Source organism: Podarcis bocagei (assembly GCF_964188305.1).
Source record: "Podarcis bocagei genome assembly, chromosome: 1".
Classification (NCBI taxonomy): domain Eukaryota; kingdom Metazoa; phylum Chordata; class Lepidosauria; order Squamata; family Lacertidae; genus Podarcis; species Podarcis bocagei.
Window position 1 is genome coordinate 133527537 of NC_138125.1, and position 576716 is coordinate 134104252.

The 576716-nt window shown below is 45.4% G+C and overlaps 5 protein-coding genes and 3 long non-coding RNA genes across 18 annotated transcripts; 4 read left to right on the forward strand and 4 right to left on the reverse strand.

Annotated features, from left to right (window-relative positions):
• Positions 1–562: 562 nt before the first annotated feature.
• NRP2 (neuropilin 2) lies at positions 563–260016 on the forward strand. 2 transcript variants are annotated; one of them, XM_081208808.1, is made up of 17 exons: positions 563–1067; positions 53684–53861; positions 99792–99973; positions 116943–117173; positions 119402–119557; positions 121095–121264; positions 124055–124210; positions 145100–145244; positions 148020–148369; positions 152438–152582; positions 159279–159395; positions 165227–165379; positions 187844–188103; positions 191407–191503; positions 202777–202821; positions 246241–246309; positions 255317–260016. In XM_081208808.1, exons 1-17 carry the CDS (start codon positions 995–997, stop codon positions 255622–255624), a joined length of 2835 nt encoding a protein of 944 aa, XP_081064934.1. In that variant the 5' UTR covers positions 563–994; the 3' UTR covers positions 255625–260016. The 2 variants fall into 2 exon arrangements, with proteins under 2 accessions (XP_081064934.1, XP_081064935.1); XM_081208809.1 differs by lacking the exons at positions 246241–246309; positions 255317–260016 and adding an exon at positions 217294–220452.
• An 87459-nt stretch (positions 260017–347475) lies between these two features.
• Positions 347476–450400, forward strand: LOC308582358. Its single transcript, XR_014005637.1, has 2 exons — positions 347476–347519; positions 444027–450400. It is a non-coding gene; the product is annotated as an uncharacterized lncRNA (long non-coding RNA).
• Positions 448891–489139, reverse strand: INO80D (INO80 complex subunit D). 2 transcript variants are annotated; one of them, XM_081206398.1, is made up of 11 exons: positions 488911–489139; positions 473326–473400; positions 472946–473192; positions 468836–469587; positions 466364–466472; positions 464520–464747; positions 464318–464421; positions 461228–461361; positions 458909–459126; positions 456811–456968; positions 448891–452337 (listed from the first exon to the last, which is right to left on the reverse strand). In XM_081206398.1, the coding sequence occupies exons 3-11, from the start codon at positions 473161–473163 to the stop codon at positions 451166–451168; spliced, it is 3093 nt and encodes a 1030-aa protein (XP_081062524.1). In that variant the 5' UTR covers positions 473164–473192; positions 473326–473400; positions 488911–489139; the 3' UTR covers positions 448891–451165. The 2 variants fall into 2 exon arrangements, with proteins under 2 accessions (XP_081062524.1, XP_081062523.1); XM_081206397.1 differs by having other exon boundaries at positions 473305–473400; positions 488911–489138.
• Positions 489140–489307: 168 nt separating this feature from the next.
• LOC308581983 lies at positions 489308–493327 on the forward strand. Its single transcript, XR_014005430.1, has 2 exons — positions 489308–489882; positions 491830–493327. It is a non-coding gene; the product is annotated as an uncharacterized lncRNA (long non-coding RNA).
• On the reverse strand, positions 489739–491835 carry LOC308582182. Its single transcript, XR_014005541.1, has 2 exons — positions 491656–491835; positions 489739–491320 (listed from the first exon to the last, which is right to left on the reverse strand). It is a non-coding gene; the product is annotated as an uncharacterized lncRNA (long non-coding RNA).
• Positions 493328–495982: 2655 nt separating the features above from the next.
• NDUFS1 (NADH:ubiquinone oxidoreductase core subunit S1) lies at positions 495983–513946 on the reverse strand. Of its 2 annotated transcripts, none has more exons than XM_081167110.1 (19): positions 513719–513946; positions 510774–510855; positions 509480–509571; positions 508786–508893; positions 507322–507398; positions 506925–507006; positions 506702–506832; positions 505636–505825; positions 504331–504461; positions 503733–503847; positions 503050–503195; positions 502148–502276; positions 501247–501376; positions 500672–500832; positions 499955–500109; positions 498151–498326; positions 496720–496854; positions 496518–496590; positions 495983–496324 (listed from the first exon to the last, which is right to left on the reverse strand). In XM_081167110.1, the coding sequence occupies exons 2-19, from the start codon at positions 510835–510837 to the stop codon at positions 496233–496235; spliced, it is 2187 nt and encodes a 728-aa protein (XP_081023236.1). In that variant the 5' UTR covers positions 510838–510855; positions 513719–513946; the 3' UTR covers positions 495983–496232. The 2 variants fall into 2 exon arrangements, with proteins under 2 accessions (XP_081023236.1, XP_081023235.1); XM_081167109.1 differs by having other exon boundaries at positions 504331–504465; positions 505640–505825; positions 513719–513945.
• Positions 513947–514442: 496 nt separating this feature from the next.
• Positions 514443–524979, forward strand: EEF1B2 (eukaryotic translation elongation factor 1 beta 2). Of its 2 annotated transcripts, XM_081168460.1 has the most exons (7): positions 514443–514634; positions 516287–516409; positions 519441–520802; positions 522201–522324; positions 522550–522616; positions 523267–523392; positions 524785–524979. In XM_081168460.1, exons 1-7 carry the CDS (start codon positions 514555–514557, stop codon positions 524937–524939), a joined length of 2037 nt encoding a protein of 678 aa, XP_081024586.1. In that variant the 5' UTR covers positions 514443–514554; the 3' UTR covers positions 524940–524979. The 2 variants fall into 2 exon arrangements, with proteins under 2 accessions (XP_081024586.1, XP_081024587.1); XM_081168461.1 differs by lacking the exon at positions 519441–520802 and having other exon boundaries at positions 514457–514634.
• Positions 524980–539547: 14568 nt separating this feature from the next.
• Positions 539548–570570, reverse strand: CMKLR2 (chemerin chemokine-like receptor 2; the record flags this gene model as incomplete). Of its 7 annotated transcripts, none has more annotated exons than XM_081182683.1 (4): positions 570464–570544; positions 557958–558056; positions 541630–541717; positions 539548–540642 (listed from the first exon to the last, which is right to left on the reverse strand). In XM_081182683.1, exon 4 carries the CDS (start codon positions 540610–540612, stop codon positions 539548–539550), a length of 1065 nt encoding a protein of 354 aa, XP_081038809.1. In that variant the 5' UTR covers positions 540613–540642; positions 541630–541717; positions 557958–558056; positions 570464–570544. The 7 variants fall into 7 exon arrangements, with proteins under 7 accessions (XP_081038809.1, XP_081038805.1, XP_081038811.1 ...); XM_081182679.1 differs by having other exon boundaries at positions 539548–540635; positions 541622–541717; positions 570464–570540; XM_081182685.1 differs by lacking the exon at positions 557958–558056 and having other exon boundaries at positions 570464–570570.
• Between the last annotated feature and the right edge of the window lie 6146 nt (positions 570571–576716).

Sequence of the window (576716 nt, forward strand, 5' to 3'; positions counted from 1 at the left end):
CCTTTCTGTCTGACATGCACATGCCGCTCTGCCTGAAAAGGCGGCGAGCGAGCCGAGAGGCAGGCAAAGCGAGGCGACAGGGCGCCGGCAACGCTCAGCTCCGGAGGGGGAAAGCCGCGCAAAGCCCAGGAGGAGGAAGGAGCAGCAGCAGGAGAAGCAAGGCGGCGGCGGCGGCAGCGGCGGCTTGGAGCAAAACTCGAGCGCCAGCCCGGGGATTTCTGCATCTGGAAGGCGGCGGCGGCGGCTGCAACAGCAGCAGCAGCAAGCAGCACTTTCTCCTTCCTTCCCGGCGCTGCATCCGGAAAACGCCTCTAGCGTGAAACTGACCACCACCAGCAGCAGCCCTTGAGCGCAAAGGGGCAGCAGGCGGGCGAGGAGGGACAAGGGACATCGCCGGACTCCGGGGCTTGGGTAGGAGGAGGAGCAACAGCAGCATTCGCCAGACCCGTTGCCATCTCGCTCCGGATTGTGTGCGTGTGGACGTCCATCTGAGGCTGAGCCCGGCTGCTGGCGATGCCCAGGCGGCACCTTTCTGTCGGCGGCTCGGCTCGGAGCGTTGGCAGCGCCGCGGCGCTAAAGGGAACGCCACTTTGAAGAACTGGCGCGCTCTCCCTCTCCTGCGTAAAGGCGTGCGCGCGTGCGTCTCCGCCTTGATCCCCGGCGCCGTGTGCCATTCGGGCGGGTGCGCGCGGCTTCCCGAGCAGCTGCCTGCGCCCTCCTTCCTCTGGCGAATGTGAGGAGTTTCCCTCCGGCGTCCTGATCCTTTTTGGAAGTGGGTTTTGCGCGCGCGCGTGAGTGTGTGTTTAAATCAGCGAGCGGCGCGCAGGGAGCACCGAAGGGGACTCGAAGTCTTGGCGAAGGGGAGTCTCCGGCTCGGTGTCCCTTCGGAGAGGAAGAGGACGAGAAGGGAGTTGCGAAGGAAACACCTCGCATCGCCGAGCCCACGCCGCTTGGGAGGAATCGCCCTTCTGCCGCCGAACATTTCCTCCCCAAAATGGATACGTTTCCTCTCCTCTGGGCACTTCTGGTTCTCCACCTGGTCGGATCCGGAGTCACGGGGCAAGCAGGTAAGGCAAACCAGAGTATTCCCAACGTTCATGTCAACGATTTCGTATTTGAGGGGTGTGGGTTGAGGGGGAGGGGGAGCGAGCGAGCGAGCGAGCCCCCTTTGCGCCGCCAAATTTCTCCAGTGGATCTGCTGACATCCACGAACCCAGAACTCTTCTCCTTCCCCCAAATCCAACTTTCACCTCCAGTAGAGTTGGCTGTAGCGTGGATGCTACGCCTTGCAATAGGCAGGAGGCAGGCTGTTTAGGATTTCCCTTTTATAATGCTGTTGTCACATATGGAATAAATCAAAGGTCTGAAAATACTACAAAGTCTCCTCGACTTGCAATTTTTCCGGGGGCGGAGGCAAGACTCTTTTTCTTCCACCCCCACCCCCGTCACTCCGCTTATGCGGAGCGTAATTCCCCGGAGAGCTGCCCAGAAGAGCTCTCTATCTTTGAGCAGAAAGACATAATAAATCATTTATACGTTTGGGATGCATTTTGCAGATTCCCCACGTTTTCATCTCTTGCAAATGAAAAGAGGGAACCAGCGGGCTTCCAGAAGTCGAAAAGCTGGTGGCGTTTTCTGAATACAGTTGAGGAGGAGAGAGTAAGAACATCACACCTTTTTCGCCTGGTATCTGACAGCTGCAGTAACTGGGGAAAGTGCCTGTGTCTCCCAGCCCCTACAACACCCCGTCGTGTGGCTTTGCTTAAAGGGGGAGAGAGAGGCAGAAAAGAGCCCGCTAAAGAGAAATCATTATCAGCAAAGCGCAGACAAACAGGCAGCAGGACAACCTTGCAAAGTAGGATGTAAACTTTTCTTGGTGGAGCTGACCAACCCCCCCCCCCAAAAAAAAAAGACCAACAGGCGGGGGTGGAAGGAGAAATAAGTAAGACAAGGCCATGCAGAGATAAGGAGAGACTGTTTTCCCCAACCCAAACCGCAATGAATTATTATTACCAAAAGTAAAATGGTCTTGTTTCTTTAAAAACAAAAACAAAAAACCTCCTCCTCCAGTCTTGTTACTGAAAAAGGAGTCTGGAGCTAATCCCCGCTTACTGGCGAAGAGGGCGCACTAAACCCGTCCGCCTTAATTACTCCACCGGAGAGCTGACACTCATTTCCTCCGAATTAGCCACCGAGCAGGCAGTGAAAACTCAGATAAGGCAGATTAGAAGCAAAACAACAGGATTTGGGAGAGGGAGGGAAGACGAGCGAGGCAGTACCAGCCTTGGAGAGGCGCTCAGAAGGCAAGGGAATGATGCTCGTAGCCCGCGCTATCCCTGCAGCTTGGGGCGAGTGGTCGGCATCCCCGCCGCGCGGTTCCTTCTTCTTAGAAGCCAGCCCCGCTCTGTTCACTGGGGCTTCCTTGCGAGAAAGCGTGCTAAGGATCTCAGCGGCGCTTGCCTGCGCACGGTTACGCGCAAGCAAGCCTCTCCGAGCTCTGTGGGGCTGGCTGACCCCCAGGTAAACTGCGCCCACCACGGTGCCAAGCGTAACCTTAGCCGGTCATCCTCGCGCGAATCCTGGCGAGGGGTACGCGTGTTTAATTTTGCTTTAAAAAACAAACAGACGAGGAAACCATTTTGCTGATGAGGAAACTAGGGTGTAGTTTGAGCCGGGGATCTCCAGGCCCCGGAAATCAAGTCGGAGGGAGCGGCCCTGAGCATAAGCAGAGTGCCTTTCTCGCAGAGCACCTCGGCCAACGCAACTAAGAGGCGGAGAGCGCGCGGCCTCCGCGTCAAGAGGCTGGGCTCCTTAAGTCGGTTTGAGCCCCGGCCCCTCTCTGAGACAAGGAAGGCATGGCGGAAAACCAGAGAGAAAACACCCCCTAGGCGAGATCTGAACCCATGCCGCACATCGCAGGCGGCGGTTCCAAAGTGTTAAACTGGACAGCTTTGGCACCCCGTGGGTGTTTGTCTGGCCACAGAAACCCCTGCCAGCATTCAAGGGCGGCGGCGGCAGCCGATTGCAGCAAGGCAAGCGAAGCGTTTTATTGGTGGGTGGGCGGACGCCCTGTTCTAAATGCAGGCTGTATATTATACCCCCCACACTTATTTTTCTCTTTGTATTTCTGGACGTTCTCCCCCCACCCCTCCTCACTCGTTTCACGCCTAGCTGCAAAGCCTCCGGCCGGTCCCTTGGCCAGGGCCGCGTGCGTAAAACGCCCGGCGCCGAGCGAGCGCGCTCTTCCCGGGTCTCTCCCGGCGGCGGCGGCAGCGGCAGCGGCGCTTGGTGCGGCGGGCGCAGAGCGTGCTGCACGCCGCCAGCAGCCGCAGATTCTCCCTTTTGGCAAGGCTTGAACCTTGCGGCAGTGCCCGCCTGTCCTCGGCTGGGCGGCGTGTAAACAAATGCATCAAGTCCCGTCAGGAGAAGCTGGCTTTGCCAGGCTGCTCTTGCTTCCTTCCAGCCTCTCCCCCCCCCTCCTCCGCCCTCTCCACGCCAGCCGCTCTACCATCACTCCGCCCCTCGCTTAAAAACAACCCCGCAGCTTTCCTTTGCAAAAACAACGCCTTTAGGAGAAGTTACCAGCTCACTTGCTGAAGGCAGGGGTGGGCACCTGCGCCTGCCCTCGCAGGGCGAGAGGTTTGCCGGCTTGATCTTTACCCCTGCTAGGGCGAGAGAGAATGGATGGATGGCAATGCCCGCCTGGCCTGCCATGTTTTTTCTCCCTTGTGTGTGGCTAGCTGCAAACTCCGCTCTCCTCCCTGTAAAGACCAGCTACTACAGTATATAGAGAAGGGAGCCTTGCCTTCATACAGATGAATTAAATGATCTATGAAACAAGCGGGATGAGAATGGACTGGCCAAAGAGACCCAGTTGTGGTCCAGGGTGAGGGATGGCTGTATCGCTTTGGTTCCCAAAAAAGGAAAGCATAAAATTGCTTGAAACATGCCCAGGCCTCCACACCCAGCCAAAACAACATCTAGAGGGTAGAGTGTGAAGCATAAGTGTTGGCAGAAGGTTAGTTCAGGGGAAGGAGACTCCGTCTGATTCTTGTTTCTGCCTTTGGTTATCCCTTAAGGGTGTTCTTAACTTGCTTCGGTGGCTCATTTGCTCAGAGTAAACCAGGGCACCAGAGGAATGGAAGGGAGGAAAATAGGCTGGGAGCAGAAAGGGGCTTTGCTCTCCCATTTGGACTGGGGAAATGGGGTAAAAGTGATGCGGGATAATGAAACAGGCTTCCTTGCTCTCCGGAGCTGTTAGCCCTAGCAATCACCTCGGTTTAGCATGCCTGCCTGAAGTCACCTCTGAAAAGCTGATGTGCACACATTCCCAAGAGCTGCTCCAGAGTGGATTTTTGACTCCTGGGGATAAGCAAGGTGGTTGCCGGGAGCTGTATTTTCCCTTGCAAAACCCCCTCTCCTCTAAGTAGATTATGAGCCATCTCATCGCCACTGTGCTGTGGAATCCCTCCAGGGGATCCGCTCCTCTCCCCCACCCCCACCCCGCCAGATGATTTAAGTGAAAACGGCAGGGGAAGCAGAAACATGTGATTGAAGTAATGGAGGCGGGGGGGGGGCAAAGAAAAGGGGAAGCGGGAGTAAAATACAAGCTTGTCCCTGGATTCCTGGCACTCGTGCTGTGCTGCGGAGACGGCTGCTGTCTTGGAGACTGCAGTGGAACCTCTGTTTGGCAGCCACCAAGGCTGGGTTGGAGGGCTTGAGGGACCTAGCAAGCCGCTTTCCCTGAGGCCCAGCACACACAGGCAGGCTGAAGTAAGGGGTTGGGGAGGGCTGGGGGTGTCAGGTGAAGATTTGCAGGCAGTAGTAGTACCCTTGCCTCCCTGCCCAGCTGTTGAGCCCTGGAGAGTACCCATTTAGGCAGAACGCAACAGCTGCCGAGCATGGAAGAGCCTCATCGGAGCTGCCTGCCCCCTTCCGGCTTGGCTCTCTGGGGCAGGCCCCAGAGTTCTTTGTGGGCAGGATCTGTAAGCATGTGCCGGGCAAGCAGGGCTGGCGAGAACTGGAAAGTGTGGCAGGGGGTATCTTGGCGGGTTAATCTGCCACGGCACAAACTTGCTTCCGGCAAGTCAGGTATTGCTTGTCGGTTCCGTGTTGTGCCCTGTGAACCTCAGCAGAAGATTGAGGCGTATATTTTATTGGATTCACAGAATCGTAGAATTGTCAGAGACCCCGAGGGTCATCTAGTCCAACCCCCTGCAATGCCGGAATCTCGACACGCCGTCCCCCCACCCGATTCGAAACCTTACTGGACCTTCTTAGCTTTGCAAATAAAAATGTAATTGCATACCAAAAAAAATGTGATTTTTCTGGGTTTTGAGCATGTGGATGGCTTGCTAGGGCTGCCTGCAGCAGATGTACCTGCTTGTAGCTCACTGCGGGTTGCAGAGATGTGTGGGGGTGGGGTGGGGGGAGAAGGTGAGGTTGCTGAATGGACCAGAGGGCTGCCTTCCTGGCTCAGGATTGGCCGAAGCAGCCTTTGGAGTCCCTCCCAGCACTTATGATTCTGTGAATAAGAAGTATCTCCGTTTGGGCTCTGCAGCTGTGGTGTTCAGAGAGCCCTCTCTGGCGCACGTGGAGAGATTTGCTGGCAGAACTGCAGGTGTCAGGATTCCGTCCCCCGCCGCAGTGCAATGATGTAACTTTTTCTCCCGGCCGCTGTGGGGGGATTTTCTGTATGCTTAAGTTCCAGCTAATGCTTGATGCAAACCAAATGGCATTGCAAACAAGAGTTAGGGAGAGGTGTAAGAACAGGTGGTTCTTCGCGGCGGCTGCTGGAGAAGGCAGCAGCTAACTTTGCTTCCCACGTTGTTCGTGGGCTGAAATGTATCTGCACGTAAAGACTGGCGTGTGGTTCCAGAGGTTTTCTTGTGCTAAGTCCAGTCCTTGTGACCGACTCTCTTTTCCTTTCCTTTCAGGCAGGGAGGGCTGCTGTCCCTGTTTGTAGCGAAGAACAATCTCTTTTTACCACTTGGCATTGATTTGCTTAGGCCGCTGAAGCGGAAACAAAACCCAGGCAATCCATAAAAATTCTATTAAGACAAAGATTACCCACCCAAACAAAATACAAGAACACGGGTAAGACAAATCAGCTCAGAGTCCCTAAGTGGTATCTTTTAATGGGCTTCCCATACAGGATTGAGGCTTATTATGGCTGTGGGAGTTGTAAAGGGTTGGAACAGCAAAGGTGGACCAGTTGGAATGCAAAAAAGAAGACTAGAGATTGTTCAGCCGCAGTAGCTGAGCTGAGAGTTCTAACATCATATAAGAAGGATTTATTAATTTTAATAAGACGGGGGTGTCCTGTGTGAATGTGCCTGGGCAGCATCTGTGTTTGCTGTCCGAAGTTATTGCTGGCTTGTTTGCAGCCTACGAAATGCTGCTGCTGCTTTTAGAGAAACTTTCCTTGCACCAGTTTTGAATGAACTGCCTAGTCCTCAAGGTTTCAGAGATAAATTAGACGCTGCTGGCAAACAGATGTGAAAGCTTTCAGATTCCAGTATGCAAGTAAAAAGAAAAGAAGCCTGCCGCCTTTCGGTATCCGAATTTTCGGCTTTGTAAATTAAAAGACATATTAAGACTTTTCAAGGACTGCTGCAAGATTTCTCCCCCGCCCCCCAGTGGAGCTTCAGATCAAGAATCTGTGCAACATGTCCACCAACTGTAGTTTAGCATCTGCCGTGTTTGTGAAAATGATATGTAGATTGCATTAATTAGATGTAACGATGGTGTGTGGCTCTCCGGCTTACGATATGTTTTCACCACGGCCTTCGGTTCTGCTCAGCAAATGCCCAGCCCTGGCTTTCAGTGTAAATGTAAGGGGTGCTTAGGAAGCCAAGGAAGGGGGGCCGATGTATCGCAAAGGAAACTCCCTCATTCTTGGAGCTGAACCGTTCTTGATCTCTTGCCACCCTCAGGAACAATTTCAGTTGCAAATGAACCTCTGCCTGTTGTTGCTTTTCCCACGTGAGGAGGAAATTGTGGCTAATGCTTCATTTCAGCTGATTGATTTCTCCTTAATACCGGCATAAAGTTAATAGAGGGGAGCAGAGCTGTGATTAAGCTATATCGCCCCAGCCGCTTGACTTAGTTTGATTGAATCTCTGTTCTTTACAAATATAATCAAAGAGGCCCGAAACTTGCTTTGGATGAGCAAAGCTGTTAATGATAAGGAGGAGGAGGAGGAGAAAGGGAGCAGCTTGTAGGCCAACCTGGCGTAATACGGTAGACATCAGTGGAACTACTCCTGTGTAAAAGTTACTCGGCCAGGCGCACCCCCAAGGGTACTCATTCAAGATAATTGAATGTGGTTGAGGATTATATCCTTTAAGGCAGTGCATTCACTCTTTCGGACTTGCATGGGGCTAGTTTTAGGTGGGATTCCCAGCTAATGCCCGTAAATCTAAGACGGTTCTTTATTTGTGAATACAGAATTGGCAGGGTAGCGATGGCAACTCCTGTGTGGCTTAGCTATAACTGTAAGTAAAAGGGGAGTCGGTAAAGAGTTGATTTGCCAAGGCGGGGGTAACGCTTCAAACTCAACCTCCCCGCTTAAGCAAATGTGAAAACTCACAACCCAGGAGAATAGCATGCTTATTTATTTGATTAATTCAATTTAAACATTTATTCACAAACTTATAAAGCGTTGCGCACACACACAATATATATATATATATATGTATATGTATATAGGCACCTTTCACCCTACGAGCTAGGCGTTGGAGGTCCTTTGTTGCTGGTGGAGATTTGTCTTTGCAGCAATTTACGTTTAGTGTTTATTGAAAGCTGTCTGATTGATAGCCCTGGAAGGTGAAGACCAGCCTCCCTGCCTGCTGCTCCTTCCCTTCCCTGCTTCTTTCCGCTCTCTTCAGAAGGAAGTCGGTGGCTTTCTTTTATTGCCCTGGTCCTGACCCAGGCAGACCACATCTGAAGGCGGTGATGGTGGGAGTTTTGTCTCCAGGGCTGTTTATCCCTTGCCCTTCTGGCTCGCGCTTCCAATGTAGCTCTCATAGCAAAGAGGCCATCTGCTGGTTTAGGCATCGGGTGCAGACTCGGAGGAACCCTCGTGGAGTATTCAGTTCGGGGAGATTGCCTGTGCGGTGCTGGTCTTCAAGCTCCAGAACTTGAGCCCGGACTACTCAATTTACTGAAGATAAAGAAACGTCTTGTAACTCAGTGGTTCCCTACCTTTAGAAAAGCATATGACCTACATTAAATCCACAGGGGAAGCAAGGAGCAAGAGCCTGATCCTGTCCCTGTTGCGTCTCCGATTACTGCAATTTGAAGAGATGAAAAGCTACCATTTGGCCCAACCCCCTTGTTACAAGGCAAGCCCACCTGGTCACCTGCGGCTCTGAATCTCAACCCTGCAGCGTGCTCCGGTCAAGAGAGGAGAAAGTTTGCTGGAGAAAAGTGACTAAAGGGCAGAAAAATGTCTGCATGGCATAGCCGTGTGCTGCAATGGGAAAGCAAAAACAAGGCCCTGTTCTGCAGCCCTAAACGTAAAGGGAGCCCTGTCCATTAGGTCCAGTCGCGGATGACTCTGGGGTTGCGGCGCTCATCTCACTTTATTGGCCGAGGGAGCTGGCATACAGCTTCCGGGTCATGTGGCCAGCAGGACTAAGCCACTTCTGGCGAACCAGAGCAGCGCACGGAAACACCGTTTACCTTCCCTATTTATCTACTTGCACTGATGTGCTTTCGAACTCCTAGGTTGGCAGGAGCTCCAGGCCTAGTCGCGCATTCATTTGTGGGGAGCGAGGCTGTGGTTGTAATCTCACCACTGCTGTTGGGTCATAATATTCCTGCAACAGCAGCATGCGAGGTGCAGTTTCTGGCAGAGAAATTCACACTCGCAAGCACTCTGGTCTGGTGTTCCAATTGCACTGCGCTGCTAGGCATGAGAAGGTGTAGGCAGCCATGTTTGTTGAAGGAAGAGGACCAAGCGATGAAGGCCAGGCCAATAATGTGGCCCAACTTGACCGTCAGCACGGATATTTCTGGAAGATGTAACTTGGGGAAGTTCCTTCCCTACTCCAGTTATTCCTCCAGAATGACCAAAAATGCTTAAAACGTACTTTTTTTTATTCCACTGGTTAAATTTGTAGACCACCCTTCGCAGCATCAGAGTGATGCTCTTCCATCAATATCAAAACACACACAACCGATACAGTGGTACCTCGGGTTAAGTACTTAATTCGTTCGGGAGGTCCATTCTTAACCTGAAACTGTTCTTAACCTGAAGCAGCACTTTAGCTAATGGGGCCTCCCGTTGCCGCCGCGCCACCGGAGCACGATTTCTGTTCTCATCCTGAAGCAAAGTTCTTAACCCGAGGTAATATTTCTGGGTTAGCGGAGTCTGTAACCTGAAGCGCATGTAACCTGAAGCGTATGTAACCCGAGGTAGCACTGTATATCAAATGCACAACAGCAATTAAAATAATCAGTTAGCGAAACTACCAATAGGACCAACAGCGTGAGAGCGCTTAACACCAGTGGGTGGTCTTACTGATTTGCTACAGATGACTGGGAGAATGAGATTGATGGGTTTCCGCCAGCAAATGAAAACAAAGCTTCCATCATCCATTCTGCCATTTTGGACTTTAGATACAGTGACAATTCCATAGTTGTGGGGCCACAACAAAGAAGGCTCTTGAACACGTCGCTATGTAGCAGCCCGAGACCACTGACGGGACAACAATAAGAGTTGTCCCTACTGACCACGTGACCCAGAATGGATGGTAGGGGAGAAAGTGCTTCAACAAATACCTGGAACCCCAGGCCATGCGGGAATTTAAATACCAACACTTAATTTGGGCCTGGTAGTATATTGCCCAGGGAAACGGGTGGCGCTGTGGGTTAAACCACAGAGCCTAGGACTTGCCAATCAGAAGGTTGGCGGTTTGAATCCTCGCGACGGGGTGAGCTCCCATTGCTCGGTCCCTGCTCCTGCCAACCTAGCAGTTGGAAAGCACATCAAAGTGCAAGTAGATAAATAGGTACCGCTCCGGCGGGAAGGTAAACAGTGTTTCCGTGCGCTGCTGTGGTTCGCCGGAAGCGGCTTTGTCATGCTGGCCACATGATCCGGAAGCTGTACACCGGCTCCCTCGGCCAATAAAGTGAGATGAGCACCACAACCCCAGAGTCGGCCACGACTGGACCTAACGATCAGGGGTCCCTTTACCTTTACCTTAGTATATTGCCCACGAGTGTAGCTCTTGCAAGAGCTGCAAGGTGTTATATGACTGCATGCAGATGCACCAGGCAATAACTGAGTGTTTTGCGCTAGCTGCAATCTCCAGACTGTCTTCAAGGGTAGCTGAACATTCAGGACTTCCGGGGGCGGCGCGAAACTGTAATGGTGGTCCTCTTCGAGCTCTGAAGAGGGGCTCCGCGGAAAAGGGTCGTTCGCTGCGGCATAGCGACGACCCATCAAGATAAACCACGGGTAGAGTGAGCCCGTGGCCGTGGGACTCGGCGGGCACCAGAAGCTGCTCCGAAAACACAGAAGGGACCCCGTAAGGAGACCCGGAGTGAAGGAGGGGTAGCGGTGCTGTGAGTTCATCGCTCTTTCCGCGGAAGTGAAGCCGCGCGGCTGTTACAGATGAGCGCTGATCCTTCTTCCTAAAATCAACACCAAACTGCAAGCAACATACCCGTGAGTAAAGGGGTTTAAAATTTGGCAAAAGAATTTCGTAAATTTGGCTGAAAGCGGGAGACGAGAAAAGGGAAGTCCGTCTTCCGACATTGCTGACAAGATCAAAGCAAAGCTTTAAAAAGCGGAAAGCGCTTGAAACGGGACTGTGGGAAGTTTTAACTTTTTCGTGCTATCAGATCTGCTTGTTTTTTTCTTCTAAACTGAAGGTGGAAATGGACATTGACTAAAAGAAGTAGTAAATGGGGATCTTCCTCCTATCTTTTTCCGTCTTTGGGCTGTATTTTTAAGGAGCCAGATCGTCGGGCTGCCAGAGAGGGAGACTGTGTCAAACTGCGGAAACAGTTGCAAAAACTTTGTTGGAACGTAACTGTTACATTTGAGCAGAAAAGACTGGATGGGATACTGTTGCAAGCACCTCTTGTGGAACTTTGTTGAACTATAAAAGGTGCCTGGGGAAACTTTGAGTTTTGGAAGGGACTGATGGACTATTGGATTTATTGACTTGAAATAATTTGGAACTTTAATGGCGGATTACTTCCTTCTTTGTCTCTGAAACCTGGTGGCACTCCCCCTACAGGGCTTGCGGATTATAAAATCCTGGGAACTGACTTTTGTTTTGAATTCCACTTTACTGGTTGTTTACTCCTGAATTTGTCTCTTCCATGGAATAATAGACAATCTGACCTTGAACACTGACAGATGTGTAATGAGTGGCGCAGGGAGAACAAGAGCATCTAAAGCTAAGGAATCTAAAGAGGCCAAGGAAAAAGAAAGAGAAAGAAAACCAACACAATTTGTACAAACAACACTGACCCAAGGACGCCGATCGTCGGTTCCAGCTGTACTGGTATCTCAGAGGGAAGGGGAAATAACAGAGAAGTCCACTGAAGAAGTTATGGCAGCAGGTGGGTCAGACACATTATTAAAACAAATATTGGAGCAACTATCAAGTTTAAACCAGAAAGTGGACGACCAGTCTTTGAAAATAGATAAAGCGACCTCTTCGATTCAAAAACTGACCGAACAAGTTTCCCAGCATACACAGGCTATTGAGAATTTGCAAGGAGCAACAGCGGAAAATCGGGAATTAGCTGGAGAAGCAATTCAGAAAGTGGGAGCTTTACAAAAAGAAGTTGAAGAAATTAAAGGAGAAGTCAAGCCCCTGCACAAACAGGTGGGTGAACAACAAATCTATCTGTCAATGGTGGAACTGAAAAATCGCGAGAGCAACATCAAATTGAGAGGCATCCCGGAACTCGAGCAAGGAGACCTGATTGGATACTTGACGCAGGAATTCACGAAGTTCTGGGGTTTAAAGGAGGACACAGACTTCAAGATTGTCTCGGCATATAGACTGGGAAGATTGGTAAGGAAAGACAGATCCAGAGACTGTTTGATAATTTTAAGATCAAAGGAAGAGAGAGACAAGATCCTAGGTTTACACTTCAAAAAAGCAATTGAAATACAAGATAAAAGGGTGGAAATTTATAGAGATATTCCGAGACAGTTGCTGGACCTCAGAGCCACCTACTCAGAACTAGCAAAATTGCTGAGACACAACGCAATTCCCTATAGGTGGGAGTTTCCACAAGGATTATCCTTCACTTACAAAGAAAGGAAGGTTAAAATTAGAACACCTGAAGATAACCAAAAGTTCCTTCACGACCACGGAGAAGATCTCCAAAAAGGAGTGGATTGGCTTCCAACCTTACCAGTACCAATATTGCCTGGAAGCGGGCCAACGCCTGCACCCTCGGGATCTGAGCAAAAGGAAGACACCTCATCCTAAGAACATCTTAATTAGAACAGGATGTCTCTGCAGCTACTTAGTTGGAACATAAATGGCGGGAATTCTCCGGAAAAAAGGAGGAGGATATTTCATATCCTGAAAAAAGAACAATTGGATGTAATATGCCTTCAAGAAACACATGTGACTAGGCTCCATAGGAAAGTATTAATCAATAAAAGACTTGGCCAGGAATTTATCTCATCAGATAAAGTTAAAAAAAGAGGCGTTGTAATTTATGCAAAGGAGAACCTGTCACCAAAATTTCTATTCAAAGATGATCATGGAAGAATTCTCGCAATTGAAATCCAAACACAAGGGGAAAAGATTTTGATATTAGGAGTTTATGCGCCAAATGATGGAAAATCAGAATTCTATAAGAAGCTGCATGAGACAATGATGGACTATTTGGACTATTCTAACATTATTGTGATGGGAGATATGAATGGGGTGGTGTCTACAAACATGGACAAATCCCAAAATCAAAACTTAACAACAGACGGCAGACTCCCTAAAACCTTTTTTGAAATGACAGACAATATGGACTTGATTGACATTTGGAGGACAAGGAACCCCTTGGGTAAAGAAGGAACCTTCTTCTCTGAGGCCCACTTGTCATGGACACGAATTGACCAAATTTGGATATCTAGAGGGCTGGCCCCGAAAACAAGAAAAGTGGAAATCTGCCCAAAAACCTGCTCCGACCATAATGCCTTAAAAATGGAATTGAGACTTTTTCCAACTGGATCCTTCAGGTGGAGAATGAATGACACCCTGCTAAGAGATCAAGAGATTGTTAAGAAGGCCCAAAAAACGCTAAAGGACTACTTTGAAATAAATTTGAATACTACGGTGGAGAAAAGAACAATCTGGGACGCAAGTAAAGCCGTAATGAGAGGGTTTCTGATACAACAGAATACAATAAAGAGGAAATTTTGGAATGGAAAAAAAGAAAAAATTCTAGAGAAAATAAGCGAAGGAGAGAAAAAGCTGAGAACCAAACCAAAGTCAAAAGAGGTGCTAAGAGAGATCAAATTCCATCAAGCACAATATTCGAAACTGATCAATCAAGAGATTGAGTGGAAAATTAAACAAATGAAGCAGAGATCGTTTGAATCAGCAAATAAATGTGGAAAGTTGCTAGCTTGGCAGCTGAAAAAAAGACAAAAGTTAAACACGGTTACAAACTTGGAGATTCAAGGAAAAATAGTTCAGAAACCAGAAGAAATAAGAAAGTGCTTCCACAGATACTTCAAAGAACTTTATGCACAGGGGCCTCAGAAAGAACCGGAAATAGATCAATTTTTGAGGATAAATGGACTACCTAAAATAAGTCAAGATAAAAGATCAATTCTTAACAGCAAGATAACTCAACAGGAAATTGAAGGTGCCATCCAGAACATGCAGCTGGGCAAATCTCCAGGCCCGGATGGACTTACCTCCAAATATTATAAGACTTTGAAGGACTACTTGACACAACCGTTGTTGGAGGTTTGTAACCAGATCATGGAGGGGAGAAAGGCACCGGAAACGTGGAAAGAAGCATTTATCACATTGATTCCCAAGTCAGAAAGGGAAAAGACTCAGCTTAAGAATTACCGTCCCATCTCACTCCTGAATGTGGATTACAAAATATTTGCAGACATTTTAGCAAATAGACTTAAAAATGTACTAAATGAAGTAATTCACAAGGACCAAGCAGGCTTTCTCCCTGGCAGACATATGTCTGACAACACTAGGAACATTATTGATATACTGGAGTTGTTGCGAATTAGAAACACAAGGGCTGCCTTAATCTTTATTGATGCGGAGAAAGCATTTGACAACATTTCTTGGATGTTTATGAAGAAAAACTTGAAAGGGATGGGAGTGGGACGGGGGTTTGAAAATGGACTAGAAGCAATCTATTCAGAACAAAAAGCTAAATTGATAGTGAACAATGTGGTATCGGAGGAACTCCAAATTGAAAAAGGGACACGACAGGGGTGCCCTTTATCCCCTCTGCTATTTATTTCTGTTCTGGAGGTACTGCTGAATATGATCAGGGAGGACCAGTTGGTGCAGGGTATAGTGGTCGGAGCGAAACAATACAAACTGAAAGCTTTTGCAGATGACCTAGTCATTACAGTACAGGAGCCAGAATCTAGCACAAAAAGAGTTCTTGAACTTATTTTGGAGTTTGGTCGGGTGGCGGGATTCAAGCTAAACAAACAAAAAACTAAGGTTTTGGCCAAAAATTTGACGCCTACAGAGATAGAGGGGTACCAGAGAGAGACAGAGCTAAGTGTGGTTAAAAAAGTGAAATACCTGGGGGTATCTTTGTCCACCAAAAATTTAAATCTATTCAAAGATAATTATGAAAAATGTTGGTCGGAAATTAAAAAAGACTTGGATATTTGGTCAAGATTGAAACTTACCTTGTCAGGCCGAATCGCAGCTATAAAGATGTGTGTTCTGCCAAAAATGCTATTTTTATTTCAAACCCTCCAGGTCGTGGACAGAATGGAATGTTTCGGAAAATGGCAGAAGGATATATCTAAGTTTGTCTGGCAGGGCAAAAAGCCCCGAATTAAATTCAAAATACTAACTGACTCAAAAGAAAGAGGGGGGTTTGCCCTGCCGGATTTAAGGTTGTACTATGAGGCTGCAGCCTTCTGCTGGCTGAAGGATTGGTTTTTGTTGGAAAACACCGATGTCCTAGATCTGGAAGGGTTTGACAATGTTTATGGTTGGCATGCATACTTGTGGTATGACAAGGCGAAGGTTCATAAATTGTTTAAAAACCATATTGTCAGAAAATCAATTTTTGCCGTCTGGATGAAGTATAAGGACTTATTAGAAAGCAAGACCCCGAGGTGGTTATCACCAGTGGAAGCCAAGATTTCTAAAAAAAGGCCCAATATGGAGGCCTACTGGCCAAAATATTGGGAATTGATTGAAAGAGTTGGAGATAATTGGAAGCTCCAAAGCCAGGACAAACTAAAAAATAAGGTGCGAGATTGGTTACATTATGCTCAAATTCAAGAGGTATTTAAAATGGATAAAAAAGTGGGTTTCCAGTTGGAGAAATCGAAACTGGAGACGGAGTTACTAGAACCAAAGACTAAGGTACTTTCGAGGATGTATGACTTGCTGCTTAAATGGAACACACAGGATGAGACAGTTAAATCTGCTATGATAAAATGGGCACAGGATGTAGGACACAACATTATGTCTGAGGACTGGGAAAGGTTATGGAACACCGGTATGAAATTCACGGCATGTAGTGCCTTGAAAGAGAACATTATGAAAATGGTATACCGGTGGTACATGACCCCAGTCAAGCTGGCTAAAATATATCATCTTTCTGATAATAAGTGTTGGAAATGCAAGGAGGCAGAAGGGACATTCTTTCACCTCTGGTGGACCTGCCCGAAAGTAAAGGCCTTTTGGGAAATGATACATAATGAGCTGAAAAAGGTATTTAGATATACCTTTTCTAAGAAACCTGAGGCCTTTCTTCTGGGCATGGTGGACCGGAAGGTGCCAAAGAAGGACAGAACCTTGTTTATGTATGCAACCACAGCAGCTAGGATTCTTATCGCAAAGTTCTGGAAGACACCAGATTTACCCACACTGGAGGACTGGCAGACGCAGCTGATGGACTACATGGAGTTGGCAGAAATGACTGGCAGAATTCGAGATCTGAGCGAAGAAACAATGGAGGAGGACTGGAAAAAATTTAAGGACTATTTGCAAAAATATTATAAGTTGTTTGAATGCTAAGAGTGTGCACGATTAAGAAACGTTATGCTTCTGCAATTTATTTAAGTAAATGATAAAGTAAGTATTGATGGGAAAAAAACGAGACAAATTAGAAACAAAATATTATGTTTATTAAGAGTGTTAAAACTAAATTACAAATTTTCAAAGTTGGTAACATAATAAATTTAAAGGTATAATAAGATGGGAAACAAGATAACAAATTGCCGAACTGGCTAGAACAATGAATGCAATGCCGAGAGGATGTGAGGAGGTCCAAAAGCGAATTGTCGAAGGACGTTATGAAAGTTTCTTAACTTTTTCTTCTTTTTCTTTACTTTTCTTTATATATAAAAAATGTTTCTTGCATGTTGCTATGTAAACAAATCTGTTAACCTATGGAAAGAAACGCAATAAAAATTTTTATAAAAAAAAAAAAAAACAAGGGTAGCTGAACATTCAGCATTGCAGTAATCTAAACATGAGGCTTAATCTGGCAAATATTTGTGATCCTGGAAGGCCATAGCTGGTAACAGGCATTCCTCACTTCTAAGGCCCTTTGTGCTTTACTAACCATGCTGGATCCAGGACTCAGACTACAGACCTGCTTCTTTGAGAGGAGTGCAACTGTGTCTAGAACAGACTACAAGCAAATTCCCAGAGTGCCTCCCTCTTGTCACGATCAAGCGTCAGTTTATTGGCTTGTAGAGCTGGGTGTCATAGGGATGGCACTAAGCTCCAAATCCATGGATGGCCACAGCACTGGACAGAAGAGAACCCTGTGAGACCCCAGGCAAGATTGCTAGGACTCCAGACAGGAGTCATACGATACCACCTGCTGGAACCAGCCCTCCAAGGAGCAGTGGGACTATCACAGGAGGATCCTGTGGTCAGTGGTATGAAAAGCTGCTGAGAAGAATAAGCAGGATTGTATCCCGCTCCTCTCTGTCCCAAGATAGGTCATTGGCCCGAGTGACCAAAGCTGTTCTGGTCCCCAAACCAGATCTGAAGCCAGATTGAAATGGGTCAAGATAATCAACTTAATCCAAAACACACCTTGAATAACAAAAGAGGGTGTTGGCAGGTGGTGAGCTGGTGTTAAGAGTCCATGAAGGTTCCTCTTAAGGAAAAGGACCACTACCACCTCTTTGAACCTTCAAGGAAGAAACACCCTCTGCCACAATGAGGCATTTATCACCGCCTGGGCACACTCATCAGTCCCCACCAGCTAGTTTTGAAAAGTGAAGGCGTGCAAGGTTCAGGGGAGCATGTAGTAGGGTGGAACTCTCCAAGCATCTTCTCAACATCCTGGGAACGTAATAGGCGACAGTGACCCCATACCGCATGACCAGGCAGTGCCCTTGACATTTTGCTAGGACCTGGACTAATTGTAGCGTCAATATCTGACCGAAGGTGAGTGACAAGACAGAGAAGGGAAGGGGAACTGACTAAAAACATCGCATGACCTCTCCACAAGCAGGGAAGCTGTACAGTGCCAGTGCATCTTGCACTGATGCATCTTGGAAGAGAGAACATCCCACTTCCAAGGGGCTACCACTGAAAAGGCCCTCACACATGCCAGTGCCCCGCAAGCCACATTTGGGTGGTGTCACCAGGAAAAAGCCCCCCTACCCTGGCTGATCTTAGCACTCGGACAGGTTGGTTATAGGAGAAGGTCCTCCAACAGAGCTTAAGTTGATGATAAAGCATGGATGGGACATCACGTGCAAACTCCTTGCTGCCTTGTGTGAAGTCTGGAGCGCCTCAGAAACAACCAGCCAGCTTTATTGAATTTCCAATTTTGAAATGGGAAGTTGTTCAGGACAATGTCCTCCATTGGCGATGTAAATGTGTTAATACCTGTATCCCAGGTTTTTAAGCTGCCGGTGGTATATGAAGCAGGTCTGGTGGCCCCTGTGCCCTGTTCCCCATTTTGTTTCATTCAAATAGGAGGCAAGGGAGGAGGGTATGTTTGTACTTGGGACCAGGCAGGTCTGGCCTCGGCTTTGAATCCCATGGCCTTGTTAGGTGGCTTCAGCGATAATCCTTCTCTTTCAGCCTCAGTTCCCCATCTATCATATGGGAATAATAATGGCTAGTCTTGCTGGAATGCATGGGGTATGGAAGGGAGTGATAACGATGATGCATTTTGCACAGTAAAAATGTTACATCGGATGATGATTATTAATAACTAGAAACCAATGGCTGGTTGGAATCAATACATGAAATTCTGCACTCCTTTATCTCCTCCGCATCCCGTCTTTAACCAGCGCTCTGTTCAGCAGTGTTGTTGCTGTGTATAAATAGCTGCTTCTTTGTGTCGGGTGGAGAAGAATGAGACATCTGCATTCTAACCCACCTCCCACCAAACCCCCAAAGGCAAAATCTGGAGTATGAGACTCTTAATCTCTTTTTTAGAGTTTATTTTTGGGTTTTCGGGTTTACAAACAGTCACAAAGGAAACAAATAAGATATAATCAATAAATTCCCTCCTCCACTTTTGTGGGTCTTCATCTCAACCTTTCCTCTTGCATCTCATCTGTTACTTCAGTTCTATCAAATCTTTAATTAACCCATAAATGAAACTCTTAGTCTAGGGTCATGGGTCTGAGCCCCACATCGGACGAAAAATTCCTTCATTGCAGGGGTTGGACTAGATGACTCTAATGGTCCCTTCTAGTTCTATAAGCCTGTGATTCTGCACTCAATGTACATCCCTGAATTCCTGAGAGGGCAATCCTTAATTAATATATTATTGTTGCTCTGCAAATTCTCACCAAACTATTTAACCAGCTATAAATTGTAATGTGGGAAGCTGGATTTTTCCAAATTCAGACATGCCTATTAGATTTTTTTTTGGGGGGGATATTAACTTTTTAGTGATGTTTCAAGGATGGAGTCCTTGATATTGTTGGATATGCACCTGTAAGTTTTCCAAATATTGAGGATTCTTTGGTCTCAGAAATGCCCAATGTCTTTCTGAAGAAGGATGGGAGAAATTCAGAAACTGTTGACTCTTTTAAAAAATGAGGGGGGGGGGCAAAAGTTGAGAAGCTGTTAATAATGCAATCCCAGAAGGCCCAAATGTATTACTATATAATTCCAAGAAATTGGAATGTATATATTAGAAAACGCACAGCTCCCTCGTGCTGTTTCTCTTGAGTCCTCCTCTCTCCCATTCCAACCCTGCAGTTAAGCAACATTTATAAGCACAACACATTACTGCATGAAAGGCTCAGTATATTTTACAAGAACAAATGTAAACATTCCCAGCAAATCTACTTCAAGTAGCTTTCTTTGCCAAGTGCCGCTGCCTCACTGTGGGAATGAGTGAATAGTTACATTTAAATAAATAGGAAACCAAAAGGAAGCAGTCCTCGCTTCCTTTGCTTGCCAGCACACGGGTGTGTAAGGCAGGAAACGGCGGGGGCCTGTTTGGTGGTGCGATGAGGATGTGATTCAAAACCAATCGGTTTGGAATAAAGTTCCATTGAAATCAGTGTGACTTAAGTTTTTAGGGTAGTCCTGTCGGTCATGGCAGAATCGCAGTGCGCACTTAAGGATGTTTGAAGCGTTGGCAAATGCAACGAGATTTGCTCTATTTAAGTCTGTAAGCAGAGGTTGGATGGTCGACAGTCATGGACGATCTAGTTGAGATTTCTGCTGTTCAATCCAACTCAGTTCTGTTAAAGGAACTACAGTGGTACCTCGGAAGTCGAATGTAATCTGTTCCGGAAGGATGTTCAACTTCCGAAACATTCCATTTCCAAGGCGTGGCTTCTGATTGGCTCTTGCAATCGGAAGAGCCAATCGGAAGCCTCTTGTCTGCCGCGCTGGATATTCAGCTTCCGAAAAACATTTGAAAACGGGAACACTTACTTCCGGGTTTTCTACGTTTGGGAGCCGAAACATTCGGCAACGGAGACGATCGAAAACCGAGGTTTGACTGTAGAACAGAACGGAGACAATCTCTTTGCAAAATACGACAAGGATCTTAGCCCAGTGAAAGCAGAATTGTGTCTAGAACTCATAGAATTGCAGGCTTACGTTATTGTTTTGCAGCCGGTCATGTTCCATTAAAGGTAAAAGGACCCCTGACCGTTAGGTCCAGTCGTGGACGACTCTGCGGTTGCGGTGCTCATCTCGCTTTACTGGCCGAGGGAGCCAGTGTTTGTTCGCAGGCAGCTTCCGGGTCTTGTAGCCAGCATGACTAAGCCGCTTCTGGCGAACCAGAGCAGTGCACGGAAACACTGTTTACCTTCCTGCCAGAGCTGTACCTATTTATCTACTTGCACTGATGTGCTTTCGAACTGCTAGGATGGCAGGAGCATGTTCCATTAGGAAGAGGCAAAGTTTATGAAGGTTGCAAACCTAGACGAGCAGAGGAGAGGGTAGCGGCCTTAGGTTATTGATGTCTGGAGAGAGAGAAGAGGAGTCCTGGGTGGAATTCTTGACTAGATAGGAACAGGAAGTGGAATTGCTTCAGTTTGCTAACTGCTGTCTTATCACGTGGTACCTTATAAATGAAATCACTTCCCATGTTCAGCTGTGATTCATCTGGTTTTCAGTCATCTGTGGGCTGGTAAATGTGGGTCTTCCTGTTTTGTCTTCCTCCTGAACTGTGGCCCTCTTTCTCACCCACTGCTATGCCATTTTTTTAATTGGGCCCCTGCCAGTCTCCTGTTATTTGAAATAAAGGGGGGGGGGAGGTATTGACCTAGTGCTGGATCTGGTAATTAAATCCTAATCCTGTTTATATCGGTCGGGCTCCATCATCAAAGAAATGAGTGCGATATCCGAGATACTGTAATGTGACTTCGCTACATAATCTAGCAGGAGATAAAGATAAATTGTGACAAGGAGGAAGCCCTGACTTCACCACAGATGGCTTTGGTAATTAGCAAAGCAGAGTAAGAAAACATGCTGGAGGTAGATAAATTTATGTCAAAATCTGGTGTGTTTGAAAGCTTTCCTCCATTATGAAAGCCTGTCTCAGCTCCCCAAAGGGATGTAAGATGAGAAGAGGAAAGAGTTTTAAATAGACAATAATATGGTAATGTACAGCAAGAGAAAAATGCCTTCTGCAATTTCATATACGTTAAAAAAAAAACCTTTTAAAAAATGAGGAAAACAGTGCAGCTGCCAATTTGTATGTAGTCAAGCAAACAGTTAGGACATCAGTTTAAGGTAGCCCATTGGAGATGAAGGATAAAAATCAGGTGTTTGTACACAACTGGGTGTTGTTGTCATCTCCCTGGGCTAGTTAGAAAAAGGAAGGGGAGGGTGGAAATCTGGGTGACCACAGCAGAGATATTGTTTATGCAGCTCTGAGCAATGTGCACTCATAAAGACTTTGAAATGTTTTGCTAAAAGCTAGTATTTTTAGAAATGGCTCCACTAAATCTAGCAGAACATATTGCTGCAGAGAGAGAGAGGCAGGCCAGCAGCAAATATTTTGTACACACTAACTGGTAAGTTTGGCTCTGTGGCTTCCGAAATCCTGGTACGGAGGGGATTTGCTTTTTTAAAAAAATTGGAAATGAGGAATTGCAACAGGAAATGGACAGCTGTCGGAAGCACCGCTGAAACAACCTAGCCTGCCTTTAATTAAGAATGTTAATCAACTTTATGAAGTCAGCGATATTTGCTTTGTTAACTTCTCTAGCCTGGAGTTAGGGATAGCTGCAAAAGCAAGGAGACAAAATTCCCCATATGGTTTAAAATGGGCTTGGCCCTGATTCGGAAACTCCTGATGGTGCCTTTTGTTTAGACTTGTCACCTTCCTTGTACCCCAGAAACTCTGTCCACGCCTGAACAGCTCTTTGAATAGCTGGCAAATGGGCTTTTTTAAGGTGTCCAGGCTTCCACAGGGGAGCATAACCAGTGCTTTTTTTCTGGGAGTCCCCATGGGTAGGCAGTGCCGCCCCCCAAAAAATAATATTAAAGGTGTGACACTTACTGTAATAACTTCATGGTGAGTACTTTCCTCCAAAACACTTGTAGGACCTGAGAGAGTTGGATGTGCCTGCATAAATCGCTCTCATTCAAAATAAGTGAATTTTTAAAAAAGTGCTTTAACTGTGGCTGTCTTGAACCCCAATTTCATAAGGTGTGCATAATAAAAGTTGTGTAGGAAAAACAGCATCACTTAATGCGTTTCTCAGGGAAGGCGTCTTAATACTGGAAACTGCTGCTAGAGTTTTGCCAAAGGAGTGCCTTTTAGGAGAGATGGACGTAGGCAGCTGAGTGGATTATGCATGTTAAACCCTTTTCTGTATTATATTTACAACATGTTTAAGATACGGGAGTGAGTTTTCTCACACCCACGTGGCATTGGAACAGCTCTCGGTGGCAGCCCCATCTGGTCAGCAGTAGGCAAAGAAAAGTAAATGAGCTCATGGAAGACTCCTGCACGACAGTAAACTACTTCTGAGTAGACATGGCTAGCACTGTGCTGTAATTCGGATTTTTCTCGTCGTGAAGGAGAGTGACGGTACACAAAAGAGCAGCTCCCATATTTTGTCAGACATTGCCTGTGCACTTTCAACTTTTGCAGGGCTAGACACTTGCGCTCTCTCTCAAAACTTTTTTTAAAAGAAAACCTTGCTATTATAGATGAATTCCACATAATTCTAGCACCGTGTGCTTTGGGTGTGTGGCCATAGGGATATGTATAGATCAACCTCAAGGCTTCACCCAGAAGCCACTTCCCTCTCTAGAAGACAGCCATTGTGTGCGCATACATAAGTTAAAGAAATGAATAAGAATAAGGAGGAATTTGCTTTGGTTTCCTAACAGGATTCCAGAGCAGTTGAGTTTCAGGACACAGCGGCCTTGTTCCGCCGATAGCCTTAGAGGAGAAAGCATCCTTCATAGGGTTTAGGAAGCTGTCAGGTTCAGATAAGCCCGGGATCCTATCCTGTGGGACCCCCAGTAGTATTAATAAGGAAAAATTAATTTTTAACAACTGGGATGGCTGCCAAATCATGTGACCTTTAGGCAGACCAGCTGCGGTATGAAAACAAATTGCAGATATCTAAGAACCTGGGGGTGGGAATGCAGGGGTTTTTTTGGGGGGGGGTGGGACAGAGAAGGATCCCATCTCAAAGCAGACAATTTATCCCTTATGATGGAGGAAGGGTGCAGTTTTGTCCTAAAGGAGAGAGAGAGGAAAAACACCACCAACAAACTGGAAATCTGCTAAAGCCTCTCTCTCTCTCCGCTCAGTGATGTGCTGTTTCCGATACAAGCACTGCATCCCCCTTGAGGTCCCAGATTACAGTAGTCTAATCCGGAAAGTGTGGCTCGATGACAGCCAAGGCACACCCAAGGGAGAGAGGGGGCAATAACCAATTTCAGTTTCCCCCTCACCCTCGCCGCAGCCCTTTGACACTTCTAATTAATATACTTGCAAGCCAAAGGAGAATTGGGTTCTTTGCAAAAGCAGCATCAACCCTCAAAAACAACTTTTTTTAAAAAACAACAACTCTCCTTTCCCCACATCCTGGATTCCTGCTAGCCATGATCGGCTATTGTAAATCACTGCAGCTCCTGTCATGTTTTTAATACTGGCGCTTAGCAGAAGCACGAATTCTTCTAGTCACCATGTTGTAAAATAAAGGGCTTGAGACCCTTTGAAGTCAAAGTCAAATTGAACCCTCAAAGGACCGGCTCCAATGGCCTTGTGCTTCTTGATGTGTAATTGCAGACAGAAAAACCACACACACACACACACACACACACACACACACACACACACACACACAAGTGAGGTAGGAGTTTGCCTTAATCAAGTCTTCTGGAATGGGCTGGCATCCATCAGTGTATACTCTCAAATACGAGGTTTTTATCCTGTTTTTGTTTCTCCTCTATCGAAGTCTCTCCCAGTGTGGGAGGGCGTTTTCCTCTGAATCGTCAACTCTCGGCATCGTGTTCTTACATGCTTTCCTCCCCTAACACTTTATGATCCTTCAAAACAGCTTATCTCCAAGCTCAGATAAGAGGCTGGCCCACATATTGGGTAAGTGGGATAAGGGGCGCCATCTTGGGCCCAATACACTGTGGGTGCCCAATGTCTTCAAGCACTGCGCCGCACTGTAATGACATCGCGGGGGAACGGCGCAACTAAACTGGGGCCTGCACCTCCACTGTTGGGCCCCCAGGGTGGAGGTGCAGGCCCCAATCTAGTTGAGCCCACAGCCAAAAAGGGGGTGCCTGGACCCCCAGGGTCCCCTGGAGGTGGCACCAGTAAGTGGGATTCTTGTCCCTTGACCCAGACTCGTCGTCCGCCAGGAGGCATTGCTGCCCTTGCCATCCGTTACAATCCCAGGATGCTTTGCCAGTATTGGGGGGGGTGCAAGGGAAAGAAAGGTTCTCTGTGGTTGCTAGGAAACTATGATAGACAAGCCAATTCTCCAGCTTTGATCACCAAACTCCTGATTTTTAGGTGAAACCGCTGCCCTCCCCTTCTATCTTCCATTTCCTTGCAGGGCCAGGCCAGGACATTTTGCTGCCTGAGGTGGAGCAGAAAATGGTGCCCCCCCAACCCTAATCCAAGGTGCAAAGTACCCATGGCGGGTCAAGTGATTTTGGCACCCGAGGCACAAAATTCTAAAAAACCATCTCCCTTTCCCTGGTGGTAAAAACGCAATAAGAACAACTGTTATTTCTAAAATTTGCACTTCTTTCACAACGTCCAAAATCAAGTTGCTTCCTCGCTCCGCCTAATGGGAGGGCCACCCCCGATTTCTTGGCACGCTTGCCGTTGTCTGCGCACACGATCTCCTGCCGAAGATTGCCAAAGGGTTTGGATTGGGACCTGAACATTTAGGCAGGCTGTGAGCTAAGCGATTGGGAGGAGCGATGGTTCTCCGGCCAGAACTGAGGCTTTTGGTGGTGTCGAGGTTCTGGGCCGAAAGCCACTTTTGTAATATTTTGAAACGTTTCTGGCTCTTGAGGAAAAGGCCTAGGATGGGGATAGCCAAAGTGGTGGCCTCCAGACGTTGATGGATTCCAAATCTCATCAGCGCCAGCCGATCCTATGCTCCTAACGCTGTGACCACACCATGCTGAACTGCCCCCTGCCTTGCATTTCCCCTTGTTGGCACTGGCGGCCATGGGCAGCATTGAGAAGGCCAGGAGAGCAACATATCCTCACCTGCCTAGGCCTAGCTGGCTACTACGGTGGTACCTTGGTCCGCAAACGCCTTGGTAGTCAAACAACTTGGAATCCAAACACTGCAAACCACTTTTTTGGGAGCCGAATGTGCTCCATTTTGAGGGCTACACTTCCATTTTGAGTGTTATGTCTGGTTTTGCTACTGTGGTGCCTCCGGTTAGGAACTTAATTTGTTCCGGAGGTCTGTTCTTAAGCTGAAACAGTTCTTATCCTGAGGCGTGCTTTCACTAATGGGGCTTTCCACTGCACGCGCATGCGCACATCTCTGGCGCACAATTTTCACTCGCATCCTGGGGCAGAGTTTGCTTCTAGTAGCAACTACTTCCGGGTTAGCGAAGCTCGTTGCCCGAAGCGTTCGCAAGGAGGATGGTACGTAACCAGAGGTACTGCTGGACTTGCATTTTTTGTTTTTCCTGCTCTTTTTTGTTTTGTTTTTGTGACTGTGGAACCCAGTTCAGCTACTGTTTGTTTGTTTGTTTGTTTGATTGTGTGACTGCAGTACATTGTTTATTGCTTTCATTTTATGGATCACTAGTCTCGTTAGATAGTAAAATTCATGTTAAATTGCTGTTTTAGGGGTTGCTTTTAAAAGTCTGGAACGGATTAATCCATTTTGCATTACTTTCTATGGGAAAGTGCGCCTTGGTTTTGGAACGCTTTGGTTTTGGAACGGACTTCCGGAATGGATTAAGTTTGAGAACCAAGGCACCACTGTACTGATCGGGGATGTCTGGGCAAGGCAGTGTTAGAAACTCAGATATATAAGCTAGGTGTCAAATGGCTCCTTAGACCAGGGTTGCAGTCACCAAAACAGAACTCCTAGTTGCCATTTGGGGGCTAAATAAAAGTCATATTTTTCAGTATGACTTTTGGGTTTCTGAAATTCATTCCGATGGATAGAATTCTAGAGGAAGCAATGCTGGCATTCGAAAACAGTCAAGATCCGAGGATCCCCAGGGATGAACCTCCAGAGGGTGAAACGTCAGGCGCCATCCTGGTACCCGGGCATCTTCACTCTGTCGCAAGTGGCCGATAGCTAGGTGCAAAATGTGCCTGGCGAATTTCAAACACTTGTCAAGGGACTAGATGGCTCAGCTTGGTTGTCCAGCAGTTTGTAATCGTTTTCAGAAGTAGTTTGCAGTGATAATGACATTAAGGTAAAGGTAAAGGGACCCCTGACCATTAGGTCCAGTCGTGGCCGACTCTGGGGTTGCGGCGCTCATCTCGCTTTATTGGCCAAGGGAGCCGGCATCCAGCTTCCAGGTCATGCGGCTAGCATGACTAAGCCGCTTCCGGCGAACCAGAGCAGCGCACGGAAACGTCGTTTACCTTCCCGCCAGAGCGGTACCTATTTATCTACGTGCACTTTGATGTGCTTTCGAACTGCTAGGTTGGCAGGAGCAGGGACCGAGCAATGGGAGCTCACCCCGTCGTGGGGATTTGAACCGCCGACCTTCTGACTGGCAAGACCTAGGCTCTGTGGTTTAACCCACAGCGCCACCCACGTCCCAATAACGGCATTACCCAGATCTTAAAGACCTGTGGTTGGTTGCCACACACGTTTGAGCCAATATGCACCTGGTGACTAAGGAGTAAGTCCCATTGAGTCCAGCGGGACTTACTTCTGAGTAAACATGTTATAAGATCACCCGGTAAGATAAATCCTGCAGGCAGGAGTTTACCCCCCAAACAACCCTCGAGGAACCATGGAGAGAGGTTTGTGAACGTGCGTCCATGGATGAGCAAAAATACCCTTCCTCTTCCAAGTTCCCTTTTCGTCCTGATTTTCCTATTTCCTTCCCGTTATTGCGAGTTTACACAGTGGGAAGCAGTGTGTTTAAGGCAGAATGTGTAATAAACTCTGCTGTGGCATTGAGGCTCCGAGCAATAGCTGAATTGGAGAAAGTCATCGTAAAAGACAAAATAGCTCTCTGCCCAGCAAGGCTCTTAATAATCCGTTCTCCTCCTGCGTCTCCACAGAAAAGCCCCAATCTCTTCCAGCAGAGTTGGGGGTGGGGGATGGGGAAAGCAAAGATGGCTGCAGGGAGCATCTCCATAGTGGCACATTAGCACATCGCTGATATGCCTGTTGGACAGCCTCCTGCCAAATGCTCAACAAGAAGCGCATAAGTTGCCGATCCTCCCGTTATAGCAATTCTCAAATTCTCAGAGACTTGATTTTTTTCTTTTGACATGCCAGTGTTTCTGAGTAATAATAATAATAATAATAATAATAATAATAATAATAATAATAATTATAAAATTTATTTACCGTATTTTTTGCTCTATAAGACTCACTTTTTCCCTCCTAAAAAGTAAAGGGAAATGTGTGTGCATCTTATGGAGTGAATGCAGGCTGCGCAGCTATCCCAGAAGCCAGAACAGCAAGAGGGATTGCTGCTTTCACTGCGCAGTGATCCCTCTTGCTGTTCTGGCTTCTGAGATTCAGAATGTTTTTTTTTTCTTGTTTTCCTCCTCCAAAAACTAGGTGCGTCTTGTGGTCTGGTGCGTCTTATAGAGCGAAAAATACGGTATATCCCGCCCTCCCCAGCTGAAGCCGGGCTCAGAGCGGCTAACAACAGTAAAATGATAAAACATTCTAAAATCATTTCATTATAAAATTAATTCAAATCAAATTGAGGGCAACCATTGGGCTAGAGATTCTGTGGAGATTGCCAAAGGAGGGAGTCAGGCTGTGCCCTGACCAAAGGCCTGGTGGAACAGCTCTGTCTTGCAGGGCCTGCGGAAAGATGTCAAGTCCCGCAGGGCCCTAGTCTCTTGTGACAGAGTGTTCCACCAGATCGGAGCCACAGCCGAAAAAGCCCTGGCTCTGGTTGAGGCCAGCCTAACCTCTCTGTGGCCTGGGACCTTCAAGATGTTTTTGTTTGAAGACCTCTGTGGGACATACCAGGAGAGGCGGTCCTGTAGGTACGAGGGTCCTAGGCCATATAGGGCTTTGAAGGTTAAAACCATCACCTTAAACCTGATTCTGTACTCCACCGGGAGCGAGTGCAGCTGGTATAGCACCGGGTGAATGTGATCTAGCAGCGAGGACTCCATAAGGAGTAGCGCAGCAGCAGATAATTCTGGGCTTGGAGCAGAGAGATCTGGGTTCAAATCAATGCTTAAGACATGAAGTTTGTTGGGCTATTCCAAATATCAACTCGGACTGCCCCGTGTATGCCACCTGGACTTCCTTGAGAGAGGGTGGGATACGCCTGTGACGAATAAGAACAGAGTCACGCTATAATTGGCGAGGTTTTCAAAAACCCAACAATGCATACACCTTCAAGGATTATCGTAGAGTTGGAAGGGACCCCAAGGGTCATCTAGTCCAACCCCCTGCAATGCAGGAATTGTGCAGACCTGGGATGGCATGCGCACCTAGAATACTGTTGGCACACAGCAACTGTTTACTAGTGGGGAGGATTGGGCCAATGCCAAAGAAACCAGGTTCAGAAAAATCTTGCTTTCTTCCCTGTATGTTTCTAGCTCTTGTGGTGGTCAGATTCAGTGGGCAGAGTGTTCCGCAAAATTGCTTCTAGTTCTATGTGCTACTGCTTCTCCAGTTGGCTGATTCGGACATTATTATATTTTGGGGTACAGTCATACCTCATGTTACGTTTTTTCAGGTTACATCCCATGGCGACCTGGAAGTACCGGACAGGGTTACTTCTGGGTTTCGCCGCTCGCGCATGCGCAGAAGCGCTAAATCGTGCTGCGCACAAGCCCCAAATTGCACTGTGCACCTGTGCATATACGGCACTTCAGGGTGCGCTCTTTTGTGTTGCGAAAGGGCCTCCGGAACGGATCCTGTTCGCAACCAGAGGTACCACTGTATGTTATATTACTTAGGCATGGACACTTTCAGCGTGCCCTTTTTGAATGGCGTGAGTGTGTGTGGAATTAAAAGTTATGGCTGATGTATGTGCGTAGCGGAAAAGCAGACCCTCCACATTCTCTCTCTCTCTCGTAAAAAATGTGTGATATGGCAACATGGTCTGGTGCGTTTCTCCACCCCCACAAGAGAAGAGAGAGGAATGAGTGTGGCCACCACTTCAGGCAGCAGTCAAAAGTCCGCTGCAAAATGTGCTTCAAGCCTAAGTGACTGGGTTTCCCTGCAATAAATCCCAAAACAGCAGGCCAAAGCCCCGTTTCCACAGATGTCGTGGGATAATTTGAACAGTTGCACAGTGCACCTGCACCAGCCACAGCTGATGCGTTGCCAGCACATGTAATTTGTACTCACACATCCGTATCAAAGTACCAAACGTGCAGTGTGTATTGGCCCATATCAGTGAAGTGGGCCATCTGCTATGGAGTTAAAATCCTCGGATCTAGAAGTCGTTACAAAGCAAGCTCATGTATATTAAGCAAGTCAATGCAAGGCAGGTAGATTTGCATACATTCGATTGATTTTTATAGTTTGTTTCAAGCATGGTATATCGGCTTCCTTGGCAGAGAATCCGTGTTTCCTTTGGAAAGTGCACTTACATTGGCACAGCCTCAGTACATTGTTGTGTATACTGAACTGGAGTCGATCCAGGATCCAGGAGCTTTATCCTGTGCTTGCAAACCTTGACGATGTGCAACCCTAAAGCATATGGCAGAATCATATGTTAAAAGCTGAACAAAGACAGGAGGGGTTTCTTAGTAGAATTCGTGTTTCTCTCATATCGGGATCAACGTTGCTGATTAGATTGTTGGCATTACCTGCCCAGATGTTGTGGTTCTGGACTGGAGGAACGAGCAAACTTTGGTGGGACAGTATTTCTTGATGAGAATCAGGATTGTGGAGTTGGAAGAGACCTTCAGGATCATCTAGTTCAACCCCTTGCAAATGCAAGAATGTGCAGAAGTTTTGAACACCGAATATTGGGAAAAATCAGGTCCTTGTTATGAGTCAGTACAGGATCTATAGAAAGTGCTGCGTATAATATGTGAAAGGTTGTTGTTTAGTCGTTTAGTTGTGTCCGACTCTTTGTGACCCCCTGGACCAGAGCACACCAGGCACTCCTGTCTTCCACTGCCTCCTGCAGTTTGGTCAACCTCATGCTGGTAGCTTCGAGAACACTGTCCAGCCATCTCGTCCTCTGTCGTCCCCTTCTCTTTGTGCCCTCCATCTTTCCCAACAACGGGGTCTTTTCCAGGGAGTCTTCTCTTCTCATGAGGTGGCCAAAGTATTGGAGCCTCAGCTTCAGGATCTGTCCTTCCAGTGAGCACTCAGGGCTGATTTCCTTCAGAATGGATAGGTTTGATCTTCTTGCAATCCATGGGACTCTCAAGAGTCTCCCCCAGCACCATAATTCAAAAGCATAAATTATTCGGCGATCAGCCTTCTTGATGGTCCAGCTCTCACTTCCATACATCATTACTGGGGAAACCATAGCTTTTACTATACGGACCTTTGTTGGCAAGGTGATGTCTCTGCTTTTTAAGATGCTGTCTAGGTTTGTCATTGCTTTTCTCCCAAGAAGCAGGCATCTTTTAATTTCGTGGCTGCTGTCACCATCTGCAGTGATCATGGAGCCCAAGAAAGTAAAATCTCTCACTGCCACCATTTCTTCCCCTTCTATTTGCCAGGAGGTGATGGGACCAGTGGCCATGATCTTCCTTTTTTTGTTGTTGAGCTTCAGACCATATTTGGTGAAAGGTAGAAACTGATTTTATTCCAGGAGTGAAGAACCTGTGACCCTCCAGATGTTACTGAACTTTTCCAAGTCCTCAACATCCCTGACCACTGACTGGTGGCTGGAGGTGATGGGAGTTGGAATCCAGTAACATACGGAGGACTCCATTTTCCCCATCCCTGCCTGACACCATTCAGAGTCTCCAGCTCCATTATTTATTTCAACTTCCAGCTGATGCTAATGTCCACACCTGTGTCTTAGTAAGCCAGGACAGGTCATGTGGAAATGGTGACATACCTGCTCTTTTTAGAGAAGCGATGTTTGTCACCTCGACTGCCTCAGAAGTTTTGCTGAGCACCCCAGCGCAAAGGTGTGACACTCTAAATGCAAGGTAAATTGCGCAACGCGATCCTGAGCATGTTTACTGCGAAGTCAGTCCCATTTTGTTCAGCTACTAGTGTTTCTGATTGCACCGTCAAGATGCTGGCTACCAGATAACTTTTAACCCAAATTCAGGCTACAAATGCCACCGAGAAGCATATCTCAGTATGGGGAGAAGAGATTATAATTAGCACAGCATCATAAACGGCCTTGGTCCAATATACCTGAAGGAGCGTCTCCACCTCCATCGTTCTGCCCAGACACTGAGATCCAGCACCGAGGGCCTTCTGGTGGTTCCCCCGCTGCGAGAAGCCAAGTTACAGGGAACCAGGCAGAGGGCCTTCTCGGTAGTGACACCCACCCTGTGGAACTCTCCCACCAGATGTCAAAGAGAACAACTACCAGACTTTTAGAAGACATCTTAAGGCAGGCCTGTTTAGGGAAGCTTTTAATGTTTAATAGGTTATTGTATTTTAATATTGTGTTGGAAGCTGCCCAGAGTGGCTGGGGAAACCCAACCAGATGGGCGGGGTATAAATAATAATAATAATAATAATAATAATAATAATAATAATAATAGCAGCAAAGAATAAATTTGTATGTGGCTTTGATTGTATCTTTTCACAAGTGAATCGCAGGTGAACACAAAATGCAGGAGATTTCATTTGCTGTTTCTGAACTGTCCATTTCTATTGCACATCTGAGGTTGTATCCAAAGTTGTGCTGAGTAATGCGTCCCAGATGGGCAAGAGGACTTCCCTCCTCTCCCCCCCCCGCCCAATCTGTTCTATGGGTTTCCCCCAACCCACTGGAGCAAAGTTTAGGAGAGCAATTCTGGATGCAGCAGCACCCATGTTGGTGAAGCTATATGTACGTGAGCTCTGAGAGCTGAAATTGTGCAAGGCATCAGAGCTGCTCTGTGTTAAGGCAGAACCAATGATTGATGGTGTTGATACAAATTGTAATTCCAGAACTATCAGCAATGGCCCCAGAATTGCATTTGCAGTAATGCTTGGGCAATAGTGGACACAAATACAAATTAACACTTACAAAATCACATGTCCTATTGGAATTACATTTGTTTATGATATAAGATGACAGGTAATGATGTTAGCGTAGGTGGCATTGTGGGTAACTCAGGATGTGAAATCGCATCGGTTACATTTGTTAAAAAGCAAAATGTGAATATTAAAAGATAAATTATGGGTTATCTCTCTAGCTTCCTGCAAATGGCTTTACGCCATTGACTTCCGTAATGGGCAAGCTACACATTATACACAAGTATATCGAGCCGCACAACTCCACGCAGCTTTCTAAAAATTCGGTGAATAGAAGATTCGGAAGAAGGAAAATTTAAAAGTGTGGAAGCAGGAGAATACTTAACTCTTTCTCTGCCTTGGTGTCCCCCCCCCCCACTGTGATTACGCTTGCCAGTAGCTTCCTACTCTGGGAGGTTCAAAAGGCTTGTTTGTTGTTGCCAGTGCATGGATGGAACTCTCCGGAGTTGAGAAATCAGGGAGAGATTTGGAGAACAAAAATGGCTTTTTGGTAGGTGGGGTGGAAGGGGAAAGTATCCCTCTATTCCACTATTCTAAATTTCACCCTTCCCATTAGGCTTTTTTAAATTAAATAAACATATGGCCATTGTAACGTTCTTGCACAGGTTCACACCTCATATTGCAGGTTGCAGGTGTGCTTTGTAGATGTAGCCAGCGAGATTGTTTAGGTGTCCGTTGGCTGAAATTTGCAAGTTCTGAGAATGTGTGTGTGTGTGTGTGTGTATGCACTCACACTTGTCTGAACAAGAAATTCCAAATACAGTATGCTAATGCGTCAGCGTAGAATGCTAGCTACTATTGGGGCCAGATTTAGGTTTGATGAGGCCCTCAGCAACTGAAGGTAATGGGGCCCTTTATATGTCCAGCTGTCCTTTGTCAACAACAAATTGTGGCTGTTTTTTGTGTTGAATATATGCTATATGGGAATCTATGGACCTACTAGGTACCTAAAGCCATTTGTACATGCAGAATGTAGGCACCCTATATATAGAAATGAGCAAACCAGTGATATTTTAGGGAGCAGGCTAGCAGGCTGTTACTTACATCATAGGAGCCTACACAACACAAAACACTGTTGCTGTACATAGGTTTTATTTTATTTTATTTTTTATCTTATATTTTGGAAATGTATATCCATTTTTTCCCCCTTTACATTTTTTGGGGGGGCCCAAGAGAGTGGGGCCCTAAGCTATAGCTTGTTTAGCTTATACGTAAATCCGGCCCTGGCTACTATACATAGCCTTACAGATGTAGGGCTAAAGATAAAATGAACTCCCTTCACAGAGTTGGAAGGGGACTTGAGGGTCATCTAGTCGAACCCCATGCAATGTAAGAACCTCAAGTATCCATGACAGATGACCATCTGATCTCTGCTTAAAAACCTTCAAGGAGTCTACCACATAGCTGTCAAGTGTCCCTTATTCCAGCGCCATGTCCCGCTGCTGTCCCTTATTGATGGATGTCCCTTAAATGATGTCCCTTAAATTTCAAAGGAAGCAGCTCCTCTCCCTCCCTCTCTGCCGGCCAGGGAGGAGGGAGGCTCCAACTGTGTTGCTTGGCTGTGTTGCTCACCCAATAAGAAGTCTAAGAACGACTGGGGGGTGGAGCTTGCATGCCTTGTGTGTGGCTAGTTAATGCAAGCTGAGGGGGTTTTTGAATGCTGGACGCCATTTTGTTGCATGTGCTGCTGCAAACTTTGCAGTGCAAAGCCAGGCCGGGGAGCCATCTTAAGTTGAGGCTGCATAGGCCTTGTGGTGCATGTGATTCAGATGCTATTCAGTTGAACCTCTGGTTACAAAGTTGGTTGGACAGTGTTCTCGAAGCTACCAGCATGAGTTTGACCAGACTGCAGGAGGACAGGAAGACTGGAGTGCCTGGAACAGGTGAGGCTGCAGATCCCTTATTTTGGCTGCTGGTCCCTTATTTTCAAGGCTGCTGGTCCCTTATTTTCAAATCTGTAAGTTGACAGCTATGGTCTACCACTTTCCGAGGGAGTCTGCTCCACCACCGAACAGCTCTTTCTGTCAAAAGGTTCTTCCTGATGTTGAGTTCGAATCTCCGTTGTTGTAGCTTGAAGCCATTGGTTCAGGTCTTGCTCTCCAGAACAGGAGCAAACAAGCTTGCTTCATCATTGGGAAATATCCCTCCCAGGATTGCAATTCTTTCTCAGATCTGGGAGGAAGATGAATTTCCCTTGTTGATATTATTCTTAATCATATTTGTACTCCATCCATTGGTATGACGTACGCTGGGTGATTTGGGGCCAATCTCCCCTCGAACGTTTATGTAAACATTGTGAAGTTTGGGATGAAAACGAATACATTCATACTTTGAAAACTGGTTGAAGTAAGCATGCCCAAGTCTTTGTAAGAATGAGATATTAAATGCGTAAGAAAATGTGGCTTGTGCTTTTTTTTAAAAAAAGAGTTCTTTTTATCTTTGTTTTGGAAAAGAAGATTTAAGTTGATTGCTGTTCTTGAAAGCTTCCAGGAAAAATAAAGCCATATGCTGAGGTTTCAGGGAGTTCATTTACACCCCCCGCTATTTTGTGCTATAAAATGAATATATTATACCCCTTCCTAGATTGCCTTAGGAAGTGGTCAAACGGCCACATTTTTGTTCTGATAGATTGGCTCCTCGCCTCTCCCCAAATCCCAGACATGGCATTTATGAGGTTGTCTTGTGACAGACTGAAGTCATTTTGAATAAAACAGAATCCCACTTCAGACTGGAAGGAAAGGAATACCCTTTAAAATCAGCTTAGCTGTGTCCCTAGCATGAAATTAAGTTAAAAATCTGTCTGAAGGATTTATTAGCAATACGGGTTGGATTTCTAGTTTGTAAGCTGCTAATGGAAAGTTGTGTTTCTATATATGCTGCCTTGCATTCTGATTTGGTTACAAAAGGCCTGTGACTTTGTGACATTGGTAAAGTGTAACACGTTTGGGAGTATTTCTTTCTCTTTATTCCCCCCCCCCCCATGTTATTAATTTGTTTCAGGAGTCTCTTAAAAACTACCCCACAGCTCAAATTAAACCAGCGCGACACGTCTCTTAAAAATGACCTTTGCCATCAAGCCTGAAACTGTCTTTTCTCTACCTTATTAGTGACTCCTGTCTTGGGTGTCATTCTTTGATAAATTACTTTCATAAGCGCTGTTGTTTAAATCAGAGGATGTCAAATTTACATTATTCGATCCCTGTTCATGCCTCTAGGCTGCAACTCTCTGTTGGGATTTTGTCTCTGTGATCTTTAGAATATTTTTGCCTCTGATACTTCTAAGTGAATATACGAAAACCTAGCTCACCAGTTCCTACATCTTGTCACAGGCATCGCGGGAGCCTCCTTAGAACAAGGCAAATGATTTATTTAGTATTTAGTTTAATAAAGGGAATGTGGCTAATTCACCCCAAGTTTCCTTACCTTGGAGAGCAACCCCAAGATGGCCTTGTTGAAATCAAAAGTCTTCAGAAAATCACTTCCAGAGGGGTAGCTGTATTTGCCTGTTTACTTTCTATTTAAATAATTTAGCAACAACAACAACAATTTTATTATTTATGCCCTGCCCATCTGGCTGGGTTGCCCCAGTCACTCAAGGCAGCTTCCAAAAACATAATATAACATCGTACATCAAAAACTTCCCGATATAGGGCTGCCTTCAGATGTCTCCTAAAAGTTGCACAGTTCTTTATCTCCTTGACATCTGATGGGAGGGTGCCACTGCCGAGAAGGCCCTCTGCCTGATTCCCTGTAGCTTAGTACCTTTTATACCTCGCCATTCTTCCATCAAGGAATTCGAGGCAAGTGTGTATCCATGGGACAGATCCCAGCCAAACGGAACAGGCACGCTTTACGTTTGCAGAGTGGCTGCTACCCATCTCTTCAGATTTTGTTGTACCCTGTCCATAGCTGTCAACTTACAGATTTGAAAATAAGGGAGCAGCAGCCAAAATAAGGGATTTTCCGAACATAGGTATGTTCAACTTCTGAGCCCCTCCGAGCCAATGGCACAAAGCCCAGCCAGCAGCCAAACGAAGCCTCAAGCGGTGGTTCCCACAGTGCAGCAACCCATCAAAGGGGATGCAGCAAGGAAAACCACCGTCACCTCTCCGCTGGGAAGCGCTGAGCAAGTCCCCAGGCAACGAGGCCGATTTGATCGGCACAAGGCATGCAAGCTCCACCCCCCAGTCGTTCTTAGACTCCTTATTGGGTGAGCAACGCAGCCAAGCAACACAGTTGGAGCCTCCCTCCTCCCTGGCCGGCAGGGAGAGGAGCTGCTTCCTTTGAAACCTGGGAAATTTAAGGGACATCATCAATAAGGGACAGCAGCGGGACACAGCGCTGGGATAAGGGACTTTCCGGCCAAATAAAGGACGGTTGACAGCTATGACCCTCTCTGCTGCAGCAAAAACAGCAGAGGAGTTTTGCAGCACCTTAAAGGCCAGCAAGTTCATGGTGGCATCGGTTTACGTGGACCAGAGCACACTTTCTGGGATGCCTTCAGTGTTTACCTTCAGTTGACAGATCGTCTACATAATACTCCATCACATACAGACGGAGAGAAAACTAGTACAGTCATAGCTTGGCTGTCGAACGCCTTGGGAGTCGAACGTTTTGGCTCCCGAACGATTGAAACCCGGAAGTGAGTGTTCCGGTTTGCAAACTTTTTTTGGAAGCCGAACGTCCGATGCGGCTTCCACAGCTTCTGATTGGCTGCAGGAACTTCCTGCAGCCAATCAGAAGCAGCGCTTTGGTTTCTGAACGTTTTGGAAGTTGAATGGACTTCCGGAACGGATTCCGTTCAACTTCTGAGGTACGACTGTACTAGAGGAAGATGACTCTGAATGTGTCTGAGGAAGGAGTCTTTATTCCACAACAAACTTGCTAAACCTTTAAGGCGCTGGTTATCTTTAAAAAAAGACCCCTTCCCACGTTACGGGTTCAGCACATCTCTTCAGTAATGCTTGAATGGTATTTGCAACTCTGAAAGTTCAAGTGGGCATATGCTCCCTGTGTGGTTTCGTACCTCCAAATACACTCCAGACATGGAAAAATCTGCGGTCAAGCCGCATCTTCACTGTGACATACGGATTGCCCACGAGCAAATAGGTGCTTAAGTGCCGTGCAGAACAGTGCTGAGGGATTGAGATTTTAAGCTACTGATTCACAGAGCTTTAAGCACACTTCTATGCATCTGTGATTTCTGAGCTGCGGTAGGAAAGTTTATGGTTTGCAAAAGGGAAGGGCGCTGGAAGGCCTGATCAGGTTGGGGTGCTGGTCACTTTCCAGCCTCACTGCCAGCCTAGAGAGTTGTTTTTTGCAAGAGGCACTCAGCCTTAACTGGATGAAGTCTATAGTGAGCTATAAATGGACACCCGTGCTGGTGTAGAAAGCTGCCTTCGGGAAATCTTCCCGCTCTGCGCTGAATTGCGATGAGCAGAAAATCTCCTTTTTGCTTGGGAGGCAAGCAGGAGCTGAGTGTGAACCCGAATGTGCGTGGCATTTAGAAAAGAGTAAATAAGGAATTCAGCTTAAGGGGTTGGAGCTCTGGCTGCTCAGAAATTCTGCTTTCTGTACTTTTTCTTCCTTTGCAATTACACTCCAAGCATTTGGACATAGCATCCTCAGTAGCCTGTATTTCTCACCATAATTTCTAGGAGAGGGTTTTTTTTGGGGGGCGGGGGGGGGGTCCTTATACCAAGCTTTAAACCAATAAATCTTAATTGCACATTTGGCTATTGTTTCTTTTCTTTTAGGTCGGCTGGTATGTGCATTTTATGGGAATGGGTGGAGCAGCACCTGGGATTTACATCTCCAGTACCACACCTGGGCAACTCTTTGCTGTTTAACAGATGCTCTCTAGTTAGTTGCAAGGAGCTTTAAATCCATTATCCAATTCACCCTCCTCCGAAACAATAACACAAAAATCATCTAGTAGTTTTATGTCTCCAATTACTGGGAGCCCTTTCAAGTAAGGCTGTGAGACTCAAGGGAAAAGACTTTCTATTCAATAGGTATTTGTCTTGTGCATGTTAATTCTATTTTTTTAATGTGTGTGATTTTTGCTGGGGATTTTAATGTAGAAATGCACCAAGAATGTGCTAGTTTTCCAATCTAGTAGGAAAAGAAAATCCACTCATCTTAGAAGTGCTGCTTATCCAATGCAATCTCTTCTTTTTTCCTTCTCTCTTTGTGCATAGGATTCTGTATTGGTTGTTCGTTGATGTGGTTATAAACGTTTCTTGTTTTAACAAGTTCTGTAACTTTGGGAGTTGGTAGGTCTGGAGGAAAGGGACGCGGGTGGTGCTGTGGGTTAAACCACAGAGCCTAGGACTTCCTGATAAGAAGGTCAGCGGTTTGAATCCCCGCGACGGGGTGAGCTCCCGTTGCTCGGTCCCTGCTCCTGCCCACCTAGCAGTTTGAAAGCATGTCAAAGTGCAAGTAGATAAATAGGTACCGCTCCGACGGGAAGGTAAACGGTGTTTCCGTGCGCTTCTCTGGTTTGCCAGAAGCGGCTTAGTCATGCTGGCCACATGACCCGGAAGCTGTACGCCGGCTCCCTCGGCCAGTAAAGCAAGATGAGCGCCGCAACCCCAGAGTCAGTCACGACTGGACCTAATGGTCAGGGGTCCCTTTACCTTTACCTTTACATCAGGAGGAAAAGAAAACTTCTCTTAAAAGCACTTAGAATATGTTTGCTCTCAGTATAAGAAACACATTGATGACTTGTGGAGCAGATGAGCCAGACCATTTTGTTTTGCGCTTAGAAGCATTCTTAGCTTTCTTGTTGCTCAGACCAGATAGCACAGGGTGACTCAGGCATACAGGGGGTTACAGAGAATCTCATTGGACGTTGGCTACATCCACAAGGAGCCTTGCATGCCTGTGGTATCTGCTCCCAAAACCCTGTGGTCATGACAGTGCAGAGTCTTGCCCTGGCCTTGCATTCCTAGGTGCCCTGATATAAGATCTGCTTTCAATGTGATTCCCATCTGTGAGAGTCTGTCTGTGGCTGATGAGCTTTGGCTAGCTAATGCCTTCATTTCCCATGTATGTCTCCCACAAGGCTTGATCTGCCAGATATATTTTCCAGGTATCCGGAAACTTGTAGCACTTCTGTGTCCACCTGGGACCAAACTGAAATGCTTGTTTCAAAAGCTCCAGCTCCAGGTTTGGGGGTGTTGTGATCATCCTACTCTCGTGTAGGACCCTGGCAGAGACACATGCCTGACTGGCATGTTCTCTCCCTCCCTCCCGGTCAATCGTTCAGGAACTTCAGAAGCCTTTTTCTGCCTGAACATTACAGCGACTGATGCCTACGGACATCAGCACACTCGGGGATCCGCAGAGTTTTCGCAGTTCGTGTAACGGACCTCAGCAATTCAGCATTTTGGCTAATCTACGTTTATTTACATATAATACACTCGGAGCATTCTGACTTGGCTCCTTCCTCTTTTTCATCAGACAGCAAAGATAGAGAACAAAGGACAATAATCCCATTTCATAGAACATAGTACAGTGGTGCCTCGCAAGACGAAATTAATTCGTTCCGCGAGTTTTGTCGTCTTGCGATTTTTTCGTCTTGCGAAGCACGGTGTCGGGAAAGTTTTGGAAAAGCAGTTCGAAAGCACGTCAAAGTGTAAGTAGAGAAATAGGTACCACTCCGGCAGGAAGGTAAACGGTGTTTCCGTGCGCTGCTCTGATTCGCCAGAAGCAGCTTAGTCATGCTGGCCACATGACCCGGAAGCTGTACGCCGGCTCCCTCGGCCAGTAAAGCGAGATGAGCGTCGCAACCCCAGAGTCGGTCACGACTGGACCTAATGGCCAGGGGTCCCTTTGCCTTTTACCTATATATGGGTAGTGCATTGTGGGGCCGTGGGATAGGTTGGTGCCTCAAGCTGGAGATCGTTATTGGTAGCTGCAATGGCTGATTTGCTGCTGTTTACGCTGATGGGACAGAGGATAGTTTGCTATGGTGACATGACATGCGCGCGAGTGGCATCATTGTCGGTCTAAAAAAAGCTCAGCAACTCTTTCCCCCCTCCCCCAAAAAACCTCCTGCCATCCCCCCATTTTCTTAATTTTGAGTCCCCCAAAATAGGGGACGTGCTACACATGGGGGCGTGTTGTACACGGAAAAGTACGAAGTTCTCAGGATACAAGTGTGAAAGCGCAACAAAGCATACATTTGCAAAACTATATGCACATTGTGCTCTCCCCACAATGGAATGTGCATCTGATCCACTCTTGACCCTAGTACAGAGGTAGCCAATGTGCTCCCATCCAGACGATAACTGGAATTCCAGCTCCCATTATTCCTCACTGTTGGTAATATTCACTGGGGCCAATGGGAGTCAGTCTTAACAGCCTGTGGAAAGGGCCATATTGGCTGCTATTGACGTAGTTGCTTAGCAGTAGGCAGTGCTCCCCCCCCCCCATTCCCACTCCACCCTATAATAAGCTGGTACGGGATAAATTTCAAGCAATTTAGCTCCTCCAGAAACCTTGCCTGAATTGTTAGGCAGCGTGAGCCTTTGACTCTCTTCTTCTTCTTCTTCTTCTTTGGTCTCTTAAACTGTCCTCAAATAACCCTAGCCATCTGGGCATTTCGCAAGTTTGATGGCACGTATGGGTTCAAATATATATGTTTTAATGAAATGTGCGACACCCAGAAAATATGTACAGATTTGTGATAGTTAAAATGTAAGCTTTTTAGGTTGCAGGAGGCTTGTGAAGTGCTGAAGGGAATACTGCTAAGGTCACGTAGGGGAAGGATTATGCCCTCTGAAGCAGTTTGCATATTTTACTCATTAGATCATTTAACACAGATTTGTTATGCACTAACATACCGAAATCTTTTCTTCACGCCATGAAAGGGGTGGTGGTGAAAGTTCTTTCAAAAATGCTTTAGGTAACCGAAACACTTTTGTTAATACATTTGAAATACAGTGGTACCTTGGGTTATAGATGCTTCAGGTTACATACGCTTCAGGTTACAAACTCCCCTAACCCAGAAATAGTGCTTCAGGTTAAGAACTTTGCTTCAGGATGAGAACAGAAATTGCGTGGCCGTGGTGCAGCAGCAGCGGGAGGCCCCATTAGCTAAAGTGGTACCTCAAGGTAAGAACAGTTTCAGGTTAAGAACGGACCTCCAGAACAAATTAAGTTCTTAACCTGAGGTACCACTGTAAAAGGCCAGAATTAAAATGCCCCATCTCCCAATTTCCATACTTTAACTTCGCTGTGGGAAGGGCAAGATAGTTAATGTGAGGTGGTTAGAGCATGGGTGGCTATAATTTTGGGCCAAGGGCCACGTTGACCTGTGGTCAGCATTTCAGGGGTCGAAGGGTAAAAGTGACTGTGGTTAAAGTGCAAACGTTTTCATGGTCCAAGACCATCCTATTGTTGGGTAGAGTGAAGAAAGGCCATAGCTTAGTAGTAGGGTAAACTATGAACATGTTTGGTCCTAGGTATCCCAGGTAGATGGGACGCGGTGGCGCTGTGGTCTAAACCACTGAGCCTCATGGGCTTGCCGATCGGAAGGTTGATGGTTTGAATCCACATGACGGGGTGAGCTCCCGTTGCACTGTCCCAGCTCCTGCCAACCTAGCAGTTCGAAAGCACACAGTGTAAGTAGATAAATAGGTACCGCTGCGGCGGGAAGGTAAATGGTGTTTCCGTGCGCTCTGGCTTCTGTCGCAGTATCCTGTTTCGCCAGAAGCAGTTTAGTCATGCTGGCCACATGACCTGGAAAGCTGTCTGTGGACAAACGCCGGCTCCCTTGGCCTGAAAGCGAGATGAGCAACCCCATAGTCGCCTTTGGCTAGACTTAACCGTCCAGGAGTCCTTCACCTTTTTACCTTTACCTATCCCAGGTAGGGGCCAGGAGAGTCTCCCAGTCTTAAACCATGGAGAGCCACTGACAGTCAGTGCAGGTAATATAAACAGCTGCCTCACACAACAGATGAGGGGACCAGTGATCTCAGACTCTCCAAGTGCCTCCTGTTTTCCAGGGACAGTCCTGGATTTACAGAAGCCGTCCTGGTTTCTAATCTGAACCCGGAATGTTTTGCTTTTCCTTAGACATCCCTGATTTCATCAGAGAAAGGTTGGAGGGCATGGCGACCCCTGAGCCAAGGAGATAATTATGCAACCTTTAGAAGACCCCTGAAGGCAGCCCTGTATGGGGAAGGTTTTATTTTAATGTTTAATGTTTTTATATATGTTGGAAGCCACCCAGAGAGGCTGGGGCAACCCCCTTGCATGCAGGCAACAAAACGTCTTGGGCCAGCCCTATGTGCTCCCTTTATAAAAGTGTGGTTTCACTTCCCCATGTAGCTATGTCATAAAATCATGTGTTCCCTCCGCTACACGACTGACTATTTTTGGGGGGGAATGCCCGATTTTGCGACGTCATGTTATGAGTAAGTGACACTCCATATCACAAGGAGAGGGGAGAATGTTTTTTCCCTTCCCAGAATGTAGCCACCCCACGTCTGCTGAAAGCCATAGTTTGTCTCCTGAGTCAACTGCTGGAACACACTCTCAGTTATGGAGATGGTAATAAAATAAACAATGTAGAATCCTGTGTATTCTATTTATGGTGACCATTGCATTTGGGCTATTCTGAGTCCTTTCTCCTGGCACCTGGGTCATCAGGTTCATTTGCCTTGATCAGAACCTGGAATTTGACACGCATCCCCAAACTTTCCCAACGCACATCAACTGGCCACATGTACAACTATAGGTGTTGAGGCGCCAATGAAGGCCTTTTCAAACAGTACATCTTTAGAGGTACAGTCATGCCTCAGGTTACAGATGCTTCAGGTTGCATTTTTTCAGGTTACGGACACGCCGAAACCCGTAAGTACCGGAACGGGTAACTTCCGGGTTTCGGCGGTCGCGCATGCACAGAAGTGCCGAATCGCAACCCGTCTGTGTGCGCATACGTGCCACTGCGGGTTGCGAACGTGCATCCCACACGGATCACATTAGCAACCCAAGCATCTACTGTATATCAAATACGGTTTTAAGTACAGGCCACAACTGTTTTCCACGAGGGTTTTGTTCCCTGACCCTGTGTGTGTCGGTATAGCACATATAAGTCTGTTGTGCCCCCTTTTCTAACCACTTCTGGGTTGCAGCGAAGCACACGTGCATGGTCGCACATTTTTTGAATGCCTGTATAACAACTAAAAATGTAAACTTTGGATGCAGCAATCGTGTTGTTTGTGGTCATGACTAGAGATCAAAGGGTCTGTCATTTTTGGGTCTCTCCATTTCTCGTTTTTGCAATCATAAATTCAGTTTCCAATTTGTAAGTTTTGGTTTTTTAAAAAAAACCTCACATTTTATGAATTTCCTCCAATAATACATTTTACATGCAGTTTTGACTAATGTGCACATTTTTGCAGGCAAATTCCTTTAATCGAATGCATTTGTGCATGCTATTTTTTATTTCATTTCTATACTGCTTTATGTTTTCACCAGTATATCCATTTTTAAGCCACACTTTCCTTAATATGTGCATTTTTGTAACATTGTTTTGAGAACTGCCTAACAAAATTCCCATAACTGCGGATTTCACAGGAAAGCTGTGTTTCAGTTTACACATGGTTTCAGAAAATGTGGATTTCGTAGATTCAGTTTTTCATGAGACCTGAATTGAATTCCTCTCCCATTTCTAGCTCATACTGTTATACAGATAAGCTTCTTAAGGAGTCAAGATTTATTGCCTATGCTTGTTGAGGGTATAATCTTGAATAACCTTTTGTGGAATGTCTAAATCACCCTAAATGCTTTAGGGAGAAAACCTGATGGATCTTGAATTCTTATAGCCCAGTACCGAAGGAAGTAATCAGAACTGCTTAGGAATAAGAGGTTTGGAGTTTCAGGCTGACCTGTGACAGGGAAGATACTTTTCAGACTTACTTTTTCATATTTTAAGAGTTCGTGGGAATCCTGTTATGACCTTGTGAGGGATGATGGGAGTGTTGAAAGTGCAAACATGTTTTCTTTGCCCGAAGCCTTTGCCCTGTTCCAAGCAAAACATAAAACGTTGTGTGAATGTTTTTCTTGGAAGGCTTTGTTGCTTGTGCAAATAGAAAGTGATTGTTTTTACGAGGAGGGTGCAAACGTGTGTACAGGACGGAGGTGTAAATTGCATATACACCTGCACCCTTCCAGTTAGCTGAAAGATGGGCGTGTAGCTTTCCTGCGTGAAATCTAAACTGACACGCAGACACGTTTGTGTGCTTTACTTTCCAAGCGAAGGGAAGAGATTTTAGTCAGAACGGTGGGTTTGTATAAAAAAATGTTTCTGCGTTGAGAAAGTTCTCTCTGTGGAACAAAACCAGATGTTTTTATAAGTTCTTAGTACTTAAATACTTTCTCGTGATTTCTGTAGAATTAATCTCCACCTCTTTCCTGAAAGGGGAAAGTCGTGTCAGTTTTTTTTTATTATTGTTATTGCAATGGCATGTGAAGAGGAGAAAGTATTCAAACAACCGAGTGTTTTAGAACAAAGCAACGCACACACATGCAAAGGAAGACCGGCTTTATTTGCAAAAGATAAAAATAGTCATTTCTGGGATAGGAAGTGATGACTCCCTGGCGAGGCGGACAGAGCGAGGGACACTCCTGCGATGCTGTTTCCTGTTGCCATTGTTCCCTTTCGCAGCTTCTGTGCAAAGCGGGGTGCCTTTCTCTTAGGAAGGAGGGTGGGTTTTCTCCTAGAGATCTGCCTTGCAGGGATGGGGAGGGGGGGAATGGGAAGCAGTTTGTAAAGTTTAAAGAGCTCTTCAGACCCTGTTGGCCCCCTTTCCTGAGGGTGTTGGTGTCTGGCTCTGCTGTTCTCCTTGGTCTCGCCATGGCATGCGGGATGTTGACTCCAGGGTCGCGGGTTCCCTGCCAGCTTTTTTGCAGAGGAGCATACAAATTGGAAAATTACACCCTCTGCAGCTTGAGAGCCAGCTGGCACCTCCCTGTTGGGTTACACCTGGAAGGGCCAGCGGATCCCGATTGAGTGAAGTCAGCGTGTGGCTCGGAAGCCAGCGGAGGTGTTTTGGCCTTTGCCATTCTCTGTGGTTTCAGAAACACACCCTTTCTGGTATTCAGGGGAGAGTGCCCAGGCAAAAAAAGAAATATAATTTGGTTTTGCTTGCAACCTGCGGTGGATTTGAAGGGGGGGGCTGTCAGAGGCAGCATGAAGAGAAAGGGAGTTTGGTTCAGAAGCGGGGTGATTTGCAAGGAGCTAATTATCTCTTGATATCTCTGCCATTGTGTTAGAAGCGGTGTAATTGTAAATTTGTGCCAGAGAGCAGACTCCCTTCTGCGCGTAGGGGATTGTGTTCACCCATTAAAGGCGATGGCCTGATTTTGTTGTGTGATTTAGTAGGCAGCTTAGTTTACCACCTTCTCAGCTTTATAGTGCGGCTGGGCCACAAGAAAGTGGAGAGGTTTGTGGTACCCAGAGCCCATCTTTTCCTTTTCCCTCAGTGCCAGACCCTGGAAACGCTGGAGGCAATCACTCTCTCAGGGTTTTTTTTTGGGGGGGGGAGTGAAATGGCACCTATAGGGAAGAACCCCCCCCTCCGGTCCTCCTATTGAGAGGTGGCTGCTGAGAAGTAATATATAATTCACAAGGCCATGCTGTTTCACGCAGATGGTGATATTCAAGCATGACTGACGTTAAGAGGAGCAAAATCTCTGAAGCCTTTCTTCTCTTCACCCTTTCTCCTTCCTCTCCTCGCTGCGGTCTGCTGAAGCTCTCGACGTTAAAAATTGCCCAAACCTGGGCACTTCAGGCACTGCATAATTGTACAGTAGCTTCTGCTAGGCTCCAATTTCAGCCGTCTATCCAGCCGAAGCGACGTTTCTCGCCCCCCCACCCCGAAATATATATATATATTTCATCCTCATTTTGTGTCTGGAGGGCCATGAGGTCACCCAACGCATTTGGGTAATCAGAGGTTTGGGAAAGTGGGAGTGTTATTTTTGCAGGGCTGTGCTGGGAAAGCAGAATGCAGGGAACGTGCAATTAAGCTTTTCTTGGTGTTTCTTGTTTTAAAATATATTCCTTATTCTAGAATGCTGTGTCTTTGTGGAACTAGAGCAGTTGGGTGTCGAGGTCCCCAGGGCCACCCCAATAACTCACACACCACACAGAATTTTTGTTTAAGGTTTTTGGCATAATTTTGGCCACAACTTTATTAAAATACAAAAATGTGAGTGGTTGCTTAGGCATTGGTTGCGACTGTCTGCCCCCACCATGGGGGACAGACTGACATTCCGCACGATGCGAAAGTCAGAAAAGGGGAATACACTTGGGGGTAGCGACGGAGCAGGGAACCTGCCCTCAGCCCTCCCCAAATGCAACCAGGAGCTCATTGCTATGGCCCGAGCCCCCTTGACAGAGTGGACAAGCAATAGTTAGCCCCTGATTCCTTTAACGGAATCCCTTGCAGCAGCAGCATTGGAGGGGCAGGCACAGCCAATCCATGCCCCTCAACCAACCAAACCATAAACCAATGCCTAAGCGCAAACTTACAAGTTGTGACGATTTGCTACGCAGTAGGCAAAAACCAAATGGCCCCAGCCAATCAGCCAGATGGACAAAATTCCTACTGGGCCCCTGCCCCAAGAGCAGACGACCCCATGACAGGCATATCAAGGTCAAAGTGAACAACCCTAAATATAGGGAGGGGGACGGGCAATCCGATGCACGGGCAAAAAGAGGAAGCCCTAGCCTCGTGCAAGGAGTTTTAGCATTTCTGGCTGTCAGTCAACAAATGGCAACATCAACTTCATCCCAACAACAAGGGAAGCCCCAGTCGCATCAGTGGCCAACGATCAATTAGCCCGCCCTAACTTTGGAGTGTCCTGGCGGCCCCCACCGCAACACGTGCTCTCCGTGAAGGAGAACACGCTTTGCCAGAGAGAGAAGGATTGGGTGGGAAAGGCAGAGCTCATAAGCAGTGTTAGAAACTGAGTAGGAAAGCTGGAGCTAAATGGCACCTTGAACCTGGTTTATGGGCACAACTGCAGAATGTCTAGGCACCCTTTTTTAATAACAGGAATACAAAGCTGAAAATGAACGAAAATATTAAGTTCATTTTCACATGGTCTTGTCTTTTCCCTGCTCACCCCACTAATATTCTTAAGTGGGTCTCTTCTCCAGAGACTAGAGACTGCAGTTTTTGTCATGTACAGAAGTTCTCACCCTGGGCCAGCAGGGGGATACTGTAGATAGTTTTGCAAATAAGGGATCGAAAGTGACGTTCAGTGATTGGATAGTTTTAGAAAATTGTTACAGTTACGTTGTACTGGAGCTCTATATAAGCAGGCTGACTGAACCCTTCAGTTCTGTTCTGTTCTGTTCTGGCCTGTGAATAAACGAGAGCTGTTTGAAGAATCGCTGTGTCGTCTGATATGTTCACCCACAACCTAACAGTTTTAATCTGAAATCTTAGGCGCAGTACTGCGCCCAGAGCTCAGAAACTGCTCGCACTCATGAAATCCTCTCTCGCAAAATGCACCTAGGAACAATGGGAATTTCGAACACGGCTCCCAAGCCTATGGCAGACAAACGCAACAGGTAGCCTCAGAGCTGGTATGAGAGACATGGTGCCTCTCCAGGCCATGCCAGCCCTCAATGGGGGGCTTTGAGGAAACAGCCCTACGTCATGACTTAGGGTCCCGCCAGAGTGAGGCATTTGTGGGTCCCCAAAGAGCTTCTGGGCTGCCGCTGCTGCTTTGCAAATACAGTGGTACCTCAGGTTACATATGCTTCAGGTTACAGACTCCGCTAACCCAGAAATAGTGCTTCAGGTCAAGAACTTTGCCTTCAGGATGAGAACAGAAATTGTGCTCCCGCGGCGCGGCAGCAGCAGGAGGCCCCATTAGCTAAAATGGTGCTTCAGGTTAAGAACAGACCTCCGGAACAAATTAAGTACTTAACCTGAGGTACCACTGTAGGCTTTCAGCCTGATTCCAGTAGGGCTGTTCTTATGTTCTTGTTGAAACCCCTCTCTCTAGGGTTCCCCTCTTAGTATGGGCAGAAACCTAGGCTAGGGCAAAGTTCTACCTATGTACCCGTGGCTTGGCTCGCACAGGCAAACCATGGGTGTTAAGTTGTGGGTGAACATATCAGACGACACAGCAATTCTTCAGACAGCTCTTGTTTATTCACAGACCCAGAACAGAACTGAACTGAAGGGTTCAGCCAGCCTGCTTATATAGAGCTCCACTACAACATAACAGTAACAACTTTCTGTAACTATCCAATCACTGAACGTCACTTTCACTTTCAATTCCTTATTTGCATAGGTGGACCTGAGTGAAAACTATCTACAGTATCCCCCTACTGGCCCAGGGTGAGAAGTTCAGTACATAACAATGGGTGTAGCCAAAGGTGGGTGCAACAACAAACGTGGTGAGAGGATGCCAAATTTTAGCAGAAAATGATTTGCAAAAAAGAATGAGTCGAGCCTGACTGGAATAATAATAATAATAATAATAATAATAATAATAATAATAATAATAATAATAATATTTTTATTTATTCCCCACCCATCTGTCTGGGTTTCCCCAGCCACTCAGGGTGGACCCCAGCAGAACACTAAAAACAGAATAAAACTCCAAATATTAAAAACTTCCCTAAACAGGGCTGCCTTCAGATGTCTTCTAAAAGTCAGATACAGTGGTACCTCGGGTTACATATGCTTCAGGTTACAGACTCTGCTAACCCAGAAATAGTACCTCGGGTTAAGAACTTTGCTTCAGGATGAGAACAGAAATCGTGCTGTGGCGGCGCAGCGGCAGTAGGAGGCCCCATTAGCTAAAGTGGTGCTTCAGGTTAAGAACAGACCCCCAGAACGAATTAAGTTCTTAACCCGAGGTACCACTGTAGTTGTTTATTTCCTTGACATCTGATAGGAGGGCGTTCCACAGGGCAGGTGCCACCACCGAGAAGGCCCTCTGCCTGGTTCTCTGTAACCTCACTTCTCGCAGTGAGGGAACTGCTGGACCTCAGTGTCCAGGCTGAATGATGGGGTGGAGACGCTCCTTCAGGTATACAGGGCTGAGGCCATTTTGGGTTTTAAAGGTCAGCACCAAAACTTCAAATTGTGCTCGGAAACATAGATCACTCTCGACTCTTAGGTGAATGTATTTCTCAAGGACCACCTAGGCGGTTAGGCATTGGCAGGGGTTATTGTTATGCAAATGAAGGGGGGAAGGAAGCGCCATCACCTTCCCCCAAGGAAAAGGGTAGTCCGGTAGAGGACTCCGGGGGGCATTGCCCTGTTCGAAACCTAGGGAGGTGAGGGCCTCTGGCACGCCCCCTAGCGGTGACACCCGGGGGATCCTAGTTGGCGTACTTCAGCAGGACTCCCCCGGCTGGTGGTTAACCCTTCCCGGTCTCCATGCCAGGTAGTTGATAGGAACCAATGCCTAAGGCCAATACTTTTCAATTCCTGTAATCAATAAAGTTGTGGCCTTTCACGCCCATTAACCTTATATAATGTGTCCGGTATCTTCATTTCACATGGAGGGGAGGGGACTTGTCACGCAACTGCTGGACCTCAGTGTCTGGGCTGAATGATGGGGTGGAGACGCTCCTTCAGCTATACAGGGCTGAGGCCATTTTGGGTTTTAAAGGTCAGCACCAAAACTTTGAATTGTGCTCAGAACCGTAGATCACTCTCGACTCTTAGGTGACTGCATTTCTCAAGGACCACCTAGGCAGACTTTCCATTATCCCCAGCCATGAGGCCTATCATGGAAGTAGGAAGACCAAGGACCATCTAAGGACCTCAGCAGGTTGCTTACAAGGGCCTGTTGGTGGTTGTGGTGCAGTCAAGACCCAGTGGAAACAAAAGCAACCTGCCATACAGATGGACGTTCTGTGGGAAAAGGGAGAGAAGAGAAGGGGGCATTGCTGGGATTCTTTAGTATGTTATCAATTGTGTGTATGATGCAGATTCCCTCCCCCGTCCCTTAGCCAGTAATGAAATAGTAAATCAGATTTGTGGCATTCGTAAGATGAAATGTTTACTTGAAGATGAAATCGCCCTCCTGGGTCTCTTGTTATAACCAAGGGCTGAAAGTGCTTCGCTCGCTCGAGATGTAATTGTTACCAGGCTGTTTTGTGGGCCTGCACCACAAAAACCACCACAGTTGATTATTGCAGTCTTTTAATTCCAACTGCTTAGCTTGGCTTGAAACGTTGGAGGAGGCAGGGAGGAGATGGAGGCAAAGCCGAGAGGGAGAGGGAGATTTGGAAAGGAGGCAGATACGGGTGTGCAAACTCAGCCTTGTGGTTGGAACAGAAACGAGGGATGCCGTAATGCGATCTGGAAGCCATTTTTTTAGTTGTGCCAGAAGCTTCCTGTGTGGGCCCACCTACGTGAGACATGCACACCATCTCACAGACAAAGCCCTAATGTTGGACGGGGCGGAGGCTGCTTTGCAAAGGGCCACCATGTGGTTTAGTAATTGCTTGGGTTGCTTCTCAGTCAGTTCAAAGTTTGCAGGGGCAGTGTTTGTCTCAAACCACACATGATTATTCAATGGGTGGAGAACCTTCATTTCTTGTTCCATTTAGGCCTATGTCTGGTCTTAGAAATTGAACAGGCCAATATTATTTGGTAGAATCATAGAATCATAGAATCATAGAGTTGGAAGAGACCACAAGGGCCATCGAGTCCAACCCCCTGCCAAGCAGGAAACACCATCAGAGCACTCCTGACATATGGTTGTCAAGCCTCTGCTTAAAGACCTCCAAAGTAGGAGACTCCACCACACTCCTTGGCAGCAAATTCCACTGTCGAACAGCTCTTACTGTCAGGAAGTTCTTCCTAATGTTTAGGTGGAATCTTCTTTCTTGTAGTTTGGATCCATTGCTCCGTGTCCACTTCTCTGGAGCAGCAGAAAACAACCTTTCTCCCTCCTCTATGTGACATCCTTTTATATATTTGAACATGGCTATCATATCACCCCTTAACCTCCTCTTCTCCAGGCTAAACATGCCCAGCTCCCTTAGCCGTTCCTCATAAGGCATCGTTTCCAGGCCTTTGACCATTTTGGTTGCCCTCCTCTGGACACGTTCCAGTTTGTCAGTGTCCTTCTTGAATTGTGGTGCCCAGAACTGGACACAGTACTCCAGGTGAGGTCTGACCAGAGCAGAATACAGTGGCACTATTACTTCCCTTGATCTAGATGCTACACTCCTATTGATGCAGCCCAGAATTGCATTGGCTTTTTTAGCTGCCATGTCACACTGTTGGCTCATGTCAAGTTTGTGGTCAACCAAGACTCCTAGATCCTTTTCACATGTACTGCTCTCAAGCCAGGTGTCACCCATCTTGTATTTGTGCCTCTCATTTTTTTTTTGCCCAAGTGCAATACTTTACATTTCTCCCTGTTAAAATTCATCTTGTTTGTTTTGGCCCAGTTCTCTAATCTGTCAAGGTCGTTTTGAAGTGTGATCCTGTCCTCTGGGGTGTTAGCCACCCCTCCCAGTTTGGTGTCATCTGCAAATTTGATCAGGATGCCCTTGAGTCCATCATCCAAGTCGTTGATAAAGATGTTGAATAAGACCGGGCCCAAGAAAGAACCCTGTGGCACCCCACTAGTCACTCTTCTCCAGGATGAAGAGGAACCATTGATGAGCACCCTTTGGGTTCGGTCAGTCAGCCAGTTACAAATCGACTGAGTGGTAGCATAGTCAAGACCGCATTTTACCAGCTTCTTTACAAGAATATCATGGGGCACCTTGTCAAATGCTTGCTGAAATCAAGGTAGGCTACATCCACTGTGTGGATGCCAAGAGCCGTTGGTCTGTAATGGTTATTGGAGTGTTGGGCTAGTGAATTTGACTCCCCATCTGACCAGGATGTTAATGGTGTCAACGTTGACCCAACATACCTAGTGGTGTTTTCTTGAGGGTAAAATGGGAAGCCCTGTAAACTGTAATGCATTCTTGGAAGAAATGGAGGGATAAAAATGTGTGTGTGTGTGTGTGTGTGTCTGTTTTAAACGGAAGACTGTTCAATCTGTGCTGATCACATTGCTGTAATCATTTAAAAAAAAATCACATGCCATTTTGCAATCCTTCTATAGAAATTTCTTTGTCCTCCCATCTTGAATCTTAAAGCGTTTAGATCAGGGGTGACTAAACCCTGGCCTAGGGGCCTGATCCAGCTCATCAAACATCCCCCCCCCCAATTTGGGCAATGGCAAAAAGGAAAGGAAAAATACTGAGAGCAAGCCTGCTCCTCCTGGTGGAATCAGTACCCTGATGGAGATGGGGGATTGCCTTTTCAGACATTAGATCTATCATTTGAGGGAGGGTGGATTTTCACAGATAAACTAAAGAAGGGAGACTGGTTTTCTTGGGTGTCCTAGCCATGGGTGCTTGTGCGAGCACAGAGTGGCTGCACCCAGCTGGCAGGTGGTCCACAGAAGGTCGGTTGATGATGAAGGTTAGTAGACTCTTCAGTGCTAGGAAACCATGGGAGGGACCCCTTTCTTAAGCAAATGGCAGCACTGAAGCCTGGAAGTGACTGCTATGTGAGGGATACCCAATTACGTGCTGCCACATAACTCAGGGAAGGGAGCAGGCAGGCGCTGGAGTTCGGAAGACAGGGACAGGCATCAAACTTACATCGGTTAGCCTAGCTTCTTCACGTGACCGTCCTTGTTTTGCAAAGGATGGGATTCTCCTTAGTATTTTGCTAGGGCAGCGCTGAGCTTGGGTCTAGCAATGTTTGTGAGGTGCTGTTAGGGTAACAGTGGAAGAATGCCACAGGAATGCTTGTAAAAGAGCTAGCGGAAGGGAGGATGTAAAGGCAGTTCACTCTGTTTCCAAATAATCTGATGTCTTGTGTTCTCTCTCTCTCTCTCTTTTTAAAACAAAACAGTAGTTTGGGCCCATTTATAGCTGTTCTCCTCTCCCCACACCCCTTTTCTGGTCTGTCTGAGCAGCGGTATGTGCTTGTGTGTGGGGAAGACTGTGGCGTGTTGTAATCACCTTCCAGAGATTTGTTTTGTACTTGGGAGATTTTACATGGTTGTAATATACATGTCTGTTAAAAAACAACAACACACTTTTTTTTTTAAATGCAGCCCAGAACCTAGGCATCTGCTGGTACAAACCCAGAGGAATAAGCCATAAATGTGTTTGAAATTCAGTGCCTGTTCTGATGTTAGGTTTTGTTTTCTATTTGTTTGTAGCGCAACCATGTGGGGGCCGCTTGAATTCCAAAGACGCTGGCTACGTGACTTCACCTGGGTATCCGCAAGACTACCCCTCCCACCAGAACTGTGAGTGGATCATTTATGCTCCAGAACCCAACCAGAAGATTTTCCTGAACTTCAACCCTCACTTTGAAATTGAGAAACATGACTGCAAGTAAGAGATTACCCACATCCTCTTTCTCTTCTCTCTTTACTCCCCACCCCCCACCTCTCACCACCACTCATATATATATATATGTACACCGTATTTTTCACTCTATAAGATGCACCAGACCACAAGACGCACCTAGTTTTTGGAGGAGGAAAACAAGGGGGGGGGAATTCTGAATCTCAGAAGCCAGAACAGCAAGAGGGATCACTGCGCAATGAAAGCTGTTCTGGCTTCTGGGATAGCTGCGCAGCCTGCATTGGCTCCATAAGACACACACACATTTCCCCTGAGTCTTATAGAGCAAAAAATACGGTGTGTACATGTGTGTGTGTGTGTGTGTGTGTGTGTGTGTGTGTGTATTTACTGTGCTACCCATAAAAACTGGAGTAAACATGTGTGTGTTTACTGAAATGGGAGTTGCCTGTAATATATCACATATGGTGCACTGTTAAAAATACGCGCAGGGGTGTCTGATGAGCCATTATTATATCTCATCAGCCTCTTCCGCAACACACGCTCAAGCTGTAAACTCCAGCACTGCATTTGCAACCCAGGATTGCATTTCTGCTCTGCAGTAGGATGGAGATTAAAGGGAAATGTGTGGGACCGCATTCTGCGTTCAGAAATGCCGGCGCCCCTTAAACGCTCGTTTTTGCTTTTGTCCAACTAAGCGCTTGTGTCTAGAAGGCCTCAAATTGCCCATGTTCGGCGAACGTTATCGGCACTTCCAGTTTTCTCATGGCTGGGAACCGGCTGTTCAACAGATGTCAGAAGGGAGAAGCCACTTTCTTCTGAGCTGTAGGGAAATATAAGCGGCTCAGGATAGAGCAGGAGTGGGGAAGCATTTGCCTCTCCAGATGTTGCTGAACAACCACTCCCATCTGCCCTAGCAATCATGGCCGTGGGCTAGAGATGATGGGAGTTCAGCAGTATCTGGTGTTCCCTGCAGCTGGTATAGAATCTCATCATAGCAAGGGCCCCAATTTGGTTGGAAGCCCTATTGTTGAAGCATGGTGTTTGTTTGTTTGTTTGTTTGTTTGTTTGTTTGTTTGTTTAAAAATATATACTCTGATCCAGGGGTCATTAAACTTTTTCAGCAGGGGGCTGGTCCACTGTCCCTCAGATCTTGTGGGGGGCCGGACTATTTTTTTTTTTGGGGGGGGGGGAGAATGAATTCCTGTGCCCCACAAATAACCCAGAGATGCATTTTAAATAAAAACACGTAAAAACACGCTGATTCCTGGACCGTCTGTGGGCTGGATTTAGAAGGCGATTGGGCTGCATCCGGCCCCCGGTCCTTAGTTTGCCTACCCATGCTTTGATCCTAAGCAGCAATTCAGGAGTAAATCCTGTGGAGTTCAGCAGAGCTGAATACCATGCTTTGAATAATTCCGTTCACATAATGTACTGCAGTCAATCAATCAATCAGTAGCTGAACTGGGTTCCACACAGTCACACACACACACACACACACACACACACACACACACACACACACACCGCCCCCCTGCAAAAATAAAAACGCAAAAGAAATAGCAAAGCCAGACAGACCTCTATGTTAACACTCAAAACGGAGCACATTAGTCTTCCAAAAAAAGTTCACAAACCAGAACACTTACTTCCAGGTTCGCAGTGTGTGGGTTCCAAGTTGTTCAAGTAGCAAGGCGTTTGAGAACCAAGGTGCCACTGTATTGTATGGCCTTGTGACTTTGAGGTAGCCAATGCTGCTCCCTTCAGATGTTACTGGGCTACTGCTTTCATGACCCATGATTACTGCCCATGTTGGCTGGAGGTGTTGGTGGCTGGAGTCCATTGGCTACCCCTGCTGTAACTCTTCGCTGCAACAATCAGATTCTGGCAGGGTTTACCAAATGCACAGAAGGGTAGAGCGTTATTGTTATTTTTTAAAGCAAGTGCTTCTTGTCATTCAGGAGTGAGAAAAGCTGCAGTTGCCAAGATTTCTTCTTCTAAACCAAAAATTCAGGAGCTCTGCTCGTCCCGCCCCCCTCCGCCCTGCTGCTTGTAGTTTCTGCTGCTATAATGTGCATTCCCATAAGAAGACAAGGTGTTTCCTCTTTTCTGTCGCAAATACGACAGATTCTGCTGCATTCGGTGAAATGTAAGACTGGGGGAGCTGGATGTCCAAGAAAAACAATTAGCAGCTAGTAAGAAATAATTAACAGCTTCAGTGAGCACCATTAAAAGCATGAATTAATGAGGTAGTCCCTTGGGTCTGTTAGAACGTCTGTGGTCGAGAGGCTGTCTAAAATGTTCAGCTTTTCTTGTGCATCTACAACTGGGTGTTATCTTGCAGTCTTTTCTATGTGGTTTTGGATTCTGTTTATCTTAAAGGAGTGGGAAATAGTACTTGATGGGCAGGCTACACCAATACTCACTCTCTTTCATCTTCCAATCCAAATATGAAGCAGTGCAATGGTTGCAGAAAACCTAGCTCTGGTCCATAGTGTCATGATCTCTGTTCTAAAACTAGTAGGAACCACCAAAGGCAATTCAAGTAAAAACAGCAGGGGAGTTTTTCTTCATGGCAAGAACATGGGCTTATTTCAGACATCAAGTCATGGTTTCTGCTAACCATAAACCAGGGGTCAGCAACCTTTTTCAGCTGTGGGCCGGTCCATCGTCCCTCAGACCATGTGGTGGGCCGGACTATATTTTGAAAATAAAAAAAATGAACGAATTCCTATGCCCCACAAATAACCCAGAGATGCATTTTAAATAAAAGCACACATTCTACTCATGTAAAAACACGCTGATTCCTGGACGGTCCGTGGGCCGGATTTAGAAGGCGATTGGGCTGCATCCGGTCCCCGGGCCTTAGGTTGTCTACCCCTGCCATAAAACAACACAAAGCATAATTTACAGCTGTTCAACACTCTCCTTTCAACGAATCAAAAGCTTGTTGAGGCAGCGCAGCAGCCATAACTATGGTGTAGTTCAGTGTTTTTCAACCACTGTTCCGCGGCACACTAGTGTGCCGCGAGATGTTGCCTGGTGTGCCATGGGAAAAATTGAAAAATTCAAAAGATTTTTTTTAAAAAAAAGTCAAATTTTCGCCCACTAGGCGGGCGCCGGACTGTGTCCACCCTATTTTCCATCCGTCCTGGGTGGGGATCAGATTGGATGGGATCGGATGAGAGCGGACAGGCGGTCCGCTCTCATCTGATTCCCTATAGAGAGCAGCGGGGCTCTGACATCTCCCTCTCCGCACATAGTGCAGAGACGGAGCTGTCATCCGCCAGCTCAGCGGGGATCAGTGGATCGATCCCCGCTGAGCAGAGAACGGTCCACAATGTTTCTGTTTGCCATTAAAGAAAAAAATATTAAACCATGCTTGAATGTTAAACCATGCTTCTTTGTGTTTATTTGATTCCTATTCAAGAGAATTACTTTATATATAGTCAATATAGGCACAGAGTTAATTTTTTTAACCTTTTCTAATGGTGGTGTGCCTCGTGATTTTTTTCATGAAACAAGTGTGCCTTTGCCCAAAAAAGGTTGAAAAACACTGGTGTAGTTCACACATGTCAAGTTATAGTTGCGCCAAACTGTGGTGTGCAAGCCTATTTCAAACCATGGTTTCTCATTTACTGGTTGATCACAAACCATGGTTTGTCAATTCAGACAAACTGCAGTTAAGGTTTGGACTGATAAACCTCTGGCAACATCCTATCCCTCTTACAATTCCAAGTATAGCTTTGCTGCTAGGGTGCTGTTCCCCATTTCAGAACAAAGAATAATGGGAGATCTACACTCTGGCACTAAAGAAAGCAATGACATGGCTTAAAAGACAACTAAATTTAAAACGTAACAAAAGAGGAAGCTCATGAAATGGTGGGAGAGTGTCTGTTGGGAGAGGACGGTGTGATCCTAGTGGGAAGAGAAGCTTATTACAGCAGGTCTGTCTAACGTATCTGGGTTTAATGTGGTCAGCGTAAACTTGTGGCCTTCCAACTTTGCTAAATTCACTTTGCAGCTCTTTCACATGGCTATTTCTTGAGAATTTGGTGCTGCTCATGGATTTAGATTTGGTGCCATGTTTCCACAATATTGCCTTAATCAAAATGCCAGACAGTGTAATTTTCTCATATAATCTAGCTTTACTATTTCCTTTGAAAATTTGAGAGGTAAAGAACAAAACAACAACAAACCAATGGAAACAGTAAATCCAAAGCGTGTGGTGGTGATGGAATACGGGATGACATTTTGATAAGGCAGATATCGTGTGGGCACTGCAAGATTTCATGTTGCTTCGGTAGTGCCCTTGTTTACCTTTTCAAAACACATATGCAAAGTCTTTAAAAAGCACACCTGTGTCTAACAACTGCACTGTAAGTTGCTGTTAAACTTTATTTGATACTGTTTGCGGTGCTATGATGAGGGACTCATTCGCTTGTGGAAATGTTAATTGGCCTTGCTGCATTGGGGCTGTAATTAGTATAGTTTCATAGTATAAATATATTAATCCTTCAAAGACAGATACTTGTAATCAGATATTACAAGATATTCAAAGTGTTGGTGCTGACCTTTATAGCCCTAAATGACCTCAGCCCTGTATACCTGAAGGAACGTCTCCACCTCCACCGTTCAGCCCGGACACTGAGGTCCAGCTTCCTCACTGCGAGAAGTGAAGTTACAGGGAACCAAGCAGAGGGCCTTCTCGGTGGTGGCGCCCGCCCTGTGGAGCGCCCTCCCGTCAAGGAAATAAACAACTATCTGACTTTTAGAAGACATCTGAAGGCAGCCCTGTTTAGGGAAGTTTTAAATGACTGATGTTTTAATGTATTTTTAATCGTTTGTTGGAAGTCGCCCAAAGTGGCTGGGGAAACCCAGCCAGATGGGTGGGTGGGAAATAAATAGATAAGTAAGTAAGCAAGCAAGTAAGTAAGTAAGTAAGTAAATGAATGAATGAATGAATGTAATATAGTTTTCATTATGGCTAAATAGAAAATGGCTTCATATTTTCAGCAAAGTGTTTAGTTTATTTGCCCATAATCTCAAGCAACCTCATGCCCCAGGTGACATCAAAACTGATTGGCTTGGTAGCGTATTGTGATGTTAGCCCGTTCTCTGTATGATCCCTGATTTGGTGGCATAAGCTGTATGACTAATTCAGAAAGAAGAAATTAGTAGCAGCCATCGGAAGAAAATGCCGGTGAAGTAGCTGAGGTCAAATTGTAGTGAACAAAACGGAAAACCTCTACCCCGTCAAAATGGCTTAATGGTTTCCATCTAATAAAAAAGACACAGATTGAGAAATATTTGGCACAGGTCTAGTTTTGCATTCTCTGCAGACAAAGGTGTGATTTGCGCGACTGCCATCGCAGGTTAAATCGAGTGTGCTATTCATGTTCCCCTTTGGGTCCACTTTTTTATGGGGGCACATTTCATTCATTCATTCAAATGGTTAATCTCAGAGGGTAGGGTTCTCTATTAGGAAAAGACTCTGCCTTCCCCTTCCCCACCATGAATGGAATCAACTTGGCACAATCAAAGCAACTTTCACCCCCACGCCTTCCATTTCTGCTCCAGGAAAAGCTCCTTAGTTTTGGAAAGCACTTCAAAAACCAAGAAAATTGGCTTCCTCCTGTTCTTGTGCCCTGTGTGTGTTCGCGATAGGCGCAGCCGGGACCCTTAATACTTTGCAGGAGGGGCACTTTTCTCAAATGAAGGTTGGAAGCCGAGCCATTGTCTGCACTGCTGCCCTTCAGAAGCAATGACACAGCAGTAAACCAAGAGCAAAAGGGGAAAGGGGGGGGGGACAGAAGCTCTGATTAGAGGCGTGCCAAACTATTCGGAAATAACTGTAATAGCCCCCGTCTGCTTGCCATTTCTCCCTGCGAGTGCAGCTGCCGTTTTCCTACGGCTGCTCTTCATCCCCCTCCGTGCCGTGGGGATTGGGTATCTGCTATTTGAACCGGGAGTTTGAAAACAGCATTCTGCTGCTTCAAAAGGTTGCCATTCTGTCACGTTACATGGGGCAAAAAAGCCCCGCTGCCCTGCCCATGCCAAGGTTTATTTTTGATCTCGGGAGAGACTCGGGCAAGCCTCCCTGGAGAAGGGTGAGGGGGACGGTGGCGACTTATTTGCCCCCCTTTCGCAAAAGAAAGACCCGCTTGGTCACGTAGCTGTCCTGCCCAGTCAGTTCTTCTGTGATCGCTGCTTCTTGGTCCATTGCCTGCTGCCAGCGTTGGAAAATCTGACTCTGAAACCTCATCCGTATGTGAATCACTGCACAGAAAGGGCCCACCTTTTCCATTCCCTCGCTCCCTCCCACAGCATCTTTCAAATTCAAAGTTTCGCTTTGGAATTCATGTGTGTGCATCATCGCTCCTCTCAGCCCACCTCCCCGCCCGTCCAATTTCTGAATTAATGTTGCCGAAACGTGCCACCCACTGTTCCACACTAGACTAATCACCCTGCTGAAGGATTGTATTGGGTGTTCAGCAGGCTTTGCATCCCAAGTCTGCCTTGCATAAACATGTTCATGCCACATCACAGCGGAATAGTCTCTCTCTCAATCTCTCTCTCTCTCTGCAAACAAAGACATTTCGAAGAACGGATCCATTAAAAAAAACAAAAAAACACACAGCCCAGCGTGTTTTTCCCCCGTCATCATTTACCGAACATGACATTCAATTGAGTTATGAGCAATCCAGCGTCCATCCTGCCTCTGGAATTCTCCTACTCGCATGTGTAGCTTGCAGCCCCCTCTGGTGGTAACTTGCCAAAAGAGGACACATGATCTCTTGGGACCGTAGGTTTCCCCAAAGGCCTGTTGAGAATGGGTGGCTATAGCCAAAGGGATATTATGAGATGAAGAGTTAATGACTTCTGTTGGGAATTCCAGACAGGAGTGTTCACCCCAAAGAGAAGTGTGCTTTTGTTAAAAACAAAAACAAAGGACCAGGAGGAAAATTATGTTGCACGTCATCCTGCTGTTTAGTGACCAAATCTAGTAGTGTTGGGGCTTGAGAAAGCAGACTTTGAATGTAGCCTCCATTACGCATATTATGCATTGTTCTTTAAAACAGCTGTCTTGATCCTGGAAAATAGATCAGCTGCCCCGAGAGTATATTAACAGCATTGATTTAAAACCCAATCTCTTTCTTCTTTCAGTGTGTTAATGTTGCTGCTTAATTATTCCATCCCAGCTTGTTTTAAGGGCCCGCATATTGTAGATAGTGTGGAAAGCTATACAGGAAGAGGCATTCTGTGGCCGTCATTATTTGGCCATTCTTTCGGACCCCATCCACTAGACCAGGGATTGCAAATCGGTGGCTCTCTATATGCCGTTGCCCTCTAAGTCCCATCAGGTCCAGGCAAGCTTGTCCAGTGGTCAGGGATGATAGGAGTTGTAGTCCAGAAATAGCTGGAGGTTCCCCATCGCTGCACTAAAGGTAAAGGTAAAGGGACCCCTGACCATTAGGTCCAGTCGTGACCGACTCTGGGGTTGCAGCGCTCATCTCGCTTTATTGGCCGAGGGAGCCGGCGTACAGCTTCCGGGTCACGTTGCCAGCAGGACTAAGCCACTTCTGGTGAACCAGAACAGCACACGGAAACGCCGTTTACTTTCCCGCCGGAGCGGTACCTATTTATCCAGTCTTCACAGTTTGCCAACACATCACAACTGAGTTATGCAGTATTTCCGCCCAAGGTTCATACATGGGAAAATTGAATCCAATGAGGCAGGCTGCTGTTTACAAAGAGAGAGAGAGAGAAGGTGCGATTCTCAGCATTTTAATTTGGAAGTGAGTCAGACTGAAGTCGGTGAGGTCTACTCCAAGAAACATGTCCAGCTCTTAGGTATATCAATGACTTCTTCAAGATTCCTGTTGAAGCCTCTGACTGAACGAACTGAGCTATAACAGCTTTCTGGAAGCCATTTCTTCAAATACCCTTTTTGATATGATAAAGTCCTACTGCTTGCTTTGATTTCACTAGCAGATGTTATCGGCATAGGGCAGGAAATTGTTGGGAGTACTGTTACCATATAGTCACTGAGCTACATGTTCTGTCTCAACCCACATATCTTCAAATGCACGTTACTGATTCTCCAAGGCAAAGCAGCAGCTGGGAGAGCGCTGTTCATTCATTTATTGTTGTTTAGTCGTTTAGTCGTGTCCGATTCTTCGTGACCCCCTGGACCAGAGCACACCAGGCACTCCTGTCTTCCACTGCCTCCCGCAGTTTGGTCAGACTCATGTTGGTAGCTTCGAGAACACTGTCCAGCCATCTTGTCCTCTGTCGTCCCCTTCTCCTTGTGCCCTCCATCTTTCCCAACATCAGGGTCTTTTCCAGGGAGTCTTCTCTTCTCATGAGGTGGCCAAAGTATTGGAGCTTCAGCTTCAGGATCTGTCCTTCCAGTGAACACTCAGGGTTGATTTCCTTAAGAATGGATACGTTTGATCTTCTTGCAGTCCATGGGACTCTCAAGAGTCTCCTCCAGCACCATAATTCAAAAGCATCAATTCTTTGGCGATCAGCCTTCTTTATGGTCCAGCTCTCACTTCCATACATCATTACTGGGAAAACCATAGCTTTTACTATATCGACCTTTGTTGGCAAGGTGATGTCTCTGCTTTTTAAGATGCTCTCTAGGTTTGCCATTGCTTTTCTCCCAAGAAACAGGCGTCCTTTAATTTCGTGGCTGCTGTCACCATCTGCAGTGATCATGGAGCCCAAGAAAGTAAAATCTCTCACTGCCTCCATTTCTTCCCCTTCTATTTGCCAGGAGGTGATGGGACCAGTGGCCATGATCTTCCTTTTTTTGAGGTTGATACATTTATCAAGCAAATATTCATATCTTACATTTCCCCTCTGAAAGGATGCACCCAAAATTGCTAACAAAGTCTAAAAAATAATTTTAAAAAGGGCTGTACCCAGTGTTTGTCAAGTAGCAGGTAGCTCCCATAGCAGATCTTTATCTTTGCCCCACAGAGGTTGGAGGTATCTTGCTGCTGCAGAGTAACAGATTCTTGTCCCTGATTTTGAGCCAATTCCCTCTCCCCTCTGCTTGCAGCCCTGTACGACACAACTCACAACATCGGATAGTTCACCCTGATCCTCTGGAGTTTAATTTTTGGAGGGCGGGGGACTTCAGGGGACTGCAGAGGGGGGAGGGAACGATCCATTGCCCAAGCTTTCCTTCCCATAATTAAGAACAACAACAAAAAAGCATTTAATATGGGGCCTTATAGACCAAGGCGAGCTGTTGATAAAATTAAGCAGCAACCAAATCAAAGGCTTGTTTAAACAGAGAAGTCGTCAAATGCTGGCAAAACACAGATAAAAGAATTCCCATCCCTTTTTGTCACCCACTGTTTCTCTGCAGCTCCTCTCCCCAGGTGATTTTTCACCAGTACGGGATCCAGTCTTGCAACAGTAGTTCTTTTCAGGTCCAGGATTGTAAGGCTCTGCCAACCTTTAAGGTAGTGTGACATCCCAGTGAAGGGAAGGGGGAGGCTGCAGATGAATCGCTTCTATGAGATACCCCAAAGTGAATTACACTACAATAGCATACATCAAACAGTTGCATATACAGTGGTACCTCGGGTTACAGACGCTTCAGGTTACAAAAGCTTCAGGTTACAGACTCCACTAACCCAGAAATAGTACCTCGGGTTAAGAACTTTGCTTCAGGATGAGAACAGAAATTGCGCAGCAGTGGCACAGCAGTGGGAGGCCCCATTTGCTAAAGTGGTACCTCAGGTTAAGAACAGTTTCAGGTTAAGAACGGACCTCCGGAACAAATTAAGTCCTTAACCCGAGGTACCACTGTATAATCTGTTACCTCCGAGGATCTATAACCAATCTGTTACCTCCGAGGATGTGGACAGGCTGCTTGGACAAGTGAAACCGACCACCTGTCTCCTTGATCCTTGCCCAGCCTGGCTGATAAAAGCGAGCCGGGAAGGGCTGGGCGATGGGCTCTGCGGGGTGGTGAATGCTTCCCTCTGTGAGGGAGCCTTCCCAGACCTGCTGAAAGAGGCGGTCATTAAACCGCTTCTTAAAAAAACATCTTTAGACCCAGCCAATTTGGCCAACTATCGCCCAGTCTCAAATTTACCATTCTTGGGCAAGGTGATTGAGCGGGTGGTTGCCAGACAACTCCAAGCACGCCTGGAGGATGCGGACCAATTGGATCCCTTCCAATCGGGATTCAGGCCTCACCATGGGACTGAAACTGCGTTGGTCGCGCTGGTTGATGATCTCCGGCGGGCTAGGGACAAAGGTGAGAGCTGTTTCCTAGTTCTGCTGGATCTCTCAGCGGCCTTTGACACCATCGACCATGACATCCTTCTGGGCCGTCTAGAGGGGCTGGGAGCTGGGGGCACTGTTATGCGGTGGTTCCGCTCCTTCCTCCTGGGCCGTGTCCAGAAAGTGGTGGTGGGGGATGAGTGTTCAGACCCCTGGGCTCTCACCTGTGGGGTGCCTCAGGGTTCCGTCCTCTCCCCCATGCTTTTTAATATCTATATGAAGCCGCTGGGAGAGATCATCAGGGGGTTTGGGTTGGGTGTTCATCAATATGTGGATGATACCCAGCTCTACCTCTCTTTTAAATCAGAACCAGTGAAGGCTGTGAAGGTCCTGTGTGAGTGCCTGGAGGCTGTTGGAGGATGGATGGCGGCTAACAGATTGAGGTTGAATCCTGACAAGACAGAAGTACTGTTTTTGGGGGACAGGGGGCAGGCGGGTGTGGGGGATTCCCTGGTCCTGAATGGGGTAACTGTGCCCCTGAAGGACCAGGTGCGCAGCCTGGGAGTCATTTTGGACTCACAGCTGTCCATGGAGGCACAGGTTAATTCTGTGTCCAGGGCAGCTGTCTACCAGCTCCACCTGGTATGCAGGCTAAGACCCTACCTGCCCGCGGACTGTCTTGCCAGAGTGGTGCATGCTCTAGTTATCTCCCGCTTGGACTACTGCAATGCGCTCTACGTGGGGCTACCTTTGAAGGTGACCCGGAAACTGCAATTAATCCAGAATGCGGCAGCTAGACTGGTGACTGGGAGTGGCCGCCGGGACCACATAACACCGGTTCTGAGAGATCTGCATTGGCTCCCAGTATGTTTCCGAGCATGATTCAAAGTGTTGGTGCTGACCTTTAAAGCCCTAAACGGCCTCGGTCCAGTATACCTGAAGGAGCGTCTCCACCCCCATCGTTCAGCCCGGACACTGAGATCCAGCGCCAAGGGCCTTCTGGCGGTTCCCTCATTACGAGAAGTGAGGCTACAGGGAACCAGGCAGAGGGCCTTCTCGGTAGTGGCGCCTGCCCTGTGGAACGCCCTCCCAGCAGATGTCAAAGCAATAAACAACTATTTTACTTTTAAAAGTCATCTGAAGGCAGCCCTCTTTAGGGAAGTTTTTAATGTTTGATGCTGTACTGTTTTTAATATTCAGTTGGAAGCTGCCCAGAGTGGCTGGGGAAACCCAGCCAGATGGGCGGGGTAAAAATATATTATTATTATTAGTATAAAAACAGCTAAAACAATTGCAGATATAATAACAGTTATAAATATATAAAAATATAGAAACAGTTCAAAACACCCAATGCCACATACAAAAAATCGATTCAAATCTAAGGCAGATACCAGATGGTATAAATTTTTTAGAAACCTTGCTGAAAGAGGACTGTCGTTTGCAAGCTCTGAGAAGTCAATAGAGAAGGCTCTAGAGAATCCATACCTTTCGCAGAAAACTAACAGAAACTGGTGAATGCCTTAGCAATTTGCACTGGCATTACTTAAAAGTAATGAGGTGACGATTTTCTGACTGCCCACGTCTGCAAAATGTTCTCTCCGAAAGAATGGCATAACTGATTTCCAGATGTTATAACCTCTTCCAGTTGCTGACAAATGTTGAAGTTGCTTTGGAGCCTATTTATGCCATTTTCTTCTGTTTGAGGGGTAGTTTGACACACACAAGGGGTAGTTTGAGGGGTAGTTGGACACAAGGACGTGGGTGGCGCTGTGGGTTAAACCACAGAGCCTAGGACTTGCTGATCAGGAGGTTGGCGGTTCGAATCCCTACGACAGGGTGAGCTCCCATTGTTCGGTCCCTGCTCCTGCCAACCTAGCAGTTTGAAAGCACGTCAAAGTGCAAGTAGATAAATAGGTACCGCTCCGGCGGGAAGGTAAACGGCGTTTCTGTGCGCTGCTCTGGTTCGCCAGAAGCGGCTTAGTCATGCTGGCCACGCCGCAATCCCAGAGTCGGCCACGACTAGACCTAATGGTCAGGGTTCCCTTTACCTTTACTTTGACACGCACAAAGTGCTAGCAGCGGGCTCCCTCCCCCGTCATCATTGCAATGAGAGGCATATATTTCATGTCTAAGGTGAGAAAACTGTAACAAGAGAGGTGTAATGAACTCATGAAGTGAACTCAAATAATTATCTCCCAGCCTCACTTTTCTGCGATATGGAGTTGGCCTACTTTACAGGATTGTTGTAAGAATTGCTAAGATACTATTGGTTGTAGGCAGCAAAGTCGTCCAGTTTGCACTGGGACTTCCACTTCCACAACATATCTTCTCTCTCCTCCCTTTGCACACACCCAAAATCTGTTCTGAGGGTCCCCTCCCACCTCCCCAACCCCCTGGAGCTGATGGAGGGGCTCCGAGGAGGACATATGAAGAGAGGAAGTCATGGTATACCAATTTTGTAACATGGCTGTGGGTGCATCTTATGTAAATCTGGATTTTGTTTTTTTGTAACCCTTTTTAGGTTGCTTAAATGGAAGGAAGCAGAAGATAAAATAGTGAGTCAGAGAAGTATGGTTAACTACACACACACATACCCAGACATCAGCTGATGATTATAATTTCAGACCATCCAGCTTTTGCTGGATCCTTTCTACACCAGTTTGCACTGTTGCAAACGGTTTTCTTTCCAGCAGATCAGGTCAAAGAGCAGTTGAAGCAGTAATTACTGGTGGATAATTAGTCCCTGTTTTGGAAATTGATGAATAATTAGCTGATGTGTAAACATTTGGGAAACAATACAAATTCATCTCTGGAATTGGAACTGCTGCTAGAAATATAAACCATACAACTGAAGATGAGATGAGTTTTCTCCCTGCTTTAAAGAAAACATCTGGCTTGTTATATATATACTGTGTGTGTGTGTGTGTGTGTGTGTGTGTGTGTTTTCCAAACTTAAACAAATTGTTTTGATGTGACATAGAACTTTTTGTTCTTATAAATGTGGTGGAAACTGGTTTGCGTTCCCCGCCCCGCCAGATCTTGTTCATGTAAATATTAAGTGTATAATTTGTAAAATTGCTGCTGTTGATAGAAAGTGGTTTTTGCTTTGTTATTGTTGTTGGAAGAAGAGAAGTTTTTTCTGAAATCGGTTAGAAAAGTGCATGAATACTTTTTGTTAAATTATTTATTTTGACAGGAAGGTAATTTGTGGTGCAAACAAAGCCTATTTTGGTGGAGGCCTTTTATTCATATATTTGCTTACTTCAATAAGTAACATAAATAGAATGAACAAATCTTAGCGGTAATATATAAAATTGAAGACTTAGGATGGTATCCAACTAAGTCATATCCAGAGAGGACCAACCGAGTTCTTAGTCTGAGTATGAATAATATTGGATATCAGCCATAGAATTTATATAGAATTAGAAAGTTGATTCTAAAATCTCCAATGAACTAAAGTTATGTTTTAAGTATGTAAAGTCAACACATACAGAACTGCAAAAGCATTGAGCTTAGTCAAACAAAAATTATTTGAAAATGGAATCAAAGCGGAAAATATCTAGCTCAATATATTTATTACCAAAGAATGAAAAAAGACTGTTTCATGCTACGAGAAATCGTAAGACGCAGAGGCCAATGCAGAATAATGAAAAAAATTATCACTGGTTCTTTTTTGGTTTTTGTTTTTTTTAAAAAAAAATAGAGATCTGTATCTAATACTACTGATATAAGAAATATTAGAAGCTTTCCCCCATCCTAGATTAAATAATATTAATAAATGCTTCTTATATTTAATTTTAGTTGAGGCAGAGGTCTCCAACCATTCTAAAGCTCAAAGCAATATACTGTAACTTATGAATTGGTTGGCTTGCTTTGTGAATATTCTAAAACCTTTTCTGATACAGTGGTACCTCAGGTTAAGAACTTAATTCATTCTGGAGGTCTGTTCTTAACCTGAGGTACCACTTTAGCTAATGGGGCCTCCTGCTGCCACCACGCCGCCGGAGCACGATTTCTGTTCTCATCCTGAAGCAAAGTTCTTAACCTGAAGCACTATTTCTGGGTTAGTGTAGTCTGTAACCTGAAGCGTTTGTAACCTGAAGCGTCTGTAACCTGAGGTACCACTGTTTGGAGAGATTCAGCACTCTGAAATGGTGTTAAGAAGAAATATGTTTTTACACAAACCAGAGAAAGACCCTAACACATATATAAATTTCACTTTTACGTATGGATTATAATATATCTTGCTGTAGGCTAATGTGTTAAACAACATACGTAACTGGTAATAATGTGCATTAGAAGCAATCTGGCTTTGAGGACTACAATTATCAGCCGACACTAGAAGAAGCCGATCAATAATTAACCAATGAAAGGAGACAAAGGAAGTTGCTGCATTGAGGTTCATTGATGCAGAAAAAGCTTTCAACAGGGTGGAGTGGCAAGCTCCTTTTGCCACACTCACTGCAGAGTTTTGGAATAGAGAAATATTTCCTGGAATAGAAATCTTGGGCAAAATTGTTAATTAATGGATAACATTCCAAACACTTGTCTACAAGGCAGCGCCTATCAAGGATACCCTTCAACCATATTGTTCCTGATTCATTTGGACAAGTGGATGAAACTGAACATATTATGGTTTAGCTGCGTTGCCACTGTTAAAATGAACATGTTCCAAAATCTTTTATTTGTTTATTGAAAATGCACCATTTAAGTAGCAACCAGCCGCTGAAATCTTAGCAGAATATTCCTCCCCCCTAATTTTATTGGAAAATACAACTAAAGTATATCTGGGGCTAACCTGCTAAATCCTAAACATAAAGAAGTTGTGAACCTTCTTAAACTGGCTTGTGTATCATTATGCTACTAAATCAACATGTATATATAGTTGTTAAATTTAAATTTGCAAGTTCCACATTATAGCATAGAATAGGTAAAGGTAAAGGGACCCCCCGGGAGCCGGCGTTTGTCCGCAGACAGCTTCTGGGTCATGTGGCCAGCATGACTAAGCCACTTCTGGCAAACCAGAGCAGCACATGGAAACACCGTTTACCTTCCCGCCCGAGTGGTACCTTTTTATCTACTTGCACTTTGACGTGCTTTCGAACTGCTAGGTTGGCAGGAGCAGGGACCGGACAATGGGAGCTCACCCCATCGTGGGGATTCGAACCACCGACCTTCTGATCGGCAAGTCCTAGGCTCTGTGGTTTAACCCACAGCACCACCCGCGTCCCTATGCATAGGACTGCAGTAAAATGCCCTTCTGTGTTGTTGTTGTTTTAAAACCTGCATTTCTATCCTCATGGCAACATGGTTGGGAATCCATATTTCCTGATACAGTGGTACCTCAGGTTACATACGCTTCAAGTTACATACGCTTCAGGTTACAGACTCCACTAACCCAGAAATAGTGCTTCAGTTTAAGAACTTTGCTTCAGGATGAGAACAGAAATCGTGCTTCAGCAGCCCGGCGGCAGCAGGAGGCTCCATTAGCTAAAGTGGTGCTTCAGGTTAAGAACAGTTTCAGGTTAAGTACGGACCTCCGGAACGAATTAAGTACTTAACCCGAGGTACCACTGTACTGTCATGGGATGTGCATGCTGTACTGAAAGCAACTATATCTGGATTGAGTTCTCTGTGTGTAACTGCTGCATTTGAGAAACTACATGAAGCAGGTTATATGTAAAATACCTGCAAGATTTCCCTGTGTGTGACATGACATGACTCTTGACGGTTGAGCCTTGTGTTTCTTTTTCTTATACAGATTTTTAAGGCCAGGCTTATGCATAGTAGAGTCACAACTGCCACTGATAGCAGTGGTGTGTCGTCTCTTCTTACTCCCAGTAATGCTTAGTTAGGCACCACTGTGTACAGGTTTCTCTTCCCTATTACCATTAACCAGTGAAGTAAAGCAGATATGGTGAAACTTGGTGAAATGATAGAGGGTAAGGACTTGCTGAATTAAATATCTGAACTGGAATACAAAAAGGGAGGTGTGAGGAGGTCAGGAAACTAGTAAATGAAGTATAAGATATGAAAATATTGATTTTTTTAATTTTTTTTCCTTTTTGTTAACTGCTTTCTATTTTGCATTTTTCATGTGTTTTGTTTTTGTATCTTTGTAGTTCTTTTTTCTTCTATTAGGGTTATTCTTTGTTCTTATTTTTTATGTTTAAACTTTGAAACTTTTTATTGTTTGTAAAATTTCAATAAATATTACTTTTTAAAAAAAGAAACTTGGAACACAGTGGTGTCATCACACATTTTGCATTACTAAATACTGCTGGGAGGTGGGCAAAATAAGATGTGAAGCTGCTGTTTTTGCCAGTAGCCTGTCAGTTACCGTTTTAGCATCTCGCTCTGGACTAAGATGTGTAGAAATGATCAGGCAATGCAAATCTTTGTAATTCATCAGATATCATCATCATCATCAATCTTTATTACGGTCCAGAGACCCAACAAATCATTACAAAGCAATACACAATTCATACAGCCTTCCTCCAGGTTAAACAAGCATTTTGTTCAGAATATAGGGATTATTTGTTCTTGCAACCACCGATAAAAGCTTTGCCACTGCTAATGTTCTAGCATTTGTCCGGTCTTCCAATAGGAACCTGACATAGTGAGCCTCTGATTTTCCTGGGAAAGGTACCAGCAAGGGTAGTATCAGTTCAGCCCTGGCTTGCTCATATTTTGCACAATGCAACAAAATATGTTTTATGGAATCGATGTCTTGAGCACACGAGCAAAGTCTGTCCTGGTAGGGAACTCCTCTCAACTTGCCATCCAACACTGCAGAAGGAAAGACGTTTAGTCTGGCTTTGGTGAAAAGCCTTCGATAGTTTGGTACTGTCAGGTTTTTAATGTAAGATGTTAACTTAAAGACATACCCATATTGTACTCCTACTGCCAGCGGACTACAGACTGCGTGTGATCGAGATCGCAAGTCACTGTGTGCCTTATCCCATAATCTTTGCTTTAACATCTTTTGGGCGCATCAGATATCAAATATGCGGGGGAGGGGGAGTCTAGTTTTGATTACACAAACAAACCCCATATTAAACAGGCAGCTACAGAAATCCAGATATTTCACTGTAAGAAATATCTAAGATGTGCAGTCTTAGATGTGGCAACCCTGTAACAATCTGTGACCAATTACTGAGATTATTTAATACCACTAGAGAAATTTGCCAATGTTTATGGCAGTTGTTGGTGTCTATTCTCTACTTCTTGTAAGAGGGAACATTCTAGTAATAATAGAATTATTTCTCAGCTAATCCTAGCACACTGCTCTTTTCTAGCTACTTGAGGATTAAGTGGCGTTAACTCAAGAAGCTTTCAAAATATTGGCATGGAGATTATTATCTTTCAGATGTTTGCTCCCTTCTGCAGTTTGCAACCCTAGGACAAGTTGATGGAGCCTATAAAAATCTGTGGTTCCCCTCTTTTGGTGGGATTTTCTATGTGGGAATTGTGGGTGCATGATAGCAGATAGCAGCATGTATACTTTTCTTGCGATAGTTTCACACTAGTTTTTTGGGGGGGATTAGGAGTTGGCTCTGTGCTAAAAGGAGCAACGTTGGCCCTGTGTTTCGAAAAAGAAGTATGAATAGTTGCTGAGTTCACTTTGCACCGTTGGCAGCAAGGGGATGTTCATGTAAGACTAAAGAGATATCAAAGCACAGTTGTGTGGCAGATAAGTCACTGCTTACTGGGAAGTGTAGGAGCAGCGCAGCAGTAACCTACAGTACTTCTGTGTGGTGCAAACACACAAATGGAGCCCATTTGGTCTTCCTGCCACTGTGTTTGCTCAGTGCTGCCTCATTTCTCCCTGTAAGCAGCAGCGACTCACCTGCTGGGAGGTCAGGTAAGCTGCCTCTGTCCCATCGTGTTGCCTGCTGCCACCAAAACATTAGCAGCATATGGAGGAGGAGTAGAGAGCAGAGAGGAAAAAAATACAGTGGTACTTCGGGTTAAGTACTTAATTCGTTCCGGAAGTCCGTTCTTAACCTGAAACTGTTCTTAACCTGAAGCACCACTTTAGCTAATGGGGCCTCCTGCTGCTGCCACGCTGCTGGAGCACGATTTCTGTTCTCATCCTGAAGCAAAGTTCTTAACCCGAGGTACTATTTCTGGGTTAGCGGAGTCTGTAACCTGAAGCGTATGTAACCTGAAGTGTATGTAACCCGAGGTACCACTGTAAGGAAGAGGCAGCTTCTGTGATTCTTGAAAGAAATCAGTACAGTCGTACCTTGGATCATGAACACCTTGCAAGTCTAACGTTTTGGCTCTCGAACGCCGCAAACCCAGAAGTGAGTGTTCTAGTTTGTGAACGTTCTTTGGAACCCGAACGTCCAGCACGGCTTCTGATTGGCTGCAGGAGCTTCTTGCAGCCAGCTGGAGCCCGTGCCTTAGTTTTGGAAGTCGAACGGACTTCTGGAACGGATTCCGTTCGACTTCCGAGGTCCCATTGTACCTGAGCATCTGGGCAGGACATTTTCTCTCTCCCACACACTCCAGTATTAAGTGAAACAGGAGGAGTAAATTCCCAGCTGTCTCCCAACCATCCAGAAAATGAATCCATCCCGAGTCTGGATTGGGTTCCTAGGCTCTAACATTGCCTTGGTCCAGGGCCTGAGAGAGATTGAGGCTTAGAACTTTCAGGATGTGAATTGGGGCTCCTACCTTACTCCCTGGGACGCGGGTGGCGCTGTGGGTTAAACCACAGAGCCTAGGACTTGCCGATCAGAAGGTCGGCTGTTCCAATCCCCATGACGGGGTGAGTTCCTGTTGCTCGGTCCCTGCTCCTGCCCACCTAGCAGTTCGAAAGCACCTCAAAGTGCAAGTAGATAAATAGGTACCACTCCGACGGGAAGGTAAACGGCATTTCCGTGCGCTGCTCTGGTTCGCCAGAAGCGGCTTAGTCATGCTGGCCACATGACCCGGAAGCTGTACGCCGGCTCCTTCGGCCAATAAAGCGAGATGAGCGCCGCAACCCCAGAATCGGCCACGACTGGACCTAATGGTCAGGATTCCCTTTACCTTACCTTTCTCCCTCTTTCATGTTAATTACTGATGGCACTGCAGCTGCAGCCCAAGACCCTGATGCTACCTTAATTTGTGAATGGGAGCCCTTCTTATTGCCTCCTGAAAAATAGCAGGAAGCAATAAGGAGAGATGGTGACACTGGGGGCTCATTTGCATATGATTCCCTTAGCAATTTTTATAGATGTTTTCTTTTCTTTTTCTTTTTTTATCCCCCCAATAAACATTTATACAACATTTATACAACGCTCGCTGTTTTCGTTTGTAACAAAAAAGAAAATGCTAGCAACTGAAGCAAAGATACTTTGTATACCTCACAATACACATGACGCTACAATTTATGAAAAAGTGAAAAAAGTAAAATAAATAAAAATAAAATAAAGAAGAAGAAGAAGAAAAAGTAGTCGAGGTTTTAAAGAGACTTCCAAACATTCTCATTGTATGTTATCTGTTAAATACGCTTTCACCGCACAGTTACTTATTTCTTCTATTTTTTACCGTATTTCTATGTAAATTGTCAATTACCTTTATATACTACAAGGCTCAGTCTAAGTCTGCCAGGAGATTACCATTTATACCACGGTTCTTCAAATAATATTCTTTAAATATTCTCCATTTTTATCGATGTTTTCATGAGGAGGCTCCTATCTTGACTTCAGAGCTGAGTGTTTTAAATAGCAGATGACCCAGGAAAGTGTGGGCTCTTTGCGTTTTTAAAATATGGTATTTCTTGTGATGTCTAACCATTCAGGAAGAGGTATTTCTTCTGAACCTGGGATCGTCTTCCTCACCTCCTCCTTTTCATCTGTAATCTCGAGAAGCGGCAGAGTTGTAAGAGGGTTTCAGGGAAGGGGGGGCGTAATTGATTTCTGTCACACACAGAGATATAGAGACAAAGGCAGAGAGGCAGGCAGGTCAGACTGACAGACACACGCACGCAGAAAGGAAAAGTTTGCATTAGAATTATTTTGCCTTTGGTGGCAGTGGATCTGAACCAGATTTAGGAGTGGGGTGGGGGGGAGAGACATCCGGGAAGTGAAATAAAGCATTGCCTTTTACACAAAAATGGGAAACTACCACTAAACAAGGCACTGTCAGGATCCCTTTCAAATCAGAACCAGTGAAGGCGGTGACGGTCCTGTGTGAGTGTCTGGAGGCAGTTGGAGGATGGATGGCGGCAAACAGATTGAGATTGAATCCTGACAAGACAGAAGTACTGTTTCTGGGGGACAGGAGGCGGGCAGGTGTGGAGGATTCCCTGGTCCTGAATGGGGTAACTGTGCCCCTGAAGGACCAGGTGTGCAGCCTGGGAGTCATTTTGGACTCACAGCTGTCCATGGAGGCACAGGTCAAATCTGTATCCAGGGCAGCTGTTTACCAGCTCCATCTGCTACGTAGGCTGAGGCCCTATCTGCCCGTGGACTGCCTCGCCAGAGTGGTGCATGCTCTGGTTATCTCCCGCTTGGACTACTGCAATGCGCTCTACGTGGGGCTACCTTTGAAGGTGACCCAGAAACTACAACTAATCCAGAATGCAGCAGCCAGACTGGTGACTGGGAGCGGCCGCCGAGACCATATAACACCGGTCTTAAAAGACCTACATTGGCTCCCAGTACGTTTCTGAGCACAATTCAAAGTGTTGGTGCTGACCTTTAAAGCCCTAAACGGCCTCGGTCCAGTATACCTGAAGGAGCGTCTCCACCTCCATCGTTCTACCCGGACACTGAGGTCCAGCGCCGAGGGCCTTCTGGCGGTTCCCTCACTGCGATAAGCCAAGTTACAGGGAACCAGGCAGAGGGCCTTCTCGGTAGTGGCGCCCTCCCTGTGGAATGCCCTCCCACCAGATGTCAAAGAGAACAACAACTACCAGACTTTTAGAAGACATCTGAAGGCAGCCCTGTTTAGGGAAGCTTTTAATGTTTGATGTATCACAGTATTTTAATATTCTTTTGGAAGCCGGCCAGAGTGGCTGGGGAAACCCAGCCAGATGGGCGGGGTATAAATAAGTTGTTGTTGTTGTTGTTGTTGTTGTTGTTGTTGTTGTTGTTGTTGTTGTTGTTGTTATTATTATTATTATTATGAGCTAGAGTGAGGAGCTAGAGAGTGAGATGCTTGTCTTGTGCAGCAGAAGGCTCCAAACCTCCCTTAGTTACAGAGCACTGTTAATGGAGAAATCTGAGCGCTCCCTTGGACAAAAAACAAGAACACCAGGCAGGAATACCAGAATACAGCAGCCAGTAGGCTTGGTCTTTACTGAAGACTGTCGCCACAGGACTCCCACCTGCCACAAGGTGAAACAAGATGGAAGCCCCGAACAAAAGAGCCCCCAAACTTTTATTAGCTGCTAATCCCCATGTTAGGTAAAGGTAAAGGGACCCCTGACCATTAGGTCCAGTCGTGACCAACTCTGGGGTTGTGGCACTCATCTTGCTTTATAGGCCGAGGGAGCCGGCGTACAGCTTCCGGGTCATGTGGCCAGCATGACTAAGCTGCTTCTGGTGAACCAGAGCAGCGCACGGAAACGCCGTTTACCTTCCCGCCAAAGCGGTACCTATTTATCTACTTGCACTTTGATGTGCTTTTGAACTGCTAGGATGGCAGGAGCAGGGACCAAGTAATGGGAACTCACCCCATTGCGGGGATTCAAACCGCTGACCTTCTGATCAGCAAGTTCTAGGTTCTGTGGTTTAATCCACAGCGCCACCCGCATCCAATCCCCATGTTACACTCCCCCAAACTACATCACTCATACATCACAGTTACATCATGAAAGGAGAGGTCTGGTGGCAGTAATCTGAGCATCCTGGACCCTGCCCCATGGTTCTCCTTGCCCTCCACCAATCACCCATCAAGTGTAACAAAAAATATATTTACATTTCCCTGTTTCCCAGCCAAGTTAATCACACCCTTTTGTCTTCATCTGGGCTTGTTATTTCTGGGATGGCTACCTGTCTGGCACTCAGGTATCAGGATGCCAGGAATTATCCCTCAGGCAGAGGGGCTGCTGAGTAGCTGAGCTCACATGTCTATATGAATTTCTGAAGTTTTCCCAGTGAGCCAGTACATAGATACATTTATCAGTGAATTCTTACATTTGGTATCGTGCCCTTTGAATAGATAGGAAGAAACTGTGATGGGGTGTTTTGTGGGGACAAACCACAAAAGTAACAAAAGCGATTGTGCTGGTTTTGGTAGTGGGCTGCATGCGCATGATATCTGCTGGAGGGGCAACCCCCCCCCAACCTAGGCATAAATTCCTGCAACAGCATATATATATCAAACCCATTCGTCCCTTCCTATTTCTCCTTTCTCCTCTGCCCCACTGTTCCACCACTTTTGCTGACCTGCAGACAGCCGGCCACCTATTTTCAGCCATTCGTTGCAGCAATGGTGCTTGCAGCAGAAGCTGTGTTGTAGTCGGAGTGTAAGGTAACAAAGTGTGTATGGTATTCATTGAGAAGGGCGCGTTCTTCTGGCTCATTAACGCTGGAGAGGCTTTTCAGTCTAGAGCCCCAGAAAGTTGACAGAGGTGGGCTAAGGCTGGTGTTAAGGGCTGCTCCGTGTCGGGTGAAAGGTCCTCCTTTTCCAGCAGTACAGCACAGGGCCTGCCAGGGCAGTTTTCCCCAGGCAGTGTTGGGCTTGGCTCTTTTCTAAGCCTTAAGATGAGAGTCTAAGAGTTCTGGGTAGCCCACTTAACGTACTTGCACGGCAAATTTGCTGATAAAATTTGTTCTTGCCTGCTCCAACTTAGGCACCACTTGGAATGCTGTTCCTGCTCAAGAGGTGTACCTGGCCCGCATTTATCCAGTTGATTTGGATGTGAGTCAGTTGGATAAGGGGACGTGGGTGGTGCTGTGGTCTAAACCACTAGGGCTTGCCGATCGGAAGGTCGGCGGTTCAATTCCCCGTGACGGGGTGAGCTCCTGTTGCTCAGTCCCTGCTCCTGCCCACCTAGCAGTTTGAAAGCATGCCAGTGCAAGTAGATACAGTGGTACCTCGCAAGACGAATGCCTTGCAAGACGAAAGAGTTTTTCGTTTTTTGAGTTGCTTCGCAAGACGAATTTCCCTATGGGCTTGCTTCGCAAGACGAAAACGTCTTGCAAGTTTGTTTCCTTTTTCTTAAAACCGTTAATGCATTCCTATGGGAAACCGTTTCAATGCATTCCTATGGGAAACCGTGCTTCGCAAGACGAAAAATTCGCAAGACGAAAAAACTCGCAGAACGAATTAATTTCGTCATGCGAGGCACCACTGTAAATAGGTACCGCTCCGGCGGGAAGGTAAATGTCATTTCCGTGCGCTGCTCTGGTTGCCAGAAGCGGCTTAGTCATGCTGGCCACATGACCCAGGATCTGTACGCCGGCTCCCTCGGCCAGTAAAGCGAGATGAGCACCGCAACCCCAGAGTCATCTGCGACTGGACCTAACGGTCCGGGGTTCTTTACCTTTACCTTTACAGTTGGATAAGTGCGTCATTTGTTCCAGCTGAAGGGGCGGGCAAGGTCTTTGCAGCTTCTTGACCTATCACTTGCGCTGTAGAATATTGCCTTGCTTAACTGGTTAAACCCACTTTTGTAGAGTGGCCTAATAACCAAGCCCAGGCTCCGCTCCCTCCCAAACTTCCCAATAAAACTTTAGAGAGATTATTGGTTGGTAACAAGAATTGTCCTGCAGGGTGCCATGTGTTTCCATCGTATTCCTCATACTTTTAACACATAAAGCTGCCCTATAGTGAGGTAGGGTCTTGGTCCATCTAGCCCAGTTTTGCCCACCTTGTCTTTCCACAGAGAGGGATATAAATGGGGGTGGCTGGGATAAAACCTTCTATATGCAAAGCTCTGTTGCTGTGCTACGCTTTGTCCATTCCACACCTGTGATCATCGGCATAAGACTAGGATAGGCCATTTGGCAGGTTAGGGTGAGGTATTCTGGTTGCCCTCGACTGCCTCTTTCAGCTATAGCTGGTGATGGACAGGATGAGGCCAGGTAAGGTGGAAATGTTGATGCTTCAGGTCCATTTTGATTGTGTCGCAGTTGTGTTTTCACTGTTCCCTTCGCTGATGCTAGCTGTTTGTCTTGCCAAATAGTTTCATGAGAATTTATTTCAGTTCATACGTTACTACAGTGGTGCCTCACAAGACGAAAAGAATCCGTTCTGTGATTCTCTTCGTCTAGCGGTTTTTTCATCTTGCGAAGCAAGCCTATTGACGGATTACCGCTATTAGCGCTATTAGCGGCTTTTAGCGGCTTATCTGCTGATCGGATCAGCTGATAAACGGCTTAGCGGCTTAGAAAAGGGGGGGGGGGAGAAAAAAAACCAGCAGGAACTTGCAAGACATTGTCGTCTTGCGAAGCAAGCCCATAGGAAATTCGTTTTGCAAAGCACCTCCAAAACGGAAAACTCTTTCGTCTTGCGAGGCATTCGTCTTGCGGGGCACCACTGTACTTGATTTATGCTGTAATCCACTAGCAGTAGGTTAATAGAGCATGATTTTTAATACTAAAACAATTGTTCACCTTCTGCCATAAACTTACAGGATGTTCTTAAGCCCATCTGCAATATGGGGGGGGGGGGAATGATGATGCTTTGCTAAACTGTTGTAAGGAATGCTGAGATAATGAGGGAAGGTTTGAACTTTCCAAAAGTTGAAAATAATACCCAGTGGTGTTATTAGTAACTCTGCATTTTAAAAAGGTTTCTGGTGGCTGATAAAATTTCTGCATAGACAGGTGAAACCACCCAGTAACCGTTCCCTGCCTTGCCAGGGGCATTGGGTTGTCATGCATGACTGACAAGTCTATTCTGCTCCCTCCCAGTTTCAAGAGCCTGAGGATACCACTGGGAGAATTGGGAGGCTACCCATCCAGTGCCTCTTGAGGAAGTATGGCCACATAGCTGTCAACCGTCCCTTATTTGGCGGGAAAGTCCCTTATCCCAGCGCTGTGTCCCGCTGCTGTTCCTTATTGATGATGTCCCTTAAATTTCCCGTGTTTCAAAGGAAGCAGCTCCTCTCCCTCCCTGCCGGCCAGGGAGGAGGGAGGCTCCAACTGTGTTGCTTGGCTGCGTTGCTCACCCGATAAGGAGTCTAAGAACGACTGGGGGGTGGAGCTTGCATGTCTTGTGCCGATCAATCGGCCGCATTGCCTGGGGACTTGCCTTTGCTCAGCACTTCCCAGCAGAGAGGTGACGGTGGTTTTCCTTGCTGCATCCCCTTTGCCGGGTTGCTGCGCTGTAGGAACCACTGCTTGAGGCTTCGTTTGGCTACTGGCTAGGCTTTCTGCCTTTGGCTCAGAGGGGCTCAGAAGTTGAACCTCCCTGTGCCCCTCGGAAAATCCCTTATTTTGGCTGCTGATCCCTTATTTTCGAGACTGCTGGTCCCTTATTTTCAAATCTGTAAGTTGACAGCTATGTATGGTCAATAATCTGGAAATTGTACCACTAATAAGAGGTGCCACTGTTTTATTCATCAAAACAGATCAACATTGTCCTCTTTCACTCCCCGACTTCTAGCCTGTGCTTCGGCTGCGTTTGACATTTAGACCCTCTGCCTAAATCAGGCAGAAATGCAGACAGTGTATAGCCAGAATGCATTCTGCAGATATGTTAGTCATTTTGTGTTTGTATCTCCGCAGCCCAGCAATCTTTTGATTGACTGAGATGGTCAGCATATTTTTTTGTTTTTTAAAAAATACGTGTTTAAATGTTATAAAGATGCAATTCTAATTTTTTTTTGGGGGGGAGCAGAATATAATAAGCGATCTGAACAATAGAAGAAACTGTTTACTGTATTCTACTGCTTGAAGTTCAACCAGTCTCCAACACTCCCTAGGGCCTGGGAGGGGAAAAAATTAAATCTCCAGCCCAGTCTTATTGTGTCAGGGCTGCCTTTTATACCCAGCCAGAACAATGTCTTCATAATTCATCTGGCAAAGGAGGTGCCAAGAGTGCAAACAGTAAGGGAGGAAAGAAATTACTGAACGCGAAAGAAGCTATCTCTTCAAACCGGCCACTGGGAGATGCCTCGCACCCTCTTCACTGCCCTGCCACTAAAAAAGGAAAAAGAGAAACAAACTGTTCCGGCAATGAAGGCATCATGGGGAGTTTCATGGTTCCCTTTTAGAGGATATTTTATTTGTTTATTTATAGGCTTACTTACTGCACAGTAAACGGACCATGTAGGCAGTGGGCATAATGCACCCATAAAAGAGCATTAAAAATACTTAGTCAACTTCTGGACGGTGGTACACAACAATCGATGGTTGAGCTTTACATCAGAAAAGGCCTGTGGAAACAGAAGAGCCTTAAGCAGGCACCTGAAATACAATACTGATGGTGCTTGCTTAATAGTAGTAGGAAAAGGAGTTCCACAACATTTAGTTCTGCACTAAAAGCCTTCCATCTTGTAGAAAAAAGGTGCCTCAGCAGTGTCTCTCCAGCTTAAAGTAAACCTTGGGAAATTGCCTTACTAAGTTTGTAGAAGGCACTCACAGCCACTGGTGATAAACCCAGAAGAACCCCAAGGCTGTGAACCTGCTCCATCGGAGGGCGTATGACCCCTCCCCCCCAACCAAAACAGACCACCTTCCCATCTTCTGGATGCAGGAACCACTTACCCACAACAGCTGTGCCTGACCGGGACTCAAAAGTTCATATTGGTACTCAGTGATACTTTTAGTGTAAGTTAAGCTGTATAAGGAGAAGTTGTTGAATTACAACTTATCAGTAAACTGAAATCTATGGAGAGACCTGGTCTTAATAGAGATATTGGATTCTTGTCTCATTACACATGCTAAAGCTATTTTTGGTCATCTGTATACTATCCCTTGCTTTTTCCTGTAGGACAAATTGCAGTCGTTAACAGGTTTACCATACCCATTGAGTCAATCACCGATCTCCTGCTACCTTTCTGAGAAAAACCCCACCCCACCCTCCCACTATATATAAGGGTCTGGTGACTTCTGTTTCAGTGTATCTGAAGAAGTGTGCATGCACACGAAAGCCTATACCCAGAACAAACTTAGTTGGTCTCTAAGTTGCTGCCGGGCAATTTTTTATATATATTTTGACTGCGTCAGACCAACACGGCTACCTACCTTAATGTATAAAACCTGTTCAAGACATTGCATAGAATAAGATGGTCGGCCTATTGAGGGCTAGGATTTGGGGCTTGCCAGTTCCAGCATTTGGGGGGGGGGTTACAAATATCTTATTGATTGTTTTAATCTATTGCAGAGCAAAGCAGGAACACTTTGAGGGGCAAGGTGACACATTTGTCACTGAGTCAAGAGGGTACATAATTAAATCTCCATCAATAGTCAAAATGTACTTGCTATTTGCTGTTCTTATAACAGCAATTACAGTGGTACCTCGGGTTACATACGCTTCAGGTTACATACACTTCAGGTTACAGACTCTGCTAACCCAGAAATATTACCTCGGGTTAAGAACGTTGCTTCAGGATGAGAACAGAAATCGTGCTCTGGCGGTGTGGCAGCAGCAGGAGGCCCCATTAGCTAAAGTAGTGCTTCAGGTTAAGAACAAGTTCAGGTTAAGAACGGACCTCTGGAACGAATTAAGTACTTAACCCGAGGTACCACTGTATTTTCTGGGTGTGTTCTGACGAGATTTGATTATATTAATAGCCCTCCTTTCTTCCAAGGGAGCTCAAGGGAGCCTTTGTGGTTCTGTTATCTCCATTGTAGTCTCGTAGAAGCTCTGTGATGCATATTAGGCTGAAAGATAGTGGCTGGCGCAAGCGGAGCTTCGGCGGTGAGTGGGATTTTGAACCTGGACTTTTCCAGTCTGTTAGAATTCTCTGAGTGTGTCAACAAGCATATAGATTAGGGCTCCCATATCTTGAAGAGCAAAAAAAGAGGACAGCCCGAGCCGGGGAAGGAGGTGTGTGGGTATGTGGGGCTGCCACCGTGCTCATGCGGCTGCTTCTTTTGCTGGCTCGGGCTGGCAGTGGCCACAGCCTGTGGAGCAGCCTGAGCCCAAGCCCAAAAAACCTAGACATTTCCTTTAAAATGTAAAAAATCCACCCGGATGGGCATGTTGGCCCCCCAGAAGAGGACATGTCTGGGTTTCCCTGAACATATGGCAACCCTAATGTAGGTACTATCACAGGAATCCTTGCCAGTTGTATCTGTGACCACCCTGTTCACATATGCTGATGAGTGTCAAGGCAGCACTGCAAACCGTGTTGTGCAGTTTAGGCTGTGGAAGTGGAGAATATTCTGTGAAAGGGTAAAAGGCAAAGGACCCTTGACAGTTATGTCCAGTCACGAACGACTCTGGGGCCGAGGGAGACGATGTTTGTCTGCAGACAGTTTTTCCCTGTCATGTGGCCAGCATGACTAAGCCGCTTCTGGCGAAACCAGAGCAGTGCACGGAAACGCCGTTTACCGTCCCGCCGGAGCGGTACCTATTTATCTACTTGCACTTTGACGTGCTTTTGAACTGCTAGGTTGGCAGGAGCTGGGACCAAGCAACGGGAGCTCACCCTGTGACAGGGATTTGAACCACCGACCTTCCGATCGGCAAGCCCAAGAGGCTCAGTTGTTTAGACCACAGCGCCACCCGCCCTCTGTGAAAGGGTGCCGACTGCTAAAAGTCCTCTGGCGCTGTAAAGTTCTCTTCTGAATTAAAATCTCCCTGTTCCTCCGAAGTGTTCTGTGACAGGGAACTGGGCCTGTATATGATGAGGACGTTATTTTGAACTGGCCTGTCATCGATCTGTTGCCTTGGTACTATTCAGAGGTGAACATTCATATAATATTTTATTGTGGGTTTCCCCCCCTCCCCATCGTTTCAGTGATCAGGTGCTAGTGAGCAGTGACAGTGCAATGAAATAGAAAGCAAAGTCCAATTTTCTCTACAAATGGATTGCAGTAGCACTAGGAAGGTGCAAATATGGTTTCTTGAGGCGCCATTTCTCTCTGAGATTCGCGTTTTCAAATGTGACTAGAGGATGGGGCCTGTTCTTTTTTACGTTACAGAATGCAGAATAATGTGGAAATAGTAGCGTTCTGTGAAGTATATTTGATTGGTTTTATTACAAGCTCTTAGTTTTGGTCCTGTTCGGTTCCTGAAGAGTTCTTGTAACGAAAGAGCACTTTCGTGGGTTCTGTAGATGCAAATAGCATTAACCAGCCACGTATTACTCAGGAATGACAAGTTGCAGAAAACCTTGAAGACGTGTGGTATTGTACCATGTCTCCATATACCGCAAAGCTGAAGTGTTTCCCAAATGTGTCCCATGTGAGAGAGAAGAGCAGTCTTTTCCTCTTTTGCCCAACTCTGCAGGATTTTGGAAGCAGTGCCCCTGGAGCACAGCCTAACAGAGGGATGGAGGGAATTTGGAAGGAAAGTAATCAGCCGCAAAGGAAAAATGAAAGAGGAGCTATTCCTTCCCTCCCTCCCTCCCTCCCTCCCTCTCTCTCTCTCTCTCTCTCTCTCTCTCTCTCTGCTGAATTGAAAATGAAATTTCATGAGACAAAATTAAAGCGATGTTTAATGAAGCCCTCGTTCTGATTTCTATCATGCCCATATGCAGCCTCCTTTAAATATGCACATGAATAGGTCTGATTCCACATGCCTTTTGGGTAGATTCTGTTTACAGTGGTACATCGGGTTACAGATGCTTCAGGTTACAGACTCCACTAACCCAGAAATAATACCTCGGGTTAAGAACTTTGCTTCAGGATGAGAACAGAAATTGCGGCACGGCGGCAACTGGAGGCCCCATTAGCTCAAGTGGTACCTCAGGTTAAGAACAGTTTCTGGTTAAGAATGGACCTCCAGAACAAATTAAGTTCTTAACCCAAGGTACCCCTGTACTGCAGTTTGCCACAATTGCTGTCCTGAGTCAACAGGGGGATTTTACTGTTTCTCCAGATTTCTGGCCACGTGCAAAAAAATGTGGCAAAACTCACTATTTTGCGGGATGATAAATAGAGAGACTGGCATACCAAGTGGCCACAGAGACGCATCATGGTCAGTTGTTCCCTGGTAAACAGCTACAGTGGTGCCCCGCAAGACGAATGCCTCGCAAGATGGAAAACTCGCGAAAGAGTTTTCCGTCTTGGAGGTGCTTCGCAAAACGAATTTCCTATGGGCTTGCTTCGCAAGACGACAATGTCTTGTGAGTTCCTGCTGGTTTTTTTTCCTCCCCCCCTTTTTTGTAAGCCGCTAAGCCGCTTATCAGCTGATCCGATCAGCAGATAAGCCGCTAAAAGCCGCTAATAGTGCTAATCCGCTAATCCTTCAATGGGCTTGCTTCGCAAGACGAAAAAACCGCTAGACGAAGAGAATCACAGAATGGATTCTTTTCGTCTTGCGAGGCACCACTGTAATGATAATGATAACGATGATAATGATGATGTCCCCCATCTGACTGGGTTGCCCCAGCTACTCTGGATGGCTTCCAACACATATAAAAACAGAATAAAACCTTAAACATTAGAAAAACTTTCCTTCACAGAGCTGCCTTCAGCTGGCTCGGGGGTCGGATAACTCCATACCCTCCAACATTTCTCTGATGGAAATGGGGACGTCCTAAGGAAAAGCGGGACATTCCGAGGTCAAATCAGAAACTGGGACGGCTTCTGTAAATCTGGGACCGTCCCTGGAAAATTGGGACACTTGGAGGGTCTGTTGGGATACCCTTACTCTCTTGTCTTGCCCTAGATTATGAAAAAGAAGGGCTCTGCACATACCTGTGTAATCGTCGGAGGTCACATGTGTATTAGAGGCTGCCTCTTCTCCACCCTGTGTTCCAGAGGTCAGAATGTGGATGTTCTCTCATGTGATGTGGGGTTGGGGAAATGCTGGATAGTACAGAAATGTAATTACCTATATAGCTTAGGGGGCAGAACCAGGCATCCTGTTTTACTCTGATACAGTATTGACAGGATTAAGAGGAGGATATTGCCAGGTCTTCTCCTTGCACTAAAAAAGCCATGGGTGCATTCATTTTCCACTCAGAGACAGCATAAAGGTAAAGGGACCCCCGACCATTAGGTCCAGTTGTGGCCGACTCTGGGGTTGCGGCGCTCATCTCCCTTTACTGGCCGAGGGAGCCGGCATACAGCTTCTGGGTCATGTGGCCAGCACGACTAAGCCGCTTCTGGCGAACCAGAGCAGCGCACGGAAATGCCGTTTAGCGGTTCCTATTTATCTACTTGCACTTTGACGTGCTTTTGAACTGCTAGGTTAATAATAATAATAATAATAATAATAATAATAATAATAATAATAATAATAATAAATATAAATTTATTATTTATACCCCGCCCATCTGGCTGGGTTTCCCCAGCCACTCTGGGCGGCTTCCAAAAGAATATTAAAATACTGTGATACATCAAACATTAAAAGCTTCCCTAAACAGGGCTGCCTTCAGATGTCTTCTAAAAGTCTGGTAGTTGTTGTTCTCTTTGACATCTGGTGGGAGGGCGTTCCACAGGGAGGGCGCCACTACCGAGAAGGCCCTCTGCCTGGTTCCCTGTAACTTGGCTTATCGCAGTGAGGGAACCGCCAGAAGGCCCTCGGTGCTGGACCTCAGTGTCCGGGTAGAACAATGGAGGTGGAGATGCTCCTTCAGGTATACTGGACCGAGGCCGTTTAGGGCTTTAAAGGTCAGCACCAACACTTTGAATTGTGCTCGGAAACGTACTGGGAGCCAATGTAGGTCTTTCAAGACCGGTGTTATATGGTCTCGGCGGCCGCTCCCAGTCACCAGTCTGGCTGCTGCATTCTGGATTAGTTGTAGTTTCCGGGTCACCTTCAAAGGTAGCCCCACATAGAGCGCATTGCAGTAGTCCAAGCGGGAGATAACTAGAGCATGCACCACTCTGGCGAGACAGTCCGCGGGCAGGTAGGGTCTCAGCCCACGTACCAGATGGAGCTGGTACACAGCTGCCCTGGACACAGATTTGACCTGTGCCTCCATGGACAGCTGTGAGTCCAAAATGACTCCCAGGCTGCGCACCTGGTCCTTCAGGGGCACAGTTACCCCATTCAGGACCAGGGAATCCTCCACACCTGCCCGCCTCCTGTCCCCCAGAAACAGTACTTCTGTCTTGTCAGGATTCAATCTCAATCTGTTTGCCGCCATCCATCCTCCAACCGCCTCCAGACACTCACACAGGACCGTCACCGCCTTCACTGGTTCTGATTTGAAAGAGAGGTAGAGCTGGGTATCATCCGCATACTGATGGACACCCAGCCCAAACCCCCTGATGATCTCTCCCAGCGGCTGCATGTAGATGTTGAAAAGCATGGGGGAGAGGACAGAACCCTGAGGCACCCCACAAGTGAGAGCCCAGGGGTCTGAACACTCATCCCCCACCACCACTTTCTGAACACGGCCCAGGAGGAAGGAGCGGAGGCAGGAGCAGGGACTGAGCGACGGGAGCTCACCCCGTCGCAGGGATTCAAACCACCGACCTTCTGATCGGCAAGTCCTAGGCTCTGTGGTTTAACCCACAGGTGTATCTGGGTGGGGATACTGGATGGCATCTCCCGTATCTTGCGCTCCTTGACGGAGGATAGACGGTGACTGGATGGGGAGATGGGAGGAGCGCAGAGTCTCACTTGCACCATAAAGAATATGGTGCACATGTCCTCAAACATGCATTCTAAGAGGTGATGTGGGAGAACAGTGCTGGATGTTTTGCCCTGTGAGGTCCCTTCACGCACAGATGCCTCACCTACATGTGTAAAGAAGACTGTGCCTCTGATCTTTCGTCAAAACATGTCGCATTCTGAAGACTGAATTGCATGCATATTTACTGCATTCTCCGTAATTCATTTTGCTATGGGCACAACCAAAACCCAACCCTGACCACTTGACGTTCTTCTGGCGACTGGTTGAAGAAGAGGGGTAAGGGGGCAGCGCACCGCCCCTGGCAGCGCGATCCCGGTGGGGTGCCATTGCGGCTGCTCCCCCTGCGCATGCCATGCCCCCAGGATGCGCACCACCCCGCCTGCTCTCCACCCCCCAGTGCCGGAGCATGAAGCTCCGCCACTGCCTCTGGCTTCTGAAATCTGTGATGGCATTGCCCATGTACTGGCCTGTGGGCTAGAAGTTTACTTTAAAAAAAGGAAGCCCTGAGATATTTCACGATCCTGGATACTGCCTACCTCTGTGCTGGCACAGTACTGTACAAAGCGCAGAACACACACCACACTCTTGGAGTGTGGCATACAGTGTTTGGCACTATCACATGTTTTGATGCCCTTTGATCCAGCTCTGACTGCAGAATTGAGAAGTGCAAACAGTTATCAGAAACTTGCAAGATTAAGGTTTAACTGGTACCTAGTACCTTAATCTTTCTGTTTTCTGTTGCTTATCTGACATGGGCTTAGTCTCCTACAATATATGTCAGAACAAATCTCTGCTCTATTTCAGTCTCTCTTGCAAACTTCCTGCGTGACCTTGGGCAAAATACTGACCCCGTCTTCTTTCTTCCCTCGACAGGGGTCTTGCGAGGATAAACTCGCTCATGTTTGCCGTGGGCTCAGTTAAGGCAGCGACAGGTGCCACAGAAATAAATGTTTGCTGATAAAAGTAATAACAATAAATGGCTGGAAAAGTTAGGATACGCATTTGTGTGGCTTGCTCCCTTCCACGAGATAACAAGGCTATGTAATTTCTGGAGACAGGGTAACTGAAATAATAGGGCACATCTTATCTCATTTCTCCTCCTGCATGTGAGCAGTAAACTGTGAAGCACTAGAAAAGGCTATATTTCATGGGAGATCTTTAGCAGCAGTTGGCTTTTTTATACTTTTACCAGCGAAGACGGATGGGAAGCGTTAAGGAAGAATGGGTTAAGGCAGACTTTAGGAAAGCTGATGTAAGCAAGTCCTGATTTTCCTACGGCTGTGTTTTCAAAAGTGAAGGCCAAGGGTGAGCATCTGGAGGTAGAGAAGGTGCGAAGAGGGTTATTAAACTTCTCATTTTTGTCTAAGCAGTGTGAGTTCAGTGTGTCAACCCACTCCCGTGTAGGAGCTTCTTCTTTAAAAATAAAATAAAATGGCTGGTGGTTCAGTTTTAATTTTCTGTTGAGCAGCGTTTGCAGCTGGAGCAGCTGGAAGATTAGGAGAGGAATCCGACTTGCCTTTGCCTCCGACCAAGCACCTTTTGCGGAGAGCAGAAAGGGGATCCACATGATGCCATTTTTGATGTCGTCAATAACACCTGGTATTCCAGATTTATCATTGTGCAGGCAATACGATCTGCCTATAAATATGGTTTCATTATTGTGAACCACTTTGAGAATCGTTACAGTTGAAAACTGCTTTACAAGTATGGTAAAATAAGCAGATAAAAGACCCCCAGTTGATCTCTCTGTTGAATGACATTTAATTATGCAAGCTGGCAGTTTGGTTCAAGACAGGTTGTTCCATTCATTACACATTCTTTACATGAACTGAGTTTCCAAAATTGTTTTTAGGGTTGTTACATCAGATTTATCTTTATCTTATGCTTGGTTGTGCAAGAAAAGAACCAAGGGAGCCATATTTCAGGTTACAGTTGGGGTTCAAAGACCCGCTTTCCAGCATAGAATATTAAATTCTATATGTGTTTTTTGTGGTTTCTTTTTATGTGGTCAGTTATCCTGAAGTGGAATGAAGGTGAGAAAAGAGGCCCATGGGTTCCTCTCTCAACTTCCAAGTTCTGATTTCCATTTGGACTACGTAGCACCGTATCAAAGATCTGAAGACAACAGTTTAGCTATTGTGCTTGGCTACATAATTCTTGCCAATAAGCCCCGAATGTGTGGGAAAGATTTCAGTTCATTTGCAAGAGAATAGTGTGTCTTTTTATTTTGCTTGGGTGATGCGCTAGAACCAAGCTGAAATGAAGTGACGGGTTTTCTCCTGAGTGCTATAAACTGGAGCAACAAATAAATGGCTTTGTTTGTTTGTTTGTTTCCTTTATTTTTGCCTAGAATGTTTACAGGGCTAATGGAGAAAACAGAGGAATGAATTTCTGGGAAATGGATAAGTGTTAGCCACAAGAGATGGAAGAGACATTAGAAGTGGCTTGCTCTGAATAAGAAGAAAACAGAGTATCAGAATTATTTTCTCTGAAGAGAATGTCTGTGTAATAAAATTGGGATATGGATATGCTTTCCTAGTTAAAAGCATGACACACGTTGGGTTCTGTTCTGCAAGAGCCCACTATGACGTGTGTCCATGGAGGAATGTTCCATTGTCCTTCACTGTGTGACCTCTTCTCCAGAATATTTTTTTGGGAGGTGTTTTTCCCTTCAAAGAAAAAAGTAGTTGATAAAGGCAGCCTTGTAAATAAGCCTAAAGAAGTTACTAGCCTGCAGCATATATTTTTTAACCAGTCTGCATTTCCATGATGGCTGCAAAAGAGGAGACACTTCTTTCAGGATAAAGGTAAAGGGACCCCTGACCGTTAGGTCCAGTCGTGTCTGACTCTGGGGTTGCGGCGCTCATCTCGCTTTATTGGCTGAGGAAGCCGGCGTACAGCTTCTGGGTCATGTGGCCAGCATGACTAAGCCGCTTCTGGTGAACCAGAGCAGCGCACGGAAACGCCGTTAACCTTCCCGCCGGAGCGGTACCTATTTATCTACTTGCACTTTGACGTGCTTTTGAACTGCTAGGTGGGCAGGAGCAGGGACCGAGGAACGGGAGCTCACCCTGTTGCAGGTATTCGAACCACCAACCTTCTGACTGGCAAGTCCTAGGCTCTGTGGTTTAACCCACAGCACCACCCGTGTCCCTTTCAGGATATTAATATCTTTCAGGATATTAGCTGTAAAAACAAAAACATCATTCTTTCTACTAATTGGACTGGTGGAGGTGGGCCGGAGAAATCGGGCCTTCCTCCACTAGCTTGCTGCATTTCCCTGATGGTCAGGGGAGAAAAGACTTTATTTCCTCCGTGGTTAGACAGTAACCATGCAGGCTAGTGGAAGGGGGATGAAGCAATCCACCCATCTTCCATCAGCCCCCACCTCACCTGCATGGAATTCCTGGTTTCCTGTTGCCACCGAGGAAGTGCTAAAATGCAAGACTGAATCAGGGCAACATGTATCCTAAGATCCCTTCCACTATACAGCTCTTTGTAAAGAGATTTCATCCTGTGTTCCATATTGACAGCATTAGGCAAATTACACTTTATTTGATCAATGAATCATTCACAGCCTTATTTTATTTCAGTTTCAACAATTGGCTGCATAATTTGACCATTCATGGACCCCAGTGGTTTTCGAAAGCAATACGTGGTCTGGCGCATGACACATACATTTGGTTATGAGAGTCCTGATGGATCAGACCAGAGTTTGACCTAATCAGTCATCTATGTCCAACAGTGTCCAGTGGGAAGCCCACAAGCCAAGTATGAAGTCCACCTGCATTGTTTGTTGTTAGCCAACTACACAGAAATATATTGTCCTCCAACATTGCCGTTCCATTTAGCTGTTAATAGACCTGCACCCCACTGCCAGTTGTCTAATTGTTTGAAAAGCCACATAGGCTAATGACAACCACTGCATCTTACGGAAATGAAAATTCCGTAATTAATTGCGTGTTGTGTGAATAAGCATTCCCTCATCACCTTTCCGTCCCAAACCTGCTGTCAATCAGTTTCATTGAGCAGACTCAGGTTATAGGGTTGTGAGAGAGGGTAAAAAATGTCTCTGTCCATTTTCAACACACCAAAGCAATCTGTAAACAAATGCTCATTGCAGTCAGGATTTGATCTCAGCCCATCTCAGTGCTTTGTATCTTGGTCCTATCAGTCACAGAGTGGAACATATTCCATTATTGCTGCCCAGCCAAAGTCTTTCCTGCTGTGGGTTAGCTGTGATTTGTTTTTTTGCTTCATATTTTGAGCAGTTTCAGAGTTCTTCTGAGCACACCTGTTATGTACTGTGTTGAATAGGATCCAAAATGCAGCGGTCAGATTGGTCCTAGAACAATAGGATTCAGAATGCAGCAGTCTGTTTGGTCCTAGAACAATAGGATTCAGAATGCAGCAGTCTGATTGGTCCACAGGAGCCACCCAATCCAGCTCCAGGTGGAAGTGAATCCACAACCTGATTGGCCCACAGGAGAATCCCGGAATTAGCCAATCACGTGGGGCCCATTGTGTAAATAATGTATATAAAGCAGACATTCTGGGGGAACTTCCATTCCTCCTCACCACTATGAGCTGAATAAAGAGCATGAAATTCTCTCTCGACTCTGAGTATATTTCAACACCCTCCTAATTGCTGAGAAATCACAGCTATTCACCTTCCAGCTGGAGGAGGAGCAGTAGGTAGAGAAGAATAGCTCCAGGCAAGCTTGAACCTCTTGCACTCTTTACTTTGAAAAGTAAGCACCGGTTTTAACCAATGGCTCTGCAGTTTTTACTTGAATTGAGCTGTCTCGTGATTGGCTGAGTTAGCTTTGGATCCCATCATAGAACAAAGTTACTCCACCCAGCAATGGGTGAACTGAATCATAGTTTTTTGAAAACGGAAAATAAAATAAAAGTAGTTCCCTCTCCTTTGCAGGCTGAGAAATGAAAACAAAACCATATGAGAAACCCTATTTTGGTGTGGTTTTGCAGAGTGACATCAGTGTGTGTGTGTTTGTAAAAGCTAAAACACGAAGCAGCAATCATTGCATGTTGAAAACAAACTGGGATATTTGCCCAGGCTTTGGGAACGAAAGGGTTCTTTCCTTCTTCTCCCCATTTTTCCCCCCTCTTGGAGGAAATGCACATAATCTCTACCCAGGTGCCAGACAGCATCCTCTGTCAGCAGTAATTTCATGACAGAGGCTGTCTCTCACCATGCAGATCTCTTTAGGAGTGTGTTAAAAATATATGTTGAAGAATTTTGAGCGAATGAAGACTGGAGGAGCTGGACAAAAAAAACAAGGGAGAGAAAATGGAGCTGTGTTCACATAAATGACACATTTGGTATATATTGGACATTGAGATCATTATCCACCCCCCTCCCCCATCTCATCTCTCTGATATATTTAGCTTTTCACATACTTATCTTTTTTTTTTAAAGGAAGGTAGGAGGAAGCCTGTTTCTCCAGGCCCCACACTTCCTGTCCTGAGAGACCTTTATCCCCACATTTGTAGGAGATTTGCCTCCTGCCTATGCAATGGAAGTGAGTCGCAATATCCTGTATGCTTCAATTCCATTTTTTAAAGGATGGTACAAATTAGTGGTGATTAATTTAAACCCCACTGAAACCATTGGGACTTAACTTTACAGTGGTACCTCAGGATGCAAATGGGTTCCATTCCGGAGCCCCGTTTGCATCCTGAATAGAACGTAAGACACGACAGCACATCTGCAGGTCGCATTTTGCTTCTTCCGCACATGACGTCATTTTGACCGTCTGCGCATGCACGAGCGGCGAAACCCGGAAGTAACGTGCTCCGTTACTTCCGGGTCACCGCGGAGCACAACCCGAAAGCGCTCAACCTGAAGCGTATTTATCCCAGTGGCGCTGTGGGTTAAACCACAGAGCCTAGGACTTGCCGATCAGAAGGTTGGCGGTTCGAATCCCCGCGACGGGGTGAGCTCCCGTTGCTCAGTCCCTGCTCCTGCCAACCTAGCAGTTTGAAAGCACATCAAAGTGCAAGTAGATAAATAGGTACCGCTCCAGCGTGAAGGTAAACAGCGTTTCCATGTGCTGCTCTGGTTCACCAGAAGAGGCTTTGTCATGCTGGCCACATGACCTGGAAGCTGTACGTCGGCTCCCTTGGCCAGTAAAGCGAGATGAGCGCCGCAACCCCAGAGTCGTCACGACTGGACCTAGTGGTCAGGGGGCCCTTTACCTTACCTATGACTGTAGTTGGTTTCGAGGCCCTGTGTTTTATTGATTGCTCCCCCAAATCTCGACTGTTGTTATTGTTGCTGTTGAATACAGTGGTACCTCGGGTTAAGAACTTAATTCATTCTGGAGGTCTGTTCTTAACCTGAAACTGTTCTTAACCTGAAGCACCACTTTAGCTAATGGGGCCTCCCACTGCCGCTGCACCGCCGGAGCACGATTTCTGCTCTCATCTTGAAGCAAAGTTCTTAACCTGAAGCACTATTTCTGGGTTAGCGGAGTATGTAACCTGAAGCGTATGTAACCTGAAACGTATGTAACCTGAAGCGTATGTAACCCGAGGTACCACTGTACTTTGTGTGTTGCTGGGCTGAGCTGTGGTATGAATACTAGTTTTGGGGACGCTTCTGCATATTAATTTCCATATGCCTGTGCAACCGTTTGTTGTTGAGAATTGGCTTCTCTGCAGTAGGAGAGATGTGAGGATGGAGCCAGTGTGGAATCTAGCTATGTAGCAAATCAATGGTAAAATCTGGCTTTCCTTCTGCGTGTAAACTGTCAATCAACAGATTTTTAGAATCTTAATGTTTCAATTAGAATGGGGGGGTGGGGAGTCTAAATCATGCCTTCTGCTGGTTTTGAGGTTTGTTGACAAATATGGAAAGCACATACAAATAATCAAAATAGTCGAAAGATCAAGCAGATGGCTTTGTCTTACCAGTGCTAATAGCATAACCACCAGAAACAACAACTTCACATTCCCAAAATGCACCCAGTGTCTGAAGGCCTTTTTTTTAAAAAAAAACATAGTACCTAACAAAAACACACAATAAATGACAAACCATGTGTCTACCGTGGAGTTCACTGGGGTTACGTCCTGGTAAGTGGGCATAGAGTTGCAGGCTAATAGTCCTATTCAGTGCTCTTTTTTCTGGGGGGTACGCAGGGGTACGCATACCCCCTAAACATTTTGTGGATCTTAAGTTTGGCCTCATTGAGGGGCAATATTTCAATAGGCAGCATCTTAAAAAGCAGTGACATCACCTTGCCAACAAAGGTCCGTATAGTAAAAGCTATGGTTTTCCTAGTAGTGATGTATGGAAGTGAGAGCTGGACCATAAAGAAGGCTGATCGCCAAAGAATTGATGCTTTTGAATTATGGTGCTGGAGGAGACTCTTGAGAGCAAATTCATTTTGCAAACAGGTTTGGTGTGGTGGTGCAGGCAAGAGGGAAGACAACGTACAGCCTTGGCCATCCAGAAATCATCGAGGAGAGTGTGCTGAGACTTAAGTACCTTTTTAAGGAAGTACTAAATTTCCTGCCATACAATCTGGAAGTGCTCATTAGGGACAATCAGACATTGGTCTCAGAGTAAAGGAACAAAATGCACTAGGTACTTACCATACTTACTAGGTACTTGCACTAGGGACGCAGGTGGCGCTGTGGGCAAAACCTCAGCGCCTAGGACTTGCCGATCGCATGGTCGGCGGTTTGAATCCCCGTGGCGGGGTGCACTCCCGTTGCTCGGGCCCAGCACCTGCCAACCTAGCAGTTTGAAAGCACCCCCGGGTTCAAGTAGATAAATAGGGGCCGCTTACCAGCGGGAAGGTAAACGGCGTTTCCGTGTGCGGCTCTGGCTCGCCATAGCAGCTTCGTCACGCTGGCCACGTGACCCGGAAGTGTCTGCGGACAGCGCTGGCTCCCAGCCTCTAGAGTGAGATGAGCGCACAACCCTAGAGCCTGTCAAGACTGGCCCGTACAGGCAGGGGTACCTTTACCTTTTACCTTTACTTACCTTTAGATCTAAAGTACAGCCTGTAGAAGGAACTGCCCGCCCCAAAGCTAATGCAGACTTGAAACTGCTGCCAATCTAGAATCAAGAATCCTCTCCAAAAAAAGAGGAGAGTCATCCCTTCTCTAGTTTCTCTAAGGAATGATGATAGCTGCAGCTCTGCAAGCGCTGAGTGAGGGGAGGGGATGTCCTCATGATGACATGAGGTGATGATATATGTATCCTCACATCAGCACTAGGAACCTAAAACCAAACCTCACAAATGCTGTATCCACAATAGGACCAGTGCTTTTTTCCCCTTTAAAAATGTTTAGGGGTACTCTCGTTTTCCTACTCCTACTGAAATATTGCCCCTCAATGAGGCCAAACTTAAGATTCACAAAATGTTTAGGGGTATGCGTACCCCCCCCCCGGAAAAAAGCACTGACTAGGACTCTTAGCCTGCAACCCTATGCCCACTTACCAGGACGTAACCACAGTGAACTCCACAGTAGACACATGGTTTGTCATTTATTGCAAATCACCACCAAATTAATTTGCAACAAATCACCACCAAACAACTCCTATTGAAATGTTGTTGTTGTTTAGTCGTTTAGTCGTGTCCGACTCTTTGTGACCCCCTGGACCAGAGCACGCCAGGCACTCCTGTCTTCCACTGCCTCCCGCAGTTTGGTCAAACTCATGCTGGTAGCTTCGAGAACACTATCCAACCATCTCGTCCTCTGTCGTCCCCTTCTCCTTGTGCCCTCCATCTTTCCCAACATCAGGGTCTTTTCCAGGGAGCCTTCTCTTCTCATGAGGTGGCCAAAGTACTGGAGCCTCAGCTTCAGGATCTGTCCTTCCAGTGAGCACTCAGGGCTGATTTCCTTCAGAATGGATAGGTTTGATCTTCTTGCAGTCCATGGGACTCTCAAGAGTCTCCTCCAGCACCAACTTAACTACTAGTGTTGCAGAATTCAGGCAGTTAGGTCATTTTAGATTCTGGACTTAAGGGTCTTAGTGAGGTCAGGGTGGGACTTTTCCCCATGGTTATGTGCATTACTCTGGTAACTTCCAAATCTTGCAAGCCAGCTCTGCTGCATTTGGTGCTCATTCTATTGTTGGGGTACCTGGACGTCTGCCCCAAAGTGTTGTCGTGCTGTCTCCCATCCTTTCTAGAGAGCCAGTGTGGTGTGAGAGCCAGCGTGGTGTAGTGGTAGACTCGTAGTCTGGTGAACCGGGTTCGCTTCCCTGCTCCTCCACATGCAGCTGCTGGGTGACCTTGGGCTGGTCACACTTCTCTGGAGTCTCTCAGCCCCACTCACCTCACAGAGTGTTTGTTGTGGGGGAGGAAGGGGAAAAGGAGATTGTTAGCCACTTTGAGACTCCTTCAGGTAGTGATAAAGCGGGATATCAAATCCAAACTCTTCTTCTTTCTAGTAGCTTCCCACCTTGAGCGTGCCACTCAACTGAGGGCCATCCCTTGTAACGTAGAGCAGACTGCCCTTCTTCACCCTTCAGGGACATACCTTTTAGGCCCCTATCCTGGCTGGTGGGTTGGGAGGGAGGAAGAGAGCTGTATCTAATGCTGGGAGATGCTTGCCACTCCAAAGGGTGACCTCTTCTGTCTCTGCAGGCTCAGAGCCCAAGTCCTGGGTGGGGATACTTCCTGCTATTGACCAAGCCAGCAATTTCAGAAGATAAATCTCTTAGCGGAGTGTGTGGATTTAACCTATAGATAGAGAGTATATTTGCCTCAGGCATTTGTTTCTGGAGTGAAGCCTGATTAACTCCCAGAAAGGACTGAAATGAGGACTACTCCATCGGCCAGCCTTTCTGGTAGCACACCGAGTCCCTGCAAGTTTGTTTAGAGTGGTTGTTTGGCGTTGTGTGTCTTGCAGGAAAAGGAATGAGTCACATGAGATTTGTTTCTTGTCCAGCAAGCTATTTTTCCTTTCAACTCTTGATTTGCAGATAGAGGATCTTGTGACAAAGCCAGAATCCTGGCAGTGTATCACTTTTCTTTCCTCCTCTGCCCCTTTGAGGAGCAGATTGGTAACATGCTGTTTTAAACAGGTCGACACGATGCAAATAAATACAGGAAGGGAGACTGGCCTTCTCCTGCAAATGGATGTTATTGTGAGTGCAAAAGTGCTTACAATATGTATTACATGTTAGTACAAATTGGAGGGGGGGACACGGGTGGTGCTGTGGGTTAAACAACAGAGCCTAGGACTTGCCGATCAGAAGGTCGGCGGTTCAAATCCCCGCAACGGGGTGAGCTCCCGTTGCTCGGTCCCTGCTCCTACCAACCTAGCAGTTCGAAAGCACGTCAAAGTGCAAGTAGATAAATAGGTACTGCTCTGGTGGGAAGGTAGATGGTGTTTCTGTGCGCTGCTCTGGTTCACCAGAAGGGGCTTAGTCATGCTGGCCACATGACCCAGAAGCTGTACGCTGGCTCCGTCGGCCAATAAAGCGAGATGAGCGCCGCCCGCCCAGAGTCGGTCACGACTGGACCTAATGGTCAGGGGTCCCTTTACCTTTACCTTTACTACAAATTGGAGGGAGGGGAGAGAGGTTTATGTCAGAGAATCCACTAGACTGCATGGTATTCAGATGAACTGGAAAAAATATGCCAGCAAACTGGTCGTGTCTTCACACATAAAAATCCACAGTCTACTCCTTTATTCTGAGGAGAATATCCTCTTTTATCCTCTTGGCATGGATAGTAGAGGGAAATTGATTGATTGTGATCCCAGAAGCCTTCTCACTAGCGCTTTGCTTAGTTTAAAATGAACTTTGTAATTATTGTTGCCTACACAGCTTGCCCAATAACCTTTGCTCCATGATTGAATTGTTGCCTGCAGTTTTGCAGAAATATTAAGCGAGAGGTTGAAAATATGAGTTATACCCACTCTCATATCAACCTTGATATAGCTAACCAGTCCTATAGGTTTTTCACCCTGTGCTTTATCTGCTATTTGCTTTCTGTTATCTCAGTATTTTCTAATCAACACCTGCCAAAATGGTTGGTTAGATAATTTGTTCACCTGCATTTCACTTGTTTTATTGCTGTCTCTGGAAGTGTAAAGAAAGTGGTGCTTCAGGTTAAGAACAGTTTCAGGTTAAGAACGGGCCTCCAGAACGAATTAAGTACTTATCCCGAGGTACCACTTTATTAGCTTCTGAATGCAGCTTAGTCACATCTTCCACCCAGGATTGGATTGCACCCTAAGTTTTTACATAGACCTTTTTCTCAAATAATTATATTGATACGCTAGTGTCTGTACAATACCTGTTAAGGACACACACAAAATACAAGTGTATATGAGCAATCTTGCACATTCTGGTTAACACAAGGAACTTGGGGTTTGCTTAGCTGCTGGGATATGATAACTTAACTGTAAGAAGCATATGGCAACACTCTGCAAATCCAGAACCTCACCATGGGCTTCCTTGAGAAATTTGTGCGAGACCACAGTGGTTGACAACATGATGAGCATTTGAACGTGGCCCAGGAAAGATCAGTTGTGTGCTTGGAGGCAGAGAACAAAGGCATGGTAAAGGAAGCGAGATCTTCATGATGAGGACGAAGGAGATCTCTGTTCATCCAGGCCAGGACGGAAGTTTAGGGTAGCGCAGAGAAGAAATTTCCCCTCCTCTGTGCCAGGTCCCAGGCATTGAAGAGGCTCATATTAGGCTTGCTGTTGTCACATGATGGCAGCAGCACTGGCTCAGGATTCAGCAGATACTGTCTTCTCTTAAAAAGGTAAAGGACCCCTGACAGTTAAGTCCAGTCGCGAACGACTCTGGGGTTGCAGCACTCATCTCGCTTTATGGGCTGAGGGAGCTGGCCTTTGTCCGCAGACAGTGTTTCTGGGTCATGTGGCCAGCATGACTAAGCCGCTTCTGGCGAAACCAGAGCAGCGCACGGAAATGCTGTTTACCTTCCCGCCGGAGTGATACCTATTTATCTACTTGCACTTTGACGTGCTTTCGAACTGCTAGGTTGGCAGGAGCAGGGACCGAGCAACAGGAGCTCACCTGGTAGTGGGGATTCGAACCGCCAACCTTCCAATCGGCAAGTCCTAGACTCTGTGGTTTAGACCACAGCGCCAACCCCAAAACCCCACACTCAGTTGGGGAGTTTTCACTGGCCACCATTAGATTGGGATTAATTGTTATAGCCTGCCTTGGCACTTGCAGGTGAAGGGTCAGCAATTTACTGAATAATTATACCACCTAGGATGTTGCCAGTGGTAGCTTGGGTGATCCTCACCGGTGTGGCTGGCAGGGTAGGGCAGAAGGTGCCTCTCCCCATCAAAACTTTCCAGAGCATTGGGAGATTAGGAGTTTTGGGTTCCTTTCTAAACTATAAACTTCTCTGCTGAAATCGAGCCTCAAAAATGAGCTCACTAGTTTCCTGCAGCAAGTTCTGAACATGCCTTTACAGCCACAGCGCTTGAAAATGTGATTTTCAAAATTTTATTTTTAATGAACAACAAGCTTCTATGGCGGATTATGAATGTTGCATGCAAAGATTCGGCAAAGACAAGCAGCTTGGATTATAAAAAAGGGGTGGGGAGCGATTTTTATAGATAAGTAAATAGCAAGGCCCAAAGATTTATGAACTGTAGGAAGAGTGAGAGATATCTTTGGCTCTGTATGTTTTACAGATTATGATGGCTATAAAACTTTATTCATCACAATAGCTCATTGGGCATCTAAAACATTCAGATAATGAAATGTTTTGAATACAATGCGCAGAAGTGCAGATTGCTCAAAGTTTTGTTGCTTTCAAGCTATTTGGAAGAAACGAAGTGAATTCTGATCAGCATATACTGATCGCAGGAGGTCAGATGTGAAATAGCGTGATAACTTATTAATTAGAATACAATGCTTTTTGCTTAATGTGTAAAGAAATACGTGTAAAGAAACATTTTATAGAGCTGTGACTGGCATGACAGATGAGATAAATCAACATGTTCAAAGTATAAGCCATCTGTAAAATAGAACTATATTTTCATGGTAGATTTTTCTCTTAATTGTTTCTTGCTTTATTTTCTCCCCCCATTGACAGATACGATTTTATTGAGATTCGGGATGGAGACAGTGAATCAGCCGACCTTCTGGGCAAGCACTGCGGGAACATTGCTCCACCTACCATCACGTCATCAGGCCCTTCTCTCTATATTAAATTCACCTCAGACTATGCACGCCAAGGTGCCGGCTTCTCTCTACGCTATGAGATCTACAAGACAGGTCAGTACCTAACTGTTCAGGAAGACACCAAACTTCTTGATGTCCCTCAACCAAGTTGTTACATGTGCCTTGATTGAGCCAAGTTGTCTTCTCCTCGTTGTATGTTGATTGACAGAACTGGTGCCCAATGGAACGGCTTCTAGGGCATGGTCTGAGGGCATATGATAAAGCAGCCTTGCTGAAGCTTAGCAGATCCAGTTCTGGTCAGCGCATGGGTGGGTGGCTGCAGTGGAACCCTATGCACACTGCTGTCCAAACCACTGAGACTCTTGGGCTTGCTGATCAGAAGGTCGACGGTTCGAATCCCCACAACGGGGTGAGCTCCCATTGCTCAGACCCAGCTTCTGCCAACTTAGCAGTTCGAAAGCACACCAGTGCAAGTAGATAAATAGGTACTGCTGCAGCGGGAAGGTAAACAGTGTTGCCGTGTGCTCTGGTTTCCGTCACGGTAATCCGTTGCACCAGAAGCAGTTTAGTCATGCTGGCCACATGACCTGGAAAAGCTGTCTGTAGACAAACGTAGGCTCCCTCGGCCTGAAAGCGAGATGAGCGCTACAACCCCCTGGTCGCCTTTTACTGGACTTAACCATCCAGGGGTCCTTTAACTTTTCTACAATTACTTGAATATCCTGATGGAACAAGCTGTGGTTTTAATGGGGGGGGGACCAAAATATCCCCCCCCCCACGTTTTTGTCCAGAATGATTTGCTTCCCTGGAAAAGCCCTAAAACATGTAACAGACTAAGGTAGCTTTATTTAAATATATAATCTACTTTATAGTATCCTGGAAAGCATGAGTCATTCTTTGCTTTTCACTCAGCCCAGTGAGCTGCTAATGTAAACACAGAAAGGGAGTAAGACTTTTATTCATTTATTTTATGCGAAAATTTATAAACCACTCAGTCATGAAATAGCCGAGCGGTGAACAAGCATGTACAGAATGGGGTACTTGATCCTTTGTAAATTCACAGAGACAAAGTTTGAGAGTCCTTAAACTAGCCATATAGGCCATATCAGCACAGTCTATTTTAAGTTTTACTCCTCTGTGCTACATCCCCTTCCCTTATCTATTTCCACAACATTTCCAAGGATGCAAAATATTTTAGCAACGTGTGGTATTAGCGATGTGTTTTTATTTTTTACCATGGCATGGAAAGCAAGCTTCTTCATTAAATTATCCTGTAGAACTGCAAACAGTATATCTTTTCTCTGTGGCATATATTAAAAAGCTTGTTAAAGTCAAGGCTAAGCGAAAGTGGTCCTCTCTTAGCTCTGCAGTGAGGTCTCTCCCTACCCCGCTCTCCTGTGAATATGTGATTCAAGCACAGATCAATAGCCTTGTGTTTTCTCTTTTCAAGAAGCCAAGGGTTTTGCAACTGGTTGTAACGCTGACTGAAACGGGCTGCTGTTGGCAGTGCCATCAAGGGAGCAAGACGGGCGCCTCTTGAGCTCCGTATAAGAGGAACTATTCATCATGCCTTTCTAGTACAAAACTATTCTTGGAGAAAGTGAAAAGCTAATCAGAGGCCTTTTTAAATTGGCTCTGTCTAAATATTTGTCAGATGGGTGGGTGTGGGGACGAGACTTTTGGAGAATTAAAAATAGTCTTGTGTTGTGCCTGTGAGCGTGGGTGAGGCGATGTTTTTAAGTGATCAAGGAGAGGGCTGGCTGTGTCTTGAAGAAGGATAGCGAGGGCTCTGGGTTGGCAGACATTCCGTTCCTAGCATCTTGCATGGGAGGTTTATGTCACAAGTAGAACATGAAGAAACTCTCTCACACACACACAGAGAGAGAGAGAGATAAGGGGGGGGTGCAAACAAGCTTCCTAATCTTACTCAGAAACCTTAACAAATGGCGGAAGCATAAATTCAGAGACACACAAGAGATTCCGCTGTGTGGTCCATGCATAAAAAAAGGTAAAGGAACCCCTGACCATTAGGTCCAGTCGTGACCGATTCTGGGGTTGCGGCGCTCATCTCGCTTTATTGGCCAAGGGAGCTGGCGTTTGTCCACAGACAGCTTCCAGGTCATGTGGCCAGCATGACTAAGCCGCTTCTGGCGAACCAGAGCAGCGCACGGAAACACCGTTTACCTCCCCCCCCCCCCGAGCGATACCTATTTATCTACTTGCACTTTGATGTGCTTTCGAACTGCTAGGTTGGCAGGAGCAGGGACCGAGCAACGGGAGCTTACCCCATCGCAGGGATTTGAACCGCCGACCTTCTGATCGGCAAGTCCTAGGCTCTGTGGTTTAACCCACAGCGCCACCAGAGTCCCTGGTCCATGCATAGGTTGATGTCAATAAATTTGCAGGTGCTGATCATACACAATTTTTCCTGTCCCTCGTGTGCCTTCCAGATCAGAGTTTTCAGGAATGTGCTATGGCATAGGGCTTTTGTTCCTAGAACATGGTGAATGACCATTATCCATCACTGGTATGTCAAAGAAGCTCAAACTCTGGCAAAAGTATCAGCTGCCTTCAGCCGAGTTTCAGACTGCATTTGAACTTAAACTATGGTTTATTTTTATGGGAATGAGCCTGGGTGAGTCTTGGTCTTGCATGCTCCTACACTCCCCTTTCTTTCTCCTGCACAATGGTGAAAAGCAGATTAGTTTTCAGGTTAGAGTCTGTAGCTAAACTGTGGCAAATCCTAATTATCGTTTATTGAAACCAACCTGCTTCATAAACCAAAGATTGAAGAACGGCTTGTTTCAGTAAACCATAATTACAGTATTTTTTTGCTCTATAAGACTCACTTTTCCCCTTCTAAAAAGTAAGGGGAAATGTGTGTGCATCTTATGGAGCGAATGCAGGCTGCGCGGCTATCCCAGAAGCCAGAACAGCAAGAGGGATTGCTGCTTTCACTGTGCAGCGATCCCTCTTGCTGTTCTGGCTTCTGAGATTCGGAATTTTTTTTTTCTTGTTTTCCTCCTCCAAAAACTAGGTGCGTCTTGTGGCCTGGTGCGTCTTATAGAGCGAAAAATACGTTAACTCTTAAAAAACAGTTTGTTCAGGTTTGTAAAGGTAAAGGGACCCCTGACCATCAGGTCCAGTTGTGACCGACTCTGGGGTTGCGGCGCTCATCTCGCTTTATTGGCCAAGGGAGCCGGCGTACTGCTTCCGGGTCATGTGGCCAGCATGACTAAGCCACTTCTGGCGAACCAGAGCAGCGCACGGAAACGCCGTTCACCTTCCCGCCGGAGCGGTACCTATTTATCTACTTGCACTTTGATGTGCTTTCGAACTGCTAGGTTGGCAGGAGCAGGGACCGAGCAACAGGAGCTCACCCCGTCGCAGGGATTCAAACCGCTGACCTTCTGATCGGCAAGTCCTAGGCTCTGTGGTTTAACCCACAGCGCCACTAAACTGCAGCTAGTTCAGAATGAAACTTAAAGCTTCTGAATTCCTCCTTTTGGCTGTGCCAGAGGAAGGAAGGGGAGTGCAATCAAGGCTCATTCATGTATTGATAATCCATAGTTTATTGTTAGGTGAGTCTGCTCATGTGTGATGTTATAGTTCTGGGATCAGTTCTGTAGGTGTACCTGATACCTTTGCAAAACCCCTGGGTTATATATTTAAATACATTTGTTAATTGCATTTGTAACCTGCTCTTCATCCAACATGGACCATAAAGAAGGCTGATCACCAAAGAATTGATGCTTTTGAATTATGGTGCTGGAGGGGACTCTTGAGAGTCCCATGGACTGCAAGGAGATCAAACCTCTCCATTCTGAAGGAAATCAGCCCTGAGTGCTCACTGGAATTACAGATCCTGAAGCTGAGGCTCCAATACTTTGGCCACCACATGAGAAGAGAAGACTCCCTGGAAAAGACCCTGATGTTGGGAAAGATTGAGGGCACAAGGAGAAGGGGACGACAGAGGACGAGGTGGTTGGACAGTGTTCTCGAAGCTACCAGCATGAGTTTGACCAAACTGCGGGAGGCAGTGGAAGACAGAAGTGCCTGGCGTGCTCTGGTCCAGGGGGTCACGAAGAGTTGCACACGACTAAACGACTAAACAACAACAACTTCATCCAACAAGCTCAGTAGCATAAGTGATGGTTTCCTCCATTCATTCTCATGACAGCAATGAGATAGAGAGACCATCCCATTGCCACCCGTTGAACTTGACAGATGAGTGAAGATTTGAACTTGGGCCTTCCTGGTATTGTTTGAACTTGAGTTTCCCTTCCAACTCTAATCCATGAAGTTCAGGGTTCAGCACTGTTTTAAGTGCTGTAAATAGATTTTCCCATAAAGGCAATTGAGAAAGTTCAACTACTGTAAATTGCTGCTGTGCATTTCCTTGAAGATGTGAGTCAGCACATGCATATTCACCTAGTATTGTTACAGCTGCACTGGCCTTCGGGATGTTTCTGGGTTCAATTTGAGTAGTTGGCACTTAGCTAAGAAGTCATTGGGCCCTGCTGTATGCAAAGGGAAGATGATTGTGGAAAGGTCTTTATACCACTTGTCCCAAGGCTGCGAAATGAACTCACCTCCCCAGATCTGCGGTTCCTTCCTCTTTATTAGCCTTATTGAGGGGAGGGGTGCAAAATGCATATTTTTTGTTCCATCTCCAGTTGAGCTGGCAAGTTTCATTTGTATTTGTTTTTCTGTTTGTGGACTGCTGTTCATGTTGTTTATTTATTGTCCCTGTGCACCGACTGGAGTGCTAGTGCATGAGTTTAATAAAACCAGCATGTCTGGACTTCTGGTTCGATTTGGGGAGGCTTCAACAATATCTTTCGTGACATGGAGAAATTCGCTGTTTGGTTTCTCCTGTATCAGCTGTGCCTCCTCCTCTGGAATGCAGCTCGCTGGGGGAAATGTTAGCATGGGCTGAGCTCTTGGCAGATTCCTCCACCGCAATTCCCATTTGCAGGAATTGCAGGAAATGGTTGTGTGGCTAGGAAGAGGTGGTATTGTGATTGTGGAACTGTTGAAAGCTGTCTTCATTTTACACTAGTCGGGATTGCACTCTTTGGCTAATTAACTGATTAGTTTAACTGCTCAAAACTGCTTTTGGTCAGTTAAACAAAAGTGCATTCGAATCTTCAGGCACCAGAGTTTCATGTAAAATTACATTACTTTCAGAGTATTTGTAAAAAACTGTAAGGTGAAACATGCCCCTTCATGTAGCAGGTTCTGTCACGAGGAAGGGGGTGCATCATCAAAGATGGCGCCTTTGTCATGTATGCCTGCCATCGTCTAAAAATAGAGTGTTTGTTTCAAACTGTTTGTTTTATTTATATGCAAATTTATGCAGTTTTAATCAATACTTAATTAAAAACCCCTATGACTAATCAACCAAGATTTATTCAACTGGGTTCCAGCCCTAACACAAATATTGCTTCCTAGCGTTTGCAGATACATGTGTAGCTAATTGTATATTGAGGAAAACAAATGTGAACCAACTACAAAGAGAAGCTGGCAGGCTAGCATTTCTAATGTTGTATTTCAAATTGTTCTAACCTGCCCTGGGACCTCAGGGTGAAAGGTCGGTTAATAAATTAAAATAATAATAATATCCATTTCAATTCTGTAGGTGCGAGAAACCCCCAGAACAACCTTTCCAGCTACTTATTTGCGTGTTGAGTCCCACAAGCCACCCCCCAAAAAACTCACACTTCACACTTCAATTTTTGTTTAAGGTTTTTGGCATAATTTTGGCCACAACTTTATTCAAATACAAAATACGTGAGTGGTTGCTTAGGCACTGGTTATGACTATCTGTCCTTGCCCTCAGGGACAGAGCTGGCCTTCCGGACACCAACGGAAGCCAGTGTGGGAAACAAGTATTGGGTGAGAATGAAGCTGGGAATCAGACTAACACCTCTCACCCTCATGTTCCGGTGGGGCTTGCCCGGCCCAAGTCCGACTCCGGGGACAAGGACGAAAGAATGGCAAGCCCCTGGATTTCCTTTAACGGAATTCCCATTCGCATCATTTGGAGGGGTAGGCACTTACCCCTCCAAGCACCATTTAACCAATGCCTAACCGCCAACCTTACAAGTTGTGACGATTTGCTACGCAGTAGGCGAAAACCAAATGGCACCAGCCAATCAGCCAAATGGCAAAATTCCTACCAGGCCCCCGCTCAAAGGCGAACGACCCCATGACAGGCATAGCAAGGTCAAGCAATCAAAACCACCCTGATAAAAGGGAGGGAGGGCGGGTGATCCGGTTCAAAACGGCCAAGAGGACGTTCCCTCGTCTGGCCCCTGTATTTATAGCCTCTGGCCCCTCCTTCAAATTGCCAAATTAGAACTCCCCAGCAACCCAATTAACCCTTTAGTGCTTGGGTTGCTAACAATTTGCCGAGTCACTGTAGGGTGGCCTGTTTCCCCAACCGCAACACGTGCTCTCTGTTAGGGAGAACACGCTTTGCGTGTTGAGTCCCACAAGCCACCCCCCAAAAAACTCACACTTCACACTTCAATTTTTGTTTAAGGTTTTTGGCATAATTTTGGCCACAACTTTATTCAAATACAAAATACGTGAGTGGTTGCTTAGGCACTGGTTATGACTATCTGTCCTTGCCCTCAGGGACAGAGCTGGCCTTCCGGACACCAACGGAAGCCAGTGTGGGAAACAAGTATTGGGTGAGAATGAAGCTGGGAATCAGACTAACACCTCTCACCCTCATGTTCCGGTGGGGCTTGCCCGGCCCAAGTCCGACTCCGGGGACAAGGACGAAAGAATGGCAAGCCCCTGGATTTCCTTTAACGGAATTCCCATTCGCATCATTTGGAGGGGTAGGCACTTACCCCTCCAAGCACCATTTAACCAATGCCTAACCGCCATGGAGCCCTCAGCTCCCCGCCAACCACTCACAGCCCCAGCCAAGACCTCCGCTTGGCCACCACTGCACCTATCCAAGCCTCATTCCCAGAAGCCGACAGGTGCACTCCATCAGCCCTAAAAAGGGCTGCCGCTTGAAAGGTGATTTCGGGATGAAAAATCACCTCTCCACCCAACTCCACAATCCTTCTGGAAACAGCAGCATTGAAAGGATGGCCTCTCAAAAAGAATCTCGGGGTGGGAAATTGCATCGCCACCCAGCTCCAAAACTTTTCTGACCACAGCAGAATTGATGCGTTTTCTGGCCCTTTCAGTGGCAGCCGGGCAACGACTGCCCTTCCAAACGCAGCGTTGCAAAAGCTTTGACCAAAAATTTTTCGCTGTCGGCACCATTGCACGCAGCGTCTCCAGGTCACCCAAAATTGCAGCACGTAGTGACAAACAGTCCATGGGCACCAGGTCGTTCTCACCAAGCTGCACCACAATAGCAGCTGGCGGCCCCTCCAAGAGCAACTGCCTCCGGATACTTGGCAGGAACTCCGACCAGCGCATCCCACGTCTGGACAGCCAAGACAAGCGAATATGTGGAGGAAAGCCGAAATCTGGACCCAATCCAGATTGCCGTGCTGCGACGCCAGCCCAATGGACGATACTGTGCCCCACAATCCAAACACGGGTCACCGCTAAACCTGATAAATAAGATAAAACAAGCAAAAATTGTAAGACACCAATAATGTTAACGAACATAATCTTTGAATGCATTCGATTTCCAACGACCTGTATTTTATTTCCACTGCCTTATTAACATGCTTTCCGGCCTTCTTGGTGGTACGTTTGTCTAGGAATTGGTTCCCAACTAGCTGCACCTGACCTCAGCAGGGCAGCACTGACGACTGGGCCCCACCATATCGTCAGTACCAGCAAACATTGTGGGGGAGCAATGAATCCCAAGGCAATCGCATCCCGCCAGGTGTCGTTCCCCATAGGGGAAAGATGCACCCCATCTGCCCTAAAGAGGGCAATAGCCTTTAAGAAAATTAGGAGGGTGCAATATTACAGAACCACCTAAAGCAAGGACCTATTTTATTTTATTTGTTATTTTATTTACTTTATTTATTTTATTCTATTATCCACCACCTTATTAACATGCTTTCTGGCCTGCTCGGTGGTAGTTTGTCTAGGCATTGGTTCCCGACTAGCTGCACCTGACCTCAGCAGGGCAGCACTGACGACTGGGCCCCACCATATCGCCAGTTCTAGTAAACAGCATGGGGGAGCAATGAACCAGGATCAGACTCAAGCTCACCCCAAATGCTCCCAGGGACTCTGGCATGGCCCTAACCCTCGAAAGGGGTCGACAAAAGCATGGCGAATCCTTGGATTCCCTTAATGGAACATCTTTGCGCATTGGAGGGGACAGGTGCTCCAACCCCCCCTCCAAACCACCTTGAACCAATGCCTTAAATTATTTTGAGTCCAGGGAGAGCTGCCATCAACTCAATCCAAGCCCTCTTGCATGCAGGAATGCAAACTTATGCTGGAGGAAGACAGCAAACATTCTCGCCCAGCTGTACCACCAGGACTGCGGGAGGACCTGCACAGGTCACACTCGACCGCACCAAAGGAAGGATCTCCTCCCAAAGCATTCCCCATCTGGACATCCAGTATATGTTCACATGGGCAGGAAGACTGAGATGGCGCCCGAGTCCAAACTCGTCAACATGCTTGCCAGCCTAGTGTACAATGCTGTGGCTCAAATGTGCACAGCTGCTCCTATGAAAAAAGGAAATAACAGACAAGCATCAGCACAGACATCATTGTGACACTTCCTGATATAACCCTTGTCAGCGTCAGACTTCCAATGACCCATATTCACAATCCTGTCTACTGACAGGCCCCCAGTGTGCAGCCTTTGCAGCAGCACCTAATCGTAAGGAATGAGGAGTGTTCAGCGGTAAGCAAGCCGCAGGCTGTAATAACTGGTGCACGATGTAAGCACATTGATGCCGGGCTAACGGGAACCCATTTTCATGCACTAGGAGCGGGCCAGCCCCCAGGGAATAAAAAGCCAAATATTCTGTTATCCATAACAAGGCAAGGGCCCTCCTCACCTGTGGTGGGAAGCCTGATTGTGGCACTCCTGCCCACTAAGTCTGTTTTTGAGTTACCAACTCTAATGACAAGCTCCAAAGGATAAGGAAAAGTCCTGAAGCAACAAGCCTCCAGACTCTCAGCCCCGTGCTGGCTCCAACAACCATTTCCCCAACCCTCAGTGCGAAAATGCAATGGACTACTGAAAGGAGTCTCACCTTGATCTTTAACCCGCAGACAAGTTTTAACTTGTTGCAGATACTGCATAGGTAAAAATTGACCGACTTCCTGCCCACTGTCCTATGAGGTTGGAGCCTATTCCAACCTTCCAAGGCCCTGCGCACTGCAAACTTTATACAAGGGTCTCTGAAAAATAAAGCTTCAATGTAACAGACATTGCAGCGGACTGAATTCGGATAGTTATAACCGCATGCCCAATCTGCAGCAGGTGGACCAAATACTGCAGGATCTGCTCAGAGGATGGGGGCCAATTCTTCTGAATGGCCGAGAACTGCCAGCTTAAGGCTAAGAAATCCATCCAGGCCTTCCCATAAGAGGTAAAAGCAGAAGGGGAAATGGAAGCTGCCGCTCTCTGAAATTACTAATTGTTGTCAAAATGCCACAGGTCTGGAAAAGTCTGGCAATAGCTGAGTCTGGAGCCCAGGATCTGAAGCGCTTCATCTGAAAATCGGATAGTGTCAGCGTAATTTGGAGAGTAGAAAGCACAATATTAAACCTTAAGTGGCGCAGCTCGAAAGCATGAGCGGAGGGGCAGAGACTGTGCTACAGCATGAGGACTGTTTTGCCAAGACGCTCACCACTACCTGGTTATCAGACCAAAAGCAGATCCGATGGTCACTGAACTCCTCGGGCCACGTGAACTGCTACTACAATGGGGGAAACTCAAGAAAAGTTATGTCACATGATTGCCTCACCACACCAGGCTTGAGGCCATAGCTTTGCACACCAGCAGCCCTTGAAATAAAAACCAAAGGGCAAAGATCCAGCAGCACCAGCATGAACCTGAAAATCCCTGAGCGGGTTCAAGGTATCCTGCCATGGCGAACTACTATTGCATACATTCAGGAATTGCTACCATCGCCTGATATCTGCCTTCACCACACTTGGTAGGCATACACAAAGGTAAGGGGACCTCTGTCAGCATCGCCCTTGAGCCAGTGCCACCAACTGGACTCATCCACTTCAGCCCCAACTGGGCTAGGCGAGCTGGGTAGCACTTCCAGAGACCACCTTCTGCACAGGAACAGGTCAAAGTGCTGTGGACTCACAGCTTAGAGTTGCGAGCACCGGATTCACTCCAACAAAAGACAGTCATCGCACAGCAGAGTCTAGCAGAGTATATAAACAACTCGGAGAGCAGCTCTGTAGAATATCTTCTTTATTCTATCTACAACTATACAAACTATATACAGAGCTTAATAGGTCTAAGTATAAATAAACGCTGCACTGCACTGAGTGTCTGCAGCTGCCCTTAGCAGCAACCTTATCTCTACACATGATCTCTAACACTCAGTCTCTCTCCCTCTCCGACACTCACTGACTGACTGACTGACTGACTGACTTGGTGCTGGAGCAGAATAAGTAGAGACCAGAACACGCCTCCTCCTCTCTGGAGAATCAGCAGACTCCTCAGGAGATTCTTGGATATGGGAGGGGTGAAATCTAGGCAGCCTGGCCTAGTGGGAAGATTAGTTACGTGACCCAGCAAGATCGGATCTGGTGAAGCATCACTTGCTACAGAGGAAGTATTACAAAATAACTTCCTTCAAGGCAGACAGCTTCTCCATAGCCAAGTGGTATGTTTTAGCAACGATATCCAACTGGATCCCTAAATAAAATGGGAATATGGGCAAAAGGTATTGAGCTATTGCTTGCCAGCTTCCAGCCCCCGCTTGGGCAGGGGGCATCTTGTGCAGCCATCATGATATGTAAATTTACAGGGCCGCGCTGGCCAGAACCCCTAAAGAAGTCCCGACAAAGCTGCCGCCGAGCCAGCTTCCTTTTCAGACACACACTCTGTGCAATGCAAAAAACACACTCCGTGCAGTGCACACACTCTCCATGCAATGCAATTACACACTCCGTGCAATGCCAAAAGCACGCTCTGTGCAATGCAACTACACACTCCGTGCAATGCACACACAAACCCTCCGTGCAATGCAACTACACACCCCTGCAACTACACTCCATGCAATGCAACTACACACTCCGTGCACTGCACACCCTCTGTTCAATGCAACTACATACTCCGTGCAATGCACACACACTCCGTGCAATGCAAAAAAAACAACAACACACTCTGTGCAATACGACTAGACCCTCCATGCAATGCACACACACTCCATGCAATGCAGCTACACACTCCCTGCAATGCACACACCCTTCATGCAATGCAACTACACTCCATGCAATGCAACTACACACTCCGTGCACTGCACACCCTCTGTTCAATGCAACAACAAACTCCGTGCAATGCAACTACACACTCCGTGCAATGCAACTACACACTCCGTGCAATGCACACATACCCTCCATGCAATGCACACACCCTCCGTGCAATGCAACTGCAAATCTCCTAGCAATGCAATGCAAATGCAGCCCGTGCAGCGCCGTGCTCTGCAACGCACAGAGCAAACTGCAATGCGGGCACGCAAAGGTGCTTTCTCCCAGTTGCATATTGCAAACATGGCACCCGTTACATCCCTCGCAGTGAGGTAACCACCAAAAGGACTTAAGTGTCCAGGTAGAGCAATGGGGGAGCATGCAGCTGTCCCATACAGGGACCAATCCTGCAACCTAGGCATTACCGGCACTATCCGCTGACCCAGTGAAACCAATGCTTCATGGACCACATGGGGACACTATTGAGGCCGGAAACGCTTCCAGGCCATCGAATTCTAGGGCAAAGCCCTAGGATCACCTGCTAGGCCAGGCATAAATGTTTCCAGTGAAATAGCAGAGTTGAGGTAGCCCACAGCTTGTCCAGGTACCCCTGCTTGCCCTTTTAGAGGGAAGCACCCCTTCAAGAAACCCAAAGTTCTTTTATCACAAATGGGCCGAACTACCCAGCAACAGAATAGCTCAAAAGGAGCAGTTTGTTTTGTTTTGTTATAACAATGGCTAAGAGGGGTATATGAACCCTGTCTCCCAGGTCCTAGTCCTACACTTTAGCCACTAAGTCACGATGGCGCATCTCTAAAATGGCAGTCGCCACTATCAGGGCAAAACAAACTTAAAGAAAATAAACTTGTTCAGAAACAGCATACTTCAAGAGCATATACAGAGTGCTCATAGTCCTTGGAGGCACAGGGAGCCATAAAGCCAACCTTCAGGGATACTATAAATGAAAGTGATACCAGCTAAGCTGGGAACAGCCCTGACTAGCCCCACAATTTCAACAAGAGAAATGGGGGAAACCTTTTTGCGAAAGAAAGCCCCTAACGGGGGCTCTCTCCCTATTGGGAAAGGCAAGCCACAGATACAGGGAGAATCTTCCTACAGGGCAGGGTAAGGGGTGGGGTGGGAAATTGAACAGGAAAAGGGGGGAATTAAATTATTTAAGGGACTAGAGAGGATTAAAAAGAAGGGGAAAATAAAGAAATAAAGAAATGTAACCAGACAATGAGAAGATTGTCCAAGTGCTCCATGTGATCCGGTTCAAAACGGCCAAGAGGACGTTCCCTCGTCTGGCCCCTGTATTTATAGCCTCTGGCCCCTCCTTCAAATTGCCAAATTAGAACTCCCCAGCAACCCAATTAACCCTTTAGTGCTTGGGTTGCTAACAATTTGCCGAGTCACTGTAGGGTGGCCTGTTTCCCCAACCGCAACACGTGCTCTCTGTTAGGGAGAACACGCTTTATTACACTTTAACCTTACTGTTAGTGGCTTATATCCTCATTGTTTCATGTTATACAGGTCCAGCCCTAGTTAGCTTTAGCAATAGAACTGAGTCATGTGGCTTCATAATGTCCGTTGGTCTTCTCCAATTACTTTTGGACTCCTTTGTTACATTTGCCAAGGGTGTTCTGCAGTTGATCAGGAAGGAAGGAGGAAAGGAAGTCTTTGCCGAGTTTCATTTTCCAAGAATTGTTCTGCTACTTTCCTCTCACCTAAGATTATGTCCAAAGTGCTTTTATGTCTGAAATAATGATGGAGCTGGTTTTCAACTTTGTGATATATCACCAGCTAAACATCACGATATACTGACATATCACAGTGTCTGAAATATGGATGGAGCTATGTATATGGTTTGAAGCTCAACATCAAAAAAACGAAGATCATGGCCACTGGGCCCATCACCTCCTGGCAAATAGAAGGGGAAGAAGTGGAGGCAGTGAGAGATTTTACTTTCTTGGGCTCCATGATCACTGCAGATGGTGACAGCAGTCACAAAATTAAAAGACGCATGCTTCTTGGGAGAAAAGCAATGACAAACCTAGACAGCATCTTAAAAAGCAGAGACATCACCTTGCCAACAAAGGTCCGTATAGTTAAAGCTATGGTTTTCCCAGTAGTGATGGACTATAAAGAAGGCTGATCGCCGAAGAATTGATGCTTTTGAATTATGGTGCTGGAGGAGACTCTTGAGAGTCCCATGGACTGCAAGAAGATCAAACCTACCCATTCTGAAGGAAATCAGCCCTGAGTGCTCACTGGAATTACAGATCCTGAAGCTGAGACTCCAATACTTTGGCCACCATATGAGAAGAGAAGACTCCCTGGAAAAGACCCTGATGTTGGGAAAGATGGAGGGCACAAGGAGAAGGGGACGACAGAGGACGAGATGGTTGGACAGCGTTCTCGAAGCTACCAGCATGAGTTTGACCAAACTGCGGGAGGCAGTGGAAGACAGGAGTGGCTGGCGGGCTCTGGTCCAGGGGGTCACGAAGAGTCGGACACGACTAAATGACTAAACAACAACAAACAACAAATGTAGAGCTGCGGACATGTAGAGCTGCGGAAGGGGCCCCTGGAGGTTGTTTGACTGGCCCACGAGCTGCCCCCAAGTTGCCCGCTCACGCGCCGCGCTAAACCGGCGCAGTGCGATGCCTCTCTTACACGGCGCAGAAAATTGTGTCTGCTCAGACGCCGAAATCGCAGGCATGCGCAATCCAGTCCACGGAGGGATCTCCGCAGGACCGATCCGGCCCAGGCAAGATAAACCTTGCTGACCCCTGATATAGAGGCATTGGCTGGCTTTATAGTGTCCCCCGCAATTTTGAGTCACAATATAATACTGCCAGATCAAAATGATGAAACCAATATCATTTTTTAAAAAATAATTTAATCGTTTTTTCAATACAAACAACAACAAAAAAAAATACAACAAAAACCACAATAACACTAATAACACAATTTAACAATTCAGATTTGAGTACTGATATACCTCTAACTACACCTTTTTAACAATATTTCCCCACCTCTCCTCCCCCTGCTTCCCACCACTGTCCGCCTTATCGCTTAAGTATTCCTTCCAGATTTCTTCGTATTTATCCATTCTTGATTTGTGGTCTATATGTGATTCATTCGTAGGTAACTAGTCTGTCCATAGTGTCAATCCATGTGCTCAATGGCATCTTTTTGCAGCTCTTCCAATTCATCAAGACAAGGTTTTTTGCTTCTAGTATGGCGCGATACACCCATTTTTTTTGACCCCTCAGTATCATGATATATCTCAGTCCATATCTCAGTATCATGATATGGACTTTAATCTGGATTTGGATGATATACCGCCCAGTTCTAACACACATCATGATTTATGATGTATGGACTTTAAACTGGTTATGGGTGATATATCAATATATTGCCCAGCCCTAGCGGTGTTATGTTCTTAGCGATCATGACTTCCTTCATAGGGAAAACAACTCATTTTGAAAAGGGCATTGGTTGCCTGGGACACAACTGAGAAATTCAAATGCACTCAGTCACCTGGTAGTTTACTAGAGAGTCATTCAGTGACTGGGATAATATCCCAAGACTTATTCTTCATCATCCCAGACAGTCTCTCTCTCCCACCCTCTCTCTCTCTCTCTCCTCCCTCGCTCCCAGCTTTTCTCAATCTTGGATTCCCAGATGTTGGACTATAATTTCCAACCACCCTAGCTAGCAAGACTGTGGTCAGGGATGATGGGAACTGTAGTCCAACAACATCTGGGGACCCAACTTTGAGAAAGGTTGCTTTACACTGTGGAATCCAATATCTGTATCTACACACACACACACACACACACACACACACACAAATCTTTTTTTAAAAAAATAACTTTTTATTCAAAATTAAAACAAAACATATTATCCAGAAACATATCATCCTTATTTTCCCCCATTTCCCCCCTCCCCCTCCCTCTCCCCACAGAACCCACCCACCCCCCGACTTCCCTCAGTTCCAGACTTTGATTTCTCTAAAAATGCTGTTTTCTGCATGTTACACAGTTGTATAGATCCTCAAACTGTTTAGCTGATTCTTATCAATAAAAAGTTTGTGAATGTTTATTCAAAACCAGCCAAGGAGTTCAGTTCGCTTTGTTGTGTCTTCAGATACTTTGTAAAGGGTTCCCATTCATCTTTAAAGTCACAGTTATCCTTGTCCCGTAGCTTGTATGTCAGTTTTGCCAGTTCTGCATAGTCCATCAATTTTTCTTGCCATGATTCTTTAGTTGGGGTTTCTTCAGTCTTTCATCCTTGTGCTATTAGAACTCTCGCAGCCGTTGTCGCATATATGAAGATGTTTTTCAGCTTTTTGGGCAGATCTTTCCCTACAATCCCTAACAAAAATGCTTCAGGTTTTTTAACAAATGTTAAATGGAACACATAAAGAAATCAAAACAACTCCTCCTCTTAGGAATACAAATTGTTATTTAAATATCAAAGCACTTTATCTCTGAATTACATATTCAAAGTATATACAGGGTCTTCTGTTCTGTGCCCTTTAGTAATGGTTTTGAAATGAAAGGAGAATGAGAAGAAACCTATTACGTGTGGTCTGTTGTGTTAGCAAATTTGGCGATTTGTTTTCAGATGCCTATATCTAAGCTGGTCAACTAGAGTCTACATTGCCAGGCAATCCAATTAAGACCCACTCATTTTGGAAGTCATCTGATTAAATTAATTTACATAGCCATTAGTTTAACATTGCCATTGTCCATCTTTCATCTCCCTTAAAGGGGCCGAATCTTTTTTTTTCCTCTCTCTCTCTTCTAAAATATAGCACAAATGTACACCCATGCAGCTATGTTGTGGTGGTTGTTAGCAGTGTGTTAGGAATTGCTCACAGTTGGAATTGTGCGTTCTTCTGAGCAACGTCTGTGTAATAAAACAAAAGACGGAACAGTTGTGAAAGTTAATCCTCTGTTAAAGCAGTGGAACCTCGGGGTCTTGTAAAATTCCTTGTTCCAACCCCTCCCCTCCCAGTGACCCGTGGGCTGGAGAATTCAATTGTTAATTGTCTGGTCCCTACAGAGCAATAGTTTCTATGCAGTCATAGCCTGAACAGAATGCAACCCCTTTCTCCCCCAAGGCACCTTGGGTCAGAAAGAAATAGAAGGCACTTAGCCGGCTGGGGCACAATGGAGATCAGTGTTGAGTTCACCGCTAAATAAGTGGTAATATTGTCTGTGCTGCTGGCAGTCTGAAAGCGTTCCATAAGGATGCAAATAACTTGCATTTCTGGCGGTTAGCGTGGACAAGTGAGAAAGGCGGTTCTGTTTGTCCTCTTGACCAAATCCCTCATTCCTACCCCCCAAAACGTTTAAAGCTAAGCCACTGTGCAAGCTGCGACTATTTATTTTCCATTTTTATAGTGCTTTAAGACGCAGGATTTCAGGTGTCACCTCAGTAAGGCTGCTTTGCTAATTGCCACTCTGATGGAAAAAAAAATGGGGACAGTAATATTAATAATTAATACTTTTGCAAGGCTGTAGCAATTTTCCGCATGAGGGATTTAAGTGCTTTTTTAAAAAAAACAACCACATGCACAATTATGAATTACGCCTCTCAGCTTGGCTACTGTTAATGTTGATGTGGTATGTTAATGTCCCCTTGTTTCTTGCTATAGGCTCTGAAGATTGTTCCAGAAACTTCACCACTTCAAACGGTACTATTGAATCCCCGGGTTTTCCTGATAAGTATCCTCACAATTTGGACTGTGCCTTCACCATCATGGCCAAGCCAAAGATGGAGATCATCCTTCAGTTTCTAACCTTTGACCTGGAGCACGACCCCTTGCAAGTCGGAGAGGGAGATTGCAAGTATGATTGGCTGGACATCTGGGACGGTATTCCTCAAGGTAAGGATTAAAGTGATGTATCGCCGACGCTCTCTTCCGTGTCTGGCTACTGTCACACTAACAGCATCAATTTTGAGTCTCCAGAATTCCATAAAGGTCATAAATTGCTAACACTTTACGGCTCCATCCAATCTCACATGTTGTTGCCTTGTCCTTAGCAGGGACCAGAGCTTAAATTGAACAGTGATAGAGTTCCTTTCTATTTCCTGTGCCGGCATTGCACCCTTACTGGTTCAGTGTAACTTCAGGTGATGTTAAAAATACATTGAGGCCTTAAAACTACCTGATTCATATAATCAGACCATCAAGTTCAGAAGTTGGCATATTTGAGATTTCTCTGCAGTACTCTGATCTCAGAGGCTCCCTTAGCCAGAAAGTATAGAATAGACCATTTTCTACATTGATTGCATACAGAAAAGTTTTGTGCGACACCTTGAGCACGATTTTTATGAGAAAGTTGCCTAGCAATGTTATCCATCAATCAATCAATCACCATTTTTCCTGCTAGCGAAGCAACGTATCCACTAAAAGTGAAAATAGCTGAAGGTTAGGCTTTTCAGTGGCATGAACATGTATGATTACTTGCATTGAATAAGAACCTCCACCAGGGGACAAGACAGGAGAGCTCTCTATACGGTGGTACCTCGGGTTACATACGCTTCAGGTTACAGACTCCGCTAACCCAGAAATAGTGCTTCAGGTTAAGAACTTTGCTTCAGGATGAGAACAGAAATTGTGCTTCAGCGGCGCGGCGGCAGCAGGAGGCCCCATTAGCTAAAGTGGTGCTTCAGGTTAAGAACAGTTTCAGGTTAAGTACGGACCTCCAGAACGAATTAAGTACTTAACCCGAGGTATCACTGTATGTGATTTCTTTATTGCATAATCCCAGACATGTCTGCTCAGAAGTAAGCACCATTGAGTTCAATTGGACGTACTCCCAGGTCAGTGAGTGGGGCACTGCAGCCGTAATCATTCATGGCCCAAAAAACAGATTGTAGGTAGATGGGCTGGTAAAATTTATGGTGGACTAAACCACTGAGCCTAGAGCTTGCCTAGGGCTTTCTGATCAGAAAGTTGGCGGTTCGAATCCCCGTGATGGGGTGAGCTCCTGTTGCTCGGTCCCTGCTCCCGCCAACCTAGCAGTTTGAAAGCACGTCAAAGTGCAAGTAGATAAATAGGTACCACTCCAGCGGGAAGTTAAATGGCGTTTCCATACGCTGCTCTGGTTCGCCAGAAGCGGCTTAGTCATGCTGGCCACATGACCCGGAAGCTGTACGCCGGTTCCCTCGGCCAATAGAGTGAGATGAGCGCCACGACCCCAAAGTCATCCGCAACTGGACCTAACGGCCAGGGGTCCCTTTACCTTTACTGACTGCAGGCAGCATTTTACGCAACAGCCATTAAGCTTAAGCATCTGTTTGGGCTGCTATGTTTTCAGAGAAGAGCTCTTGCAAATCTGGGGTACAGAGACACCCTTGTGCAAATTAATTGAAACAAGGCATGTTTTCTATGCCACATTGATCAGTCTGTCAAGCACCCACAAAAGATGGTGTTTTGGGGATGCTTGTTATTATGGTGTCTGCAGCCAGTAGAAGGAATGATGCGCTTGCCACAATATATTGAGGTTCTCTAAAGAGAGTTATTCCAGAGCTGAGTCATCCTGACGGTACTGGGATATTGCAGCAGGTCCTAGCCCCCTGTCACACATCGAAAGTGGTGAAGGAATTCATGACAGAGCAGCAAATACAGATACTTGATTGGCCAGGGAATTCCCTGAACGTAAATCCCATTGAGAATTTGTGGGCTATATGCAAAAGTCGCCTCCGTGCTGTAGACTGTACGACTACGGAGAAGCTCATTTAGGTGCTGATTCAAGTGTGGTACAGGGATCCGAAAATCAACAGTGACTGTTCGAAACGAGTAGACTCCTTGCCAAACCGTGTTCAAATGCTGCTTAAAAATAGCGGCGGTCATATCCGTTACTAATGTACGTATATGGGAGTTTTGTACAATAAACTACTGTACTAAATTCATTGTTTGCTTCAATTAATTTGCACAAGGGTATACATGCGAGGGGTTTTCATCCCTGCATGTTTTGATTTTCATCTTGTAGCCTCTGATAATACGGATGGCTTATTCCTGCCTTCAAACCATCCCAAGCGACGTAGGCAAGATGGTGACAAGTTTATCTAACTGAGAGTTGTGCTTTTCTTCTGTTTCTGTTGCAGTTGGCCCCTTGATTGGCAGGTACTGTGGGACTAAAACTCCTTCGGATATCCACTCGACTACTGGCATCTTGTCACTCACGTTCCACACAGATTTGGCAGTGGCCAAGGATGGGTTCTCTGCTCGCTATTACTTAGTTCCGCAGGAGGTGCCAGAGAGTAAGTTGGCATCTTGTTCTGTTCGAGTGTTCGCCAGTATTCCTCTAGTTCCAGATTCTGCACTGGGGACCCTGAATAAAACAAAAATGTAGCCACGTGTGGGTAACTTTTCTGAATCCCCATCGGAATTATTTTTAATTTTGCTATTTTGATTTCATGGCAGAACTCAAAATTTGGTCATCTGGAGCCTCTCTTATTTGTTTTGTTATCTTTGCTCACTGCTAGCACCCAAGCTTCCACGGCAGATTTAGAAATTGCTATGGAAACCCAAAACCCAAGATTAAAATGTCAAAATTTTGTGAAATAAATTTGTTCAGAAATGTTTCAGATTGGAGTTTTGGGTATGCTCTACATAGGAGAAGGAAGGAAGGAAGGAAGGAAGGAAGGAAGGAAGGAAGGAAGGAAAGAAAGAAAGAAAGAAAGAAAGAAAGAAAGAAAGAAAGAAAGACACTTGAAGCCATATTGAAAAAGCATGAATTTGAACCATTAGAATGTTAACAGTTGTCTCTTCCTGTAGTGCAGATCTTGGCAAGGCTTACCAGCCATGAGCCAGATCACTCCCGCGGAGATCGTCCGTGGGCTGGGCCAGCACAGCATGACTCCAGAAATCGCATCTGCACATGCCCAGATGCCGGAAATTGCACCTGCGCAGAAGCTATTTTCAACATCTGGGCATGCGCAGAAGAGATTTCCGGTATCTGCGTGTGCGCAGACGTGATGAGTCGCGTGCTGCACCGGTTTAGCACAGCGCGCAGGGGACTCGCCGAGCGGGCAGCTTGTGTCTTGTGGGCTGGTAAAACGGTCTTAGTGGGCTGCATCTGGCCCATGGGCCACACATTGCTCTAGTGTGTGACATCATATCTCAGTTTTTAAAAAATCTTCTTTTTATGTCATGGGTTCAGAGCCTATGCTACTTCAGAAGTTGTTGGACTATAAATCCTATCACAATCCCTGACCACTGAGCATGTTGGCTGGGAGTTCACCACATCTGGAGCATGAGCACTGGGAGTTCACCACATCTGGAGGGCCACAGGGTGCCCACCCCTGTTGTAGGACAACAACAGCACACAAAAAACTGTAAATGCTGCCGGGGGGGACCACCTAAATATAGAGATGATTTGGAAATTAGCTATGCACAGCTGCAATATATTTAATCACACTTGGAAAATTGAGGGCTTTCTTCAGGCTTTTAGTGAAGAATTCCAGTTTTCCTTGCACTTTGCAGGAGATTGCCAGGCAAGGACGTTCCCAACCTCCCATAGTTGCAGCCCTTTGATGCAGATGAGAAGGGATTTGATGGAGCTCCAGATGTGAGCTCTTCCCTGGCTGTTTCTGAACATTAATATTTCATCAGCTTTTCATAGGTGCATAGAGACAATTCTATTTTGTGCTCATTTTTGCAGACACATGTTTTTTTAATTCTTATTTTATTTGATAGGATGTTACGAGGCCATTAGCGGCGTTTCCCTTAGCGGAGCTGCACAGATTGGGGGGGGGGCACGCGTTTCTCTTCTAATCCACTCTCCACCTGCTGTAGACTTTCAGTGCAACAGCCCGTTGGGGATGGAAACCGGCCGGATCTCCAACGAGCAGATCACGGCCTCCTCTACTTACTCGGATGGCAGATGGACCCCACAACAGAGCCGGCTCAATAGTGATGACAATGGGTGGACTCCTAATGTAGATAACAACAAGGAATTCCTGCAGGTATGTATTCCCCAACTCCAAGAGAGCAATTGGCAGAGGATAAGCGGTACTCAGTAACTAAGGAGGGAGAGCAGCATGATTCAGGAAGGCTGGTACCGAAACCATAATATCCGGCTTAGCAACAGTTGAATTGCCAGGCAACTGGTGAGATCTGATGTTCAAGACTTTGTCATCAAACACATGGCCAGCGAGAGTCCCCAGCTAGCATTCTCCTCTATGAAAAGCTTGGCTTGGCATGGGCTGGCATGCTGTGTGTCCATGGAAGCAGGCTTGGCAGGGTGATGTGAGGGAAACAAGTGTCTTTGTTTAGACACATGGTTTGTCTTGGCAGGGAGCTGCCACTGCCCTCTGGACTTTCAGGTCGCACACACACAAACAAACACACACACACTTTCTCCTTAAACCAAACTGATTGCCATGCTGTCAAATTGACCCCGGTACATGAAGCTTGTAGAATCTCCTTGTTGCATGCTGGGAATCAGCAGGAGGGCATTGAGCTGCTGTTTGGCAAAGGCGGCGTGACTCTTGCCTTCATGAACTGAAGGCAGCACTGTTAGGCCATTAACATTCCTACAGAAGTCTCGGCTTGACCTGGTGGCCCCTGAGCCTTGATGGGCTTTCCAGAGGGCTAAGAGGAGAGAACATGCTGCCGCTTACGTGCCCCGTCGACTCCGCGACAGATCGAAAGGAGCGGGGCTTTCCTGCGTGTGATAGGCGAGTACAGCTAGAACAATATTTGTTCTGCCAGGGAATCTCAGTGCATCCCAGAAGCTGGGAAAACCAGCAGGAACGTACAGAAGGAAGGCTTTAGCAGGGGCCGCACAGGACCAGTTCATGGCAGCAAAAAAGGCATACGGATTGGATAGAGAACCGTGTGGTGGGATGTGCTAAAGAGCATTCAACACGGGAAGTACTGGAACAAATGGAGCAACTGTCTGAATCTTCACGGCGCAGTTACTAAGCCAGCATGTCTCGATAAGCTGCTGTATCACTAAAAATCTCCAAGAAGCACGAATTGGACCCCACAACTTAATCTTACATGTGAAAAGACACGCCCCCCCCAAAAAAAAATGTTGTGGATATAGAAAATAGGGGATTACAGCTGTAAAAGATTAAGTAAAAGGAAAGAATAAAGGAAAATTAGATAAAATTAAGGGAGGATTTGCTGAAACAAATTTGGGAATTGGGATGCAGAAAGGGGAGGTATGGGGAAGTCGGTGAAATAAGTTTTAAGGAAAAAAAGGATTTGAAATTATACATGTTTGTTTTTGTGTTTGTATGTTTGTATTGTGTATTGTTTGTGTTTATACAAATTGTGAAAAACCAATAAAAAATTTTATATAAAAAAAGAAAAGACACGCCCCCTCCACCAAACAATGCACGCTGACCTCTTTTCCACTGCAAATGAGGCAAGAGCTTAATTTGGGTGAAGATTCTCTAGTTTGAGCTTTGATTTTATTTGGGTTTTAAGAACATCAAAGCCAAAGTTCTTTATTCAGCTTATGGTCGGGGGCTCCTCCCCAACACAATACTAGCACACGCCTTGCCTGAACCAGAAAAATGCTTTTTCACTCCTGAAATCTGTCGGCATTTGCTTGCAACAGACTTAGCAAGGCATCGGGGGGGGGGGCGGTCCCACTCTGTATGATTAATGACATAATGGTAAAGGGGCACCCAGCCTGTTTTTGCTCAAATTACTTCCACTCCAATGCATAATTTTTATCATGGCTTGCAACTGAGGCTGGTACACACTAGTGCTGGGCATTTTTTAAGAGACATAGTAAGGATTTCATCCCAGAGATGTTTACCGTTCAATCTGACGAAGCAACGGGAAGTGGGGGGGGGCACTTTCAAAATGTGCTTCTCTCCCTCAATTATGAACCTTGCAACAAAACCAGGCAGGCTGAAAACATTTCCTTCTATGGCTCACAGGCTGCCACATCTAGGGATGTTAACTCAGCTGGTCTGAAAATTGATCCTATTAAGTTCTTATACTGGAACAGAGCTTAGACAGAATAGGCAACTCTAAACATGGCCAGTGGCAAAAGCTACAGCTGCGTCACAGTGATCTACTAGAAATGAAATACCGCCATGCTAATTTATACCAGCTGAGCACCCGATCCTCAGGTCTACTTTCAAACATAGCCTTCTTGAAGCAGCTGCAGCCCAACATGGTGAGTCCTGGAGAATGCCTTTAGCAAAACACACTACTGTTGTATGCTGTTGGTGGCTCTGAGATCCATTGTGGCTCATGATTCCATTTGTATAAGGTAAAGGTAAAGGGACCCCTGACCATTAGGTCCAGTTGTGACCAACTCTGGAGTTGCGGTGCTCATCTCGCTTTATTGGCCAAGGGAGCCGGCGTACAGCTTCCGGGTCATGTGGCCAGCATGACTAAGCCGCTTCTGGAGCCACCACCCATTTGTATAGCCTGCCTTTATTGGCACCCAAGGCCATGTACATGGGATCATGTCCATCGATCCAGGCATTGACCTGTCCCAGACCTGCTTCAAAACAGTGGTGGCCTCATGTGCCTTCAGAACAAACCCATATGTCTTCACTACTGCTGTCGAAGGATGTGCTCACTGCAAGTTCTGTGTCGTTGGCTTCCTCGTTCTCACCCTTTGATCTGCAGTTTTGTCTCATTTGCCATCTACAAAGCACACTGCTTCAGGAAGGTTGTATCTGCCAATGTTTCAAGCACAGAGCAGGTCTACCTTATTACTGCTAAACTTATGAAGCTCCTGTCGTTCTTCCTTCGCCCTCTTCCCCTCTCTTTCCCACCCGCAGGTGGACCTCCGCTTTCTGACGGTGCTGACAGCCATTGCTACTCAGGGTGCCATCTCCAGGGAAACCCAGAACGGCTACTATGTCCGGTCGTACAAACTGGAGGTCAGCACAAATGGGGAGGACTGGATGATGTACCGTCATGGCAAAAATCACAAGGTAAGCGCTTCCTCTTCCCCACAACCCACTCCCCCCAAAATACCGTATTTTTTGCTCTATAAGACTCACTTTTTCCCTCCTAAAAAGTAAGGGGAAATGTGTGTGTGTGTGTTATGGGGCGAATACAGGCTGCGCAGCTATCCCAGAAGCCAGAACAGCAAGAGGGATTGCTGCTTTCACTGCGCAGCGATCCCTCTTGCTGTTCTGGATTCTGAGATTCAGAATATTCTTTTCTTGTTTTCCTCCTCCAAAAACTAGGTGTGTCTTGTGGTCTGGTGCGTCTTATAGAGCGAAGAATACGGTAATAATTCCAGACTGCAAAGGATTCTGTTGATGGTCGAATGGAAGGTCTAAATTAACTTGAGTTGTTGCTTTTTTTTTTGCTGCCTTTTTTTGTTCGTTTGCTTACTGCCAAGATGCAAAACATGGAGCTGTCGCCCCTCCCCAAGTAATCTTTATTATCTCTTGAGGGGTGAGGAAACAGTGTCCCTCCTTGACGGGGGGGGGGGAATCTGGCTTCTGTTGTGCCTTGCTCAGTGGAGAGAGCCTGCGGTACGTCTGTGGACTGCAAATGAAGGGGAAAATGCTTCGGCAGCCCGTGTTTTGCCATAGAAGATTCATTGAGCATTTATGGCCCGAGCCCCCGTCCACATGCTGGGTTAACAATCACAAAACCGCATGAAACTGCAGTTCAGGAGTTATTGAGGCTTAGAAAATGAAAGGGCACAAATCCTGAGAGGGGATCACAGTGTCCTAGAGAATAAAGCCCGACGATAAATAACGAGGAGCAATTCGGTTTGTCAGGGATAGGGGATCTGCAGCGGCGGCGGCAGCCGTTGGTTGGCAGTGATGCATTGACCTCTCTCTGCTTGTGCCTCCTCTGTCTATAAATATGGCTGTGTTGACCCTTGCTGATCCCTCAACCTCCGAATGCTTAGTGTTTGCTCAGTGGGGGGGAGGGAAGGCACTTACTTTGTGCTTTGGGCAGGTGTGCGAGAGAGCAGGCCGCATGGAGTGCAGCTGTTTATAATAAAGCTGTCTCTGCTCCTGGGATGGCATGGAGCTGTCATTCATCTTTGCCTTTGTTGTGAAGGCGCTTCTGAACTGACCCTCGGTGCTCTCCGCTGCAGAATACTGTAGAACACGAATTCAAACTTTGCCAGAGCAAACCCACCTTAAGCTAAGAGGGAGGGAAGCTTCTCGAAGAAGCAGCAACTGCTAGCTAGGAGTGATAGAAGCTTTGGCTTGGCTGCTGCCAAGGGGAAGGTTGGGGGCACCTCTTTTATTCCCTCTTCATTTGTCTGTGATCCCGAGACAAGCAATTCCACCCAAACCAAGCAGCAAGTAATTCCACCCAGAACCCAGAACCTTCAAACTCCCTCCCGTCTAGTTTTGTAATCCAGAGCTGGGGGTTCAAGTGGGACTGTTTTTGTGGATCGCTATAGGGAAGATTGCTGTATTGTTTTCTCAGGCTGGGTGATACCTGGTTTTCAACATCGCGATATAACACCAGCTGAACATTGCGATGTATCAATATTCCACAATGTCTAAAATAAGGATGGAGCTGGTTTTCAACTTGGTGATATATCACCACTAGACATTGTAATACAGTGGTACCTCGGGTTACATACGCTTCGGGTTACGGACTCCGCTAACCCAGATATAGTGCTTCAGGTTAAGAACTTTGCTTCAGGATGAGAACAGAAATGGTGCTCCGGCGGCGCGGCAGCAGCTGGAGGCCCCATTAGCTGAAGTGGTGCTTCAGGTTAAGAACAGTTTCAGGTTAAGTACGGACCTCCGGAATGAATTAAGTACTTAACCCGAGGTACCACTGTATACCAATATACCACAATGTTTGAAATAAGGATGGAACCAAGTAGAGGCATTGGCTGGCTTCATGGTTTCCCCCACATTGTGATTTTTGTATAGCATCACATAATGATCAAAAATTATGAAACCTATATCACGAAACGGATTTCCAAACCGGTTTTGGATGCTCTGTCGATATTCTGCCCAGCCCTAATTGTTTCCCTTCCTTGGAATAACAGGTTAGGTTCCCCAAAATGTGGTATTCCTGATCAGAGTTTATTGCGACGAAATGGCAGCCCAGGCAGGGAAGAAGCAACACACGGCAGTTATCAGAGGTGATGTTTTGGCCTCCATAAAAAGGCCCAGGTGTGGCTTGAGGAAGTGAGACCTCTACTTTCAGAGGTGTTCTGAGTGCTGCTCTGCCTCTGTCTTTCAGTGGCTGCAGATTTCCCCCTGCTTCAGTGCATGCTTTGTTTCTTCTGGGCTCCACGATTTAAAGCACCTACAATGCTCAGGTGGCTTTCAGTTGGATGTGGTCTTTCCCTCCTTCCTTTAATGCCCACCCACCAAACCTATCTGCCTTTGTTTTATCTCAGTTACATTTAAGGTAAAGGGACCCCTGACCATCAGGTCCGGTCGTGACCGACTCTGGGGTTGCGGCGCTCATCTCGCTTTATTGGCCGAGGGAGCTGGTGTACAGCTTCCGGGTGATGTGGCCAGCATGACTAAGCCGCTTCTGGCGAACCAGAGCAGCGCATGGAAACGCCATTTACCTTCCTGCCAGAGCGGTACCTATTTATCTACCTGCACTTTGACGTGCTTTTGAACTGCTAGGTTGGCAGGAGCAGGGACTGAGCAACAGGAGCTCACCCCGTTGCGGGGATTCGAACCGCCAACCTTCTGATCGGCAAGCCCTAGGCTCTGTGGTTTAAGCCACAGCGCCACCTGTGTCCCTGGTTACATTTAGGATACCCAGATATATATATATGCTCCCATGCAGATCTTGTTAAAGGAAGGGAAATAATCCTTAGAGTTGTCACCATTAGCCCTTTGGATGAACCTGAGCCAAGGTTAACCTTCTGGCAGGATTTGGAGGGAGGTGATTCATGCGAGATTATATCTGCAGCATTCACAGATCTGGAGAACTAGTTAAAAATCATGCTCGGGAAGAAAGGACCATAAATTACTCGAGATTGTCACTTGTAGGAAATTTGCCGTTCACAGCAAACCGAGATGTGAGGTGGGTTTTGATAAGTCTTTCTTGTCACATCTGGTTCTCTGCTTCTTCTTAGGCCATTTAGTATGGAGCAAATAGGGTGGCGCTACAGGAAAGCCAGTGACTTCGAAAGCTGATTTGTCCCAGCTGAGCAACCCCATCATTTGATATTAATCCAGAAATCTAATTTCCTTCAAAGCTATTCCTTTCCCTACCCACCAAACTCAAGATTCCCCCCACCCCCATTTTAAACAAAATACTGGCCTCAGGCTGGACTTTGACAGCAAATGTGGAATCCTGGGCACGGCAGTGTGGTGTTTGGGGGAAGGGGGAAAGAAAAGTTGACTTCGGATCTGCAGGAGAGAAAAGTCAGGCAGGAGGGTCAACACCTAAGTCTGCTCCCCACCTTCTGTCGATCGTCCTCTTTAGTTCTTTCTTCCAGTCCCTTTTCCCTCCTAAATTGAAAAACCTGGTCCAGCTGGGTGGGGACAGAGACTTGGGTGGATTGTGAAGAAGAAGAGTTTGGATTTGATATCCCACTTTATCACTACCCGAAGGAGTCTCAAAAGGCTAAGGTCACCCTTTGGAGTGGCAAGCATCTCCCAGCATTAGATACAGCTCTCTTCCTCCCTCCCAACCCACCAGCCAGGATAGGGGCCTAAAAGGTATGTCCCTGAAGGGTGAAGAAGGGCAGTCTGCTCTACGTTACAAGGGATGACCCTCAGTTGAGTGGCACGCTCAAGGTGGGAAGCTACTAGAAAGAAGAAGAAGAGTTTGGATTTGATATCCCACTTTATCACTACCTGAAGGAATCTCAAAAGGCTAACATTCTCCTTTTCCCCTTCCTCCCCCACAACAAACACTCTGTGAGGTGAGTGGGGCTGAGAGACTTCAGAGAAGTGTGACTGGCCCAAGGTCACCCAGCAGCTGCATGTGGAGGAGCGGAGACGCGAACCCGGTTCCCCAGATTACGAGTCTACCGCTCTTAACCACTACACCACACTGGCTCTCTAAGTTAGAACAGACATGGGAAATTGTTTAAGGGCCCATAGCTTGGAAGGAAACTTGCCAGTGGCATCTCTCCCTTGGCTTAATAAAGGAGCCAAGCAGGGATTAAGTTTGGAGACCACAGGCAGACTTTGTGTCTAATTGACTTCAGAGAAATGTGACTAGCCCAGGGTCACCCAGCAGATGCATGTGGAGGAGCGGAGACGCGAACCAGGTTCCCCAGATTACGAGTCCACTGCTCTTAACCACTACACCACACTGGCTGAAGGGGTTGCAGAGGAAAAGCAGCCTTCAGGGAAAGGATTAAGGCCCCCATCCCAAGTTGTGCTGATTACAGTGGTACCTCGGGTTACATACGCTTCAGGTTACAGACTCTGCTAACCCAGAAATAGTACCTCGGGTTAAGAACTTTGCTTCAGGATGAGAACAGAAATCGTGCGCCGGCAGCGCGGCGGCCGCGGGAGGCCCCATTAGCTAAAGTGGTGCTTCAGGTTAAGAACAGTTTCAGGTTAAGAACGGACCACAAGAACGAATTAATACTTAACCTGAGGTACCACTGTACGTTGTTCCCCATCCCTGTTTAGCAGCTAGCCTCAGATTAGTTCAGCAGTTGCAGGCTGAATGTGGCAGAAGCTGGTCTGGAAGTAGTATTTTCAAGCCCCATTATGTGGCAGCAAGGGAGCTCAGTTTTACAACAACCCCATTACCAGGCACAATTCAAAGCCTTGGTCAGACCACACCTGGAATACTGTGTCCAGTTCTGGGCACCACAATTTAAGAAGGACATTGACAAGCTGGAACGTGTGCAGAGGAGGGCAACCAAGATGATCAAGGGTTTTGGAAACTAAGCCTTATGAGGAGCGCTTGTAGGAGCTGGTTATGTTTAGCCTGGAAAAGACAAGGCTGAGTGGAGATATGATAGCCATCTTCAAATACTTTTAAGGGCTGTCACATGGAAGAGAGAGCATGCTTGTTTTCTCCTGCTCTGGAGGGCAGGACTCGAGGCAATGGCTTGAAGTTGCAAGAAAGGAGATTCTGACTAAACATTCGGGGAAAACTTTCAGACAGTAAGAGCTGTTTGGCAGTGCAACCGACTCCAATGAGAGGTGGTGGAATCACCTTCTTTGGAGGTTTTAAAGCAGAGGTTGGATGGCCATCTGTTATGATGGATGTTTCAACTGAGATTCCTGCATTGCAGGGGGTTGTTTGAGATGACCCATGGGGTCCCTTCCAATTCTTAAGAAGGTGTTGGTCATTACCTTTAAAGCCATATATGGCTGGTGCCTAGGATATCTGAGGGACTGTCTCGTTCTGTCAGCACCTGGCCCTTTCATGAAGATCTACTCGAGTGGTTTTACTTGGTGTCCTTTGGGTGGTCAAGACGCAACTGGATGGACCATGGGAGTGGGCCTCCTCTGTGACTATGCCTAGTTTTTGAGACTCCCTCCCTCTTTAGTTCTGTCTTCTGTACCCTTGTCTTCTGCTCATGACATTATTGTTCTGGCAAGCGTATGACCTACCAGGTCGATGGTCTTCTAGTGACTAAACCCATTGACTTTGGATTGTTTTGATTTGTTGCACCTACCTCTGTTTTTATTATTTTTGTTACTGTTTAATCCTTTCTCTCACCCCCATTTTATTATTTTAAAATTGTTCTGGGAATACAGTGGAAGGGTGAGATGGAAATCTTTCAAATAAATAAACCCAGAGGGAGTTGAATCTTGTATGAAATGTGGGATAGAGAGCAGAGGTAGAGCAAAACGCTCATTTTGTGCCACTGCGGGTTTCATATTTGATGTTCAGGTACAGGGAAGGAAGAAGCTGGTTTAAGTGAAAATGGCCTGAATGTGTTGTTCGCTGGGGGAAGCTGATTGCACAAACCCCACCCCCCTCTCTCTCTTCCTCTCTTTTCCAGGGTGCCTTCCTCTCCTGTCAGGAAGCCCCCAAAGTTCTGAACTGAATGCACAGATTCCACGCTGGGTTTCTTTTGTGGTGTCTCACTGCCGCACTCTGCATGGTTCAAATTGAAATAGCTACGCCATGCCAAATAGATTTGTCAGTTCTGCTGCAGTGTGATTTGGTGCCATGGAGTGCAGGGAAAGAGAATAGAGGAGGACTCTGTCAAATTTTGCATATGCATGTATATATGTGCACACACGGAGACATACATACATACATACATACATACATACATACATACGTGTGTGTCTCTGTAGCTAGCAGTGAGTCCCTTCTCTGCTGAATCTGTAAGTTGGGCTCAGAGCCAAATTTAACTGGTGCTACTGACAGGTCAACTAACATCTACATCTTCATAAAAGAAATTGAGACAGAGAGAGCCAAAGAGGCAGGGAGAGCTGCATGAAGCAAAGCTGGAGAAGAAAGATTATATTTCCCCCAGAAAGTAAGAGAGCAGCCCCCGCCTTCAGTCATCGCTGGTACCAAGGGAGGCGAAAAGAACTAGTGTTGTTGGGGATTTCTATAAGCTGTGAAGACCAGTACACTCCCAGTTCCCTAGTTGTTGGCAGTCTTGATGCAGTGCGCCAGAGACAAGGGACTAGGGATAAGTTGAATAAAGAGGAGGGAAAACAAGATTAGCAAGAGCTTTCAGCAGAAGGGGATGGTTGTGTTGTTTTTCATAAAGAGCAGTGCTGCTTTCAGGGAGAAGGAGGGACGGAGTGGGGTGGAAAGGGATTTGCTCACCTGACACCTGAGCTGAACTGATTGAATTCTCCAAACCTCACCTCTGCCATCAGCATCACCAAACGATGTTCAGGTCCTTCAGAAAGAGGAGAGCGTTTTCACCTACAAAAAAATACTGGTCTTTTAAAATCTGTGTGGAATAAACCACAGAGCCTAGGACTTGCCGATCAGAAGGTCGGCGGTTCGAATCCCCATGACGGAGTGAGCTCCCGTTGCTCGGTCCCTGCTCCTGCCAACCTAGCAGTTCGAAAGCACATCAAAGTTAAAGTAGATAAATGGGTACTGCTCCAGCGGGAAGGTAAATGGTGTTTCCGTGCGCTGCTCTGGTTCGCCAGAAGTGGCTTAGTCATGCTGGCCACATGACCCAGAAGCTGTACGCCGGCTCCCTCGGCCAATAAAGCGAGATGAGCGCCGCAACCCCAGAGTCGGCCACAACTGAACCTCATGGTCAGGGGTCCCTTTACCTTTACCTTTACTTAAATTATTAGTGCCATGCCTTGAGAGCTGCATGAAGCATATACAAATACATTGCAGCAAGTGGGATCCGATGGGGGACAAAGAGGAAGAAATCTTCTCTCTTTCCCTCTTAATCTCCCCACCGCCAGAACTGGATTTAAGGACAGCCACTACCATTGCAGCCCCTCTACTCAAGCCAGGAACTGCCCAACATGAGCAAGGAGGCGGTGGTTGATTCCCCACCCATCTATTTTTTTATCAGATATTAATTAAGATTTTCAAAATATTGCAAAATAAAAAGAAAAAAAGAAAAATACAAAATAAAAATAATTAAAAACAACTCAATCTTTCCATTACTTATTTTTTATTAGCTTGTTTCCCCGACCTCCTCACTCCTCCCTTTTTTGTATTCCAGTTCAGTTTGTTGGTTCAGCAAATCCTTCCCCTCTTTGTTTATCCTAATCTTTAATCTTAAAATATTATAACATTAAATCTTTACCTATTAGTAATCCATTTTTCATATTCCCTTATAGTATTGCAGCTAAAAACCCCTTAGTTTCTATCCAACATCGTTCTAACATTCATTAATTTTACAATATTTCTGTAAATAGTCTTTAAATTTCTTCCAATCTTCTTCCACCGACTCTTCTCCCTGGTCTCGGATTCTGCCAGTCATTTCCGCCAATCCCATGTAGTCCATCACCTTCATCTGCCATTCTCCCAGAGTGGGTAGATCTTGTGTCTTCCAATACTTTGCAATAAGTATTCTTGCTGCTGTTGTAGCATACTTAAAGAAAGTTCTGTCCTTCTTTGGCACCATTTCCCCCACCCATCTAAGACTCCAAGCCGTCCTCCTTCTCAGCTTGGAAGTGTTTTTCTGCCAGCAAGGGATGGGTAAATCCGCCAATTTCAAAAAGCAGATGAGGTGGAATGGCTTCCGCACATCTCCCACTCCCAAATAACCTCCAGATTCCAAAGGGGTGGCAGCTATCCTACCACTTCCTTCAAACTTTGTCTGACTACGGCTGCCCAGGCAAATACTTTGTTCCAGAAAGGAGAGCAGGCATTAGCACCACAGGCAATGGGATCTGGCCATAAATCTGCCACTGCTCCCATCCTTATTGCCAGCCCTCAGCTGATGGCCCGCCCACCATGCTTGGTCCCTGTGACCTTTGATGTTTGGGAAGTGGGGTGTGCGCATCTTTAAATATATTTTTATGAATGCATTGGGGACCCCAATGTCCCTGGCTGAAGGAACCATCTCCTGTACGTCCAGAACTGGAATATGCCAAAGTGCTTTATAGGGGACCAGCAGAAATAATTGGACTTGGCCTTGTTCAGCTTCCTGAGAGACATTGCGTAAATGTTCAGGGGCGCTTCTCAGCAATGTCCAGTACATAGCTGTCAACTTACAGATTTGAAAATAAGGGACCAGCAGCCTTGAAAATAAGGGATCAGCAGCCAAAATAAAAGGATTTTCAGAGCACAGGGAGGTTCAACTTCTGAGCCCCTCCGAGCCAAAGGCAGAAAGCCCAGCCAGCAGCCAAACGAAGCCTCAAGCGGTGGTTCCCACAGCGCAGCAACCCGGCAAAGGGGATGCAGCAAGGAAAACCACCGTCACCTCTCCACTGGGAAGCGCTGAGCAAAGTCAACACAGCTGATTTGATCAGCACAAGGCATGCAAGCTTCCCCCCCTCCCAGTCGTTCTTAGACTCCTTATCCGGTGAGCAACGCAGCCAAGCAACACAGTTAGAGCCTCCCTCCTCCCTGGCCGGCAGGGAGGGAAGGAGAGGAGCTGCTTCCTTTGAAACCTGGGAAATTTAAGGGACATCATCAATAAGGGACAGCAGCGGGACACAGCGCTGGGATAAGGGACTTTCCCGCCAAATAAGGGACAGTTGACAGCTATGGTCCAGTATCTGGACTTTCATTGCCAGGCGGAGAGTGACACAACCTGGCAGCCTTTATGTACAGTCCATTTCCAATGCCTTGCTTACACTGCACTGTTTTATATGCAACAAACCAAATTACGTAAACAGCCTAAAAGTCAGGGCTTTAATTTTGTTTTTCATTTGAGAGGGGTCTATTCAATTTATTTTAGTTCTTAAAATATTTACATTCCACACTTCTGGTGCAAAATCCCCAGCCAGGGTGGCTTGGATTAAAATCACAATATCGCAGAACAACCACCCAAAAGGAAGGAGACAGGGGAAGCAGTAAAAACCAAGCATAAAAAAAACGTTATCTGTAGAAATTCACCAGGATGAAATAAAGTGCTCAGTAAAAAAATGAAAAACCGCTAAGAAGGGAGCCAAGTGTACTAGGTGCAGCTGCTGAAAAGACCCCCCCCCCTCAATATATATATATACTGTTTTTCCTTTCATGGGTTTCACAGTCTCTGTGCAAATTAACATTTTGGCATTTAGCAACCATCGAGGGCTGTGTAGTGCACAGGGAACTAGAGTGACATTTCCAAGGCCAGAAGGTACCTTGGTGCTTGCTGTGGCTTAGGCTGAATTAGTTAGTTTGCTCTGTGCCTCCGTTCCTTGCTCTAAGAGATGAGGCAAAGATACCCTTCCCGCGAGCTTTGAAATATATTGGAGAACAGCAGCAAAGTGGTATTGTCAGGCTCCTGAAATGTGTGCCTTTCTTAACGCTCCGGGAGGCTGCGAATATACAGCTGGCAGATTGTGCTTGGCTTGGTGGTGCAGGCCTGTTCTGGTTGCTACTCCACATTGGATCAGTGATATAAATACTGCTATAGTGGACATGTGGAAGTTAACGTTTCCCCGTGATTGCTTAATGTACAGGAAAATAGGCAGGAAGCTAAGGAAGAGAGCATGTGCTTTCCAGTTACAGTGGTACCTCGGGTTAAGTACTTAATTCGTTCCGGAGGTCCGTTCTTAACCTGAAACTGTTCTTAACCTGAAGCACCACTTTAGCTAATGGGGCCTCCGGCTGCCTCTGTGCCGCTGGAGCACGATTTCTGTTCTCATCCTGAAGCAAAGTTCTTAACCCGAGGTACTATTTATGGGTTAGTGGAGTCTGTAACCTGAAGCATGTGTAACCTGAAGCGTATGTAACCCGAGGTACCACTGTAAATCTGTTGAACATCTACAGAGGGCCAAATGAGACCTGAAGAGGTCAGCCATCTTGGTTGTTCATGTGTCTTCCCTATTCACGTGTAAAGGGAGGAAGGTTACAGCGGACTGGATGACTTAGTTAATTTTTATTTAATGCTGTTATATTATTTAATTGGTTCAGCGTGAAAAGTTCATACGAATTGGGGATATTACTATTACAGTGGTACCTCGGGTTACATACGCTTCAGGTTACAGACTCCGCTAACCCAGAAATAGTGCTTCAGGTTAAGAACTATGCTTCAGGATGAGTATAGAAATCGTGCTCCGGTGGCGCAGCGGCAGCAGGAGGCCCCATTAGCTAAAGTGGTGCTTCAGGTTAAGAACAGACCTCAGGAACGAATTAAATACTTAACCCGAGGTACCACTGTATTAGATTAATGCATTTTATTGCACATTGTCTTGATATGGCTGCATTTATTGTTTTAGTCCATGCCATAAGCCACTTTCAGTGTTGTTTGGAAAAGAAAATTGAGGTTTAAATATTAAATAAAAGAAAAAACATACACAAACACACAGAGCTTTACCTTCCTTGATTTCCTCTGTCACTTCAATCCCTTTTCTTCCAGCCAGGACAGGAGTAAAAAATTTGGAGACGGCTGAATGCAGGGAGCGTCCCTCACCCCTTGCTTTAGATGTGAATGAGGTAGACATTTGGTGTTACCATTGTCAGTTCCCAGAGGGGCATAGCTGTCAACTTTTCCCGTGAGGAATCCTATTCGGAATAAGAGAATTTCGCTTTTAAAAAAGGGAACTGTTGACAACTATGCAGAGGGGACTGGTCATATGAGCATGATCTTAAATTGCTTGCAAGTGCAGGATTGTGCTTCCAGTGCAGGATCCCCCAAACTTGAGTCTCCAGCTGCTTTTGGACTACAATTCCCATAATCCCTGACCACTGATCCTGCTAACTAGGGATGATGGGAGCTGTAGTCCAAAAACAGCTGGAGACCCAAGTTTGGGAAACACTGTTAGTGGATAAGGGCTGATTCAGACACTTGTCGAACTGTGCCTGGCCTGTTCTAAAGACCTGTGGAAGGGGAATCCCTGTAAAATCGGAGACCAGTTGCAGGAAGCCTGTACAGTGGTACCTCGGGTTAAGAACTTAATTCGTTCCGGAGGTCCGTTCTTAACCTGAAACTGTTCTTAACCTGAAGCACCACTTTAGCTAATGGGGCCTCCTGCTGCTGCCGCACCGCCGGAGCACGATTTCTGTTCTCGTCCTGAAGTAAAGTTCTTAACCCGAGGTACTATTTCTGGGTTAGTGGAGTCTGTAACCTGAAGCGTATGTAACCCGAGGTACCACTGTATGAATGGAAGTTTGTATGGTCTATCATGTAGGGTCATTTCTCATGTAAGTGCATCACTCATGTTGAAGTGTTAAGCGGTCAGATCTACACCCATATATAATGAAAGCCAGGCCAGTTCCTTGCTCCTCTTTCCTTCTGAGTCGTCGTGTGCCTGAAGTTTCCCTGCTCTCCACCCGAAGCCCTGTCTCTCTGTAGCAGAAAGATCATCTCCACAGACATCCCTCCTTCTTTCTTCTCCCTCTGAAGTCCTGAACCCCCTAATCCTGTTAGTGTTTTTTCTCTCCACGGGGGGTGGGTAACGTAATCCAAGTGGTCCAGGGAGACAGGCCCAAGCACGCACGAATTATGCAAGGGAATTTTCTCCCCGACTCTGGTCCCCTCCCAGAAAACACAAACCCCTCTCCCTTTTAATGGCCTCAGAAACTCTTGACGAGAAAACCAGAACGAAAAATAAATAAGGCGAAGGGTCTTTGGGGTCATAAACTGCTTCTTGGATGTAATGTGTGCTCAACCCACCTGGTTTTGTTTTTTTGCTTTGCTTTCCCTGCTGACGCTGTAGCTGGCAGGCTTCCCCCCCCCCCCCACCCACTGGAACTGAAAAAACACACGCTCCAAACTGACAGTGGGACATTTTAACATTGGAAGAGCAGCCTGGCCATGAAATCCAGTAGAGGGGAATGGGGGGGGGGGAGAGAAGGGAAAGGGGGGTGGGTAAATCCCTTCATCCGGCCATGTCATTCTGCGCACTCCCTTGGTGTCTTAAAGCAAATTAATTATGTAGGTCAGATCTTTATTGACTATCGATACATGTCGACCTGCTGGATAGCGAGAACCAGCAGTAAATGTTAAGTATATGCATGAGGTGAAGGGCAGGTGTATGTATGTCTTGGGGGGGCAGTAGCAGTCAAAAAAGGAAAGGGTGGGTGGGTAAAGCCGTTCATTTGGGTTAAAAGCTACAAATTGGGAAAACTACAAATCGAAATACAGTGGTACCTCGGGTTACATACGCTTCAGGTTACAGACTCCGCTAACCCAGAAATAGTGCTTCAGGTTAAGAACTTTGCTTCAGGATGAGAACAGAAATCGTGCTCCGGCGGCGCGGCAACAGCAGGAGGCCCCATTAGCTAAAGTGGTGCTTCAGGTTAAGAACAGTTTCAGGTTAAGTACGGACCTCCGGAACGAATTAAGTACTTAACCCGAGGTACCACTGTAGTTGTTTATTATGTATCGTTTACGACTCTGCTCCTCCACCGACACACCTTCACAACCCAGACCCCATAGACGGCATCCAGAAAATATTCCTTTTGGTCCTCCTCCCCAATCCTGGGGTTATTGTTGTTATGTGGCTTCAACCTCCTCCTTCCTATACCCAAAGAGAAGAGGCTTGGAAGGGCAATTCTCTATACCTCCGGTTTCCTCGCATGCATAAGCTGCGATCAGGATCTGAGAAGCAGACAGCAGCCCTCCCAGGATTCCTGTTTTGGCTGGTTTCCTGGGACAGCAGGAAACATGGTAGTCCAGGCCGCAGGAAGTGGTTGGGAAGACTGGGTTTGGCTTGATGGAGCACAAGATCCGTAGATCCTGCACCACAATATGGGCTTCTTTCAATTCCATCTGCTGCCTTGAACTAAAGCAATACTTAAATTGCTTGAGAGTTGCATTCGGCTCATGATGGCTCTTACTCGGCCACTCGCCTCTTGAGAGTGGCTCCTTGCTAAAGTCTTATTGTGCCCCCTACCCCCTTATATTGATGTATACTGGATGTGGGAAATAGTTTTGAGGCAGCTAAGGATCTGAAATGGCAGAGTATAGCTGGGATGAAAAATGTGAAACATGGATGAGTGTGTGAAGTAGTAGTAGTAGTAATAATAATAATAATAATAATAATAATAATAATAATAATAATAATAAAATATATAAATTTATTATTTATACCTCGCCCATCTGGCTCAGTTCCCCCAGCCACTCTGGGTGGCTCCCAATCAAGTATTAAAAACAATACAGCATTAAATATTAAAACTTCCCTAAGCAGGGTTGCCTTCAGATGTCTTTTAAAGATAAGATAGCTGCTTATTTCCTTGACATCTGATGGGAGGGCGTTCCACAGGGCATCCGCCAATACTGAGAAGGCCCTCTGCCTGGTTCCCTGTAACCTCACTTCTCACAGCGAGGGAACCACCAGAAGGCCTTCGGCGCTGGATCTCAGCGTCCGGGCTGAACAATGGAGGTGGAGATGCTCCTTCGGGTATACAGGACTGAGGCCATTTAGGGCTTTAAAGGTCAGCACCAATACTTTGAATTGTGCTTGGAAATGTACTGGAAGCCAATGCAGATCTCTTAGGACTGGTGTTATGTGGTCCCGGCGGCCACTCCCAGTCACCAGTCTAGCTGCCACCACTAGCTGGATTACAGTGGTACCTCGGGTTAAGTACTTAATTTGTTCCGGAGGTCCGTTCTTAACCTGAAACTTAACCTGAAGCACCACTTTAGCTAATGGGGCCTCCTGCTGCCGCACCACCAGAGCAGGATTTCTGTTCTCATCCTGAAGCAAAGTTCTTAACCTGAGGTAATATTTCTGGGTAAGCGGAGTCTGTAACCTGAAGTGTATGTAACCTGAAGCGTATGTAACCCGAGGTACCACTGTAATTGCAGTTTCAAACTTTTTATGTTTGTGAGATGACAACGAAAATGTTATTTTCTAGAAGCCCTGAGTGTTGCATGTTTTCCATTAATAATCCATTGTGGTGCTATTTTATGCCTTGGGAAACTGCCTGTTTGCATTTAGTTCCAATAAAAACGAGAAGGCTTGCCTCGCAGTGTGCTCTCAGCAGTAGATTTAAGTGCAAAGATTTCACAGGGAAAAACCAGAAGTTGAGTTTTTCAAACGTACTTTGCTTTTGAGGAAAAGCCTGAAGAGACTTGAAACAGTTGTGATGTCCTGAGTGCACAGAGCAGTAAGATCAAATCTGGATACCAAACACTCCAAATTACAAGCAGCTTGCTTCATCGTTGTTTAATTAATTTTTCTCCCTTCAGGAAGGCATACTCAAACCTGTCAGGGGGTAGATGTTATTCATGTGTGTATTTTTGTACCAGGATAAATATGGAGATAAGATCCGTATAGTAAAAGCCATGGTTTTCTCAGTAGTGATGTATGGAAGTGAGAGCTGGACCATAAAGAAGGCTGATTGCCGAAGAATTGATGCTTTTGAATTATGGTGCTGGAAGAGACTCTTGAGAGTCCCATGGACTGCAAGAAGATCAAACCTCTCCATTCTTAAGGAAATCAGCCCTGAGTGTTCACTGAAGGACAGATCGTGAAGCTGAGGCTCCAATACTTTGGCCACCTCATGAGAAGAGATGACTCCCTGGAAAAGACCCTGATGTTGGGAAAGATGGAGGGCACAAGGAGAAGGGGATGACAGAGGACGAGATGGCTGGACAGTGTTCTCGAAGCTGCCAGCATGAGTTTGACCAAACTGCGGGAGGCAGTGGAAGACAGAAGTGCCTGGCGTGTTCTGGGGTCACGAAGAGTCGGACACGACTAAACGACTAAACAACAACAACAAATATGGAGATAGTGGAGCTGCCATTTTGCAATCTAGGCATTTACATTGGCTGCCCTCAAAGGTAGTTTCTTATGGGCTACTTGAATGAGCATAATTTGAGGCACTCCAAACCCATAATACCCAACAGTTGGAAGAAGGCCATCAGACTGTAGGTGTCCTTTGTCGAGGAGGCTAAACATCAAGGAGAGTGATATTTGAAGCAATCTGTATCTTGAATTTAGGAAGTAGACTTAGGGCAGTAGGGGATGTGATCAAGATAATGTCTGGGGGGCTTTCAGTGGCAATAGTTCATGAGAAAGGCACTGTTAAGCGGAACAACAAAGATACTGGAGCTTTATAGAATTTAAGAGATAATTTTGTTACCGTTTAAAGCCCTCAGAAGAAATACCATGAGTAATTCACTTTGGACTCTGTGTGCAGGTAGCAGGGACTGTTATTGCACAGGAAAGAGTGAAGCCCTGGATAACAGCGGTTGCTCCCTGGCCTTTGAAATGGCACAGCCTGTTTTGGAGCGCTCTGTTTGATTTTCATTGCAAGTTACGCATACCTAAATCCTGCAATTTCTGGAGGTAAGGCCAGGCTAAGAGGAATTCTGAAATCTTTAGGCCTGCCCATCTGTTTGGAATTAGACACCTGGCTGAATCTAATGAATGAATGTAGCCTGAAGTTGCGATGCAGCAGCTAAGGTTGTTAACACTATATCCCACCCACCCCTTCCCTCTTTGAAATAAGAGGCTGTACCTAAAGGCTGTTTATCAGCGTTCCAGAAAGGATTGATAAAGATGGCGAAGCCATAAAAAGAGAAGGGTGTAAACGAGGAAGTGAGAGTTGCTAAAGTTATTGGCAGCAACCCACTGCTTCAGACAAAGCATTGCCCCCTATAACTTTCACACTGCAAAGGAGGCTTGAAAAATAAAATAAAATTGGTGTGCAGACTGAAGAAACAAGACAGAATTAGAAGTAATCACCATATGGAACAAATCAGGGGAGGAGGTGGCTGAAAGGGGGAAAAGATAAATAAATTTCAGAGACACCTAGATACGTGTTTGGAGAAGGAAGGTTTTGCGGCAGAAGTTGTGAAAGCAGCAGAAGTAGGATTAGGAGGGAAATTGAAATCAGGGCAGATGGGGTCCCTCTTGTCTTAGGTTCTTAGATGACATGCTGCAGATCAGCTTTGTGGGTTGACACAAAGCTACAGGCTTCAGCTTCAGTGGCGAAATATATCCTGGCACACAGAATCTTGGATATTGGCACACATGAAGGCCACTCACAGCAGACGCTGATGTTTCCAGGCCTCCTGCTGAAGGAAGGGTATTCTGCGACTGCTGAGCAGGCGAAGGAAGAGGAGAAAGGAGGGGTCTGCTGGGATAAAAGTAGGATATTAAAAACCCATCAACCACGCTGTGTTTCTAAACGGTACCAGCGTGATCCGTATTCTCTGGATTAGCATTTCTGTTCAACTCTAAACCTACTCCAGATCCCAATTAACAGCACAGATTTTTGCAGGCGAAGTCTTCCTTGATATACATCTCGCTCGACTTTGCTGTCCTGAAGACTGGAATCCACCATCGCACACACTTGTTGTGACTGTGACACAGTTGTTGCTGACGAAAAGGGGCCTCATGGATTTAGCAAGGCGTTTATTCAGCTCCTCCTAGGACAATCTCCATTTGCTGGCGTGCCAGAATCCCGAGAGAGATGCACTGTTGAGTTGTCTCTATAGGCTTTTAAGTATTTTAAAGTTTCAGATGTCTCCAATTATAATAGTTTTTGTGGATGGCCATTCTCGGCAGTGGTCAGAGTCGAGCATTTATATTTCATTTCACTTTTCATTTGTGTACCGCCTTTCCATATTACTATACACAAGTCTTTTTACAAGCTGAAAAAATAGAACAAAATAGACAGCAATGATCACACACCTATTAACAATCTGATCCAATACAAAAAAGTCGTAATAAAAGCCTAACTTTAAAATAAACATATCAAATAAAGACGTATTCAAAAATCTGTTACAATATAATAGTGAACAGAAAAATTAAATATCTCACAATAATATTTAAACAGCTTACACTTAACAATTGCAATGAAGAATTACTAAACTGTAATGGCAAGTTTACAAGGGATGTGGGTGGCACTGTGGGTTAAACCACAGAGCCTAGGGCCTGCCAATCGGAAGGTCGGCGGTTCGAATCCCTGCGACGGGGTGAGCTCCCGTTGCTCGGTCCCTGCTCCTGCCAACCTAGCAGTTCGAAAGCACGTCAAAGTGCAAGTAGATAAATAGGTACCGCTCCGGCGGGAAGGTAAACAGCGTTTCCATGCGCTGCTCTGGTTTTCCAGAAGCGGCTTAGTCATGCTGCCCACATGACCCGGAAGCTGTACGCCGGCTCCCTTGGCCAATAAAGTGAGATGGGTGCCGCAACCCCAGAGTCGGCCACGACTGGACCTAATGGTCAGGGGTCCCTTTACGCTTTACCTTTAATGGCAAGTCACAATGCATAAAATACCACAAAACATGCAAAAAGGTGTGAAAGGATCAAATTGAGAAACAATTGAATAAGAGGCACATCGTCAGTCCTCGCCACTGTCTTCCTTGCACATTAACAGCCATTTACTTGGTGAGATCTATAGAGGTGGGTCTCATAAATAAGTCCCAGGAACCCTTACAGAGAAGGGTGCTTTGTAAACTCCCCTTAATGTAAGGCTTTTTTGAGGCTCCTCATGGTTGTGCAGAGATAAAGTAATACCCAGGAGCAGTTTGGGACTGGGAAATAACATATAATGAAATGAAAAGGATGTTTAAAATAACATTTGTAAAAAACAACAACCCAGAAACTTTTCTTTTGGGAATTATAGGGACAGAACTATCTAAAAGGTATAGAAACTTATTCATGTATCCTACTGTAGCAGCTAGAATGTTACTTGCCCCAAAATGCAAAGAAGCAGAAGTCCCAGCAAAGGAAAAATGGATACAAAAACTTACGGAATATGTAGAAATGGCAAAACTTACCAAAAGAATAAGAAATTAAGATAAGATTTATATATATATATATATATATATAAAAGAATGGAAATAGTTTATTGAATATTTACAGATAAATTATAAACAGATTAAAACAGTAGCAGGATTATTGTAATAACCTGCAGTTGTAAAGAAGATGAATAAATGAGCAAATTAAGTTAATTTGGTTATGTAGAAGATACTAAAAATGAATTTAAGGAACTGCAGAAAGAGCGGGAAGGAAGTCAAGTTTTGAAATGTCAAAAATGTATAAACTTGAAAAGTAAAAAATAAAAATACATTAAAAAAATTTTTTTAAAAGGATAAAGGATCGTCTTGGGACTAGGAGGGTCCACTGATGGCCTTTTGCTGAAAGACCCACCAGGACTCCATCTCCATGTTGCGATCTTTCGTGGTTTGCATCCGGGCTTCTCTTCCCACGCTTGATGCTGTGGGAATGACTGCCCCATGCGTTCCTGCAGAGAGCAAGTTCACATAGAGGACACTGCAGTTGTGATACATGGACTCTGGCAAACTATTTCTGCCCCAAGATGATTAAAGTTGATTGTTACAAACCCAGGAAACATCTGCATTATCCCTTTAATGCTGGTTCCCCTGGAATATTAGGAAAATGCCGTTGGATCTTCAAAAAAAGAGCCTTTTCTTGAATCCCTGGACTCTAAAGATTAAGTGATTTAGCTTTTCAGTGCTAGTCCAATTCAATTCTGCTTAATCCAGCATCGAAGCCACAAGCAAAGTCAGTGGAGATTTGCACACCTACCGAAAACTCACAAAAGGAAAAAACTTGGATTCTCTGGTCCGAAACAGATGAGAGTTCAGCCAGGAGGACCCTTCAGATTCTCGCACGCAGGGAGTGTGTCCCAGGATGGTCGTAGCAGTTTTCTTTTTAGAACATCTCTTTTGCCTTTTTTCTCCCCACGTAGAAGATGAAGCCCCCAAAGAAAATTTGCTGACACTTACACAGGCTATTAAAATAGCAGAAGGGGTGGTGGTGGTGGAATGGTCCATATGGTAATTATCGATTAAGACCATCTGGTAAGACAGCCGTTTGTTTGAATAATCCTGCAACATGCCTTGTACCAAATAAAGGTCTTTTTTTAAAAAAAAAAGTTTTTATTTTATTTCTGGTGTTTGTACGTGTGCACGTGTGCATTGAAGGGAAATGACTGACATGATTTTATTCGGAGAGGTTGCTGCTTCCATGGAGGAAACGAATGCGTTCCAATGGCAGCATCCATTAATGGGCTGGTTTTGAATCGGCAATGCTTACAAAAGAGAATTATTATGATTATTACGCCCACTTTGTAAATATTGAAGCTGAAGAACGAGTGGGTAAAGTCAGTAGTTCAACTGATAACGCTAATTGTTGCTTGTATGCTCTATTTCAGGCAAGTGGGCTGTAGATTTGAGGAGTGTTTTGAACATCTTGCACTCCTGGGAATTGCGCCAAAGTGTTTCAGGCTTGTCCATCTGAAATCAGAAGCTCTTTTTTATTTAATTGGTTTGTCTGGGTTTGCATTTAAGCTGTTGTCATAACAGAATAGGATAGAACTGAGGTACCAACTGACATGAACAAAATAATCTTGGGCTATTCTTTTTTCCTTTAAAAGTTAGAAGATAGGCTTAGGTGAAGATATTCATGCCATGGAGTTAAACATGTTGTTGTTGTTGTTGTTGTTGTTTAGTCATTTAGACGTGTCCGATTCTTCGTGACCTCATGGACCAGAGCATGCCGGGCACTCCTGTCTTCCACTGCCTCCCGCAGTTTGGTCAAACTCATGTTTGTAGCTTCGAGAACACTGTCCAACCATCTCGTCCTCTGTCGTCCCCTTCTCCTTGTGCCCTCCATCTTTCCCAACATCAGGGTCTTTTCCAGGGAGTCTTCACTTCTGATGTGGCCAAAGTATTGGACTCTCAGCTTCAGGATCTGTCCTTCCAGTGAGCACTCAGGGCTGATTTCCTTAAGAATGGATAAGTCTGATCCTCCTGCTGTCCATGGGACTCTCAAGAGTCTCCTCCAGCACCATAATTCAAAAGCATCAATTCTTCGGCGATCAGCCTTCTTTATGGTCCAGCTCTCACTTCCATACATCACTCCTGGGAAAACCATAGCTTTAACTATACGGGCCTTTGCTGGCAAGGTGATGTCTCTGCTTTTTAAGATGCCTTCTAGGTTTGTCATTGCTTTTCTCCCAAGAAGCAGGCGTCTTTTAATTTCGTGGCTGCTGTCACCATCTGCAAGGATCATGGAGCCCAAGAAAGTAAAATCTCTCACTGCCTCCATTTCTTCCCCTTCTATTTGCCAGGAGGTGATGGGACCAGTGGCCATGATCTTCGTTTTTTTGATGTTGAGCTTCAAACCATATTTTGCGCTCTCCTCTTTCACCCTCATTAAAAGGTTCTTTAATTCAAGACAACAGGAGTTAAACATAACCATTGGCAAACAACAAATGTGCAGGTTAGGTTGTTGTTAGAGGCAAAGAAATTGAGTCGAATTGAAACTTTTGACAACCTTCGCCCTAGCCAGTTATCCTCGCTGACATTTTGTGCAACCATTCAGGCAGTCATCTTCATTTCTCATTTTTTCCCTTTCACATTCCAGGCTTTCTTGTTCTGACGAATAGGAAAGGATAACACTATATTTGCACTCTCTCCTTTCCAGGTATTCCAGGCTAACACCGATGCCTCGGAAGTGGTTCTGAACAAGATCCATGCTCCAGTGCTGACTCGGTTTGTCAGGATTCGGCCCCAGGTTTGGCACAGCGGAATTGCACTTCGTTTGGAACTGTATGGCTGTCGGATCACAGGTTTGCGTTTTTTAGTTGTCCTTTCCTGATTACAGGGATGGAGGAAAATCTCACTTGGCCTGCATTTTTAGTTGTTCTGACTTAAGTCACACCTCCCAAGACTATACTGTGTGGATCAAAACATCATTATTCTTTAGATTTTGCACTTCTTCAAATTCTGTGATATAGTTTTTGGCTCAAGATCCATAAACAAATGCATGCTTTGGGATAAAATTCCTTTAAATATGCATACCCTGAGATAAAATTAGTCTGGTTTGCGTATTGTAATACAATAAAAAAATAATTACCCAAAAATTGCATTTTAAAACACAGTTGTTTGCATGGATTAGAACAACAACAACAGAACTGGGATGGAATGAAATTGTTAATAAGCATGTGCACAATTGACACAGACCAGAAATAGACTGATCTGGGGAACAAGACTGCTGCGTGTGACAGAAGAGAGATCACCAGTTGTGGACTACCTAAATGTAGAATTTGACCACCTGCAACCACTGTCACAACAGCTTCCTGTGCAGAGACACCTGGAATGCTGTGGGAGTAATTCAACTAGCTCAGGGGTGGCCAACTGCCAAGATACGGCGATCTGCTCACAGAGTTAAAAACTGGCAGTGATCTACCCCCTTTGGAGGGGGTCAGGTCTAAGTTGTTGAGCTTTTTTGCCCTGTTTTGGGGGGGTCAGGTCAAGGTTGTACAGCTTTCTTTAGGAAGGAGGAAGGCCCGTTTTTGGGGGGGCTGCAGGACAAGAATATTGAGCTTTTTTTAGAGGAGCAAAAGTTGTTCACCTTCTGTGGGGGTAGCCAGTGATCTACAACTGACATCCAGTGATCTACCTGTTGGACGTGCCTCAGCTATCTTATTCTGTAGAATTAAAGACTTGGGAGCTAACCAAGCAACAACTAGCCTGAGGCCATAGTTCACAAACTATATGTAGTCCACAAAGATCTTTCTTCTGGAGGGAAGCTCCCCCCACTCCCAGAAGGGAAGATGGTGGACAATCCTGACTATGGGGTCTTTGCTTAATGGAATTTGCCCTCGCTCTCCCTGTGCACCCTGAAATCTGTTCTGGGGAGTCCGTCGACCCTCTGGAGCAGGTGGGGAGAGGGAGACACAAGGAGGGGAAGTTGTGCAAGCAGCCGCTCTTGTGCTAATAGGATAATTTCGTTGGGTATGAGCCGGAAAGTGCCTGGTTCAGAACAAGCCTCAAAACAGAAGTGACGCTTGTTGCTTTGTTTGCCCCTTGCATAGTTGTTCTGTTATTTTTTGAACAGGCAGCAGTGAGGGTAATGGGGTGACGAGAGGCTTGGTTTGGTATCATGCCAGGGAAATGGGAGGCTTAAAGCACTTGGCCTCCACCACATTCCTGACCACCACAACGGCAGTTCATGGTGTTGCCAGTCCTTCGCTAAAGCAGGATTCTCCACATCTGAACAGCCCAGACTTATTCTCCCCTGCTACCCAGATTATGCGATGTCACTTATGGAAGTCCACCTTCTTCAGTCAGCAGCTGGGATGGCTCTGCTAATGGACCCTGCAAATCTAAAATATATAGATCTCTCCCATATATAAAAACATCAAGGTGGTTCACAGCAAAATGTGCAACGACAGCCAAAAAATGAAATACCATTAAAACGGTGCAAAATATAAAAGTTCGCGTGTTCTAAAACAGGGCAGTGCTGGACGGTGAAATGGAAGAGAAACATGTCTGCCACAAGATCTCCTGAAGGAGTGAAAGAGAGTATTCTAAATGCTTTTGTGGGTGTTCAATTTCTCAGTGCTTGATGCCTCTTAGTTTAAACTGGAACGTTTAAACTGTGGCCATTAAGAAGAGGGGATTATGGAAGTTATTTAGATAACTTTTTGTTCTATTGAGCCATGTGGTTGGTTGTCCAGGCGGCACCTCTTGAGGGAGGGAGACTTGTAACGAAAGAGGGACAAGTCACAGGGAAAGGACCCAGCTTCCCATTCTGTCTGTTGGTGATCTGTGATGATGCCTTGTCCAGCTTAAAATTTAATTCACTATTTGATGGTGATGGGACTCCTAAACGTTCTGACATGCGAAGCTTGCCCAAGCATCTCTCCTTAGCTCAATGCACACGTTACCTTCATGTATGGAAACTTCTGGGCCATCAACCATAACTCAGATTGTAGAAATAAATAAATAAATAAAAATCCTTCCTGTAGCACCTTAAAGACCAACTAAGTTAGTTCTTGGTATAAGCTTTCGTGTGCATGCACACTTCTTCAGATACCGCGTCTCAGATTGTAGACGCGGTGGAGTGTTTTCTGGACTGCTTCTTCCCCCCATTAGGAGTTGTGGTTCCAGTGATATTTTATTGCCACGTAAAAAAAAAAAAAGCATTATGAGCCAGGCCGTCAGCCGAACTGTTTAATATTACTGTCTCCAGTTGCAGTTTATCTCTTGTTCGAATGGCCTTAACTGATATTTATTTTTTTAAGAGGACTGGAGCAGCAGCCAGGATGCTGTTAGTGGACTTTGGGAGGTTGGGGGCTGGGAAGGCAAGGCCGGCTAGCAAGCGAGAGCAATTTGGATGAAGATTGTAATAGCAGGGGTGTCCTGAGGAGCTGTTGAAGGGCTCCTGCGGGCTGTGATGGCTGTTATAAAGCAAAGTGTAGCAGGCTTAAGTGTTTTGACATTTCGGTACCTAGCAGTTAGTCGCGGTGGGATGTTTCTCCTCCTGTGCTTATATCACAGACTTGCTTTTTTGCATGTGTTGCTTCATTCTGCCCCCTTTCCTGTTTCTTTGGACACAGATTCACCCTGTTCCAACATGCTGGGGATGCTCTCTGGGCTCATCCCGGATTCCCAGATCTCAGCCTCCTCTACCAGAGAATATCACTGGGTCCCCAGTGCAGCACGCCTGGTCAGCAGCCGCTCAGGATGGTTCCCTCGCATCCCTCAAGCGCAGCCCGGGGAGGAGTGGCTGCAGGTCGACCTGGGAGTCCCCAAGAATGTGAAAGGCGTGATTATCCAAGGGGCCCGAGGTGGAGACAGCATCAACTTGGCAGAGGCTCGAGCCTTCGTGAAGAAGTTCAAAGTCAGCTACAGCATGAACGGGAAGGACTGGGAGTTTATACAGGACTCCAAAACGATGCAGCCTAAGGTAGGACCTTTCAGTGGAAATGCCGCAAGGGGTACAAAACGGTTGCATGCCCGTTTCTTAGCTGTTTCGTGCCCTCCTTGTTTTCGTTTCTTGTGGTGTATTGGTTAAGAGCGGTAGTCTCGTAATCTGGTGAATCGGGTTCGCTTCCCCGCTCCTCCACATGCAACTGCTGGGTGACCTTGGGCCAGTCACACTTCTCTGAAGTCTCTCAGCCCCACTCACCTCACAGAGTGTTTGTTGTGGGGGAGGAAGGGAAAGGAGCTTGTTAGCCGCTTTGAGACTCCTTCGGGTAGTGATAAAGAGGGATATCAAATCCAAACTCTTCTTCTTCTTCAACCGTTGGTTGGACACATCCTAGTGAGAGGATTATTATTATTATTGTTGTTATTATTATTATTTATACCCTGCCCACTGACTGGCCCTCTCCAGCCACCCTGGGCAGCTCCCAACAGAATACTACTACTACTACTACTACTACTAATAATAATAATAATAATAATAATAATAATAATAATAATAAAGCGGTAAAACATCAAACATTTAAAAACTTCCCTAAACAGGGCTGCCTTCAGATGTCTTCTAAAAGTCAGATAGTTGTTTATTTCCTTGACATCTGATGGGAGGGAGTTCCACAGGGCGGGCGCCACTACCAAGAAGGCCCTCTGCCTAGTTCCCTGTAGCTTCACTTCTCACAGTGAGGGAACTGCCAGAAGGCCCTCGGATCTGGACCTCAGTGAACGATGGGGATGGAGACGCTCCTTCAGGTGTTCTGGGCCGAGGCCAGTAAAGGTCAGCACCAACACTTTGAATTGTGCTTGGAAACGTACTGGGAGCCAATGTAGGTCTTTCAGGACCGGTGGTATATGGTCTTGGCGGCCACTCCCGGCCACCAGTCTAGCTGCCACATTCTGGATTAGTTGTAGTTTCCGGGTCACCTTCAAAGGTAGCCCCACATAGAGTGCATTGCAGTGGTCCAAGCGGGAGATAACCAGAGCATGCACCACTGGCGAGACAGTCCGTGCTTTAGGAGGGAAGGCAAGGATCCCTTGTCTTCGCTGTGAGTGCTTCATGGTGCCACCATGCAATGGAAAGAAATTTCCACACTTCTTGGAAAGGATTTTTGGTTGAATCTTGTTCTTTGTACAGCCCAGATGCAGGTTCATGGTGCAGGTGGTGGTGAGAATGAGGAGGCAAAGAAGACCTTAGGCTGCAAGCAAGGGATATAATATTTTCTTTTTCCTTACAGGGAAATGGAAAGATTAAAGTGTAAAATGTGTCAAAATGGCACTTACTGATTGAAGATGTATGCAGAGTATGTTCAGTAAGCTAGGACAGTCCAGTAATTTTACCCATACTTGTAAATCATCCAGATTTACTGTTTCCTCTTTATTATGGGGAACCTTCGAAATCTGAAGTATTCTTGCATCCCTTGGCTTCATCTGTTTTCCGTGATGATGTTGAGGTAAAGGGAGAAAAGTTACTTCCTTAAAACAAGATTTCTGGTAGCAGATGTGGAGCCTGCAAAGAAACAGGACTGTTAGGTAAGCGCAGAAGGACAAATATTTCTTGGTGAGCAGCCATGTCTTCACGCAAATTAAGACACTTGACCGTGTTATCATGCTGTGCTCTTTCTTAGGTAGCTCCTTGTCCAATGGGGAAGTGTTTTAGGCACCGCATGTGAGGGAATGCTTGAGGATATTGAAGAGGTTCTGCTTAATTTCCACCCCTTACCCCCCCCCCAGTCCCCTGGAGCAATGTTCTTATCTGTAGAGGATTTGAAATATCTGAACTTTTGCACCGTTGTAATAACCTTAATCCGGAGGACCCGGAGATCTGATTCCTACAGAAACTCAAAGCTGTGTTGCTGATGGCTTCTTTCTTGACTTAGTACATATGGCTTCAAAGGGAGGCGGAGTGCTCTGGAAGTGTGGTGGGAAAGGCCCATTAAAAACAGAGAGTCAAAAGCCAATCGTATTTACACAAGATGTCAGTAGAGCTATACCAGATTTGAGTCAGTGTATCTGGGATCAGGATCTGGCTAGGAGGACGCATGTTTCATGCCAAAGCATGCTGTGTGGTTTTGTCAGATGGACTGCATAGTTGGCAATGGCGTATGTTTCTCTTGTATAAAACTAAGTTGGCCACAACCTCTGGTAGGGTTGGGGTGAGAGGGAGGAAGGAGGAGGAGGAGAGACACTGCTTAATCCTTATTCAAAGTTACACCGATGAGTTTGACAGTCTAGGCTGTCTCTCAAATGCATGCCTTCCAGATCAAAGTTGTTTTAATATAACCTTTTGGGGTCTTTCACTTTGGGCACAACACTGGGGGGTTCTCTCCTTTTTTCTTTTGTACAGCCATTAACCACAAATATCATAAAATTCAAAGTGTTGGTGCTGACCTTTAAAGCCCTAAACGGCCTCGGTCCAGTATATCTGAAGGAGCGTCTCCACCCCCATCGTTCTACCCAGACACTGAGGTCCAGCACCGAGAGCCTTCTGGCGGTTCCCTCACTCCGAGAATTGAGGTTACAGGGAACCAGGCAGAGGGCCTTCTCGGTAGTGGCGCCCTCCCTGTGGAATGCCCTCCCACCAGATGTCAAAGAGAACAACAACAACCAGACTTTTAGAAGACATCTGAAGGCAGCCCTGTTTAGGGAAGCTTTTAATGTTTGATGTATTACAGTATTTTAATATATATATATATATATATTTGGAAGCCGCCCAGAGTGTCTGGGGAATCCCAGCCAGATTGGCGGGGTATAAATAATAAATTATTATTATTATTATTATTATTATTATTATTATTATTATTATTATTATTATTATCATTATTATTATAAAATGGTGCTGTGTCTGTTGTGTTTTACACGTGACTCTCTTCTCACAGCTAAGTCACTGGGGTCTGTTTCGTTTCTTACATGGCTCCTTGCGCACCTTGAACAGAATCAAGAGTCAAAAAGTGTGCCCAACTCAGTTTGTGCTCCCTTTTCAGCGTGGTTCTGAAAATCATAGAATCATAGAATAGAATCATAGAGTTGGAAGAGACCACAAGGGCCATCAAGTCCAACCCCCTGCCAAGCAGGAAACACCACCAGAGCACTCCTGGCCTATGGTTGTCAAGCCTCTGCTTAAAGACCTCCAAAGAAGGAGACTCCACCACACTCCTTGGCAGCAAATTCCGCTGTCGAACAGCTCTTACCGTCAGGAAGTTCTTCCTAATGTTTAGGTGGAATCTTCTTTCTTGTAGTTTGGATGAAAGAAGATTCCAAGCTGTAGGCCATTTCTCCACTGAGCATACCTTACTGAACTGTAATCAGATTAACATAGCCTGCATAGCAGCTTCACAGGTTGATACAGTTCAAGGAAATGTTTGTCGTTCACCTTGTCCCCTGCAACAGCCGGGTTCAGCTTTAAAAATCCCCGGCAAGGAGTTGGTACAGCTTCCCTAGACTGCTTGGCTCCATTGTTCATCCCTTTACCTACACAATTAGGAAATGTTCTTGATCATTCTAGACAACCTTGTAGAGCTTGCAGCCTCTGCTTTTTGACCTCAGAGGCAATAGTAAATAACTGTACTGTTTCTTCTTTGTGGTCATGATTTAGATGCTTAAAAAAAAAAAACTGCTCTCATGTCATCTCCTGTCCTCAGATCAACCTGACAATGCTCCAAGCCTGGATATGTAAATAACGCAAACTCCAGGTCTGTTTGTTTTTGGTCTAAAAATGCCTATGTTTGATGGAGAGCTTTTGTACAAAGTTAAAGCTAACAGAGAAGGGGTTTTGTTGTTTTTTTAAATAAAGCAAATAGAGTTGGGACTGTTAACTGGTTGTTGTTTTTAAAGCATTCTCACATTTTCTCTTCCCAGTGATTGTTTTGTAACCGCATGCGTTCTGCAGGTTGTCCTGATTTATTACAGCAGACATCGCTGTTGCTCAATAAAACGTAAAAGTTCAAATGAGCGGCCGCTGTCCCAGAATGCAGCGGCTCCTTTCAGTGCACCGGCGATTTGTTTTGTGTGGCTAGCGGCCAAGGAGGTTCTTTCTTAACCTTTTGTTTCTCTCTCCAAGATCTTTGAAGGAAACATGCACTATGATACTCCAGAGGTTCGAAGGTTTGATCCTGTTCCTGCACAGTACATCAGGGTTCACCCAGAAAGGTGGTCTCCCGCAGGGATCGGGATGCGATTGGAGGTGCTGGGGTGTGATTGGACCGGTAAGGATCCTTTGAATATACCTATATAATTAACTGACTGCTGCAGCTGTTTTGATCATAAGAACGTATGACTCTGTGATCCACCTCCTCCCAGAATCCACCACCAGCACAAGCTTTATTGATGATGAGAGACAAATCCATGCAGAAGAAAAGGATTCCTTAGGGAAGGAAGCATAGGGGAAACAATTCCCATGCTGTAAGGCAGGCACCCCCAAACTCGGCCCTCCAGATGTTTTGGGACTACAATTCCCATCTTCACTAGCTAACAGGACCAGTGGATGATGGGAACTGTAGTCCCAAAACATCTGGAGGGCCGAGTTTGGGGATGCCTGCTGTAAGGGCTGTGGGGGTCATGTCAAGGATGCTCACCCAAACGAGCACTCCTTTGTGAATGATCTCTGCTCAATTCATAATTAGTAGAGCTACTTGCCACACTGTTTTCTGAAGACACGCTAGCCCTTCGTGTCCGTATGGAGAGATGAGCAGAGCTTCACACACACACCAGTCCCGCTCCCAATGTCCCGGTCAGCTGTAGCCTCAGGCCTGGCGCATTCTGTGCTGGAGGTCTGAATGGGAATTCTTTGGACGTTTGACTAGATGATCCATCCTGCTGCTGGGAGCTGCGATTGTGGGGGCGTTTCTGATTACGAGGAGAATTTAGCCAAATGCACAAATTCATCCCCCATCAGACCTTCCTGGTCGATACAGGAAGAGATGGCGCTGGCAGTGATAGGATGTTGGTGTTGGGGTGCTGCTCTCCATGCCTTCTTTGAATACGTGGAAGAATAATACCCAAGCAGAGTGGGTATTGTTAACCTCCACTGCTACTCTATGCTCCTCACCATCATGATTTTTGTGGGTTAATTTTTTTGGGGGAGGGGGGAGGCAGGAAGATAGGTCAGGATCTACAGTGTGTCCTTTCCCCGACCAGAGTTGCCAGCCAGCTAGCCCTGCCTTGCAGGATAACCCAATCCTTATTCCATTTCCGTTTTTATTTTTGAGCTGATACTCAACTTTCCATGGCTGCTGGCCATGTGGTCCAGACCATGTTGGCAAGCTAGATGGTTTTGGTTTCGCCACTTTAGACTTTGAATGCTTTTGCATTTCCTTGAAAGTGCCGATTCCTCCTTCCTGTTTCCCTGTGGCCCAACATGGACTCCATTTCTGTTGACAGTTACCACCTGAGTTCACTGTTAGGGGCAGATAGCCTGTGAGCTACAGTGCAGGGCCTTCGCACCTGAAAGTTCTTGAGGTTCAGTTATTTTTCCATCCATTAGAGTCTTTAAAAATAAAAGAACTGCTCATCTTTACCTTTTGATATGTGCAGTTATAACCCATGAGAGCTGTCAGCTGAATTTAGCTCTCTAGCTTCCACCGCTTATCTGAAATGACCAAAAATAAGCACAATATACCAACAACAACAAAATCTCTTTTTTTGTTGCTGAAGGTTAGGACTGGCAAGTTGTTATTTCTCCTTTATTTTGTTAAGATGCGTCGTAACGTTCAATCTGCTTTCCAGATGTCACTGGTAAAAGAGGCTTGATTTCCATTTAGAAACCACATCTGTAAAAAGCTTTTTTGCATGGGCTTCTTCTGCAAGAAGCTCAAAGGGAAGAGTCCATTCCTAGCCTTTCACTCAGTTGCTATTACCCTTTCAATAATTAAGCTGTACAAGATAACATACTGCAAGCATTCATCAAATTATAACACGCACACACAAAAATAACGGGAGACTTAAAAGCTTTAAACACAAATTGATAAGCTGCCTGGAGAGGGATTTCAGAAGGTTAACCCCCTCTTTGTACATCTCACAATCACGTTACTGGGACAAGTCTCCTTGACCGTTTTTATCTATTCTACAGGAAATGCCTGCACCACAACCCTAAAAGGGCTTAACATCACAGCATGCCCCTTCTTGCTCAGGAATTTTTGTGGGCATCTCCCACGCTGCCCTGATAGAGAGAAGTGTGGTCCTACCTAGAAACCTACAAACACATTGCCAACACTTTATGAATGGGGGAGGGTGGTTTGGGGCAGTTGCCTCACAAGCTTCAAAATATGTAAATAAAGCCTTAAGATATAACGAGGACAGGCAGAGTTCCTGGCAGGGCTTGTCATGAGACCGTGAAGGTTAGGCAGAATAAAAAAAAGAAGAGGAATAAAGGTTGCTTGTTTTAAGATTATTGGATGGAGGACTCTGGTGGAGCAAAGACTTGGGGTGAGGGTGGGGGGAAATGCTGCTGTTCAGCTCCCCCCTGCGCTGGCAAATGATGCTGGCATATGATGATTGTTGTTGTTGTTTAGTCATTTAGTCGTGTCCGACTCTTTGTGACCCCATGGACCAGAGCACGCCAGGCACTCCTGTCTTCCACTGCCTCCCACAGTTTGGTCAAACTCATGCTGGTAGCTTCGAGAACACCATCCAACCATCTCGTCCTCTGTTGTCCCCTTCTCCTTGTGCCCTCAGTCTTGCCCAACATCAGGGTCTTTTCCAGGGAGTCTTCTCTTCTCATGAGGTGGCCAAAGTATTGGAGCCTCAGCTTCACGATCTGTCCTTCCAGTGAGCACTCAGGGCTGATTTCCTTCAGAATGGATAGGTTTGATCTTCTTGCAGTCCATGGGACTCTCAAGAGTCTCCTCCAGCACCATAATTCAAAACCATAGCTTTTACTATACAGACCTTGTTGGCAAATGAAAAAGCCTCCTATTTCAGCTTTGTTCTCACTGGAGTGGTACCCCAGTGTCTGGACTGTACCACTTTGGGCATCAGATTTGGGACCAAGTGGTCCTCTGTTTAACCTCTGTCTCACCCCCAAACATGGAAAACTAGATGTACTAGCAATACGGGTTTTATGTGGAGCAATTCAGTCAAGTGAGCAACAACCTGAAGCGGTACAGCCAAGCCACAGGTTTACCAACACCATTAGTACTATGCCCTTGTACAGAGAAGTGGTCATCTCCCTTCTGGTTTAATGAAGCTGCGCCCCAAGTGGAGTCACCAAGTGGAGACCTCATGCTTTGCCTTTCGGTCACCCATACCTACCCCTCACATTATGAGGCCTGTTAACCAACTTAACCAACCCCTGCAAAAATTGATTGTGAATTCCAAATATCAGCACTTTAATATCTACTACTACAGTATATGTGCAGCACAGTGCTAGGTGTTGAGCAGGAACCCCCAAACTCGGCCCTCCAGCTGTTTTTGGACTACAATGCCCATCATCCCTAGCTAACAGGACCAGATGTCATGGATGATGGGCGTTGTAGTCCCAAAACAGCTGGAGGGCCAAGTTTGGAGGTGCCTGGTGTTGAGGAACATGGCAATACTCAGGCCTCATTTTGCTGCCAAAGACAAGTAGTACTAATTGATTCAGTTACGCAATAAATGACCACTTCAAATATGTGAACTTGCACAGGCATTTGTTCCTGAGGACAAGAAGTAATAGCTGAAGTAGCTCCAGTAGAGAACCCCCAGTCCAGGACCTAATTCACTGGCTGGTACTGGGGGGTGGAATTGAAGCAGTAGGTCAACAGCTGGCTTGTCTCAAGGACCTGCCAACATTTTCCCCCCTCTGAAGATTGACGAACACGAGCTCGTGACTGGTATTCCCTCCTTTGAACTTCCAAACATCTGGTTCCCATTGCTGCAGAACTTTGTAACAGGATCCACAGATGCCTTTTGCAAGCACACACACTGCACGGCAGGAGAGAGGCCACCTTTCCCTCACTTTTCATTCCTAGAGCATGTTGCCTGTCCTGCTGCTGGAGCAATTTTGCTTTATTCTGCCATGAAACCTGTACAGCTCTATTGACCATGCAATACACTGGAGCGACTCTAAAATTACAGCGGCAGAGGATGCCAGCACAGTGTGTGGCTTTTCCTGTTCAAAGATCTCTCACACAGTTGTGTTCCTACTGTAAATCAGTGCACAAGAGGAAACGGTTTACTGTATCTGACTCAGCTTTGGACTTTTTGCTTTCCCTGGGAGTTTTCAGTACTCAAATGCTTCAATTCCTTGCATGTAACCTGTTCTCAGGTGCCTTTGGAGTTTGATGGCACTGTAAGAGATTTGACCTTGTAATTTTGGCAAGTTTGTAGTTGCACAGTATTCTGCCCAAAGCCAGAGGAGAGGGTTGAAGGTTATTTGGAAGGTTATTTAGCGGCGAAGGTCTAGAATCTCCAAGCTAAAGGAAAGGTGTTTAAAGCAATTTTCTTCAGCTTTCAATTTTATTTAATGATAACCTGAAATTAGTAGTGAAATGTTTGCCAGCTTCTTTCATGCAGACTCCCATGAAAAGTGTTTTATCTGCTGCCGGATTTTGATTCTTAAGAATCTCTGCTTCCATTTTTTAAAAAACAAGCAATCCCAGATTTCTTCTATTTCATGGTGGTGGGTATATATGTGAAAATGTGCAGGCAATATCTGATAATGGCTTCAATGTTCAAGGAACAAAACGTCAGTGTATTGTTTATCTCCCCCTGGTTTCCAGTCATAGGACGTATTCACGCAATCTTTTGCGTATGCTTGGGCAAAGTAGACCTGACACTCATCTCATGTGCTGAGCCGTTGGACATGCCATGAAGCAATGAGATGGGTGCTTTACTAACACTTGTCTGCAGTGCACTCTCTCACTTGACCCACATGGCTCATGTGTATTCTCCTCTCCTTAAAGTCCACCTGCCTCTGACTTAGCCCATACGTCTCTCTCCCTTTCATCAGTCCCAAAACCAATGCAAAAACTCAGTTAATTGAGCACACGATAAAAGCCTTGAACGCATTTATGCAAAGCAATGAAACTCTTACCAGGCACATTGATTTTCATAGTCTATTTCTTTCACAGAATTCGTGTTTCCTTAGTTCAGAATTCCTGTTTCCATATCACAACATCTTTGATGTTTGTTTTGGCATTGCATTTGAACGGTCTTGTATCACACCAACTTCCTCTAAGCTTGGGAGCATAATGAGATTCTTCAAAATGCTCTTCCAGCCTAATTCTCTCCTTAAGTGAAGCAGTAAGTGCCTGTAATATAAGTTACTGTTCATTCATTTGTGGCTTAAATTGCCCATGACACCTGCCATTAGGTAGTTTAATGGGGTCTTTTTTTAAAAGTTGCAGTGGGATAAAGTTCACAATTGAAGTGTGAAGCCAGATGCGTTTCGGCAAAGAGTCACAGCACACTAGGAATTCTTTTGCTCCCTTCTGTAGCTGCATCATCCATGGTGTTGAGTGACTTGTTCCTTTACATTGCCATGTTCAGGCTGTTTATGTGGGTGCCGGTCTTTTCCATGTCTCGTTTCTGTAAAGAAGGGAAAAGAATGTGTTGCCTTGTGATCTCAATTTTCACGAAGCTGTAGCAAACCTCCTTGCTTTATAAAACCCAAACCAAAATCAGTAGGAACCTAAGTACAAAGGAGATTGTTGTCCACTGGAGTCCAAACATGAAAGAATTCTTTATTTCCTCTACATCCATAAATCAAGCTTTACAAGGGACTTGAGCCATGTTGACATCTGTGGCATGTGAGAAACTTTTCTTCCCTCACCTTATTATCCTGCACATAAGGAAGCTTTTCTGTTAAGTTTCATGACTCGAGTGCTGTGAGTCTGAATCCGTTATTCTGACGGTTAAAATTTAGTTCTGGTCTATTTCCACGGTGTGCTTCCTGTGCTTGGGATCAACATCACTCCTTTTGTTGATATCCTTGCAGAATCCTGGCATTGACTTCTTTGTTCTGTCTGCATAGAATCATGGCCACCTCAGTTCTTGGCAACTGGTCCTCTAAATATCTACCATATTTTTCGCTCTATAAGACACACCAGACCACAAGACGCACCTAGTTTTTGGAGGAGGAAAACAAGAAAAAATATATTCTGAACCTCAGAAGTCAGAACAGCAAGATGGATTGCTGCGCAGTGAAAGCAGCAATCGCTCTTGCTGTTCTGGCTTCTGGGATAGCTGCGCAGCCTGCATTTGCTCCATAAGATGCACACACATTTCCCCTTACTTTTTAGGAGGGAAAAAGTGGGTCTTATAGAGCAAAAAATACGGTACCTCTTTCTCTTCCCATTGCTTCATACCTCACATGAGTGCAACAGTTCTTGCCAATATACTGTCTCAGGATGCTTGAGATGCAGAGTGCCATAAGGAAATACGGTTTCAAGGATTGGGGTGTTGACAGAAGCAGAGAACAGCTGGTGCTTAGGCCCATAGCAACTGACTAGTCTTGGGCTTTACCTCCAGGACAGCAAATTAGGGTCCTGAGGCTCGCTGACTGGCAATTCAATTAAGCAAAACTGATCTTTTCCCAACTCCCTGTGTAAGGCAAGACTTTTCCTCAAAGGTAAACCACATCGACCCTTTTACTGTAGAACCCTCTGATTGCATCGTCCACCCACAGGCAGAAAGCGAGGATGAACTTTTGCGCTCCATACAACAAAGGTTTTCTGAGGAACAGTTTAGCATAACGATCCGGTGTATGACTGTGTAATTAAGAACTTTACAAATACAGAGGGTTTTTTGTTCTGTAAACAAAAGGCCTCATGACTGGGGTTTGGACACATTCCCTGCTGCATTCTCTCAAGTGAGTGAAACCGCGTGCTATGTTGCTAGCCTGTCTGCTTTCTTCTTTCCGAATCCAGTGAAATGATCACTCTTTGTCCCCCCCTCTCTCTTCCCCCGCCTTCTTTTAAATGCAGATGTCAAGTCCACTGCGGAGACTCTGAAGCCCACCTTAAGGAGTGAGGAGACCACCACTCAGTTTCCCACAGACGAAGAAGCAACCGACTGTGGTGATGGCTGTTTGGAGAACGCAGGTATTTTCTGGGCCAGTATTATTATCCTACATTGAAAAAGATACGCAGGGGCCCCAAGCGAGAAATCAGCAGACAAAAAAAGTATGTCTGTTTGGCCAAGAGCCACAACTTGCCCCTTGCGAAGGTTTCAAACATTGTTCTCAGCCTGAGCATTCGTACTCCGAGGGAAGCAAAAAGAATGAATCATAGAATCATAGAGTTGGAAGAGACCACAAGGGCCATCGAGTCCAACCCCCTGCCAAGCAGGAAACACCATCAGAGCACTCCTGACACATGGTTGTCAAGCCTCTGCTTAAAGACCTCCAAAGAAGGAGACTCCACCACACTCCTTGGCAGAAAATTCCACTGTCGAACAGCTCTTACTGTCAGGAGGTTCTTCCTAATGTTTAGGTGGAATCTTCTTTCTTGTAGTTTGGATCCATTGCTCCGTGTCCGCTTCTCTGGAGCAGCAGAAAACAACCTTTCTCCCTCCTCTATGTGACATCCTTTTATATATTTGAACATGGCTATCATATCACCCCTTAACCTCCTCTTCTCCAGGCTAAACATGCCCAGCTCCCTTAGCCATTCCTCATAAGGCATCGTTTCCAGGCCTTTGACCATTTTGGTTGCCCTCCTCTGGACACGTTCCAGTTTGTCAGTGTCCTTCTTGAATTGTGGTGCCCAGAACTGGACACAGTACTCCAGGTGAGGTCTGACCAGAGCAGAATACAGTGGCACTATTACTTCTCTTGATCTAGATGCTATACTCCTATTGATGCAGCCCAGAATTGCATTGGCTTTTTTAGCTGCCGCGTCACACTGTTGGCTCATGTCAAGTTTGTGGTCAACCAAGACTCCTAGATCCTTTTCACATGTACTGCTCTCAAGCCAGGTGTCACCCATCTTGTATTTGTGCCTCTCATTTTCTCAGGAGACAACTTTGGGTTTCTTGGGCCCCTTCTTCCTCCCTCCGCCCCCCACCCCACCCCACCTCTTCCTTCCATTTCCTGTGTGGTGAACACAGATTCTTGGCCTGCTACCTCGCACCCGTCTTTCGACGATCCCACAGTTCCTACACTGCTCAGTTTGGGAGTCTCTTGCTCCCCATCCTCCACTGACCCAGGTCACATTTCCAAGGAAGATACAGTGTTCCTGACAAGAGTTATTACCAATATGTCTTGCCACGTTCCTTCTTCTGAGCTTGCCCAGTCCTAGGGCCAGGACACATGCTGTTTTTGTCATGCCAGGGCCATGAGGAATGGCACCCTAATAATAATAATAATAATAATAATAATAATAATAATAATAATAATAATAATAATAATAATAATAATAATAATTTATTTATACCCCGCCCATCTGGCTGAGTTTCCCCAGCCACTCTGGGCGGCTCCCAATCAAGTGTTTAAAACAGTACAGCGTTAAATATTAAAAACTTCCCTGAACAGGGCTGCCTTCAGATGTCTTCTGAATGTCAGGTAGTTGTTTATCTCTTTGACATCTGATGGGAGGGTGTTCCACAGGGTGGGCGCCACTACTGAGAAGGCCCTCTGTCTGGTTCCTTGTAGCCTCACTTCTCGCAATGAGGGAACCGCCAGAAGGCCCTCGGTGCTGGACCTCAGCATCCGGGCAGAACGATGGGGGTGGAGACACTCCTTCAGGTATACTGGGCTGAGGCCATTTAGGGCTTTCAAGGTCAGCACCAACACTTTGAATTGTGCTCGGAAACGTACTGGGAGCCAATGCAGATCTCTCAGAACCGGTGTTATGTGGTCCCGGCAGTATACCACGCACCTGCCCTCACCCATGCCCTGGTGGTTATAAAATTTACCATGTTCCCTGGCTCCTGCCCTACCCTCTCCTTGGCTGGGAGAGAGCAAATTGTTTCGTGAACTATTTCTTCCTCAAGTTGGGTAGGAGTCAGGTTCGAAGCTCTTGAGAGCACAGCTAAGCCCTGAGCTTCAGTCTGGCCATTCCAGTTATATTGTTGTCAATAATGAGTTTGCTGCTAAGTGATCCTTGTTGTTTTTCCTCGAGCTTCTTAGCCAGGAAAGCTGAAGATTGCGGGACGATATTACTAGTGACAGCTGAAGCTCTAGAGAGGCTTGGTCAGAAGTCTGATCTTATTTAATGGCAAGGAGTGAGTGACTTCACAAAATGCTGCATTGATTTACTGTATTGTTAAGGGTTGCTTAGAAAAAATTAAAAAAAAAAGATGACTGATGTATTTATGTTCAACCTATATCGACCAGAGCTTATCCAGAGATTGCCTTGAGTAGCTTCTGAGAGAATGCTCCCTTCCAATCTCATTTATCAAATGGTCTGGGAGCATCCACATTATTTGGGTAATTTACATTGACATGTTTCAGCCTAACCTTCTCCTTGGCGTGCTAGTGTTCTACATGCAGGGATTTCTTTATCTGTTTGTCTATTTATTTAGAGCAGAGAGGCAGCAGATAGATAGATAGATGATAGATAGATAGATAGATAGATGATAGATAGGTAGATAGATGATAGATAGATAGATAGATAGATAGATAGATAGATAGATAGATAGATAGATGATAGATAGATAGATAGATAGATAGATAGATAGATAGATGATAGATAGATGATAGATAGATAGATAGATGATAGATGATAGATAGATAGATAGATGATAGATAGATAGATGATAGATAGATAGATAGATAGATAGATGATAGATATAGACAGATGATAGATAGATAGATGATAGATAGATAGATAGATAGATAGATAGATAGATAGATGATAGATAGATAGATAGATAGATAGATAGATAGATAGATATAGATATAGATAGATGATATATAGATAGAGATAGATAGATAGATGATAGATAGATAGATAGATAGATAGATAGATAGATAGATAGATAGATGGATGGATAGATGGATAGATGATAGATAGATGATAGATAGATAGATAGATAGATAGATAGATAGATGATAGATATAGACAGATGATAGATAGATATAGATATAGATAGATGATATATAGATAGATGGATAGATAGATAGATGATAGATAGATGATAGATAGATAGATAGATAGATAGATGATAGATATAGACAGATGATAGATAGATAGATGATAGATAGATAGATAGATAGATAGATGATAGATATAGACAGATGATAGATAGATAGATGATAGATAGATAGTCTTTTACACTGAGAGCCAGTGTGGTATAGTGGATAAGAGCAGTAGATTCGCAATCTGGGGAACTGGGTTCGCGTCTCCGCTCCTCCACATGCAGCTGCTGGGTGACCTTGGGCCAGTCACACTTCTCTGAAGCCTCTCAGCCCCACTCACCTCACAGAGTGTTTTTTGTGGGGGAGGAAGGGAAACGAGAATGTTAGCCGCTTTGAGACTCCTTCGAGTAGTGATAAAGCGGGATATCAAATCCAGCAAACCAAACTCTTGAGTTGGAAGGGTTTCATTTCTTGCACTAGGTAGGCATTGCACCTCATTTTCTGTGTTTGGTGTGGTCCGTGATTTCCAGTGTTGGAGAGCTATTTGCTTTGTTGCAAGCATGGCCTAGTAGAACTCTCTTTTTTGTCCTTCCCAAGTAGCCTGCAACTACAACTTGTGTTTCTCACTCAGATTCTCACTGAGAAGGCAGCTCATGTAAGGGGAGGCGTCTCTCTTCACTCCCCCACTGAGATTGGAATGGAAAAGAAGTCCCCGTTGGTATAAATGAAGACTTTCCCCTCTAAGGCTCCAAGCCCCATGGCAGGGAGGATCTCCTTCAGTTGCACTGTCTACACAGTGAGAATTGGAGTCCTCTACCCCTGTTATTTATTAAGGAAAAATGCAGCATCTGCTGTCTGCTACATAACAAGTACACATCTGGTTTGGCCTTCAGTTGTATCCTTCATGGGAGGGCCAGTTCTGAAGGATGGCTTTCTATCCCGTATCGGATCGCTTTTGCAAGTCCTCCTGCCATGTACACAGGCAGACACCTTGCAGAAGTGCTGACGCAGATAAAACAGATGTTCTGCTTAACCAAGGAGCACTGAACCAGCCTGAAATCTGTGGAGGATCAAGTCATTTGCATTTCTCACTAACGTAAGACATACCTGCATAAGTATGGATAGGAACCAGCTTTATCCTTCATATGTTGGGCTTCAACTAACTCTTTCACGTATTCTGGAGAGGTCAGGATTCTGCCAGTGCTCGGTTTATCCTTACCCATTGCACACTTTAAGCGATCTTCTTTAGCGCGGAACCTGATAATCTTCACTATAAAGGCCCTCAGGCGAATCATTCAGCGATGTCAGGAGCTCACAGAGAAGATTGCTAGCGTTCCCTTCTTCTCCTTGCTCCTGAACCCCCAAGTTCTGAAATTGTTCCTAATACTTGGCTTGAGAGCAGTGTTATGTGCCTGTAGGTTTTTTGGTGGCCTCCATTTTACTGACCCCCCCCCCCATGTCCTCTCTACCATATCAGTTGTTTAACCTGTTCACCAAGTCCTGCAGATTTGACACAGACACCTTAATCAGCAATAGTTTGCAAAAGTGCCACTGCATCATAGAATCATAGAGTTGGAAGAGACCACAAGGGCCATCGAGTCCAACCCCCTGCCAAGCAGGAAACACCATCAGAGCACTCCTGACATATGGTTGTCAAGCCTCTGCTTAAAGACCTCCAAAGAAGGAGACTCCACCACACTCCTTGGCAGCAAATTCCACTGTCGAACAGCTCTTACTGTCAGGAAGTTCTTCCTAATGTTTAGGTGGAATCTTCTTTCTTGTGGTTTGGATCCATTGCTCCGTGTCCGCTTCTCTGCAGCAGCAGAAAACAACCTTTCTCCCTCCTCTATGTGACATCCTTTTATATATTTGAACATGGCTATCATATCACCCCTTAACCTCCTCTTCTCCAGGCTAAACATGCCCAGCTCCCTTAGCCGTTCCTCATAAGGCATCGTTTCCAGGCCTTTGACCATTTTGGTTGCCCTGCTCTGGACACGTTCCAGTTTGTCAGTGTCCTTCTTGAACTGTGGTGCCCAGAACTGGACACAGTACTCCAGGTGAGGTCTGACCAGAGCAGAATACAGTGGCACTATTACTTCCCTTGATCTAGATGCTATACTCCCATTGATGAGGCCCAGAATTGCATTGGCTTTTTTCATCTTGCAAGGTCTCTGAATGCCTAGCCTTCTTCACAATCTGACTAGCTGTCTCTTAGTCCTGCTCTGCGTACTTGATTTGTGGACTAAGAAGACCAGAACGCAGAAACAGAAACAGCAAAGACAGTTCTGAAATCAAATGAGCAGAAAATGACTGAACATTCGCCCCCAAGAAAGGATCTGGTACCGAGGAAGCAAGAAGGATTCTAGAGCTCCAAAGATTGCTACTGTTCAGGCCACCATCTTGGGCTAGAATCTTAGTGTTTTGGTCATTATTCAATAATCAGAAATACTGAGGCTTCTTGCTGTTCCTTTCTTCTCTCTCTCTCTCCCCACAATAGAGTGGTGGAGGGCAGCTGGAGAGCAGCCTTGACATTTTGAAGGGTATGGTTTTCTGGAGGATAAGAAGAGAATGGAAACATTTGGTGCTTTTGCTTATATTTACTTAGCTGAGGGATATGGGCATGTACATTTTGATGATTTGGAACAGAAGACTGATTCCCAAAGCTGTCGAAACATGAGACATGTTAAAAGTATCATGAGAGAGAAAGAGAGCATGCAAGCACACATGGCAGAGACTTCATACTTCCTCAGCTATTTATGGTTTGCCAACTATGTTAGTTATTAAATAGCATTTCTCTGTGACTGGCCTTCCTTTAATCCTGTTTTTATGTTGTTCTGTTCTTGTTACCAGATTTCCAGATCCCTGTGGGATTCAACTGCAACTTTGATCTTCCTGGAGATATTTGTGGTTGGACTCACGACACATCGACAGGATTTACATGGATTTCTCATTCGAGAAACACCTGGACTGGCCATTCAGGACCAGGCATTGGGGCCTATCCGGGTAAGCCAATTCACGTAATCCCAGAAGGAAGAAATGCATGACGCACGAACTATGGAACCAAGTAATAAGTTCCTGAAATATGACATACCTTTAAAATTCTATGAATAGGGATTCTGAGTTATTATGTGGTTGAAGAGATGCCACACTGCTTTCAGACAGAGATTGTCATTCAGTTTTATATGTTGGGGGGGGGGATACATAGTACAGCCCTCCCAGGAAATCACATTAGTGAATACGGACACATGGGCAAATTTGCTGCAAGTTAAGTCATTGCATGTCAAAGAGATGACTGTGATATATGTGAGCTGTCCACATACATGGTGCTTTTGTCATCAAGCAGTATTCAATTTAATATAATATGCAGTCTTTCCTGACCTGGCGTGTTGAATGGTGGTATTCTCCTAACTAAAGAAAACGAACAATCTTCCTTTTCTGTTGAAATGGCTCTGGAAAAGCTTTGAGCTGGAATATCTCACTCTGGATTTCCCAATATTTAGAAGAGTTTGCAACTCTGGCCCGTACTTCCTAACTCAGGCCACAGGACTTGGCACGGTTATTTGAACTCCTTTGGTATCTTCTCTCCAGCTGTAGTTGCTAAATTGGAACCGGGCAGCTTTTCCGCTATGTGATTGTACATTTATCCCTAAGCCTGGAATTCAACATGGGCCTGTAAGGGGGGTGAGGACTAAACTCCTGAAATTAGCATTAGATGTTATGCTTTTTCTAAGACAGAGGCACGGGTTCATGGGCAAAAGAACTAAAGTACTGGGTTCTTGTTTGTAGTAAGGCCATTGCAATATGAGTTCTAGCGCAATGAGGAAAACCCAGCTTTGCCAAGAGGTGCCATTTCTTGCAATAGACTAGACGGATGCTCCCCTCTTCCGCAAACTTCCAAAATGGGACCTGGAAAGAACAGGAGAGGTTTGCTAGCTTCAAATAAATGCTTTCCTGGACTTGCTTAGTTTCCATAGACATGCATTAAGATTTTACACCACAGATCCAAGGATACTAGGAGTGGGCCTGCTGTTTAGGGAAATCCTTCACACTGCTTAATTTCACACACACACACACCCGCCAGCTGCCTGCACACGCTAGTACTGATCATTGTAACATCTGTATGTGATGAGTGTGGGAATTTGATGAACCCAATTCATTCCCCTCAGTTTTCCAGTGGATCTTTCTTGACTAAAAAGGCAGCATTTTTGAAAACCAGACTGATGTTTCTTCTTGATTGCTGTTTGTTGGTGGGAGATAACAAGACTGGTTTTTGAAAGGAAGGATAGCAAACGCCTCCTGCTTGGCGGATCAGAAATAAGGGAACGTGTGTTTTGTATATAAAGGAGAGCGCTTCTGATTAATTTGACTTTTGGCTGGTTAGGCGGTTTTGTTTGCAGCAGTGCGTTTCAAACTTTCTGTTTTCAAGGAACACTTTTCATGCGACATTTCTTGTGCATGAGCTCTTAAGTACTGTATTTTTCGCTCCGTCAGGCGCACTGGACCATAAGGCGGACCTAGTTTTTAGAGGGGGAAATCAAGAACCCCCCCCCCCAGCCCCAAAGAGCAAAGAAGCCAAGACAGCGAGCAGATGAATCCCGCTGGCTGTCTTGGCCTCCTCTTTAGCCGAGCGCGGCCTCTCCTGCCGGGAGAGGCTGCGCACGGCTATGGCAATTCCCCCACCTCCGGCAAAAGCCCACAGGAGCCTTTAAGGAGCGCACAGCTCCTGCGGGCTTTTCTATGAGGAGGGAGAAGGAACTGACTGGCTTCGTCCCTTCTACCTCCTGGGGAAAAGCCCACAAGAGCCGCACAGAGCTTGTGTGCGGCTCTTGGGGGCTTTTCCTGCCTGCCTCCCCCCTGCATTCGCTCCATAAGACGCACACACATTTCCCCTTACTTTTTAGGAGGGGAAAAGTGCGTCTTATGGAGCGAAAAATACGGTATCTGCCAAAGAACCCCAGTGCATTTGAAGAAGATTTTGAAGGTTCTGGGGGACTGGCCTTGGACTGTTCGGCCTCTCATCTTCTCCCCTCGTGAATGTGCCCCAAACCCCCTATTATGTTCTCCTGCAGCGGTGGGAAGATATGTCTCAGGAAAGCTTGTCTGACCTTCTCATTGAGTAACTCCTAACCGGAACACAGCTTGACATGCCACTGAGCACAGAATTCCCTTTCACGGTGGTTAAAGGAAAGATTTGTTTTCTAACTAAATCCCCACTGCTTCTGGGTGATCGACTTTCCAGGTGAATCTGGGATCTGGTTCTGGAGATCTTGGGGGGAGGGCAGAATTGAATGTGTTGAATTGAAATATCAGAGCCTCGGGCAAGGGGAGGGAAGAACTCTATACAGACATTCTGTTCCAATCCTTTCCAACTTAACCTTTTCCCGGAGAGGTTTCTAAGGCTCGTGCATGTCAAAATATGTCATACAAAATTATCACTCATCCAATACGTTGGTAGAGGAAACTGAATAATTGGGATTTTGGGACAGTTGCCACCTATGTCTTTTCTATGAAAAGATTTATACAAAGAACCAATTTGCGCAACATGGCTTTATGTCCATGTCTGTTTTTATATATGCCGCTATAAAGCTATGGTTTTCACAGTAGTGATGTATAGAAGTGAGAGCTGGACCATAAAGAAGGCTGATCGCCAAAGAATTGATGCTTTCGAATGATAGTACTGGAGGAGACTCTTGAGAGTCCCATGGACTGCAAGAAGATCAAACCTATCCATTCTTAAGGAAATCAGCCCTGAGTGCTCACTGGAAGGACAGATCCTGAAGCTGAGGCTCCAAGACTTTGGCCACCTCATGAGAAGAGAAGACTCCCTGGAAAAGACCCTGATGTTGGGAAAGATGGAGGGCACAAGGAGAAGGGGACAACAGAGGATGAGATGTTTGGACAGTGTTCTCGAAGCTACCAGCATGAGTTTGACCAAACTGCGGGAGGCAGTGGAAGACAGGAGTGCCTGGCGTGCTCTGGTCCAGGGGGTCACGAAGAGTCAGACACGACTAAACAACAACAACAAAAATGCTTACTGCTCTGTATGCTTCAAAATGTCGCATGGAGATGGCTCCCTTACAACCTTCATGAAGGGTGAAACCATATATGCTTGTTGTGGGGGGGTACTACTTTTAACACTAAATTAAGTGTGTTCAGTGGAAAGAAGTGAAATTTGCTTCCCCCCCCAATCCTCCATGCCCTGCTTCTTAAAGACCCCCACCCCAGTAGTTTCAGAGCTAGGCTTGGAGAGGGGTGTTAAGTACCAGAATGTGGGGAGGTCGGCTTGGAGAGGGGTGTTAAGTACCAGAATGTGGGGAGGTCGTTGTGTGTCCTTTGCACAGTTTATTTGGTGATAAAAGTATTATTCCACCTCTGCTTCATAGTCCCCCGTCCCCACCCTCTTGATAGCAAAACCGATGAGTATGTGTGTAACAAAACACACACATTCCTGGCTTGGCCTTGACTCTTGCCCACGTTTTTCTCTGTTCTTGTTGCTGCTGCTGCTGCTAAGCCTTGAAGCAACCGTATCACTTACAGAATAACCTGGTTTAGAGAGAAGCACAGGATGTCTGGGCATCTAGCAAATATCTCGGGTTGACACAGGGTCACTGTGTCTATGGCTGTGGGGGTAGGGGGTCGGAGAAACATTTTCATATTTCAAGTGTTTATCTCTTCAGCATTTAGAGTACTTTAGAAGATTAATATCTGAGGATGACTGGGGCCTCAGGCAACAGGAGAGAACGCTTACTGCCAACCCCAAGACTTCATAACCCTCCCCAACTCATTCGCTGTAATAATGTTTATTTAATATAATAAGCCTCCTGCAAGTTTGCCAAAATTACTTATTTTTATAACTCAGAGTCAATTTTTCAATCCATTTCCTCTCCCCGGACACTTTTTATAATTAATTATTTTCCCTCTCCCCTCCCCTTTAAGCATTTATGTCTGCATATGTTGGGTAAAGAAGCAATTTGCTTTAGATTACTCTGGTACAGATTATTATTATTCGGTATACTTAGTTAGAAACTTCTCCTTGTGCTTTGAGTGATACACCAAAACCCTTTCCATCACATTGCAGTGCCTGGGATCTATGTTGGGAGAGACACTAACCACACCGCTGCTCATCCATTCAATTCTATTCCATTTTTATTTTTTAAAACATCTGCTATATCCAGTGTAAAATTTCCCAGAAGATAGTTTTCTGAAACGACTTCTGAGATTTTTCTTTTTCTCATCACTTCCCACCACCAGGCCAAATCTTTGTGGAATTTTCTCACAATATGGTCTACCATTTTTTGTGGCATTTCTTCTGGAGCAATTTATTGGGCCACTTTGGTGGTTGTAGGGCACGGGTAGGCTGTGGGGTGGATACGGCCCAATCACTTTCTCAATCCGGCCCGCGGACGGTCCAGGAATCAGCGTGTATTTACATGAATAGAATGTGTCCTTTTATTTAAAATGCATCTCTAGGTTATTTCTGGGGCATAGGAATTCGTTCATTCCCCCCCCCCCAAAAAAAAGATATAGTCCGGCCCACCACATAGTCTGAGGGACGGTGGACTGGCCCACGGACGAAAAAGGTTGCTGACCCCTGTTGTAGGGCATCTGGCAAGTGGGGCCCGACGTAGGCAGGAGAACCCATCTCTTCCCTTTTCTGCTGCCCATTTCCCCCTCTCCTTTCCCCCTGCTTGCCACCCACATGAAATTAGGCTGAGGGTCACAGCCTTTGGGTCTGCAGGTCCCAAAAGTGTGCTCTCCATCACACTTTGGTAGGGACCTTTCTTGCCGTTGTTTAGTCGTTTAGTCGTGTCCGACTCTTCGTGACCCCATCGACCAGAGCACGCCAGGCACTCCTGTCTTCCACTTCCTCCCACAGTTTGGTCAAACTCATGCTGGTAGCTTCGAGAACACTGTCCAACCATCTCATCCTCTGTCGTTCCCTTCTCCTTATGCTCTCCATCTTTCCCAACATCAGGGTCTTTTCCAGGGAGTCTTCTCTTCTCATGAGTGGCCAAAGTATTGGAGCCTCAGCTTCATGATCTGTCCTTCCAGTGAGCACTCAGGGCTGATTTCCTTAAGAATGGAGAGGTTTGATCTTCTTGCAGTCCATGGGACTCTCAAGAGTCTCATCCAACACCATAATTCAAAAGCATCAATTCTTGCCGTAGTATGTTGTAATAGCAAAGATAAAGATAAAGGACCCCTGGAGGGTTAAGCCCAGCCAAAGGCGACTATGGGGTTGTGGCGCTCATCTCGCTTCCAGGCTGGCTGAGGGAGCCGGTGTTTGAATACAGACACCTTTCTGGGTCATGTGGCCAGCATGACTAAACCGCTTTAGGCACAATGGAACACCATGACGGAAACCAAAGCGCACGGAAACACCGTTTACCTTCCTGATGCAGCAGTACCTATTTATCTACTTGCACTGTTGTGCTTTCAAACTGCTAGGTTGTCAGGAGCTGGGACAGAACAACAGGAGCTCACTCCATTGTGGGGATTGGAGCCGCCAACCCTCCAATCAGCAAGCTCAAGAGGCTCAGTGGTTTAGACCACAGCGCCACCCGGGTCCCTTCATGTTGTATTGACATGATGCTGTCGACTGCGCACATCATATTTTGCTTGGAGGGTGCAAGGTGCCAAGATGCAAGGGCGTTCGTTTTAAGAAACGGTAGGCAAAAGGCTTTCCTATTTACATTGCAACTATTAGATCATTTCATCAGATTTTTTTTAGAAAGGCAATGTGCCTTTCTGCTCCCTCAGGTTTCTAGTTATAAAAAGAACCTCTTGTACTATGCTAGCTGGAAGAAGAATAGTGATATTGTCTAGTTCACACTCTCACATATTTCAGAGGCTTTTCTGGTCGCCCCCTTCCATGCCTATAAAACCAGCATCATGCCCCAGGCAAGAAAGGATGAAAAAGTTCTTTCTGGTTGGAGAGTTCTTGAAATCTTGTAACCCCCACTTCCCCCTCTCTCCCTACTTCCCTGCTAAGCCATTGGGCAAAGGACAGCAGCTGTTTTCAGACCATGCCCAGGCCAGATGCTGTGGTTCTGAAGTGTTAAAGGTCCTCCTTCTATTAAGGGTCAGAGGTCCAGCAGTTGCAGGTTACAGCTCTTCTAAACTCTGTAGGCACATGGTCCCCTTCTAAGAGGCACTCAGACAGCACTCTGGATTCTTCACAGCCAGCGATACAAAACAAGTATCTGAATTTAAAGAAATAAATGGGAGAGTAGGCAGCTCATACCACATGCAGATGAAGTGTGGAGAGATGGAGAAGGGAAAATTTGTGCCACAATTGTCATTTGACTGGTGAAGAAGAAGAAGAAGAAGAAGAAGAAGAGTTTGGATTTGATATCCCGCCTTTCACTCCCCTTCAGGAGTCTCAAAGCGGCTAACATTCTCCTTTCCCTTCCTCCCCCACAACAAACACTCTGTGAGGTGAGTGGGGCTGAGAGACTTCAGAGAAGTGTGACTGGCCCAAGGTCACCCAGCAGCTGCATGTGGAGGAGCGGGGAATCGAACCCGGTTCACCAGATTACGAGTCCACTGCTCTTAACCACTACACCACACTGGCTCTCATATGGTGAAGTCTATAGAAGGGAGCTTTCAGCCTACCTATGTCCTTTGGTTTCCATTTCATGCGTACGTGTCCATCTCCAGCTCTCCTTTGACATTGGGGATGACTCCTCAAGACACATGCTGCTTCCATTCCATTTTTTCCAAGATAGTCTTTCAGGCAGCTTCATGTTTCCTTTTTTAGCCCCCCGTTCCTTGTACCTCCAGCTTCACAGATTATCTCCATACCATCCTCCTGAAAGCTCCTGTTACAAATTCTGGGACCCCTGTTGGTGAAAAGGGAGCCAGGCAGGTCATTCATACATTCATATCCGCCCCCACCCCACCCCCCGTCTCCCTCCCTCCCACCCCCAACGCCCTATCAGAGCTCCAGCTGTTATCCAAGGCAATAGAATATGCAACCTTCAGTCCTCACGCCACCAGGAGGGATTGCAAACATTTTCTCCCTATGGATTTTCACATGCTTTCCATAGGCAAACAGATGCCACTCTTAGTTGTAATGAAAGAGTGCTTAGTGAAATCGAAGTTGGTCTCTCAAAGTCCACAATTCTCCTTGCGAAGTAGAAGAGCTCTGTGTGGTATATAAATTCAATAAATGGAAGAAGAAGAAGAAGAAGAAGAAGAAGAAGAAGAAGAAGAAGAAGAAGAAGAAGAAGAAGAAGACAATCAAGGAGGATACTGGGAATTAGATTGTATTACCATTCAGTAGTTAGGGAGAATTTTGTGGGAAATCGAGTGTGACCTCAAAACGAGTGGTAGTGGTATTATTAGTACAGTATCATCATTTGGGGGATTAGTTTCAGTGGTAGAACATGCTTTGTTTCAATCCTTGGAATTTTCTTTTTTTTAAATATATATTTATTAGCATTTTCTATAATGAAACAAAAACAAAAATAAACAACCACAACAAACAAAAAAAGAAAAATATAACAAACATACAAAAATGTAAAACTTAAAAACAATTAAAAACACATAACGTTTCTTTTAACTTATTTCTCAGACCTCCTCACACCTTCCCTTCTTGTATTCCAATTCAAATTATTAGCTCAGCAAATCCTTATTACTTATTTCTCAGCTTTAACTTAATAATTTAATTTAACATCTTATTATTTTACATTTTCTCTTTCATCCATTTCCTCAATTTATTTTTGCTAACCTTATTTTCATTTAATTTAGTTCATTTTAAAAAACCAATTTTACCTTATCCAGACTTAAACATCAATACTTATACATCAATACTCATTCTTAAAACATTTTTTCTAAAGTCGAACCAAATTCCCTTCCCAATCCTTGGAATTTTCAAGTAGGGCAGGACAGGAATCCCATCTGAGGAGGGTTGCTGCTGCCAATCTGTGGAAACAGTACTGAGTTAGATGGATGTGCCAGCTTGCTATGTTGGTGTTGGCATCTGTCTGCCTCGAGAGGCAATGGAGTGCGCCTTCAGGGGTGAAGTCAAATTGCTGCGTTAGCAGCAGCAAAGTGACCTCCCTGGGGGACAAGCCTGGGCAATGTGTATGGGGGTCCTGGGCTTCCCAGATGACAAGACCATCATCTCAGCCTCACTGACGTGGTCCATCTCCAAAGGAAAACAGAGCAATACATTTGGCACCAGCTTGGCTGCAGGAGTTGCCGGAAGGAGGCGTACAAGGCGCCATCCAACCATCTTGGGGACTCCACTCTGGATTTGTGGAGGGTTTACTCCTTAGCGGGATGCGGGTGGTGGTGTGGGTTAAATCACAGAGCCTAGGACTTACTGATCAGAAGGTCGGCGGTTCGAATCCCCATGACGGGGTGAGCTCCCGTTGCTCGGTCCCTGCTCCTGCCAACCTAGCAGTTCGAAAGCACGTCAAAGTGCAAGTAGATAAATAGGTACTGCTCCGGCGGGAAGGTAAACGACATTTCCGTGCGCTGCTCTGGTTCGCTAGAAGCGGCTTAGTCATGCTGGCCACATGACCCGGAAGCTGTAGGCCGGCTCCCTTGGCCAATAAAGCGAGATGAGCTCTGCAACCCCAGAGTCGGTCACGACTGGACCTAATGGTCAGGGGTCCCTTGACCTTTACCTTACTCCTTAGCCTTTTCTTCTCCCAAAGCTATGTAGTAGTAGTAATAGCAACAGCAAGAACTATCAGTATTATTAGAATTCTCATTTATATCACACTTAGAGGGGTTCAGAGGGGTCCATACGCACCATTGCAATAATATTTATAATAATTTTATAAGGTAGGTCTTATCTTCATGTTGCATTGCACAGCATGGGGTGCAAGGAGTTTGGTAAGGGCGTAGGGAAAGAGTGGCTTTCCTAATGCCATCTAGTTCATGGCTGAATCAATATTTGAGCCAAGGACTTTCTGGCTTCCATTCCTAGCCATTACTGTAAAGTACATTGCAGAGCTGAAGTTCTTCCTCTGCATTAGGTAATTAGATGTTTTACAACCGGGGATGACAGTAAAAAAAACACAACCAGGCACAGAGCTCTCCATAGCTATATGGGACCCATGGCATTCTTTAGTGTGTCCTGCCCATGTTCTTCCATGCCTTCTGGTTTTGGGAACTTAACCTCTTCCAGGTGATCAGCACACATGCTATTAATAACTGTCTTATCCCAGCTGGTTTTGCATCTCACCCCAGTCGTTCCCACTTACCCTCACAGAGGGAGGACAGCTTGCATTTAGTGTGAACATCACACAACAAAGGATGTTAGCCTGGTCTTTCAGGTATTGAAATAAGTTATGGTAACAGAAGGATCACAGCTAAACTTAGTGGGAGCTGCAGTTGCCGTTCAGAGAAAGCAAGCTTAATTAAAAGTGATTGAAGCGATGGGCCTGATCATCTTACTGGCTCCCCTAAATTAGATTAAGGGCTTGATTTTGTGCCGACTTGCAGTGCTGTAAGTCTTCATTGATTTGCCTGATAGATGGATTTTTATTTAGAAAATAAAATGGTGATGACTTGGCAAGTAAATTAACAGGTAACTGAATTGAGAAGGTTTTCCCTGTGAGGCAAGATGCCCACCTGGTATAAATATCACATTTATTGATGACTGATCCATCTTTATCCAAGGAAGGCTACTGCAGGTTAAGAAGGATGTCACACAGGCAGAAAAGGTATAACTTTTAAAGCACCAGCTTAAGTTGGCCTTGTTGTGTATTTATTGTTTTGTAAGATCATTAAAACCATTCAGGGATTTCAGCCAGAATCCATGAGTTATGGATCTGTTGTCCTCATTTTGAAGATCAGAGGAAGGAGTTGAGAAACGGTGGATCCTTGGACCTTCTCTCTGTAATATTAGCATCGGCTGTAGGGTAAACTTCTTCCTCCTTCTGTCCGAACAATTTAAAAATGTGTGTAAATTGTGGAGCAGCAGTTCAAAAACAGCTTTAGAGTCCTGTGTAAAAATGCCGCCCCCCCAAAAAAACACTTTACCTGGCCGGAACAGACACTGGGCCCACTGATCAAACATTTGTCTTATGTTGCATGAGCTAAAGTCCAACCACTCATATTTCATAAGGGTCAGCCAGTCGATCTACTATATCTTTAAGAAAGTGCTTTGTCCAGATCAGGGGTCGGCAAACTACGACCCGGGGGCCAGATGCGGCCCAGCAAGCTCGTAAATCCAGACCACTGACCCTGCCACCCACTCGGTCAGTCCTCGCTGATCTAAACGGCACAGCGTTTCCTTGAAAAGAAGCAGCGGATGCCTTGCTGCGCGGGGACAGACTTCTGCGACGCTGCACGGTTTCGGATTGGCTGCAGAAAGCTCCTGCAGCCAATCCAAAGCCACAGATGCCTCTGGGCGGGCGATGACACTGATACAGCTTCCGATTGGCTGGACGGAGAGTCCGGCGGGCAGGCAGCAGGTCTGGGCTGTGCCTTGGGCATTGTGATGGGTGTGTTGCGGGCCAGAGCTTGGCACACCTGCTGATGCCTGGCTCGGTGCTGCTGCTGGTGGCGCGTTTGGCAGCCACGCTGGAACAGCTGGAGGGCAATCTGCATGCCGCCTGCCCGGCGTTCCATGTGCGCGGCCTGCCCACCGACCTGGCCTTGGAGAACGGGCCACAGCACGTGGTGCACGCCACCTGGGAGCTCCGCGGGGACGGGCCAATGGAGCGGCTGCTGCTCATCAACAACGCCGGTGAGCGGGCGGCGCCAAGACGTGCTCCTGAGCGCGTGCAGAGTGCGTTCCTTCCCCGGCTCCGGAGGCAGCTGCGGGACCAGCTTGCAGGGTAATTATATTTTTCAAAATATAGTCTGGCCCCCCACAAGGTGTGAGGGACAGTGGACCGGCCCCCGATGAAAAAGTTTGCTGACCCCTGGTCCAGATGCTCCCATCAATCTCCATATGAAGCTGTAGCTTGCAGAAGCAGGCAGAAAATCGGAGACTGGTTTGCCCTCAGTTCCTAGGATCACCCTTTTGAACACTGGGTGCCAATTCAGTGGAAGCTTTTGCTATCTCTTTACTAAGAACAGATACCTTTTAAAATCAAAGAGTCAGCCGAGGGCTAAAATGTGCTGCTGATCCCAGAGGTATTGATCAGAAACTTGCTGCAAAAATGCTTTCTTCAAATGGTTCAGTGTCAGGTAGGTTTTTTTAAAAAAGTAATAATCTCCTACATCCCCTCAATTCAGGTACCTCCTTCCCTTTGGTGCCAATCACTATCTTTCCAAAAATATGAATTACTGGAATGGCTTGGCTGAGGCAAGCTGCTTTGGCAATTAGCTCTGCGGCCGGTCTTGTTTATTTGGCCACAAGCCTTTCATTAGATTCCTCCAGTCGTTCAAGAGACCCACCAATTTAATGCTTGAAATTACACGAGAGCAGGTAATGCCTGCTGCCTGTTCTGTACTCGTCTCTCCAAAGTATATTCTGAAGCTCCGTACCAGATCCGCAGCTATGTACAGATTCCCCTTGTCTTCCCCAAAGAATAAACGTCTGCACATCAAAGCATTTGGGATGCCCCCAAAGCCAAAATCAATCACTTTAGGGGGGAAATAAAAACATCCTCCCTCTTGTTTAGTGACCATATGATATCTTTTTATGATAGGTGTACATCTGTATTTAAGGTTAGTTGCAATCACTGTGGCTGCCCTTAGATATTATTTTTCCCCCTTTTCTACTTGCTTAGTGCCACAGATGCCTTTCCAGTTCCAAATGCTCTATATCCCACATGCTGGGCCTTGTCTCATCTGACTGTTCTAGGAATGGAGCTTTGAAATTCAGGTACAGTGTGAGTGTGTAGTAAGGAGAACTTCAGTCCGATGCTGCAGAACTATAATGGAAGAAAAGCACGCCCACTAAAATTCTCCCCTTTGTGCGACTTTTAAAGGTGCACCAACATTTCCTCTTCATGTTGTTCAACACTTAGGATACAAGTCAGACTCACTATCCTACCACGCTTGAGCTCTACTTAGTGCCCAGCTGCTTTGTTGGAGGAAACAGTGGTTTTCCTAGCAACTGTCCAGTGAACTCATCATCTAGTGAATTGTTGGAAGGGGTTAACACAACCACCAAGTCTTCCTGCCAGCGACACAGTAATTGCAAGACAGTGAGGGAAAGTTCTATTGGGGAAAATTTCCTCCTCCCTTCTACTTTCTCCTGATCAGGGACGCGGGTGGTGCTGTAGGTTAAACCACAGAGCCTAGGACTTGCCGATCAGAAGGGCAGCAGTTCGAATCCCCGTGACGGGGTGAGCTCCCGTTGCTCGGTCCCTGCTCCTGCCAACCTAGCAGTTCGAAAGCACGTCAAAGTGCCAGTAGATAAATAGGTACCGCTCCGGCGGGAAGGTAAACAGTGTTTCCGTGCGCTGCTCTGGTTCGCCAGAAGTCATGCTGGCCACATGACCCGGAAGCTGTACGCCGGCTCCCTCGGCCAATAAAGCGAGATAAGCGCCGCAACCCCAGAGTCGGTCACAACTGGACCTAATGGTCAGGGGTCCTTTTACCTTTTATCTACTTCCTCCATGCTGAATTGCTCTACATATGATGGCTGGCAGCTGGATGTACGAAATGCTCTACTGAGCAGTGTTGTGTCTAGTGATAGCAAAGTTCTTTCTGCGGTATTCTGTCTGCATTCACATAAGTTGCTTAATGGTGCAGCCATCAAGTAACGAATGTGTGGATCTCAGAAATTGTGAAATGATGCTGGACTGTTTTTCGCAGCAATTCACGATGAGTTAATTTTCCTCCAAAAGTTTAAGTGGTTAATTTTCGACCAAGGGTTCATCAGATACCATTTTAATTCTAAAACATCTGTATCTGTGGCTATATGTATGTGCATAGGTGAAGCCGTTTGTAGTGACAACATGAGAATTAAAGAAGTTTTGCTAAGTGCTCTACAGAATGTTGGACTTTGCTGCAGGAAGCTAACAGTCTGGCTTGACTAATCTTCATTGAATTGCAGATAGCTTTTAAAGCTTCGGAGCAAGGAAACGAAGATATGACTAGATAGTGGATTTAAGAAAAAACATAGCATAGCATTTCAAAATTTGTGTCTTGCTTGGCAAAGCAGTTTTGTACTCAAGGTAATCATAAGATTGCTGCTTGGCTTTTTATGATTTTTGTTTTAATCATTCCTTAGGAAGGCTGATATTCTATCTTAAAATAAAAGAGACTTGCACCGCAAAGCTGGAAGGGACAATCACCCACCCTCCACTACTGCGGATCTCATGTGCCATTTCTAGGTTTCAACATATGGTTTATAATCATTAATCTTCTTTAGATGCCTATTTGGACATATGGGCTGCCTATATCACTATGTTTGAATTAGGATTGATAGAACGTTCTTATGGCTAATGTCAGCGGTCAATGGTTTGGTTTTATTTTTTTCTTTCCTTTCGTTGCAAAAAAAGTACAATAAAAAGCAAGCTACAACTTGTTCTTGCTTCCTCAGCTGATACTCTAGCCAGGCATCTTTGTCTCACTGCAACATTTTGCAATCCGAATGAGTCAAGAGTGTATTCAGATGACATTTCCTACTCCTCTGGTACACATAGAAAGCAACACCCAAATCGAAAGGTGTCTGAGCCTAAAAAATAAGTACAGGAGGAGCCTAATATGCAATCCTGATGTCTCCATGCAAGAGTTGGCCTGGGCTCTGCTTGACCAAAGCATTGGGCAAAGTGGTCAAAGCATCTTGGGCAAAGTGGTCAAAAGTTATTTGATCTGCTGAACTTTAACCTGAAGCGGGTGATGGCCTAAGACACTATTGACCAGTGGTTTTCAGTGTACAACGCAAGCATCATTGGAGCTTTGTTGTTGTTGTTTAGTCGTTTAGTCATGTCCGTCTCTTCGTGACCCCCTGGACCAAAGCACGCCAGGCACTTCTGTCTTCCACTGCCTCCCGCAGTTTGGTCAGACTCATGCTGGTAGCTTCAAGAACACTATCCAACCATCTTGTCCTCTGTCGTCCCCTTCTCCTTGTGCCCTCCATCTTTCCCAACATCAGGGTCTTTTCCAGGGAGTCTTCTCTTCTCATGAGGTGGCCAAAGTATTGGAGCCTCAGCTTCACGATCTTTCCTTCCAGTGAGCACTCAGGGCTGATTTCCTTAAGAATGGAGAGTTTTGATCTTCTTGCAGTCCATGGGACTCTCGAGAGTCTCCTCCAGCACCATAATTCAAAAGCATCAATTCTTCGGCGATCAGCCTTCTTGATGGTCCAGCTCTCACTTCCATACATCACTATTGGGAAAACCATAGCTTTTACTATACGGACCTTTGTTGGCAAGGACCTTTGTTGGAGCTTTACCCTCATAATCATTTATCAAGGGTCTCTTCCCTGACTCCTCATGCCTCAATTCCGTCAGGAGATGGCCAGTTTGTTGTGTCCTCACCTTTTCCCATTTTCCTTTTATCCATGCTGTAATCTGTTGGGCCGCTCAGTTGTGTTAGGTAATATAACGGGAAGATCAATGGGGATTAAGCAGGCATCTTTACTCTTGGGGTGCTACATATGACAAAAGGCAAAACCACCTCTGTGTTGTCCATGTTTATTTCTACTTGAGAAAGCCTTTTTAAGTTAGGCAAATGTGTCCCATAGGCTACATGTGACCCAGTAGCAGAATTCTGTGCATTCCTTTAGTGTGTTTCACTGCTTCTAGGTTTGAAGGATATCCACCTTGCCTTCTCACAGGTCCTGCATAGGCCCTAAATAGATGTTAACCCACACAATCTGGGAAATGACTGTGCAGTTTGACTTATGGGGTTGTAGCCAAAGGAGCACTAGTGGTGTTTCACTAATGCAACAGCACTTTGTTTCCTCTCCTACCGTGTGCTGCCCCCCAATCTTCTCCAAAGGACCCCCCAACCCTCTGGAGGGGGTTATGGGGAGGTGCAGTGGGCTGCAGAAGAGAGTTGGGGAAAATGTTGGATACCAACCATGGACTTTTTAGGCACTGTGCAAATGTTAACACCCAATGTTTGAGTGTTTACCAAGTCCAGAGGCAAGATACAGTAGTACCTCATGTTACGGATGGGATCCGTTCCGGAGGCCCGTCCGTAACGTGAAATGCCCACAACTCGAAGCGCTGTGTCTGCACAGGCGTGTGGCGCAATTTAGTGCTTCTGCGCATGTGTGAGCGGCGAAACCTGGAAGTTACCCGTTCTGATACTTCCAGGTTGCCGCAGGACGTAACGCGAAAAGTCACAACATGAAGCGGATGCAACATGAGGTATGACTGTAGATACGGTCAGTGGGCATAGTGTTGTTGTGGTTTAGTTGTTTAGTCGTGTCCGACTCTTTGTGACCCCATGGACCAGAGCACGCCAGGCACTCCTGTCTTCTACTGCCTCCCGCAGTTTGGTCAAACTCATGCTGGTCGCTTCAAGAACACTATCCAACCATCTCATCCTCTGTCGTCCCCTTCTCCTTGTGCCCTCCATCTTTCCCAACATGAGGGTCTTTTCCAGGGAGTCTTCTCATGAGGTGGCCAAAGTATTGGAGCCTCAGCTTCACGATCTGTGGGCATAGTAGACAAGCATAATACAATTTCTCTGTAGCACATAGCTTCTACAGAGAAACGCTTTGGGGAATGGTCTCCTGTTCCACTATTGCACAGCTGCTCTAATCTCTTGGAAGTGTTTCCCTCCTATTGGTCATACTGGCAGGAAATTCAGAAGTGGTGGAGAGTCTTGACAAATTTCATTTGATTCCCTTGATACGGCTCCTCTAAATCCAGTGACACTTTGATTACATGTTTTTAATGAAGAGGGCTACATTATGATACTAGTTGCGTGGATGTAGAATTTTTTGATGCCAGAGTGACACTCGAGTGTCTGACACCTATTAATTTCATTGGAAGATAAGTGCCTAAGAGCCTTTGAAAAATGTACTTCTTGGTATCTGAGCTCTCATCAGCCTAGATGTCACTCACTTTTGAAGGCAGGGAATTATGAAAAATAGCTTGAGTCAAGTCAAAATCTACCATGAGCTATCCAGCTTATTGAACTAGGTAAGGGTACATAGAATCAGCTTCTTCTGGATATGAATTCAACCCCAGCTGAAGTACGTTGCGTATTTGGATGACTTAACCGTGTTTGGGTGACTTAACATCTCATCATGTGGTGATTATTTGGATTCAAATGTCTTAACAACTTAACAATTATTATTTTTAGTTCCCACTTGGTGGGTTCAGGTTTGCCTTGCTGAAGATCTAGATTGTTGACAACATGAGTACCAGGCATTGAACACGTTAACACGGTTCCTCTTAGTTCCATCTTACTAAGCATCAACTGCAAAAAGAAATAAAATCCATCTCGTTAAGAAAATTTTGTTGTCTGAAATTCACCTGCAGATGAGTTGGAGAGAAAATAATATAGTAAGAAAACAAAGTTATCAAAAGACACCATAGCCTTTAAAATGGATGGCAAGCATATGAAGGATGGCTTGGAGGAGTCAAGGAAGTCTCACTCAGCATTTTGGGACATTAAAACTTAAATGTCTCTGAATCTGGTCATGGTTCTGTAGCATATAGCCAATTCATTTAAATATTATGCATCTTTTGTTTTTATGCTGTAAGCCACCCTTTGATGAAAAGTGGCATATAAATTTAATTCATAATAATAATATAAATATAGTAAAGGTAAAGGGACCCCTGACCATCAGGTCCAGTCGTGGCCGACTCTGGGGTTGCGGCGCTCATCTTGCTTTATTGGCCGAGGGAGCTGGCGTACAGCTTCCGGGTCATGTGGCCAGCATGACTAAGCTGCTTCTGGCGAACCAGAGCAGCGCACGGAAATGCCGTTCACCTTCCCGCCGGAGCGGTACCTATTTATCTACTTGCACTTTTTGGTGTGTTTTTGAACTGCTAGGTTGGCGGGAACAGGGACCGAGCAACAGGAGCTCACCCCGTCACGGGAATTCGAACCGCCGACCTTCTGATCGGCAAGCCCTAGGCTCTGTGGTTTAACCCACAGCTCCACCCGTGTCTCTCAATATAAATATAAAAATAAAAAATTCCTTCCAGTAGCACCTTAAAGACCAACTAAGTTAGTTCTTGGTATGAGCTTTCGTGTGCATGCACACTTCTTCAGATACACTGAAACAGAAGTTGCCAGATCCTTCTATATAGTAGAAGGTGGGGAGGGGTATTACTCAGAAGGGTGGTGGGAATGGGAGATTGGCAGTTAGCTGAGATGAGCCTGTTGACGACTCTTAACGACTGTAATAGGTCTTACAGGAAAAGGCAAGGGGTGAGAAGGTGAGAAATGGCTTAGTCATGTATAATTCCCACCACCCTTCTGAGTAATACCCCTCCCCACCTTCTCACTATATAGAAGGATCTGGCAACTTCTGTTTCAGTGTATCTGTAGAAGTGTGCATGCACACGAAAGCTCATACCAAGAACTAACTTAGTTGGTCTTTAAGGTGCTACTGGAAGGAATTTTTTTATTTTGACTATGGCAGACCAACACGGCTACCTATCTGTAACTATAAATATAAAGACAGTGTTTATTTGCCTGCTTAGCAGAGGCATCACATTTAAGACCAAACGTTCTGAGGTTCAACACTAGCCACTTGGCAACACTGTAAATAAGCATAATTGTTCTTCTTTACGACCAAAGATAGTTCAAGATGCAACAACTCCATCCCAACACCAAGTTAGTTAGTTGTCCTTGATCCAATTGATTTGAACTTGCTTAATCACACCTAATTTTGTACTAGATTGTGTCCAGTGTGTGTACAAGGTCAATAATTGTGGGGTGGAGGAGGGGGGGGGAGGGACACCTTTTAATTGTAATAGCAGTTTCAGTAATGCAAAGAGTCTCTGCTGCCCCGGGCTCAACTGCACGATCGGCTGCTATTCCTATTTCAAACGTTGACAAGTCAAATTCAAATTACTTTCAGTCAGTCCACCACCTAGACATGCTTCCTCAAATCTCCTCACCTAGGGTTGCTATCTTGTTTTCTGGCAGGACTTTTGGGCAGAAGTTCAGCAGTACACACCTCCCATGTCACCAGGCCTCTGCCTACTTGTTTTTTTAAGGGACGCTGTGGAGGAAGGGTGGCCAACTGGCCATGGCTACTAGAGGGGGCAGAGTTGTTTTACCTAAAAACAGCCCCGTTTCTCCCTGAACCCCTGCTTCACCTGACTGAATCACCTTTACCTAGATCAAAGATGGCAACAACTTCGCCACACTGTTTATGCTTCGGGGTGGCCAGTCATCTGCAATATGAAGAAGTGGGGAGATAGAGAAAGTGAAAGATGACGAGCTTCAATCTCCCTCGTGTATCATCAGTGAAATTGTCAGCCAGGCTCTGATTGCAAAGTATTTGCTGCTGGTGATGGGAGTGGGTTGGGGGGGGGACCACAAGTGTCAGGGAGAGGTTCCCTCCCAGCTTGCAATGTTGGCAAGGGGTCGGGATCAGCTTCTGACTCGTAAGTGGAGCAAATTTGAGGCAGAATAAATATGAGCCGCCACCACCACCAATGTCATGATTACAGAGTCAATTTCCCCCTGCCGATTACAGCACTTTCACTTGTCCTAATTATGTCAATCTTTTGCCTTAAGCTTTTCGGTGTCTTAATCAGCCGACTTCCATGCTTATGGCTGCTGGTGAAATAGACGTTCTCCTTACTGATCTGTCTCAGTCGATGTAATCTGCTGCCTTTCCGCACACCCAGTGGATATTCTTGAGACTAGTCTCTCCCTATACTGGCTTGTGCAAGATATAAAACAAACAAAAAGGATTCATAACCCATGACGGCCGCCTTAGTAGTGGTGCCCACCCTGTGAAATGCCCTCCCATCAGATGTCAAGGAGATAACATTTAGGAGACATCTGGAGGCAGCCCTGTATAGAGAAGCTTTTTTAAGTTTTAATGTTTTGCTATGGGTTTATATATGCTGGAAGCCACCCAGAGTGGATGGGGCAACCCAATCAGATGGGCAGGGTACAAATTATTATTATTATTATTATTATTATTATTATTATTATTATTATTATTTTAACCAACAGGTTGGGTTCAAACCGAAAGTCATATGCAAGTTACCAACTATCTTTTAGTATGTTTGATTCTCAATTTTTTTAATTAAATTATTACAAAAACAAGTTGAGGTCATTCAGAATGGTGTGAAGTACAGTGGTACCTCTGGTTAAGAACTTAATTCGTTCCGGAGGACTGTTCTTAACCTAAAACTGTTCTTAACCTGAAGCACCACTTTAGCTAATGGAGCCTCCTGCTGCTGCCCCGATGCCAGAGCATGATTTCTGTTCTCATCCTGAAGCAAAGTTCTTAACCCAAGGTACTATTTCTGGGTTAGCGGAAGCGTATGTAACCTGAAGCGTCTGTAACCCGAGGTACCACTGTATAAGCAACAGGAGGAGGGAGGGAAAATACAGAAAATAATCTAAGCCCTTGAGATGCAAGATGCCAATCTTGGGGGAATAGAAGCAGTATTTGTGGCCCATTTTCTTTCAGATATTAAGAGAGAGGGACAGACGAGAAACATTTGAACTTGGCAGGCTAAGAGATGTGATTTTATTGCATGATATGGGACTCTTGCACAAAGTTCTCCACGAAAAGTATTAGCGAGCATTTTGAAGGGTTCTTTTTACCATGTATCTGATAATAATTTAATGTACCAGGTTAGAGAGTCATAAATAGTAGATACGTAATTAACAAACTTGAATAAATTTAGCCCAACATATGCATCATAATTTGTGTGGTACACATATCTCAGTTTCTTCCATAAATTATAATGACATATTCTGTGCCATATTTTCTCAAAACACTGATGTTTTCAAAAATTGAAGACTTGTGTTTTTTTACAGCCTGATCCTATGTATATCTACTTGCTCTGTCTAAGGATTTTTCTTTCAGTCAGCTCCAGTATGAGAGCCAGTGTGGTGTAGTGGTTAAGAGCGGTAGACTCGTAATCTGGTGAACTGGGTTCGCGTCCCCGCTCCTCCACATGCAGCTGCTGGGTGACCTTGGGCCAGTCACACTTCTCTGAAGTCTCTCAGCCCCACTCACCTCACAGAGTGTTTGTTGTGGGGAAGGAAGAGAAAGGAGAATGTTAGCTGCTTTGAGACTCCTTCGGGTAGTGATAAAGCGGGATATCAAATCCAAACTCCTCCTCCTCCTCCTCCTCTTCTTCTTCTTCTTCTTCTTCTTCTTCTTCTTCTTCTTCTTCTTCTTCTTCTTCTTCTAGAATTGCATGCAGAATCTGTTTCCCTCCCAAGGTTTCCATGTCTTTAATATCTATGCAACAAGCAGAAACTGAGCAGGTGAGCTTTTCCCCACGTGCAAATGGAGTGAAGGGGAAAACTTCGGAAACCGAATTTCTGCTTGTTGCACAGCTGTTAAAGATATAGGAGCCTTGGCCGGACCTATTACAATGTAAGTAATCCTTTGCTTTAGCAGAGGTGTAGGTAGGCTTGTAGGATTTGGCTTCCAGCTACCAGATGTTGCCAACTCCTTTGGTGCTGGAAGATGCAGGAAAGCCCAAAGCAGTTCTGTTGCTGGGCAAGAAGGTCAGAAACCAATCAAACTATTTTGCATTAATATTTTGCATCTTCCCCCAAACATTAGTGTGCCGTGTTGAGTGCAGGAGCTGGAGGCAGTGTGTTACAATGCCACACTGCTGTTTCAAAGGAGAATGGGGTTTGTGGACTTTTAATGGTTGTTTAGAAGAGGGAATGTTAAAAGGTATAGCTTTTTGAATCCCTGCATGACAAATAAAAAGGTAAAGGGACCCCTGACCATTAGGTCCAGGCGTGACTGACTCTGGGGTTGCGGCGCTCATCTCACTTTATTGGCCAAGGGAGCCGGCGTACAGCTTCCGGGTCATGTGGCCAGCATGACTAAGCTGCTTCTGGCGAACCAGAGCAGCGCATGGAAATGCCGTTTATCTTCCCGCCAGAGCGGTACCTATTTATCTACTTGCACTTTGACGTGCTTCCGAACTGCTAGGTTGGCAGGAGCAGGGACCGAGCAACGGGAGCTCACCCCGTTGCGGGGATTCGAACCGCCAACCTTCTGATCGGCAAGTCCTAGCCTCTGTGGTTTAACCCACAGTGCCACCCGCGTCCCTTTTGCATGACAAATATATCCTGTTAAAATCTCCTCTTTTGCACAGCTGCTGCAGGAACTCTTTCCTCCTTTAGATCACCCCATAGATAGGATCTTAGGTACAGTAGGACTCTGCATTGTAACTGTAGGTGACGCATCTTGATTGGAATCAAGAGCAGGACAACAAAGTAGGAGGCCAGTCCCTGACTTCAAGGAGGCAAATGACAATGTGCTGAAGTAGCATGTTTTGCTCTGACCTTGTTTTTGCAGTGTGCTAGCTATTTGGTCCAAGTATGCTGAGACTACCTCACTTTTTATGCTCCTGTGTCTCTTCTGGTTCATGTCAACCGTGAAATCCTCCATATTTTGTCTCATAATGAGCGATGGCTTCTTTCTTTCCTGCTTTGTGGGCTTTCTGCGTTGTACCTCTTTTGCTGCCCGCTCCTGCTTCCTTCCCCAGTGATAAGTGGGCTGCTCTTAGTGGCGTTATTTTTGTAAGCTGTGGTTAATATGCTCTCCTCGATGCGCTACTGACTTTGCTGTGGTTTGCAATATCTGGACAAGGATAGATGCGGGGCTTTTAAAGACATCTTTGTAAGGGGCTACGTGGAAAGTTACGAACAGGTCTTGAATAAGTGAATACAGTGGTACCTTGGTTTACAACCATAATCCGTTCCGGAGGTCCGTTTGTAAACCAAAACAGGTTGTAACCCAAGGCGCGCTTTTGCCAATGGGGCCTCCCCCAAAAAATTGTTCGTAATAATAATGAAAAAAGGTTGTAATCCAAAAAATAGGTTGCAAAACGGGACACGCACTTCCGGGTTTGACATGTTTGTAATCCAAAACTGTTAAGTTGTGGGTGAACATATCAGACGACACAGTGATTCTTCAAACAGCTCTTGTTTATTCAGAGGCCAGAACAGAACTGAACTGAAGGGCTCAGTCAGCCTGCTTATATAGAGCTCCAGTACAAGGTTACTGTAGCAACTTTCTAAAACTATCCAATCACTGAACGTCACTTTCGATCCTTCATTTGCATAAAAACTATCCAATCACTGAACGTCACTTTCGATCCTTCATTTGCATAACTATCTACAGTATCCCCCTGCTGGCCCAGGGTGAGAACTTCAGTACATAACACCAACGTATGCAAACCAAGGTACCACTGTATTGGTGTACGGAACAGAAGGTGAGGACAATCAGTCAATAGTTTGTTTGCTTTTAAATTTTTTTTTTTTAAAAAAAAACCTCCCCAAAAAATGAAAGAGGTCCACAATGGGAGGAGTTGTGAACCGTAGAGATTGCTCCTGTTATTACAGGGCAACACAGTAAGCTTGTTACCTCTTTGGTTTAGCTAGTTTCTGATCAACCTCCTCCTTCAACAGATGGCAAGAACTATTTGCGACTGCAGAGCAGTGCGAGGAGAGAAAAGCAACACGCCCGTCTCATCAGCCCCAGGGTCTTCTTGCCCAGGAGTGCCGTGTGCATGATGTTCCGATACCAGGTATCCGGCCTCGGAGCGATGCTTCAGGTCCGTCGGGAAGCCATGCATGAGATCAAGCCACTGTGGATCATCCGGGAAGACCAAGGGGACGAGTGGAGAGAAGGTCGGATCCTTCTACCCAGCTACGATATGGCATATCAGGTGAGCTTGGAGATTTTGGTTCAAGATTCAAGTGGATATTTCTGCTGTGCTCTCATTTCATGCACTTCAACAGAACCCATTTCATTCATCATTAGAGAACATTGTTGAGCAAGGCCTTTTCTTCTTCATTGTGTTTTTCCATGTTGCTATAGTAACTAAATGACACTGTATTTGTTATTCAGAATTTGCCTGTTTTATACATAGATTTAGGTCTTTGTTCATACGGTTGCCTTTTATGTTCCTAAAATCTCTCCTCTGCAAATATTTTTCCCCCACCCATTTTCTCTTAGATGATTATCAGGTAGTCCTGTCAGGGAACTGGAAAACTCATGAGGGATAAGCACAAATGCATCTTGCAGTTAGGAAAAGGGCTGTGTAAGAGCTTGTCTACGCTGTTTTGAGGGTGGTTGTTTTTTAAAGAGGGAGAGAGCTGTTTTGGAGGAAGGATGGAAGCAATTAGCACTTCCTCGATTTGGGGCGAAGGGTTGTGCGAAATGAGCTTCTACTGTTCAGACGCCTTATATGACAGCAGAAGCCGAGTACAAATAGATAATTTAGGAAAGAAAACTAAAACACTGTCTCTGCTTCTTATATTCAAAATCCAACATGGAAATTGAGTTCCAGAGCTGATTTGAACATTTCTTAAGAAAATCTGCTTAGGGTGATTGAAATATTTGTGGCCCTTTCTATGTGGCAAACTTAAATCTGTTTTATGCACCGTATTTTTCGCTCTATAAGACGCACTGGACCATAAGACGCACCCAGTTTATGTAGGAGGAAAACAAGAAAAAAATAATATTCTGAATCTCAGAAGCCAGAACAGCAAGAGGGATCGCTGCGCAGTGAAAGCAGCAATCCCTCTTGCTGTTCTGGCTTCGGGGATAGCTGCGCAGCCTGCATTCGCTCCATAAGACGCACACACATTTCCCCTTACTTTTTGGGTGGGAAAAAGTGAGTCTTATAGAGCAAAAAATACGGTACTACTTTAACAATCATGGTTCTCCCTCCCAGAGATTCCTAGAATTTATGGTTTATGAGGGTGCTTTGAATCATCTGCTAGAGATCTCTAGCACCACCTTCAGAGAACTACAATTTCCAGGGTTTCCTGGGAACAGAATAGTAATAAACAGTTTAAGTCTGTACAGTGGATCTGAGCTGAGGAAACATCAGACGTATCTGGATCATGCATGGGTCAGACCTACTGTGTCCTGCATGGTTCTCTGCCTGTACCACATTGCTTCAGACATGTTATCCTCGCCACTTTCCCCTCCTTGCCTCTCATTTACCCAGATTGTCTTTCTGTTCCTCGCACTGCTACTTGCCAGAAAATCCCGTAAAAATGCCAATTATCAGCTTGAAAATAAAGCATGGAAATTAAACCTGACAAGCGCATTTGCATACATTGCAGTGAGTTGCATAATTTAGCCGGGGCATGGAATTAATTTTGTTTCACTCTACCCCAACCCAGCTTCATGCCGAGTTTGCATTTCCGCATACAGTACCAGAATTTGGATTTGTGTAGCATGGAGACGTGGGTGGCACTGTGGGACGTGGGTGGCGCTGTGGTTAAACCACAGAGCCTAGGACCTGCCGATCAGAAGGTCGGCGGTTCGAATCCCCGTGACGGGGTGAGCTCACGTTGCTCGGTCCCAGCTCTTGCCAACCTAGCAGTTCAAAAGCACGTCAAAGTGCAAGTAGATAAATAGGTACCACTCCGGCGGGAAGGTAAACGGCGTTTCCGTGCGCTGCTCTGGTTCGCCAGAAGCGGCTTAGTCATGCTGGCCACATGACCCAGAAGCTGTACGCCGGCTCCTTCGGCCAATAAAGCGAGATGAGCGCCGCAACCCCAGAGTCGGTCACAACTAGATCTAATGGTCAGGGGTCCCTTTACCTAGCATGGAGTTCAAACAGCTCTGCTTCTTAGTAGCCAATGAGAATTGCTAAGAGATGTCCCTGGTCCCAGGCAAGGCATTCTGGGTCTGATTTGGCAACTGTCTGCCCTTGAAGCTCATGCTTCGTTGCCAAAGGTCCCTCCATGAAGTCCGTAAGTGGGGAATGTGCAGGACCAGGTGGTCCTCAGCGTACTATTCTGGATCTCGGGGAAATGAAAGCTACAGCTGAGTAACAAGGCAGGCCATGCCAGGCACCCCAGTGGGAGCAAGCTGCCCTTATTGCTTATGTAGCCAATGCGTCCTGCCCCTGCCCAAAATCTGGCGTCATCTTCTTGTTGTTTAGTCGTTTAGTCGTGTCCGACTCTTCGTGACCCCATGGACCAGAGCACGCCAGGCACTCCTGTCTTCCACTGCCTCCCGCACTTTGGTCAAACTCATGCTGGTAGCTTCGAGAACACTGTCCAACCATCTCGTCCTCTGTCGTCCCCTTCTCCTTGTGCCCTCCATCTTTCCCAACATCAGGGTCTTTTCCAGGGAGTCTTCTCTTCTCATGAGGTGGCCAAAGTATTGGAGCCTCAGCTTCACGATCTGTCCTTCCAGTGAGCACTCAGGGCTGATTTCCTTAAGAATGGAGAGGTTTGATCTTCTTGCAGTCCATGGGACTCTCAAGAGTCTCCTCCAGCACCAGAATTCAAAAGCATCAATTCTTCGGCGATCAGCCTTCTTGATGGTCCAGCTCTCACTTCCATACATCACTACTGGGAAAACCATAGCTTTTACTATATGGACCTTTGTTGGCAAGGTGATGTCTTTTTAAGATGCTGTCTAGGTTTGTCATTGCTTTTCTCCCAAGAAGCAGGCGTCTTTTAATTTCATGACTGCGTCATCTTACCAAGCTTATATTCAAGGTTCACGTGCATTTGGCCGCCTCTTTGGTGCAAGACCAACAGGTGGGGCTGCTTGTGTATTGGAGGAAAGATGCAACGTGGAATTTTCAGTCATTATACATTATGTCCACTATAAGTGTTGTGGGGGTAAGAAAGGGAAAGAGATGATGACTAAGCATGTTGTAGACACCTAGTAACTGTTGAGTGTGCTTCTCAGACACTTGCAGGTCAAATCCAGAAGTAACTGAGAGTGCATCTTAAGACAGCTGAGCAACTAAACTGCTTTCCCCTTTTCAACTGTGGCTGTTTTGGGAGTGAAGGCAGAATAAGTTGTGGGTTTTTTGCAGAAACTATTGTATAAAGTGGTGCAACTTCCATTGTCACTTGGAAGCTAGCTAAATAAAGGCAAAAACTTAACAAAGGGGATTCAGTATATTTTACCGTATATCCTTTTAAAAAAAAGATTCAACGGCTGTTTTTACTGGAAGCATAACAGTCACTGTTCTGTTTGTATTCACTCCTAGATTGTGTTCGAGGGAATTATAAGCAAAGGACATTCGGGTGAGATTGCCATCGATGATGTCCGGATAGGCACTGATACTTCCTTGGAGAGCTGTATGGGTAAGTCAACATGCATCGCATCTATAGCGGTTTGATAGGAGGAAGCAAAAAAGCTCATTTCTGTTCAGGAGGCTAGGCAAGTTTAAAAGGCAACCATCTGTACTGAGGCTCTTGCAATGGCATTTCTTGTTGCGCATAACCAGCATGGATGGCGCCAAGTGATGGGCGATGGTGCATGCAGCCATCAAGCCTACAGGTCATGGCACATCTGTTATTGGGTTATATTCTTGTGGGTGTTCTGTGTCATAGGTCCACTTCATACAGAGCAAAAGAGCTGTTGTGTGGAGGTTATTTTGGTGACTGCTGCACATGCCAAACCATATGTATATGTACAGATTGACCACAGATGCACACTGTTCTCTGTTATGGCAAATGCCAGCTGGAGTGTTTGGTGGAAGTATGGAGAGATCTGCACGGCAAGCTTCTCTCTTCGAATAACAGCCACAATGCTGATGCAAATGCTTGCTTTTTTTGGGTGCCAATTAAAAAAATTTTTTTTTTACTGAGTTGCAAAATTTCTTTTAACAAAGAAATTCCAAGTGGTTTTCCTGTGAGCAGCCGGTTCACACAAAGAAGCAGTTAGCTGTTCCTATTCCTCTCCCCCAGTAAATACCATTGCAGGCCACTATAGGGATAATCCACAATTCACTCTCTCAACCAAAACTGGCAATCCTGGCTTCCGGAGTGCAAAAACAGGAGTCTGGGTTCCGACCAACATTGCCACTACCTGTGCAAAAACTGTTCATTCACACAAATGGCACATTGGGGGTAGGAACCACTGTTGGTGAGGAGATTTCATGGCTGAACATTCCACATGAGGCTAGTGGCAATGAAAGTTGCACATATAAGCCTTGTCTGTATGTAGGGGGGCTTTTGACTTCTCTTCTTATTTACATATGGTGTTCAGTCTCATGCAGTCCCCACCCCCCTGGCGGTCTGATGCATGCAGCCCATAAACAGAAAACCAGAAGGCAAACCAGGATGGGCAGAAGTAGCAGTGGCACACCTTATCTATCCCCCCCCCCAATATCTCTTTGGTCCTGGGTTCAAACGCAGAAGCCCACTTTGCGTGCAAGATACATATCACTGGCTTCCATGGCATCAGTAAGTAGAAGGCAGCTGTGGGATAGAGTACCGTATTTTTCGCTCTATAAGATGCAGCAGACCATAAGACGCACCTAGTTTTTGGAGAAGGAAAACAAGAAAAAGAATATTCTGAATCCCAGAAGCCAGAAGAGCAAGAGGGATCACTGTACAGTGAAAGCAGCAATCCCTCTTGCTGTTCTGGCTTCTGGGATAGCTGCGCAGCCTGCATTCGCTCCATAAGATGCACACACATTTCCCCTTACTTTTTAGGAGGGAAAAAGTGAGTCTTATAGAGCAAAAAATAGGGTAAATGGGAATAGTTTTTCCCGTAGCAAACAGCAAATATGTGGGAAGCATTGTAGGGCGGCAGCGGCGAATAGACCACAAAGCAGCCTTCCTTGTTGGCAGTCGCTTTTTGAAGTTGCTAAGCAGACAGAACCCCTGGCCTGCATTGTGGTAAGTTTCAGGAATTTGCTTAGCTTATTCATTCCTTCCCGAAGGAAGTCACGGAGAAGGAGTGCCCAAGGAGCAGATATTGATGGTTTTGCTATCAACTCATTGAGAGAACATCGTGAGTCTCTGTGACGGCAGGCGATGGCCAGAGGAATAGGTAGGGGGACACCAAGGAAAAACATACGAAAGGAAAAGCTCTTGAGAGAGGGAAACAGCTGTCAGTTAGCATTACATGCTCAGAAAGGCTGATCAAATCACCGCCAGCCTTTAATTAATAGGAATAATCAGTGAGGACGTCTTTGAGCATTATTAATAATAGCAAAACAGTTTCCTGCACTGGACTGGAATTTATCAGTCTCCGAGCTGGGACAGCAGCCAGACTGGAAACTTTTATTGCAAGCATCAAGCAGTGATTTTATTTGAAATTGAATACCTCACAAATGAATTAAAATGTTGTCGCGAGAACGTTCCTTCTCCTTTGCCGTCAGCCTGCCTTGTTCTTCTGCAGTTCCTTGTGTATATGGAGATGATCAGTGGCCGTAGCTTTTGATTTAAATATTACTTTTGTGTTCCTTCACTTCCTGCAAGCAGCTTAGGGTGATATGCTTGTGATTGTGCCAATTACAGTATTTTTCGCTCTATAAGACGCAACAGACCATAAGACGCACCTAGTTTTTGGAGAAGGAAAACAAGAAAAAAAATATTCTGAATCCCAGAAGCCAGAACAGCAAGAGGTATTGCTGCGCAGCGAAAGCAGTGATCCCTCTTACTGTTCTGGCTTCTGGGATAGCTGTGCAGCCTGCATTCGCTCCATAAGACGCACACACATTTCCTCTTACTTTTTAGGAGGGGAAAAGTGAGTCTTATAGAGCAAAAAATATCCTCACAACAGCCCTGTGGTGAAGGCTAGACCAGGTCCACCAGGGAAGGCCAGCAATGAGGGAGGATTTTGTGTTTTTTATATATAAAATGTTTATTGAGATTTTACAGAAAAGAAAAACAGTATGATAAAAAATGCAAAAAACCCCAGACATTAAAAAAGTAGGAAAAGAAGGAAAAAAAGAAAAAAAGGGGGGGAGAAAAAAATAATCTCTTTTTCAATATCTTTAGGCTCATTTGCTTATTTCCTTGACCTCCTCACACCTCCCCTTTTCGTATTCCCGTTTATTAAATCCTTTCAGCAAATCCTTACCCTCTTTCATTTATCTTTACTCTATATTCTTAACCTATTATAACTATAAATTTTCATCCATATAACTATCTATATTTACATATTCTTATTAGCCTTAATACCAAAACCACTTCTTTTCAGTCCAACATCATTTTAACATTCATTAATTTTACAGTATTTCTGCAGATAGTCTTTAAATTTCTTCCAGTCTTCTTCCACCATTTCTTCTCCCTGGTCTCGGATTCTGCCAGTCATTTCTGCCAATTCCATATAATCCATCATCTTCATTTGCCATTCAGCAACCTCAGCAATGAGGGAAGATTTTGACCTGGGTATCTCTGAGCAAAGTCTGGTGTTCTGTTCACTGCAACACACCGGCCTCAGTTAACCAATTCAACCACCACGATACCCATTACTATGGATTTTAACATTGCAGCAGCAGTCCTTTCTCTGCTGCTTCCAGGAGTCCATGGAAGGAGGTTGGCTCCTCTTTTAAGTCTAGGAGAATTGCCATTGCTATACTTTGTACCTGTCTAATTACCATAAGCGGTGGCATTCTTCCCACTGACCTCAGAGGAATTGCTTCACGCCCAAGACCTGCAGAATGTTAGCAAGTCAATGAGCCTGTCTGAAAGGCAGCGGAGTTCCTCTCCAGTGGAAGTTATAAACTATTCAAATGGGCCCTTGCTTCCAGCACATTTCCAAAGCGAAGCAAGATAATTCCATCACAGTAACTCAACCTTTGCTCATCTAGGAAAAGCGGCTGCCAGGCTAGTTTTTAGATTTTGACTCTTTGAACTCCGCTGGCTACTGTGGATCTTTAATTTGTTAAATGCTCCATATGTTAAAATATTATGTGTCTGCATTTGACAAATAGTTTTAATCTCTCCGGTGCCCCACCACAACACGATGAATAAGATCACCCCACAATTTTACAGTATTTTCAAAGGAGAAAATCTGAAATGTACAAAACAAATACCCAGTGCATATATTATTAAAAAGGTAAAGGGACCCCTGACCATTAGGTCCAGTTGCTGATGACTCTGGGGTTGTGGCGCTCATCTCGCTTTATTGGCCGAGGGAGCCGGCGTACAGCTTCCGGGTCATGTGGCCAGCATGACTAAGCCACTTCTGGCGAACCAAAGCAGCGCACGGAAACGCCATTTACCTTCCCGCCGGAGCGGTCCCTATTTATCTACTTGCACTTCGATGTGCTTTCGAACTGCTAGGTTGGCAGGAGCAGGGACTGAGCAACGGGAGCTCACCCCGTCGCGGGGATTCGAACCGCCGACCTTCTGATTGGCAAGTCCTAGGCTCTGTGGTTTAACCCACAGTGCCACCCGCGTCCAACATATATTATTAGGGGTGTCATATTTGGTAGAAAAGCAGTTACACAAACACACACATACATTTCTAATGGAGAGAGACGCTATTATTATTCCTGAAATAACTTGGTAGCAGAGCATATGTTTCACAAAGTCCCGGGTTCAGTTCCTGGCATCTCCCGTTAGAAGGATTACATAGGGAGTGCTGGGCAAGACCCTTGCTGATGCTGCCAGTCAGAGTAGACAGTACTAGGCTAGATGGACAAATAGTCTGATCTGCTAGAGGACAGCTCCCCGTGTTGCTATGAACCACAGCTCTTCAAGGCTTCACCTTGGGATCTGCTTCCATAATTTCCCAAGAACTAACTATGAACGTTGTGGAGCACATGATCAATACCTTTTCTTCACCAAATAATTGCAACTGGTTGCCATATGTGATGAAAGCCAAAGGTCCAAAACTCTGTTTCTTTAAGAAAACTCATCTTCTACCAATCAAAACATAGGGTGATGATGATGGTTTATTTGTACCCCACCCATCTGACTGGTTTGCCCCAGAGATTCTGGGCAGCTTCCGGCATATATAAAAACATAGTAAAAGGTTAAACCATAAAAACCTTCCCTATACAGGATGTTTCCTAAGTGTTATATAATTACTGGGCAAAGACAAACAAGATGAATTTTAACAGGGAGAAATGTAAAGTATTGCACTTGGGCAAAAAAAATGAGAGGCACAAATACAAGATGGGGGACACCTGGCTTGAGAGCAGTACATGTGAAAAGGATCTAGGAGTCTTGGTTGACCACAAACTTGACATGAGCCAACAGTGTGACGCGGCAGCTAAAAAAGCCAATGCAATTCTGGGCCTCATCAATAGGAGTATAGCATCTAGATCAAGGGAAGTAATAGTGCCACTGTATTCTGCTCTGGTCAGACCTCACCTGGAGTACTGTGTCCAGTTCTGGGCACCACAGTTCAAGAAGGACACTGACAAACTGGAACGTGTCCAGAGGAGGGCAACCAAAATGGTCAAAGGCCTGGAAACGATGCCTTATGAGGAACGGCTAAGGGAGCTGGGCATGTTTAGCCTGGAGAAGAGGAGGTTAAGGGGTGATATGATAGCCATGTTCAAATATATAAAAGGATGTCATATAGAGGAGGGAGAAAGGTTGTTTTCTGCTGCTCCAGAGAAGCAGACACGGAGCAATGGATCCAAACTACAAGAAAGAAGATTCCACCTAAACATTAGGAAGAACTTCCTGACAGTGAGAGCTGTTCGACAGTGGAATTTGCTGCCAAGGAGTGTGGTGGAGTCTCCTACTTTGGAGGTCTTTAAGCAGAGGCTTGACAACCATATGTCAGGAGTGCTCTGATGGTGTTTCCTGCTTGGCAGGGGGTTGGACTCGATGGCCCTTGTGGTCTATTCCAACTCTATGATTCTATGATTCTATGATTCTATGATTCTATACTCATCTCCTTAACATCTGATGGGAGGGCATTCCACCGCTACCGAGAAGGCCCTCCGCCTGGTTCTCAATAACAATAATTTGGGTGCTTATAGGCCAGGCATAGGCAAACTCAGCCCTCCAGATGTTTTGAGACTACAATTCCCATCATCCCTGGCCACTGGTCCTGTTAGCTAGGGATCATGGGAGTTGTAGGCCAGAAGCAATGGCCCTGCATTTTACATGAATGGGATGTTTTCCCATTTTGTTAAACCCATCTAGCAAGAACCCAAAAGGAGTTCTTCCCCAATTTACATCCCTCCTTCCCTCATTTCTGTGAAGGGCTGGTGCTAAGCACCCATCTCCATGGCTTCCAGTCTACATGGTAGCATTCCATGCCCGCTTTGGACTAGGTGGTTGACCCAGGAATCATCCCTTTTCTGGCACACAACATGAAATCCGGGTTGGTTTGAGGGTGTCTCTGCTGCCCAAGAGAACTCAGCTTGCTCAATTCAGCTCCACCTGACTGCACATAACATCAGTGCACTAATGTAGGGACTGTATTAGAGGGAAAATTAGTTGGAAAATTACTGCTTATTTTCTTTTGTGCAGTTTCTGATATCTCTTACACCTTTATCTTGAATCATTTAATAAAATACCTTGAATTAGAATTCTGGAGTTGATTAAAGAGCTTTACATATTCTTGCCTGCGGCTGGCTGCTCATAGTCTTGCTACTTGGTTATTAGAAGAGTTGACTCAGTTCTGTTTCTTTGCCACAAGTCTGAATCCCCCTGTGTTCAGAGTAAGGGCATGTAACATGGGTGATTTCAGCTCTACCCATAAGTAAATAACACAAAGAGCCTGTCTTATTTCACAAAGACGAAGCAACATACTTCTGAGGCTATTCTTTAATCTCTGGGCTTGCATTTAATCATTGGACCGTTGCTGATTTTTTTGCTTGCTTCTACATTTGTAAGCCATTTGTGGAAGGGAAAGCAAGTATACCGTATTTTTTGCTCTATGACTCAACTTTTTCCCTCCTAAAAAGTAAGGGGGAATGTGTGTGCGTCTTATGGAGCGAATGCAGGCTGCGCAGCTATCCCAGAAGCCAGAACAGCAAGAGGGATTGCTGCTTTCACTGTGCAGCGATCCCTCTTGCTGTTCTGGCTTCTGAGATTCAGAATATTTTTTTTCTTGTTTTCCTCCTCCAAAAACTAGGTGTGTCCTGTGGTCTGGTGCGTCTTATAGAGCGAAAAATACGGTACTTGGTTTATTTTAAAAAAAGAAAGAGCATTCGGTTTCCAGGCAAGCTTGGCCCGTATACGTGCTCACTGTTGGAAATTAAACAAGAAACAAAATTCTTTAGTGCAGTTCCATACTTTATAGACCAAATACAGTAAACCACAGACATGTGTTCTTAAAAATCTCTGTACACTTGCCTGGAAAATTAATTGTGTTAGGATTCCACCGAACACACAATGGCTATTTCATGATAGGTCATCCATCCCATAGAAAAAAAAAACTGAGGTTGCACTGGTATACGAGTTGCAAATTTTGTCTGCTGTGTAAAATGCGAAACTGTCTGAGGATCAAACAAGATGCGGCGGGAAATCTGTGAAGTGCAGCTTTTTTAAAATGCAAAAGCAGCCAGAGAGGTTTCAGATTGGGGTTGCAGCAGCTGAGGAGCAATAATTTAATCCTCTGCATCATGTTGTCTTCCTGATTTAAACTGCACCCACCTCCCTGTAGCTCCTGTTTGCCCCACAGGGATGCTTGTCTCCAAAGTAGGATTTTGAGAGCAGCTTCTTGGGTGGGTGGGGGGGAACTGAGCTCAAGTGTTTGACTGCGAAGCTTGTTCTTCTGATGAATCATTCAGGATATGAAGTAATACCAAAGGCAGAGCCATTCTGCTCATCTCCCCCCACTCTCAGGACTACAAAAAGGGAAGCAACTGGAGTGGCACGCGACTGCTTCAAAATTGTCACCCAGAGAAGTAATCAAATTCCTTTTCAAGTTGAGAAAAGGATCTAATAACTCACATTATTATTATTATTTTGTTCTTTTGACAAACCTGTCACTTGCATTCTGTGGAAGGGTGACTGTTTCAGAGCACTCCATTGAAACTGCACTGGAGCCAAGAGACTGCGTTCCCAGGTAGAATGCAGAAAGAAAATAATCACGGAATCGCAGAGCGCTGCTTTTCTGAGTGTTGCTTCTCTGGCCAGTTCCTTTCTAGCAGCTTGTTACTGCATAATAATAATAGAATCATAGAATCATAGAGTTGGAAGAGACCACAAGGGCCATCGAGTCCAACCCCCTGCCAAGCAGGAAATAATAATAATAATAATAATAATAATAATAATAATAATAATAATAATAATAATAATAATAATAATAATAGATAGGTAGCCGTGTTGGTCTGCCATAGTCAAAATAAAAAAATTCCTTCCAGTAGCACCTTAAAGACCAACTAAGTTAGTTCTTGGTATGAGCTTTCGTGTGCATGCACACTTCTTCAGATACACTGAAACAGAAGTTGCCAGATCCTTCTATATAGTGAGAAGGTGGGGAGGGGTGTTACTCAGAAGGGTGGTGGGAATGGGAGATAGGCAGATAGCAGGCTCTCTCAGCTATCTGCCTATCTCACATTCCCACCACCCTTCTGAGTAACACCCCTCCCCACCTTCTCACTATATAGAAGGATCTGGCAACTTCTGTTTCAGTGTATCTGAAGAAGTGTGCATGCACACGAAAGCTCATACCAAGAACTAACTTAGTTGGTCTTTAAGGTGCTACTGGAAGGAATTTTTTTATTTTAATAATAATAATAATAATAATAATAATAATAATAATAATAATAATAATAATAATAATTTATTATTTGTACCCCGCCCATCTGGCTGGGTCTCCCCAGCCACTCTGGGCGGCTTCCAACAAAGATTAAAAATACATTAAAATGTCACACATTCAAAACTTCCCTGAATAGGGCTGCCTTCAGATGTCTTCTAACTGTCAGGTAGTTGTTTATCTCTTTGACATCTGGTGGGAGGACGTTCCACAGGGCGGGCGCCACTACCAAGAAGGCCCTCTGCCTGGTTCCCTGTAGCTTTGCTTCTCGCAGTGAGGGAACCGCCAGAAGGCCCTCGGTGCTGGACCTCAGCATCCAGGCAGAATGATGGGGGTGGAGACGCTCCTTCAAGTATACTGGGCCGAGGCCATTTAGGGCTTTAAAGGTCAGCACCAACACTTTGAATTGTGCTCGGAAACGTACTGGCAGCCAATGTACATCTTTCAAGACCGGTGTTATATGGTCTCGGTGGCCGCTCCCAGTCCCCAGTCTGGCTGCCGCATTCTGGATTAGTTGTAGTTTCTGAGTCACCTTCAAAGGTAGCCCCACGTAGAGCGCATTGCGGTAGTCCAAGCAGGAGATAAAATAAGAAACACAAAAAATTATCCATCTCTGTTTCAGTGGGCACCTGGCTTGTGCCAGGGCTTTGGGTGCCTAGCGAGGAGGCAGAAAAGGTAGCCCAAGAGGAGGTGTGGATTGGGGAGCCTCCCAACTCCCATCAGTCCCCGCCACATGGCCAGTGGTCAGAGATGGTGGAAGTTGTAGTTCATCAACACCTGGATGGCCGCAGCTTCCCCATCCCTAGTTTAGGTGGAGGAAACTTAAGTCCCTTTACCCATTTCCAAAACTGCAAAGTTTCTTTATTTTGGTAAGGCAAAGGCAGTAAAGTGTTGACTCTTGCCAGGAGACCTGAAGAGGTCCTGAGTAGGTTTTCTCCTTCTGGGATGCCGGAGATGTTCGGATCACGTGGTTCCTTTTGAACAGCCTGGTAAAGTGGCACTGCAGCAAATGGTTGCCAACATCTTTCTGGCCTTTAAGAGTTGTAGGCTGCCTGCAAAATTCAGCAGGGAAAGCTTTTGCTGCCATTGCTGCCCTGGGCTAAGGAACAGCTTTATCGCATTAATTTCTGCTTGCAACAAAGCTTTTAAAAGCAAAGAAGACCTGACCGGGGATGGGGAGGAATCACCCACCATAACCCTTGTAATACAATATCAGAGGTAAATACTTGAGGCAGTTTAAGAGTGAGTCATAATGTCTTCAAATAGATATATATATATATATACCCATTTTAAGGGTGATGATAATGATGATGATGATAATAATAATGATGATGATGGTGATTAATAATAATAATAATAATAATAATAATAATAATAATAATAATAAATCATTTCAGCCTTCAACAGAACATAAAACAGAATAAAACTTCAAACATTAAAAACTTCCCTAAACAGGGCTGCCTTCAGATGTCTTCTGGAAGTCAGATAGTTGTTTATTTCCTTGACATCTGATGGGAGGGCGTTCCACAGGGAGGGTGCCACCACCGAGAAGGCCCTCTGCCTGGTTCCCTGTTACCTCACTTCTCGCAGTGAGGGAACCGCCAGAAGGCCCTCAGCGCTGGATCTCAGTGTCCGGGCTGAACAATGGGGGTGGAGACGCTCCCTCAGGTATACTGGGGCTTGATATCCTCCCATTTGGAAGACTGTGTACCTTTGAGCTCAGTTCCCCTTCCACTGGTCTGATGCATCCCAAACCAGCCAATCTTGTGGTCGGATAGCATGGTATGCTATTCACACTTTTGAAAAAAGCACGTTTAAACTGGCCAGCTTAATCTTGGGAGGGAAAAAAAGCAGCTGCGGAATCATGTTCTGGAACACACTCCTGAGCCAATTTCCTGCTGAAAAACGCTGCTCCTTTTTGTCCCTAGGCCTGTTATTTGCAGCCAACAGCATCTGCAGGATCAAAGCAGTGTGGCGGTAGGAGAGGGTTTTCAGCAGCGGACGTACATTGCAGACCAGAGCTGTGTACCTGATTTTTTTCTCTAAAATGAAATTGGCCAGCAAGCATACTTTCTTAAAAGCATGAGTAACATAGCATTGTTGCTTGGCACTTAGTCGGACACTGGGATGAACACTCTCCTGTTTGACTATGAAACATGTAGCATCAGGCACCACAGACCATGTGAAATTCAGGGCAAGAGGAGGGGAGAATTCATGCCACCTACGGGCTCATGTATCTGCGGAAGCTGCTAATGTTATACATAAAAATTCTCTTTCCAAACATGTCTCAGCTTGACTCCAGAAGGGGATATGTCTTCTCTGTTGTGCGTAGGGAATGAATGCTTGGACACTTTGATCTCGTGATGTCTCTAGATCAGGGGTCAGCAACCTTTTTCAGCCATGGGCCAGTCCAGACCTTGTGGGGGGCCAGACTATATTTTGGAGGGGGGGAAATGAACGAATTCCTATGCCCCACAAATAACCCAGAGATGCATTTTAAATAAAAGCACACATTCTACTCATGTAAAAACATGCTAATTCCCGGACCATCTGCGGCCCAGATTGAGAAGGCGATTGGGCCGTATCTGGCCCCCAGGCCTTAGGTTGCCTACCCCTGCTCTAGAAGGAAAATGTTAAGTCAGGCTGTAATCCTAAAGACACTTACTATTAGGGGGTAAGGCCCATTGCACCCAGTGTGACTTACTTCCAAGTCAACACACATAGGGTTGCTTTGTTAGAGATATGACTTCCAGCAGAGTTCTTAAGTTCGGGGGGGGGGGTAATCAGTTAAAACGGCAATTTGGGGGAAGCCACACAAAGAGGCTCTTGTAGGTCTGAGCTCTCTGCATTGTTGCAAGGATCACATGTCGCTAAGGCCGTTTTGGGGAATCTCTCATCTGTTGTCTTGGAGATCAGACTAAAGTTCAACTCTCCTGTTTCTTTACAGAACCCATCGCAGCATTCCCCGGAGAACACACATTTGAAATTTCAGGTAAAACTGCATTTCTTTTAGCAGTTTCTTTCTTGCTGCATGATTTTTTATTTATTTTAGTTTTTAAAAAATTAATGTGTGTGTGCGAAAGACAGAAACAGAAAAACTAACACAAGACCTGCTGCTATGCAAGATGTTTACATTTGCATTATCCCTTAACACCAGCAGGTGGCACTAGACTAGATACGGTCTGCAGACAAGGGGGCTAAAAGTAGCGTGGCAGTTATTGGCCCCATAAAACACAGAATAGGTTTCCTCCCACTTTTATTGAATCCGTCTAAGTTGTCCGAAAGCTCGCGGAAGATTTTCCCAACCGAAAACCTGTTCCAGGTTTTCACGTCAGTTGTAGGTGCCCCAAAATGAAATGCAAATAGGTGGACTTAATTGATGAATAAGTTGTGCTTCTCTTTAGTGCAAACTCTGCATTTTGGCTCCCAGGGGGAACTGGAAGAAATTCAGGTGCCCTTTCTTTCACCTGGGTCAATATCCTTTGCTGCTCAGTATGTGAACCTTGATGCACATTTTTTAGTTTTGTTTTTCAAAAAAGTGCGGCTCTTAACTGCAGTGTGTCAGGCTGAAGTTCAACAGGTGCTTTTCTTCCCCAGTGTATCTACTTCCAGATACAGTATTTCTGCTTGTCACCCAGATGTTAATGGCAAAGGCACCCTGTGAGAGGCGTCAGTGTTGGCAGACTGTACAGCCTGAGGGCTGTCCTGCGCTGGAGTTGCCTTTGTCTCCATCTGACACAGACTAGAGAGGTGAAATAATAATAATAGTAAAAATTTTATTTATATCCTGCCCTCCCCAGCTGAAGCCGGGCTCAGGGCGGCTAACAACAATAAAATAATACAACATTCTAAAATCATTTCATTATAAAATTAATTCAAATCAAATTGATGGCAACCATTGGGCTAGAGTTCTGTGAAGATTGCCAAAGGAGGGGGTCAGACTGTGCCTCAGCCAAAGGCCTGGTGGAACAGCTCTGTCTTGCAGGCCCTGCGGAAAGATGTCAAGTCCCGCAGAGCCCTGGTCTCTTGTGACAGAGCATTCCACCAGATCGGAGCCACAGGCGAAAAAGCCCTGGCTCTGGTTGAGGCCAGCCTAACCTCTCTGTGGCCTGGGACCTCCAAGATGTTTTTGTTTGAAGACCGTAAGGTCCTCCGTGGGACATACCAGGAGAGGCGGTCCCGTAGGTACAAGGGTCCTAGGCCGTATAGGGCTTTAAAGGTTAAAACCAGCACCTTAAACCTGATCCTGTACTCCACTGGGAGCCAGTGCAGCTAGTATAGCACCGGGTGAATGTGATCTCGCAGCGAGGACCCCGTAAGGAGTCTCGCTGCGGCATTCTGCACCCGCTGGAGTTTCTGGGTCAGTCTCGAGGGCAGCCCCCCACTTCTTGTCTGCCTAGATCAGAGGTGTTGCAACAGATCCCTGGATCTTCCAGGTGTGCCCCCTGCAGCCCGGTCAAAAGCCTTTCACAAACCAACTTTAAAAGGACACCTGAAAGCTTTAGATCGTGGTCTTAACGCATCAGCTTCGCTCAGATGTAATAAAATGGAGGCCAAGTGGTAACAGGGATAAATGTGGCTACAGATAAACCCCTGTGCCTCTGCAGCGCCTAGGGAAGAGCAGTGAAGCTTTAAGATGTGGGGCTGGGGGAATGGACAGCAACCGCAGGGAGGCTTAACCCCCAAATCAGCGGCGAATTAGAAGTGCAATGAACTGGCAATGATTAATATTTAGCACAGAGAGGTTTTGCATCCCAGCCAAAAATTGGCAAGGCAGGGGCTGCGGTGGGGCTTTTAGGGACAGCAGGGAGGGCGGGTTGGGGAGGGGACTGGAGCCCAGGAACAACTGTCACCCTGAGTTTGAAGGCTGACATTTAGTAAGAGAGAAGCAGGGTGAAATTGTGCATTTAATAGCTTAATTCTGGCCTGGAGAAAAGAAAATGGGATGCCTGGAGTTGATAAAACCTTCAGAGGGAAACAAGAGGAGAGAGGGATTCGGAGAGACCGTCCTCTTCATTAAACTTGTTTCTGAGTCAGTGGAGATGCTGTGGTGTGGGGAAAGGAGCATGGCGGCTCCTTTCTACCCCGAGAGATTTTTCATTTCGTTTCATTGTGTAACGCTCTTTTCACCTGTGGGATGGTGAAAACCCCGGCGCGGCAAAAAGGCAGGGAGCGTCCGCCTCCAAGAGCTTTCTGCTTCTATTAAATCATCTCCTTTTTATTTATCATTGGATAGACTGCTCTTCCTGGAGCAATCTCTCAAGCCGTTGCTGACGCATCGCCAAAGCGGCTGGCTTTGACTTCCAGAAGAGATGCCTTCTCAGTGGGTGGGAGAAGGTGGTTTCTCTTTGAAAAGTAGTTTGTAAAGTCGTCTGGCATTGAACACTGAGAGGTAGTGCATCTGCTATGGCCAAGGGTGAAAGGTGCAGAAACATCCATAAACCTCTGCTTTGATCTGGAAGTTAATGCTTCAAGATCCTTAGCAACCTAGTCATGATTATTTTTGTATATAGATTTTGCTGGCTCATTTATTATTTTCCTAATAGGAAGCAGACCCAATAGTTCAACCCCAAGTTTTTGCCACTGTTGACGTGATGCTGACACTATTGTGCTCCGGCCCTGCTTTTGGGATTCCCATGGGCTTCTGGTTGGTCACGGTGAGAACAGAATGCTGAACTAATGGGCTCTTAGCCTGATCCAACAGGATCTTCTTCTGTTCTTACATTGCAAAGACGTTACACGGCGTTGCAAGCAAATCTGTAGCGCAAACAGGAATTCCCTTAAGCCTTCATTCATGAATGGCAGATCGTTAAACTCGGCTTTCATATAGTAACTGGAGTCGTCATCTGCATAATTTGTTGTTGTTGTTTAGTCGTTTAGTCGTGTCCGACTCTTCGTGACCCCATGGACCAGAGCACTCCAGGCACTCCTGTCTTCCACTGCCTCCCACAGTTTGGTCAAACTCATGCTGGTAGCTTCGAGAACACTGTCCAGCCATCTCGTCCTCTGTCGTCCCCTTCTCCTTGTGCCCTCCATCTTTCCCAACATCAGGGTCTTTTCCAGGGAGTCTTCTCTTCTCATGAGGTGGCCAAAGTATTGGAGCCTCAGCTTCAGGATCTGTCCTTCCAGTGAACACTCAGGGCTGATTTCCTTCAGAATGGATCAGTTTGATCTTCTTGCAGTCCATGGGACTCTCTCCTCCAGCACCATAATTCAAAAGCATCAATTCTTCGGCGATCAGCCTTCTTTATGGTCCAGCTCTCACTTCCATACATCACTAATGGGAAAACCATAGCTTTAACTATATGGACCTTTGTTGGCAAGGTGATCATCTGCATAATACGATTGGCCAAATCCCGCTGTATTTGTCCGCCATCTATTATCTCAGGTCTTTCTATGCTTGCCGTACTTGTGCTAGGCTAGGGATCTCTTTCTGTCCTTCCACTGCCTTTGCGTTAGCATATTACTATTATTATTCCAATTTATATACTGCCCTTTATCAGTGGGAGTGGGAGGAGGCAGAGATGGACCAGAGAGTGAATTGCAGCCCTGCTACATATGAATGGCAGCTCGGCTTTTAAAAGCCAAATATTTTATTTGTAAAGGTTCTGGCATTTTGTTTGGTTTTAATGCGAGAAGTCAGAGCGGAGGTTCCCTGGTACAGCAGTCAGGCCGTGAGCACACCAGTGATTCCATCTTCATTCAAAGTATGCTCAGGATGAAGCAAAGCATGCTGGGCTCTCAGCAGAGCACCTCTTTGAGGGCACTGCTTGCTCAAGTCCTGGGCATATTTGTTCAGAGCTATTAATAAACCATAGGATATTACTTTAGGCATGCTCCCTTCTCACTCCAGTTGGAGGAGACAGAAATGGCGGTCTGAGGTCCAATTCTGTCCCATTTTCAAAAGACAGGAGGGCAGCCGTGTTCTGATGGAGAATTTGGGATCCGCATTTTAATCTATGATTGCAGAAATACCCAGCTATGATTCTGGCCTAGCTCTTGCTGGTTGACTAGTGTCTCAGCTGTACCCTTTCAGGTGAAGTTTAACAAGCAGAAATGTTCTTCTGTGGCGGGGTGGGAATCCTTCTACATGACAAGCAAAACCAGACATCTAGATGCGGCTGGCACTGTGGGTTAAACCACAGAGCCTAGGACTTGCCGATCAGAAGGTCAGCGGTTCGAAACCCCGCGATGGGGTGAGCTCCCGTTGCTCTGTCCCTGCTTCTGCCAACCTAGCAGTTCGAAAGCACCTCAAAGTGCAAGTAGATAAATAGGTACCTCTCCGGCAGGAAGGTAAACAGCGTTTCTGTGCACTGCTCTGGTTCGCCAGAAGCGGCTTAGTCCTGCTGGCCACATGACCCGGAAGCTGTACGCTAGCTCCCTTGGCCAATAAAGCGAGATGAGCGCCGCAACCCCAGAGTCGGCCATGACTGGACCTAATGGTCAGGGGTCCCTTTACCTTTACTTTAGATGCATAGTAGAAGTGTTCTAATCCAGCCTTCTCCCTGATGTGCTAGTTTCCTATGTGCAGAGATTCTTTTCATATGGGGGAATAGTCAGTCATGCAGCCTGAGGGCTCATCCGGACTTCGGCTTGTCCTGTGGCTTTCCCCTGGGTAAACCCAATCTTTACTGCTGATTTGGAGCAAACATCAATTGGGTTTTTGGTGGATTGATATTTGCTCTGATTTGGTGCTTGAAGAGTGGGGTTTCCTGGGGATAGTGGCTGGGCAAACAGAAAATTGCTCAGACCTAGAGAGCATGGGTCAAGTGGAAGTGTGGATGAACCCTGAATTGGTACACCCTAGACACAGATTTATCCCCACAGTGAGAACTCTGAATGGCACCCAGCCTTGTATAAATTAAATGCTTCGTTGAATGTTCCTTACCGTCTTCACAAAAAGTAAGGCAAATGCAAATTGCTAGTTACCCTTGAAAATGAAAACAAAAGCAAAGCCCTGTGTTTACTGGAAGCCGAGTTTAGAAACACCAGCCTAAAAGTAATTTTGTTGAACATATGAGATTGTATGGCCTGAGGGGTGGATTTTATGAGATGGCTTGGATGCGCTTTCACTCGGCTGTGTTTTCATATATGAGGCACCCTAACCTGACAGAAGCCCAGGCACAGCTGTATTCCACATCAGCACAGCTTTGAGCGATTCGCATGCCCCCCCCCCCCGTGCCTCGCAAGTTGCAACTGAAGGACATGGGATGACTTCCACAGGCCATTTTTGTGTCAGGAAAGATCGTGTAAACCTTTTGATGGGACTAAGCAGGACTGCCAGGTTGCAGCCCAGAGATTTCCTCTTGCGCTTTGAAAGTTTGCCAGGGAATCGGGAGACAAGGTAGCTGTGGTCCCTCCCCACACCTCAAGAGTTCCCTCCTCCCAGACCTTCACTGCATGTCCTTTCCAGCCTAGTTGAAACAGGATCCCACCTGCACTGCTCAGTAGAAACAAGTGGAAGAAGCTCTAGCTACCAGGTATTCACTGGGATATTTGAGGCAGCAGCAGCCAGGGATTTTCAGCTCAACAAACTTTTTGGATAGGCACTAGGAGAAAGGGATTCCCCCCTCCTCCCCCTGTGTGGTCCCCAAATGTACTCCAGAAGGTTGGGGGAACCACAGAACAACGTGGCTTAGTTTTGACAGCGAAACTGGGTTTTCCACCAAGCATTCCCCCAACAGAAATCTACAGTTGTTTTCAAATACAGCTGTACCTTGGACATCGAACGGAATCCGTTCCAGAAGTCCGTTTGACTTCCAAAACGTTCGGAAACCAAAGCGCGGCTTCTGATTGGCTGCAGGAAGCTCCTGCAGCCAATCAGAAGCTTGCGAAAGCCCCGTCGGACGTTCAGGTTCCAAAAGAAAGTTCGCGAACCCGAACAATCACTTCCGGGTTTGCGGCATCCGGGAGCCAAAACGTCCCAAGTTCTAAGGTGTTCAGGATCCAAGGTACGACTGTACCTGTTTATCATTTTTTGGTCTTTGCATGTTTTCATGTTCGCCTAAATAGGCGTATCCCTATAAAGTGTAAGTTATAAAGTGGCCCTAAGGGCAGAACTATTTATTACCAAGACAAACAACAACAACCCACCCCTATCCAACTACAGTGGTACCTTGGTTTACAAACTTAATTCGTTCCAGAAGTCCGTTCTTAAACCAAAGCGTTCTTAAACCAAGGCATGCTTTCCCATAGAAGCAGGGGACTCAATTTACACATGGAACACACTCAACAGGAAGCGGAACATGTTCTGCTTCCAAGGCAAAGTTCACAAACCAAAACACCTCCTTCTGGGTTTGCAGCCTTCTTAATCCAAGTTGTTCATAAACTAAGCTGTTCTTAAACCAAGGTACCACTGTACTTAAAACAGTTGCCAATATTTTTCCCACTCAACACTAGGGATGTTAAAAGATCAACCCGTTGTTGTTGTTGTTGTTCTGTTACTTTGGTTTCAGCCTGTAAGAGAAGGGCCTGTTACCTTTAGGAAACTTACACAAGGAGCTGTAGCTGAGCCCAGGCCAGCAATCCATCTCCCCTGGCCGCTTGTTAAAGCACTTCACCTGTTATGTTTCCTAGCCCTGCTACTTGAGACCCTTCTGCTGAGCATTTCCCTGCTCACATAGTTGGCTATTTCTGATCAGGGGAGGGAAATGCTTAACATATTGATCATCAGGATATGGGGGAGCGGGGAGGGTCGCGGACGAGAGAGAACGTGACATAGGTTGGCCATTTTCAGCATTGATTCTGACATGCGGCTTCTCCCAAAGGGACTCTGAGTGGCAGAGCAGCCGAAGCTCCTTGCCGGCTGCTGCCACCCAGAGTTTGTAGCACGAAGCAGGACGGACTGTTGGTTTAAGGCAGGTCCTGGTACGTGTATCCTAAAGGTGATGGAATCTGCGGTGTTAAGTCGGAAGGAAATGGGCAACTATTTTTAGCAGCAGGATAGTGTGACAAAGTCTGTTGGCTCCAAACTGGCCTTATCACGCTATAGAAAATGATGAGAGGAAAAAGAATTAGGGCACTTAGGGGTCTCATGTACCATATCTACATTTATATACCCTGTGGCGTCCGTTTATATGTTACAAGAGATGACTATGTACCGTATTTTTCGCTCTATAAAACGCACCAGACCACAAGATGCACCTAGTTTTTGGAGGAGGAAAACAAGAAAAAAAATATTCTGAATCTCAGAAGCCAGAACAGCAAGAGGGATCACTGTGCAGTGAAAGCAGCAATCCCTCTTGCTGTTCTGGCTTCTGGGATAGCTGCGCAGCCTGCATTCGCTCCATAAGACGCACACACATTTCCCCTTACTTTTTAGGAGGGAAAAAGTGAGTCTTATAGAGCAAAAAATACGGTATATGTACTTGCACCCGACTGCATGCTGAAAAGGAAGAGGGACAGAGAGAAAGGAAGTCACAGGCACACCTGAAACCACCCTAAGCAACTTTAGCAGCCAGGCACAGAATATTAGGGTCCATCATTGGCTGCAGCTGATTCATCAGAAGCATGATTTAATGATGGGGAAGGCGGGGTGGTAGTGTGATCAGTACCACCAAAATTCTAGGATGACGCATCCCTTTTGAAATGGTTGTCTTGGAGGGTAGGATCACAGTACCAGGGCCCAAGGAAGCTGAAAGTAGCTTGGAAAGTCTGTTAAGGTGAAACGACATCAAGGAAACGGGTGCATTTATGAAATAAAAACGTTAGCCTATGACCCAGGTGATGTCCTGGAAATGCATTTTTATTTGTAGATTTCATTCCCCAGAAAACAACGTTGCACAAATACTGAACCCTGGTCCACTATGTGAGAAAAAGTATGGATTCTTTTCCAGGGGTAGCCCCACCCCGTAAGGAATTTAAGTCTCCTTGCTTCCATTCTGTCCGGAGATCCCGCAAAACATGAAAATATCCCATTCTTTGTACAGGTCTAGAATACCTCGCCCTGCCCCCGCCCCCAGTGGAACTTGATTGTTCCAGCTAATTGAGTCTACATATGCACATGTTTTCCGCAGACCTGAATATAGTTCAGTCATGATTCGCTGTGGGTCAAACCACAGAGCCTAGGACTTGCCGATCAGAAGGTCGGTGGTTCGAATCCCCGTGATGGGGTGAGCTCCCGTTGCTCGGTCCCTGCTCCTGCCAACCTAGCAGTTCGAAAGCACATCAAAGTGCAAGTAGATAAATAGGTACTGCTCTGGCAGGAAGGTAAACACCATTTCTGTGCGCTGCTCTGGTTCTCTAGAAGCGGCTTAGTCATGCTGGCCACATGACCCAGAAACTGTACGCCGGCTCCCTCGGCCAATAAAGCGAGATGAGCACCGCAACCCCAGAGTCGGTCACGACTGGACCTAATGGTCAGGGGTCCCTTTACCTTTACCTTATGCACATGTTTTCCCCGGACCTGAATATAATTCAGTCATGTTTCTCTTCCCCTGACTTCTACCCACACTGAAGGCAAGAGAAAGGGAAAGAGCATCCTTTTCCAGCAAGGTTTAATCATTTAACGGTAGAATAGAAGGAAGAAAGGTCATCCTTGAGCCAGGAAGGACCCACAGATTCCACCTCCCCCTCGGCATAGGGTTGCATTGCTCTCTCTGAGAATTCAGACCTTGAAGTGCCAGTGACTTGGCTACAAGAGGTTGCTGATTAAACTGCCATTTGTGTTTTTCATTCCTGGGCTGCCTGGGTGGCACAGCAGGGAGATCAACTGGAGATATTTACATCATTTGTCACTTTGCCGGACAGTTTGTACTTGTTCATCCTCCCTAAGGAGATAGGCAGCATTATTACTCCAGTGTTGTTTTATGGCCACCTTTGTTAATGTTTCTTTTCTTGAAACAAGACGGAAGTTTCCACTAGAAAATGAACCAAAAGTTCATTTGGGGGAGAAAGAAAGGAATGCAGAGAAGGTGAGTGTGAATCAGGCTAATTGGAAGTCCTCTGAATTAATGCGGGTGGCGCTGTGGGTTAAACCACAGAGCCTAGGGCTTGCTGGTCAGCGGTTCGAATCCCCGCAACAGGGTGAGCTCCCGTTGCTTGGTCCCTGCTCCTGCCAACCTAGCAGTTCAAAAGCACGTCAAAGTGCAAGTAGATAAATAGGTACCGCTCCTGCGGGAAGGTAAACGGCGTTTCCGTGCGCTGCTCTGGTTCGCCAGAAGCGGCTTAGTCATGCTGGCCACATGACCCGGAAGATGTACGCCGGCTCCATCAGCCAATAAAGCGAGTTGAGTGCCGCAACCCCAGAGTCGGTCACGACTGCACCTAATGGTCAGGGGTCCCATTACCTTTACCTCTCCCCTCTCCTACAACCCCCAGTGCATAGACTGGCTCTGAATTTGGCTCCCTTCGCCATCTTAACCCCCACTGATGGGATGGGAGTTGCAACCAGTAAAATGTACTTAGCACTCCATCGTGGCCGGACTACCCCACATATTTAAGGTCAGGAGATTTCCTTGTTGCCTTCCCTGTGGCTTGGCTCAGTTGTGTCATGACCCTGACTTTAGGCAGTTGCCAGGGCACGGGTTCAGAAGGGGCTACAGACTCCCGTGACATGAGTCCAGAGGCAACAGGGCACATGGCCCTGAGATGGAGCCAGAACCACTGAAGGCGGTACAATCTGGATCAGGCGTACTCTCAGGAGTCACTCCCTTTACCCCCGAGGCCCTCACAGTCTACGCTCCCCATCTGGCATGGAGTCATCTGGAGCAGTTTGCTCTGCAGAGTCTTCTGCTCATCACTGACTGTGACCTGAATTTGGTCGATTGATTTCTTGAGATGCAGTGATCTGCCTTGGGAACTGGGAGTTAGACAGCTTTTGATGTTTGCAGCTCCATATTCTAAGCCCGCACCCCTCACAATATCAATTTTAAAAGCAAAGCAAGCTTCTTATTAGTACATTTAGTGAGTGAGTATGAGTGCAAGCGGCAGATTGTCGAGCCTCTTCGCCGAAATAGCTGGAATGGCACCAAGCATTCTGCTTCTTAATCCTATAAGTTGATGAAGAACGAAGACAGGCAGGAACAGAAACTCCTCTCCCTCTCCTAAACTTTTCTTTATTTTATTTTGAGGGGAGGACCCTGCAAGCTGATACCTGCCAGAGGGTCTTAATATTCAAGGCTCTCTAGTTATGTCTGGAACAGGCTCTGAGCAAGGTTTGCTGCACGTTCTCACTCTGGGTCACTCCAGTCGGCCGCTGAGGGGGTCGTCTCTGGTGGAGGGAGAGAAGAAAGGTCACCTTTCCATTACCCTCTCCAATAAACGGCCTCTCTGTGGAGATGGGAGGTCATTGCTGATGGCTTAGATGGTGGCTTCTAGCTTGCGTGCGCCAGAAGGGGATTTCACGTATGTGCTACAAATCGAATCTTTCTTGCTTCTCCATTACAAATCCCTCAGTGGCTGCTGATTTTTTTTTCTGATTCTGGAGGAGCACGTGTTCTGGAGTATAGTTTTAAACTTAATTTGGGGGCCCGGCATTTCAGACAACTGAACCAGAAACCAACCCACTGAGCAGATAGACCACATCGAAAAGAATTACTTAACTGCACGGAAGGCATCTTGCTGGTGTTGTGCAACATAATCCTAACGCATGCTTACTCAGAAGCGAGTTCCCCTATGTTCAGTGGCGCTTATTCCCAGGTAATGGTGCATAGGAGAAACAGCTTCTTTTTTTTTTGAAGAGTTTGTTTCAGTAGGGTTGTTTGTGGGAAACTTCTCTTTTCTGGGTTTATAGCCACGCACAGCCCTCCCCGTTTTATCCCCCCCCCTGTAAAATTCAGAGCATGTATAGAATGCACACACATTTGGTTTCCAAGCAGCAGTCATTGCCGTTGCTGGATTGAGTAGCAAACAAGAGGCCTGCTTGCAGAAGCCCAGCAACTAGCCATGGAAGGGAATACTCAATTTTGCGCATCCCGTCCATGATTAGAGAGAGTGAGTGTGGAATGCCCAGTGACCCACCTGCTCAGAGAGAGTGACCCAGTTGTGGAGTCCTCTTAGACTGGGCAGGTCCTTTGGACCCAAGGCAATATAATCTTGACTTCATATCTCTAATAATAATAATAATAATAATAATAATTATTATTATTATTATTATTATTATTATTAATAATAATAATAATAATAATAATTCATACCCCGCCCATCTGGCTGGGTTTCCCCAGCCACTCTGGGCGGCTTCCAACAAAACATTAAAATACAATAGCCTATTAAACATTAAAAGCTTCCCTAAACAGGGCTGCCTTTAGATGTCTTCTAAAAGTTTGGTAGTTATTTTTCTCTTTGACATCTGGTGGGAGGGCCTTCCACAGGGCAGGCGACACTACCGAGAAGGCCCTCTGCCCGGTTCCCTGTAGCTTTGCTTCTCACAGTGAGGGCCCTGGGCACTGGACCTCAGTGTCCAGTCAAAATGATGGAGGTGGAGATGCTCCTTCAGGTACAGTGGTGCCTCGCAAGACAAAATTAATTCGTTCCACGAGTTTTGTCGTCTTGCAATTTTTTTTCGTTTTGTGAAGCACGGTGTCGGGAAAGTTTTGGAAAAGCTTCAAAAATCACCAAAGTCTTTAAAAACCTCAAAAAAGGCTACCACACCGCGTTCTATGAGTTGCTCCTCGAAGTCAAGTCGCAACTGTATTAACGGTGTTAAGAAAAAGGAAACAAACTTGCAAGACGTTTCCGTCTTGCGAAGCAAGCCCATAGGGAAAATCGTCTTGCGAAGCAGCTCAAAAAACAAAAAACCCTTTCGTCTAGCGAGGCATTCGTCTTGCGAGGCATTCGTCTTGTGGGGCACCACTGTACACTGGACCGAGGCCGTTTAGGGCTTTAAAGGTCAGCATCAACACTTGAATTGTGCTAGGAAACGCACTCTTACCTTCACCCTTAAATGAACATGCTCAAAGGTAGAGAAACAGTTCCCCCGCCATGATAGATGCACCCTGCTGCTGCTCCCACGGGCAAGGGGGTCTGGGTGGGGACTTGTGGGGCTTCCCAGCAACAACGCTAGGCATGTTTTCCTTGCATCTTTGCATTCCATGCAAAATATAGCATCTGAAGCATGCAGCTTTCTGAATAACTCAATATGGCCAAGGGGATGGAGTAATTGCCCTATGAGGAGAGAGGCTACAACATTTGGGGGTTTTTTAGTCTAGAGAAAAGGAGATGTGATGGGGTGAGTAGAGTAGATAGAGAAGATTTTCTCTCTCATACTGCTGGAACTTGGAAGATTCGGGACAGGCAAAATAAAGTCCTCCTTCACATACTGAATAATAATAATAATAATAATAATAATAATAATAATAATAATAATAATAATAATAATAATTTATTATTTATACCCCGCCCATCTGGCTGAGTTTCCCCAGCCATTCTGGGTGGCTCCCAATCAAGTGTTAAAAACCGTACAGCATTAAATATTAAAAACTTCCCTGAACAGGGCTGCCTTCAGATGTCTTCTAAAAGTCAGATAGTTGTTTATTTCCTTGACACCTGATGGGAGGGCGTTCCACAGGGTGGGTGCCACTACCGAGAAGGCCCTCTGCCTGGTTCCCTGTAACCTCACTTCTCGCAGGGAGGGAACCGCCAGAAGGCCCTCGGCGCTGGATCTCAGCGTCCGGGCTGAACGATGGGGGTGAAGACGCTCCTTCAGGTATACAGGACCAAGGCCGTTTAGGGCTTTAAAGGTCAGCACCAACACTTTGAATCGTGCTCAGAAACGTACTGGGAGCCAATGCAGATCTCTCAGGACCGGTGTTATGTGGTCCCAGCAGCCACTCCCAGTCACCAGTCTAGCTGCCGCATTCTGGATTAATTGCATAGAGATGGCTACCAAACTGGATGGCTTTGAAAGAGGATTAGACAAATTCATGAAGAGTAAGAATATCAGCGGCTGCTAGCCATGATGGCTGTGTGTTCTGCCTCCACTGTCGCAAGGGGAGAGGGCGCTGTTAGGTCCTGCTTACCTGCTTTTCATAGGCATCTGGTTGGTCACTCAAGAGGACAAGATGCTGGCCCAGGTGAGCTTTTCACCTGATCCACCGGGGAGCTTTTATATTCACTGCTTTATACCTGAACGGGGAAGACATGGGAACAAGTAAATGTGATTGGCCTCTTTGCATCTCTTCTGGTCCTCAACACACAACTTTGATTTAGTTACAGATAGGTAGCCGTGTTGGTCTGCCATAGTCAAAATAAAAAAAAATCCTTCCAGTAGCACCTTAAAGACCAACTAAGTTAGTTCTTGGTATGAGCTTTCGTGTGCATGCACACTTCTTCAGATACACTGAAACAGAAGTTGCCAGATCCTTCTATATAGTGAGAAGGTGGGGAGGGGTGTTACTCAGAAGGGTGGTGGGAATGGGAGATTGGCAGATAGCTGAGAAGAGCCTGTTGACGACTCTTAACGACTGCAAAGACCTATTGCAGTCGAAAGCTCATACCAAGAACTAACTTAGTTGGTCTTTAAGGTGCTACTGGAAGGATTTTTTTTTTTTATTTTGACACAACTTTGATGCGGTCAAAAAACCGTAAACAATGGAAATGCAGAGATTCCAGGAGAGTTGTAAAGCCTGAATTTGTAGCTTGCTGTAGTTGTTAAATATGAAGTTGTCTTTAGTAACACACACACACACACACACACACACACACACACAGGCGGCAAACCTATTTACAGTCACCTGGGAGTGAATCTTATTGAATTCAACAGGTAGGAAGGAAAAGAATTGCAGTGTGAGACTGTTGCCATAAGCATTACTTACTGGGGAGTAAACTTCACCGAACACAGGGCGTCTTACTCCTGCCCGGAGGTCTCGGTTTAGCTGTGATTTGGAAAGCCATGCCCGAATTATAGGAGATAGGATTGTGGTGGGGAGGATGGCCTTAAAAATTCTGGGTCTCTGAAGCGTGATGACCTCTGGAAGGTCTTGCCTGCAGATTCCTTTTCTGCTTTTCTCTCTCTCTCCCCCCCCCCCCAGGAACGAAGCGTGTTTTTCATCTCTAGAATCTCTTCTGTGATCCTGTCACAACCTCCTTCATACTTGGCAATTAAACTCTTGTCACTTGTTTTAAAAAAACGTGACGTGTTTTGTCATTGCTTGACAAACAAGTGCCACGCTGAAACAAGACGGAGCTGATTGTGGGTGGCTGTGGCAGGGAGCGCAAGGCGGTGGCGGGGGGGCAGGGGGGGCGGCGCGGAAGCCGTTCCTTCCGAATATAATGGCTATGAACAACTTTTACGTCCTCTTCCCCCCCTCCTCCTCCTCCTCCCAAGCCTAATTAATGAAATGCTTTAAATTGCCTGCTTGTCAAAAACCCAAATTACGTTCCCACCCAGGGGAAAGCTCGGTCATGCGGACCTTTATTTAAGTTGCTGAGAACTCTGAAACGCATGTATATGTGTGTGTGTGTGTGTGTGTGCTTTGATGAGCCTGCAAGCATGCCACCTAGCAACGTTCTTCTGTCTCTCCCCCAGGGGGCACCCTTCTGCCAGGGAACGAGCCCACAGTGGACACGGTGTCAGTGCAGCCCATCCCAGCCTACTGGTATTACGTTATGGCCGCCGGAGGTGCTGTTCTGGTTGTGGTCTCCGTCGTGCTGGCCCTTGTGCTCCACTACCACCGCTTCCGCTATGCGGCCAAGAAGAGCGATCACTCCATCACCTACAAAAGCTCCCACTATGCCAGCGGGGCCCCTCTGGCGGTGGAGCCCACCTTAACGATAAAACTAGAGCAAGACCGCAGTTCGCATTGCTGAGAGCGGAGCCAGGAAACACACAAAAACAAAGCAAAACAAAAACTTTTTTAAAAAGAGACTTTCCGAGACGTTGCCTCAATTTTGCACTTTTCCTCCTCACCCAGCATATCTGTGAACTCTATAGACATGTCCCCTTGGTTCTTTTGACAAAAAAAAACTCTTAAAAAACGGTAATGTGCATCGTGGATCGCGAGAGGAGACTTGCCTCCCCCCCACCCCAGTCTCTTTGAAAGTGAATGCTCCTTTTATTTCGTTTCTCAAGGACTTGTGGGGGGTTTTTTTGTCCCCGGTAGACAACTTGCAAGAAGACTCAGTAGCGCGTCAGGAGGAGTATGCCAGAGTAAATTTCTGTGTGCTTGTATTATTTCTTACCTATCTATGTATGTAAGTGTGCATGTGTGTGGGGAATTGGCTGGATGGCTATTTTGAAAAGTCCTTTGGGACTTGCTTGTGCCGCTAGACCTTCACAAGGGAGTGCTTTCCCCCCCTGCCTCGTGGAAGGCCCAGAACACCTTTTTTTGAGGACAGATACACTGATTTGTTTACTAGGAGAAGTGAACGATGCTTTTTGTTGCCTTATCTAGCTCTGGCTGGGTTTACATTTGATATCCTTAATGAAAACGTCAGCAGGTTCATACTGATGGGGAGGGGGGGAGGCTGTGCCCCTGGAAAATTTTAAATGGCAAGCCTAAAGATAGGGCAAAAACAAAACGCCACAGTGTAGGGTGGGGGAGAACTGAGAAAGGCTTGGAGACGGTCAACTTCAAGGTCTTATAGGGTTCCTTCACCCCACACCCCACCCCAGAAATCACAAAAACATAGCCATCGTTTTGGTAGTGGAATTAATCCCTCAACAAAACAAATATTTTTCAAGTTGCCTTATTAAAAAGAGAGAGAAGCTTGTAATGAATGTTCAGTTTATCTGTTAAACCCAGCCTTAGAGAGATGCATAGATGCCAATAGATGTAAGGTTTTGAAAAATGCTATAGCTCCATGAATCTGAGGTTTAGTTTATTTTATAGGTAAACCTCACTCTTGGTGATGTTTTCTTTTCTTTTTTGGGGGGAGAGCAAGGAAATGCCGCCATTGTGTTTTTACTGGTAATTTTGAAAAAAGACACAAAGAACGCTTTGCCCTCTTGTTTTCTCTCTCCATGTCGACATAAATGGCTGCCTGACACAATTTACTTTCGTGGCCATGTTGCTTCTTAAGATGTTGGTAGTGACATCTGTCAACCAAAGCCCCAAGAATAGGGCCTGCTAAAACCCAACTATCTCTGCATCTTTAACGAAGATGGTATAATAATATATCTATTGATTTTGCTCTGAAGTAATGCAATGGAAATGCCTTATATAGATTTATCAAGTGATAACACATAAAGGTGGTTGGAATGGTTAAAACTGACATATTTTCTGGCAAAATACATCTCCACTGAACACTTTGTTTGCATAAAAAAAATCTAGCCATGACTACTTGCTATATCCTTCTTAAAGTTCCTGTCTGCCATTTCTCCCTCATGTGAAAACTTGAGAATTCAGGCGAGAGTAGCAGTGTTGTAATACTGGGGGTGAAAGTCATGAGTGCTTTCCATTATGGAAGCCCTACTAAAATCACTGGGGGCATATCCAGGTTTCCTCTTGTCCTGCTGCTCCCCACTGGGGAAAACTGCTCTTTGGTGCTCATTCAGAGCAAACAGCAACCAGGTTTTCCACATATTTGTTCCGATTTAGAGAGTGGTTTTCCCTGCGAAAGGAGCTGGGCAAGGGGGAAACCACTTGGCCCTGTGTCTTGGGGGCGGTGCACACCTCTTCTTGCCCCATTCTTTCTAGGCACGGGACAGTGGAAGTGTGGACTGACTCTAAGACCTGTCCCTGATATAACCATGCGGGACAAACTCCCAGTGGGTTGAACCCTATGTATGTACAGGGTTGGCATGGGTCATGAAAGAGAGTGGATATTCTTTGCCAGTTCCCCAAAATGAACACTTTATCTAGGGGTGTCTATGTCACATCCTGCCACCCTGTGTTATTCAGGTAGCATGCTCTAAGTGCATGTAGCAAATTTACTCTGTCCAGATGCTTGCTTAGCTGGTTTAAAATGCCACACAGTGCTGTTTATTAGGGAAATTGTTCTTTAAAGTGCAGAGTGTATATGGGGGTGGGATTGGGGAAAGGAGCGTGTGTGCTTATCAACTGTACCTAGAAAGAAGGGATTTGTGAGAGCAAAGCGATCACCTGTCCCAGATCACATAATATTTTTTGGGGGGGAGGGGAGAGACACCTTGCCTCTGAGCAAGGTGACAACTTCATCTTATGCCAGGAGATAAGCAGAAGCCACCTCTTTGAGATGTGATTTGTTCGTTCTTGTGGGTCCCAAGAGAACACCTTCCAATGTGGAAGTAAATAATGTTAGTAAGTACCTTAATTTCTGTACCCCTGGTACGTGTGATAGGAAATCTCCAAAGTGAATTTGGCACCCTGGGCTGCTTTGGAAGGAAAGGTGGGATAAAAACATAATAAATAAAATAAAACGAGAAAAATGTAAACTTTTCCCTCCCACTGATTTTCCTGATCTCCCCACCCCCAACAGCAGTCAAATGTAAATGCCTCCAGTTGTATTCCAGATTTCACAGTAGTTCAAATATGCTCCGCCTGGGTGTGTTTTAACCCAATTGAGAGACCCCATTTTTAGATATTCGCCAAAGACTGCCCTGCCGCCCTCCCGTGATTTTTACTGCCACTTTTCACTCCCGCCCCTTAACAGCTGTGACATTGTCAACATCACCCAGTTGCCTGTGTGTGAAAATATCTTGTGGAATTTTGAAATTCTTGACAATGTACTGTGTGGAATGTAATAAAATGATGATATTTTTTATAGATATATCTGGTTTTTGTCCCCCTTCTCCTATCGGATTGTAAGAACAGTGTGTCTGAACGAAAATGTCTTTCCAAATATGTGTGTGCATGTGTATTGTCTAGGGGGTCTTTAGATCTATTCTTTCAGGGTTAGAGCCTTATCGGTGTGTTTCACGCAGGAGAGAGGTGGGTAATCAAAGGGGGGGACCAGCTGGACAAATGGTAGGTGTAAGATTGGAGACTGGGGGGAAACTGAATCTGCAGCACCACAAACATGGCTGAAGTTATTGTGGACTGAACAAGAAATGCAAGGCAAGAGGCCATACAAGATGACTAAAGACCGCTGGAATGTGAGGCTATGGATTTCCAACACCCAGGTGGGGAAATATGGAAGCTTATGAAGCCCTCGCCTCTCCAGGAGAACTTGACATTAAAACACTTTGATCACCTCCACTTTGAAATTGGAGGCTTAAATCTTAATACGTTAAAGCCACTGATTTGAAGTGAAGGAAGGGTTGGAGGAGTTGGATTATATCACCACTGCACTCCCCCCCCCCCCGAAGATTATGCTGCTCTTATCCCAGGAATAAAGCAAATAGCCCCCGATTTCATCTCACTAGAGTAGACCACCACATAACCCCTAGTCATACTTTGAAAGACCGGACACTTTGGTCATCCTGGCGAATGCCGAGTGGACGTTGAAAAATTTGAAACCCGTTCTTGGTTATGAATGCAGAAGTTTTCCTGTGGAATCTTAGAGTATAATTAGATGGTACAACAGAAAAGTGCCGCTGTTACTTCTCGCTTCTCTCCCCTGTTTAATTCAGTTGAGGGAAACCTTTGGCCCTCCAGATGTTGCCGAACTGCAACTCCCATCATCCCTGCCCATTGCCCAAGCTTGTCAGGACTGATGGGAGTTGTAGTTCAGCACGATCAGCTGGCAGGGGCAAAGGTTGCCCACACCTGCCCTAACTGAACACCGTGCAAGAGATGGCTTCATGTTTTGCCTTGGCTTGCTGTTGGCTGCACATCGCTTGCAGTCCAGTCCAGCATTCCACAACAAGAAGTTATGAAGAAGGAAGCGGAAGTGTGTGGAAGGGACACTCCTTCCTGTTTCCTAGGCGCTTGTGCCCTCCATTGGCCCTGCGTCAGAGAGAGAGGAGGTTCTTTTGCAAGGTAAGTGGAAGGCTTTTCCATGCATAGCAAAGCCTGGTGTGCCGGAAGTCCCCACCCCTTGGCAGAGACTATCTGAGTTTGCATGTGCCTGCCTAGTTAAATCATGTGTCTGAATGTGTGTGGGGGGGGCGCACCCAAGGAGGTGTGTGTTCACCACATCCATCACCAGCATGTGGCTTTTGGAAAGCTGCCCCAGGCCCAAAAAGGTCAACCACCTATTTTAGAGCTGTGTTGGTCCATTGGATGACCTGGCCAGTTGCTGAATTAGCTGATGAGCTTTCCAGTGCTGTCTAGGCTGCAATTCCTTCATCAGATGGCACTGAAATCTGGTCACCACTAATCCCAGTTTGAGACTCCTGGTGCCTTACAGAACCCGTCTCTTGGGCTGGTTCGTATGTCACTTATGGCTCTTATCAATCCACAAAAGTAGTCTACTCATTGTGAGCAATCTATCCGAGAAGGAAGGAGCACGCATAATACAGTGGTGCCTCGCAAGACGAAAAGAATCCGTTCTGTGATTCTCTTCGTCTAGCGGTTTTTTCGTCTTGCGAAGCAAGCCCATTGACAGATTAGCGGATTAGCGCTATTAGCGGCTTTTAGCGGCTTTTAGCGGCTTATCAGCTTATCGGATCAGCTGATAAGCGGCTTAGCGGCTTAGAAAAAGGGGGGAGGGGGGAAAACCCCGCAGGAACTCGCAATACATTGTCGTCTTGCAAAACAAGCCTATAGGAAATTTGTCTAGCGAAGCACCTCCAAAACGGAAAACTCTTTCGTCTAGCGAGTTTTCCGTCTTGCGAGGCATTCGTCTTGCGGGGCACCACTGTACTGAAAATCAACTTGTGTGGGTATGGCGTTTTTTGTTACAGCACACATCCTGCTCACAAAAGGTGATCTGGGGTATGACACTCATCCCCAGGTAAATTATACTACTCATGTCCATAGCCCAGGGGTCAGCAACCTTTTTCAGCCATGGGCTGGTCCACCGTCCCCCAGACCATGTGGTGGGCTGGACAATATTTTGAAAAAAAATATGAATGAATTCCTATGCCCCACAAATAACCCAGAGATGCGTTTTAAATAAAAGGACACATTCTACTCATGTAAAAACATGCTGATTCCTGGACCATCCGCGGGCCAGATTCAGAAGGCAATTGGGCCACATCCAGCCCACGGGCCTTAGGTTGCCTATCCCTGCCATAGTCCATAGTTACAGATCAGCCAAAACTTGAAGATCTGACAGTGTTCCTTTTTTATGTGCTCTGAGATCTGGTGAGCCAAATGATGGCAGAAAATAGGTCTGACTTTTAGATGTAGAGAGGGTCAACGTTTACTCCAATATCAGCTCCTGGCAGAGCTAGGCAAAAGCTGGAAACAGCTGTAAGAAAGCCACACACACACACACCACGACAAATTTTGGGAAAGTGAATTGGTGCTGATATTTTGTAGGACCCTTAATTTGAAGAAACTTGCATTGACAAAAGGCTAGATCCTTGGTTTTTTAAAAAAACAACAACTAAAAACACGGCTTAATTTAAGATTGCTAAAGCTTATTACCCAGATCCTGATTTCCAGTGTTGTATCACACAAATGACATTTGTGAAATGACACAAATAGTGAAAAAGAACTTCTCTGGCCATATGCACAATATTTTCTCCTCACTAGTGAGTAACTATATCTAGCATCCATACATCTGGGATGGGGTTGGGTTCCAAGTTGGAGACTAAACCCTGATCATAATTCTTCTCTGTGTTGCTCTGCTGACTAATCTCAGACAAGGATCAAACCCCATTTATGCATAAGATTCAAGCCTCAGTGATAGCTTACCACTCCCAGTTTTTTTTCCTTTCTGTCAGTGCTTGTTAGGAACATAATCATCTTGATCAGCTGAGCCAACTCATATGATTCATTTGGGATTCTGCTAAAGTGTTCAGTTACTGATTGTGATTATGCCAGATTTCTCAGGAGAGCGTACCCAGGAGACGAGACACATCATTTCAAAACGTCCCAGAGGGTTCAAGATAGCTCAGCTACAGCAAAACAAGGCAAGAAGCTGCCATTCAAAAAGCACATTTGCAAAAAAGCCTTTGCTAATTAGGATGTGTCTCTGGCCAGCTTGCCCACCGCCAGATGCCTTTTGGGGGTGGAGGGGGTTGAATAGCTTAGCCTCGGCCGTTTCAGATCTGCATAACCCTAAATGAATTATGCGGAAAAAATGGAGCAGCACCCCAATTTTGAGAAACTATTCCTTGCGCTGTGCTGACCCTGACAGCAATGGGGACCCGAATGACTCCTCATTCTTAACCTGCAGCGCACCTCAATGTGCCTTAATGGGATAGAGCTCAAATGATGGCTTCGTAGTACTGTTGGCGCTGAGATTTTATGTGAAGTACATGGCGCTGTGGGTTAAACCACAGAGCCTAGAACTTGCTGATCAGAAGGTCGGTGGTTCGAATCCCTGCGACGGGGTGAGCTCCCGTTGCTCGGTCCCAGCTTCTGCCAACCTAGCAGTTGGAAAGCATGTCAAAGTGCAAGTAGATAAATAGGTACCACTCTGGCGGGAAGGTAAACGGCGTTTCCATGAGCTGCTCTGATTCGCCAAAAGCGGCTTAGTCATGCTGGCCACATGACCCGGAAGCTGTACGCCGGCTCCCTCGGCCAATAAAGCGAGATGAGCGCCGCAACCCCAGAGTCGGTCACAACTGGACCTAATGGTCAGGGGTCCCTTTACCCTTTACCTCACATCCGGTAAGTCAGGGTTTTTATGTGTCCTTCTCGGCCAAAACAGCTGAGTAATTTCAAGGGAAACCAAAAATATCAATGAGTAATGAAAACCATCAGATGAATTTGCACAAATACATATTGAATTTGTGAAGGATCCTTTTCTTAGGATAAAGGACTGGAATAGATCACATCCATGGGATGCTGTCTAGCCCTGTGGTGGGGGGAAAGTGTTCCTCAAGATGTTGCTGGACTACAACTCCCATGATCCCCAGCCAGCAGAGCCAGTGGTCAAGGATGGTGGGAGTTGTAGTCTAGCACCATCTCTGGATGATCAAAGGTTCCTCACTCCTAGTGTAGCCATTTGATTCTGTTCTCCTCGGGGTGTGTTGTCTACCTTTATGCAAATCTGCGCTCTTTGTCTAGGGCTGTGGATTGATTATTAGGGTCACTTTTTATTTAGAAGAGAATAATAATAATAATAAACTTTTATTTATATACCGCCCTCCCCAGCCGAAGCCGGGCTCAGAGCGGCTAACAACAGTAAAATAATACAACATTCTAAAACCATTCATTATAAAATCATTTCAGAGTCAAATTAATGGCAACCATTGGGCTGGGGTTCTATGAGGATTACAGAAGGAGGGAGTCAGGCTGTGCCCTGGCCAAAGCCCTGATGGAACAGCTCTGTCTTGCAGGCCCTGCGGAAAGATGTCAAGTCCCGCAGGGCCCTAGTCTCTTGTCACAGAGCATTCCACCAGATTGGGGCCACAGCCGAAAAAGCCCTGGCTCTGGTTGAGGCCAGCCTAACCTCCCTGTGGCCCGGGACCTCCAAGATGCTTTTGTTTGAAGACTGTAGGGTCTTCCGTGGGACATACCAGGAGAGGCAGTCCCATAGGTACGAAGGTCCTAGGCCGTATAGGGCTTTAAAGGTTAAAACCAGCACCTTAAACCTGATCCTGTACTCCACCGGGAGCCAGTGCAGCTGGTATAAGAATTGATTCCACATAAATTTACCTATTTCAAAGCAGCTGACTGTTTTTACAAAGGAAACAAACTTCTCAGATTAAGAGGGATGATTCTAAATAAAAGGGGTACGAGGGGTATCTGATATGTTGACTCAGCACCCTCTCTACTCATATGCCACCAAGAAACATGGGTTAACACAGCTGGTGGGAATCAGCAGAATCTGAACAAGTGATTAACAAATCTGTACTTCGTACATACTTCCCAGTTTAGCAAGGAAACTGCTGTTGAGTTGCATCTTACCCCTGGCCAATGGATAATTGTTGAAAAAGTCATATTAAATATTAAATAAATATTAAATAATTTATATTAAATAAATTGCCTGAATGAACTGGAAGCACCTAGATCATTCCTATCAACCCTTTGGCATTTAAAGGCCTTTTGCAAGTCTCAAACATCCATATCCCCTCCTACCCACCCACTCCGTGTTCAATGAAATGAATCAGTTCATTAGAGCAATTAGCTTTTCATCTTTCATATTGTCTTAATCTGGATAAAGCGCTAATGGGGAACAAAAATGGTCATGTTCTCAGTGGGTATCAATTTTCATAATCCCGCTGCCTTCAGGCGTGTTAGATGGATTCACCAAAAGAACTTGATTGATTACTCTGGAGACGGAGGCAGCCCCGAGGAACAAATATGAGCAGTTAGAGGAATTCTGACGGGCAAGTGTTAGAAGTCAGAATGGCAAGGGGGTTGTTAGGGTCAGACTTCAAGCAGCTATAATTTTTCAACGGCAACATTCTTGGCCGCAAAATGCTTTCCACGTAGGAGAGGATAAAAAGACGAAGAGCTTCCGCTTGGACAAGAGGTGGTGGGACTGAATTATCAGCATTTAACTTATAATGAGCGGTTTGCAAAGAGCAAGTGGTGTCTGCAGCCTTTTTTAAAATAAAAATGTGCTGGAATCAAAATCAAATTTTAACACATGGCAGATTTAAAATAAAACAAGGCCGTATGTTTTTCATGATGCACGGGGTTAGCTTCATTAACGCTTCAGGTATCCGTAATCCTTTTAACATTTACAGTCTACAAAGGAAGGGAAAAGGATGGAGTACTCTATTTAATACAGTGAGCTGACAGAACCTGTGGAGGCATCTAGCTTGGAGCACCTCAAGCAAGCTTAGATGCTGCAAGCAGAGCTCCCAACCTGTGAGTTGGCCTCCTCCGGCCATTTTCAGACTGGAAGGGACATGCTTTCCTAAAGTACAGGGGCCAAATGTGCCAGATTGAGCCCTGGCGTTTGGGCCCTGCTCCTTCCCAAGTCTTCCACCCAACTTTCCCTTCTCCTGACGTGCGGCCAAATTGGAGTTCTTGCTCCAGCAGATGAGAGAGGAGGGCAGGGGCAAAAGGACCCGGGGGAAGTGGGGCAGGAAAGGTAATCGAAAAGGCAATGTACATCGCTGGGGGTGCGATACACAGGGAGTATTGGCCAATCAGCAGTTCCCTGCCAAATAATATCTTCTGGGTGTGGCTTGAAGAGATTTTCAGGGGCCAGAGAGAGAGACAGACCAGGGGTCAACATTTTGCCTGTGGGCGTGAGGTTCCCCTTCCCTGCGTCCCAGAAAGCAGCTTTGTCCACATTCTAACTTCTTTGTGAGTTGGTGGCATCCTGTGTCCAAAGCTGAGGTGGATTATATGTACAGTCGTACCTTGGAAGTCGAACAGAATCAATTCCGGAAGTCCGTTTGACTTCGGGGCCTTCTCGGTAGTGGCGCCCGCCCTGTGGAACGCCCTTCCAGCAGATGTCAAAGCAATAAACAACTACCTGACATTCAGAAGACATCTTAAGGCAGCCCTGTTCAGGGAAGTTTTTAATCTGTGATATTTTATTGTATTTTTGGTTTTTATGGAAGCCGCCCAGAGTGGCTGGGGAGGCCCAGCCAGATGGGCGGGGTATAAATAATAAATTATTATTATTATTATTATTCGGAAACGTTTGACTACCAAAGCGCTGCTTCTGATTGGCTGCAGGGAGTTCCTGCAGCCAATCAGAAGCCGTGGAAGCCCTGTTGGATGTTTGGCTTCCAAAAGAACGCTCACTTACTTCTGGGTTTTGATCGTTTGGGAGCCAAAACGTACAAGTTCCGGGACGTTTGAGAACCAAGGTATGAATGTATAGAGACCGAGAGACCGACAATCTCATGTGGAAGTTCTCAGTATGTAGCACAACCCAGAGGTTGTCAGGCTGACACGAAAATATTTTGTTTTTGTATGAAGCTCTGTCCAAAACATTTCAACTTGGCTGGGTTCCTTTAAACATTTAAATTTGGCAAGAGGTTTTCTTTTTCTTTTTTTAGCCCTTATATAAACTCAAAAGAGTTTGCAAAAAGAAAGCTGGTTGTCATTGATCTGGCTGTACTGAATGCTAAGCCTGCGCAACAGGAGAATTACACAATATCTCTGTGTGTGGTTGCAATTCATTCCAGGCATTCAGAGAAAAGGGAGAAATGTTTGGCCTAGTTCACATAGAAAGGTGAACCTACCTTACTGTACGAAACAATATGCAAACAGAAACATAGTCATCCTACCATATGATGCCTGAATTTTGCAGTGCAGATTTTCGTCCAAGTATTGTGCGCAAAGATTCATGTGCTAGGGGAAAGCGTGCATGAGAACGCGTCTGTTAGTGAAAATAACATTAAAACGCATCACATTAGGGGAAACGGCTTGACAAAAAAATATATGCATGCATTAGGCAAAATTGCTTGCAGAAGTGAGCTTATTCGGAGAAATTCGCACTATAAAGCTGATGAAGTTTCATGAAGACCTTTGAGGGGGTGGGGGGTGGGAATTACGATCTGCTGTGGAAATGTCAAATACTGAACTTAAGAGTGGAAAAAAGGAGAAACCGAAATCGAGAAACCACAATTGACCCATCGCTCTCAGAGAAAACTGTGAGAAATAATGGCTAGAATGTCAGACATGGACCTTGGAGAACCAGGCTTAAATTTCAACCCTGCCATTGAGTCCATGGAATGGTGCTGAGATCGAGACACGGCTGGGCATGGGCAGCCATCTACAGAGAGCCGTGAGCCATTGGGCAAGCAACTAATCTGGACTGGAGCAAGAGGCAGGCCTGAGGCAAAACCAAGGATGCAGGAAGATGCCAGACACCAGGAAGACCGTGTTGCTTGAGGAAAGGCTCACTGGAGCAGAAAGCCCTCTTATAGGACCCAAGGGGGCGAGCCTCTGCAGGTGGAGTCAGTCCAGGGCCTGATGACTGCAACCTGCAGTTCAATGGCCCACCACACGGGGCACTGACCATAGATCCCAGCAGCACCTGACAGATAACTGCCCTCTCCCCAGCGTAATAGGCAGGGTGAGCAATACCATTTGACAAAAGCGAGGCGGCTTTCTGCAAGAGGCTTGCTATAAATAGCAGTATGTGTACACGTTATTTAATTTTATATTTTGATTTTCCTGGAATTGGAGTGAGGAAACGGAGGGCCTTTTGCATGTTCTGCCTCAGGCATCAAATGTGTTGAGCTGCATCTACGCACAAGTTTGTCGTGAGGGTAACCCCAAATGGACGCATGAGCTCCTTGGACTGAAAGGAGGGAGGTGCAAACTGGAGAAGCAGATTTCCAGTTGTCTCCCCTAGCCATAGGGCTACTTTTGAGTAAATGGTAGCCTCTGTGCTTACATGGGGGATTTTGTAAACTACAGTGGTACCTCGGGTTAAGAACTTAATTCGTTCTGTAGGTCCGTTCTTAACCTGAAACTGTTCTTAACCTAAGGGTACCACTTTAGCTAATGGGGCCTCCTGCTGCCGCCAGAGCACGATTTCTGTTCTCATCCTGAAGCAAAGTTCTTAACCCGAGGTACTATTTGTGGGTTAGCGGAGTCTGTAACCTGAAGCGTCTGTAACCTGTCCCCAATGTAAAAATAATTATCTCAGGGTAAGACCTGTATGCACCTCCCTCTAAACTCTGATGCGCACCTACAAAATACAGACATCATCTGTAACAAGCATGTTTGGAAAGATAATTGTGGTGTCTCAGCTTTCCCCTTCCCCCTCTGCCCTTAAATGCAGAATAATTTTCTGCAATCTTTTTTTTCTTCCTGAAGCTTCTCTTGGGAGTTGACAAGAGTCCCTTGCATTGCTGGCGCAAGGCTGGTGCCAAACGCTCCCTTCGCCCATTTCCCTGCTAATGCAAAATAGTCTTGGCTTAAGGCTCCGCTGTAAATCACCGTTCTTTCGGCCATTAATCTCGAGAACACCCTGCTATATTTTATTAAGGTAATTGTACGGCTTTAAAAGGCTCTCGTAGCAGGCTTCCCAGAAGTCTGCAGCAGCTTCAAAGCTTCTCTGCATTTTTGTGTGTCCAAATGCTAGAAGAAGATGCAGTGCTGTGCATGTTTCTGTCAGCCCCTGGAGTCACTGATATCTGCTCAAGGGCACTGCAGTCAGCCTCCTTTACGGCTGCTTCTGCATTCTGCGGCACATTATGGCCACATATATATGAGGTGGGCAGGGCATGTTGCAAGGCATCACATGAGTGTGACTAAACCCAAGCTGTTCAGCAGCCACAGCTTGAACAGAGGGCCTGGGATATTTGTTTTTTGACTCATTCTCTCAGACTGTGCTGGAATAATCGAATAAGCATGCAGAATAGACTGAACCACATTGTTGTTGTTTAGTCATTTAGTCGTGTCCGACTCTTCATGACCCCATGGACCAGAGCACACCAGGCACTTCTGTCTTCCACTGCCTCCTGCCGTTTGGTCAAACTCATGCTGGTAGCTTCAAGAATGTTTGGAACACATGCACCCTGGACAAAGAACATTACTCCTGCCCCTCTCTCATAGTACACTTAAAGCAGATACAGAGAAAGGGGCTGTGAATTCAGGGGTTTAAGAAGCACCTAACCACATTTTCGTGGCAGAGAAGGGCACGCCATGCTGTTTGCTTTAAATAAACTATGCTGCAGAAAGCTGCCCTGGAGGGAGTGGCATGTGGGTTTGCAGATCTGTTGTTGCTGTGGGGTGGCAAGGGTAGAAGAGACAATCTTGTGCCCAGAGGCACATTTCTGTATCCCAGCTTCACACAACTCGGGCTTCAGCCTTGCTACTGAAAATAGTTCACCCCTAGTGAACCCTGGCACAAACAAGGTGTTGGATTTTGATAATTGGGGGACAGCTCAAGTGTTGCTTTGCCCTATATGGGGGATCCCCAACAGGCAGTCCATAAGTTTGCCCTGGGCTTCCTTCGCTGCCTGCTCTCCCAACATACTGTCTCAGCTTGGAAGTGTGGGGTGATCAGGAGAAGGCAGGAGACACCCTTTTCATTTCCCAGTTGGAGGGGCAGCTGTAAGGTGCGGTGCCTTCTCACAGAGCTCTGGCGCTGGGGTAAGGAGTGTTTAACCGCCCTCTGTCTTTGTCCTCCTCCCAGTGATATTTCCCCAGTTAAATTACAGCCCCAAGCTACTAATAACCCTGCTCTTTGGGGGGCAGGGAGGTAACATAGGGGCTTGTATTGCGCCCGGGAAGGCTATTCACAAAAGTGGAAGTGGGGGTGCTTTAGATCAGGAAAGCTGTCTGCATGATAGGTAAAGGGGCCCCTGACCATTAGGTCCAGTCGTGACCAACTCTGGGGTTGCAGCGCTCATCTTGCTTTATTGGCCGAGAGAGCCGGTGTACAGCTTCCGGGTCGTGTGGCCAGCAGGACTAAACCGCTTCTGGCGAACCAGAGCAGCGCACGGAAACGCCGTTTACCTTCCCGCCGGAGCAGTACCTATTTATCTACTTGCACTTTGAGGTGCTTTCGAACTGCTAGGTTGGCAGGAGCAGGGACCGAGCAACGGGAGCTCACCCTGTCACGGTGATTCGAACCGCCGACCTTCCGATCGGCAAGTCCTAGGCTCTGTGGTTTAACCCACAGGGCCACCCGTGTCCCTGTCTACGTGATAGGAGAGTGTTAAACACTTCAAAAGCAGAGCACCTTTATTAAAGAGGGGGAAATATTGGGAGAGCCAACAGCCCTCATTCTTTTCACTTCCCCTAACCTTGTTGGTTTTGAATACACGGGTGCCCGCCTGAGTCAAATTACCCTGTGCCAGAGGTCAAAGGCGATCAACCTGTCTTACTATAAACCATGCTGGTTTCGTGTATGATTTCAGCCTAATCTCAGGAAAATCATCTAGAGAGGTCAGCACAGTGGCTGCACACGTCCTTTTCCTGGCTCTCAGATGGATGTTTTAAAGCCTTCTACCTTTGGCACTCTTAATGCAAATGCCATTATCTCTCTCTTCTGAATTTCCCAGCCATTTTCAGCTGCTACGTGAAATGTACTGTGGAGGTGTCCTGTGCATCGATTAAAATGCAGCCTTCCCCTTTCAAGATTTATAAATGATCCTTCCAGTGATTCAAGAAAGGCTGGGAGAAGCAGGAAAACAGCCATTTCATAAGACATCACTTAATAATGGCTTTATTGTTATTGCTTAGATAGTCAACATTCAACAGCTGTAATTCACGATATGTTTAGGAAGCCCCCTACCTCCCCCACCCAAAAAAACATAATATTGATGACATTTTTTCCTTAATTTTGTTTCCTAACCTTGTCATACGTTTTGAAATATTAACCGAATTTGATCAAAATACGTGTGTGGTATTTCAGCTTATAGGTTATATCTAATGCTGTGCTGTGCATAGATTCTCCCTTCCTACCCCCTGTAGCCCCTGGAGTGATTGTATGTGTGTGTTTGTGTGGGTGTTTTGTGGCTGCAGATTTTGAAGGGTGCACAGAGGGTTGCTGTAGGGAAGAGAGGAAGGGAAAATCTTCTGTGCCAGCAGCATGCATGCAGAAGCAACAACAGTATTGCATTTAACGTCTTATGTTTAAATGTTTGCAGGGGCTATTAAAACAACAACAAAGGATTGACATATCCACTCCCCAAATTAGCTCTTGACACAATGCACGTGCTTAGTTGCTTAAGTCAGAGGCAAATTGTGTCGGGTGAGTTTAATGCAGATATCGAAATCTTGAAGGGACAATGCATTATTCTTACAACCTGTTGGTCAGTCAGAGTCCTGCTCCATTTGTGCTGAAGTTCTCACCCTGGGCCAGCAGGGGGATACTGTAGATAGTTTTCACTCAGGTCCACATATGCAAATAAGGGATTGAAAGTGACGTTCAGTGATTGGATAGTTACAGAAAATGGTTACTGTTGCGTTCTAGTGGAGCTCTATATAAGCAGGCTGGCTTCAGTTCAGTTCTGTTCTGGCCTGTGAATAAACAAGAGCTGTGTCATCTGATATGTTGTTGTTGTTTAGTCGTTTAGTCGTGTCCAACTCTTCGTAACCCCATGGACCAGAGCATGCCAGGCACTCCTGTCTTCCACTGCCTCCCGCAGTTTGGTCAAACTCATGCTGATAGCTTTGAGAACACTGTCCAACCATCTCATCCTCTGTCATCCCCTTCTCCTTGTGCCCTCCATCTTTCCCAACATCAGTGTCTTTTCCAGGGAGTCTTCTCTTCTCATGAAGTGGCCAAAGTATTGGAGCCTCAGCTTCACGATCTGTCCTTCCAGTGAGCTCTCAGGGCTGATTTCCTTAAGAATGGAGAGGTTTGATCTTCTTGCAGTCCATGGGACTCTCAAGAGTCTCCTCCAGCACCAGAATTCAAAAGCATCAATTCTGATATGTTCACCCACAACTTAACAGTTTGAATGTTATATCTATGAACAGAGGCTGCCTGACTGAAAGATCTTCTCCCAGCTACATCCTCAAACCCATTAAGATGGGATGTTTGGGGGTAGAAACCTATAAAAATCCTGACCCGCCGATGCAAAAGCAACAAAGTCCTCCAAGGGATTTGCAACAGCTCGGATATGTGCAAACTCCCAGCAGTCTCCACCTTATGGAATAAACGGAGGAAAAACAATAGGCAAGATGTTTCTGTGTGTGAAATGCTTCTTTGCAACACATTGCATTGTTAGAGGATGTGACACCTACATCAGCCTGTGAATCAATGTGTGCTTATGTGGCTAGCCATGTTGAGCCCTGGGGTAACAGCATAGCTTCTTCCAGCAATATTACAAATTGGCCTGCCAGTTATCCTGAAGCCAGTGGGATTAAACTGCCTTCGTATGCAAGTACCATGGCTGTACTGGCAAGCTGGCTCATGCTGAGAGAATGAAACACTCCTTTGTTGTGTGTTAAAAAAAAGAAATCACACCAAAAGATAGCATTGGAAATATGTGCATCACAGTGTAATTGTAGGCTGACCCTTCGCTCTCTCCATTCTCTGGTGATCAGATTTTATATTGTGTTCGTCCTGGCTCAGGTTTGCCAACAAATGTGCTGCATTGCATAATCCCGTTCCCAAGCACTGCGATATGAATCGGCTAGAAACTGCATCGATGGTTACCCATCTATCGCTCGCAGATTTAGAGGAAGAACAGCAGGCAGGTTACGAAGCCGCTAGAAGCTGTTGCCACCACGGTGACAGGACCCCTCGTGTATCAACAGTCAGTGGCAATTCAAAATCACAAGATTTGCTCATTTGGGAGGGGACCAACCTGGCCTGCTAATCGTGCCCCGCAAGGCCTGGTTCCTGAATCCCCAAACAATTCCCCACTAAGTAAGTTTATGGCTTCACTACAGGACTGGATGGGGAAAGGAAATGGGGTTGTGAAGGATAAAGCTTTTGATCAAACGCACAAGTGCCGGCAATATTAGCAAAGGGAATAGAGAAAATTGCTAGCAGAGTAAATAGCTTTTTGTATAAATGTTCTCCTTATTCAAATTTCCCCCAGTGTATTTTTTTTCCTTTTAAGGCCCGGAGAGTGAATTTTCTTTAGAAAACATTGATTAACTGATACCCTCACACAGTTCCCCATGACTTTACACACACACACACACACAAAACTGCAGAGAAGAGAGAAGAGCAAAGTCACTGTGTCACATTTGCACCAACCACACATTTGCAGTTCTTAGCGGTTTCTTTCCTTGCACCCAACAGATGGTTCTCAGTGTCAGCTCTTGAAGGAAGAGGAGGAGAAGGGTCTAGACTGGTGGGAAGTGGGAAACTGGGGAGGGAGCACCGCAGTACAACAGTAGGCACGTGGTCTTACGTTCTTCACACAGCAAGTAAGCCCCACACGCTCAATTTGAGGGGATTTTCTGTTCCCTCGTAGCAGCCTCTTGTACATTTATCGTGGGAGGTCTGCGTCCAGAAATTGCTTTCCATGCACAGATTATCCCTTGCTCAATTGGGCCAGTAAATTTTTTCTCCCCAGTTAAACATGTGAGAATAACCGAGAAACTTGAGAGAGTAACATTTCTGGCCTGAAACAAAGAGGCAGAAAGGAAGGTATGGAGTACAAGACGGGAGAGAACTCTTCCACCTCAATTACCGTATTTTTGCTCTATAGGACGCACCTGACCATAGCACACACCTTGTTTTAGAGAGGAAGAACAAGAAAAAAAAATCTCCTCCTCTCTGCTCAGCACCCCTTCAGCGAAGCGGCAGGAGAAACTGAGCCCCTTCCATTTCTCCTCCCGCTTGGCTGAAGGGGCGCTGCGCAGCTCTCCCTCTCTGCTGAAGCCAGGAGAGTCTTGCTCTCCCGGCTTTAGCAAAAGGAACCCGAAGCCTTCGGAGTGCACCAACCCCTCTCGCTCTCCAGGCTTCAGCGAAAGCAACGCGAAGCCTCCGGAGCGCGGAGGGAGCGCTCCCTCTGGGCTTTGGAGGCTTCGCATTGCTATCGCTGAAGCCAAGGAGCCTGCATTCGCTCCATAAGATGCACACACATTTCCCCTTAATTTGTGGAGGGGAAAAGTGCATCCTATAGAGCGAAAAATACGGTCATTAGCTAGCATGTTTCTTCACTGCCCAGCTCCTGGTTTGTAGGGAAAGGGATAAGCACCCCAAAATATTTTGCTGTTGGTGAGTTTCATTGATGGTGGAGGCCTGGGCTTTTGTTAACAGGCAGCCAGACCCAAAATGGACAGTTGCCAGGGGAAATGGACCCTTCGAAAAAGGACGTTTGTGCGTTTTCAAAAATTCGAGCCATGCAAAAGTTCAGTTCTGTTTGGTGATATAAAAACGATGTGGAAAATACCCCTAGAAGCTCAGGCCCTGATCAAGCACGCCCATTTCTCTGCCCTCCCTGCTCCACCATTCTCTGCTGCCACTCTTCACTGGGTTTATAATATGAAGTTATTTTAAAACGTGGGTAACCCTTTCCTTGGGACGTGGGTGGCGCTGTGGGTTAAACCACTGAGCCTAGGGCTTGCCGATCAGAAGGTCGGCGGTTCGAATCCCCATGACGGGGTGAGCTCCCATTGCTCGGTCCCTGCTCCTGCCCACCTAGCAGTTCGAAAACACCTCAAAGTGCAAGTAGATAAATAGGTACCATTCTGGCAGGAAGGTAAACGGCATTTCTGTGCGCTGCTCTGGTTCGCCAGAAGTGGCTTTGTCATGCTGGCCACATGACCCGGCAGCTGTACGCCGGCTTCCTCGGCCAATAAAGTGAGATGAGCGCCGCGACCCCAGAGTCGTCCGCAACTGGACCTAATGGTCAGGAGTCCCTTTACCTTTAACCCTTTCCTGGCAAGTCATGTGAAGCTACTACCACTGTTCAGATAAGGGTGGCAATGCCAAGATGCCAGTGCAACATGGAGGGAATGCATGTGTATATTGTAGCGGCAGGTCCTTTGCATGCAAATCATAATATCCCCATTAAAGGTAAAGGGACCCCTGACCATTAAGTCCAGTCATGGACAACTCTAGGGTTGCGGTGCTCATCTCGCTTTACTGGCCGAGGGAGCCGCTGTTTGTCCGCAGACAGCTTCCGGGTCATGAGCAGCGCACGGAAACACCATTTACCTTCCCGCCAGAGCAGTGCCTATTTATCTACTTGCACTTTGACATACTTTAGAACTGCTAGGTTGGCAGGAGCAGGGGCCGAGCAATGGGAGCTCACCCCGTCGCGGGGATTCGAACCACGACCTTCTGATCGGTAAGCCCTAGGCTCTGTGGTTTAGACCACAGCACCACCCGCGCCCCAATATCCCAATTAGGCAGTTCTAATATTTCCTTTAAAAAAGCTCAGGTGAAGAGCACGGAGCAATGAAACACTAGACTTTCTATACCAAATATTTCAAGATTCTGGATGGATGGATAGAATCTAATTTTGCATGTGAAGTCTCCCAAGTTTTGCATGTTAACTTAGCATTCTTTTAGAAGGAGCCATTTGCTCACAATCTGTCCTTGCGTGTGATTTGAGTATCCTCCAGCATTCCTCTGCCAGATTTTGGTCCATCTTGGGATGCGTGTGTGTGTGTGTGTGTGTGTGTGTGTGTGTGTGTTCGTTCATGTTCCCACCACTGCTTTTATTTTCTTCTCTACTTCAGAGTTCTGTTTTCGTTTCGTTTTTAATACAAAACCAGATTTGTCCTCAAAGCAACTCGGTGATGTAGGATGCTGTAATTCCTGTTTTTAAGTTGGGAAAATGAGGCAGCAAGTGACTTAACTGTCAACCAGCATTTCTATAGCTCAGCAGGGAACTCGGATCTCAGGCCCAGCCCTCAATCCACAGGGCTACTCTGTAATTTTCTCTTTGTTTATTTCTTCCTCTGAATATATGCTTTAAGAATTAATTCCTGGAGTGCAAGCCTTTGGCATTTCACAAATTCCAGTGCGGCGGGATGCAGTTCATATCTGCTAAATTACTCCTTCGTGTGCTATGCGCAGGCAAGTCCCCCTGAAATGTAGGCTTTCCTGTGATGTGGGAAGACGAAAATTGCCCACCCAGCTTCTCAAACCACATGGCTACCGTCATGACCTTCCATGAAGACAGCAGGCTCCTGTCAGCTAGAATGTCCACTAAAGGTCTTGTCTGCCACAGAACAGATCTGATCGAGATATTACTGGCACTGCAGTAAGCAGCTGGGGCACAACACACCAAAACTCGTGCTCAGTATATTACACTGAAGGCAAGGCCACTATGTTCCAGGGAAAGGGGGTGAAATCCAGCCAAGAGGAGGCTTTTCTCTGGTGGATATATTATGAGGCATCTTGTCTTTGTTGGCTGAAGGAATGAATGACATTAGAGAATCCACATATTCCAGATCTAGAAGGTCAGGATAATATTTTTGGTTGGCACGCTTATTTATGGTATGAAAAGGTGAAAGTTCATAAAGGATTTACAAATCATATAATTGGGGGCGGGAATTGTAGAGTATGAATAAATGAGTAAATTAAGTTAATTTGGATATGCAGAAGATATTAAAAACAAATTTAAGGAACCGCAGAAAGAGGAAGAAAGAAGTCAAGTTTTGAAATGTCAAAATGATTGTAAAATTAGTGACATGTATAAACATGAAAAGTATGAATGAATAAAAATCATTGATAACATCAAAAAAAGAGGGTGGGAAATCTAGCCCAAGTAAGCACTGTTTACTATAATAGGAACATTAGGCATGAACACTATTCTCCTCTTCCATTAAAACAGAAAATTGCTAACTTTGGATAGATCATGTTCCTTCTGCTAATCCTATCCTCTTGGATCCAATGAGGTCACAAGGCTGAAAATCACTATTTGTTTTTAATGTATAACTGGCACATCAGGTACCCTCTTGAGCTCCCCCATCTTCCCCTTACTCAGTAATGCTGTCCGCGTTTGATTCTGCTTCCAAGAGGCACTTTTCAGCTCTCGATGCAGATGTTTCCATCTGGGTCTCTTGGTTCTGAAGTGGGATGAGAAATCTGAACTCACTTTTAAAATAATGACTTCCTGCAAATGTTATAGAGCTTCAACTTTTTTGTTGGGTTTTAAAAAACAACAACACCATACATGCTGTGTTCTGATTCCAGTTGTGACTAAGCTGGAATTACTTATCCTAAGGGACTTTTTGCATTCTGCAACATCTCCTGGAGAGAACTTTGTAAGGCACTGGTAAAAGGTAAAGGTAAAGGGACCCCTGACCATTAGGTCCAGTCGTGGCCGACTCTGGGGTTGTGGCACTCATCTTGCTTTATTGGCCGAGGGAGCTTCCGGGTCATGTGGCCAGCATGGCTAAGCCGATTCTGGTGAACCAGAGCAGTGCACCGAAATGCTGTTTACCTTCCCACTGGAGTGGTACCTATACATCTACTTGCACTCTGATGTGCTTTTGAACCGCTAGGTTGGCAGGAGCAGGAACCCAGCAACGGGAGCTCACCCCATCACGGGGATTCGAACCGCCAACCTTCTGATTGGCAAATCCTAGGCTCTGTGGTTTAACCCACAGCACCACCCACGTCCCTAAGGCACTGGTATGCAGGGCTTTATTTCAAGCACAACTCACCAGAACTCAATTCCAGCACCTCTCAGGTGGGCACCATTGCCATTCTAAGGGAAGGAGGGAGGTGTTTATGGTGAGTTCTTTTTCTAGAAAAATAACACTGGTGGTATGGAAACTGTTGGCCTCCAGATGTTGTTGGACTACAGTTTCCCTCATCCCTGATCACTGGCCATTCTTGCTGGGGTGGATGGGATTTGGAGTTCAGCAAGACATGGAGAATCACAGGTTGGTCTAAGACCTGATATGCTTTGAAGTAATATGATTGCGATTGCTCCAAATTCTAGAGCCCAGGAGAGGGATGTGAATCACTGCTATGTGCTATTTTCTTTCTTTATTGGTTTATAAACGATACATACAAAAAACCATAAAAGGTAAGTAATAAACAAAAACAAGAAAAAAGTGCAACACCAAAACACAAAATTATTACAAACTGAATACTGTCTTCATCGACTTCCGACCTCCTCGGCATGGGTCCCTTGTTTCCTTATTACTTTAATAAACTTAGTCTGTATTAAATGTTATTTGTGTTCTTTTTGCCTCATGTCATTCCGAGAGTTAGTCAAAGCGTACTAAAGTTTTAATATGGGGACAATGTTCTTTTACATATTGTCCATTCCTTATTGAACTTTTGGGTTGACCGATCCCTTATCTTCTCTGTCATACTGGCTAATTCCATATATTCAAATAATTTGACCTGCCACTCCTCTTTTGTTGGTGTTTTTTCTCCTTTCCACCCCTTGGCAGTCAGCATTCTCGCCGCTGCTGTTGTGTACATAGAAAACCTTCCTTTCTCTCTTGGAATGTCTGATGCCATAATACCTAAAAGGAATGTTTCAGGATTTTTAGTAAATGTTAATTTGAAAAAAAAATTAATTCATTGTATATAAGTTCCCAAAAGCTCTTTATTTTTTTACAACCCCACCACATGCGGTACGCTGTGTGCTATTTTCAAATGAACCCTGGTACATAACTAGGGTTGTCTTAAGGCCACTGCAAAAATATGGTTGCTTGTATATGGAAATTCGCTGCCATGTCATTGTATATGTGAAGAAGTTATTAAAATCATAGAATTGTGGAGATGGAAGGGACCCTGAGGGTCATGTAGTCCAACCCCTTTTAGTGCAGGAATCCCTGTCCCTGTGGTTCAGTAATTGTTTCTCTATCAGGGTGGCAACCTGTTGTTTTGGGTGCTACTTTCTAAAATCTTATTCCTTGAACAGAACTTGAGTGTTGGTGCCATCAAGCACTATCGAGGAAGCAGCAGCAAGCGGTACAACAAACTTTAATGGCTAAAATTTGATCTCTCCAAATTCCAAAGCAAACCAGTCTTGTCCGCAGTTCCCAGATCCATGTAATTATCCTTCGGATTTTGCACCTGTCTGAATTTTGCACTTCGCTTCTCAGCTCAAAATACAGTGGTGCCCCGCAAGACGAATGCCTCGCAAGACGAAAAACTCGCTAGACGAAAGGGTTTTGCGGTTTTTGAGCTGCTTTGCAAGACGAATTTCCCTATGGGCTTGCTTTGCAAGACAAAAACGTCTTGCGTTTTTTGCAAGTTTGTTTCCTTTTTCTTAACACCGTTAATACAGTTGCGACTTGACTTCGAGGAGCAACTCATAGAACGCGGTGTGGTAGCCTTTTTTGAGGTTTTTGGTGATTTTTGAAGCTTTTCCAAAACTTTTCCGACACCGTGCTTCGCAAGACGAAAAATTCGCTAGACGAAAAAACTCGCGGAACGAATTAATTTCGTCGTGCGAGGCACCACTGTACAAAAAGGGTATTTGAAATGCATATTATAGAATAAGGTGCATTAAGAAATGCACACATAATGATGAAATGCTCGTGTAAGATGCGTTTTGTGACGAAAGATGCATTTTAGAGACTAATTTTCTTGTGGGTGTTTTAAAAATTATGATTAATGTGATAACAGGACGGGTAGACTTCATGCTAAATGGACACAGACTGGAGATAGACAGATCCACACACCCGCTTCTGAAATGACACCGACCGTTTTTTACAAGTGACACTCTCTTCCCGACTTCCTCCTGCAGGAGATGAGTGTCGATGCCAAGAAACTTGCACTAATAATAATAATAATAATAATAATAATAATAATAATGTATTATTTATACCCCGACCATCTGGCTGGTCTTCCCCAGCCACTCTGGGCGGCTTCCTAAAAAAATATTAAAATACTGTACTACATCAAACATTAAAAGCCTCCCTAAACAGGGCCGCCTTCAGATGTCTTCTAAAAGTCTGGTAGTAGTTGTTCTCTTTGACATCTGGTGGGAGGGCGTTCCACAGGGAGGGCGCCGCTACCGAGAAGGCCCTCTGCCTGGTTCCCTGTAACTTGGCTTCTCATAGCGAGGGAACCGCCAGAAGGCCCTCGGCGCTGGACCTCAGTGTCCGGGTAGAACGATGGGGGTGGAGACGCTCCTTCAGGTATACTGGACCGAGGCCATTTAGGGCTTTAAAGGTCAGCACCAACACTTTGAATTGTGCTCGGAAACGTATTGGGAGCCAATGTAGGTCTTTCAAGACCAGTATGTAGGTCTTTCAAGCAGAGCAAAAGTAGCAGCTGCCCTAGCATGGAGGCCCATTGCCTGGAGACGAGTTGTGGTGTTACTGGTGCTGCCCATGTGAAATAATCTGTTTTGGGGTACACCCCGAGGGGCAAGGGGGAGAAATTGGTGACTAAATACAACAGCAAGACTTAGGAAAGCCTTGGCCCTAGCGTTTGGGCTGTGCTTCAGGTAGCATGATGCTTTTGGCCGGCACTGGCTGCATCCCTGAATGCCCGGCTGCTACAGAGCTGCAGTATCAGTTCTTTTTGCTCCAGCTGCTGGAACCGTTCCTTTTCCAGAGACATACTTAGCTGGGGCCTCTTCCAGCAGCAGAGCCTCTTACGTATTTCTGCACAGCAATTGATGTCTAGTTTTCCTTGTGGCAAGTACATCTGTAGTTTTAATAATTGCTTGTAATTCCTGAATGTTATATCACCACATTGCTTGCGAGGCAAATTGTTTGTGCAATGCTTGTCAGGCACATATTCATGGTTTCACTTCATTGGCCTTACAAATTGTCGGCTGATTGTTTGTTTTTTGTTTGTGTTTCGACTTGTGTGAGAGACACCGAACAGCAGAATACATTTTTTCCTAGAATGGTAGGAGTGGCTCCATTTGTGTTGCTTAGCCTAAGAGAGCATAGGGCAAAAAATTCAGTGGTTCTGCTCTTTGTCTTCAATCTTGGAGATGTTTGAGGTTCAGCAACTGGAGATGGAGCAATCTTTGGCTCTGCTGACACAATCCAAATTCTTTTTTAAAAAAATTATTTTATTTTCAATGCAAAATCATAACATCATAACAAAAATTACAAACACTGAATCCAAAATAGTACTATACCAGGGGTCTGCAACCCGCGGCTCCGGAGCCGCATGTGGCTCTTTTACACCTTTACCGCGGCTCCGGGGCGGATACTAGCGAGGGGAGGAGGCGCATTGTGCACCCCGACACTCCCCACTGTGGCAGGCGCTGTACTGGCTATGACGTCGCATGGGGGTGGTGCGTGCGTTAGTCACGCACCGTCCTGACGTCACCTTCCCGCCCGCTACATTGTAAGGGGCATGTACGCTGGTCACTGCATTGAAAGGGGGCATGTACGCTGGTCACTGTTTTGAAGGGGAGTGAAGAACACACACACACACAAAGGTAACTTGTTAATTTAACGTTTATTTCTATGAGGAGGAGTAATTCTGAGGGGTCAAACAAAGAAATAATAAAAAGTGACAAAAAAGTTATTTTTATAATGACGAGTTTTGCGGCTCCCAGTTTTTTTTTCTTCGGAAACGGGTCCAAGGGGCTCTTTTTGTCTTAAAGGTTGCAGACCCCTGTACTATACAAACAAGAAAGAAAAACAGAACACACACACACACAAAAACCAAAAACAAAACAAAACAAAAAAGCATACATCTACAAATAAAACCATATCATCATTCTAATCTAGTCATTACATACATATACTTCTTTCCTTTGTTCTAAGACCTCAGAATTTTACTCTTACTGTATTGTTGTGTCTAATGTAGATTTCTACCATCTTTGTACTTTTTTACACCATTTTTCTTTTTCTTTAACCCTGTAAAGCATCATTCATTACATACCGATATGCTTACTCCAGAACAATGTTTTTTTCATATACTCTTTAGCACATCCCCATTCTTTTAATAATTTCTGGTCCGATTGTCCCCTTATGAATGCTGTGAGTCTTGCCAGATTTACCGTATTTTTCGCTCTATAACACGCACCCGGCCATAACACGCACGTAGTTTTTAGAGGAGGAAAATCCATAGGCATGCCACCCGTAGGCATTCCCTCCATAACACGCACAGACATTTCCCCTTACTTTTTAGGAGGAAAAAAAGTGAGTGTTATGGTGCAAAAAATACGGTATATATTCACAAAATTTAATTTGCCATTCTTTCATTGATGGTATTTTTCTCCCTTTCCAATTTTTTGCTATAAGCATCCTGGCAGCTGTCGTTGCATAAAGGAATACTTTCCTTTGATTGTCGGGAATATCGTTTGTAATTATACCTAATAGGAATGCTTCTGTTTTTTTACTGAAAGATATTTTAAACATCTTTTTGATTTCTTCAAAAATTTCATTCCAGAATTGTTTAATAGGTCGGCATTCCCACCACATGTGACACATCCAAATTCATCACCTGATGGCTTCAGTTAATGACTTGCATGTGCGAAAGCCGTCACAAATTAGACATCACAGATAGATTCTTCTGTGCAGACAGTCCTCACATTTAGGACCAAGCTAGATATGGTGGTCTCAGTTGCTTATGCTTTCAAATGGATCTATGCCAGTCGTGTTGCAAGAGAGGGGAATGCTTTGAAAACAGTGAAAGGAGATCTGGGAAGGAACGCAGAGACTTCCCCTGGCTTGTGGCAAACGTCCCCCAAAGCTACTTCCTCGTGAGCACTTTCCCTTTCAATCCAACACTTAAGCAGCTGCCGGAAGTCAAACATCTCTCACCCCGAATCCCTTTGCACTGTTAAAAATGAAACTGCCTTACCTTGCTCTTTCTACGTGAGTCAGGCCATTCTGCGTCGAAACAGCCAGAACTACTGCCCTTAGCTGTAAGCCATCAAGTGCCAAGAGAACAAGTGGTATACAGTGGTACCTTGGTTCTCAAACTTAATCCGTTCCGAAAGTCCGTTCCAAAACCAAAGCGTTCCAAAACCAAGGCACGCTTTCCCATAGAAAATAATGCAAAATGGATTAATCCGTTCCAGACTTTTGAAAACAACCCCTAAAACAGTAATTTAACATGAATTTTACTATCTAAGGAGACCCTTGATCTATAAAATGAAAGCAATAATCAATGTTCTGTATTATAAAATAAATAAGATAGTACAGTCATACAACGGGTTACAGACGTGTCAGGTTACGTTTTTTTGGGTTGCAGACCGCCAAAACCCGGAAGTACCAGAACAGATTATTTCCAGGTTTCAGCGGTCGCCATGCGCAGAAGCACTGGATCACAACCTGCGTGTGGCAGACGCGCCACTGCGGATTGCAAACGAACATCCCGCACGGATCACGTTCGCAACCCGAGCATCCACTGTACAGTGGTACCTCGGGTTACAGACGCTTCAGGCTACAGATGCTTCAGGTTACAGACTCCGCTAACCCAGAAATAGTACCTCGGGTTAAGAACTTTGCTTCAGGATGAGAACAGAAATCATGCGGTGGTGGCAGTGGGAGGCCCCATTAGCAAAAGTGGTACCTCAGGTTAAGAACAGTTTCAGGCTAAGAACGGACCTCCAGAACGAATTAAGTTCTTAACCCGAGGTACCACTGTACTGTAGATGATAAAAATTAAAATTATTTTTTCCCCTCTTACCTTCACTGATGATAGTTATTGTTTGGATGGGGGGCTTTTCTCCATTTCCACAGTCACAATCAATCAATCAATCAGTAGCTGAACTGGGTTCCACACAGTCACAAAAACAATTTAACCCAATAAGCCTCAAAAACACAAAATAAATAGCAAAAACAAAAGCGCCAAACTTAATCCGTTCCAGAAGTCCGTTAGACTTCTGAAATGTTCAAAATCCAAGGCACAGCTTCTAATTAGAGCAGGCACCCCAGAAACAATAGCCGACAGCCGCATCGTACGTTCAACTTCCGGGTTTTTGGCGTTTGGGAACCAAGGCGTTTGAGAACCAAGGTACTACTGTACATACATACGTGTGTGAAATTAGACTTTTTGAAAATGTGGGACAATGCACGCAGTGGAAGGAAACATATTATGGAACATGTTAACCGCAAAAGAACCATGCATTGAAAACGTGCTGAAACTGAAATGTGCTGAAGTTTTATATCCAAAACTTTTATTTAACTTTTTATTTTATTTATTGTTATCCGAGAAGATGCAGTTTCCTTTTGTATACAGTTTTTCCTTTTCTTTTTCTTCTGTGTTTCTGTGGTGAATGATTTTTTATGTCTGTATTTTAAACCAATAAAGATTATTATAAAAGAAAGAAAGAAAAGGTGCTGAAACTATATATTCTGCATATGTATACAGTGGTACCTCGGGTTAAGTACTTAATTCGTTCCAGAGGTCCGTTCTTAACCTGAAACTGTTCTTAACCTGAAGCACCACTTTAGCTAATGGGGCCTCCTGCTGCTGCCAGCCCGATTTCTGTTCTCATCCTGAAGCAAAGTTCTTAACCTGAAGCACTATTTCTGGGTTAACGGAGTCTGTAACCTGAAGCGTATATAACCTGAGGTACCACTGTACATGTTCTCCCCCCCCCCTTTTTAAAAATGCCTTTTGAAAACAACTTCCCAAGGAGATGTACAATGAAATGCAGATTGTGATAGAGACCTAGCACCGTTCGCAATACTCTCTGGACCTATATTTTAACATGTTTCAAAGACCCTAAAGAAAAATCTCCCACACTAAGAGGCTCGGGTCACAGAAATAATTTTCATAAATACCTGATACCCATTTGTGGGGTTCTGCATCTCCTTAGTGTTGTCCGGCTTTTATATTAATACCTAGGTGATGATAATGACAGACATCATTCCATAAATCACTTTGAATTCATTTGAAGCCCAGGTTGAAAGTGGGTCATTTGGGTCGTCGCATCTGCTGAGAAGCACACCAGATGATGGCATGCCGAGTGTGCCAAATGGATGTTGTGTTAATGGTGACTAATGATGGTCATTGTTGAAAGTTACAAAGATAATACCTGTGTCTGTGGTTGCTAATGAATTATAGCCATTATGAAGACACTACTGACAATGTTTCAACAGCAATCAGAATTATCTAGTTCCACTCCTTCCCCCCCCTCCCTTTCATTTTCCCTAAAAGCAGATTATTTGGTAGAGATGAAAGAAGAGCTCCTATGATATACATATCTTCCATTGTGTGCTCATGAATATTAGCGGAAGTTGGCCCTGGTTATGAATAGCCTAAAAAAAAATATGCTTTCTTGAGCTTGCATATCTTATGAAAAGTGTGTTGTTGTTGCTGGTTGGTGATGCAGAATTTTAGAGTAACAACAAAATATTTCTCATTCCAGTCGATTTCCCAGCTTTAGAGGATGACATTTCAATCAACGGGGAAGACTTTGGAGAAGACTCTGAAGATGGTGAGTATGAGATATTGTGGGTTGCATAACGCTTCAGGTTACAGACGTTTCAGGTTACAGACTCCGCTAATCCAGAAATAGTACCTCGGGTTAAGAATTTTGCTTCAGGATGAGAACAGAAATCGCGCGGCGGCATCAGGAGGCCCCATTAGCTAAAGTCGTGCTTCAGGTTAGCAACAGTTTCAGGTTAAGAACGGACCTCCAGAACTAATTAAGTTATTAATTAGAGGTACCACTGTATTTTAAAAGCAATGTGCCTTATGCCGCTCCAGGAAAAGTACAGTGGTACCTTGGTTCTCAAACTTAATCCGTTCTGGAAGTCCGTTCCAAAACCAAAGTGTTCCAAAACCAAGGCGCGCTTTCCCATAGAAAGTAATGCAAAACAGATTAATCTGTTCCAGACTTTTAAAAACAACCCCTAAAACTGCAATTTAACATGAATTTTACTATTTAACGAGACCATTGATCCATAAAATGAAAGCAATAATCAATGTACTGTAATATTAAATAAATAAGACAGTATTGTAGATGATTAAAAAAAAAATTCTTACCTGCACTAATGATCCATTTCCACAGTCACACAAACAATCAATCAGTAGCCGAACTGGGTTCCACACAGTCACAAAAACAAATTAACCAAAAAAAGCCTCAAAAACCAAAACACAAAATAAATAGGAAAAACAAAAGCGCCAAATTTAATCCATTCCAGAAATCCATTTGACGTCTGAAATGTTCGAAAACCAAGGCGTGGCTTCTGACTGTTGCAGGTGCCCCGGAAAACATTTGAAAACCGAAACACTTACTTCTGGGTTTTCGGCATTTGAGAACCAGGGTACCACTGTATCTCAGAGATACAGTGGAATCTCAAGTTCTGGGTTCAATACGTTTTATCAAAGATGCTCAGCCACAAGTTGAAACCAATGACTGCTAGTCATGATGGCTACATAGTATTGACATCCAACATGCCTCTGGGCACCAGTTACTGGAGGATAATAATAATAATAATAATAATAATAATAATAATAATAATAATAATAATAATAATTTATTATTTGTACCCCGCCCATCTGGCTGGGTTTCCCCAGCCACTCTGGGCGGCTTCCATAGAAACCAAAAATACAGTAAAATATCACAGATTAAAAACTTCCCTGAACAGGGCTGCCTTAAGATGTCTTCTAAATGTCAGGTACTGTAGTTATTTATTGCTTTGACATCTGATGGGAGGGCGTTCCACAGGGCGGGCGCCACTACCGAGAAGGCCCTCTGCCTGGTTCCCTGTAGCTTTGCTTCTCGCAATGAGGGAACCGCCAGAAGGCCCTCGGCTCTGGACCTCAGTGTCCGGGTTAAACGATGGGGGTGGAGACGCTCCTTCAGGTATACTGGGCCGAGGCCATTTAGGGCTTTAAAGGTCAACACCAGCACTTTGAATACACTTTGAGAACAATAGCAGGCCCTGCTTCTAGGCTTCCTGTTGGGTTTCCAAGGGGTTGCTCGAGAGCAAGCAGGCAAATACCTCCCTGCTTGGCTGTGAAGCCTTGCTTTTGGTGCAAAATAAACTTTATCTGTCCAGAGGGCCACTCTCCCGTGGCTGACTCATTCACTGGCAGAATCTGTGAGTGGGCAGGGCTTAAACTTTCTCCAGAAAAGTAATTTCTTGACGTCCAGTCTGCGCCTCCCCCCTCGGCGCGAAACCTTACTGCGCAAGGAGGGCGTGGGTAACGGTGGACCTCTCCCCTCCCCGCTTTGCCCAGGCAAGGTGTCCTGGCAACGCCTCGCCTCCTCCGAACCCTGCAGCTCCTCTCCACTGGAGGCGCTGCTTTCTATGATCTTTGGGGGCTCTCTGTAATCCATCCGGCTTTTCCTCTCTCCCTCCTGAACCGATGGCAGTTCCCTGACACTTCCCAAAGGCTGCCCAGTGGAATGAATAGGTAGGCTTTGGAATGAATTCATTGGCAAAAAAACCCCCCACTCTTTAAGCTGAATAATCAACAGGATTCAACCCCACCCTAATGCCCATCAGCTGATACCATGGGTGCCATCAGGGAATGGGCAATTGGGCGTGGTGTGAGGGAAATAGCCTTGCAGACCAACTTGGACCACCCTTCGCAGCATCCCAGTACGTTTCTGAGCGCCATTAAAAGTGTTGGTGCCTCGGGCCAGAATACCTGAAGGAACGTCTCCACCCCCATCATTCAGCCCAGACTCTGAGGTCCAGCTCTGAGGGCCTTCTGGCAGTTTCCTCACTGCGAGATGTGAGCTTACAGGGAAACAGACAGAGGGCCTTCTCGGTGGTGGCACCCACCCTGTGGAAAGCCCTCCCATCAGATGTCAAGGAAATAAACAACTACAGTGGTACCTTGGTTTAAGAACAGCTTAGTTTATGAACAACTTGGATTAAGAACGCTGCAAACCCGGAAGTAGGTGTTTTGGTGTGTGAACTTTGCCCTGGAAGCAGAATATGTTCCGCTTCCTGTTGAGTGTGTTCCATTTGTAAATTGAGTCCCCCGCTGCTATGGGAAAGCACGCCTTGGTTTAAGAATGCTTTCATTTAAAAACAGACTTCTGGAACGGATTAGGTTCATAAACCAAGGCACCACTGTATCTGACTTTTAGAAGACATCTGAAGGCAGCCCTGTTTAGGGAAGTGTTTAAAGTTTGATGTTTTGTCGTGTTTTTAATATTCTGTTGGGAGCTGCCCAGAGTGGCTGGGGAAACCCAGCCAGATGGGCGGGATATAAATATTATTATTATTATTATTATTATTATTATTATTATTATTATTATTATTATTATCAGATTGGCCCACAGGCCAGAGATCCCCTGCCGCTGCTTTAAAAGTATGAACAGTACATGTGGAGTATATGAAAATAATGTCAGAAGGCATTTCAGTCTGGAAGTAATTCCCGGGATGTCTGGGAGGGTGTGACTCGTGGGCTTGAGCAAAGGTCATTTAAATTAAAGGTCACACCATTAAAGAGGATTGAGATGTACAGTGGTGCCCCGCAAGACGAATGCCTCGCAAGACGGAAAACTCGCTAGACGAAAGAGTTTTCCGTTTTGGAGGTGCTTTGCAAAACGAATTTCCTATGGGCTTGCTTTGCAAGACGACAATGTCTTGTGAGTTCCTGCTGGTTTTTGTTCCTCCCCCCCCCCCTTTTTCTAAGTCACTAAGCCGCTTAGCAGCTGATCCGATAAGCTGATAAGCCGCTAAAAGCCGCTAATAGCGCTAATCCTTCAATGGGCTTGATTCGCAAGAGGAAAAAAACCTCTAGACGAAGAGAATCACAGAACGGATTCTTTTCGTCTTGCGAGGCACCACTGTAGTAAAAATCTTCAAATGTTACAAGGCTTCATTTCACGTTTAGAAATATTTGAGCCTTTCTTTTCTTTTTTTCTTTTCTTTTCTTTTCTTTTCTGCTTTCTGTACCCAGTTCACCATTTTTCATTATGTGGAGTGGCCAGTTGTTTAAATGGAGAGTCAGGTCACACTTGACGTATTTATTTACTTAGCAGATTAATACCCTGCTTTCTGATGGAAGTTCCCAGAGCGGATCACAGCATTTATAAAATGCAGTTGATACATTACAAACATACACTTGAAACACAAAGCAAAGCAAAACCGGCTGAGGAGGAGGAGGAGCCTGGTGTTGTCTTCATAGAATCATAGAATCATAGAGTTGGAAGAGACCACAAGGGCCATCGAGTCCAACCCCCTGCCAAGCAGGAAACACCATCAGAGCACTCCTGACACATGGTTGTCAAGCCTCTGCTTAAAGACCTCCAAAGCAGGAGACTCCACCACACTCCTTGGCAGCAAATTCCACTGTCGAACAGCTCTTACTGTCAGGAAGTTCTTCCTAATGTTTAGGTGGAATCTTCTTTCTTGTAGTTTGGATCCATTGCTCCGTGTCCGCTTCTCTGGAGCAGCAGAAAACAACCTTTCTCCCTCCTCTATGTGACATCCTTTTATATATTTGAACATGGCTATCATATCACCCCTTAACCTCCTCTTCTCCAGGCTAAACATGCCCAGCTCCCTTAGCCGTTCCTCATAAGGCATCGTTTCCAGGCCTTTGACCATTTTGGTTGCCCTCCTCTGGACACGTTCCAGTTTGTCAGTGTCCTTCTTGAACTGTGGTGCCCAGAACTGGACACAGTACTCCAGGTGAGGTCTGACCAGAGCAGAATACAGTGGCACTATTACTTCCCTTGATCTACATGCTATACTCCTATTGATGCAGCCCAGAATTGCATTGGCTTTTTTAGCTGCCGCGTCACACTGTTGGCTCATGTCAAGTTTGTGGTCAACCAAGACTCCTAGATCCTTTGCCTGCCTCTCGCGAAATACCTTCCAGTAAAGCCAACCAGTGATGGATGGCTATTAGAATTTCCCACTGGATAGTCAATCACGGTCTGTGCAGCTTTAGATAGGTACCTAAACTAGTTGTCTGGGAAAAGCCTCTCCTCCTTCCGGAGGGGAGGTGTTCTGAGCGGGAGCCGGCCCCCGCGTCACACGGGGCGTTCTGCCCCCTGCCCAGTCATCATCGCTGGCGCGGCACGCCTCCCAGCCGGTCACCCAATCGAGAGACACCGCGGGGGGCGTGGTCTAGCCGTTCAAATGCGGCCGCGCCAGCTCTCCCCCTCCACTGCCCTGCCGATTTCTGCGAGTCACCCACCCACCACTCCCTTTAGTGCGTAGTTTCTCACTTGACCTTGCTATGGACCCATGGTTGGTCGCCCTGGTTGCCCAGGGGGCCTGGTAGGAGTTTTTTTCAATTGGCACCGGCCTCTTGGTTTTTTCTGCCTACCTCATAGCAATCGTCACAACTTTCTTGGTATCTGGTGGTTTGGCACTGGAATGTGTTGTTGGTGTATGGAAGGGCAAGGTGGGTATTCCGTTAAAGGAATCCGGCAGTCGTGGATCCTGTCCGATGCCCTGTGTGGCGGGGGGCCATGGCACGACCCCCGGTGACATCAGGGGAGAGCTTATAGTTGCATTTGCATCAACAGGCTCCCCCTACTGGTGGTTAACCCCTCGTTAGACTCACCCCTCATCCTGAGTGGGTAGAGTCAAATTGCTCTTGTCCAATGCCTAAGCCAATACCTTCTCAAGTTTTGGCCTTTTTCTAGCCCATTAACCTTATATGCTGTGTCCACGTGTTTTTTATTATTCCCAAGTGGGGGACGGTTCCTCGAATCACAAAACAATCTGATTTGGTCTGACCACCCATATCACTGCTCTAAGGACCACTGGAGCATACCAGATTTTGATAACTACTGCCCCGGTTGGCCGAAGCATGTTTTGACTTCGTAAATCTGTACATCACAGGAACATAGCAAGCTGTTGTATACCAAGTCATCGCATTGGTCCACCTAGCTCACTGTTGTTGACACTGGCAACAGTTATTCAGGATCCCAGGCAAAAGACTTTTCCAGCCCTGCAGAGACACAGATCTACACCTCTTTCCTGAGAAATAGACTGTCCTGCAAATACTGGGGTACTTATCTGTTAATGGCGGGGACTATATCCTGAAGTAAGTTGATGTATGACAATCTAGCACTCAGAGTCAAGAACAGGCATAGGCAAATTCCGGCCCTCCAGATGTTTGGGACTACAATTCCCATCACCCCTGGCTAACAGGGATGATGGGAATTGTATTTTTTTTTATATATAAAATTTTTATTGGTTTTACAAGAATTTTTTATGAACACATACAAACAAATAAAGAAACAAACAAACATGTATAATTTCATATCCTTTTTTTCATAAACCTTACTTCGTCGACTTGCCCAAACCTCCCCTTTCTGCGTCCCAATTCCCAAATTTTTTTCAGCAAATCCTAACACTTAATTTCATCAGATTTATCCCTTATTCTTTTCTTTTACTTCATCTTTTTCAGCTGTACACCCCTTCTTTTCCTCAGATCTAGACATTTTAGCACTCATCAATTTTGCAATATTTCTTAAGGTACACTTTAAATTTTTTCCAATGGGATGATGGGAATTGTAGTCCCAAACATCTGGAAGGCCAGAGTTTGCCTATGCCTGGTCAAGAAGAAGAGAAACTTCAGAAAGGAAGGTTTTTTTCACAGGTGGAGAAACTTCCTCCATCCTGTTGGATAATGGCAGGTGCAGTTATCGAGATTCCAGGACAACATGGAGTATAGATAGTTACAAGGGACACGGGTGAAGCTGTGGTCTAAACCCCTGAGCCTCAGAAGGTCAGCAGTTCAAATCCTGACGACGGAGTGAGCTCCCGTTGCTCTGTTCCAGCTCCTGCCAACCTAGCAGTTCGAAAGCACGCCAGTGCAAGTAGATAAATAGGTACCACTGCGGTAGGAAAGTAAACAGTGTTTCCATGCGCTCTGGCTTCCATCTCGGTGTCCCGTTGTGTCAGAAGCAGTTTAGTCCTGCTGGCCACATGACCTGAAAAGCTGTCTGTGGACAAACGCCGGCTCCCTCAGCCTGAAAGCGAGATGAGCGCCTTTGACTGGACTTAACCATCCAGGGGTCCTTTACCTTTTACCTTTCTAGATAGTTAATATTGAGGGTGCATTCTCCTCAGGGCCTTAATACATTGAAGTGCAGTAAACAAACTGGCTGCCACTGTGTGAGAAAAAGTTACTTCAAAAACCATGACTTGAACTCACAAGCTCTTCTGAATTCTCCCCCTCCCATTGTTATTTTTGTGAGCACGTCAGAATTAACATCCTTCAGATGTGATACATCAAGAGGAACAGAAATCAGCTGGAGCATAAACTGAGGACAAAGTAGGCGTAGAAATTTGGCAACCAGTAGCTACAGTTTTGATTCGTTGTGGGGGGAACGCTATCTTGCACTCTTTTCATCGCACTGAGCCAAAACTGTGCAGGATTTCTTTGAGAAAAGCAGAGAGGAAAACATGGGTTGGGGAAATCGTAATGAGAGATAATTTGGAGGTGTGGGTGACGCTGCCCCTACCAGATCCATACCTCCTCAGACAGTACAAATTGGAAGCAAGAGTTGGGGCAGGGAGATATATATATATTTCCCACACATGAGCCCATCGCCTAAAGTGATCATGAGAGGACTACAGCTGGGCGATATCTGGTTTTCAACATCGTGATATATATCACCAGCTGATATATCATGATGTCTGAAATAAGGATGGAACTAGGTAGAGGCACTGGTTGGCTTCACGGTTTTCCCCACATTGTGGTTTTCCACACAGCACACAAGCACACACACAGACACACACACACACATCATGATTCACAATACAGTGGTACCTTAGGTTACATACGCTTCAGGTTACATACACTTCAGGTTACAGACTCCGCTAACCCAGAAATCGTGCTTCATGTTAAGAACTTTGCTTCAGGATGAGAACAGAAATCGGGCTCTGGCGGCGCGGCGGCAGCGGGAGGCCCCATTAGCTAAAGTGGTGCTTCAGGTTAAGAACAGTTTCAGGTTAAGAACGGACCTCCGGAACGAATTAAGTACTTAACCCGAGTTATCACTGTATATTGCCAGGTCAAAAATTATGAAACCGATATCACGAGATGGACTTCATTCTTTATTTTTAAAAAATATATATTTATTTATTTATTTATTTATTTCCTTCTTAAACAATATTATCGACAATACAATAACAAACCAACAAACTTTCTGCTCTGCCAAGCATATGACTTCCCTTCAGCAGGTTTTCCGCTTTCAAGTCCTGTCTCGCAATTTAGCTCTTTAACTTCCATTGTCCGCATTGTAGGATTTATTTCAATCCTGCTAGGGTCTTCAAATTTTTGCAATTATTATTCAAATATACAATAAACTTTCTCCAATCCCTTTGAAATTTTTGATCGCCCTGATCTCGAACCCTGCAGGTCAATCTGGCCAGTTCTGCAAAGTCCATCATGGACTTCAAACCGGTTTGGGACGAGATATCGCCCAGCCCTCGCGAGGACCACCTTGCCCGTGAGCTAGCATATGGGCTACAAAGATATCTCCTTTTCTTTTTCTTTTTAAAACTTCTTTATTCAAAATTAAAACAAAAAATATTATCCAGAAACATATCCTTATTTCCTGCCCCATTTTCCTCCCTCCCCCTCCCTCCCTCCCCCCACAGAACCCACCCACCCCCCGACTTCCCTCAGTTCCAGTCTTTGATTTCTCTAAAAATGCTGTTTTCTGCATCTTACACAGTTGTATAGATCCTCAAACTATTTAGCTGATTATTATCAATAAAAAGTTTGTGAATGTTTATTCAAAACTAGCCAAGGAGTCCAGTTCGCTTTGTAAAGGGTTCCCATTCATCTTTAAAGTCACAGTTATCCTTGTCCCGTAGCTTGTATGTCAGTTTTGGCAGTTCTGCATAGTCCATCAATTTTTCTTGCCATGATTCTTTAGTTGGGGTTTCCTCAGTCTTCCATCCTTGTGCTATTAAAACTCTCGTGGCCATTGTTGCATACATGAAGATGTTTTTCAGCTTTTGGGGCAGATCTTTCCCTACAATCCCTAACAAAAATGCTTCAGGTTTTTTAACAAATGTTAAATGGAACATTTTCTTCAATTCATTGTATATCATTTCCCAAATTTTTTTAATTACATTACAATCCCACCGCATATGATAAAATGTCCCTTCCTTTTCCTTACACTTCCAACATATATTTGAACTGGTTTTGTACATTTTCCCTAACTGCACTGGTTGGAGTTATCAAAGAATACCATATTTTTCACTCTATAAGACGCACCAGACCACAAGACGCACCTAGTTTTTGGAGGAGGAAAACAAGAAAAAAAATATTCTGAATCTCAGAAGCCAGAACAGCAAGAGGGATCGCTGCGCAGTGAAAGCAGCAATCCCTCTTGCTGTTCTGGCTTCTGGGATAGCTGCGCAGCCTGCATTCGCCCCATAAGACGCACACACATTTCCCCTTACTTTGTAGGAGGGAAAAAGTGAGTCTTATAGAGCAAAAAATACGGCAAATGAAGATAACTCCTTTTCTAATCGCCTGCTTCAATTCTGTTTCAGACTACTTAGGCATGGAGAAGAACAACAACACGCTGTTTTCAACAAACTCTCCACTCACCCCAAAGATGGGCAAAGAGAAGAGCTGGCTGTACACACTGGACCCCATTCTGGTCACCATCATAGCCATGAGTTCCCTCGGTGTGCTCCTGGGGGCAATTTGCGCGGGGTTACTCCTGTACTGCACGTGTTCCTACGCCGGCCTGTCCTCTCGGAGCTCCACCACATTGGAGAACTACAACTTTGAGCTTTATGACGGCATCAAGCACAAAGTCAAAATGAACCACCAAAAGTGTTGCTCTGAGGCATGACTGATTGCACCAGAATCGCATTTGACATTTCATTCCAGCAAAAGTGGCTGGTGAAGATTACTTTTTATATGGGAGCTGAATGCCATAATCTTACACGAAGCCGGAGCTGGAATACCCAAGTGGGGAGGAGTCACGGACAGCCCTGCCGTTTCAAAAAGGAGGAGGAAACGAGGACGGTGTAAACTTTCTTTTTTCCAGGGGGAAGGATGACCGTCGGAGAGAACTCTACGGCTTATTGTTCTCATGATTAGAACCGGGTTGGGGCAGGCGAAAGAGCTGCCACGCTTATTGTTGTTATGTCTAATTCAAGTGAATCAAATCCAGAAGAGTCCAAACGTTTGGTTAGCATTTAGGAAGTGAGAAACAGAATGTTGAACGTTATTTCCCACTTCTTTCCCCTAGTTGAGAAAACTCCAGAGAGTTTCTCCCCGCCCTCCCCTCTCCCCACACCCCACCCCCGGTTCCTCGTTCGGTGGCCAGGCTAATCTTTCAAAATTACACACAACCACACATGCGAGCCTATCTCCCCACCCACCCACCCCAATTCAGCTTATCGCCATTCAGAAAGGCTCCTTGATTTTAAGGGATTGGTTCTGTCGGTAAGACGAGCCCAGCAAGCTGCAGTTTATAGACACACCACCCCGCTCCCCCCTCCCAAAAAAAGAAAGTATGTTGTTGCCTTTACCTTTTTCTGATCAGGAATTAGGCTTGCGGGTCAATGGGAGCAGCCGTGCTTTCTTCCCAGATTACAAAGCAAAAGAGAAAGGCAGCCTAAGGTGCGAAATTCGACAGAGGCGCCTGCTCAAGAGGGGCTGAAGAGCCTTAAAAGTGATTTGCGAATAAGAGCCATTTATTAAATCCAGATCATGGATTGAAACAGCGGAGGCCTTCATCATAAGGGCTGTCTGTTACTTTTCTTTCTGTCCTCCCCCCCCCCCACCTGCACTTCCCTTTATAATCCCATTCCTTTTATTATAAGAAAATCGCAGCAAACAAAAGACACAATTATAAGATGCCCGGGAACTCAGGAGACTGCTTTTTATATGCTTTGAGAGGAGGACAGGCTGCTATATATATTTTTGTTAATGCTGTGACCACTCTCGTGGGGGAGGGGGAGGAATGGCGTTAAAGGGAGGGGGGAGGAACACAGCGATCCAGCCCCGATGGAGAGTGGTTGCGGATACCTCCTTCCTTTTAACAGGCATCATTTAAGTTCCTTCATTTGCTAGTACTAAGGGCTTCATTCTGCAAAGACGTCTGGCCACTTGTCAGCGACAAAGGGAGTTGTAGTCCAACAACATCCCCACAGCGACAGATCCCCCCACCTCTGAGTGGCGCTGTTTTGAGCACATGCACAGCTGGCACGGCCCTGGTGCTTTCTGCCCAGCCGAAGCATCGCTTCTTTGCAGAGTTAGGCCTTTGGGTGGGAAGCAACTATTACAATCCTTTGCAGGGCATCGAGTCTCGTCTGATATTCCAGTGCGGTTGTCGGGGAAACAGAAAAAAAAGGTCTGGACCAATCTGCTGCCACCTTCCTATCCCTTCAGAACAGTGCAACTTGCTCCCTAGTGATTTGCAAGGCAAATTGATTGTTTTCGAAGGGTTTTGTGTTCGTACGTGTGTGTATCTTTTTTTAATCAAGTGCCTTAGAAAAATATTTTTCCCTTTACTTAGAGGTGTGTGCTGTATCAAAATACAAGGGAGGCGTCCCCCTTTCCCCCTGTTCCTCTTCCTTTTCATCCTCACAATCATCATCTTCATCATCATCATCATCGTGGTCCTTGGATCTCTACTGGGTAGAGTTTTGTCCTTTCAATTGGTTCAATATATTTCTAATGCTGTCACGCCTGAGGTGTGTCGCAGACCAGTAAAAGAGAAGTTTACAAATGCTAAGTTTTGATCTCCAATGCCTTTTGTTTCAGCTCTTGTTTCAGCCATCTTCAAGTGACTTTTTAGGAGAAATCCAAGTGGCTGCTATTTAGGAAGGATTTCCAGACTCAGCAGGTGGGGATCTGCAGCAGAAATTTCAGAAATCTGCTGTGGGGTGACACCCAACCGTAAACACGCATGCCAGGATAAAGTTGCTGGGATGCTGGCACAATAGCATGTTTTGTGACGTTGTGCCGGCACAGCTGTTGAGATGCAGTCTCCCAGGAACATAATGTCAGCAAGCATTGCGGCCCAGTTCACATGTTTCGCTTCTTTGGTGTGCACCCTGTCAGGTGCACGCCAGATAGTGAACAGGATTTGCTTGCCGCGTAACATGTGAAATGTCCCTCAGAGCAGCTTTGGCATGTATGCTTATCTTGCAGAATGAACAGAGCTTTTGGCACATGCGATGGTTCTTTACTTCAGTATACAAGTGGACAAGCAAAGCACTTACCGTATTTTTCGCTCTATAAGAGACGCACCAGACCACAAGACACACCTAGTTTTTGGAGGAGGAAAACAAGAAAAAAAATCGCTGCGCAGCGAAAGCAGCAATCCCTCTTGCTGTTCTGGCTTCTGGGATAGCTGCGCAGCCTGCATTCGCTCCATAAGACGCACACACATTTCCCCTTACTTTGTAGGAGGGAAAAAGTGACTCTTATAGAGCAAAAAATACGGTATTTTCGGGGACGTGCCAACGCCACAATCCAGAACAGAGTTGGGTTTCCTTGAACTCAAATGTTTCCAGTGCATTTAATTCTGTGGCAGACCCTGGGCCTTAAAACTGTGTTTTTTCATACCGTGCCCTAGGGAACCGCCAGGATTCCCTGGAAACTTTGCAGGAGTTACTTTTATACATCAGTAACACCGATAGACACACATCCCTGAAAAACAACTTGGTCTACTGCTGCAAATCTTTCCTAAACTGCACCACAACATTGGGAAGCCTTGGGTTTTGTCCTAGAGCACAGGCACACAGTTCAAGCAAGGTAACGAACCCAAAGCCAGCATCTCTTGCGAACTGTGTGCCTGCTTTAAAAAACAGGCCTCGAGATTCAGTGCAGGAGTTCTGTGGCTGATGCTCACGGGGTTTCTATCTTGGCAGAAGCTGATGTGGAAGTTTCCCTGGTGGTAGAAAGTTTGAAAAACACTGCCTTTCCCGCAGTCTTGATGTGGCACCATAAAAAAGTCCATTTTCATAGAGGATTCCTGTGTCTTTCCGGCATATTCCACATACAGACATCTCTCCGCTTCCCCCCTAATTTCAAGAGAAACGCAGAGAGTAATGTACAGGGTCATTTTGCAGACCAGATTGCTGCTACTGTCATTAAAGAAAGGGGCCTGAGCCAGCCAAAGGTAGCAGCTTTATTTCGGTCCCATTGATTTCAATGGGAGAGATAAGCACGTGCTAAACTCTGGCAGGATTGCGCCCCCAATTTTTATTTCTCTTATATTTGTATGAAGGAGGACAGGCTGTATCTGTGAAGGTCACCTGACAGGAGTTAATAGATATATTAAAAGGTAGAGTCGCTGTCTATAGTAGACATGCAGAGAGTGAGAGTTCGTGTATACATATATTTCAACGCATATGTGTTTGCGCGTGCTTGTGAGTTCTCTGTATGCGTTATGTATGTGCGTGGTTACGTGGGACTACTTGTACCTTTAAATCGGCGGCCAGAGGATGTTACTGACCTTGGCATGAATGCAGCGGGGAGTTTTGGGCGCAAAATGCGTAGAAACGAAACCAGCTCCTTCTTGGAGAGTCCCGTACTTTGGTATTCCATGTTGGTTGGTAAAGGGGCTTGGCTGTGTGCACTCAGTGAGCAGAATCAGGCCAAAATGCTGCATAGCTGATACCTCACTTACCTCTCTGCTGGGCGCTTTACTGTTTTAATGCAGAAAACTTGACTGATTGTATTTTTAACAGGGCAAGGAAGGAAAAACGGTGCATACATTCATGTCAAATACATCTTCACCTGCAAAAAAAAGGAAAAGTGTTATATTTGCTGATCCACGTTCTTTGGCAATTCCCCCCCCCCTTTCCAAAGTGCACAGAGGAGAGAAAAAAGAAGTAGTCCAATCCTGCGTTACCAATGCCTTTGTTGAAATAGGTGTTACTCCCCACCCCCTCAAAGGCCTCTTTGTTGTGGCTGACAGGAGGGAAGGCTTTAGTGTAGCCGATCCTTGCTTTTGCAGGGAGGTGTGACAAGGGAGCATGGGGATGAAAAAACGAAAGAAGAAAACCAACCCCACTAGAAAAAAAGTGGTATGCAGGGAAAACAGAATTTCTCACATTTTACCAGCTCAAGGTAGTTCGACCATTTACTGGCTGAGCCAGGTCATGTGGACTTTAAAGCTTTTACTGTGATTCTTCAGTGTTTAAGGAAAGACAAACTCAAACTGTGTTTCTATTATTTGTATAAAAGCCTTTTAAAAGTACTATTTAATAAACATTACAGTAGAGATCTCTCTCTCTCTCTCTCGTGTGTGTGTGTGTGTGTGTGTGTGTGTGTGTGTTCGGTTCATTTCTTTTGCTGCTGGGGAGGCCTGTCACCCGCCTTGCTTGTCGCTTGGGTCCAGCAAGGGAGATCTGCTTGCTAGAGTTGACTTCCATGTCTGCCATTGATGTGGATGGATCAGTTGAGCACACAGCTGTTCAACAGCCAGGTGTGTCTTTCGTTTGGCTGCTCAGAAAAATCACAGGAAGGCTCTTCCATGCAACCACCCACCCATTTTCTTTGAGGATCAGCACCCTCCAGATTAGGTGTTCTGCCCAAGAATGCCTTTCAGAGGTTCACGCAGATACACAGAGAGTGAAAACTCCACACATACTGTATTTTTCGCTCTATAAGACGCACCAGACTACTAGATGCACCTAGGTTTTGGAGAAGGAAAACAAGAAAAAAAAAAATTCTGAATCTCAGAAGCCAGAACAGCAAGAGGGATCGCTGCTCAGCGAAAGCAGCAAGCCCTCTTGCTGTTCTGGCTTCTGGGATAGCTGCGCAGCCTGCATTCACTCCATAAGACGCACACACATTTCCCCTTACTTTTTAGGAGGGAAAAAGTGAGTCTTATAGAGCAAAAAGATACGGTAATTCACACCCCTGCCTTTAATTAAACCACACACAAGAATTGGTCACACTGGACCCCACACCAGTATGATTGCTGCTTTCAAGCCCATTCTTGGGCACGACAGCCCAGGCTTTCCAGGTTAATATTACCTGATGGTGTTTACTAGAATGCCGCACTCTTCCACATTATTTGCAGTAAGGAAGTCAAGACTGGGCTCTTCCCTTTAATCTCACTGCATTTTAAAAAACAAAATTCCACAATACTGCGTTGCAAGCATTGGAATAAGGCTCCAAAGCAAACTTGTAATCCTCACATTTACTCCCCGCACCACGATCCCCTTGCAGCAAAATATTTGACATTTCTAATGTATTAATAATGCCTGCTGGCACCCAGCAATCTGCTATTTACAGAGAATATTTCCCTCTTATCTTTCTTTTCTCTACAAATGTTTACACAGGCCGGTGGGAAATGGTGCCAGATTTAGGCATGGCAGAGGTTTCAAACTGGAAGAGGTACAGGCAGCAGCGGCTGGGAAGAAAGATCTGGATCCTGGGGCCATTCTAGCTCCTGTTGTATTTAGATGTGACACTTGGCTTTCCGTCCTTGTTTCTCCCGTTCAGGCATATCACTTGCTGGAACCGGATCAAACCTTGCAGAATGTTTGTATCTCTGCGGAAGAAGGTTCATCTGATCTCTCCAGGAATGTGTGTTTGACCGGGCGTTTGAATTCGGTATACCTTCGTGTGGGACTGAGTTCTCATCCCCCCCCCCCGATGCCTGTAATCTGGGTGCTGGAGGGTTGACCAGAGCTATGCAGCCTGTTTCTGTTGCCAAATCTTAGTCCTGAACCATCCACTCTTTAATCTGAGCAAAGACTCGGGCTCTGTTCCCGTTCCTGATACCATGGTTTAGCACTGAAATACAGGGAGTCGAATGGTATTTTGTGGGGGCAGAAAAACTTCTATAAGACATGGTACTGGGGGACCACATACAGTGTGTTGACTGAGAATGTTTGTGGCTGAGTGATGTCGCTTGTCTTATTTACAAGGCTCTGTGGGTTAAACCACAGAGCCTAGGACTTGCTGATCAGAAGGTCGGCGGTTCGAATCCCCGCGACGGGGTGAGCTCCTGTTGCTCAGTCCCTGCTCCTGCCAACCTAGCAGTTCAAAAGCACGTCAAAGTGCAAGTAGATAAATAGGTATCGCTCCGGCGGGAAGGTAAACGGCGTTTCCATGCGCTGCTCTGGTTCGCCAGAAGCGGCTTAGTCATGCTGGCCACATGACCCGGAAGCTGTACGCCGGCTCCCTCAGCCAATAAAGCGAGATGAGCGCCGCAACCCCAGAGTCGGTCACGACTGGACCTAATGGTCAGGGGTCCCTTTACCTTTACCTTTTTTTGGCTTTTAGCATCTAGGACTACAGAATGACACTACAAAGTCACCACAATCATATCGACCACATCCAGAAAAAGCTTTCCAGTTGGAGCACAAATGCTTTCCAGGCAGATTCTGCACCCAGCAATTCTCTTTTTAGAAGTTACCATATTTTTCCGTGTATAACAATTTGGAGTTGGGGGACTCCAAAGTAAGAAAATGGGGATAATTGCCCATAGTTGTGGAGCTTTCTTTGGGGGGGATTGCCGAAAATCGCTCACCCGACTGATGCTGCCACTTGCACACGTCGCAAAAGCCACCTATCGTCTATCCCTTTGCCAGCAGAATCAGCAAATCGCCTGCCCAATTGCCGCAGCGACAGCCAATCAACACCAGCCCCTTGCCACAGCCGCCAATAGCATGCCCAATAGCCGCTGACAATCTCTGGCTCGCGGCAGCAACCAATCCCAAGTCCCCACTATGCACTATCCGTGTAGAAGATGACCCACAATTTTAAACATAATATTCTAATTAAAAAAAACCTCATCTTATACATGGAAAAGTACGGTAAGTGCTCACACAGGGTTAGGCTCACTTAAGCCCACTGGTCTCGATGGCCTTCAGACTGCAAACCTTATCTCTATTTAACTGGGGGGAAATCCTGATCGAATTCCGTATACAGTGGTGCCCCGCAAGACGAATGCCTCGCAAGACGGAAAACTCGCTAGACCAAAGAGTTTTCCATTTTGGAGGTTCTTCGCAAAACGAATTTCCTATGGGCTTGCTTCGCAAGACGACAATGTCTTGAGAGTTCCTGCTGGGTTTTTTTCCTCCCCCCCCCCTTTTTCTAAGCCGCTAAGCCGCTTATCAGCTGATCCGATCAGCAGATAAGCCGCTAATAGCGCTAATCCTTCAATGGGCTTGCTTCGCAAGACGAAAAAACTGCTAGACGAAGAGAATCACAGAACGGATTCTTTTTGTCTTGCAAGGCACCACTGTAACTTGCTTCTGAGCAAGCATGAAGAAGATAAGCTCAAACTGTAAGGGTGGCTAACTGCTGGACTGCAGCCCACAATGCAGGAGCCTTGAATGTGCAATCTCTGAGGTTGTGATGCTGAATGGGCTCATCTTGACCCAGCTTGAAAGCAACCTTTTGGAATGCTCTCCTCAAGCTCAGGGTCAAATATTTCCCGGTTTTGCTCTAGGCTCATCGTTTGCTCACTGCTAATTAAGCACCCCGGCGCGGGTGGCGCTGTGGGTAAAACCTCAGCGCCTAGGACTTGCCGATCGCATGGTCGGCGGTTCGAATCCCCGCGGCGGGGTGCACTCCCGTTGTTCAGTCCCAGCGCCTGCCAACCTAGCAGTTCGAAAGCACCCCCAGGTGCAAGCAGATAAATAGGGGCCGCTTACCAGCGGGAAGGTAAATGGCATTCCATGTGCTGCGCTGGCTCGCCAGATGCAGCTTGTCACGCTGGCCACGTGACCCGAAAGTGTCTGCGGACAGCGCTGGCTCCCGGCCTATAGAGTGAGATGAGCACACAACCCTAGAGTCTGTCAAGACTGGCCCGTACGGGCAGGGGTACCTTTACCTTTAATTAAGCACCCACTGCATAGAGGTCTTGCTGGTGACTAGGTCTGAGCCCACCAGATGCAATGATTTAATTAGATCAGCAGTGAACACAGCCTTAAAATTCAGTGAAGAAAAGCGTGTCCCCTTTCAGCATCAAAATACTGTTTTAGCTCCCGTCGCTTTCGCCGGGATGCAAAGTCAAACAGATCGGACTTAATGGGTAGAGAATTGACTTGTACCATCAGGGAGCAAGTCTCAAGCAAAACAAAACCCCAACACCTTGTTAACTAGCTGCATACAAAAAGAACAGGAATCGGAGCCTTATTAGACAAGGCACCACTGATGAGAACAAAACTAAGAGATTCTTCCTGCTCTGACTGTCTAACAAAGCATGCAAACAAAATTGGCATGTGTTTTATTCCCATATGGTATTAAAAGTACCATGCAGAATGCAGGAATTCAACTGATACTGCACACATACGTATGCACACAAACACCCCTAAGTGGGAACTGAACTCTGGTCTCCGGCATCCCAGCGCAGCTCTGGCAATCCTGGTGAAACATGGCTGGCCCAGGAAATTTAGACATTTTTCTACGTAAGGGGGGAAAGCAAAGGGCAGTGGCCTCACTCAGCCCAGTCGAGGTGCCTTAAGATCCCAGCTCTTCTCCTGAGGAGCTAAAATACAGCAGTAGTAAATTAAACAACTAGCAAGTCCCACCATTTCATGACACCCCAAATCTGCTGCCTGAGGTGGCCATCTCGCACTGCCTAATGGTAAAGGTAAAGAACCCCTGGACAGTTAAGTCCAGTCAAAGGCGACTGGGGTTGCGGCACTCATCTCGCTTTCAGGCCAAGGGAACTGGCATTTGTCCACAGACAGCTTTCCAGGTCATGTGGCCAGCAGAACTAAACTGCTTCTGGCACAATGGGAAACCGTGACGGAAACCAGAGCACACGGAAACGCTTTTTACCTTCCCGCCGGAGCGGTACCTATTTATCTACTTGCACTGGCATGCTTTTGAATTGTTAGGTTGGCAGGAGCTGGGACAGAGCAATGGGAGCTCACTCTGTCATGGGGATTCGAACCGCCGGCCTTCTGATCGGCAAGCCCAAGAGGCTCAGTTGGTTTAGACCACAGCGCCACCCGCGTATGGCCGGCCCTCTTACCAAAACCTATCACTTGGAACAAAGGCATAGTTCACACATATAGGTACATCACTTCAGCTCTCTGCAATCGGCTGGCAGCAAAATGTGTGGAAAGCACTGGATATGAAAATCTGGCAGGCATTCAGAACTAGAGATAGTGGAGGGGGCCATCATCACAGCTGGAGCCTTCACCTCCTACTGATGTGCTCATTTGAACATCTGAAGAGAACCCTGTGCATACTGATGTATTTTCAGAGGCAGGAGGTCTACCCACCCACATCCGTTCTGAACACTGGAAACACTGAAGGGATAACTCAGTCAGTAGAGCCTAAGACTCTTAATCTCAGGGGCGTGGTTTCTTGCCCCACTTTGGGAGGTTCCTGCACATAGCTGTCAAGCATCCCTTATTTGGCGGGACGGTCCCTTATCCCAGCGCCGTGTCCCACTGCTGTCCCTTATTGATGATGTCCCTTAAATTTCCCGGGTTTCAAAGGAAGCAGCTCCTCTCCCTCCCTCCCAGGGAGGAGGGAGGCTCCAACTGTGTTGCTTGGCTGCGTTGCTCACCCAATAAGGAGTCTAAGAACGACTGGGGGGTGGAGCTTGCATGCCTTGTGCCAATCAACTCGCCTTTGCTCAGAGCTTCCCAGCGGAGAGGTGACGGTGGTTTCCCTTGCTGCATCCCCTTTGCTAGGTTGCTGCACTGTGGGAACCACCACTTGAGGCTTCGTTTGGCTGCTGGTTGACTAAAATCCCCTATTTTGGCTGCTGATCCCTTATTTTTGAGGCTGCTGGTACCTTATTTTCGAATCTGTAAGTTGACAGCTATGTTCCTGCACTGCAGAGGGTTGGGTCAGGTGACCCCCTTGGGCCCTTCCAACTCTACACGTCTATGAAAATGTTAAATCTATCTGGTGTGCAAAGCATTCTCATGTGCAAATCATCACGGAACATTGTGCTTGTCAGGTGTGAACCAGCTTCAAGCGTGATCTCCCCTCCTTGTTCTCGAATCTCATTTTAAGCTAGGGTTGTTTCCATTATCTTTCGACACGATCTGTTTCCGTATGTTGCATCCCATGGCTCTGCAAATGTAGGGGAATGATCTCTGTTCCCAACTCTATATTGCTTCCTGTTGCACCCGTTTATTGTATAGGTGCAAATAGTGCTTTTTTTCAGGGGGGATGCATACCCCTAAACATTTTGTGAATCTAACGGGAGAAGAAACTAAAAATGTTAAAAATTTTAGTTTCTTCTCTAGCACAATGAATCGTTACTACCCCCCAAAGGCGACCTCATTTTCTGTCACAGTGTTTCCTGAGTCTCAGACAGAAGCAAGTGCTTAATGTGTGAAGTAAGATTTGGAATCTAGCACAGTGATTGGTCCATTTCGTTGTTACCACCTCTGATGGTGACTTCCTTTCCTTTCCCAGTGTTTCCTGAGTCTCAGACAGAAGCGAGTGTTTAATGTGTGAAGTAAGAGTTGGAATCTAGCACAGTCATTGGTCCATTTCGTTGTTACCACTTCCGATGGCGACTTCCTTTCGCTTCCCGGTGCTTCCTGAGTCTCAGATGGAAGCGAGCGTTTAATGTGTGAAGGAATGTGGATGTGTGGTATTTTCCCCAATTTGAACTATAAGATGGTGGTTTTCTTGAGTCAAAATGAGAGTACCCCAATCATTTTTTGGGGGGGACCGCAGGGTACAAACCAGGAATTAAGAAAGAGACAACCCAAGTTGTGCTTTTTAGAATAGACACACCCCCCGCATGCCCACAATGATGATAAAGCACGGTCTATCCCAGCCCTGTCCATATCAAATCTTCCTTCCTGTCCTCAACATGGCTGCTGAGCCTGGCTAGGCCTGGAACAGAGTTTGCGATTTCAGCCAAGCTGCTAATGTCAAGCGCTTCATTTCGCGGATGGCAAATATTAGTTTTCCCCTCGCATTAGCATTTCCCTAGATTATTGCTCAAAGGATCGATTGCCCCGGGGGGGAAAGTTCAGGTAGAGCCGGCCAACTACAGGCAGATGGAGAGATCAAGAGTTATCCCTTAAAAGGGCTCCCTTCCCTTCCCTGCTTCTTCAAATATCACTTGTGTGTACAGAAGCTGATCAGCCTGCTCTGGTGTCAAAATCAAACACATGTCCTCCATCGAAGGCAGCCAACCTTTGTTCTGTCAGATTCTGCACAACCAGCTGTTGCCAGCCTCACGGTTCCTGGTACTTTTTGCTCTCTCCGTCACATTCCTGCCTCTGCCCTGCAGGTAGTGGAAACCTGGTTTTTAAAAAAGATATAAATAGTCACGCTAGTTCTAGCTATAATATTATCTGTGCCGCAGAAGAACCTACCTTTTTGCCCCAATATAATCTGGGCTTGCATTGCAACTGGAACATAGGCACTCCCCCCCCCCGCCCTGCCTCCCACCCTACAGTGTGTGCTTGCATTCACACAAGACCAAATCTCTTCGTTTCCCAAGGAATTAAGTGCCAGTTTTAGGAAAACAGTGTCGTGCAGATTGTAGTGGGGATGGACAAATCTGGCCATGCTGGTTTCTCGCTTTTCCAAATTCAGTGCACCACACTTCCACATAACTTGATAATATATGTGCATGTTTGTGTGCATATGTGCGTAAACACACACTTATAGCACAGTCCTATGCACGTACACCCCAAAATAAGTCCCATTGATAGTTCAATTTAGGATTGCAGCTTGACGATACACAAGATTGTAAACACTGGCTGCATTGTTCTGCCCGGACACTGAGGTCCAGCGCTGAGGGCCTTCTGGCGGTTCCCTCACTGCGAGAAGCCAAGTTACAGGGAACCAGGCAGAGGGCCTTCTCGGTAGTGGCACCCGCCCTGTTGGAACGCCCTCCCACCAGATGTCAAAGAGAACAACAACTATCAGACTTTTAGAAAACATCTAAAGGCAGCCCTGTTTAGGGAAGCTTTTAATGTTTAATAGGTTATTGTATTTTAGTGTTTTGTTGGAAGCCGCCCAGAGTGGCTGGGGGACCCAGCCAGATGGGCGGAGTATAAATAATAAATTACTACTATTATTATATTATTATCCTGCTTTGTACGATGCTGCTTAAAAAAAACCCAAACTTCCCATTCCAGGATCCTCCCAGCAGTATACCTTCAAAAAAGAAAAATAACAGCCCATCACCCAGTGAAGCCTTAAGTATACACCCTCCAGATCATGTTGCCTTCTCCTGCCTCTTGTGAGATCCTATCTCTTTAGGAATAAAGCAATCTGTAGTGCTTTCTCGGAGTCTCCTAAAATATGCAGCGTGTCATAAAAGCCATCCATCTCGGCCACCATGTTGCCTGCTTCCCAATTTTTATCATTTCTCAGAGACGTGAGAAGAAAGCGCCATGAAGTCTGGGCTGGATTCAGTGGCTCGGATCCACAGCCTCGTTTGCACCATCGCCCTGTCCTTCCCTCCATGCCTGCCTCCCCTCCCTTTCTTCATCAGCAGGAAGAAATCCTGAACCAGTTACTTGCGGTTATTTTAATCATCTTACTTGCTTGGTTTATGACAAGACGCACGTAAACAAGAGATTTCTGCCTCCCCAATCCTCTCCCTCCCTCCTGCCTCTCGCTCGCTGTGCTCCGCCACCCCTCGACTCCAGCTCCTGCTTTAATCACATCTATTTTGTGCAAATTACAACGTGGGTTTCTTAAGATTGCCGTGAGAGGCGGATGTGGCAGAGAGGAAGATTCACGTTAACTTGGGGACATCTGGGAAAGCAAGAGCCAGAGAGGAAGAAGAGTCGCCGCGGAAAGTGGGGCAGCGCTGTTTCTGCACCCACCCCATCCTCCCCCTCTGGCGATGTGTGTGGCAAAGAGAGAGGTTCCTTAAGCAAGGAGGGCCAGCTGGCAGTTTAGATGAGTATGACAGTCAAAATGCGACCCTGGCAGCTCTCCCCCTCACCTAGGCCCAGGGAACTGATGCGCTGATTGATACCTGCGGGCAAGGCTGTCATCAGGCCGGCCACAGAAAAGAGAGATAAGTGACTCAATCAATGTCAGGCCTGTCCTCCTGCAACAGCCTGTAAATCACTTTGGCTCCTCCAGATTCCCCTCCGCTATAGGGGAGAGCTAAAAAGCAGGTAATAGAAAAACAAGAGGCGAAGCAGCTGCGTTGGCTGGCTCTGTTTAAAGCCTAATAGATGGGGATACAGCTCAGGTGATGCGCCGAGCAGAGCGGCCCGCACTTCACGGAGCCTAAAAGCTTTTTCATTTAGCTTGAGAAGGCGGAACGGGCCTTTCCTTGGCGTCACTTTTTTATTTTCTTGGGGAGGGGGTTGCGAGAGGAAGGGGCAAAATAAATAAGCAAATTTTGAAATGATCCAACACAGCATCTCTCCCCTCCACCCCAAAACACACACACATACATACACAAACACACACACAGCCAGTACTTTTACATTGGGGGGGGGGGGGACAAATAGCTGTGCTATCAAGAGCGTCCCAATACCAGCTGCCAAATGATAGGAGTCAATTTGATGCGATACAACGGTAATCAAAGGCTTAACGTTTTAATGAAAGTGATTTCTCTGTGTTCAGATTGCTCTGAGACCGGGATCCGTTTCTTCCAAAGCACCCTCAAGAGTTGATTACAGTCTGACAAACCCATTCTTCCTTCCTTCCTTTTTTTTTTTAACTGTTTATAATCTTATCTTACAGGAGAGTATTTATCTCTCTCCCCCCCCCCAACTTCCTCTTACAAAAACAACTTTGAAAAATATTCTGGACGGATGAAAACCCAAAGGCTAGCATAATGAATGAAGCCATAATTAATTGCCAGCAGGTGCAAGCAGGTAGACCAGCCTATGACTCGCCGCTACTCATTCTCTCCTAAGATCTTGTCGCGTTCCCATTTTAATTAATTTCTTGACACCTAGGCAAGGAATCTTATCAAATATTCCGGTGAACCAAACAAACATTGCCAGCGCTTGGCTTTTACTCCTAGGTGTCACCCAACCCAGACTAGATTTCTCCTCACCCCGACGCTTGGCTGTGCCGCCTGCTGGCTGGGGCAAATAAAGGTAAAGGTAAAGGGACCCCTGACCGTTAGGTCCAATCGTGACTGACTCTGCGGTTGCGGCGCTCATCTCACTTTATTGGCCGAGGGAGCCGGCGTACAGCTTTTGGGTCATGTGGCCAACATGACTAAGCCGGTTCTGGCGAACCTGAGCAGCGCATGGAAACGCCGTTTACCTTCCCGCCAGAGCGGTACCTATTTATCTACTTGCACTTTGAGGTGTTTTCGAACTGCTAGGTGGGCAGGAGCAGGGACCGAGCAACGGGAGCTCACTCCATTGTGGGGATTCGAACCGCCAACCTTCTGATCGGCAAGTCCTAGGCTCTGTGGTTAACCCACAGCGCCACTCTATTAGCTATTGTGGGATTTTTCATTGGGTGGCACCCATGGGGTGCTGTGATGGTGGGAAGCTGAATCTATCCGGCATAATTATTTGCAAAGTAACCTGACCATAGATCAGCAGCAGCAGAGGACTTCTTTTGCATGCGTAGGAGTCAGGGTTCAATAACCTCTAACTGCCTGGTTGAAAAAGATATCAGATAATAAACCTGTGTACAGTCTAGATGAGATGTTTTTCATGCAATGTGTTGTTCTTGTATAAATGCCATTGAAACCATGGGGGCAGCAATGGGATTTTTGTATCCCTTTGCCCTTGCAAGTTTCATCCCAGACCCCTGCAGCTGCTATTTACTTTAAAAAAAATCACACAAGTGCACTAAACTGCTTTTGCTTGCCCTCAGTGGTACTAGCAGGATGACACCATCATGCTACCCATTTGATTCCTGATTGTCCCAGTTCACTCCAGGGGAGGGAAAGATCCATTAGCTAGGGAACAATAGCACCAAAGGAGCAGCAGTGGTAGTGATTGAACAGGACAGACAGAAAGGTGAAGACGGACAGAGTTGAGCTTCGACCGACCCCGTGGGTCTCTAGTCCAGATGATGATTTGCAAAGAACCACACCGCTCTAAAGAACAGGTACGGAGACTAGTGCGAACAATCTCATTGGCTAGCAACCAAGTGCCGTCGGCATGGGATCTTAGGCTGGGCATTGACGGGCCCTGTGACTGAGCTGGGGTCACCCCAACTCCTATAGCACTGGAGGAGCTCAGTATAGCAAGACAGCGGTGTTTCATCTGACTGGTGTGTAAGCTGCCAGCTTCCTGGTTCAGTGGACCTTTCATGTGCATCCTGCCTCCTATTTAAAGTACAGTGGTACCTCGGGTTAAGAACTTAATTTGTTCTGGAGGTCTGTTCTTAACCTGAAACTGTTCTTAGCCTGAAGCAGCACTTCAGCTAATGGGGCCTCCTGCTGCCGCTGCACCACCACTGCACGATTTCTGTCCTCATCCTGAAGCAAAGTTCTTAACCCGAGGTAATATTTCTGGGTTAGCGGAGTCTGTAACCTGAAGCGTATGAAGAAGAAGAAGAAGAAGAAGAAGAAGAAGAAGAAGAAGAAGAAGAAGAAGAAGAAGAAGAAGAAGGGGAGGAGGAGGAGGAGGAGGAGGAGGAGGAGGAGGAGGAGGAGGAGGAGTTTGGATTTGATTTCCCGCTTTATCACTACCCGAAGGAGTCTCAAAGCGGCTAACATTCTCCTTTCCCTTCCTCCCCCACAACGAACACCCTGTGAGGTGAGTGAGGCTGAGAGACTTCAGAGAAGTGTGACTAGCCCAAGGTCACCCAGCAGCTGCATGTGGAGGAGTGCAGATACGAACCCGGTTCCACAGATTACAAGTCTACCACTCTTAATCACTACACCACACTGGCTCTCATGTAACCCGAGGTACCACTGTACCGTATTTTTCGCTCCATAAGATGCCCTTTTTTCCTCCTAAAAAGTAAGGGGAAATGTCTGTGCGTCTTATGAAGCGAATGCTGCACAGAGGAGGGACGTGTAAGCGGCTCCTGTCCGCTTTGCTGCTTTAAAGCGAGCCACAGAGGGAAGGAAGGGGAGCCATAGCTCCCGTCTGTCCCTCCTCCGTGGCTCACTTTAAAGCAGCAAAGCGGACAGGAGCTGCCCACTTTGCTGCTTTAAACAGTTTAGTACAACATTTGATTCAGAATATATTTTGTGTGTGTTTTCCTCCTCTAAAAACTAGGTGCGTCTTATGGTCGGGTGCATCTCATGGAGCGAAAAATACGGTACCTGGTCCAGTCATTCTCCTTGAGCAGGGATGTCTGCTTAACAGGCCATGGAGGAAAATAACCCTTGTAAGAACATCCGCGGAAGAACAAAGCAAGAACAAGGCAACACCCTTGCCTCTCCTCTCCCCAGTGGCCTCCTCTCCCTGCAATCCCTTGTCTTGGTAACTGATATCCTCCACTCCAACTACTGTTTTGGCTTTTTGAGGAGGGTGGGGGGAGGTTGGCTGCTTTGGTGCAGCCCTCTCTTGATCTGCCAAGCTTCTGTTTGTTTTCCTTGATCTGCAATGACTTCTTTATTGTCGTGTGTGGGTGCGCGCTCTGCCCCCAGCCACCTTTCCTTGTTTTCAAGTTTCTATGCTTCAACTGCAAGGATAAATGAGGAAAGCAACAAACAGACCGTGGAAAAGTAAGGGGAGGGGATGTTTTATATTTTCTTCTTCTTTATTTAGAATGAAAACCGTTTAACCCTTCCCAGGCAGCATTTTAAAAATAAATAACAAAGCACACAGCCGTAGGGTGTGGGGTGCCTAGCTTAGCAGCAGCGCACGGGGAAAGGACCTCAAATTGAAGTCAGCCGCGAGTGGAACATGAGCCAGCGGTGTGATGTGCCTGCAAACAAGGCTAATGCAATTTTATGCTCCACGAGTCGAACCGCCGCTTCCAAATCACAAGGAATAATAATTCCATTTTATTCTGCGCTCGTGAGATCTCATCCGGAGTAACGCGCTGAGTTCCGGGTGGCACATTTGAGCAAGAACACACGCAAATTGAAATGAGTCTGGGAAAGAACAACAAAGATGGTCTGAAGTCTGAAATAAATGTGCCTTATGAGGGAAGACGGGGGGAACAGGGCGTGTTCACGCTGGGAAGAAGCTCTTGTGGGATTTTCTGTCTCAGCCGCCAAAATAGTTTGGACAGCTTTGGGGACTATGCACCTCGACTTGACATGGGTGGCTGCTATTTCCTATTCTGGTGCAGAAAACAAAATGCCTTGGGCTGGCCCTCACACCAAATGTGGCAAAGCTGGCACATAGAAGAGGGAAAATACTGGTTTTCTGCTGCCCCAGTCTGGGTGGATTTAAGTTACAGGATGGTAGATTTGGGGTGAACACTGGGAGAAACATCTTGACGGCGGAACCCATTTTCTAGAGGAGTGATGCGCTGTCCTTTGCTGGAGGTCTCCAAGCAGTAACTGAGCAGCCGTTGGTTGGAGACGCCGTAACTCTAGAGTTTGCGCACTGGTAAGGAATTGGGACTACAAGGCCCCTTACAACTCTGTGCTTTTACCTCATTCATTTCAACGAGAAGAAAAGAACTCCGAGCGGCAATAGGATGGACACACAGATCTGTTACAACAGTTGAAATAAATAGGGGAGCCACAGCCGCTTTGGATAGAAAAATTCTACAAGTCCATCACTGCTCCTCAGTGGATTATTGTTTCGTTCTTAGGATTGTAGAGTTAGAAAGGACCACAAGGGTCATCTAGTCCAACCTTATAAATTCTCACAACAACAACAATAACAACAACAACCTCCTGCAATGCATAAAAAGGTAAAGGGACCCCTGACCATTAGGTCCAGTCGTGGCTGACTCTGGGGTTGCGGCGCTCATCTCGCTTTATTGGCCGAGTGAGCCGGCGTACAGCTTCTGGGTCATGTGGCCAGCAGGACTAAGCCGCTTCTGGCGAACCAGAGCAGCGCACTGCCGTTTACCTTCCTGCCGGAATGGTACCTATTAATCTACTTGCACTTTGACGTGCTTTCGAACTGCTAGGTTGGCAGGACCTGCAATGCATATATTATTATTATTATTATTATTATTATTATTATTATTATTATTACCTCCAATAATAACAACAACAACCTCCCACAACGCAGGAATCTTTTGCCCAGCATGGGGCTCAAACCCACAATCCTGAGGTTAAAAGTCTCATGCTCTACAAACTGAGCTATCATCTATCTAGTCCCTAGAGGAAATCCACACACACCTTGCAAATCAAAGACTGTGCCACCCTGACAACATTTTGTATGCAGATGTTGGCCTCAGCACAAACCGTAGGTCGTATCACAGGACGTTCCGGGTTGCTCTGCAAAAGATAGGCCTACGAAGCATATTTATCTCACATGCAATGCCCAGGCAGTGCTGAATAAGGAAGCTGAGGAGACGATACCCTTTCGTTTCCTTCAAGGGCAGTGACAGCCAAGCAAACTTCAAAGCCATATTTTAGAAAGACACGAAAGGTTGGGCTGAAGAGTTCTTTATAGCTCAGCAATAATCCACCATTGTAGCACAAAATCCTGACCATCATTTCCTTCCCAGGCCTCTTCGATGGAGAAGCTTTATTAACTCACAGCGTGAAAAAAGTTTCTAAAAGCCAAAGCATCTCTTACCCTAGATAGAAACAAGGGCAACTTTAGTAAAAGGCCATATACATTTCAGACAGAGGAGAGGAGACAGAGAGTGTGTGTTTCTTTACATATCCCTTAGCTGACATCAGAGGGGGAAACCGTAAGCTTGGAATGCATTTATTAAAAAATGAAGTTAGGCAGCTGTAAAGCCAGATTTTCCAAGCCCTCTTCGTGATAAAAAAAAATTTAAGCGCAACAAGGCTTCAGCAAATCATAGCTTGGAAGGAGGGGGGAATGTCATTCCTTGTCAAGTTATGAGGAATTGTCTGTGCATATAGGAAACAAAATTAATTTGTAGTACTTGGTGTATGAGTGTGTGAGAGAGTATTTTTTTAAAAAAATAATTTAATTTTATTAGTATTTTCCACACAACAACAACACGAAAGATATTGAAAAATAACAGTTACAGATAGGTAGTCGTGTTGGTCTGCCATAGTCAAAATAAAAAAATTCCTTCCAGTAGCACCTTAAAGACCAACTAAGTTAGTTCTTGGTATGAGCTTTCGTGTGCATGCAAGAACTAACTTAGTTGGTCTTTAAGGTGCTACTGGAAGGAATTTTTTTATTTTGAAAAATAACAGTACACAACACAAAAAAGTCGACATTCAAAAACTAAAAAAGCAACAAACAAACAAAAAAACAAATCCATATCTTACAAGTTAATATTATAAACACTAAAACAACAAGACATTGACTTCCACCAATCCCACAGCACCTCCTTTATCTCTCATTGTGTCTTCCTGTTTTCCTGTTTCTTTATCATCTCTATCCTAACATCTAGATATAAATCCCTCTTTCATATCCTTTCACTTCACAAGGTTATTCCAGGCTCAGCCAGATTTCTGTCCTCGAACCTTGACTTTTGAGGTATTCATTTAGGCACCCCCATTCTTTTTCTACTTCACTTTTTCTCTTACTATGTCTGTCAATTTGGCTAATTCTAAGTATTCTGAAAGCTTACATAACCACTATCCCCTAGTGGGTAACTGATTCCCTTTCCAATACTTAGCCACCAGGATTCTTGCTGCAGACGTTGCGTATAAGAAAAATTTAGTTTTGTATTTTGGAATATCGTCATTTAAAATTCCTAAAAGGAACGCCTCTGGCCTTTTACTATATGATATTCTTAATGTTTTCTTTATTTCTTCGTGGATCATGGATCATGAGAGAGTATTTTTTTAAAAAAACAACAACAACAACAACAACAACAACTCGCCTTTCCGTCTTTTGGCCAACTATACACCGAACAAATCTGTAATGTACTGTGTTGAATAGGATCCAAAATGCAGCAGTCTGATTGGTCCTAAAACAATAGGATCCAAAATGCAGCAGTCTGATTGGTCCTAGAACAATGCAGCAGTATGATTGGTCTGCAGGAACCACCCAATCCAGCTCCAGATGGACGTGAATCCACAACCTGATTGGCCTACAGGAGAATTCCGGAATTAGCCAATCACATGCAGCCCATTGTGTCAATAATGTACAGTGGTGCCCCGCAAGATGAATGCCTCGCAAGACGGAAAACTCGCTAGACGAAAGAGTTTTCCGTTTTGGAGGTGCTTCGCAAAACAAATTTCCTATGGGCTTGCTTCGCAAGACGACAATGTCTTGCGAGTTCCTGCTGTTTTTTTTTCCTCCCCCCCCCTTTTTTCTAAGCCGCTAAGCCACTTATCAGCTGATCCGATCAGCAGATAAGCCGCTAAAAGCCGCTAATAGCGCTAATCCGCTAATCCGTCAATGGGCTTGCTTCGCAAGACGAAAAAAACGCTAGACGAAGAGAATCACAGAACAGATTCTTTTCGTCTTGCGAGGCACCACTGTATATAAAGCAGATACTGTGGGGAGACTTTCATTCCCTCCTCACCACTATGAGCTGAATAAAGAGCATGAAATCCACTCTCGACTCAGAGTATATTTCAAAATCCATAGCAAAGTAATTTGTGAAAATAGCCACAAATCACAGCACGAGAAGTGAAGGGGCCTACTTCAGCCCCTCAAAGGTCTGTGGAGGGACGAAGCTTATGGAAACCGGAAATTTATCATTTTGAGCATTAAAATATTAAGGGATCCTTAAGAACAGCAATGAATCTGGTTTGGGGAAAGTGTCACCGAGAAGATCAGCAACTGGAATTTTTGACAATGTTTATAAATCTCAAACAGAAAATGAACGCAAAGTCGAACCCTCTCCAGGGAAAAAAAAGGGCTAGTTAAAAAAAAGATGGAGGGAAGAAAAAAAGGGCTTTTGGGAAACCATTATAAATAAAGTGCAGATGGAAGGAAGAAAAATGGCCCAGTTGTCTTGGTATTTAAGAATAAAGTTTTGGAAATGTTCTCATAGTGAGGACCCTTAAATCAAGCCAATTATGTTTAGGCTTCTGTGACAAATCTGTGAATTATTTCCCTTTTTAATGGCACTTGCTCTTTGAAGTGCTAAATCTGTCCTCAGCCCTCACTTGTTTGAAAAAGCTATCTTCAAGATCTCCAGGTTTCAGAGGTGATCCTCCAATTAGATACAGTAAAGCAGAGGATTCTGCAGAACAAGGGAAGGGGAGCGAATGGGCCACTGCTTAGTTTATAGTTGTATATTCCTAAACACCAAAGCATTTGAATTTTCCAACCCACACGTCAAAATGTTTCGGGCTGCCTTGGCTCGGTTTTAATTTCTGAATCGTCAAGATGGTGCCTCAGGATTTCTAAGGCTCCTTCCACACTGCAGCCCTTGGGGAAAGCTGAGGCCTTGCTTTTTCATAAAGCAGAATTAAAGCAGAAAGGGAAATTAAAGCGGAAATTCCATACAGCACTTAATATGGAGCTATAATATCCAGCAGAACCTCTCCTCGTGGGCAAGATCCTGCTATAATCTTTACTTCCAATTGCTATTTGCTGTTGTTGTTGGCTACTCAATGTTAAATTAACATCCTGCTTGCTTTATTGCTTCCCAATTATCATTGGTCGGGGGATAAGTGATGAATATTCTGTTCCCCCAGGGAAAACTTTCATAACTTATTTTCTCTATTATTTTTGTTCTTTTTTTAAAAAAAAAGAGCACAACCAGTTCTATTTCATCATCTGAAATGAAAAGCGAAATATGCGAGGGAAATAGTAATTACCATATTGCCCCAAATATAAGCTGCACTCCCTCCCCCCAAATTCTGACCGTGAAAAGTTAAAGTCATTCCTGGGGGACTTGTAATAAACAAAAATCTGCCCTTATTCCCTTATGGGGGACACAAGAGTCCGTATAGAGTCCTTTGTAGGTTCTCCATCGGTTAGAGAAAATAACAGAGGCCAACCAGAGAATATTGAGAAGCAAGGCAGCTAGTAAGCCTGATCTTTATTGACTGTTGCAACAGGGTGCTCCCCTCATATGCAGGAAAGAAGAAGGACCCAGAACAAAGGTGTGCCTGCCCTTATATAGACATTTAAAATTCCCTGCCCTGGAGTCCAAGACTACCCCTAGAAACATCATACATACACCACAGAAAGGGGTGTAGCTGAAGACCACCCCCGAAATACATCATACCTACATCACAGAAAGGGCGGTCTACAACAGAAATCTGAGTGTGTTGTTTATCTCCTGTCTGGCAGGTTACCTCTTAATGGTCACTTGATTGGATTACCTGGGGAGCCTGGCCAGTCTTTTGTAATGACAAATACTTAGTTCCTGAGCCAAGTCACAGGCTCACCCTATTCATACACAGACATGCCCTTAAGACAGGATTTGTGAACAAGAAGACAATGGGGAGGCTTTTCCATTTTCCTTCGACCTTGCAGAGAAATATTTGAGGTCAATTCGGGAGGGACAAAATGGTTTCAGGACTTTTTCTGTGGGGTTTCAGACATGTGGTTTATATATGCAGTTATGAACATTTATTTTATATACAGTGGTGCCTCGCAAGACGAAATTAATTCATTCCGCGAGTTTTTTCGTCTTGCGGTTTTTTCCGTCTTGCGAAGCACGGTGTCGGAAAAGTTTTGGAAAACCTTCAAAAATCACCAAAGTCTTCAAAAACCTCAAAAAAGGCTACCACACCGCGTGCTATGAGTTGCTCCTCGAAGTCAAGTCGCAACTGTATTAACGGTTTTAAGAAAAAGGAAACAAACTTGCAAGATGTTTCCGTCTTGCAAAGCAAGCCCATAGGGAAAATCGTCTTGCGAAGCAACTCAAAAAACCAAAAACCCTTTCGTTTTGCGAGTTTTCCGTCTTGCGAGGCATTCGTCTTGCGAGGTACCACTGTACCATATTTTTTGCTCTATAAGACTCACTTTTTCCCTCCTAAAAAGTAAGGGGAAATGTGTGTGCGTCTTATGGAGCGAATGCAGGCTGCGCAGCTATCCCAGAAGCCAGAACAGCAAGAGGGATTGCTGCTTTCACTGCGCAGCGATCCCTCTTGCTGTTCTGGCTTCTGGGATTCAGAATATTTTTTTTCTTGTTTTCCTCCTCCAAAAACTAGGTGCATCTTGTGGTCTGGTGCGTCTTATAGAGCAAAAAATACGGTGTTTTAAATTTTCTATTTCAGGCTCTTGGGCAGGCAGCACCCACCACTCTTCCTCATCCAGCCAGTCCTTCGCAGGCAGAAGGCACCCACAACGAGCTGCAGCAATGGGGCAGGAGCATGCGAGGCCACACCACAAACCACAGGCTCCCCCAGCACTTCATAACGTTGCAGGACATTCGAGTTAGGCTGAGCAATGACCCGTAGAAGTTGGGACGTGGGAAATGTCCCCGCTGACTATTCAGAAAAGGAAAGATGAAGGTGTTGGGCAGGAGGGAGCCCTGGAATGTCTACGAAAGAGATGGCTTTGCCCTTCAAAGCTACCCTCTTCTTCCAGGGGAGCAGCCACTGTTTATGCTCTCCTGGGTCTTGGGTGGGCCGAATGGAATGCTGAAATCGTTTAGAAGAAATTGAAAAGATCGGTTTGGAGATCAGATGGAGGAGTTGACCCTAATGGCTCCGTTTGAAGTTAAAATCTTTCCGCTCTTTGACTCGTACCTGAACTGGAACAGATCAGTTGCAGTTGTGTATGCCTGCTTTCTTGGAGGAAAATAGAAAGCTTCTCCCCTCTCTCTCTCTCTCTCTCTCTCTCTCTCTCTCTCTCTCCCAGGTTGTTCCCTGTGGGAGCAGCTTGCACAAATCCTAGGCTGAAAAACTAGACCTGCTCCTGTGCCATTAGCAGATAACCAGACATTCAGCAGGTGATGTTTCTACAGACATGAAGATCCGATGGGAATAGCTTCACCTGCTATGCTTCCAGGTATCATGTGGCTTTTAAAGGCATGGTAATAGAGCCAGGGTTAAACCACAGAGCCTAGGACTTGCTGATCAGAAGGTTGGCAGTTCAAATCCTCGCAACAGGGTGAGCTCCCATTGCTCGGTCCCTGCTCCTGCCAACCTAGCAGTTTGAAAGCACGTCAAAGTGCAAGTAGATAAATAGGTACCGCTCCGTCGGGAAGGTAAACGGCGTTTCCATGCGCTGCTCTGGTTCGCCAGAAGCGGCTTAGTCGGCCACAACTGGACCTAATGGTCAGGGGTCCCTTTACCTTTAATAGAGCCAGAAAAAGGTAGAATTGGCACCCCAAGGTTCCCAAAGTGTTTAGAGTCCCCTCAAACTTATGTCAAATTTCTAACTAGTGAAAAGGATGCATAAATTGTTGTTGTTGTTGTTGTTTAATGGCTTGTTCCAATGTGGTGGAAAAGCTAACCATGGTATTGATTTGAGTTTGAATCCACCGACTCATTTTCAGCTGTTGATTCAGTAGATAGCTTTTGGGCAAGCTGCACTTCTCAGCCTCAGTTCTTCATCTGTAAAATGGGAATAACTGAAATGGGATTCAGATTCAGGAGACTACTTTTAGGATAAAGATCAGGATATGGTGTCAAGCTTTCCCAAGGGAAGTGTTGTATATCTCAGGAAATATCACTGCACACACCCCCTTTCCAATGGATTTTTTTTAAAAAAAAACACCAAATCTTTCAGCTAGTGATGACAAGATAGGATTTACTCACAACAGTTGATTGACAAGGAAGCTCTCTGACCACAAACTAGGACAGAAGAACATGGCATATCCTTAGATACTGTTGCAGCTTCTTTCAAAGCCTTCTGCTGTTTAGAGGGCCAAATTTTTTTCCATCTCTCCATCTCTGATTGGCTTATGTGTGCAAAAAAGGAAAGAAATAAAGAAAGCTGAAACTTAGTTACTTTCCACATCCCCTTCCTGTTTAAAAATGGAACCATCTATTCTGAATGAAAACTAAGTTAAACACGTGAGATGAATTAAACCGGCCTGTTTTTTATTTTTTGAGAGGCTCATTTGTATGAGAGATGAGGACAGATTTTAAATCAAGATGAGGAGCTGCAGCCAAAACTATTAGTACATTGGGAAACACAGGGCACTGCAGCCCAGGCTTATTAAAGGCTGTCTTTTCGCCAATCCTCTGAAACACTAAACAAAACCAACACTGATATATATTTCGAAGGAAAACAAGAAGCATCTGGTTCCCTTTGCTGGTGTACATAGCTGCAGAAAATGTTGGCAGGACATTTGATTACCATAAAAGAGTGAGCTACGCACAAAGAAAGCCACAATACAGAGTCAAATGTCTGAATTTTGTTTTGAGTGCATATTTGGTCAAAATGTCCACAAAAGCTGGCCCAGGAAACGCAGGGGAATAAGCTAAGTGAAACGAGCCTCCTCAGGGTGGAATTGTATGTGATTTTGGTGACAGGTCCTAGACTTCAAATAGGGACATGGGTGGTGCTGTGGGTCAAACCACAGAGTCTAGGACTTGCCGATCAGAAGGTTGGCGGTTCGAATCCCCGCGATGGGGTGAGCTCCCGTTGCTCGGTCCCTGCTCCTGCCTAGCTAGCAGTTCGAAAGCACGTCAAAGTGCAAGTAGATAAATAGGTACCGCTCCGGTGGGAAGGTAAACGGTGTTTCCATGTGCTGCTCTGGTTCTCCAGAAGCGGCTTAGTCATGCTGGCCACATGACCCGGAAGCTATACGCTGGCTCCCTCGGCCTATAGAGCGAGATGAGCACCGCAACCCCAGAGTCGGCCACGACTGGACCTAATGGTCAGGGGTCTCTTTATCTTTTTGCCTAGACTTCAAACATGGTTTGCTGCTGAATTCTTGCACAGGGAAGTTGAGCCGTTTCAGATATAAATGCAGCACATGGAAGATTGAACCTTTGTCCACCTGCTGCTTTTGCCTCCCCAGCCCCTCCTCGTAGGATGGTGCGGGGACCTGCGCTTCTCCAGATGTTGTTGGACTCCCCATCAGCCCCAGCTAGCATGGCCAAAGGTCAAGGAGGAAGGGAGCTGGAATCAAGCAACATCTGAAGAGGAAGAAGAAGAAGAAGAAGAAGAAGAAGAAGAAGAAGAAGAAGAAGAAGAAGAAGAAGAAGAAGAAGAAGAAGAAGAGTAGTAGTAGTAGTAGTAGTAGTAGTAGTAGTTTGGATTTGATATCCCGGTTTATCACTACCCGAAGGAGTCTCAAAGTGGCTAACATTCTCCTTTCCCTTCCTCCCCCACAACAAACACTCTGTGAGGTGAGTGAGGCTGAGAGACTTCAGAGAAGTGTGACTGGCCCAAGGTCACCCAGCAGCTGCATGTGGAGCAGCAGAGATGTGAACCCAGTTCACCAGATTATGAGTCTACCGCTCTTAACCACTACACCACGCTGGCTCTCTGAAGGACCACCAGTTCTTCACCACACCTACATCTCACAGCTCTTGGGTGGCAACCCACGTCTGAAGACAAGAGTCAGCTGCGAATGTCATCGTGGGCAGCCCTCCTGTAAGCGAAGACAAAAATACCTGCCCAGCCTTTTCCATCAACTTCCCCTCTTCCAACACAGTTCAGTGGGTGTGTGGCAAAAATACCAGATGTATATTTTCTGAGCACTTTTGTGGGTGTAGGTATGCAGGTGTTGGCGGGCATAGTACTGTGCTACCTCGGGTTACATACGCTTCAGGTTACAGACTCCGCTAACCCCAGGTAGTGTGGTTGTTGACCTTGAGCCAGACATCCTGGAGAGTGAAGTCAAATGGGCCTTAGAAGGCACTGCAAATAACAAGGCCAGTGGAAGTGATGGTATTCCAGCTGGCGTGCTCTGGTCCATGGAGTCATGAAGAGTCGGACACGACTAAACAACGACAACAAAAACCCAGAAATAGTGCTTCAGGTTAAGAACTTTGCTTCAGGATGAGAACAGAAATCGTGCTCCGGCAGCGCGGCGGCAGCAGGAGGCCCCATTAGCTAAAGTGGTGCTTAGGTTAAGAACAGTTTCAGGTTAAGAACGGACCTCCGGAACAAATTAAGTACTTAACCCGAGGTACCACTGTACGTCCTTATTTTATTTTTAGTTTTATTATTTTACAAAGCTGTTACTGTACTTCACCAGATCTTAACCCATTACAGTATTTGTAAGAATGGATTCCAAGTATCATTGAATTTGTCCATGGCAAGCCTGCATTTATATGCAAGTTGTTTATATGTTGCGATCTTCAATCCAATCATAGAAAGGAGCCGCATTTTTATTTTTCCAATTCATCAGTATCAGTCTTTTTTGCTGTGGTAAGGGCACTCGCATTGTCTTTTTGTAACGTTCCATGTGCTGGGTATATAATTCAAGAGGATATTTTGCTCTGTAAATGTAAGGTTGTTGATACAGTTCTGTTGCAAGTTTCAGTTACCTTCTGCCAAAAAACTTTCAATATCAGGGCCAGAGGCCCTCAGCTACTGACGGTAATGGGGCCCTTTATATGTCCAGCTGTCCTTTGTCAACAACAAATTATCACTGTTTTTCGTGTTGAATATATGCTATATAGTAATTTATGGACCTAATAGGTATCTAAAGCCATTTGCACATAACAAATAGAAGCCTACACAACACAAAACACTGTTGCTGTATGTAGGTCTTATTTTATTTGTTTTTTATCTTATATTTTGGAAATGTACATCCAGTCTTTTTATGCTTAAAAAATTTTTTTTGGGGCCCCCAAGAGAGTGGGACCCTAAGCTATGGTTTGTTTAGCTTATATGTAAATCTGGCACTGAGGACAACGAGAAAACATATTTCCTTATAAGAAATTTGTATTGTTGAATGGCATAGGTGACGAGCTGTGCCCAACATTGCGGGAAGGGGGGCATAGCGCATGTATGACATCACACACACAATGCCCCGCCCAACCCGGCATTCCTATTCAAGTGGGGGGGTCACTGCGTCATGTGATTGATTATGTGAGGCAGGGCTTACCTGGGCCCCTGTGTATCTGAAGAAGTGTGCATGCACACGAAAGCTCATACCAAGAACTAACTTAGTTGGTCTTTAAGGTGCTACTGGAAGGAATTTTTTTATTTTGACTATGGCAGACCAACACGGCTACCTATCTGTAACTGGGCCCCCACTATATTTTATTAAAGTTGGCACCCCTGCTGGCAGAGATTGCCAGCACGTCTTCCAAGAAGGCACTCTAACAATCATCAAAGGAATGCTCTGTCCTGCAGCGTCCTTGGCGAGCCTCAAAATGGCATGACAAGGCCAAGCAACATCGTTCTGGCACATACTTTATATATATATATATATTTAATCACTTTTTCAATACAAACAACAACAACAAAAAACCATATACAACAAAAACCACAACAACACTAATAACACAATTTAACAATTCAGATTTGAGTACTGATATACCTATAACTACACCTTTTAAACAATATTTCTCCACCTCTCCTCCCCCTAATTCCCACCACTGTCCGCCTTATCGCTTAAGTATTCCTTCCAGATTTCTTTATATTTATCCATTCTTGATTTGCGGTCTATATGCGATTCGTTCGTAGGTGACTAGTCTGTCCATATTGTCAATCCATGTGCTCAATGAGATCTTTTTGCAGCTCTTCCATTTCATCAAGACAAGTTTTTTTGCTTCTAGTATGGCACGATACATCCTTTTTTTTTTTTTTTTGAACCCTTGTAATCTCCCACGTTTCCGGTATATAATTTAGAATTAAATTCAAATCCCCTAAATAACCATTTTGATTACAAGAGTAATAAAACGAAATTGTTCTGGCACATACTTTTGAGAATCGCTGTGGAATTGGGGGTGGTGGCCCCCAAAATATTCAGGGGGCTGGGCCCCCGGGCCCTCTGTAGATGGCATCCCTGTTGAATGGGGATTTGAAACCAGATTGCAAATCTCCCCTTCTAAGAATTATTACTGTTCCTCTCACCATCATATACGGTGGTACCTTGGGTTAAGAACTTAATTTGTTCTGGAGGTCCGTTCTTAACCGGAAACTGTTCTTAACCTGAAGCACCATTTTAGCTAATGGGGCCGCTGTGCCGCCACTGCATGATTTCTGTTCTCATCCTGAAGCAAAGTTCTTACTGTACAGTGGTACCTCAGGTTACATACGCTTCAGGTTACATACGCTTCAGGTTACAGACTCCGCTAACCCAGAAATAGTACCTCGGGTTAAGAACTTTGCTTCAGGATGAGAACAGAAACCGTGTTCTGGCAGCGCAGCGGCAGCAGGAGGCCCCATTTGCTAAAGTGATGCTTCAATTTAAGAACAGTTTCAGGTTAAGAACAGACCTCCAGAACAAATTAAGTACTTAACCCGAGGTACCACTATACTTGGAACAACAACATTACCAGCCCTCCTTCCCCCTCAAAATGAATCACTGAAAGTCACTGCTAGGATGCGTTTATTGTAAATGGCTGTGGTTAGACCCCCTTTTCTATTTGCATCTAGGGGGTAAGAGGTCTTTATCCTCTATTTGAGAAGCTCAGAATACCAGAACAAACGTTTTAAGTGAAGAAAACGGTCTTCAGAGAATATGCTTGCTGGAGAAGGAAATGCTATATGGAGTTGAGTGCTGCTTTAAAACAAACAAACAAAAAACCCCCAACAACTTCAAATATACAAACACCTCTGCTTTCCCAATAGCTTGTCCAATTTTTGCATAGAGCTGCATAAACAAACAGAAGACTTTAAAAAAGGAGAAGAATGATTGAAAGTCCAGCGAGAGGGAGAAGCAAATGCCATTATTCTGTATGATAATGCGCACTGGGAATTTTGAAAGAGGAGAGAATCAATAAATACTAGTGGTTTGTACTCTTAGCATACAACAGCTGGCAGCCCTGGTTCTAGAAATCCACACAGGCAGCTTGCAGAGAGGTCTGCGCAGACTTACCCACAGCTGCAGAATTGTAGCTGCAGGCTGGTGCACACTTACCTAGGAGTAAACCCCTTCAGTTCAATGGGACTCACTGCTGCTGCCGCCATGAGTGATGGAGGGAAGACCTGCTCCCTGCTGCAAGGCCCATTTCTACCTGCCCTATGGGGTGGGGCCCACACTCACCCAGAACAGCTGAAAGAGGATCTTGGGAGGCCACCGGGACTTTGCTGGAACAACTCTTGGGCTGGGGCAACTGGCTAAAATGTTTTAAAATGTTTTAAAAGGCTTTTTTAACTTATATGCAGAATTCATCATGCGAAAGGCTGGGCTGGATGAATCCCTAGCCGGAATTAAGATTGCCGGAAGAAATATCAACAACCTCAGATATGCAGATGACACAACCTTGATGGCAGAAAGTGAGGAGGAATTAAAGAACCTCTTAATGAGGGTGAAAGAGGAGAGCGCAAAATATGGTCTGAAGCTCAACATCAAAAAAACGAAGATCTTCACCACTGGTCCCATCACCTCCTGGCAAACAGAAGGGGAAGAAATGGAGGCAGTGAGAGATTTTACCTTCTTGGGCTCCATGATCACTGCAGATGGTGACAGCAGTCACGAAATTAAAAGGCGCCTGCTTCTTGGGAGAAAAGCAATGACAAACCTAGACAGCATCTTAAAAAGCAGAGACATCACCTTGCCGACAAAGGTCTGTATAGTAAAAGCTATGGTTTTCCCAGTAGTGATGTATGGAAGTGAGAGCTGGACCATAAAGAAGGCTGAACGCCAAATAATTGATGCTTTTGAATTATGGTGCTGGAGGAGACTCTTGAGAGTCCCATGGACTGCAAGAAGATCAAACCTATCCATTCTTAAGGAAATCAGCCCTGAGAGCTCGCTGGAACGACAGATTGTGAAGCTGAGGCTCCAATACAGTGGTGCCCCGCAAGACGAATGCCTCGCAAGATGAAAAACCCGCTAGACGAAAGGGTTTTCCGTTTTTCGATGCGCTTCACAAGATGAATTTCCCTATGGGCTTGCTTCACAAGACGAAAACGTATTGCGAGTCTTGTGATTTTTTTCGCTTTCCCCCCTTTTTCTAAGCCGCTAAGCCGCTAATAGCCTTTTAGCCGCTAAGCCGCTAAGCCTTTAATAGCCGCTAAACCACTAAATCGCTAATAGCGCTAATCCGCTATGCCGCTAATAGGGTTGCTTCGCAAGACGAAAAACCGCTAGACGTAGAGACTCGTGGAACGGATTATTTTCGTCTTGCGAGGCACCACTGTACTGGGAAAGATGGAGGGCACAAGGAGAAGGGGACGACAGAAGACGAGATGGCTGGATAGTGTTCTCGAAGCTACCAGCATGAGTTTGACCAAACTGCTGGAGGCAGTGGAAGACAGGAGTGCCTGGCGTGCTCTGGTCCATGGAGTCACGAAGAGTCGGACACGATTAAACGACTAAACAACAACAACAAAGTTCAAATAGGGAAAAAGAAATACAATAAATGGACAAAAGTACAAAGATTCATAAAATGTTTGGGGGAATGCGTCCCCCCAGGAAAAAAGCACTGAGTATAACTGTAAACTGTTTATTGTTGTTGTTAGTTTCTATTGGTTTATTGGTTTATTTATAGTCTGTATAAGATATTATGATTTTTTTAATGTTTGATGTTTTATTATGTTTTTATATATGCCGTAAGCTGCCCAGAGTGGCTGGGGAAACCCAGCCAGATGGGGGGGGGAATATAAATAATAAAATGATTGTTATTATTAGCTACAGACAGCTGCCTTATACTGGATTACATCATTTGTTTATCTAGCCCAGTATTGTCTAACCTGTGGTTACCAGATTTTTTTTCAATGAATCCAGGGACACTTTTTTTTTTAAGCTGAGTAGCAACAGGGAGTCAGTGGGGATGGTGAGGCAAAAGACCCTGCGCGCAAGCACACATGCATATTGTATAAAGGTGCAAAGCCCTTCTTTCGCACCCTGTGAAACATAAATGCGCAGAGTTTTTAAAAAACTGGGCAACAGCGTGCCATCCGCCCATGACTCCCGAGTCTTCCCTGATCTCCTGCCCCCTTCCCCCTTTGTTTTGACAGAAGGTGGCAGGAGATCAGGGGAGGCTTGGGAGTCGTGGGCAGGCGGCCGTTGCCCAGGAGGGGTGCAATGCGCGCAGTTTCTCTGCCAGGCAAGGTGCAAAGCCCTTCTTTCGCACCCTGTGAAACATAAATGCTCAGAGTCTTTTAAAATTGGGCAACAGCCAGCCGGCCGCAACTCCCGAGCCTCCCCCCGATCAGTCAAAACAAAGGGGGAAGGGGGCAGGAGATCTGTACCGCTGGACGTCCCTGGTTCCCCTTCGGCCATGGCGGCGTCAGTGTCAGTCAGCAGCCCGGAGCCAGTTTGGTAGTGCAGTTGGCTCTGGCTGGTTTCAGGAGCTGCTCCCTGCCCGCCACTGTGGCCCCCATTTTTCCTCACCGGAAGTCCCCATATAACGTGTCTTGTGTGCAACAAATCATATGGGGACTTCCGGCGAGGAAAAATGGCGGGTGCCACAGCAGTGAGCTGCTCCTGAAGCCAGCCAGAGCCAACTGCGCTACCAGACTGGCTCCGGGCTGCTGAGGCTGCCGTTGCCACGTTTCCCAGGGACAGATTTGCAAATCTGGGGACATTCCGGGGACAGAATTTGTCCGGGGTACAGATTTGCAAATCTGGGGACTGTCCCCGGAACCGGGGACATCTGGTAACCCTAGTCTAACCTGCTCCCTGGTCCTTCCAACTGGTGATAATGGAAACTGAACCTCAGACCTTTGGGAAGTAAAGGCAGGTGTCCACCAGCTCTGGCCCCGCTCAAACAGGAATCCTGTTATGGAAGGTTCCTAGTGCAGAACTGTTCCTACCCCCTGATGCTGTTTGTTTCAATGGAGGCTGTGTGGATTTAAGATGCTCTTTTGGTTGGGTCACCTTCCATGTCAACCAGCCCTAGAAGATTCCTTTCTTGCCCTGTTTCAGGACTCTGGGTAATAGCTTTGCACCATTGGTTGTTGTAGTAGTTAACAGCTGGCATTCTGTTCATGAGGGAGATTAGATGTTTGGAACATATTGATTTCCCTGTTTTGGTCTGAGCTATGGACAAAAACAAACAAACAGCAAACCTGGTTGTTGTTGTTTTTTTAAAAAAGGTGCCAATCAAGGGGAAAGGCATGAAACAGAAGTCATTCACACCAAACACCCCAAACTCTACACAAATGCAGGAAATTATGGAAAACAGCCCCCATGCAATGGAAATATGGCACAACTGTTCTGGATCTTTCGCAAATGTTGTGGGGTTTTTGTGACAGAAGAAAAAGCAGTTTGATGACTAGAATACTCCAGAATCACAGTGGAATGATAATGACATTATGTGGAAGCATGCAGAAAAATCCGGCGGGCAAGGGACAAGGAACCCTGCAAACTCCAATGTTGCAAATTCTATACAGTGGCACCTTGGGTTAAATACTTAATTCGTTCCGGAGGTCCGTACTTAACCTGAAACTGTTCTTAACCTGAAGCACCACTTTAGCTAATGGGGCCTCCCGCTGCCGCCACGCCGCCGGAGCACGATTTCTGTTCTTATCCTGAAGCAAAGTTTTTCACCTAAAGCACTATTTCTGGGTTAGCAGAGTCTGTAACCTGAAGCGTATGTAACCTGAAGCGTATGTAACCCGAGGTACCCCTGTATCTGGAAGAGCCCTATGTAACTCTTGCTGCAAACCTGGTGCTTTAGTCTGAGCACCTGATAGCAACATGGAGACCTGACCTGGTCTGCTTGACCATGAATGGCCATGATGACCACATCTCCTGGTTTGGGTTTCATGTTTGCTTGATCTGGACTCTTGCACTGAGCCTGTCCTTAACCACATCACCTGCCCCTTTAACCCTTGGCCCACCTGAACCAGAACTGGTGTTTCCATTGTCTCTGAGTCTCCCAATTCCTGAGGCTCCCTCTCACCGTCTAGTTAAAAAGCTCAGTATTCTCTGTTTGGGTCAGGATAAGCAGTGGAAGCCAAGTCAGACAGCCGTGTTCATTCTTTTAAAGCCACATAAGTTATATTCCATTACGAAAAACAGAACTGGAGAGTGGCAATTGTTTTAAATATGAGATTCTAAATAAATTCTGAATTCTCACACGGGCCGCGTGCCTGTTACACGCATTTTGGAATACCAGTGTTTCTGACCTGTGCGATACTTCCCCACTTTGCAGGAATACAGCAAGATTAAATCTGCAACTCACTGGGAATTTTTAGATGCCGCAGTGATAAAGGGACGTAGTTAGGCATTCATAGCACGGTTCACCAGCAACAGGCAACTCTTCTGCCTTGCAAGGATAACCAGAATAATAACAACAATCAGCAACAGAGTGAAACCTGCGGCAGAAATACAGAATGGATAATTTACATTTTGTTCAGCTCTTAGGTCCACAGGGTAAAGCCTCCTTTTGGGAGGAATTGCCTATCTGAAGGAAGACCCTTGCCTACAGTTATGGGGCTAATATCCAGAGTGGGGAAGCAGGGCTGTCATTTTCTGGGCTAGATTAAACTTTACGTTAATTATGCTATAGAGCTAGTCCCTGTTCAAAGTGGGTGCCTGACCTAATTTGTCTGTGTATTCAGTAGTCTCTCTTCTCAAAAGGGCCCCAGCTATACTTCTCAACTCTGCAAGATGATGTTATGTCTGTAACCTAGGAAACCATGGATCTTGGCCACAGCGACTTCTGCAACCAGAGCGCAGGAGTAGTGGACTGCTTCCCATCCCCACAAGAAACAAACTGCCTGATAAGCAAACAACCGACCCCACATATGCCTTTTTGGAGGAAGATTGTGAGTATGTTTTTGTGTGCTAGTTTCTTTCCAGCAAAATCCTATTCATGTCTAAAGGTAAAGGTAAAGGACCCCTGACCGTTAAGTCCAGTCGCAAACGACTCTGGGGTTGCGGCGCTCATCTCGCTTTACTGGCCGAGGGAGCCGGCGTTTGTCCAGTAAACCATTTTTTTTGATAAGATTTAAACCACTCTAATCTGCAGGAAACCGCTCCGTTTCCATGTGAAGATTGGGAATGGAAAAATCTGTCGATTTCCATTTGTCTCGGTTTCTCATTTTCTCAGTCTTACATTCAGTTAGTGCCACTTCTGCATTAAAGAAAACCAAGCCATCTGCACGCATTTTCATGCACATATCTGCAATTTTGCAATCGCAATTTTCCTAGTGGATGGGTTTTTGCAAGCAATCCCCCCCACAGAATGCAATTTTATGTTATTTTCGCTGCTGGGTGAATTCTTATGTGGAGGGCGTCAGCTGCCCAGCTCCCAAATGTGTGTGTTTAGTGGATCTCAGGAGCTACTGTAAGTTCATGATTTTTGTCAATCAATAATTAAACTTCTGACTATTTGTCCTCCTTGGTCTAGGTGTACTCTAGACATATAAATCAACTGGGAACACAAATAAAATAGGGTGCTGCAGGTGGGAAAGACAGGAAAAATGCACGAAAGAAACAGGCACTGCATGAAATAGCGTGGTTTTTGTTTTTCAAAAAGTATTTGCTTCCCACCTATTTCCCCAAAGAGACAAAAGCTGACTAACAAGCAGTCATTACAGCAGAAGAAAACAAACACAACCCTCTTTCTCTTTCTTTTTTTACTCCCCCCACAATATATATTTCAAACTCATAACAACAACCATTTCACATATTTGAGTGGCACAAAAATAACACAGAACTGAGCCAGCAAAAATCGCACGATTAGTCAAAGGCACGTTTAAAGAAAGCTGGGTCGTTCTTGGTTGAAACAGTGTAGAAATTGAACACATTGTGTGCAATGTGCTCCCATGCTCAGGTGATCAAGAACAACCAGAGCTCAAGCAACTGAAGATTAGTTGTGCAATCTTTAGCCCTCTCCCGAAGAGCTAAAGGACTTGGGAAGATGCGAGGAAGCCTCTCCCACTTTCCAAGGTGGTTGGAGTCCTTGCATAGCTGTCAACTTACAGATTTGAAAATAAGGGACCAGCAGCCTCGAAAATAAGGGATCAGCAGCCAAAATAAGAGATTTTCCCAACACAGGTATGTTCAACTTCTGAGCCCCTCTGAGCCAAAGGCAGAAAGCCCAGCCAGCAGCCAAACGAAGCCTCAACCAGTGGTTCCCACAGCGCAGCAACCCATCAAAGGGGATGCAGCAAGGGAAACCACCATCACCTCTCCGCTGGGAAGCGCTGAGCAAAGGCGAGTCCCCAGGCAACACGGCTGATTTGATCGGCACAAGGCATGCAAGCTCCACCCCCCAGTCGTTCTTAGACTCTTTATTGGGTGAGCAACGCAGCCAAGTAACACAGTTGGAGCCTCCCTCCTCCCTGGCCGGCAGGCAGGGAGGGAGGGAGAGGAGCTGCTTCCTTTGAAACCCGGGAAATTTAAGGGACATCATCAATAAGGGACACAGCGCTGGGGTAAGAGACTTTCCCGCCAAATAAGGGACGGTTGACAGCTATGAGTCCTTGAGGAGAGGTAGTACTGGAAAATGGAAGCTGGAGGCTGCAGTCCATAGGTGCTGGCTGCAGGGGACCAAAGCTCTCTTTTTTTTCTTTTCTTTTTTGAGGGGGCCACCCCTCCCCCATTGTTGAGGCCAAATGCGGAGCCTTGCACGGGCGACATCAGGACATTGTACGATGTCGCACATGTGACGTCAGGACGCCATGTGTTGTCGCCAGCGCAATGTCAAGCGTCGTGTCAGGCTCCCTCAATGTTCTTCAGAAGATGGTGCCTCTGCTGTAGTCCTAAAATCACTTACTAGGGAGTAAGCCCCACAGTGGGGTTTACTTCCAAGCAGATGTGCTTGCACTGTCATAATTCATGCTGGTGGGTGAATTCAAACTGCTTTGTCCATTTAAAAAAATAAAAATAAAAATGAATCCAAGAAGACCTATATCTTTCAAAGGGATTTTGTATCCAAATAATACTTGAAATGTTGAAGTCGCGGCAGCATCGTCGTGAATTTGTTCCTATTTATTTTATTAAAGCGGGGGGAGGCTTTGGCTGGTTCGGAATTTGAAGCAGCATTAGAGAGATTGCTAACAGTTTTAGATCTTGACTGAAGTCCAAGCTTGCTATCAAAGTCAGCCCAGAAGGCGCTCCGATTCTGCAATGCACTCTGTGCACAGAACATATTAATGAGCCTGGCTGACCGCTTTTCAAACGCCCAACTCTACAACACCGATCTAATCTACAAAGTTCATTGAAACACAGCAATGTCGTAAACAGAGCGCGGAGATCGGCGGGCTGGTTTTAAGCTTTCGGTTCATATGGTTTCTTAAAAAAAAAAACACCTTAAGACGCTCTACGTCTAATCTCTGAAGGATGGCCTCTTTCGAACAGTGGCACTGCGTCCTATTTTGTCATCTGAGACAAAACAGGAAGGGGCTGCCCTGCCCGGCTTGCCTGCCACCCACCCCTCTCCCCCCCCCACCAAAGCCTCACTTACTGAGGTCACATGACTTTGGCTTCTGGGTTTTGGTGACGTCTTACAAGACCCCACAGAGGCCACCCTTGAGATCCTGGTAAGTGAGGTGATAATGTGGGCCTCTGCACAATCTTGCAGGGCTCTTGCAAGATCTCTCCAGAACCTGGAAGCCACCACAGCAGTTTCCCATCTCTTCTTTGGTGGTGGCAGGGCAGGGAGAGGCCCGAAAAGTGCCCCTTGGATTCTGCCGTCTGTAGTGGCTTCCTCCGTCTGCCTCACAGACCCTGCTTTTGAATATGCTGGTGTGTTGTGACTCTTAAGAATTTTGTAACAGGTCTGGGGTGTCCTCCCTTCCCTCCCTTTTAATTGTGATCCAATTCAGAGGTGTTGCAGGTGAGAATTCAGTACCGCACGCCCTCCCCCCCTTCACAGCAGAGAATTTCAAAGGTGATTCTGGGAGAGGGAACGATTTCTCTGTGCCTGATATTTCTGGAAGCGAAGGGTATTGTAAGGAGGACATTGCTCAATGACTTAAAAAATGAACAACTCTGCCTTAGGTTATCATCTCCTGGATAACGACAAGGTTATGAATGCAGCAATGTTGCCGAAATTGAACAGATTCAGTATCCTGACTCTGGAATAAGTTATGATGATTCCCCAAGATACTTGGGATGAAGCGGAGATGATGCTGATAAAATGCGCAGCGTGGAGAGAGACACTGACTCACTGCAGCTGCCTCCCCGACTCGGTAAGCCTGGGAAAAACACACAACATTTTAACAAGCTTAAATGAGGAGCCCGCAGTGTTTGCCCTATACCTGAGGGCTGCCTCGGCAAGGGGTGCAAGCAGGAACCACAGGCAACTGCAGAAAGGCTCCTGTTACACACATACACACAACACGGAGCGGATTCAGCCCTTGAAGCAAATTACATGCTAATCAACAAACCGTGTAGACAATCGCCTTGTTTTACATTAAGTGGTGAACTGGACGTGCTTGATACTGAATCTTGCCACAATACCCCTCCCATACATAGCTGTCAACTTACAGATTTGAAAATAAGGTGCCAGCAGCCTCGAAAATAAGGGATCAGCAGCCAAAATAAGGGATCACAGGTCCCAAAGTAAAAAGCTCAGCTAATAGCAACAGTTCTGCTACTCCTCATTGCCAAAGTTGCTACCTCCCACCCTTTGCACCCTGCTGCCCGCTACGGCCCCGCTTACGCTGCTTGTCTCTTTTTTTTTGCAAATCTATGCAATATTGCGCTTGACCTTCCCAGCTTGCCGGAGCCACCGGCGTGAGACAGGAAGCCGATAGGAGAGCAGCAGAGCCGGCATGAGGCCCCAGCCAAGTGGACGGGGATGGGAGCAGAGAAGAGAGAGACCCTGTCTGGGCAGAGGCGAGGTCACGTGGCGGGGAGCCGCGCTCACCTCTTGCGAAAGAGAGGGGGCGGCAGAGGGTCTCTCTCCGACACGTCACACCGCCGCCAAGCTCCCGGAGTGCTCATGGGCGCATGCCCCAACACAGTTGGAGTCTCCCTCCTCCCTGGCCGGCAGGGAGGGAGCTTCTTTTTTTGAAACCTGGGAAATTTAAGGGACATTATCAATCCGGGACAGCAGCGGGATACAGCACTGGGATAAGGGACTGTCCCGCCAAATAAGGGACGCTTGACAGCTATGCTCCCATAATACCACAGAAGCTTAAATGAAAGTGCAGGAGAGAACACCTAATAGAGTGGAATAGGCATGCAAGGGGGTGGAAAGTCATAGAATCGTAGAGTTGAAAGGGACTCTGAGGGTCATCTAGTCCAACCCACTGAAATGCAGGAATCTCAGCTAAAGCATCCATGACAGATGGCCATCCAACCTCTGATGGCCTTTTGCATCATCAGTGCTTCATGTTAAATCCACACACACACCCCAAATATTCCGTGGTTGCTTATGTCGCAACTGTAGCCTTATTTCATACATTAGACCCTCGTAGAACTTAAGGTGTGTTGACTCTGGAGAAGCAACTTCTTCTTTCAAGAACCACAAGTTGTGAACGCCTAACACATGGGCAGGGGTGGAGAAAGGGGTGTGTGGTGGGTGCGGGCCACCCCGGGTGTCACCACTGAGGGAGGTGACAAAATGCCGGGCGGCACTCTCCATGGGGCCTGCAGCGCGCCTGAGCCACACATCTCTCCTGGGAGAGACGCGGTGGCTTGGACGCGCACAGGCTCCATGCTGCCCAAACAGTCCGCCTGCTTTTTCTGGGAAAAGATTTATAATGAATTGGAAAAAAATGTTGAAATATACATTTATAAAGAAACCAGAGGCCTTTCTTCTTGGAATAACAGGTTTGGAGTTGCCCAAGAAAGATGTTAAATTATTTTTGTATGCCACAACTGCTGCTCGTATTTTGTTAGCTAAAAAGTGGAAAACCCAGGAATTACCAATGATAGAAGAATGGCAGATGAAGATGATGGATTTTTCGGAGCTAGCCGACCTAACCGAAAGAGTCCACAACCAGAAGGAGGAGGAGTATCAGGAAGATTGGATCATATTTAATGACTATTTAGTTAAATATGTTAAGTTCAATTAACTGAAAACAGCTTGCAGATACTTAATTGTCTTAGGATTTTATTTATGTTAAGTGATGAATTAATATGTTTAATTCCATAATGTAAAGATTTAAGGATGTTAATGTTTAAGTTAAATTTCATAAGAATTGGGATTTGGAAAACCATTAAAAGGACATACAATGAAATTCAACCAAGGGGAAGCAAGGAAGTCACTTAACAAAGTTAATAAGTATAATTTTCAATAAGGCTATGATTTATGTTTGTTTGTCTTGTGTGTTTGTTTATAATATTGTGAAAACCAATAAAAAAAATTTGAGGGGAGGAAACAGTCCACCTGCTGCCTCCCCCCCCCCCAGCTGTAGGGTGGCTGACTGGGAGGAGGCAGGCAGACTCCGGAGGCCCCACAGTGCGCCCTGCCCCAATGGGAAACACGCCCTGGGCGCGCCGCCCCAGGCGCCCGAGCGGCTTCGTCCTCCGCTGCACATGGGCTCATGTTCGCAAGCAGGTCTTCCTCGCGATTGAGACGCGAGATGTTCCAGCTGAGCCTTGCCTGAGCAATGAAGTCTTCATGACCCTTGTCGTGCTCCTGTGAATCCTTCTTGGTGCTCTCTGGCCTGGCCTTATCCCTTGATTTCAGACTGCTCCCTATGTCCCAGACCTGACAGACGTCTAGATGGCTTGAACAAACTAGGCCAAAAGGAACAGGTGTGTTCATCATCTGACAACTGCAAAATCAAGCAATGACTAGCAGGCATGAATAAGACATTACAGAGCCAACGCTACATCGAGCGTTCAGCTCCCAGAATGTCATATCAATGGCATTTCTTTCATAGTCAGCCCAAATGTCCACCTGGAAGTTCTCAAGGGATGTACATAGCCATATGAACTGGCCCATTGTTAGAACAAGAGGGAAAAGAGAACAAGGCCATGGAATTTATGAGCATTCATTTATCCTTAAGAAACCTGTTTGATGTAATACCTTAGTAAGCAATCCTATCATGTACCAGGAAATCACTATTTCTCAGCCTCCCACTACTGAGGAATTATTATGCTAGCTTATCTACAGATTCTGCACGAAAGATTTATTTTTAAGTTAACCAGTCTTGTTGCCTCTGCGGTAGTTTTCCTTGGTAGCATTCCATGCAGAGGTCAGAATTCACAAACTGGAAGAACTCGAAGTGTTGAACAAGGGCCACAAATTTAATACACCGAATTTAAAAATAGATTCCAAGGCACTCTTTATTGGAACTCTTGTGAAAGACTTGCCTAAATGGCGTCCTGATTCCACATTGTTGTAACAGGAGATGGAAGCCTTGAGAGGAGGAACTTCTCTGGGGATAAACAGATGTCTGCCGTTCCATTGTTAAAGTTGTTCTGACATGAAATTGCCTGCCGCTATGATTAGCACATTTTTTGGCGTCTCTGTTACACTTAAAGGTAAAGGGACCCCTGACCATTAGGTCCAGTCGTGACCGACTCTGGGGTTGCGGCGCTCATCTCGCTTTATTGGCCGAGGGAACCAGCGTACAGCTTCTGGGTCATGTGGCCACCATGATTAAGCCGCTTCTGGCGAACCAGAGCAGCGCACGGAAACGCCGTTTACCTTCCCGCTGGAGCAGTACCTATTTATCTACTTGCACTTTGACGTGCTTTCAAACTGCTAGGTTGGCAGGAGCAGGGACCGAGCAACGGGGGCTCACTCCGTCATGGGGATTCGAACCGCCGACCTTCTGATCAGCAAGCCCTAGGCTCTGTGGTTTAACCCACAGTGCCACCCGCGTCCCTTTTCTGTTACACTTAGCAAAATGTTTAGTGTCTTACTGCATATATTTCATTAGATGTGTTGTGCACGCCCGAACAATAAGGGCATTTTGTTTTGGTTTTGGACCACTCCTGCACACACATAGGAACCTAAATCTATGCTAGCAATGGTCTGAGCAGAATACATTTCGATACTCCTCCAGGCAGAATGGACATTCAGAGTTTGAAGATGCGCCCACTTCCATCCTCGGATACAGCTTGTTTATGCCAGGTTTGGGTGAAAAGCTGTCAGCTGCAAAGTCATCTGTCACTGATACTATACTCTGCAAATGGAAAAGAAGAAGAAGCCATCATCAATATACACTTGATTTAATTTCTGCTGATCCTGCTTTTTCCCAGAGCAGAAAATGAAATTTATACAAACATCAGCCAGTTGGTCAGGTCAAATTAATGTGTCTCCTCCTGACTTAGGTTGCACATACTCTGTTTCCGTGATAGCCTTTCCTCTCCTGTAAATTCCAACAGTAGCAAATGCTATGCTTTCAGGATGATATACTTATACGGGGCTGGATTGTTGAATGTTGCAACCCTAAACATATTCTCTTGGCAGTCAGGCCCATTGAAACTGAGGACTTAGGACTGAGATGCAAGTTCTTTAACATGAGGGCTTAAATCTAAACGTATGCATGTGGGGGCCTAAATCCTCAAAATTGGTGGGATTTACTTCAGAGTAGACAAGTGGGACGTGGGTGGCGCTGTGAGTTAAACCACAGAGCCTAGGGCTTGCCGATCAGAAGGTCAGCGGTTCGAATCCCCGCAACGGGGTGAGCTCCCTTTGCTTGGTCGTTGCTCCTGCCAAACTAGCAGTTTGAAAGCACGTCAAAGTGCAAGTAGATAAATAGGTACCGCTCCAGTGGGAAGGTAAACGGCATTTCCGTGCGCTGCTCTGGTTCGCCAGAAGCAGCTTAGTCATGCTGGCCACATGACCAGGAAGCTGTATGCCGGCTCCCTTGGCCAGTAAAGCGAGATGAGCACTGCAACCCCAGAGTCGGCCACAACTGGACCTAATGGTCAGGGGTCTCTTTACCTTTACCTAGACATGTGTAGGATTAAACCCAAAGTGCCCCATAGAGTAAGCATCTGAAAGTCAAATATGATGCTCATAAGGAAACGTAATCTGCATATCAAGATCTCATCATAAACATTTCACAGGCTTCTGTGGAAATGGCTGTAGAAATAGATCTCAGTTTCATGTTTACTGAGAATGAAACTGACGGCGTCAACACGTTTCCACAAAAGAGGTGCTCTGATATTTATTGCTGCCTCTGATATTATTGCTGCTGAGTTGGATGAGGATGCTTAAGTACTGTACTCCTAAATACTATGACAAAATGAAATGCACCTTTAATTCCACATTAAGAATGTTGAAAAGCAATTAGGGAATTGCTAAAATTGCTAAAATGCAAGTTTATTTTAAAAATGAAAAATGAATAAGTGGACTCATCTAGCCAGATTAGTGTCTTATGAACAAACTTACGTAGCAAAGAATGAATTGTGCCTAACATCAAATTCATTTCAGTCCTGTGATCTTTCTTAGTGGTCAAACATTTTTTTAACATACCACTTTTCACAGACATTGCAGCCACCTAAGTTGTCTGGATGGTGCAGTGAGCTAAAGACTCATAGCCATGGAATTTATATCCACAGATGGTTATCATAATCGCAGGAGAGCTAGTATGGATTGATAGTATAAAAGCTAGCATTTTTCTAATAGGTGCACGCAATGACATGGACTTTGGGGGCATCTGCCTAAGCTGTGGTTCAGGTGGGTACTGATCCAGCTGACTTAATCCTGCAGGCTCTCCTTAATGCAGAGCACCCAGGCTGCCCTACCCAGTGCAGCCCCCTCCCACCCAATATCGCATGAAACTGCTCTGAGAGGTTGAGGGAATCTCTGGGGCAATGTGCAATGTGACACGGGGAATTGCAGCAAGGAGGGCGTGGGATGCTGAAAACTGGGCATCTTGCCTTGTGTCATGAATGAGACAGCTCCCAGTGAAGGTTTGCAGCCAACTGAAGAAAACAGCCAGGAAGAGAGAGAGTTAAATGTCATGCAGGATGAACATTGGCTAGTGCCAACTCTCCTGCCCCTTGGAATGCCAGTTGATAAGGGAATGACTGAGAGTGGGAGGGAACCCAGCCCAAGCTCTCAGGAAGTTCCAACAGACAGGAACAGAGAAAGAAGTAGTCTGTCAGAACGGGAAGAGATCGGAGCTGATCCAATCCCTCCTAAGAGTTGGCTAAGGGGGGGGGGCTGTTAGACAGGAAGCAAAACAAAAGATGTAAGATACGCAAGTTCTTCTGCAAAACCCGGAAGAGGTCTTCAGAAGGGTCATCTTGAGTAACTTGCTTAGGGCGCAAAGGTCATGTATTTGCATACATTTGTAGCACACAGGCCCGTTTGAAAACAGGGACTCCATTTAGGGAGAGTGGAAGAGCAGTTGTTGGTTTCCATGTATGTTCATGCTGTATTGCTTTTAACACTCGATTGGGAGCTGCCCAGAGTGGCTGGGGAAATTCAGCCATATGGGCGGGGTATAAATAAATTATTATTATTATTATTATTATTATTATTATTATTATTATTATTATTATTATTATCCTCCAGGAGACCTTTATCTGTGTCTGGCTCTAAATATTGGGGGAAATTCTGTTTTGAATGAGTAAACGAACCTTTGAGGGTAGGATACTTTAAAAAGGTGGAAGTGGAGAGGATAATTAATTGAGCAGGATAGATAACATGCTATGGTAATTAGACGAGAGGTAGAAAGAAAGAAAGAAAGAAAGAAAGAAAGAAAGAAAGAAAGAAAGACCACAACGAGCTTAGAAAAACACCCCACACATTTTGCTGTAATTCTTAATAAAGGAAAGAGCTGGTACAAATCATTGCTCCCTAAATCTGAAATGGTGCCAATATTTGTAACAGCAACTCAAAGAAACCGGTCAACTGGCCAGAGAAAAATGTGCCTGCTGGAAAATAATGACATGTCGACTGAAACACAAAAGGAAAAGACTACAAACTGATCCTTAAAAAGCACACTTAGGTTGTTTTGCTTTTTTCCAGGGAGGCAGAACCTGGGAGAGGCAAACAAAAGCACTTGTCTCCTCTCACAATTGCACCACAAGGTATCCTGCAACCAAATCAGTCCTTATTCCCTGGAACTAGACAGATATGGATCGCATTCTTTAAAATAACCCCAGGAGGACGAGCCACTGATCTTAATTCAAGGGAGCAATTCTTAGCCATTAGGTTATTTGTGGAAGTTTTAGCGTTTATGTTACTCGCATAAGAAACACACCCTAAATTTACACACTACTGCCAGATTGACTGCTGTCTTTCAAGGTTATAGTTGCAAATTTCTAAGGGGAGAAAATGCTGAATCAATACCCACATTGATTTATGCAGAGTATGTATCAATATTACCCTCTTCTGATTTTTCTGTCTCTCACAAAGCTCATCACAGGCTAGTCAGCAATCTGGGAATGTAAGAAAACAATTCATTCAAGGTGATTCATTGTCTACTAGGTACCCAGTAAACCCCAGTAGGGTCTTGTGAATCAAAGAGTATTTGAGGGCAATCATTCCAAATTTTACTTAGATATACTATATCCCCTCATGCTGACAGTTTGTTTCCTGGCAACTAATGCATAAGGTTCCAATTACTTGGGATAGATACAAATATTTTTTACCCCAACACTGATACCCGCGACTGGAGGTGTTCGATGAGAAGAAAATGTGCACACATTTTCTTCATACATCAAGTTATTGTTATATTTATACCTCGCGTTTTAGCCCATATGAGTACTCAAAGGGGTTTATTGTTATAATCCATGACAGTACCATTTACAGTGGTGCCTCGCAAGACGAAAAGAATCCGTTCTGTGATTCTTTTCGTCTAGCGGTTTTTTCGTCTTGCGAAGCAAGCCCATTGACGGATTAGCGGATTAGCGCTATTAGCGGCTTTTAGCGGCTTACCTGCTGATCGGGTCAGCTGATAAGCGGCTTAGCGGCTTAGAAAAAGGGGGGAAAGGGAAAAAACCCGCAGGAACTCGCAAGACATTGTCGTCTTGCGAAGCAAGCCCATAGGAAATTCATTTTGCGAAGCACCTCCAAAACGGAAAACCCTTTCGTCTAGCGGGTTTTCCGTCTTGCGAGGCATTCATCTTGCGGGGCACCACTGTATATAAGGTTTCATTCAGGTGAAATGCTGAAGGGTGTTTCTGAAGTAGGGATGGGGAAGATATCCAATTCAGTTCATATTTAAAGGTGGCCCTGCGTGATTAGAACTTTAAGAAACAACATGCAAACCTGTGATGGCCTGGGAATCGGACTCAGAGGCTGAACCTGAGGAATCCCAGCCTGCACAGGAGTCCCCGCCTCCAGGGCCGGCTGAGCTGGGGCAGGGCCTTGAACCTGAAGGGCCCTCACCTGTGCCGGATCCTCAGGAGCAGACACCAGCTGAATCCGCTCTGGCTCCGGAGGTGATCGAGGACCCATTGCCTGCAGGTGCTCCACTCTCAGCCCTGTCAGGGGAAGGTGAGGCTGCCTCTGGGTCTGGTAACCCTCCAGCCTCTCCTGAGCTGCAGAGGCTCAGGGCAGAGAGGCGGAGGGAACTAAGTTCCCACAGGAGGAGTGCTCGCCTCCAGGCCAAGAGAGGCAAGTCACCTGTGGACCGGGGCCGCCCTGTGCCTCGGGGCAGATAAAAGCCAGCCCGCCCAATCCCAGGTTGCGGGAGCAACAGCGTTGGTTACCTGTTCCTGCCGGCACCCTGTCCTGCTTTCTGTCGGAGTTCCTGACCACGCCTGACTCCCTGCCTTGGACCCCGCTTCAGCCTCGGACCGGACACGGACCACGCCGCACGGTAACCCCCCCAGAACTAGCACAAAACCGTAGCACTGCCATCCTTCAAAATTTACACTTCTCTGAATTTTGCAATGCAGTCCTTCAAACAAGTTGTGTGTACCAAGTTGCATATCCTAGGGTACAGTGCATAAAAATGCAAATATTACTGAAAATAGCATGTAAAAAATGCATTATATTAGGGAAATTTGCTTTGCAAAAAATATGTATCTTAGGCAAAGATGCATACAAACGTGCATATTATGAGAAATTTGCACTAAAATGCTGGTGAATTTTCAGGAGGACTTAAAAAAAATTCAGAAACTGATGTAGGAATGTGGAGAATTAGACTTCTTAAATGTGGGGGGGGGTGAGAAAAGAAGAGAAACTGAAACTGACAGAGTTGCCTGCCCCCACTCTGAAGTCAGAGCTGGAAGAAGAATCCTGATTCTGTTTACAGTAAGTTGATTTATTATTTTTAGCACCCTTGGATATAACTGTGGACATCCAAAACAACTTACAAGCTTATAACTAAGAAAGCAAAAATAACCAACAATCATTATTTTAAAATATCAGTTTGGGGTGGCAGCAGAGAAAAACCACATCGGAAATTCAAAATGATTATTTTAAAAAGCAAGTTGAGAAGCCAAGCAGGAAAATTAGAGATATTCAAGAACTAAAGGCTTGCTGAGGCAAGACATTTAACATCTAAATGCTAAAAGACAAGGTGAACAGTTCTTCAAGGGGAGGTAATTCTGCGATCTTGGTGCCACCACCGAAAAGGCCGCGTCAAGGAGAGCCACTCATTCAACCTCACAGAGCCTCAGGTGCCAATCTTCACCAAGAATTTCAGAAGAGTCTTGCTGGATCAGACCTGAGGCCTATCTAACTCAGCCTCCTTTGCCTCACAGACTCCTCTGGAAACCCCACAAGCAGGACAGAGGGATGGGCTGTAGCTCAGAGGCAAAACTTTGCAAATTGTTGCTGGTTCAATCCCCAGCAGCTCTAAGCAGGACGTCTGAAAGCCCAGAGAAGCTGCTGTCAGTCAGTGTAGACAATACTGAGGTGATCCGGTCTAGAGCAGCTCTTTCTGTAAGGTCAGGGTCAAGAAACCCATTCTCCCAAAGGAAGAAGACAAGACCTTATATTTATACGCAACAGTAGCTGCAAGGCTATTGATTGCGAAAAATTGGAAAAGCGGTATTATACCAACAAAAACAGAGTGGCTTGCCAAATTATTGGAGTACTACAATATATCCAAAACAATGGGAGAAATTGGAAGGATCTCAAAAGAGAAGATAGACAGGGACTGGAAGGTGTTTAAAGGATACTTGCAAAACCATATCGAAAAATCAGAACTCCTATTAGAATAAACAAGTTCCGTTTTAAATACTGAAATACTGAATACGATTGATAACAATGTGTAATAGAAAAAGAAGCATGAAATTAGGTTAAAGGTGTGTGAAAGAAAGTAATAGAAGTGGAAAGAAATTCCAATTGAGTAGATTGGAAGTCTAACACAAAGGTGGGGTGAGGGGTGGTGGATGGTGATGGGAAAAGGAATTATCTGTGGGATTGAGTGTAGGTATGGTTGAACATTTTTAAGGACTGTATAAAATGTATGTTTGTATACTTGTATATTTGCAATATGTGTGTATTAATGCTGAATTATTTTAACGATAAAAACTTTAAAAAGAAAGAAAGGAAGAAACCCGTTCTCCCTGCTGCGTCCTGCTCCCATCCCAATCACATAATAATGGCCAGTCGTTATGGGGGCCCTGTTTCTTTATCACCTCAGGCGACAACCTCGTAATGGCAGCCCACCAGCAAGGAGAGAAGCCCACCATGGATTAGCTATCGCCTCCCATATTACGGATGCTTCATTTAAACCGGAACATGGTGTCAACATAGCCTCTGAGGAGCCGCTAGGCTGCCGAAAAATACCTCAGGTGCTAGATGATGTGCCCTCCCCATTGTTAAGGGGTCAAAACGTACAGCTGGAAATGTCTGTGTATATAAAAGCCAGACTTCTGATCACTATTCTGATCATAGCTGTCAACCGTCCCTTAGTTGGCGGGAAACTCCCTTATCCCAGTGCAGGCCCCCGCTGCTGTCCCTTATTGATGATGTCCCTTAAATTTCCCAGCTTTCAAAGGAAGCAGCACCTCTCCCTCCCTCCCTGCCGGCCAGGGAGGAAGGAGGCTCCAACTGTGTTGCTTGGCTGCGTTACTCACCCAATAAGGAGTCTAAGAACAACTGGGGGGTGGAGCTTGCATGCCTTGTGCCAATCAAATCGGCCGCATTGCCTGGGGACTCGCCTTTGCTCAGCGCTTCCCAGCGGAGAGGTGACGGTGGTTTTCCTTGCTGTATCCCTTTGCCGGGTTGCTGCGCTGTGGGAACAACCGCTTGAGGCTTCGTTTGGCTGCTGGCTGGGCTTTCTGCCTTTGGCTCGGAGGGGCTCAGAAGTCGAACATATCTGTGCTTGGAAAATCCCTTATTTTGGTTGCTGATCCCTTATTTTCGAGGCTGCTGGTCCCTTATTTTCAAATCTGACAGCTATGATTCTGATGCAGGCAGGCAGCGAATGGCCTGGTCCTACCAAGACAAGCTTAGGTGAGTCCCAGTGAGTTTGCCAAGGCCTTATCCAAGCTGACTTTTTGCCCTGCTCTTTCCAAGTGCAGTTCCATGTCCAATTCCCCACCTCCCCCCTCGACCCAGTACTTTCCCCGTACTTTCCAGGCATGGTCTGCACTTTAAAGCTCCCTCTCCAAGCACCCTTTCCCTGCGAAAACCCGCTCTTTAAAGCTGAGACGCAGCAAATGGCAATTTGTTCTTCCCCCCACGGATGGCTGTTTGCTCTGATTCAGCTTTAAAGAGTGGGTTTTCGCAGGCAAAAAGAAGGATACTAAGACTTGTTTCTGAGTAAGTATGCATAGAATGGTGACACTGCCCCCAACTCTATAGGGCCGAGGTGCCCTCCGCCCCCTCAATATTTGTTGGCAGGGGGTGAGCCCCCCATATGTTGAGGAGGCAAAGGAGGCCTCCCCCTGAGATGTGCACATGACATGGCATACAGTCTAGCAACATCTGGAGGGCCACAGTCTCCCGCCTCCCCTACTTTGGTCAGCCCTCCTGGATCCTTCATCCTTTTCCTTTCCTTTCCAAAATCTGGACTCTTGCAGAAATCAGATCACACTCTTATACTGGCATCAGGGGTGCTGATTACATTGCTATCGTCGATTTGTAAAGCTGAGGAGGGCGAAAAGTTGCAAATATTGCAAGGCAATAGCGAGGGACAGCCCTGGGTCTGTTGACAGAGTTTTTGAGCAAGCTGTTGGAATGCACCTCTAATAATTAAAGTGTTGAAGAGCTCGTTTTCCTTGCAGCATTCTTGCTCTGAAAACTGGACAGCTTATTGCCATTTAAGGAGTAGGTTTAAAATTGCAAGGCAACTTCCCGTGTGTGTGTGTGTGTGTGTGTGTGTGTGTGTGTGTTGAGGTTTGGCAGCACAATGAGGGCTCAGAAGGCGTCGAGGGAGACGAGGCCAAGGTTTCATGTATTCATGAACGAAAGGGAATGTTCTCAATGCTTTTCCAAAGGCATTTACTTGTGGGTTTGCATTGTTTCTTTCCAAAAGGATCGTCACGGTGCAGGCCAAGCCTATACATGTCCTCTCTAGGGGAAGTCCTGCTTCGGTCAACGGAGCTTTCCCCATTGAACTGTCCACAACATTCAAGCCAAGCAGATGAATCTACTGCGTTTTTTTCAGAGTTGCATGGGGCTTTCTCCCAAGCAAGTTTGACTAGGATTGTAGTTTTAGAGTTTGCTCTCATTAACCCTTAACTCTGCACCTAGTGCATTCCCGTGGTAAGGAGGAATGGAAGTCCCACCAGAATGTCTGCCTTATATACATTATTTACACAATGGGCCCCACATGATTGGCTAATTCCGAGATTCTCCTGTAGGCCAATCAGGTTGTGGATTCCCTTCCACCTGGAGCTGGATTGGGTGGCTCCTGTGGACCAATCAGACTGCTGCATTCTGGATCCTATTGTTCTAGGACCAAACAGACTGCTGCATTCTGGATCCTATTGTTCTAGGACCAATCAGATTGCTGCATTCTGAATCCTATTGTTCTAGGACCAATCAGACTGCTGCATTCTGGATCCTGTATACAACTCAGTACATAACACCACAGCTGGTTTTTTACAGCTGCATTCACACGCATTCAGAGTTGAGCTTGTCGTTTCTTGGCAAATATTGCTGTTTGACGTCTAACCCTTCCCTGCCCCCCAAAAACCCCCACCCTATTTCAATCCATCTAGAAAACCAGTCATTTAGTCATGTGGAGTAAGTGGCAATTTGTGCCTCAGAGACAGACCTTACTCATGTGCAAGTTCATGGATGGTTTGGAGTTCAGGGGTGCCACTGCAGGGGCAGGGAAACCAAAAAGGTCATGATGGATGAAGACATCTCCTCTTAGTCTCCAGTGTGACAACAACTTGCAAAGGAGGCTTGAAATGACGCAGGGAGGGGGGCAGGGGCGGAGGGACGACCTTGCTGCATCCTAGGACGCTAAAATGAGCCTAACCTGAGGTTATTGCTGCGAGAAAGCAACAATCAAGTTTCCTGTGGCACTTTAAAGGCTAAGGGTCTGCTCAGTTTCCCAGATGCCTGGGGGCATGACTGTTACTCATTCCATCATCATCATCAATCTGGCCAATTCGGTTGCCAATAAATATTGCTGCAAACATTTCTGAGGTCATGGTCTTTCCGACGAGTGGCTCGTGTCCAGGTTTCTTAATTGTCCTACTTTAAATGTTGTGAGGGCCCTAGGGTAAAGGTAAAGGAACCCCTGACCATTAGGTCCTGTCGTGGCCGACTCTGGGGTTGTGCCGCTCATCTCGCTTTACTGGCCGAGGGAGCCGACGTACAGCTTCCGGGTCATGTGTCCAGCATGACTAAGCCGCTTCTGGCGAACCAGAGCAGCGCACGGAAACGCCGTTTACCTTCCCGCCAGAGCGGTACCTATTTATCTACTTGCACTTTGACGTGCTTTCGAACTGCTAGGTTGGCAGGAGCTGGGACCGAGCAACGGGAGCTCACCCCGTTGCGGGGATTTGAACCGCCGACCTTCTGATCGGCAAGTCCTAGGCTCTGTGGTTTAACCCACAGTGCCACCAGTGTCCCTCATGAGGACCCTACACCCTTTTAAAATGTGGTTTGCGGGGGGCGTTATTTGGTTGTTGTTTTTATTTTGATTATGTATTTTGATGTTTTTGCCTGGCGTGCTCTGGTCCAGGGGGTCACGAAGAGTCGGACACGACTAAACGACTAAACAACAACAACATTTTGATGTTTTATATTTTGATCCTATTCTGTGAACTGCCCTGAGACCTCCAGGTATGGGGCAATATATAAATCCAATAAATCACCATCAACAACAACAACAACAAAAACAACAACAACATTATTATTATCTTTATATCACACCTTTTCCCCAGACTGGGACTCAAGGTGGATTATGCAAATTAAAACAGTGCAGATAAAATACAACAAGCAGTCTGGGGTGATGGGGAATTTTCTTGCGATGCATTCTTCGCACACTTTTAGCTATGGCATGGTCAATGTGCAGTAGTGAGCAATGCCATCCAGTGGGGGGGGAACGCATTAGAAAGCAGAGCATTTCAAATGGAAAAGAAAGTTCTCCAACATTCTAGAATGTCTGGAATGCTGGTGGCGGCGAGTGGCAGCTGGACCAGAAGAGTCCGAGGTCAGCCAAAACTGAAATGCGCTGCACAAGGCAAAACGTGGAAAGTTCATTGCGAAGACCTCCTTTCTTCCTAAAAACGCCTGTCAAGGCAGGGCTGTTTTTTCCCTTTCCTGTATGAGTCCATGGCAGCCAAAAGGCAACACCAGGGAATTAGAGCACAGTTCCTGTTACCAGTAACTTATTCAGCATGTCTAGTTTTCCAGAATGTTTTACGGTCTTTATATTATTTGGCCTTCATCCTCATCACATGCAGAGCCAGTGTGGTGTAGTGGTTAAGAGCGGTGGATTTGTAATCTGGTGAACCGGGTTCACTTCCCCGCTCCTCCACATGCAGCTGCTGGGTGACCTTGGGCCAGTCACACTTCTCTGAAGTCTCTCAGCCCCACTCACCTCACAGAGTGTTTGTTGTGGGGGAGGAAGGGAAAGGAGAATGTTAGCCGCTTTGAGACTCCTTCGGGGAGTGATAAAGCGGGATATCAAATCCAAACTCTTCTTCTTCTGGAGCAGAAAGAGGACCACTTTGAGCCCCAGAAGTCCAGACATCTCAGCTTTGAATCAGCCTCCACAACCTCAAGAGCTGCCGGCCACTGGTTGAGAAGCAGAACAATTCTGAAGGCATCTTGAGCTGCCGTGATTGCGCAGAGAGTTTTTTTCTGAAAAAAGCCAAACATTCTGGGTTGTTTGCAGATGAGAGTTCAGTTTGGAATCAGCACTGCTCATGCATGCAAGGCTTTGTTTTGTTTTTGAAGCTTCCACGCAACTACAGGCCAGCCTGTACTTTCCAAATCTTTAAATCAGATTTCCCCTTACCTCAAACAATTTAATAAGTCACAACAACCTGCTATAAATCTGCAGCTACCTCTGGCATGGAAACTCATTAATACATTGCGGGTGGATAGGTAGTTGGTCACTCGTGTGGTGATGTTTGAGTGAGCAGCTGTTTTCACCACCTCTCACTTCCTCCTCTAGTTTCACCCGAGCCAATTTTTTCTTGGGGGCCCATAATACTAAATGGAAGACACCTGTTTTTTACCAATTGACATACACTAAAGGTATGCCCAGAGGGAGGCGGGTGGCGCTGTGCGTTAAATCACAGAGCCTAGGACTTGCCAATCAGAAGGTCGGTGGTTCGAATCCCTGCGATGGGGTGAGCTCCCGTTGCTCGGTCCCTGCTCCTGCCAACCTAGCAGTTCGAAAGCACGTCAAAGTGCAAGTAGAGAAATAGGTACCGCTCCAGTGGGAAGGTAAACGGCGTTTCCGTGCGCTGCTTTGGTTCTCCAGAAGCGGCTTAGTCCTGCTGGCCACATGACCCGGAAGCTCCCCCAGCCAATAAAGCAAGATGAGCGCCACAACCCCAGAGTCGGTCAGAACTGGACCTAATGGTCAGGGGTCCCTTTACTTTTACCTTTAAAGGTATGCCCAGATTCCAACATACCAGTTCAGAGGAGTTATTTTCTCAATATCTCTACAGAGTAAACGTGCATGATTACCTTGGAGCCCATGATCACAATAAACAGATCAGACTTTTAAAAATAATAATTCTGAGGGGGTTTTTGTAAATAACTTTAGTATTCCATTGGTGTTGCGGTTCTATTGGTGGGGAGAACGCATCATTGAATTGTTAATAGTTTTGGGAGCAATCTTTTGCATATTGCCACTCATCTCAGATCCAGGCAGCAAATCAAAGAGCAGATCAATATAGCTAAATATCACCATTGCACAAGACCTCAGTATTATTATTATTATTTTAAAGAAAATGGATATTGCCCATGTCCACAAAACACGAAAGCCTTTATTTTTCCTGCTGCAAAACATAACTAAAGATGTTTGCTCTTGGGTTGTGGTTGTTTTTATTGTGATTATGCATTTTGTGGTTATATGTTCTGATTTTATTCTGTGAACCGCCCTGAGACTTGCGGGTATAGGGTGGTATATAGATAAAAAGGTAAAGGTAAAGGTACCCCTGCCTGTACGGGCCAGTCTTGACAGACTCTAGGGTTGTGCGCTCATCTCACTCTATAGGCCGGGAGCCAGCGCTGTCCGCAGACACTTCTGGGTCATGTGGCCAGCGTGACGAAGCTGCTCTGGCGAGCCAGCGCAGCGCACGGAAACGCCATTTACCTTCCCACTAGTAAGCGGTCCCTATTTATCTACTTGGACCCGGGGGTGCTTTCGAACTGCTAGGTTGGCAGGCGCTGGGACCGAGCAATGGGAGCGCACCCCGCCGCGGGGATTCGAACCGCCGACCATGCAATCGGCAAGTCCTAGGCGCTGAGGTTTTACCCACAGCGCCACCCGCGTCCCCGGTATATAGATAGAATAAAGTAAATAAAACAATCTTGCATATCTCTTTCAACGGTGATGGTGGAGAAATATTTTAATAAATGTGTGCGCACAGGAGTAGAAATACCAGCATGTATGCCCAGAATGGGGGGAAAGTAGCAGATATTGTGGGGGGGGGAGGGAGAGAAATTGAGAGAAGAGACAAAAGACACAATCACCACTGAACATGGATGTATTTTGTCAAGCTCTTCCCACTGGTATGGGTGGCAAGCAGAAGAATAGCTATAAATAACCTGTGATGGAAAAGAGTGGAATGTGTGGCCGTTCGCATGCCAACTGGGCACACAGATAAACCAGATCTGGACACCCCATTTGTTGCAATATAAAGCTCCCATCGAGAGGCATGCTCTGCAGTCCGAGGAAAGATGGAGGAACTGTAGGCAAAATAGAGGATTGGATGATGGGACCGTATGGAAGCGAAGGAAGCACGACAACTGTTATGTACTGAAGTTCTCACCCTGGGCCAGCAGAGGGATACTGTAGATAGTTATGCAAATGGAGGGTCGAAAGTGACGTTCAGTGATTGGACAGTTTTAGAAAGTTGCTACAGTTACATTGTTCTGGAGCGCTATATAAGCAGGCTGACTGAACCCTTCAGTTCAGTTCTGTCCTGGCCTGTGAATAAACAAGAGCTGTTTGAAGAATCGCTGTGTCGTCTGATGTGTTCACCCAGAACTTAACAACTGCACACTAACTGCCTCCTGCTGAAGCATCCTATGCTTAGGATCGCAGCCTAAATGACAACTGGCAGAAGGTAAGAGAGCAGTCGCCTGCCTAAGGCCACCTAGTCAGTTCACAGCAGGCCAAGACTAGAACCAGGGACCTCCTAATTCATGGCCCAGCAACCTCAGCTCTGCAACACACCAGCTCTGACACAAGAGAGCGGACTATGTTGTTGTTTAGTCGTTTAGTCGTGTCCGACTCTTTGTGACCCCATGGACCAGAGCACGCCAGGCACTCCTGTCTTCCACTGCCTCCCGCAGTTTGGTCAGATTCAGATTGGTACCTTCGAGAACACTGTCCAACCATCTCGTCCTCTGTCGTCCCCTTCTCCTTGTGCCCTCCATCTTTTCCAACATCAGGGTATTTTCCAGGGAGTCTTCTCTTCTCATGAGGTGGCCAAAATATTGGAGCCTCAGCTTCAGGATCTGTCCTTCCAGTGAGCACTCAGGGCTGATTTCCTTAAGAATGGATGCATTTGATCTTAAGAATCCTTAAGAATGGATGTGTTTGAGTCCATGGGACTCTCAAGAGTCTCCTCCAGCACCATAATTCAAAAGCATCAATTCTTCAGCGATCAGCCTTCTTTATGGTCCAGCTCTCACTTCCATTCATCACTACTGGGAAAACCATGGCTTTAACTATACGGACCTTTGTTGGCAAGGGGATGTCTCTGCTTTTTAAGATGCTGCCTTTCTCCCAAGGATCAGGCGTCTTTTAATTTCATGACTGCTGTCACCATCTGCAGTGATCATAGAGCCCAAGAAAGTAAAAATCCCTTCATGCATCACTGCCTTGCCGTGGCGAAGGGGCTTGAATAACTCAGAGAAGCTATGAGCTATGCCGTGCAGGGCCACCCAAGATGGACAGGTCATAGTGGAGAGTTTTGACCAAACCTGATCCACCTGGAGCAGGAACCGGCAAGCCACTCCAGTATCCCTGCCAAGAAAACTCCATGGACAAAGGCAACAGAGCGGACTACAGACTCACATAATTCATCAGGCAGAGCCACAACCTCCTTAAAGGGCAGACAATCAAGCCGGCTTACGTTGCGGCGAGTGTAAAATTTTCAAATAATTTTGAAAAAGTATCATTATCTCTCCAAGCTGCAGTGGAGAGGGCAAGTTCACAATCACACAGAATTCCCCCCAACGCTCAACCCGAGGATCATCAGCAAGTGTAAGGACTTTTCATTAGCTTTCGAAGAGGGAGCTTGTGCCGTTGACATCAGCCAGTTCCTACTTTTTATCTAAACTACTGATGAGTCCATCGTTCAGAAGGAGTTAGCGGAACGAGTTGCGATCGAGTGGGTGTATAACAAAGAAAAGAGGATCTCTAGGCTGTTCTTGTTGCAGCTTTAAGCCAAACACATCAGGCTTTTCAAAAATGCCCATGTCAGTCACCCAGAATGATGGAACTTGTGTTCCACAGACCTGCAGACTTGCTGGAAGCGAAGGCCATTCTTTCTTTTTAAAACAGTTTTTATTTATACTTTTCAAGTTTATACATTTCATTAGTTTTACAGTCGTTTTAACATTTCAAAATTTGACTTCCTTCCCCCTCTTTCTGCGGTTTTTAAAAAACATCTTCTGCATATGCAAATTCATTCCTGCTGCTCATTTAATTATCTACTATACATAATTTGCTCATTTATTCATCTACTTTAAATATATATTCTTGTGAAACTTCAGGTTATTACAATAATCCTGCTAATGTTTTTATCTGTTTAGAATTTATCTGTAAATATTCAATAAACCATTTCCATTCTTTTATAAAAAGTTTGTTATCTTGATTTCTTATTGTTCCGATAAGTTTTGCCATTTCTGCATATTCCATAAATTTTTGTATCCATTCTTCTTTAACTGGGACTTCTGCTTCTTTCCACTTTGGGACAAGTAACATTCTGGCTGCTGCAGTAGCATACATAAATAAATTTCTATACAATTTAGGCAGTTTTTCGCCTATAATTCCCAAAAGAAAAGTTTCTGGGTTTTTTTATAAAAGTTATTTTGAAAATCCTTTTCAATTCATTTTATATCATTGTATATGAAATTAAGCGAAAGTCATTTGGTTTCCCGCACAAGAACGTTGAGAGTGCCAGCAATCCGGCAGATGTGAGGTGTGAAGAAAGAGGAAGATGAGAATAAGGGCAACTTATTCTCGCATGCAAAGGGTTTGTCTCTTTCCAACTCCATCTTGGAAGAGAAATAAAAGTACAGTGGTGCCTTGGTTCTCAAACGCCTTGGTTCTCAAACACTTTGGTCCTCAAACTCCGAAAACCTGGAAGTAAGTGTTTGAACATTTTTTGTGAGCCAAACATCCGATGCGGCTGTCAACTATGGTTTCTGGGGTGCCTGCTCCAATCAGAAGCTGTTCCTTGGTTTTTGAACATTTTGGAAGTCAAATGGACTTCTGGAACTGATTAAGTTTGGCACTTTTGTTTTTGCTGTTTATTTGGTGTTTTTGTTTTAGAGGCTTTTTGGGTTAAATTGTTTTTGTGACTGTGTGGAACCCGGTTCAGCTACTGACTGATTGATTGTGTGACTGCAGAAATGGATAAAAGCCCCCATTCCAAACAATGACTATCCTCAGTGCAGGTAAGGGGGGGGGGAATAATTTAAATTTTTATCATCTACAATACTGTCTTATTTATTTTATAGTACAGCCCAGTGGTACCTTGGGTTAAGAACTTAATTTGTTCTGGAGGTCTGTTCTTAACCCGAAACTGTTCTTAACCTGAGGTACTACTTTAGCTAATGGGGCCTCCCACTGCCATCGCCGCTTGATTTCTGTTCTCATCCTGAAGCAAAGTTCTTAACCCGAGGTACTATTTCTGGGTTAGCGGAGTCTGTAGCCTGAAGCGTCTGTAACCTGAAGTGTCTGTAACCCGAGGTACCACTGTACTTTGATTATTGCTTTCATTTTATGGATCAATGGACTCGTTAGATAGTAAAATTCATGCGAAATTGCTGTTTTAGGGGTTGTTTTTAAAAGTCTGGAACGGATTAATCCGTTTTGCATTACTTTCTATGGGAAAGTGCACCATGGTTTTGGAACACTTTGGTTTTGGAACAGACTTCTGGAACGGATTAAGTTTGAGAACCAAGGTAGATCAAAAGTGAGATGTGTTATAATCCACCCAAGTCAAGATGGCTAGAAACCTTGGAGGTTCCGTTGCCTTTCCCTGCAGCACGTGGATTGGCTCATATTATCATTTGGCACTATACATGTGGAAGCTCTGTTTGGTCCAGATCACATTGGTGCAGCTAATGGGTCACTGCTCACCTTTTGGACAGGGTGTTAAAAGTGGGAGCCGTTGGGCACCATTCAGTTCTTCTTTTTTTTAAAAAAAAGATATTTATTGAATTTTCACAAATTATAAAGTCGAACACAATACAAACAAACACACATAAAAACAAACAAGTATAATTTCAAAACCTTATTCTCTTAAAACTTACTTCACCGACCTCCTCATACCTCCCCTTTCTGCATTCCAATTTCAAATATTTCTTTCAGCAAATCCTCGCCCTTAATTTAATCTAATTGTAATCCTTTCTTTTCCTTTGACCTAATCTTTACAGCTGTAGTTCGCTTACTTCTATAGCCGCAACATTTTAACACTCATTAATTTTACAATGTCTCTTAAGATAGATCTTAAATTTCTTCCAATCTTCTTCCGCCGTCTCTTTTCCCTGGTCTCGGATTCTGCCAGTCATTTCTGCCAATCCCATATAGTCTATCACCTTCATCTGCCATCCTTCCAGGGTGGGTAGATCTTGTGTCTTCCAATACTTTGCAATGAGTATTCTTGCTGCTGTTGTAGTATACATAAAGAATGTTCTGTCCTTCTTTGGCACCAATTGGCCGACAATGCCCAGGAGAAAGGCCTCTGGTTTCTTAAGGAAGGTACATTTCATTATATATCATTTCCCAGAAAGCCTTAATCTTTGGGCATGTCCACCAAAGTGAAAAAAAGTACCTTCAGTTTCTTTACATTTCCAGGGCACCATTCAGTTCTAAGGTTCTGCGAATGATAGAAAAATAATTATTTCTTCCTTTGGAACAAGAGGAGAGACACCTACCAATGAAAAGATAATAGAACAGAGCAGCACATGAAGCTAAAATACAACAACAACAACAATTTATTATTTATTCCCCAGCCACTCTGGGTGTCTCCCAACAGAATATTAAAAACACAATAAAACATCAAACGTTAAAAACTTCTCTAAACAGGGCTGCCTTCAGATATCTTCTAAAAGTCAGATAGTTGTTGAAGGGAGGGTGTTCCATTTGCAATTGCATGGTCATTTTTTTCTTTATTTCCTTAAAAGCACAGGGGCAATTTTTATTGGGACTGCAGTGCAAAGAGAAGGATGGTTTACTCCTCAATGGATTTACTGCACTGCAGTTAGGCATTTAAAAAAAGAAATAGCCTTCTCACTGCCACCTACGGAAGCCTTTTTGCTAGCCATAACTGTGATTATTATTTTTAAAAGATTACCGCAGGGGAGAGAAGAGTTAAATCCTTACCCATGTCCCAATAAAAATTGCCCCTCACACCTGTAATTAAATAAAGAAAAGAAAAAACCCAAAGACTTGATTGCAAGTGACACAATTAGCATTGCATGTCGTTAGGCTCTAAATTGATTAGTGGAATACAGGAAAGACGAAGCGCTGGATTATATATGCTGAGTCATTACATACTGTGCTCTCACTCCGGAGTATTTCAAAGGCATCAAAGTGATTTAGAAAGCAATGTCTGAATGAAGGTCAATGGGGTCTGAGGTGGAGTTTCTAAAAATGCAGCCATATTTCTTGGGAGGATGAGTCCCTGGTTTCAGATGATGTTGGCAGGTGCAAGATGAACGCTCAAAGAATACATAGTTCTGTGCATCTCTGTGTCCCCCCTGATGCATTGCAAGTTCAAAAGAATTGCTTTTCATGACACTCAGCGGGTGGCTAACACATGTCATAATTGGGTTGCTGTACCATCTAGTGTTAAGGGATGCGGGGGCGCTGTGGGTTAAACCACAGAGCCTAGGATTTGCCGATCAGAAGGTTGGCAGTTCAAATCCCCGCAACGGGGTGAGCTCCTGTTGCTCGGTCCCTGCTCCTGCCCACCTAGCAGTTCGAAAGCACGTCAAAGTGCAAGTAGATAAATAGGTACCACTCCGGCGGGAAGATAAACGGCATTTCCGTGTGCTGCTCTGGTTTGCCAGAAGCGGCTTAGTCATGCTGGCCACATGACCCAGAAGCTGTACGCCGGCTCCCTCAGCCAATAAAGCAAGATGAGCGCTGCAACCCCAGAGTCGGTCACGACTGGACCTAATGGTTAGGGGTCCCTTTACCTTTACCATCTAGTGATGATGTGTGAAGTGCGAATGAGCTATCACAGATCTAACAGTTCAGACAAAGCCAAGGGTGCCAACTTGAAGAAAATATTGCTGTGGCCCTGGTAAGTCCCATCCTACATAATCAATCACACACCATTTGGATGGCAATGCCCATTAACTTTTTTTTGGGGGGGGGGAGGGTCTTGTCTCCCTCTAATATTTTATTGGAGAATTATTGGCCCAAAAATGGAAGCAAGAAGAGTTACTGAAGATTGAAGAATGGAGGATGAAGTTAATGGACTATGCAGAATTAGATAAACTAACAGGAAGGATTCGAAACCGGCGAGACCAGAAATTCACGGAAGACTGGAGTAAATTTACGGACTATTTGAAAAGTAATTGTGAAGAACAGACGGCGTTTGTAGGGTTACAAGAAGTTTTGTGAGGAGTATTATTAGAAGTATTGTAAAAATGGATAAGGGGGAGGATGATTTGTTAAGAGATGTAAAGTTAAGAAATGCATAAAACGGTGGATCATCAGAGGTGCTGATGGAAGTCCAAAAAGATTGTAGAAATGATAAGTTTTGTGGTACATTTTATAATTTATATGTTAAAATTAATAAAAAATATTATAAAAAATAATATTTTATTGGAGAGGGGCCAAAAGGACGTCAGGGCCTAGGCATTGGCTCCTGTGGACAGAACTCTCATGTAGAATCAGTTCACACATTCGGCTCCAGATCATTGGGCAGAAATCAAGGTCAAATGAACCAAGCAATTATGTGCATGTACGAATCAACCCCAAATTCGGATTCCATGCCTTCGTTGCTGCTACAGCTACCATGAGGAGGGAAACAATTATCACCCGCCAATCAAAGGCTTCTGTGGGATTTGAAAACATATTATTTGTTTCCACTGCTGCTTTTAATGTTGCTGTGCGATGTGGCTTCATGGACGAGAAAATATTTGGGAATTCCAGCTTTAGGTGGGGGCGGGGAATGGATCCACTGTTAGCATAATCAATATCTCCTGGTGACATTGGTGAGGTTAAACATTTGTACAAGAAGAGTCATCAGCAGTGGGGAACTGCCAGTGTTTCTTCCATCCCCCTCCACTGATACACACAAATCCCATACTGTAGGTGAAGAAAGATTTGGGGCCATGCCAGGACTCTCTCTCAGTCCTGCGAGGTTCTTTATAATTAATCACGAAAATGCATCCTGTGACCTGAATTTTCTATTTTCTATTTTTTTAAAAACCCTGGCTCCTTCCCAGGTGCCATATGTCAAATGGTTATGTACAGTCTGCGATGCTGTACAAAATCTTGGCTCGTGCCAGGGTGCTGCTGCGCAAAGCGATGGGGGCGGGCATGACTCATCAAGCACCACATTCTGTGACATTATGCAAAGCCCAAGATGCTGCCAGCTCTCCATGAGGACCAATTGGAGGGCGCAGGAGAAGGGAACCGTGTGAATACACCTGCGCAGGGAATTCGTCCAAACGACGACAGGTTGGCCCAATTTGCTCAACTGCGAGCCACGGGCAGAGCAAATCGACAAGGGCACAGACCTCGTAACTTGAGCAAACCACGGAACCCACTGCACTGGGTCAGTTATCAGAGACATGGTGAGTCCGAGACAAAATGCTAAGTCCTGGCTGGCAAGCCCATGGCTAGAATCCTGCGCAAGTATGACTAATTAGGAAGCAGATGCTCTGGTTCCAAGGCTTTGCCAGCATACTGGAGAATCCGATTGAAAGGGGCCTACTGCATAATAAATCACAGGTATAGCTTTTGCATGTGTTGGAAGGACTCTGGCTTTTTGGTAATGTCTGTCGGTGTAGAACTGATCCAAATATAATTTTAGAAAAAAATATATCCAGGGAATTCTGGTACAAACTGCAATAGGGACTCCAAGGTGCAAAGGAGGGAAGGGAGGTATTTACCATATTTTTTGCTCTATAAGACTCACTTTTTCCCTCCTAAAAAGTAAGAGGAATGCAGGCTGCGCAGCTATCCCAGAAGCCAGAACAGCAAGAGGGATTGCTGCTTTCGCTGCACAGCGATCCCTCTTGTTGTTCTGGCTTCTGAGATTCAGAATATTTTTTTTCTTGTTTTCCTCCTCCAAAAACTAGGTGCGTCTTGTGGTCTGGTGCGTCTTATAGGGCGAAAAATACGGTACATCTAGGTAAAGGAGGACTCTTGAGAATCCTGTGGACTGCAAGAAGATCAAACCTATCCATTCTGAAGGAAATCAGCCCTGAGTGCTCACTGGAAGGACAGATCCTGAAGCTGAGGCTCCAAGACTTTGGCCACCTCATAAGAAGAGGGAAAAGACCCTGATGTTGGGAAAGATGGAGGGCACAAGGAGAAGGGGACGACAGAGGACGAGATGGTTGGACAGTGTTCTCGAAGGTACCAAGATGAGTTTGACCAAACTGCGGGAGGCAGTGGAAGACAGGAGTGCCTGGCGTGCTCTGATCCATGGGGTCACGAAGAGTCGGACACGACTAATCGACTCAACAACAACAACAACAAAGGAGGAGAATTATGCCAGCCTTTCTTGAAGTTCATTGCTTCTGGCTGCCTGTTAGCTGGTCCATAAACATAAATGTGAGGCCTAAGCCCCAAGAATGATGGTTCCAAAAGTAAGATGAGCCCAATAAGGAACAGTCGCTGGGAACATACCTTTCAACAGTCCCAGTTTGAGTGGGACACCCCAGAATTACAAAAGCCACCCCGGCTTCTGATTGGATCCCAGAATGTCCCTTTTTTTGTCTAGCACTCTTGTGCAAGTCAGCAGGCACATGCCAGAGCGCAGCACCAAAAAGCGCTCATTTTTTTTGTCTCCCACTCTGGCATGAACCAGCAGGCAAGCGCTGCGTGAAAAGGCGCTCATTTGGGGGGGGGGTCTCCTGCTCTGGTGTGAGTCAGACCAAAAGATGAACAAGAGAGTGAGACCAGAAAAAACAACGAGTGTCCCAGTTTTGACCAGCGGAGAGAATGTGTGAATATCAAGATGTGGTGATTAAAAAGGGGCCATTGAGCGTTCAAAGATCCTGGTTTAGTAGCTGCGGCTAATTGGGTCGCTACAACACATGACAAGAACTACTTCTGGATTGTACCACTTCAGCCTGCAGGAGGACCATTTGTCTACTGAAATACTCTCCAACCAAGGTAGGACTGGGGTGAAGAACTGTTACATAAAGGAAACTAGTATACCTGGGAAAACGCTCCATTTATCAGGGAGCAAGCTACATCTCATGCTTGCTGGCTTGCTTTTTAATAACAGGAGAACCCAGACACTCCCCCTTAAATTCTGAAGTGGTGCAGCCCAAGAAAGACATTTTTTGCCTCATGCATCTAGACTCCTGCCAACCTAGCAGTTCTAAAGCACGTCATGTGCAAGTAGATAAATAGGTACCGCTCCGGCGGGAAGGTAAACGGTGTTTCCGTGCGCTGCTCTGGTTTCACCAGAAGTGGCTTAGTCATGCTGGACACATGACCCGGAAGCTGTATGCCAGCTCCCTCAGCCAATAAAGCGAGATGAGCACCGCAACCCCAGAGTCATCCGCGACTGGACCTAATGGTCAGGGGTCCCTTTACCTTTACCCATCTAGAGTGCTCCTCAGGCAGGAGCTTTCCATTAAAAGCATGGGGGGGAGAGAAATTGCTTGTTTAATTCCTTCTTGTGTGTGGCAATAACGAAAAAGACCCTTAGTGACCCAGGAAAAAAAGCTTAGATAGACACACTTGCCACCTGTCATACCAAATCTGACCAAGACACTGGCCTTCATGGTGTCCTTTTTGGTCAGCCCCAGCAGAGCAGTGCTGGTGAAGGGTCTATAGGAGCCCGCCATGTCTCTAGAACTTGCCTGTAGTCTCCTATCAGGGCAATGTGGAATTTTCTGCTCCTCTGCCCTACATTGTGAACTGCTAGCACATCTGCAAAGCTAAGCAGGGTCTGCTATGGTTTCAAATTAGATGGGGGACCGTGCGTTCCTTTCCAGGAGGTCCCTTGCAACTCTATGATTCTATGAGTCTATGAAATCAGGTCTTGACTTAATTTGCTGTTTGGTTGCAGAGCACCTCGCCCTGTAACGCCTTTTGCCAGGGGTAGGCAACCTAAGGCCCATGGGCTGGATGCGACCCAATCACCTTCTCAATCTGGCCGCGGACGGTCTGGCAATCAGCGTGTTTTTACATGAGTAGAATGTGTGCTTTTATTTAAAACGCATCTCTGGATTATTTGTGGGGCATAGGAATTTGTTCATTTTTTCTCTCCAAAATATAGTCTGGCCCACCCCATGGTCTGAGGACGGTAGACTGGCCCATGGCTGAAAAAGGTTGCTGACCCCTGCCTTTTGCCTTGCCTCTGCTTGCCATATGGGACAAGGTTTGATAAAAATGAAACCGGAGGAGATGTACGCTGTAAAACATACGAGGTGCAGCTGGGAGAAAGTGGGTGGGCTGGCAGTTTGGGTGGTTGGAAAGCCCATTGCCACTTCCCCCTGCTGCAGGATGGTGTGGCTGGGCCGCGATCCCTGTTAAAGGGCCCCTGGGGAGCAGCTGCCAAACACCAGCTGGTGACTGTTCCCCAGGAACCATCTGCTCAAGGGAGTTTATGCCAAGGCACAGTGTGCCCTCTCGGTTCTGCCTGATGGGCCCTTTTCTGTGCTCCTCCTTCTTGTCCGGACAAAAGCGTAACCCACCAGGGTTGGGAGTGGGGAACGAGTCCTCCATGCCAACTCTTTGTGGGAAACACGCACGCCAGCCAAAAGACTGGCAGGCTGTCCTTGCTGTCTGAGGAGAGCACCTCTGCTGCCTCGCCCTGTTATCGCCCTGGATAAATCGCCATTTAAGGCAACCAGATAAAGAAGCCTGGGGGGAAAGGGATGGCACAGGGTGACGAGTTTTTCTGGCCACCGTACAAATAATTAACTTGCTAACAGCAGCATATGTGCCTACGTGAAAGCAGCAGAGGGGCTGCTGGTGCCAGCGTGACATATTTTGTTATGTTTCCAGTAGGGAGGATTTCAATTCCACGTTAATTGCTCTCTTGCAGATGGTATCTGCGTCTACCTTGCCATGTCCATCAACGTTTTCCATAAGCAGGAAGCGACGGGGGGTGGGAGAGGCTCTCGGACATGCCAGCTGTACCAGAGGCACTGGCAGGGTTAAGTGGGTTGGGCTGCCATTGCCATCTGGCCAACGTGGAGCAGTCCTAGGTCAGCTGTGGTGGCGGCAGCCATGCGCCAAAGGACAGGTTGTGAGGACAGGCTGAGTGTTTGCCCTGGGTCACCCAGGTCTCAGGTCAGTTGGATCTGGTCTTTTGCTGCTGTGATCCTGGAAATATACATGGAAGGGACCTTTCAAGGATGCAACGCTGAGAAAGAGCTAATTGCTAATCCAGACTGTCAAGCGCGAGACTAGAACAAGAGGCGTTTCGTGAGATGCAAAACATTTCAGTCTCAAAACAGGAAGGCAAAAACGATAGCTTATGTTTATCTGGCTTCTGTTGTGGCATGTGGCTTTGACAGGCCAGGAAGGGGAACGAAAGCTGCTGGTGCTGATCCTGCTACCATTGTTTTTCTCAACAGGTTTGTTGTTGTTGTTTTTGCTAGAAATGCAGCAAATTTACCACCTGAAATCCTACTGGCGAAAAGGATCTAGAACTGAAGAATTCTGAGCCCAGGGATTTATTCTGAGTACCAGAACTGAATTGATCTCACCATCCTGCCACACAAAGACACAACATTGGCACCCCGACACACACTTTATTCAACTCAGCAATATAGTTGGGGTGGGGGCAGCGCTAGCTGCAACTTGTGAAATAGCAAGCTGTGCACTGCACGGCGCTGAAGGGCATATTTACAATTGCATACTTAAGAGATGTTGCCACTGCTTTCTTACCAAACACAAATAGTTGTCAGTGATCAGACTGTTGCCCCACATTTCACAGCTGTAAACACGCCATGTAGCTTGTCCCGTAGTGCTCATGTGTGTGCCTTGACATGCATGTGTCATGCTCAAAGTGGGATGGGGGGACAGCCTCCTTTTTCTCAGGAGGCCAGAATTGAGTCTGGTTTAACCATCCCACTTCCACCTTGGAGACCATGCAACTTTCGGCATTGTGAAAGATGCGAACTAGACGCACCTCTCCACCGCCTTCTACCAGAGAAGGTTGAAGCATGAAAGGCCACACTAATAGCATTTTCACAAGGCATCTCCAAAAGATGACCCTGAAAAGGGAAATTGGGGCAGTGCTTTATTAGGGACTTTACCAGAAAACTGGGGATGCGGGTGGCGCTATGGGTTAAAGCACAGAGCCTAGGACTTGCCGATCAGAAGGTCAGCGGTTCGAATCCCCGCGACGGGGTGAGCTCCCGTTGCTCAGTCCCTGCTTCTGCCAACCTAGCAGTTCGAAAGCACGTCAAAGTGCAAGTAGATAAAAAGGTACCACTCTGGTGGGAAGGTAAACGCCGTTTCCATGCGCTGCTCTGGTTCGCCAGAAGCAGCTTGGTCATGCTGGCCACATGACCCGGAAGCTGTACGCCGGGCGGTCAGGGGTCCCTTTACCTTTACCTTTTACCAGAAAACTGAGCGTGCCCAGTAAAGAATGGCATTGGGATCTTATGGTAACTAGTAGCATCAACACCATCATTTATTATTATTTATATGCATGATACCAACATCCCCTGGCAGCAGGCTATTCTCTTCCTGCCCCTATTATATGGGAATGGAGATATTGGGCTATTGCCACTGAATAAGGATATATTGTAGTAAGTGGAAATATCGCTGGTACATGCTTGATGGTGCACACTTGACGCAGGAAAAGCCCCATAGAATTGGAAGGAGACAACAGGTCATTGAGCCCAACCGTTGCTGTGAGGAAGGGCTATCGAGTCCTGTCAAAATCTGCCTGCACAGCCTAGGTCACAGCATGACAAATAGATGTGCTGTTATGTTTTCCCCTCCCTGTCTTTAAACTGGGGTTTCCCATTTTTCTTTTGGAAGTCCGTGTAGAACAAAGGTTTTGAGCTAAATTTGTTTCCCTGTTAGTGTTTTGTTTTTTGAAAAAGCAGCATCTTGATATAGTCATGTTCTGACCCCCCACTCCCCTGCAGTGATCCCAAGCACTTGCGCCTCCCTTTGTTTTTAAGTGCAATTTGTAAGCACTGCTGAAAACAGACGACTTGAGAGCTTCTTAGAGCCACGTCGTATTTCCCATGACATGTTGGGTTTGCTTCGGCCACCTCGGTGTTTGCGTGGTGAGTTCCTGCCTCCCCCTTCAGAAATAAAGACATGAGACACAAGAATTTGAGTTAATGGGTCAAATTAGGCCACCACTTTATTGATTACAGGAATTGAGCGGTACAGTGGTGCCTCGCAAGACGAAAAGAATCCGTTCTGTGATTCTCTCCGTCTAGCGGTTTTTTCGTCTTGCGAAGCAAGCCCATTGATGGATTAGCGGATTAGCGCTATTAGCGGCTTTTAGTGGCTTTTAGCGGCTTATCTGCTGATCGGATCAGCTGATAAGCAGCTTAGCGGCTTAGAAAAAGGGGGGAGGGGAAAAAACCAGCAGGAACTCGCAAGACATTGTCATCTTGCGAAGCAAGCCCATAGGAAATTTGTCTTGCGAAGCACCTCCAAAACGGAAAACTCTTTCGTCTAGCGAGTTTTCCGTCTTGCGAGGCATTCGTCTTGCGGGGCACCACTGTATTGGCTTAGGCATTGGTCCTAACAACTAACCGGCTCCAGCCTGCTTGCTTGAAGGCCGGTGAGGGTTAACCACCAGTAGGGGGAGTCCTGCTGAGGCATGTCAACTAGGACTTCCCCCCGGGGTCAACGCATGGGGGCGTGCCATGGGCCCACACCTCCATAGGCTTGGGACAAGGCCATGCCCCCCGGAATCCTTTACCGGACTACCCTTTGATTTGGGGGAAGGTGATGGCACTACCTTCCCCCCCATCTGCATAACAATAACACAGTACCCCTACCAATGCCTAACCACCAATACCGAGGAGTTGTGACGGTTTGCTACGAGGTAGGCGGAAACCAAATGGCTGGTGCCAATCTGCCAATTGGGAAAATTCCTACCAGGCCCCTTGACGGCGACCAACCAAAGTCCATAGCAACGTCAGAGGGGAGGGAAAACCAGGTCAGCTGCCGTGCGGGAAAGAGGGAAACCCTCATCCGTGCCAGCCTAAGTAGGCGAGGCCACGCCCTCTCCAAGCCAGCCAATTGGCTGGCTCGGGGTATGACGCGTCCGAGGATTCCCTGGTATCGCGGGGGCTGAAACCAGCCCCTGCGAGTGTGGGGAGGGGCGTGAAGCCCGCAACCCCACTTCCTCTCTAGCTCAGAAGTGGCTTTGTTGCAGCGATAACAGCAGACGTGGATCACTAAATATGCACTGAACACAGCGGCAGCACCAGATTTTGGGGGCTGTGGGTGCTTTCCCCGCCCAGGGCAACAACCAGAGGGGAATAATAATAATAATAATAATAATAATAATAATAATAATAATGAATTATGATGAAAATAAGAAATATTTAATGGGGCGCCAAATTTTGTCCTGTGCCCTGTTACCAAAGTCCACCCCTAACAGCGGTCCCTGGTACATTCTCCCAGTTGCTTAGGGGTGCATGTCTGCTATTATATGCCTTCAGTGTTAAGGGGTGGTAAATGATGTCACAGCAGTGTAGTCCCAGCAAATATAATTGCTACATTGAATGTGAAGAATGTGAATATACCTTTTGCATCCGACGCATGCCAGGTGTATTTCTGACACGCGAGCACTGTAAAACAAAGTGTTCAGATAAGTGAGACTTCTGTAGGGATACTCTGGAAATAAGTGGCAGGGTGCTCCATCGTAAATGTGGGTGGTATTTAGCTCTAATGACTAAATCGGCACAGATCAGAGATGTTTAGGACAGCTTGAAGTACACAGGCAACATCTAATGAATCCCTCCTCCTAACACATAATAGTAAAAGCAGCTTGAAATCAACCACTGTCTCTCACACACATATGAAGTGAACATTGTCATTAAGAATTCTTTTCATGACACTTCCAGCAGTTCATTAATCCTAGCTCACTTCAGTGTAAAAAAAAAAGTTTTGCAGTAAAAAAATATGACACACAAACATACAGAGGATAGGACAAATCAAGAAAAAAGTGCACGGGGTTAAGAAAAGAGATAGTATTTGACTTTTCCCTTTTGAGGATAATTGTGATTGCATGCTGTGTCAAAGAACACATTTTTCATGCGCAGATAGAGCTCTTGAGGGCAAGAGACAGAGGGTACTACCAGATGAAGATTTATTGTAGAATTGGTGCTTCTAGTGCACACAAGAATTCCTCACCATTCTCACGACCTTGTTGTTGCCAAAATGCCAGTCCATGGGGTAGAGGTTTCTTACCTTTAATCTAGATTTCCTTGTTAACATTCAGTAAGATTAACTTGTTCTACATGTGAAGTCACCTTAGGTGTGGAAGCTCATTAGCACTTGGGGGGGCAGTTTTGTCTTGGCTGGTGTTTTGGAGGGTGGTCTATGTCCCCACATCCCTCCTTCTGGTTGTTCCCATCTTGAGGTCCAGCTCCAAGGGCCTTCTGGTGGTTCCCTCACTGCGAGAAGCGAAGTTACAGGGAACCAGGCAGAGGGTCTTCTCGGTAGTGGCGCCTGCCTTGTGGAACGCCCTCCCATCAGATGTCAAGTAAATAAACAACTATCTGACTTTCAGAAGACATCTGAAGGCAGCCCTGTTTAGGGAAATTTTTAATGTTTGATGTTTTATTGCTTTATTATTATTATTATTATTATTATTTTTATTATTATTATTATTACTCTGTTGTGAGCCACCCAGAGTGGCTGGGGAAACCCAGCCAGATAGGTGGGGTATTAACAACAACAACAACAACACAACTGAGACATTTTGCTTCTGGCCTGTATGCCATCTTCTGTTTGCTGCATTGCTGAAGGCCTGCTGAATTTTCAGCACCTCAGTTTGGAGAAGCTTGGAGATCGTGATCGCAATGCATATACAGTGGTGCCTCGCAAGACGAAAATAATCCGTTCCGCGAGTCTCTTCGTCTAGCGGTTTTTTCGTCTTGCGAAGCAACCCTATTAGCGGCTTAGCGGATTAGCGCTATTAGCGGTTTAGCGGCTATTAAAGGCTTAGCGGCTTAGCGGGTAAAAGGCTATTAGCGGCTTAGCGGCTTAGAAAAAAGGGGGGAGAAGCGGGGGGAAATCGGAACACTTGCAAGACGTTTTCGTCTTGCGAAGCAAGCCCATAGGGAAAATCGTCTTGTGAAGCAGCTCAAAAACAGAAAACCCTTTCGTCTAGCGGGTTTTCCGTCTTGCGAGGCATTCGTCTTGCGGGGCACCACTGTATCAGGACTTTTGAAAAATGTTGAGAGAGAGAGAGACAGTGTGTGAGAGAGAGAGGTCTTCTGCAAGATCTCTTTATTGGAGTTTCAGTATAGCTAATCATCAGCTTCGTGCAAGTCCCCAAAACACCAAAAAACAAATAACATGGATGCTGTCTTCTCCACCCCCCAGCCCAAAAAAGCACAGGCCTCCATTGTGCCCATTTCATTAAGGGCAGGTAATCTTTGGCCTTGCACTCTTGTGCACTTCCTATGTTTTTTTAAAAGTGCACACTATGAGAAAAGGCAGTGGAAGGCAGGAGTCTTCTTACTGAAAGCAAGGAACAGAAAGCATGGAAGCATTCTCTCAAGGACCCTCCACTGGTACCCATCCAGACAATCAAAAAATTTGCATGCCACCCCCCAGGTAGGGGCAGCTCAGAGACCAGGGGCAGCTGCAGCTGCCTGGAGGACTCCCAAGGAGAGGGGAGAAGAGAGGAGGCCGAGGGAACACTCCACCAGGGAGGGTGTTCAGAAAAGGGGTGAGGGGCTGCCAGCTCTGCAGGCAAGGGGTGATATAACTGGGCTCCTGAGCCCCACAGGGGTGCTGCAGAAAGAATGCAGTTGGTCAAGGGAGCCATGGACTCAAAAAGGTTGGAAACCTCTGATTTAGAGTGTTGGACTAGGATCAGGAGACCTCAATTCCCTCTCAGCCGTGAACTCACTGGGTGTCCTAGGGCCACTCAACGTCTCTTAGCCTACCCTACCTCACAGGCTTGTGGTGAGGATAAAATGGGGAGAAGGGGAGCCATATATGCCCCCTTGAGCTCCTTGGAGGAAAAGGCAGAATATGAACACAACAAATGCAAAGTAAAATAAATGCATGCGTGTGTTTTAAAAGTGTCCTGGTCCATTAGCTGAAGAAGACTAATGGATTCACCAACTTGAGCAAGACGCAGAATCGTAGAATCAGAGTCCAACCCCCTGCAATTCAGGAATATTTCGCCCAACAAGGGGCTCGAACCCACAACCTTGAGATTAAGAGCCTCGTGCTCTACCAACTGAGCTATTCCAGCTCATGGTTATATATTGTGTCGGGTTGCCATATGTCCTCTTTTCCCCAGACATGTCCTCTTTTTCAAGGGTACAGTCGTCATAGCGATCCATAGTTTAAAAGTTAAAGGTAAAGAGACTCCTGACCATTAGGTCCGGTCGTGACCGCCTCTGGGGTTGCGGCGCTCATCTCGCTTTACTGGCTGAGGGAGCCAGCGTACAGCTTCTGGGTCATGTGGCCAGCATGACTAAGCCGCTTCTGGCGAACCAGAGCAGAGCACGGAAACGTTGTTTACCTTCCCGCTGGAGCGGTACCTATTTATCTACTTGCACTTTGAAGTGCTTTCGAACTGTTAGGTTGACAGGAGCAGGGACTGAGCAACGGGAGCTCACCCCGTCGCGGGGATTCGAACCACCAACCTTCTGATCGGCAAGTCCTAGGCTCTGTGGTTTAACCCACAGCGCCACCCGCGCCCCTAGTTTAAAAATTAGAAGTCGGCAGACGTGTCCTCTTTTTTGCTCTTTAAAATGTGGAGTTCCTCTCTCCTGTCCCCCTGATTCTCCAGCAGCTAAAGAGACTTTTTAGAGGGATATTTCCAGCACAGAAACCTTCATCCCACCCTCCCACCCCTCTGTTCCATCCTAAAAAAAGCAGGGCAGTCATCAAACTAATAGGCATTATTCAGTTTGGAAGCCTGCTTCTTATCCTCTAGCCTGTTTCAGGATCAGAGAATATTTGGGCCATAAGTGGCTTTTGCAAGAGCTCCTCCGTGTCTCCTTTGAGCCAGCCAGCCATATCGCCGCATGGCTTTTCTTCTCCCAAAGGGCTGAACAAAGAGCTCGGCTTTTCCTTTTCAGAGTGCAGCATCTGGTGGCATGTCCTGGCTTCAAGGGGTCAGGAAGATTGGGATAGCCAGGAGTGCGTTTATTATTATTTTGTATGGAGATTAAAAAGGAGAACTGTTCTCCCTTGCTGGATTTTCAGCAGGGACTGGCATTAAGCAGAGTCTCCAGGAAAGCAGACTGCGGACGCCTGTCACCCGCTTTCCCAGCCTCACCAAACCGTGCAGAGAATCTTCCTCCATCTAATACTTTCTGCCCTCACATGCTAGCCCTCTTGTCAACGGGAAATGATGTGAAGCATAAATAATTGGACGGCAGCGAGACAAATAGTTGCTTCCAATTGGGAATAAACACCCCCTCCCACCATGGAAACTTGGACCCAAGATGTGTGGAATATGGCACTTATGGAGCGCTTAACTCATCATCGGAGGGCGATAAGAGGGAAAGCAAAGAAAGATGGGTTTGACTCCATATGGTTTTGATTTATATCATTTATTAACAATAGTACAGTAATCTCCCTTCTGTCTCCGTCGCAGCAGCCTCTGTGGAGAAATTATCTTAATGCTTTAGACTGAAGCATATACCCTGTGGATGTGAGCAGAATCCGTAATGCAAGAGATTTTCCAAGTTTGTTTTGATGCCATGTGGATGACTGCGTACAAGATTTAACATCTGTACATGCATTGTCTTGGAAGACAACACTTTGTGTTTGGCATTGTTTTTAAATTTTCCAATAAAGTTCGTAAAGCAAAAAAATTGGGGAGAACATAGATTTGCATAAAATGAGCATATGCTGATTTATACGTATAGATGAGTTTTTGGAAATGTTGGAGATTGATAAATATTGAAAAATCTGGAGATGCATATTTTAAGAGGATGCGTTATCAATTAAATATCTGACATTTGGAGAGCTGGCTGTGAGGTGTGGCGAGCCTGGAGAGCTCGGCTGGAGAAGTTATTGCTGCTCTCTGAAGGCTTCTAGGTTCCATCTAGAACAAAGTTTTGTTCTACCATTAGCTCAGCTTATAGTGAGTTTCTACGCAAACAGTAGAAGACAACACAGAGATGGTATCTAAGTGATCTATGTTCTGGCTCAGCTTGTTCTAAGTTCTCACTGTCGATGGGCAACCCCCAAGGTCCCTCCTGCTCTCCCTTCATATTGGTCTTTAAATTAAACTTGGACTGGACAACCCTGCAACGAAAAGACTGTCCACATAATGAGCCACCCAAAGCCCGGCGGACAAAGAGGCAGAGCTGATAGCAAGAATTCCCCTTTCAAACAGACACCATAAAACTTAAGTGTTTCTCCTGAGCACCAAGAGAAGGAAACGAAGACTCGCGTTCAGGTTAAGCCCTGAGCCCTGGCAACCCTCAGCTCTGGCAGCGCAACGAGGATGGCTGGCTTGATTGATGGGGAGCTATTATGGCTGGTGGCAAAGGAGGTTGCCGCACTTGAATAAGCCAAGGCCTTTAACAGATGCATAGTGGGATTGCAGTCAACAGGTGAAGCTTTTCTAGCATGGAGGTGCAGTGCAAGGCCCTGTGGATTTCTTTTTTCTTCCCCCCCCCAATAATATTTATTGAATTTCATATATTTTTTAAAAAAGATATTTATCAAAGTTTTTTTTTTAAATATAACAATGAAAATGAAAAATAAAAAGAAACAAAATACAACATAAAAACAGTTAAAAAACAAATAATTTTCCATAACATATCTTCCATACACTTATTTCCTCGGACCTCCTCATACCTCCCTTCTTTGTATTCCACTTCAATTTATTAGTTCAGCAAATCCTTACCATTAAGCTTTTACCCATTTGTAAACCTTTTTTTTTCGTATCTCCTAAAGCATTACAGCTGGAAACCCCTTAGTTTCTATCCAACATCCTTCTAGCATTCATTAATTTTACAATATTTCTGTAAATAGTCTTTAAATTTCTTCCAGTCTTCTTTCACCATCTCTTCTCCCTGGTCTCGGATTCTGCCAGTCATTTCTGCCAATTCCATGTAGTCAATCACCTTCATCTGCCAATATTTATTGAATTTCATACAAGCACATTACTTCAATAAAACAAAAATAAGAAAAAATAATAGTAAAAGAAAAAAGAAGTGAAATAATACAAACCTAACAAATAATAACCAAAAATACGACCATGTACACAAATACAATGAAACTTAATTAATTAGTTAAACTTCCAACTTCATAAACATATTACTTAACTTCCTCTAATCTCTTCCATCTGAATTTCCTTGTAACTGAATGTAGCAGTTTTCCAATATCATTATTTTTTAAAAAAAAAATTCCGATTATGATCAAATTTCTTAACTTTTTTTATCGTTCTATTTCTTATTTATTTATTTAATCCTAATTTAATCCTAGGCCTATTTAATTCTTTCAAGTAATTGCTGATCTTTAATGTTACAATATTTGTTCAAATAATCTTTAAATTTCTTCCAGTCTTCTTGATATTCCTCTTCTTTCTGCTCGCGGATTCTCCCAGTGAGATCAGCCAGCTCCATAAAGTCCATCATCTTCATCTGCCATTCTTCTACAGTTGGTAATTCTTGTATTTTCCATTTTGGGGCTATTAAGATTCATGCTGCAGTTGTGGCATACAAAAATACTTTTACATCTTTTCTGGGCAATTCAGAACCTAATATTCCAAGGAGAAAGGCCTCTGGTTTCTTTATAAATGTATATTTCATCATTTTTTAAATTCATTATAAATCTTTTCTAAGAAGTCTTTTACCTTGGGACAGGTCCACCACATATGATAAAAAGTACCTTCCTTTTCTTTACATTCCCAGCATAGATTATCACAGTTATGATAAATCTTAGCTAATTTAACAGGCCCTGTGGATTTCTATGTGTTGTGCAGCTCTGAAAGGCATGGAGAGTATGCCTCTGCGTGAGGTGGCTATGACTAAGGCAGGCCCAACCAGCCTTGTGTCCATGGAGACACCCGGCAGGTTTCTCACTGCTCTGCACCAATTTCCTTTTATCTGACCCCAGAGGCACACAGGAATTGGCTGGTCTTTTGGAAGTGACCGTTTCAAGTGCTTTAATCACTCTCACTCAGCGTATGGCACTTTATATTTAAAAAAAGAGCTTTGAATGGCTTAGAGTGCTTTTTAAAAACCAGCGATTGTGCATGCGGCTGATCCTAGGTCAAGTAGCTCGTGGCTGCGTCGTAAGGGCATTTTTACCCCCTTCGGCTTTCAATTGCTCTGTAACGCAGGCGTACGACTTCCACGGGCTGCTCTACTGACCAGGCAGCATTTGTTGGTGTGTGGCACAAAAGACACAGAGGAAGCACAAAAGCTTGTTTAAGACCTACATGTTCACAAGAAGCTGTCTTCTACTGAAGAAGAAGAAGAAGAAGAAGAAGAAGAAGAAGAAGAAGAAGAAGAAAAAGAAGAGGAGGAGGAGGAGGAGGAGGAGGAGGAGGAGGAGGAGGAGGAGGAGGAGTAGTTTGGATTTGATATCCCGCCTTTCACTCCCTTTAAGGAGTCTCAAAGCGGCTAACATTCTCCTTTCCCTTCCTCCCCCACAACAAACACTCTGTGAGGTGAGTGGGGCTGAGAGACTTCAAAGAAGTGTGACTGGCCCAAGGTCACCCAGCAGCTGCATGTGGAGGAGTGGAGACACGAACCCGGTTCCCCCAGATTACGAGACTACCGCTCTTTACCACTACACCACACTGGCTCTCTACTGAGCCAGGCCATGTGACCCACCTAGGTCAGTATTGTGTACAGTTCTCCATCTCTGCCCCTCCTTTCTTGCATAGCCCAAGGCAGGGCCCTTCCAGACTGGGGGGTTTTTGTTTGTTTGCTTGCTTGCTTGCTTCCTTGCTTCTTTGTTTTGCAGGCATGTTCTGCAACATATCCTTGATGCAATAATAGTGCGTCCATGGCGGATTTATACTGGACCGTCCACACAAAATTCTGCTTTGTTAGTTGTTCGGCGATTGCTCTCTGGAGAGGTGCTCTGGAGCTATAGTGTAACCAAAGCGAGGCAGAAAATGAACTGGAGTAAACAGTTAGAGGATTTCAGCAGATCAGGTTGGCACCAACGGGAAACAAAGGAATATGCCGGCCCCAGAACTTCTGCAGGTGCAAATGGGATCATGTATAATTGCCCCCAACACCATCACAAACATGAATGATTGCGAATGTGCAATAAAAAGGACATTGAGGGCGCCCAGTTTGATTTGAGTTGAAATACCGTATTTACTCAAGTCTAACGGGCCATTAAATCTAATGCGCACCTCAGAACGTTGAAACCAAAAAAACTGTTTGCTGGCAAATGCAAATGTGTGACTGAATGTAGCACCGTAATTTTCACAACATAATTTGGCCAAAAAAGGTGAGCAATAGATCTGAGTAAATATGGTAGCTTTATGGGAAAGCATCATATAGGTCAATGGTACCTGGTATCCCAGGTATCCCGGGTGGCGCTGTGGTCTAAACCACAGAGCCTAGGGCTAGCCGATCAGAAGGTTGGCGGTTCAAATCCCCATGACGGGGTGAGCTCCCGTTGTTCGGTCCCTGCTCCTGCCATTCTAGCAGTTTGAAAGCATGTAAAAGTGCAAGTTGATAAATAGGTACCGCTCCAGCGGGAAGGTAAACAGCGTTTCTGTGTGCTGCTCTGGTTCACCAGAAGCGGCTTAGTCATGCTGGCCACATGACCCGGAATCTGTACGCCGGCTTCCTCGGCCAGTAAAGCGAGATGAGTGCCACAACCCCAGAGTCGTTTGTGACTGGAGCTAACGACCAGGGGTCCCTTTACCTTTACTTTATCCCCATATTATATGGGAAACCAGGGTCGTCTTTACCCAAAAAAGCTCAAAAACTTTGAGTTCGCCCCCCCCAAAAAAATCTGGGAGTGGCTAAACTAAATTTGGGGGCACTGGGTGGATCTCTGCACCCCGGTGGCAAATATGTTAAAGACGGCCCTGTGGGAAACGTCTGTATTCTGGGGAGCCACATACTCTGTTCTTCACATGGTGGTTCGGGGCCTTGAGGTGTGTTTTGCACCACAACCTCAATCCCCTCAAAGATGGTCACCCTCCCCCATCAATTTTCACAGCAACCAGAGAATGGCTTAACAAAACCTAGAGAGATCTAAACTGCAGGAGGTCTCTGTTTCTCACAACTGTCGACAGCAGATTCTTTTTTTACACGACTGAAACTATGGACAACCTTTTTACCACACCTTGATTAAAATTTGACAGGGGCCTTGAGGGCTTCCACCGCTGCTAGTATAAGGCATGAAAAACAGAATATCAGAAGAAAAAACTGCTACAGTTAATATGCCCTCGATGGCACTCTGTTTTTATACTGGTCCCTCAGTTCTAACTCAGTTGCCGGCTAGACTTTCCCACATAGCCAATCACACATGGTTTCCTCCTCAGTTACAGCTGAAAGGAAAGAGCAACAAAAAGTTATGGATTCTTCCCCAAATCACTTCCTCTCTCAGCAAGACCAAATAGACATTGCAGACTTGTGTGTGTGCGTGTGTGGGTTTTTTTTTCAAGTTCCTGGAGGGCTAATGAACATTCTTAAGCCTGTTAATTAGTCAAGAAGGCAGATTGCTTCGAGGTCTCTTCACCGACAAGTCATTGCTGGTTCCTGTGAAAAAAAACCACAGTGGAAGTGCCAACATCTATGCGACATGCTTTAAAATGGTGTTGTTTCTTCTCTGCCTCTCCTTATCTACTAATTTAAGATGTGCACTGTGTCACAAAGAGCTGTTGTAATGACCCGAGGTTGCAAACTATAAAACTCTTATATAGAGAACACAGATCGCCTTCCACGCTAATATAAATTGAATGCAAATGTGGTCCCTCACGATCCTCGTGGATGCAAAGTGCTTTGACTGTTCCACAGCTGCTCCCGTATCAAATGAGACTTCCGCCTTAGGAGAATTTTAAAAAGAAGGTCTTATTCCTTTCCAGGTACCCTGGGCCATTGGACTCCAACTCCCATCAGCACCAGCCAGCATGGAAATGGTGAGGGATGATGGGACCAGTAGCCTAAAAACATCTGGAGGGCCACAGATTCCCCATCATGGCTTTATCCTACAAAAGGGGTCTGGAAAGATGCTGGTTCTTTTAACCAAATAAAAACATACATTTTTGTGGAAAGAGATAAGATTTATTGCAGTCTGCAGAAAGCAAAAAATGGTGCAGAGCATTTCTCCAAATTCTGGACCTCGAATACAAAATTCAAGACACTTTTATAACATTCTCCTTTATGTGAACAATCCTTTCCATGGCTCCAATTGGTCATCGGAGCACGTGGACAACTTGTGAACACCCTTTGGCCAAGGTTGTTGAGCTTTTTTGGCAAAAAATGAAGTTTTTGTGCTGTTTTTAAGGACAATCATCACAGTATTCCAGATGTGTCCAGGAGATTCCGGACGCATGGCAACCCTAACAAAAATATGCTTCTGCCAACTATACACTATCATAACAGCACATTGTTTTAAAACAAAGTTATAAATCCATCCATTCTTCTATCTCCTGCAAAATGTTTTGGTTGTCTGTTACATGACACAGTCAGTATGAGTGATTGTTCTTTGGAACCTCTAGTCTCTTCAAGGCCACCTCATCTTTCTGCTATGCGAAGCTGGTAATAATAATAATAATAATAATAATAATAATAATAATAATAATAATAATAATAATTTATTATTTATACCCCACCCATCTGGCTGGGCTTCCCCAGCCACTCTGGGCGGCTTCCAAAAGAATATTAAAATACTGTAATACATCAAACATTAAAAGCTTCCCTAAACAGGGCTGCCTTCAGATGCCTTCTAAAAGTCTGGTAGTTGTTGTTCTCTTTGACATGTGGTGGGAGGGCGTTCCACAGGGAGGGCGCCACTACCGAGAAGGCCCTCTGCCTGGTTCCCTGTAACTTGGCTTCTCGCAGTGAGGGAACCGCCAGACGGCCCTTGGAGCTGGATCTCAGTGTCCGGGCTGAACGATGGGGATGGAGACACTCCTTCAGGTATACTGGACCGAGGCGGTTTGGGGCTTTAAAGGTCAGCAGCAACACTTTGAATTGTGCTCGGAAACATACTGGGAGCCAATGTAGGTCTTTCAAGACCGGAGTTATATGGTAAGAGAGGTCCTGCTTGTTAGCAAAAAGACAAAAGTGCTTCTTCTATTCATGGGGGGAGGGTCTGCATGGAGAAGAGAAAAACAGTTTAAACCTCCAATCTGTGATTCTGATTCTACAGTGTAGGAACACGACAGGGTCTCAATCCTTCCTTTACTCGATTGACAGAGATGATCAGAATGATACTGGGCACTTCTAGCTTTGAGACTTAATCAGCATGACATTAAGTGTGTAAAACAATTGCATTAAAAATCTCTGCTTAGCTAGGTATCTGCTTTCATACAGGACAATGGCACAGATAACGTTCTGGCTGTGAGAATGTGTTTATGCAGACTCAAAACTTAGGCTGAGGGCAGTTGTGTATCAAAAACATGTTCTGTGACAGAGGGTGAGAGCATAGGGTTCTGACGTACAGTGGTACCTCGGGTTACAGACGCTTCAGGTTACAGACGCTTCAGGTTACAGACTCCGCTAACCCAGAAATAGTACCTCGGGTTAAGAACTTTGCTTCAGGATGAGAACAGAAATCGGGCGGCGGCAGTAGGAGGCCCCATTAGCTAAAGTGGTGCTTCAGGTTAAGAACAGTTTCAGGTTAGGAACGGACCTCCAGAACAAATTAAGTTCTTAACCCGAGGTACCACTGTACTTCCTGCACCAGGCCATGACACCCAGGTATCCGTTGCACATTTGAAGATTCGGAGAGTCAATTCTTCTGCTGATTAAAGAAGGAAAATGATTAAAGAAACTGAAATGGGGAAAGATCTAAAACCCACACTTGCCAGAGTATCATAGAATTGTAGAATTGGAAGGGATCACAGAGTTCATTTAGCCCAAGTCCCCACGATGCAGGCATCTCAACTAGATCATCCATGACAGATGGCCATCCGACCTTTTCATATAAACCTCCGAGGAGGCACCACAACCTCCCAACTGAACAGCTCTGACTGTCAGAAAGCTCTTCCTGATGTTGAGTCGGAATATCCTTTCTTGTATCTTGAAGCCATTGCTTCGAGTCCTACCCTCCAGAGCAGGAGAAAACAAGCTTGCCCCATCTTCCGTATGGCAGCCCTTAAGATATTTGAAAATGCCTATCATATCTGCTCTCAATCTCCTCCTTTCCAGGCTAGACATGTCCAACTCCCTCAGACGTTCCTCATAAAGCTTGGTTTCCAGACCTTTGATCATCTTGGCTCCTCTGCACATGTTCCAGCTTGTCAACATCCTTCTTAAATTGTGGTACAGTATCTGACATGCCCATTTCTGCATGAAGCAGAGGGGCACCGAAGCAGATATTTGTGCCGCGTGTAGAAATATCTCCCCTGACCTCTGCTACTCCATCTCCTCGCTTTCTGTTATTCGCAAAGCTACCCACTTTGTGCCAGATTTGACTCTGCAACAATAAGGGCTAGAAGCATGCCCTTCCAAACAGGAACAAAACCCTGCAACTACGGGAGCTCAGCTTTTTACAGATTTTGTGTTAGGTGTCGAGTCTTGTGCTCTGTGGCGTGGCCCCAAGCCTCAAATTTACCACCTAGCCAAGTGGGGCCTCAATGTCAATCGTAGCCTTTAGGACGTGCAACAAATTGGACTGCAGATAAATTATTCCACCCTAACCTAACCTCCTTGCCACGAGATGTGATCAAACTGCCAATTGCAGCATGTGTAATCAATCTCTGTATGAGACGTTTCATTTTTGCTGTGCTGTGCATTAAAAGAGAGGCTGTGTTTTGTTGCTGTGGAGGAAATATTGCTTTTTCTCAAAAAAAAAGTCCCCCACCCACCCACCCCGTTCTAAGATCTACAAAAAAAAAATCCCTCCTCCCTTTTTTTTGCAATCAGATATAGAGACGTGAAGAAACCAAGCTTGATTTCATATATCCAAGGGTAGTTTTAAACAACAGTGCCTGGTGGCCGGGTAGTGGGGAGACAATTATTTTTAAACATCATGCGTCTGAAGGGGAGGGAAGAAAAAACCTTGAACAACATCTTTTTTCCCCCTCTCTCCCTCTGGCCACTTGTTGCTTTGATTAACGAGCCCATCTCTTCAGCTGCTATTCACACAGCTCGATAAAAACACTGTGGGATAGTTTAAGATTCTTTCTGGCATCTTGTTCAATATTCACGCTGTTTTCCATCAGCGTTATTAAAAACCAGATACAAAAGGAAGTTGTTTAAACAGGGCGGGGGTGGGGGCGAGGGGGGGAAGCCTCCCCTTATATCTGCCTGTTCAAATAGCAGCGGGTGCATTTTCTACCCAGGTGAGAAAATGGTGTCATTTGGCTGGCTTGGGGGGGGGGGACTCTTTGAACGAACGAATGAAGCTATAATGAAGAGGCCTGGCCCAAAACTGGCACGTTTCCCAGGCCCCGAAAACGAGCGAGCGCAGTGGTGTCCTTGCAGAAACCTGGCTTCCTTTCAGCCCAGAGACTTATTAGGTTTGGGTGCCTCCCGCCATGTTTTGTTCTGCAAATCCCTTCTTCTGAAGAATTATGTGGCGAACTCCAAGGAGCACCGTCCTCTTGGTCACCATAGTAACCCAAGAGCATTCCAGCTAGGCACTGTGCGCCAGATACAATATTCCAGCAATCTGCCCTCCCCTGGCCATTCCACAGTCGCCTACCCAGAGAGCGACTAAAGAGGGCATTTCTGAGAAACAACCGTTGGCAAGGGGCACAAAGAGTCCGTAATAGCACACCCCACCTGGGGGTTAGCCTAGTGCTTGCTGTTAAGCCCTCCACCAGCTTGTTCCCTGTGCAACGTCTGCCCGAAAACCTCAGGTAGCCAGATTAAGCGTGACAAAAGAGAATTTCGGCAGAAGCTGCTTCTCCCTTTGGAGTTCGTGGTTAAGCATATGGGCTGAGAAGTCCATATGCACATGCGGACACTCAAAGATAATAAACCAAGGCTGCGTGTTCTGTAATAGGTGTCATGTTCCAGAGCCATAAATCAATCCACACTACCTCTCAACCTCACATCTGTATTATGTGCGGATGTTAACAGCACCAGCCTATCTTGCAAGACTGCAAGAGGGATTACCGCGATAAAAGTACTTAGATGCTATCAAAGCGCTCAACATCATTACAGCAGCAGCTGATGGAAAGGTGCTGCCAAATTTTCCGTTCATTTTGTGTTTTTAAAAATTCCGTACGACTTTTGCATAAAAACGTGCGTGCTCCCATTTGCACAACTGTTAAGGCTCAGCAGCTGCTGTGCGGTAATTTGTTGTGTTCATAAAATCATGTACAGTATAAATAGGGGACAGCTAAGCTAGTCCTGGGGACACGGGTGGCACTGTGGGTTAAACCACAGAGCCTAGGGCTTGCTGATCAGAAGGTCGGCGGTTCGAATCCCCATGATGGGGTGAGCTCCCGTTGCTCGGTCCCTGCTCCTGCCAACCTAGCAGTTTGAAAGCACGTCAAAGTGCAAGTAGATAAATAGGCACCACTCCGGCGGGAAGGTAATCAGTGTTTCCATGCACTGCTCTGGTTTGCCAGAAGTGGCTTAGTCATGCTGGCTACATGACCCGGAAGCTGTACGTTGGCTCCCTCGGCCAGTAAAGCGAGATGAGCACCGCAACCTGAGTTGGTCACGACTGGACCTAATGGTCAGCAGTCCCTTTACCTTTTTAAGCTAGTCCTGATGTGGTCAGCCCTAGCCTGCAGGACTCTTGGAAACATAAATTGGAGGTGCAAGGGCCCCAGTCTGGATCAGGACCCTGGTGTGGAAGCTGGCGACGCTTTAACCATCGCTGCCACTTCAGACAGCGGATCTTGTTAGCAATTTCCGTCTCATCCCAACTCCCAATTTTGGCTTAGACTCACTCTGACCCCTTTAACTTTACCTTACTAAAACGAGGCTGCATTTTAAGCTGTATTTTAAGCCATATTTTAATTAACTGTTTGTTGTTGTTGTTGTTGTTGTTGTTGTTTTCTATTACGTTTTATTGTAATTCATATTTGGTGTTAGCCGCCCTGAGCCCGGCTCTGGCCAGGGAGGGCGGGGTATAAATAAAATTTTATTATTTATTATTATTATTAATCTCTAAATCAGGGGTGAATCTGGAAAATAGGGACACTTGGAGGGTCTGCAACAGGCTCAAGGATCCATAAAGAGTTATGTTTTTGTAAAGGTAAAGGTCCAGGTCCAGTCATGGCCGACTCTGGGGTTGCGGCACTCATCTCGCTTTACAGGCCGAGGGAGCCGGCGTACAGCTTCCAGGTCATGTGGCCAGCATGAATAAGCCACTTCTGGAGAACCAGAGCAGCGCATGGAAACGCCGTTTACCTTCCCGCCAGAGTGGTACCTATTTATCTACTTGCACTTTTGACGTGCTTTCGAACTGCTAGGTTGGCAGGAGCAGGGACCGAGCAACGGGAGCTCACCCCGTCGTGGGGATTCGAACCACGACCTTCTGATCGGTAAGTCCTAGGCTCTGTGGTTTAAGTCAGTCTTAATAAGGAATGCGTTGCTTGAGAAAAATACAGTGGTACCTCAGGTTAAATACTTAATTCATTCCAGAGGTCCGTATTTAACCTGAAACTGTTCTTAACCTGAAGCACCACTTTAGCTAATGGGGCCTCCTGCTGCCACCACGCCGCCGGAGCACAATTTCTGTTCTCATCCTGAAGTGGAGTCTGTAACCTGAAGCGTATGTAACCTGAGGTACCACTGTATGACAGTTGTGCGGCGTATTTGGGCAATATCCTTCACTCCCTAAGAGTTATTCATGGGCTTGCATTTCCCGGACCAGATAATCAAAGGATTGGGTGTGGTATTTCGCTGACACGTCAGAAGCAGTTGTGTGGCCTGATTTAAAGCCTCTATAGCTGGGGGAGCTGACCATGGATAAGAGTTGAAATTCAAAAACATCTGAGGGCACCATGTTGTCTCCCCCTGCCTTCTGGTGTGGCAGCCATTTATTTCAGCATTGTATTCTCCTGTTCTGCCCCCCAATTATGCACGTAAGCAAGCACCGTGTGGGTAGATGGGACCAGTGCTATTTTTCTAGAAAAAAGAGGTGCTGGAACTCAGCACGAAAGCCTCCCTCATTCTCTGGTACATGACCCCAGTCAAGCTTGCAAAAAATTACCATTTGTCTGATAACAAATGTTGGAAATGTAAAGAAACTGAAGGTACGTTCTTTCACCTTTGGTGGACGTGCCCAAAGATTAAGGCTTTCTGGGAAATGATATATAATGAAATGAAAAAGGTATTTAAATATACCTTCCCTAAGAAACCAGAGGCCTTTCTCCTGGGCATTGTCGGCCAATTGGTGCAAAAGAAAGACAGAACATTCTTTATGTATGCTACAACAGCAGCAAGAATACTCATTGCAAATTATTGGAAGACACAAGATCTACCCAAGAATGGCAGATGAAGGTGATAGACTACATGGGACTAGCAGAAATGACTGGCAGAATCCGAGACCAGGGAAAAGAGACGGCGGAAGAAGATTGGAAGCAATTTAAGAACTATCTTAAGAAATATTGTAAAATTAATGAGTTTTAGAATGATGTGGTTTTAAAATTAAAGAGAGTACAGCTGTAAAGATTAAGTTAAAAGAAAAGAGAGGATGACAATTAGATGAAATTAAGGGTAAGGATTTGCTGAACTAAATTTTTGAAATGGGAATGCAGAAAGGGGAGGTATGAGGAGGTCGCTGAAGTAGGATTTAAGAAATTAAGGTTTTGAAACTATGCTTGTTCTTTTTTGTTTTTGTTTGTGCTTGTGTGTTTTGTTCTGTTTGTTGTAATTTGTAAAATCCTAATAAATATTATTTTAAAAAACAACAAATGAAAGCCTCCCTCATTCTCTTAGAATGGCAAGGGCACCTGCCTGAGAGGTGATGGAACTGAGTTCCAGTGAATTCTGACTGGGGCGGAAAGCAAAAGGATGGCGGTTTAGGAACTTGCCACCTCACCCCAACCATGGCCTGCTTGTTTACCTACATGACCGGAGAGACACGAGGAACGGTGCCAAAGCAGCTGCCATGCCACAGCAGCAGTATTTGTTTCATTTGGCCCTGAACCTAATCCTCGTTTTGTTGTAAACCAAGTGGCGCTTAAGCTTTTGCGTTTCAAATGTCGAGCCTGTGTTGGCTACAACGTACACCCATTCTGAAAAACAGGCCTCTCGTTTCTCTTGCGCTGACCATATTCAAAAGTGATGTAAGAAGAGGCCCTTAGCTTTAGTTGTGTGAAACAACTCCAGGACCCAGGACCTAATCAGGTGAAGCAGATGGTGACAAGGTAGAGGGGCCGTTTCAGTGCTGTGCCCCTATTAAGGAATTCGCTTTCTCCAGAGAAGCTCACCTGTGCCTGGGTTTGGGTCCTTTTGGTGCCAGGTAAAGAACTTTTGGTTCCCTCAGGCCTTTTAATGATCAATATTTGATGCATTTTAATTTGTAGAACTATTGTGTTTCCTCATGTTGGGTTTTAGTGTTCTTTTTGCTGGTTTTATGCTGCTTCTTATTGTTTTATTTTTGTGTGTGTGTCTGTGTACTAGGTGCAGCTTCTGATTAAAAATGAGGGGAGGGGAGGGGAGGGGAGGGGACCCTGAGGGTCATCTAGGCAATGCAGGAATATACATCTTCCTTTACAGGGTTCGAACCTGCAACCATGGCATTATCAGCACCACGCTCTAACCAGCTGAGCTATAAATGCAGTTGATTATTGATTGTATTTGTGTCTTATTGGTTTTAACTTGGCAATCAGCCAGAGGACATGGTTAATTAGGTGGTGTATAAAATGCCATAAATGAGTAAACAAATATCTCTGCCGCATATCTGAGCTGCCTTTCTCCTGAGGAACTCTGGCATCCCCACTTTCTAAGACCCTTGAGTGTCCGATCCTGGCCCTTCATGCACGATCCAGGTTCTTCAGATAGTTGAGAAGAGCTTGTGCTGTGTTCTGTATTTGATTGTGTTCCTTCAACCCTTCCTTTTGACATTACCTTAATCTTGGGGGGTTTTATTCTGAAAGGTTGTGAAGATTTTGAACGAAGATGGCTTCCATCCATTTGAGAGCCCTCTTCATTCGCAGAAACTTGGCTACCTGCATGTCTTGGCAGCCATATGAAGAGATCGTAGCCACTTACAGATGTGCATGCGTCGCATGCCTCCACACATGTGGGGGTGCTGTGTCACTCAAGATTTGGGTGGGGGAATAACTCGTGCAATCCCAAAACTCTCTCCTGCACTGAAGGAACATTCGGTGAGGGAGTTCAAGTGACATTACGTAACTGTAAAGTTTACACTTAAGTCTTCCTCTGTCTCTAAAGTACAGTTACCTACACTCCAGGTTTTTTACTGGAGCCATCTGGAGGAACTGTGACTAAATGAGCATACCTTGTTGTGGAGGTACTGGGCACAGTCCAACATTAGCCTGGAAAAGAGGAGACTGAGAGGAGATATGGTAAAGGTAAAGGGACCCCTGACCATTAGGTCCAGTTGTGACCGACCCTGGGGTTGTGGCGCTCATCTCGCTTTATTGGCCAAGGGAGCCGGCGTACAGCTTCTGGGTCATGTGGCCAGCATGACTAAGCCGCTTCTGGCAAACCAGAGCAGCACACAGAAACGCCATTTACCTTCCCGCTGGAGCGGTACCTATTTATCTACTTGCACTTTGACGTGCTTTCGAACTGCTAGGTGGGCAGGAGCAGGGACCGAGCAACGGGAGTTCACCCCATTGTGGGGATTCGAACTGCCGACCTTCTGATCGGCAAGTCCTAGGCTCTGTGGTTTAACCCACAGCGCCACCCGCATCCAGAGATATGGTAGCCATCTTCAAACAGCTGAAGGGCTGCCACATGGAAGATGGAGTAAGCTTTTTTTCCCCCTTCTCTGGAGGGTAGGACATTAACCAATGGCTTCAAATTACAAGAAAGGAGGTTCCAACTAAACTTTCTGAAGGTAAGAGCTGTTCAATAGTGGGAGGTGGTGGACTCTACTTCCTTGGAAGTTTTGAAGCTGTGATGGCCTGGGACTCGGGCTTGGACTCAGAGCCAGAGGAGTCTGAGTCCGCACCGGATCCTTTGCCTCAGGCAGCAGCTGAACCTAGTCTGGGGCCTGATTCTGAAGAGCCCCAGTCTGCACAGGTTCCCCTGCAACAAGCACCAGCTGGTCCGAATCAGGGGCCTGAGCCTGCCCTGGCTCCAGATACGGGGATGACCTCGTTGCCTCCAGCTGGGCAATCACTTACAGCTGCTCCACTACCAGTTGGGTCAGGAGAGGCTGAGGCAGCCTCTGGGTCTAGTAATCCACTGACATCTCCCGAGCTGCAGAGACTGAGGTCTGAGAGAAGGAGAGACCTGAGTACACGCAGGAGGAGTGCTCGCCTTTGGGCGAGACAGCGAGGTGAGTCACCGGGGGATCAGGACCGGTCGTTACCCCGACAGGCTGCTGGACCCCACCCCAGGTTGTGGGAGCAATGTTGCTGTTTGTCAGAACCTGCCTGTGATCCTGTGCCTGACCTTGCCTGGTTTCCTGCCTCATGTCCTGCCTTGGCCCTGTCAGACGGAATCCTCGCGGAACCCTTGGATTCGGGACCGGACGTGGACCGTGTTACTCGGGTTACCCCCGGGTCCAGCACAGAAGCAGAGGTTAGACGGCCATCTTTCATGGATGCTTTAGCTGAGATTCCTGCATTGCAGCGGGTTCGACTCAATGACCCTATGATTCTATGATCCTACCTGGTCCACTTCTCTGCTTGCCGAGTATGATGAACCTGGCTCCCACTCGCTGGATCATCACTTTGTCGTGGTGAGTGGGCTTGCATGTTCCTATGACCCTTGTGAGCGAAGCCGTCAGGAATCTCGTACTCCCAGCAGGGTCAACCAAGGCAGTAAGCTCAAAGGGAAGGATCTAGACAAATGATCCAAGAAGTCCTCAACGGCAGAGCAGGCGGATGACAACAAGCGGTATGTTACGACGGCTGTGAAGGCGGATGAAGGCTGCAGCAGAAGGAATCTACTGGTTTGTCGTGACTACTTCATGCCATCGGAACAGAGCCCTACTGTGAAGAATGTGCGTTGTGATCTGCACACATAAAACAAATTCACACACAGGCGCATAGCTGTCAACTTTTCCCTTTTTTTAAGGGATATTCCCTTATTCCAAATAGGATTCCTCGCAAGAAAAGGGAAAAGTTCACAGCTATGCACAGGCGTCTTCAAAAAACCAAAACCCGTGTCTATGGAAGACAATCTGGCCGCCGGGACCACATAACACCGGTTCTGAGAGATCTGCATTGGCTCCCAGTACGTTTCCAAGCACGATTCAAAGTGTTGGTGCTGACCTTTAAAGCCCTAAACGGCCTCGGTCCTGTATACCTGAAGGAGCATCTCCACCTCCATCGTTCAGCCCGGACACTGAGGTCCAGCGCCGAGGGCCTTCTGGCGGTTCCCTCATTGCGAGAAGTGAGGCTACAGGGAACCAGGCAGAGGACCTTCTCAGTAGTGGCGCCCGCCCTGTGGAACGCCCTCCCATCAGATGTCAAAGAGATAAATAATTACCTGACATTCAGAAGACATCTTAAGGCAGCCCTGTTCAGGGAAGTTTTTAATATGTAACGCTGTACTGTTTTTAACACTGATTGGGAGCCGCCCAGAGTGGCTGGGGAAACTCAGCCAGATGGGCGGGGTATAAATAATAAATTATTATTATTTATTATTATAATCTTACTCAGCTACGAGTGATCGCCAAAGAAGAAGAAGAAGATGATGATGATGATGAACCTAGCTCTGTTTAATAGGCACTGTTTAATGGTATAATATATACCTTGTTGTTATTTGTTTTTGTCTAATGGAAACAAGAGATTCCCAGCAGTGGAGACTGGTCCATTGGGGGGGGATGGGCCCATCAAACCCAGTCTGCCCTCAGCTGGCCCCCACCCACTTGTTACAAGAGTCTGGGGTGAAATTGCCAGCCCCCTTCATCCCCCTTTGTCTCAGTATTGCCTCTTGTACTCAGCAGGGAAAGAAATGAGGACAAAACTATAATTAGTGAGCTCTGTCATTGGCCCCAGCACCACCCACCAGTGGTCTGCTTGCCTCCTGCCATAGCAGTCCTGGTGGGCACTGACCACCCCTGATTCCCCCCCAAAATGAGATTTCTTGCTTGTTTTCCTCACTCTTGTTTCATTTCAGGATCTGTCTCTGCGAGAACAATGGCTGGGTCCTTATTTGGAGACACGAAACAAGAGAATCAGAGCGCAGGATTCTCTGCAATGCTGTTCTGACCCACAGAGTGGACTGATAATAATGAGAACAAGATGATTTCTGGCTGGAAATAACTGGAGTTCTTGCCTTTGTAAACAAGAGTTGATGATTCACGACATCAAGCTTGTTCCAACAGCCCCTGAAAGAACCTTGGATCATCCCTAATGTTGTTTAGCAACACCTGGTGTAAACCTTTAAAATTGCACTGGACGGCGCAAGGAATTGACAGCTTGTACAGGAATTGCGGGTAATGAGAAAACCTGGTTGTTCTAACACTGTCTAAACAGTGTCAACAATGCTGCCTAAATGGTGTCAGTTTAACCTAGGACTCCATTACTGATGAGATGGCATCATTTAGCAGGGGCTGCAATATAACAGATGGATGGTGAGTCCGACTGGAGTCAACATCTGGATTTATTGACTGAGACAGACATAATAGAGCAAGGGTTTGCCTCACTCAATATTTACCAGTAGAGACCATAAATCTTGGCATTGACCAACAACAAAAGTCAATATGTATGCATTGTTACATACTTTCCTTTTGGCCAAAGCAGCCGTTCTCGATATGGATTTAATTAAATATAGCTTAATACTGAGTTATAGCATGGCTGGAGCATGACAGTATGTGCAGGAAATGTGGATTTGATAACATGGCAGCCACCTTTGGTTTGCTGTAATCCCACAGCTAGTGAGAGAGGAACCAGTATTGCTTTGAGACTAAAGAATTTTTTGTCCCTGATGGCCGTATATCAGCAATTGGGCTTCAGAAGAACCATGTTAAACAAGATGATGTCATTCTGTTGGGGAGAGTTTAAGTCCCCTATGAACATCTACAGGGTATTTGGCCTGCATAGGAATCAATTATAAACAAGACAAATGGTGCATTAGAACAGACTATTGGTGCATGTCTTAGTTGTAATATATGTTGTTCTGCTAAGTAAGAAATTATTTAGAGAAACCCTAAGCAGGTCATGTTCCATCAAGAAGCTTTTTTTAAAAAGAAAAGAAAAATTATGTGGGCAGTGATTATCTTGACCATGGAACCAGCAATCTGGCAGAAAGTTGTGAAAAGATTCCCCCCTCTCTTCTAAGAGTTTGAAAGTTTGTAGGGACTCTTAACTACGGTTTCACAGTTCCAGAGACCTCAAGCTGACAGATTGGTCACACGTGAGATTGTGTGATTCTACACATATAATGAGGTGATAGCCCCATTACGGTCTTTCCCCAGCCCCCAGTCTTGATTAGCCAAGACTAAGCATGACAATCAGTAAACCAGAGAGAGTGAATTGTGTGTTTTACTTGCTGCAAAGTGCCTTGAGTCTTTGCTGGAGGAATTTAATAAACTTAAACCTAATCCTGTGGCCTCCAGCAGCTCCCATCATGAGAGCCATCTTCAAATTTCTCAAGGTCTGTCGTGTGGAAGAGGAAACAAGCTTGTTTTCTCCTGCACTGGAGGGTTAGGACACAATATCTTCAAAGTTACAATAATGGAGATTCGGACATCAGGAAGAACTTTCTGACAGTAAGAGCTGTTCTACAGTGGAACGGTCTAATAAAATACAGGATTCTCAGCTAACATCTCCCTCAGAAGGTGGTGGACTCTTCCACATCGGAGGTTTTTAAGCAGAGGTTGGAAGGCCATCTGTCATGGATGCTTTAGTGGAGATTCTAGCATTGCAGGGGGTTGGACTAGATGACCCGGGGTCCCTTTCAACTCTATGATCCCTGCCCATTGGCTGTGCTGCCTGGGGCTGGTGGGAGTTGGAGTCCCATTGCATCCAGAGAGCCCACAAATTCCCTACCCCTTTCTACCCCTTTCCATCTGACACCCTGTATTGCACACTTCTGAATTCTCTTTGATTTCCATCTCTGTCTTGAAATACAATACAGCAGGGCATTCCAGCTGTGACTTGTGTTACATGGTTCCAAGATCAACCTTGTCTCGGATGCTCAGCTTCTGCAAATACTTGCTTTTTTGGATACAACGTCAAATGCAATGAATTGTGTGTGTGTTTTTGTGTACCTTTCTCAGGCCATACATTTTTCAAGTCACAAAACTTGAGAATTTCAAAGTGATGGGTCCTAAACGTGAGTTGAATATGTCGCCTGCCTTTTAAAATATGCTCTTATTTTCTGATCTCCCTTATAACTTCTCTGAATATCTTCTTGCACGAGATGTTCCACTATCCTAGTCTTTAATGTGAGACTAGTTCATACTGAGCTGCTTATCAAAACATTTCTTTCCTTCTTACAGTTAAAGTCAGTGGAAACAAATCGTCAAGACTAGTTTTTAGCTCTCTGTGTAAGAACTATCCTTTCAGAAGTGGCCGCATTGTAGGAAGCAGGCGAATTATGGAGAAGTATGTGTCAGAAAATGTAACAGGCACTTCTCCATGCTTTTCGCTTGGTTTTCCTAGATCACCACCCAGCAGAGCGCAGAACACTTCTCTTTGGTTTCTATTTGCTTTTGAATGTCGGTGGCAAGGCTCAACTGCTACTGAAAATCAGCAGGCGGAATCCAGTGGCTTACAATATCATTATGCAAAGTGATGCCCTTGCAAAACAGTAAAATGGATGGTGTAAGATGCTGCTGGAGCTCTGCTTGAGTAAAACTAGGATAAAGGCTCTTCACGCATCTTATGATCAGGGCCCCTTTCCCCACATCAATTCCTCTGCCGTAGAGTTCCCTTTCCTCTCTCACGAAAGATTACTGGGCTATGTTCTAGATGCACCAGCTCTTCCCTATAAAATGCATTGCAGGGGACTTAGCAAAATAAGCAGGAAGGCCCCCCCAAAAAAACAAGTAGTACACATGTCATCAGATACTCTGCACATGCCCCAAAATAATAATAATAATAATTTATTATTTATACCCCGCCCATCTGGCTGGGCTTCCCCAGCCACTCTGGGCGGCTTCCAACAAAACACTAAAATACAATAACCTATTAAACATTAAAAGCTTCCCTAAACAGGGCTGCCTTCAGATGTCTCCTCAAAGTTTGGTAGTTATTTTTCTCTTTGACATCTGGTGGGAGGGTGTTCCACAGGGAAGGCGCCACTACCGAGAAGGCCCTCTGTCTGGTTCCCTGTAACTTGGCTTCTCGCAGTGAGGGAACCGCCATGAGGCCCTTGGAGCTGGACCTCAGTGTCCAGGTAGAACGATGGGGGTGAAGACACTCCTTCAGATATACTTGACCGAGGCCTTTAAACTTCATTCGGCAGGCAAATGTACGTGCAGAGGACCTCTGGAATAAACCGTCTGCCCTCACCGAAAAGAGATTGTTTGTCCTCGTAGGAATGAGATGCGCAAAATCTAATGCCTAAATGTGTGCATGGTCATTTGCTCACTGCCAACATAAGCACGGACCTCTGTTTGGACTCCAGTAGCCCTGGAAAGAACAAAAGCTTCCTCATCCATTAACTTAATCCAGAGCTATCTGCATCTCCTAAGGTTAAACCTCCTTCTCCTTCGTGTCCAACACGGGGCACACTTCAAATCAAATACCTTTATTGGCATCACAGTATAAAACATTTCAAGTCACTGGGATAATTGAAAGGACAAGGGTGAAGCTGTCGAGGGTCATCAGGTCACATTGTGATCTTGTGCACTTAGATATTCTGCTTCACCCTGTCTGTTTCCCAAAAGGAAGGTTTGTTGGGAACCCTTTCTGGTAAAATTGTGGCTAAAAAGGAAGCTACTAAAGCAGTGATATCTTTGTCCCGCTCTGCCAGGAGAAACCTCATTTGACTTCTTCTCAGAGTTATTGGCCAGAGGTCCAACGCTTTGCTCAGCATCAGTTGGCGAGGTCCATTGGCAGAGGAAGAGGGGGCTGGGGGAGCACACTGCCCCCCGGCAGCGCGATCCATCATGGCTGCCCCCCACCCCCAGAATGCGCACCCCTCCCCTGAGGGCGGCGCTGTTGGAAAATTCCATTCCACCCTAAGGAGCAGACATGGGATTGTTACGTGTTGCATGTCTGTTTACATTCCAGTACAGTCTACTGGGAACTTCGTTATGTGCATAGCTTTTGCTTTACACTTTCTCTCTGAGAAGAAAGGGAGACGACATGTTTTCTTTGTCCTGATTTATGCTTAATAAATCTTTAGCTGTTAGTATGTTTCCACAAGCCTCACGCCTGTTCTGTTTGCGCAGTATGCTCTGCTAATATAGCGTGCTCAGGCTTTTGGAGTCTGAGTCGCTGGTTTACATTGCACCAGAGATCAGGGGATCGTCACGGCTAGAAGGGCATGATCCAGCTGGAAGGGCATGATCCGACAGGCGCACCCCGCCCCCAGAATGTGCACCTTTGGGTGATGTGCCCTGCCCCCAAGACACACGCCAGCCCCGCCCCTGCCTGCTCTCCGTCCCCGGTGCTGGAGCATGAAGCCCCGCCACTGGCGAGGTCTGCTGTGTAAATAACAATCTAAGAGAATGCGAGGGACACACTTCATTCTACTTGGCTCTTGACCCTTCACCTTTGCTCCCCTACGACTGCAAATCCACCAATCGTTTTGCAGTCTCCCTTCTCTCCAGCCTCAGCCTCCTCACCTTTTCTATCATGTGTCCTCTCCCCTTGGAAAATGGAGTGTTTAACCGTCTCTGAGCAATTAATAATAATAATAATAATAATAATAATAATAATAATAATAATTTATTATTTATACCCCGCCCATCTGGCTGGGCTTCCCCAGCCACTCTGGGCGGCTTCCAAAAGAATATTAAAATACCATAATACATCAAACATTAAAAGCTTCCCGAAACAGGGCTGCCTTCAGATGTCTTCTAAAAGCCTGGTAGTTGTTGTTCTCTTTGACATCTGGTGGGAGGGTGTTCCACAGGGAGGGCGCCACTACCGAGAAGGCCCTCTGCCTGGTTCCCTGTAACTTGGCTTCTCGCAGTGAGGGAACTGCCAGAAGGCCCTCGGAGCTGGACCTCAGTGTCCGGGTAGAACGATGGGGGTGGAAACGCTCCTTCAGATATACTGGACCAAGGCCGTTTAGGGCTTTAAAGGTCAGCACCAACACTTTGAATTGTGCTCGGAAACGTACTGGGAGCCAATGTAGGTCTTTCAAGACCGGTGTTATGTGGTCTCTGCGGCCGCTCCCAGTCACCAGTCTAGCTGCCGCGTTCTGGATTAGTTGTAGTTTCCGGGTCACCTTCAAAGGTAGCCCCACGTAGAGCGCATTGCAGTAATCCAAGCGGGAGATAACCAGAGCATGCACCACTCTGGCGAGGCAGTCCGCAGGCACATAGGGTCTCAGCCTGCGTACCAGATGGAGCTGGTAAACAGCTGCCCTGGATACAGATTTGACCTGTGCCTCCATGGACAGCTGTGAGTCCAAAATGACTCCCAGGCTGCGCACCTGGTCCTTCAGGGAGGACCAGTTACCCCATAGTAGGCGCTCTCCTCATGTAGGCTATGCCAAGAATTTGTTAGTCTCTTTGACCTCATGAGAACAGATCACCTCAGGCTCAGCCAGATCCCTTCTCCGCTTCCCCTATCCAGTTCCCTTACCCATTTCTCATGTTTGTTGTTTCCCTCTGGCTAGTTAGGAACGTCTAAGAAGGCCACTAGCTTTGAGTTCTCCAAGAATATCTTTTCTATTCTTAAGCCATATTGAGTGGACCGCTACTGAAACTATAGTTAATTTTCAGGGTATTTGTAGCACGCAATGGGCTGTACACCGTGCATTGTGGCACATAATGAGCCCGGTATTGAAGATCCCAAATATCAGGCCTCCATAGCTATGCGTGTAACTTGCAAGTGTCAGAAACATGTGAACAGAGACATGTCCAGGCTTGGTAACAGGGCTGATTCACCACATTTTGAAGCAAATGAATACATATTTCAATCTTAAAGGGAGAGGACCCAGTAAGGCCATTAAGTCCAGATCCTGATCTTACTTAACTGCACCACTGTTTGGATAACGGCAAACAAACTGTGTTCCTGGGTAACGTTTAAGGAGGTTGAGGGTGGATGCTGTCTCCTCTCCCCTTGTGTCAAAAGTAAATAAATTTGCCTTTCTAGCTAACTCATTGGTTCGACTTGCTGAGGGCGAAAACAGATGTTACAGTTAAAATGTGTTGTAAGTGGTTTGAACACGAAGAAACCAGAGGCCTTCCTCCTGGGCATAGTTGGCCAATTGGTGTTAAAGAAGGATAGAACTTTTTTATGTACACTACAGCAGCAGCAAGAATTCTCATCGCAAAGCATTGGAAGACACAAGACCTACCCACCTTGGAAGAATGGCAGATGCAACTAATAGACTATATGGAGATGGCGGAAATGACTGGCAGAATCTGAGATCAGGGAGAAGAGTTGGTGGAAGAAGACTGGAGGAAATTTAAAATGTATTTGCAGAAATATTGTAAAATTTTTGAATGTTGAGGACATTGAAATGAATTGCAGGGGTTTTAGCAACAAGGTAAAATGCAAGATTGGATTAATAAATAGATAGACTAATAGGACATGAATTTGCTGAACAAATTTTTAAAAGGGATACAAAAATGGGAGACGTGAGGGAGTCAGGAAAATAAGTTAATCAAAGAGGAGAAATTAAGAAAGAGGGAATTTTTGTCTTTTTATATGTGCTTTTTTCTTTTCTTTTTTGTGTCTAATGTCTGTATTTTTGTATTTTGTAATTTTGTATCTTTTTCGTTTTTTGTATTTTTCTAAACTTTTCTATTGATAAAACCTAATAAAATATTATTATTTTTTTAAAAAGGTAAGTGGTTTGAACAGACATTCCTGAAAGTGTGTTTCCAGAACATAGTTTTGGGGCAGCAGATGTGTATTGCAATCATTTCCATCACACTGAAAATGTTACCTCTATCTTCACCTTGAGTGATTTAATAAACTATTAAATGGATATGTGTGTTGGGTTTGTACACCAATTACACAAATTGCTTTACTCAATTTTTATTTTATTTTTTTAAAGGATGGCTTGGCTTGAAAACCACAGTAAATAGACTACTTTTTCACTGTTTAATGTTACTCTCGTACTGAAACCCCACCCTTGAAATCTCAAACAATACTTCTGGATTTTAGGCAGCTTGTCACCCTACTCATTCCTGTATATGTTGCAGGGGAAATGTGGTAATAAAAGACAAAAAGTATTTTGGACAAGTTGCCTACCATTATTAATCTTCTTGTCCAAGATTCCCTGATGTGCTTCTACGGATCCCACAGTTTTCCTAGCAAAGCAATTTGCAAACTATTATTATTATTATTATTATTATTATTATTATTATTATTATTATTATCATCATCATCATCATTATTATTATTATTATCTCATGTTGGGCAAGCTAAACTTTCTTTTTTTTAATAAATATTTTTTATTAGATTTTCCATAAGAAAGACATTTTTACAAAATTATACATCCATTTTTAACTTAAACCCTTTTTTCCAGAACTTCCCTCAGCTTGTCTGATAATTTTCCATTTATTTTTTATCCTCGTTTCACATTTCCCAATGTTATATTGCACTCAAATACTCTTAATTACATCATATTTTTTAAACAATATTTCTAACAGTAATTTCACAGAGCTTCTTGAAAGCCAACGAACATTATTTGCTCATCACAGAATTTTTTTATATACTCTGTAAATTTCTTCCAGTTCTCGGAGAATCTCTGGTCACGTTGGTTCCTAATTCTCCCCGTCAATCTGTCTATTTCTGCGTATTCCATCAGTTTCATCCTCCATTCTTCTTTCGTGGGCATCTCTTCCTGTTTCCATTTCTGTGCCAGCAAAATTCTGGCTGCTGTTACTGCATACAAAACTAATTTCACATCTTTTTTACTAATTTCATTATCCAGTATTCCCAACAAGAGAGCTTCTGGTTTTTTAACAAAAGTATATTTCAGCATTTTCTTTAACTCATTATATATCATTTCCCAGAAATTCTTTACTTTTTTACATTCCCACCACATATGATAAAATGTTCCTTCTTTTTCTTTACATTTCCAACATTGTACCTTGGTTTTCAAACTGCTTAGTTCTCGGACGTTTTAACTCCCAAAAGCCGCAAACCCGGAAGTGAATGTTCCGGTTTGCAAACTATTTTTGGAAGCCAAACGGCCAATGAGGTTTCCGTGGCTTCCGATTGGCCACAAGAGCTTCCTGCAGCCAATCAGAAGCCACACTTTGGTTTCCAAACATTTTGGAAGTTGTACCAAGGTACCACTGTATTTACTTAGAGCAGGCCTAGGCAAACTCCGGCCCTCCAGATGTTTTGAGACTACAATTCCCATCATCCCTGCCCACTGGTCCTGTTAGCTAGGGGTGATGGGAGTTGTAGTCCCAAAACATCTGGAGGACCGAGTTTGCCGATGCCTGATTTAGAGGTTCATTCCATCCCGTTTCTGCAATATTTGCCATAGGGGGTGCTGATAATTCAGGGCAAATGTAACATCTAGACAGGTTCTGAGTGACTCTTGTCCCCCTGAAATGACAAGCCCTTGGCCAACAAAGGGGATAAAGCACCAGCAAGGTTGCTGTAGACGTATTTTCTTACGTGATGGATAGAGGCCTTATGAGTTTTGACTGCATTTTGATTATGTAGAACCCCAAACAGCAATGTCACATCCATTCAGCACTTACATCTGTTCATCCAGCCCAGGCTCTTTATTAAGCTGCACAGTTTTACCCTTTATTCCTGCTCCAAGACTGTCTGAATATTATAAGCTTTGCTCTCTTTCATTTTTAATCTTTTGAAATTCCTCATTATGTGAAGACTAGAGCAGTGAGCTTCATCCGCTACATAGCCAGATAACAAAATTTCAGCAGACTTGTGACTGTTAGAGTCCTATAGTCTTGTGTGTGTTTCTAGAAGAAAGGAGACCTGGACTTTGCTGCAAAGCTATCTTAGTCATAGCTACGTGATCAATACATGAAAAGCGTGTCCCATATGTATTGTTAACACAGCATAACACAAGGGCTTCATCGAGGGCACAGCAACCCTCAATGAATGAAGATGGTCAGAGATCTATCCCAATGTATTTTAGACTCCTGCAAGCCCATAGAAGACCCCTCACACCCAGTGTCATGACCCATGATCTGTGCCCTGTGCAAAAGGGGGGACAAGACTGCAATTCCATTCATAGAGGAAGAACTAGCAAGACCTTCCTCAGGACTACCCCAGTTGGAGGACATGGACCTACTGTCCTCAGATGTAGAGGACTCTCCCTTGCCTCCCTAGTCCCTTGAGAATCAAAGATTGCAAATGTAAGGGTTGGGAGTTACTCGTGCGTAAACCTTCCCATTTGGAAGCTTGGCTGCATAGGTTAAACCGTCTTGACTGCACAGCCCATCTCAGCGTGGCTGCCTCAGTCGCTAGCAGAATCTGTCTGTGGGTGTTTCTTAAACCTTTGCCAGCATAAAAGCTGCTTGACACCCAATCGTCTCCGCCTCTCATTGCGCGGAAGTCTCCTGCGCAGGGAGGGCGTGGGTAGTGGAGGACCAGTGCTCTCCTCACTGACTTCCAAGCAAGAATCCCGGAGCCCTTCCACCTCCTCTGCCATTTGCTCTCCTGGATCCTTGGTGTTATGCTGATTTCCTTCCCCCTCTATCAAGCTACGTCTCCCCCTTGTGCTGGTACCTTCCCCTGCAGAATCGGAGAGCCTCTCCTTCTCCTGTGGCTCTGATGTCAGTTCCCTCACAGCAAAGCAAGGAGAGAACTCTTTAACAGCCAGCCAACTCCTACAGGCCCAGTCAACACATATAGGGCTTCAGTTGGGTCTAGGTGTTTGTAGACATAATACAGGACAGTGCCGGGAGAGCGGTTGGCACTGTGGTCTAAACCACTGAGCCAATTGCACTTGCTAATCGGAAGGTCGGCAGTTCGAATCCACACGACAGGGTGAACTCCTGTTGCTCTGTCCCAGCTCCTGCCAACCTAGCATTTCAAAAGTATACCGGGGTGAGTAGATACAGTGGCACCTCTGGATACGAACTTAATTCATTCCAGGGGTCCGTTCTTACCCTGAAACATTCGCATCCAGAGGTGTGCTGTTCTGCACAGGCGTGGGCGGTGGTAGACCACTTCTGCGCAGGCACGGGTGGCAGAAACCTTTACTTTACTTCCGGGTTTGCTGTGTGTGTAGCCTGAAGCATTCGCAAAGGGGGTGGTTCATATCCAGAGGTATGGGAAGGTAAACAGTGTTTCCATGCACTCATCACGGTGTCCATTGTGCCAGAAGCGGTTTAGCCATGCTGGCCACATGACCCAGAAAGCTGTCTGTGGACAAACACCGGCTCCCTCGGCCTGAAAAGCAAGATGAGTGCCACAACCCCATAGTTGTCTTTGACCGGACTTAACCATCCAGGGGTCCTTTACCTTACCTTTACCTTAAAGTGCCAGGATCCCAGAAGTGGATCCCAGAAATGGGGAGCACTCTGGAGAGGAGTCCTGGCTCTCAAGGAGACCCTTCCCAGAGCCCAAAGAGGACATCCTCTGTAAGGAGGGTCTCCTTGCAAGCAAGAGGCCTCCCTGCCTAACAGCTGACATGCGGGGTAGTGCAGCAGCAGCCTCTTGCCCCCCCCCCCCGTCAGCTCTGTGAGAGCCAAGCTGTCCCTCCTCTTGCACGCATGAGCCAGAGGGACAGCGCAGATCTCACACAGTTGATGGGTGGGTTGTTACTGGCCCCAACAACATCACACATACCATCTCGGGACTATTTAATTGCTCATCGTCTAACATTGTGTATGCCATCAAATGCCAACAGTGTCCTTCAGCTCTCTATATTGGACAAACAGGCCAAACCTTATGCCAAAGAATAAACGGACATAAATCTGACATCAAGAATCACAAAACAGAGAAACCAGTAGGAGAACACTTCAATCTCCCAGGACATTCTATACAAGATCTCAAAGTAGCTGTTTTACTACAAAGGAATTTCAGAAATAGACTGGAAAGAGAAGCTGCTGAATTGCAACTCATTACCAAACTTAAAACCATGGAGAGACCTGGTCTGAACAAAGACATTGGATTCTTATCTCATTATACATGACTAAGCCATTTCTCAGCTTCTCACCCCTTGCCTTTTCCTGTAAGACCTATTACAGTCGTTAAGAGTCGTCAACAGGCTCATCTCAGCTATCTGCCAATCTCCCATTCCCACCACCCTTCTGAGTAATACCCCTCCCCACCTTCTCACTATATAGAAGGATCTGGCAACTTCTGTTTCAGTGTATCTGAAGAAGTGTGCATGCACACGAAAGCTCATACCAAGAACTAACTTAGTTGGTCTTTAAGGTGCTACTGGAAAGATTTTTTTTATTTTGACTATGGCAGACCAACACGGCTACCTATCTGTAACTGTAAATGTATGGTTGTCTTAACAGGACCCTGGGAGCTATCCAAGGTCCTGCAGGTACTCTGCCATAGATTCTTGCCTTGAATTGCTAACTCAGACTATTGACTCCGTCTCAGACTATTGACACAAGCTCTGGATGGAACAATGCTGGTCTTACTCTGTGAGCCTTGAGCACTTGTGAAACAGCACACTCTCTTGCTGATGTCTGCACTGCATTGCCTCCATTGTGAGGTCAGGGCAAGCTAAGCAATAACCCAGATCCCCCTGTGCGAAAAGTCTTCAATTGGTTCAGACCCAGAGCCCACATTTAACCCCAATTTGCAACATGGGACCCAGAATAAATTTTTCAATATACATGTCTCTCAAATACCCTTTCAGGTCTCTGTACTCCTAAAGCAGGTGTCCCCAAACTAAGGCCCGCAGGCCAGATAAAGCCCAAGGGACTCGTTTATCTGGCCTGTGGCGACCCCCGCCGCCCGCTGCCACTGCCCACTCTTACCAGCGCTGCGCTGCGTGGCTGCCCACTTCTGGGTTGGAGGAAATAGCTTGTGCACATGCGCAAGCGTTATTCCCAGTGCACATCCGGTTCGGAAGAGGCCCGTGCACATGCACACAAGCTATTTCTGGTGCTCCTCTGACCCGAAAGTGCGCCGGAAATAGTGTGTGTGCACGCATATGGGCACGTGCTCTCCGGCCCACCGCTCGATCAGCGCTGGAGACACTGGCCCGAGGCGCAGTAAGTTTGCTGACCCCTGTCCTAAAGCAATGACTCCCAAAGAGATTACTAGGGATTACTCGAGCGGTCATGACTGAATTGGCTTTAGGAGCACTGGACACACTGTTTCAGAGCACTACAAATATTCTTACAAGCAACTGGAGAAATGTATGGCCATTTGACCCATGGCAGAGGCATGAATGGAGATCAGTTGGATTTGCTCATCCCGGAAATGTAACCAATTAACTGCCCTGATCTTTTTTGCCTCAGATGCATTCTTCCAGCGCTTGTGCCCACAAATTGCTTTTTAAATGAAAATCTTTGTGTTTAACTTCTCTAGGAGAAGTTGCCACTCTGAAATCATGAAGGACACACACACACACACACACACACACACACCTATACAAATAACATGTGATAGTTGAAGAATCCAGCGCTGCAGATACAGTGGTACCTCGGGTTACATACGCTTCAGGTTACAGACTCCACTAATCCAGAAATAGTACCTCAGGTTAAGAATTTTGCTTCAGGATGAGAACAGAAATTGCACGGAAGTGGCACGGCAACAGCGGGAGGCCCCATTAGCTAAAGTGGTGCTTCAAGTTAAGAATAGTTTCAGGTTAAGAACGGACCTCCGGAACGAATTAAGTACATAACCAGAGGTACCACTGTATTTTAAAATAGTATTTGGATATTTATCTCCCCTAAGCTGGGTTTTCTTTTGTGAAAACCCAACTTAATGCTCACTTCATCCCACAAACCAGTGCACAGAATGCATTGATATTATAGCGGGGCAAGAATGCTGTATTCCTTCGCGTAAGCGGCAAGCACACTGCTTGTTCCTTCGGCTTGCCATACATCCCCATCTGTTACCTCATTACTTGCACATATGTCCACATAAGTGATCACCGGTCTCTGTCAGAGGTGCCACTTCTCACTGCTGGGTAAATGTCATAGATGGTAAGAGGCAATAATTAATGACGACGTACTTTTTGACAACAGGTAATAACTGCGGCAGATCGTTAAACTGACAATAGCAATTATTACACAACAGTAACACGTGGGGCTTTGTGTGTGACTGCATCTGTATACAGAGACTACATGCTGCTTCTGAGGGGACCATAGATATATAGGAAGTCTGTCTCTCTGGTTTTGAAACCTGCCTTCAAGGAACCAGTTCCACCTCAGACTTTTCTGCAGACGAACCCTTGTTTTGGGCTGGGGAAACATTCTAGAGAGCAAACTCCACTGGCACAGGGAAGCGACCACTGTTCAGCCTCGCCATATTGTGTGGTGAGTTCCTGCCTCCCCCCAATGGAAATAAAGACATGTGACAACATTGTATTAGGTTAATGGGCTAAAATTGGCCACAACTTTATTGGTTACTGTCAGGGAACTGACATCGGAGCTAGAGGCGGAGGGAAGGCTCTCAAATGATGCTGGAGAAGGGCCCAGCAGGGAGAGAGGCAGCTCCGCAGATGGGAAAGCAAATCAGCGCAACACCAGGGATATAGAGGGGCTGATGGGGGAATCGGCGAGAGGGCTCCAGGACTCTTCACCGGACACCAGCGGGGAGAGCACGGGTCCTCTGCTACCCACGCCCACCCTGTGCAGAAGACTTCCACGTAGAGAGAGTAGGAGGAGACTGGGTGTCAAACAACTTTTATGTTGGAAAAGATTTAAGAAACGCCCACTGACGGATTCTGCTAGCGACTGAGGCAGCCACGAATTGAAGGGCTGTCCAGACAGAAAGGTTTAACAAGACAACATAACCAGGAGAGGCGGCAACTTACACACGAGCAACCCCATACCCATTACAGTTACAGATAAGAGCGGTATTGGCTTAGGCATTGGTCCTATCAGACTATCCGGCTTCAGCCTGCTTGCATGAATGACCGGGAAGGGTTAACAGGGGAGCCCTGCTGATGCACAACAACTAGGTACTCCCCCGGGGTCACTTCTCGGGGGGGGGCGCTTTGGGCCCTGACCTCCATAGGCTTCGGATGAGGCAACGCCCCCCAGAATCCTTTACCGGACTACCCTTCAGTATATGGGGGAGGTGGTGGCGCTCCTCCCCCCAACCCATCTACATAACAATACCCCTACCAATGCCTAACCACCAAAACCAAAGGAATTGTGATGATTTGCTACAAGGTAGGCAAAAAAACCAAATGGCTGGTGCCAATTTGCCTAGTGGAAAAAATTCCTGCCAGGCCCCTCAACGGCAACCAACCGAGGTCCATAGCAAGGTCAAAAGAGAAACCTTAAAGGGCGGGCGGGTGGGAAACAATAGCAGCTGCGCAGGCAAAAGAGGGAGCCGCGCTTGCCTTAAGTGAGGCAAGCCACACACCCCGAGCCAGCTGATTGGCTGGCTCAGGGGATGACGCGGCCCGAGGATTCCCCTGATTGCGTGGGGGCTGGAAACAGCCTCCGCGCGTGTGTTGGGGGCATGAAGCCCGCAACCCCACCTCCTCCTGATGTCGGAAGTGGCTTTCTGGCGGTCTCCCCTGTAGCTACATGTTCAGGTGACGATTGGTAGAGGCAGACAAGCTGTCTTGACAGGGAAACAAGACCGCTATTACTGGTTTTGTCACTGAAGGACTCTTGATAAAATTCTGAGGCCATCCCAGGCTTCCCTGGAGGAACACATTTTGAAAGCTATCGCCTAGCTAAGGCCAATCCATCAATACACAGCCATAGTACAGGACTTTCAGTACATCTACAGCAGAACAAATATCTGACAATACTGGTCATGGGGAGAAATCCAGTTCAGTAAGGATTTCAACGCGAACCAACCTAATTTGGACTTTCTGAATGCGCAAACTCAAACACGGACACCCTTCATAATCTGCACTTTTCTGAGTTCTGCAGTGTAGTCCTCCAATTAAATAATGTGTACAAAATGTATATATTAGAGGAAAGTGCACATGCATTTATGCATATATTAGTGACAATCACATATATATGCAATGTGACAGTTCTCTTTCTCAAGCTCTGGGAGGAAGACCTTTCATTGCCTACAGACAGCCACCCAATCTTAAACAACTCCTAACCCACAATAATACTACAACCAGACTTAACACGGACACTGGCACCAGAGCCTGCAATAAACCCAGATGCCAACTTTGCTGCCACATACACCCGGACAACACCATTACTGGCCCCAACAACATCACACATACCATCTCGGGACTATTTAATTGCTCATCATCTAACATCGTGTATGCCATCAAATGCCAACAGTGTCCTTCAGCTCTCTATATTGGACAAACAGGCCAAACCTTACGCCAAAGAATAAACAGACATAAATCTGACATCAAGAATCACAAAACAGAGAAACCAGTAGGAGAACACTTCAATCTCCCAGGACATTCTATACAACAGTGTTTCCCAACCACTGTTCCGCGGCACACTAGTGTGCCGCGAGATGTTGCCTGGTGTGCCGCGAGATGTTGCCTGGAGGGAGGTGGGTGAGTCGGGCGGCAAGAGACGGGGCGGCGGCGGCGAGGAGAGGCCGCCCAGCGCGGGGCTCTCGCCGTCTGCCTGCCTGGCTGCCTGCGAGCTCGGCGGGCAGCGCCTCCGTCCGCAGCGCCCGCCTCGCGGCTCTCATTCCCTGCCCCTGCCAAAGCTCACCCAGCCAAGCCGCGCTCTCCTTCCTGCCTCGCTTTGCTGCCTCCTCCCCCCCCCCCCACCCCCAAAGCTTAGAGGTTCCCCGGCAAGGGGGAGGGGGAAAAATTGAAACTTACACTTTCGTGCGTCCCTCCCGGCATGACGCTGCGCGCTGACGTCACGGGGCTGTAATGGTGGTGTGCCTCGAGATTTTTTTCATCAAACAAGTGTGCCTTTGCCCAAAAAAGGTTGGGAAACACTGCTATACAAGATCTCAAAGTAGCTGTTTTACTACAAAGGAATTTCAGAAATAGACTGGAAAGAGAAGCTGCTGAATTGCAACTCATTACCAAACTTAAAACCATGGAGAGACCTGGTCTGAACAAAGACACTGGATTCTTATCTCATTATACATGACTGAGCCATTTTTCACCTTCTCACCCCTTGCCTTTTCCTGGAAGACCTATTGCAGTCGTTAAGAGTCGTCAACAGGCTCATCTCAGCTATCTGCCAATCTCCCATTCCCACCACCCTTCTGAGTAATACCCCTCCCCACCTTCTCACTATATAGAAGGATCTGGCAACTTCTGTTTCAGTGTATCTGAAGAAGTGTGCATGCACATGAAAGCTCATACCAAGAACTAACTTAGTTGGTCTTTAAGGTGCTACTGGAAGGAATTTTTTTATTTTGACTATGGCAGACCAACACGGCTACCTATCTGTAACTAATCACATATTAGGGTAACTTGCCTACCAAAACACATGGCCGGACAAAATTGCACGGCAAAACATTTCTGTTAAAAGAAAACGCTGGCATATTTTCATGAGGTCTTAAAAAAATATATCACAAGAACTGTGGAAAAAAATGAGAAACCAAGAGAAACTGAAGCTGACAGATTCTGCCATCCTTAGATTATACCCCCTGAAAGATATGCTAGTGAATAAATTATAGGGCTACAAACTCACAGAAGTATAATCTGGGGAAAATTTGGTAACATGGCAGAGGTTTCTGCAATAGGAGGTTTCCCTATACAGTGGTACCTCGGGTTAAGTACTTAATTCGTTCCAGATGTCCGTTCTTTTTTTTTTTATAATAATTTTTATTACGTTTTTTTCCAAATTACAGATAGAAAAGAAAGAACATAGACAGTAGAAAGAAAGAAAAAACAGAAAATCTCAACCATTTCAACAACTTATTTCAGATTTCTATCGGGCTTCCCCACATCTCCCTCATAATGCATTCTTAACAATAAAATTATCAGCAAATTATAACCTTGTTTCATGTGTTTCTTTTTACTTTCAATTGCAGTTTAAGTTTAAATCTCTTGTTTTCCATTTACTTTTAAAATATAACATATTGTCATTTTTACCCATTTAAACCTTGATTCTTTCATAAAAATTATCCAATTTCTTATATAAACCATTTTTGTTGCTGGGGCTGATATTCCAAATCATACGGCGTCTTAAGATTCATATAACTTATAATACTTTTGCAAATAGTCCTTAAATTTACACCAATCTTCCTCCATTGCTTCTTCTCCCAAATCTCGGATCCTTGCAGTCATCTCGGCTAGTTCCATGTAGTTCATCAGTTGCGTCTGCCAGTCCTCCAGTGTGGGCAAATCTTGAGTCTTCCAATGCTTAGCGATAAGAATCCTTGCTGCAGTAGTAGCATACATAAAAAGAGTTCTATCCTTCTTTAACACCTTCTGGCCGACAATGCCCAGGAGGAATGCCTCTGGTTTCTTAGGGAAAGTGTATTTAAACACCTTTTTTAACTCGTTATATATCATTTCCCAGAAGGCCTTCACTCTTGGACAGGTCCACCAGAGGTGAAAGAATGTCCCTTCAGCCTCCTTACATTTCCAGCATTTATTATCGGACAAATGGTAGATCTTAGCAAGCTTGACTGGGGTCATGTACCACCTGTATACCATTTTCATAATGTTTTCTTTCAAGGCATTACATGCCGTAAACTTCATACCGGTGGTCCATAACCTTTCCCAGTCCTCAGACATGATGTTATAACCAATGTCCTGAGCCCATTTTATCATGGCTGATTTAACTGTCTCATCCTGAGTATTCCATTTAAGCAGCAAGTTATACATTCTCGATAATAGCTTGGTCTTTGGTTCTAGCAATTCTGTCTCAAGTTTCGATTTTTCCACCTGGAATCCTGTTTTTTTATCTAGCTTAAAAACCTCATTAATTTGGGCATAATGAAACCAATCTTGCACTTTACCCTTTAACCTTTCAAAGCTCTGCAACCTCCAGTTATCTCCAATGTTTTCTATTATTTCCCAATATTTCGGCCAACCGGCCTCCATATTGGGTTTTTTCCGAGCCTTGGCCTCTATTGGTGATACCCACCTCGGAGTTTTGCTTTCTAATAAGTCTTTGTATTTTTTCCAGACCATAAATATTGCTTTCCTGACAATATGGTTTTTAAACATTCCATATGTTTTTGCCTTGTCATACCACAAATACGCATGCCAACCTAACGAGTTATTAAAGCCTTCCAGATCTAGGACATCAGTGTTTTCCAACAAGATCCAATCTTTCATCCAGCAGAAGGCTGCAGCTTCGTAATATATCCTTAAGTCCGGCAGGGCAAATCCCCCTCTCTCCTTTGCATCAGTTAGTATTTTAAACTTTATTCGGGGCTTTTTGCCCTGCCAGACAAATTTAGAGATATCCTTCTGCCACTTTCCAAAACATTCCACTCTGTCCACAATCTGCAAGGCCTGAAACAAAAACAACATCTTTGGCAAAACGTTCATTTTTATAGCTGCAATTCGGCCTAACAAGGATAACTTCAGTCTTGACCAAATTTCTAGATCTTTTTTAACTTCTGACCAACATTTCTCGTAATTATCTTTAAATAAATTCAAGTTCTTGGAAGAGAGATTGACCCCCAGGTATTTCACTTTTTTAACAATATTTAATTCTGTTTCCTTCTGAAACCCTTCTGTTTCAGTAGCTGTCAAATTTTTCCCTAACACCTTAGTTTTTTGTTTGTTCAACTTGAAACCCGCCACCCGACCAAATTTCTGTATCAGTTCCAAAACTCTTTTTGTACTAGATTCTGGCTCCTGTAATGTTAAAACCAAGTCATCTGCAAATGCTTTCAGTTTATATTGTTTCACTCCGACCCGTATTCCTTGTACCTGCCGATCCTTCCTTATCATGTTCAGCAAAACCTCCAGGACTGAAATAAACAATAAAGGGGACAGGGGGCACCCCTGACGTGTTCCTTTTTCAATCTGAAGTTCTTCTGTCACCACATTGTTCACTATCAACTTAGCTTTTTGTTCGGAATAGATTGCTTCTATTCCGTTCTCAAACCCCCTTCCCACTCCCATCCCTTCCAAGTTTCTCTTCATAAATTTCCAAGAGATATTGTCAAAGGCTTTCTCCGCATCAATAAAAATTAACACTGCTTTGGTGTTAATATTTGTTTGTAGAAGTTCCAGAATATCAATAATGTTCCTGGTGTTATCAAACAAATGTCTACCTGGGAGGAAGCCTGCTTGGTCCTTATGAATTACTTCATTTAAAACCTTTTTAAATCTATTTGCCAAAATGTCTGCAAATATTTTGTAATCCACGTTTAGGAGTGAGATGGGACGGTAGTTCTTGAGTTGAGTCTTTTCAGTTTCCACTTTAGGTATCAGTGTGATGAATGCTTCTTTCCACGTTTCTGGTGCCCTCCCTCCCCCCATAATCTGGTTGCAAACCTCCATTAATGGTTGTGTCAAGTAGTCCTTTAACATCCTGTAGTACTTGGAGGTAAGTCCATCAGGGCCTGGAGATTTGCCTAACTGCATGTTCTGTATGGCAACCTCGATTTCCTGTTGTGTTATTTTACAATTCAAGATTGATCTCTTCTCTTGAGATAATTCTGGTAGGCCATTATCTTTCAAGAATTGTTCTATCTCAGTCACTTCCTCAGGCCCTTGGGTGTACAGTTTTTTAAAGTATTTCTGGAAACACTTTCTAATTTCTCCTGGTTTCTGAATATTTTTTCCTTCAACTTCTAGATTGGTAACATAATTAAATTTTTGTCTCTTTTTCAACTGCCAAGCTAGCAGCTTCCCACATTTATTCGCAGATTCAAAAGATCTTTGGTTCATTTGTTTAATTTTCCATTCCACTTCTTGGTTAATCAATTTCATATATTGTGACTGATGAAATTTAATTTCTCTTAAAGTCTCTTTTGATTTTGGATTCAGTCTTAATTTTTTCTCTCCGACTCTTATCTTCTCTAATATCTTATCCTTTTTCCCATTCCAAAGTTTTTTCTTGATCGTATTTTGTTGTATCAGAAACCCTCTCATAACAGCTTTACTTGCGTCCCAGATTATTCTTTTTTCCACCGAGGTGTTGAGGTTAATTTCAAAGTAGTCCTTTAAAGTTTTTTGGGCCTTCTTTACAATCTCTTGATCTCTTAGCAGGTTGTCATTCATTTTCCATCTGAAGGAGTCGGCAGTAGTAAATCTCATTTCCATTTTCAGAGCGTTGTGGTCGGAGCATGTCTTTGGGCAGATTTCTACTCTTGTGGTCTTAGGTGCCAGACCTCTAGTTGTCCAAATTTGGTCGATTCTTGTCCATGACAGGTGGGCCTCAGAAAAAAAAGTTCCTTCTTTACCTAGGGGATTTCTCGACCTCCATAGATCAATCAAGTCCATATTGTCAGTTAGTTCGAAAAAAGTCTTTGGTAGTCTTCCATCTTTGGTCAGGTTCTGGTTCTGTGACTTGTCCATATAGGTAGAGACCACCCCATTCATGTCTCCCATCATAATGATGTTAGAATAGTCCAGATAGTCCAGTAATGTCTCATGAAGCTTCTTGTAGAATTCTGATTTCCCCTCATTTGGTGCGTAGATTCCTAATATCAAAACTTTTTCTCCTTGGATTTGTATTTCAATTGCCAGGATTCTTCCTTGTTCATCTTTAAACAAAAATTTTGGTGATAAATTCTCTTTTGCATAGATCACCACTCCTCTCTTTTTAACTCTGTCTGATGAGATAAATTCTTGGCCTAATCTTTTGTTTATTAACACCTTCCTGTGAAGCCTGGTCACATGGGTTTCTTGCAGACAGATTATATCCAAATGTTCCTTCTTCAAAATATGAAAAATCCTTTTGCGTTTTTCCGGGGAATTTGCGCCATTAATATTCCAACTATACAGCTGTAGAGACATCCTGTATCAATCTGTTGTTGCTCTTTATGGGGTGTCTTCTTTCTTGTCTAAATCCGAGGGTACTAGCTCTTTCCCAGACTCAGGTGGAGGCCAAGGAACTGCTGTTCCCTTCTGCAGGTCTTCTCCGTGATCGTGTAGAAACTTCTGGCTATCCTCTTTCGTTTTGATTTTAATCTTCTTTCCTTTGTAGTTGAATGATAGGCCTTGTGGAAACTCCCACCTGTAGGGTATTCCGTTGCTTCTCAAAAGTCCAGCTAGGTCAGTGTAGTTGGATCTGAGATCCAGTAGTTGTTTAGGGATATCCTTGTAAATTTGTGCTCTTCTGTCCTGGATCTCAAGTGCTTTGTTGAAATGTAGGTCAAGTAGTTTGTCTCTCTCTTGCTTGGTCCTTAAGATAATCAAACAATCTCTAGGCCTGTCCTTCTTGGCAACTCTTCCCAGTCTGAATGCAGTTGTTATTTTAAAATCTGAATCTTCTTCTATACCCCAGAATTTAGAAAATTCTGCTGTCAAAAAGCCAGTCAGGTCCTCTTTCTCAATCTCTGGGATAGAGCGTAATCTCAAATTATTTTCCCTGTTTCTCAGTTCCACCATAGACAGGTAGGCCTGCTGGTCGCTGACATGTTTGTAAAGCGGCCTTACTTCTCCTTTCAATTCATCCGCTTTCTGAATTGCTTGACCTGCTTTTTCATTCGCAGCCTCGGCCAGTTTCCGATTTTCAGATGTAGCGTCCTTTAGATTCCCAATATCTTGTGAATGCTTAGCCACCTGTTCAGAAAGTTTAGTAATTGAAGATGTAGCTAAGTCAATTTTTGCAGTTTGATCATCAACCTTTTTGTTCAAAATTGCAAATTGTTGTAGCATTTCCTCTAAAAGAGTTCCAGATCCCCCTGCTGCCATATCCTCAGTTGTTGGCTGTTCAGCTTCCTTAGATGGAGCTGTTGTTGAGGGTACAACTCCCTGTAAAACGGCAGGGACTGAAGATCTGCGAGCCTGAGAAATCAGAGTTGTTTGTACTAATTGGCCTTTTCCTGCTTTCGACGCAGCTCTTGTTTTCGGTGGGCCACTCATTCCACACCTGCCTTTGGATTCAAGGTCAAACTGTCAAATGTTCCATGGGAAAGACAGGCCTCAAAGTAAATAACCAAACCACAGAGAGTCAAAACAAAGTTGGTTCTCAGGAATTTGTAAATCCCAAACTCCACTAGAGGGAGTGTTGTTACAGTTCAGGAAAGAAGGAAGAAAGTTTCAGTCGCCATTAAAGTTCCTGCAGTTAAGTAAATTAACAATAGTCCTTAAAGAAAACTTTTTTCCACTGGCAAAGCCCTTTCAATATTGCCACAATAGTTTATCTGAAGATGCAAGATACAGTTATTTAGTTGTATCCACCAATGATGCCTCTATGTATCCATTTCAACTTTGTATATGTATCCTCAAAGGAGCCTTTTACCCCCTGCAAGCCCGGGACTGGGGTTTTTAAAGTTTTTAAAGTTTTAAAAGTCCAGTAAAGGAGAGGATCCTCAAGTAAAATCAACACGATAGCAGATAGAAAAATAAAAGCTTGCCTTTCCCTTCAGTTACAAACTCCACCAGACGCATGATACTTCCCGTCTTAAAATCCCTTTCTATTGCTTCCAGCTTGTCAGTTCCTTTGCCTTTGATCTCTAAGCACTACCGGGAGACGGACTTCCTTTTTCTCATCTCCCGCTTTCAGCCAAATTTTCACTTTGTAGTCCCGAAATTAATACTCTTCTTACTCACGAGTAGATGATTTAGAATCCAATTCTTAAGGAAGAAAGGTCGGCGCTCATCAGCAACAGCCGCGCGGCTTCACTCCCGCAGAAAGAGCGATGAATCCACAGCACCGCTTCCCCTCCGCGCTTCCGGACCCCCTTACGGGGACCCTTCTTCGTTTTGGGGGTCGCTCTAGGTGCCCGCCGGATCCCACGGCCACGAGCTCACTCTGCTCGTGGTTTATCTTAATGGGTCGTCGCTTTGCCGCAGCGAACGTCCCTTTCCTGCGGGGCCCCTCTTCGCAGCGCAAAGAGGACCGCCATTACTTATTTCGCGCCGCCTCCGGAAGTCTCTTTTTTTCAGATGTCCGTTCTTAACCTGAAACTGTTCTTAACCTGAAGCACCACTAATGGGGCCTCCTGCTGCTGCCGTGCCGCCAGAGCATGATTTCTGTTCTCATCCTGAAGAAAAGTTCTTAACCTGAAGCACTATTTCTGGGTTAGCGGAGTCTGTAACCTGAAGCGTCTGTAACCTGAAGCATATGTAACCCGAGGCACCACTGTAATCCATCCCTCTCTCTCTCTCTCTCTCTCTCTCTCTCTCTCTCTCTCTCTCACACACACACACACACAGTTATTCTTGGTCAGAGGACATCTCCCATCTCCATCCTTTCTGGGGCAGCACCGATCAAGCGCCTCTGCTCCAGAGGAAGCCATGGATCCTGGTCATTGAACTGATGTAAAAGGCCTCCACACACCTTCATTAGGTTTCAGGTCCCCTTTCCATGCATCAGAGACGGAGCAGAATTTTAATAAACACATTGGCATCAAATTCCCCCAACCTTGCCAGACATTAGTGCTTTAGCATATCAGGGCCAGCTCTTTCAGGAGAAATAGGTTTCTGCTTCCCAAGCTGTCAGGATCTGGCATAAGTTCTTTCTGCTGATGTCAAAAGGAGGAGATGGAAAGGGGAAGGCTTTAAATAAGCATATTAACTGGATCCGTCCTGACAGTTCCATGTTTTGCTTCGCTCTTGGATTAATTTCACAAGAAACTCTTCGGGAATGGGAAACAGAGGACACAATCCAGCCAGACTTAAGCACTGTTGAACCCTGTTGGGTGCTTAAATGCCCCACTGAAATCAGTGGGCTTAATTTGGGGGCAAATCCTGTCCGTAGCCTTCAAGATTTTCCCTTCAAAGGATTTCTCTGTAGACTTCTCTTTGTTCATATGCGTTTATGCAATTACAGTGGTACCTCAGGTTACATACGCTTCAGGTTACATACGCTTCACGTTACAGACTCCACTAACCCAGAAAGAGTGCTTCAGGTTAAGAACTTTGCTTCAGGATGAGAACAGAAATCGTGCTCTGGTGGCGCGGCAGCAGCGGGAGGCCCCATTAGCTAAAGTGGTGCTTCAGGTTAAGTACAGTTTCAGGTTAAGAACGGACCTCTGGAACGAATTAAGTACTTAACCCGAGGTACCACTGTATGTCTGAGGTGAGAGTGAGCAACTATTGACCATCTCCCACTGCCCCAAATTTGCAGCCTCAGGTGAAGCCTTCAAGCCATTTCTTGACCTAGCAGAGCTTTGTTTGATGTTTCAGTCCTAAACATGTTTGCATGGGAGAAGGTACTACCTAGTTCAATGGGATTACTAGCAAGTACCTAGTAAGTACCCTTTGGGGTGCAGCTTAAATTCCTCTCTCCTCTGGCCCATCTTAACAGAACAGACTAGCATGAGACATCAGGAATCTGCAATGGCATAGCCAGTGCAGTATGCTCCCAGACATAAAGCCGTCATTAGCAGTGCTGGTCTAAAAATGTCCATGAAATTCCCCCAGCACTGTGAAGTTTGTGAGCTGCCCATGAAAAACCCCATAGCTACACAAGAGCTCTGCTGCAAAGTTTTGCCCCAGAGATCTATGGGGTTGAGGTGGGGCCTGAAATTTGGTTTAGGCTACTTCCTCTGACGGGACATGGGTGCTGCTGTGGGTTAAAGCACAGAGCCTAGGACTTGCTGATCAGAAGGTTGGCGGTTCGAATCCCCGCGACGGGGTGAGCTCCCGTTGCTCAGTCCCTGCTCCTGCCAACCTAGCAGTTCGAAAGCATGTCAAAGTGCAAGTAGATAAATAGGTACTGCTCCGGCGGGAAGGTAAACAGCGTTTCTGTGCGCTGCTCTGGTTCGCCAGAAGCGGCTTAGTCATGCTGGCCACATGACCTGGAAGCTGTACACCGGCTCCCTCGGCCAATAAAGCAAGATGAGTGCCGCAACCCCAGAGTGGGCCACGACTGGACCTAATGGTCAGGGGTGCCTTCCTCTGACACAAAGGACACTGAGGACCATCTATTGCCACAGTCCCCACACACGCACCTTCTATCATCTATATAACAAAATTCTGGCCTTTACTACTTCTTTCTGCCCCATAATTGCTTCTTCTACACTTACTTTTGTCCCTCAAGATGAGTTATTGATGAAAAGAGTGAAGTGAATACAACCTTGATTGCGTAGCTCAGTCAGTCAGAGTGTGGTACTCATAAGGCCCAAGTTTGATCCCCATAAGGAACAGCTGCATACAGGTATTCCTGAATCGCAGAGCGCTGGACTACATGATCCGCAGGGTCCCTTCCAGAACTACAGTTCTATGCTACTACTGCCCCTAATTCCATAGTAGGATCGTGAGAGCCACACCAAGATGCCAGAATGTCCTCACCCACTCATCAGGAAGTAGGACCAATTGACTTCAACGGGTCTTAATTCTGATGAGACATGATTAGGATTGCACTGTTTGCTCTTGAAATGACCAATTCAGGTTTGGTCCAGACTCTGACTGGAGCTATTGAGTGATCTCCAAAATACAGTAAGTCATTATAGCTTTAACCTTGCTATTGCTACTTTAATGTGGTGCTGCAGGGCCAAGCCGCCATCTTAGATGGCTTTTTTATTTTATATAAAATATTTTTTAAAGTTTCAGAAAAAGGAATTACATAAAAACAAGAAATACAAAAGTAAAAAACAAAAATAAGAATACAAGAAAAATACAGAATAAAAAAATAAATACACTTACAGAAAAAAGGCAAAAAAGAAAAATAAAAAATCAACCTTTCCATATCTTACATTCATATCCTTGTTTCCCTGACCTCCTCATACCTCCCTTTTTTGTATTCCAATTCAATTAATTAATTCAGCAATTTCTTTCCCTCCTTATTATCCTGATCTTTGATCTTAATATATTATAACATTAAATTTTTACCTATTTAGAAATCCAATTTTTCCATATTCTTTTATATCATTACAGCTAGAAACCGCTTAACTTCAATCAAACATCATTCTAACATTCATTAATTTTGCAATACTTCTGTAAATAGTCTTTAAATTTCTTCCAATCTTCTTCCACCGACTCTTCTCCCTGGTCTCGGATTCTACCAGTCATTTCCGACAATTCCATATAGTCCATCACTTTCATCTGCCATTCTTCCAGAGTGGGTAAATCTTGTGTCTTCCAATACTTTGCGATGAGTATTCTTGCTGCTGTTGTAGCATACATAAAGAAAATTCTGTCCTTCTTTAACACTGGGCCAACTATGCCCAGGAGAAAGGCCTCTGGTTTCTTCAAGAAGGTATATTTAAATATCTTTTTCAGTTCATTATATATCATTTCCCAGAAAGCCTTAATCCTTGGGCACGTCCACCAAAGGTGAAAGAATGTACCTTCAGTTTCTTTACATTTCCAACATTTATTATCGGGCAAGTGATAGATTTTTGCAAGCTTGACTGGGGTTATGTACCACCTGTATATCATTTTCATAATATTCTCTCTTAAGGCATTACATGCCGTAAACTTCATACCTGTGGTCCATAACTGTTCCCAGTCAGCCATCATTATGTTATGTCCAATGTCTTGTGCCCATTTAATCATTGCAGATTTCACCGTTTCATCCCATCTTAGATGGCTTTAAAGGGGAATGAGACAAATTAACGGAGGGCGAGTTAACTGGAATAGATGGATCCCTGGATCTGTCCTAACTGGGGATGCAACAGGACCCTGTTTTCCATTCCCTGTATATCACACGCAGAACCCTTTCCATTCTGCTGTGGGTTGTCTTCTGCCAAAGACCACACCATTCATCTCGCTGCCCGCCGTGATGAAGTTACCTCACTTACGCAATTAATTACATGAATTGCAAAAATTGCATTGTCAGCATGCTGTTTCACCCCATCCATTTCGATGCAAAGGAAATGCAATGCAAATGAGGGGTGGAGGAGTGATCAATTAGGTATCGTTTTGCAGACGGAAAGCAACAACAACAACGGCAAACGCTGGTTGCAATTGCTGGGTGGATTTCTGTTCTGGACATGGGGCAAATAAGTGAACATTAGTGGTTTCCCCTCTGGTTTTCACTGGAGTTCTTATATAGTCCTTATACAGTGGTACCTCGGGTTAAGTACTTAATTTGTTCCGGAGGTCCGTACTTAACCTGAAACTGTTCTTAACCTGAAGCACAACTTTAGCTAATGGGGCTTCCTGCTGCTGCCACGCCGCCGGAGCCCGATTTCTGTTCTCATCCTGAAGCAAAGTTCTTAACCTGAAGCACTATTTCTGGGTTAGTGGAGTCTGTAACCTGAAGCGTATGTAACCCGAGGTACCACTGTATAGTTCTCCTGATGGTCTTACTTTTAAAAAATTAATGAATGGGTTCATTAATCAGGCGATTAACTGTTCAAGTTTAACGGGATTTTCATCAATACCATATCCAAGGCCTTTAACTGTCACTCAACGCACAAGCGCATCCCCATTGTTTGACCCCCAAATGCAGCCCAGGTGCAAACGATCTCTCCTGCCCGCTTGCTCACAGATTGCTTCTCCGGCTGCTTCCCATCTACAGCTCTATCTGTTTTATGTTCTGTTAGCAATGAACTAGGCTGCTAGGTTGTTAACTGAGTCTTGCCGCACTTTCCCTCCTCGCAAACGCTGTAGCAGTGGAAGTTATTATTACCGAAACATCCATTCCTCGTCTCTTTTCACAGGCTGCTGACATTCTGTGGAGGAAAAAACGTAGGTAAAAAGAGTTCCAGACTTGGTGATAATCCAAGACAATGTTTCTTTGAGGGCTCCTTCATTTATTTTATTTTATTCAAAAGCCTTTCTTCCCACTGCGGAATTGTCTTCTGGCCAACCAAAGATTCTTTCTGTTTTATCTGAAAAGGGATGAAACATAGCCAACACAGGGGATGGGGACAGGCAGTGATGCCTTCTCCTAGGCCCACAAAGGCATGAGGGGCCCAAGCTCCCTGGGTGGGCAAAGGAATATTTCACTCTGGAACTCTCACAGTAACCATCCTCTGCCTTCCCTCTCATTTTGAGAGGTAAAACAAAGGGACGCAGGTGGCGCTGTGGGTTAAACCACAGAGCCTAGGACTTGCTGATCAGAAGGTCAGCAGTTCGAATCCCCGCGACGGGGTGAGCTCCCGTTGCTCGGTACCTGCTCCTGCCAACCTAGCAGTTCGAAAGCACATCAAAGTGCAAGTAGATAAATACCGTATTTTTTGCACCATAACACTCACTTTTTTCCTCCTAGAAAGTAAGGGGAAATGTCTGTGCGTGTTATGGAGGAAATGCCTACGGGTGGCATGCCTACGGATTTTCCTCCTCTAAATCTACGTGCGTGTTATGGCCGGATGCGTGTTATAGAGCAAAAAATACGGTAGGTACCGCTCCGGCGGGAAGGTAAACGGCGTTTCGGTGTGCTGCTCTGGTTCGCCAGAAGTGGCTTAGTCATGCTGGCCACATGACCCGGAAGCTGTACGCCGGCTCCCTCGGCCAATAAAGCGAGATGAGCGCCACAACCCCAGAGTCGGCCACGACTGGACCTAATGGTCCAGTTTACCTTCCCGCCGGAGGGGTACCTATTTATCTACTTGCACTTTGACGTGCTTTCGAACTGCTAGGTTGGCAGGAGCAGGGACCGAGCAACAGGAACTCACCCCATCGTGGGGATTCGAACCGCCGACCTTCTGATTGGCAAGTCCTAGGCTCTGTGGTTTAACCCACAGCACCACCCGCGTCCCTCGCTTTTCCTTAGGATGGACTTATTTTCGCCAGAGGTATGGTGAGGCATCCCTGTTTTCATCGGAGAAATGTTGGAGGGTATGCTACATTATCTGTTTGTCCAGTGACCACGGTGGAACAGACAAAATGACTGTATGTCATGAACTTGTTTTCCCAGAGATTTGAAGTGCCGTGAGCCAGCCTGCAGAACTTTGTGCAGAATCCACTGGCTCCGGTGCCTGGTGAAGGTTAGACCATCCATGAGTGTATCCTGGCCTAGTGCCAGTGATGTAGATGGTTAGGCCCAACCGCAGCCTCTGAAGACCAAGGGGGAAGACTTCTCAGCGCATCTAGGGTTTAATTTAATGTTATATGCATACTGACTTGCTAAACTGTTTTAACACAGCCTGTGACTCCCCGTGGCATGCAAATTAGATCAGCATGATACAAAATATTTACCACCATGAGCAAACATTTTCAGATGGCGGATCTGGCACATTGGTTTTATCCAACATTAATGATTTGCAGCCCTAATGTGTTTTAAAGAAAAGTGGGTTATCTTCCAAACAAAACTGAAATTTCAGCAACAGCTTCAGTTGCCTTTAAACTAAATTGTTGATGAGGTGTAAGAATCGCTGCTGAGAAGCAGTGGCTAAAACTTAATACATTTGTTTGTTTCAACCGATGCTTTTTGTTCTTTTTAATTCTCCCCTCCCCCTCCCCACAACTCGCCTTTTTTCTTTTCTCTCTCTCTCTTCTTGTTTAATTCCTTAGTCAACAGGAAGATCACTTAAATTAGCAAAAAACAGATTTCTGCTTCATTAGCTCTGAAAAGGCGCCTTTGATTTATGCACATATTGTGCATAATTGCACATGCATTTATTTCAAAAGTGTAATATTGATTCGAATCAAAATCTATTGGCCACCTTCTCTGAAAAATGTAATAAAACATCCACTGACTACCAGGAGAATTGCTGCAAAACAACAACAAGAGGGGCAGCAGCAGCAGCAGCAGCAGTGAACCCCGGACTTAAATACCGTATTTTTTGCACCATAACACTCACTTTTTTCCTCTTAGAAAGTAAGGGGAAATGTCTGTGCGTGTTATGGAGCGAATGCCTACGGATGGTGGGGGGATCTGCTGCAGTCGTGAGCAGAGGATCCATGGTTCCCCTTCCTTCCCTCCTCTGTGGCTCGCTTTGAAACAGCAAAGCGGGAGAAGAGCCGCTGCCGGGGATGAGTGGGGAGGAGGGAGAAAAGCAGAGCCTGCTCGCTTTAAAGAAGCAAAGTGGGAGAGGAGAGGAGCCATCTCCCCTTATACCCCTCTTCTTCATTATTAGCAGCATCCTTCTCCACCCACCCCATGCGTGCTCCTTGTCCCCTTAAACCCCTCTTCTGCATTATTAGCAGCATCCTTCTCCACCCACCCCACGTGTGCTCCTTGTCCCTTGAGTGCTTTTCCTTCCCTCCCCACTTAAAACATGGTTACAAAGCATGGATCCACATGGATCCTCAGGATTTTTGCATTGGGCTACTCCAAACTCACTGTCAGATCACATGTCTGTGGCCACAGCATGAACCACAAAAATCATGCACCCACTGTTTCATTTAGAATATTTTTTTTCTTGTTTTCCTCCTCTAAAAACTATGTGCGTGTTATGGTCGGGTGCGTGTTATAGAGCGAAAAATACAGTAACTAAAAAACAAACACTTTCTAAAAACAAGATGCTGAAAGGCTTGTCCTCAACCTTGAGTCTCCCTTCCCTATAGCACTTTTGTTTCACTGGGTACAATAAACACTCCTGATACAATGGTTGTGTATGGGGCCTTGGGAGAGAGGTAGTACCTCTGGTGGAGGACATGTTGTGGTCCTTCTGGGGTAGCTGGTCCGCCTTTGGCCCCCAACCCGCACTCAGCTCTCACCTGTGGCTCCTAGAAGCTGTCAACCCTGACCTTGAGTTCAAGACAGGGCAGCAGGGTTGCCCTCTGGCACTTTGATGGATAAAGCCACTTCTGAGCTGGAGAGGAGGTGGGGTTGCGGGCTCACCCTCTCCCACACATGCGGGGGCTGGCTCTTAGCCCCTGCGAGAGCGAGGGAATCCCCTAGCGTGTCTACGACCCGGCCTGCCAATCGGCGGGCTGGGGAGGCGTGGCCTAGCCCATTTGAGGCTGGCACGCCCGGGGACCACCCTCTTTGCCCCGTTCCAGCTGCCCGGTTTTCCCATCCCACCCACCCTTTAGGTTTAGCTAGCTTTGACCTTGCTATGGACTCCGGTTGGTCGCCGCAAGGGGCCTGGTAGGAATTTTTCCACTTGGCGCACTTCCAGCCATCTGGTTTTTTCGCCTACCTCGTAGCAAACGTCACAACTTCCTCTGTATTGGCGGTTAGGCATTGGCAGGGGTAATTGTTATACAAATAAGGGGGGAGGAAGCGCCATCACCTTCCTCCAATGAAAAAGGGTAGTGCGGTAAAGGACTCCGGGGGGCATTACCTTGTCTGAAACCTAGGGAGGTGAGGGTCTCCGGCACGCCCCCGAGCGGTGACACCTGTGGGATCCTAGTTGGCGTACTTCAACAGGACTCCCACGGCTGGTGGATAACCCTTCCCGGTCTCCATGCCGGGTAGTCGATAGGAGCCAATGCCTAAGGCCAATACCTTCCAATTCCTGTAATCAATAAAGTTGTGGCCTTTTATGCCTATTAACCTTAAATAATGTGTCCTGTGTCTTCATTTCGCAAGGGGGAGGGGACTTGCCACGCAAAAAGTCGAGAGAGAAAATGGCTTGGACCTCAAAATCCACCCATGGAAGGGGGTGAGTGGAAGGTAACTTTCTCACTGCCTCCTCTCCATGGAAGTTCCACTAAGAGAGTTGCACTCAAAGAAGGTGCCTTCCCCTGATTTTCCCAGATCTTCTCCTGGGATCTCCTGCATCTAAAGCATATGCTCTACCCCTAAGTCTTAGCCCTTCCCCTCCAATCTAGTAGCCTATGCTGTGAGCTATGAGCCATGAATTCCCCAGATGCAATGCCTCCTCTGCTATGAGCTCGCCAGGTTACCTCTGAAAGTCTCTCTTGGCTTCAGCGCCTCTCCCCAATCTGAAACCGAGAGATAATAATGCAGAGTTAGCTTACGGGGTTGTGGAAGATTTACTGAGTTAGTGTATGTGACACGCTTGGAACACTCTGAGATGCTTCATAAATGATGCTTGTTATTCCCAGGGATATGCATTCTGCATTTATCATATTCCAGACTCTAAGCAAAATGCCACACATTGAGAACAGAAGAGCACGAAGATGCCCACTGCATAAACAGAAGTTGGCTTTTTATTTTTGTGGTGGTGTGTGCATGTGTGTGTGTTAACAAAAATAAATTACTTAGTAATTTAGGAGTCTATAGGGGTCTCTCCTACAGAGCAACCTTAGCTCAGGTTTATTAATGCTGCTGTATTGCTCACCCTTGCAAATGAGAGTTTGATGGCGAAAAACCTCACAGCATCTCAATCCCCCACACCACCACACACAACCAACAAGATGTGTTTGAATACAAAACAGCCACCTGGCCCAATCCCTCTCCACAGATCAGCAGTGAGCGCCGTACAAAGGGTTAAAATTCCTTTAGCATCTTAAGTACAGTTAAGAGGCTGAAACAAAGGCCTAGTTATTTTCCAATACTATACACTTCTATAGCTTGCTGAAGGGTTTGCAACACTGATTAAGCACTCAACTCGGGCTGATGAGGTGTTCAATAAAATCAGCCCGTTGCACTTCACAGCAAAATGAACAGAGCTCCACTGAAGAACCTTGTTTTTCTCGTAATTGGAAACACAGTGAATCTTTCCTCTCAAAATTAGTTGTAAATTTGGATTTCCCTAGCAGAGATTGCCACAGCACGGGCAAATCATTCAGGCTATCAGCAGAGAATAAATATGTTCCCTTTCCCTTAGGCTGAGTCCCAGCTTCCACAGGTGTTGAAATCCCAACCTCTTGCAGAACTTGCCATTTATGCAAGGAATTTTGGGCAGTTCTTGGCAGAGTGCTTTGTATTTATTAGTCCTGCATCTCCCTTATCCAATTATCTTTTTTTAAAAAAAATATTTTTATTGGTTTTTAACACACAAAATTATAAAACATACCACACAATTTGTCACGAATACATTCTCATTGGACTTCCATCAGCACCTCTGATAATCCTCTGTCTTAATCACTTCTTACGCATTTCCTAACTTAATATTGCCTTTACATTCTTAACATATCACGTCTCCTTCTCCATTTTTGCAATATTTCTAATATTATTCCTCACAGAACTTCTTGCAAACCTACAAACGTCGTCTGGTCATCACAAATACTTTTCAAATAATCCGTAAATTTACTCCAGTCCTCGGTAAACTTCTGGTCCCATCGGTTTCGGATCCTTCCCGTTAGTTTGTCAAGTTCCGCATAGTCCATTAATTTCATCCTCCATTCTTCCATCGTTGGTAATTCTTCTTGCTTCCATTTTTGGGCCAATAGTATTCTTGCTGCTGTTACTGCATATAGAAAAAGCTTACATTCCTTTCTATTTATATCGTTTCCAACAATACCCAAGAGAAATGCTTCTGGTTTCTTTATAAATGTATATTTCAACATTTTTTTCAACTCATTATATATGATCTCCGAGAAGCATTTCACCTTTTTACATTCCCACCACATGTGATAAAATGTTCCCTCTTTTCCTTACATTTCCAACATTTATTACTGACTTTATACATTTTTGCTAACTTCACTGGTGTAGTTACAGATGGGTAGCCGTGTTGGTCTGCCATAGTCAAAATAAAAAAATTCCTTCCTGTAGCACCTTAAAGACCAACTAAGTTAGTTCTTGGTATAAGCTTTCGTGTGCATGCACACTTCTTCAGATACACTGAAACAGAAGTTGCCAGATCCTTCTATATATAGAGAAGGTGGGGAGGGGTATTACTCAGAAGGGTGGTGGGATAATAAATATAGAGTAATACCCCTCCCCACCTTCTCTATATATAGAAGGATCTGGCAACTTCTGTTTCAGTGTATCTGAAGAAGTGTGCATGCACACGAAAGCTCATACCAAGAACTAACTTAGTTGGTCTTTAAGGTGCTACAGGAAGGAATTTTTTTATTTTCACTGGTGTAATATACCATCTATACATCATTTTCATCACATTTTCTTTGAGTGCATTACATGCAGTAAATTTTAAGCCTTCCTTCCATAATTTTATCCAATCACTCAACTGTATGTTATACCCAAAATCTTTGGCCCAATGAATCATAATCCCTTATCCAATTATCAGGCTGCAATCGGAGAAAGCGCTCCCGCCGGTGCTAGGATATATTGCAGGATTTCGAAATTGGTGCTTGTTTCAAAATTGGGTGGCTTTTCTGCATTTCCATTGAAAAGCATACCACTCTAGTTAACGGCTCCAAGCAGAACTGATTTGGGTTCTTGCCATTTCTAGGAACGACACAGAGAGCAGCTCCTAAAGGCCCTTGCTGGTTCGCCTCTCTTTGTCTGGCCACAGCATATAGAGACCCTGGCCAAGAAAAGCAGCTCTGCCCCTCAAGAGCCTGAAATCTAAAGAGGCAAGACAGAAAGCAAGAAAGGAACGAGAGGTGAGGCTGTTTGCCAAAGCAACAGGGATGTGGCCAGAATACAGCTCTCGGGTGAACCATCAACCCTTCCACTATACCAGGCACCCTCCCAATGCATTGATAGAGTGCGCATTTGTGTACAACATCCCTCAATCCCAGCTATAATAAGTGTATCCTTTGTCAGCTTTAGCGCTTTATTCATGCCCTGTAATTGAGGCTGTCTGCCACCGCTGAAGCATCGCACGCAGTTCCAAATATATGATTGTGGACTGAGGTTTGCATAAACTCGGGTTTAAAAAAACGAGTCTGGAACGCCATAAAAATAAAATAAAATGGCCAAGCTCAAAGCTCTGTATTTCTTTTCTGCTGGCATAATAACTCGGAAACTTATTATCGCTGGGAGATTTGGGTCTCTCTCTCTGCTGACAAGTCCCCGGAGAGAAATGCTAGTGAAAAGAAAAGGTTTTGATTTTAAAGGAAAACACCTCCTTTAGAAAAGGAAGTCTAACTTCTGGAAAACCTAAACGGGGGTTCAGAGCTCTAGCGGGACTATGGTGGGTAAATCAGGGCAGCAGAGTTGTTAACACTGCTTTGTATCTGCATAGGATCTGGTCCGTGATGCACAGGAGGAAACACAGAAGCCTGTTCCTGTGTTCTCTCTATTCCTTGTTTTTCTTCCTCTGTGGGAGAAACCTGTGTTAGTTCCAGTACTGCAAACTTTGATAGACAAGAGTGATGGATGGCTGTTGCAGCCTAGGAGGCATTAATGGGGGAGAGAGAGAGAGAGAAAGAGAAGAAGTAGCGCACAAGTAAAAACACTTACCAGGACTATAGATCTACTTAACAGGCTAGCTTGATAATGTATCAACACAGCTGGAAGATGTCTATAAAGGGAACTCAGACTTGATTTAGGATAACCATCTGGTGGCATTCGACTGGTGGCTTTTAGGGAACGCTTTCCCGCACAGCGGTGGAACGCCGACCCGGGGAACTCCTTCCGCAACTCCATTAGTGATTCCTTCCTACCTTGAAGAACAGCACGATGTACAAATAAGGATACGCTTTTCAGAAAGCGTCTCCTGGCCCCTGGGGTCAGATTGCTTTGCTTTTAGAAAAAGTAGGGGCGGTCAGAGATGTGGCTTAACATTTAGTCCTACAAAAAGCTTCTGGAAAAGTGTCGCCATCAAAAAGGGAACCTTTTGAAAATGACTTAATCCAAGCCAATTGATGGCGGAGACTTGAAGACTATAATTTGCTTGATGTCGGCAGTTGGCATTGAAGGCTACTTGAAGACTACAATCAGTGTAGCTCTCAAGGGGGAGACAGACCACCATGGACCTATTGCGATGGGGTTCTGGCTCCCAGAGTCTGCTCTTGGATTCCTGCAGCCTTAGAAGGCACAGTCGAAAAGACTGGTTGTCCGGGTCGTGAACTCTAAAGCTCCGAGCAGCTTGTGTCCATATATCTTGGAGACAACTCCCAGAGGGAGAGCTGTCTGTGTCAAGACTGTTGCAACGAAGCCAACCAGAGAGCCTTGTAGCCTCTCCAAGGTGAACAAATTTAGCATGGCGTCCACTTTTGTGAATTATAGGACACTTCCATCTAGGGAGGAGCAAACAGGTCAGCTTTGGTTCCTCTCATTTCTCTAGTCCTAAATTCAGTTATCCAGATTTCCACATCGGTTTGCAATTAAAAAAAAAAGACCTAATGAAAATATATCAACGTTTTAGTGCAGTTCTCCTAATACATACTTTTTTGTATTTTTGCATGCAATTTTCCATCATGTAAATGCATTTTGGCACACTTCCCACTAGTATGTGTGTTTTGGTGTACACTTTTATGGTTTAAAGCACTGCATCGCACGTTCAGAAAAGTGTTAGCTTCCAAGGATTGCTGCATTTTTGTTTGCAGGGTCAGCAAACTTTTTCAGCAGGGGGCCGGTCCACTGTCCCTCAGACCTTGTGGGGAACTATATTTGGGGGGGGGGGAATGAACGAATTCCCATGCCCCACAAATAAGCCAGAGATGCTTTTTAAATAAAAGGACAAATTCTACTCATGTAAAAACACGCTGATTCCTGGACCGTCCGCAGGCCGGATTGAGAAGGCGAATGGGCTGGATCCAGCCCCCGGGCCTAAGTTTGCCTACCCATGGCATATTGTTTCAGGAAGTGTCACTATCAGCCCAAATGCCGTCCCCACTCCTACTTGCACTCGGTCAAGTGGAATGTTGTGTTAGTATTTGTAATGTAATCTCATTGGGAATATATTTCACAAAGAATAGATGGCATTGGGGCAAGGGGGGCAGTTGGAAATTGGAAATTGGCAGTTGGGAGTTGACAGCTGGCAGTTTGGAGTTGGTTGGTGATTCTGTAAATAATGCTTGCTGTTCAATTGTTGCCAGTCTGACAAGTAAAAATATTTATATTCAACTATTTGTGTAAGGCATATTATATACATATAACATATACATATACATATAACATGTAGTTCGGGACGCGGGTGACGCTGTGGGTTAAACCACTGCACGACGGGGTGAGCTCCCATTGCTCGGTCCCTGCTCCTGCCAACTTAGCAGTTCGAAAGCACATCAAAGTGCAAGTAGATAAATAGGTACCGCTCCAGCGGGAAGGTAAACGGCATTTCCGTGCGCTGCTCTGGTTCACCAGAAGTGGCTTAGTCATGCTGGCCACATGACCCGGAAGCTGTACGCCGGCTCTCAGCCAATAAAGCGAGATGAGCGCCGCAGCCCCAGAGTTGGCCATGACTGGACCTAATGGTCAGGGGTCCCTTTACCTTTACCTTTAACATGTAGTTCATGAAAACGTATGCCATATGCTACATCTGTTAGTCCTTAAGGTGCCATAAGACTCCTTGTTGTTATTCTTAGAAACAGCCTCCTTCTTTCTGGAGAGATCTGACCCTCATCGCAAAGAACCGAATGAGCAACCAAACCCAAATCATGGCACGTTAACTGTGCCATTCATGTACCAAATCTCAACTCTGAGAGCATTCTTGACAAGGTGCTCCACAATCAGAAGCAGCCCAAGACATTTTGCTGCCTGAAGCAGCCCTGTCAATGGCACCCGACCTCCAAGCCAAGGTGCATGGCAGCCTGGTCAAAGGAAGTAACTCAACCATTTGTTGCTATTTCGTGACACCCAGATCAGCTGCTGGAGAGCAGCTGCCTCACTCTGTCTAATGGTAGGGCAGAGAAGCAACCACAAAACTAGGAAAGTAACAGAATAAGTCTTCCTCTGGGGTATGGCTTATTCTCCCCAAAGTGCATAAACCACACTACTACAGTGGTACCTCTAGTTACGTACTTAATTCGTTCCAGAGGTCCGTTTTTAACCTGAAGCACCACTTTAGCTCATGGGGCCTCCTGCTGCTGTCGCGCCGCCGGAGCACGATTTCTGTTCTTATCCTGAAGCAAAGTTCTTAACCTGAAGCACTATTTCTGGGTTAGCAGAGTCTGTAACCTGAAGCATATGTAACCCGAGGTACCACTGTATAACTAATCAGTACTCAAGCCATGCCCCTACATAAGGGTGGTTTTGAAATGTGTTGGTGGTGGAGATACTGCTTTTCTTCAAGCATCTGGAGTTCCTTTCTCTATTTTTTCCCCTAATGGGCAGGCTATTCTCTTCTCATGACAATGTTGGATTTGCACCCCTGTCTGCAGAACCTCACATGCAGTAGGCAACAGGGTACGGCCAACTGCATCTGAGAATCTCCCTTAATTCACCTGTGGAACAGATTACGGGTGCTGAGGCTCTGTCTATCCAAAATAAAGGGACTACAGGAATGAGCTCCAGGTTTGTAAAGTTTGAGAAACACTGGTGAACATGTCATTAGTCTTCGTGTCAGCAAATCCCTGCAGCCATTTATATATAATTAAGGGTCTGTAGTTACATGCCTTCTGAAATTGGTCCGTATGCCAGAACTAGGAACAGACGCCTCTTGTCAATTCCATTTTCTCTCAGCGCCTCCTTTTCCCAAGCTTTCTGTTTAGTATTTCCACGTCAGTTTGCCATTTATTTGTGTGTGTGTGTTTTAATCGCTCGCAAAAATCTGCCAGCATTTGAGCACTCAGTTCTCTTAATGCACACATTTCGATATGCAATTTTGCAAGCAGTTTTCTCCAATGCAACACAGGTTTGTATGTCCTTTTCATTACTATATGCATTTCAGTCCATACTTTCTCCTAATACAGTGGTGCACTGCAAGACGAAAAACTCGCAAGACGAAAGGTTTTTTCGTTTTCGAGTTGCCTCGCAAGATGAATTTCCCTATGGGCTTGCTTCGCAAAACAAAGCTTGCCCCGCAAGCTCCGGGGATAGCGGGAAGCACAGCGCATCTTCCCCGCTGTCCCCGGACCTCTTTTGAAGCAAGGGGCGGCAGGGAGAAGCGCTGCGCTTCCCGCTGTCCCCGGACCTCTTTTGAAGCAAGGGGCGGCAGGGAGAAGCGCTGCGCTTCCCGCTGTCCCCGGACCTGTTTAAAGCAAGGGGCGGCGGGGAGAAGATCGCTTCTCCCCGTTGCCAGCCCTGCAAGCTCCGGGGACAGAGGGGAAGGCGCAGCGCCTTCCCCTCTCTCCCCGGACCCCTTTTGAACCAAAGGGCGGCAAGGGGGAGAAGCGATCTTCTCCCCTCCGCCCCTTGCTTCAAAAGAGGGGACAGAGCAGCGCTTCCCCTCTGTCCCCAGACGGTCTCCATAGGAACGCATTGATTGATTTTCAATGCATTCCTATGGGAAACCGTGCTTCGCAAGACGAAAAACTCGCAAGAAAAAACTTGCGGAACGAATTAATTTCGTCTTGCGAGGCACCACTGTACATGCATTTTGGTACATATTTTGGGGGCACTGGAGACTTGCATCACGTAATCTGGAGAAGCTGCATTTTGCTTTGGGTACTATTTTGAGAACTGTAAATACTGTACGGTAGGTTTGAATTTGACCCTCCCACCCTAGGTAAAATCCTGGGTGCCAACCGATTTTTGGATGGCAGACATTTGTTTAAATTGTGTAAGGGGATAGGAATGTGTGAGGCTTTTCTATTTATTTCCACAACTACTTCTGTCTTAGTGAACAGGGGCATGCTATAATGTTCCGGAGATTTATCTACAAAAGCTACCAGTTGATTACCTTGTAAAAGTGGCTTTTGTTGTGTTTGCTAACAGTGGTGGGTCCTGTTCCTTCCTGGCTCTAGTTTCTTGTGGGAAATTTAACTCTTCCCTCCCACAAGTACTTCAAAGAGGTCAGCTATAACAGCTAACTTGGCATTCCCGGAAGCTTCCATTTGCTCATGAGCACCAAAAGAATGTCAGTAGCCACGCATTTCCTGCCCTCTGAGCTGGTCAGCTGAGTCCTCCATGCATCCCACATGTTGTTGTTTAGTCGTGTCCGACTCTTCGTGACCCCATGGACCAGAGCACGCCAGGCACTTCTGTCTTCCACTGCCTCCCGCAGTTTGGTCAAACTCATGCTGGTAGCTTCGAGAACACTGTCCAACCATCTCATCCTGTCATCCCCTTCTCCTTGTGCCCTCCATCTTTCCCAACATCAGGGTCTTTTCCAGGGAGTCTTCTCTTCTCATGAGGTGGCCAAAGTATTGGAGCCTCAGCTTCAGGATCTGTCCTTCCAGTGAGCACTCAGGGCTGATTTCCTTAAGAATGGATGCGTTTGATCTTCTTGCAGTCCATGGGACTCTCAAGAGTCTCCTCCAGCACCACAGTTCAAAAGCATCAATTCTTCGGCGATCAGCCTTCTTTATGGTCCAACTCTCACTTCCATACATCACTACTGGGAAAACCATAGCTTTTACTATACGGACCTTTGTCAGCAAGGTGATATCTCTACTTTTTAAGATGCTGTCTAGGTTTGTCATTTTCTCCCAAGAAGCAGGCGTCTTTTAATTTCGTGGCTGCTGTCACCATCTACAGTGATCATGGAGCCCAAGAAAGTAAAATCTCTCACTGCCTCCATTTCTTCCCCTTCTGTTTGCCAGGAGGTGATGGGACCAGTGGCCATGATCTTCGTTTTTTTGATGTTGAGCTTCAGGCCATATTTTGCGCTCTCCTCTTTCACCCTCATTAAAAGGTTCTTTAATTCCTCCTCACTTTCTGCCATCAAGGTTGTGTCATCTGCATATCTGAGGTTGTTGATATTTCTTCCGGCAATCTTAATTCCGGCTTGGGATTCATCCTGCCCAGCCTTTTGCATGATGAATTCTGCCTATAAGTTAAATAAGCAGGGAGAAAATATACAGCCTTGCCGTATACAGCAGTCAAGGACAACAGGCATCCCACATACAGCCCTGCAAAATCACGCCATGTACCTGGGGGTGCTAAGGGCCACCAAAGACACCTTTCCAGAACTAATGAAGCTGAAATCAGTTTTTGCTCATTTAAGTGATCTTCGTGTTGACTAAGGAATTAAAGGAAGGAGGAAACGCTGGTTGGGCAAGAGATCATAAGAGCAAAGAGAATTGCCAGCGATACTGGAAAGTAGGGACCTCTCCAGCTGAAACTTGGATCTCTTAGACCTGGCAGGGAAGGAGCATGGAGCCATTAAATAGATGAAATGCTAACACCAAATTTAACAAAATTCCAGGAGCTGTTCGAAGTTTAAATCCCTCTATAAATGTGTCTTATCAAGGTGTGTGTGTGTGTGTGTGTGTGTGTGTGTGTGTGTGTGTGTGATGAGAACCAGTGTGGAAGAAGCTATAGCTGAAAGTCCTATGCGTCTTCCTTGTATACAAACATGCCTTGTTAAAATGTAAGTATGCATGGCATGTTTGTCTGTTTTCATGCTCATGTTTCGAGTTACACAAATCTTCATGGTGAAATCGGGCGATGAAACTTGTGGAAAACGTCCAGATTCCAATGGAAGACTGACATCAGCGCTTATACTGCCATGAAGATCAGGCCCATTAAGGAAACCAAGGGTGCTATGAATTGAGTAAGAATGGAATATGTAAGAAAACCAATGGCAATGTGATTAGAACATTCAAAGCTAAGCTTGCGTATCGAGGCCCCAAGACCACCCTGTTCCCCATGGTGCAAATAGCTAGACAACACATGGCATATTGGTTTTGGGAATCAAATAACAACTTTATGGGTTACAGATGTGAGGTTTGGCCATAGGCATTGTGGTAAGCAATGGCGCATGCCACTCCTGTCTGCCCTCTGGGAGTGTTTCTAAGGGTGAAGCTGGGGGGGGGGGGAACACCCTATGACCTACGTCAAATCAGGGCATCCCCAAGCAGTCCCCATTGGAGGAGTGGTATGGCGCTGGCCCCCATCTGCACATTGGACAGGAGCCATTCCTCCCGGATCCTTTTAACAGGATCCCCTTACCTGTGGAGGGGCAGGCAGAGGCTACAACCTCCCCTCAAACCAAGACTAGGCTTACCCAATGCCTATCCGCCTTCCTAAGTTGTGACGATTGCTATGAGGTAGGTGAAAACCCAAATGGTGGTGCCAATTAGCCAAGTGGGGAAAATTCCTGCCCGGCCCCTGAAAATTAGGTGACCGACATTGTCCATAGCAAGGTCATACCATCCGAGAAAAACCCTAATCTGAGGGAGGGTGGGCAGAAGAACTGCCACAGCGAGAGAGAGACAGAAAGGCCCCACAGGCCAGGCATTTAAACTTGCATACGCCAACAGTCACAATTGGTCGGCTGGTCCCACGCCCAGGGGAGTGCCCCCTAACCCCCGCCACCATTGGCCCATTTGGTGGCCAGAAGCCAATCCGGCCTGTGATGGCTGGTTAACTAGGGAGGCCTGGGGCCAGTCCACAAAACCGATTTTGGGGCAAACGGACATGCCAGAATGTGGCTGGAGGATGGTTGGGGGGGGGTGGCTGTCGAGAAATGTTTTCCATTACTGTATTTTTTGCTCTATAAGACTCACTTTTCCCCTCCTAAAAAGTAAGGGGGAATGTGTGTGTGTCTTATGGAGCGAATGCAGGCTGCGCAGCTATCCCAGAAGCCAGAACAGCAAGAGGTATTGCTGCTTTCACTGCACAGAGATCCCTCTTGCTGTTCTGGCTTCTGAGATTCAGAATATTTTTTTTCTTGTTTTCCTCCTCCAAAAACTAGGTGCGTCTTGTGGTCTGGTGCGTCTTATGGAGCGAAAAATACGGTAAGTTATCCTTTCAATCTATAACCTGTTTAAATTGTCAAACACGTTTTATTAGCTGTCCCGACCATCCATTGATTTGTACCTCTAAAACATATGAGTTTATTGTTTTCTGCATTTTAAATAAATCTCCCGTTTCTTGGTGCCTAACATCCAGGAAAGGAAGGTCAGGAGCAGATGGTGGGAAGTAAAATATTGAAAAGCAACAGGCAGGCTGACCTACAAACAGTGGCGTAGCGTGGGGGGTGCAGGGGGGGCCGGCCACACCGGGCGCAACATCTGAGGGGGCGCGCTCGCCGCCTCCGGAGTCTCCGAAGAGCCTCGGGCGCAGGCTGTAGCACCAGGGCCGCGGCCAAGAAGCCGAAGCTGAAGAGCCCACTGAGCGCCGCGCCCAGGCAGAACGTGCCGGGAGGCACCACCGCCAGGGCCCGGCGGCAGCCGCAGCACCTCGCCACCATTCCGCCGCCAGACTTGCTCGCACAGGCACGGCCGCCCGCCACCGACGCTGCTGCCTCTGGCGGTGGACACGTGGAGAGAAACAGCGGCAGCCGAGCGGGAGACTCTCCCTTTCTCACTGCAACGCTCCGGGGAGGGGGCGAGGGAGAGAGTCAGGTGGAAACACACACGCGCGCCCCAAGCCGCATCTTCGCGGGGGTTGGGGGGCGAAGCCGCAGGGTATTTGCACCCCAAATTGGGGCGACCGCAAAAAGCCACCCTGCCAGCAACAAGCTTCAAGGTCAAAGGCTCCATTCGAGGAAGCTGCGATCCTCTTTTCAATTAAGTCCCCCCACCCACCCCAGCTCAGTTCAGTGGGAGGTGGATTTCCCGGGTCTCTTGTCCCTTAGAGGGCGCCTCTCATCATCCCGCCATTCTGAGAGCAGGGAGGGCGCCTCTCAGGAGACTTTCCCCCGAATTTGCTTTCCCGCTCAGGAAAGCGTGCGCGGCCCCGGCTGGATCTGCAACTCTTCTGGTGAGTGAGGTTTAAACCAGAGGCAGACGCTCTTTCTTGGACGGATGCCTGGAAGAAAAAGACCCCGCGTTCTCTTCCTTTCCTTCCCCTGCAGAGACCAGCCACGTCCCTCAGCCGAGGCCGCCTTGCTTCTCAAAAGAGCCGGTCTACTACAGTTCGTGGCTGCATGGGAGAGCGCTGCTTTCCTTGCAAAAGGCCCCCAGGTTGAGTCTCCGGCACCTCCAGCTATGAGAGGATGGGAGCAGTGGCGTAGCGTGGGGGGTGCAGGGGGGGTCGGCCGCACCTGGCGCAACATCTGGGGGTTAGGGGGCGCAAATCCATGGGTTAGGGGGCGCAAATTACTTGCCTTGCCCCGGGTGCTGACAACCCACGCTACGCCACTGCCTACAAAGCAGCAGCTGAATCACCGATAAATCTTGCAGCTCCAAGAAGCTATTTAGGTGAGGCATGTAAACCTGGCCAGTCCCAACAAGAGAGCTGCCTTCGTGCTAAAGGAAAACAGGATACCTGTTGAAATGTTCCACTCCATTCCACCGATGACGCTAGCTAGTCATCAGCACAAAAATTAGAGGACCAGGTTCACTGACAGGGGCACACGCATGTGCGCCTTCCATTCCAGTGGTGTGTGATAATCAATAGAAATGGTGATGAAGCCTTGAGCGGGAAGAATGGGCGATAATTCAGCCATTGTGCTTTATCCAGAGCTGGAGAAAACAGGAGGATGTGGAGCTGATTAGCTGGACTGGAGAATCTGTAGTCTGTTAACCTGGAGCTCCATCAAGTGGACTCTATATAGAAAAACACCAACGGATGGCTAGTGGAATCTGTGAGTTTTAGGGCCTTTCCGGAAATCATTCGTCTCATCAGCATGCAGGCCTCAGGGCCACTTCACGGGCTGCAATTGTTCACCCTAAAATGCATAGTTGTTGAAGTATACACCCAAAAGCATGAAGTGTCAATGCTGTGATGGAGTAGTCAGAGTAGTAGAGTGTGCCCTTCAGAGGGCTCCTTGTCAATTTCATGTTTGGTGGCTGATCTAGATTCATGGATGTATAACATGTAAAGGTCCCTTAGTGGATTTTGACAGAGAGCTCCTTGGCAGAATTATATGCTCTGAACACATTTCGTCTTGCGTTTCAGGTTGTGTTTCTTTTGCACACTTTCCCCTAACACTCAAGCTGTATTTTGTAGCTCGCAAAATGCAGGTTCCCGCCTACGTGTGACCACTCAGAGCCATCTGGGATGTGGCGGCACAAGAATTCAGGGTACCAAACGTCAGGGTACCAACGGCGTCAGCAACAAGAGCAAATAAATTCCTCACATTTTACCTCAGCTGTTTTCTCCTCCTGGCCACGCCAGCCCTTTTCTGTGAAATTGATTTTGTTCGCTCAGTAAAGGCAGAGAATCCAGACGATGGATTCGCCCACATTTTTGGAGAGGGGCAGTGGGCACATTTGCAAAAAGGTGAAACTGTCGTGGGCATCGCACCGTCCCCTCAACCAAGCACACACCACAATATATTCTAGTCTACTAGCTACAGCATAACAATTCTTTTGAGCTTAATTTCAGAGGGGAGGGACACCCTGCAGGTGCCAGCATTCATAGAATCATAGAGTTGGAAGAGACCACAAGGGCCATCGAGTCCAATCCCCTGCCAAGCAGGAAACAATGGTGGACCTTGGCCCTGGGCGATGCCAAAATCCAGCACCTCACCCTGCCACACAGCTTCCTTTTTTAAATAATATTTTTTTATTAATTTTAACATATAAATTATAAAATGTACCACAAAACCTATCACTTATACAATCTTTATAGACTCCCATCAGCACCTCTGATGATCCACCGTTTTAACCACTTCTTATGCATTTCTTAACTTTATATTGCCTTTACATCTCTTAACAAATCATCCTCCCCCTTGTCCATTTTTACAATAAATGTCACATAGAGGAGGGAGAAAGGTTGTTTTCTGCTGCTCCAGAGAAGCGGACACGGAGCAATGGATCCAAACTACAAGAAAGAAGATTCCACCTAAACATTAGGAAGAACTTCCTGACAGTAAGAGCTGTTTGACAGTGGAATTTGCTGCCAAGGAGTGTGGTGGAGTCTCCTACTTTGGAGGTCTTTAAGCAGAGGCTTGACAACCATATGTCAGGAGTGCTCTGATGGTGTTTCCTGCTTGGCAGGGGGTTGGACTCGATGGCCCTTGTGGTCTCTTCCAGCTCTATGATTCTATGATTCTATGATTCTATGATTCTAATAATACTCCTCACAAAACTTCTTGCAACCCTACAAACGTCGTCTGTTCTTCACAATTACTTTTCAAATAGTCCGTAAATTTACTCCAGTCTTCCGTGAATTTCTGGTCTCGCCAGTTTCGAATCCTTCCTGTTAGTTTATCTAATTCTGCATAGTCCATTAACTTCATCCTCCATTCTTCAATTGTCGGTAACTCTTCTTGCTTCCATTTTTGGGCCAATAATATTCTTGCTGCTGTTATTGCATATAAAAAGAGCTTACATTCCTTTCTATTTATCTCACTCCCCACAATGCCCAATAAAAATGCTTCTGGTTTCTTTATAAATGTATATTTCAACATTTTTTTCATTATATATCATCTCCCAGAAGCATTTCACCTTTTTACATTCCCACCACATGTGATAAAATGTTCCCTCTTTTTCTTTACATTTCCAACATTTATTACTGACTTTATACATTTTCGCTAACTTGACAGGTGTAATATACCATTTATACATCATTTTCATCACATTTTCTTTTAGGGCATTGCATGCAGTAAATTTTAAACCTTCCTTCCATAATTTCACCCAATCACTCAGCTGTATATTATACCCAAAATCTTTGGCCAAGTGAATCCTGCCACACAGCTTCCATTGGATGTCATAGTTGCAGCGACACGCGAGCTGTTTTTTGTGGTTTTTTAAAAGAACTCACTTGTGGCCATTTTCTCCTGACTTTCAGACCAATGGCTAAACATAGCACTGTGGTAAAGGGGCGTTTGGAAAACTGCAATGGCTGGAGAAAAAAATAACACAGGAGATCTGATTAATGAGAGGCTGGGGAAGGGCAAGAGATTTCCATGCCTTTATTATTAACACCCCAGAGGACAGGATCACACTTCAAAACGACCTTGACAGATTAGAGAACTGGGCCAAAACAAACAAGATGAATTTTAACAGGGAGAAATGTAAAGTATTGCACTTGGGCAAAAAAAATTAGAGGCACAAATACAAGAGGGGTGACACCTGGCTTGAGAGCAGTACATGTGAAAAGGATCTAGGAGTCTTGGTTGACCACAAACTTGACATGAGCCAACAGTGTGACGCGGCAGCTAAAAAAGCCAATGCAATTCTGGGCTGCATCAATAGGAGTATAGCATCTAGATCAAGGGAAGTAATAGTGCCACTGTATTCTGCTCTGGTCAGACCTCACCTGGAGTACTGTGTCCAGTTCTGGGCACCACAATTCAAGAAGGACACTGACAAACTGGAACGTGTCCAGAGGAGGGCAACCAAAATGGTCAAAGGCCTGGAAACGATGCCTTATGAGGAACGGCTAAGGGAGCTGGGCATGTTTAGCCTGGAGAAGAGGAGGTTAAGTGGTGATATGATAGCCATGTTCAAATATATAAAAGGATGTCACATAGAGGAGGGAGAAAGGTTGTTTTCTGCTGCTCCAGAGAAGCGGACACGGAGCAATGGATCCAAACTACAAGAAAGAAGATTCCACCTAAACATTAGGAAGAACTTCCTGACAGTAAGAGCTGTTCGACAGTGGAATTTGCTGCCAAGGAGTGTGGTGGAGTCTCCTTTTTTGGAGGTCTTTAAGCAGAGGCTTGACAACCATATGTCAGGAGTGCTCTGATGGTGTTTCCTGCTTGGCAGGGGGTTGGACTCGATGGCCCTTGTGGTCTCTTCCAACTCTATGATTCTATGATTCTATGATTTCATGCACAAATGAGAAAGATAGGCAGTATCTAACCTCCTTAGCAGCCCTGAAACTACAGAGATCATTTCTGTAAAATGCCATTTTCTGTGATCCATCGCTTTAATTTAATTAATTGTCTGCTTTGATTTTTATGTGCCTTTTCCCACAGGGGATGAGGTGTTTTGCCTTTGGGTTGTTGTATTTTTTTTAAAATGGAGTATAAAAATGATTCAGTTATTAATTTGAAAATAAGATTAATTAACGTAAAGGTGATACATTATTGTACCAAGCCCAAGAACTACAAAAACGAGTGGCTGGTTATTATGTATGTGGTTGTATTTTCTCCCGCACGTAATTTATGCTGTTGAAGCACATTAATAAAACTTTAGAAATAAAATGAGCAAACGATGGCAGAGAGGGGGCAGGGGAGGGAGGTGGAGAAAGACCGTCAGCCCCAGCCTTGCCCTTGAAGAATCCTGCTGCAGCCAGCATGGTGTAGTGGTTAAGAGCAGTGGACTCGTAATCTGGTGAACTGGGTTCGATTCCCTGCTCCTCCATGTGCAGCTGCTGGGTGACCTTGAGCCAGTCACACTTCTCTGAAGTCTCTCAGCCTCACTCACCTCACAGAGTGTTTGTTGTGGGGATGGAAGGGGAAGGAGAATGTTAGCCGCTTTGAGACTCCTTCGGGTAGTGATAAAGCGGGATATCAAATCCAAACTCTTCTTCTTCTTCCTTCCAGAGCCAGTCTTGCACTACAGCAAGGTGAAGAGACTTGCCTCAGGGGACACCGTGAGGGAGAAGTAGACGAAAGAGGGAACCGCCATCAGGATGGTGGAGCTCGACTGTGTTGGGGGTCACCATTTGGCCTTCCCTTCAGTCAGCGAAATGTCCTGCCAGCCCCCTCCCTTGGGCCACCCCATCAAATCGTGGGAGAAGGCAGCGTTCCCACCAAGTGAGCCCCGAGGAAGGGGGAAAAGGGCAGACATTGGAAGGGATGAGACTTGGGGAGCAGCCAGAAAGAAAAAACTGGCACAAGGGTTGAGGAAGAATGGAGAGGAGCAGTCGAGTTGCCGCCATTTTGCACAGAGCGGCTGAGAGAAGCACCTGGCAGCTTCGGCAGCTCCCTTTGGTGTGCTTGCTTGCTTTAAAGGTAGGGAGCTTCATTTCAATTTCATTTGCACATGGGCACTAATAAATTTGTTGTTTAGCCGTTTATTTGTGTCCAACTCTTTGTCACCCCATGGACCAGAGCACGCCAGGCACTCCTGTCTTCCACTGCCTCCCACAGTTTGGTCAAACTCATGCTGTTAGCTTCAAGAACACTGTCCACCCATCTCGTCCTCTGTCATCCCCTTCTCCTTGTGCCCTCCATCTTTCCCAACATCAGGGTCTTTTCCAGGGAGTCTTCTCTTCTCATGAGGTGGCCAAAGTACTGGAGCCTCAGCTTCAGGATCTGTCCTTCCAGTGAGCACTCAGGGCTGATTTCCTTCAGAATGGAGAGGTTTGATCTTCTTGCAGTCCATGGGACTCTCAAGAGTCTCGTCCAGCACCATAATTCAAAAGCATCAATTCTTCAGCGATCAGCCTTCTTTATAGGCCAGCTCTCACTTCCATACATCACTACTGGGAAAACCATAGCTTTAATTATACGGACCTTTGTTGGCAAGGTGATGTCTCTGCTTTTTAAAATGCTGCCTAGGTTTGTCATTGCTTTTCTCCCAAGAAACAGGTGTCTTTTAATTTTGTGACTGCTGTCACCATCTGCAGTGATCATGGAGCCCAAGAGAGTAAAATCTCTCACTTCCTCCATTTATTCCCCTTCTGTTTGCCAGGAGGTGATGGGACCAGTGGCCATGATCTTCATTTTTTTGATGTTGAACTTCAGACCATATTTTGCGCTCTCATCTTTCACCCTCATTAAAAGGTTCTTTAGTTCCTCCTCACTTTCTGCCATCAAGGTTGTGTCATCTGCATATCTGAGGTTGTTGATATTTCTTCCGGCAATCTTAATTCCGGTTTGGGATTCATCCTGCCCAGCCTTTCGCATGATGAATTCTGCATATAAGCTACATAAGCAGGGAGACAATATACAGCCTTGTCGTACTCCTTTCCCAATTTTGAACCAATCAGTTGTTCCATATCCACTTCTAACTGTAGCTTCTTGTCCCACATAGAGATTTCTCAGGAGACAGATGAGGTGATCAGGCACTCCCATTTCTTTAAGAACTTGCCATAGTTTGCTGTGGTCGACACAGTCAAAGGCTTTTGCATAGTCAATGAAGCAGAAGTAGATGTCTTTCTGGAACTCTCTAGTTATTAAACTTACCAACATCATAGAATCACAGAACTGTAGTGTGGAAGAAAGCCTGAGGGTCATCTATTCCAACCCATTGCAATGCAGGAATATGCAGCCATCCCATATGGGAATTGAACCTACGACCTTGGCATTATCAGCAGCACACTCGAACCAACTGAGCTATCCAACTCAGCAAGAAAGGAATAAATTCAGGTAGGTTACCTATGTGAGTAAATGAGCCATTAATTATTTCAAGAGCTTCTTATTTGAATAATGCAAATGTTTGATCACTCCTGCTCTTAATTTTAATAAATGCAAATCATATTTATAGATCTATGATGAGTCATAATTTGCTGGGATTGCAAGATATTCCTTTTGCATCCCATCGTAGTAGATTTGCCTGCCTAGTATATTGGCATCCGTGGTTATTAATGAATTTGTTATCATTAAATGCTACTTACTAAGCTATGTAGTACGTTTCATTATTATGTCAATATTCTGTGTACTTAAAGATGCTACGTAGTCTCTTGACAGAGTGGGGGGGGAGCGTGCAGGAGAAGCCTCTCACGATGGCCCTACCAATTAGTATTATTTATTTAGCAAAATGTATAGCCTGCTTTAAAATCACAGGGCTTCCGATAAGGGCTCTGTGCAGTAGGGGGGAAGTGAATGCTAGGGGGAATTCGAGAAAAACAGGTCTTGGAGGAGAAAATGGTGGCAAAAATGGTGGAGAAAAGTGGCAATGAGAAAATGCTTACTGTGTTTTTCTGTCTATAAGGTGATGCTTTTTTGCGTTAAAAAAAATTAGGCAAAAATTGGGTGTTGTCTTATACACGGATAGAGAGTGTCTGGAGGCGGTTGGAGGATGGATGGTGGCTAACAGATTGAGGCTGAATCCTGACAAGACAGAAGTACTGTTTTGGGGGGACAGGAGGCGGGCAGGTGTGGAGGATTCCCTGGTCCTGAATGGGGTAACTGTGCCCCTGAAGGACCAGGTGCGCAGTCTGGGAGTCATTCTGGACTCACAGCTGTCCATGGAGGCGCAGGTCAATTCTGTGTCCAGGGCAGCGGTCTACCAGCTCCATCTGGTACGCAGGCTGAGACCCTTCCTGCCCTCAGACTGTCTCGCCAGAATGGTGCATGCTCTAGTTATCTCCCGCTTGGACTACTGCAATGCACTCTACGTGGGGCTACCTTTAAAGGTGACCCAGAAACTACAACTAATCCAGAATGCAGCAGCTAGACTGGTGACTGGGAGCGGCCGCCGAGACCATATAACACCGGTCTTGAAAGACCTACACTGGCTCCCAGTACATTTCCGAGCACAATTCAAAGTGTTGGTGCTGACCTTTAAAGCCCTAAAAGGCCTCAGTCCAGTATACCTGAAGGAGTGTCTCCACCCCCATCGTTCTGCCCAGACACTGAGGTCCAGCTCCGAGGGCCTTCTGGCAGTTCCCTGCTGAGAGAAGCCAAGTTACAGGGAACCAGGCAGAGGGCCTTCTCTGTAGTGGCACCCGCCCTGTGGAACGCCCTCCCATCAGATGTCAAAGAGAAAAATAACTACCAAATTTTTAGAAGACATCTGAAGGCAGCCCTGTTTAGGGAAGCTTTTAATGTTTAATAGGTTATTGTATTTTAGTGTTTTGTTGGAAGCTGCCCAGAGTGGCTGGAGAAACCCAGCCGGATGGGCGGGGTATAATTAATAAATTTGTTGTTGTTGTTGTTGTTGTTGTTGTTGTTGTTGTTGTTGTTGTTGTTGTTGTTGTTATGAATGCAGATTAATTGCTGCAGCAAGCAGGAGATTGGCAGCGGCGATTGGGAGGGTCATTGGTGGCTGCGGCAAGGCCTGCTGGCGATTGGCTGTGGCTGCGGCAATTGGGCAGGAGATTGGCGGCTGCAGCAAGTGGGCAGGTGGGCTGTTGGTCGCGGCGACAGGGTAGACAATTGGCAGCTGCAGTGAGGTGTGTGATTGGCAGCGGCTGTGGCAAGCAATCAGCAGTGGTGGGCGGGCGGGTGAGCCATTGGCAGAATTGACCTCCCCCACCCCCCAAAAAAGCTAAGCAACTTAATTTCTTAATTTTGGGTTAAAAAAAATAGGGGTCATCTTATACATGGGGATGTCTTATACACGGAAAAATACGGTAACTCCAGGGCCAGCCCACCCATGAGACAAGGTGAAGCGAGTGTCTGAAGTGGCAGAATCCCTAGCGGCAGCAGATCCTGATGTAGATCTATATTCCACCCCTTGTTCTTGAAGTGGATATTCATAGAATCATAGAATCATAGAGTTGGAAGAGGCCACAAGGGCCATCGAGTCCAACCCCCTGCCAAGCAGGAAACACCATCAGAGCACTCCTGACATATGGTTGTCAAGACTCTGCTTAAAGACCTCCAAAGAAGGAGACTCCACCACACTCCTTGGCAGCAAATTCCGCTGTCGAACAGCTCTTACTGTCAGGAAGTTCTTCCTAATGTTTACTCACTCTTTCTTTCCAAGTGGGAAGGGAGGCGCCATTTTGTGGTTTGCCTCCGGTGCCAAAATGTCTTGGGCTGGCCCTGCTTGACTCTTTCCCCGCCAGCCGTTTTTCTCCACAAAATAGTCCCCTCTCATCCACACACACAGCAGTGCCAAACACGGCCAGAGCTTCATTATGTTATATGCATTTGCATATAAGGCTCAACCGGAAGACTATGGTGAGGCGTCTTTGAGCATGACTTGAGTAAGTTGTGCTATGTGAGATAAAGAGTTGCGTGAGGATAAGACTTCCTAATCCCAAGGACGTGTGCTGAGGGGAAATGGTAGAGGAGAACAGGGTCCTTCAAGCCCAATGCCTCAGTGCGGATGAACGTTTTTAGGTGAAGTTGCCCGGAGAAGGGAGGGCTTAAGCCTGCATGTCCCCTCACTGGCTGTGGTGTGGAACCAACACAATGTCAATTTGGGTGAAAATTCATTTTAAAAAATTGCTGCTGGGACTCATTAACCATTCTTTGATGTTGCAGGTTCAGAGGCCAGGGTAATGAAAATCTCCCCGTACAAATGTTGGTGAAAATGTCTAAAACACAATGATTCCCACAATCGTTTTTCTTTGATAATCAGAGTGCTGCTGTAGTCTAGCAAATATTCTTATGTACTGAAATTAATGAAAATTCCTTTTTAAAACTAGCATTTTCTACAAGGGAAGGGTGGTTTCACCTGCTCAAAATTAACGGTTCTGTGGTTTTGGGTGTGTCCTACTACATCTGATTGCTGTTGAGTAGATGGCGTACGACAGATTTCGCTTTCCTGTGTAACACATATGTAGAGTTGAAGTACCATTATGCATCATCCCATGGAACAAGAGGCTAGCTTAATAGATGATAATTGGTGAACTGACAACCACTTATCAATCTCATTGTGGGCTCTTAAGAGACTGTGAACAGGTGACGTGCATCATATTAACAAAATCAAATAATAACTCACAAAATGCACTTGGTGGGAACTCAGCTCACTTCAGTTATATGGCCTTAACCTAGCAGCCAGAGGGTGACAACACGTAGCCCTCTCTGATCACAATTGTATCTCTGTCATCAGTTGTGTAGTAGATGACACTCAAATCTGCTTTTCTTTCCCTTCCTTCCTGAATGGCAAACTGGAATCACTGCAGTGTTGATCTCCCAGAAAGGATGACCTAGAATAAGGTCAGATTGTGGACACAATCTCTTGAAAGGGACAGTGAAAGGAGAGTAAAGTCCAGATAGAAGAGATTAAAGAAATAATGAAATGTGTTTAAGCTAGTTGGAAAAATAAAGTAGCGTAACAAGAATGGCTGGAAGTCAAGTCACTTGGTGGGTGTCCGTGTGGGGTAGGTGTGTAGGTATGTTGATATGTATTTTTTTTTCTTGCCTATTATTTATTTATTTGGTCTGGAGGACACGGTGGGATCCTTATGCCTTTCCTTTTTTATATATATAAAATTTTTATTAGTTTTACAAAATTTTAAAGAACAAACAAACACTTAAAAAGACAAACATACACGTATAATTTCATAACATATTTTCATAAACCTCTTTTCTGGGACTTCCCCATACCCCCCCTTTCTGCATCCCAATGTCCATAATTTTATAGCAACTCCCAATTGTTACTTTCCAACCTCAGTCATCTTAGTCATCTCTATATTCTGACCTTATATCACTGTATCCCTTTGTTCCTAAGAACCACAACACTCTAACATTCATTAAGTTTATAATAGTCCTTAAGATAACTTTTGAATTTTCTCCATTCTTCTTCCGCCGTCTCTTTTCCTTGGTCACGGATTCTGCCTGTCATCTCGGCCAATGTCATATAGTGCATCACTTTCATCTGCCATTCTTCCAGAGTGGGTAGATCTTGTGTCTTCCAATGCTTTGCGATGAGTATTCTTGCTGCTGTTGTAGCGTACATGAAAAAAGTTCTATCCCTCTTTGACACCAATTGGCCGACAATGCCCAAGAGAAAGACCTCTGGTTTTTTAGGGAAAGTACATTTAAGTACCTTTTTCATTTCATTATAGATCATTTCCCAGAAAGCCTTAATCTTCGGGCATGTCCACCAAAGGTGATAGAAGGTACCTTCAGTCTCTTTGCATTTCCAACATTTGTTATCGGGCAGATGATAAATTTTTGCCAGCTTGACTGGGGTCATGTACCACCTGTATACCATTTTCATAATGTTTTCCTTTAAGGCATTACACGCCGTAAATTTGATACCGGTGTTCCATAACCATTCCCAGTCATCTGACATGATGTTGTGACCAACATCCTGTGCCCACTTAATCATAGCTGATTTGACTGTTTCCTCCTGTGTATTCCATTTCAGCAACAAGTTATACATTCTAGATAAATTCTTAGTACTGGGTTCTAACAATTCAGTTTCTAGTTTTGATTTTTCCATCTGGAAGCCGATTTTCCTGTCCTGTTTGAAAAATTCCACTATTTGATGGTATTGAAACCAATTTTGTACCTTATGCTTCAGTTTCTCATAACTTTGCAATTTAAACTTATCTCCATCTTGTTCCAAGATTTCCCAATACTTCGGCCATCCAACCTCCATATTGAGTTTCTTCACTGCCTTGGCCTCCACTGGTGAGACCCATCTAGGGGTTTTGTTTTCCAACAGATCTTTGTATCTTATCCAAACATTAAACAATGCTTTTCTGACAATGTGATTCTTAAAGGCACTATTAACTTTATCATACCATAGATATGCATGCCAACCAAAAGCATTATTAAAACCTTCCAGATCTAAGATGTCTGTGTTTTCGAGGAGCATCCATTCTTTCAGCCAGCAAAATGCTGCTGCCTCATAATACAATTTCAAGTCCGGCAGGGCAAAACCCCCTCTTTCTTTAGCATCTGTCAATATTTTAAATTTAATTCTGGGCTTTTTGCCCTGCCAGACAAATTTCGAAATATCTTTCTGCCACCTCTTAAAACATTCCATCTTATCCAGAATCTGCAAGGTCTGGAACAAAAATAACATTCTAGGCAATACATTCATTTTAATCACAGCGATTCGGCCTAACATTGACAATTTCAAATTTGACCATATTTCTAGATCTTTTTTGATTTCCGACCAACATTTTTCGTAATTATCTTTATACAAATTCACATTTTTAGATGTCAAATAAACCCCTAGGTATTTCACCTTCTTAACCAGTGTCAACCCTGTCTCTTCTTGAAACTTCTCCTTTTCTGTATCTGTTAAATTTTTTCCTAAGACTTTGGTTTTTTGTTTATTCAACTTAAATCCAGCTACCTGGCCAAACTGTTGTATTATTTCTAAAACCTTTTTCGTACTAGTGTTTGGCTCTTGCAAAGTCAATACTAGGTCATCTGCAAACGCTCTTAACTTGTAATGTTTAGCTCCGACCTGCACTCCTTTAACCTGCTGGTCTTCCCTTATCATGTTCAGCAACACCTCCAGAACTGAAATAAAAAGTAATGGGGAAATTGGGCACCCCTGTCGTGTTCCTTTTTCTATCTTAAGTTCCTCCGTCACTACATTATTTACAATCAATTTAGCTTTTTGTTCAGAGTATATTGCAGCCATACCATTCTCAAAACCTTGACCTACCCCCATCCCATGAAGATTCTTTATCATAAAACTCCAAGAAATATTGTCAAAGGCTTTCTCCGCGTCCACAAAGATCAGTACTGCTTTAGTGTTTATGTTCACCTCTAGCTTTTCCAAAATGTCTATCACATTCCTTACATTGTCTGCTAGGTGTCTTTTAGGGAGAAAGCCTGCTTGGTCCCTATGAATCTTCTCCATCAACACTTTTTTAAATCTTTTTGCCAAAATGTCTGCAAAAATTTTGTAATCCACATTAAGTAGTGATATTGGGCGGTAGTTCTTCAGTTGAGTCTTTTCAGTCTCTGTCTTTGGTATGAGTGAAATATATGCTTCTTTCCACGATTCAGGTGTCTTTTTTCCCTCAAGGATCTCATTACAGACTTCTTTTAGTGGTTGAATCAGCCATTCCTTCAGCGATTTGTAGTATCTTGAAGTCAGTCCATCTGGTCCTGGAGATTTGCCCAGTTGCATATTCTGAATGGCAGCCTCTATCTCTTGTTCTGTTATTCTCTGGTTCAGATCCATCTTATTTTGATGAGAGATTTTTTGTAATCCATATTTATCAAGGAATTTATCTATATCTTCTTCATTTTGCGGGCCTTGAGTATAAAGTTTTTTAAAATAACTCAGGAAGCAATTTCTAATTTCATTAGGTTTAGATATATTCTTTCCATCCACTTCTAGGCTTGTAACTGTATTTAGTTTCTGCCTTTTCTTCAGTTGCCAGGCCAGAAGTTTGCCACATTTATTTGCTGATTCAAATGTCTTTTGCTTCATCTGCTTTATCTTCCATTCAATCTCTAGGTTCATCAATTCCATATATTGTGATTGATATAACTTGATCTCTCTTAAAATCTCCTGGGACTTTGGTTTTACTCTTAATTTTTTCTCTCCTTCTTTTATCTTTTCCAAAATCTTTTCTTTTTTCTCATTTTGTTTTTTCCTCTTTATTGAGTTTTGTTGAATCAAGAAGCCTCGCATCACCGCTTTGCTTGCGTCCCAGATCACTCTTTTCTCAACGTCAGCCCTCAAATTTATTTCAAAATAGTCTTTTAAGGTTTTTTGGGCCTTCATAAGGATCTCCTTGTCTCGAAAGAGGGTGTCATTCATTCTCCATCTAAATTGACCAGTTGTTGTAAGTTTCATTTCCATCTTCACGGCGTTATGGTCGGAGCAAGTTTTTGGGCAGATTTCTACCTTCTTAATCTTTGGGGCCATGCCACTAGTAATCCAAATTTGATCAATTCTGGTCCAGGTCATCATTGCTTGGGAGAAAAAGGTTCCCTCTCTCTCCAGAGGGTTCCTTGTTCTCCATATATCTATCAAGTCCATATTTTCAGTCATTTCAAAAAAAGTCTTAGGAAGTCTCCCTTCCTTACTGATTGTTAGTCTTTGTGCCTTGTCCATATTAGTGGAGACCACGCCATTCATGTCTCCCATAATTATCATATTGTAGTCCAGATAGTCCGTCAAGGTTTCATGAAGTCTCTTAAAGAAGTCAGATTTGCCTTCATTTGGTGCATAGATTCCAACAACTAAGAGTTTTTCTCCTTGTACTTGTATCTCCACTGCCAAGTATCTCCCTTGTTCATCTTTAAATATCATTTTTGGAGCCCATTTTTCTTTCACATATATTACAACTCCTCTTTTCTTAACTTTATCTGATGAAACAAATTCTTGTCCTAGCCTTTTATTTGTAAGTAGTCTCCTGTGGGCTCTAGTTATATGAGTTTCTTGTAGGCATATCAAATCCAGCTGTTCTCTATTCAATATATGAAATACTTGTCTTCTCTTCAAAGGCCCATTGAGCCCATTACAATTCCAACTGAGGAATTGCAGAGCCATCTTGTTATTTTCCTGAAGCTCCTCCAACAGCTCCAAGTTGTTGCTCTTCTTCTGATGGTGGTGGTTTTTGTCCAATCGAGAGATTCAGGATATCTAGTGCTCTCCTCTGTTCTGCAAGTACGTCCACAGTCCCCTTCTGCAAGTCCTCCTGATTTCTTGCCAAAAATTTGTCTTTATCTTGAATTGTCTTTATTTTCACCTTCTTTGCCTTGTAGTCAAATGACAGTCCTTGTGGAAATTCCCACCTAAAGCGGATGGAATTTTTCTTTAACAAAAGAGCCAGGTCCTTGTAAAAGTTTCTTAAATCCAAAATGTATTTTGGGATGTCTTTAAAGATCTGTGCAGTTGAGTTGCCAATTTGCAGGGCCTTTTCAAAATGTAGTCCTAATATTTTGTCTCTTTCCTCCTTGGATCTAAATGTAATCAGGCAGTCTCTCGGGGTCTTTCTGTCCTGTTTTTTACCCAGTCTAAAAGCTGTTGTAATTTTAAATTCGTCTTCCTCCAGATCCCAGCAGTCCACAAACTCCCGTGTCAGGTATTCCGCAAGATTGTCTCTCTCGTTCTCCGGAATCGATCTTAATTTCAAATTTCTCTCTTTTCTCTGTAACTCCCACAAGGCCAAAGTTGCGTCATGCTCATAAACCTTCTTGGCAATCGGCTCTAATTTCTCTTGCGTCTCTCCAGCAACAGCTTTGGCATCTTCGGCAATTTGACGTGTAGTAGCGTTTTCCTCCACCAATTTATTTATAGATTCTGTGTTCTGGTTTAGTCTTACTGATATTTCTGTTAATTTTTGTGTATTTTCTGAAGTCTGTTTTGTCAAAGACTCCAGAGTTTGATTTATCTTGAGCAGAGCATCTGTCACAGCTTCCATAGAGGCAGCTGCTCCTTTTTCTTGTTCTGTTGTTCCTGCTGGTCCTGGAGTTGCAGCTGAAATTGAGCCTCTTTTCTTTGTCTGTTGCTATTGCAGCTGTTGTTGTTGTTGCCTAATTTTGGCTCTTGTGACAATCTCTTCTTGTGCGCCACTCATGTCAAGGTCACTTCCCACGGGAGCTGTTTCCTGTTGGAAAATTCCACTGTCCTAGGCCGTGCCGAACTTTACTTTACCCTCTAGGGGGAGCAAATCAAAATGGCCATAAAATAAAGTGTCCAAGTACAAGAACAAAGGAGAATGTCCAAAGATATAAAAAAGAGAGATTAACACAGTCAAAGTCAATGTTGCTAAAAGCTTGTAACTGCAAATTGCCACAGTTTCCCAGTTTATGCTGTTTCTCCTTGTAATATACTGTAACCAGTCACTGTGTAAACTTTGTATCACAGTATCACTTTGCAGGCAAAAGTCAGTTCAGTGACCTATTGTTCTGAAAAGGCAGACCGTTTCGTACTTTCAATAGATAAGACAGCGGAGGATTTTTACTTCAGGTAAATCATGCAGTTATTAAAGTCTCATTCACCTCCCCTCTGCCCTGCTAGCTAGAGGGGAGATCTAAAGTCTCAGTGCCCGGTTTGATTAATTAAAGAGCGGGTTTCAGCGGATGCAAGTTTAAAGTTCCGTTGCTTTCACTTTCATGCAGTCGGGGGGAGGCAGACTTCCTTGATTTAATCTCCCCGCTTTTAGCTCAATTTTCAGGGTTTAAAGGGTCCCAATTGTTTTTCAAATCCTACTCACGGGAATTCCGTCCAGATTTTCTTTTCAGGAAGAAATCGGCGCTCTCCGCTTATGGCGACGCGGCTTCACTTCGCAGGCTGGGTAACGACTCTCAGCACCGCGCTCACTCCCGATGTCGATCCGTAGCCTTTAAAAAGGCTCTTTCACGGTACCGGGGGGCGCAAAGGTGCCCACCGAGTCTCCTTGTTCTCAGGCTTCAGCGCCTGAGATTTTAGGGGTCCCCCGCTCGCCGTAGCGGGTAAGACCCGAACTTGCGAAGCAGTCCTTCTCCGGAGCTCGGAGGCAGGACCGCCATTAAGCGCTGGCACCGACCGGAAGTCTCCAGGTATGTTGATATGTACAGTATAGGTAGGTATTATATAGAGTAATGTAGGTATGCTTTATGTTATGAAAATAAGGTAGTGTGTTGTGTACGTGTATTGTGTAAATGTATATGTACAGTGGTGCCCCGCAAGACGAATGCCTCGCAAGACGGAAAACTCGCTAGACGAAAGAGTTTTCCGTTTTGGAGGTGCTTTGCAAAACGAATTTCCTATGGGCTTGCTTCGCAAGACGACAATGTCTTGCGAGTTCCTGCTGGGTTTTTTTCCTTTTCACCCCCTTTTTCTAAGCCGCTAAGCCGCTTATCAGCTGATCCGATCAGCAGATAAGCCGCTAAAAGCCACTAAAAACTGCTAATAGCGCTAATCCGCTAATCCTTCAATGGGCTTGCTTCGCAAGACGAAAAAAACGCTAGACGAAGAGAATCACAGAACGGATTCTTTTCGTCTTGCGAGGCACCACTGTATGTGTTTTATATGTTAATAAAATTTTAAAAGAAAAATAAATAAAAGAAAGGGACAGTGGGCCATAGATTATGGTTTATCCCAGGGGTAGACAACCTAAGGCCCGGGGGCTGGATGTGGCCCAATCGCCTTCTAAATCTGGACTATGGACGGTCCAGGAATCAGCAACCAGCTTATCTATGGCTGCACGCATTTGTTCATTATCCATTTACAGACCGCTTGCTATCTTATGTTGTGAACCAGCCCGAGATCTACGAATGTAGGGTGGTAGACAAATTTAATAAATAATAATAATTATGCAGATCACAATCTATATCTTTATCTTCTATCTATGCAATAATTGCAATGAAACCATGTCACACAACTCACGTAACAAAATACACAAACAATATCTGTATTCACAAGGTGGTATAATATTGGCAAACAAACCTTGCTAAATAACTAAACAGCCCGTTTGCAAATAGATCCCCGCCTCAAAGCACCCGCAGTCCTTCTCCTGTCACTGGTTTTCAACCGGTGTAAAAACGGCACATGGAAGATGAGGATGGAAGGCTGGTCTCTGCCAAATCTCAATTCAATTCTACTCAAATCCATATGTACACACACACCTGCATACAAACACAGTGTGTGAGAGAAAACGGGGGTGGGATGGAGAGAGAGAGAGTTTGGGACAAGTACAAAGCCCATCTAATAGTTTGTGATTCACTTGAACTAGCAGGAACGAAATTTTCTTTTCCATGGGATTAAGGAGTAAATCAACTCCTGAGAGGTATTGGGAAGGGAGAGGGGGAAGCAAGACACAAAATGTTATCCTCCGCTCCATCTTTCACACAAAGTGTCCCAGAGAGGTTTCATGGCACAGAACTAAGCCAAGACCCAGAAATGATAAAGCAGAGACAAGTGTGCCACGTAGAAGCAAATCGATGCAAGAGATTCGGGCAATCACTCAACCAGAGGGCGTAAATGCCGTGAGGGGAATGAGGTAAGACACTGGCAGACACAGGAAGCCTGGCTTTCAGGGAGCTATGGGTGGGTGGGCTTTCCCCTTCTTCTGCAATTTATTGTAGAACCATTTATTGCAGCATTTGGCAATGAAGCTATGTTTAAGATACACACACACACACACACACACACACACACACACACACATACTCACAACATTTGCCTTGCAACTAAGAGAGCCAGTGTGGTGTAGTGGTTAAGAGCAGTAGACTCGTAATCTGGTGAACCGGGTTCGCATCTCCGCTCCTCCACATGCAGCTGCTGGGTGACCTTGGGCCAGTCACACTTCTCTGAAGTCTCTCAGCCCCACTCACCTCACAGAGTGTTTGTTGTGGGGGAGGAAGGGAAAGGAGAATGTTAGCCGCTTTGAGACTCCTTAAAGGGAGTGAAAGGCGGGATATCAAATCCAAACTCTTCTTCTTCTTCTAAGGCTGGGCAGAACTGTCAAAATTTCTCTCTCAATTTCTCATTGTTCCAGTCTTCACTTCTCCACATCCAGTTGTGTGTGTGTTTTAAAAAAAATCCTCATGCTGAAAGGGGTCATCCTTATTATTTTTATTTACGGTATATTCATCCAAATTTTTATAGGTGCCTTAATAGTCTCCAGGATAATAGGATGTTTCAGAAAATTGGAGCCGAGTTTAGTCCACCCTACAAGAGGTTCAAAGAAACTATATTCAAGAGTAGCCCAATTGGGATTCCTGCTAGCTCTCCACTCGTTAGTCTTACTCAGCAGGTAGGCCTGGTGATATAATTCCATTTATTAACCATTTATTGCAGCATTTGGCAATGAAGTTATGTTTAAGATAGATACACACACACACACACCTCTCAACATTACTGTAAATGGGAATTTGCCTTGCAACTAAGGCTGGGCAGAACTGTCAAAAATCTCTTAATTTCTCATTGTTCCAGTCTCCACTTCTCCACATCCAGTTGTGTGTGTGTTTTAAAAAATCCTCATGAAAATTCATCAGTGTATTGTCCCAATATGCACATATATACACGCAGTTTCCCCTGAGACGCACACTTTTGCAAAGCAATTTCCCCTCCCGTAACAGATTTTTGTATATTAGTTTGACTAAAGTATACATTACCGGGCTGGAAAGTGCATTGTGGAAGTGGTACAATTGCAGATTTTTCAACGAATATCTGGGTTTTATTTTGCATATTGTTTCGGAAGGTGCAAATTAGGTGGGTTTGCTTTTAAAAACGAGCGGAATCTAATTACCCTTTCATCCAGATATTGACACAAACTGCTCTTAGGGACGGAGAAGAAATTCGATAAACTGCGCATTGATAGCCAAATTTATAAAATCGGCACTTTCCCAAGCAATATGCAAGTCCGAAACAGAGCCGTCCTTCAAAATTTTCACTTACCTGAATTTTGCAAAGAAGTTCTCCAACCCAAATCACGGGTGGATTATTTAAAGACTACTTGCAGAAATACTGTAAAATTAATGAATGTTAAAGGGATGTTGGATTGAAAATAAGCGGTATTGGTAAAAAGATTAACAAGAATATGTAAATATGGATTGATAATGGTGGAAAATATATATTTATAATAGGCTAAGATGCTGAGCAAGGATAAAAGATAGAGGGTAAGGACTTGCTGAATTAAATATCTGAACTGGAATACAAAAAGGGAGGTGTGAGGAGGTCAGGAAACTAGTAAATGAAGTATAAGATATGAAAATGTTGATTTTTTTTCTTTTTTTCTTTTTGTTAACTGCTTTCTATTTTGCATTTTTCACGTGTTTTGTTTTTGTATCTTTGTAGTTCTTTTTTCTTCTATTGGGGTTATTTTTTGTTCTTATTTTTTATGTTTAAACTTTGAAACTTTTTATTGTTTGTAAAATTTCAATAAATATTACTTTAAAAAAACAACAACAACAAACCATGGGTGGATTAGAACATAGTGCTAAGGGGATGTTTCTGTGAGGAATTTCTGCTTGCCAGACAGACAGCTCTTCCCTCCCCTCCTTCTGCAGGCTCTTCTGGGAGTTTCCCCAATTGCCCCCCCCCCAGCAGATTTGGGGGAGATTTGTGGGCACACCGGGGGTGGGGGGGGAGAGAGAAACCCTATTACACTAGCAGGAGTTATTCTGCTAATTTCAGAACAGATTAGTTGAATCTGACCCAGTGATTACTAAAACACATTTACTAGAGGAAAGTGTACATAAAAATAAAGAACTTATTGAAAACAACATACAGAAATGCATTACACTAGGGGAAAATGTGTCCCTGAGTCAAAACACATACAAATGAGAAATTCACACTGAATGCTGATGAGTTTTAATGAGGATTTTTAAAAAAAAAAATCACAAATGTGGAGAACAGAATTTAAGATCGGAAGAAAGGGAAACTGAGAGAACCAGAACAGAAAGATCCTTCCATACCTAATTGTTGTATATGGTCCTTTGTGTTACAACCTGCTTTTTATGGTCCCACAAGTAGCTTAGTTTTGCTTTTTTTTAAAAAAAAAAAGAGTTCATCTGAAAGGAAGCACACATTAAATACCGAACTTCTGGGTAGTTTATTCAAGCTCCAGCTCAGAAAGGCCTATGGAGGTCTACGGAGAAGTAAGCCCCATTGTTTTCAGTTGCCAGGCAAGTCGATCCCAGATTAATGAATTCCTAGCTGAAGATGAATTGGAATTGGCAGTGATGGGAGCAAAGAATGCTTCGGTTGCTGCAATAGGGAATGAGTAAAAAGGTACCCCTGACCGTTAGGTCTAGTCGCAAACGACTCTGGGGTTGCGGCGCTCATCTCGCTTTACTGGCCGAGGGAGCTGGCGTTTGTCCGCAGACAGTTTTTCCGGGTCATGTGGCCAGCATGACTAAGCCACTTCTGGTGAAACCAGAGCAGCGCACGGAAACGCCGTTTACCTTCCCACCAGAGTGGTACCTATTTATCTACTTGCACTTTGATGTGCTTTCAAACTGCTAGGTTGGCAGGAGCAGGGACCGAGCAACGGGAGCTCACCCCGTCACGGGGATTTGAACTGCCGACCTTCTGATTGGCAAGCCCAAGGCTCAGTGGTTTAGACCACATATTAAAGATGGACTTTTCTTCCAGCAGTGGGTAGTTTATCAAATTGCAAATCCTCCTCCTCCTCTGCCTCCGTCAGCATCTCAAAAAGGCATCTTCGCTGAGACTCTGATTATATGCTAATTTATTTGAATTTAATGAAATAATTCATCAGTTAAAGGACAGGTGGTTCATCAACCAAAAAGTCCTTAATCAAGTGGCAGCCTGAAGAGTGCAATCCTAGACATGCCTACTCAAAAGTAAGCCTCATCGGGTTTGTTCCGACTTACTCCCAGGGACGGGTATACAGGATTGAATCCGTAATAATAATTGCTGCAGATGACAAAGTTACAACCTTGACACAAACATTCTCAGCAGTTAATCTTTCCGTAAACAATATTTTGTACCCCTTTATTGGGTACAAAATTACATTTTCATGCAATTACATTTTCATCTATGATACAGGTAAGCAACGTGAGCTCGTTTTTCTTCTGTGCTATTTTTTTCAGTGCCATTAAAGGTAAAGGTAAAGGGACCCCTGACCATTAGGTCCAGTCGTGACCGACTCTGGGGTTGCGGCGCTCATCTCACTTTACTGGCCGAGGGAGCCGGCGTACAGCTTCCGGGTCATGTGGCCAGCAAGACTAAGCCGCTTCTGGCGAACCAGAGCAGCGCATGGAAACGCCGTTTACCTTCCCGCCAGAGCGGTACCTATTTATCTACTTGCACTTTGACGTGCTTTCGAACTGCTAGGTTGGCAGGAGCAGGGACCAAGCAATGGGAGCTCACCCCGTCACGGGGATTCGAACGGCCGACCTTCTGATCAGCAAGTCCTAGCCTCTGTGGTTTAACCCACAGCGCCACCCGCGACCCTTAAAAAAGGAGAGGTATGCATTGCCAAATATTCAGAGGCATGTGGTAGACACTGACCAGCAAGCTTTGCTTCTCAAGCAAGTATACTTAGATACAGTAATCTGCCCTTTATGGTGTTTGCAGGCAGCAAACACAGCTGCTACTTAAAGTGTAAGTCAGTCCTAAATTCACCTGAAGTCCAGGAGACACAAACATTTCACGGTTGGCTTTCATTCCATTGATTCATTGAGGCTTTAATTGCACCTGTCACTGGATTGCGCACCCATTATGTCTTTGCATCGTTTATACTAGGTCACTTGCCTCTGTCCATGTACAATGTTGCAGACAAGCCTCAGTTCCCTCTTGGCCGATTTCTACTTAGTTCCAGCCAATACCATTGACAGAAACTAGGTTTGTATCTAACAGAGGACTGTGCAAAGGAGCTGCTTAGAAAGACATGCAATCACTATCACTTGATGCAGTAATCCCGTTGTGTAGGCTGTAACACTTAAACACACATCTTCTGTTGAAGACGGAACCTATTCAAACATCTAGCTGAAGGGGTACTTATCATTTAGTAAGTCTGCATATATTATTATTATTATTATTATTATTATTATTATTATTATTAATTTTATTTTAAAGCATTTATAGTCTAGCATCTTCTAGATGTGCCAAAAGATCTCCAGGCACAATTCAAAGTGTTGGTGCTGACCTTTAAAGCCCTAAATGGCCTCGGCCCAGTATACCTGAAGGAGCGTCTACACTCCCATCGTCCAGCCCAGATACTGAGGTCCACCTCCGATGGCCTTCTGGCGGTTCCCTTACTGAGAGAAGCGAAGTTACACGGAACCAGGAAGAGGGCCTTCTCGGTGGTGGAACGCCCTCCCATCAGATGTCAAGGAGATAAGTAACTATGCAACCTTTAGAAGACAGCTGAAGGCAGTTTTTTATGTTTAATGTTTTATTATGTTTTTGTATATACTGGAAGCCATCCAGAATGGCTGGGGCAGCCTACTCATAGTCAGGTGGGTGGGGTACAAATAATAAAACTATTATTATCATCATCTACCCATAGCAAATGTTGTTGTTGATGATGATGATGATGATCTCACAGCAAGGCATGTCTAGAGCCACAATACCACCCAAAGTGGGCAACTTTCTCTAACCGATGTTAAAAGCAAACAGAGCCTTTTAGAGTCTCTGACACCAGACCACCCCTCATGGACTCTGCCTCCTTGTGGAGAACCGAGCTTCAAGGACCAACCCTCTGACCTGAAGCTGATAAGACCTCCTATGGCATAGGTAGGCAAACTAAGGCCCAGGGGCCGGATCCAGCCCAATTGCCTTCTAAATCCAGTCCATGGAAGGTCTGGGAATCAGCGTGTTTTTACATGAGTAGAATGTGTGCTTTTATTTAAAATGCATCTCGGGGTTATTTGTGGGGCATAGGAATTGGTTTGTTCCCCCCCCCCATATAGTCTGGCCCCCCACAAGGTCTGAGGGACAGTGGACCGGCCCCCCTGCTGAAAAAGTTTGCTGACCCCTGTCCTATGGTCTCCTGATCTCCAGAACCCTGGACAGATCCTAGCCAGAGACTTCTGACTGCCGTTGCGATTGTGGCCGGGCGCTGTGATCATGACATGAGCACACTAATTCTGACTTGTCTCTTCGCAGCAGCAAGAGGCAAGTACAAAACGTAATGCCCCCCCCGAAAGTGCTCAACAAATTGCACGAGTGTCGCTAACAACTACTGAGTATGTCAGAAGAGTTCAATAATTTCTCATTTGGCGACGTGAGCACTTGGATGGGCTTGGATAACTTGATTACAGGTTTCACTGAAATCCCGACTCTGATTACTAATTGGAGAGTCCAGAGATAAAGAGGCTGGTCGGGGAACTCTCTGTTCTGCCTTCCTGTCCCCACTCATGGAGGCAATTAGTGTAATTATCGGCAAGGTTTAGGGGTTGCAGCCTGTGCTGCTCTCTGTACTGAGGAGGCAGGGCAAACAGGACTTTGTAGAAAGGAGCTGATCCAGGGTTCAAGAGAGCCTGTGAACCTGTTTTCCACCAAATCTGCCCAGTAACCCTTCAGGACTTCCTGTAATAACTGGCAACAGCTCTCCATGATCTCGGGCAAAGAAAGGTCTTCCCTGTTGCCCAAGAAGACCCTTTTAGGTGGAGATGATTCAACCTGGAGTCTTATCCACCCAAAGGAGGTTCTCAAGTGACATAGACCCCTCAAGAAGGAGAAGGAGAAGAAGAGTTTGGATTTGATATCCCACCTTTCGCTCCCCTTCAGGCGTCTGAAAGCGGCTAACAATCTCCTTTCTCTTCCTCCCCCACAACAAACACTCTGTGAGGTGAGTGGGGCTGAGAGACTTCAGAGAAGTGTGACTGGCCGAAGGTCACCCAGCAGCTGCATGTGGAGGAGCGGAGACGCGAACCCGGTTCCCCAGATTACGTGACTACCGCTCTTAACCACTACAAGAAACTGACACCTCAAAATGCACATAAGGAATTATTGTTGGGAAATAATTTCCCATGCTGAAGGCTGTGTACACACCACACACAGTGTATGCTGTGTACACAATGAAAACTTTTGCACATCACTTGGGAAGACAGGTGAACTAATATCAGTGTACTGGATGAAGCAAAGATCACCAGTGTTGAAGCAATGATTCTCCAACATCAACTTTGTTGGACTGGTCATGTTGTGCGGATGCCTGATGATCGTCTTCCAAAGCAACTACTCTATTCAGAACTTAAAAATGGAAAGTGTAATGCTGGTGGTCAATAAAAGAGTTTTAAAGACTGTCTCAAGGCAAATCTTTAAAAATGTAGTATGAAGACCAACAATTGGGAAACACTTGCCTGCGAGCGCTCCAGTTGGAGAACAGCCTTTATCAAAGGCGTCATGGGCTTTGAAGACACGCGAACTCAGTACACAAAGGAGAAACGTTCTAAGAGGAAGGCACACTTGGCAAACCCTCACTGTGATCAACTCCCACCCGGAAACCAATGTCCCCACTGTGGAAGGACGTGTGGATCCAAAATTGGCCTCCACAGTCACTTATGGACTCATTGTTAAGACCGTGTTTATGGAAGACAATCTTACTTGGCTACGAGTGATCGCCAAAGAAGAAGAAGAAGACGACACACCACAGTCACATTTAAAGTCCATGCCTCCCCACTCTAAGAATCCTGGGAACTGTGGTTTATTTCCCCCAGAGCTATAATTCCCAGATCCTTAAGGAGCCACAGTTCCCAGGAGTGCTCAGGGGGTACGGCCCCCTCATTCAGTTGTGCCATCTCAAAATGCACATGGGAATTTGTCGCCAGCCAGTCTTTCCCTATCAAAAGCTCCCCACTGTAGAAGCTACTTATGCACCAGAGAGCAGGCTTGAAGCTTCGGAGAGCCATGGCTGGCAAAGGTTGGCAGTGTGACCTCCTCCTGGAGCCTTTACTCTTCTGCACGCTCCTCCAGCCTTCGTCTTCATGTCACAACAATACAGTGTTTGAGAAATCATGCGAAACAGATGGGGAGGGGGGAGACAGCAGATGCTGACACGTTTTGATTTGCTCTGCTAATGAGAACATAGTCTTCAGTTTCCAAAGTGGGGTTTTTGAACTCTTCTAAGCCACTATACTTTTGATTTTGAAAGTTGCTTTTTGCAGGCACATCTGGACAAGTGCTCCGAATTCTGACCCTTAATATGCTCAGGGAAGAGGTGTACATGGGAGAAGAGTTAGGAGCCTTAGTACTAATTGGTCCCACAATGAGAACTCCTTGCATGCTTAATTGCAAAGATGTTGCAAACAGATTCATTTACATCTACAATTCCATCTGTGGGTGTCTAGCCACATCTTGATAAAGAGACATGTGAACCATGAAAATAGCCATTCGTCCTATCTCTAAGTAAGGTAAAGAGTTTGGAAAATGTCAGATTATTTATAGGTTTGCTGTTATTTTCTAGTATGTGATCTCTAACTGGATAGACATGAAAGGGATTTTGAAACCACCTCATCTCTGCCCTGTTGGAGGCGGGGGGAGGCGGGAGAGACTTCATCATCAAATACATTCCAGCTATTATTTACGACTCTGAGTCCAAGGCTAGAGCACATCACACAAAGACATGCTCTTTGACCATAAAAGAAGCAAAGCTTTTTGGATTCTTACATACTTCCAGTATGATGGCTTGAAACTGCTGAAACTTATTATTTTCCTTATTTTAGTTTATGAGAAACAGAATAAGAAAGAAGAACAAATATTCTTTATTGAATATATTACATGCATCAACTAAAACGAGAGGCCCACAGTACTTCAGAAGACATTTTGCATGGATTCCCCAAACTGCAAAATCAGGTTCTGAAGAATCAAGTGTACAATTCCCCTGAAAGTGTTTGCTTCCTGCATTGCACAGTGTAATCAATTGTCCGAGGGAAGAAAGGAAGGAAGGAAAAGATGGACCTTTTGACCAGGATGGTACAAAGAACTGACAAGCACACACAGAAGATAAACCCACTGTAGAAGTGAATGGTTGCTTTTTAAACGGAGCAGTGCCTTGACTTCTCAGCTGTGGCAAAATGATGGCGAGAAAAGAAGTGATACTTCCATGTCCAGAGGACAGAGCGTTGGACACAGACTTGGGAACTGCTGAGGGAGGATAGTTAAAACCATCAAGCGCTTCCTCCTGTCATCTAGTCAAGATGTCTGAGGGAAGAACAATATGGCAGGAGGTGCCTTGCCCACCTGTTCCAGATGCTGTAACTCTTCGTCTGCCCCTAGATCTGATCTGAAGGAGAAGAGTGTCGGAATCTCCGTAACGACCGAGCTGATAAAGCTCATCCGGAATTGCCTCCGACGATAATTAACGACCTGAGCCTCTGATGAGGCCTCCAGGCACGTTCCCATTACATAGAGAATCAAAGCAGCAGAAGTGATGAGATTTATGGCTACATCGCTATGCTTTATTTTCTAGCTACGCAGACAGAAAAGAAGTACATCCTCTCTCTGTGAGGGCAGAGAGCAACTGGGAAAACAAAGGAACAGGAAACCAGTAACGTCACATCCGTCTCCTGTCTTCCATGAGACTTCCAACAGCTTGGAATGTCTCTGGAATGTAAACAGAATCTTGTGACTCCAGAACACTGCACAGTGGCAAACAGAAACTAACATCCTCCCCCTTTCTGTGAACACCACTGGGCAGTGTGTCAGTACAATCTCAGTACAAACCCAGTTTCTGTAGTTTCTGTACATCCCAGGAGGAATACTGAAGCACACAGTTCATCCTCCCCCCTTCGAGTGCCCCAGGCGAATGAATGAAAGGCAACCAGAACTACCATTGGCATCAATGAGGGACAAGGGTTACTTCATCTTCTATCCACTTCAAGGAGGGTTCTAACCGCCATCCTGTCAACTGTCAGAGGGAAGAACGGACAAGGGACGGCCTGTCCTTGTTTTCAAAAAGAGGCTGCCTCCAGTATTTATGCACTTTCTCACATTGCCAGACCACAGGAACATGCACATCTGGAATACTGTGTCCAGTTCTGGGTGCCACAGTTTAAGAAGGATGCTGACAAGCTGGGAGGTGGGCAGAGGAGGGCAACCAAGATGATCAAGGGTCTGGAAACCAAGCCTTATGGAGGAACGGTTGAAGGTTTCGCCTGGAAAAGAGGAGACTGAGAGGGGATATGATAGCTATCTTCAAATATCTGAAGGGCTGTCACATGGAGGATGGAGGAAGCTTGTTTTCTCTTGCTTGGGAGGGTAGGATTCAAGTTACAAGAAAGGAGATTCTGACTGAACATCAGGAAGAAATTTCTGGCGATAAGAGTTGTGGAACGGACTCCCTCAGACGCTGGTAGACTCTCCTTCCTTGGAGGTTTATAAACAGAAGTTGGATAGCCATCTGTCATGGGTTCAGATTCCTGCATCACAAGGGGTTAAGTCCAGATGACTCTCAGGGTGCCTTCCAACTCAAAATTCTATGAATGCATGATTCTGTGATTCTTAAGTTCGCCCTGAGACAACTATACATGCAATTTAGCATATGCAAATGAACGAAAAGGGAAAATATGGATGTAAAAGACTTGAGATACTCCCTACTTGCTAGTGAACCTTTCGTTGCAAGTTAGAGCTATCAAAATAAAAGCTGTCAAGATAATTGAGGGGGAAGCAATTTCCTAAAGAGTAATGAGATAAAGTGAGGGAAATGTATATTCTCTTTCCAGAGCTGGGGGAAAGCGAGCTACCGCATATTGGGAGATTCTAAGTGAGACATGGTGACATACATCACTCCGGCACGGAGGAAAAGCAACCTCGTTTTGATATTGGTGGTGGAATCAGAAGCAGCAGAACCAGAAGAGGAAGGATGAAAAGAGTCCAGATGGACTGAGATAGGTGTGACTTCTCCACGGTGGTGTTTACACTGTCAGCAATATTCTACCGGGAAAACAAATCCTGCCACAGGGAGGCAAAGGAAGTCTGTACTTGGATGGAATTCGGAGCTAACAAAAAAGCACAACCAAAGACAGGAAATGCTACCAAATATGAAAAATGAACACAGGCAACTCTTTGAGAAAGTAATAAAGATATTTTGCCAGCTGGCTTTTTCTATTTCCTTATCTCCTCCTTTCAGCTTTGCCACAACTCCAGCACTGTAACTATTTCCTGGGCTGAGAGTGTTAATTGGTTTAATGGACAGATTGATCAACAAAAGCTCTAGTTGATTAATTAGTGGCAGCCCATTTTAACTGATGAGGGTGCAAATTAAGGGTAGGCGTGTTTATTTGTTGAGGCTATTTTAGTTCTGGCATATTATACAAAACCAGGAAAGCGGGAAGAAAATATGAAAGTTGGCCTTGCCTTCTGACTATGAGTGATCAATTTTGTTTGTTAACCAGTCAGAAATATTCTACCTCCTTCAGCATCTCAAAGGGGCACCTGAGCTTCGTAAAGACAAAACATAATTTTGATTTAATAAATTCATTTTTATTATAGTGGAAACATTTGACTTCGTTCCCGCAGCCTACTGTGATTGATTGGGATGCCTGGTGATTGATTAATAAAACAAGCTGAGCAGTCCAAAACCTATTTGCATAGGGCTTGGGAAGGACTGGGTGGAGGTCTCACTCTGCCCAGCCCTGCTGAGCTCCATCACCCTCCTAGGCAGCTTGGAGCCTGGGGAGTGGTGGTGAGGCAATAATGAGTGGTCAGAGGGAGAAGACAAGGAAGAAATGTCAAGAGCGGAAGGTGTAACAAGGCTTAGTGAGCTGGGAGAGTCTGTGGCAGAGAAAAGTGCAGAATCAGAGACAGAACCTGAAGCAGGAGCGCGCAGGGGTTTTTTAAGTTGGAACTCACCAGAACTCAGTTCTGGCACCTCTCAGGTGGGCACCATTGCCATTATAAGAGAACGAGGGAGCCGTTCACGGTGAATTTCGACACCATTGCCATTATAAAAGAACGAGGGAGGCGTTCATGGTGAATTTCGACACCATTGCCATTATAAGAGAACGAGGGAGGCGTTCATGGTGAATTTCGACACCATTGCCATTATAAAAGAACGAGGGAGGCGTTCATGGTGAATTTCGACACCATTGCCATTATAAAAGAATGAGAGAGGCGTTCATGGTGAATTTCGACACCATTGCCATTATAAGAGAACGAGGGAGGTGTTCATGGTGAATTTCGGCACCTCTTTTTCTCGAAAAACAGCACTGGGCGAGTGGGAGGAGGGAGGCCAAGAGGCAGAGATGATTCAGGCTGGTGAAGTGTCATGGTTATCTGCCCGTCTTGCTGTGACAAGCTTTCCTTCTCACCTGGCTCCCAGGACTAGGAGAGGCATGAAACAGGTGGAGCAGAGGCAGTCTGCACACAGGCGCCGTCTCTGCTTGCTTGGAAGAAGCCCTGGAGAGGAGACAGATGGCTGTGCGGAGGCAGGGACCGTTAGTCTCAGCAAACGATTTCATTGAATGAAATGCGCTACAGGGAACAAACTGTTGTGGTCTTTAGGCCTGACATTAGTCTGCGGAGATACCGTTTTTGCGAATGAAGAGTTAGCTCCAACTTCAACTGCATGATTTGCTGGCTGGCCGGCTCACTGTGATGGCCTGGGATTCAGACTTGGGGGCTGAACCTGAGGAATCCCAGCCTGCACAGGAGTCCCCACCTCCAGAACCAGCTGAGCAGGGGCTGGGGCTTCAGCCTGAAGGGTCCTCACCTGTGCTGGATCCTCAGGTGCAGGCATCAGCTGAGTCTGCTCTGGCTCCTGAGGTGATGGAGGACCCATTGCCTGCAGGTGCTCCACTCTCAGCCCCGTCAGGGGAAGGTGAGGCTGCCTCTGGGTCCAGTAACCCTCCAGCCTCTCCTGAGCTGCAGAGGCTCAGGGCAGAGAGGCGGAGGAACTAAGTTCCCGCAGGAGGAGTGCTCACCTCCAGGCCAGGAGAGGCGAATCACCTGTGGACTGGGGCCGCCCTATGCCTCGGGGCAGATAAAAGCCGGCCAGCCCCAGTCCCAAGTTGTGGGAGCAACATTGTTGGTAGCCTGTTCCTGCCTGCACCCTGTCCTGCTCTTCTGCCAGAGTTCCTGACCCCACCCGACTCCCTGCCTTGGACCCCACTTCAGCTTTGACGGACAGCCTCCATACCGCACCCTCGACCTTGGAGTGGACTTGGACCTCACCGCATGGTTAACCCTCGGGACCAGCACACTCACTTTGTGACAGCTCCTCCTCCCGCCCACCAAACACGCCGCAGAGTTTACAGGGGTAAGGAAAGGAGTAGCTGAGCCATCTCAGGATCCAATCTTGATTGCTGAGTCCTGCCTCAATCTGCCTGCCTCCCACTTCCATCCTGGCCACTGTGTGTCACAGAGCTGTGAAGCTGGCCCTGACACTCTGATCAGGGAAAGCGGGGAGGGTAGGCTTGCTCCCCAGTTTGTTAGATGGCAAGGGACTGCCGTTCAAAATCTCGTGGTTTTTTTTTTTTATTTAAAAAATCCATTGCAAAGACTTCTGATAACTGTTCAGCCCAGGGAAATGTAAACACAGATTGAAAACCACAAAGCTACTGGTTCATGAGGCACGGCACTTCACTGGCTGCACAAACGATACGCTCATAGTTTCCGCTCAAATTTTGGCAAGGTCATCTCCATGAATACGGACAGGGAGTTGCTAGGCTGAATTAGATGCATCACAGTCAATGCCTGCAATTTACAACTGCAAACAGTGAAAAAAGAAAAGGGAAAAAACGATTTAGCAGTATTTAGGGAAGGCTTCCAAGTGAATTTATTTGTTTGTTTTTAAAGGATGTGTGCAACCAGCTTCATAGGAAAGAAAAATACATTTAATAAAAACGATTTGTCCATTAAAAAACAAAAAAACAAAATAAAGCCATGAACTCCCAAGTTGTGATGATGAGAAAATAAAATTACCAAATACAGGGTCCCGTTTCAATTACCAAATTCAGTGTGCTGGAAAACCATAGAGAACAGGCATAGGCAAACTTGGCCCTCCAGATGTTTTGGGACTACAACTCCCATCAACCCTAGCTAACAGGACCAGTGGTCAGAGATGATGGGAATTGTAGTCCCAAAACATCTGGAGGGCCAGGTTTGCCTATGCCTAGTAGAGAACTTCCTAGCTGGTGCTAGATTGAGGAGTGGTGTGGTGTGGTGGACAGAGTGCTGAAATTAGGCTAGGGAAAGCTAAGGCCCCTGAGGGATCCACAGGGCTCAGGATCCAGGGGATTCTAGGCTTCTGGTACCCTGCCTCCAAACACCTTGTTTCAGGGAGAGCCAACTCCCCCTACTCACCCCACATCAACATCGGTGGGTAGGATTGTGCTGTCAGTTACTCAATAGATTAACTGAGTTTTGTAGTCTAAATTCAGTCAGGTTGGTAGTGTGTCAGTGGTCTATGATTCACAGGAGCCTATCCAGGGTGGAATCTCCACACATATAAAAAAACACTATAAAGATGCTTTAAAAAAAAAAGTTTTGAAGAATACATCAAACGTGGCGTAGCTCACTGTCACCAACTAGTGCCACATTTGTACATTGCACTTTACAACACATTTAAAACGTTTTATTTGCAGCTGTATAATAGCCAAGTCCCAGGTCCGTTTGGCCACACATGTTCGATTCAAGCTTCTGGAATGTATTATTCATTGCTGGAAAATAAAGGATCTCACTTTCTCACTCTGACAACTTCACACAAGAAATTGAAGCTATAAAACATAATTCCGACATGCACCAAAGCAAAATAATATCGAGAGATTTTCCCATCAGGACTGAAACCAGAGGAAACGTTTTCTTTCAGATGGATCAAGTGAAGAAAGAAAGCAATCGGACAGAAACGTCAAAAAACCCCTGAAAATAATATTGGATGTGTTACTTTTGTAGTCCTAGAAAGGACATAAAATGTAAACTGCCAGGCAGAGGAGATCAATGTTGCTTGTTTTGGTATGTATACCCCTAAACATCAACAAAATAAAACCATTCCACCGCAAATCAAACCATGAGCAGTTAATGGGGAAAGAAAGATGACAGAATGGGACTGAATTATGGATGATATGGGGGGGGGAGTGTTTTATGGCGCTGAAGGATTTATAATGCCAAAAAAAAGAGAAAAAGATGGAGGAAACCCTTTTTTATGTATAGCTTTTGCTCGATTTAAGAATTATTCATCAGACAATAGTTTCTGAGCCTAGATACGTAATGAAAAGCTATAAAAAAGAGGGGGAAATGGAATCTGAAAGAAAATGATCAGGCCCTTTCAGAAAATAAAGTCTAGACTGGGGGGCGGAATAGCTTTCGTGGTGGGCAGAGAAGGCGCACACTAAGTTTTGCGAGAGAATAGGAGACTTGGGGTGGGGGGGAATAGGACATTGAGAGCATGGTGAAGAATCCGAAGTGAATTTTTCGGGCTGTAACGACTCGAAGAGTTGAAAAGGCGCCGACAGAAAGGAAAGGATTTGTTCAAAGTCAGCAGAAGTCAGGCAGGACCAGCCCTGATTCCTGCCAGTAAACAGAGCAGCCTTGCTCAATCCATTGCCCTCCAGATGTTTTGAACTACAACCCCCATCATCCCTGGCCAGGGCCCATACTCTGGAGAGAGCCAGTGCTGGTTTTGGGTGTCATGATACGGTAGCAGATTGCTAGATATTTGTTTTGGCTTTTTTGGTGCTGTTGAAATTTCGCCCCTAGGGAGAAGCACTTGGGGCATTCCCGTCCAATATAATCTGGTCAGCCTTACGCCCGATGTACCTTGACCTGGGTTGGGTTGGAGGTGCCATTTGCTTTTCAACATCAGGCTCTGAAATCAGGGATAACATTCAAGGGTATGTCTTGCTATTGCCCTGAACGGCTAAGTCCAGTCAAAGGCGACTCTGGGGTGTGGCGCTCATCTCGCTTTTCAGGCCGAGGGAGCCGGCGTTTATCCGGTGTAATTCTCAGAATGGCCGAAGTGCTGTTGGAGGGAAGACTACAAAAAGAATCCCTCTTTGCGGTCACAGAAGCACATTACTATCTGTAGATATAAGGGTGTAAACCTAGGTAAAGGTAAAGGGACCCCTGACCATTAGGTCCAGTCGTGGCCGACTCTGGGGTTGCGGTGCTCTTCTTGCTTTATTGGCCAAAGGAGCCGGCGTACAGCTTCCAGGTCATGTGGCCAGCATGACTAAGCCACTTCTGGCGAACTAGAGCAGCGCACAGAAACGCCGTTTACCTTCCTGCCGGAGCGGTACCTATTTATCTACTTGCACTGGCATGCTTTCGAACTGCTAGGTTGGCAGGAGCAGGGACCGAGCAACAGGAGCTCACTCCATCGCTGGGATTCGAACCGCCGACCTTCTGATTGGCAAGTCCTAGGCTCTGTGGTTTAACCCGCAGCTACCCGTGTCCCTTTCGGTGTAAACCTAGCTGTACTTAATTGAAAGTTATCTTCATCAAAGTTAATAGAACGCACTTCACAGAAATATCTTTAAGATGGGGTCTCTAATGTGAAATATGTCAGTATTTCTCTTTCAGCAATCCAATAATAATAATAATCAAAATAAAATATAGGAAGAGAGTCAAGGGACAACAGGGCCAGTGTGGACTAATCTGATCAGTTACAGAAGGAAGAAGACCAACACAAGCCATTAAACTGAGCTAATTTTTCATATGAGGGCAACATTCAGCCAGCTGAAGCAGGGAAGAACGCCCAAAACAGGCTATAGGAAACAAAGATGTATATTAAATGTTTCTGAAATGCCCTGGGCGAGAGCAATGATAAAAACAGAACAGCTCTTTGCAAATATTTCACACCAGAGGGGATGAAAAACTGTGTCCAAAGTATGCCTCCCATCATAGGAAATTTGGACCAAATCAGGCAAATTTTCAAGGCATTCATACCTAATTCTGCAGGTTAGGAAGAAAATTGAAAATAATTTTAACAGGCAGCATCTTTTCCCCAGAACGGCCTTCATTAATATACATGATGACTCTCTGTTGATAAAAACCAAAGCAGATTGCTTTATGGAATGATTGAACTTATCTCATGCCAGCTTTCTGCAGCAACAGCAGTGTAAACTCAGGAGCAGAATTTGACCCATAGCCAGCAGCAAAATGCAGTTCCCAGACCTTTCTCAGCCTTTGATACGACTGCCAAGGAAAATATAGTTAGGCATGTGAATTTTGGACCAATTTTTGTTTTCCTCTGGTTGAAAGCAGAACAAACTCCATGCAGGCCTTGTTTACACGGCCAAGGATATCAAGGTTATTGTGACTCATTTGACATGGCTATAGCGAAACTTTTGCTTATCGTCTGTCCTCGGGTCATTTGGGGGTCATGTGCAGGAACATAGGAAGCTGCCTATATCATGCACTTCAGTATGCACTGACTGGCAGCAGGCCTCCAAGAATTCAGAAGGGAGCCTTTTCCATCCATTTAAAATAGAGGTCCCCTTCATGGATCACTGCCTTGTAAAAGCTATGGTTTTCCCAGTAGTGATGTATGGAAGTGAGAGCTGGACCATAAAGAAGGCTGATCGCTGAAGAATTGATGCTTTTGAATTATGGTGCTGGAGGAGACTCTTGAGAGTTCCATGGACTGCAAGAAGATCCAACCTCTCCATTCTGAAGGAAATCAGCCCTGAGTGCTCACTAGAAGGACAGATCCTGAAGCTGAGGCTCCAAGACTTTGGCCACCTCATGAGAAGAGAAGACTCCCTGGAAAAGACCCTGATGTTGGGAAAGATGGAGGGCACAAGGAGAAGGGGACGGCAGAGGACGAGATGGTTGGACAGTGTTCTTGAAGCTACCAGCATGAGTTTGACTAAACTGCGGGAGGCAGTGGAAGACAGGAGTGCCTGTCACGCTCTGGTTGATAGGGTCACAAAGAGTCGGACACAGCTAAACGACTAAACAACAATGACAAAATAGAGGTAGTCTGAAGAGACAATGCCCCATGCAGAGCCATTCAACTAGGCTGGACCACACGCAAGAACACATCACATTTTTATTGTTAGGAGTGGGGAGAATGGGCACTCTTATTTCACGATAGCAAGCATTTAAACCTAACTTGGGGTGGGGGTTCAACCTATTTTTAGTTGGCTTTGTTTTATGAAACCCACGTCAAAAGAAATTAATTGATTTATCCTATTACACTTAGGCGCTGTGGTCTAAACCAGTGAGCCTAGGGCTTGCCAATCAGAAGGTCAGCAGTTCGAATCCCCACAACGGGGTGAGCTCCCGTTACTCGGTCCCTGCTCCTGCCAACCTAGCAGTTTGAAAGCACGAAGTGCAAGTAGATAAATAGGTACTACTCTGGCAGGAAGGTAAACGGTGTTTCCATGCGCTGCTCTGGTTCGCGAGAAGCGGCTTAGTCATGCTGGCCACATGACCCGGAAGCTGACAAACGCCGGCCCCTTCAGTCTATAGAGCGAGATGAGTGCCGCAACCCCAGAGTCGTCCATGACTGGACCTAACAGTCAGGGGTACCTTTACCTATTACACTTGGGGCAGCTTTGAGAATACTGCTAATCTGATAAATGAAGGAAATGGACTCTGCCTTTATATTGTTTTTACATCTATCTTTAGTGGTTGGGGCTCTTTGCAGTTTTAAACTACTTTTAAAACTTAAATGGCAATCCATCCATCAATTAATAATAAATACATAAATATGCTAGCCTTTAAAATATTTTACTTTGTGGTACCTTACCTCACTTGTTATTTTAGGGAATGGGGGTTTATTTTTGGAACTGCATCAGGACCCCCAACCATTGTAACCCAGCCTTGTATGAAACAGAAACAACTGAAAACAAATTGGAGTGGAGGGCTTAAAAAAGGAGAAGTTTTTGCAGAGTATTCACCTGCGCAGGTGAGGCATTCTCAGGTGAGGAACAAAACAAATCTGGTGTTCAGTGACTCTGGCTGCTAGGCAACACACTTTGGGAAAGGAGGGGGGCTATTTTGAAAATTTTAAAGAACAACAGCTCTTTTTTAAAAAAAATAAATAAAATCTTTATTGTGTTTTCATTTTTTTGCATTGTATGCCAACTTGGAGAGCTGTTTTTAGGCAGGAAAAACATAAATACTGAGGGGAAAGCATCTGAAGGAGCGCGAGAATGAAAAAATGGGAGGAGTCCCTTTGATCACTTGTATTTTCGACATGAGAAAGTGGTACAGAATTGTGACTTGGCTGGGAAATCGCAGGTCTAGACTTTGTTACATCCAAACCTACAAGCATGTCGACCATCTACAGCTATCCTACTAAATTTAGGATCTAAATTTATTGGCTGGAGCCAATACATGCATTCATTATGAATATACGTTTGCCCTTAACCCTTTGTGGCTATTAAAGAAGTTTGCACACCAGAGAAATAAAGAAAGTTTGGTTTATTACATGAAGTGAAAGAGTCAGGTCTTAGGAATTTTAAATGACGATATTCCAAAAGACAAAACTAATTTTTTCTTATACGCAACATCTGCTGCAAGAATCCTGGTGGCTAAGTACTGGAAAGGGAATCAGTTACCCACTAGGGGAGAATGGCTATGTAAGCTCTCAGAATACTTAGAATTAGCCAAATTGACAGACATAATAAGACAACAACCAAAAAGTGAAGTTAAAAAAAGAATGGGAGTGCCTAAATGAATACCTCTAAAGTCAAGGTTTGAGGGCAGAAATCTGGCTGAGTCTGGAATAACCTTGTGAAGTGAAAGGATATGAAAGAAGGATTTATATCTAGATGTTAGGATAGAGATGATAAAGAAAACAGGAAAACAGGAAGACACAATGAGAGATAAAGGAGGTGCTGTGGGATTGGTGGAAGTCAATGTCTTGTTGTTGTTTTAGTGTTTATAATATTAACTTGTAAGATATGGATTTGTTTTTGTTGTTTTGTTTTTAGTTTTTGAATGTTGATTTTTGTGTGTTGTGTATTATTATTTTTTGATATCTTTCGTGTTGTTGTTGTTGTGTGGAAAATACTAATAAAATTCATTTTAAAAAAGAAAAAAGAAAGAGACAGGTCCCAAATACTGTATGTGGGCAGCAAACCGTACTGTTAGGCAGGAAGACTGTAACTGGCCCAAGGTCACCCCAAAATCCATGTGATCCAGAGATCTGAACCCTGGTCTCCTAGGCCTGTGAATAACTACTACACAAACACACTTTGCGTGCGTCTATGAGCACTGCTAAAGTGATATATGCAAACGTGAGACAGAAGCTCGAAATCAACTGAGAAAGACTATGGCAGGGGAAACACTGGAGTAAAAATAGTTCTTAAGAAGAAGAAAGAAATCCAGAAATAACCCTCAAGGTATGGTAAACACAGGATTTCATCTTTTCAAAGCAGGAGTCGCAGCTTTGGTGTCCCTTCTGCAGGCAAGGAAGCGTTGGCTGCTAGTGGGAACATGAGAATATTTATTGTTGGAAGATGCGGATGTGCTGAAAGTCATCCAAGACGGCAATCAAAGCTCCCAGCAATTGGCAGCACCCGCCTCGTGTCAATAACTTGAACACACAGCAATCGGAAATGGGATCCTGAGGCAAGGGCACTGGGCTGCAGACCAAGCCGTGTGGGTTTGGTGCTCAGTGAAGGGCTGGGAGACAGATAAGCCACCTCGGCTGTTAGATCTTCTTCTCAGGGCTTGAGCAGAGTGGGGAGAGGGGTCAAGCCCTCGCAGCTGCTACAGGAGCTGTCGCTGGGCCAAAATGCTTGAATCCACCATGCCACACGTCTCCTGCAAATGTGCATGCGGGGTTGCGTTAGAAGAAGAGGAGTTTGGATTTGATATCCCGCTTTATCACTACCCGAAGGAGTCTCAAAGCGGCTAACATTCTCCTTTCCCTTCCTCCCCCACAACAAACATTCTGTGAGGTGAGTGAGGCTGAGAGACTTCAGAGAAAAGTGTGACTAGCCCAGCGTCACCCAGCAGCTGCATGTGGAGGAGCGGGGAAGCGAATCCGGTTCACCAGATTATGAATCTACCGCTCTTAACCACTACACCACACTGGCACGGAAAGAAGTCATGCTGCAACCTATCTTTGAGCATCTGCAATATGACTTTCCCGCACAAGTGGGTCACCCATTTGCATCCTCTGGGATCTGCAGAGGGGCTTGCCGAATAAGGCTTGATCCACAAAGCCAACTGTGGCGATCACACAGGGTCCCCAGACATTTGACGGTCTATTGATCCCTGTGCCACCACTGTGCTCGCTTCCCCGCTGCCACCAACCCGTTTCTCTCGGCTACACACGGAGTCCAGACAGTTGTTAAAAGTGAACCAAATAAACAAGTTTATTTTATAAGCATTAACAAGTTTATGGTTTCAGATAATTTTTCTTGTCAGTTTCTTAATCTTAGTTTCTTTACCGGCCTATACCTTCCTAAAGACTCTCCTCCCTGAACCCTAGGTTGGTCGCCCTGGTTGTCTAGGGGGCTTGGTAGGAGTTTTTCCATTTGGCATTAGGCTTTTTGGTTTTTTCGCCTACCTCGTAGCAATCGTCACAACTTTTGTGGTATTGGTGGGTAGGTTAGGCATTGGAATAATGTGGTGTGGTGTGTCAAAGGGCTAGGTGTGCCCATCGCCTATGCCTTCGATTTTTGGGTATTCCGTTAAAGGAATCTGGCGGTCGTGTGTTCTGTCCGATGCCTGCTTGGCGGGAGACCATGGCACGACCCTCGGTGACATCCGGGGAGAGCTTATAGTTGGATTAGCATCAACAGGCTCCACCTACTGGTGAATAAACCCACTTGTTTTAGAGATCCAATGCCTAAGCCAATACCTTTTCACTGCTGTAATCAATAAAGTTGTGGCCTTTCCATGCCCATTAACCTTATATCATGTGTCCTTGTGTATTCATTTCGCATCGCGGGGGTCGGGTCCTCGAACCACAATAACTTCTATCTGACTCCTCTTAACAGATTCTCTCACTCTCTCACATCAAACTATCCCAACCCACAGACTTATCCTCCCTCTCTCTTCTCTAACACCCGACTGACTCCTTAACAGCACTAACTCTAACTCTAACTCCTCCCCCTGGGTTCCCACTGGCCAATCACTTCACACTCTTTCCTTATGACCTAGCATGATGTCACCTAGGAGGGCAAACACCACTCCTTCCTTCCTTCCTTCCTTCCTTCCTTCCTTCCTTCCTTCGGAAAACGAGCAGCAGTGTCGAACTCTTCAGAAATCCCCCTTACACTCGATGTGCAAAATGATCTTCTCTTAAGACTCCTGTGTAGCTTTCTTGACAGCCATATTCAGCCGCTGAAACGGAAATGTTGTCCATGGAGCAGAGAAGCCAGAGTTGCACCACAGGACAGCAAGGGGGGGGAATTGGGTGCCCTCCACATATTTGCTAAACTACAGCATCCTTCATTATGGTTATCAGATTTTTTTTCAATGAATCTGGGGACACTTTTTTTTTTTTGAAGCTGAGTAGCAACAGGGAGTCAGTAGTGGGGATGGTGAGGCAAAAGACCCTGGGCACAAGCACACATGCATATTGTATAAAGGTGCAAGGCCCTTCTTTCACACCCTGTGAAATATAAATGCGCAGAGTTTTTAAAAACTGGGCAACGGCGCACCGCCCACTTGTGACTTCCGAGCCTTCCCCGATCTCCTTTTTTTTTTAAAAAAAAAAATGATATTTATTAAGCATTTTAAAATTACAGAAAAAACAAAAAGACAAAGAAGAAAAAAAACAAGGGAAAAACAAACAGCAATTAAGCAATACAAATCGATTAAAATCAAAACCAAAACCAAAACACATAACATCAAAATCAAAAAACAAAAGTAAACCACAAAAATTTAAAAACAGATCCAATATTCTCAAATCCTTAACTGTCATTACCTTATTTCATCGACCTCCTCACACCTCCCTTTTTTGTATTCTAGTTATTAATTATCACAGCAAATCCTTCCCATTTTTCATAATATTCTGTCATTAAATTACCTTAATCTATTTTAACCTTATTTTAACCTGAGCCAGTCCCTCCGGATCAGAGGGAATCCGCCATTACCGATGGCGCCACCCCGGAAGTCCAGCCTTCCCCGCTCTCCTGCCCCCTTCCCCCTTTGTTTTGACAGAAGGGGGCAGGAGATCAGGGGAGGTTCGGGAGTTGTGGGTGGGCAGCTGTTGCCCAGGAGGGGTGCTAGGCACGCAGTTTCTCTGCCAGGCAAGGTGCAAAGCCCTTCTTTCGCACCCTATGAAACATAAATGTGCAGTTTTTTTAAAAAAAAAAAACTGGGCAATGGCTGCCCGCCCACGGCTCCTGAGCCTTCCCCAATCTGTCAAAACAAAGGGGGAAGGGGGCAGGAGATCGGGGGAGGCTCAGGAGTCATGGGCGGGTGGCACCAGCCAATCAGCCAAATGGACAGAATTTCTACCAGGCCCCTGCCCCAAGGCAGACGACCCCATGACAGGCATAGCAAGGTCAACAAACAAGACCCAAATTAAGGGAGGGAGAGCGGGTGATCCGGTGCATGCAGCGAAAGAGAAAGCAGATTGCTGCAAGCACTGTTTAAAAAACCTCTGTTCCCACCCCCAAATTGGCAACATCAAAATTATCCCAGCAGCTCAGGCTACCAATCTCTGCCAGAGCCATAACATCCCAAACTGCCTGGCAACAGAGGGGTGTCTTGGCTGCCCCCCACCGCAACACGTGTTCTCTTTTAATGAGAACACGCTCTATCAGTGCCCATCAGTGGACCAGCGAGGACAGTAACCCAGCTGGAGATGGGGAGGAGAAGGACGTTTTGCTAAATCATTTTCGAAACAGCACCAGGGCCTCTGTAACGCAGAGCTGTCGATTCTGCTCTCATGGGCTTTGGCCATGTTCCTCTACTGGCTCCAGGATTTGGAAGCATACAAATCCTGCTTCGGCTGCTTCTGATCTTTGTAGGCACTTCGTGAAAAGTGAACATGGTAGCCCTGTTAAGGCAGTTCTTCCTCTGCTGGTCTGGCAAATACCCAGCCTCCCCACTCTCTGGAGCCAGTTCATTTCCAGTGTCACTGTTAAGTTGTGGGTGAACATATCAGACGACACAGCAATTCTTCAGACAGCTCTTGTTTATTCACAGGCCAGAACAGAACTGAACTGAAGGGTTCAGCCAGCCTGCTCATATAGAGCTCCAGTACAACGTAACTGTAACAACTTTCTGTAACTATCCAATCACTGAACGTCCCTTTCGATCCCTTATTTGCATATGTGGACCTGAGTGAAAACTATCTACAGTACCCCCTGCTGGCCCAGGGTGAGAACTTCAGTACATAACAATCACCACCCCATTCCTTGCCAAAAAGATTACACACATTGTAAAAGTTGCTCTGGATCAGGTTCAGAACAAGGTGGTAACACGCTTGCATGCAGGAAACATGTTTCCGCCATTTATTTTGAGGACAGGATTCGAGCTTCCTCCACGCAGAATCTGGGGCATTTTTTTTTTCTTTCTTTCTGGTGCATGTCCATGGCTGAAATATCAACAGCTCTGTCTATGGGCTATAATAAATCCGTTCTGTTTATTTAATAAAAGCCAGTCAGTGCCCAAGGATGTCAGTTCAGCATCTTTTCACAACCACAAATTCAGCAATAATATTAATAAAACAGGAGACACTTTCTGTCTGGCAAGAAATGGGATGATTACAGGCTAGAGAGCTTAAATAACAGAAACAGCATTAGCACGCCCATTCAAGAAGTGACAGTTGAAAGTACCATTTTGCTTCTCATGCTGCCACTCATTTGAAATTCCTCATTGCAGGACTATTTTCTATTCTCTCTCTCTTTCTCTCTCTCTCTCTCTCTCTCTCTCTCTCTCTCTCACACACACACACACACACACACCACACACACACACACACACACACACACACACACACACACACACAAATATACACATTTCTAGGGATGCCGTTTCTTGTCAAGCTCAATGTTGTGGCTTTCCTATGAGTAGGGATGGGGGGAAAGTTCAATTCAGTTTGTGTTTGAAGGCGAACCTACGTCAATTCAAACATTCCAAAACAATAAGCAAACCAAAACTCAGCTATCATTCAAACTTAGCATTTCTACGGATTTTGCAATGCAGTTTTTCCAGCCAGGCAATGCAAGTGAAACTGTGCACGAAAATGCATATATTAGTGGAAATAACAAACGTTTGGGATGTTTAAGGGAAAAGTAAGGAAGCTTGCTTGACAGAAATGCATATATGTACCTATATATGTAAAGCCAAATTTTTGAATAAAATTGTGCATGTCGGAATAAAATTCGCTCTAAGGTGCTGGTGAATTTTCACAAGGCTTGGCTTGTTTGTTTTAATTGCAAACTGATGTGAAAATGAGGATAACTGAATTTAAGCCTGGAAAACTGAGAAACCGAGAGAAACCAAAACTGATAAATTCAGCCCTATCTGTGGTAAGGACTGTTTGGCATGGACTATCCTAAATCCCAGTGCAGCTGAGGGACCACAAGCAAGTGGGGCAGAAACTGATGAGTTCTGGGAAATTCACAATTGGATTTATGGTCTCTCCCATTCTGTCTTTTTGAGCACTTTTTGCTGCCCACATACAGTCACTTCAAAGGTGAAAAGGTTTAATGGGTACCAGTCAAAATTCAGCATGCGAAGAGCTTCGGATGCCAAAGTGGGGGGTAAAAGCTTGCATGTCTCCTCCTTCAGCATTTTCTCCCCTTTGTTTGGCCTGACCATGGGTAGGCAAACTAAGGCCCAGGGGCCGGATCTGGCCCAATCGCCTTCTAAATCTGGCCCATGGACGGTCTTTTTCCCCATAGGGTTTTTAATTTTACTTTGTTATAATTTCTGACTTTTTTTGCCTGTGTGCAGATCCACCTCAGTTTATATTTGCATCTCAGGCTGCCATTAAGAACATAGGTTTGGGGCTGGCATTATAAATCATTTAATTACCAACTTTATGATGGATTCTGCTTTTGTGTCATTAAGAGCAGCTGGCAGATAGAAATTTAGCAGGTGAAGTTTTTCCTTCAAAGAGAAAACACCATCACCTGCTTGGTTTCTGAACATCACGCAGCTCTGTACTTACTTCCCATTTGACAAAAAGTTTGTTGATGTCCACGTGAAAAAGAATTTGAAGGTCCTGGTGGACTAATACCACTGTTCCCTCACTTCTGACTACAACTAAACAAGAGAACCGGGTAAAAGAAATCTCTTCAAATGTTCATTAAGTACCAGATGGAGCAGTGCAGCTTTGAGTGCAGGCAGAGGCCTAGAGAAGGAATCCTAAAATGAATCTTCTCACAAATGGCCTCTGGAAATTCTCCACCTTATTTGTGGGCTGAGAATGTGGAGAGACTGGTTCACTGAATTTATGCAGGGGGAGGCTGTGGTGGCGACTTCTTGTCACCCGCACAGACATGGAACCCGGGGCATACCTATAGCTGTCAACCTACAGATTTGAAAATAAGGGACCAGCAGCCTCGAAAATAAGGGATCAGCAGCCAAAATAAGGGATTTTCGGAGCACAGGTATGTTCAACTTCTGAGCCCCTCCGAGCCAAAGGCAGAAAGCCCAGCCAGCAGCCAAACAAGCCTCAAGCGGTGGTTCCCACAGCGCAGCAACCCGGCAAAGGGGGTGCAGCAAGGAAAACCACCGTCACCTCTCCGCTGGGAAGCGCTGAGCAAAGGCGAGTCCCCAGGCAATGCGGCCGATTTGATCGGCACAAGGCATGCAAGCTCCACCCCCCAGTCGTTCTTAGACTCCTTATTGGGTGAGTAACGCAGCCAAGCAACACAGTTGGAGCCTCCCTCCTCCCTGGCCGGCAGGGAGGGAGGGAGGGAGAGGAGCTGCTTCCTTTGAAACCCGGGAAATTTAAGGGACATCATCAGTAAGGGACAGCAGCGGGACACGGTGCTGGGATAATGGAGTTTCCCGCCAAATAAGGGACGGTTGACAGCTATGGGCATACCGCCCCCCCGATGCGACGCCACTGGGGGGAGGCAAAACTGTCCAAGTTTCCTGGCGGTGGAATTTGCTATTAGAAGCAGCACAGCTTCCCTCCACCCCAAGGTTTAGGTGTTTTGGATGCTGCAAGCACCACCATTTTGCATTCTCCATACTGGCCTGGACCCAGCATCACTCCAGAGCATTCTGGGAAGAAAATGGCGGCTCACTGCCACCATCCCCCCTCCCCCAGCAAATGAAATAAACGGTGGAGGCGATTAGAACATTCTGCAAAATGGCTTTTTCCTAAGCAGATTGTGGGGGGAGAGAACCACACGTTTCCTCAGAAACATGTCTTCTGAGAACTTTCAGCTCACCAAACTGAAAAGCACAAAAGGGACAATCTGGAATGACTGTTGCTACTGGAGCACAATGCACACTAGTCCCAGGCAGAAATTGAAACACTCAAGATTGCACCATTCAGCAATTTGATTTCCAGTCCCCTCAAAATTTGATTTCTACCAGCACGAGCCCATGATGTTACAGAACGAACTTCGGCATAGCTAGAAATTTCATTCTAGGAGAACTCATTGAACTCTCAATTGACTTGTATGTCTGAATGACAGAGATAAATCTATCATTGGTCAACACCCAGTTACCTTTCAGAATAAACAGAGGCAGCAGCTACAGCTATACAGTGATACCTCTGGTTATGTACTTAATTCGTTCCAGAGGTCCGTTCAAACCTGAAACTGTTCTTAACCTGAAGCACCACTTTAGCTAATAGGGCCTCCCACTGCCGCCGCATGATTTCTGTTCTCATCCTGAAGCAAAGTTCTTAACCTGAGGTACTATTTCTGGGTTAGCGGAGTCTGTAACCTGAAGCGTATGTAACCTGAAGCGTATGTAACCCAAGGTACCACTGTACCAGATATGTGTTATGGCATGTGCGGACGTAGAATTATTTATTCTACCAAAAGGCTGTGGGGAGCTGGCAAAATTGCTCTCAAGGTTTTGGAATATGTTGCGGTGAGGATGGCAACTGGGCGAGCACTGTAAATTCAAGATCATTTTGAAACTTCAGCTCACTATCATACCAGAAATGTGGGGCTGCTGAAGTTCTGCAACAGGAAGGAGCTGAGCAAAACAGACAAGTCTGCATAATGTGTATAAATGTTTCAAGCGCTTTTATTCACCTGGGTTTTAAAAAGAATGTTCATTTCAGCCTTTTATAATCCCTCATGGAGTAAAAATGCCTCTTGCTTTGAACCACTATAGCTAATCTGCATTGTATTTCATGCTCCTGAGGTGAGCCCTTTGTGCAAGAACATAAAATTTGCCCACACATTTTCCAGGTTCTTCTCCTGAGGGCTAGAAATTTGGAGAAAAGCAAAAGAAAATAATGAAACCCCAAATCCTCAGGATTCTGTGAGGACTCCCGCAAGGGAGTTCGAGGCCACATACATAGGATTCTTTGATATAATCACTTACCAATGCATGCCTTGTACATTATGCATATTCTGAGCATTGCCATCCAAAGCAATACGACTGGCCTTCAAAGTAGCAGCTTATAAATCCTTTAGGTGAGGTTTTCACTCTAATAAAATAAACCAAGGCTACTTCACAGCAAGATTTATTAATACATCCAAAAGAAAGAAAGAAAGAAAGAAAGAAAAATCATTTTCTCACACTATATACAGATAATACATACCAGTGTTTTATACACATATTACATCCGTTTTTACACAAGAATATACATAAAAATGTAAACTTCTGTATACAAAAACCCTTAAACCAATTAAAACAAGGACCAGATAACCAAAGACCAATCTTATAATTTCATTGATTCTTTTTTTCTTTTCTCTTTTTAATGGGAATACAGTACATTCATTGAGAAGTAAGAGGAACATGTGGGTCTTCCAATTTAAAAAGCGCAAAGGGCAGCCTCGTGACCCACCTCTGGAATGCTGCCTTGGAACTTATGTTAAAATGCAGATTTCTAGCCATGCCGGAATTTTTCCAGGGATACAGGTGTTGTTCTCGATTGTTGTCCCCATCCACTCGTATTTAGATTAGGCATCGTATCTGCGGTTTCTGTGTGTGTGTGTGTGTGTGTATGCGTGCCACCTCAACTGAGTCGGTTCCCTTTAAACGGTTGCTTAAAGGTTTTCGTTGCTAAGAAAAACACAAATCAGCATGTGCTGGGATGGGAACCGATGGGCGTAGGCTGCTAATCCTTGCTACCATGCAGGAGTAACTCTGGAGGACATGTTAGCGTTAGCAAGCTGCACCACCCACAAGGCGCTGCTACCTCACTTTGCTTTTCCCACTGCAACGTCTTCCGTATTACAAGTGGCAGCCACAAAGCTGGTGTGTTAGGAGGCTTCTTCTGATATCAAGCTGTTAAGGACATTAGCTTTGAAATGACACAAATGCCCACTTTTTCAAGGACAACCTTAAGAATAGACGAGAGCACGCCATCCCTTAGTTTTCTGGCCAGCCCAATTACCGTATTTTTTGCTCTATAAGACTCACTTTTTCCCTCCTAAAAAGTAAGTTGAAATGTGTGTGCGTTTTATGGAGCGAATGCAGGCTGCGCAGCTATCCCAGAAGCCAGAACAGCAAGAGGGATTGCTGCTTTTCGACTTCCGGGTTGGCGCGATCGGGAAATGGCGGATTCCCTCCGAGCTCCGGAGGGAATCGGCTCAGCGGTGGATGGGTCTTTGCCGTGCCGGCGACACGGGGACCCTTAAAAACCGCAGGCGCGGAAGCCTGCGGACTGAAGACTCGGCGGGTGCCTTAAGCGCCCCCCCTGATTCGCAATGAGCCTTTTTAAAGGCTACGGAGGGGATACAGGGGACGGCGTGGCACTGAGAGTCGACCGCTACCGCCGCTGAGCGAAGCCGCGAGCCATAACTGGAGAGCGCTGACTTCCTTCCTTGAAATTCGGACTGAAAAAAGAACCCGTGAGTAATTTGGAACTGAACTTTAAAACTTTTACCTTTTGAATTTGAGACGACCGGGGGGTGTGCTAAAAGGAAGTCCCCACCCCCCCCCTTGCAGACGATCCAGAGCAACGAAATAAGAACTAAGCTGGAGTGCCTACCCTGTAAAGGGTGAGTTTTAAAAAGACAGTAACTTCCAAGATTTAGAAAGGTAAATTTGAGCAGGAGAGTGGAGTGTTGGAAGAGTCTTTGTTTTGTGGTAAACAACCCTCCCTCCCGGGCCCGGGAGCGACCTGCTTTGGAGCCTGTATAGAGGAGCAGAATTTGACAGCTGTCAAAAGCTGTCAAATGGACTATTAATAGTGAAAAAAATTGCTGTTTAAGACCTCTCCGGATTAAAAGGAGTTACAATTGAACTAAAATTTTGAGAAACAAAGAAACAATAATAGGACAGAGGATTGTTGGAGAAAAGGTTACTCAGTAACCAGATTCCCTCTAGGGGGAATTCTGTGGAATTACAATGGCTGTGGGTGGAAAGATACTGAGAGAAATCGAAAGAATGTTCTCACTGGTGGGAACCCTACAGGAGCAGACTACAGCTATGAGTAAACAATTGACGACCTTGGATTTGGAAACAAGTAGTTCTGCTGAAAGTAATGAGGGCCTGAGTGAGAAAGAACCCACAGCTGAATTTGAAACAATAAACAAAGAAGAGGAGAAGACAAAACAAGAAAGAGAACAAGTTATCTGGGAAAGTACTAACCAGAAGCCGACATCTGGAGAACACAAGCAAGGAGACTATTGGATTATATCCACTCTAAGCCTACGAAAGATACAGAAGATGAAAGTGGAGGCCCTGGGACTTTATGGAATTCAGGAGCTCGAAATAAAGAAGTACAATTGGGGCCTCCACATAGACTTTGATTTTGACTATCAGCAAGACTTAGGCCTTGTGGAAATTCCTCAGCAGTTGCCTTTAAATATGGGAAGAGACTATGGACTGATTGGATTGATTGTTAAGGAAATCTTTCGAGACTCGATGACAGACAAAAAGGACTACCAACAAAACCGGCGGAGAGGGACTAAAAGAGAATTGAGAGCCTCGGATATCCGGAATCCAGGCTAAAAACTGTTAATTTGGACATGTCTCGGGAAAGGACGCAAAGCGGGGAGGGGAGGGAGGGAAGTATCAAATTTAAACAACACTCAAGACCAGGGGGTTTAGTATTAAGAAAATTATGTAAGAAAAAATGAGAAATCGAGGGAAGAGAATTGGGGTCCAACTTAGGGAAAATTTATTTTTGTTTTTTATAAAAGGACTAATATTAAGATGGAAGAAATGCCAACTTGCTGACATAAGTTTGGGAATAGGGATGCAGGGGAGGGGGTGGGGGGAAGTCAAGGACTAGGGTTAGAAAATAAGATTTTCGGGAACTATTCTTGTTCGTTGTTTTTTATGTTTGTTTTGGTGTGTTGTTTGTGTTTATATAAAATGTGAAAACCCAATAAAAATATTTAAAAAAAAAAAAAAAAAGAGGGATTGCTGCTTTCACTGCGCAGCGATCCCTCTTGCTGTTCTGGCTTCTGAGATTCAGAATATTTTTTTTCTTGTTTTCCTGCTCCAAAAACTAGGTGCGTCTTGTGGTCTGGTGCGTCTTATAGAGCAAAAAATACGGTGTTTGATGACTTCCTCCATTCCAGCTTCATCTGGATTGCAAAGGTATTTTGGCTTCGAACGGCTCAAACCGGCCGTGCTTTAAGCATATGTTCTTAAATCCCCACCCCTCCCATTCTGTACCTGAACACGCTCGTTCGTTCCGTTTGGACATAGGGAAAGAAAGCTACATAAGAGGATGGTGTAGAAAACGGGCCCAGAAATTCTTAGAAACGGTTCTCACTGAAGAACTTTGAATAAAAAGTATGACTCATTTCCAGACATTTCTTTGTAAAAAATAAAAAAGTCGCACCCTTGAAAGGGATGTTAATTGCGGTAGAACAATGAGGCAATATTGTTTTCCTGTAGAGGCATCAAAATATGCCATCTCCTCAGTGAAACCAATGCTAATAAATGCGCAAGGTATACATTGATGGAAGCATGCCGGTTGTAGGAAAATTTGGAGGGAAACTCTTCACAGCAAAATGCAAATCTTTACAATTTTAAAAATAGGGTTCAAATGAAAGGCAATTTATTACAATCAACAGGATCCCACACTAAGAAACAGGCACCTTCCCTTTTGACACCAGGCAGCATTTAACAAATCAAATTCCTTGTTAAGAGACAATTTCAAATGGCTTTTGATAATCATAAATATTTTCTTCTTTCATTTATGACATATAACTGCAACTGCGGCTTGGCTACTCCAGAAGGGACAGCATTTTGCTAAATGTCAGAATTGGACCAAAATCCACATAAAACATAGCTATAATCTCATGTATTCATGAATTTAGAATGAGATTGGGGGGGGAGGGAATTGCATACATATATATTTATGCCCTGAAATAGTGTGTTTTTTATATATACATATACAAATACAGAAACATTTAGCCCTACAATATTGACTCTTTTGTTGCGCATGGACACAAGGGGATGTCGGGGGCCAGAAGTTACTTTTAGTGCTGGGGGGGTGGGATACAGATTATATGGGAAGCCCTGAGCATTGAAGCCCAGAAATGTAAAGGGGTAATTGTACTTCGGAAATGGTTATGAATTTTAGTGAGATTTATGTGCTATGGAACGGGCTCGATTGTCTATTGAGAACTACAGAAATCCAATTTAGAGGTGATTTTTCCATGACTGTTTGGCTCAACATTTAAAGCTTAAGGTGAATTACATCTGGCTGCGTAGGGAAGTGGTCCATTGGAGAGCCAACACAACCGAGCTCTCCTTTCTGCATGCATCCTTTGTCATGTGCTGAAAAATAAAGATGGATAAGCCAGGGACCACTAGGATGAGACCTGCTGTAATGATGTATTCTGAACCATCCCTGACCTGCTTTGTCCTTTTGGCCATGCGAACAGGTCTTTAGTTTAAAACCAACACAAGAGGGTCTAATATGAAGAACATATTTGCAGACAAGCAGCTGTGTCACACTAAACTGAACCATATTAAACATCAATGACCCAGACTTTATATTGCCTCCATTCAAGGTGGAATTTCAGGTCAACTTCCAACATCCCAAGCAATGTATTTAGTAGGTAACTGTAAGAACTGGGAATTTTATGGACTATATGACATTGGCCGAGATGACTGGCAGAATCCGTGATCAGGGGAAAGAGACGGCGGAAGAAGATTGGAAGAAATTTAAAATTTATCTTAAGAACTATTATAAAATAGATGAATGTTAAAATGTCGAGGTTTTGAGAAAGAAAAGGAGATTACAGCGACAAAAGATTAAGTTAAAGAAAAGAATAAGAAGAAATATATTTGATAAAATTATTTAGGATTTGCTGAAATAATTTTGGAAATTGGGATGTAGAAAGGGGAGGTTTGGGGGAGTCCGAGAAGTGAGGGATATGAAAAAAAGGTTATGAAATTATGCATGTTTGTTTGTCTTTTTATTTGTTTGTACTGTTTATAAAAATTTTGTAAAACCAATAAAAAATTTATAAGAAAAAAAAGAACTGGGAATTTTAAGAGGAAAAAGGCTGCCCTCTTGCACGCCCTGAAGAAAACAAAAGGGAATATAGAAACAATATATATATATATATATATATATATATGCTTTCGTAGATTTTCGTAGCTCTGTTCTAGTAACAAGAAGCCGAAAGCACCAGCCTGAAGATGACGAGTGAGACCTCGTCGAAACGTCGCCTAGACACCCCAACTCTTACACGGGAAGACACCCGAAGACACCAAAACCTACATATATATATATATATATATATATATATACACATACACACACACACACACACACACACACACATATATATATATATATATATATATATGGGTTTATTTATGCTTTGGCATAATAAGCCAACAAGACATATGCTTTGAAAATAAAAAAAAGTTGATTGGTTAAAGTGACTGGCTTTAAAATTAGCTGCTTTAAGAAAGGAGTAGCAAGACTGGACTTACCGTATTTTTTGCTCAATAAGACTCACTTTTCCCCTCCTAAAAAGTAAGGGGAACTGTGTTTGCATCTTATGGAGTGAATGCAGGCTGCTCAGCTATCCCAGAAGCCAGAACAGCAAGAGGGATTGCTGCTTTCACTGCACAGCGATCCCTCTCGCTGTTCTGGCTTCTGAGATTCAGAATATATTTTTTCTTGTTTTCCTCTTCCAAAAACTAGGTGCGTCTTGTGGTCTGGTGCGTCTTATAGAGAGAAAAATACGGTAACTTGGACTATACTGAGTGGAAGCTCCTGTCTGGTTTGTCAGGACAGGGCCAGGGCCAGATGAAAGAGGGGGCAGTGAGGGAAGGGCCAGAGCTATGGAAAAGGAGGGGGGGAATCTGGAAAATAGCTTAGAGGGCTTTCATATTAGAAACAAAAGCAAATACAAAAAGAGAAGTCCATGCTAACAAAAGGGGTGGCCATCAAGCAGTAGTATTAAGTCATCCCAAACCCCTCAAATGGAACTACAATTTCGGCTTTCTACACGTAGAGCTTTATCCCAGACACATACTCATTGTAACATATCTTGTATATGTGTGCCGCATGTATATCTAGCATGTGGACACAAACCTGCACACATCTATAGAACTAGAAGTCTCACATTCATATTATCTTTTCTACATGGAAAGGGCAATTCCACATTCAGCGAAGTGCTGCCACATCTGATATACAACTCTCTGTACACGTATACACAAAAGGAGTCTACACTTCCCCATAAATAAATTTACTCTGGTACTTCCCGTGTTCTCCAACTCACAGGAAGCAAAGACCATAAACAACCCCACGTTTCCTCTTCTCGCTGCATGCATATGTACAAGGAATATGATGTTCATAAAAATAATTGGGGGGTGGGGTATTGGAAGGGGGGTAATCAGGCTTAAGAAATATATATCTCCTGTTCTGCAATGAAATCTGTCCTCAGAAACCCTGTAATATACATGTGTGTATGAAGAGTAATTTGGGTGAATGGAGATATTTTAATGACATGATTTTCACAGCACCAGAAACTTGCAGCATAGAAGGCATAGCTGTTTTCAGCTTGGGTGTTACAGTTTTGTGTATCCAAATGAGAAAGGGACTGAGCGAAAATGGTTTGGGTCTCTTGCGCACAATTTTTAAGGACGGTGGAGATGCCTTACAGTCATACCTCGTGTTGCGTTAGGTTCATGTTGCGTCTTTTCGGCTTGCGAACGCGGCAAACCCAGAAGTGTATACTTTCGGGTTTCACTGGGCACGTGTGCACAGAAGCGTTCTGCACGTTTCGCACATGCGCAGAAGTGCTCTATCGCGCACGTGCGCAGAAGCGGCGCTCTAGTTATGGACTTTTCAGGGTGCGAACGGCACCCCGGAACGGATTGAGTCCGTAACTAGAGGTACCACTGTATTGGCTGCCTGCTAAGTGAAACTAGCAATGTCAAAAATGGGCCTTGGGAAGCACTTTTCCTCCCCACAATCTCCCTACTCTCTAGAGTGACCTTCTACATCCTTCTACAGCACTTAAGCTATCTGTCAGCACATAAAGAAGCTGTGTTTCCACAAAACACTAGACCATAATTCATTCTTACACGCACGATCCCCAGGCGTGGCTGCTTCCTTTCCCCCTTCTGGCACAGCCGAGAGTAAATGATCAGAGGTATTTGATTCCACTTTCAACAAACTGTGATTTGTCATCATTTCTGAACCTGGACAAACCACGGTTAGCATATAGTTAATGCAACAAGTCGGTTTCAGACCGTGTCTGAAGTAGTCGGACATGCACTCTGGAGTTTTAAGAAGGCTGATTTCATAAAGTTTAAGGAACTACGAGGTGAAGTCCTGTGGCCAGAAATACTCAAAGAGAAGGGAGTCCAATATGGATGGGAGTTTCTTAAAGGTGAAATGTTGAAGGCACAAAGGCAGACAATTCCAACAAGAAGGAAAAGTGGGAGGCAGCTAAAGAAACCAGTATGGCTGCATAAGGAGCTTAGAGATGAGAGGAGATTTAAGAAGGGCATATATAAGAAGCGGAAGAAAGGGGAAATCACAAATAAGGAGCAGCCAACAGTTACAGGATGAATGTCACGCAGGCTCAGAATGAGCTCAGGCTTGCAAGAGAGGTTAAAAATAACAAAAATAACATTTATTTGCTATTGGGTGACAGAGAGAAGGTGGAACTGCTCAACATCTACTTTGCCTCTGTCTTGACCCAAAAGGAAAGTGATGCCCAACCTGGTGACAACAGAATAATGTAAGGAGGGAGCTGCAGCCCAAGATAGGAAAAGAACAGGTGAGGTCCCTGCAAAATGGAAGCAGGCAAATGTTCTTCAAAAGGGGGGAGGGTGGGGAGAAGACTACCAACCAGTGAGCTGGCCATCGATACCAGGAAAGGTTGCAGAACAGATAATTGAACAGTCTTTGAGCACTTAGAAAAGTATTCTGTGATTACTAAGGCCCAGCATGGGTTTCTCAAAAATAAGTCATGCCAGAAGAATCTCATTTCTTTTTTACAGAGTTGCATGTTTGGTAGATCAGGGGAATACTATGGATGTAGTTTATCTTGACTGCAATAAAACTTTTGACCATATTCTTGTGGAGCCATTGGTAAAATGTAGACTGGACAAAGTAACTCAGGTGGATTTGTAGCTGATTGACTGACTGAACCCAAAGCGTGCTCAATAATCGTTTCTCGTCATCCTGGGGAAAAGTGACAAATGCAGTGCCGGACAGTTCTGTCCTGGGCACACTGCTCTGCAACATCTTTATAAACAACTTGGATGAAGGAATTGAGGGGATGTACAGTGGTGCCACGCAAGACGAATGCCTCGCAAGACGGAAAACTCGCTAGACGAAAGAGTTTTCCGTTTTGGAGGTGCTTCGCAAAACGAATTTCCTATGGGCTTGCTTCGCAAGACGACAATGTCTTGCGAGTTCCTGCTGGTTTTTTCCCCTCCCCGCCCCTTTTTCTAAGCCGCTAAGCTGCTTATCAGCTGATCCGATCAGCAGATAAGCCGCTAAAAGCCACTAAAAGCGCTAATAGCGCTAATCCGCTAATCCGTCAATGGGCTTGCTTCGTAAGATGAAAAAACCACTAGACGAAGAGAATCACAGAACGGATTCTTTTCGTCTTGCGAGGCACCACTGTACAACCAATTTGCAGATGGCATTGAACTGGGAGGGGTAGCCAACGTGCTGAAGGCAGAATCGGGATTTCAATAGGGACAAATGTAAGGGTCTACACTTAAGCAGGAAGAAGCAGCTCACACATATAAGCTGGGGGACACCTGGCTTATTTAGGAAAAGGATCTAGGGGACCTTAGGGGACCACAAGCTTAACATGAGTCAACAGTGAGGTGCAGCAGCAGCAAAAAACAAAAAACCCTAATCCTATTCTAGGTGGTGCATCCCAGATCAAGGGAAGTAATAGTTCTGCTCATTTCTGCCTCCACACTTGGAATACTGTGTCCAATTCTGGGCACCACAATTTAAGAAGGATGTTGACAAGCTGGAATGTGTGCAGAGGAGGGTGACCAAGAGGATCAAGGGTTTGAAACCAAGCCTTATAAGGAACGAAGAGAATTGGGTACTAAGCCATCTTCAGATATATAAAGGGCTGTCACATGGAGAATGGAGCAAGCTTGTTTTCCGCTGCGTCAGAACAATGGCTTCAAGTTACAAGAAAGGAGATTCCAACTAAACATCAGGAATAACTTTCTGGCAGTAGGAGCTCTTTAACAAGAGTAATGGATTCCCTTGGAAGATGATGGACTCTCCTTCCTTGGAGGTTTTCAAGCAGAGGTTGGATGGCTATCTGTCATGGATGCTTTAGCTGAGATTCTGGCATTGCAGGGGCTTGGACTAGATGACCCTTGGGGCAGAGGGGTCCCTTCCAATTCTACAGTTCTGTGATTTGATGGTTCATAATTCTGGTTTGATTAAATAGATAATACTTACTCTCATTCCAGATTTGAACATTGGCCAGTAAGTCAAGATATAAGTAAGTATTTTGCCCAGGCACATAGCTCCTCCCTTCCAATTTATTGGGGGTTTGTCATTGACCCAGTTCAGATGTCTGTATCTCCATAAGCCAAGATATGAATGTTTTTGTCTGCATCCACAGCCCCATTAATTTTTTCTTCAAGAAGACTAATTAAGCATAGTTTCCTGCTTCATTCAAACTGGAAAACTACGGTTATTAGCTTCAGAACAAGCCAGGATCCTAAACCCTCTCTAGACCATGGTTTAACTCCTCATTTGTTCTGAAGCTGCTAACAATAGTTTCTCCATTTGGACAAAACAGTAAACTGAGGTTAATTAGAACCTTCCTGGTATGGTTGCTTAATCTGTGGAACGAAACGTCTGTGTACATGGGCAAGAGGCCTGTTCATTTCTTGGCTTATTAAGTCAAGATATGATCGTCCCAATCAGATGATTTACAAACTGCAGTTAGTTGAAAATGGAATCAGGTGCTTCCAGCCTTGTTCTTGTGTCTGTGATGGAGGAGAAGAGAGCTAGATCATACACAAAATGTTAAATTACAGTTTAGCGTGACACGCAAACCACATGTTTGTGTTTAGTGATACGTGCAAACCACATGCTTTTTTGTGGTTAAGGCTATCTGCAGTTTCCTTTAAACTAGAAAGGGTGCCTAGTGAGTTTGAGAACCTGGCTCAAGGCAAATCCTGGATGTGCCTTAACAGTGATCAGTACTGGTGCTGGCAAACTGCTTAAATGCTATGAAAGGAGGTGAGGCACGCAACTTTTCTCCACGATGGGATGTGTCGGGGGAAAGAAATGTGCACAGTCTTCTGCAAACCATGGTTAGCAAGGAGCCAGAGTTACACCCACATTGGCCCAAGTAAGAATTCCAGTCCCCTCAAATTATCAGTAACTAAGTGGGTTTCTTTGGGATTGAAAGTAGCATCAGTCCTGTATAAAAGCCCCAACCAAACATTTTTCAGACACTTTATCTCCTTCTGAAATACACTATATAGAGCTTTGATGTGAACATCTAATATGGAGACAAAAACCCGTCTACCATGAGGGTTCAAAATAATCTGATAACAAGGACAGTGTTTAAAAACGGGAGGAAGAAAACTCTAGAACTACCCTGAAGTAGTACAGCAGGTTCCCATGGCTGACATTCCCACTAGATATATATCCATTTTAAATTCTCCTTCATCAGCGCACGCTTTATTTAATCTATAGCTGTAAAAGGCTGTCTTGGAAAAATGGCATTTTCTGTCATTTAAACGGGGCTCAATGCAGTTGGGAGTCAGAGATTAAAAAACAAACCAAGCAAACGAGCAACATGATATCAGAGTTAGCCTTGGAACAGAAAACTGTATGTAGTTTGGTTATTTGAACAACGGTGAGCACGAGAGGAGCTCCCAACTAAGTGATCACATTTCCACGATATATTCTATCACCCCTCAACTACTTTTCTCTTTACAAAGCAAAACGAAAACAAAAAAGCCCCGTAACCTACATACAATATACACATTCATGTATCACACATACAGTTCCCCCAATGCATATTTTGTGTGTATACAGTAAACATACGTGCACAAAAGATACCTAAGTTCTATTTATAAGTCACAGTGGGAATTCCTTTGAGAGGAACGGAGGGGGGGGGGGATTTCCTGAATAAGACACTGTGGATCCCTAGATTTTTAACATTTCAACCTTTGAACTTCCAACTTGCAAAGCTAACTGGAAATGAATCTATTTCAAGGTCAAGGGGAAGGGAGTCTTACAAACTTGGTTTGCAATTCCCAGCTGCAGTAATTGGATTTCAAATTTGATCTACTTACCCTGTAACTAAAAGCACCTAACCATCATAGGTACAAACTACAGATAAATTATTGCAGAATAACAAACGTCCTCAGAGGAAGAATATATGGGTCAAGAAGGGTTTTATGTTTTGTCAATGCGAGATACCATTTCCCCCCCCCCCCTTATATGTTTTAGATTTTATTTATATATTTATATCTGCAAGGTAGCAAAGAATAGCTGTACACCTTGACACGGCAAAGTTCCAGTGTAAAAAGGTGCTTCGTTGAGGGTAAGGGCAAATTGTTCTTTTAAAAAAAAAAATGTGTATAATTTCATAGCTATTAAAACACATATGCAACATAATTCATTACACTCAATAGCTTTTTAGTATAAAACTTATAATTTATGAGGTGATGTTAATAGCATAAATTAATATACCTTTTCTCTTAAAAATCTACAATAAGTATTCTGAACACACATGGTGCAGGCAGGGAGGAAGGGGAAAGGAGTGTTCTTAAATAAAAGCTTAAAGCTAAGCATTATGGGATGGGGTGGGGGAATATTTTGTACGGTGGACTTGAGCACAGCTTCCACAAGAGAACAGCCACCAGGCCATGAGACCCAGAAACGAATTCACTTTCTGGTGTTCATGCTTCGATGACGCTCTCCTGCAAAAATTTCTTCTTCGCAACTACTTTTATTTTAACTGCCTTTATTTCCACAAGGAATCCCTGAGACATGCCCAAAACTGGACAGTGATAATCACCATTCAGAGAAACTGGTTCAACCCTCTTCCCTCAACAGAAACGAGATACTCCTTAGCATAACACAACTGACCATCTTTTCCAGGCTGGGTCCATTTCCTAGTTTGTTTTCTTTTAAGATGCTAAAATCCAGGAGTGAGCTGCACTGTCTTTTTGACAACACAGATTTGGGAACAATGAATGTGGGGTTAAAAAAATTGGGGGCCCACCAACCAACAAGACGGGGAAGACACACCAGCAGACCAAGTTCAATGTATTAATCCAGCTCATACAATTTAAGAGTGTGTGTGTTTATTTGTGTGTGTGCGCGCGCATGAACACATACATGCATGTGTGTTATAAGGGGTTAGAAAGGAGGAGTTGCACTGAATTGCTATTTTTCTCTTTTTTTCAGCCCTGAGTTTTCTCACTCTAGTTCTCACATTCTAGGAAAGATATTTCATAATTATAGACTGTGTGTTACAGACTTTCCTTATGCTGCCCTCCAGTGGCAATGCAAAGCTGGTTCCTTTCTTACGCATTACCACGTGTTCTTAGTTCTAAACTGGAAATCTACAATGTACACAACCAAAACAACAGGGTTCACGCAGCAGATTGCTCACAACAGACATAAAATAAAGCAAGTCAATAAGTTCTTACTTTCAAACCTGGATATCAAGAGGAGAGAACCACCGGTTCTACCTCTTTCTTTTTCTTAATGCATAAAATACTAGCTTACACAAACAGTAGGTGTGTTAAACGTTACTATTTGTCTTTGTTCATAAGGCAGGGTTTATTGACAACCAACAAACAGTTAAGCATCCTGGAATAAAGATTTGGGGAGGAGAGTTCATACAAGCACCACACCTTAAGCAGGCATTCTTTTCAAGCGATTTCATTAAACTTTCTGAAATGAAGTCCCTGAGGGACATTCCTACTTTACGGGGAAATTACTTTTAGAGGATTTTATCCTCGCACATCATCTTGCTTAACCACATATGGAAACATCATGTTCTCTATTAATGAAAACCATGTCATGACACTCGGTGCGATCAAAACTCCTTAAAAGAAAATGAATTCACAAGAACAAGAGATGTGAATTAAAAGCGAAGAGTCATAAACTGAATTTTGCTAGGAACCCTGAAAATTCCAGCCTCTTAACAATACAGATTATAAAGAAATTATCCATGCAGTACATTTGTGGCCCACAATTTAACTACGTGAGAACAAAAGGGCGATGTTTTGAAAGGGAGGGATTAGAAACGTAAGCAGCATTAGGAAAATGCAATGGAGAAACAGGATCTGCTGCAAGACACTTTTGACACGAACAGTGGTGTTTCCTTAAGGGAAATATGGAAACTGTAATAGCCTGCTGTGAGATCAAAACAGGGACCTGCACTTCCAAAGCTGACTTGATTATAGTCTCTCTTCCGCCTAGATGTGTACCTGCCGTAGCCTTGTGCATTTTCCCACTATGTCACATGGAGAAGGCTGGCGTCTTTGTGTTAAGTTATGCATGCAGGACTTTGCCCTGAATGTGAGCAAGAACCACGCTGGCTTCTTTTTAAAGACAGGCTGTGAACATCACTGAGAAGGAGCAGAAAGGTTTGCTGCAAATTTTGCAACTGGTCTGTTTTGCACTCCCAGCCTGTGCATTTTGCCTTCTGGCAGCAACCCCTCAAACTGCGTGGAATGTGGTCTCGGAAGGTCCCCCAAACTTTAAGAGGCTGCAACAGGCATGGGGAGGCTGAAAAGCCCTTGCACATGCCCAGAAGACATCAGTCTTCAGATCCCAATCATTCTGCCGTATTTTCAGGTACTGGAATAATATAGCACCAAATGATATTTATAAAGAGGAGTTTTGTAGTTTGCCAAACCAATTTACTTTCCCGTTGGAGCTAATCACTTGTTCAATTTGATTGGAAACAAAATGAGGGAACTGAACGGGGCTTTCTCCCCCCCCCCTCTCCTATTTAGCACAAAAGCCAGGGGGTTTTTTGGAGGGGGGGAAATCATTTCACAATACATTGTGCACTAAAGTAGAATAAAGAAAAGGCTTTCCTTCATCTCGTTAACTGGCTTAAAACAGATACATTACAAATATAATTTGGAACACACTTAGATGTTTATTATACAGTTCAATTTCAAATGCAGGGAGGGATTTCACAAGGTTAAAAAGCATAAAAATGTCTTCCAGCAACATGTACTTTTATTTCCAGGGGCAAACTCCCTGATCCTCTCAAAATAATAAGCACAGCTTTTTAAAAGAAGGCAATAGTTCAAATTTATGGGATTCAGACAGGCAATTCCTGGAACCCTCCCCTGCCCAAAGGTCTGGGAGAAGGAGATGCCTGTACCAGATTCTCACTTGAGCACCATTTGAAAGCGGAATAGAAAAGCTAGACAGGAAACAACTGCTTCAGTCACAAAGAGAAAGTTGAGCTCCCTCTTCATCCCCCATAGAAGCCCAATTAAAATACTCTACTAGAGTGTGCCTTCTTCTCTCTTCGTATCTTTTTAAATATATTATAAAAAGTAGATGGAATTATGTACAGTCCAAACCTCTTACCATAAAATATAACAAAGCCCTGCTCTTAGGAGTAGATGGCCTTTCCGTCCATGTCTACTCCAGAAAACAAGAAATGATTGCAAGGACTGGCCTCCACTGAGCAGAACTGGACTCCATGAGAAATAAATGGCATAATCTACTTTTCTTTTGAGAATCAGCACAGCTACAAGCCTTGCTTAAGGGGGGGAGAAGCAGCAGAGACCTTGTAGCTTGCTTGATAAAGAATTTTTTGTGGGGGAAGAAGTCCTTATTCTGACAAACTCCTTACAGTTTGATTGCTGTGGATCTTCAGGGGGCATGAAGTGATAACAGTAGAATCTCTGACTTTGAAAATGTATTTATTAGCAAGACCACTGATTAGAGATAGGAGAACGCCAGCACTTTTCTTTTTTTTTCTATTAACTTCAGTAGCATGTGTTGTTTAGCATGCCTGTTCTTTCTTCCCAGACCTCACTCTGCACAAAAGATTTCTAAAAATATCTAAATATTCCTAAAGTATTACGGAGCACCGTAAGGGCTCACGGCTGCTGTAGGAATCCCCAGAAGCATCAAGTATCTGGAGACGGCTACAACTTTGTAAGATCACTCAGCAGTTCTGGTCTCACATTGGTTTGAGTGGGGAAAGGGGCCTATGACACAATTCTGCCAGTTTCGGCCAAGACTTGGCTGTGTTAAAAGTAACGCTCCATTGGAAAATGCCAACCCAACAACACTACTGTAATAATTGATCAGTTTTAGGAATTAGCATATGTTTTATCTGAGCAGGTACACCATTGCCATTAATTACAGTACTCAGTTCTGCTTTCTGTTCTACATACCAATGATATATATATTTTATTTAAAACTCCCCACCGTCATAGATACTCTGAACCAACAAGTACAATCTCATGTCCTACAAATTCATCCTTTCTTCCATCCAACCCAACTTCAAAAACCAAATTAGCTTGCAGTATGAACGGTCGCTGGTTTCAAGATGGTCTTTCAGAACAGGAAAGAAAGGGAGGGAAACAACCTGTCATTTACCCATCAAATACACGCACACACACACAAATACACACACAAACCCCTGCGCTCACAGAGAAGGTTAAGAGCCCAGTGTTAAGCTGACAGAATTAACAATTGAACTATGGTGTTGGTTTAAGTCTGCAGTGCCCAGTTACCAAATCAAAATGATAGCCCCCCTTTCATGCCATTTGCATTCTTTGAAATAAATCAGCTCCTCACCTCTTGCCCAGGTGCTCACGGGACTGGATACTCTGATTTGAGCCTTAGGAACTTGCATTAGTTATATTTGAGGTATCATCTCACTTTTGGGTCTAGAGTCCATTGTATCTAACTTCTCATTTATCAGTCTAAGGCAGGACTAGGGAGTCTGCGGCCCTCCAGAGTCGCTGGGACTCCTCCCAATTTGCACCAGCAGCAGGCAGGATGGCCAGTGGTCAAGGACTATGGGAACTCGAACGCAGCAACACTAGAGGGTCACAGATTCCTCATCTATGGTCAGTTACATCCGGGACCTGTGCTGTATTCTTTTATCTGGGATATTTAGCTGGCTAAGTATAACAAAATCTGAAAGGGGTAAATGAGCACCAATACAGAAACCAGCACGTAAGATCAAGAGAGCAGAGCAGAGCAATGGGGAAACCCTGGTCTGCACTGAATCCGGACTTTTTGCCCCCTCTTTTTGTTTTAAATTTAAACGAAGTCTTTAAAAAGGAGATGACAAAAACCAGGAAAAGAGAAGTGGGCCAGGGTGGGGTGAGAGGGAACGTAAGGTCCCCCCAACTGCCTGGATTTTGCAGACAGACGAGCTCAGCTGGAGGTGGTGAAGGGAGCAGATGCGTTATTGGTACTAGTAGCTGTGGCACCTGTTACTGTGAAGCCTGTGGGAGGCGCTATGGAGCTGTGGCTTGGCTGCAGGTCCTTGGGGATGCCGCTGTGGGAGCTCAGCTGGTGGCCAAAGGCGGCGCTGAACTGAGGGAGCTGTTGCTTTGGGGAGGTGGAGGCCATGAGTTCAGAGGACCCAGGGCCCATGCCGCTGAAACTGGTCTGCGGCAACCCCGGGAGCACGCTGGAGCTGTTGGGGGTGACGGTGGCAAAGGCAGGCTGCGTGGTCTCTGAGTGCGACGTGCTGGGTGGCGTGGACAGGGAGGTGGAGAGCAGGTGTCCGTCGGCACCGAGCAGGTTGCTGAACGGAGAAGGGTCGCCCAGGCTGACGGGGAGGCTCCCCCAGTGAGTTCTGGGGTTCACCACGCCACCAAGCGGCACCTCCAGCTGCGAAGGGAGCAGATGTTGTGCTATGATGGGCATCTCTGCGGAGAAGGTAGCTGCCAAGTTCTCGCCAGAGTAGGAGGCGCCATGAGGGGACGTGATATGGTCACTGTAGGGCGACGGCACATGCTCGCTGTCGTAATGGCTTCCATGGGGTGAGGAGTGTGAATGGTCACTGCTGTATTGCTGTCGTGAGGTGATTAGGTCGTCTGCCTTGCTTAGCAGCTGGGCAGGGTGTGGCCTCTGGGAGGCATGGCTGCCATCGTGAAGTCCTGGAAATTGTCCGGGGAAGGCTCTCTCCCCAAGCCCACTCTGACTGATCAGAGTGGCAGAAGTAAGGCCAACGTTGGCTGGGGCAGAGAATTGCCCCTGAATCTGCCCTGCCAGGGGCGTAGGTGGGTTGGATAAGGTAGCAGAGCGGAGCAAGCTATCATCCAGGTCCAGGCTAGAGAAATTCTCGTCATGCACTATACGCCCATTCAGCAGCTCACCTAGATCCGCATTGACTTCCCGGCTCAAGGACTGAATTCCTGAAGTTTCAGCACCCGTGGAGAACACCCCTATGCCTCTGTCCGATAGTTCTTGAACCGGCACGCCGTCTGTCTGTGTGAGCACTCCTATAGTACTCAGGCACTCAAGAGAAGTCACAGCCTGCAAGGCCCGTTCCAGCTCCTCTGCCTCTTCGGTCGTAGGGAGGAGGTCTCCATTTTTACCTGCGTTAAATTAAAGATATGTTAAGCAGTTGGCATACCTCTCTTAGGTGCATTCTTCCACAATTCATGCAATGTCTAGTATAACATCCAGTTTGACCTTTAAAGGTAAAGGTAAAGGGACCCCTGACCCTTAGGTCCAGTTGTGACCGACTCTGGGGTTGCGGCACTCATCTCGCTTTAATGGCCAAGGGAGCCAGCGTACAGCTTCCGAGTCATGTGGCTAGCATGACTAAGCTGCTTCTGGTGAGCAGCGCACGGAAACGCCGTTTACCTTCCCGCCGGAGCGGTACCTATTTATCTACTTGCACTTTGACGTGCTTTCAAACTGCTAGGTTGGCAGGAGCAGGGACCGAACAACGGGAGCTCACCCCGTCGAGGGGATTCGAACCGCCGACCTTCTGATCGGCAAGTCCTAGGCTCTGTGGTTTAACCCACAACAGCACCTGTGTGCCCTAGTTTGACCTTTAGCTGTTTATTTTTTTAATTAACTTTATATGTGAGTGCATGAATTTATTTCCAGCCCATTGGAAGTGTTACCAGCCTGTTAGCATGAACCTACATGTCATAGGGTGGCTGGAATGTATGTCTATCAAACAAGGCCATGTTCACGCAGACAGGTTGATTACTTGATGACTACAGCACCAAGTGGCAACTTGCATGTGTGAAAGAGCTGCCAAGGCAGAACTTTCATACCACTTCATTTTGCCTTAACAGCAGGCTCTGTTTCCGCCACGGCGTGCTGCAAGTCATCAAATGCATAAAACAAAATAAAACTGAGCGGTGCACATGCAAGCCCCTGGTCAGAAAACTTTATTACTGACAGGCAGGGCCTACCACAGTTCAGAAAGGAAGCTTAAGTGGGTTTAATACAAAGAAGAAAGCTCTCCCCTCTCAATTGACATTAAGATCTTCAGAGAATCATTTTGTTTTAGAGAGGACATTCTTTTAACTGAAAATGCAACAGATAAAAACAAGCAACATACATTGGAACATTATTTGTCAGGGCTATGTTTCTTCCATGGGATTGTTGCAAAAAATATGCAATATGCTATCTACTGAAGAATTTGGTATCCTGAGACTCTGTTGGATTTTTAAATGCTGAGGGGCACGCTATACAGAGCCTTACCTACATACTATAGTATAGGCCGTGATAAAGGATGGCCGTACGTGGACAGAGCTAAGATAACGATCAAAGACATAAATAAAGGAGTCATAGTAAAAGCCAGCAATAGCTCTAAGCAAATGTTTATGTGAAGTTTAACAACTGGCACTGGACCCCAACCAACAACTGCACGCTGGTTTGACATGCTTCTGTAAGGATGCAGGCACACAAACCCCCCAGTGTGAATATAAAAAAATTCCTTCCTGTAGCACCTTAAAGACCAACTAAGTTAGTTCTTGGTATGAGCTTTCGTGTGCATGCACACTTCTTCAGATACACTGAAACAGAAGTTGCCAGATCCTTCTATATAGTAGAGAAACCGGTAGGAGAACACTTCAATCTCCCAGGACATTCTATACAAGATCTCAAAGTAGCTGCTTTACTACAAAGGAATTTCAGAAATAGACTGGAAAGAGAAGCTGCTGAATTGCAACTCATTACCAAACTTAAAACCATGGAGAGACCGGGTCTGAACAGGGACATTGGATTCTTGTCTCATTATACATGACTAGGCCATTTCTCACCTTCTCACCCCTTGCCTTTTCCTGTAAGACCTATTACAGTCGTTAAGAGTCGTCAACAGGCTCATCTCAGCTATCTGCCAATCTCCCATTCCCACCACCCTTCTGAGTAATACCCCTCCCCACCTTCTCACTATATAGAAGGATCTGGCAACTTCTGTTTCAGTGTATCTGAAGAAGTGTGCATGCACACGAAAGCTCATACCAAGAACTAACTTAGTTGGTCTTTAAGGTGCTACTGGAAGGAATTTTTTTATTTTGACTATGGCAGACCAACACGGCTACCTATCTGTAACTGGAACCCCAGTGTGAGTAAGCCATAATCTCACAATCTATACATCGGAAGTTCAATTTACATGGATGTTGTGGTTTGGACCTACTTCTGTTGGGCTCACTTCAACTTCTAGCCCCAGTCCTATTAACTTCGTTGACCACAGTGGAATGATATGTGATGTGTAATGAAAGAGGAAAAATCCCTATGCTGCAATATAATCATCATCATCATCATCATCATCATCATCATCATTTTTTATTTATACCCCGCCCATCTGGTTGGGTTTCCCCAGCCACTCTGGGCAGCTTCCGACAAAAGATTAAAAATGATACTGGACTGCTCATATAAGATATTTCCAGATTGGGAAAGATTTATTATTATTATTCATAAATGGGTCAGAGAGAGGTGGAGATGCTCAGCTGTTTCTGGAATTGTACACTGCCTGCATTTGTCTCTGAACTGCTTTTATTTATTTATGTAGTATATTTAGATCCTGCTCTTCCAACGATGCCCTTCAGGGCAACTGATAATGAAAAAATAAAAACATGCAATGAAAACCCTCAATAAAATACACAGAAGGATTAAAAAAAAGAGCATGTTAAAATTGTATTAACTGATGGTTAAAACGGGCTTGTAAAATGAAAACGGGATGGTATTGAAGTAATGGGAGAAAAAGAAAACACGAGGAGCCTCCAGATTTGCAAAGACAAGGCACTGCAGCTAAAAAGTCCCTGTCCTTAGTCACCCCCACCTTAGTTCAGAAAGTGGGCAAGGGAGGAAAATACCCAGATAAAAGACTGTTGTTCAGATAGTTGAGTAACGCAGCGTGGAATTGTTATGTTTTTAGGCAGTGGAGCAACATGGACAAACACTCCTGGATTTTTCAGTTCATAATGTAGGAAGCTTGGTCTTTTAAAAGTTAATTTACCATATTTTTCGCTCTATAGGACGCACTTTTTCCCCTCCAAAAATGAAGGGGAAATGTGTGTGCGTCCTATGGAGCGAATGCAGGCTTTCGCTGAAGCCTGGAGAGCGAGAGGGGTCGGTGCGCACCGACCCCTCTTGCTCTCCAGGCTTCAGGCAGCTATCCGCAAGCCTTTGGAGCGCTCCGAAGGCTTGTGGATAGTAGCCTGTTCTGGGGGCTGAGGTCGGGGGAAGCTCGGACTTCCCCCACCCCAGCCCCAGCCCTGCGGCTAAAAACAAAACCAAGACAGCAAGCGGGATCCATCCCGCTCGCTGTCTTGGCTTCTTTGCTCTTTAGGGCTGGGGGGGGGTTTCTTTATTCCCCCCCCCTAAAAACTAGGTGCGCCCTATGGTCCGGTGCGCCCTATGGAGCAAAAAATACGGTAATTAGATAGTTGTGCTCGCTCTTTCAAAAGCTGCCCTTCCTAATAGCAAGCTTGTAATCCTTTTCAGTACACTGGGTTGTATCCAACACTGTCGTTCCACTTGCAGAACAAAACTTCCCCCTGCTCTCCCTGTAGGCCCTCAAATTCTGCTTCACAGGGTTGGGGGACCCTCCAGAGCAGATTTTAGGGTTCAGAGAGGAGCAAGAATTCCCATTGCATGAGCAGAACTCCGCCCACGCAGTGTTGGATACAACCTGTGGTTAACCTTGTCATAACTGCTTAGGAGGCTGTAGTTTTTTGGGGGGGTTGCCCTTTAAACATTTTTTTTTTAAGTCTCTTCAAATTCACAACATTTAAAATTCCCCCACAAATACAAAAATTAATCACCAAGTTCAAATTCTGGTGCTTAAACAAACATAAAACTGAAAGCTACACAGTATTTACATTTATGTACTAAAAAAAAAATCCTTTCCACAAATGGCTCTATGGAATAGGAAAGCGTTAAGGGTATATGATTGTGCAATAATTGCACACCTTTGAGTTCTCTGCAAAATAGAATTGAAGCAATTGAAACAAGAAAAGTATCTGCTTGACATTCAGAAATACAACGTACAGTGGTACCTCAGGTTAAGTACTTAATTCGTTCCGGAGGTCCGTACTTAACCTGAAACTGTTCTTAACCTGAAGCACCACTTTAGCTAATGGGGCCTCCTGCTGCTGCCGCGCCGCCGGAGCACGATTTCTGTTCTCATCCTGAAGCAAAGTTCTTAACCTGAAGCATGATTTCTGGGTTAGCGGAGTCTGTAACCTGAAGCGTATGTAACCTGAAGCGTATATAACCCAAGGTACCACTGTACAGGCGAAGACCATTTCGCACAGGGGTTCCGTTCTCAGTTCCCGAATGTGCATAACTATGCCCTTTCCTCTGCCGGATCCAAAAGGACCTACATGTTGGCAATCACGTGTCATTTGGACACACCTAAAATGGTCACGTAGAATCCTGGCTGACAGTTTGACTAGAAATCTGAACCATCGTTTTTCATCCTTGCACGTTTCGGCATTTTCCTTAGTTGTACATTTAAAAAAATAAAAATAAAATGAATGTCAAAAATGTTGCCATTTCCTGCCACAGCACTGAGTTTTGTGTTTAATTGAGAGAGAAGGTACCTTCAAAGAAATCAAAGTCTTGCAAGTCATCCGGCAGCCGTGGCAGGACGTCAGAGAAGTCCTCCTGATTCAATTCGAGGTCGTGTGGAATGTCTGTGATTTCATTGGCGATGTCATCTGGCAGCTCATCTGTACTCAGCTCCGGTGTGGAAGGACTCCTACAGAAACAGAGAAGACAGTCACCCCCGCCCTTTGGTCTGGCACGTGCTGGGCTCTGATCTATTCTGGGATGCCTAGGCCCTTTCTCCACCCCACCCCCCTTTTTTGTTTTTTAAACTGTTCCCTCACCAAACTCAACTCTGAATGTATGGAGCTGCTGGAGCTGCCATAGATAAAGCTACTGCAGGATCTGGTATGGCTACAACTAAGATTTATATACAGCCCTGTCTCTTTTCTACCTCTGCAGGTGCACAAAAGATGGTACGAGATATTCCTGCTGGTGCAAGAATACGCATGGCACACAATCCTATGAATGTTGACTCTCACGCCATGCTGGGTAATGGCTTTACTATGACAGAAGAAATCACTGCACAAATGTGATTTCCAAGAGGGGCTTAAACATGCATTGAAACTTAAAACAAGTTGCATGCTTCCAATCCTCAATGTTCTTTGGAAAACAGGGAACCCAGGCAGCAGGGATTCCTCCCCCCTGCTTTATCCACTTTTGGCTAAAATATGAGCAGCAAGTGATGATCTGCTGGGATTCCCTAACTCAGATCCTTGAAATGTCTGCATTGCTCTGAAAGCATAGCTCCATCCCAGGGCCGCAATGGTCTTAGTGGTAGTATTGGTTCCAAGGCGGTTCCCTCATTGCGAGAAGTGAGTTTACAGGGAACCAGGCAGAGGGCCTTCTCGGTAGTGGTGCCCACCCTGTGGAACGCCCTCCCACCAGATGTGAAGGAAATAAGCAGCTATCTTCTTTTTAAAAGACATCTGAAGGCAGCCCTGTTTAGGGAAGTTTTTAATATTTAATGCTGTATTGTTTTTAACACTTGATTGGAAGCCGCCCAGAGTGGCTGGGGAAACTCAGCCAGATGGGCGGGGTATAAATAATAAATTATTATTATATAAGGAGGATGCCTGACCCAAGGTTCTGGGAGTTGACCTAGAAAATGCATACACACATCTCTTGATCGTAAGAATTAATTGTTATCTCCAATATTGAAACCCAGGATATAGTTTCCCCCTGGATTAAAAGTCTGCGAGACCCACTTTTAAACAATCTTCCTTCAAACCATAGTTTGTGGAGAAGTGTGAATACATCCACTGACTTGCATAACGCTCTTCCTGCTCAGTTACTATTTAGACTGGCTTATTAAAGCACTAGAAAGCAGCCATTAAGCCGAGTTCTTTCACACTAATTTGTTCTACAGACTCTTCTGGAAAGATGTGAATCAGTCACTTATTTTTCGCTTTTTCAATAATCTGAGACAGTTAAGGGCTGTAAAAAATGCACCATTCTGGAGCAAAAGTCTTCTTACTTGGTATGTCAATTTATTAAGGAAGAAGAGAGCTCTAATGCATGAAAAGCGCCATTACATCAGTAGCAGAGTATATTACGTCAGGTCATAAAGACTGGCCAAAAATGTCTACAAGTTGGCATGATAAATGCCCCCTGGGGACCCGGCCAGGCAGCAAGGCAGAGCAAATTGGAAAACAAACAAGTGATCACTCTGCAAGTGTGCAGAATGAGTGTGCACAACCTTTCCCCCTCTCTGCCGCCAGCCATAACCCAGCACTTGTGTGAGAGTAAATGTTCATAGGATTATGTGCCATGTAAGACCCACTGTCCTCAAGAGGGCTTGTTTTCAAGCATGTGTGTACAGAACATCGGAGTTGGTTTTCCTATTCCTCATATAGGTAGCGTAGACTATGGCTGGAATTTGAGCTAAGGCCATTGTTCTATCAGCGCAAGTGTTTTTGCTTGCCAGACAGAATTATATACCCTCTCCTCACCGCCACGTGCTGTTCTGCCGGGGGGGGGGGGGTTGCTAGCACAACTATTAAGCTGAATCTGGACCAATACTCATTTACTTGGCCTATTCTTTTCCAACACTACGATGTCAACTTAGAAAATTAATCATAGCTGGGCTCTGACCGTAAATGGGAGATCTCCATTGGCAGTGAGACGCTGGTGGGCATACTGAGGTTTCCTTGGGGCACAGCAGGAGGAATCGGTTTTTGGGGACGTCGTGGCCCTCGCCTTCTCTTTTTCTTGTGTTTTTTGGTAAGAGCAGGTGGCTTTGTTTTTTTCCTGGGTTTCCTCTGCTGCTGGTGCTGGACTTTGCGGGAGCTGTCTCCTCTCAAGAAGTTATCCTTTTTAGAACGAGAATGGAAAACACCAACACTGAACTGAGAAGCACTTTTCTTTCCTTGCCATTCCAAAGTGTGAACATCTCTATGGCATGCAAGTCGGAACAGACAACGCCTGACACCTTGAAAAGGGAACCACGATGCTAAGCAAACCATACTGCCTTTTGTACCACTGGCGGGAAAGAATCCAAAACACATTCAGACCAAACTATTTCCAAATTCAAATCATAAGAGTTTAACATGCGGCCTTCAGGAAGTTTAGGACGGCACTGAATCAGAAAGAATGTTCATCAGAGTTCAAGGTGAGAAATGGTCAATTACTTCTCTTTGAAAACGGCTTGGAGCATCACAATGCCATGTCACCAGGAATCACAGAACTACACACACAAATGCAAAATACAGAGAAGGTATTACGGTATTTTTCGCCCTATAGGACGCACTTTTTCCCCTCCAAAAATGAAGGGGAAATGTGTGTGCGTCCTATGGGGCGAATGCAGGCTTTTGCTGAAGCCTGGAGAGGGAGAGGGGTCGGTGCGCACCAACCCCTCTTGCTCTCCAGGCTTCAGGAAGCTATCCACAAGCCTTGGGAGCCGGTCTCCCAAGGCTTGCAGAAAGCTGCCTGCATCCCGAAGCCTGGGGCACGCTGAGTAGTGCGCCCCGGGCTTCGGGCAGCTCTCCGCAAGCCGTGTGAGCCCCGCGCCTGGGGGGGATTCTTTATTTCCCCCCCCCAAAAAAAAAACTAGGTGCGCCCTATGGGGCGAAAAATACGGTACTTTCAAATGAGTTAACAACCTTCAGATAATGTAATTTTTCGTAGATGGTGTTTGCCATCTTGATATTGCAAGGTTTCACAAGGTGCTATAATTAAAAGGGATGGATCTTCAAAGTAGATTACATCGGGGTTGCTCCCAAGGGCTGTATTCCCTGTGGCCAAGCTTCCATGGGCAGGACAAAAATGAAAGTGAGTGTGGGTAGAGCATGTTGGTGGGGAGGGACCCACAATACACAAACACAAACACACTCTAACCTCCCCCCCCCTTAGATATGAAAAGCCCCCCGTTAGAGCCAACTGGACCTCCATGAAAATGCCCCATGTTGCATTTAGGCTTGAAAATCTCCTATTGATGGTGCACAGAGGCAAGGAGGAAACACAGTGGGTATGACGGGGAGCTTCCATGGGTTGAATTTGGCCCACAGGCTAGATCCCCACACGTAGTTTAGGGCAGCCAAAAAACTGAGCTTTGTGCCAGTAAGAAACTGTCTGGGAAAGTCATCTGGGAATGAGCTAAATTCAGATGCCAGCTATTAGCTTGAGGGCTATGGTGTATGACTTCTTGTGCCTAGCAAAGGGGAAAGGTTACGTTCAAACCTGTGTGAGGCGGTTTGGAGATTGTCTGGGAAAGAGGAGAGCTTCCGTTTCACTGAGCTACGCAACTGGCAAAAATAAACTGTGTGAACAAACTGAAATGCTCACGTTTCCACCTTGACAAGGCATTCCAGGAGAATAACCTATAAGCCTATGAGAGGTATCCCAACTAACTTCATCCATCAGTGCAAGGATTTCTGCTTGTGCAACAGAACTCCCCCTACCCAGTCTTCTCCCACTGTGTACTCCCTGAATCTGCCTGGGGGCTCCCCAGAATCAGGCATGAAGATTTAGGGAGGGGGTGGGGGTGGGAAGAAGTTCCACAGTGCAAGCTGAAAGCCTTGTGCTGGTGGAACAAATTAGTTGGATACCGCCAACAGTCTCTCTGTGTCCTCACAGCAGACATGACAGAGTCACAAAAGAGGACAGACATCATTCTTAAATGCGATCCTATGCACCCTTAACTGGGACTGTTAAATTCAGGGAGACTCTGTTCCGCATAAGCTTGCATAGGATGAGCGAAGGAGGATCTTTGAAACATTTCCCCATAATCCTTTTGATGAGTTCAGTCAAAGAAAGGCTGCTGATATAGCATTTTTCTTTGGTTATCATCAGAGCTCACCTTACAGCTTTCTGAAGGGGCCAGAAGCGAAAACTGCATGCTGATGTCATTCCCCGGCTTGCTGGAAATACTGCTGCCGCTGTTCTTCAAGTATTCTGACTAGCAAATATACTTACCATTTTTTTGGCGTGTTCTTCACACAGGGGGGTCTGGTGCGTAATGTCAAAAACTGGCACAGAGCATTGCTGTCCGTCTGCAAACTTGGCTGTGCAGCTTGAGAAAAGCTGCTGGGACCGGTTCAAGAGGATATCTGGGTTTCTCTGTGGTCAGGAATAACACACAAAGAGGGGCAGGAGACTGCATGATTTACAGAGAGAGAGTAAGATACCGAACGTTGAATTCTATTCCCAACTAATATCTCACTTTGGAGCAATTCCTTAAATGTCATTCATGCTGCAGCTACAGAAGATGCGAAGTCAACAGTTAAAAGCAAAAAAACCAACACACACATACACAAAACAACCTGCCATCAAGCAGAATTACTAATGATTTTATAATTTATTAAGATGGGTTTATGGAAGCAGCTATTTTGCTAATGAGTTTGTGTGTCTTGTTTCCTGGAGATTCTTAATCAATACTGTGATTTTTGGGACAATGCAATCAATAGATTTGCTTTCTAACCAACTAATGAGAATCCATACACAAATATTAAAAAGAGGATTTCTGTCATCCATTTCTGTCATCTTCCTGCCTTTTTGACAGATGACGCACAGAGGAAGTCAATACAGTGAATCCTGATTCAAAATTATTTTGTTCAGAAGAGATATATAAACTCAATGCATTTTTAGTCTCTCTCTCTCATCTATTCCTCCCCTCCCTAAATCAGCAGTAGGCATTTTCCTTCATCATGCAAGTTTACATGATGCAATTTCCTGAGATAGCCACTTCACTTGCTTTCTCCCTGTATTTATTTACCACCATCATTCCCGCCATTGAGGGACACGCTCAACTTTCTGCTTAAGGCAGTCTTTCTCAACCTTGGGTCCCCAGATGTTGTTGGACTACAACTCCCATCATACCTAGCTAGCAGTTGCAGTCCAATCTGTAGACCCAAGGTTGAGAAAGGCTGATTTGAGGCATTGGTGGGCCACCTACGGCCTTACATTGTTGAAATTCTAGAATGGCCGGTGTTCAGGGATGGTGGCCACTGTAGTCCAGCAGAAGCTACAAGGTTCCTGGTTCTCCTTCAACTCTTTAAGAAGTAGTCACAGCCCTAGTCACTCACACAGGGCAGGAGGGGGGAGAGTGGAGAGCAAGGCTGAGCTTTCAGCCCTACCTCTGATGCTGCAAATTTTTCTTTCAACAGCTGCCTGCAACTTTGCGATGAGGAAGACCAATGCACAACTCCCTGCTTCCACGTAGGGGCTCTGCATGTTCTGGTCAGCAGCACAATCAGGTGTCCTGAACATGGAGAAACCTCTACTCACCATGAACAGAAACTTCTGCATTGTTTTTCCTTCTCACACAACCAAGCGCAACGCTTGGCTACTGGGAGAAAGAAGATACGATGTCGGGTGTGAAACTAAAGGCATGGCTTTATGAGAGCAACGCCTGAATGGAGCCAATGTGATCAAGGGAATGATCATTATTGCAGGTATACAGGGAGCATCATACCTAGGGACTCTTTAGTGGGATAAACACGGGGCAGTGATTTAGGAGAGACGCACTGGTGAATTATCTCTATGGCAGCTCAAGCAAGGGCTTACGCTGCCTCCTTGTGGCAGTGCTGGCTCATTACAAATGGAGCTTCCTGCCTGTGAGCTCAGTGGCCTTTTGTGGTGTCCAATCCCAAAGAGCAGTGGCGTAGCGTGGGTTGTCAGCACCCGGGGCAAGGCAAGTAATTTGCGCCCCCTAACCTGTGGATTTGCGCCCCCTAACCTGTGGATTTGCACCCCCTAACCCTAACCCCCAGATGTTGCGCCCGGTGCGGCCGGCCCCCCCCTGCACCCCCCACGCTACGCCACTGCCACAGAGGCTGCAAGATAAGATATGTCAGTGGACTAACTCACATAACTCGCCAACTCTAGTCTGCAAACAGCCATACCAAGACCAGCACTTGAAAGCATAGTCAATATTCTGCATGGCACTTTTCTTTCAAACGCTCTGCGCTTGTCGTATCTACAAAAGTCCTTTCATTGATCCCTTTATAATTCTCAGTTCTTCCTCAATGCCTTGGAGGAACCTTAAACTTAAGGCTAAAGTTGCAATTAGGAAGGGGCGGGGGGGGAAGCTGCAAGAGATATAAGTGAATTTTGAAGTTGAGGGAGGAGTGGGAAAGAGAACTCATTAAAATTCCGAGCTTGCAGCATTTGGAAACTTTCCTTTCTTTGCTCCTGCAATTTCACGTACTCGTGCTCATTGTAAGGGCTTCTAACATAAGGACTTTCATTTTCCCTGATCTCTGCCTCTTCTGTCGATACTGCAGAATTATAGGTCTTTCATCTCTTATTCATTCTAGGTCATTGTACTACCTCACAGTGCAGATTTCACACCCTGCTGAAACCTTTATAGCAATTTAAGCTGTAAGATAATTCAGACTTTCTGCAGAAACTGACAAACCAACCTCACACAGGGCAATGCCAGGCGCATGTGTCCAGTACAGGGACATTTCTAGAAAGCTGTTTGTTCCTCCACCGTGAAGGTCTACCATAGCCCTAACCAAACAATTCTGACCTGATGCCAGGGATTCGAAGTGAGGACAGATTCAAAGGCTGGCTAGGCCCCTGGATTCTACCTTTGTTTCAGGGTCTCTCTGCTGCTTCAGAGCTGACACAACTGCACAGGCTTAAGAATGGATTTACCAAGTCTCTCCCATAAGTTGCTAGCTTGAAAAGAAGAACCAGGCCAAGAAGCTAGCAGGAGCGCCCCCAAAAATACTCGTTGGAAATGGGAGATGGCCATAATTAATTACAGTCGTACCTTGGTTGTCGAACACATTGGTACTCTGACGTTTTGGCTCCCAAACACCATAAAACCCAGAAGTGAGTGTTCCGGTTTGTGAACATTTTTTGGAAGCCAGACATGGCTTCCACGGCTTCCAATTTGAGTGCAGGAAGCTCCTGCAGCCAATCGGAAGCTGTGCCTTGGTTTTCGAACCGTTCCGGGAGTCGAACGGACTCCCAGAACGGATTACGTTCAACAACCAAGGTATGACTGTACTACGTTTTTAGCCCACAACAGGAACAGGAACACAGTGAAAAAGATACGTTGAAAACAATGTTTAGTGAACGGAAGAGCCTTGTTGGTGCATGGTTCGCCCTTTGTTGTCCCTCTACATGGTGACACGTCCCTCTGCTTCACTTGGCTTGTGCTGAAAGAAAAGGACACCCAAGAAGATTAGCACCCAAAAACGGAGAAGGCTGGGATATAATGTGCGTGCTGTACTGCCAGGTGTGGGTGGTACTTCACCTGTTCCGAGTACACGAAGCTCTTCGGAGCTCTCGTATCAGCTGCCCAGCGCACTCCGGCTCTCGGCTGGCTGCCCGCAGCAAGGCTTTCCGGAATGTATGTTGGCATTTCCTCTGGCGAGATTCTGCCCGCTCCAGGCGGCAGAGGTGCTTGTATTTCTGCTGAAAGTAAGTGCAAAGTTGGGAAATGCGGGAGCTCCTGCCGCTGGCGTCAGCGTCATCATCTGGCCTGTGAGATTGCGTGGGGAGGGAAAAGCAGGTGATCAAGTGGCTGGCACTCAAAACCCAACGTCATCATTCCGCAAACTTGCACTACTGCTATCTTGTCTGTACAGCGCAAGTCCCGAGTACCTGAAGAAATGTCAGTTTCCACGTCAACCTCCCTGAGCTCTGCATTCATTTTTGGATGGTTTCCCCACATTCACATTGGCTGGCAACTAGGGAGAAGGCTGCGACACCCCTTTTATGAAAACATCCCCTCTGACAATCTAGCCGACACTAGAGTCCACGCTAATGTCTTTCTATTTTCTCAGGCTTCTACTATTTGAAAAGTTTTACCGTCTGATTTTGTTGCTGCTTCTGCCCTTCGTGATTTAACTGGGGTGTTTTACTGACTTTGTAATTAATTTTGGCTTGGATCCGGAGTTGTCACTCCATATATGGAAGGGCTCAGCTCCCCCTTTCCCCTGCAGCTTCAGCACCACTTTTCATGCTTTTCTAAAAGGTTTCCCCTCCCTCTGGAGCAAATTCTCAGGGGGAGGGAGTCAAGGGGAAGAAAATTGACTCCCCCTTCCTCACACCAGCAGGAGCATCCTGTAAACAAAGTTCTGCTGATGGGAGAATAGGATCTAAGCACTTATGCTTTTTTATTGTCACTATAAAATTGTAATTATTGTAAATATACCTTAAGAATTACAGAACTGATGGGAAGTATAAAAAATAAATGAAACAGTACCCCCCACCCACTATGAACAAACTGTTGTGGTGGTGCAATGGCCATACTAGTGAAATACAGTGGTACCTCGGGTTACATACGCTTCAGGTTACAGACTCCACTAACCCAGAAATAGTGCTTCAGGTTAAGAACTTTGCTTCAGGATGAGAACAGAAATCGTGTTCTGGTGGCACGGCAGCAGCAGGAGGCCCCAAGCTATAGTGGTGCTTCAGGTTAAGAACAGCTTCAGGTTAAGAACAGACCTCCGGAACGAATTAAGTATTTAACCCGAGGTACCACTGTACCACAAGTTGTGATACCATGCAACACAGCAGTTCTTGTGACCAATCCTCTGTTTCTTTGCCATGGCAGCTGCTCCTAGAAATGGACTATAAAATGATGCTTTTGAGATAGGAAAAGCAAACACCTCCAGCGAGGACAAGATCACTGATCAAGTTTTGTTATTCTGATTCCGGCCTCTGTTTCTACATTATACATATCTTTTTTTCAGGTTCAACGGACAAAGACCACCAGCCATTTCTAAAATGTTTGGAGTAAAAATTCAGTGCACGAATGAACTTCCTCTTATGCCACGGGGCTTCACCACCCTCTCATCTCACCTGCAACCCACTGTGTACCCCCAAAACCTGCGCCAGAGAGACCCCAGCGCTCCAGAGAAGATTTTGGAGGGTTTCAGGGGAGGACGGTGAAGTCAAGTGGCACAAGTAGACTTCCATCCTGCTTACAGACAGAAAGCTTTGGGGATACAAACCCAAGTTTCTCTGAATACCCTCTTCCACTGTACCTACCCTCACCTACAGGTAACAGTTTAAAAAACAGCCTGATCTCTGTTTTATTTCATATTCTGCACTTAATTACTCAGTCTTCTGTTCTGAGTTGTATGCACTTACTCATTCCTGTCATATCTGAGGGCTTCCCGAATAGACCATGCAACCTGGTATGGCGAGGTTTGTTCCAGTTCTTCCAATTCTTCTCCACTGTCTTCTGACCAGTCCAACCCTGGAAAAGCATGGAAGGAAGTGAACATTTGTATTTTTAGCCAAATAAAAAGCACTGTTGTGATAGCACAACAGAGGGCCTCATCATAAACAGGAACCTCATTATAAGTGTATGAATTACCATATAACGCCGGTCTTGAAAGACCTACATTGGCTCCCAGTACGTTTCCGAGCACAATTCAAAGTGTTGGTGCTGACCTTTAAAGCCCTAAACGGCCTCGGTCCAGTATACCTGAAGGAGCGTCTCCACCTCCATCGTTCTACCCGGACACTGAGGTCCAGCACCGAGGGCCTTCTGGCGGTTCCCTCATTGCGAGAAGCCAAGTTACAGGGAACCAGGCAGAGGGCCTTCTCGGTAGTGGAACGCCCTCCCACCAGATGTCAAAGAGAACAACAACTACCAGACTTTTAGAAGACATCTGAAGGCAGCCCTGTTTAGGGAAGCTTTTAATGTTTGATGTATCACAGTATTTTAATATTCTTTTGGAAGCCACCCAGAGTGGCTGGGGAAACCCAGCCAGATCGGCGGGGTATAAGTAATAAATTATTATTATTATTATTATTATTATTAGAACAAAAAGAGGTGAACCACGCGTATGGAAGTTTCCCAAACAGCCGCCATCTCGCCCCACCCCGTCAAGGTTATACGGCCACATGTAGGGTTGTTTTTCTCACATATGCCTAAATGGCTGTCACATGGAAGATGTAGCAAGCTTGTTTTCTCCTGCTCTGGAGGGTAAGACCTGAACCCATGGATTCAAGTTACAAGAAAAGAGATTCCGACTAAACGTCAGGAAGAACTTTCTGGCGGTAAGAGCTGTTCAACAGTGGAATGGTCTCCCTCGGGAGGTTGTGGACTCTCCTTCCCTGGAGGTTTTTATGCAGAGGTTGGATGGACATCTGTCTTGGATGCTTTAGCTGAGATTCCTGCATTGCAGGGGGTTGGACTAGATGACCCTTGTGGTCCCTTCCAGCCCTATGATTCATAATCACCACTGCCCTGCAAGGCTAGCTATGCCCCTTCTTCCCCTGGCACCAAGTCCTGGTCTTCTGTGGTCAGGCTTACTAGCACAGACATACTCAGCCACTGTGGGGCATGGGGATCAAAGGTCCACATCTGAGGTGGAAAAGAGTAATGTGCTCTAGGCTAATTTCTGGCCATGGTCAGTGAACAGCGAAGCATATGAAGATAATCTGGATGGAAGGGTCCGTATAAGGAAGAAGGCAACATATTGTTGCTTCATCATTTTTTGTCAGTTAGGTAAAGGGACCCCTGGCCGTTAGGTCCAGTCGCGGACGGCTCTGGGGTTGCGGAGCTCATCTCGCTTTACTGGCTGAGGGAGCCGGCGTACAGCTTCCAGGTCATGCGGCCAGCATGACTAAGCCGCTTCTGGCGAACCAGAGCAGTGCACAGAAACGCTGTTTACCTTCCCACCAGCGTGGTACCTATTTATCTACTGGCACTTTGACGTGCTTTCGAGCTGCTAGGTTGGCAGGAGCAGGGACCGAGCAATGGGAGCTCACCCCATCGCGGGGATTCGAACCGCCAAGCTTCTGATCGGCAAGCCCTAGGCTCTGTGGTTTAGACCACAGTGCCACCCGCGTCCTTTTTTGTCAGTTAAAGGTAAAGGGACCCCTGACCATTAGGTCCAGTTGTGGCCGACTCTGGGGTTGCGGTGCTCATCTTGCTTTATTGGCCGAGGGAGCCGGCATACAGCTTCCGGGTCATGTGGCCAGCATGACTAAGCCGCTTCTGGCGAACCAGAGCAGCACACGGAAGCGCCGTTTACCTTCCCGCCGGAGTGGTACCTATTTATCTACTTGCACTTTGAAGTGCTTTCAAACTGCTAGGTAGGCAGGAGCAGGGACCAAGCAACGGGAGCTCACCCCATTGCGGGGATTTGAACCACCGACCTTCTGATCAGCAAGTCCTAGGCTCTGCTATATATCCATAATTGCCATTACACTTTCTGCTACTTCGGATTGCCTAGCCACCAATGTTTGTACCATAGCAACAATCTGAATAGCCTAAATTCCTGGTTTATGTACATGACAAAAGCTAGAACTGGTCCTCTAGACTTACAGCCATGCTCCCTTTTTGTGTGTGCTTAGAACTGCCTTGAAAACAAAATGGCAAACCATGTGATTTTAGGAGTAGTAACTAGCTGAATTTTACGGGACTTAGCTATGGGGCAGGATGCAGAAACACCTGCCCATGGCCTAGTTTGCCCCTCTGCATTAAAAAGCACACACTTGCAAGGATACAGTTTACTCAAGTACTTCACTTGCGCACTGTTACCAATCTATGGCAAATTTACTGGACCGAATGATCAAAACGTCGGGTACCATTAATTCTCCACTTACCTAAATGCGGAAACAGATCAGCATCCAGCTGCTGTTTCTGAGTGCACAGTTTCACCAGTCTCTGTAGCCGGCTCATACAGGATGAGTGCGGAGAGAAGGCTGTGGCTTTCATAAGGATCCTGTCCACCCCAGGCGGGTCTGGGCCAGGAGCCCTAGTAGGGTGCAGGGGAGGCAGCGGTCTTTTGTTAGACAGCTGCCTGGCTTGTGCTATAGTGTACGTGGTGGGAGCCACTCCCTGCACTGGTAGGCTGGTGTTCTGAGGTTGAGGTGACTTGCAGACTAAGCCCTGCTGTAGCCCTGCTGGCTTTAGAGAAGTTGGTAATGGCGAGAGATGGGAGTGCTGCTGCTGCTGCTGCTGCTGCTGCTGCAAAGGTGCAGGAAGAGGGCTAAAGTGCTCTTGGCGAACTTTCAGAATCTCTGTTTCTCTCTGGCGCTGCCGGTTCTGGGCTAATTTGCTCTGCAGCTTCTTCTTCACCGTTGCCCCTTTCTTGAGATCTTCATCTTCCTCGTTGAAAGCAAAGGGGTCTTCCAGTTCTGCTTCCAAGTAGTGGAGAGGAAGCCGGGCACCGGGTGGAGAGAGGGACATCCCGTCTAGTCCATTGGGCATCTTCAAGGCCAGTGGAGGAACTGTCAGGCTGAAGGCCACAGAATCCATCTGGTGCCGAACTTTTACCTCCTCGACGGGGTCATTCTTTTTCTTCCTCTCCTTTTTCGGTAAAAAGCCAAGTACCTGCAGGTGACTGTTGCAGTACCTTTGAGAAGCAAGACCATCAGAATTATTTCCTCCTCGTCAGCTCTTAAGCATGGTGAAACTAGAAACTAGAATTCATGAGAAAGTAGTTTAAATGGCATAAGTATATTTTTTGTGAGAAACCTCAATCGAGAACGTTTAAATGAATATCTCATAGCCAATTATAAGCTTTCAAAAATAAAGATATTATTTGAATTGCATATTACATTAGCTATATTATAACTATAGATACAATGTACTTCCAATTGAACTGCACATCAGAACATTTGCAGAATTACAGTCTGCATTTCAAGGGAGTCCATATATGGAAAAACTGTGACATAAAAGCACAGCAGATAGCTTTCAAGGCGATCTCTTTTCTTACCCTAATAAAAATAACTGTGTTAGGTTCTACACGTTTCTGTGAAAAGCTTGCATCCCTAACACTTCAATCTTATGCTTGAAAAGGATGCAAAGCAGAAATTTTATTAGTAGCCCAAGTGATAGAAAATGGTTTAACAAAGAACAAGAGTGGGTGGTTTTTTTCTTCGAGAAGTCAAAGAGCAAAGAGGGAATACAGTGGTGCCTCGCAAGACGAAAAGAATCCGTTCTGTGATTCTCTTCGTCTAGCGGTTTTTTTCATCTTGCAAAGCAAGCCCATTGAAGGATTAGCGGATTAGCGCTATTAGCGGCTATTAGCGGCTATTAGCGGCTATTAGCGGCTTATCTGCTGATCAGATCAGCTGATAAGCGGCTTAGTGGCTTAGAAAAAGGGAGGGGGGAAGGGGAAAAAACCAGCAGGAACTCGCAAGACATTGTCATCTTGCGAAGCAAGCCCATAGGAAATTCGTTTTGCGAAACACCTCCAAAACGGAAAACTCTTTCGTCTAGCGAGTTTTCCGTCTTGCGAGGCATTCGTCTTGCGGGGCACCACTGTATGTTCTTTGGCTTGAGGCAAATAATTTTAAACCTGGAAATATTGGACTTGGGAACAGGAAGACTAGGGTTTAAATCCTCACTCAGCTATGAAACTCACTGGGTGTCTTTGGGCTACCCTCTTTCAGTCTAAGCTTCCACACACAGCTGTTGAGAAGATAAAAAGTAGATAACCTGTACACTCCAGCCAGCCTTGGATGGAGGGTGGGTTGTTGTTATAATCATCACTGTGGAACACTTAATGGGGAGACACATTAATATTAGGCCAGTATATTAGCTGTGCTGCTTTCAGCACCCACTAAAAACTTTTTTTGGTTAGGCAAGCATGCCCCCAAACATATTTTTAATATGCAATTTTTATGTGCATATTCCTTGAGAAAAATGCTGATTTTATATATGCTTCAATACATTTTACGTCAATTTATTTTTAACATTTTATTTTATTGGTAGTTTAAATATACGTTTTATATTGTTTTAAGTACACCACTTGGAGATTGGGGTCATTTAAGCGGTATATAAATCTTTTTGAATAAATGAACAGATTACACATTGCCTTCACCTCATTCCAATTTTCAGCAGAAGGTGCAATTTAAAGTTCAATATTAAAAACAGCTTAATACTGACGCTAACTGGGGACTTGCAGAATTCAGATTTCCCAATTTCAGAATTTAGGGTTCTGGCTTACAGATATAATTCATTTCTTTAATACTGTGTTTCTTTTGAATCCTTTTCAAAATCCTTTGAATCCTTTTGAGTAGGAAGCCCCCGCTTCAATCACAAATCTTAAGGAAAAATAACTCTGAAGGGAAAAACACCGTCTTTTTATACACCTCCAGTTATGAATAAGTCCACAGTCTGCTTCTTTAATGTGTTAAACTGATACGCTTACGCTGCTTTCTTCTTGCTGTCCTCCATTTTCCAATGTTGTGACATGATGCTTCACACCTAGTTAACTTCCCTTGCCTTCCCAAAACACGCATGTTAGAAAGTTATACACTTCATCTTGTGAGCCACAACAAAGCATTCCTACTGCCTATCGCATCAGCCTCCCCAGAAAAACTGGCAAATTATGCTAATTCAAAGCCCAAAGTATTCGCTGCTAACTAAAGAATAATCTGAACAGAAAAATATAGCGGGGGGGGGGGCTGCTTTGGAACAGCATAGGAGGTGGCACAGAGGACTGCTGGATAAAAGAGGAAACCGTGAAAATCATTTCCTCCCATTTTATTCATGGGACCAGAGAGCACTTCCATCACTAGAGGGCCACATCTGGATACAACCCTAGGAAGGCAAGGCTGGAGTTCTACTTGGGAGCAAAATTCCTTCATTTTGACAACCTGCAATGTCATATTAGAAGAACTGCTGCCAGGTGTCTACAGAAACCACTGTGTGCTCAGCAGACAGTGTTTCTCCAGTGATTTCCGAAGTCACTTTTATTAATGTTGGCTCACTGTCAAAACTTGTGGTACTCTGCCTCACAAGTTATGCAAATGGAACAACTGGGCAAATATTGCCTCAGTCTGCATACTTTATTCTGCTCCTATTCATGAGGGGCAATGAGATGTGAAGGGCTGCGCTACAGTTTCACCCCACAGATACTCTACATCAGGCATCCCCAAACTCGGCCCTCCAGATGTTTTGGGACTACAACTCCCATCATCCCTGACCACTGGTCCTGTTAGCTAGGGATGATGGGAGTTGTAGTCCCAAAACATATGGAGGACCGAGTTTGCCTATGCCTGCTCTACAGAGAGGCCCTGTTTTTAAAGATTTCATCAGGTAATATCCAAGCACTTCAAAGAACACTTAATTCTCTCTTCTGCACAACTAGTGGAGATGTGGTACTTGCCCACTTTCGCATCCGGCACACCAAACACTGAAGTGCCCTGATCTAGTTGTCTTAGCAACAAGGGACATATTCCTTTCCATCCTCCTTAGCAAGAACAATACGGTCAATTGCCCTCAGTGAAGTTGCCATGTAAACACATCTGATTATGGCACAGCACGACATTATCAAATTCGCATGTGATTCCTGATTGGCTGGGATCATATGGTGAAGGATAATTTAGAAACAGGGGGTGGATTTCAACATATATGTACAGGGTCTGCATATGCAATGGGAACTCCCTTTCCCCCTTATTCCCCAACGCATCCCTTAAAACTATTCTGGGTTTTTCTCAATGCTCCAAAGATTGGGGGGAGGGAGAGAGGGGGAAAGTCTCACTGTGAGAGTGGACCTTATTCTGCACACACAACAACTTAATTATACGCCACCCAAAGTGATAAAATGAGGCAGTGAGGGAGGGAGGATCCAAGTGGTCTCCCATTCAACCTGTTGACCAGATGTTGACCTGGGGAGCTTCTATCATGTGCCTCCAAACCATGCTTCAGGCCACCACTGAGATTGTCGCTGCTGTTTTCAAAACTGTGCGCCCATTACTTACCTACGGTCCTCAGATTTGGGGATGGGGTTGGTGCAGCGTTGGCTATTGTACTTGGCCACATATTCACATTGCTTGAAGGGAGCAGTCTTATCCTCCAGAACGTGCCTGATACAGAAGGCGTAGCCGTTAAGTCGCCTCTGCTTGCACAGTTTGGGGCTGTACGAGCACAACGGCTTATTGTCAACCTCAGAAAAGTGTATGTGTTTGCCTTCATACATCACGTGACTCTTTTCCTTGTGAACATCAGCTGAAACAAGACCCCACCACCACCAAAACAAAAAAAAAGTTAAAAACGAGTTTCAAAGTCAACAAAGAAGATAAAAGTTTTAGTTCTAATCTATCTGAAGAGGACCAGTTACCCAATTTTAAATCTTCTCTACCATGTCAATGTCAGCAAAGAGCCCCGCAGACACCACTATCCCGGAATGATGACGAGTCAAGATGAAGCAGATTGTCTAAGAGGAATAACACAGAGAAATTGTGTTAATGAAAATGTATGAAACTGCTCACAGAGCGCAAATGAATCAATTTGATCTCCCCAGAAAAATCATCAGCTGGAACACCAACTTAACAATTTGAATGTGAAATACTCTTTGCACAGGATTATCTCTAAGGATATTATCTCCATTTTCTGAAGAATTTACTATGGTGAATTCTACCAGCAACGTATGGGAAAGCGTTCACTGATGTCCTCCCTTCTAGGTACACTGCAAGTTTTAGAACTGTTTTAGCTACAGCCACTTTAGCGCCAAATCATGGCAGCAAGCTGGCATCATATGCAAAATGGGGGTAAGCAAATCCCAACACCCTCTGCCAAACCTTCTGGAAAAGGAGCGTTGTAAAATTAGCAAAGATATATCATAATTGTGATAATCTATGTTGGAAATGTAAAGAAAAGGAAGGAATCTTTTATCATATGTGGTGGACCTGTCCCAAGGTGAAAGACTTCTGGGAAAAGATTTATAATGAATTGAAAAAAATGTTGAAATATACATTTATAAAGAAACCAGAGGCCTTTCTTCTTGGAATAATAGGTTTGGAATTGCCCAAGAAAGATGGTAAATTATTCTTGTATGCCACAACTGCTGCTCGTATTTTGTTAGCTAAAAAGTGGAAAACCCAAGATTTACCAATGATAGAAGAATGGCAGGTGAAGATGATGGATTTTTCGGAGCTAGCCGACGTAACTGAAAGAGTCCGTGACCAGAAGGAGGAGGAGTATCAGGAAGATTGGATTAAATTTAATGATTATTTAGTTAAATATGTTAAGTTAAATTAACTGAAAACAGCTTGCAGATATTTAATTGGCATAGGATTTTATTTAAGTGATGAATTAATATGTTTAATTTCATAATGTGAAGCTCTAAGGATGTTAATGTTTAAGTTAAATTTTATAAGAACTGTGAGTTGGAAAACCGTTAAAAGGACATGCAATGAAATTCAACCAAGGGGAAATGAGGAAGTCACTTAACAATGTTAATAAGAGTAATTTTTAATAAGGCTATGATTTTTGTTTGTTTGTCTTATGTGTTTGTTTGTTTGTTTGTTTGTTTGTTTGTTTATAATGTTGTGAAAACTAATTTTAAAAAATTGGAAAAACAAAAAGGAAAAGCAACGTTGAGAGAGAGCAATATGGAGCAGACTGACACTAGGTTAGGGCAGGGGTACTAAATACTTTCCCCACCCATCGCTTCTCAGCTTTAAATCTCCCCTTCAGCTGAATTTCCACCTTCAGAGATCAAAACATGAGTCTATGCTTGACATTATATTCAAATTGTTGCTTTGTAAGGTATTGGTGCAAAACCCAACTATCTATCATTACAAGTGAGCAAAAGAACTTGGCATGAATTTTAGTCTGATAGCAAAACGTGTATCCTGAGGTACAGTTAAGCTCCTATTTTACACTTAAATAATAATCTGGTTTCCACACAAAACATGCAGCTGGTGACATTCCTTTTGCAAATCAGCAGCTCAGAGGTTCATAAGAGGTTTAAAATTATGGTCACAAATCGACAAACACCTTGCTCCAAATATGTTTTGACTCAGCAATGTCTATGGTGGCTTGGCCATGTCCACAGAATGGAAGATGGCATGATCCCCAAGGTTAAGTTCCTTGGGGAGCTGGCTTCAATCAGCTGGCCCGTTGGCAGACCAACTGTGTTACAAAGATGTCTGCAAACATGACATGAAAGCCGACAACATTAACACCGCCGCGTGGGAATCCCTTGCAGACGACCGCAACACCTAAAGACCATCTGTCAAGTCATGTATCCACAGCAGTTACCAGAGGAGCAATGACAGCTGGGAGGAGCGCAAAAGGAAGAAATGCCATGGTGCATCTGCAGAAGCACAACTGGACGCCTTCATCTGCTCCAGCCGCAACAAAACTTGTCTCTCCCACATCGGTCTCTACAGCCACAGCAGGCGCTGTAATTCTGATGGTTTGACTTCACCCCCAAAGATGCACTCTTCCATTATCTCTTGAGACAGGCGGATGCCAACCAACCAACCCCACTTGCCCAACCAGGCTTCCTGCCTCCCAGACAGGGTTTGAAATTAGCAGGGTGCCAGGCGCACTTTGCGCCTAAAGAATCTCCATTCGCGAGCACCTCTAAAAGTCTGGGTGCCATTTTTTGTGCCTGGCTGACACTCAAGGATTACTGAAATGTATGTGCTTTGAAGCCTCCAAGTATATGTTAAAGATAGACAATATGTTAAGGAGTTTAACAATAGAGAGTAGAGTGTTTTGAACACTGAAGTATGGTGCCAATATTTTTACTGTAAACACCAAATTACACTTATGTATTAACAATTTCTGCTAAAAATGTGATAGTAACAATGTGACTCTTATGTGAATTGCATATTAGTTCATGCTTAGTTCAAAATAATAAATAAAAAGTGTTGCCGACACCCCCCCACCCCCAAATGGCAACTAGACATTCTGTTTTGGTGCCCACAACCCAGGTCCCAGGATCCCAGCCGGCACCATATAACACCGGTCTTGAAAGACCTACATTGGCTCCCAGTACATTTCCGAGCACAATTCAAAGTGTTGGTGTTGACCTTTAAAGCCCTAAACGGCCTTGGTCCTGTATACCTGAAGGAGCATCTCCACCCCCATCGTTCTGTCCGGACACCGAGATCCAGCACCGAGGGCCTTCTGGCGGTTCCCTCATTATGAGAAATGAGGTTACAAGGAAAACAGACAGAAGGCCTTCTCGGTAGTGGCTCCCACCCTATGGAACGCCCTCCCATCAGATGTCAAGGAAATAAGCAGATATCCTATTTTTAAAAGACATCTGAAGGCAGCCCTGTTTAGTTTTTAATATTTAATGCTGTATTGTTTTTAACACTCAATTGGGAGCTGCCCAGAGTGGCTGGGGAAACTCAGGCAGATGGGCAGGGTATACATTATTATTATTATTATTATTATTATTATTATTATTATTATGCTCCTAGATTTTTTTATCCCAGTTTCTAACACTGCATTCAGATGCTCTCAGTATCTGACCCATTCACATACATGGAGTTGCAAGAATGCTCCATACAACTGATGATTCCCTCAACCTGCTGCCATCTCATGTGCCCCCTTCTACCTTCCTTCACTGCTACTCTCTCACATGTTGGAAAAGGGAATAATAATAATAATAATAATAATAATAATAATAATAATAATAATAATTTTTATTTATACCCCGCCCTCCCCAGCCAAGGCCGGGCTCAGGGCGGCTAACAAGCAATAATAAAAACAAGTTGAATGAATACAACTTAAAAACAAAATTAAAATACAACATTAAAATATTGAAACATTAAAATATTAAAATGCAGCCTCATCACAGGAGGAGAAAGGAAAAAGGAAAAAGAAAGAGGGGGAGGGAATCAAATTGGCTCCAAGCCAAAGGCCAGGCGGAACAACTCTGTCTTACAGGCCCTGCGGAAAGAAATCAGATCCTGCAGGGCCCTGGTCTCAGGAGACAGAGCGTTCCACCAGGCCGGAGCCAGAGTTGAAAAGGCCCTGGCTCTGGTTGAGGCTAATCTAACTTCCTTAGGGCCCGGGACCTCTAGGGTGTTGCTATTTATGGACCTTGAGGCTCTCAAGAAGGGTCAGACATCCTCTTATTTCTGAATAGTAAGCAAGCAGAGCATTGTTTGGGATAGTTCGGAAAACTGCTCGCACTTTGTCACCAGGGGACATCAAAGCCTCCCTCTCGACTGCTGGCTTATGCAGCGTTATCAGGGTCCAAACTGGAGGCTGGACAAGTAAACTGTGTAGGGGTGGTCTGGAGCAAAAGCTGGAAGGAGAACTCTGGTCCACTGCTGCCAAGCAAATGACACATGTTCCCTGGTCACACAGCAGATGGGAGGCAGAATTTAAAGGCTACTGATCAGCCAGGCCAGGTAGGATTGCTTCAGAGGATGCAAGGAATAAAGAAAGCTCAGGGGTGGCTTTTTAAAAAAAAACTCCCTGTCTTGATGTCAGCAGTGAGCACCCTGGACCAAAAATGATGCACACACTTCTGAGTTGTGTGGAATGGCCTTAAGTGAGCAGGGCTGGGTAACTAAGAGAGGAAGAAGTCAAGCTTGTTGGCAGCAGCTGCAAGAAGTGGAGGAAAGAGGTGCAGGTGTGCTGTCAAGCTTCCCAAAGGATGGAAGGCAAAGCCCCAAGAGCCTTGAGGTGGTTTTGCTACAAGCCAACTCAACTGCAGACAGCCAAACAACACGGAAGAATGTAAGCCTCTATGCCAGCACAAGGGATCACCTCTACTCTCATGCTGCAAATTCCTGGTGCCATTCTCACAGGATGGTACTTGTATACTGATACTCATTATGTATAAGAAGACAAGGAACCAACGAATAATTTTTGATATGGTTTAGGAAGCTTGATGGCAACACAGTCTAATTTCCATAGTGGATGCCCTCTTATTTTCCAACCATACAAGGTTACCTTTCTGATCTGGTAGCCCATGGTTCTTTCTAATGATTGTTTCACCGTGTGCCATGGCTAACCGTGACAATTTGGCACCCGCTCACCTATATTTTAGGGGTTGAATATAGTTTACGCTGCAAAATAATATTGCAATTAGCAATGATTAAAGAATCCAAATTATGAGAGCATTTATTCCACAAACCTTTTAAAAGACTCAGTAGTATAGATACAGCAAATCCAAGCAGCAACCAAATAATAATAATAATAATTTTTATTATTATCTCACTTCAGTGTGTGTGGTTCCTTATCTCACTTCAGTGTGTGTGGTTCCTTGAAATACAGTGGTACCTCGGGTTAAGTACTTAATTCGTTCCGGAGGTCCGTACTTAACCTGAAACTGTTCTTAACCTGAAGCACCACTTTAGCTAATGGGGCCTTCTCCTGCTGCCGCCACGCTGCCGGGGCACGATTTCTGTTCTCATCCTGAAGCAAAGTTCTTAAACTGAAGCACTATTTCTGGGTCAGCAGAGTCTGTAACCTGAAGCGTATGTAAACTGAAGCGTATGTAACCCCAAGGTACCACTGTATAGCACTTTGTAGGCCACTGTTTTACTTGAAGATGACAGTGGGCTGTTAACATGTTTGTAAGGATTTGATGTTTTATATGGACAATAAACATTCAAATCAAACAAAAATCCTTGTCAAGAGAGCTTGGGAGGATAGATAGAAGGGCAATTGCCAAAGTGGGGAGACCAGGCCTGCTTTTCAAAACCGTATCCCTACAAATTAAAACAAATTTGTTTCCAGGTCCTGAAAAGGTGAGGGGAAACACTTGCCTCCTTCCCAAACAATATTCCTGGGTGGGTTGTTGTTTTTTTGCTGGGGGAGGTGTTGGAAACAAATTGCATCTCCTCCACAACTCTTAGAACTGTCTTCAGAAGAGATAGGCAGAACATTATTCTCCCTTGTGGTCTACCTGTCAGTGGTGGCTGTGGACAGGTAATGCCAGGGGTAGAAAGCAGGATTTCCCTCACTTCAATACTGTCTGCAAGTGCAATATAAAAAAATTCCTTCCAGTAGCACCTTAAAGACCAACTAAGTTAGTTCTTGGTATGAGCTTTCGTGCATGCACACTTCTTCAGATCTTCATGAGCACACGAAAGCTCATACCAAGAACTAACTTAGTTGGTCTTTAAGGTGCTACTGGAAGGAATTTTTTTATTTTGACTATGGCAGACCAACACGGCTACCTATCTGTAACTGCAAGTGCAATGATTTACATTCCCCCAATAGAAACGAAGGGCATGCAGGAAAAAGTGATATGATGCACCTGAAGGGATAGGAGTCAAAACCTGTTCCCTGTCTCTGTGACCACAGCAGCCAATTGAAAGACACATTCTGACCAGGTTCTGTTGCTTGGTCACGCAGGGGTGCTATGAGCTGGTTTTCATATGAACAGATGCTGAGCATTGTTCCTTGATTTAAAGGCCAGAAAGAATATTTTTACTCCTCAATTCATAGCTTTTTTTAATTTTTACAAATTATGACAAACAAGATTAGACTAGCTTATGTGTTCTGGGAGTCATGGTTCCATGGTCGATTCTTTTTGGTTCAATTCGTGATTAGCAATTTATTAAGGTTTTCAATCGTACAGAAAGTGCAAACAAAAACTAAGTTATTCCTGCATATAACTGAATACCATCTCTCTCCTCACCCTCATGCTCATCCTCTGTATGTATAGTAGGACTGAATATTCTCAGGCATGGAAAAGAACAAATTAAACAAGATAAAATCTTTTTAAAGAGAAGGATAGTACATAAAAAAACCCTGCTTCTCTCCTCAGCCACTATTCAGCTCAAAGTAATTGCCCTATAGTACTGTAAACCGCTCTTCATTCCCCCTTCACATCCATGCCACTCACTCCTGAGTGCCAACGGGAGCAAGTTTTGTAGCTAACAATTCAACTCTGATGGCTTCTTTGAGTCCTGGACCAATTGCTTCACCACCAAAGTTGCTCTACAGACACACACTTGCCATGTTCAGTCGCAATGCTGACCATAAGCCATAGTTATGCAAATTATTCTATGCACACTGCTCTACCAGTCCCTGTTTTGCTCCTCCCTTCCTAGAGCTGGGAGGCAAACCACAGAGTGCCAGACTTAGCATCCAAACTTGTGGTTTGTTTCTCCAAAGCAAACTTGCTTAGGCATTAATTGATGTCTGACCAGATGATTAGCAGCAAGGGACAATCGTGCATCATATGGTGCAGTCTTGCCCTAAAGTGTCGCAGCAACAATATTTTGGAAGCATCTGCAAACTAACAGTTCTTAAATGTTGTGTGTGTGTGTTTATGTATGGGGTAGTACCTCTGGTGGGGGGGCATGTTGTGCACCTTCTGGGGTGGTTTGTCCACCTCTGGTCCCCACCCTGCACTCAGTTCTCACTTGTGGCTCCTGTCAGCATGCAACAGCAGACACATCCTGGGAACAGCTTCGACTGGCTAAACCAGGTGAGGGGAGCCAACGGGTTTCAAACCCTTGGTGAGCTAGGGTCTTCCCCTGCATGCAAAGACAGACTCCAGCAGATTGAGTGGGCAAGACCAATAGTGGGTCCAATGGTCAAGAAGACAGTTTCTGCATGTGCTATACAATGGTACCTCGGGTTAAGTACTTAATTCGTTCCGGAGGTCCGTACTTAACCTGAAACTGTTCTTGACCTGAAGCACCACTTTAGCTGCACCGCCGGAGCCCGATTTCTGTTCTTATCCTGACGCAAAGTTCTTAACCTGAAGCACTATTTCTGGCTTAGTGGAGTGTGTAACCTGAAGTGTATGCAACCTGAAGCATATGTAACCCAAGGTACCACTGTAGAGGGAAGTGAGGGGCAGATGGAGCTCATCAACCTGGAAAGGTAACCCATGTAGAAGGAACACGGATCCAAACCTCCGCTGTCTTGCAGGTTATCTTTAGAATAAAAGGTTAAGGAGTAATCTCTACACAACTGCAGAGTGGAGTCCCTAAGATGGTTGGATGGCACCTTGCACACCACCTTCTGGCAACTCTTGGAGCCAAGCTGGTTCCAAACGTATTTCTCTGTGTTCCTTTGGACAACATAAACGAGGCCAAGAGGGGTGTCTAGCTGTCTGGTCAGCCCAGGACCTCCATACAAACTGCCCAGACTTGCACCCTGGGGAGGTCACTTTGATGCTGCTAACACAGTCATTTGACTTCACCCCCAGAGGAGTACTCCACTGTCTTTCAAGACAGATGGAGGCCAACAACTCTCTTCTCTCTACACACACATTTCTCTCTACACACACATTTCTCTCTACACACACATACACTTGCCTAAGGCTGTTGTCATACAGCTTGCTTGACTACCAAGAAACGGCAACTTGAACTACAATGCAATTGGCATCTGAGAGCTTCTGGCCATCATAGTAGCGTTAAATGGCCATGCTGGTGACCAGCCAAGGTAAGCTGCAGAGGGACAGTCATGACAGCCCAGAGCAACTCCTCAGCAATAATCCTGTCCTTTAGTACTCTTCCCAAACACTGCTTCTTTCCAACATAGTTCAACTTACTTTTTAACCTATATGTGTCTCTATATCCAAGAATTGTGTACACAGGCATCTACTACAATCTCCACCCACCCAACCCCCCAAAATTCGGAGCTCATATAGAATCTTACTACAGTGGTACCTCGGGTTAAGAACTTAATTCGTTCTGGAGGTCCGTTCTTAACCTGAAACTGTTCTTAACCTGAGGTACCACTTTAGCTAATGGGGCGTCCCGCTGCCACCGCACAATTTCTGTTCTCATCCAGAAGCAAGGTTCTTAACCCGAGGTACTATTTCTGGGTTAGCGGAGTCTGTAACCTGAAGCACCTGTAACCTGAAGTGTCTGTAACCCGAGGTACCACTGTATGTGGAAGGAAGCAAGGCAGGTCCATGGAAGAATCTTTTTATCCTTCTGTGGTAGGAGCATTTCTAGTGGTAATCCCTGCTGTAAATGGTGGAGGAATACAGCGGCAATCCTCACCAGAGATCAAGAGAGTTAGTAAACTATCGCAGCTCTGAAAAAGGAAAGATCTGAATACATTCCCAAGCCTCCACAACTGTCAAGTGTGACAGCTCATTGCGCAACCGAGAAATTCAGTCACAGTACATCTAACCAATTGAGATCTAGCTTATGCTACATTTCTGACAGCATGATCCTAACTGTGGACCCATCTGCACAATACAATTAAAGCAGTATCATATCACTTTCAACAGTAATTCCTTCCCTCAAAGAATCCTGGGAACTGTAGCATGTTAAGGCTGCAAAGAGCTTTAGGAAACCTCTATTCCCTTACAGACCTACAACTTCAGAGTGGTTTAACAATCAATCGCTCACCCCAGAAAACTCTGGGAATTATAGCTCTGTATGGGAAATAGGGGGTCTCCCAATCAGTGTTAGAAACTCAGGTATATAAGTTTATCACCAAATGGCACTACAACAGAAAGTCTAGGTATCTTTTTTGCAGTGGTATGTATGTATGTATGTATGTATGTATGTATGTATGTATTCTTTTCAATTCATTTCTATACTGCTTTATATTTTTTTAAAAAATATCAAACCAGTGTACAGCACATTAAAAACATCAAATAAAACAATCCAGAATAAAACAAACAAATTCAAGTTTCAAAGAAATTATTTCAGATCCTTCTCTAAGAGACAGTTTGCCTTCCCCATATTTATTTACCTACTTAATTTATAGAGCTGCCCCATCGCAGAAGCACTGTGCTCTAGGAAGTCATTGTGGTGTAGTGGTTAAGAGTGTTGGACTAGGACCTGGGAGATCAGGGTTCAAATCCCCACTCAGTCACAAAGCTCAATGGATGACCTTGGGCCATTCACAACCTCTTAATCTGCCTCGCAGAGAAATTGTAGGGATTAACTAAGGAGGGAGGTGAACCATGTAGAGAGCCAGTGTGGTGTAGTGGTTAAGAGCGGTAGTCTCGTAATCTGGTGAACCGGGTTCGCGTCTCCGCTCCTCCACATGCAGCTGCTGGGTGACCTTGGGCCAGTCACACTTCTTTGAAATCTCTCAGCCCCACTCACCTCACAGAGTGTTTGTTGTGGGGGAGGAAGGGAAAGGAGAATGTTAGCCGCTTTGAGACTCCTTAAAGGGAGTGAAAGGCGGGATATCAAATCCAAACTACATGTACTCCTTGGAGAAAAAGGTGGAAAAACTGATGCAATAAATAAGATCTTCTGCTTACCTGCTTAAGAAAGCTGGAGGGGCCAGCCAGGTGGAGATGTCAGTCGCCAACCTTGCATCCAGACATCTCCACCTGGTTGCAATTGGGCGTGTGTCAGTCACAAAACGCACCTGGCGCCTGGGAAATCTTGAACACTATATCAGCATCCTCCCAGTAGTGATGTATGGAAGTGAGAGCTGGACCATAAAGAAGGCTGATCACCAAAGAATTGATGCTTTTGAATTAAGGTCTGGAAGACTGCAAGAAGATCAAACCTATCCATTCTTAAGGAAATCAGCCCTGAGTGCTCACTGGAAGGACAGATCCTGAAGCTGAGGCTCCAATACTTTGGCCACCTCATGAGAAGAGAAGACTCTCTGGAAAAGACCCTGATGTTGGGAAAGATGGAGGGCACAAGGAGAAGGGGACGACAGAGGACGAGATGGTTGGACAGTGTTCTCAAAGCTACCAGCATGAGTTTGACCAAACTGTGGGAGGCAGTGGAAGACAGGAGTGCCTGGCGTGCTCTGGTCCATGGGGTCACGAAGAGTCAGACACGACTAAACGACTAAACAACAACATATCAGCATCCTTAACAAACTAAACTTCCCAGGGTTCTTTGGGGGAAGCCATGACTGTTTATAAAGTGCTATGATACTGCTTTAAATGCATAGTGCAGATGGAGCCCATGCTTACTAAGAAGATCCACTGAATTCAATGGTGCTTCCCTACTATTTGCTTAGAACTGCAATCTTTGTTTTCAAGGTGCTAGTTACCAATACAGAAACCCCTTCTACATCATGTTCTGGAGGTGACGTAGGGAACTTTCTCAACCCAAGGGCCACAGTTCCTTCGCCGAAAACTTCCAAGGGCCACACACCTAAACATTTGGGGTGGGAAGTAGAGCCAGTGAGGGGTGTGCCCTGGGAAGCATTTAAGGGCCGAATAGAGATGTTCAGAGGGACACGGGTGGCGCTGTGGGTTAAACCACTGAGCCTAGGACTTGCCGATCAGAAGGTCGGCGGTTCAAATCCCCACAACGGGGTGAGCTCCCATTGCTCAGTCCCTGCTCCTGCCAACCTAGCAGTTCGAAAGCACATCAAAGTGCAAATAGATAAATAGGTACCGCTCTGGTGGGAAGGTAAACGGTGTTTCCGTGCGCTGCTCTGGTTTGCCTGAAGCGGCTTAGTCATGCTGGCCACATAACCCGGAAGCTGTACGCCGGCTCCCTCGGCCAATAAAGCGAGATGAGCGCCACAACCCCAGAGTCGGTCACGACTGGACCTAATGGTCAGGGGTCCCTTTACCTTTACTAGAGATGTCAAGAAGGCTGCATTCGGCCCCAGACATTCCCCACTGATTTCTAGAGATTTATACTGAAATCACATGATAGTGTCAGATATTAATAATGACCTGCTGCTGAGCATTTCATATCCCATCAGCCATGGCCTATACACAGCATCCCCAATCCCTTTGCCCAGGATTTCTGCTGAAATCTTCCATGGCAGAAGCTAACTCATGTGAATTAATGGTTAGCCTTTCCTTGGTTTGCTATGTTTCAGGAGGGATCACCTAGCAGCCAATACTGGTGAAACACAAAGCCCTTTGAGCCACCACATTTCTCTCCTCCATGGACCTTGGGATCATGGTGAATTGAGTCCAATCTCATGGACGTTGACAGCACTATCCTATGGAATGTTTATTCCAAAGTTCAAGGGGGCTTGCTCCCAGGTACGTGCAGAGGACTGTACCCCTAATGTGAAAACAAGTTCCCCTGAAACTCGTTGCAACTTACTTCCACATCCTGCATTTAGGATCAGAGTGAAAGTGACTCATATCGTCTTGCTCTCAGTATTAACACCCACATATCAGAAAGATGTTAATTTAGTCCCAGCAGCATTTTTCTCATTATCATCAGTAATTCTATATTTGAACACTTCGAGCCACTTTTAAAAAAATCTCCAGAAGCTAGATGTGACAAAACTGCTCCCATTCTGTCTTTCTAAAACTGATACAGTTTTAGAATCTGAAGACAGGGTAGGCTGGTGGAACCAAAATATTCAGTACTAAAGAGGGGAGGGGAGCATGTGCTACCTCACTGAGAGAACTGACAGATAACCCTTATTTTAGAGTTCCTTCCCTCAAGCCCCCCGCCCACCCAGGAAATATGATAATACTCATTACTCTGAAATATTGTATTTATGTACCACTTTGCAGAATGAAACCTTCAACTTTAGATTGTCTCTCATTTTAAAATTGTAGTTCTCTCTGCTTTGGAAGAGTAGCTACCACTTACTAAGTCATAACATTTCTCAGTGCACATACACCCATGTGGTGAGATTTTTAACACCTCCTGATTGCCGGGATGTCTGATTGAATGTGGATAGTAAAGGTTCTTCGCTCCATGCGGACAGGTGGCAAAAGCAACTGGCTATGTGGTAGTTATTTGCCAATCATGGAAATTAACTACTTTAAAACAGTCAACTGTATTCAACCCACATTTTGCAATTATTTAAGATGTACTGGCATTCATGAAAAGCTAGCTTTAATTCTGTTGAAATCAGTAAGACAGGCAGAGCAATTATTTGGAGGCATGCAAAAAGCTACCTAGGTAAAGGTAAAGAGTAAAGGACCCCTGGACAGTTAAGTCCAGTCAAAGGCGACCATGGGGTTGTGGCGCTCATCTCGCTTTCAGGCTGAGGGAGCCTGAGTTTGTCTGCAGACAGCTTTCCGGGTCATGTGGCCAGCATGACTAAGCCACTTCTGCTGCAACGGGACACCGTTACGGAAACCAGAGCGCACGGAAACGCTGTTTACCTTCCCGTCGCAGTGGTACCTATTTATCTACTTGCACTGGCGTGCTTTCAAACTGCTAGGTTGGCAGGAGCTGGGACAGAGCAACAGGAGCTCACCCTGTTGTGGGGATTCGAACCGCCAACCTTCTGATCTGCAAGTCCAAGAGGCTCAGTGGTTTAGACCACAGCGTCATCTGCTAACTAGGGCCCCCTAGTCAACACCCTGTGCTGTATTTGGGTAAGGAAGGGTCTTAACCTTAGGTAGTTGTGTTTTAGATAGTAATGTTCATATTTGTATAACTTTTTTGCATTTCCACCCTAAGCTACTTATTTAAAAGTAAAATTTACTTATTTTAATGGAGTAAGAGTCCAGTGTGAGGGGAGGGATTTAAAAGGTAGTTCCTATGAAGATAAGGCCATGTTCAATTTTACCAAAGCTAAGTGCAACTACTGAAATACACTTAAGAAATGGTTGTTGCTGGTGGTGTTAAAATTGTAAGCTCCTTGGAACAAGAACCTGTCCTCTTATACTTTGGAAAGCACTATGCAGCTTGATGGTTCTATTTAAATAATGAATCAGAACCCAAACACATGGTGACTTTTTTGAGAATGTGTAAACTAGGCCTCAGCCTTTAAGCACTTACTCTAGCACAGACAAAACAGCTTTAACAAAACACCACCAAATAATGCATAGGATTATAGTGTCATAGGTTGCAGTTTTGGTCCATCATTCTACAGAGTGACAAAGTTGTTGTTATCTCACTCAGCATAACAGCACTCTTGAGCGTTGGGAAGTCCATTCAGGGTACAGTTCTGTAATGCATTTATAACAGAATGCTTGCATGAGTGCTTTGCAGAACAGACACTTGAAGCCACACTCTTTGCCAGAACTAAAACGAAAATGTCCCACCAGTCATCTAAGAATAATGGAAAATTGCCTATATAGGTACTGTATTCCATTGGAATCTCAGAAAAGCTCACCTGACACATCTGATTTCAATTCCCCCATGCAATGGGGCTTCTATTCTGCATACAAAACAAGGACAGAGATCCAAAAACATACTTTGAGTGCAGCCAAGACTTTAAACTCGAGCACTGTTTTGTTTTGTTTTTAAGCCTTTCAATTTCTGTGACTGGCAGGTCCCAATGGCAAGTCCCAAACTGCATTCTAAACTCCTTTCAGTTTCAGAAACTGTTTTGACATGTGGCTTGAAGAGGCACACTATGAGAAACACAAATCCAAAGCTCCCTTCATGGATACACGGAACTAGATTCACAGCTCTTGAAATCCTGGCCAAAAGTTCACCTGGAGATGGAGGAAGTGAATGTACTATAAGGATTCAAGCCCAAGTTAACTTTTTGCAACATTGGCCTAGGAATCTGGCCATTGCAGACCTCTGCACTGATACAGTCCAGCCTCAAGGACTTGAATTTATGCCTACACACAATTATCCTAATCTAGCCACATTTCTGAACTGACATTCCTGAAACTCTTCTCTTCTGCAACAACTTTCTCCTGAAGGTTTTACGCTCAAACACTGACCATAGAAACAATATAGCAACCATTTACAGAACGCTTATCTGTGTCCTTGTATAAGGTGTTTATGGCCTAACACACCCCCAAAACCCTGGCTTGGGTAGTAAATTGTTTCCAGGCTACGAACGGCCAGAAACGATGAGGCTAGCCTTTACAATTCCAACTCATTCACAAAAAACCAGGGTTTCATACATAAACCCAGCATGCATTTGCAAGGCTGGACTTGATCTCTGACAGCACCTACGAAAGTACTGAAGTGGCAAGATCTGGTAGCTCTGGCCAAACGGACTGCAGAAGTAAGAAGCTGGGCGACAGTACCTTCCACCCACCGACCTCCCCCTCCCCTGGAACAAATCTTTAAACTAGCCAAGGTTGTTTCTAGGCTTTTCTCTTTCTTTCTTTCTTTCTTTCTTTCTTTCTTTCTTTCTTTCTTAGTGGGACCTTGCAACATCACCTCTGCAGCATGATGATGCCCTTCCTCGCCTCGACTTACCAGCCTTTAACCCTTCGCCTACCCCGCCAGCACCACGGAAAAGTTCCCGCTGCCCCATAACCATTTAAAATCAGGATTAACCTTCGTACTTGTGGGGCAGGAGGAGGAGGGCTTGCAAAGCAGCGTTTGGAAAAGGGGGGAAACGCTTCTCTCTCTCCCCCCCAGCCACCTCTTTCCCAATGCAATTCAGGAGGGAGCGCCAAAATGTTCTTGCACTCATTTCAGGTCGCATTAAAACCCAAATTGTTAGGACCCAAATTGAAAACCCGAATTGAAGGAAGGCTCCGAGGTGGTGCTGGAGGGGGGCTCGGCGATGTCCAAAAAGCAAAACTTTAAAAGGCCGGTGGCGTCGGGGGGGGGGAGATCCCGGCGGACGCGCTTCCCCGGGACACCCCCCCTCCACTCCCCCAGGTCTAAAGGGGGCGAAGCGCGCCCCAAACTCGGGAGTGAAACCGTAGTGGAAAATAATAACAAATAGCCCGCTTCCCCCTCTCTCGCCGCCACCCCCCTCACGCCCCGGTGTCTCTGATCCGCGGTCCGCCGGCCTCCCGCCGCCTAACCCCCGCCCGGGCTTCGGAGCTCCCTGGCCGAAGCGCCTTCCCCGCCACCTTCCGAAACCCCCTCTCGGAGGCCTGAGCCCGGGGCCTGTCCGGCGCTAGGCCGGGCCCCGTCGCGGGGGGCGGGGAGCCGCTAGGCCACAAGGCCCGTCTCTCTCCCGCCTCGGCCGGGCTCCCCTCCCTCCATCCACCGGCGCCCCTTTCCCTCGGTTCCCAGACGGGCCCGGCCACCCGCCGGTCCCGGAACCCCCCCCCCCGTTTCCACCCACCCCCCACCCCTTTCGAAACCCGCGCGGCCCGGCTCTCCCACGCGCATCCCCGGCCTCGCGTAGCCCACCCGGCGGCTGTCCCCGCGCGCGCGGCGCCGCCTGCCGCCCTAGGCGAGCCCGGGGATGCAGGCCGGGCCTGGCTTACCTTTCCAGCTGGCCCTTTTTTTTTTCTCCTCCCTCCTCTTCTCGGCTCTCTCGTCTCTCCCCCCTTTTTCTCCCCCTCTGTTGGGCTGGCAGAGCGAGAGTTTCCTCCCCAGCGGAGGGAGCGGGGAAATGGGTCTCGGAGCTGGCTTGAAGCGCTGAGGGAGCTTCGCTGCTTGGTTTGCTGCTGCCCCCCTGGCTCTGAGGAGAAAGATCCCTGCTTTTTCTTTTTTTTCTTTTTAGGCTTAGAACGGGAGCTCTTTTATTATGAGGATGATTTAAATAAAATAATTTTTTTAAAAAAAAAAGCAAAATAATAAAATAAAACAAACGCTGACGAAAGTGCTGGGAGAGGGTAGGTGATTATGAAGTTGGGGGTGGAGGTGGCGGGGGGTGGGGGGGTGGAAATTCCCTGAATATATTCTCCAGCAAAGAAGGCAGGGCTGCTGGGGCTGCTCTCGAGAAAGGAGGAAAAAAAGAGAGCTTTGCAGCCCTCCTACAGCACCACTACAGGCACTGAGAGGACATAACACCAGAGAGAGAGATGCTCCTCTGCCCGGCCAAAACGACAACTTCCCTACCATCTTGGGAGGGTCGCAGGACAGAGAGAGAGAGAGCAAAGAGGGGAGGTCAGGACCAGGGGGGGAGAAGGATGGGGTGCTCGGGGTTCCCCTTTCTTTTTTGGGGTGTGTGTGGAGAAAATGCAACATTTTGCAAAGGCTCGATCAATGCAACGTTTGGGAAAGGCGAGGCCAAATGTCGCCGGGATGGTGGGTTTCCCTCCGAAGAAAAAAGGAAAAGGGGGTGGGCAGCGTTATAAGGTTTTGTTTCCTCCTCCCCCCCCCCATTATTTTTATGAATGAATTTGTTGTTTTAAATTAAAAAAAAAACCAGGGGCAGGTGCCTCGCCATCTTCTCCTCCATCCTTCTCCATCGCATCTCGGAAGTTTTGGACGCCCCAGGAGGTTCTGCAAAGGTAAGTCCCCAAAAGGGGCGCACGGTGGGGTTTTTGGGGGGGTTGAGGGGGCGTAGAAAGGGATCTTTTCCCCCATGGAGGTGAGGCAAAAAAAAAAAAAAGGATCGGGCTCCAGGTGAGGGGGAAGATAGGTCGGAGATTAAATATGTACTCAAGTGCAACTTAAACAAACAAACAAAAGTAAAAATAAACTGCTTTTTTTGTTGTCCATAGCAGTTTTGTTTCCCCCTCTGGTTGCACTGGGATCAATAACTGAAAAAAAGAGAAAAGGGCTTTTATTATATTTTCGGTGTGTGGTGGTGTTGTTGTTTTGCAGGTGCTTGTGCCCTTATATAAATTTTATTTTATCTGACGTACGGTGTTGTGCCTGAAGTTTGAGCCACTAGTTCTGATGTCTTTCTCATAGTTAGCTTCCTGAACTTAACAGAGGCTGCTTTTTCTCATAAACCAAATTGAGGATGGTTGTCTGTGGTAAGAATGCGTGCGCAAGATATAACATTGCGAAATACTCTCATATCGTTCATTTCAACTTAATCTTTATAGGTCGAAGCGCTGCAAAAGCACTTCAGACTGTTTCCAGAGATTTCTAGTACACAGTTGCTGATTTTGTCACTTTTTTAAAAAGTGCTGCTGATTTAGCTGAAAACCACGTGGTACATGCAATGGCAACAGTGCAGTGGTTTTAAACTGGCATTTGCTGCAAGCTCGTCTATCAGGTATTCTTTTTTCACCAACTCAGCATTGACTTAACGTTTCAGAATTTCTCAGATGAACTATGATTATAGATGCTAGATTTTTAAAATACTCATTTTTTTTAAAGCACTGAATAGGACACCTAAGATATTTGAAATTACTTCACATTCATTCTCATGAAGCTTTCTTTGTGTCTCAGTATTCAGAGAAAGAAGCCACTATTCTGCAAACCTGGATTTTTCTCCTGGAGCAGAAATCTTTCCCCTCCAAATTTGGCAGTGTTATCTGTTACAGCTGAATATTCTTGTCAAAGGCACTGACAAACTTCCCTTCAGTTCTGCATGTTTGGCAGGTGTGCTGTTCCTTTCCTTGATAGTTTTTGTCCATTTGAGGGGAAATTCTCTTACTCCTTAGTAGGATTACAGTGTCTCTACTTTCAGGCAGCACTGGGTTATTCTAACTTCATATAATGTCAGAACTTGTGGCCAGGCAACAAATATCTGGGGACAGACTTAACTTTTGGAAGCTTTTGTATTTTCTGTATTCAAATCCATTAAATACAAACTGGATCTTTCAAATCATCTTTTTATTCTTTAAACTAGAAATTTGCCAAACACTTACTGACTTAATTTAGGTTTACAAAATCTACCATCTGCAGTATTCTTTGTCTGCTGTATATAGGCAGTCTGTGCACTGTCATCTTCATTGGTTGTATGTGATCTGCAAATCGCTGTCTGTGCTGTGGCTCTTGGTCAGGGGTCTGCAACCCGCGGCTCTGGAGCCACATGTGGCTGTTTTACACCTTTGCCGCGGCTCCGGGGCAGATACTAGCGAGGGGAGGAGGCGCATTGTGCGCCCTGACACTCCCCACTGTGGCGGGCGCTGTACTGGCTGTGACATCGCATGGGGGCAGTGCGTGCGTTAGTCACGCACCGCCCCGACGTCACCTTCCCACCCGCTGTCAGATTGGAGGGCAGCGGCGCGCATGCTTTAAATGTCGCAATGGTTTTGTGGCTCCCAGGTTTTTTTTTCCTTCGGAAACGGGTCCAAGTGGCTCTTTTTGTCTTAAAGGTTGCAGACCCCTGCTCTTGGTAATATAATGTTCAGTAGTTCTCAGATGTTCCAGGTACACTATTTGTTAGTACCCTCTGTTGAATGCGAACAATGTAAACATAAGGATAGTTGAAACAGTGATGTAAGCAATTTCTTTTATTTTTAAAAATAATTTTATTGTTATATTATTAAACTTTCTAGCCAAGACAGTTAACATCAAACGCCTCTCATTTAAATTGGAACCAGTGAGGATGGTGAGTGTCTGAAGGCAGTCAGAGGATGAATGGTGGCTAATGGATTGAGGTTGAATCCTGACAAGACGGAAGTGCTGTTTTGGGGGGACGGGGTGGGCATGTGTCAGGGATTCCCTGGTCCTGAATGGGGTAACTGCCCCTGAAGGAGCAGGTGCACAGCCTTGGGGGTCATTTTGGACTCACAACTGTCCATGGAGGCGCAAGTTAATTCTGTATCCAGGGCAGCTGCTTACCATCTGTTGGTACACCGGCTGAGACCCTACTTGCCTACACACTGCCTCGCCAGAGTGGTACATCTGCTGGTTATCTCCTGCTTGGACTACTGCAATGTGCTCTACATGGGGATACCTTTGAGGGTGACTTGGAAACTACATCTAATCCAGAATGTGGCAGCTAGATTGGTGACTGGGAGTAGCAGCCGGGACCATACAACACAGGGCCTAAAGGATCTACACTGGCTGCCAGTACATTTCCAAGCACAATTCAAAGTGTTGGTTCTGACCTTTAAAGCCCTAAATGGCCTCAGCCCTGTATACTTGAAGGAGCATCTCCACCCCTATCATTCAGCCCAGACACTGAGATCTAGCTCTGTGAGAAATGAAGTTACAGGGAACCAGGCATAGGACCTTCTCGGTGGTGGAACGCCCTCCCATCAGATATCAAGGAGATAAAGAACTATACGACTTTTAGAAGACATCTGAAGGCAGCCCTTTATAGGGAAGATTTTTTTGTTTGATGTTTTATTATACTTTTATATTTGTTGGAAGCAGCAACCCAGTCAGATGGGCTGGGTACAAATAATAAAATTATTATTATTATTAAATATTCAGCTCTGTGAAACTCAATGAACCTTATTTCTGAGGTTATAGGATGTCACTGTAAAAACTGGGTGGAAATCAATGTTGTGCTTACATATGTTCTGTCTATAGAAGCCTTGCAGCTTGCTAGACAGAATTATTCCCCTTTTGTTCTTTGGGAGGTTGTCAGTTTTATGGGGCGGAGGTGTTGTCAGGAAATCCCACTGCACAAGTGGAAAGAATCCCACTCATTGTGCAACTTAGTTCTTGTTCTAAAGCATTTACTTGACTAGATTATTAGATAAACAGAATCGAAGTCTTCCTGTGCTTATAAGATATTCCTAGTTGTTCAGAGTAACAGTCAGTCAGTTTCCCACAGTAGTAAGAGTAACAAAGTGCTTCAGAAAATTATTTTGGCCCACTTGTAATATTTGCAATCTAGCTAATTAAAATGTTGGACACCTAAATTATGGTGCAACAGAGATTTTTCCTCATATTCCCTCCTTTAAACTCAGGCTTATGCCTATTATCTACTTAGTGGTTACATCGTGAGCCTGCAAGTACCACTCTTCATCCTAGCATGGGCACAGGTGCCCATTTTCATAATCATGCAATACTCTGTAGATAAGATTAAAAGGAATTCCTATACATGAGCAATGTCTACGTAGTATTTTGTTCATAGTAGCCCTCTGATGCTGTTACAACATGTTAAACGCCTTATGGAGATTAGAAGGGGTAACACTGCTACTACAAATGTGGGGAACAGGGAGGATTCTACTTACTATAATAAAAATGGATGAAATAAGTTGTATAACTGGGGTGGTAAGGAACTTTCTCTTACAATACTTAAGGATCACCTTCATATTTTTTTAAAGTTGTACCTGTAGCACATGATGGGATATAGGAAGCACATTGGGATAATATCAGAACCTGGGCTGGCTGTAGCAGCTTCAACATACCTGTTCTTGCTGCTTTTTTGAAAAACAGCTTAAATTTATGTTGACTTGTCAAGAGGCAAGATAAGAGGTAAACCAGCCCTTTTAGTAGCTGGTGAACTAAGCCAATGCTTCCTGGCTGTCTTTTGACAGCAGCAGTTTACATGCCTACAAAGCAACATACATCTCCCACAAAAGGAACAAACAGACATGCTTTAATAGGTCTGTAAGCATGTGATTTTTATTTTTTTTTAAGGGTCTTTCCAATACAGTACTTCTGCTGTGTGGCCACAAGCAACAGTGCTGGCATTGGGTGAGAGAATATGGGGCAAAGGCAGCAGGGAGGGAAATTTTGGGCTGGCATTTATCCATACTCATATATATTTCTGCAGTTTATTGGGCTTGTACTAGTAACTGCAAAAATTAAACTGTCACATTAGGGCCAGTCTAAGAAATAATTAAACCTGTGGGCTGGCACTTTTAATCCTAAATAACATTCAGATTATTGTCAACGAGTAGTACATAATTTCATATTACGATGTTAATATTTAGCATTCAAACAAATTAAGAGCTTGCTGTTTCTTCCTCTAGTTGTTTCCAGGGATTTTTGAGAAAGTAGTCACCAGTACAGCAACTTTTATGAGAAAGCTACTTTAAACCACAGTTATTTGGCATGTCAGTTCTTATGCTGGACAGTTGATCAACAAATAGTGCTAAAATTAAGTGTATGTTTTGGTGCAAATAAGAACCACTACCAGCTGGTAGTGAGAACTTCTAGTAACTACAACTGGGATTCTAGACCAGTGTTTCCCAACCTTTTTTGGGCAAAGGCACACTTGTTTGATGAAAAAAATCTCGCGGCACACCACCATTACAGCCCCGTGACGTCAGCGCGCAGCGTCACGCCGGGAGGGACGCACGAAAGTGAAAGTTTTCAATTTTTTTCCCTCCCCCTTGCCGGGGAACCTCCAAGCTTTGGGGGTGGGGGGGAGGCGGCAGCAAAGCGAGGGACTGAGGGACGGCGGCAGCTGAGGCGGCGGCTGTTGTGGTGGTGGCGGCGATAGCGGGCGGAGGAGGGGGCGGCGGCGGGGGAGGCGGCGGCGGGTGGAGCAGGAGGGCGGCCGAGGCCGGTGAGGGAGTAGGGTTGCCCGGGGCTTGAGGAGCCGTCGCCGGGAGTTGCTGCTGCTGTTGTTGCTGCTGCTGCCCGGACATGCCGGCCTCCTCCTCGTCCGCTGTCTCGCGCTCCTCCCTTTTGCACGCGCTGCCCCGCCGCCGCCCCATTGGCTGGGTCCTGTCAGCTGATCCTGTGTGTGTGTGAGGGGAGAATGGAGAGAGAAACCTCGGCACCACCACCGCGGAGCCGCCCCCGGCTCGATGCGGATCCTCGCCGACGCCACCTCTCACCGCCCGACTTGCCCGCCTCCCTCCCACGGCACACCAGTCAACGTCTCACGGCACACTTGTGTGCCGCGGAACACCGGTTGGGAAACACTGTTCTAGACATTGATTTGTGCATCACTATTTTCCACCTTAAACCCCCCCCCCAAAAAAAATTGTTCCCAAGAACGTGTTAAAATGGTATGCTTGGGGATGTGCCACCCCCTAGACTGCACATAACTCAGGACACTTATGGACCCCAGCCTCTCTTATTCAAAACAGTAATTCAAAAATCAGACAGGTTACGGTCTGGCTCACATGTAATGCTAAACCAGAGAGCAGCATTACATAGATGAGTCTACAGATGCCTGTGCAAGCTGAAGTTGGCTAAAACTGACCATTTAAAATAAGTGGCTTTTTTGCATTTTAAATAAGTTTCTGCAGTACCCACAGTAGATAATATTAGAGCTGCCACATTCCCATTGTGTCTTAGGAGTAAGCTATTTAATGTGTAAGTCTTATTTTTGCTTAGATGGAACAAGTCCGAACTACTAGGTAAAGGCTACCATGTTAGTTGAAGGATATTAGGATAGAATTAAGATTGTGCTGCCATCTCTTGTTCTGCTGTACTTTTAAAATAATACAGCTCTGAGCCATTGTAAAACAAAACTGCTCTATCTCTTTTCCTTATTTTCAAAGTTTTAAGACGTACCCAAACTGTAAAGTCTAAATTTCATTTGAAATGAAATAGGACTGGAAAGGAGTACTACTTCTAAAGGAATCTTTAACCTGTTGGTGAGTTAGTTGTACAAACCCACCAATGTCACATTAACTAAATGTTTCTGCAAAAAAAAAAAAAGTAACAAGATGCTTGCTACATTGTTTCACATTGCAAGTGTTAAGATTTCACCTCTGTCCAAAGTTTGCCATCTGTACTTTGAGCGAATTTTATATTTAACTTACTGGAGAAACACAGTGCAGAGAAACGGTATTACATATGTAAAACTGCTTTAATTTTACATCATGTTTGTACACAATCAGTATACATAATATGTATGTCTAAATACATTCAAGCTGTGCTGAACATAATTAGCAAATGAACACTGGACAGCTGGCTTTAAATAAACTTTCACCCGCATTCATAAAGAAAGTGGAAACCTAAATAGACCACCACAAAATTATTATTTTTGGGGAAAAGTCATAAGAATGCCTGATCCGACACTGGTAACTCTAGGATTTCCTTAGCAGATGGAGGGTTCTTCAATAGCCTTGGCCCCTTCGGTAACCGCTTTAACACATTTAGCCATTGTCTGTGATGCTCTACTAATGGGATCTGCAAAGAAAAACATGTCTATTACCTCTAGAAGTTTTAAGACTTACAAGTGTTGTTCACTGAACATGGTATCTGCAATTAAAGTATTTTGCACAGAAACAAAATTGGTATGCCTCTCAACTGAAGAAACGGGAAATATTATGTATCCATGTATTAAGTAAGACACACTATTGAGATCATGTACTGCTGTTACCTGTCATATAGAAGTCTTTAACTGTGAGCTGGGGTGGAACAAGAGGATCACCAAGAAGTTTCTGATTAACTGCCTGCATTGAAAAAGAATAAGCAGTCATCTTTATGAAAATAATTGTTCTCACTTGCCCTGTGGTACCTTTTTCAGCAGGACACAAGACACACTTATTTTGCTATCGCTGCATAAATGTAAAACCCCATACCTTTGACAGCTCATTTGCTTGGCTAAAGTAGTTTGCTTCCTCCACATCATCATATCTGACCAAGTTAGGAGATACTTCTTCTAACCTGCTCCTCACTTGATCAAGTGTGTCATAGGGGAGGGTCATGCCAGCTATCTGAAAAAGAAAAGCGGGAGGAAGAACCTCAAGACTGGGGTTCAGATTTGTTCCTTCTTGGTAAACACACTACCTTTGCAATGAACATGCTTAAAAGGGTACATCTTGAAAGGTACAGGATTGTATCCAACTTAGTTATTCAGTATAGGATGCCCCCTTGAAATCAATGGACCTCAGTTAGTCACATCCATTAAGTTCAATGAGTCTACCTTGTGTAGGATTAAGATCAGATACAATCTGTAATTATTAGGGTAAATAGGGCAACCATTTAGAAAGTAGAATTTCTGATTGGCTCAAGTACAAGAGAAAGCGAAATGGTTGGCAAATTTGTTTATGCCTAGCATCCCACCCAGGTTTGTTTGAATTTGTGCAGTTCCAAACGGTGTGTCTTAACTGATTCAAACCACTGAGCAAAATCAACAATATGTTACCATCCTTCTCCAGATAGTCAAGCATGCAAATAAAGTCAGTCCACACACACTTTTAGCAGGATTTGCCAGATATTTCACATAAATGGTATACAGTGGTGCCCCTCAAGACGAAGGCCTCGCAAGGTGAAAAACCCGCTAGACGAAAGGGTTTTCCGTTTTTCAATGTGCTTCGCAAGATGAATTTCCCTATGGGCTTGCTTCGCAAAACGAAAAAGTCTTGCGAGTCTTGCGATTTTTTTCGCCCCCCCCCCTTTTTCTAAGCCGCTAATAGCCTTTTAGCCGCTAAGCCTTTAATAGCCGCTAAACCGCTAATAGCGCTAAGCCGCTAATAGGGTTGCTTCGCAAGATGAAAAAAACCACTAGACGAAGAGACTCGCGGAACGGATTAATTTCGTCTTGCGAGGCACCACTGTATTTCTAATATTTGCACTTCATAGCAATTCATTTCGGAAGACTGCAGTGCAGTGGAGCTTACAAATCAATATAGGATGTCCAGGCCACAGTGCTCATGCCAGAGTTTGGTTTGTCATGATGTCTGAACAAAGGCATGATTGTGTTCCTCAAACCAGCCAGAAACATTAAGCTAAGAGCAAACTTGGTTACTGGTCTCTGGATGCTTGGGGAGAGAGAAAACACAAGCCTGGGTTCTGGCATCACAACAAGTCAGACTAACTTGTTTCCCAGCAGGAGCAGGAGAGGAATCAATCGAGAACCTCTTAGCAACATATACCAGCATACTGCTTCTTCATATTCAACCACGGCTTGTTTTAAAATGTGTAGTGACATGACACGAGAATCAAAACAGTAGTATAGTAATAAAAAAGACTGTTACTGGAAAGGTCCATTTCTGCTACACTTGCAGTACCTCAGAGATGGCTCTAATTATTCTCCAGTCTTCTCTTGCCATGCCAGGTGGTGTCACAGCTACTCTGGTTTGTTGAGCTCTACCTTCAGTGTTCACGTACGTTGCAGCCTTTTCTGTATAAGCTGCTCCTGGAAGAATAACATCCGCCATAGGAGCGCCTACGTCACCATGGTGCCCTGAAACGGAATCCAGTAAAAGTGTCAGTAGCAATGGGAAACTTCACAGTGCGGCTGTACTGTATGTTTAAATTCCTGTATCCATAAAAGTCTAGATTACATTTCGATAGTTAGGTGAAAATTGCACTCCAAGAACGTCGCTGATTTCTCTTTTCTGCTGTCTTGGCTTGATTAGTCTCCTTCAGTTCTACTTTTGACTGGCTGAAGTTTGCTTTTTCGGTACTGTGTTTGGATATCCTGTTTTTATCTCTAGCTACAGCTTTGAAGAAATTGTTATACAAACTGCTACTATTGTCAAGCGATATGCTTGCTGACATCACCTTACAGAGACAGAATGCCTTTTAATACTTTGTATGTATTTATATATTAAAGCCATACTGTGCCTGTTTTCAAAATGAAGTTCTCAGTTTTAATTTTCTCAGTTGTGGTACCAGAAACTTCCCCAGTGCCAACAGATATACTTCCAATATCATCATGTATCCTAACTTTACACCATGCACTGCTAAGTACTCTTTTTATTTTGTACTCTTATTAATCTTGTATTCTTTTAGCTCTTTCTATCTTTGGGTTACAAACTGCACACTTTTGATTCAGCTTTGGTTCATGGTTTATATGTCTTAGCCAGGACACTGTAAAAGCCTATACATATTCCCTCAAGAATTCCCCCATTATCAAAGGCTTATCATTTTACCTGCTGGAATTATCAGACCATTTCTTCCAGGTTAAATAGCTCTTCACTAATTTGTTCAAGGTAACTTACATTTTAAGCAACTATAAAGAATTCTACCAGTTTAGACAAATTAACTGTGCTAGCTGATAGGATTCATGTAAGGATTCTTTCCTGGTTACACCAAGTTTCTATGTTGCTTAAAATAACTTAGTTCTCCCAATTTAAGAAGTAATCTGGCTCTCAAACACAAGCTACCCACTCTAGTCATCATAGAGGGCACAGCGCAAACACTGACATTAGGTTTAGTTTATTAGGGATAAAGTCCCCTTAAAACACAAATCAGCATTCAACACTTTCCATTTCTTCTGTGCCAAAGTATACTTCTACTTAACAGCTACTTCTGGCCTTCAAATCAGGAAACAGAACAGAAAATGTACAGCTTTAACATAAAACAAAAATCTCTCAAACACGTTTTTGGGAAAGGCAGAGGGCTGCAGAAATGATGCTTATTTTCTACGCACTTATTTGATGCTTGGTATATTGAGCCTGAGGCAATAGGTATGTGTAAAGGCAAACATTTCAAACAACAGGTAGAAACATCTGTAATAAGCACAGGTACAACTGGGAGTTAAGCCATTCACCTGAAACATACTTCAGACTCAAACACATGTGCGCATTGCCTTAGGTAGCTTACTCCAATTCTTCATTTCTTAGGGATGGATTCAACTAAATAGTTGGATGAGCGGGAGCCAGCACAAGGAGTCCTGCTAGTGAAAAAGTACTCTCCCCAACACCACCAAATTGGCTTGAGAGGTCAGGAGAACCCTCACAGTAGTGGCGGGGGCAGAGAGGGGAGATAATTTTACCAGGAAAGCAGAAATGCTTGTGATGAGGAAATGATCCAAATAGAGCAACTTTAAATTCCTCCCTTGATTTGTGATCAAATGGTGCTACTTACCCTGATAAATTATAAAGCAATTCTGAGGCAAATCTTGCCGAGTAACACAGCCTGCATCAGCCCCTAAAAGGTACAACACTTTAGGAGGGTTCTTCCGGATCGCATCCACTCCTGGCTTGTAGCCTAGGTCAAGGGCAGCTACTTGGCTTGCAACCCTGTCGAGGAAGAGATTACAATTTCACCCGATTATCTAAAATTCCTCTCTCAAAATCAGATCAGGTAAAATATCCAGGGGGTATAAATCCTAAGTTATTCATTCAGATCCACAGCTATAAAACATGCTGAAAGTTACCAGGGCAAAGCCCAATTATTTGAAGCACTTTCTAAACTGTAACAATGCATGAAAACACACAATCACTGAGAAATGGGGGGGGGGAGGCTAATTTGGGACATGTATGTATACTGTACACACACAAAAATGAGCTTTTACCTGGAGTTAGTGTTCCATGCTCAATTTTGAAATAAGTTTCTATTTGGCTCTGAATGCATATGAGCATGTCCTGCTAATCCCATTACTGGACAATAACCCCTTTATAGATTAAGTTGACAAAATGCTAGGTTCTACAAACAAGCAACCCTTTTGCGACACTTGTTTCCCAGTAAATCTCTTATCTTACACTTGAGCCAGATGAATGAAGCCAGCAGCTTTGACCTAGGAAGCCTTTAAACCTCACCATACAAGACAATAAAAAAGGGACGAAGACATGTTGAGCAAACCTATGAAGAATGTTCATGACTTTCCAGCTGGGATCAGCTCCACTTTTTGTACTTGCATTTTGTGCAATGGTGGAAATGGCTGAATGAATGGCTGCCCCATCACCACGCTGAAGTGCTGCACTGCCAACCACGACCATTGGCTTTTTAGCCTGGTTCAGGACCTGTGTGGAAGTTGCAAGAGAGCAGGGTGTTAACCTCAGAGCTAACAAACTGAATGAAAAGGCCAACTACAGCTTTTAAAAACAAATATGTGCCACCACTGGCAAATGCGCTGTTAGTAGGCAGTTCCCCTATCTGGATGAGGGAGGTGGAATCTGTTTTAGTTGGGGGGGTCATGCTCCCCCAGAGGTATCCAAACTTGGGGGTGGTCCTGGGTCCTTTATTTCCACTGGAGGGATAAGTGGCCTCTATGGTGTGGAGTGCCTTCTACCAGGCTGCTCTCAAAAGCATACTAAATATGAACCCATACATGAGTACTAAATATCACCACCATTTTACAAAATTTAATACCTTGCTACCTTTAATACCTTGATTATAATCTACCACTCCAAAGCACTGCATTTTGTTAAAGGTACCTTGCTGAATGGGTGTTTTTCTGAAGCAATGTCCAGGAGTATCTGTGGGGAATCTCCCAGGTGATCATATGTGTAAGTCAAGTCAACTGGGCTGCCCACAAGAGCCACTTTAAGTTCATTGTGTAGCCAGCTGAAAATGGAGCACGAAAAATGCTATTAAGGTTTTATAATGTGCAGAGAAATCAGTGCATGGTCATTTTATTTTTGCACAATATATTCTTGCAAAGAGTTCCTTGTACAGAAGCTGCTGAAACTTAACAGATGCGCTGCACCCAAAGACAGGTATCGGCAGTGCTTTTTTTTCAGGGGGTTCTCAAGGGTACGCAGTACTGGCACCATTTTTTTTGTTGTTAAAAAGTGTGGCCCTTGCTGTAACAACTTCATGGTGAGTACCGGTACCTACCTTTCTAGAAAAAAGCACCGAGTAGGAGCCCTAATTTTTAAGACATAAAACAGATGCAACACCTTAAATGTATTCAATTGACTTTCTCCTCTCCTGACACATTGCATCAGAGAATGTTGTGCTATTTCCCAGATTTTCAGGGACAGCTTGCTAGGCAGCATGAAGACAACTCTAGCAAGGAGATTGTATGAACTGCTTAACATGAATTGAAGATCTATGATCTTATGAAATGCAGTTTTGGAGCCCTTGCATTTTTTTATTCTGAAAGTACTCCTTTTTCTTAGTACAATAACCACAACAGTCACAGACCCTTAATGTGTATATTGCATTAGCACAATGCACAGCAAGTGATATAACTACAGCCATCAAGACATTGTCCAAATTAAATAGTTCCCAGTTTAATACATAGAAGGACCCAATATTCCACTTTCAAGATGCAGTTTCTCATTTGCATGGAGCAAGCCATTTAACATCTGCTACTTTCATGAAGCTACAAACCTCTTTCGGATTCTGGCGTTGAAGAGAGGTGCCTCAAAGCGTGGATTGGTACCAACCAGGAGCAAGACATCTGCCTCTTCCACTCCTGCAATCTTGGTATTAAGCAAGTAATTAGATCGCAGGTCTGTTCTGTAACAGAATACACACAAAAAAGGAAAATATGACTGGGGTATTCCAATGGGAAGGACTCTGAAATACCTCTGTTAAGAATTCTTTTATTTCATAAAAATACTAGATCTCAAAATAATAAATCCAAATCCTGGTCCTGGATTCCACTGTGCATTAAAATAAACTAATAGGGTCATATGAGCATTTTCACTTTCTTCTGTGAAAACGGCTCTATGCTTACTTTATACCTGCCTCTACTAAAACTTACGTGGTCCTCCTAATATATACAGTTCTGATATGTCAAAATTGACAACTTACAGGCTGATCCGACATCTGAAGGCAGCCCTGTTTATGGAAGTTTTTAATGTTTGATGTTTTATTGTGCTTTTAATTCTGTTGGGAGTCGCCCTGAGTGGCTGGGGAAACACAGCCAGATGGGTAGGGTATAAATAATAAAGTTATTTATATTATTATGATGATTATCATCATCATCATCTGAGGATATGCTTTTCAGGGCCAGCCCTACCATTAAGCAGAATGAGGCCCTCACCTTAGATGGCAAAGGCTGGGAAGTGGCAGCAAGGACGACATCCCAGCCAGTACCCTCTAAGCTAGCCTGCTGCCCTCAAAAAGACACAGCCTTATCAATGTCAAATATAGATTCAACTGCCTGTCCAATCAGATGGTGAACATGATATTGGGCTCTATCTTGTCCTAGTCTCAAGCAGAAAATGACTTGGGCTGTCCCTGATGCTTTTAGTCCAGTAGTAGTACAGCTGTCAGCATTAACTTACCCAGCTCCTGCGGTAGGGAAGACCTCTTCAGTACACAGGTTGTCAGAGTTTACTCTATTCAGCAAGTCTTTAAGAGATACAAGTGCTTCTGCATCCACAAGTCCGCCTGCAATTGCAGCTATATCATTACCTTGGCTCCCCTGAAGCTGCAAATGAGGAAACAGAAGATGATATGAGATATTATATTAAAATTTTAGCAGCAAATTTGGTACGTTTTGTGTAAAAAAAAAAAGTGGAAAAGCTTTCATCTTCGACAACTAGAAAAATAGAGAACGGTAAGCCAATTTCCTCTAACCCCCCCCCCCAAATAAAATGCAGGTGGGACGCATTGCTTATTCTTTTAAATATTCACAAGATTGCAGAGGAGGAAGCAAAACTATCCTGATATGTAAAGGTGGCATTCAAGACATAATATGGCTCTTCAGAGTCCACAATGCAAAACAAGTTCCTGAGCTACACCTTAAAATTACAAGATGTGTAATGCAATTAACCCCTGAATTCTAAAGTGAAGAAAGCATGACTTAAGTTCAAATTTCACTCCCCCAAATTATAAGAACTTTAGTTAATGATTGCAGTGTAGTCATTAGTAATGATTTCATTAGGTTCAGTACTACTGTGAAAGTAGTCGGTCAAGCACCTTAGCTATGGTCAAAAGTACACTGTAAGAAACAATATTTTCTTACCACTCCTGCCACACGGCTCAAGGCCTCTTCCCAAGACACGTAAGTGAACAGCCCTTCTTCATTCTTTATCATTGGCTCAATAAGACGCTGACGTTTCAAACCATCATAAGCAAATCTGGAGTGAAGATCAAGATAATGATGAAGCAACTGCTGAAGGAACAACCCAGCTATCAGCAGCTACTTCATTAACAGAGACCTATCAGCATACCACCTTTTCAGAAAGTTTGAATTACTTTGTCATTTTCTATGGCACATATACTTAAGTGTTTTGTTCATAACCAGACCTTCTTAAGTGGAAATGGCCAAAGAAAGTTTTAAAAATCTACAATTTTAAAATTAGGAAAATACAAACATATTAGGCATAATCCTATTGAAGAATATACACAGCTAAGCCCCCAAAATTTCCAGAGGAGATAGCAGTGTTTTGTTGTTGTTTTTTTTGTGCTGCAACAGAAATTGATCAACATCCATTTGCAAGTAATTCTTGAACTGTTCCTAAATCTTCAAAAATGAAATGAAGAAAGTGTGGTAACTGTATATTTTTGTACTAAAATTCTCTTCTGAGAATATCATGTTTTACATACATGTTAAAGCATACCTTGTTTTATCGGATATCCATTCCTCATTGATATCTTCATGTAGTCTTGGCAAAATCCTCATCACTTCTCCAGTTCGAGTGCTTACCACAATGTTACTCCCTACTGCATCAAGAACATCAATGGATTCTGTCTTCCTAAGCGAAAAGAACAGAGTCCTTCAATTGCAAAACTTATCTGGATGCTGTTATCTGGAAAACAAATCTCGCACGAAACATTCCCAAATGCTCCCAAGTTTCTAAGAACTCTAATCATGGACGACAAGAATGACTAACCTCCCATAATATATTGCAAATCAGAAGTCAGCAACTACCAGCACTTAATATAAATTCAGCCTGTAAAGGACTACTACTATCTCATTACAGTGGTGCCTCGCAAGACGAAATTAATTCGTTCCGCGAGTCTTTTCGTCTTGCGATGTTTTTCGTCTTGCGAAGCACGGTCCGTCGCAACTGCCTCTTCAAGCGGCTTTAAGAAAAAAGCGAACAAACTCGCAAGACGTTTTCGTCTTGCGAAGCAAGCCCATAGGGAAAATCGTCTAGCGAAGCAACGCAAAAACCGAAAAACCCTTTTGTCTAGCGAGTTTTTCGTCTTGCGGGGCACCACTGTACTACCATTCTTTCCTCACCCTTCCTTTCTCAGTTCTGCAGCCTGAACAGCCCATGCCAGCAGCAGCAGCAATTTTTTGTACCCCACCCATCTGACTGGGTTGTCCCAGTCACTCTGGGCGGCTTCCAACAGCATGTACAGAAACAACACAACAGAACATCAGGCATTAAGTGTCGTGATACAGGGCTGCCTTCAGACATCTATAAAAGGTCGTATATTTGTTTATCTCTTTGACATCTGATGGGTGGACGTTCCACAAGGAAGGCAGGCATGACCCACTGCCTGGTTCCCTGTGGCAAGCAATTTTGCTTCAAGAATGGCTGAACTGGAATAACAGAGCACTGTTGTTGGTGCCACCATCTGACATGAAGCAGAAGCTACATGGTTCTGAAAGAGACCAGAATTTTCCAAAATTGGTGGAAATGCTTATTATGGGCAAGTTATCCCAGGTCAACACACCGCCAATGAATGTGCTCTATGGATACATTCCTGAACCATGATAAATTTTATTTATATTAGCTTTTGTATTATTAGGATTCTTATGACCTTCAAAAGGTTCAAGGTTACAAATACAGTCCAGAAGCCATGGGGAAATGCTACGTTCCCATGTCTCAATTAATCTGAATATTTGACACTTAGCATATAGCACAATAAAAGAATTATATTTAAAGTGACACTTCAAGTGCCAATAAAGACACATGCCTTGTCTCCCAGGGTCGAGATGTAAAAGCATACGGCTTGGAGGTAAGGGCACCTACTGGGCAGATATCAATCACATTGCCGGATAACTCTGACATGAACATTTTCTCAATATAAGTGCCAACTTGCATCTCATTTCCTCTTCCTGTGGTTCCTAGGTCATCAACTCCTGCAATCTCACTTGCAAACCTGACAAATGAAAGCAAAAACAAAACACAGCAATACATGAAATGTCAGTTTGTCTTTGCAAGAAAAAAATTCTTTTAAAGAAACAATCAAAAAGAAGGATTTATAACTGAGCACTTCTGAACTAGCAATTGTTCAGATGAATGAAAAGCATTTCTAGCCTCACATGTAAAAGTAATTTTCTGCAGCTATAGCCCCTGTAAAGCGTTTATTATAATGCAAGAACCACCCACACCTAGCTATCTGACCTGCCTCAACTCACAGGTTCAGGGAAAGTAAAACTTAAAAGGAACTATGAAGTCTACTAAGTTTCCGTTAAGTGTAAGTCACTGTACCACATTAAAATCTCTCTACATTAATTTATCTTAGGCTTGTGGTGCTTCCAGAAACAGTTCAGGCATTTTGTTGCAAAACTCCTGTTCCTCTACAACAACCCAATGAAGACTGAGCATGCTAAGTGGGTAACTGACTACTGGGAGATAAAACAAAACACTGTGGGAGTGGGGTAGAGAAGAGGGAATGAAGTGCCTGGAATCCAAACAGGGAGCACTCCATAGCGTACTTTGTTACAGCAGCCAGGTATCCTATTTCTAACAAGTGACCCGACACAAAGCTAAAATGAAAGATTTTCACACGAGTGCATTTTTATTCCATATCCTTGTTTGTGCCCACCTGATTTTACATTATGAAATAGTCAGCTGCTCATGTGAAAAATGTGTGGACTCCTTCGGTGCTTCCAGAGAGAATTCAGCAGTGGAACAGAACTAAAGAATGATCTTTCATAAGCAACTGAACACAAGCAACGGGCTGATGAATGTCCCCAATAACAAGATAACTATGCATACACACTGTTGGTGTACAAAACAGGGTAGCAGTTACCTAATGCATCGAGTACATTGTATGCACCGGGTCATGATCGTTTTCACTAGTGGGCCGAGGTTCTTGTCTTCCACTGCACGTTTGCCTTCTAGGAATCTGCTCCTATCACTGCCAAACATCATTGACTGGTCCTAAAGACAAATAAACCCAAATAAATGAACATATGTGACTGAGAAGCAAAGTTTTACCCCGAAGGCCATTTTAAAAATCCAAGACACTATACCTGAAGGTCACATTCGCCTCCCTGATCACAGATGGGGCAGTCCAGTGGGTGGTTTGCCAACAAGAACTCCATTACGCCTTCTCTGTTGGAGGTCAGTAAAAGAGAAACCACCATATATATTTAGCATTTAATGTATGCTAAAAACACTTTATAGACTAGTAATACATGAATTCATTTATTTTAATACAGCATGCTATTAATAATTATGTCCTCCTTTGAAAGTGTGTTCAAGCATTAAGATTTCTGTTAAAAACGAGTCTTAAAAAAACAAAACATGCCCAGCTTACTGTTGTAATGTTGAAGACTAAAGATGCACCCTGCTGCACACTTACTTGGCAATAAGTCTCAGTTCTGAGCAGCATACATTGCAATTTGCACACAATTGGATGGAGCTTACCTTGCTTTCCTAGACTTCTCAGAATTTGTCAGAATGTTCCAACCCTTCATTACTGGCATGGCACAAGCAGCTACTGGCTACAAATGCATAAGAAAGCTACATCAATAACAAATTTGTATACATGGATGCTCACATAGTGGCAGGGTATTATCAATTAAATGCCTCAACTGTTTGCCTTAGTTTCATAATAAACTTATTGATAAAAATCAACACCAAGGCTTAAGATCAAAACAAAAAAAAGGGAAGTAACATTCACGTAATACATAAATTAATGTAGTCACGGCCAGCAGCTTAGAGGGCTTTAAAATCTGATCCAATTCATGGACAGTAGGATTTATCAGAAGCTAACAGTCATTATGATTCCATGGACCCTCCATTTTAAGATGCAATTTACTACTGAATAACAGTTATGGGGGAAGGTGGAGGGTAACAGCATGAGATGACAATTGCCTTATCATGGAATCATAGAATTGGAAGAGAGCTGGAAGGGACCATGAGGGCCATTTAGTGCAGTCCCCTGCAATGCAAGAATCTTTTGTCCAACGTGGGGCTCAAACCCACAACACTGACATTAAGAGTCTGATGCTCTACTGACTGAGCTATCTTTCATGCTCTCCTTCTGGTCTTCCCCAGAAACATCTGACTGACGTTTGCAGGAAAACAGCTATCCCTTCCTCCAAGGGCTGGACATGTGAACACTGCAAGCATTTATGAACGTATACCATAGAAATATTTAGATGTTTTTGCCGATCACATGGACTGCCGGAACAAGGAAAGGCTTTCAAGAGACAGTAAAGAACATATTAACCTTAAATGTTCTAGTCCAGCTGCTTGCCTGTATTTTTTCATCACTGAGTGCTGAGAGATTAAATTCTCAGGCACCAGACATAACACACAAGGTAGGTAGAGCTGCAATCCTATAGGGTTGTCAAGCTCTGGAAAAATGGCATAAGTCACAGTATAGGAATTACATTGTTTGGTTGGGTTGGATTCAGCATGTTGCCACCCTGCAGTGGGTAAAAGCACATGTGCGCATACCAGCGCTATATGTTACTGAATGCCCTAACTGCCAACAGCTTAACACCCCTGTTTTCTCAATGGAAACCAAAAGCTGATGCTCCGCTATCATCAATGTGTTTGATAGGATGTCTACAAATATGAAAATAAATGTGTGTAAAATGGTAAAGGACCCCTGGATGGTTAAGTCCAGTCAAATTTGACTATGGGGTGTGGTGTGCGTGCACAAACACACTATGCCAACAGCTTTATGTAGGTGAACACAACATTCACAATAATGTCAAAAAGCAACTGTTAGCAGTGGGCATATTGCAACTTGTAATTTAGATGCCAGCAAGGTTGTCATTAGCTGTTCTGCTAAGCGCTTTACACTTGTCTTTAACTGTCCTGTTGGCTCTTTACACTTCTAGAACACAACAATTTATGAAAGATAAAAGTATTAGCAACCTTGGGAGCTTTCTCTATCTCCACGAGACACATCCTACAATTTCCAGCCACTGACAATCTGTCATGATAGCAAAATCGAGGGATCTGCATTCCAACTTTTTCACAGGCCTACAGAAAAGTCAAAACAAAAGAGAAAAAGTGCCAATGTACATGTTAGGAACTTTTTAGCATGTTCCATACAAATATGACTCAGGCTGCAAGTCTATAAGCATTTACCTAGGAGAAAGTCCCATTGAACTCATCATTAATTATCATTATTATTACCCTTCCCTTAACCTTAAGGTCCCAAGGCAGGTTACAATTAAAACACAACAGGTCTTACTTCCAAGTAGATATGTTAGGAAAGCACTGTCAGTCTCTCATTTATAAAGAAAAGCTACTATTTTTATCCAAGTACAGTGGTACCTCTGTTTTTGAACGTAATCCATTCAAGTTCTGAAACGTTCGAAAACTGAAAGCTCAATACGGAAGCCACGTGGCATGTTCGACTTCCGAGGCATTTGAAAACCGAAATGTTCGAAAACTGAGGTACCACTGTACTTATTTTTCTTTGCAGTTGGTTTGCAATGCTATAAAGGAATGGAGCCATGAGAAGCAAGGTCCAATGTGCTTTAAAGAGATATTACAGCAGGTACTGGAGGGGATGTGAACAGAATGTGAATAGAAAGAGACAGTGTATACAAATTTATTCTACCTGAAGTACTGTGGTTCCTGGAGGTACTAATACAGAATTCCCATCAACGAAAACCTCTATCAGGTTGCTGGCTGCTGTTGCCGTTGCACGCACTGAAAGACAAAAGAATAAAATATGGAAAATGTGATCATTTATTGCTCAGAAGTCAGATTAAGTATTTTGGATTCATTCACTAGTAACTTGCTGAAAGGATAAACAGGGCACACAAGCTCATACAGGGGAATCCCCGCTTACACAAGGAATTCTGTTGTTGCACACGCAAATCCCATCCCTCCCCTCCTGCCCCGCCCCCTTTCAGCACACATGCTGATCATGTGAGAGTTGAGAGGAGCCTGTCCTGCAAAAACCCCCAAAGCATAATATGAATTTAAGTTGTCAGTCATTTAGGTGCTGGAATATAATATTTTATTAATTTTAACCTATCAAACTGACCTTACAAAAATAGAGGAAAAAACATTTAATCCCTAGGATGGCATTATCTGCACAGTGTGTTTTATACCACGGATTGTTCAGACCATAATTTACCATTACAAGAATGAGCCACAGCAGGTCCTAGGTTTCTGCGCTCCCCCACTGTGATGAGAGTTCAGTTTTTATTTCCTTTTAGGATTAACTGGAGCTTGCCATATAATCTCAACCTGGACAAATTGGATTAATCTTAATGGTTAGTTGTAATATGCCAACATCAATTCATACTTTTTAAAGCCTGCTTATTTGAACCAACCATTGTTAAGATTAGTCACAGTTTAGGGTCTGACTGATATGCTAAATTGCAGTCAATCCAAAACAAACTTGATTCCTTCCTTGCCAGGGGGACGTGGGGGATGCATTACATTCATATACAGCAAGAAGCTGCTTCCAAGCATTAAAATGAAGTATTTTCTCTAAAAGGAGGTGTGTCTAAAAACATGACATACTTTTTTAAATTTCAGGTATTTTTTTAAAAGGATTCCTGTTGGTGTGTTATTTTTATGACAATTCATTATAGCCTTTACTTCTCTAAATGACTTTGATAGAAATCTTTAAAAAAAATACAGTACAGTGCAGACAATTTTTTTTAGAATTCAGTAAAAAGCCAGCAAGTTTGTATGAACTTCGTTAAGACTTCAAAAAAGCCTTACAAATTAAACAGAGTGGATTCTCCTTCCCCAAAATGGAATTTGTCTTCATTCTAAGTCCATAATTAAACTTCAGACATCTGAATTATCTGTGAATTACCGAGTCTATAATGAAAATTACAACAAAAACTGGAAAGAGTTACTATATAAATGGACTGGATATAAAGGCAACTTACCACATCCTTTAGTAATCTGAGTGGCACCAGCTAAGGCCTTGTGGACAGCAGGGAGTCGCAACATGGTGCTGGAAATAAGGTGCTGGCGATAAGACATTAAAATTAAAGTTTAAAACAAGGTTCAAACAAGAGCTTGTTAAATTTAAAATGAATGAAAAATAGTTTAAATTTATAACCCAACATTTCTGACACCCAAGCATATGAATACTTGCAGATATGGTCACACATGCAAGAATTACATAAGTCCCATTCAGGTGTTCACTCCCACATTACTGTCACATTCCTACTGCCCTCCATGCATTGTAAGGAAGGTCTGAAGCAGGGAACATGCTCTGTACCTGAAGGTTTCCCGGCCTTCAGCCTCTGGGCCTAAGGTTCCCCACCCCGGCTTACAGCTTTTACAAAATTTAAAAAACCTTAAGTACAAAATGTGAAAGGTAAGCAGAGTACATAAACGTTTCACAGAGTATACATTGTGTGTAGGTTGTCGCCGCACCTATTGAAGAGACTTCTTCACAGCTCTTTAAAGTGCAGGAGCTCCTTTACACTCAGTCCCTAAATCTGCACACTAACACAGAGAAGGATCATAAGAAAGATGCTAGAATTACTGTGGACACTCCCCCAGGGCAGAATTTGGTGACAATTACTCCAGAGTAAATGGCAAAAATCCTAAGGAGGTAGATTTTGAGTCTCAAATAGTTCCATAAGCATTGCCACTAAATCTGTAACATTAAAAAGGGAGGTAGCTTGTAGCTGTGCTGTCTATACATGTAGTACTGCTGTCAAGTGATGCCCTGCAATGCTCTTATACTGTCTTCATAAGGGGAAACGGGCTGGGAAAGCATATAAAATTGCAACATAAGCAAGCAAGCAGGGGTAGGATCACATTGTGAACCTGCTGCTGTTCTTGTAAACAGGTGGGTTTGGTGGGCCTCTTTTCATAGAAATTTAGAGTTGGAAGGGATCCCAAGGGTCATCTACTCTTGCAATGCAGAATGCAGAAATCTCAGCTAAAGCCTGAAGCCATTGGTTTGGGTCCTACCCTCTGCGGAAGCAGAAAACAAGCTTATTGCTTCCTTCATGTGACAGCCCTTCAGATACGATGGCTATTGTATCTCCTCTGTCACCTCTTTCCCAGCCTAAACAGACCCAACTCCTTCAACTGTTCCCCCATAAGGCTTGGTTTCCAGACCTTCATAACCTTGAGAAGCCCTCCTCTGCACACATTCCAGCGTGACTAAATTCTTCTTAAACTGTGGTGCCCAGAACTAGACACAGTACTCCTGGTGTGGTCTGACCAAGGGAGTAATGCTATGATTTCCCTTGATTGGAACACTCTGCTTATGCAGATGCAGCCTACAACAGCATCCCTTTATTTTTGCTGCTACATCACACTGTTGACTCAACTTAATTTTGCGGTCCACCAAGACCCCTACAAGAGACTTTTCAAATGTACTACTGGCAAGTCAGCTGCCCGCCCCCCCCCCCAAATTCTTATACTGCTGCATCTGGTTATTCCTTCTTAAGGGCAGAACCTTTTTTTAGTTCAGGCCCAGTTCTCCAATCTGTAAATGCCTTATTGAACCCCGATTCTCTCCTCTGTGCCACATTAGCCACGGCTTGGTGTTATCTGGCCCTTTCCCTTTCTTGTCCTTTTTTCCATGTTATGCATGCCAATCCATTGGAAAGTTGAATGGGTGGGATGGGAAGATTGCCGAAAGAAATATCAACAACCTCAGATATGCAGATAACACAACCTTGATGGCAGAAAGTGAGGAGGAATTAAAGAACCTTTTAATGAGGGTGAAAGAAGAGCGCAAAATATGGTCTGAAGCTCAACATCAAAAAAACTAAGATCATGGCCACTGGTCCCATCACCTTCTGGCAAACAGAAGGGGAAGAAATGGAGGCAGTGAGAGATTTTACTTTCTTGGGCTCCATGATCACTGCAGATGGTGACAGCAGCCACGAAATTAAAAGACGTCTGCTTCTTGGGAGAAAAGCAATGAGAAACCTAGACAGCATCTTAAAAGGCAGAGACATCACCTTGCCAACAAAGGTCCGTATAGTTAAAGCTATGATTTTCCCAGGAGTGATGTATGGAAGTGAGAGCTGGACCATAAAGAAGGCTGATCGCCGAAGAATTTATGCTTTTGAATTATGGTGCTGGAGGAGACTCTTGAGAGTCCCATGGACTGCAAGAAGAACGTATCCATTCTGAAGGAAATCAGCCCTGAGTGCTCACTGGAAGGACAGATCCTGAAGCTGAGGCTCCAAGACTTTGGCCACCTCATGAGAAGAGAAGCCTCCCTGGAAAAGACCCTGATGTTGGGAAAGATGGAGGGCACAAGGAGAAGGGGACGACAGAGGACGAGGTGGTTGGACAGTGTTCTTGAAGCTACCAGCATGAGTTTGACCAAACTGCGGGAGGCAGTGGAAGACAGAAGTGCCTGGCGTGCTCTGATCCATGGGGTCACAAAGAGTCGGACACAACTAAACGACTAAACAACAACAACAGAGTTGAAAGGGGTCCCCAGGAGTCATCTAGCCCAACCCACTGCTCGAACCAGCCACCTGCCTGGTGAAGCAGCCAGGCGCCCTCACCCGCTGCGCCACCTGGGCATTGGCTTATTTCTGCCGCTGCATCGCGATGCCCGGCTCCTGCTTACGGCCCCCTCCCTCTCCGCACCCTCTGCCAGCTCACGAAAGGTGACCTTTGGGCGCCCCTGAGGCCGACGGGACACCTGCCTGCTACTTCCCGAGGCCCGGCTCGTCTCCAGTGCAGTAGGGAACCCGGCGTGGGGAAGAAAGGGGCCGTCTTTTATTACCGCACGGGGCGACGCGACGAGGGGGGAAGCCGGCAAGGGGAGTCTCGGCCGCGGGGGCGGAGGCAGCCCGACGACCCGCTCAAGGGCGCCGCGAAGGCGAAGCGGACAGCGGCCTACCTACGCGCCTCCCTTCGGTCCGGGAAACAGGACGGAAAGCACCGCGGAGGCCCTTTCGTCCGCCGCGCCGCGACCTTCCTCCCGTTACCTCCTCCTCTTCGGCGCGGCGTGGGGGGCGGGAACCCGGTCCGGCCTTAACGACCCAGGACGCCTCCTCCGCCGCTGCCTCCTCAGAAGCGGCCTCCTCAGCACTCAAGATGGCGGAGGGCCCTCGGCGATTTCCGCGACGCGCTCGGCAACATTCGGAGAGGACGCCGCCGACGTCCCGTGGCCCGCACGCAAGTTCCGCCGTCAATTGAAAACAAACGAGGCGAACCAACCGTCGATTTCCCTCCTTGATTGACGTGAGCGATGACCCGCCTCCTCCTAGCGTAGCTTCCGGCTTTTAAAACCTTCGGAGGGGCGCGGCCGATCCGTTAGAAACAAACGGGGAGAAGCACCGCCCCTTCCTTGATTGACGTGAGCGATGACCCGCCTCTTCCTAGCGTAGCTTCCGGCTTTTAAAACCTGCGGAGGGGCGGGGCCGATCCGTTAGAAGCAAACGGGGAGAAGCACCGCCCCTTCCTTGATTGACGCGAGAGCTGATCCCGCCTCCTCCTGTCATAAATCTGCAGCTTTCAAAACCGGCGGGGCTGGGGCGGGTCCCTTGAGCGGCGGAAGGACACGTCGGCGGAAATCAAACCCCGTGGCGGAGGGATTTGCGTGCGTGCGTGCGTATATATAAGAGCGGCGGAGGCCGAGCGCCGCCCTTTTTCCCCGACGGCCGTTGTGGTGGCTGTTGTGCGCGCGCAGCCGGTCTCTTCCCCGCCTCCCGCTCCTGAAACTTCGGCGCCATCATGGGCTTTGGGGATCTGAAATCCGCCTCGGGGCTCCAGCTTCTCAACGCCTTCCTAGCCAGCAGGAGCTACATCGAGGGGTGAGCCGCCCTCCGCGCACCCCGAAATATTCACTGTTTCCGTATCCCTTTTAAACGCCAGCAGTAGGTCCCGCTTTTCCCATTCATTGGCCTTCGCTTCTTCCCGCGTAGGCCCCACATTGCTGCAGGCCGGCGGCTTAGCAGTTTGAATGAGGTCTAGCAACTTGGCAAGTCTCTTTTGGAAACTGTGCTTTGCGCGCGCGAGAGAGAAGCGGAGCTATAGAGGGGTCGTATCTCTTTAACACCCTACGACTGAAGCCACGTTATTCTGAGGCATTTTAAAATATATTAATAATAGTAATAACTTTTATTTATACCCTGGCCAGAGCTGGGCTCAAGGCGGCTAACACCAATAAAATCACAGTAAAAGCATAATGGGGGAAAGAGAAAGAGGGGGGGACCAATTTGAAATACAGGCTAAAATTCAATTTAAAATGCAGCCTCATTTTAAAGTAGCCGATAAATCTTAGCCCCGAGTCTTCCTACTTTCTGAGGGGCATCATAAGGCAAATCATGGTTATGAATACCAGTCCTAGGAGTGGTATTTGCTTTTCAGGTCAGGCTTGCAGGCACAAAGGAAAGGCCCCAAAGCAGCCGCCTTTTAACAATGAATTTATATATGAATAGCTGCTGGTTCCTGTTCCTTTGGGTGGTGCAGGGTGCAAGCTGGTCTTTACCCCCTTCCTCAAAGATAGGCAGCGAGGCCTTACAGTATCTCTTGGTCCCCCTGCCTTCTACTTCCCTTCTGCTCTCTAGTCCCATAAATTATTCTGTTGCAGATTTTGGGCTCTGGGAGAGAGCCGCTTGCCTAACGAATTGATGGTTTGTGGGGCATTTGAAGCGGCAACCGTCTGATTTGCAATGCTCTTTCCAAGCCGTTACCACGTGCCCTTTACTAACACATTTGGCCATTGTTGGGGATAGAAGCTGGGTGGTTTTGGGAGAAAGCTATTCTGGTTCTGACTTGGAGGGGGGGGAATAAAAATACAAGGATGGGTTAGAAAAGTAAATGGGAGAAAAAGACAAAGATGGGTTGGAAGAGTACATGTGAGAATATGTAAGCTTAAAGTAACTTGTTCCAAGACCACGTGGCAATCTTTGTGTGTGGATAATGGGATTTGCAACCTGCCATAATGCCCAAAAGTGAGACTTTACGTCATTTAAAACATACATCAATGCTAGATGTGTTGGGCCTACTGGGAAATGACTTGGGCCTTGATTATTGCAGATTCTGTATGAGCTCTGGTTGTGGTTCTTGGGCGGTAGAGTATTAAAACTCTAACCCAGAAGTAATGGATATGGTTGAATAACCATAGTTAAGCATTTTGTTCAAACTGGGAAAGTGGGTATCAGTTCTGGAACAATCCATGATATGAAAGTTTGAAGTTGGTCTCTTATGTTGCTGGAAGCTGGCTTGTTCTGAAGCTGATCTGGTAACCATAATTTATTGGTTCAGGTGAACAGGAAATTATAGTTAATAAGAACCTTCCTGGTTTATTTGTAGCTTGCACAAAGGGGCTACAAACTCTTGTTCATATCTGCTTATTTGGGAGACATCTGAGTGGCTTGCTGAGATGGATTTCACTTTCTATGTGTGGTGCTTTTCGTTTTGCTGAATGAAACAATTTTTATCCTGAACATGTTTTCTGTAGGTATGTCCCATCCCAAGCAGATATTGCAGTTTTTGAAGCAGTTGGTGCACCCCCTCCTCCTGAGCTGTTCCATGCCCTCCGCTGGTACAACCACATTAAGTCTTTCGACAAACAAAAGGCAAGGTAGGGCTCAATTTGCTGTCATTTACAGGTTTGTATTCAATGTAGCATTAAGCAACAGAGCGATTTCTCTCTCCTTATTGCCCCCCTTTTTCTGAGGGTTCCCCCTACTCTCCATAGCAGATTTGGAGATGGCATAAGAGGTGTGGGGAATCCCATAGTGCTAGTGTAACTATGTAATGACACCCAAAAACTTTAGAACTCTTTTGTCCTGGACAGCCATATACAGTATCAGCAGTAATCAGTGATAATACTTTTATATTTATATCCCGCCCTCCCCAGCCAAGTAAGACAATGCATAAAAATGAGTGATCAATAAATTAAGATACATCCCACAATTAATTCAAACAAATTAAAATTAAAACTGGGCAAGTTGCAATCTTCAGGTTAAAATTGAGGGCAGTTACCAATTGTTTCCACTGACATAATAAGCACCTGTGAGTGGACTCGGAACCTCCTTCATGCTTGTTCTTATACAAGGAGAAAATGAGTCAGACTGAACCCTGACCCAAAGGCCTGGTGGAACAGCTCTGTCTTGCAGGCCCCATGGAAAGATGTCAAATCCCGCAAGGCCATAGTCCCTTGTGAGAGCGCGTTCCACTAGGCCGGGGCCACAGCCGAAAAGGCCCTGGCTCTGGTTGAGGCCAGTCTGATCTCGGGGGCCCAGAATCCTTCGGATGTTGTTATTTGCAGGCTGTAAGGTCCTCTGGGGCAAGGTTAAAACCAGCACCTTAAACCTGATCCTGTACTCCACCGGAAGCCAGTGCAGCTGGTATAGCACTGGGTGAATGTGATCCCACGGCAAGGACCCCGTAAGGATTCTCACCACTGTATTCTGCACCCCCTGGAGTTTCTGGGTCAGTTTCAAGGGCAGCCCCACATAGAGTTACAGTAATAAAGCCTGGAGGTGACTGTTACATGGATCACAGTGACGAGGTTGGGGCAAGAGAGGTAACGGACCAATTAGTAACATCAAAAATAGTACAAATTTTTACAAAAATGGTACAAAGCGTGTCATAATGGCCAGTTATGTGATTAAGTTTCTGTTGCCTTAATGGAGCTTATGCTTGCTGTAGTGTATATAGGTGGCACTATGGTCTAAACCAGGGTTAGTCAACCTTTTTATACCTACCGCCCACTAATGCATCTTTTTTAATGGTAAAAAATCCTTACCACCCACCAGTGCTTGATGGAAGGATTAGCCTGTGCAATAGAACCCTTACTGCCCTCCTAGAATCCTGAAACACCCACTAGTGGGCAGTAGGGACCAGGTTGACAACCCCTGGTCTAAACCATTGAGCCTCTTGGTCTTGCCAATCTGAAGGTTGGTGGTTCGAATCCAAGGGAAAGGGTGAGCTCCCATAGCTCTGTCCCAGCTTCTGCCAACCTAGTAATTCTAAAGCACACCAGTTTACCCATTTCTTTTTTAAAGTATGTTATTGCTCACGAACAATGCTGCTCCTGAAAACAGGTCTTCGCATAGAGTGACTTTTCTCTGTTACCGCCATTTGTTCTTCAGTCCCTTTTTTAAAAAGCTTTCTAACAATGAAAAGTCAGAGCTGCCAGACAGCTTTTGTTGTTGTTTAGTCTATTGTGTCCGACTCTTCGTGACCCCCTGGACCTGAGAACGCCAGGCACTCTTGTCTTCCACTGCCTCCCGCAGTTTGGTCAAACTCATGTTCATAGCTTCAAGAACACTGTCCAACCATCTCATCCTCAGTCGTCTCCTTCTCCTTGTGCCCTCCATCTTTCCCAACATGAGGGTCTTTTCCAGGGAGTCTAATCTTCTCATGAGGTGGCCAAATATTGGAGCCTCAGCTTCAGGATCTGTTCTTCCAGTGAGCACTCAGGGCTGATTTCCTTCAGAATGGATCGGTTTGATCTTCTTGCAGTCCATGGGACTCTCCAGAGTCTCCTCCAGCACCATAATTCGAAAGCATCAATTTTTCAGCGATCAGCCTTCTTTATGGTCCAGCTCTCACTTCCATACAACACTACTGGGAAAACCATTGCTTTAACTATACGGACCTTTGTCGGCAAGGTGATGTCTCTGCTTTTTAAGATGCTGTCTAGGTTTGTCATCGTTTTCTCCCAAGAAGCAGGCGTCTTTGGATTTCGTGACTGCTGTCACCATCTGCAGTGATCATGGAGCCCAAGAAGGTAAAATCTCTCACTGCCTCCATTTCTTCCCCTTCTGTTTGCCAGGAGGTGATGGGCCCAGTGTGCATGATTTTTTTTTTATTTTTTTGATTTATTTTTTTGATGTTGAGCTTCAGACCATATTTTGCGCTCCTCTTTCACCCTCATTAAGAGGTTATTTAATTCCTTCTCACTTTCAGTTGTTCCATATCCAGTTCTAACTGTTGCTTCATGTCTCATATAGAGATTTCTCAGGAGACAGATAAGGTGGTCAGGCACTCTTATTTCTTTAAGAACCCTCCATAGTTTGCTGTGGTCGACACAGTCAAATGCTTTTGCGTAGTCAATGAAGCAGAAGTAGATGTTTTTCTGGAATTCTCTAGTTTTCTCTATAATCCAGCGCATGTTTGCAATTTGGTCTCTGGTTCCTCTGCCCCTTCGAAATCCAGCTTGCACTTCTGGGAGTTCTCGTTCCCCATATTGCTTAAGCCTGCCTTGTAGAATTTTGAGATTGGGATGTAGACTGATCTCCAGTCCTCTGGCCATTGCTGAGTTTTCCAAACTTGCTGGCATATTGAATGTAGCACCTTAACAGCATCATCTTTTAAGATTTTAAATAGTTCAGCTGGAATGTCATCACTTCCACTGGCCTTGTTATTTGCAGTGCTTTCTAAGGCACATTTGACTTCGCTCTGCAGGATTTCAGGCTCAAGGTCAACAGCCATACAATCTGGGGTGTCTGGGACATCCGTATCTTTTTGGTATAATCCCTCTGTGTATTCTTACCACCTCTTCTTCATGTCTTCTGCTTCTGTTGGTCCTTACCACTTTTGTCCTTTATCATATCCATCTTTGCGTGAAACATTCCTTTCATGTTTTCAATTTTCTTGAACAGATCTCTGGTTGGAGAAGTAACCAGCAACCCCTTCCAGTATCTCTGCCAAGAAAATTCCATGGACAATAACATCAGGCATATAAAAGTCATGACGTTGGAAGATGAGCCCCTCAGGTCGGAAGGCGTCCAACATGCTACTAAGGAAGAGCGGAGGACAAGGACAAGTAGATCCAGAGCTGATAAAGCGGGTGGGACAAAGCCAAAAGGACACTCAGTTGTGGATGTGCCTGGAAATGAAAAGAAAGCCGAACGCCTTAAAGGAAAATATTGCATAGGCACCTGGAATGTAAGATCCATGGACCATAGTAAGCTGGATGTGGTCAAACAGGAGATGGCAAGAATAAATATTGACATCTTGGGCATCAGTGAACTAAAATGGACCGGAGTGGGCGAATTCAGTTCGGATAACCATCATATCTACTACTGTGGTCAAGAATCCCATAGAATAAATGGAGTGGCCCTCATAGTCAACAAAAGAGTGGCGAGATTGATACTCGGATACAATCTCAAAAATGATAGAATGATCTCGATACGATTCCAAGGCAGACCTTTGCACACCACAGTAATACAAGTTTATGCACCAGCTACCGATGCTGAAGAAACGGAAATTGACCAGTTCTATGAAGACTTACAATGTCTTCTAAAACTGACACCAAAGAAGGATGTTCTTCTCATTATGGGGGATTGGAATGCTAAAGTAGGGAATCAAGAGATAAAAGGAACAACTGGCAAGTTCGGCCTTGGAGTCCAAGACGATGCAGGGCAAAGGCTAATAAAGTTCTGTCAAAAGAACAAGCTGGTCATCACAAACACTCTTTTCGAACAACACAGGAGACGACTCTACACATGGAAATCACCAGATGGGCAGCATCGAGATCAGATTGATTATATTCTCTGTAGCCAAAGATGGAGAAGCTCTATAGAGTCAGCAAAAACAAGACCTGGAGCTGACTGTGGTTCAGATCATCAGCTTCTTATAGCACAATTCAAGCTTAAACTGAAAGCAGGGGAAACCACTGGGCCAGTAAGAGACAATCTAAATCAAATCCCTTATGAATACACAGTGGAAGCGAGAAACAGATTTAAAGATTCAGATTTGGTGGACAGAGTGTCTGAAGAACAATGGATGGAGGCTCGTAACATTATACAGGAGGCAGCAACGAAAACAATCCCAATGAAAAGGAAATGCAAGAAAGCAACGTGGCTGTCCAATGAGGCCTTACAAATAGCGGGGGAGAGAAGGCAAGCAAAATGTGAGGGAGATCGGGAAAGATACAGGAAATTGAACGCAGATTTCCAAAGAAAAGCAAGGAGAGACAAGAGGGCCTTCTTAAACGAGCAGTGCGAAAAAGACAACTTAAGGCATGAATTATATACTTGTATCAGTGCAGACTATTCCTTGTGCAGTAAAGATCTAATCGAGGATGACATGAAATTGCTGTAACTCCTACTCCTCAGAAATGAGTTGGTGCATATAGAATAAACCTGTGAAATTGAGTGTTGTGTACCCTAGTCACAATTTTCAGGCAGCAGGTGGAGCTCTTCCAATGCTTTTCAAAAGGTTTTATTCCCTTTTCCCCTCCCTCCCCCCGAATTAAAAACACTTCTGGCTAGCGCTGCATGAGAATATGGCTGTTTTAAGAGAACTCCAGGCTTGTGACAAAACACTTAATCATACTCCGTGGCTGGACTTAATGAACTGACAGGCAGCGGTGAGATGGAGGGCACCTCGGGTTGGCCATTTATGCAGAGTCAGGCTTAGAACTGCGGCTTTTGCGTGGTGATCCCTTGGCTGTTTGCCAGAGCAGCTACAATCCAGGTTCAGGCCAAAGATTTATGACTGTTGGAGGAGAATACGGGGGGGGGGGAATAGCAGAAGGAAATATTATATCCCGGTAAGACCACTTGCTTCATGCAGCAGACTGATGTGGAGGGATGGGCTGTACCACTTTAGGCTTCGGGGGAAGGTATCATCTTTGTTATTCCTCTGTTAAGAACTCCCTGGAATTCAACATGGAACATAGCAGGGACAGGGCTGAATTGGAATCTTTCTGCTCTAAGAAAGATTTATTTGCCGTGAGTCTTTTCAAAAATGGGAGAGCACATGCACTTCATTATAATAAAATAATAAATGAGCACATTTGGGCAAAAAGATTTCAGTTCATTCTATCACCTTATTCAAACCTCATTCTGTGGCAGGCATAAACCCAATCTCCCATGCTTGCATGTTTGATTTAGTGACTAGCCCGTTGGGTAAAGGTAAAGGGACCCCTGACCATTAGTCGTGACCGGCCCTGGGGTTGCGGCGCTCATCTCGCTTTATTGGCCAAGGGAGCCGATGTACGGCTTCTGGGTCATGTGGCCAGAGCAGCGCACAGAAATGCCATTTACCTTGCCGCTGGAGCGGTGCCTATTTATCTACTTGCACTTTGATGTGCTTTTGAACTGCTAGGTTGGCAGGAGCAGGGACCAAGCAACAGGAGCTCACCCCGTCGCGGGGATTCGAGCCGCCAACCTTCTGATCGGCAAGTCCTAGGCTCTGTGGTTTAACCCACATCGCCACCCGCGTCCCAAGCCTGTTGGGTGGCAGGTGCTTTTTCAGCTGGCATCTGGTATCTTGCCTTTGAAACGTCTCCATGGTTAAGTGGTGGCTGGTTTGTTAATTAGTTGCCCAAACTGGGACACATTTTTGCAATTTAATTCTGGGTCATATGTTAGTAGAAGGGCACCATATAAGTTCCGTCTGGTTTTTTCCCCTAGTCTGCCTGGAGTGAAGAAGGCGTTGGGAAAATACGGCCCTTCAGATGTTGAGGACTCCACAGGCACAGGCGGAGACAGCAAAGATGACGATGACATTGATCTCTTTGGCTCTGATGAAGAGGAGGTATCCAGAATATTTTTTCTTTCAATTTCCAGTTACAGAGCGGTCTCATGAGCCCACATGCGTTTAAACAAAAAAGAGCCTGGCAACATGATGAACAAAACCAAATCACCATCTTTCGGCTGAAAACATGATGATTTGTTTTACCTGACATGTCCAGGTATACTTGATCCCTGTTTGGGAACAGTTGCTTTCTTTTTCCCCAACACAATCTCTTTATTTTCATAGGAAAGTGAAGAAGCAAAAAGATTAAGGGAGGAGCGGCTTGCTCAGTATGAATCAAAGAAATCCAAAAGTACGTTATCCAACTCCTTCGCCTTTGAATTTATGCACTTTGAATTGCTTTTTAGATTAAGGTTATTGTGAATTAATAAATAAATAAGTGACAGCAGAACTTTCTTCCAGCTATTTCCAAAGTGTCCTAATAAGTTTTGAGTTAAAATTCCTAGTTTTGACCAATGTTTTTTCCAGGCTGTGGAATAGAAGCCATAGGAAACAATTGTTTACAATCAAATCCTGTGCTGTGTTGCTGAAGGTGAAATTCTGACTCCTCTAATTCTAACCAGTGCAGGATCCCACAGCTACTGGCCTGAAACTGCTCTGTGCTGTAGCAGTTGCAGTATTCCAACTGTGGGAGATTAGCAGTTACACTATGCAATGCTCCTTTCTCCACCAGGGAAGGGAATTTCAGTGTAACAGACAGAACCGTGTCTTCCACGCTTCATATTCTTGTAATAGCCTAGTTGGGTAGAGAAATCAATGTTCCATTTAGCAGTACTTAACGTTTCTGTAATGTATTACGCTGCTGTGTAATGATCTTTTTTTATGCTTTTCTTAACCAGTATAGGTTAAACTTGCAACTAGGTGCATTTGTAGAGAATTCCTGCTTTTAATCGGAACAGTCTGCTTTGCTGCTTTTCCTGAGCTATCCTTTGGTTTCCCTAGAGCCAGCGCTCGTTGCCAAGTCGTCCCTCTTGTTGGATGTGAAACCTTGGGATGATGAGACGGACATGGGCAAATTAGAAGAGTGTGTCAGAAGTATTCAGGCGGATGGCCTTGTTTGGGGATCTTGTAAGTAACTGGCTGACAATAGGAGGCTCATAGCTCTCTGGCAGAGCAGACAGTTTACATGCTCAATTCAGATGGCTCTTAAATTGTAGTCCCAAGAACTTGATGGCGCCACTTACTTCAATTCCCAGGGCAGTGGAACCTTGCAAGTAAGAAGATACGGAGAGCTTCCAGTGGGTGGGCTTAAGATTGCTACAGCTGCATACGACCTCCCAGTAGTTCTGAGTTTGAGAGAGTAAAATTTTGGTGTTCCATCACAGCTGTTGAATAGATTGTGGGGTCCAGAATGAGCTCCACAATCACATTCCATTTGTGCATTTGACAGGCAGGGGGTTGCATCTAAATATTTGCCCCCTTGGAGGAAGGTTGGGGAAAAGGAAGGGTAAGAAACCATCTCCACTAGCGAAGGGGTAGCACTGCCAGGATGGTGCTTTTATATAGCAAGCACCAAGTACATGTGTGGAAAGCAATGCTGCTAATGCGCAGCCCTTTAAAACAGCAAAGATTTTGCCCTTTGCAGAAAAGTCTAGAAAAACATGGTGAACTGGATGAATTCTGAACTCCCACAAACACCCCATCCTCATTTTCTTTGTGATGTATTCAACAGTTAAAGAAGTGATTTGATGATGTTTGGGGGGTTTGTTTGTTTTTTAATCTGTGGCTGGGGAAACCCAGCCAGATGGGCAGGGCATAAATAAAATTATTGTTAATTATTATTATCTTTGAGGGAATATGTCTCGCTTCCCCACTGTCGGTCTAGGAGAATGGGATCCTCCTTTAGTCTGTTCCCTTTATGGTCAGGGGTATGTAGCTTCCACTTTGAGGGCCTAATCCTGCCCCCCAAAAAGATCCAACCAATTTTGGCAGCAGCTAGGGCAGGTAGATGCCAGCGCCCTGATGGGAATGCAAATTGCCCCTCCCTCCCCCCCATCAGATTGAGCGTTTGATGAGCAGAGAGGAGGCAGTGATTCTCCTCAGCTGATCTGCATGGATAAGCTATGGGGGGGGCAAGCAGGTGAATGAGTGTGGGGTGGCAGCACCCACTTCCTGGTCACATCCGTTGCTGGGGGGCGGGGGCTCCACAGGGTTGACCCAAGGGTGAACGTGGTCCTTGAGCCAAAAGTTAGATGCCCCTTTTCCTTTTTTAAAAAAGTCTACTTTTTTCCCTTTTGCATTCCACTGAGGGGGAATGTAAATGTCCATAGCTTGCTTGTGTATTAGCTGTTGCAGAGAGGTCAGGTTTAGGCCACTAGCTATGCTTTCTCCCCATCGGAAGCCCCGACACCAGCCAAGATTATGATGGGGCAAAATTCTTGTCGGTCCATAACCCTGAGTTTGCGTAGATAGAAAAGAGGCGGAACCTCGCTTCTCACAGCTCTTTCGATTGCTTTCTAGCCAAGCTGGTTCCAGTTGGTTATGGAATCAAGAAACTTCAGATTCAGTGTGTAGTTGAAGACGATAAAGTTGGAACCGATATGCTGGAAGAGAGGATCACTGCGTTTGAGGATTATGTTCAGTCCATGGATGTGGCCGCTTTCAACAAAATCTAAGCCCCAATAGCACCAGGAATAAAACATTAGCAACACTCGAGGCTTTTGTGTGTGTTTTGTATGTCCCAAACAGCCGTTTAAAATAATGCATCGTTCTAGTTGCATTGTCATCGTTCATAGCGTGGCCCCCTTTTCATTCCGAAGGCAGTCTTCACAAGGGAAGGTATAGGTTAACGAAATCAATTACACTTGCTTCAGGAAGAGAAGGGGGTGCAAGGAAAGGGCTTCTCTCAGGCAGGGTCTGTAACTCAGTGGCAGGGCACATGCTGTGCGTGCAAAGCATTCTGGGTTCAGTCGTCTGGCATCTCCAGGTATTTCAGGGGGGGGACCCCAGAGAGCTGCCGCCAGTCAGTGTAGACCAGCGGTTCTCAACCTGTGGGTCACCAGATGGACTACAACTCCCATCATCCCTGAGCTCTGGCCTTGCTAGCTAGGGGTGATGGGAGTTGTAGTTCAACATCTGGGGACCCACAGGTTGAGAAAGGCTGGTTTAGATCATGGGTAGCCGAACTAAGGCCCAGTCAACTTCTCAATCCGGTCCGCGGATGGTCTGGGAATCAGCGTGCTTTTACATGAGCAGAATGTGTGCTTTTCTTTAAAATGCATCTCAGGGTTATTTGTGGGGCATAGGAATTCATTTTCTCTCCCCCCCCCCAAAAAAAATATAGTCCAGCCCCCCCCCCCCGAGGTCTGAGGGACAGTGGACCGGCCCCCTGCTCAAAGTGTTTGCTGACCCCTGGTGTAGACAATACTAAGCTAGGTGGAAAAGGGCCTGATTTGGTATAACACGGCTTCCTCTTGTTCCCACTGCTCAGAGAGGAAAGTGAACTCCCACTGTGCTAGGACAAGATAAAAACTTGGGGGACGTGGGTAGCGCTGTGGTCTAAACTACTGAGCCTCTTGGGCTTGCAGATCAGAAGGTTGGCGGTTTGTATCTGCAACGGGGTAAGCTCCTGTTGCCCTGTCCGAGCTTCTGCTAACCTAGCAATTCGTAAAGCACACCAGTGCAAGCAGATAAATAGCTACCACTGTGGCGGGAAGGTAAATGGTGTTTCTGTGCGCTCTGGTTTCCGTCACGGTGTCCCATTGTGCCAGAAGCGGTTTAGTCCTGCTGGCCACATGACCTGGAAAGCTGCCTGGACAAACGCCGGCTCCCTCGGCCTGAAAGAGAGATGAGCGCCGCAGCCCCAGAGTCGCCTTTGGCTGGACTTAACCGTCCAGGGGTCCTTTAACTTTTACCTTACAAACTTGGATAGTTGACTAGGCTACAGCAGTGGAATACTCATGGGAGGATATTTCCCAGGGATAACATGAGGGAGACCATTGTTTTAGGCTTGATTATCTAGAGCAAGACTTGATGTTACCATAGTGGGGTTTTTACCGTGGCATTGCTTCTCCCATTTGTAGAGTGGTGCAAAACGACACAATTCAAAGGGGTCTCGTGCAACTTTTGGCATTGGCTCCAAGGCTCTAGGTGCTAAAGAATTCAGGGTCTTGATCAAGCGTGTATTCAACCTGGTGCCCTCTTATCTAGCACAGCCGTCTTAGTACCGTAGAGGTACTATGTGGTTTCTCAGTTTGGAATGGAGGAAATACATCATTCACGCATCCTTGCAGTCCCATGACTGTTAAAAAGAGGCTGGCAAATGCTCCTGTTCATAAAATCTGTGTGTACCTGCCATCCAAACTGCCCTTTGTGATCAGTCCAGTATTTGAATTTCTCAGGTAATACGGTAGCCTTTTGGATTGAGGTGCTGGTGAAACACAAAATGACAACAAAACAGGCCTTCTTGGATATCTGTTTTGAGTATGCCTGGCAATTTGGTCCTCTGGTGACAAAACCCATTAGCTTGCACAAAGTGCGCTAGATACAATAAATATTATAAAGCATGCCTTCTATTGAAAAATGTGATAGGAGGAAAAGAGTAAATCTACCTAACTTTAATTGCAGCCAATCTCCCTGGCTGTATGCGAAGGTTTCTTCTATGGATATATTGGGTTAACACTGTTCCACACCCCTGAATCTCTAGGAAAGTGGAAAATAGTTTCTCAACCAGCCCAGCGTTTGGCATTGTGCAACACACAGAACCTTTACTGGGAAATAACTTTAGTAGTAGGACAAGGTAGGGGCCATCACAAATGCAAGATTCCTTCAAAGATTTAAATGCACAATACTCAACCCAAACTAATGTTGATGTGTTATGATTAGCCCTTGTAAGTTTTTAAAAATTGTTGTGGATGACCTGATTCAGACAGCATGGGAGTAGCAGGTGTTCATAGCCCCAAGCCAACCTTTTGTGGTCAAGGGCGATGGGAGCTGTAGCCCCAACATCACCTAAAGACCCACAGGACCTCCTGCATCACTAAGTGCTAAATGGGTTTTGAGGGTCATTGGACAGCTGAATCTACATTTTAAATAGGTAGGTATACTGCACATGCTGCTGCTCTTGGATTGATGGACAATTGTGGCAGGGGGGGTGTCATAAATGTGCCTTGTTAGACCAGAAAACTGTCCCCTAGAAATGGATTCTTACAAGCACATAGGTTTTTAGGTTGCAAAGGAGTTGAGAAAAGCTCTCTCTCACTGGGATTTTGACAGTTGGTTTTGAAAGCGGACTGAGCAATTGGCAGTAAATCTCCATAATGCTGCAATTCAGGTTTCGTGGAGTAATGGTTTGCTTGACAAAATGTGTAGCCTTTCTGTTCTGTGAAGATAACTTAGAAGCCCTAGGATGGGAACAATAGGGTTTGTCCATTTGAATTGGGGTGCTAAATGTTGAATCCTGGACATACTGAATTCACAGTGGCTGGCTTGTTTTAGCAAAACTATCTCCTATCTCCATGTGCTACTCTGGGATGGTTTTGTTTGAAAGCAAGAAGGCACTGTAATCTTGCAGATGATGTCATGTTTTGATTGATGAATGAGCTTGCCAGCTCGCAGTCGATGCAAATTAGCAAAACTTTCGTGTGCGTAACCTTTTGCTTCCTAGCCTTGAGCTGTTGAGAAACGGTAAGTGTTTGGTCGTGGCTCATTAGCCTGGTTATATCCACTGCACGCTTTATCTTTTGCTTTTGTGGCCGCCAGTTGTGTTTCCTGTCTCAACTACATGAGAGAGCGAACACAACGATTGCCATCAAGGAAAGGCAGGTTCAAATGCTTCGCCAGCTGGGCCATTACATTCCTTGGATGACCTTAGAGTAGGGGTGTGAGATGAATTGAAAAAGGTATTTAAATATACCTTCCTGAAGAAACCAGAGGCTTTTCTCCTGGGCATTGTCGGCCAATTGGTGCCAAAGAAGGACAGAACTTTCTTTATGTATTCTACAACAGCAGCAAGAATACTTACTGCAAAGTATTGGAAGACACAAGATCTACCCACCCTGGAAGAATGGCAGATGAAAGTGATGGACTATATGGAACTGGCGGAAATGATTGGTAGAATCCGAGACCAGGGAGAAGAGTCGGTGGAAGAAGATTGGAAGAAATTTAAAGACTATTTACAGAAGTATTGCAAAATTAATGAATGTTAGAATGATGTTTGAATGAAGTTTGGTTTCTAGCTGTAATGACATAAAAGAATATGGAAAATTGGATTTTTAAATAGGTAAAAATTTAATGTTATAATATATTAAGAACAAAGATCAGGATAATGAGGGAAAGAAATTGCTGAATTAATTAATTGAATTGGAATACAAAAAAGGGAGGTATGAGGAGTTCAGGGAAACAAGGATATGAATGTAAGATATGGAAAGGTTGATCTTTTATTTTTATTTTTTTTATCTGTGTACTTATTCTGTAGGGGTGTGAGACCTTTGGCCTTCCAAACGTTGGATCTGAGTCCTAGCCAACATGGCTGATGGTCAGAGATGATGGGATTTGTAGTCCTTTTCAGTGCTTCCTTCGTGTAAACAATGAGAGGAAGACGAGAGACACTAGCACATTGGGAGAAGCTAAGGAGATGCTAGCCCTCTGTTGTATTGGCTTTCTCCTTGTATTCTGTTTTAAATGCAGGGGAGCAGCTGAAATGTAATACCCCATTTATAGTTTGGATTGGTGTGGTGTAGTCCATGTTTTCTCCCCTTAACTCTGTCCTAACAATTGTACATTTACAATATTGTATCAAACTCCGGGAGAAGTGTGAATTGACCTAAAAGTATGAAACTGCATGATGACAAAACACTATTCTAAAACTGCCCACCTGCGATTCATGCCAACTGGTATTCAGAGACTTAGTACCTCTGACAGTGGCGGTGGAAAGTAGCTTATTGCCCTGAATATAATGTCTGCAGGACGCGGGTGGCGCTGTGGGTAAACCACAGAGCCTAGGACTTGCTGGTCAGAAGGTCGGCGGTTCAAATCCCCACGACGGGGTGAGCTCCCGTTGCTCGGATCCTGCTGCTCCTGCCAACCTAGCAGTTCGAAAGCACGTCAAAGTGCAAGTAGATAAATAGGTACCACTCCAGCGGGAAGGTAAACAGCGTTTCCGTGCGCTGCTCTGGTTTGCCAGAAGCGGCTTAGTCATGCTGGCCGCATGACCCGGAAGCTGTACACCGGCTCCCTCGGCCAATAAAGCGAGATGAGCGCCGCAACCCCAGAGTCGGTCACGACTGGACCTAATGGCCAGGGGCCCCTTTACCTTATAATGTCTGCACTTAACCTGAGGGAAACCGAGCTATGGAACTCTTTGCCACAAGCGCAACACTGCATCAGTTCCCAAAGGTTATGGATTAGATCTCGATGGAAAATGGTGCCAGTAACTGCCAAACACTCCTTCCATCTGCCACTGTTCTGTGATGAGCTCTGCCTCTGCACCAACATTTTCTGACTGATTCAAGCCATCTCTAATGGAGCTTGCAGGCTAGAACGTTCTGGGGCGATGCATTAAACAAGGTGACTGCCATGTGTCAAAACATATTTTTTGAACAGCTTGCCTTTGGCTTTTGTTTTAATTACTTGCATACTGCTGCAAAACTCGGTGTTTCTTTTTAAGTCCCGATAAGTAGTGAAAACGTCCTCCTGAGAAAGGTGCTGAGTTGAGGCATGTGAGGAGCCAGGTGCAAGGTGTCTGCCTCAGCAGTTCTCTCTTTCAAGCACCAGTAAACAGTTTCTCAAACACCAACTAGGGGGAAAGGAAAAGACATATTCCAGCAATTTGCTTAAGCAACTGCCCTGTTGCATAAGCTTCGTGGATCAGTATAACGGAAAAGCATACAAAACAAATAGCATTTTAATGAATGTGGCTTTGCAGGAAACAAATACTTGTTTGAAGGAAGTGCTGTTCACCTCAATGGCGCTTACTTTGCAGTCCAAATGCATAGGACTGCACTGGGGGAAAATGCTTTCAAAATCTTCCTTTGACATCAGTGGCTTCTTTTAACCTCACAGAAATGAACAAAACGTGAAAATGAGTATCCTTTACACGTCACAGCCTATAACAGGGATTGGGCTGACCCCCCTATGCAGGGATGTTTGGACTTTCCGAGTCTGGCAATGGGCCGTCAGAGGTTTGGAGCTGTTGGGACTTCCAATTTTGGAGGGAATTTGAAACATGTTTTAAAATACCACATGGAGTCTAGTCTGGACTATGGGAAAGGGGCTGATTTGTTGAAAAGGGTCAAAAACACTACCAAGCTGGAGTTCCCACGAGTGAAAGGAAAATATGAAGAAGAGCTGCGGAAGGGACATGGAAGAGATTTGATGGCCTCGGATATAAGATCACCAGGTTAATGTGCCAGACTAATGGGATAAAAAGGACTGACAATCCCGGGACCGGGGGGAGGGGACGCTGGAAGAAGATTGGATTGTTTTTATTCTCTCTTTTTATCATTAGAAATGTTTTATGAACGTTGGAAAAATGTTGAAATGAAATTACTTGGCTCTTGTAAAAATGTTTAAAGAATTAGGTAAAAAGGTAATGGTTATGAGAAGCTGGTAAAAATAAGATTTAAGTCTTAAGTTTTAAGGTTTTTTATAAGATAAGATGAAAATAGAGTAAGGTAATGTAATGACGGAATATTATGAATTATGGAAAGGATTTGCTGCGACAATTATTAATCAAGATACAAGAGATGGGAGGAGGAGGAGGTCATGGAAAGAAGGTAATGAAAGTGGAGAATTTGTACATGGTGGTTTTATTTTTTCTTTTTCTGTTTTTGTCTTTTTTCTTTGTAATTATTTTTTTTAAATTTTCCCAATAAATATCATTTAAAATATATATATATATAACAGGGATTGGGGGAGCCAGTGGTCCTCCAGCTGTTGTACTTCACGTTGGGCAAAAGATTCCAGCATTGCACAGGGTTAGACTAGATGATCCTTGTGGTCCCCTCCAATTCTAGGATCTGTGAACTCCCATCAGCCTTGACTCTTGGGAGATGTAGTTCAGAAACATCTGGAGGAGCAAAGGTTCTATACACTTGACATAGAGGCAATGGCCCTTGATCTATTGCTCAGCAGCTGAGCAGTGCACATAGTTATCATCATAGCTGTCAACTTACAGATTTGAAAATAAGGGACCAGCAGCCTCGAAAATAAGGGATCAGCAGCCAAAATAAGTGATTTTCCAGGCACAGGTATATTCATCTTCTGAGCCCCTCCAAGCCAAAGGCAGAAAGCCCAGCCAGCAGCCAAACGAAGCCTCAAACGGTGGTTCCCACAGCGCAGCAACCTGGCAAAGGGGATGCAGCAAGGAAAACCGCATCACCTCTCCGCTGGGAAGCGCTGAGCAAAGGCGAGTCCCCTGGCAATGCGGCCGATTTGATCGGCACAAGGCATGCAAGCTCCACCCCCCTGTCGTTCTTAGACTCCTTATTGGGTGAGCAAAGCAGCCAAGCAACACAGTTGGAGCCTCCCTCCTCCCTGGCTGGCCGGCAGGGAGGGAGGGAGAGGAGCTGCTTCCTTTGAAACCCAGGAATTTTAAGGGACATCATCAATAAGGGACAGCAGCAGGACACGGCGCTAGGATAAGGGAGTTTCCCGCCAAATAAGGGACGGTTGACAGCTATGGTTATCATGACTAGTAGCTTTTGATCGGCAAAGTATTACTGTTACTAAACATAATAGTAAATTTTTATTTGTATCCATCCCTCCCTGGCCGAGGCTGGGTTCGGAGCAGCTAACATAAAAACAACACAATATGCATAAAAACAGACACCAATTAATAAAAATACATCTTAAAATTAATTCAGACAAGTTAAAATCTGGGCAGGTGGCAGTTATCAGGTTGGAATTGAGAGTGGCTGATACTTGCCAGGACCAACTGTTTCCACTGATCATACAAGGACCTGTGAGCGGCTTGGGGGCTCCTTCGGGCTTGTTTTATACAAAGGAAAGTCAGTCAAACTGCATCCTGCCCAAAGGCCTGGCGGAACAGCTCTGTCTTGCAGGCCCCGCAGAAAGATGTCAAATCCCGCAGGGCCCTGGTCTCTTGTGGGAGGGCGTTCTACCAGGCCAGGGCCATGACCAAAAAGGCCCTGGCTCTAGTCTAATTTCCCTGGGGCCTGGGATCTTCAAGGTGGTGCTGTTAGCAGACCATAAGGTCCTCCACGGGGCATACCAGGAGAGGCGGTCCCGTAGGTACAAGGTTCCTAGGCCGTATAGGGCTTTAAAGGTTAAAACCAGCACCTTAAACCTGATCCTGTACTCCACCAGGAGCCAGTGCAGCTGGTATAGCACTGGGTGAATGTGATCCCGCAACAAGGACCCCATAAGGAGTCTCGACGTGGCATTCTGCACCCACTGGAGTTTCTGGGTCAGTCTCAAGGGCAGCCCCACGTAGAGTGAGTTACAATTAATCAAGCCTGGAGGTGACCGTCACATGAATCACAGTGGCAAGGTCAGGGTGAGAGAGGTAAGGAACCAACTGCTTAGCTCGGCGGAGATGAAAAATATGCATGTTGGGGACGTTTGGAATTTTCACCTTTGGCCTATATTGGGCCGTCTCTTCCCTCCACCCCCTGACACGTAGCTCACACCAAAATAATTTTTTAAAAGCATGGCAGATGATGAACCAAGCTGAAAAGGGTTACTGAAATTAGCTTGAGCCAAAAATTAAAGCATGTCTAAGGATGATCTGGGGACATGGGTGGCGCTGTGGGTTAAACCCCAGAGCCTAGGACTTGCAGATCAGAAAGTTGGCGGTTTGAATCCCCGCAACGGGGTGAGCTCCCGTTGCTCGGTCCCAGCTCCTGCCAACCTAGCAGTTCGAAAGCACTTCCCGGCGGGAAGGTAAACGGCACTTCCGTGCGCTGCTTTGGTTCGCCAGAAGCGGCTTAGTCATGCTAGCCACATGACCCGGAAGCTGTATGCCGGCTCCCTCGGCCAATAAAGCGAGATGAGCGCCGCAACCCCAGAGTCGGTCACGACTGGACCTAATGGTCAGGGGTCCCTTTACCTTTACTTTAAGGATGAGCCAATAGTCTTTGTTCACAGCATCTGGAACTGAGACCTTCACACCAGCACACCAAATAACAATAGACAAGGGGTGGAGGAATCTCTGGCTCTCAAGTCCCATCATCCCTGACCATGATCTGTACTGCCTGGGGCAGAGACCGACAACATCGGGGGGGGGCACAGGTTAGCCACCCCTACAGAAGAATAAGATCATCCAAAGTGGCAGGCGGCCAGGGCATCTGAGGTCCCACACAGCTTTCAAAGAATGTGCCCTAGAACCACCATGCAATAGGGTGTTTGTGTGCATTGGAGGGGTGCCTTTGATAATGCCTTCAGATATTGCATAACCTTGCCTAGGAATTTACTCGCAACATATTCTGTGATCTATTAGGCGAACCTTCATGGAGGTCAGGCCAGCTCGCAAAACAGCCCAATTCCAGTTTTGCAAACACTCCACAGTAAGTTTGGCATGCATTTTGTTTTCTGCAAAGCCAGTTGCTCAGTCACGATTGCCAGCTGTTCTGCAGCCATTTGCAGCCCACACACACTTGCAGAAACAAATCACGTATATTTCACTAAAGTACTTTTCCACAGTACATAAATTTTGCTGGTGTTATTTCTCCCATAAGGAGAAATGAGCGAGGAAGCTGTGAGCGAAGGACAAACTGAACGTGACACAGACAGGCAGGTGTGTCTGAACACGGGGACTGAAATCTTACAGAAAAAGCGGGCTGTCCGCACAGGTCAACCTAATACAAATCTATTTGCGGGCACACGCGCTAAACCCTGTCTGTGGTGCCTACCCCTTTCCCCAAATGATAAGATGAGAGACCAGAGTATGGGTTCAAATTGGCCACAACTTTATTGAACTTCAGAAATGGGAAACTTGGCACAGGCCTTGGCAGGTAACCCTCTCAGCCCACCTGGCTAAGGATATGCAGGCAGTTGAGGCCCAGGGAGAGGGGACTGCAAGGCGCAAACTTACACAGCATGCCCTTCCACTGACCTTGTCCAGGGAGTTTGACCTACATGCTGCCACTCTAGGGCCAGTGACTCCCAGTTTTGCCCTTTAACAGGCCCTGCAAGCGCTGCCGCATGGGGAGAGAGCATGAATGCATCCTCACCAACTTGATGTTAGACTAAAGGCTACCTTGCCAAGGCCTAAAACCACCACCCGAGGCCCTAAGGGGCCTCGCTGCCAAGTCCCACAACCGAGGACCAATCAAACCCCGCCATCTATCCAGTCCCCAAGGGCTCGTCACAAGTCGTGGAGCCAGAAGTCATTGATCCTGGAAGGAAGAACGGCTAACAGATTGAGGTTGAATCCTGACAAGACAGAAGTACTGTTTTTGGGGGACAGGGAGCGGGTTGGTGTGGGGGATTCCCTGTCTTGAATGGGGTAACTGTGCCCCGGAAGGACCAGGTGCGTAGCCTGGGAGTCATTTTGGACTCACAGCTGTCCATGGAGGCGCAGGTTAACTCTGTGTCCAGGGCAGCTGTTTACCAGCTCCACCTGGTACGCAGGCTAAGACCCTACCTGCCCGCGAACTGTCTTGCCAGAGTGGTGCATGCTCTAGTTATCTCACGCTTGGACTACTGCAACGCGCTCTACGTGGGGCTACCTTTGAAGGTGACCCAGAAACTGCAATTAATCCAGAATGCGGCAGCTAGACTGGTGACTGGGAGTGGCCGCCGGGACCACATAACACCGGTTCTCAGAGATCTGCATTGGCTCCCAGTACGTTTCCAAGCACGATTCGGTCCTGTATACCTGAAGGAGCGTCTCCACCCCCATCGTTCAGCCCGGACACTGAGATCCAGTGCCGAGGGCCTTCTGGCGGTTCCCTCATTGCGAGAAGTGAGGCTACAGGGAACCAGACAGAGGGCCTTCTCGGTAGTGGTGCCCGCCCTGTGGAACGCCCTCCCATCAGATGTCAAAGAGATAAATAATTACCTGACATTCAGAAGACATCTTAAGGCAGCCCTGTTCAGGGAAGTTTTTAATTTGTAACGCTGTACTGTTTTTAACACTGATTGGGAGCCGCCCAGAGTAGCTGGGGAAACTCAGCCAGATGGGCGGGGTATAAATAAATTATTATTATTATTATTATTATTATTATTATTATTATTATTATTATTATTATAAAAGAGGCTTGAGCTCAGGGGTCAGCCTCTTTTCTTTTGGCCTTAGGCCCGCCCCTGGTCGGCCATCCATTGTCCTCCCTGGCCGAGGGCGGGTCAAAGGCCAGCTCAAGCAGGTGGGTGGCACCCGCCCAGGTGAGCCTTGCTCGGTGCTGCAAACCCTGCCCACCTGTGGGGAAGGGAGGGCGGATATTCACAGACGCAAAGCAAGAGCTTAAATGCAGCTCAAAGCAGGCAAGCCCGGCTGCACGGCACACGACAACATGCAACACACGAGGCAATTCCATTTAGAAGACATTCTTGAAACCCATTTTACAGATGGGAAACAACTGAAAGCTAGAAACTCCGATCAAGAGAACAGATCACTAAATCTAGGACAATTAATTCAAAACACAAAGCAACCCGCACCATGACTACAACAAATTCATTGAATTTATGGAGAAAAGTCATCTGTCCCAACCAATACAGAACCCATGAAGAAATGAGCTAAGCCACATGAGAATGCATGGTGAAATAATAAAATAAGGTCTTATCTATATAATAAATGTTCATAAATGTACCAAGCAAACACACACATATATAAACCACATGTCTGAAGCAGCACAGAAGAACAGCCATGAAGTTGTTTTGACTCCCAAACTGACCAGGTGTTTTCTCTGCAAAGTCAAAGGGGAAAGCCTCCCCATTGTCTTTTCCTTCACAAATCTTGTCTTAAGGGCATGTCTGTGTATGAATAGGGTGAGCCTGTGACTTGGCCCAGGAACTAAGTATTTATCATTACAAAAGACTGGCCAGGCTCCCCAGGGTATCAATCCAGTAAGCATTAACAGGTAACTTGCCAGACAGGAGGTAAACAACCCACTCAGATTTCTGCTTTAGCCCGCCCTTTCTGTGATGTAGGTATGATGTTTCTGGGGGTGGTCTTGGACTCCAGGGCTGGCAATTTTAAATTTTTAAAAGGGCAGACACACCTTGGTTCTGGGTCCTCCTCCTTCTCCTGCGTATTGTTACCGGAAAAATCTGAGGGCTCCCTTGGACAAAAACAAAGACACGAACCAGGATAACTTGGAGCAAAACAGCAGCCTGTAGGCTTGGCCTTTATTGAACTGTTGCAACAGGGTGTTTCCCCCAGAAAGATGGTGTGCAAGACCTTATAAAAACTTTTGAAATTCCCATCCTCTAGCTCAAGCCCACCCCCAGAAACATCATGCATACATTACAGAAAGGAGGGGTTGAGGGAGGAGTTGTGGTGGTAACCTGAGTGTCCTGTCACCTGGCTGGTTCCTCCTTTCCCCCTGCCCATGAGTCACTTCCAGGAGACAAAGGGGAGTTGGCAGTTTCCTGCCCCCAGAGGGAAGATCTGATCATTGTCCTTTGTTTCAGTCCATGCTGAATCCACTCCCATATGCAAGTTCTTTGTGATCTTGATGGTCTTCTGTCTAGGACCATCAGGGTTGGCATAGCAACTGGGCAGGGCTCCTGTGGATGTGCTGGGATGGTGAAGGGATTATGGCTGACCAGAACCAAGCCACCCCCCTTTGATAGTCCTTGTCATATGGAGTAAAACAAAAATGGAACAGTGCAAATCCGATGTATGGTTGATTTTTCTATGAATTTATAACAGAAGTGTGGCATATGTAGTGTGTGAGTGTGAGTGTGTGAAGTTTGTACAAACTGAATGATTGGGGTGGGGGGTTCCTGCTACAGTGTGAAGGGAGCACCCTGTTGCAACAGTTCAATAAAGATCAGACTTACAAGCTGCTTTGCTTCTCTGACCGACGGGAGAACCTACAAAGGACTCTAAGGGCTCTTGTGTCCCCCATAAGGAAATAAGGGCAGATTTTCGTTTATTACAGAGGCAAGGAACACAAAACATGTACAGAGCTGATTGCTCGAGAAAGCAAAGCAATTTAGTATAATGTGCCAAGGAATTAAGCGTCTAGAAAGCTTTTGCTCATTTCACATCCCTCGCCATACATACAAACACCATTATTTCCTACCCAGAGAGGCTGGCAAATCTTCCCAGCTCACCACATTTGTAATGGCATTATGAGTCAAAGCCAAACCAAACAAAATTAATCTGAAGTATTTATTTCAAATGCTGTTTCCTTGCTTTGGCAATATTATGATTTTTAAAAATATGGCTGCAACACATTTGCAGCCTACATCAACGTAAATAATTTCTACCATACGTCGCAAAGAAATGTAATGCACAGTTAATTACATGTAAATTGTTTTCTACAAACAGGATCCAAGCATGCTTTTACAAACAAGTCCCAATGGAAATATACATTCTGTCCTCCTTTCATTGATCACTACTGCAGTGGCGAAGCCCCTCACACCTTTCCGAGCTGCTATGATATCCACAAACGTCCCTCCCTGCTCAGGGGAGAAAGCTGTCAGCATGTTTTCCATCCAGAGTTTGCGAGAGGAGGGGAAGTTGGGATTTCGAAGTGAAACGTTAATCTAGAGGGGTTTCGTAGATGAAAACATTGCAAGGGTAGCTTTCCGGTGATGCGAAAGACTGGGAAGACCTTTCAGGAGACAAGGCAAGGGACAGGGAGTTCAGAGGAAGACAGGATGGGGCACACGAAGCAAAGGGGAAAACAAAAACCCGAGAAAAAGGTGCGTTAAAAAAAGACTTGCGCAGTAGTAAAGCAAAGGGAAGAAGGGATCAATTGACTGGGGTGGCAGTGCTGAAGAAACCAGCAAATTTAAGGTCAGAACAGGCAGTGGTGCTACCACTAAATATTAGGCGGCTAGGCTAATATCCGACTGAGATTAAGTGAAATCAGGTAAAGTGGCTTGATCTCTGAAAGCCATTCTTAGTGAATGTATTGCTTTGCTTCTTTTGTAGAACAAAACTGTTTGCCTAAACCCTCTGGAAGTGCAAAATACCCAGATCAATGTGTCTCTGTGCAAATCATTTCAGTGGACCAGAAACCTCACGTGCAAATGTCCTGCTGTGCCAAATTCTATAACTGGGACTGGTCCTACTCAGAGTAGACCTACTGAAATTAATGGGTTTAATTAGTTCTGCCTCTTAATTCTAATGTGTTGACCCTGAGGAGGATTATTGTTGGATACGACCTATAGGATTAAGGAGCCAGGTTTACTGAAAATGTTGATAAAGCTCGCTAGCAGGCTTATAGATTAACCTGCCTCATTGGAAGCAGTGCAATCCTTGCATTTAATATATATAATCTTAGACATCTTCAGCAGAAACTAAGCAAAAAAAAAAAAACCATAAACAAAGGGGAAGAGAAATTGTCAGTTTTGTTCAGCAAGGCTCTGTGCCAAATATATATATATAATAAAGTATACTTGACTACTTTACAAGATTGCAAAGGTACTATGTTTTTAAAAGCACATGAAAAAGTGCATTTGCGTGTTGTTTTGTGTGGCATTTCCTTATGCGGTTACTTCAAGGGGGAATCAATGTCTTTGTTTAGAGTCCTTGAAGGACAATGTTTTAATACTGAAGAATTATAAAATAAGAACCCTCCATGACACACACTGTCTTCCATGAACCTAAGTCCCTGCACAAACATCTTTCCTCCCTCAGTAGCTTGAATTTGGGGTGGGGGAGATTATCAGGCCTTCTATTGTGTCTTTTAACAGTAGCTTGATGTGCAGAAATTGGCAGATAAGCTTTAAATGGCATGGGGATAAAGATCACAACATTTTAATGATGGCTCCTCACAAGCATGTGAGTTTTGGAGACCTGAAAGTTTGGCAACCCTACGAACAATTGAAGTTGCTTATGAACTTCTGCTGTTTTGACCTCATTCAGACTTCCAACTTCTATCATTTGTGGCCAATGGTCAAGGATGAGGAGAGTGGCTGTACGCAACATGGGGATGACATCGCAGTGGCTACTAAACATGTGTCCTTTTACTAAAGAAGTTTCACCAGAAAAAATATGAAGCTCATGGCAGCTGAATGGGGTCAAAGCAAAAGGAGTTCCACCTGGGGAGCGCCACCTTGGCTACTCTTGTGTAGTGACGGCTGGGTTACAAACACTTCTGATGTCTAGATCTTAATAAGGTGGGCATATTGCAGAGTGAGTGCCGGTCAGGGAGAGATTTCACCCAGAGAAGTCTCCAGCTCAGACGCTTCGCCCTGCTGTAGACTCAAAGAATTCCAGACTTGTTCGCTGACTGTCCCAGACCGGCTGACTTCCCAGAGGGTGTGCTTCACCAGTTCTGAAAACGTCACACTGAAACAGGACTGGAGTTTCTTGCTGAGGAGGACGTAAAGAATGGGGTTAAGGCAGCTGTTGATGAAAGCAAAGCTGACGGAAAGAGGAATGGCGTCGCGGAGCAAGTCGTGCCAGTAGTTATCGTGGTGAGCAGAGAGCTCAAGGATGCTGAATATTTGGTATGGGGTCCAACAAACGAAAAATACCACCACCACAGCCAGAACAGTCCAGAAGAGCCTGCTGGAGGTCAGCGTGGCAGTTTTCTTCACCTGGCATACCAGAAGAGAGTAGCAAACAATCATGGTCAGCAGAGGAAAGAGGTAGCCGCAAATGAACCTTACCCAGGTCAGAACATGGTGTCTGAGGATAATAAGATTAACGTCCGTGGGATGGAAGTTGTTGTAGCAAATGGTGACATTGTTGTGTAGCGTAAGGGTATCTCTAAAGTACAGCGCCGGGCTTCCAATGAGCGTGGCCAAAACCCATATGAAAGCAATCATAAAGAAGGTGTTTTTGAGAGTCCGATGCCGGTAGGAGAAGACAGGGTGGATCAGATGGACGTAACGGTCCAGGCTGATGGCTGTCAGGAAGAAGACGCTGGCAAACATGTTGAAGAGAGCAATGAAGGAGTTGGCTTTGCACAGCCACTTCCCAAAGGGCCAGTGGAAGCCCGTGGCCACGTAGGTGATGTAGAGAGGGAGGAAAAGGACGAAGATGAAGTCCGCAATAGCCAGGTTGAGGAACCAGAGGGAAGTGACGGTCTTGTCCCATTTAAAGCCCATAATCCAGATGACGATCGCATTGCCAGGCACCCCCAGGAGAAAAGCCACGCCATGGAACACAAGCGACGCCACCTGTGCGTGAGTGAGGTGGGACACGGGGGGCTCGTCCTCTTCGTAAGTCCCAAAATATTCTGTGAAGTTGTCCTCGTAATCCATAAGATCTGTAGATGCCACGGTTGCTATTTGCTGAAAAGGAAGGGGAGTGAAAAAAGGGTTGGGAAAACAAGAGGGGAAAACTAGCGCTCATCAAAATAATTAATTTCCCCTTGAATGTGCATAGCAATGGCCTTTTATAGCAACCTGCCAGCATCGATCTGCCATCGGTCCCGATCAAAGACCCAGCGATTCATAAGCTATTTTACCCATCAAAATGTTGCTTTCCAAACTGAGACTTTCGGGTGCTTTAGTTTCACCCACACCATACATTTAAAGCACTTTGGGTTCCCTCAAAGTATTGTGGGAACTGTAGTTTACTAAGGGTGCTGGGCATTGTAGCTCTGTGAGGGGTAAACTACAATTCCCATGAATCTTTAGGCGGAGCCAGGTGGTTTAAATGTATTGTGTGGATGTGACCCAAATCAGTGCAAATGGCCAGTGTCGGGATAGGCTAGTTGGAGAACTATGGTTGTGCAAGATGTGTCCTCCAACAAGATCATAAATAACTGGTGCTTTGCCCAGGTCAGGGAAGACAATTCAAATTGAATTGTGGGATATGGAGATTTGGGGTTGGATGGGAAAAGGCCCTGTACCTCCCTAATGTTCCTTGCCTTACTGCCTATAACAAGGGTAGGCAACCTAAGCCCAGGAGCCGGATGCGGCCCATTCGTCTTCTCAGTCCGGCCCATGGATGGTCCAGGAATCAGTGTGTTTTTACATAAGTAGAATGTGTCCTTTCATTTAAAGTGCATCACTGGGTTATTTGTGGGGCATAGGAATTCATTCATTATTTTTTTTCCAAAATATAGTCCGGCCTACCACATGGTCTGAGGAACAGTGGGCTGGCCCACGGCTGAAAAAGGTTGCTGACCCCTGGCCTAGAATGATCAAATTAATCACCTCTTTCTTTCTTTATTTCTTTTCTTATATGTTATCTCCTCTGGAAAAGTAAAAACGTTTCAAAAATAAATGTAATTCAGTAAAAATGGCAATAGGGAAAGGGCAAGACCTTCCTACCTTTCAGAACGGCTGAGAAGCTTTGCTACTTATTGTCCGTCCAAAGTTTTGAGTCAGCAGCTCTGATTGGGCACTTTGCTAATGAAGTCTAAAACAGAAATCAGAGACAAAGAAAAGGAAAGTAAATAGCGTGAATGCAGGATGGAAAACATAACTGGAATGTCAGAAAGCAACAGCGTGTGAAAACACATCACTATCAATCATCATCAAATTAAGAATTGGAGTCTCTCTGGAAGCTTGGTATGAATGGTTTGTGCGACAGAATTGTTCTGGGAAACGCAATGTAGCCCCGTTAAAAAGGCATAATTTGGTGGGGGGAATAGGTCATGGCTGTGATTTGACTGTAAGTGTAATACGGTGGTACCTCGGGTTACAAACACCTCGGGTTACAAACTCCACTAACCTGGAAGTAGTACCTCAGGTTGAAGAAGAAGAAGAAGAGGAGTTTGGATTTGATATCCCGCTTTATCACTACCCGAAGGAGTCTCAAAGCGGCTAACATTCTCCTTTCCCTTCCTCCCCCACAACAAACACTCTGTGAGGTGAGTGGGGCTGAGAGACTTCAAAGAAGTGTGACTGGCCCAAGGTCACCCAGCAGCTGCAGCTGGAGGAGCGGGGAATCGAACCCAGTTCACCAGATTACAAGTCCGCCGCTCTTAACCACTACACCACACTGCCTACTTTGCCCCAGGATGAGAATGGAAATCGTGTGCTGGCAGCAGCGGGAGGCCCCATTAGCAAAAGCGTGCCTCAGGTTAAGAACGGTTTTGAGTTAAGAACAGACCTCCGGAACGAATTAAGTTTGTAACTCGAGGTACCACTGTATATTGTGAGTATCAGCCTCTGACAGTCTCCCACTTTACCTGTGGAGGTAAAGGACAGCTCTGTTCAACACCTGCATGCAAATACAGACAGGTACTACCACCTCCCCTTTTAGTCAATAAATTGTTTCTCAAGCACGCCCATTTGGAAGTATACTGGATTCAAAGAAAAGAGATTTTTAATAAATAATAATAATAATAATAATAATAATAATAATAATAATAATAATTTTTATTTTTATTTATATCCCACCCTCCCCAGCCGAAGCCAGGCTCAGGGCAGCTAACAACAATAAAATAATACAACATTCTAAAATCATTTCATTCTAAAATTAATTCAAATCAAATTGATGGCAACTGTTAGGCTAAAGTTCTGTGAAGATTGCCAAAGGAGGGGGTCAGGCTGTGCCCTGGCCAAAGGCTTGGTGGAACAGCTCTGTCTTGCAGGCCCTGCGGAAAGATGTCAAGTCCCGCATGGCCCTAGTCTCTTGTGACAGAGCGTTCCACCAGATCGGAGCCACTGCCGAAAAAGCCCTGGCTCTGGTTGAGGCCAGCCTAACCTCTCTGTGGCCTGGGACCTCCAAGATGTTTTTGTTTGAAGACCGTAAGGTCCTCCGTGGGACAAACCAGGAGAGGCGGTCCTGTAGGTACGAGGGTCACAGGCCGTATAGGGCTTTAAAGGTCAAAACCAGCACCTTAAGCCTGATCCTGTACTCCACCGGGAGCCAGTGCAGCTGGTATAGCACCGGGTGAATGTGATCTCGCAGCGAGAACCCCGTAAGGAGTCTCGCCGCGGCATTCTGCACCCGCTGGAATTAAATATGCTTAGGACTGGAGTGTAAAAGGTGAGCACCAGAGACATCACCCGAAACGCATTAAGTGTGGCCCACAGCTCAAGCCCAAACAAAATAAAACACAACTTTAGAGATTTCGCGCATCCCATTCAAGCATCTAGATTCACTCTACATCGATTTTCCACATGCCACTCAACATCATTAACTTTAATTAACTTCATTTCTAATGAAATCAAAACACGCCGTGCAAATCTTCTTTGAACAGCATGTGCAAGAGCGGCATGTGGGATTATGCATATAGGAGCAATTGATGGGGCCATTCTGCAAATTAATGTTAAAAAATGTTGATGATCAAACCCAGCATGAGATAACTGAAGATTCATTCTGTTCACAGCGGGGAATGTTTCATTCCTAGGTGTTTAGTGTTTACACTAGTCTCTGCAGCGACGGAAACCTCTGAATGAAGCCTGTGGTAAACAGCTTGTGCAGAGCATGTATTAGGAATGAGGATCTCTGCCAGTGGCGTAGTGTGGGGGGTGCAGGGGGGGCCGGCCGCACTGGGCGCAACATCTGGGGGGCGCGCGCTCGCACTCGCAGCTCTCTGCTCCTACCTGCCTCCACGGGTTAGGGGGCGCAAATTACTTGCCTTGCCCCGGGTGCTGACAACCCACGCTACGCCACTGATCTCTGCCACCCTCCTGAGAAAAGTATCTAAGCCACAGACACTGTAAGAGTTTTATCAGGGTGGCCCCCATGTGCTGAACTTTACAGAAGTCAGCCTTCTGCTTCTCTGCTTGCATGGCTACCCTGCTGAAATCCAGTTTTGAGATTAAGAATCCTAAGAAGGGAGCCAGGCAGGAGTTTTCAAAGTCATCCATCAACGATGTTGGATGGGACTTTTATTTTATGAGGTATTTTATAATGTGACCCAATACCACCCATAGAGATCTTAAAAGGTAAAGGGACCCCTGACCATTAGGTCCAGTCGTGACTGACTCTGGGGTTGCGGCACTCATCTTGCTTCACTGGCCAAGGGAGCCGGCGTACAGCTTCCGGGTCATGTGGCCAGCATGACTAAGCTGCTTCTGGCGAACCAAAGCAACGCACGGAAACGCCGTTTACCTTCCCACCAGAGCAGTACCTATTTATCTACTTGCACTTTGACGTGCTTTCGAACTGCTAGGTTGGCAGGAGCTGGGACCGAGCAACGGGAGCTCACCCCGTCGCGGGGATTCGAACCACTGACCTTCTGATCAGCAAGCCCTAGGCTCAGCAGTTTAGACCACAGCACCACCCGCGTCCTATCTTACTACCCAGCAAATGTGGGTAGTAAGTTCGCTGAAGTCTCCTCACCTTCTGACCCAAGCTGTGATAGATCAGACAAGTTCAAATTATTTCAAAGACTGATTGTGCTTTAATAACTTTGTCGGAATAAAGAATGAATAAGAAGCAACAGAAGACAAACAACACATACCAAGATTTCTTGCGTGCCTTGCTTCTTTCCTGCTCTTCGTTATTTAGTCCCGCCATTCCAGATTTTACCCATCTCTCTGCTGCTTGCATCTATTGGACCATAGCATTTTTCATCACTTTTCTCTATCTCCATCGAATTTGGGGTGCCTCTTTCTGAATAGCTCTCCAGAGTTTTGCCTGCTCCTTGCCTTGGTGATAACCTCTCACCTAGTTCCTCATCTTGCTGTTCCAGCTCGATCAGCAAATTTGGATCCTCATTTGGACATTTGTCACATGCTGCCCTTACCCAAACCCTTGCATTCATCAGCTTTCTATTTAGACCTATTGCCAGAGCATGCTTGGTGTGCCTTGCTTTGCTTCTGTTGTAATTTCCTGTCTGCTTTTAGCTACGAGATGCTGTTGGACTCATGATTCCATGCCCCCATAATCTTGAACCTTCTAGATTTCTGCTTGATCAATCCTAAAATGACCTATCAACTATATACTTATATTTATATATGGGCATGTTATTTTATGTAAGGGTTGCCGAGGGAGCCGGCGTTTGTCCGCAGACAGCTTCCGGGTCATGTGGCCAGCATGACTGAGCCACTTCTGGCGAACCAGAGCAGCGCACGGAAACGCCGTTTACCTTCCCGCCAGAGCAGTACCTATTTATCTACTTGCACTTTGATGTGCTTTTGAACTGCTAGGTTGGCAGGAGCAGGGACCGAGCAACGGGAGCTCACCCCGTCACGGGGATTCGAACCACCGACCTTCTGATCGGCAAGCCCTGGGCTCTGTGGTTTAGACCACAGCGCCACCCGCGTCCCACTTTACCCATTCATATTTGTCTGTCCTTCCATCTATCTGTTCTCCCACCCCCAATCCATTCATCTCTAAACACACGCATCAAGAATGATTGAGCTGAATTTGGCCTTTCTCATCCAAATTGAAGAAGACACTTTCCTTTTCTAGAAAAAGAGGTGCCACAACTCACCACGAACGCCTCCCTTGTTCTCTCATAAATGGCAATGGTGCCCCACCGGAGAGGTGGCGGAAGTTCTGGCTGAAAATAAGCCCCGGCTAAAATAATTTTGTTTGGGTCCCTCCCTGCTCTGGATAAATTCAACATTTGCAAAATATTTCTGTTCCAGATTTAATTGAGATACACACAAGTCATCATCTCTCCCTTGGGGGCGTGAATTCTGCTCAAAATAACAGCACCACCCAGATGAGTCATTTTTAAAAAAATATTGTAAACATGAAGAAGTCCTCTAAACAGCTGCAGTTAAAAAGCAATTTTGAGCATAAAGGGAAGTTTTTGGTGAATATAAAGGGAAAGTGAGGGGAAATAACTATATTTGTCTGTGGACTTCAAAATATTATATATCTGGGAAATAGACTTTTTGCCCACTTAATTTAGAGCTAGCTTAAATAAAGATATAGGCATGGCCCTATAGACGGGCTGCTGCTGCTGCTGCTGTCTTAGACTTAGGTAAAGGTAAAGGGGACCCCTGACCATTAGGTCCAGTTGCAGACGACTCTGGTCCATGGGGTCACAAAGAGTCGGACACGATTAAACAACTAAACTACAACAAGAACAGACCTCCAGAATGAATTAAGTACAGTGGTGCCTCGCAAGACGAAAAGAATCCGTTCTGTGATTCTCTTTGTCTAGCGGTTTTTTTGTCTTGCAAAGCAAGCCCATTGATGGATTAGTGCTATTAGCGGCTTTTAGCGGCTTATCGGCTTATCGGATCAGCTGATAAGCGGCTTAGCAGCTTAGAAAAAGGGGGGGAGGGGAAAAACCCCGCAGGAACTCACAAGACATTTTCGTCTTGCGAAGCAAGCCCATAGGAGATTCGTTTTACGAAGCACCTCCAAAACGGAAAACTCTTTCGTCTAGCGAGTTTTCCGTCTTGCGAGGCATTCGTCTTGCGGGGCACCACTGTACGTAACCAGAGGTACCACTGTACACAGCTTCCATTCTAAACATGCACTCTCTTGGAGATAATTTCCATTGGCACAACATAGTCTTCTTCCTGACTTGAACTGCACTGCCAAAGCTTCCCCTAAGATTCCTGGTCTATCAGCCACACCATTCCAGGTACTAAAGATCATCACAGATAGAAAGGACTTGTGGACCTTGGAAGAGGTTCAAGAGTTGGCGAGTCTACAGGAACAGCGAGAGCCTCTCTTGCCTTGACTGAAGAGTGAAGACAGAACCTTCTTTCTGTATCCCAAGGGTCTCTGGGTTCATCATGTTTTAAGGCCCAAAGAGAGCGAAAGGAAAATGTGTAAAGGCAGCAAGACATGATCCCATCTCTAATGCTGCAGCCAAGAGAGAAACAATCAGTTCTGGGCTACTTTTCAAAACTTTGTCTTGCACAACCCAAGGCCTGCCACACAGAACATGGAAAGGAAAACGTGAGGCATTTTGACAGAGCTGCACTCCTGAAATGAACGTCCAAATTCTGTTTTTCCTAGCTTGTTGCATACCCTTCAACATTCTTCAGATGAAAATAGGGACATTTCTCTTCTTGGTCCTCCCCTGCACAGCATTTTTTATCAGAAGAAGGGCAAGTGTCACCACTACAACACTAACAGGGAGCAGCAAACAGACCCTCCACCATCTTGGGGAAAAAAACCTTATCCCTGGGGTGTTTTTTAAAATTTATTTAATCGTTTTTTCAATACAAACAACCACCACACAAGGCACATACAACAAAAACCATAATAACACTACTAACACAATTACACAATAACCTAGACAGCATCTTAAAAAGCAGAGACATCACCTTGCCAACAAAGGTCCGTATAGTTAAAGCTATGGTTTTCCCAGTAGTGATGTATGGAAGTGAGAGCTGGACCATAAAGAAGGCTGATCGCCAAAGAATTGATGCTTTTGAATTCTGGTGCTGGAGGAGACTCTTGAGAGTCCCATGGACTGCAAGAAGATCAAACAGATCCATTCTTAAGGAAATGAGCCCTGAGTGCTCACTGGAAGGACAGATCGTGAAGCTGAGGCTCCAATACTTTGGCCACCTCATGAGAAGAGAAGACTCCCTGGAAAAGACCCTGATGTTGGGAAAGATGGAGGGCACAAGGAGAAGGGGATGATGGAGGACGAGATGGTTGGATAGTGTTCTCGAAGCTACCAACATGAGTTTGACCAAACTGCGGGAGGCAGTGGAGGACAGGAGTGCCTGGCGTGCTCTGGTCCATGGAGTCACAAAGAGTCGGACACAACTAAACAACAACAACAAAACAACACAATTTGACAATTCAGATTTGACCAAACTGCGGGAGGCAGTGGAAGACAGGAGTGCCTGGCGTGCTCTGGTCCATGGAGTCACAAAGAGTCGGACACAACTAAACAACAACAACAACAAAACACAATTTGACAATTCAGATTTGAATACTGATATACCTATGACTACACCTTTTTAACAACTTCCCACCACTCCCCCTACTTCCCACCACTGTCCGCCTTATCGCTTAAATATTTCTTCCAGATTTCTTCATATTTATCCATTCTTAATTTGCGTCAACATGCAATTCGCTCATATGTAGCTAGTCTGTCCATATCATCAATCCACGTGTTCAACGGAATCTTTTTGCTGCTCTTCCAATTCATCAAAACAAGTTTTTTTGCTTCTAATATGGCACGGTACATCCATTATTATTTTTTTACCCCTTGTAATCTCCCACGTTTCCGGAATATAATTTAGAATTAAATTCAATCCCTGGTTTTATTTTATTCTTTGGTAGATTTACAAAAAGGAAAACACGCACCAATAAATAAATTTCCAGAAAGCATTAAAGAAAACAAAACACAAAACAAAACTGATATATACTCAGAGTCGCAAAGTGATTTCATGCTCTTTATTCAGCTCATAGTGGTGAGGAGGAATGAATGCAAGTCCCCTCAAAGTATCTGCTTTATATACATTATTTACACAATGGGCTGCACATGATTGGCTAATTCTGGAATTCTACTGTAAGCCAATCAGGTTGTGGATTCACTTATATCTGGAGCATGATTGGGTGGTTCCTGCCAACCAATCATACTGCTGCATTGTTCTAGGACCAATCAAACTGCTGCATTCTGAATCCTATTGTTCTAGGACCAATCAGACTGCTTCAGTTTGGATCCTATTCAACTCAGTACATAACAAAAACAAGGCCCCTTGTGTTCTGCTCCACTCCCTTTTTCTTCCCTCCCAGAGCGGTCCTGCCCTCTGCCTGCCCCTCATGAAGGACCTAGGTAGGTCTATCTAGGTAGGTCCCTATCTGTTACTAGGAGCATCAAGGACGCTGCAAGAGTCAAACGACAGCAGGAAAAAAGATTTTTTTATTTTGTTAAGCAATTGCTTGGACACAAAGGCACAGACCAGCTCATGCTCGGAGTCTGGCCCCAAATTCTAAGCAAGCCAGCTTTTTATACATTTGCAGAATACAATACCACCTGATTTATTGTAAACCACCTGATTTCTGGGAAATCGAAAGTTATAGTAAGTTCCTATTACCATGTAAGGTCTTGCCATTTGCATTCCTGAGTTTGTTTATCTCTTTACAACCTTGAATAATAAACATTTGAGCCTGTTCCATCAATGCCAGCTTTGTTCTCCTGACGGACCTCTCCTTTCTAAGAAAGCCCTTTGGGGGGTTTGCTATGGCCCTACACTCAGACCCCTACATGTATTTTTCTGGAAACTTCCAGAACAGAAGAGGAATGGGATGACACTTGCCCTTGCTCATGGAGATGTCTGTGTGGATTTTCAGTGCCATTATGACCTCTATATGCAGTCCTGCACAGGAACTGGTCCTGCGGCAGGTAAAAGGATAGGAGAGGAAACCTGCTGTATGAGAAGTCAAGGTTAAGACTAACTACAAAGCGCAGTGAGCTCTAGGTGAGGCTGGCCGTAAGGACAGTTCCGAAACTGTGATTGTTCCTGTTAAGCTGTGGGCGAACATATCAGACGACACAGCGATTCTTCAAACAGCTCTTCTTTATTCTGAGGCCAGAACAGAACAGAACTGAAGGGTTCAGTCAGCCTGCTTATATAGAGCTCCAATACCTTGTTACTGTAACAACTTTCTAAAACTATCCAATCACTGAACGTCACTTTCGATCCTTCATTTGCATACAAACTATCCAATCACTGAAGGTCACTTTCGATCCTTCATTTGCATAACTATCTACAGTATCCCCCTGCTGGCCCAGAGTGAGAACTTCAGTACATAACAGTTCCAGCTGCCAGGGATTTGGCACAAGCTTGGAGATCGGACTATATTGCTCTGATCCTTAATAACAGAGCTAGCTAACCATTTTTTTCTGGGCTGAACTGGGGTGCTGACTTTGCAAGAGCAAAGCCCAAAACCAGAATATGATTGGAATGGCCTTTTTTGGCTTGTGAAATCTGTTCTGCTCTGGGTGCTCTCCTCTACCGCAGGGGGGGCCCAAACTTTTTTCAAAGAGGGCCAGATTTGATGAAGTGAACATGCGTGAGGGCCGACCAAAGTTGTTGAGCCACGGGGGCCAGATTAAATCGACCACCGGGCCAGATTGGGCCCGCAAAACGGACTTTGCACATTCCTGCTCAAATTAAGTGTTACAGGTTAGCCTCTTTTATGACATTGCTTTCTTATTTTTATGGATCTGCTATTATTTTTTGCTATTCGTTGTGAACTGCCTTGAGTGAAAAAAGGTGGGGTTTCAAATGGTTGCAATAAATGGTGGGAGGGTGTGCAATAATTTTGCTCGCTCCCTTCCCCAAATGCACAATTTGCTGAGAAACCTTTTCAGCCATTTCTTCTCAAATCCCTCCTTTTCCCCCAATGCAGTTTTTCTGTGCACACTCTATAAGCATAGCACATTTCAGTTTCAAATATTCTGATTATTTCTACTGGTAGTTAAGTATTTTTATTTATTGACTTGATTTGGGGTGGGCCAGCTGCCACCCCACCCCCCATCTCCCTGCAGTCCCCAGCAGCTAGCATTCAGGGACATATTGTCTCCAACCGTGGAGGCAGAATCTAGGTCTCCCAGGGTAAATAGCTGCAAATGTGAGGGTGTTCTGTACAAACCTCGGCTGTGCACACACCATATACTGCATTTTTTGCTCTATAAGACGCACCAGACCACAAGACGCACCTAGTTTTTGGAGGAGGAAAACAAGAAAAAAAATATTCTGAATCTCAGAACCAGAACAACAAGAGGGATCGCTGTGCAGCGAAAGCAGCGATCCCTCTTGCTGTTCTGGCTTCTGGGATAGCTGCACAGCCTGCATTCGCTCCATAAGACGCACACACATTTTCCCTTACTTTTTAGGAGGGAAAAAGCGAGTCTTATAGAGCAAAAAATACGGTACTTAAAGTACCCCATGCATTGACCCTTCACACTGATTTTGGTCACATCCACGCCGTATATCTAAAGCACGTGGCTTCCCCCCAATAATTCTGGGAGCTGTAGTTCACCCTTCACAGAGCTTCTGTTCCCAGCACCCTTAAACTACAGTTTCCGGGATTCTTTCGGCATATGCTTCAAATGTCCGAGGTTTGTGCAGCCCCATCCGCAGTCCAGAGAAGCTGGGCAAGGAAATCCTATTTGCTTGCCCACGTGAGCTTCCCAGTGGATCGGGCCCACAGTGGAGCATGTGCGTCATGTGGGGTAAGCCGTGCCAATTGGGTGTCTTGATTTAAGTGACAGAGGGAAGGGAAGAGGTTATCCAAGCCAACATTATGCCATCAATGATGGCGCCAAAAAATGTCCTGGCAGTGGGAGAGGCCGGGAGTTGGAAGAAAGTTCTTGGCTGGCAGCCAGAGGTTGGGTGGGGAAGCCAGGGTGAGTTCAGGGACAGCAGAACAGTCTCTGCGGGAAGGGAAATATTCAGAATATTGAAGCCAAGGGCTTTTGGTTCTTTGACATGAGTACAATTCCCTTGCAAATCCTTTTACTTTAGGCTACAAAAACCAAAGCTCCGGTAAAAGCAGGCATGTCCAAAGTCCATTTCGGAGGCCTAATCCGGCCCACCAGACAGTTTATTTCCTGGGGTAAAATCCGAAAAAAGCTCAACAACTTCAATCCAATAAAAAGCTCTTCTTATGGCCGGCCCTTTATTCGGCCCTCACGCATGTTCGCTTCAGAAAATCTGGCCCTCTTTGAAAAAAGTTTGGACCCCTCTGAAAGGGATGCTTTCTAAGGAATTATTTTTTTTAAAGGAAACAAACATTCCTTCCTTACATAAAAACCAACAACAACGAAACCAAGTCAAGTATTGCATTTGTTTGTTTTTAAATGAACAATGGGATTTGTCACCATGAGTTGTAATGGTGAACTCACGTAATGGTGAACCCCAAGGGGGGTTAGGCAAATTCGTGGAAGATAGCTTTCTTTTTTTAAAAAAATACTTTATTAAATTTGCAAAACCAAAGTCAAATAAAACATAAACTCTTACATCCAGCATCTTAATGTTTTCTTATTTACCCTGCGCTTTGTCGCGCTCGGACTTCCTTCCTTCCCTGCTTCGCCTTTCACAAATTAGCATCCACTCTTACAGATTCTTATTTACACTCCATCCACATCACAAGACTTAGGTAAACCCTGCTACAGTTTTTAAGCTTCTACAATTATTCCGTATACAGTGGTGCCTCGCAAGACGAAATTAATTCGTTCCGCAAGTTTTTTCTTCTTGCGAGTTTTTCGTCTTGCGAAGCACGGTTTCCCATAGGAATGCATTGAAAATCAATTAATGCGTTCCTAGGGAAACCGCTTGCCAGGCTGGCGGTGCGGAGAAGGGCTTTTCTCCGCACCGCAAGCCTTCAGGACAGGTACGGAAACAGAGGGGAAGGCGCGCAGCGCTTTCCCTCTGTTCCCGGGGCTTGCGTGGGAGGAGGGTTTTTCCTCCCCGCCGCCAACATTCAGAACAGCATTCTGAATGTTGGCGGTGGGAAGGAAAACCCTCCTCCCACCCCAAGTCTTCAGGAAAGCCATCCGATGCTGCGCGGCGGGAGGAGGCGTCCCCCCCCGCCCGGCATCGGAGCTTCGTTCCGATGCCGCGCGGCGGAAGGAGGCGTTCCCCCCCCTGCCCGGCATCGGAGCTTCGTTCCGATGCCGCGTGGCGGGAGGAGGTCCGAGGACAGTGGGGAAGACGCGCTGCGCTTCCCCGCTGTCCCGGAGATTTCCCTATGGGCTGTCGTCTTGCGAGGCAAGCCCATAGGGAAATTCGTTTTGCGAAGCGCCTCCAAAACGGAAAACCCTTTCGTCTAGCGGGTTTTCCGTCTTGCGAGGCGTTCGTCTTGCGGGGTACCACTGTATACACAACAAATTTACTCCACTCCTCTTCAAACTTTGTTACTTTTTGGTAACTAATCTTATAAGTCATTTTCACCAACTCAACATATTCAAACATTTTCATCTGCCACTCCATTAACGTTAGGATCTCCTGGGTTTTCCATTTCTGGGCCATGAGAATCCTAGCGGCAGTCGTAGCATACATAAATAACTTAGAATCCTCTTTTCTTACTTCATCTCCTATTATCCCTAGCAAGAAAGCCTCTGGTTTCTTTGGGAATGTATATTTAAACAGTTTTTTCATTTCGTTATATATCCTGCCCCATTTTTTTTTCATTTTTTCGCATGTCCACCACATGTGGAAAAGTTCACCATCTTTTAATTTACATTTCCAGCAGGCTTTGTTGCTCACTCTATACATTTTTGCTAATTTAAGCGGGGTAATATACCACCGGTACATCATTTTCTTTACATTTTCTTTTAAGGTAGAGCACGCTGTAAACCTCATACCTTCATTCCATAGTTCCATAGCGGAAGATAGCTTTCAATGGCTACTAGTGAAGATAATAATAATAATAATAATAATAATAATAATAATAATAATAATAATTTTTATTTATACCCCACCCTCCCCAGCCAAGGCCGGGCTCAGAGCGGCTTACAAGCAATCATAAAAACAAGTTGAATGATTACAACTCAAAAACAAAATTAAAATACATCATTAAAATATTGAAACATTAAAATATTAAAATGTAGCCTCATCGCAGGAGGAGAAGGAAAGGAAAAAAGAGCGGGAGGGAATCAAATTGGCTCCAAGCCAAAGGCCAGGCGGAACAACTCTGTCTTACAGGCCCTGCGGAAAGAAATCAGATCCTGCAGGGCCCTGGTCTCATGAGGCAGAGCGTTCCACCAGGCCGGAGCCAGTGCTGAAAAGGCCCTGGCTCTGGTTGAGGCTAATCTAACTTCCTTAGGGCCCGGGACCTCTAGGGTGTTGCTATTTATGGACCTTGAGGCTCTCCGTGGGGCATACTGGGAGAGGCGGTCCCGTAGGTAAGAGGGTCCTAGGCCGTGAAGGGCTTTAAAGGTCAAGACCAGCACCTTAAATCTGACCCTGTACTCCATCGGGAGCCAGTGCAGCTTGAAAAGCACTGGGTGAATATGCTCCCATGGCAGAGACCCCGTGAGGAGTCTCACTGCAGCATTCTGCACCCGCTGGAGTTTCTGGGACAGCTTCAAGGGCAGCCCCACGTAGAGCGAATTACAGTAGTCAAGCCTGGAGATGACCGTCGCATGGATCACTGTGGCTTCCCAGATCGGGCAGAATGCTTCAGGACACCAGTTGCGTGGAAGAGTGTGATTGTTCTCATGTCCTGCTGGTGTGGCCTTCCCCAAAAGTCCCTTAGAATCAAAGAGTTGGAAGGGACCTTGAGGATCATCAAGTCCAACCCTTCTGCAATGGAGGAATATGCAGCTGTCCCTTATGGGGATCAAACCTGCAACCTTGGTGTTGTCAGCACCACGCTCTAACCCAGGCTTCCTCAACCTCAGCCCTCCAGAAGTTTTGAGACTACAACTCCAAGCATTCCTGACCACTGGTCCTGGTAGCTAGGGATCATGGGAGTTGAAGGCCAGAAAGGGCCGAGGTTGAGGAAGCCTGCTCTAACCAACTGAGCTGTCCACTACACCAGTGTGGTGTAGTGGTTAAGAGCGGTAGTCACGTAATCTGGGAAACCGGGTTCGTGTCTCCGCTCCTCCACATGCAGCTGCTGGGTGACCTTGGGCCAGTCACACTTCTTTGAAGTCTCTCAGCCCCACTCATCTCACAGAGTGTTTGTTGTGGGGGAGGAAGGGAAAGGAGAATGTTAGCCGCTTTGATACTCCTGAAGGGGAGTGAAAGGCGGGATATCAAATCCAAACTCTTCTTCTTCCAAACTTGGTCTGATTGGTCAGTGGAGCAGATGGGACTTTGGCTGCCTGATCCACCAATGGGTGACGTGCAAGGATTAGAGTCAGTGTGATTATCGCCAAAGTTCTGCAATCTGATTTCCAGAAATCCCACCCTCTTTGATGTTGTTGTTGTTGTTTAGTCGTTTAGTTGTGTCCGACTCTTCGTGACTCCATGGACCAGAGCACGCCAGGCACTCCTGTCTTCCACTGCCTCCTGCAGTTTGGTCAGACTCATGTTTGTAGCTTCGAGAACACCGTCCAACCATCTCGTCCTCTGTCGTCCCCTTCTCCTTGTGCCCTCCATCCTTCCCAACATCAGGGTCTTTTCCAGGGAGTCTTCTCTTCCCATGAGGTGGCCAAAGTCTTGGAGCCTCAGCTTCAGGATCTGTCCTTCCAGTGAGCACTCAGGGCTGATTTCCTTCAGAATGGAGAGGTTTGATCTTCTTGCAGTCCATGGGACTCTCAAGAGTCTCCTCCAGCCCCATAATTCAAAAGCATCAATTCTTTGGCGATCAGCCTTCTTTATGGTCCAGCTCTCACTTCCATTCATCACTACTGGGAAAACCATAGCTTTACCCAACACTAAAATTGAAAACAAGGCAGCTGGGGCTTCTGTTTCCTGTTTCCTCCTTGTCACCTCGGCTACCTGACCTGCAGCACACTTGAATTCTTGTTTGTTATGACAGGCAAACAAGGACAATAGGCAAAAGGAAGATGGGGAGGGAGAGGAGAACGGCTGTGTTGCCTTGCTTCCTGATTCACAGCACATCCAGCCTTCCCCTATTTTAAAGTGGATTTGGAGCTCTTGCACAAGAAAGCTGCCCCCAAAAGATCAGAGCTGTTGCAATAAAGGGACAGGGAATATTCAGTGGAAATAGGATTTGCTTTGATGCAACGTCATCTAACCTCCCTCAAATTTTTCAGAATGACTGCTTATTAAACGTCCAACGTTATCTCCTTTCCCTGCTGACAAATCAGGATGAATGCTCAGTAAACCATCTGAAGTGGCTTCAGATACAGCGGTACCTTGGTTCTCAAACTCAATCCGTTCCGGAAGTGCGTTCCAAAACCAAAGCATTCCAAAACCAAGGCGCGCTTTCCCACAGAAAGTAATGCAAAATGGATTAATCCGTTCCAGACTTTAAAAAAACAAAAACCCTAAAACAGCAATTTAACATGAATTTTACTATCTAACGAGACCAGTGATCCATAAAATGAAAGCGATAAACATTGTACTGCAGTCACGCAATCAATCAATCAATCAATCAGTAGCTGAACTGGGTTCCAGACAGTCACAAAAACAAAACAAAAACAGCTGCAAAAACAAAAACGAAATAGAAATAGCAAAAACAGACAGACCTCAGCATAACGGAAGTGTGGCACTCAAATCGGAAGCATAACACTCAAAACGGAGCACGTTCAGCTTCCGAAAAAAGTTCGCAAACCGGAACACTTACTTCCGAATTTGCAGTGTTTGGGTTCCAAGTTGTTTGAGTCCCAAGGCGTTTGAGAACCAAGAGACCGCTGTATAAAGGTGGCGACATCTGGCGCCCTTGATATTTTCTTATAGGAGCAACCTAGGATTTATTTATTTATTTTACTATTTTTGGTTGAGGAGGATGTGGCAGAACGGACTGCACCACTTCAGTCTACAGGTGAATTTCCCCTTTTGTCCAATGTAAACAAAGAAAAAGAAATCTCTTTGCAAGAGAAAACTAGCACATCAGCTCTGTGCTAGCATTCTACCCGCAGGGAACTTTTAACGTAGGGAAGCCTTTAAACAGGTGAACCTCTGGGTACAGTCTAAAACGACATGGTTCATGCAAATCTCTGATCTGCAGAGAATATTGGGGTGTGCATTGACAAAAGGCATCCCCACTTGTGGCCCACAGAATGTCACCTCATTCTCTAGCATATGCGGTCTAGGACCCTCGTACTTACGGGACCGCCTCTCCTGGTATGCCCCGCAGAGGACCCTAAGGACCATGAATAATAATAGCTTAAATGTCCCGGGCCCTAAGGAAGCCAGACTATCCTCCACCAGGGCCAGGGCCTTTTCAGTGATGGCTCCGACCTGGTGGAATGCTCTGTCCCACGAGACTAGGGCCCTGCAGGACTTGATCTCCTTCCGCAGGGCCTGTAAGACAGAGCTATTCCGCCTGGCCTTTAATTAGCCTGATCCTCTATTCCCTTTTCCCGTTCCTCTTCTATGAAGAAACCCTTTCTGGGACCCCACATTTAAATCCTTCCCTGGTCTCCTTGCTGGCCCTAGTAGGACCAACTTGTCTGCTGACTGGGGTGGGTTTTTTTCCTTCCCCCCACCCCAAATGACCCCTGAATTTTTGAATTTTATTGATATCGATGCTGCATTTTATATTGTATTTTATGCTGTTTTATGCGGTTTTTAAGTCGCATCTTAATCAATGTTTTATATTTGCTGTTAGCTGCCCTGAGCCGGGAAGGTAAGAGGTAAAGGGACCCCTGACCATTAGGTCCAGTCGTGACCGACTCTGGGGTTGCGGCGCTCATCTCGAGGGAGCCGGTGTACAGCTTCCAGGTCATGTAGCCAGCATGACTAAGCCGCTTCCGGCGAACCAGAGCAGCACACAGAAATGCTGTTTACCTTCCCGACGGAGCGGTACCTATTTATCTACTTGCACTTTGACATGCTTTCGAACTGCTAGGTTGGTAGCAGGGACCGAGCAATGGGAGCTCACCCCGTCACGGGGATTCAAACCACAAACCTTCTGATCAGCAAGTTCTAGACTCTGTGGTTTAACACACAGCGCCACCCACGTCCCTTCTGAGCCGGGAAGGATGGGGTATAAATAAAATTTTATTATTATTAAAATTATTAAAGCATGTGTTGACTGGACCTTACAAAGCTCTCTTGCCTGAAAGAGAAGAAAGTGTGAGCATGAGAACAGAAGACAAAGCAATAGGGTGAAAAGGAGCAGAAAGAAGGGGGACGAGAGAGCACACTTAGAGCAGTTTAATTGTGTTGAGCCAAAGCCCTACCTTACACCTGGAGGTCACCCCCGAGTCCAAAAGGAAATGGAAATTTTGGATTCGGCTCAGCAGGAGCGCTTTCCTACCACTTTCTTCTTTCAGATGATACTGGAGACAGAAGGGAGAGAGGGGAAATAACCACCGTGTTAATCTGCGGCGGCAGGGAATCTGGATGGAAACACTTGCTTAGCAATTTACAAAGCTGTGCAAGCAAATCCCAGCCCCAAGGATGAGTGCGGGTCAGCGCTGGTGTGGAAGAGGAAACTGCGAGGCAGGCAGACTATTCGACGTTGCATCCTTTTACATAATTAGGGCTGGGAGGTAGAGGTCTCCCAAGAGGTATGGGAAGGAACCGGAGAAGTTTGTCCCCTCCCACCCCCCGTCCAGCAATATAGAAGCCTAACAAAACATGACATTCAGTAAGGTTCAGTGGCTGTGCCCCCTATTGCTGTCCAAAGGTAATAAGCTTCTGTAATGTTGCTTCTGTCAACAGATGTGTCCCTTCACGTTGCAGATGTGAGCAACCGTCTGAACACCGAAAGCCAGGGAGAAAGGATCAAGCACCGCTTTCTGTTAATATGCCACTTTTCTACATGCAGTGGAATAACGTTTCATCGTATGAGCCTCTACAGTGGTACCTCGGGTTAAGTACCGTATTTTTCGCTCTATAAGACGCACCAGGCCACAAGACGCACCTAGTTTTTGGAGGAGGAAAACAAGAAAAAAATATTCTGAATCTCAGAAGCCAGAACAGCAAGAGGGATCGCTGCGCAGTGAAAGCAGCAATCCCTCTTGCTGTTCTGGCTTCTGGGATAGCTGCGCAGCCTGCATTCGCTCCATAAGACGCACACACATTTCCCCTTACTTTTTAGGAGGGAAAAAGTGAGTCTTATAGAGCAAAAAATACGGTACTTAATTCGTTCCGGAGGTCCGTTCTTAACCTGAAACTGTTCTTAACCTGAAGCACCACTTTAGCTAATGGGGCCTCCTGCTGCCGCCGCGCCGCTGGAGCACGATTTCTGTTCTCATCCTGAAGCAAAGTTCTTAACCTGAAGCACTATTTCTGGGTTAGTGGAGTTTGTAACCTGAAGCGTATGTGACCCGAGGTACCACTGTATTTGCAATCCGACATGTATGCCCCTAGATCTGGGGTCAGCAAACTTTTTCAGCAGGGGGCCAGCCCACTGTATCTCAGACCTTGTGGGGGGCCAGACTATTTTTTTGGGTGGGAGAAATTATACAAATTTCTATGCCCCACAAACAACCCAGAGATGCATTTTAAATAAAAGCACACATTCTGCTCATGTCAAAACACCAGGCAGGCCCCACAAATAACCCAGAGATGCATTTTAAATAAAAGCACACATTCTACTCATGTCAAAACATGCTGATTCCAAGACCGTCCGCGGGCAAGATTTAGAAGGCGATTGGGCCGGATCTGGCATCCGGGCCTACCCATGCCCTAGATCATCTTCCATTTGTGAGGGCTATTATGCCCAGCCCTGCTCCCAAAGTACAGTGGTACCTCAGGTTACATACGCTTCAAGGTTACATATGCTTCAGGTTACAGACTCCGCTAACCCAGAAATAGTACCTCTGGGTACTTTGCTTCAGGATGAGAACAGAAATCACGTGGTGGCGGCATGGCGGCAGGCCCCATTAGCTAAAGTGGTGCTTCAGGTTAAGAACAGTTTCAGGTTAAGAACGGACCTCCAGAACGAATTAAGTACGTAACCAGAGGTACCACTGTAACTGCTTTAGCCCAACATGATCACTCTTTTTTTGCACAATAATAATAATTCTATTATTTATATGATGCCCATCTGACTGGATTTCCCCAGCCACTCCAGACAGCTTCCAACAAAATACTAAAACACAAAAAACCCCTCAAACATTAAAAACCATTGTCGTTTACCAACCCAAGAAAGAGGATCAGCGATTAAAGCCAAAAATAAAAATATTGTTGCCCACTTGCAAAAACAAAACAGGCTTCACGCGCAAAAAATAATAATCAAGGAGATAGAGAGCCAACCCAGCTTCACAGTGTAAAGTGTCCCGTAATCTGGGGCAACCTCTGTCTTCCAACCCAAGAATGCTTCAACCCTTGATGGGACACAGAGAAGGACTTCTCATTCTGATCTTAGGGAATGGACAGCATAGTATCGGAGGAGGCAATCACCAATCTAGCCTGGACTTGAGCTGTTAAGTTGTGGGTGAACATATCAGACGACACAGCGATTCTTCAAACAGCTATTGTTTATTCACCGGCCAGAACAGAACTGAACTGAAGCGTTCAGCCAGCCAGCTTATATAGAGCTCCACTAGAATGCAACAGTAACCATTTTCTGTAACTATCCAATCACTGAACGTCACTTTCGATCCCTTATTTGCATATGTGGACCTGAACTATCTAGAGTATCCCCCTGCTGGCCCAGGGTGAGAACTTCAGTACATAACATGAGCCATTTAGAGTCTGAAAGGTAGTCATCAACACTTTATAGAGTTTTCAAAGTGATCATCTATTTGCCCAGAAGCAAACAGGGAGGTAGCCACCAACACATCCTTGCAGTTGCATTTAGTATCTCCATCGGGCTCCTGGCCACAGCTGCCACCCGGTCATCCAAGTGCAAAACCGAGTCCAGGAGCAGCAGTTCTTCAAGGGGAGTTGCTAACTCAGAGCCCGTCTCCTTCCTGACCAGGAGCACCTGCCTTGGCATACTTGACTGTAGTCAGGGCTCTCCAGATGTTGTTGGCCTCTGGATCTTCCAAAACATTCATCTCTTCGCAAATGATGAAGAATATCCTCCACAACTTGCTCACCTACATATGCAGTTCTTCCGAATGAAAGGAACGCTCCTTGATGGTTTTTCCTGAAACCAGAGGGCATCCTTGAAACGGAAGACGGGTCTGTGCTCTCCTAACAAAATACTTCCGTTCCGATAGCTTTCATAGCCAAGGTTGTGTTTCACCAAATGTATCAGGAAGCTGCCCACACATCGCTTCACATAAACAGAAGAGGAGCATTTCCAGAAGGTCACTGTTTTCGGGTGTGATGCAATCACAGGCCAGCAAATTCAGGTTGCACAACTAAAGTAGACTTGGAACTTTTGTGTGACAAACCTGCTCCTCCGTCCCCAAATAATACAGACCTTTTGCCATAAGGGATGGCCAAGTGTGAAATAGCATTTGCTTGATGCACCTCCTCACAAGTAATTCAGAATAAATAAATAAATAAAGTTGTTGAATCTCCCAGAACAGTGGCGCCCTCTCTCCCTCAGGATTGTGGGTGCCTATCACCATAATACAGATGTGCAACATCACATGCACACGGTTGCACGTAGTGAGTGTGGTGTCACATACTCGATGTGCAGGTGTGCGCGTGTGAGGCAGATGAAGATGATGGAATTTATGGAGCTGGCTGATCTCACCGGGAGAATCTGCGACCAGAAAGAAGAGGACTACCAAGAAGACTGGAAGAAATTTAAAGACTATTTGAACAAATATTCTAATATTAAAGAAATGTAACCACTTGAAAGAACCAATCAGGCCTAGGATTAAATTAGACTTAAATATATAAATAAGAAAATGTACTATAAGAAAGGCAAAGAAATTGGAATACGACTGTAATATTGTTTTATGAAATAATGATATTGGAAACTGCTACATTCAAATTAAGAGGAAATTCAGATGGAGGAGATTAGAGGAAGTCAACTAAAATGTTTATGAAAATGGATTTTAATTAATTAATTGAGTTTCTTTTTTTCTGTTTAGGTATTTTAAGTTTGTTATTCTTTTTTCTTCTTTTTCACTTGTCTATTGTGTTGTTGCATATTTTTTTTGTTATGTCTATTGAAAATTAATAAATATTATTGTCAAAAAAGAAAAGAAAAAGGTGTGCGCATGTGATGTCGAATGCCTGCATTGCTGCTCTTCCTCCCCAACTCTGCAGGCAGCGAGGCACCATTTTCTGCAGGGAGGGGCTCGGGCTCGGAGGCAGAGAGATTCTGCCTCCACGTCTGAGGCGCCCCCCCCCCCCCGAACAGGGTGCCTCGCTGGCTGGCTGCGGAGGACAGAGCTGAACTTTCTCGGAGGCAGCATTGCAGTGGCTGCCTGCCTGCCTGCCAGCTGCGCTCATTGACTTTGTGGGTGCCCCCGTCCCCACAATTATATGATTCTGGGTGCCCAAGCATCCACGGCCCCCTGGAGTTGGCTCCTATGTCCCTGAAAAAATTAATCAAGATAAATGCTCTATGAACAGATAGCCTGAAAACAAACCAGGCTATAGAAAGACATCTTTAGGTCTGCTTTGAAATTATACTTTGGCTACTGCCTGCTTAAAGGTAAAGGTAAAGGGACCCCTGACCATTAGGTCCAGTCGCGGACGACTCTGGGGTTGTAGCTGGCTGCCTGCCTCTGCCAACCGGCTGCGCTCATTGACTTTGTGGGTGCCCCCGTCCCCACAATTATATGATTCTGGGTGCCCAAGCATCCATGGCCCTCTGAAGTTGGCTCCTATGTCCCTGAAAAAATTAATCAGGATAAATGCTCTATGAACAGATAGCCTGAAAACAAACCAGTCTATAGAAAGACATCTTTAGGTCTGCTTTGAAATTATACTTTGGCTACTGCCTGCTTAAGGGTAAAGGGACCCCTGACGATTAGGCCCAGTCGCGACTCTGGGGTTGCGGCGTTCATCTCACTTTACTGGCCGAGGGAGCCGGCGTACAGCTTCTGGGTCATGTGGCCAGCATGACTAAGCCGCTTCTGGCGAACCAGTGCAGCGCACGGAAACGCCGTTTACCTTCCTGCCAGAGAGGTACCTATTTATCTACTTGCACTTTTGAAGTGCTTTCGAACTGCTAGGTTGGCAGGAGCAGGGACCGAGCAACGGGAGCTCACCCCGTCGCGGGGATACGAACCGCTGACCTTCTGATCGGCAAGCCCTAGGCTCTGTGGTTTAACCCACAGCGCCACCGCGTCCCACTGCCTGCTTAAAGGCACTGAAATAGACTTGAGGAAACCCATTAGGCTTTCAGTCCTGTTATCAAGTAACATCTTTCAATGAACGATATAAAGCAGGGGTGCCCAAACTTTTTTCAAAGATGAAGTAAACATGTGTGAGGGCCGACCAAAGCTGTTGAGCTTTTTTTTAGGATTTTACAATTTAGCAATCCCAGGAATTTGAGGGATTAGGCCCCCAAAACAGACTTTGGACTTGCCTGAAGCTTTGCTCCGGGAGGAAATAATAATAATAATAATAATAATAATAATAATATCTTTATTGTCATTGCCCCCTTCGGGGACAACAAAATTACTTGACTGCTCCATAAAAACACTAATTAAACAATACGATATAATACAGCAAGGGAGATTAGATGACTTTCAAAGTCCGGGCTTCCCATTCAGGGCCGAGATCGCTCTGGAGAAGAAGCTGTTCTTAAGACGACTCGTTCTTGTCTTCATCGTCCTGTATCTCCGTTCCGACGGCAAGAGCTCGAAGAGACAGTGACCAGGATGCGATGGATCTTTTACTATGTCCAGTGCCTTCCTATGGCACCTTGTGGCATAAATCTGCTCTAAGGTGGAGAGTGGGCAGCCAACAATGCTCTCTGCTGCCTTAACAACTCTGCACAACCCCAACCTGTCCCAGGTAGTACAGCTTCCGTACCACACACATAAGCCATAAGTGAGCACGCTCTCAATGGCACAGTGATAGAAGGCAAGCAGCAGTTTCTGCGGAAGATGGTTTTTCCTTAGTATTCTCAAAAAGTACAGTCTCTGGCTTAGACACTCTCCTAACTCTCAGTAGCCATTAAGGACCCACAGAGGCACCCTGTCATAGCTGGTAGGATCCCAGTTAGAGAACCACAGGAATACTTTTAGGACTACCCAGTACTGGCTCTGTTGGTGTCTGCCCTATTTCTGTATGGCAAGCTCACAGTCATTTTGTCTTGCCCTGTGTTTGAAGGGACCATGCACAGAAACAATCTCAGTTCTAAAAGGCAGCCCAGATGCTCTTTCCTGGGTTTCAGCTAAGGCACGCAGCCCCAGCAAAGTAGTGCAAACATACCTGCTTGCAGCGCTGAGGTCACGGCAGGGCAAATTTTTATAGGTCTTCGGCAGGTCCTGAAGCAGCTGCTTGAACAGCAAAGGAACAGCTGTTTCTAGTCCACCAAGATTGGTCTTTCTGGAGGAAACTCTTCTTTCTACTGTGGCATAGGAGGCATGTGGGTGGGGTTAGGGTGGGTGTTGGAATGCTATAGAACACCATCAATTATGGACAGGCCAAAATAGCTCCCAAGAGACTTGTTCAGATGGTGTAAATTATTATAGCATCGCAGCTGTTCCTAAACCTGCGCCCAGAGCCAGGCTGCATTTGGACGGCTTGCTGTCTAATTTGGGGGTTGCCGACCTGGCACTGTGGGTGTCATAGCACCTGTGAAGGCCTTTGCAGGTGTCCCGGGGTCTAAGCTTTCATTTAAAATAAAATGTAAGGCTCTTGGCCGCCTAGGAAGAAAGTTACAAAGCAAACTGTGCAGGCACCCTTCGAAGCAATCCAAGAGAAATGAGCCAGCCCTGGCTGTTCACTCCTGTTGGGGTGTTTAGCCAATGAGTGAAATCAGAGTTATGATTGACAAGTGAATTGTTTGGACAGCTTGCAACAGGGATCCCAGGGGTCCCAAAACTCTTTTCTTACCCCCTGACCTTAAGTGCACTTTTCCTGCTAGTCTCCATAGTTTGCCCTTCTGTTTCTTCCTAGCAACTGGGCTCCATCTCTCCTATGGTAGACTCATCTGTGACTAGATACTCCCTAGAAGTTACAGTGGTACCTCAGGTTACATACGCTTCAGGTTACATATGCTTCAGGTTACAGACTCTGCTAAAGAAGTACTGTTTCTGGGGGACAGGAGGCGGGCAGGTGTGGAGGATTCCCTGGTCCTGAATGGGGTAACTGTGCCCCTGAAGGACCAGGTGCGCAGCCTGGGAGTCATTTTGGACTCACAGCTGTCCATGGAGGCACAGGTTAAATCTGTGTCCAGGGCAGCTGTGTACCAGCTCCATCTGGTACGTAGGCTGAGACCCTATCTGCCCACGGACTGCCTCGCCAGAGTGGTGCATGCTCTGGTTATCTCCCGCTTGGACTACTGCAATGCGCTCTACGTGGGGCTACCTTTGAAGGTGACCCGGAAACTACAACTAATCCAGAATGCAGCAGCCAGACCGGTGACTAGGAGCGGCCGCCGAGACCATATAACAGACTTACATTGGCTCCCAGTACGTTTCCGAGCACAATTCAAAGTGTTGGTGCTGACCTTTAAAGCCCTAAACGGCCTCGGTCCAGTATACCTGAAGGAGCGTCTCCACCTCCATCGTTCTACCCGGACACTGAGGTCCAGCACCGAGGGCCTTCTGGCGGTTCCCTCACTGTGAGAAGCCAAGTTACAGGGAACCAGGCAGAGGGCCTTCTCGGTAGTGGCGCCCTCCCTGTGGAACGCCCTCCCACCAGATGTCAAAGAGAACAACAACTACCAGACTTTTAGAAGACATCTGAAGGCAGCCCTGTTTAGGGAAGCTTTTAATGTTTGATGTATCACAGTATTTTAATATTCTTTTGGAAGCCGCCCAGAGTGGCTGGGGAAACCCAGCCAGATGGGCGGGGTATAAATAATAAATTATTATTATTATTATTATTATTATTATTATTATTATTATTATTACCCAGAAATAGTGCTTCAGCTTAAGAACTTTGCTTCAGGATGAGAACAGAAATCGTGCTCTGGCGGTGCGGCGGCAGCAGGAGGCCCCATTAGCTAAAGTGGTGCTTCAGGTTAAGAACAGCTTCAGGTTAAGAAAGGACCTCTGGAACAAATTAAGTACTTAACCCGAGGTACCACTGTATTTTCTACAAATACTACTACTGTACAGTAGTTGCAGGTTGATGTTTAAGATTCCCCTCTCCTGATGGGGAAATGGGGAACATTTGCAAAAAGTCTTAGTTATGTCCCCAGTTGTGCAGGAGCTGATGCCCAGGCCCTCATCAAGTACTCACTGTATAGCATAACTGTCAACGTTTCCTTTTTCAAAGGGAAATTCCCTTATTCTGAATAGGATTCCTTGCAAGAAAAGGGGAAAGTTGACAGCTATGCTGTATAGATAACTTATACTTATCTATTTCAGAAGTAAGTCTCTTTGTGCTTAATGGGGCTCACTCCCAGGTAAGCAGGCACTTTGGTTTAGGAGTGGCACTGGGGAAAACAATACTCTTGTGCCTTTATCTTTGCCATCGGGACCAGCAAGACACTGCTGCCTTCCTATTTATTTATTTAGTCATTGTATTTATATCTCACCTTTTGCTCCAAGGAGTTCAAGGTGGCCTACATGGGTCACAACATGGGTCTCCCTCTCTTCACAACATCCCTGCCAGGTAAGTTAAGCTGAGAGGCAATGACTGGTCCATTGGTCATCCAGCAAGGTTTGTGGCTGAGTGAAGATTTGAACCCTGGTCTCCCAGGTCCTAGCCCAGCACTCTAACCACTATACCACACTGGGGACTCAGCTATACAGCTGCAAATAAAATGTTTTAGGTGTGTTGTAAAGTGCAGTATACAACTGTGACACTAGATGGCGACAGTGAGCTACGGAAATTTCAGTGTATTTTTCAAAACTTTTTTTTAAAAAAGCATTTTCGCAGCATTTTTTAATGTGTGTGAAGATTCCACCTGGGTCTCTTAGCAAGTGTGAGGTTGTCCAGGGGCGGAAAGTGGAAAATCAGCAGTGACTATATTCTTCCTGTGTTATGTCATGCCACCCCCACCCCTGGGCAGTAATTTTGTGGCTGGTGCCCTCAGCGCTCACTCAGAATTTGAAATGTGCCCCCAGAACATCCTCTCCTTGGAAATACACTAGGCACTCGCCCTTGTGACATTTCAGTACCAGGCTAAGATAAGACCTATGATTTTGCCCTGCGTTCTTCTGGGATGCAAGTCAAACTCCTCAGTTTTGTGCTGTAATTTTAAAATTATAATTTTCACCTGCTCTTATTTATTTTGTTGGGAGTATTGTTGTTGTTTTACATACTGTAACCCACTCTGAGATTTTGAATGCAGGGCAGGCTAAAAATATTCTGGAACAAATAAATGAATAGTTTGAGGAAAGAACAATTAGACTTTGTTGCCCGAAGCCACAGGACGAAGCAATCTCGGTAACATTAAGCAGCGCTGGTCAGATCTGAGGAACCCTGTCCACAAACACCTTGAGTTTCATGGAAGAATGGCAGGATGCTCATTGATATGTGCCGTACTTTTCGCTCTATAAGACGCACCTTTTCCCTCCTAAAAAGTAAGGGGAAATGTGTGTGCATCTTATGGAGCGAATGCAGGCTGGTGGCTATCCCAGAAGCCAGAACAGCGAGAGGGATCGCTGCGCAGCGCTCCCTCTTGCTGTTCTAGCTTCTGGCTTAACCCCTCTGTCCCTTCCCCCACCTCCTGGAAAAGCCCCCAAGATCCGCGCTCCCTTTAAAGAGCCGCGTGGAGCGTGCGTGTGGCTCTTGGGGGCTTTTTCCCGAGGAGGGAGAAGGGCAGCCCATCAGTGACAGGCTGCCCTTCTCCCTTCTTGGGGAAAAGCCCCCAAGAGCCGCATACATGCTCCACGAGGCTCGTGAAAGGGAGCGCTGAGCAGAGCTTGGGATGCATAGAGGCTCTGCTCAGCGTTCCCTTTATTTTATTTTTTCTTGCATTCCCCCTCTAAGAACTAGGTGTGTCTTATGGCGCGAAAAATATGGTAAATCAAACTGCACATTTGCTAGAAGATTATCGCCTGCAGGAATCCTCTGAGGCAAAGCAAAGCAGAAGCTGTCCAGTTCTGCCTTGCCTCCTCACACAAAATGCCAGGGCAGCAACCACAATGCAAAGATCTGCAGGAGTCCCAAGACAAAATGCTGCAACATGGAGGGCGTCTCATTCTGGATTCCAGCCACTCCTTTTCCATTACCCCATTTTCTCCCCTTCAGTCAAGGGTTGGTTGGGATTCCCTGGCCACTGAGCATGCTCAGTCCTTTGCTGTTTCGCCCCCACCCCCCACCGCAAAAAAAGAGATTTTTGCAGACTTCCAAGTCTCCCCAAGCCTACCTGATACTTCCCTCTCCTTCATGAGTGGTGCCATTTTGCTTATCTGTGGAGCAAAACTCACAGCCTGAACATTGGAAACAAAGGAGATTATAGCACCCAGTAGTCAAAGCTCTTAGCTGGCATTTCGCTCCATGAAAGCATCCCGCAGAACTAGCTGAGATCAGTATTTTCCCCATGCTCAGGTCTACTTCCTGTGTAGCTTGAGAGTCTGCATGTTCTTACAACAGAATGGCTCAGCAAACAGCATCCACCCTAAAGAACAACAACAGTAATCCTACCTGATCTCTCCGTGAGCCATTTGTAGCACAAAAATGTGGTTTATGCACACTCTGGAACCATTCATACCCGTCCTCAGCATGCTGCTTTCAGTCTAGGTCTTGCTGTCCACAAGGACCTGTGTGGTTACTTGAGACACCTCCTATCTGCACTGTTTCGCACCTGCACACGCCCCAGGTAACATGAAGAAAGAAGTTGTGGTTGTGATCTGCGAGCTTGGTGTGCGCCTACCTACGAGGTTATTGGCAGGTGTGGTTACACCCCATACGTTGCTGGGACCGCCTACAAGCATTTTCCAATGGACAGACTGCAGAGTAATGCAGAATCAATCTGCAACGAACTTTTACGATCAGAATGAAGCCAGATTCTCAAGTCAGCAAGTGCTTTTCTGGGGCAAAAATGATGCAAGAGAAGAAGAAGAAGAGTTTGGATTTGATACCCCGCTTTATCACTACCCGAAGGAGTCTCAAAGCGGCTAACAATCTCCTTTCCCTTCCTCCCCCACAACAAACACTCTGTGAGGTGAGTGGGGCTGAGAGACTTCAGAGAAGTGTGACTGGCCCAAGGTCACCCAGCAGCTGCATGTGGAGGAGCGGGGAATCGAACCCGGTTCCCCAGATTACAAGTCTACCGCTCTTAACCACTACACCACTGTGTAGAATAAAATAATCACACAGTTTCCATTGATTCCAGAATAAAATGTCATGTGTACATGCTATACCTTTAAAGTTTACCTCTCACAAAGTACAGTGCCCATAATCATTTGAGGGAAGGAATAAGCTGTGAATACAGTGGTACCTCTGGTTACGTACTTAATTCTTTCTGGAGGTCTGTTCTTAACCTGAAGCACCACTTTAGCTAATGGGGCCTCCCGCTGCCGCGCTGCGATTTCTGTTCTCATCCTGAAGCAAAGTTCTTAACCAGAAGTACTTTTTCTGGGTTAGCGGAGTTTGTAACCTGAAGCGTATGTAACCCGAGGTACCACCGTAATGCTCAAAGGTATAGTGAGTACACATCCTTCGACTTTTAGACTCAAGGGTTTTGCCATGGCGTCTGTGACCCTCCGATGCAGAAAAAGGGGGTCTTGGATGCCAAAAATACATTGTATTCCTGAACCACATTGAATAGGTCTTTTAAAAAATACGAAAGTACAATAGCAAGTAAATAGCAGGTGGCAAGGAAATGAAAAAGTATATTTCCATGCAAATGATAGACCCAGGACAGCTGGGTAGTGAGGTCTATTGAAAAGCAAATTACTTTGGAGGCGTCAGTTGTTAGGTTATTTTCCTCACAATATCCTGAAGTAAAATGAGAGAGAGAGAGAATACAGATGGGGAAACAGCCTTCCAAGGAAAAGGGGTGCCCTTTTTAGCTATATGACCTTGTAACTTCAAATAATGCGTCTTCGATTCACAGGAACACAGGAAGGTCAGACCTACCTTGAGATACCAAGAGATTGAATGAGAGATATTCTGCATACAGAACAGATGCTCTACTGCTGCGCTTAAGCCCTGCCTCTCCATTTGCAACTGGCATAACTCCTGAGCTGCCAATTTTGAACAAAACAGCAAGGGCAATGAAAAAGTGACGAATTAATCTGAGGAATAATACATTCAAAATCCTAACCCAAGTTATATTTTACCAAACAGAACTCTGTTATCATCATTATCCTTATACAATAAGTACACAAAGTATTTTACAGTACAATATACGCACACAAAAACCAAGTCCATGCCTTGGAAGAACTTAAATCTGCTAAAAGTGGAGGAAACAACAAAGAGGAGGGAGAAGGAATGTTGCAAGTGCAGTGACATACTTAAGCTGCAATCCTAGCTCCATTTAGGTAAAGGGACCCCTGACCATTAGGTCCAGTCGTGGTTGACTCTGGGGTTGCGGCGCTCATCTCGGACAGTGTTCTCGAAGCTACCAACAAAAGTTTGACCAAACTGTGGGAGGCAGTGGAAGACAGGAGTGCCTGGCGTGCTCTGGTCCAGGGGGTCATGAAGAGGCGGACACGACTAAATGACTAAACAACAACAACAACAAAGCCTTACTAGCACACTTTTGTTTGAGAGTCTGCTCCATCGAACAAGGAACCAAGCCAACACTTACCTGGGAGAACAGGTGACCTCTTGGTGTCTGTAGTTGAAAATTAATCTGACCTGCTGCTCTGACAACTCAGCATCGATCCAAAAGCTGTAAAATAAACACAGTGCTAATGCGCTTGCAGCTAAGAAATGATTACAGTAATTTCCTCTTTCTATCCTCACCAGGAAAACTGGTGCTAGTACATTCTGAGTTTTAAAAGAAATGTATTTGCATTAGCAGCTGAAGTACCCATTAAATAGTTGATTCGTGGATAAACGAGGTGACACCATCCTTGGCTCTGACTAATGGCAAGTAATCTAAAACAGCTGACAAAGGCAATTTGGGTCAGTAAGCTGTGGGTCCACTCCCAAAGTCTGATCCCACTAATGCAACTCAATCTTTTCAAGCCTGATAAACTGACTAATCTATGACCAACTCTGAAGAAGATCCAAGTAAATAAATTGTCACTTTTGATCAACATACAAGCGTAAGTGAACTTTTTAGTTAATGTTAGGTTGAGATTTTGAAAGCCCTTAGGATACTGGCCTACGGATCTTGCCTTAAAATTAACCAGGTTGTTGACAGCCTAATCAGTTGCTGGGGGAAATAGTAAATATGGATCTGTATCTGTAGTTAATAAAAGAATTGGCTGGCTCCCTAGCGTGGGGTAAACACACTCTCCAGCAAGAGAGAACCCCTAGCAGAGTTCAAAGACACAAAATCATGCAACACAGTGAAGTGTGAGGAATATAGGCTGTTAGACCCTTTAACTACCCCATTCTAGTCCGCTTACAGTGCTTCCCATCTCACAACGAGCATACCACACCATTAGTAAGTTTAAATGCTTTACTTACAAATGCCAAAGGTCAGATTCATGTGTGATTCCATGCAGCAGCCAGAAGAACACAGGTAGAAAGCTTGGAAGACAAAATATAGTGGAAAAGCACACAGCCTGAGCTTGTAACAAGCTAATTCAGGCACTTCCTACCTCAGTGAATTCACATAATGAAAGAGAATGAACAAAGGAGGAAACTTAATTTACTTCATTCCAGGTGAGGGGCATGACCTAGCTGAGTCTAGGAATACAATTCTGTGGTCATGACCTCTTCATGCATTAATTAGCCCTAAGCTCGCTAGTCCTGTTTGAATACAACATGACACGCCAGTGAGCCCTAGTAAAAAGCACAGCTCACAGCAACATCTGGAGGGCAAATGGCTCCCCACCCCTGTCCCAGAGAAACGGAGGCTTTAGCAGCCATCTGACTTGAATTTCAATTGCTTTTATGTATGTATGTGCTGATGTTCTTTTATATTGTTATTAATGGCTTAGATCAGAATGTAAATGGCTTTGCGATGCCTCGTGGGAAGTAATTCATATAATAATAATGATGATAATTGCACTCTAGCAACTGTTGGGAAGATGGTTGTTAAACCCACTTGCACTACCAGGAATTCAGCCAGTGGGACTCGCCTTTAAAGAGAACATTTAAGCCAGGTATTAGCAAACCTTTTCAGCAGGGGGCCGGTCCACTGTCCCTCAGACCTTGTGGGGGGCCGGACTAGATTTTGGGGGGAAATGAACGAATTCCTATGCCCCACAAATAACCCAGAGATGCATTTTAAATAAAAGCACACATTCTACTCATGTAAAAACACGCTGATTCCCGGACCGTCTGCGGGCTGAATTTAGAAGGCGATTTGGCCCAGATCCGACTCCCGGACCTAAGTTTGCCTACCCATGATTTAAGCAGTACTGCATTCCACCTGCGTCTTCAGTTTACACCCCACATTGTAAGCAGCGTACACAGTTCAGAAGCTTAGAGTTTTGCTACAGAATACAGTGGGGCCTGCTGCAACAAATTGTTGCAGGGTGGACTGCTCCTGTTCTGGATAATCCTTTCCCTTCCTTCCCAGTTTTCTGCTTCCCCTGTTCAGCAGTCAGTGGGCCACTGAAAATGCTCTGTCTTCATTGTGCTTTTTCGGGGGGAAGGGTTGGGGTTCCTCAGGGACTTTGGTTCCCCAAAGATATAGTATATTTTGTACTTCTGCAAACCTCAGGGTTCTCCTGAGTCCGCTGCTACCTCCCTCTTGCGCGTAGGATGCTGTTCTCGTTACATAAAGATCCACACAGATAATTGATGAGTGCGCCACTGGTATATGTAATGACTGCCAATGTCCCTTTCATTAGTATCCGCAGGAGGCTTGTTACAGTTCTGTCCCTGCCACGCTGCTGTGTAGTATTTGAGTGGGCAATGTACAGTTGGAGACAAAGAATGGGCTCGACTTAGCTGGCATGGCACGGCTTTCAACAAAGGAGCATCTCAGTCACGGCAGCTTTCTCTTCTAAGCAACAAGTAGCACAATCAGTTTCAAAAGGTCCCCCCAACCTTCACTTCCAGGCCCAAATTTCAGTTCCTTTGTGTCACAAATCCTGAAGTACATGGCTTGTCTTACCAATATAGTAAAATCTGTACCTGGGGCAGCTGGGCGGCACTTTAAACTGCTTCACATAACAGTGTGCTCCTCCATAAAAAAGAAAATTAAAAATGCAGTTGCACCTAGAAAGCAGCTTTCTTTCTTTCTTTCTTTCTTTCTTTCTTTCTTTCTTTCTTTCTTTCTTTCTATATAGAAAGCAGCTTTCAAGGGGCAAGGGTTAGCAAGATGAACCCTTAAATGGTATGCTACTTCTCTCTGTAGGGGACGTGGGTGGCGCTGTGGGTTAAACCACAGAGCCTAGGTGTCAGGGAACTGCCATCGGAGCATCAGGCGGTGGAGGGTCTCAGGGAGGAAGAAAGAGACTCAACAGCTGAGGCAGGAACCAGCAGGGGGAGGAGTGGATCTCTGAGGGAATGCGAGCAGGAGGGAGGGCTCAGAGACGCTTCCAGCGAGAACAGTGGGGAGGTATCTGAGTCTCCCATAGGGAGACCCACACCTCGCCGGAAACTGTCACGCCGTGAGTCCAGGAGACGCGTTTCCGTTAAGGAGCTTCTTTGCTGGAAACGCTTCCGCAGACAGCCACTGTCAGACTCTACGAGTGACTAAGAGCAGACATGTTTGTGGAGCTCTGTCACACACAGAGGTTTGTGGAGTCGCACAAACTCTGAGGGAGCACGATTTTACGCACAAGCAGCTAATCATCCCATTACAGCAGTCTGACAGTCTCTGTACGCTGCCTGTGCAGGAGAAAGCATCATGAGCGAACCAGCCGGAACCGGAGGAGCAGGAGTTGGCGCTGGTCCAAGCTTGGAAGAAAGGTACCGAGCGTTGGAAGTCCAACTTGCGCTGCAGACGGCGAGGCTTGAGGAGAGAAGGGCTCAGGATGCAGACAAGAAGGGGAGAGCCACTCAGTTCCCCAGAAAGGTACCAGGATTGGTGCAGAAGTTTGGGGGGGACCCCAAGGATTACCATGCCTTTAGGACAGAGATGCAATATGCCATTAATGTGCAGTTCGATGAGTTCCCTGATGAGGAATCGCGAGTTGCTTTCGTAATTGGGCATCTTGAGAAAGGGGCGCGGGACTGGGTTCGACCCCTAATGGCAACGCACAATGACGTCCTAAAGGACACGATGAAGTTCTTTAGAGCAATGGATATCATGTTTTCCAGCGATATTGAGGAAGGGGTGGTGCGCAGACAGCTAATGGCTTGCAAGCAGGGAAGCCGATCTGTCCGTGAGTACTGGACTGAGTTTACCATGCTGATTCACAGACTGGGTTGGGATTTATCGGCGGCACCTATTCAGATGCTATTTGAAGAAGGTCTTTCTTCGGCTGTGAAAGACGAGCTGTCCCGGAGCCCCAGGGCGGTGTCTATGGATCAGCTGACCAAATCTGCGCTGACCATAGGAGCGCGTCAGGAGGCAAGAGCCTTGGAGAGGCGGGAAGGGAGAGGGGAACGTTGGAAGGAGTTCCGCATTCCAGACATTCCTGAGCCAGCTTTCCCGCCGGCAGAGCCGATGGAAATCGGAACAGCGCGCGCGCGCGCATTTTCAAAACCCAGTGAGGGGGTTAAGAAGGAGGGAAAAGGCGCCCGGAAATGCTATCTCTGCCAACAGCCAGGCCACTTTGCCAGAGTCTGCCCCCAGAGGAAGGAATGGCAAGGGATGGTGGGAGCTGTTGAGGGAGGAGAGCAGGGAGAAACGGAGCAGGTAAAAGCCAACGCCTGGTTGCCACAGTCGGGGCACTGCAACCAGGCCAAAGAGCAGTGAAAGTGCCCGTGCCAGAAGCTCCTCAACCTGCTCTAGTTATTGATGTGTCGCTAGAGCTGCAAAATGGACACCCCCTAAAAATAAAGGCGCTGTTGGACTCAGGCAGCTCCTGCAATTTTATGAGCAAGGAGTTTGCTGCTGAACACCAGATACAGACGATCCCTTTAAGCAACCCCCTGCAGGTGACCACGATCGATGGCAGGGAGTTGTTGGGAGGAGGAGTCAGCTTGCAGACCGTCCCAATGATAATGAGGGTGGCAAGGCACACAGAACTGATAGCGTTTAATGTGGCCACCTTGGGAGGCGCTCCCATTATTTTGGGAATGAGCTGGCTAGCGCTACATGATCCGCTGGTGGGCTGGCATCAAAGAGTGGTTTCCTTTGGTTCAGCACATTGCTTAGAACACTGCAAAGGGGGAAAGGGTTCAGCAGGGGCCCAAGCCACCCTAGCAGGGACAGAAGTAATGGAGAAGGTGAAGGTACCACCACAGTATGCAGATCTCAGCGACGTGTTCAGCGAGAAGGAAGCTGATCAACTACCCCCTCATAGGCCCTTTGATTGCCAGATCAATCTACTCCCTGGAGCACAGCTTCCTGTGGGCAAGTTGTATGCCATGTCAGACAGAGAAATGCAGGAGTTGCGAGAATTTATTGACAAGAACCTGAAGAGGGGCTTCATCAGAGAGTCCAAGGCAGCGGGGGGTAGCCCAGTGTTTTTTGTGGATAAAAAGCACACGGACAAGCCGAGACTTGTATGTGATTTTAGGAGGTTAAATGCAGTGACTGAACCAGTGACTTTCCCTATGCCCAGGATTGATGATATTTTGACCAGGGTGAGGAAGGGAAAGATTTTTACAAAGCTGGATCTAAGGGGGGCGTACAACCTGATACGTATAAGGAAAGGGGATGAATGGAAAACCACCATGTTTACCCCTTTGGGGGCATTTGAATATCTCGTTATGCCTTTTGGATTACAAGCAGGCTCAGCGTGCTTTCAATCTTTTATGAACCACGTACTGGGTCCTTTGCTCTACAAGAATTGCGTTGCCTTCCTAGATGATGTGTTGGTGTATTCGGAGAATGAGGAGCAACATGTGAGAGACGTCAGAGAAGTGTTGAGCAGGCTGCAAGCCAACAGGCTGTGGGTGAAACTGGAGAAGTGTCAGTTTCATACCAAGGAGGTGGAATTCCTGGGGTACCGCCTGTCAGACAAGGGATTGGCCATGGATCCCGGTAAGGTGCAGGCAGTGCTGGACTGGAAAACACCCAAAACCAAGAAGGATGTGCAGAGGTTCCTAGGGTTTGGAAACTTTTATCGTAAGTTCATCCGAAACTTCGCCCACCTGACGGCGCCCATTACGGACTGTCTCAGCAGTAAAAAGAAGTTTGTATGGACGGCGGAGGCGGAGCGAGCGTTTGAGGAACTGAAGAGGGCCTTCGCCTCGGAAGAACAACTTCTGCATGTGGACTTACAAAAGAAGCTGAGGGTCGAAACAGACGCATCTGACAGAGCCATAGGGGCGGTGCTTCTTCTGCAGTCGGGGAAGGAGGAGTCAGAGTGGCGACCGTGTGCCTTCTTTTCGCGAAAGCTGAACAAATCCGAGAGGAACTACACGGTGTACGACCGGGAACTTCTTGCTATTCATGAGGCTTTCCGGAAATGGAGGCACCTGCTAATTGGTGCACAACATAAGGTGCAAGTGTGCACGGACCATAAGAATCTAGAGTATTGGAGAACTGCGCGAGTGCTCAACCAACGGCAGTTGAGATGGGCCCAGGAGTTCTCCAAATTTAACTTTGAGATTTGTTACGTGCCAGGCCCAGAGAACGTTAGGGCGGACGCTCTCTCACGCAAACCTGAATATTTGGAGGGGGAGGGAGCACCCGAAGAGACCCATGTCATTCCAGAGGACCGCTGGGTGTGTGGGGCGGCATTGGTGGGGCAAAGGGAGTTGGTAGAGGGCACGGTGCATGATGAATACGCCCAGGACAAACTCAGGGGTCTCAGGAGGGAGGGAGACAAACCCGGGGGTTTTGAGGAGAGAAACGGGGCATTGTACTACAAGGGAGC

Coding starts and splice junctions, on each gene's coding strand:
- NDUFS1 (XM_081167110.1), bottom strand. CDS start 510,837: ATGTTGCGACTCCCTGCTGTCCACAAGGCCTTAGCTGGTGCCACTCAG. Junction 502,277..503,049: donor TTCCCTACCGCAGGAGCTGG/GTAAGTTAATGC, acceptor ATTCTGTTACAG/AACAGACCTGCGATCTAATT. Junction 500,110..500,671: donor GTCATGAACATTCTTCATAG/GTTTGCTCAACA, acceptor CTTCCTCGACAG/GGTTGCAAGCCAAGTAGCTG.
- INO80D (XM_081206398.1), bottom strand. CDS start 473,163: ATGTATGAAGGCAAACACATACACTTTTCTGAGGTTGACAATAAGCCG. Junction 469,588..472,945: donor CCCAAATCTGAGGACCGTAG/GTAAGTAATGGG, acceptor TGCTTCTCAAAG/GTACTGCAACAGTCACCTGC. Junction 466,473..468,835: donor TGATCTGTTTCCGCATTTAG/GTAAGTGGAGAA, acceptor ATGCTTTTCCAG/GGTTGGACTGGTCAGAAGAC.
- EEF1B2 (XM_081168460.1), top strand. CDS start 514,555: ATGGGCTTTGGGGATCTGAAATCCGCCTCGGGGCTCCAGCTTCTCAAC. Junction 516,410..519,440: donor TTCGACAAACAAAAGGCAAG/GTAGGGCTCAAT, acceptor TTTCTTGAACAG/ATCTCTGGTTGGAGAAGTAA. Junction 520,803..522,200: donor TGCGAAAAAGACAACTTAAG/GCATGAATTATA, acceptor TTTTTCCCCTAG/TCTGCCTGGAGTGAAGAAGG.
- NRP2 (XM_081208808.1), top strand. CDS start 995: ATGGATACGTTTCCTCTCCTCTGGGCACTTCTGGTTCTCCACCTGGTC. Junction 148,370..152,437: donor CCAAAACGATGCAGCCTAAG/GTAGGACCTTTC, acceptor TCTCTCTCCAAG/ATCTTTGAAGGAAACATGCA. Junction 246,310..255,316: donor TGGAGAAGACTCTGAAGATG/GTGAGTATGAGA, acceptor ATTCTGTTTCAG/ACTACTTAGGCATGGAGAAG.